This window comes from Catharus ustulatus, chromosome 22 (assembly GCF_009819885.2).
Source record: "Catharus ustulatus isolate bCatUst1 chromosome 22, bCatUst1.pri.v2, whole genome shotgun sequence".
Taxonomy (NCBI): domain Eukaryota; kingdom Metazoa; phylum Chordata; class Aves; order Passeriformes; family Turdidae; genus Catharus; species Catharus ustulatus.
In genome coordinates this window covers 3,672,220-4,215,961 of record NC_046242.1, presented here as the reverse complement: position 1 = coordinate 4,215,961, position 543,742 = coordinate 3,672,220, and the positions used below count along the sequence as shown (strand labels likewise).

Below are 543,742 nucleotides of genomic sequence, written 5' to 3'. Positions count from 1 at the left end.
TGGGGGCTCCCTGTCCCCTTGGGGACACCGGTGGGTGCCACCACCACGCTCTCCCCGGAGACAAAAAGGGCACTGGTTCATCCGACAGCACAAAGTGTATCTGAAACACAAGCCAGCACACCCCACTCCCTCTGATTCAATTACTAAAGTAGGCTCTTTAAAATAAAAAAATAATATATATATTTATATAGCTATACAGAGAGATACAGAGAAAGCAAAGGAGAGAGAAAGGCTACTAAAAAAATCAAGAAGGGCCAGTTTTCTGCTACAGCTGTCAGCAAAGAACTGCCACCTTACATCATACCCTCTGAGATGGTGAAGAGAATGGAGGCAATGACAGCACAGGAATGCAAAAGAGGGCAGATAAGTCACTTCTGGTAATGAGACACAAATTAAACTTTCAAAACATGTGCATAGCTTTATTCATCTGCTTCAAACTAACCTTTTCACGGAGCTTCAGCGAAACCCGAGTGTGCAAAATGCATTTCTAAAAAATAATGCAAGCAAGCTTTCACATTTACTGTGGCAGAAGTACAGAAAGACTCGGACAGAATCACCACACGCTGGGGTGGGAGATGGAGGACCCAGAATTGCACAGCTTGGAGTTCTGAGTCACTGACTGCGAACACAAGCGTTGGGATTTCCTTAATTTCAAGCAAGTCGTGTTGACTTCTCCTTTACAAAAAAAAAATCTTGTCAACCCCACAGAAGCAAGAAGCACAACCTGGCAGGGAATAAATCCCCTGGGTAATGGGATCATGGTGCCACAGAGAGCCTGGACTCCAGCAAAGCCAGTTGCAGACCTTGGCTTGTTTTGGCTCTGCAGGTGAACCACGGCAATGCTGATTTTCTGTCCACAGAAAAGCGAAGCTTTTCTTTCTCTCCCTCCCACTCCCCTCTGAAGTCACAGGTGCCACTGCACAGGACATCATCCTCAAACTAAGACAGCCACTACGCAGGCTGGAGTCCAGGTCTCATTTTGAGCTCACTGGGACACCCAGGAACCCTTGAGTGTGGATGGGGAGTGGCCCCTCCCGGCCACATCCCAGCTCACACCCCAGCACCTCTCTCCAGAAAGACTAAGCACACATGCAAGGCACATTGAGTCAGATGTACACACACACCTCGGTGTGTAAAAGAGCAAATGCTGGCCGAAAATGAAAGAAATTGATGCTGAAAAAACCAACCAAACAGGCAGAGAGCTCTGGCCTATGCATTTGCAGACTATTTTCCAGGTAGCTGTAATCCCCAAGTGTTTTTTCCTACACGACTTTAGACCTTCCTTACTCTTCCCCCACTTTGCAGAGAGGTACTTTATATTCCTAAAGGATCTTCTATAAATAGTCAAGTAAAATCCCTTTTCCCTCTCCAGCAAACTGCTCCTCCAGGGTACACATCCCCCACCATGGTCCAGGTGTGACCCATAAAGAGTTTCTAGACCTGTCCATGCCTCCCTCCACTGCTCCCAAAGCCTTTTACTGGCAGGTTTTGGCTGGGTGGATGGCTTCACCTCACTTTTTTTCTTGGAAAACATCTGAGCTCAGGCACTGAGTGTGCCCCAGGTGGAGAAGGAGCCAGTGGGTCCCCAGCACTGGAATAAGAGCAGGATGGAGGCCATGCAATCCTTAATACTGCAGGTTAACTTCACATTGAGATAAAGCATTCAAAAGATTTTTCTGTAGAGATGAGCAATTTCCTTCTGTAGGTAAGTTCAAATAGAAAACGAATATATTGAAACTGGAGAGAAGACGAGAGCTGACTGAGGTTTTTCTACCTTACAAGTTACTCAGGCACCTTTCCTGCACCACCAGCCATGGAGGAAGGAGAAGTTGAAAACCTCAGAGATTTGCACTACCCTTCCAATAGCAGCTTGAGAAAAGGAAGGAGAGGAAAAGAAAAAAAATAATAATAAAAAAAAAAAAAGCACAGTGTTCTCTCAAGTTAAAGAGTTCTCCTTTGCTTGCGTTTGCATAGAAATTCCCATAGGTCAGCACCAAAATCAGGTCCACCCCTGTCCTACACTGGCTCCCCCAGTTCCTACACTCCCCCAGTTAGTGGCTGTGTTACAGGAGGGTTCAACTATCCGCAGAGGAACTACATGGTCATGTTACAAAAACAAAACAACAAAAACGAAAAACAAAAGTGCATCACACATTCTTGATTTTCAGGGTTACTTATAGCAGCAGCATCAGCATTAATCCAAGACAATGAACAGTTGTAGATTCATTCTTAAATGCAGCAACACTTAATGAAATGTCTTCGGGGAAGGGCATAAGAGGGTCCTTCTCAAAAATGAAAATTAGACTATTCAATATAGACAAAAAAGAGATAAAACAAAAATTAAAGACACAATCTTATTTACATTAAAAAAAGAAAACATTCTTGTTAAAATATCTTTACAACACCTAAGCAAAAAAATATGTATTTTAAGAATAAAGCAGAAACTCCTAAAGCAGTATCCATTTTTGGAACCCTTATTTAGCACCTGAGGAAAGACCGTATGGAAAGCAGACAGGCTGGGGATTTTTTTTGTTGGATTTTTTTTGTTTGTTGTTTTTTTAAGAAAACTGTAAGTTGTATTTTTGCTAAATGCTTAGAGGTTCGCAGAACACAAGATTCATACCACAGAAAGAAATGAGCAATTATTTTTGTTTACTTCTTTTTAAACATTTTCTACTCATTAATAAGGCTGTAGAAAAGGGACACTGCTATCTTACAAAATGGCTTTAGAGCTCTGGACACGTTGTATGAAGCTTTCTGATTAACAGTCAAGATAAATCCAGCTCAGCATCCTCAGGTGAGGGCACAGGGAGGACTCTTGCTCCAGTCCCAGCACAGGGAGTGGCTCATGCCCAGGACATGAGGCACCACAGGGCTCTTTTACCTCCCCAGACATCCACAGCTCCACTCTCCTGTTGCTTTAGAGCATCTTGGGCAGGACAGAGGAGCCAGCCTGACCTGGAGTGTGACATGTACTGGGCAAACCTCTAAAGCTCTGTAATCCCTGGAAGGCAGCACATGGAGATCTCCTGCCCACCAGCCCTGCTTCCTGCTTCCCAGCTCTGTGCACTAGGGTTTTCCTACATGGAAAAAAGCTCTGGTGGTGGCCAAAGCCAGAATTACTCTGGCTCTATTGGCTACCCCACCACACCAGCCCTTCTCCTGCCATGTGAAAACGTGCAGCAGCTTTAAAGTGGGTGAATCCTTGTGCTCTCCCCTCCCGACCTCAACCAGCTCCCTTGTAAACAGCCTCTGTAAGGAAAACAAATCACAAAGGATGGACGGACAGAAAAGTCTTCTAGGGGTGAGAGGGTAAGACTCCTGAAAGCTTGGGACACCACAGCAATTAACTGAATCAAGATCAAAACCTGGACACACAGGAGAACTCCCGGCAGTCCTGGCTGTGAACGCCATCGCTCCCAGATGTCCCTGAGGTCACCACTGGCCACTTGGGAAAGGACACTATGGTGCCACCTTAATGCTCTCTTGAAGCTGAAAGCACTAATTACACACACAACCAGGAGCACAAGTTCCAGCTCTCTTTTTTCCTATTTTTTTCCCTAGCAGGAAGCAATTTTCCTTTCCTTTTTAGCTGGCTGGTCACTCATCATCCGCTCCCAGCTGCCAGACTCACAACCTAGTGAGAATTGGGTTTCTTCCCACATTTCAAAGAAGTTCACAGCAGCTATGAAAGGCAAGAAGTGGGATTTACTAGCTCAGAAAGGATTGAAGTGGGTTAGTGACAGAATCCATGCCCTGGTCAAAGAGACAGGAGATTTCTGCCAGGTTTCACAGAGGATTGAGGTGGGTTCAAACCAAAACCAAACTCCAAGCAAAGCTTGAAAGCCATTGCTTTGCCAATCCACCAAATAGGTGGAATGGGAGAGAGCAGAGACAGAAGGCCCCAAACCATGGAGCAGCTGTTGAATCACCTCGTGGAGCACAGGAACACTCCATGATCCACCAAAAAGCAAGCAGACCCCAAGCTGGATCTGGCTGGCACTACACGCTCCAGCCTCTATTACACAAGACCCTGTAAAAAAGAGACACCAGAAGAACCTGCTGGCAGAGGAGGAGAGGTGGGGAATGACCAGAGGAGTAAGGAGACAGCTCCTGCCTGTGCAGGAATCCTCACTCCAATAAACAGCTTGGAAAGGGAACCAGAGAAAAGGGACTCACAACAGGAACAGAAACAAGACAGAAGCCTTAACCTGAATTAATATCTTCATAGCTAATAAAAAAATAGGTCATGATCTCACCCTTAGTGCCGCTTTCCAATACTACACATACTTAAGGGGTTTTAAAACTTTCTTTACTCAGTGTAATGAAAACAATGGCACAAATAAATACACGCTCGCTCTGCTCACAGGTCAGATGCTCGCACACGCACCGCCAGCTCCTCGCCCCCACAGACACCCTCGGGTGCAGACCAGGACAGGAGGCTGCTGCTCCCCTTCCTGGGCTCTATTTGGTTTATGCTACAGTACTAATACTCTGAGTCAAACAAAAAAGACAAAACAAAACGTGAGACTTATCAGTAACACCTTATCGTTATTTCAATGTGCTAAATTAGTCACAGCTCGATTTCAGGTTTTTTTTTTCTTTTTTTTTTTTTATAAGTTTACACAAAAATAATCAGAAAACAGATTAAATCTTAAGATATTTTTAATAAGTGCTCAGTTAAGAATTGTGTGAGGACTTGGGGAGGACTGCAGACAGCGACAGGGTGAGTTACACGACAGCACGAGGAAGTTCCTTCCATGGTCCTGCCTGGCTCTAGGCAAGTCAATCCCAGAAATACCGGGCAGCCGGAGCTACAGGAGCTCAGAGAGAGGAATTCCTAACTGCTTAGCGCTGAGCACACGCCGTGGAGCTCATGGAGACAGACAGACAGACAGACATCTGGACAGAGGATGGTCAGAAATACAGCAGAGAAGGTGCTGCCGAGGGTGTTTCTGGATGGGTCCTGCTGGCGAGGCAAAGCCACAGAGATGAGCATCGGGGGAAATCCAGCCCAACCCATCGCTGGAACCGTGTTTCTCTCAGCATTTCTTTTGCTGTTTAGGTGACAGACTGGACTAGGCCAAGATAAGAGTCCTCAAATATTCAGCAAGACTCAGACCTTTCTAGAGGTGCAGGGTTAATGCTGCTCAACTCCTGCATCGCCCCAAGCATGGACCTGGGGCAGAGGTACAGGACAGCACAGACCCCAGGGAAGTAAAACAGGGTGTTTTTGTAATTTTTTTCTTTTTTTTTTTTCTCTTTTTTTTGTTTTTTTTTTTAATGGAACCCAGCCCTTAAGGCGACAAGTGACTACACAAGGCAAATAAATACACAGCAGAGCCTTAAAGCCAGTAAAACAAACTGGAAATTTTGCTATTAGCCTTCAACTTTTTGAAAATAATAATAATAATAATATTAATAATAAAGGAAAAAGAACATTTCTTCCACCTTCATTTTCCCAGCCCCACCATCCAGTTTGTTCAACACTTTAAAGCTCAGGAACACTCCAGCTCTTCAGCAGCAGAGCTGGAAGCAATTCCAACTTTTGGCAAGCAGTTGGGAGACTCAAGAGAATTAAAAATAGGAACATCAGAGGACTAGATGTCGGGCACATCTGTAAACATGTTATACATCTCAAAGTTACACACACCTGTAGAGGTGGTACAGTTTATAGGTGAAACAGAACTATTTGCGACTGGCCAACCACACATTTCTGAACCTGGACTGATACAATACATGATGACTATATAGTATCACACTCAGTATTATACTATATAGCTTTGGATACATCAAATGGAGTAGGCAATCCATAGTCAAATGTTTAAGCGTGGCAGAAAGCGAGCGTCTTACACAAGGTACAGAATTCAGTTTCATTGTCCCACCATGAATTCAAGCGTCTCATTCAGGAACAATCTTATTAAAAGTATAAAAACAAATTTAAAAAACCACATGCTACATACTCCTAATTAAAAAAAGAAAAAAAAAAAGAAAAAGAAAAGAAAAGAAAGCGATAGAATTACAGAATATTCTGAGTTGGAAGAGACCCATCAGGATTGAGTCCAACTGCTGGCCCTGTGCAGGACACCCCAAGAATCCCACCCTGTGCCTGAAAGCATTGCCCAAACTCTTCCTGACCTCAGACAAGTTTGGTGCTGTGACCACTTCCCAGGGGAGCGTGTTCCAGTGCTCAACCTCCCTGTGGGTGAAGCTTTTCCTGCTATCCAGCCCCTGACTCAGCTTCAGGCTGTTCCCTGTCACTGGTTGTGAGAGTGAAGAGATTGGTACCTGCCCCTCTGCTGGTCTGGGGGAGGATGTTGAAGACCACAATGAGGTCTCTCCTCCAGCTGAACAAACCAAGTGATCTCAGCAGGCTTCCCCTCCAGACCCTTCCCCATCCTCACGGGCTCCTTGGGATGCTCTCTAACGGGGTCTTTCCCACATTGTGGTGCCCAGAACTGCCCAAGACCTCGAGGTGAGGTTATACCAGTGCAGAGCAAAGCAGGACAGGTCATGCTGGGCCTGGTGCCCACCAGGACATTGCTGACCCTCCTGGCTGCCAGGGCACTGCTGACTCAGATCCAACAGGAGCCCCAGCTCCTTTACAAGGTGCTGCTCTCCAGCCTCTCATTCCCAGCCTGTCCAGGGCTGCAGAATCCAACACTCACTCTTGGTAAACCTCATACAGTTGCTGATTGCCCATCTCTCATTTCTGAGAGCTCTCTGCCCTAGAGGGAGTCAACAGTTCCTCCCAGTTTAGTGTGTCAGCAAAATTAGTATCTCTGAGTCCTGAACTCAGGTTGTTAATGAGATGTTGGAGAGAAATGGGCTGAGGACAGAGCCCTGTGGAACCCTCTGGTGACTGGACAGCAACCTGATGGACAAAGGGTATTCCAAAGTTTTGGGTTTATCTATTCCATGTAATGCCCCAGAGGGTCCAGTCTCATTTTAGGAGACACCAACTGCTGCTGATTTGGACACCCATGGGCAGGATTAGGCCACAGACACCCATGATGAGCTCTGGGTACATAGGGAGCTGGGGCTGGTCAACAAACCCATTCTGCTTTATTAATTCCTCGCTCTTGCACTGGACCCTGTGAACTTTCCACCTGTTAAAAAAACCCAGAAAAACTACCCGACCCCCAGATGATTTGGACATGTTACACAAACTGCAATGGGACAGAGGGGTTACACAGCTGGAACCTGCACTCTGCTCAGCCTTCCCTACCACTGCTTTCCTTTCCCTGGGATTATTTTTTTATTATTTTTTTAAAATTATTATTTTCATTCCTAAGTCCTCCATTTTTTTTTGTAATAAAATATATTTTTATTAAGAGATAATTAGAAGCAGAGCCCGGAAATACACAGACTGCATTAAAATATAAAAGAGCATCTCCAAGGGGCAGGAAGCCCAGCCATTGGCGTTCTATGGACAAATTGAAAAGGATTCAAATTCCCATTTTTTTTCTTTTTTTTAAAAACTTTTTTCATTTTTTTGTTATTTTGAGAAATTTTTTTAAGAGAAAAAATAATTCGAGAAGGGTGAAAGTTAGCAGAACTCAATTCCTCTTCAGTTTTCCAACGAAAATGGGAAAAAAATCCAGCACATTTAGTGTTAGGAGACAGACAGAGCAAATATGAAGCACCTACAGTTGAAAGCAGAAGATACTTTTTTTTGTCTTTTTTTTTTTTTTTTTTCCTTGCTCCCAGTAATACAATAGCATTAACCTGTGGGAACAGTGAGGGGTTTTTTTTGTTTGTTTTTTTCCATATTAAATGCCTAAACAGATTGCTTATTTTTCCATGTTGTCTTTTAAAATGAAATAACTCTTCAGTTGCAATAGTCCAACGTGTAACAGGAGCCAGGTCAACTGTGTGACTTCACCATGCATCCTAGAACTGCAGTATTACCATCTTTCCCTCAGCAGAATGATCCTTTTAAGACAATATCACCAGCATAGGATTGCTGCTTTACTCCTGGCAAAACATGCGGATTATAATTCTCTGGAAAAAAAAAAAGAAACTCTGCAAACTTCAAGGCGTTTCTCCAGCATTCCATGGAAAACAAATCAGAAAAAAAAATAAAAAAAAAAAAAGAAACCAAACAGGAGGAGGTGGAAGGGAAAGGGGAGATGAAGGATGGTGAATCATCCTGATTTCCCTGTGATTAGTGTGTCACTACAGTCACAGAACATGAAACAGAAACCTTGTCAAGTGGAAATGCCTCTCCAGTGGGTTGCTGTTGCCCATGTAGACGACAGCAGGAACTTTGAAACCGGGCTTGTAATTGAGTCTGTATTCCTTAATCACTTGCATTCACTCTTTAAACAAAAACAAAACAAAACAAAAATGAAAAAAAAAAAAATCTATTCAGTACCGGAGATTAAATAATCACGTGTGTAGTCTCGTTGAAATAAATTTTCAGATTCCTTAAGAAGTCTAATTACTTTCAGTTGCCATTTTTAAATAACTATATATATATTTGTATATATTATCCTGTGATTCTAGTTATGGTTCCTCTGCTGCACTGAAGATTTAGAAGGAGCATAAAAGCCTTTTTGTCCCCCACGAACAGCACAAATGCTGCAGAAAGGTTAGAACAGGCAGTCTTGTCTTGCTACCTTCATTGATCCGGGCGATCCATGGCTTCATCATAAGTGATTATCCTTTTGGGATCTGGAAAGAAAGCAGAATTCTAAGTTTTGGACAAGTTAATTTCAGGCCCTGTGGTTGAAAATAAACACAAGGTGCTGGGCTGTGAACAGACTTTTCCTTCGGATGCCCTCCTCCTGCCAAGCCACCCCAGGGCCAGGTTGGCTCCCCCAGGGCAGAGCCTGCTCCCCACAGCAGCAAACAGGTCTCCACATGTGGCTCTTCCCAAACAAAACCTCTTCTCAGGTGACTTGTGGGGATACACCAGAATTTAAAACTTATTATTGGATGTGACATCCAACACCAGAAATAGAAAGCAATTTTTATACACATAAGGAAGAGTCATTAAATCTAATTTGACACTGGGTTTATTGCTCTTTTAGAGACTCTGCTTCTCTCCAAGCAGCTCACCATTATAGCAAAGCTTATTGTCCTGACTTTCAGCGATCTGAAACAGAGATAAATCCAGACTACAAACCGCAGGCGCTGAAGAACTGAATCCAGTCATCTCCAGACAGAGACAATCCACTCTCACTCATCCCCCCTCCCAACAGACAGAGTAATTCAGTTCATTTATTCCTTCCAACATCCTTACCTTGCTTCTGCAAATTCCAAACCGCTTCCATTTCTGTGGAGGCAAAAGGAGAGCACTGTTACTATGCAGATTGATGCTGCCATTAGAGACCACTCCAAACTCACTTTAATTTTCCAAGTGCGGCAATTGTGCCAAGGCTTTCAAACAGAGCCAACCCCCTCCCACCCAGCAGCACAGCCCCAGCCCACAGGACTACACAAATTTGACATGAAATAATCCAGCAATCAAAGGCAAGAGGATGGCTGTAACATAGTCTTAAGGGTCAGAGAGCCAAGCTGAGCATCACAAATGTCACCACTATTTACCAGTCCTACATATCACCATCTAACTTCAGGCTTTACTACTTTGACTCCAACACTGCTTTGCACATTACAGCCTACATGAGGAGCCTGGAGAGATGATTTTTACAAGTTGATGCTTAGTGAGTGTGAAATGAGAACTGCTGGACACGGTGAGCTGCACATGGTTCACAGCATGCGTGTGCTGAAGCACCAGGCAAGGGCTGGGGCTGCTGTGTGAACATCTGCAGAGATGCTGCCAGCACTGTCCAGGAGCAAGGTGTGATGCTCCACACACCTGGCCTGCAGTTCCTCCCCCAGTTTACCTCCACAACACATTTGTAGGTTAAAGACAAACCCTTCCCAGTTCTCCCTGGACATGTACATGCTTTTGCTTACCTAAGAAATAACAGCAAAGTTAAATGCTCTTTTCATTAGCACTGAGAAACAGAAGGCTCTTTCCTTTAAAATATCCCCCAAAGATGCATCTTTAGAGAACCATTCAAAATAACTACTTTGAGCTGTTATCAAGAGCTAGAATATTTTTAAGACACTAACTGTATCCTGTGCCCAAGTTCAATAGACAAAATTACAGAAAATGAGTATTAGCTGGAACACAACCTGCAAGAATCACTTTCAAATCACTTTTCTGCCAGAAAGGGTGACAAGACCTTAGTAAGGGCTAGGAAAAGGGAATGGCAAGGGATTATCTACATGGGATGTGCAGTAAAGCACAAAACAAGGCAGTAAGTAAACTAAACAGCATGGGAAAGGAAGGAGAAAAAGCCCTACAAAACCCACAGCCTCAGCACGATGTGTGCCAAGTGTCACCTCCATCAATCGCCTCCCTTCTCCAACCCTTCATCTGTCTTTTGTCCACTACAATCTCCAGCTCCCTGGGGCAGGAAATTGCATGCAAATAAATATTGTCAGCCCTCCCTGCACAATTAAGCCTTTTGTAAGGAAGGCCCCCTGACAAAATTTTACGAGGTCTGTTATTTTTGCATCAGGATAGTAACAGCAACACTTTACACTTCTATTGGGGAGCCCTAAGTGCTTTGGGAATAGTAGCCAGCCTCTAACACCCCAGGGACAGAAGCAGGCTGGCGAGGGACTGCCTCCCTCATCTGCCAGATGCAGATTCCCCTGAAGTAAAATGAACCAGCTACTAAAATTACCTCCCGTGGAGCGAGTTTTCCATTCAGCGCAGTTTGATGCATCATTTCCTAACAGCTAAAGAACATCTCCCATTTTAACAGCTTTCCCCAAAGGCAGGGGACAGAAAACTACTCTCGAGTTGTTGGTTCCTGCACATTAGAGTAACCTTTGAGCACGAAACACAAGGCAGAGCTGAAGCACCTCCCACCACTATATGCCCATGCACAGATCACGTTGTCTTGTGCCTTAACTGCTCTGGACACCACAGGAATGTGAACTCCTTGTATTAAGAGTATCTGACAATAAGATAAACAGATATAAAATAGAGATACTGTAAAGAACACACAAAAAAACTACTAAGTTGACAAAACTCTGTTTCAAAAAACCCCTAACAAACCTACAAAACCTTTTCAGACTTCCATTTCCCTTCTCCTCCTTCAGAAAGGGGGGGTGGTGTAAAGTGTCCTGGAAATCCCAGACACCTGGATACAGTGGCTGGCAGATGCTCAGCCTGAGCAAGCTACAAAACCAAAGATCATCAGCAAACAATGCAATAATAGCTCTTACTAAATATCACCTGCCATCAGCAGAGCAAGGTCCTCCCCTCCACCTGGCACACAGGGACAGGGGACAGCACAGATTAAGTACAAGAAAACAAGTCTTAGGCTAACTGCAACACAAAACTAGGGAAAAAAAGGCATTTCTTCAATCTTAAAATGGAATTGTATGATTTATTCTGCTTTATATGGTAATACAGTAAAGTTTTCCTGCCAGTTCCAGGCTGTGATCACCTATGACTGGCAAAAGGTGCTGTGACAAATGCCATGGTCACTGTCACAGGGTGACTTGGTGACTGACCTGGTGGACAGGCAGCTCAGCAGAGCCACACTGCTCAATGCCTGGCTCCAGCCAAGCAGAAGGAAAGACAGCCCTCAAGAACTGGGCATGCAAGAGGCCCCAAGCCTTTCAGCCCTTATTTGGGCTCAGAGCTCTTTCCTTGAGCCTCTTTTCCCTGGATAAAGCTTCCAGAGCGAGTTTAAGCAAAGGACTCCTACAGTTGCTCACCCTGCATGAGAAAAGGGGCATTCTCACCATCAACCTGAGCTCAGTCTCTCAGATACTGCCCAAAACTGGTGCTTTCCAAACACCTGCCCAACAGGAGCCACCACTCCAAAAACCAGACATGTGGCTGGGGAAACAGCAAACCTTCTTCTCAAGTGGACTCCAACCCAGCTGGGAGAAAACCCATCAACAAACCCTTGCACAACCCAGCATCAAAGCCAGCCCTGCCCAAGCCAGGGGCAGAATTAGGTCACCTCCTATGCCCCTTCCAATATGTTTTCCAGGATTTTTTTAACAATTAGCTGGCCTCTCCACAGCCCTCAAGCTGATGGTTTGTTGAGGAACAGCCTGGGGCAGACAGTCCCAGCCACATTCACCTAAACCATTTTTTCTGGGGACTATCACTGAAACAAAGGGCCACTGGAGGAAAGCTTTGATGTCAGGAACAGACCAAGGCACACTCTGGTGAATTGTGCTGGGATTCCTCATAGGTCAATAAACTTTACAGCAGGACTGGTACATAACCTTGGAGGGCAAATAAGTGTTTCTGTAATAACTTGCTAAGGCACTTTTACACACTTTTTCCTTGCTACAGAGGCAGTCCCTGTTCACAGAAGTGTCTGCACAATGCCATGCTACTATTTCACTGTCCTTATAAATCCCAAACTTGTCCCTAAAATAAAACACTAAAAAGTAACAACAAGGGACCATTCTTGTTCGATTTTTTTCTGTTTGTATCTGCAGGACAATGATTAAGTATGGGGATTGCCCTGGGAACAAAGCAAAGAATAAGTATTCCATGCTGTGGAGACTCATGCCTGTACAGCATACACTGAACTCATCCTGACAACTGGAAAGAGCAGGGACTGGAAGGAGAATTAAATCAGCTTTTGCCCCACAAGGCCATAACCAACAGAGCAAGCTCTAACCCCTTCCCACCATGGGGGGGGATGGGAAACCAAGGCTTTTTCCCCCCCCCTTTCCTGATGTAAAGGATGAAAATTGCTGAATTCACAGCTCTGCTATTTCTTCTGACCCAGTTCACCATTCTGACAAACGCCACTCCTGGCTGGCCCACGCTGCCTTGCTCTATTTTCCATGCTGCTCTCCTGCTTCTTCACGCGAGCAGAGATGCTGCTGCAACTGAGATGCTGACAAGGAACAAAGCAGCAGCACAGGCAGAAATTCAGGGGCAAGAACAAGGGAAACCCTGCAGCTCCCTCTCATCCACCCATGTGGTCTTTGCTGCTGTGCAGCTGAGCTGGAGGCCTCAATTATTTGCTTTTTAGCTCAGGACAAGCAAATTATTGAGCTTCCCACCACAAAGCTTGCCATCTAGTGCTCAGTGTTAGTGACAGACTGGCCTGGAAGACTGCAACTGCCTGAACATGACAAAATTCTCCAAAGCACTGACAATTATTCTGATATGAAGTGCTTCATCCAGCTGTCTTTAAAAGAAGGACTAAAGCAGTAAGAAGATGCTGGTTTCGATGCAAGTAAAGCTGACATACACTCAGCCTTCTTATCTGAACAACCAAAATATCTGCAATAATCAGTTTTACCTCAAAAAGATAAGGATTTTGGCAATGCCACACCAAGGCAGAAGTTCAACTTCTAACCTAGATAGGGGGAAATGACTTGAAATGAGAGCACCACTCTCATTTTCTTCCAGTCCCCCCTGTGAAGGCAATCCCTGTCTCCAAGCACATCCAGAGCAGGCCCACCCATCCAGTGGTGAGCTAAATCAGATCTCCCTTGGTAAATCAGATCTGTCATCCACAGCACGGGCTGTCAATGAAAGCAGCCACAGTGAAGGATCGTGTTTTACACTCAGGCAAGTCAGATGACCAAGGGAGTCTTTCTGGCCTTTAAACTGAGGGGGAAAAAAAGAAAGAAGCAAGGCATGAAGCAGAGGTACAAGGAAACCAACAGGAAAAGCTTCCAAGAACAAGAGAGTGCATCATCATCCTTGCCTAAATGTTCCCAGTGCTCTGACTTCTGGACAAAAAGCAGTCAGGGTACAGGCAAAGGAACACAGCAATCCTCCAGCAGGACCTCACTGTGCTCTGCAGTCAGCCAGTCTCACACCCCAGCACTCAGGGATCCTGTGGTGAGTTACAGGAGCACTGTACCAGAGCCAGTTCTCTCTGGGTGCCACCTCCTCTACCCATCTTCCCACAGGGAAGCTGTGAAGCAATTACAGTTTATAATGTCCTGTGCAATTGCTGGGCAAACCATGCACAGGAAAGCCTAGTTTTCTGGAACAAAGCTACTGAGTAAGCTGGAGGCTTTCCCAGAGAAATTTACAGTCCAGGATGAGGATCCACACAACCTGGTCACAGTTAAAGGCACAAACAGAGCAAAAAAAGAGTGCACATTTGTGACATTCAAAGCATAGCAACCACTCACACCACAGCTCACTGCTCTCTGCAGCCCCCAGAGCTTCATCCTTGCACTAAAACACTGCTCATGGAGCTCAGGGTAGGAATCACACCAGGACCCCACAGTGCTCCACACTCACCCTTGTCCTGTGATCATTTCTCTTTGTGTTCATAACCCCAAGGGCAGGGCAGATGCAAAGATCAAACTACTGAGACTTTGCTCACAAGCAAACAGATCAATCTGAGAGGGAGAAGTTCACCTGACTCTCAAAACCAAAACCAAACAGTCTGAGGACCCGACTGCCTGGAATGCCCCAACACCAACCCAGGCAAACCCACAAGCTCCAGAGCAAGGAGGAAAAGGCAGCTTGTGAAAAGGAACTGAGTGAAATCGTTCTTTTCCTACTGCAGAGGAATTGGCTGGCTTGGAGCTGGACCTCAGGAAAACAGCCCAAGATAAACGGAGAGAATAGTGTGGGAATTAACCCTGGCACTGCTGTCCTGCAAACACAGCCTGGGTTTGAGGCATTTCACAGCACACAGTGAGCTCTGACTGCATGACCACAGCCATGAAGAGAGGACAGGAGGCATCTTTCCTCCATATATTCCTTAACCCAACTCACTGCAAAGACAGGAAATGCAACACCCATCATCATTACAGAAGTACTAAGACCTGGACTGATCCCTTGCTTTGTAAAGCTGTAATAGCTCTTGAACACCAAATAGGAAAAAAGACAAGCCCAAGCAGTTTGGAGCACCCCATCACTGCATTAATGACAATGCTGATTGGGAACATTCATCATCTTTTACCCCTAAGTAACAGCTTGAAGATGGCACATACATAGCATGAAAAAGAAATTAGCAGAGATGAGTGCTGGGGAAGGATCGGGTGTCCCCAGGCCATCATGAGAGCGTTTGCTCTGGATGCTCAGAGCAAGACCATTCACATGCAGAAGAAAAGCAGAAGAGTATTTTAACGGGCACTTTAAGTGGCCATTCTTGCCAACAAATGTAATTAACTCCTGTGTTTAGAAGAGCTCAACTGCAACCAGGCTTTGAAGTTAACACCTCCTTGAGAGGACATGGGATGGGAGTGTTCTTTATTTTCCTGTTGTTCCTATTGTTTCACTGAGGCCTGCCTTTCACAGCAAGTGAGAATGGGAGAGCTGATGAGTCTTGCTGGCAGAACAATTGCTTTTCCACAAGTTCGCACCGACAAAAACAGAGAGGCAACAGAAATCTAGGGAATATTTGCAAAATTAAGAAAAATATCATCGAGGATTTTCTTCCATGTTATGCTTTCTGGTGAGAAACTGGGATTTAAGCTGCAAGCAGATATAAAAAATGAGACTAGAAAGCCTGCTTTAATGCTGGAATAAACTGAGCAGAAGAGAGAGGACCCAGATAAAATCAATTGATGAACGCTGTTCTCAAGAATACTAGAGCTTGAAATGTTAACGTCTTGAGAGGGAGATGACCTGGAAAAAATATTTGGAGTTATTATTTTTAAATGACTGGGCTTGTTATTACTACAGGAAGGCATTCGAGTTTGTGCTAAACAGAGTTTGTGAAGCAGTAATTTAAGAACTTTGCAGAGGGTGAAAACAGCAAATTTGCCAAAATACCAAAAGCCAAGTACACACCCTCTGCAGAGGGGAGCAAGACATTATCCCTATATGCGTGTGGAATAAAAACCACAAAAAGCATGATTGCCTTGTTCCCTTCAGGGTAGAGAGGTGCAGGGAGAGGGAAGGGTGTCAAAAACAGGAACTGCCCCTGTGTTGGTCAAGAGTGAGTAAATAACACTGTGACAAAAGGGAACACAACCAGGCTCTTGCTAACACTGAGCCAGCACCAAAAGGCAAGAACTGCCCCAAGTCCTCAGAGCTTCTGGGGCTGAGGCTAAAGCAGAAAAAGCCATCCCACAGGCTTCCCTCTCTTCGTTCCCATTTTGAGGTGTCTGTATCGTGTTTGAGTCATTTCAATCTCAAAAAAAAACAGGAAAAAAAAGGGAGCTGAACTACAAAGGAGTCCATGAAAGCAATAAAATCATCTGAAAGATGTGGCCTACAAAGACAAGCAGAGAATTCAATCTGCAGCTTACAGAGGAGCTGATAAGAAAAGATTGGTCTTGCTGTTGCCATAATACTCAAGGGCAGAGAAAAAGTGTGTGTGGGGCACACTTAAAAAAACAAATCACACCTACAGCAGTAGGAATAATTTTTCCTTCCTTCAAAGGCATGATTTCATGGTCTGATCTGCCCAGGGGAGAAGCTGCAACACTTTGGTGGCAGAGGTGTGAGTACAGACGATGAAGCCTTCACAGTGACAGAATTTCACCTGGTACAGCTGGAACAGAGCAGCTGAACCTACACATTTAACTCCTTCCAATGCCGAGTGGCTTATGAGGACCTGCTAAGTATCATCTCTATCAACATCACTCATGCTTGTCCACAGGAACAGGGAAACAAACACCTCTTCACATTAATTAATCAACTCTTTGAGTAACTTCCCCAGACTGTTATGGCCAGAGAGGACATGCAAGCAAAAAAAGGGCAATTTTCAAAACAATTAAAACTGCTGGAAAGAACACACCATGTTATAATATTGCACTTATAAAAACAAAATAAAATTGAAAAAAAAAAAGGAATGCCTTTAGGCAGCAAGTTAAGCCATTACCTTTAGTGTGATATAGAATAGCAGCCCTCAGGTCAAAAGAACCCCAGCTATCTTTCCTTTCTAGGCCTCTCTGGTACCTCTGTTCTTTGGCGGAGGCTAGCAAATTGTTCGTAGGAGAGGCCAGAGGATTCTCTACTTCATAGTCTTTTGAAAGAAACACTAAAGCACCTTGGCTACCGGTGTCTGCCTTTTGTAGGTCACCTGTGTGATGCGACTCCAAAGCTAAGACACCACCCTCAACAGCAGTCCCAGGCTTAAGAATAGCACTAAGAATTTGAGGGCTAGTCCGTTTATCCAGCTCATAAGCCTTAGGAAACACAGGTTGTTCAGTTCCTGAGGGAATGATTTCAGCACACTGTGAAACCAAAGTGGCAGGATATTCCCCTTGAAATGTCACTTCCATTAACTGATTATCCGCAGATTTCCCCACAATGGTTTCAGGTCCAGCACTGGGCTCGTTTATGAAAGACAAGCCCCACTGATTCTGGAAGATATCCCCCAGGTTCTGCTGATTCGTCTGCGAAGGGAAATCGACTTGCGCTGTCCCCAGGAGCACAGTTTGCATATTTGAAGGGTAGATAAAAAGGCCAGATTTCTTTTGTTCGAGGGTTGTCGAAGTTGTACTCGCGTCCTGGGGTGCTGACTCGGAGGAGGTGGATGGTACAGTACTAGCAGCAGCGGAGAGCAGTGGCTGGGCCCCTGGGGAATACACACTTCCATCGTTCCCCGCCAGGATCGGCCCGTTGGAGAAGCTGGCAGAAGTGACAGATTTCATAGCAGACATGGGGACTTGGGACAGTCGACTTGATGTTTGGGCCTGAGTTTCCCCAGCAGATGATGAAGATGACGAGGATGACGTGGATGGGGTTTGAGCTGCTTTGTTGAGGTTTTCTTTAACTTTACTTGCATAACTAATTTTGGGAACAATTTTAGCACTGCTATTGTCCACTGGAAAAACTGGGGGTGGTTTAAATAAGGTCCATGAGTCCTCTTTAGATGTAGTCGAGGATGCGTGCTTCCCTTTGGGCCGGTCATCAAACTTCTTGCTGCTAATCCCAGGTTTGGCATCCGAGTTTTTCCTCGGTACATCCCCGAGCCCAGGCTTTCCCCGGCCCGCTCCACCAGCCCCAGCCTCGTATTTCCAAACAGGCTTAGTATTTTCAATTCGGTTCCCCTTTTGTTCACTATAATCAGGTTTGAAACTGTCAAGTTCCTGTTTCAAGGTTGGTGCGCTGACCTCCTGCTGCATTATTTTGTCCTGTACTAGATTCAAGTTCTCACAACCCTTGGCACTGTTGCGCCTGCCTTTCCTTTTTTTAGGTGTAGTATATCCACTCTCGGAGCCACTACCATCGTTGTCGGCCCCTTTGCCTACGTAGCCATTTGTGATGTAGCTGGAATTATTGGTCACCACGCCGTTTGGAATAGACACTCCCTCTGGCTTGTCTGAGGACTGGTTTTCTCTGTGTTTGTTTTCGTAGGACTTCTCATTCTTTTTGTCCATGCTATTTTTCTGAATGAAGTTCTTGGTTTTGATTCCAGCTTTCCCCAAAGCACTGGCCTTCACAGTCTGCTTTGGGGTGACGTTGGAATCTACGAGCTGTTGGCTGCCATTGGGTACCCTGGATCCTGGGCTGGTGGCTTCATCAGAGCACAGGCCCTTTAGTGACACTTCTCGTTCTCCTGCGTTACCATTTAGCTCTCCGTAGCCTAGAGGGAAGCCAAAAACAGCAAAAGGCAAGAATTAGAATGTGAAATGTTAGACTTGTCATTGCAGAAAGCTGCAGTCAGCCCCAAACATATCCAGTTTCCTCATGCAGACATTTTAAAATAGGAAAATATCTAGTCTCTGAGGTAAAGCTGCATAAATTTATTTGCTGGAACACACAGCAAGAAGGGTTAAGCAGGAAGGACCAGCCGTGCATAACTGAGTGACACACAGATAACACAACAAAGCAAAAGAAAATACACATACTATGCCAGGAAAATATACTGTACTGAAGATCACTGGCAAGTCAGAGAGCTATTTCATCAGCTACTATTTCCAGGTCACAGAGAGGAAAAAATTAATTCCCAGGATGCTTCAAGACAGCAGGATTCATTGCCTTTATGACAAGATCAGGATATAGCATGTGAAAAAGGGACAACTCCTACCATCTCCATCAGCTCCTGGGCCTGCAACACCAGCAGTCCTCCTTCCCACCCTCCTCCCAAACACCATCTCAGCAAAGAGGTGGGGGAAAAAAATTATTTCCAAAAGGACATGTGCAAGTCCAGTTGGAAGACAGAGGGAAGAAAATGTGACATCTCCTCACTGCATTTCAAGATAGCGACCAGCACCTCCCTACATGTGCTCCTCAGCCCTGAAAAGGTGATAAAACTGAGAAAAACTGCCTCCCTGCAAGCACCCTTCTGCTGCCACCAGCAGTGGGTGTCTTGCACTCTGAAAAAAATCTATTTCAGAGTTCCCAAGAGAGCTGGTATGAGCCTGAGACTCAAGAAATAAAGTATTTGCTGAAGGCTCCAACTCATTAAAGCATGAGATCGTGCTGTAGACTCAGTTTTCCTTTCTCCTTCTGAAGCTCACTTCCAGGCCTTATGGTTCTGGGACTGCAATTCAAGCAGAGCTGGAAGGCCAGGACAGTCCACACTGAACCACTCTAACTTCTTTGCTTTTCCCTTTTCAAACCTCTCTGGCCAGAAGCCTGCTGCTTTCGAGGACCCTGGCTAGAGCCCCAAGAGAAGCCCTGGAGCCCCAGTGGGAGACAGGGAGAGCACACGGTGCCCTGCTCAACAAATGCACTCCAGCTGCAGAGGAGCAGAGGGATCCCTCCTCTGCTCCTCTGACTCATCCGTCCTCCTTCCCCAGGCTGGAAAGCCTCACATCCCCCACAACCACTGACCCACCTAAGGCTCCATCTGCAGCCACGGTGGCAAGGAACCAGCACAGAAAGGGAGTCCCTCAACAACTGGAGCGGGCAAAACTCCAGCTTGAAAGAAGAATGTTTTTGTTGTTGCCGATGTTGTTGAAATTAACTGCTGTAACTAAAAATCATTGTTACCCTCACATCCTGGAGCCTCAGATGTCTGGCAGATGTAACAGCTCAAGTTGTGTGCAAGTCGGGAACACAAGAATCCTTGTAGGAATCTTTACAGAAATTCCACAACGGAGTTTGCCGAGGGGGATCAAAAAGGATTTTACTACATGCCAGTATCTGTAACCACCACAACTTCCACTATAACTTTCAAATATGTCGTTAAGAAAATTAACCATAAATACTTCACCCCAGAGGGAACTAGAATGGTGGGATCCTCTAAAATTAAGTATTTCAGAATAGCCTGAAGAGGAAGCCCTCTCAAGAACAGAGTGTTACAGCTGACCTTGTATGACTCAAGACTTCTGACACCACTTGTTAATGAAACAAAACAATAAGAGTGGTCATAAGACCATTGCAGATGAGGAGTGAAAGAATAAAATGAAGAACAAAATCCATTTCAGTAAGTCAGTGTGTCAGCAGTTTCTAGTTCCAATTCTCAAGCATTCACAGCTCAGCTGCCTTTCTCCAAATCAACATTTGGCACAGCTGGCCTTGGCCTGGACACGGAGGCGCAGCAACCAAAATTTAGGGGAGAGGACAAAAAACAGGATGGTAAGAACAGGTGAAGAAGATCTGGCAAGCTCATGAAACGTCTGAGAGCTCAGAAGGGAGGGGTGCCAGCCTAGGCACATATTAAAACCCTGGGCACGCTGCAAACAGTGAAATGACTTCTCAGCTTATTTTTGCTCGGTAACTTATTTTAGCGTGTGTCCGATCAGGGCCCTCTCTGCATGCCCAGGCTGCACACGGGGCACTGCCGACCCCGCTCTGCTGCTGCCAGGCCCCCTCCCACCTCGTTATGTAAAAGGAAAATTCAAGGGAAGAAAAAAAAAAAAAAATGTACGCGGCACTCCGGCCGGCTGGCGGCCACGCACTCGCTCTGACCCCGCACAAACCCCCCCAAAGGGACTGCCGGAGCCGGGGAGCCCCTCAGCAGCGCGGCGGGGGCTCCGGCCCTGCCCGGGCTCGGCTCCCCCGCGCCGCTAACCGGCCACCGCCTCTGCGGCGCTGCCGCCCGGCCAGCAGCGGCTCGGCACGGCCCGGGAGCCGCAGCCCCGGCGGGGAGGAGGCGGCCGAGCGCCCTGGGCCGGGCCGGGCCGCACCGCCTCCCGCGGCCGCCGGCGGGGCCGGGCCGGGCCCCTCCGCCAGCTCTGACTCATTGATCCTGGCGCTCATCAATGGCTCGGCCGCCCCCCGCGCCCCCCGTGTGCCCCCGGGGCCCGGCCGGCGGGCCCAGCGCGGCCCGGCCCCACGTGCCGGCGGGCGGCGGTGCCGGCGGGCCCGCGGCTCCGCAGCCCCAACATGGCGGACAGGAAGCGGCCCCAGCGCGGCGGAGAAGCTTCGAGCCGGGCCGGGGGAGGCGGCGGCGGCGGCGGAGGAGGAGGAAGAGAGGGGGGCCCCACCGCCGCCCCGCGAAGGTCACAGGCCCCGTCCCGCTGCCCGCTCCAACCTGGTCTCCGCTTCGGCGCCTCCGTGTGCTGCGGGCCGCCGTGCTTGTGCTCGTGGCGGAGCGGCGGCTTGGGCTGGGCTCGGCCGTCGGGCGGCGGCAGGTAGGCGCTCTGCGGGTGGTGGTGGTGGTGCCCGTAGTAGTAATAGTGGTGGTGATGATGGTGGTGGTGGGGCTGCTCCTCCATGGGGGGCGGCTGGCGGGGCCGGGCCGGGCTGGGCGCTCGCTGCTGGGCCGTGCGGCTCCGGCGCGGGGACGCGGCTGGCGCGGGGGAGGCGGCGGACTGGCAGCGCCCGCCCTGCAATCAGCGAGCGCCGCCGCCGCGCCCGCCCCCCGCCCCGCCCCGCCCCGCCGCACCGCGGCCGGGGGAGAGCCGGCCCGGCCAGAGCGGACCCGCCCGGCCGCCCCCTCCCCGGGCCGGCGGCAGGTGAGGCTGCCAGCGACGGGGCTGTTTCGGGGCGGGCGCGCTTCGCCCCCTCCCCGTGCGAGCGCGGCAGAGCCAGAACGAGCGGCCGCGGCGGAGCCGCCTCCGTCCCCGGCCTTTGCCGTTGGGATGTTCCATAACCGGCGGGCAGCGGCGTGCGGCCCCGGGGGGGTTTCACCGCAGGGTCACCGGGAGGAGGGCGGCCCGGGATGCTGCAAAACCCCGTTTTACCGTCATGAAGCGGGTGAACCGCGCCCCGGGGCAGGCGGAGAGGGTTGGAACGGCCCCAGCCAGGGCCACGCGGAGGGGATCTGGGCAGGGATGTGAACACTGAGCGGCGGCGCTCCCAGCAGCAGGCACGGAAAGCGCGGAGCAGCAGCAGCAGCAGCGCCCCGAATCGCTGCCGGGCCGAGCTGCAGCACTCCCGCGGCAGCCGGAGCTCACCCGGCTCCAGGGCTCCACCCGCAGCCGCCCGGGCAGACCCGCACGGAGCCGCCACCGGGCGGGCTCAGCACCCACCCGGCCCGGGAAAGGTGGGCTCAACAAATACACCTGTGCACCGGATTTAACTGATGCTTAACAAAAAAATCCAAGGGTGATGGGGAAGCCCGAGAGTGTAAGGAGGAGAACTCTTGAAACTTAACAGAATTTCCCACAGATTTCATACCGTTTCAATCTGATTTTCCCCACTTGAGCATGTTCGGGGGGTGATGGCAGCTATATGAGCTGAACTCCCGCCTGCGCTCTGACCAGCCTCTAGTGCAGGAGGGCAAGACATTCAACTGCTGTTCCTGGATTTCTCCTCAACACCAAGGCCCAATTCTCCAGACAGGGTTGGGGGTTGTATGGATCTGTGAGGAACTGAAGCTGGAGTTAATTAGGAATGTAGGAAAAGGGCAGAGAAAATGGGGAGACCCACGAGTCACACAGGCTAGAGACAGAGGCAGAGTTCTGCTCCAAGTCATTTGCTGCTCTGATGTGATTAATTGTCTCCAAATAGTCCCAACAGTGTGCACTGCAACAACAGGGAGGAAAATTTACAAAATAAAATGTATTCATGTAATTAAAGACTATTACAATTAATGTGCACAAAAGATATAAACAGGCTCCATAGATAGTCTTCAAAATATAGAGCTTTTCCTTGCAACTTAATGGTCTGTTCTATTTTTCACTATTTTAATAAACAAAATTAATAAAGTTCATGTGTCTAGAAAAGCCCTATCAGACTTTGGCACCGTACAAGAGCCCTTGTCTGGAGCTTTTACAGTTCCCAAGCTTTATTTTAAGAGAACACAGTTGAAAGTTTATGCCTCAAACACAGCTTCCCACTTCACCCTCCTCTCTACTACAAAGGAGATAAAGCTCTTCCTTACCAGAAATACCAACTTCAACATTAATACAGAGGGTTTTTTCAAGATTTGAGGTGCCTGAAATATCACAAGTTCTCTGCCAAATCATTCCTGTAGTTTACACGTCTTTCAGCACAATGCAAAGCAATTTAAAACATGGTGAAACCATTTAAGCAAGCAATGATGAACTTTGGGCTTTACCCAAACAATAACGGTCCTGGTCCTTTCAAACGCTGACTCATTGAGTGACCTCACAGTGCTTAGGAGACAAGTCTTAAAATGAGGAGTCGGGCTTTAATCACAGCTGACATTTTATTGGTGGCTTGGAAGAATTTATTTTTAATATAGGAAGCTGGCTTGAAGATTTAAACTTCAAAAGACTCTGAAGAAAGCAAACAATTATAGACAAATCGTCTCCACACACAGAGACCAGAAATCTGAATACAGAGGAAGGTGGGCTGTGTCTCTGTGGAAGACAAAGCAACTATGGCACTGCTTAGAAGTGTCATGTTACCATTTTATTTTAAATAAATCTAGCAAAAGAGAGGGAAAATAAGCTAAAATAATATAGCCTATCAGCTGGCACATGGAGCACAGGCATCCCTCACCCCAACATGGTGTGTCCACACACCCTAGGCCTTCCCCCCTTCCCACTGATTCCACGTTGCATCCTCAGGGATGCATTTAAAAGGTAAGAGCAGTTCCAGCAGGCAGTGCTGCCCCGTGGCCACACTGGGACATATCCCCTCCAGAAGCAGAAGTTTCTGTTAATCCCAGTGTTTGCCCAGTGTGTTACACCAGCTAGAATGTGTATTAATATTCAACAGCTCTTCAGGATGTGTTCTCTGGGAAGGGAAACCAGACATTTCCTTGTCTGCTCATCTGCAGCAGTTTTCCTTCTTACTGCTCTTTGGCAAGCCAGCAAAGAGGCAATTTTCCTTGGAATTCCACACCCAGTGCCAAGTATTCCCACATCCAGGCACAAAGCTGGGCACAGCCAGTATAATTTCTAACTCAGTAATTTATTCAAAGCTCTGTTTTATAAAGCTTTGAAGTGGATGGCTTTGCAGAGAACCTGCCATTTAAAGCTGCAAAATTAAGGTGGTGAGGAATGAATCAACTGCTACAGGAATCATGAGAAAGTTTTCCTGGAGAGTCTGACCCAGGATGAGTTTTGTGTTCATATTAAAATGCAGTTAAACTGGGAAGCTATTGAAATTATTTTTTCAAGAACAAATTATTTCCTTTCAAAGGCAATCTTCTTTAAAACACTACATTTAGTTTCCATTAACTGTTTTCAGATAAGTAAAAAGTGAAATTATAAAATTAATAAAGAAAAAAATAAAATGCTTGCTTTGTAATATTTCATGTATCTGTCTCCTGTTTAAAACTCAAAACTGGGAAACACCAAAATTACCATATTTATAAATAGTGGGAAGGCCTCAAAGTATGTGTGGCATTTATTTACATTTTTTTGCCACAGTGTTTTCATTTATAGCAGGGGATCAGGCTTGCAAAACTGTCCATATTCCAACACATCCAATTTAACAAAGCACTCCAGCAGACCTTCAGTTACAAGCAGGATTAGAACCACACTGTTCAAAACCTTGCCACGTTTGGCTGCTGGCATCTAATGTGTTTCAGTACAAGGCAGCTGTGATTTACCAGTTTATTCTGAATCTCAGAATCAGTTCTCAGAAGCAGTTTAGTCAAGATGGATGACAGGGTACGAGTGCTGCTCACAGCCTGACCACAGCTATTCTCACAGAGCCGCTGCAGTTACATTCAGGTAAGGAGGAGCTTCTCCTTGACTCCATTTTTGTACTCTGCTGTGTACATTATTTATAGGTACAAAGCTGGTCTCTTTAAAGACTTCTCTCTCTAGAGGCAGCTGGATAGTAGGCATTAGGTTAGAGGTCTTAAACAGCAGCAAAACCCAAAAAATTTAAAAAGGATTTAACCCCTAGCTGAATTGTAGAAATGAATACCATGGACACTCATCTTTCCCATCCCTAGCAATTTAAGCCTCAGCATTAAGCTGAATTATGATTTTTTTTCTAAAAGCTGAGTTTCCAAATGTCATAAGCACACTGTGGTAATCCTTCATTCACTCCCCAGAAAATTAAGGCAGTCCAGCACCAAAAATAACCATTGGGCATAGTTTTGTGAGGCAGCAAAAGTGACGTAATGGCTGCTCCCAAAAGGGAAGGTCATCTCTCTCTGCCCTGCCCTCACAGTAATGGTGCTGCTTCTCAGAGCCCATCTAAGAAATTAAACTAAAAACTAATTCTTCAGATGGAAAAGTGCACATTTTTATTCTGGTTAAGCTTTCTAAACTGTTTCACAGAGGAGCCAGACAAATATTAACACCCTGAAGAACGGGCTGTCACTCTAGCAGCTCAGGAGTTGCCTTCTACAGCCAGCCTGGCTGCAGGGATGACCTTCTGGGAATTGGGCAGTGGGGACACAGCTGGGGCTGCAGCCACTTAAAGCCATCTAATTTTATTTTGCTCATATTTGTGAGTCAATCCCCTTGAGTGGCCAAAGAAGGATGGCGTGACCATCCTTCAAAGTGTTTTGAGCAAGCTGTAAGAGAATGGCTGCAACCAGTGTGACTTCTGGTGGGCACATCCATTGTTTAACAGGACTCAATCTGAGGATCATCCCTGTTGTAAAAATGCTGAAGTGTTCACACAGGCATGACTAACATCTGCTGCCCATATCTGCATGCAAAATTGTTTACTAGAGTGCAATTGTATCAACTGGAGGCAGCTTCTTGGACACATGCAAGAAGCAGCATAGGAGGCAGGCTAGCAGTTGGCCTCAGCCACATCTCTCATCATTACCACTCTGGGATTTCAAAGAATCCTGGCTTTCAGACAATTCTGGATCTCCTCCTGTTTGCTAGGCTCATCACAGGGACCACAGAGAAATCCACACAAATACCAACCAAGGTGTTCTTGCACAAACTCCCCTGCTGTTAGAACATGAGGCACAGGCAGTCCAGCCTGACCTACACAGGGAATTGTATCGGTCACTGCTTGCAGTAGACTTTGACCTCTGGAAGACAAATGAAAAAAAGCTCAATCCACAAATCCCAAGCACTTTTTATCTTGTTATACAACACAACAGTCACAAGGCTGCTAGTCACATTTCATTCTCATTCCATTTGGATACCAAGCAGTTACTTTGAAACAGGATTTTTTTTAATTATTAGTTTTTAGATATGTGTTGGGTATATCTGCATTTGGCAGCACAACACATGGGGACTCCACTGCTTGTGTTGCACTCAGGGTCTCCAACCTAACAATACCCAGCACTGACAGAGCACCAGATCTGCTATTGTTTGAGTTATTACTGTGAACTACTGCTTCATTATGTGACACAGGGCAATGATGGTTGACTACAAGATTAGGGACTGGGAAGAGCCCTCCTCTAAAGGAAATTTAAAAAGACTGGGACCATTCACCTCAGAGGGAGTGAATCAGGAAGAACACAGTGAAGGTATTGCAGAATGCATAGCTTAGAGATAGCAATTGGAGAACTTTTGTTAGCCTTATCTCAAAACACAGGAATGCAGGAACATGAAGGGGAAAAAGGTAAATGAAAAGATAAGCAACCACCTTTTAATGTTTTGCATAAAAAATATATCAGGATTCACTGATAAGCTACATTGTGAAGAGCAAAGTATTATTAGTTTTCTTGATGAATGGGCATAATTCAGCTAAAAGTAAATATTTGACATCTAAAATAGAGATTTTGTTAGGATTGCTATTCTTTGGAGCACGAGTGAGCTTCTACCTCTTGGGATTTAAGAGGCTATTTCTGCCAGATATCCAGGGCCTGGGGAGCTCAAATAGAAGCAGGGTGAAGAACTTACATTTAAAAACCCGTCTCCTCTGAAGAACTCATGGACTGAATACAAACGAGACAGCTGATGGCTCTAGCTGGGGAGGAGAACTGACTGACTGGCAGGGCAAGCAGTGGGCACTGTGCAGCAGATGCCTGTTAACATCCAGATTCCACAGAGGAGTTCCTGCATCCTCAACTTACTGGATCTGTGCTCTATTTTATACAATTCAGGTATTTTTGTTACTAAGTGAGGACACTGCAGGAGGCAAAGGCCCTTGCCTGTATTTAGCCCTACTTCCTTATCTTGGAATCTGGTCCACAATGCCACTCTCGTTCTCCCACACAGTTTCTGTGCTTCACTGCTTACCTACTCATGAGGACTGAATTCCAGGACAAAGGCTGTTGTTCACAGCAAAGGGTTTGTGGAACAGCTATTCTGGCATAGCTCCCCAGGTGGAGACACAATTCATATAGGCAAAAGAACTCACTAAATCATCTCCTTAAAAGGCAAGCTACACCATCAGAACAAATCATCTCCACATCTTTGTTTTTTTGCATGCCATTGTTGCTGCAGGGTTAAGTCTGGGATTTTTACATTCCAACCTGAATAACTATTCTGGCAAAACTAGTAGCTCCTTGACCAGGAAAGGCCAGATGCACCAGGAAACAAAACAAAACAACAATCACCAAACAAACAAAACACACCAATAAAAAAGATCTTGCCTTGTTTTCTTAGCTGTGTTTTTTGTAGATGTTGAAAAGAAGAATGAAGGAATGAGCCACGAGCACTGGCTCTGTAAACAATGGGAAGGGGAACTGTGTCCAAAAGTCACCTCTGGGGTGGAGAAAAGCAGTGGAACAGCAGTACACAGCAACCCTTGCAAAAGGGTTTATTTACTACATGTATGAAACAAAAACACTATGTCCTAATGAAGCTATAGTGAACACAAGTAAAATCTAAAGACATAACTGAACCAGAATTCTAGACATAAGACCCCCACTCTAAAGTAGCCCACTAATTCATTCTTCAAGTCCAATTAATAATATTCACTCTTCATTATCTTTTCACTGTAATAGACCTCATGTCAGCCCCAGGAAAGGATATGAGTCAATCCTTAACTAAATGCCTCTGATTCACTAAGGAACCAACACATATAAAATCACTTAAGATTAAAAAATGCTAAGGTTTGCCTCACTGATAATTTATCTAATGGCTGCTAAGACTGGGTTAATGGGAGAAAGATGAGAGAGAACAGCACTACATCGCTATGGAAACTAGAAATTTCAAAATAAACACCTTTGCAGAACTGAGGTCGCAGATCTAAAATATCTTGGGTTTGATGTCACCTCCCTTTACCACGAGATCCAGCCAGGCTGACCAGTCAGGCATAGGGAAAAAGCTTGCATGCAGTGACAGAAGATACCCCATGGCTGATGTTCCTTATTCCAGTGTGGGTATTGGCTCTGAATGGAAACTTCAATGATTGATTTGTTACCTGTACACTTTTGGGGGTCTTCATACCTCACAGCATGTCAATGCAAAATGAATCCACACCATTTGGCTAGAAGTGTTACCTTTATCCCACTATACTGATAATCCTAAATATTTGCAGTCTTTATATATATATATGTGTATCAAGTGAACTATGACAACACCATGTTTACAGCTTTGTGAAGTTCAATTCCCTTTCTCACACTAGGAAACTCCTTATCCTGGAAGTGGCTCCACTGCAGTTACTGTTAAGGGTATCCAGTCCTTTGCTTCCTGTTAGCCACAAATGGAAAATACAGTTGGCAACTTCTCCACTTGTGCCTGGGCAAAGGGTTTCTCCTTTTAGACACAAGCATACCTCCACACCCCACCTACCTTATACCATCTCACTGATTGCTGCTGTAAACAAGTCAAGGCTCTAGAAATGCTGACTCACAGTGCTAAGACTATGGAAAATATTTAGAGTTGCTAAAGAACCAAAGCCCAGCAGGTTTCCTGCCCTTCCTCCTTATCTGCAAGCCCCTTGCCATGACAGGCTGTAATGAAGGACCTTGCTTCCTGAGAGGAGGCAGAGTAGGTACTTGCTTCCTAAAGATAGCCCAGATTCCTTTGAATTCCCAGTTGTTAGCTAGTAATTGCAGGCAGGAGAAGACAACCCCCAGTGCTTACAACCGCAGGGCTACAAATGTTGAGAGATTAATGGCTTCTGGGTAGGCTTTCTTGCCCAATGCAGCATTGCTCACTTCAGTGCACTTCCTGGGACAGAGTCAAGTTCCTTTAAAATGCCTCAGTATCTGCTACAGAAGGCTGTTCCTTACCTATGGACTTTACTGAACCGGATTTATTACTGATTCCTGCCTTCAGCACAGCTGAGTCAGTGCAGACAGGCAAATCACTGTTTGCCTTGGGAGGGCTTGTACCGATCAGGACATGGGCAAGCAGCACGGGGTGCAAATTCTGTTTCCCTGTAGGCGTGTCAGCACAGGCGGGGAGAGGGACAGGGACCAGGAGAGGGACAGGGACGGGTGCTCACGCTGTGCCGGGGGCCGCGCACAGAGGTGGGGAGAACAGGGAGATAGCCCCAGTCTCCACAGGAGCCAGTCTGAGCGCATTCTGCCTGTGTTAGCATGCTGCTGCGCACAAACTAATCGGCTCTGGATCTTATCCAAACGACAAGCTGAGTGCCTAGCACATCAACAGCCTGTTTTCCCCACTGGGAAATGACCTGTTGCAAAAGGCAGAGCATTTAAGGAAACAGCAAAGTTTTATACCCACACGATTCATGTGGCAAATAACTTCAGAAAGCCTAGGGAGCACGGAGCCTTTATGACGGGCTGGGGATGGGCAGGTTGCACTGCTGCTGCCTCCTCCTCCTCCCATTACCTACGCAGCTCATTTGCAGAGATGATGAGCTGCATTTACAAGCTGGGCAGGGCAGACCAAGGAACAGCTCTCACTGAAGGGAAGGAGCAGGCTGTGGTGAGAAATTGCTGTGCTCAGAAATGACTGTACTAAATGGTCATGGTGATGGTATTGAGTTGATTTTACCTATAAGCTGTTCTAACTGCAGTCTGCAATTAACGTGGCCTATAGCATCTGAATGCACTCGTAGGGATGCAGAGCTCCCTTTTCTGTTGGCAGCTGACTTCCAGCTGCACATCAAATGAAATCCTCAACAAGCTGATCATGCGCATAATTCTCTCTATACTTATCAATATGGAGATGCACTTGGCTGAAGTCTCCCTCTCGTGAGGCAACAGGAGCCATTTTAAATAGGTGGGGACAGGGGCTGGTCCTACAAGACCTGCACTAGTTTAAGAGAACAGTAACTACAGTGCTTTTGCCCTATTTATACTGCTTACTCAAAGCAAAACTGAGGTCTTATCAGTCCTTCTGATAGTGACAGTGAAGGTGGCTCAGTGTGAAGATGGCCTTGTATGAAGAATACATTGGATCATAAATGCAGAAACAGCTGCTTAAGCAGAACACCAGGAAAAGAAGCAATGATGTTGCTGGGCAGAGAAAAGAATTGCAAGAGCACACACAGCCTCCTTCCTGCAAAGGCACATGCGCAGTGCTATCACTCAGTCACATTTCTCTCAAGCTTCCTGGTAGCAGCATCAGCAAGTGCATTCTGTCACATCTGACTGGCTACAGGACTCTGTCCTCATCTGACAGTAATGACCTGGCCTCGATTTTTCACATTTTTGTTGTCTCCTTCCCCTCTTTTAGCACTGTGAAAGCACCAGGCATGAAACCTGCAGCACAAAGGAAATTCTCACTAGCACAGCCTGCTGCAGTGCACTTACCTCAGCAGCACAGGAGCTGCAGGCATGGCAAACCTCAGATAACCTACATTAGATTCCCACAGCGTTCCAAATCAGGCACTTAACTTCCAGACTTGGCTGAGACTCATCTCCATGGCCAGACTTAGTATACACAACAGAGACTAAAACTCTGAGGATCATGGTGTGCAGCTTTGCTCGTTTGGTAAAATGTAATGCTCTACAAAAACAGACAGTTCAACCCCATAAAAACAGCCTATTTTTGGCCCAAGAACAAATACTGAAATCCCCCTAGAACTAAGGGCCATCCAGATTTCTCCACATGCAAATTGCACTGTAAAAGATCAGCTCTCTGGTTGAATGGCCACAGCAAAACACACTTGACATTGCCATGGCCTAGCCTCTGATCTGCCGCTGGCCAGAGGTGATGTCATGGGCTGTGTTCACTGTCTGGAAATGAGGAGCAAGAAACGCTGCATTGGCTGGCCAGCCCATCCAGTGACACATCCTGACATGGGCCACAAGGAGACAGGAACAGACTGATAACTCTCAAATATCACAGAATCAAAACCCCAGGGAGTTGTCAGGGTACAAGCACACTCACTTGGCCAGCAGCAGTGGATCCACCCATGCCTTTAACACTTTGGGCCATCTCTCTCCCTAGTCCTTTCCCATCCCTTATTACCTCTTTCCTCAAGGCTGTTCAGCTAAACTGCTGCTGTCCCCGCTTTGTTTACCCAGTTCTACCTGCACTGATCAGGAGCAAGAGTGCTCTCCCCCTCATGTCACCACCACCTTTGAGAAAAAAGCTGACCTGCAAACTATTTTTAGCCACATTGTAAAGTTGTGGAGCTATTTTGGTCACATCTCTGTACGAAAGCTGCAGGACACTGACAGGCTCAATGACTGCCTAGGGCAACAGGGGCTTTAAGTGGGAACGGGCACAGCTTGCAACTTTGCACTAAAGCTTCTGTGCCCTTCCCATGCCATAGGACTCTTTCAACCAAGATTTGATTTCCCTTCCTTTTAGAAAAGAGTAACACACCTTCCTGAATTCTGCTGGATAGCAGAGGCTCTGTAAGGCCTTTGCAGTGATGGCCTCCAGCTTGCACTAGCTCCAGTTCTGCAGAAGGTACTATTTATTCTGTGGGCTCCCTCACTCCCACTTGCCTCATTCCCTAGTAGGAGGCAGGTGCAATTATGAGTTCACAAAAACATTGGACAAGATTTTATCAATCCTCCTTTGAATCAGACCTCTGTAAAAGATCAATAAACATTAGGCTAGCGCCTGCTGAGAAGTCGGGTGCACATAACTCTGTGGAGGTAAGAGGAAGAACAGAAAGGAATCATTTGCATAGCAACATGTTGTTCTGAATACAGAGTAATGCCTGGGAGCTCTGGGGTACGTCCAGGCCATTGGGCAGAAGGTGCCTGGTCTAGACAGTTGTTTTCTCTGGAGTGCCCAAGGGTTGGCTGCCAAGTTTGCTGGGGCTCTGTAGCAGGTGCAAAGCACAGGCAAAGTAAGTCAGAGGAACTGAATTTAATAGAATTAAGCCCAGTGAGGAATCTTGAAGGATATGAGATACGAGGTAAATGAGAGGAAAGAAAAAACCCAAAGTGAAACTGGTGTGTTTAGGACAGGGACAGATGAGTCAGATCCATATAGAAGGAACAAGAGTAACTATATGGAAGTTTTTGAACAGCTGTCATCCAACCCTCCCCAGAAAACTTGCCTTAGGACTGCTGCTGTCTGCAGCTACAGTGAATGTTTTCCCAAGACACCTCAGTGGTGTTAACAATTTTGCACCTTCCCAATTTGGAACAAGCTCTTGGTGCAGCAAGAAGAATCAGAATTTCATCAAGTCAGATTTCAAAGTCTCTCTCATGTATTTTTTTTTCCCCAACTTTCTTCTAAAGGTGGTTTGTTAACAGCTCTTACACTAAAACTTACATCCTGCTTCACTGGTGAGCCACTCCTTCACTGATGCAACTTGCACCAGCTTCCATGAGTCAGCACAAGCCACATATCTCCTCCATAGCCAGATCAGTGCCTGCTAACAGGATGAACTGTCCCAGGCAAACACTGGTGACCTGTTGCAAACAGATTTGATATGCAGAGCATCACTGTATTTCACTGGGCATTTCAGCAGAAGGAGCTGGTTTAACTCATTTGGTCCCAGACTTTCCAATCTTCATGCCAGGAAAATCAGCTGACCATTAGCTAATATCTTATGACATGTAAATTAAAACTAGCTCAATAAGAATTTAACTTTTTAGTCAATAGGTGGAAATGGCATGGACAGAGTAGTATTGTTGAATATGCTGTTATTTTAGCAGGACAGAATGGAACTGTCGCAGTTCAGATCAGACACAGAGATGTGTCCAGCAGCAATATGTCAAGACCTGTTGGATCAAAAAGCTCAATGAAGTGTTTTGTGTTTCAGCTTCCCCCAGAGCTATGCACAAGACTAGCAGCAAGTATTACACAGTGAAAATGTTTTGGTCAGATGAAATAACATAGCAACATGTTGCATTATTTCCCTGCTGAGCTTAAGCAGCCTTTCTTTGGGACATAGCACAAGCAAGATAACAAACACAGCACAAGAGTGTCTGACAGAACAGATAATCTGTCAGCTCCTGCAAGATGGACCCATGCTCCTGGTAACAGAATTTTGCCAGTGTAGGGAGAAACTACCTCACCTTTCATCATCTCTCTAGATTCTTAGTTTTCATAATCATTATCACACAATCTTATCATAAGAGCATTCCTGACATCATCACTTGTCTCAACTGATTATTTAATGGAGATAACCTATCACCATCTCCACAATGCAGATATTTTTCAAGTAAATATCAAGGAACTGATTTTTTTCTTTTAATATTCCTACACCTGTTCTATTTTCCGGTGTGGAAACACCAGGAATACAGTAACAAATCACAAGCGGCTCACCCCATAGACGTAGACAGGGGTTGTCCACCAATTGTGTGGATCCCGGCAAGCTGGAGCTGACGACTGCAGTTGTTCCCAATCTCCTCTAGGGAGTGCAGTCGGAAAGGAAGAGATGGAACTGCAGTGCACATGCCAGCTGGGAATCAGTGACTCAGGATATTCAGTCACAAATGGTGTCTGTCCATTCCCAGCTGAAGGCAGGGAACAGCAATGAGGTTTGAGCTTGATCTAAGAGCAGATTTCTACTACAACCCCAGGTATGCTTTACTATGTGAAAGAAAGGTCTGCCAAGATACTAAAAATCAAGATGTAAATCAAGCAATAGGACTGCAAATACTGGATCAGTCATTTAAGCCAACATCCTCACAGCTGAATGCAGCATGGACAACGCTTCTGTGGGGCTTCCATCTCTCACACCCTAGTATATGACGAGGTGCATCCATCAGATCATCCAGCAAAGGCATGCCTAGTCTCAAAACATCGTCCAGGCCTTGGTCTCTGCACAAACATCAGAGACATTATTTTTTAGAACTAGATGTATTTTGTGTGCACATGCACAGTGCTCAGTACTAGAAACTGGGCAGACTCATCAACTAATTTCCCCATGGATTCACAAAACAGCTAAGGAGATAAAGTACCTGTCTGATCTCTGTGGTAAGGAATCATGGAGAAAAAGGCCTAAGGTTGCCTATTCTCTCCTTACAAATGATATGCATGCCTTGATTCTGTGACCTGTGACACTTTCCTTAAAAAGGACCAGAATGTAAAATATATCTACTCAGAACCGGATTTTTGCCTTCTTCCTCCACCCCAAAATAATAATGATCCATGTTTCCAGAATCAAGATAAAAAAGTATTAAGAAATGCAGAAATCATACTACCGTTTACCTAAGGCAAAGGGCAGGAGAACAAACTCACCAGGTAAGAGTCTGCATAGGAAAAGCAGATCTGCAGGAGGGACGTACAGTGCAATTCAGACAGATGCCAGAATTGATCCCAAGCACAGCAGAGCATGCAAAGTTACTGACACTCTGTGACAAAACAGGTCTGAGGAGCTGCAGCTTTGAGAAACCAAGAGACAGTAATTGTTGCTGCTTATGGACAAAGCTTCCAGGCTGGCACAGACAACTTTGCCAGGTACAGAAACTACCTACCGCAAAAGAGGAGCAGACATTCACGTGTCCTAAGGACAGCAACCAGACCAACAGCCAGGGATTTCACTCTCAGTTCAAGTAGCAGCAGATACCTGCATACCAGAAGCCCTATTACTGACATAGGAAAAAAAAAAAAACCACAACAAAAGTCTGTAGAAGCTATGATAAATAAAAAGGGAACATCAGTTCTTTCTTGTCCTTGCAAATAACAGAGCATCTCCTCCCTGATGTGTCCCATTCACTCTTAAATTTTCCTACCAGCATTGATTTCTGTTGCTGTCTAGAATAGTACAGGTGGTTTTTTTTTTTTTTTTAATAAAAGCAGGGAAAGGCAGGCTTAGCACCAAGAGAGCCTCAGAAATAAGGATCTAATACAAGAATATTCCTGGTGAGGGCATAATTGATTTCCAGGGAGATGTTTATGATGTATGCATTATCACAATCCCAGAACTTCATTCCCCACCTATTCAGGATTCCCACACTGGATTACAACCTGCCTTCACACAGGAGATGGTGAAGCTTTCAATGAGGTCACGCCAGACTCTGACAAGCACTGATGGGTGAGTCATGCTGCAGTAGCCAGAGATACTAGCAACACATTTGTTAATCTGTATGCAGTCTAACTCTTTTTCTGGTGTAGAATCTTATTCAAGGGTGAAATACAGTGTCTCAGAGATAGTTGACTGCAGAATTGCTGAAGAGCAAGGCCACAGTTTCACAACTGTTTTACAGATTATAAGAATCAGTGCCTGGAAGCAAGTTCACAACATTGTAAGATGTTGTTTTACCTATCCAATCTATAAAACAGAAGATCAAGACCCAGACAGGGTCAACAGCAGAGCTGTTCATTACAGATCACTGGAAAAGCCACCATGCTAATACGGAATCTAGGAGTTCCCAGAAGAGTTCCACCAGCTCTTGCTCCAGCAGTTCCAGTCATCATCTCCAGCAAACCACTCTTCCAGAGGCTGCCTCTCTGTACCACAGTCAACTGGTGTAAATACACATCCCTACACCAGCCAGTCCAGGACAAAGGCTGGGGTAGTCACAGCACTGTCAGGCTTGGATCTGAGCTAAGATAGCCAGCACTAACCCAGCAGGGTCAGGCACAGAACAAACTCCCTTCTGCTGACTCAGCTATGAGGGAAAACGTGTGGAGAAGGATTAGATCAGACAACAGCAACTTCTTGGACTGCCACGGCAAAATTCTCCATGGAAGCTTTGGAAATGTGGCAAAAAAGGACACAGAAAACTATGGAACAAGTGAGATATGGGGAATCAGTGCATGACAGCAGAAAAAGTTTCTTCATCTTGGCTAAACTACTGGACAGGCAGGAAAAAGAACCAATAATAAAGAGAAGAGACAAAGTAAATCTAAGAGAAATCCTGCAGACAGAGAACAAAGAAATTAAATGCTGTTGTATTTTCATTGCTGCGAAGCTAAATTAAGCTTCCTAAGTCAAGCAGAGAAATAATTGGTTTAGATTTCTATTCAGAAGACATCATGAGCAGCAAGTGCCAGTGGAACAACTAACAAAAGGTGTCTTCCCTCAGAGAAAGCAAGCCAGCAGATTGCATAACTAAAATGAGTTTCCTCCCAGTTTCACATTATTAGTCACCTTTCTCCCTTCTCTGCCAAAGGCCTCTTCTTACCCATCCATCCAAGGACCAGAGCCAAGGCCTTTCCTGTGCTGCTTCTTTCCATCATTCACTCTTCAAGATCGAGGATTCCATAATACTGATCCTTTATCCATTGCAGATATTCTGAACCAATGCCAGAGTAAAACCCCCTTCAGCCCTGCTGTTGGGAAAACATCTGAGACCTGAACAGACTCTCCTTGTACTCAGTTGTCATGGCCTAAAAAAACCAGTTAGTTCTGACATTTTGAAAAAATTTCAAAGCAAGTGTATTGCAAAGACCCATTGAAGAGCCTTCACTAGCAGAAGACATGGTACCTAGAGTCCCTTGGAAACCTGTTTGACTCAGGTGGAAATGACCTACTGGCATTTATTTGTAGTTGCCCAGCATGGCAGTGGCTGAGGAAGGAAAAGCTGTTGAGTCACACTGCAAGCCACTTTTCCACTTTTGTCTGGTTTCCCAGAGGGCAGAGTGGCACAAGTCAGAAGGCTGAGATTCTGTTTATGTCTCTGACACTCATTTCCCATATGACCTTGGCAAGTACTTCTTGTGCCACCATTTCCCCATTTCTTAATAGCTAAAACCACTCAACTCATGGAACAATCCAAAGTGCACAGCAAGGAGTATCTAATAAAAGGTAAGAGAAGAGTGAAGTATTATAATTGTTGTCATAGAATACAAAAGCAGTTACACAATAACGCCAGTATTGCTTCATTTTGGTCCTTACAACACCAACTGTCAGAGGGACACTGTCTGACAAGGTATCTGCATCCCAGTGGATGTACCCAAGCATTTACATCACTGATACAAAACCAGATTGTTGTCATCTGGAAGACTCTAGCTCGTTTATTTTGACCAGCCTTTCTCCAGAACATGTTTTTCCTGTATAACCTCATAACCCATAATAATGGCCCAAAGTGCACTATAGGAATGATGGCAGGTTTCATGTGCTAGTAAAATCAAAACAATTCCTCATTTGTGCATTGCACAACTCACTAAAACACACGTGCTCATCTTCTCTGCAAGCAGAGAACAAGCTGAACGTTAGTTCCAAGATTGGTACATCATACCTACAAAGAACACTAAAATCTCAAGGGCATGAAAAGATTAAATTGGCTAAATTACATTCTGCTTATATGATGACAAGTTTCCTAAGAAAAAGCATTGATAACTGCTGTTCACAGCTGCTATAGAATTAATAACCAAGTTTCTCTGTTTCAAATTCTATGATTTCTTCTAAAATTTACACTTATTTGCTTAAAAATGGCCAGATTAAAGCAGCATCTGGACTGAAGGCTGAGGAAGGCATGGCTGTAATCACAGAACCTGAAACTGTGCCCTAATCACACTCTTATCTTTCTTATCTAGTGCAAGTATTTATAAAGCAGTGATAACTGTACTAGGCCCCATCAGTGCTCTGAGTTAGTTCTGAACCAGCACCTTCATATTGCTGTAAGAAGTTTACACTGCTCAAACTGGTGCCATTCTGCTGAGACAGAAAGCCAAGCTTCTCATCACTTAAAGTCATTAAAAAAAATAAACTATGACACCTCTAAAGGAGCAGGGGTGTTAACCCCAATGTCCTGGCCAAACTCCCAGCTCAACTAATTACAATGTGCCTTGAATAAATTCTTGCCACAGTTTCCGTTGGACTTAGCATTGTTCTCTACTTCCTCTCCTGCAATATCATGGAGAGCTGGTGCATGCTCTTAAAGGTCCTGTCCATGCTGGAATGTCGTATGGGTCTACTCCAGGACCAGCTCTGCAGCAGCACATTGGGAGCAACGTGTTGAAACCAGTTCAGCCTGTCAGCTGAACCGCTAGGCAATTTGTAATATTTATTTATTGATGTTCTGGCACCTCCTTCAGACAGAATTAACTTTGGGTATAGCTATCTGACAGATAGACTGGTGCAAATCCCGGATGCACACATATATAAACCTGTTTAGTTCTTTTTAAAGTGGACTAAATTTGCATCAGGAAATTAGCAAATGAAGCTGAACTAACTTTCTAGATGCTTACTATGGTCTTTTGAGAAGGCAGCAAGAACACATCTGATATGATGAACTAGGAAAGCTAAATGTGCTGTTTAGTTCAGCTGGTGACAATAAACATAATTTTCATACTGGCTGTTCCTTGAGAATTTCAGTGAACTTTTTCCAAACAGTCTGTTCACAGACTATACTGTATATTTTTGAAGCAGTCACTGAATACATATCAAATGCAGATCTAGCATTTCAAGTAAAATAGTTGATAGTTAAGGATAAAGCATTATTCACATTTTTCTGCAGCCACTGTTAAGAGACTCTAAGGATTTTTACCTAGACCTCTCATTATCTTTCACGTGTGTTAACACTAAGAGCCGAGGCCCAGACTCTCTGCTGGCATTTGCTGGGTTAGCTCCATGGACCTCACTAGCTCTCATAATTCATGAGCTTTACAGGCAATTTGTCTGCAGGAAGAAGTACAAGATCAAGATTCAGAAGAACCTGATTCACAATTCCACCTTTTGACCCCGTGGGCGGATCACTCTCTCTTACTGCTCCATTTTGTTCTCCCATCTCCAAAAGCGAATGATACCCACTAATTTGACAAAACAAGTACAAAACCAAATTAATATCAATAGGCCATACTGAGCAGATTAGCATTAAACACCATTCTTTCAGCATTTGAAAACACAAATATTTATCTTTCAGACATGCCTTTAATTTCCCCAGAAGCGTGTCTCCTGTATTATTTCAGAAGACAGAAACTGTAGTTTTAGAAAGTGGATGGTTTTATTTTTGTGTCATTATAAAAATGCCTTTTAACTTGTCAAATGATACACTACAAATATCTTTGGCAGATGAATGAAACCAAGTTTCCTGTCATAGCTGCCAACTTCAAGGTTGAGATCATCAGATAAACCTTTAGTTTGCCTCTCCCAATACCCACAACAACATATGTTTCAAGTGATCCATGTTTGTCTCACTTTTCCTGTTGGGATTTGAAAAAGCAAAGTATCAGACCACTTTGGGACAAGTTCACAAGACTCTAGATGTGGTCCACAATTGTTACAACCAACCACATTCCTCAGGTGTCCCCCCCATCTCAGGTTAAACAGTCCCCAGTGCCTCTGTCTGTCTAAAGGTAAATGCAAAATTTACCAAAATGGTATCCAGCATCACCTCAACACCTGCTGGATACAAAGCTTTCTTATGATACAAAATAATCTGGTAGATTATGGGGAAAATAGGACGGAAGTTTGTTTCATCAGTTTTATTTCAGCAGTAGCAGTAATACCGGATTTACAGAGTTGTGTTATTTCATACTGGGAACATTTAAAATTGAGTATTTGCAGGGTACTTCATACCAGAGCACACTGTGCCTTCAGCGTAATTCTGAAGTCAAAAGCGAAAGCCATCCCTACAAACACACCTTTGACAAACTTCGTGTCTTATATAACTGTTTCTATTAATTTATTATCAGGATGTCAGTACAAATTGTTATTTTGATGATTCCTTGCCCCCATACTTCTGAAAGGGAAAGCAACTATAAACACCAGGCAGACTGACCTCAGTGATTTCCTCTGTTCAGACAGGAGCACAATGCGCTCAAACACCATGACAAGGAGAAGTGGACTGTTTAGAATTCCTCCAGCTGTAATCTATAGCAAAAACAAATAAACAAATACGTGACTACAAGATGCGATAATTAATCCCTGCATGAAGCCAACTGTTATCTCTGCTTCATAGATGGAGATACCAAAGCACACAAAGGCTCAACAACCTACCACGTTCAACACCCACCACTGAGAGCCAAGAGTACAGTTTGGGACACCACATGCTCAGTCCATGAGATTTTTTTTTTCCCCCCTCTTCTGGCCACACCCCAGAAACAGCTTGGCCAAGGGCAGGCTGAAATACACCCATTTGGTGAGGGAAGCTGCACTAGAGCAGTCACCTACCACCTCCTGGGATTGTCACCACCTGTAGCTGAGCTGCTCCTGGCCAGAGGCAGCTGCACTTGGCTCCATATCCTCACCACAGTCAGCATGCCCCAAATCCCCAGCCCTCTGCCACACTGCCCCCAAAAAGTTCCCACCCGTGCCAGGCCTCTCCCTGCCTATGTCCAGGCCCCACGTCCCCCACGGCCTCAGGCCCTTCTCCCCGCTCAGTGTCCCTACACGGGGCTCCCACAAACCCTCTTCCCCAAACTCCCCTCAGCACCCCCAACTCTCTCCTGCTCTCCCATCCCTCAGCAATCCCTCACCTGTCCCCTAAAACTGCCCCTCCCGCCAAAGCCCCTCCTCACACAGCTGGTTACTCTCTCCTCACACCAAGCCCTCCCCAAGCGCCCCTCTCACCAAGGCTTCCTCCTCACACAACCCCTCACAGCCAGCAGCCCCCAAGAACCCACCACACCAACGACCTCTCCCCACAGAAACCCTCACACCAGCACCCCCACCTCGGCGAGCCCCTCACACCGAGAGCCACCCGCCCCACACACACCTAAGACCCCTCAGACCGCCGCCCCCTCCCCACGCAGCCCCGCCCGCCCCCGCTGCCCCTCCGCCGCCCCCTCCGGGCCCCGCCCCTGCTCCCCCCGCCGCCCCCAGCCCCTCCCGCCGGCCGCGGTGCTGGGGGGGGAGGGAGAGGGCGGCGAAGTCTCGCGAGAGGGGCGGGCGGGGGCCGCAGCTGCGGGCAGCGCGGAGCGGCGGCGGCGGCGCAGCCGGAGCCCGGGCGGCGCTGAGGAGAGGTGGCGGCGGGGCGGCGGCAGCGATCGCGGCCCGGCACACGGACTCGCTCCGCCGCGGCGGCACGGCCGGCGCCGCCCGCCCTCCCGCACGCCGCGCCTCCGCGGCGCGGCCTGGCCGCGGCTCGGCGAGCGGGGCCCAGGCAGCGGCGGTAGTGGCGGCGGCGGTGGCGGCGGCGGCTGAGCGCTCCGCCGCGCCCGCCCTGCCATCTTAGGTGCCGTGCCCCGCCGCCTTTGTGCCCGCCGCGCCCGGGCACCCGCGGGGGCCGGGCCCGACGCCCCTCCGGGGGCGCCTCCCCCCGCGGGGCCGCCGCCCCTTGCCCCGCTCCTCCTCCTCCTTCTCCTCCTCCTCCTCCTCCGCGGGGGGCCGACCGGCGCTCCCAGCCCGGCTGCGGCGGAGGGTAAGGCAGGCAGCGCGGCGGGGGGCTCGGCCGGGGCGGCCCCGGGAGGGTGCGGGAGGCGGTGGTGGGGGGGGGGAGCGGCCCGGTGGGGCCGGCGCCTCCCCCGCCGCGCTCTGCGGCAGTGCCGCAGGGTCGGGGCCGCCGCCGCCGAGCACCGGCGGGGGAGCGGGCGGCGAAATGGCGCTTCCCGCGGAGGGGCGGCCGCGGGCGGAGGGGTGTTCCCCGCTGTCAGGGGCCGCCGGAGGCCCAGGGCTGGGGCCGGGGCCGGCCCCGCGGCCAGGCGTGCCCAGCGCCGCGGCCCTTTTTGTCTGCGGCTCCCCCGGGGGCTCCGCCGGCCGAGACCCGACCCCCGGAGTGGGTAGGGGGGTCCCTCGGAGACCCGCAAGGATTTATCCCCTTTTATTTTTTTCACCCCTTTTTTTTTTTTTTTTTTTTTCTTCCTCCATGCCCCTCGCTCCTCCCCAAGCGGTGAGTTTTCAGTGTATATACCATTTTGTTCGGTGCTGGTGTGGGATTTGGCTCAAAGTGACCTATTTTAAAGACCTTTTATTGCTCCCCCCTCAGCAATGCATGTGGCTGCCGATTCCGTTACCCAAATAGCGTTTCCCAACCATTTTAATTTGTCAGATTAAAACATCTCATGGAGGCTGCATTTCTGTGTGGGTATGTCGTTAGAAATATCTCTCACCCCGCTTTGCTGCAAGCATCTTTGGAGCATCAGAGTTGACCTTTGTCACTGTGAAAGCAGAAATAAATATCAAGGCGATACCTGGGAGATGCAGTTGTACCATTGTGTTGGGCGCGGTACAAGAAATGGGGTGGGGGGAGAACCAGAGATTAAAATGGTTGTTGTCAAATGTGGATCTTCACATGCCTTTGGAAAAAAATATGACAGATCGGTAACAGCCCTGAGGACTTTTAATATATTTTCTTAGAAAAACGTTCCGTGTTTATCGTGCTTGTCTCTGCTGCTTATCATGGCATGGAGTATTTCATTAGGTGGCATTTTAGTGGCTCTGTTGGTTAAATAGCAGTTGCATTAACTAGTTGAACAAATTGTGTCCTTCACCTTTGACTATTGCATTTTGAGAGCCGTTACAGCAGTGTGCCCATGCATGCCAAGGGCGGATTAATAAGATGTTACCTAAAGGTTTGGATATTATTGATTCCTTACTATTAATGCTATTTATAGTGCATTTGACATGGTTCTTGTTTTATGTATTTGGATAAAGGTTATCAGCTTGGAGTGCTTCAAATGAAACGTTTTAAAAATATCATCCCATATATATATATGTATATGTATAAAATTGTACAATGTAGATCTTCAGTGTCTCAAAAACAGCTTTAGTAGATAGCACATAATAGTGAAAAACCATGAAAAACTGATACATTTTGACACTAGGGAAGGTTTGTTTTCATATTTCAGGATTACAGAATAACAACTTCTGTTGCAATAAATGCAGTTTTTGGTATGTTTTTCTTGAGCCTACTTTGAGCCTACATTTTCCTTGCCTTTGTGCCTCCTCACAGTTAGTGTGTCATAGTTTTTGCTACTTATGTCCAAGGGCAAACCTAATCAACGATTGGTTTGAGCCTTCATATTAGATTCTCCACAACATTGGCCTAGTTCTGACTGGTATGTTTGCCATTTTTAGGACTCATCTTCCTTTTATCTGTAGACTGAAATACATTGATACACTTGAACCTCAGTTTGTCCTTTGAACTTGAGAGAATGTTTTTCTCCTCTGTTAACAATATCACAGTGAAGAGAAGGTGGTTCTGGTAATTTTAAGTTTAATCCTGCTGAAATGTAACCACCTGAAGTAAAAACTCTTTGCATAGTTGGATGCTATTTTTCTTTTTAACTAGGCTGAATTAAATGTTGCCTGTACAGGACCAGATGTTGGCATTAAAATTATGTGCAGATAAGGTGGCTTAGGCCTCAAGTTGGACTATTTGAAAAAGTTATCTATGTCCTGCTGTTAAATTCCAGTGTAAGCTAAACTGAAGAACTTTAAATGTTTACTTCCAACTAAATAACATTTCTGATTGTGCAGTATTCATCTCTAGTCCTATTCACCACTTTTTGTCTCCAGAATAACATATTTTTAATGAGTGGTAAGGCAGTCTCAGGTTTTATGCTTGGTGAGATTCATTGGAAGAGAAGCAAATATCACACTAATAATTACATCTTCAGATGTATCCTAGTAATGGATTTCCTGTAATGAGGATGTTTTGTAGAGAACAATAGATATGGCAGCAATTTCAGAGATTTGTTTTAAAGATGTTGTAGGTAGCTGACTCTGCAGTAGAGAGTTCCACTTTGACACAACCCTTGCATACTCAACAGAGCATTAGGTGGTTCCCAGGTACTTGGTTTTCAGGTGTAATTCTCTTTCTAGCAGAGATAGACTGGATGTACTGTTGCTGTTGTCTCTGATATCTGTCACTTCTGCATGGATATACTTCTGATCTAACTTAGTAGGGAGTAAGGTCATTTGCAAAATATGTCTCATAGAAAATTTTTGACAGTATAGGTATTTTGTCAAGTAAAAAGATAATTAGGGTTGATCTGCCTCTCTTTGTGATCTAGAGGAGATGAGGAAGCTGTGGTAAATACTGCTTGTCTTACTCTATTCTCTGTGTTTTGGAGAACACTCCCATAATCACAAAGATCCTATCTTAGAAGCATTTTCTGTTATGCTCCTGTTCATATTAAAATTATGTAAACAACATACTGTCAGGTTGAAGTGCATACCAGAAATTATAAAAATCTTTGGTGTTACCAGAGGTGAGGCATGCTCTTGTCTTCTGAATGGCAGTGGTGCTGGGTGACCATTACCTTTTTCCTGTTCAAGTATGCTGGGTAGTGTCAGGGATTTTACTTGTATTTCCTTTTGTGAACCTGGACAAAGGGAAGAGTTGAACTTCAACCCTGGACTGGAGTCGTGTCTGAACTGGAAAGTTTCCTGGGTCTGACAGCAGGGTTTCAGTTATGTCCTGTCCTGCTTAACCATGCTTGGGACAAGCTTGCCTGTAACAGCACACAGCAGGATGATTTAATACTTTCTGAGACTCACATCTGTCCTTTCTTCTATAATATTGTGTGTGTCCTACTCTTCTCCACAAAGTGCTCATTCTGGATGGACATGGTGCAGGATGAAACCCCAGTATGTCCAGCCTGTGCTCTCTGGCAAGTTCCCCTTATGCTGGAAGTTGACTGAGGTGTGCAGTCCTGTCCTGCACCAGCAGAAAGCTAACCTAAGGAAAAGTGCAGTTTTGTGTCAGCTTGGTGATCTGAAATGGCTCAGTGCACAGTGAGGTGAGGTTAGAGACAACCCCAGGAACTGGGCTGCACCACCACAGCCAGCAATGAGGTTTAAAGACAGAGGTAGCTGGTGACACTTTTTGCTAAACTTGTACTGGTTAACTTTCAGGATCCTTTGTTTTTATTGTCCTTTAACATGCTGAGGCATTGCTGATCATACATTGATTTCTCTGTGGAGAAGAGACTGAAAAAAATTCAATGGACAAAGGGTCAGAAAATCACTAATACCCTCATGTGAAGTTCCAGGGGGAGAGTCCTTCCTGTGATAAAAAATATAAAAACATTAAATCAGAGGTGAAATGCAAAGTGTCTGTGGGGAAGAAGTGTGCAGAAAATAGTAGGAAAAGATAAAGAGCTGTTTAAAAGCAGAGTTGGCTTTACACACTATTCCTTCTTCCTTGCCTAAGTGCTCATTTACAGTACAGAACATGGAGGAGGGAATACTTTCTGAAGGCCCTTAGAAACACAATGGACATTAGCCAGCACAGTGGGGGCTCCAAACATGGTTCTTAAAGCAATTTTTGAACAAATATTTGGTGATCACTGGAATTACAGTATATTTTTTTTAATTATGGAAGGGAAGCCATTAGGAACTTCTAATACTTGATCAGAAATCAGTGCATTATTCCTCTTGATTTTTTTTTTCACATTCTGCTCAATCTTTGTTTCTTTGCCAGAAGAAAAGGTAAGGTAGCCACTGTAAACATAGCATGAAATTGCCAAAGCAGCAATAAGTTTTGTCTAAACAGAGAAGTTTCTCCAGTTTAATCAGAGCTTGCTGAGGACAGATCTACAGCATTAGTTACACACCTATAGCTTGGAGGTGAGGTTTTCTTTCTCTTAGGGATTGGTCCAACATGAGTTGGTGATGATGGCTTCTTAATACAACTGGACAGTAGCTTGTAGTTTATCCTGCTGTATTGCTTGGCTGGAAGCAGTTTTGATTTTTCTTTAGGGGTCAGGATGGGGTGACAGCATGAGATTTGCATATTGAATATTGTCCTTAGGATGAAAAAGGCTGGAAATGTTTTGTTTGGGGAAAAGTTAGATTGTGGGGAAAAAAAGTAAAAGTCACAAAACTCTAAAACTGGCAGGCTCTTCAATTTTCTGTGCCTGTGATCTTCCAACGACCCTTATTACACTCCTGGCTACAGCCATGCAAATATTTTCTTTAGAGTGAGATGTAATTTTATAAAAACAGTTTTCTCCTACGCTCATTGAGTTCAGTGTGTTTACAGGGCAGCCTCCTATCAGAATGAGGGGGAATAGTGCCTATGAATTTGGTTGGAAGCTTTTATTACATGTCAGCTTTGTCAATCCCTATTTGAAAAGAAAATTTTGATGATTACTGTTAATCTCAGAGATTTTTGCTATAGCTTTAGACTGAAAGCCAATATGTATTACACTTGAATTCTTAAAATGTGAATAAAGTTGCTTTCAGCCCTTCATTTAGGTCATCTAAACTTTAAAACTTCTTTTTCTTCCCTTTAGCCTTCTGCCATTTGTTGGACACCACTAGACAAAGATTTTGAGGGGTTAGTTCCTTAGAATCAGTCCTTCCTTTTGGGTTGCTGGTTCAGCTTCACTTCACACTGGTCTGGCTGATTTTTAATGTCTGGAAAGCTTTGGGATCCAGGAACATGGGAAAGAGGAGTATGCAAGTGCAAGTAGGTTGAAAGGGTAGGGACCATTTCTTGTAACATTTTTGGCCTGCTCCCCATCCATGTGTTCAGTCTGTTTTCCAAGCACCCAGCAATCCTTCCTCTTCCCTGTCATTCCACTGTTCAAGGGCAGTAACAGATCCATGAGCCCATGCCCAGAGAAATTGTACTGAGATTTCTTGGAAATAATCTCATGTGCTATTGCACATGTTTGTTATTTTTGCCTCCTTCACCATTCTTAATATGCAATTCTCATTTCCTACCTCAGTCCCCTTTTAATTGGTGACTGTCCCTCCCTCCCCAGCTGAGATGAGAGGTTATTTTTGCTAGTACATTTCTCAAATAGGCCACGGGTATCCAGTAAGTAGTGCAGTAACTTTCTCCATCAGTTATTAGGATTTCTCAAGCTGTGTCCTGGTGGCAGTGCAACATGTTTCTCCTTCAGTTCTGGCTTGCAGTTGTCACTAACATTAACTCCTCCCAGTTCCCACTTCCTTGTAACCCAATCTGAATAAAGATCATGGGATTTGAATGTGCCTTGCTTTGCTGCTGGTGCTCTGGATGTTTGGGTTGTCTCTGTGCTCTCTGTAAACTGTGTGCTGTGATCTTTTTGGCTTTGCCTGTTCCAAGGAGCAGTTGACAGTTGTTAAAATCAGTTCTGGGCCAGCTGTGATTTGATGCGATTAAACTGTGTTAAATGTGTTCCAGAACTGTTTCCTGGCCTAGATAGCAAACTAGTTAAACTCTGGGTTTGGAATCTATTTTGGTATGATTTGGCCTTGTACCCCTAGGTGAGGTGTGTCCCTCTTTGAGGGTCAAACAGAACACAGGGGTCTGTGCACAGCGCATAATCTTCTGCCTTTAATCCATCACTCTCCTGGGTCTCCTTGGGCCTTTTAAATTAGTCTTTGCATATTGAAGTATTGTTTTGGGAATGATGTACTGGACTGACTGCAGTAATGTGGTTTTGCCACCCATAAAGACTAAGGTGCAGTGATCTGATATTCCCTGGCATCAACTGAGCTGGTACAAACCCCTCTTCATGCTTGCTTGGTACACCTGAGTATGCAGCCAGGCTCTTAGATTGGGGTTTTTATGAAGGCTTGCAGTTTTAGTTAAAAAAAAAGGGTAACCTTGGCCTTGACAAAAATTCCTGCTGTCTCCTAGAAGTGCATGTCAGAGTTGGGAAGGAAATAATGATACATTTCAGAGGCAAAGAATGCCAGGCTCCATTTTTATTATGGCTTAATTGCCGTATAGGCAAACCCTGAACTCTTACCTGTGTTTTTGGCTTAATTTTCCTTCTTCCCTTTCCACACAAACCCCCCTCTAACACATGCTTTGAAGTGTTTAAAACTAGGTTAGTCTCTGGCTGGAGGTGTGTGGTAGAACCTCCTTTTAATTCTTGCTGGGACCTGCCCATTTTGTAGCAAGAATGCAGGCGAACCCATCTGAGTGCTGATCATCTGTCCTTTGTAAGTGATGGAAGGTTATTTTTCCCTTCATTTGACACAATACATGGGCAAAGAAATCCTAGAGCATCTCCATTCCAGAAGCCACCTTGAGAGGCCAGATCTGTACAAACCAGAGTGCCCATGGAGGTGGGAGAAGAGGGCTTGGTGAGGATGCTGGGGCTGAGTTTAGGTGATTGCATGACAATCACTGCAGATATTTCCTTCTCCTGCTCTCAGAAGATGTTGCTGTCAGCTGCTAGCTCAGTAGTTGACCACATTCTTAGCAGATCAACCTACACAGATGTCCTGAACTGACCAGAGAATTCAACATTTCTATTGCTGACTGGAAGGAGAGAACACAGGGAGCCAAACACTAAGATAATCTGTACTTAAGATGTCTGTATACATGATTTTTTTATCCAAAATAAAATGTTATGGAAGAAGGAAGTCTTCATCCTCACATTTACTTTGATTTCATTACAATACTGATGATGTAAATTTATTTGCAGAAACAAGACTGGGCAAAAGATTCGTTCCTGATTTGACAATAACAAGCAGAGTGCTTTGAATACTAGACTAACGTGAAAATAGTTTACTTATAAAGTACATTATTTACCTTCACTAGCTCATAATTAGTCACAAAAACATAGAGAACATTTAAGAGTTATTTGCTAGTTTATGGAATAAAAAATTGACATGCAGTTTTTGATGCCTGGTTTTTAAAAATATTCTGGAAAAGCCCCTACATTTTCCCAAATATTTTAGTGCTTTTTCTTGAATGGCTCTTACATCTTGAAAATAATAATTAGCACATTATTTTAAGTCTCTTATGTTTTCCCCTGTTGGTAGAATTGGTAATTGTGGACCACTGTGCAGGTGGGCCATCACACTGGGCTCTGGAGTTTTTCCTCAGTGACTGGTCCATCACCAGGGTGTGTGATCCTCATTTGAATCGTCTTCCCATTGCTGTGGGAATCTCTGGTACTGAAAATTAATTACTCTAGTGACTATAAATTGGTATAATCACAATGTTTTTCTGTAGGTATTACAAATGTTTTATGTTTAAACAGAAATAGCTGTAATTAATATTAATATAAGAAATGAAATATTCATACACAAATAGAAATTTAAGCTTTAGCAAAGAAATATTATCTTACATATGTGATGGCTTTATACTGTTCTCTGAATTAGCAGGATAATAATAGTAATTCCCTGCTCTGAATTTCATCCACAAATCTCAAGGTATTTCAAATGAATGATAAAGACATATTTATTTTCCACATTTGTGAGTGGAGATACTGAAGTACAGGTGGAGAAATGAGTAATTTACTCAGCGTGACTGGTGGTGATGGGGTAGAAGAATTTGTCTGCTTGGTCCCCAGTTAGCATCAGCACCTCCCAGGCTGTAAGGTGGAAGCAGAAATGTAGGAGATGCTGCTTTGCCTGTGGGATGTGGTGGAGCATCACAGACCTCAAAGTTCAGCAGCACCACTGTCCCAGATCTCCCTTTGAAAATCTGCCTGACCTGCTGGAAATGCAGGGAGTAGGATTTCATCACAGGAGCACTATGTAGATTTTTCTTACCATAATGGCAGTTTAATGCTGATCATGAATAAACTGGCTAAATCTTGACATTTTTAATATTCTTTGTTGCTGTGATGAGACTTTTTGCTGATTTTTATCTTTACATAAATCTAAAAAGGGCTTTTAATGCATTGTAAATCAGTCCCTGAACTTGATGAACAACAAACTAAATTTCTTTCATTTTTGGAGTCAGTCACGCACAGGGATAACCAGGGATTGCCCATCTAAGTAAAAAATATCCCTGTGCATATAAAACTGCAATACTTGGGTGTTGTCTGGACATTTTTATGGAGATCTGTGGAATCAGAGTGTGTCTTTTCACCCTGTTTGTGCAGTCTCTGCTACAGCTGAATATCACCTTTTCTTCGGGGGCTAGTTATTGTGTAATGCAAATGGACACTGCTGTAAAAAGCTGGAAGGGTTCTCACCTAATGCCCTGGGAAGGAAGAGGAGCTTCCAGCCCCTGTGCCTGTTGGGAATCCATAAGCATTGCAGTGAGCAATTGCTCAGCTCATCACCAGTAACTTTCATCTGTTCTAGATTCTACTGTACCTGTCTCTGCAGAGAGGTTTGCAGTGTGGGGATTCATTTAAGGCATATCTATGCAGTAAAATATCTGGGGCTTACCTGGAAATAATAAAACTAAGAATTTTATTGCTTCTTTTAAACGGGAATAACCCCCAAAAAGCATTAAAACTTTGAAATCTGAATACCTATATGAAAGTGCTTGGTATTTGGGGATTTTGTTTTTCTGAGGGATTTTTGTTCCATGTTGCCACAGACATGGAGTGTGAAATCTAGCAAGCTTTCTCCAAAAACTGCTTTCAACTTTGAGACTAAAGTTACCTGTGCTGGTTTGAAGTAGTCCATACCTGTTCATTATGCCTGTTGCAAAATCTACCTACCTATTTACATAGGTGTTGGGGAAACAAGGATGATACGGAGCAGCATGAGTGGAAGGATAGAATGGTGTGAGTTGTGATTCTACTTGTCTGCTTATTTTCTGGTTTGGAGGCAGCGAGCACCTGCTGATTTAGGGGTTTTCTGTATGTGATTTCATGCCTGTGATTAGCATTTCTAAGGACATGACACATACGGTCTCACCACTTAAATACATTCTGTAAATATGTAAGCAGAAAATTACAGAGATGGTCATTGTCCAACTGTCCTGACTGGTCTCCAGAGTCAACCCAACAGGACTCGGCACGCTCCGTTGGGCCCATCTGAGACAACAGAGCTCAGACTTCAAACTTAGAAGCAGAATTCATCTTGGACTGGAGTTACCACCTGTTTTTGATGCTTCCTTAAAGGCAGTTGCTTGTCTCATTTTCCTTCCTTTTAATCGCTGGGGCAGGAGATTGAGATCTTTAGATAGACCCTGGAATGCACTTACTGTTTTACTGTTGGAAGTCACATTCTATAGAAAACATCAGCTGCTTTATAGAACTCTGCAATTGCATTTGATCTGAAATCAACCACTGTTAGGAGAAGATTTCTCAAGGCAGATGACCACAGAATGTTCTGAGTTGAAAGGGACCCACAAGGATCATCAAAGTCCAACTCCTGTGGCCCCAAGAATCCCACCATCTGCCTGACATCATTGACTACTTCTGGAACTCTGAGCCTGTGACTGCTTCCTTGGGGAGCTTGTTCCAGTGCCCAACCACCCTCTGGATGAAAAGCCTTTTCCTAGTATTTAATGTATAATAATAACAAGACTTTTGAGTTCTGGGGAGGGATGTAACATCCTCTGTGAGGGCATATTTTAAACATATTTTTCTGGACAAAATCTGAGAATAAGCCCTGGTTAGCTGATGTTCCTGTAGGAACATTGTCCTTAAGTTAATGGCAAGGCTAGGTTTTGCTCCTTTGAGGAATTACTTGTGTTGTGTCTGAATTGAGCTTGTACATAAGGTAGAAATGGCAATCTTCTTAGTTTTGTGTTCAATTACCAAAATATCACAGCAAAAGCGATCAAATGCTTTGTCACCATTGTGCTGTTCAGTAGCTATAAGTGGAACCATGTGACCACTGAATATTTAGTAACTTCCACTTCTGTAATTGTCTTTGTTTCTTTCCTGCTTTTTGTTGTTGTTGTGAAAATTAAGTCATAAATTGTTAGAAGCAAGGAGAATGGTCATGTGCTATCTAGTTTGGGGTCTTAAATGGAGATTTTCTTCCAAGATTTGGCAGGTATTTCTCACTTAAAATCTGTTATTTCTGAGCTTGCCAATCATGTCAGTGTGTTGGGTTCAGGTATTACATGAAGGGTAAATCTTTTGACATGGAGCAGTGAGTGCACATGTTTTGTCAAGGACCTTTCCTGAGTTTTAATAAATACAGACAAGATATGAACACATTTTCACCACAAGAGGTGTGTTTTTATCCTGTGCAGGTGTTGCACTCTGCATGCATGCACACCTAGCAGTTCCTCTGTTCCTGTGCAGCATGGCTCCTTGCTCTGCAGGAAGGATGCTGCTCAGAATGCCTGCCTCATGCAGAAAAATAACTTCATAAAGCATTTCAGAAAGAGCAGCTTCCAATTTACTGAGCGACTTAAACATGCTGTACTTTGCTTTGTTCCATCATGGTAAAAGCCCTTGCCTATGTAACTCCTAACCAACAATAAAACAGGTATAAACAGGCATAAAACAAATGTAGTGTTGAAGGTATCTCTAGAGGGGAACAGTAGCTAAACACCTTTTAACGTGGTTTTGCCTGGCCTGGAAAGGAGCAATGTCCCCTTCCTCATTTTTATGCGCTGCTCATGGACCAGGGGTGTGAAGGGGATATTTGGTTATCCCCAGACTCACTGAGTTTTGAGTTGTCCAGAAGATACCAGCCAGAAGCAGAGCTGGTGTTCTGAGCTCGTTTGAGGGAGAGCTGCTTCCCTCCTGTTTGGGTTTTGCTTTTTTTGTAGGTGTGATGTCATCATTCTGCGAGGTCTGCGCCGCTGCGTCCTCCAGGAAAACAAAACAGGGCAACGAGACCTGAATGTCAAATGCAAAAAACAAGCAGATCTGATTCTTCCTCTCCTCCCTCCCCCTTTTTCTTTGAAAGGAGCTTTCAAGCTGACTTTATACAACAGGAATTAGCTTAATAGAAAAAGAGAGCGAGAGAAGCAGAGTTATTTCTTTTCAGTTCTTACTATCAAGTTCTCAAAAAGAACTCCTTCCTGCCGTGCTGGAGGATGGGATGTATGTTTTGTGCCAGATGCAAATATAGGGGCTCTTTATGAACATCCAAGAATTCTTGTTTCAGAGTTCTTTTATCTTAAAATATAACCCTTCTCTGTTTTTGGTTATTTTGGAGATACTTAAATGAGCACTACAGAGTGTCTTCTTGCCATGCTTATGTGAATTTCTACCAGAGAACTGTCCCATACACTTGAGGTATGTGTAGAGATATCAAAGTAGTACTAGCAGCAGCCTTCCACCAAGATTTTTGGGCCCTGGCCAGGGTCAGGGGAGCAGCCAAAACCAACTGCTGGGCTGATACAACCAGGACGATTTTTATTCAAGCCTTTGGAATTATATTAATATAAGAATGTATTGGAATTTTTCCTTCTTTCTGGGAGCCCTTTTGTGGCCTGGCAGCAGTTGGCTCTCTTGCAGCTTGTTAGCTATACTGAGCAATACAGTTCCTGTAAACATGGATAGGTTTATTCTTTTTCAGGCTAGAGCTTTAGATATTCCCTCATTCAGAATGACTTTGCAAAATAATCTGCAGAGAGGCATTTTGAGGCTTTTGGAGGCTCTAAAGTGAGTGTTGATAGTGAGAGGATGGGCTGGTGGTCTCTGAGAAGCTGTCCAGATGTAGTAAGAACTTCTGGGCAGTGAGCAACACTGGAGCTGATATTTTTTGCCCTGTTGTGTTCAAGAACCTTAATTACTTTTTGGTTGCTCTTTACAGCTTGTGTCCAAAAGTAAATAGTGTTTTCTGGCATGGCCTGTTGAGCTCTCAGTAGCTCCCTGTCCAGCTGGGCAGCTTGGGTGAGCTGCATGCATGATGAGGGAGCAGTTCTTGCTTTTTGCTGGTTGGTTGTTAGGGATGTATCTGCCCAAGGTATCAGGAGGTTGTCCTACTTTCCCAGTTCAAAAATCTGAGATCCTTAGAATTTATAAAATGGACACCTGATGTTCCCTTTGTTTATTAGCCAACAGAGCAGTCAGAAAATAGCTCTTCTTCTAATACAGGAATTGTTGCTTCAAACTTTGCAGTTGTTTTTTTTTCCTCTTATTTGTCTGTTCCTACTGACAAACAAAAGGCATAATCCATTATTCCAAACTGCTGAAAGAGGCTTCAAATTGCCAGGTATGAAATTATGCTGCTTGTTCCGTTACCAGTAGGAAACAGTGTGTGAGATGTTTCAAAACCTACAAAGGAGAAAGTTCTTTGTATGTGTGAATTTAGTATTCACAAAAGGTGTCAGATTGACAGCCATGGAGATTGTGGAGATCGGAATTTTATTTATCCCTAGAGAAGGTGCAGTGCAGACTGCAGCAGTGCAAAAATTTCCTGTATTATTCTGCTGTTACACCCTACCTGTGCCCTTCACAGGCAGCCTCTTGGAGTGAGGAGCTCCTCCTTTCTCTGTGCCCCTTCAGAGAGCTGGCTGACAAAAGGATGTGAGGGTGGGTTTTTTTGTGTGATGTGGGTGCTTGTCTCCTGAAATCTAAACAGATGTGGAAGGAATTTGATAACATCTACCTCTAAACAGGCACTGGAGCAGAGACAGCCTTGGGCCCCCATGTTCTCTGACTGGAGGCAGATGAGAGTCTTGAGGCAGAATCTTCTGTTAGTGGTCATGATTCTGTTATTCATCAACTTAGCTGTTTTTCTGTTAAGATTTACCACTCCAGTATTGAAACTCTAATGCAGCCAACTTCTCCTGCTTTGTCTAAAAACGTTTGATAAATTCTCCAGGGGAATGGAACGTTCTCTAGGAGGTGTCATGTAAGAGGAGTGTGATGTGAGTTGTCCATTTGCCAGAATGAAAATGGAGAAAGACTATCCAACCCTGTTTCTGAGGGGGGAAAAAAAAAAGCAAAGAACACAAACCCAATACCAAAACAAACCAGCAGGTGATTGATTTTTTAAAATTTCTAACACCTCTCTGGCAAGATCTCTTGTGCCACTGCTCTCTGTTCCTGTTACTGTCCTTGTTCCCTGGTGTTTTGATTCTTCATGTCTTGCTAGAGCCAGACCCCTCCTGTCACATATTTACAGACTATTTTAAGGAGGTCCTTCAGACCATAGAGCTCAGTCCTGCTCCAGCTGTGCTGTGTGGTTATTGCTCTGGGTCGTAGCTTTAATCATCTCCAGCTCCCATCCTTCATTAGATGCCATGATTGTGTGGCTCTGAGCAGCTTGGTTTAGCTTGGACCAAATCACTGATTGCCTTCAGATCAGCAGCTCCTGGGAACAGCCAGCACTGCCATCCAGCATGGCCCAGGCCAGGACACAGCCTTCCAACCCACTCCCTACCAGCAGGAATGCTTAAAGAGAAAAATAAGATTCATTTAATTGGCTTTTTGTTTGCATCGCAGCTTCCTGCCTCACTTCCTGGAAAAGCTGAGGCCAAAGTCCTTGAAACAGGCAGGACAACCTTGTCCAAGTGTGAGAGCTGGTTCCACCACATCTCAATTAACCTTCTGTTTAAATGCACAGAAAATAGTTTTGTCCATTGACTGAAGCAGTCAAATTATTGTTCCCCTCAGTTAAAGGGTAGGAGTGGAAATGGTTGCTGATTATTTTTTTCGTTCATTTGCTTTTGTGAATGATTGCTGAGAACAGCTGGATTAAGTGGCTTTATGTGAGAGCACATAAAGAACCTGTGAAATATAGAGGTGTTTGGATTTGTGCTGTTGAAATAAACCAATTTCTGATTACAGTTTTCTGTCAAATTTAGGATGGATGTATTTCTACATGAGCTGAAATTGCTGTTCCAGCCTTGAAATGCTGTAGCACTTAATAGATATGTAAAAGTGGTTTAAGCTGTTTCCTCCTCTCTTCAGGCTAGAAAAAGTGCTGCATTTCTTACTTGAGAGCTGAAGAGTTGGTGTACCAGAGAAATTTTTTTAAAAAATACTCATAGTAAGAGTTAACCCAGGTAGAATGAAGCTTGGGCATTAAACCTGCTTTGTGGGCCATGTTTATGAATTGTTGTTCCAAGTATTTGCTCAGGTGCAGATGTTGACCCACCTCTTTCATCCCATGTATTCTCTAGTGGAGAGGCTGTCAAGCACAAGGATGTCTTAAGTCTGTGGTTTGATGGACTTTTTAGGAAACCTGTAAGGAGAGGTGTGCTGAATGTGCTGGGTGTGTTCCACTGCAGTGGATTCAACTCTTGACTCCACAGTGCTTGCAGGTACTGATGTTCAGGGAAAACACAGCACTTAAACATTCTATGCATGTGTCTTCCTCCTAGCAATATATTTATGTGTATAAAATAATACTACAGGCAGGTAAAGTATAAAGGCTAGTTTGTTTATGGTAAGTTCCATCAAGATGGAGATTGTATTTGCCAAGCACTTCTTAAATGGAGGCTTATTCCATAGTGGGACCCATCTTTGCAGTGCAGCTGCAGTAAGAGAATGAGCCAGCACTGAGTGTGCTGGAGCAGGCAGTTATCCCTAGAGAGCAGCAGAAGATGCTCCAGCCCTGGACTATGAGAGATCAGAAGGACTTTTTCCTGCAAGAGAGGCTCTTGTTTCCAGTTCCTAGACTGTCAGGAATCTGTCCTGTGTTCAGTGAATCATTCCTGGAGAGCACTCAGGCAATGTGGAGGAGGAAAATGCCTGGTGTGAATGCAGGAGGTATAAAAGTCAGATGAGAGGGGAGGGATAAGAATATGTCAGGACAGAGTACAGTGAAACTGGGACTGCAGAGGGGTCAGAGAGGAAGGAGCTGGAGCTGATGGAGAACTGGAGCTGGAGGTTTGCAGGAGAGGTGACTTGGGAGCCTGGGAGATAGGGAGGGAGGCAGCAAAAGAAGATGGGTTGGCAAGGGAGATGGCAGTCTGAATTCTGACACTTTCTAATTTTGGAGTGCTTGCCTTTGTAACCTTAATAATTTTGTTCTAATACACCAGATACAGAAATTGCATTATATGTTCTGAGGAATTTGGTTACTATGGTAATGGGTATATAAGTACATAAGAGATGAGATGTCAGCAATCAGAACAGCTGTAATGTAGCACGCAAACCTGTGACTACCGGAATTTGGGAAGCAGGCTCTTACAGACTTCTCCTGCTTCAGTCTCATTTCTCACTGCCAGGATCTGTGTTCCATCTGCAGCAAAGATATGTTTTCCATGCCCCTCCACACCTTCTGATTGAAAAACCAATTTTGCAGTGTTTCCTGTGGTTGGGGATGGGTGGGTTATGAGGATGATCCTAAAGAGGACAGGGTTGCTGGAGAGCTGATGGAGCAAGCAGAGCCCAGGCTGGACAAGTAGTGCAAGAACACTCCATCCCATGTAGGTGTGGGTCTGGACAGCATAGGGCACAGCAGCATGTTGGAGATTTAAAACCAAGCATAGTGTAATGGTGTAAGGATGATTTAATCCTGTTGAGGAAAGGTGGGCTGTAGGGAAACTGCTGGTAACTTTTTAAGGTTCAGTCTTCAGACAATTTTAAGTGGTGTTTTAGTTTTGATGTACCTGTGAGAGGACTGTGTTAATGAAATTTGTTGTGCTGATCTGGGGGACTGGAGTGTCTGGCAGGACTGAGTGAGCTGGAGGATTGCAGTATGGAGACCCAAGTATATAATAACATACAGAATGTATAAAGATACATTATTATATATGAAGATATGAAATACAAAAATATGGTCTATCAGTTAGAAATGGGAAGATGCAAAAGACTTGAATATATCCCTTGATACCATGGTGATTTTTAAACTTTAGTGCTATGTATCTAGGAAATAAGCAGATGTGGAAAATGGTGGTGGAGGATTTTTTAAAAAAAAAACAACTTCATTTGGGACAGATGTGAGGAAGGGCTGTTAGGATGGTCTGGGAAGTCAGTTCTCTCTCCTGCGTCATAAAGTGAGACAAAACTGGATTTTTTCAGCTAACAGGCTTAAGGGGACAGTATTCTATCTCTGTGTTTATCCCTCAATATTGAAAAGGGAAGAAAACTGTTTAAAGACTAAGGGCAGTGTGGGAAAAAGAGTAAGGCAGTGTAAACTTACAATAATAAATCTGTAAATCAGCCTTAATCAGTTCTTAATCTTAAATTGGTTCCTAATCAAAATAGGAGTGGGGTTCTAGAGCAGTCTGGTAATCAGAGTAGTGGCTTCAAGAAGTTCTCAGGAGTTGGTTATTATTTGATGATTGGATTCTATTATAAAGTTGCTTAAAATAGCAGGAACGAGACTTAATTGGACCTTCAGTCCTGTGATCTTAATAATCCAGTTGAGACATACTCTGTGTATCTGAGCCACAAATTGTTTTGTGTATTAGTTGAAATGAGTATTTTCCCCATGAAAGCAGATAAAACTCATCAAATTAAAAGGTTATGCTTGTTATCTTAATACATACTGAAAACTATTTATTGTTTTAAGTGAAAAGCATAAAGAGAAGGGATTCCAACCTTGCAGAAACCGGTGGAGAGGCACTGCTTCAAGTAGGTAGAATAGTAAAAAAAGGGGATTTTTAAAATTTGTTTTTGTTTGGTTTTGGTTGTTTGCCTCTTCCCTTTGTTGTGTGCTGTGTAGGAAATGATTCTGCTCAGTCATGTGAAAACTGGAAAAAAAATAACCTGAGCTGGAGTAAAACTGGACAAATTGCCATGACTTTGGGGAATTCCAGCAGGAAAGGAGGTGCTCACGGGCTCTAGAAACGTGTGACATAATTGCTCATTAAAGCTACCCCATTTATGGGTACAGATAATCTGCTAGCACAGATTTAACAGCTATAAAAGGTTTTAAACTCTTTTCAAGCTGAAATATGTTTGAACCCATTTTTGAACGTGCTTTAAGTTGCGAACTTAGGTAAGCAGCTGTAAATCCTTGCTGCACTGCCTGTGTCTGTGTGCTGCAATGGGTTGGTCACTCCTAAGGAGCAGAATAATCTTTCACTGGTCATCTGTTCTGACAGGGCTTCTCTTCCTGTGCCCAGTGCTGAAGGGCCGTCTATTTATTTATCTTTTTTTCTATTTATGATACTAATCCTATATTTTGTAAAATCCTGTGTTGAAACAGTTTGACCTTTTTTGTAACAAGGTGTGTTTTGATGGTGCTTGTTTGACCCTAGAAGAATAGCAACATAAAAATTGTCATCCAGGTTCTGATACCTCGCCTGTCTGGTCCTATCTGCTGTCCCTGGCGGTGGTGACAACCTGGGTGCTTCAGAAGCAGTGCCAGGAGCATCCAGGAATACCTTACCTGACCTGGCTGTGGATGTTCTTACTCATGTAAATGTCTGGTTTAAAAAGCAGGGTTTCTATCTCAATGCCTCACTGTTGTCTCTGCAAGTTAATTTTGCTGTTTACACCTTGATTGGTGGAATTATTTCACTCTGTTATAAATATACTGCTCATATATTTTATGGCTTCTCCCTTTGTTTTTGAAGTCTGAGCACTTACCATGACCTTATTTATGATTTTTAACTCTTACACCTTTTCTCCTCAAGCTTGGTTTGTCTTCTTAGGCATTTACAACTTCCCATTTCTAAGGTTTTTTTTACTGTACTTGCATTTTACTGCTATATGTGAATGAAGAATAATCTCCAGGAGCAGGCCATGGCAGACACTTCTTCAAGTACTGTCAGAATTTCTGTATTATTTTTCTGATTGATTTTTCATCTTGTTTTTTAAAGAAACCCAGTCTGACATTGTCTTTGACATAATTGTGCAGTTATTTCTGCTGAGTTTTCTGCAGCATGCTCAGCTCCTGAGTTATGTTTAGTTTAAGAGTAGATGTGTGCTTTATGGTTCTTTACTTTTTTGACCTTTCATCTCCTGTCTTGTTGCTCATTCATACTCTTTTTTAAGATTCCTGTGTACTTTTTGATGCTTAATAAAACATGTCATGTACCTTTTCCTCCCATCCAGATCTGAAGTGCAGATACTATGCTGGATCCACACATTTTCTGTGGTCATTCTTTTCTCTTGTTCAAAATGTAATGTAATTATTATTTGACCTCTTACTTTTTTTAGTTTTGTATCATTTCAGAGGTGATGATTCTGTTCTCCACCTATGACTAATTCTCACAGTAATTTTGTGTACTTTTTCCACTTCTTTTTGAATATCCTTTTGAGTTGTTCTGTTCTTTTAATGGCATATAGTCTAGCACATAAATGGTTCATTTTCTAGTTCTTAGTGCAGCACAGTCACCAAGTGATTAGCGTGTTGCTCCACTAATTAATAGTTCAGTTAATTCTTCTGTTCAGTTTGGCTGCAGCCGTTGTTGGGAGCCTCTCTGGAGCAGCAGCAGCTGCTGGAAGGGGACAGCAGCTGTGACAGAAGCTGTACGTCACTCTGGAGCTACGTCAGGCTTTAGGGCAGCCACTTTCTCGTCCCCATAGGTCAGTAATGTTTAATTTATGTGTTTATGGAAGGACCAGCTGTCTTGGTGTGAGAGCACCTTACCTTATACCCAGTTATCTTCTTTGTGCAGGTCAGTTATCTTCTCCCCTGTTCCCTTGTGTGGCTTTTTGTCAGGCTGGGTGATTGCCCCAGGCTTCTCACTGCTGCAGCTTGGTTTGTAAGATTGCTCCTACAGAATCTCACAGAGCTCTTCTGGATTTTTCTGTTGGCGTTTGGCTTTATTTTCTGCCTCAGGTTTTTCCTACTGGCATCAGTTTTGCCAGGTTTATACTTGCTCAAATAAGAGTCTGACTTGTGGACTGGAGGGTTGGACACAGCTTCTTGCTGGAGTGGGAGTGTGTCCTGGAGTTCTTCTGCACTCCAGGGAATTAATTTGCAAGCTCAATTTAAACGTTTTCTCTTTTTTCTTTTTTTTACTGATTGACCAGAAAGACTTTGAATTGCTTCCTTTCAGGCCTCTTTTCTAAAACTATGGTGATACTGCCACTTTTTAATTACTTCTTTTCTCAAGGGTAATTATCTATGTTGTGAGCTTTAGTAGCTTAATTCTGAGTTATTTATGCTGAATCCAAAATAGCTAATTTGCTTACGTTTACTCTATTTATTGTTCTGGGACAGAATTGCTTAGGGGTCAAGAAAAGGTTTCTTTAAACTCAAGTCCCATTAGGATATCTGACTAATTTTTTTTATGGGCAACTGGAGTTTCCCAGTATTTTTGCCGCTAGACTTAATTTACTCTCATCAGCTGGCCTCTTGCTAACCTCTTCCTGGCCAGTGTGTGGCCAGCAAGCATCTCCCACACTGAATCTGTTATAACATGTGTTCCTTGGTTGGAGAGACATGGCCATGGAGAGCTGGCTGTAGGTGATGCACTCACAGAATGTTTATTAATGTGATGATTAATGTTTGTAAAGGAAAAGAGTTGGCAAGGACTGTGAACTTACTGAATTGCAAAAGAAGGGGGACAGACGATTTCATTTTTTCCAGTTACCTTCCTCGTAGCTTTGCTAGCCTAAGGAATCACTAAATTTAGACCTGACCTTCTTAATAAATGTACCAGAACTATCACAGGCAAAGACATCCAGGAGATGTTACTGTTGAATATGTCAAGGAATAGTGAGCACTTCTTGAACTTCCATTGGTCTTTGGGAAATTAATGTAGACTATTCCTCAGCTGTTCTGTAGATCTGATTTTTGATATCATGGGATATTCTGTTTTAAATAGTAGAAAATAAAAAGCAAGATACTTTTTTGCATTAATTTTCCTCAACTGCATCAGTAATCTCTTTTATATGTGTTGCTTAAGTGGTAGGGTCAGTGGTAGATTTGGTGTGAGTGACATTGTAAAAATTGGCAGTTAACAAAGCTAGCATTTTCAGGAGTACAGGTAGTGTTAGGAATGTCTGTGTTTGCTTATAACTGACATATGAAACCTGTCAAAAGAGATTTTGTTTGTTCAGAATATCTTTAAGAACACATTTACCCAGTTAGTTATCTTTTAAATTCTTAGAAAACTTGAAAGATTGTAGAAATAATTAAAAATAAATATTTACACCCAGCCCAGAAACGCAGATCCTGGGCTTGTCAGTGAAGGTTTGGGAAATGCAACTTTCTGACCCTTTTGTTAGTGACTTTTGTTAGTGACATTCCTGGAAAGTAAACACCCAAGCAGAACAGCTCAGCGGGATCAGAAAGTGTGCTGGGGTAAGTAATTCAAGGAGTTGATGATGGACATTTTAGTGTCAGAATCTTGAGAGGAAATCAAAGTAAGGCACAGAGTCTACAAGTATACATATAAGAGAAATGCAAGCAGTGCTCGAACATAAAAGTGTCTTCCTGAGGCTATTCTGTGAAAAAGTATAATGAAAGAAAAAAACAGAGGTAGAAAAGAGAAAGAAAAAAAAACTGCAAAGAGGTTTTTTCAGGATAGAAGCATTCCTCAAAAATCCTTTAAAAATAAATTGAAAAGGGAATCTTATAGGAATGGTAGGTTTGTTCCTTGTCAGATGAAGAAAGGAGGACTGAGTGGGGAAGAAAAGCCTATTTGAACATAGATGCTCACACAGACAAAAAATTGCAAGAATTCACTATAATATCCAGGTGCAGATTCATCTTATCCTTCTAATCTATTCCTTCTAGAAATACCTAGGTGAGGGAATGTGAAAGATAAAGGGGATGGCATTTCATGCCTGTTCTTTGCTGAACTCCTATGGAGAAGAATCTCTGCTCTTGTGCAGGAAGCAGAACTTTGTTACAGAAGTCTGTATGGGGTTAGAGACCATGTGAAGTGCCCTTGCTGCTGTAAGGCAAGTGATGGAAGTGTCCAGCATGGCTCTAAGATCTCACCTGCTTCAGACTTTGGCAGCAGAAGGATGTCCTCACTTGGAGATTAAATGATTCTGTCTTTTCCCTTCCCCTGGAGACTCTGGCAGAAAGCAAAGGAGCATCTCATGTACCAGAGTTTGGAGTGAAAAGCAGTGTGGAAAAGAACCTCAGTGGGGCTTCCTGTGCTCTGCAGGTACCTTCCACAATCCAGTTTGCTCATCCCATTCCAGGTGGTTTTGTTCTGCTTGTAGTTGGCATTATTTTAGGATGATCAGTTTGGTGACAACTTTTTGGATATTTTTCTGAGTATTTAACGTTTTTCTAACTGTTTCTTGTAAAATGTCATTCATCTGCACCTCCCTTTTCCTTAATGACTGACAACCCTGGTGGATGCAGTGTGGAGAACAAATGTACTAAAAAGAATGATTTTAAGATCATTAAGAGACAGGCAAGTTCATTACTTTGTCAGCATTTTTTTGTCTGAGCTGCAGCTCATGACTAAGTGGTAAAAGTAAGTTAGCAGAATCCCAAGGGAGATGTTCCTGAGTGCCCTTTGTCCCTTTTGCAGGGCATGGGAGAAGTTAAATGCCCCTTGCTGCATCTCCAGTCTTTTCTTGTTTCATTTCTGTTGGGTTTTTTTATTTTTTGTTTTTTTTCCTTAATTGCCACTCTAGGAAGAATTCCAAATTGCAGAACTAGGAGGAGAAAAAAATAACATGTTGTTAGCTTGGTGGGAGAGGCTTAGCCAAGTGCACAAGGAGTCTGTGATACAGGGCTTTGCATGAGTCAAGGGACTACAATTCCTGTCTGTTCTGGGAAGTTTGAGGTGCTGATGGACCTTCCATTGTGACAGTCACTGGAACACAACTGTCTTGATGCCATCTGCCTGGGGTCACTGAGGGTGGACAGGAAGCTGATTTTTAGCTATTCAAGGAAACAGCCACCTTCTGCTGTGAGCAGAGTAACTCTTCTTCCATGTGTTCAGAGCATGTTAAGGCCCTTGAGAATTACTCTGCTTTTGTCAGAACAGGAAAAAAAAGGGCTGACTGGGTGGAGCAGAGCCTGGGTTAAAAGAGGTTTGAAGAAATGCAAAGCAATAAAAAACAGTGTGTATGATTTTGACAAGCTTGCTGGAAGCAGAAATGTGATGCAGTGATCAGGAATGTACTTTCCCAGGAACCATGAAGGACCTGATGAACGTGAGTCCCTCTGTGTTTGCTGGACTGTGCAGAAGGATGGGTGCAGTCTTGAGTCTGACACTGGCTGCAGATTCCCTGAATTTCAGAGAAACCAACAGAACTCCTTCTGTCTGTGCCCCTGTGGAAAGGCCCCACCACTGGCTGGCACCTGGCTTTTGGGAACAGTAAATAAAGTGATAGGACCTGTAGTGGGTAATTCCTGCCCTTTATCTTTCTGGATAAGGTAACTCCATGCATAGAATTCTTCAGGCTAAAATTTTAAAGGCTGATTTAAATGCAAAATTAAGTTGAGGATAAGTGGTGTCATTCCAAAAGTCACATGTATCAGCACTGCCTGATAGTTGTTCATTTCTTCTGATGCTGGACCTTCATCATCTTTTCTGCTGTGTTCCCATGAACTGTACAGCCATTCCACTTCCCATTCCAGGTTAAATTCTTACTTTTCTTAAGAGTGCTTTCATCTTTTTTGTATTGCAAGCTTTTATTCTGAATTTATAGAAATAGGGAATGATTTGTCTGCTGCTTCCAAAAGAATTTGTGCTTTCAGGTCAAGTATTCTATACTACAGAGAAACTTTTAATATTCATTATTTTAAACATTCTATAATCATTCTTTAAGCATTCTTACCATCTCGCTCTTACTTCAGGTGTAATTGCAAGTAAAAGAAAAAAAATGAAAGTCAGTTCTTTCAATAGTTTCAGTTTATCATATTTAGGATAGTTGTGGAAATTTTCAGTGTCAGCTGGAAGCCATTCAGGAAATTTTTAATAGTGTGTTGAGAGGATAATTTAATCTCAGCTTCATACACTCCCTGGATCTGACCCATATGCAAGTAAGAGAAAATCCCTTTTCCCATTTTTGATAGTTGTATGATGACACTCATTCCCCATCTTATTTGATGCTTGTGAATTAGATCATGCCAGAGAAAATTATGCTAAGATTTAGCAACTGTTTGCACTACCACCAATGCAGATTCTTTTAAAAAATCTAAATATCAGTTTCTAAATAAAGTTGTGGTAGGGAGTTGTTTTTTAGTGGTGAGGGGTTTTTTATTGGTTGTTTTATGACTCTGAGTAAAAAGATCTGCAAAGAACCAGTAGTTTTTTTGTGTTGAATATTCACTTTTTAGTCTTTACTGTTAAGAGTGTCAGCTGTGAAGATCGTAGGGGCTGTAACTGGTCTCCTGCTTGGTTTGTTTGTTTTTAAAGTGTCATATATATTCTATCAGGGAAAAACACACAGTGCAGCTATGTTTGACACCAGAGAGAAGTTTTTATAGATGTTACTGTGCTAAGTGTATGGGATACCAGATGACTATAACATAAACAAGATTTATGTCTCAAACTGTAAATAATTCTGTTTATAGTTCAGTAATAGAGGACAGCTTTCTTGTTGGCCTCCATAACCATTGTGGAAGTCTGTGTGGCTCTTGTTCCCAGTGAAATGGGGAGACATGGGATGATGGATGCAGAAATCTGTTTGTTGTTTCCATTTTGTGCTCACATGGTATTTGTTTAGCTCTGGTTCTCATATTCTTGTTGGATGTGTTAGTTCCTTGAAATGTCATTTGTTGGGACAAAGCATGCTGCTCTTCAGTGCTAATCATCTACAAGCTAGTGTGTGGTGTAATTTGTTTTCTGCAAACTTTTGAACTGCCTTAAGGAACTAAAAATGCTTTGCTGTATCTCATGGTTAGTGTAACCAAGTGCCTTCTAGTCCCTGTCACTCACTGAGTTGGTTTGAATGGGAACTTGAGGAATAATATGGACAGGTGATAATCTCAGTGTGTGATTCCCTTCTTTTCTGCAGGGAACCCCAAGCACATTGGTTTATATTACCTGAAAATGGTTATCTGTGACACTGACAGCTGTCAGAGAGTTTAGTGTAGTGTGGACAGATTAATCTCTCTGAGGTCTCTGTAGCATAAGACTGAGATATGCACTTTAAATATGGCAACTGACCATTTGAGCTTTGCTTGTTCTGCTCTGCAGCATCCCAGGGGATGTTAGTCACAGGGGTGGGTCTTAACTTCAGCTTGAGATGACATGGCAGGAGGCAGAAAACTCCAAAGAGAACAGGTCTTATCCCGTCCTCATCTTCAGCTTTCTTGTGTCAGAGGTTCTAGGGGTGTGTGTGTACCTTTAATATAGCCATAATTACAGGGATGTAACATCTTATCGATTCATAGAGTTTTGTGGATGTGTGCATGCGGTTTCTGCTAACTGATAGTTGTTCAGATGAAAGTAATTTGATAAAACATTTTGGCCTGTAGTCAGTGTCATTTACATCAGTAATGGTAGCCACTAAATGTCGTGAGTTCAGACTACTGTGTGGAAATAGAGCTGGGCCAGTCCTGTGCCTTGGTCATTCCCTGGTTTGCTATGAATCTGTCTCATGTTCCTCCACCACCTTACTGGTTAAGAGTGGAGTTGATTTAAATCCTGGTAGTTGTATTTATGCAGTGCAATATTCTCTTTCTGTATGAGTGACACCTAGGAAAAATGTGGATTTTTTTTTTTTCTAATTTTGGCAGGCTGCAAGATGGCTTGTAGGTAGTCACACAGTTGGAGGGTGCCGTATCCTGTTTGCAGTGCCTGTTCCTTGGCCAGAGCCAGGATCCAGCCACCTGATCTGAGCTAAAGTGAGATGATCAGTCCCATCCACTGGGAACAATTCTATTTAAAAGTATAACTGCACCAATCCACAAAAACTGTAGTGAATAGACTGCACTGGTGGAAGAATGTAAAATACCCAAGTGCAACTTGACTGTGCTTTAGAAAACCAGCTGCTAGTGTGTGATTTAATTTTCAGTGCAGTTTAGTTGTAGGGTTGATTTTTTTGTTTTAATCCTAAGTCTCGCCTGTATTTTAATACACTTAAAATAATGCAATGACTGCTTTACAATCCACTTGTCCTGCCTTCCCTTCCATTTCCCCACAGCATTCAGGTGTCATTACTGCAAGGCAGGAGGCAGAGCTCTGCTGCTGGCACTGCTGGGCTTTGGCAGGCAGTGCCTGTTGTCTGGGTAAAAAGAAGACTGAGGGAATTTAATATGGTATCATCCATAAAAATGGGAGCACTTTATTAAGCGAGGCTGTGTAAAGCTTTCTTATGGATGGAATTTACATTAATTCATTTTATTGTTCCATCTGAGGAGATCAAAATGATAAGCACAGTGTCATGTACATGTTTGCGACTATTCTGTTAAATAGATTTTAATACTTAATGGTTTTTTCCTCATGCATTTCAAAGCAGCAATTATTTCCAAGGATAAAGATAATGAAATTTGTCTTGATGCTCTCAGGAATAAAGGGGAAAATAAGTGCATTTTAAGGTGTATCACGATAGGTGAGGAGTTCTGCTCTGTCCCGTCCCACCTCTGTGTGTTGTCAGTGGGCCTGGTAGGAGTTTCAGCTGCAGGAAGAAATGTTCCTGTTGATGACATTTCAGAGGCACGCTCAGAAAGGACGCCTAGAAGGAGTCTGGTGGCTGGTTTGGCATGGGGGGTCGGTGGGGAGGGGGAGAAGGCTGTAATCCATCTCAGCTGGAGCGCAGGGTTTTCCCCTCGCGCTGGCTCTCACACGCACACTCGCTCGCAGGGACATGTGACTTTTGGCCATATTAGCAGGTTTATCCAAGCCTAGCCCCTCTGACTAACAGATGTAGGGAAAAGGGCATTCTGGGATTGCAGCAGTTGCTTTTGAACAACAATGTCCTTTTTGTAAGAATCTGATGCTTCTTAAAAGATGGAACATGACATCATTACCGTCGATCCAAGAAACATTCCTTCAATAATACTGAGTGTGCTCTGGTTATCAGCTCCCTTCCCCCAGCTCCTTTCTCTTGCTTTTCTGACATGCTTTTTGTCTATTGTTTTGTTGGGGGCTGTAAATGTGAAACAGTTGTCTTTCAGTGTTATGTGCTTGCTAGAGCTGGAATCAAGTGGAATATTGTTGATTTATAAGAAAGAAAGAAAAATAACAAAAACCCCACTTTTTCTCCAGCTTTCATAAATGTAGCATGCTTCAGGTATGGGCTGAGCTGGAGCTAATTATTTCCCTTCCCACACGGTATTAGTTACTGTGTTATGCAAGGGAAGGTGGAGATATCACAGTCCCATTCCTGTGCATCCCACTCGGCCTCCCTGGCAGCTGTGTGCAGATGCTGGTTGTTCCAAGGCTCCTGCAGTGATCCTGCATCCATAGGAAATGTGTGAGTGCTCAGCAGTGCAGTGTGGCAGACTTGTGAGCAGCTGCATATTTTCTGTACGTGGATGTATGTTCTTCTGCTTGGTCCACCCCTGGGATTTCAGTGTCAGCTTTTCCTTATCCCCTGAGAGCAGGCTATCATGGAAGTGCATTCTGGGTTGCATTAGAAATCTCTTTGAATGCTGACTGCTTGGAGAAAAATGCTGGATTTTACTTCCCTTCCATGCATTCTCACTCCCTTGTATGTCTTCCTCAGAAAAACTGGAGACTCTTGTGGAGTTTGCAGCCAGGTACATCTCAGCTGTATTTCACAGCCAGGCTCTGCAGCAGTGCTGGGAGGTCTCTAACAAGGAGCAGGCAGGCTGTGACACTTCCCCATGCTGCAGCTCTCCAGAGGAGAGAACCACTGAGCACAAACATGCAGGAATATGTCTTTTTCCATCCTTGCAGGAATTGCTCTGCAGGGACTGGAAAACAAATGATTCATTGATGGTCTTGGAGGCTTGGAGAAAGGTGGAGTTTATAGTGTCCAGAAAGGGAGGAGAAATGGACAGCGTCTTCTGATATGTTGTTTAAACTCAGATTTGTTGTCTTTCACATCTTCATCATGGAAATAAACCCCCAACTTTTTTCAAAAAACCAATATTGAGATACTAAATAGCAATAAAAAAACCACAAGTCCCGGCCAGACAGATTTTTTTGGAAAGAAGCGAGATGTGTGATAAACTGTTTGCCAGTGACAGAATTGTTTTTATTGATGATAATTTACAGGGATTTGATAGGAAATCCTAATACCTCCCTTTAAGAGGAAAAGAAAAGGGCTTTTTATTTGCAGTGTTTTTTTGGCATCACCTGTTGTAAAGATATAGTAGGATTTTAGCACAACTTAACAGTATACTTTTATTCTGGATGGATTCCAAGACACAAAGCTTGTAGTAAATGAAAGCAAACTCGTGGTACAGACAGAAAGAATTTTATACATTCCCAGTTGTGTCTGAAGCTGCAAGTTCCTCTGAAGAAAGTGTTTGCCAATGGCCTATTGTCCATTGTCTCATATGCCAATCACAGTTTAAATGTGTGTTGGCCTCTGATGAAGCAGAGCAGAAGGAGGAGCATGGGGTGTGGAATCTCCTGCTCTGGATGCTGTTTCTCTGAAGAAAGGGGTTTCAAGTAAACCTCTGAAGAGCAGGCACTTTGTGATAGACATCACAAAATCCAGACAATTTTTTAGGACAGAGTGGGTGTAACTTCAGAGGGAGTATGTCGTGGTTATAGGGACTCATTGGTGATGAACTGGTTGTTGCTGTAGGTCAGAGATTCTCTGACTGCCCTGCAGGTGATCGAGCAGATGCTGGAGCATGGAATGCGCCTCATTTTGTGTTCTGATTTTAGTTTCTGTCCTAGAGAAATGCTTGACTGGTGTCACAGTGGGGCTGTGACATTATCCCAGCACACAGGGTGTGTTGCTTCATGAACCAGGGCTGCTTGCTCTGGAGGAAGTGGAAGCTGCTTTGCTGTGGCTTGTTTGGGGCGTTTTGAGCAGAGGATAATCAGTGAAGGATTGCAATCTTTTTCTTGCAGTAATCCATGCTGAAGAGGCTCCATTCATACAGATGAGCCAAGGGTTGAAGCAGCACTTTAAACCCAGATAGTCGGTCGGCTGACTGCCCAGCAGGATGCCATCAACCAGCCGAGCGGGCAGCCTGAAGGACCCCGAAATTGCAGAGCTCTTCTTCAAAGAAGATCCAGAAAAGCTCTTCACAGATCTCCGAGAGATTGGCCATGGAAGCTTCGGAGCAGTTTATTTTGTAAGTAGCACCATGACTTGTGAATTTTAGCTGTGTTTCTTTTTAAACTCTGGGTGTAGACTTTTTTGAGCATAATGAGGAAAAGAAACTACTGTGACTTTATTTGTGTGGTGTTTGGGGCAGAGATGTTATCTTGTGTGTCTGTATGGTCTCAATCCTTTCACAAACTTGCAGTCTGCCAGGTGTTTGCATACTAAAAAACCCTGGAAACTTGGTCCACGCCTGGTACTTATAGGTTCATCATTATGTTGCAAGCAGGGATTTATGTGCAAATTAAAACATGGACTTCTGCTCCATCAATTCTGACTGGTGATACAGTTCTCTTGATCTGATCATCTCTTTATCACCTCTTGTTCCTTGAGAGAAATTGAGTTCTGTCCCCCTTTCTGCATACCCCGAGGCTCCCTTAAAGCCATTCTTTGTGTTTGACACCTGAGTGTTGGTGCTTTTGTTGTCATTTGTCCTGTCACATCCATTCCTACTGCAGGCAAGAATCCCAGTATCCCTCTGCCTAAAACTTACTTGACATGAATGTCTGGACAGCAGAATTTTTCTCAGGCTCAGCTGGCAGTGGGATCCTCATGGCAACCTCAGTGCAGGTTGCTGTGTGTTAACCAGATACTGTGGGGTCTTCATTAAAAAACACTTTCCTCAGAAAACCTTTTCACGTTTATAATTATAGGAGGTGTGGCCAAACCTGCCAATTTTCCTTCAGAAAGCCATTTGTGTCACTATTTTATGAGATGCCTATTCAGTGTTAATAATTGCAGCAGACCATGTTGGGAACCTTCCAGCACAAATTTAATGCAGCACAGATGAACTAATTAGGAAAAGCTTCTTAATTTTGTTCCCTGCTTAAAACTATGAGCCACCACTGTCTGGGAACAGATCTGGGGGAGGAAGTGTTTTCTAAAGAAAAAATACCTGCGGCCTTAAATTCACCTTATTTAATCCCTTTGGTTAAAGAATATCAAGGGAGGGAACTGACAAATCTGTCTTCCTGCTATGTGGAAATATTATTGAAGAAATATTATTGAAGAAATATTATGGAGGTTTTTTGGGAGCACTGTATCTTTCAGAGGCATGCATGGACCACACAGGTATGGAAACCCATAATGCAGCTGCAGGTTGCCTGTGAGCTGGAAGCAAACAGCATTCCCAAACACCTGCAGGAAGCTGCCATGGGGTATTTGTAGCCTGAACTTTGTCCTTGTGGTGAGGGCTGATGGGCCATTACCAGCTCCATCTCCAAAGCCATTGCAACTCAGAGGTCATTAATTTCTAGCTTCTTTCTCTTTTTCCCCTCACCATTTTAAATCACCAGTTCATTATAGCTCGGTATTTGCTCACTGTAGAGTGCAATTGCTTACTGGCATTTGGATTGTGCATCTTTGTCAGAAAGTATCTCTGATTTAGCATTTGCATAAAGATAAGTAAGCAGCACATCACTGAACCCCAGCCCATGTGGGGGCTTCATTTTTGTCAAGAGAGGGTTTCTGGTAAAGACACTCTGTTTCTGTGTTAGGAAATTTAAACCTGTAAGTTTTGTTTTGTTTTTTTACTGGTAATGGTTCTGAGATGTTGAATCTGAAACTGTTCCATGCAATGTGCCCTATCCTTAAAACAGAAGCCCAGAAGATCAGAGAGTCAACATGGAGAGGGAAATTCAGTGTGAATTAAATAAACATGAAATATTAGAACATAGGGGAGTCTCTCTCTTAGGTACTTTATTCCTCTCTAAAGCTAGAAATAAAACTTATTTGTTTAACAAGATTTTGATTTTACTACTGCAAAGAATTGAAACTTTCTCTAATTAATATAATATTGGATTATAGTTAATAACTGCTTTAAATTAGATTACTTAAGCCAGTGACATACTCCACTTTTTGTGCATACTTTGCCTGTATCAATGCTGAAGCTACTCTGGTCACCAGATGTTGATCCTTTGTGTGGAGTTCTTGGAGGAAAGCAGAATATATGTGCATACATGCCATAAAGCAAGCCTTGTTCATTTGGGTGGCTAAAGGGAGCTGGCCTTGCACATCCTCCTGGCTTTTGTCTAGGAACTGTTTTGTCAGTTATCCAGGTTCACAGGGAAGCTAAAAAAAGCGAATGAAACGCTGTGATTTTAATATTTCTGGGGTGTCAGCCAGGACAGTTCTCCCTCCCTAGGACTGTAGGTGTTCAGCAAACTCTGTCAGGTGTTGTTTGCTTGGGTTCTCTGATGCAAAGCATCCTCTCTCCAGGCAGCTTTCATGGCATACAGCCTGCACCAAAAAATGTGGGTGATAATTAAATGTGGGGGTAATTACCCAACAGAAAATCCATATAATCCTGAAATCTCCCCTACCTTATTTAAAGCAGAGCTTAGTGTTTCGCTCTTAGTTGTACCCATCTTCCTTCCCTTTTAGCAATGGTCCCACCAATGGGTGATATATTGATCTTATTCCTGTCTCTTTGTTTCTGTTGCATCCTTCAATGGCAGAAAGTTCCTTTTATTTTTTTTCTTTCATAATTGATACGAATTTTGCTGGTTCACCTCATGGTTTTAGTTTCTTAGAAACTGCAAGTCTGGCACCTCTGAATCATATTTGGTATTATCCTTACCATACTCCCTGCTCTGCAGTGTAATAATAGCTTTTGCTTGACACAGGAAACCTACTACACTGGAACACTGCAGATGGAGCAGAAGAATAACCCACTCTCTTTTGTTAGAGCTGGGCTCCTTCTGCTTTGTTGTAGTATTTTGCTTCCCTGCTTTATTGGCAGTTCTTCACACAGTTGAATGTTTCAGAGATTGTCTCTAATCAGTAAAGATCTAGGAGTCAGAATTTTATTCTACCTTTTTTGTCTCAACAAAAATAGTTACCCCCCACCCAACTTTACAGGTACTAGCAGTGAGAGGATCCCCTCAAACAGAAAGAAAAGTAAAAATAGTATTGTTTCAAGCTTAAAACCAGTTGAAATAAAGACTGACAAGGAATTCTGGGAATCTCTTCAATGAACAGCTGAATTAAAACATGACTGAAAAACCTTTTTACTGAAGGCAGAGCCCTAGTACTTCATTAATCCGTGTTCTGGTAGGCTGTGCTTGGTAGTACAAATATATTAAAAATCAGCGTTTTCATCAGTCATCAGGGAGTGCTGTGGTGCATATTATTCTGATTTATATCATTTAGCTTCATGTTCAAGTTGATTATTATTACTATTATCAGAGAGACTCAGATTATTTTCTTCCACCACCCTTCTGTCCTGCTGAAATCTCTAACAGAGGAAATCTGGGGTCTTATCTGGAGCCATCCTTCCTGCAAGGTGCTGCCTCTTCTCCTGCTGTGGAGAGTGAGCCCTTGCTTTGGTGCTGAATTAAACAAAGATTCTTGTCTAGTCCTTGCCTTACATTGTTGCTGTCTGAAGTCAGGAAGTTTGCCTTTGAAGTGTGAAAAACTATGTACATTTATGGTACAGTGTAAGTAACAGTAGTATGAAACTGAGAAGTCTCATCTGAAGATGGGTCACTTGGATCTCTGTTTCATCTACCTTCCTTTAAGACACAAAAGCTAATTTTTGGGAGCACTGGGAACAAACCTGCTCCAGCCACTGGTGGCTATCTCCAGTGCATCCTGTGACATCTTTCCGTATGGTTTGAATGGAACTGGGTGGCTGAGCCTTGCTTCTGTTTTGTGTGGAATGGGCCTGGGCAAAGAGAGAAGTTGATTTAGGGAAAATCCCTTCTACTTGAATCAGAGCTGCTTTTATTAGCTGTGATTTCTGTGATTTAAGTCACAATGCTTGACTCCTGCAGCGACTTGGTGGATGCTGAGCATGGAAGAATGTCACACCCTGTCTTCCAGACAGGAGGGTAATCTTTCACTTAGGAAAAAAATTTCTAGTTCTTGCAGCAGTCACACCTCTTGGAAGATGTTTTAGTTCAATGTTCTGCAAAAGTTAACTAAGAATAGAGATTATTTTATGATTGTGTGGTTTGCATCTTATGGAAAGTTGGGGCCTGAAGAAACTGATGGGTTGTGTTTTCCTGTTACAGGCACGTGATGTGCGCACCAATGAAGTGGTGGCCATCAAGAAAATGTCATATAGTGGGAAGCAGTCCAATGAGGTATGTAGAACATGTTGTACATTAAACCTTGATCATTGCAAGTCATTACTGTATGGGATGATTTTTGTTAGCTTGGGTTCCTGCAGGAGAAATATTTTCTGTAACTGTAAAGGTGAATAAGAGTACAGTGTAAACAAAATAAATCAGTTTACTGTTCAGTGTATTTCTGTGTAATCTGCTTTTGAAAAAGATGGGTAGAACTTGTTCTTTCAGACACAAAGGGCTCTTTTTGGGACCACATAAATGTGTGGACAGGAAAAAAGAAAATTAAAAATGATGGATTTGTATGTTGATGTCTTACTTCTCTTAAATGTTCCATTTTAAGTACATTTCCAAAAAACCATGTTGCTTCCAGGACAAAGGAATGATAGCAATGGATGCAGTAGTGAGAGCTTCAGAGGGAGCCTTGCTTGTACAAAGTAGTGAGGCAGAACACATACCTCCCTGGAATGACTGTGCTCATGAGCAGCTGAAACAAAGGCAAAAGAGTGGTGAATGAATGAGTGTGAAAATCTGAACAGCAGCATAATTCCAGAAGAATTGCCAGAGCTAGGGATTAGTGCAGTCTTTGCAGAGGGGTCTGTAGAAGTGGGCCTCTGAGATTTAGACATTAAGTGTTTTCATGGCCACCCCAGATGTGTCTCCTTTCCCTAGGATACTTAGCAGAGTTGATTTTATACTTGAAACGTTTAAGTGCTAATAGAGATTCTTGAAAAGCCCAAGATGACACAAGCAGCTGATTTGATATTATTTCTGGTAAATAACATCAGTCACATCACGGCATGATTTTTCAACAGAATTATTTATCACAAGCATGTTGTCCAAAGCATTTATGGTTCCCTCCCTCCGTTCTCTATATTCCAATCTTAGCAGCAGTCTTGCTCTGATGGGTTTGACTAACAGCTCATTGCTTTCTCTGCCTGCCTTTTGTGTATTGATCATGTGCACTCCAAGGAGCTGAACTATTCCTTCCTCTGTGTGTGTGTGTCTGTGTAGGAGGTAGAGGTGGCAGTATCTCTCCAGCAGTTCTGAATTCCAGCTTCAGAGTTAAATTTGCTATGCCTGTTTCTGTTTTGTCGCTGCGGTGACTTGTTTAACTGTGTACTGATGAAAGAATAATTTGTACTTGCTACTTGTCCTACTGTTTTAATTACTGTGAGCTATAAATACTCTATTCACATGAATGAAACAAACTGTGCATGCTTCAGAAATAGCTTTTGTTTGTCTTCAATGCCTATGTTTCTTTATTTTGAAGAAAGTAATAAGACCAGGATTAAAACACTTTCTATTTTATGTCCATATTTATTTGTTTTGTTCAGAAGTTCACTGGAATTATGATCTAACCTATGCAAAGAAAATTGATTAAGGGCATTCTGGTATCATTTATATTTACTTAGGTTTCATAATAAGATTTTATCATTGGTGGGAACAATTCTCTCAAATAAGGTCATACTTTATACTAAAAATAAGTTTAAAACCTTTGAAAAATGTAGTGCTGTGCTCTTGATGTGATCTTGGAGCTTTTTTTTATGCAGGAAATCAGGAATACTTCTTGACTAATACATCACTTCTCTCTTCCCAATGTAGAAGTTTAGCATGGTGCTTTAATTGCTTAGTACCTCAAGGCCTTTGAGGCTGAAGGTAAAAGGCAACTAAGTCACTCCAGTGTCAGTGAGAGTTTGTTGTAGCTGCACTGTGTCATTCTATAGCATTTTTGGTGTTGAGAAATGCTTGATATAGTCAATCAGCTGCCTCAGTTGTGAACTTCCGTGTTCCCTGGTTCCATGTGTTTCTCTAACCCTGAAATTGTTACTGAGGTTTTGTACATGTTTTCCAAAGCCTTAGGGTAGATGGGCTCTCTGTCCCTCTGTGAATACCAACACATGAGGAAGAGTGTGCTGAGAGATTAACAGGACCTGGAAAACAGCTTTTGAGCCTTTTGGTGTTGGGTGGGGTTCCTCTCCCTCTGGTTAACTTCAGAACTGATACTCTGGCTCAAAAACATTTGCAGTGTCAACAGTCTTTGATGGCTGCATACTTAAATGGTTTCAGCAACTGCATTTGGTTTTGAAGTACTTTCTGATAGTCGTAGTTTTGCTGTTGTGCTCTCAGACTTTTGCCTTTCTTGCCTGTGCATGTGCAGCACATGGAGGGACTTGGAGGTCTCCAAGGGAAGCAGTGTCAGGGTCTAGGCACACATTGGAACTTGACATTTTGGCCTCTTCTGTACTTTAAAGTTGCACTAGCAAAGCTCCCCTTATTATAAACCTGGCTTTGTTTTATCTGTTTGTATTTTTTCTCCAGCAGAACCATTCCTTTATCTAGTAGGTAACTCATTTTAAATTGGCCCTTGTAAAGATTAAGCTAGTAATAGAGAAACATTATCAAGAATGTAGTCAGATAGTTGGCAGCTGATAAAGGGAGCCTTCCAGTGTAGTGTAGTGAATAGTAGGGCTAGGTCTTTATAGTAACAAGAGTTGAGAGAGGCAGCTGATCCTGCTGAAGGACACTTATCACCTACATCTCTTTCAGGTTGGGGTGTGTGCTTGATTTGGCAACAGAATTGGTATCCCGTAGTAGGGGATCACTTATTTTTTGAGGACTTGCTCAGATATTAAGTGTTTAACAGTATATCCTATGCACACATATAAATACAAAGCATTACATTGATGAGGGATCCTTGCATAAAACCTAATTGATCAGCAGTTTATTCTGTAGGTCTGCTGAGGAGTTAAGCAGTGAACATCATAATGTTGATACAAACTTACTCTGATTTGAACCTTGAGATAGTTTTGACCCTTAAAATAATTAAATTACATAATAACAACAGCCAAAAAAAAAAAAAAAGAAGTAACAGTTCTGTAAAGTCTTTCTATTCCTTTTATTCCCAACAGAAATGGCAGGATATTATTAAGGAAGTCAAGTTCCTCCAAAGAATAAAACACCCTAACAGTATAGAATACAAAGGCTGCTATCTGCGGGAGCATACAGCATGGGTAAGCATCTGCTGCTCTGCACTCCTCTTGCCTTGGGTGAAGCTGCTTTGAAATCCCTCCAGCTGGATTTTGGGAGGCACCTGAGCACTGGTGTTGCACAGACTGAGATGAGCAAAGCCGAGGGCCTTACAGGTGCTCAGCAAACTGAATGTACTTTCTGGAACCAAGATTTGAGGAAATTTTCCCTTTTGCTTAGATTAAGTGTTGATGTTCTAGAACTGAGAATTTGAAATAATATACACCCATCACTAATAAAGTTTTGTAGTGCAATATATTAAAGAAATCATATTATTGAACTAATAGTTTAAATTGTAAGTACTGTTTTCTGAATTAGCTTCAATAAATCTGTGGGGCAAAGTTTTTGTTTCTCTTTTTCAAATCTGACTGGGACAGAATCTTAAGTAAATCCCTAAATAGCCCTTTAATACTCTGATAAGCTTGTTAAGTGCAGTTTAACATTCCTGTTAAGTATGTGCATATAAAATATGATATGTAATACAATACCTAACTGGTTATGAATGTGCTTTGGCCTTCCTTACAAGTGGTGTTGCTTGGTGTCTTACACAGGAGGGTTATGCCTGATTCCAGTTAGAGCTGTATTTGTGGGAGGAGTCAGTGTGACAGTGCTGGGATGCAGTTTATGGTGCAAGCAATACTTGCTTTGTTATGGCAGCCTGCACTGTGTACTCCAGGAATTAGTTCTAGATTTCTCTATACAAGTCTGGAGAATATACATTGTCTGTTACAGATTTTCTAACTACTTTGATTTCTTTCTATAACAGCTTGTTATGGAATATTGTTTAGGATCAGCATCAGACTTACTAGAAGGTAAGTAAGTCCCACATGTTTATTTGATGGAAAGTCAGAAGTAGAGTACTGAACTAGGAGGTTGCACCATCACAGAATTTTCCATGAGTTTATAGTTTTTTTGGGGCCAGAGTGTGGATAAGTAGGCACAGTTTGTCAAATTCTTGCATAGTTGTAGTGTTTTTTCTGTAGAATATTGCCTTTCCCAGATGCTTAGTTTCTCCTTGTTCATATTATTTTAAAGTTGTCAGTCAGCTATTTGTTTGCAACTGAGTTTCAGATTCTCCTGTCATCACAGTTCAAGATTTACTTCTGAAAACCTTTGCTGTTGATCCTAATGCTTGCTAACAGCTGTAGGCCTGTTGACTACAATACCACTACAGCAGTGTTAGGATTGTGCTTTACGAGGTCTTTCATTAAATGGTCATTTTTTTATCAGACTTCTTATAGTGAACTTTCTTTGAAGAGATATGTATGAACAATAAGTAGTTCATTTCCTTGCCAGAAGCGTTTCAGGACCACAAGCTGAGCTGCCAGAATCTCATCTCTCTTGCTACAATTTATTTGTGTGTGAATTGCTGTAAATTTCTGGGGTTTGGGGTTTCACTTCATTAATGGAAAACTGGATATTGAGTCTCAAATAGTTTCTTGGGAGAATGGTCACATAACTGACAGGAATGCAGTTTATGGTTGGAGATTGGTCTCTTTAATAGTAAATAGCTGCTGGTTTACAGTTAGAAGATTACATCTGATTATAGAATGTACTCTGTGAACTATTTTTACACTTGCTTCTCATACTGAACCTGGTGAAAATGAACTTCTAGTATTTCTGTTTATATTGTTAACAGGACTGGCTTGCATGCTGCAAACTGTATTGTTTTCTGTAATATTGAATTTCACATAAATTCTTTCCTTAAGTTCATAAAAAGCCATTGCAAGAAGTGGAAATAGCAGCAATTACCCATGGTGCTCTCCAGGGATTAGCATACTTGCATTCTCACAATATGATCCATAGGTAAGTGGCTACACTTTTGCTGTCTCATACTCACTTACACATAATTTATTTTGTTGATTGTATCACCTCTGTCCCAAGTTTAACATTGTAAGCAGAGGTTTTCTTTTCACAGTATCCATATACTCCCAAACAAGTGATTTATAGTAGTCTAAACACTAGCAAGCTCTGTATCTGCACATGCACTCTTACAGCTGCTGTTCATAATTTCTGCAGAATTCCTTCAAATCTGCTAAGCTTTTCAGTGCTGATTGTCCCTGAAGCAGTGAATAGCAAGTGCACCCAAAGACTTTGTAGGAACTGCAAGGCCAAGAATGCTGGAGCAGGGAGAGCACTAATTCTTGAAAAATTAGTTTTACACAAACACACATGTTACGAAGCATACAGTAAATTTGGGATGTAAATGTTCTGTGTGTTTAAATACACTTCTGCATTTTAGTAGGATGAAGAATTTGAATTATATTATCAAGTTCTTTTAAAAAACTTTGATAAAGGACCTACTTGATTCAGAAGATTTTGCTGAACTGCTGAAGCTTATCCTGTTGTGCCATTTAAAGTTCATTTTTAAGGCAGACATTAAGATTAACATGTAAGACAAAAGAATCCAAAATCAAGGGCCATTTCAAGCAACTAACCTAATGGTTAAAGACTTTGTGTTTGGAGGAAATGGGAATATTGGTGTGTTTCATAGTCTGTCCAATAGAGAGTTTTCTTCTTTGGAGAGGAGTAATACTGACACTTGTATTCTGTCACCAGAGATATCAAGGCAGGGAACATCCTGCTGACAGAGCCAGGACAGGTGAAACTTGCTGACTTTGGGTCTGCTTCCATAGCATCTCCTGCCAACTCATTTGTGGGGACGCCATATTGGTAAGCCAAGAGTTCTGCTTATTTCTGGCTTTGTGAATTGAAAGGATCATGTATTGGCTGTTTAATATACTTGGGTTTATTGGAGCTAGTTTTGTAGTCTTCCAGTTATGGTGGTGATAAAATGTACTTTGTTGGAAAAAAAAGTTCAAATAGTAAGTAGGCTCTGAGTTCCAAGAAATTGTGTATCTCTGTGTTTGTAATTCACAAAAAGTAATAAAAATCTTTTGCTGTTCTACTTAGACTGATCTAAAGTGGTAGAGGTGGGATTGAATCATCTGTAATATATTTTAATCACTCCCCCCAGTGGTTTAAACAATTCATGTATTCTCACCGCGTCTGGTTGTTGAAATAACTGAAGTGTTTTTTCTTTCATAGGAAAGGCCAGGTTCACTGAACCAACCCCTTTGCAGATCCCTTGTATGCTTTTGATCTCTTACACCTGATCTGTGGTGTTTACTCAACTGCATGTTATAATTATTTCACCAGAGTTGGTCAGCCAGCTAAACTATTGGAAATGTGGGAGGGTGAGAAGGTGGTGATACAAATGGAGAGCTGGGCAAAGCACAGGAGAATATCACACAGCCTCTGCAGGCCTCCACTAGTGTGGATGCTTGGTCTTTGTTCCCAGTATCCCATGGTCATGCCTGATAGCTTGGGAATGATTTGTTTATGGTAGCTGAGATCAGGGAAACAACCTATTTCATACTGATGGAGATAATGTGTTCTGTTGCCTATTTTGAACACCAATTTCTTTTCTTAGGATGGCCCCAGAAGTGATTTTAGCCATGGATGAAGGGCAGTATGATGGCAAAGTAGATGTTTGGTCTCTTGGAATTACCTGTATTGAGTTAGGTAAGTTATATCCTATGAAAAAACCCTAAAATGCAGTTATTTAATACATAGAATTTATTCAACTGAATCACAGTGAAGATTTGTGTTCCTTTTCTTATCCTGGTTTCTCTGGGCCCCGACTTTTGGAGAAAAGAGCAAAATGTGCTTTCTAGAATTCAAGACCAAGTCTCCAATTTGATGTTTATGGAACTGGTGTTTTCATTACCTGAAGAAAAAAGAGTTATATAGGCAGAGAGAGTAGCCAAGTGATATCACTAAGGGTGTTCACATTCTGTGGGAGAGGCAGTTAACTTCTGAACTGAAAAACAGTGAATTGCTGAACAGCTTTAAAAGTGAACCGTTAAAGGTACCAGTGTGGAGATATATTTAATGCTATAAATTGATATTGTTTGATATTGTTGATATTGTTTCTGTGAAAATTTAACATACATTAACAAATTCTGCAGTGGTGAAGTTCTGGAGAAGTGGACAACTTCAAAGCTGTATTCAGTGTGTGTTGTCACTTCTGAATAGATTTTTTTTTTCCTTAAATGAAAAGATACGAAATAGTCGAATTTTGAAGTGGTAGCCTGAAACTTGAACCTGAAAGCAATGATGGCGTTGCCATTAAAACAGACCCTTTAAAGCAGGATGTGAGTTTAAAGGGACATTGTGAGTATGGCATTCTGTTTAAATTAAACACATTGTGTTTTCTTGGAACAAAAACGCCCTTGCTGAAGCACACCATGCACGCCACTGCTCCCATGCACCTGAGGCTGTCCTCCCATCCTTGTCAGATCTGATTGCTCGTGCTCCAACCTGACCTCCATGCAGGAGCAGCCCAGCCAGGCAGTCAGAGCTCTCAGGAACACACTAATCCATGTGAACTGCACAGTTTAGCTAAAAATGCAGTCTGGCATTCCAAACCATCAACTTCATTTTCTTCCAGAACACAAAGTAGATTCTTTCTTCGGAGCAGAGAATTTTTTGTTGTTGTTGTTCTTTTTCTTTTGGTTGCCAATATAAAGCAAGTTGAAGGGGTGTGACTGTCATGACAGAATCCTGCTCTGAGTGGAGTAAGGAGACTTGGCTGGCTGCAGGGCTCCAGGAATGCAGTGAGCTCATGGCCACCACACCCCCGGGAGTCCTGCACGCTGCGTTCTTGCAGGATGAAGCGTGTTGGGCTTCGTCTACGGCTGCTGGCGTGGTGGGAGGTGAGACTAGGTCAGGACAGCAGAGCAGTGTAGGCTGGGGCCGTGTGCCTGGCTCATTTGTGTTGCTTTGAGTAAGCATGGGAGGACAGCAGGGAAATGAGATGTCTGGTAGTCTTCTCAAATTATCACTTAGTCTTCAAAATGGTCTTATTGAGGGCTCAGTTTCAGGGTTTCCGGAAGATTTGTGTTTTATTCAGATGAGCTAAGAGAAAAGAAAGTAGAGAGAACAGTCAGTTAAAATAGTTTAATGAATAATCTGTCTGATCCTTGATAGCAGCAACTAGTTATCTGACAGATTAGAGGAGGTAAAGCACTGAATTTGAGGAAAGACTTAAATCTTCAATTTACCCATTCTGAGGAATTTGTAGGGCTTAGTTCATCCTGCCATAGCCATGAGTGAACCATGATCTCTGATCCATAGTTCAACACTACTATTCAACTCAGTACTGAGGAACAGACTAAGAAAAGTAGCATTATTTTTTTCCTTGTGTTTTTTGGTTTTTTTGTGGTTTTTTCCCTTTTGTTTTTGAGGAAGGAAAGTTTTCTGTTGCATTTTCAGTAGTGTAGGAACATCCTCGTGGCCTCACCAGCTTCTCTGGAATGTCTATGGCGAGGATGAGCTTTATAAAGTTTGCCCTATAAACATTGTGATGAAGCTTCAATTTTGTTGTTACAGTGAGATCATCTCCTTCCTCATTAAGCTTTCATGCTGTGTCAGTCTATAAGAGTAACACAAGCTTGAAAGAGAGGAGAGCCAAAGAGAAGGCAACTCTCAAAATAGTATAAAGAGTTGGCCTGTTGCTGACTTCCTGCTCATGTGCTTAGTCAGTTAAGTGTGATTTGATGGTTCTTGTAACCAGCTTTTTCTTCATCACTGCTGTCCTGCTGGAAATAAATATTTCTTAGCTTTTTAGCAACTGTAGATTAAAAGAAACAAAAGGGGGGTGTATGAAACCAAGAATGCTTAGTGGCTAAACACCCAGTATAGAGCTTACTGTTAACTTACTCTTATTTTAGTACATTACAATGAGTCAGAGAACTCAACTATGATAAACCACGTAATTTAAAAGCTTGAGAGGACAAGGCATTTGATCTTCAAAGGGCTTTCATCTTCTGCAATGGCACAGGACGTATGCCAACATATCTGTCTGATTGCAGGGTAGGGTTGGTTTGGGGTTCCATGTTCAGGCAGTAGGGATTTTGCTGATGAGGTTTTCTTTTTAAAGGGATGTAAACTGTAAAAAAAAAAAAAAAAAGAGCAACAACATGAGACTATCTCCTATATAAAAACTTCTTTTCTCTTGTGTGCAGCGGAAAGGAAGCCTCCTTTGTTTAACATGAACGCAATGAGTGCCTTATATCACATAGCGCAGAATGAATCCCCTACACTACAGTCTAATGAATGGTGAGTATTGCTGGGGGAGGAATGTTGGAGGGGATGGCTGTAAATGGAGTGCTTTGTCATGCTGGCTTCTTGAAATGGCTGGAGTCCTGTTGGGAGGATGTGAGCTGGAAGGGTCTCATTAGATTCACTATACATTTCGTACACAAAATTGACCAATTACTAAATATATGTTTGAGGCACTCCAGTGTAGGAACAGGACAGGCTGCTGGAAGAACTTAAGATCCTGTAAAAAATTCTGCTCATGGGTCAGTAAACTTTTGAAGCTCCAAAGCTAGCCAAAACTGTGGGTTTTAGTGTTTTTTTTATCACAAACCACACTGTCAGTTTCTAAATCCTGTTTTGTTGAAGTATCTCTTTGCAAGATGAAGACACAGCTTGTGTGTGGCAAGTGTCTGTTGCATCAACTTCAGAAGAATAAAGCCCAGTAGTAACATTTTGTGCCTCCCAGCCTCAACAACTGTCTTTTGAAAATAGCAAACTAATTTCAAAAGTTAAAAACTTTCTAATTGTGGTTTACTGAACTATAGTTCTTGGCCTAGGAGCTACAAGCATCCAGATGTGAGGATCTTGACTCCTTAATAAATTAAACTGGGTCATTAACATAGGTGGTTTTCTTTCCCCTCTCCTTGACACAGGTCTGATTATTTTCGAAACTTCGTAGATTCTTGCCTCCAGAAAATTCCTCAAGACAGGCCTACATCAGAGGAGCTTCTGAAGGTTGGCTTGCTTGTCTTTTCTGTTTTCCATGTGCTATTAAAAGGGGCTGTGCCCTGTGCTGATGATCTGTCTCACCTGCTGTACAAGGTTATGCTTAATGATGCTCAAACATTTTTGAGCTGCGAGTCCTGTGGGGTGTACTGAGCTGGCAGCCCTGGCTTTACTGCCTGTCTGCAGTGCCTGAGTGTTCTCCAGGTGACTTTCCAAGCCAGCCTTGGAGCTCTCATCATAAAAGGTCACTCCACCAAGTGACACTGGATGACCATCGACTTGTCGAGAGTTTTAATTTGTAAACTCAGTCATTCCAGTGATTATAATTAATCCTGACAGAGCTGCTGTGCATTAACTAACAAATACCTTTTGTTACTTCCCTCTGTGTTCTGTGCTGTAGAACACTCCAATGTGCTTTACTCAGTACCTGAAATCCACTGCTGGGGAAAAGGGGGCAAAAGAAAGCAGTTTTTCCTCCCCGTGTTTTTCCTTGGCATGAAAAAGCCGCAGCAGTCTGCAGGCTTGCTCTTGCTTTATTTCTTAGCTTCTTTTCTAATTCTTCATTTGTGCTCCTGAATGCTGCAGGTACTTGGCTTTGCTCACTGTAGTCTGGAGACAAAGCCAGTGGGGTAGATTGTTGCAAAAGGCTGACATGTGAACAGAACTCACAGAGAAGTTGGGTTTTGGAGCTGCTTTTTTGTGTGACTTTGATGGATTTCCTTTGTGGCATCAGGTGGCATTCAGAATTTTGCTAACTTGTCATTCTCTTTACAGTGCTTCTGACATTTTGGGTTTCTTTTTATCCTGGCCCTGTTTCTGTTAAACAATGTTTTTCCAAATTTTTTGCATTGCAGGGAAATGGATGCTATTTATGAAGGTTTTATCAGCACCTTTTTGCATGTTTTTACCTAAAAATGGCTCTGAGGACTTGTGCCTCTTTGAAAACTGTCTATTCATAAAGCAAATGCAATTATCCAGGAAAGGTTTCGGTGTGGGTGTGTAGTCCTGCCATTTCAGAATTCTACAGATTGGTTTTATTTTGAGCAGTGTGCTGCAATTAAAGAGAACATTGATGGAAATGAAACGTTTGGGAATGTATTCTTCCCTAACTATAGTGTGAAACAGCTGCATGCCACTTTACAGGGACAGGTAGGGAATGTGCCATGGTGGAAACAGCATTGCAGTTCTCCAAAGGAACAAAATGAAAGTAGTGGTTGTGTTAATAATGACTCATGCTTGCACAGCACATTGCATCTGGAGACTGCAAAAGCTGCTTCTGACATACATAGACAGTTCTTGTTTCACCTATTGGCAAAATGTAAAAAAGCCACCTTTGCAGAGAAATGTGATGAATATCTCCAAGAGAAGAGCAGAACATGGGGAGCTGTTCCAGGACCAGGCTCTAAGGTTCACAGCCTATTTTATGACTCAGAGCTGTATGATGAATATTTGATTCCCAAGCTTTTCTAAACAAGGAAAAGGGTTTTCTACTGGGAGTTAGCTGATGAGTTAATTAACATTTGGTTAAAGATACTAGTCAGTCTAGCACCTTTAGCTTTTATTTGGTATTTGTTGCTCTTCCCTCACCAAACCACAAGTAGATAATGTCTCTGAAGTCTAGGTTTATAGTGAACAAGTGTTCATGGCATGTAAAATGCCATTTCTGGGTTTTTGCGCCTTTATTTTTTGGTACAGTCATTCTGAAATCTATCTGAATTGAGAACTCTGAAAATAATGCCAGTGTTAGCTGTGAAGGTGTTCTCCTGTGCAGGGAAGAGGGCTAATAAACCCAACTAGAGCTCATCAGTGTGTCCTCACAGCATGTGCATGGGAGGCATGAGAGGCCACTCACCTGTCTGTGTGTTCTGCAGCACATGTTTGTTCTTCGAGAGCGGCCCGAAACAGTGTTAATAGACCTGATTCAGAGAACAAAGGATGCGGTGAGAGAACTGGACAACCTGCAGTATCGTAAAATGAAGAAACTCCTCTTCCAGGAGGCCCACAATGGCCCTGCAGTGGAAACACAGGAAGAGGAGGAGGTGAGAGAAATGCTGGGTTTCATCACTGAACCAGAGAAAATGAGACTGTCATTTAAATAACCACAATTCAGATATTGCTGAAACGAAGGGAGGCTGTTTACACACCTGGCTGTAAACACTGTCTCCCTCTTTGTGCTTGGAATAAAGCTACCTCAAGGCACAAACAAGGACAAACAGGGTAGATGCCTAGTGCTGGCAAGAAGCTGTGCCATGTGTTCATGCTTGAACAGTCAGCTTCCAGTCCTGTAAATCCTCGCTTTCTTTGCCTTCATGAGGACTCTTTAGCAACTGCAGTTAACCCTCTGTTTTGACCATATGTACTGAGAATGTTCTAAATTTAAGGCGTAGAGATTTGTACTTGATTTATTTTATATATAAAAAAAAGAAACAGGTCATCAGGGAACTTGATTTCTCTTTTTTGGATTGAGTGCTGCAGTCATCATGCAGAGACAGAGACTCTGAATTCCAGTTCTCATGTACAGAAAGGAACCTGCAAGATGCAGGGTCCCAGCTGAGCACTCAGGTGATGCTGGTGTCACAGCAGTTTCTGGTGACACGCTGAGGCTGATACATGATGGAGTTCAGCTTGCTGACAGGCTCACTGTTGAAAAGAATCTGACATCAGCCAGTTAATCTTGACAAGCTGACTCTTTCTCTCCCCATCATCCCACAGGAAAAACGTTTCATGGCAATGCCTGGAGGGTGGAAAGTGCCATGGCATGGCAGGTGGATGCCTTTAGAGAGAAATTAAATGAACATTCCATTTGGTAATGTCCACAGGTACCAATGGCATGGGTTTGAATTTTGTTTCTAATTCCTCTCTCCTAGGAACAAGATCATGGTGTGGGCAGGACGGGAACAGTGAACAGTGTGGGAAGTAATCAGTCCATTCCTAGTATGTCTATCAGTGCCAGTAGCCAAAGCAGTAGTGTTAACAGTCTTCCAGATGCCTCGGATGATAAGAGCGAGCTGGATATGATGGAGGGGGACCACACCGTGATGTCAAATAGCTCTGTCATTCACTTAAAGCCGGTAAGCTCTGCATTCTTACTGGAGAACTTCGAAGGTGTAAAGTGGGAGAGGATTTGGTTGGCACAAAGTCGCCTGTTCCCATTCCCAAGTCATTATCTGCAGTTTATATTATTGTGCCCCAAATATATATATGAGTGTGCACTGGAGACTTGGGAAAGTGGCTGTGAAGATCATTTATTTTTGTTAATTCACTAAAAATTATTTTACTAGTGGAATTGTTTCAAAAGCAGTTTGCTTTATCAGGAGGGGTTGGAATGGGAGGTTGTAAATAGGTTTGTTTGGTGGATCCCCTTAACATGCATAGCCCTGCCTTGTGGGACAGCAGGATGTGTGAGTTCCCCTTTTTACCCCCTCATTAGAGAATTCTTAAAGTCAGGACCTACAGTAGAAACTGAAATCAGTTCTGCAGCATCAGCTTCCCAGCACTTGATTTGAATATTTTGTTAATGAATAAAGTGTTGGGGGAAAAAAATGCAGCAGAAAGCACTTCCCTGCTTTCCTTCTGCCAGATGAAGGGTGGGCTGGGGAGTGCCCTCTGAGCTGGGCTGCTCTTGCCATGGAGGGGTTATCACTCATTTGCTCAAAGCACTACCGTTTCCATGGCTAATGATAGGTGTGGCTAGAATGTCTTGTTCTTTGCCCAGATATGCAACAAAGACACAGGTATTTCCTCAGGGAGTTAATTAGTGTATCATATCTAACTAGTAATCACTCTATGATGAATTACAAACTCAAAATAAGAATGTGGAATACACCGTGACAAATTTTAAAATTTGCTTTGAGGTATTCCTGCAGTGGGTGTAATGAAAATCTTCCTCTGTCTTTCAGAGCTACAAAGATGTTGTTTTTGTCTTTCAGACTTGATAAAAATCTACTTTATAGCTGTTACATTTTGTTGAAGTAAACTGTTTAACTCAGCTTTCAGTTTTCCATTTTTTTTTCATTTTCAGCTTAAATTAGTAATCTTCCTCTTAGTAATAAAAATTCACGATGAAATTTCAGAAAGCAAAGGTCATAGATCAGAACTCCTTTTGCAGTGTGTACCTTCATTGGCAGGGGGATCTTTCAGGGCTGATGAATGTAAAACACTTTTTGCTTCCTTTTAAATCAAAATCTTTAGTAACACAGTTTCTCCTTATTCTCTGACATGAATATTTGCTGATAAGGAGGAAGAGAACTACAGAGAGGAGTCGGATCCTCGGACAAGGGCATCAGAACCCCAGTCTCCTCCCCAAGTATCTCGCCACAAGTCTCATTATCGCAACCGGGAGCACTTTGCTACCATACGCACAGCGTCGCTGGTACGTGGAGGGCTGGTCTGGGGACACCTCTGCAGGAGGGGATGCTTTGAACACTCTGTGCAACTTCCCAGAGCTTTCAGAGTATCACCAGAATGAGCTGTGTTCATTGACTGAGATACTGTCACTGAAATAATTTAGCGTCGGTTAATAATGGTTTCAGTGAGACACCTGGGCAAATGTAATTTGTGTGTATTAAATAGTCCCACAGCCAAAGTAGAATATAGGAAACCATTTATAATAATAAGCTGGTTTTCATTTTCATAGGCATATTATGAATATTTGTGTGTGTGTGTGTAGGTATTCACCCTTATTGTATTAGGCTAAAAGGCCATTATTTAGTACCAGCTTTATAACAATTGTACTGTTTTTCTGCTGGAGCCCATGTGAGCTTATCTCCTACAGCAGAATTGAGTTTTTAATCTGCTCTGCTGCCATAAGGATGTGTGCTTTTCTTTACAACAAAATCATATTTCTTAACTGAACTGTTCTCTTTTGTGGTTTGAAGACTACTGAAAAGCAGATTAAGCAGCATTAACTTCCTCTGGCCCGATGTGGTTATCTTCCTAGGTGACAAGGCAAATGCAGGAACATGAGCAGGACTCCGAGCTCCGAGAGCAGATGTCGGGCTATAAACGTATGAGAAGGCAGCACCAGAAGCAGCTGATGGCATTAGAGAATAAACTGAAGGCAGAGATGGACGAGCACCGCCTCAGGTTGGACAAAGATCTCGAAACACAGCGTAACAATTTTGCTGCAGAAATGGAAAAGCTAATTAAAAAGCACCAAGCAGCCATGGAAAAAGAGGTAGGAGGTTATGGTTTGTCAGACCAACCCATGTTTGTTAATTACATTGAGTTGTCCACTTCCCCTCACTGATGCAGAGATGACAGTGTGGACTCTGAGATGTCTTGTTTTCAGGAGCCAAGCAAATTGCTAATTAAAAAAAGGTTAATACATCACCTCCTTACACTAAGGTGTTATGTAACTCAAGGAAAGGTATGTCCTTCATGGCGGTGTGTTACACTGAATAGTAGAATCCTGACCCCAGGAAAAACACTGTGAGGGTTTCCTCTCTCTTGCTATGTCTGTGCTGTCAATAATTGCCTGCCATTGAGTGTTGTGGAGGCAGATTAGCCTGCAGAGAAATGTGCCAGCTACACTTAAATGTTCACTGTCTAGTTGTGTATGGATATGGGGGGGCTATGCTTTTAAATAATTGATAATGAAGTGGTGCTGCCTACAGCAATTATTATTGATTTTTGTTCATCTCTGATCTCTCAGTGGAAGGCTGAGGATATAGTTTATCATAAGGTTTTGACTTTGTTGGGCAAGATTAGCTGAACAGTAGGGCTGAGGGAATGTGGCACTGGAGGAGGAGTCTGCTGGGTGCCTGGATGGGATGGAGAATGAGGAGAGAGTGAGGACAAGCTCCTCTGACTTGGACTTGTCCAGAGGTGTGGTGAATATTGTGGTGACCATGAGTTCTGGGTCTTGAGGCTGAAACTGGACTCGAGCTGTAATCCATTGGGACTCTGACTTGCTGCTGGATTTGCTATAGGCTAAAGTGATGGCCAATGAAGAAAAGAAGTTTCAACAGCATATTCAGGCCCAACAGAAAAAAGAATTAAACAGTTTCCTGGAGTCCCAGAAGAGAGAATATAAACTCCGTAAAGAGCAGCTGAAAGAGGTAACTCATCTCCAATGAGAAATGTGTGATATGGTGTGAGAGTGGTGAACCTGTGAAAGTAAGTGTCAGTGTGCACCTCAGATCTTCCACAGGATTGCAGTGAGTTCTGCATTTTATGAGCAGAGTCCTGTGTGTGCTATATTTATTTCATATCTTTCACCTTTTGAGTAAGAGAATTTAATTTGAATGGAGAAAGCTGTGTAATTATTTAAATAGTCGTTGCATTTTAGTGAAAATCACGATCTCTGAAGTGCAGAGAAACTGTAGAATCAAACTTCATGATTCTTTTTGTGAGTGAATCCATAAGCACTATAAATAATTTCTTTGAAAGAACCATTTAATGCTCCACCATCAACTTGTGTGACACAACTTTGGAACTTGCTCCAAAGGGAAATATTCCCAAACATAGGCATTTCCCAGGAGAAGAAAAAAGGCTAAAGAGCAGCAGAGCCAAAAAAGATCTAACAAAAACTACGGTAGCGTGGGCTCTTTATAATAACATAGAATCTTTTTCTAAGTGGGCAGTAGATCACAGAGCACCAAGAAACACTGATGAAATACAGAGGAGTTCTGTCTCATACTTCAGTGGAAATGTATCACAACAAGTCTTAATTACTGCATGGGCATCTCTAGTATGCAATTCAAGCAAGCAGAGTCTTTTCCCAAAGATACTTTAAACTGTGTAGTACAAATGTGGAAACTCCCAAGATTTATCTGTGAACTTCTTTACATTGTTTTTGTGAGTTATGGTATCTCAGTGAGCAGCTCTGCCTTGATGAGTTACTGCAAAATGGGTATGTGCTCTGGTCAAGCAAGACATAAAAAAATTTTCTGATGTGCCTCATGTGTCTGGAGTTTTGTTTGAACAACAGGATGTCAATGCTTTCCTTCTGCCAGTCCTTTGGGAGCCTGTAAAAATGTTTACCAGGCAGTATGGCAGTACCTCCAAGTGTTTTCAGTGGCAACCCCTCATTTTAACATTTGCAGCTAATGTATAGCTCTGGAAACTGGACATAAACCAGTATTTTGGACAGTGGAAAAAAAAAAAAGCTGTAGTTGAATCTGCTCCACTGTGATTGGTCTCCTGGTATTTCCTTAGTGCTCTTTATGTGATGTGATGCATTTTGAGGAGGCTGAGGTGGCACCAACCTTGAGAAAAGAGGGTAGAACATAGTTCAGTAGTTTATTAGTCAGGTCTGTTCAGCTCATGGCCAAGGAACTTAATGTAACTATTCCACAATTAATTACCTTGCCATTATCAGGAGCTGAATGAAAACCAGAGCACTCCAAAGAAGGAGAAGCAGGAGTGGCTCTCCAAGCAGAAGGAGAACATCCAGCATTTCCAGGCAGAAGAGGAGGCCAACTTACTGAGGCGTCAGAGGCAGTACTTGGAGCTGGAGTGTCGCCGCTTCAAGAGACGGATGCTCCTGGGCCGCCATAACCTGGAGCAGGACCTGGTTCGGGAGGTAAGGGAACAGGCAGGGATGAGACCTGGATGCACCTGTCTGAAGTGCATCTCACAGGAGCACCTGCAATCCAGATCAAATCAACCAGAAGTGTTTGTTACCACATCCAAAGGGTTTTGGTAGAGCAGCGGTTGGATGTTTTGCAGTGCCATCTGGTAATCCCTGTGGCATCCATTGTGCAGATTAATGCCCTATTGCAGGAGAATTACTAGGTCCAAAAAATCATCAGACAGAACAGTTAACAGAAAATGCTTACTGTGAATCCTGTTGAGCATCTAGAACAGGAAGAAGAAAAGTGAAATGAGGAAGGAAAAATTACCGGTGGTGTTGCTGTCTGCTACTGATAAGACCAAGAAACTCTGTGGTCTGTCCTCAGATGCCTTGGAAAGAGAAATGCCCTTGCAAACAAAGTGAAATGTCACTTTGTCAACGGAAATCCAAGTAAGTACAAAGAACCTAATAATTCCCTCTGTCCTCCTGCTAGGAGCTAAACAAAAGGCAGACACAGAAGGACCTGGAGCACGCCATGCTGCTGCGTCAGCACGAGTCCATGCAGGAGCTGGAGTTCCGCCATCTCAGCACCATCCAGAAGATGCGCTGCGAGCTGATCCGGCTGCAGCACCAGACTGAGCTCACCAACCAGCTGGAGTACAACAAGCGCCGGGAGCGGGAGCTGCGGCGCAAGCACGTCATGGAGGTCCGGCAGCAGCCCAAGAGCCTGAAGGTACTAAGGGGTGTAGGAACTCCGGAGGTACTAAGGGATGTAGGAACTCCAAAGGCAATAAGGGATGTAGGAACTCTGGAGGTCCTAAAGGATGTAGGAACTCTGGAGGCCCTAAGGGATGTAGGAACTCTGGAGGCACTAAGGGATGTAGGAACTCTGGAGGTACTAAGGGGTGTAGGAGCTTTGGAGGTACTAAGGGATGTAGGAACTCCAAAGGCACTAAGGGGTGTAGGAAATGCGGAGGTACTAAGGGGTGTAGGAACTCTGGAGGTCCTAAAGGATGTAGGAACTCTGGAGGTCCTAAAGGATGTAGGAACTCTGGAGGCACTAAGGGATGTAGGAACTCTGGAGGTACTAAGGGGTGTAGGAGCTTTGGAGGTACTAAGGGATGTAGGAACTCCAAAGGCACTAAGGGGTGTAGGAAATGCGGAGGTACTAAGGGGTGTAGGAACTCTGGAGGTCCTAAAGGATGTAGGAACTCTGGAGGCCCTAAGGGATGTAGGAACTCTGGAGGCCCTAAGGGATGTAGGAACTCTGGAGGCCCTAAGGGATATAGGAACTCTGGAGGTACTAAGGGATATAGGAATTCTGAAGGTCCTAAGGTATGTAGGAACTCTGGAGGCACTAAGGGGTGTAGGAACTCCGGAGGTACTAAAGGATGTAGGAGCTCTGGAGATACTAAGGGTTGTAGGAACTCGGGTGCAAGCTGGTTGTAGTCGAGAAGTGGTCCATGGAAAAGTGGTCCATGGAGAAGTGGTCTGTTACAGCCTGTTTGCAGTGCAGGCGGGGCCGAGGTGATTTGAAGCTCATTGACTTGAAGAGCATGGCTGTGGTGATCAGGGTTACAGGGTATTGCAGTCAGGCCACAGTCCCTCCTTTTCTTTGAAGAGCTCTTCTCAGCAATGTCCCTTTCTTTCTGGGGTAGTTTAAAATGCATTTAATGTTCACAGTATGCTTTTTTTCCCCCTCCTACACCATTTTCTGATCCTTGTCTCCCCCATATACAAAAATAAAATCAGTATTTGTGTAATGAAGCAGTGTAATTTAAAAACAAAACTCAAAAGCTTTGTGTTGCTGTGTGCATCAGAATGAACTGCACTCAGTCTTGGCTAATTCACCTAGTTAGTGTTTTTTATATTAAAGCTGGCGTGGTGGCGAGTGGGGAGGGGTGAAGAGGGAGACACCAGCCAAGTGCAGTGTCCTCAGGAAGCTCCTGGTGCTGACCTTCACTGTGTGTCTCTCCTGGATTTCTGGCTGACCAGAATGATGGGGCCTCTGTGATTGAGGCTTTTAGTGTTTTCATTTAAGCCTTCACTTCATCCGAAGAAGTCCAGTGGTTTATTCTGAAGTGTCTGAGAAGGGTGTATAAGGCTTTTCACAAAGCTGCCTGGTACATTTCCTTTGAGGAGGCAGAGTTCTTCTCTCCACCCAGTGTTCAGCTGTGCCAGTAACAAAATGAGTCTATGGCATACTGAGCATGGGGTTTCTTTGTTGTTCTGCATGTTTCCTCTTCATGATATTTTCCATCTGACTTAGTTTTCACCACCTGCAAGTTATCTTCTTACAGAGAAAATAACCAACTTGAAAACAGAATTTCAGAAAAGAAAAAATTATACCTGATTTGTCAATATTAGAATAATACGAAATAGTGAAAACCTGGCTTGTGAGAACAAGGGACCATCTGATCACTGTTGAGAATCTCCAAGGATATAGTGTATAAATAGCAGATGACTTCACAGGGAAGCTGTGCTGCACTCTGAGCTGAATAAAACTGAAGCAGCTGTATTAGGTTGATCCTTCTGAGATTAGCATGAATGAGTTCTGCCTCCCCAAGGTGATGTGGTGCAAACACGAGTGGGCAGCATGTCCATTCTCCTTCCCCGGCTGCTGTCAGGACAGCAGGATCTCTGGTACCTCTGTGCTGCAGGGGCTTGGCTGCCCTCTCACCTCTGCAGGCTCTCCAACCCCTTCCCTTTTCCAGGGAGGACAGGGCTGGAGCGTTTTGCAGGGAGCATGGAAAGCTTGCACTTTGCTTTGCATGGCTGTTCTGTGATTAGTGAAGGATTTCAGGCTTGAGCTGTCAATGCTGCACCTCTGTGTACATGCAGGGCTAACAGCACAGCCCGTGGACAACCGTTGGGTTTGTAGCACAATCCCCTCTTTATCGAGGCTGTTCTCTAGCATTAACTCCTTCTCCTGCTTCTGACTAGTGCAGGCAAGTATTCTTAATTGAATAGATAATTTGACCATTTGTTCAGTTTCTCTCCCCAGCAGCGTTTTCCCTCAAGGGCACATTTCAGGCTTTCCCTTTGTTATTTAGTGAGGCCCTTTGTCCTGGAAGCAGGTTTTTAACGGTCAGTGTCTGCTCTATGACAGCACCAGAAGGACCCATAACTAGAATTCACCCTTCAGTGAAAACGGCTGTTATTATTTCGAGTGTGTTAATTGTGATGCAAATACCCTCTTGCTGGTATTTCACAATACTAGGTCAAAATGATCTTGTCAGAAGTCTGACTGGAAATCTTACCCCTCCCTTCTGTTTCCTGTTGTTAAAACCTTTGGATTGGGAGCCTGTAAACAGTCTGGTGTCAAAGCAAGACTTCACAGAAAATGAGGACAAAATAGGTTGATAGTGTTTTGCTGTGACCAGGTCTCTGATGGGAATGTGTAACCTGCTGACACTTCCCTTAAGGGCAGTGAGAAACAACCTTAAAGGTTTCCTGGAAGGAAATAACTTTCTGTGAAATTCAGAAAGGTTAAAAGTGATGCATTCCTCTTCATGATACATGTTTTGATTTGAATGAAACCCATTTTTGTCCTGTTCTCTGCATCAGGTTAGCAAAGTGTTATTGTTGTTTTATGCAGCAAAGTTTGCTTGGGCTGGATGTGCTGTTTGATCCCAGTGCACTTTTTGAGGTGGCTGCAAGTGCTGTGCTTATCACCTGCCCTACTGAGCCCTGAGTTAATGCCAGGAGCAGGCAGTGGAGGGGCTGATGTGGCCATGCACAGAGATCTGCTTCACTGGTTCAGATCCCAGAGCTCTTCTAACTTACTCCAACAGTAATCTGGTCCTGTGCTCTGTTTGTGCCTCCAGTGCTTCAGCATTTGGCATGGTGCCTAACAATGGGAAGGCCCTCATGTCTGATTTTAGTGATTTGTGCTTATTTATTTATTTATTCTTACCATGGTGAACTTGACCATCTGTCAGTTAACAGTCATCACTCATCACTTCTGGGTTTTGCTTTGTTAGAAGTATCCCTGCCAGCCATCATATAGAAAGATACAGAGAACTCCAGAACACCCTCCTTTTCAGGATCTTGAAACACTTAGTACATGTTAAACTTCACAGGCTGCTCTGAAGGCAGATAAAAGAAAATAAATAATTTCTTCACAGTCATACATCCCAATACCTTTTCCAGGGTTGGTGTCCCCCCAATTTGCTGTGTACAATCACAGCTGTCTCTGAAAAATACAGAGATGTTATCAAGTGCAAAGGGAGGAAAACTCCCATCTCCAGTAAGCCTCCAAGTGGGAATTGTTTTGTTTGCTAGACCAGCACAATACTAGTGTTTTGTGGTGTATGTTTTAAAGCATGTAGTCTTTTTGGGTTTCTTTATGAAAACCAGGCTCATAATATCGAGGGTTAGAATACATCTTCTATTCATCAAACCCTCAATGGAAAAAGCATTGTTCTTTTTTCCTGTCTTTTTCCATGCACCAGATCTGCTTCTTTTCATAACATTAAGTGCTGTTCATATATATGTGCCATACAAGCACAGTCGTGTAAGTATGGCTTTTGGTGCTAATAAATATTAGTCCTGTCCCTCAAGAACTTTTCTTGAAAAGCGACACCCAGGACTGGATCCAGTCCAGTGACAAATGTGAGGCTCTTTGTGCAGAGACAGCTGTATTTAGGCTGGAGCTTTGTTATAAAAGTGTCTGTATTGTAATTGTTTCGCACAGTAGCAGTGTCAAAGCAGCTGCAGCAGTAGTCATTGCCTCTTGTGTATTTTGCTTCCCTTCTTGCACTGTAGATGTTAATATACATTTGTGGATTCTTGAACTCATATCCTTAATGTAATCCTAAATATCCATTTGAATGGATATTTCGCTCATTTGAAACATGCTGGTTTTTTCTTTGTGTCCCCTCCATCTTTCCAGTCAAAAGAACTACAGATAAAGAAGCAGTTTCAGGATACATGCAAGATCCAAACCAGACAGTACAAAGCACTGAGAAACCATCTGCTGGAGACCACGCCAAAGAGTGAACATAAAGCTGTCCTCAAACGGCTCAAGGAGGAGCAGACCCGGAAGCTGGCTATCCTGGCTGAGCAGTATGATCACAGCATTAATGAAATGCTCTCTACACAAGCTGTGAGTCGCCTCTGAGGGACCCAGGGTTCCTCAGCCAAAGAGGGATGTTTGCATTTTAACCGCTCTGTATCCTGACAGCAGGCTTTCTGCTTCCTTGCTGCACACGCCATTCCCTGCACAGTCCTTCCTCTGTGTTCAGAAAACAGAGTTCAAACGCAGAGGAAAGACCTACCACCCCCTCCAGGCAGGCTGAAGCTGAAGCTGCTGTAGTAGAGATGCAAAGTGATGCATCTGTGTGACCAGAGGACTGCTTTTGCATGAAATACAGCAACATAAACATCCCTGTTAGAGCATCATTGCATAGTGTGCAACTGGCTGTTTTAATTCATTTAGATTTTGTTTTGTTAGTGATACCAACCCAAGCATGTGCCACTGGTGGAAGATGCTCATTGAGTCATGGAGGAGTCCACAGTTTTGACTGTAAATCTGAGGTCAAACTGTTGTGAAAGTTCTGTGATTCCTTCTTTAAGGGATTCCTTCTTTAAGGAATGACTACATGAGCAATGCTTCAAATCCTTGCTACAGCTAAATGTGCACTTTTCTTTGCAATTCTTGCATATTGCATCCTGCTCACATCACTTTGTACACAAATTTAAGGCTGTGAGGCAGGGTAGCTGGCTTCATTTATGATGGGAAGGTTAAAAGTTCAGTATCATATTGCTTTTAGGTTTATTTCATTATATCCTTGTGCCCAAAGTCCTGCATTGGCAGGGCTATGGACTTAAGTCTCCTGGGTAGAGGTAATTGGTTAATCCAGTTGAACAGAGCAAGAGAGCTTCTCTTTGCCTGTAGCAAAAGGAGAGCTGAGGATGTTTGCACCTCCAGCAGTCTGGTCTCTGCAGTGTGGATCGTGGTTCCTGAGGCGCCACTGCTCATCAGCATCACTTGCATCAGTGCTGTGGGCTCACTGTCACCAGTCTTTGTCACTATAGGTCCTCTGTTCAGCGAAGCGAAGTACAATAGAGACCAATTGTATCGCTAAGAAAACAATGTCCCAAGCCATTCTCCCCCTCCCCGCGGTCCTCCCCTGGAGTGTCAGCAGTGGTTACCCCATGGTGAAACGTCTCTATTGTCTGTCCTTCCCAGCTGCGTTTGGATGAGGCACAGGAAGCAGAGTGCCAGGTTTTGAAGATGCAGCTGCAGCAAGAATTGGAGCTACTGAACGCATATCAGAGTAAAATCAAGATGCAGGCAGAAGCCCAGCATGATCGGGAGCTGCGTGATCTTGAGCAGAGGGTGTCCCTGCGCCGGGCCCTCCTGGAGCAGAAGGTAAAGTGGGCATGTGAGCATCCTAAGCACACTCCATATTTCAGATCTTAAATTCCAGTTATCAGTGAAAGAGAAACTGCTCTTACTTTGCTGAATATAGTAACACAGATTATTTGGGTGTTTGTCTCTTTGGGGTTGAAAGCTCAGTGACACATAGACTAAACTTTCTGCCAGCTCAGCCCTCCTGTGTGAGCAGCTTCTGGCTGGGATAGAGCTGCCTGAAGTGTGCCAGAGGGAGTTGTGCCTCTCTGGGCAGAAGAGAAAGAGAACTGTTCTCTCTATCTCTGAGCTGGAGATTGGCTTCCCTGGCCCATCAGAGAGGAGACAGTAACAACCTAAAGCTGGGGGCTGCAGTTTCACTATGAAATCAGGTGTCTTATGAGCAAACTAAAGTAGCCAAAGCCACAGGAACAGGGCACCTGCTGCTCCCCAGATCTCAGCTTGTAGTTGGCTACTGTATTCAGGTGTTCCTTGTTGAAGTTTGCTTTTCTGTGCAGTGCCAGACGTGTAGAATTTTGAGTGGCCTACACAGACCAAGGGAAGGGAAATGTACCAAAAACTGGTGAAAGGAAATACCCTGTCAACCTTCTTCCTGCAGTTGTTTTCCCTTTGGACTTGCTTTATAGGTGTCAGCCATTGCCATTCACACAGCAGTTCCCAACTTAGCTCATCGGTGTGTATGGAATTAGGGCGATTACTCTGAGGTTCTTTACACTGAAATTCTTCCAGGCACTGATGGGTGGCTGCTGGGATAGTCCACAGAACACTGCTCCACCTCACGGCCAGCCGAGGGAGCACCCCCCGGGAGGCAGCACAGCCCTGTTGGGATTTGGTCTTCTGCAAAGAGACAGTTGCTCTCAGAAAACAGATGGATTTGTGAAAGCAGAGTTCCTGTGTGTCACTTGTGTGCAATAGCTGCCTTTAGACACCACTGCTGGTTATTTTGGTCCCAGTTCCCAACACAGCCTGGCAGGAATATGGATTTATCTGGAGGTGCATTGCCCTCTGGTGGTATGAGCTGCTTGGGGAGGAAGTGCCACAGTGAGCCAGTGCTCCCTGCTCTGTGGGAGCAGCATGTATTGCACACAGTGTAAGAAGCTGCAGTGAGGCCAGCGACTCAGAGAAACCCACATCAACCAATAATGTTGTAGAAGTCTTCCATTGTGTACCAGGATTGAAGTCTCTGTGCATGGAAAACCCCTGTGGAGGATTTGGCATCAGTAATGGGGATAGGAAGCTTACCAATACCATTTCACAGAGAGGAAAAACAGATAAAAATATCACCCAGCATAATTTTCTATATGTTTGTGTCCCTGTATTGCCTTAGAATAGCAAAAATATTGATGGTGCTTCAGCTTTCATAGATTCCTGTAGCAATGTGTGCAGTCTTGGCACATGAAAATCACAAGTCATGCACCAGCAACAAGACCTTGGTGGGATTCCAGTCGCTTGGCAGTGACTCAAGGGAAAACATGTGGATCCAGAGGCAGTCATTCTTTTGCAGGGGTATTTTTTGGGAGGAGAGGTGATGTTCTGTTTTTGTAAGAACTAAGAGTTGCCAGTGTTGTGGTGTGGGTCCCTCAGCGATGTCACCTGGTGTTTGCTGGCATGTGCTAACTGAAGCTGGCAGCCAGAGAAAGGGCAGGTATGTGCACAAGATGAATGTCTGCATTTATATGCACAAATAAATGTGTAGCCTGTGGCAAAGTCCCTGGTGTTCAATAATAAACTGGATTCCAGAAGTTGGTGTATGCATACAAATCTGCTTCCTTTTCAGCAGGCTGCTCTTTACTTTTGGTGGTGCCCATCACCATAACTCACCAGGGCATGTGTGTCATGTCCAGCCCTGGAGTAAGGAAGGAGTAACCAATCCCCATTAATGTGAAATGTTGTTTGTATTGCACCAGCAATGAGCATGTCCCAAGAGTGTCTTTAAAAGAGTTCAGATTTAGTCATTTCCTTCCCACATGCCTCAGACACTTCATTTTCAGAGTGGTTTGAGTGATGTCACTTTAACAAAGTGTCAGGCCTTTCAGTGAAGTTCAGTTTCACCAAGTCCTGTGTGTTGCACTGTCACTGAGACTAAAAACAGTGACATGCTGAAGACTTTGAAAAAGGAGGAAAAAAACAAGCAGGGCATTTTAAAGAGCTAATGTTAGAGAAGGTGCCTTCTTCCTCTGCTGCCTTTGTGACTAAGAGCAGGAATAGGAGCAGGGCTGCTCAGTGCAGAGTCTGTCACTCACCTAGAGTAACAGGCAAGTAGAGAAGGAGTTTCTGAAAGCCCCAAATGGCTCAGGAGATGACTCATGCTGGAGCAGATTGTTTCCTCAATTCCAGATGAAATTGCTTTGCATATTCCCTGACTCAGGCAAGAGAGTGCTTACAAGTACAAGGCTCTGCCTGGTGCCTTCAGCACAGACCCAGATAACACCTCTTGGCCATGTTGCTGCTGACAGCAGGGAGATGCCAGTGAGCTGTGCTGAAAGTCTTGGCTGCTGCTTTTTCCCCATTTGGTCTTTTTCACTGAGGCCAAAAGAAGCTTTTTCAGTGCTGGCAAGAAGATAATGGGCTTTGGTTCTCCACCTGACTGCAAAGATTTCAATAAGAAAGGCTTCCATCCCTGTCTGATGGGTGTCAGGAGGCCACAGTCCTGTATTTCAGTACTTAGAGTGCTGATCCCTGTGCCCCTACCAAAGTAGTCTTGGAAACCAGTTTGGAACAGTGTTATGGGGGAGAAATTGGAATTGCCAGCTTGCATATCATCTAGCTAATAATCTTCCACACAACTCAAAACAGCACTGCCTATGTCCTTCAGCCACACACCCTGGAAAAAGTATCAGGGCATTGAAATATGAGAAAACCAAATTAGGAAAGGGCTAGATAGGAGGTGATGAATACATGAGCTAAGAAAATCTGGCCACTGAACATTAGAAAGGAAGCTGAATGTGGGCTTGTGTTTTCTCCTGGAGAAAACAGCAGTCATCATCATAATCATCATCAGATTCAGCTACAAACAGTGAAGGTCACCATAAGCTGTGTTGGCAGGCTGTACCTGAAGGTGCTTTCCCAGTAGGCTTCTGTGGAAGCTGTAGACTTTGCTGCATCTCTGAAGATTAAAGCTGTTGGTATCAGTGCAAACTTTAGGTTTGCATCCCTCAAATTCATGTATTCACCAGGGAACAGGGACCACCACCCTCCACCTGGTGTTCACCACGCTTTGGCCTGTGTGGGTCTGTGGGATTTAACCCTTTTATAAAAGGGTTTAAATTTTTAAAAATTCACCCTTTTATAATCAGAGCAGACAATATGTTCATGGACATCTGACCCAGAGCCAGTTTCCTGCACAAACACAGGGAGAAGGTCCCTCAGTAGCTGTTACAGGTCCTCCAGAGGCTCTGCCTGTGCTGCTGCTACAGATGTCTCTTTTTTTCCTTCCTAGATTGAGGAGGAGATGCTGGCGTTGCAGAACGAGCGCACCGAGCGGATACGAAGCCTGCTGGAGCGTCAAGCTCGCGAGATCGAAGCCTTTGACTCAGAAAGCATGAGGCTAGGTTTTAGTAATATGGTTCTTTCTAATCTCTCCCCCGAGGCGTTCAGCCACAGCTACCCGGGAGCTTCTGGCTGGTCCCACAATCCTACTGGGGGTGCAGGACCTCACTGGGGTCATCCCATGGGTGGCCCACCGCAAGCTTGGGGCCATCCAATGCAAGGTGGACCCCAGCCATGGGGTCACCCCTCGGGGCCCATGCAGGGGGTACCTCGAAGTAGTGCTATAGGGGTCCGCAACAGCCCCCAGGCTCTGAGGCGGACAGCTTCTGGGGGACGGACGGAGCAGGGCATGAGCAGGAGCACAAGTGTTACTTCACAAATATCCAATGGTTCACACATGTCTTATACATAACTTAAACAATAACTGAGGGTGGCAATTCCACTGGAGCTGTCTGCCAACAGAAACTGCCTACAGACACCAGCCCAGCAGCCTCCTCAGTGCGGTGCTGACGTGTGGAAGCTGGGTGCACATGGAATATTGTATTCATTTTGTAAAGCATTACGTTTTGTGTTTACTAACTGGGATGTCATAGTATTTGGCTGCAGGGTTTGGGGGGGTGGTTTTTGGTTTTTTTTTGTTTTGTTGTTGGTTTTTTGTTTTGTTTTTTTTTACTTTTTGGAGGGGTCTTGGGAGGGCGTCTGAGAAATATATGCAATTAGTCAGAAGAGTTGGCTGGTGGTCATCACACTGACAGGACAGAAGGGCCTTAGACTGCCCTCATCATGCCATCCATGTAGGAAGTCTGAGGGAGAATGGAGACCTCCTCCCATGTCCATAAATTTCGATCTGCCACCCTGCAAAAACCAGGCGAGCTGCCTTTAAACCAACATCCAGGGGAGGAACAGCTGGATCTTCTGTTCCATTTTTAGTTGTCATTAAATTGGATTAATTTCTAGGGTAATGCCTCTGCCAAGAGGCACTTTCAAAGAGTTGTAGGTGAGGAAGAAGGTGAGAAGAGAGGCCAAGAGACACCAGGGCTCCACAGGGCCCTTCTACCCAAGTGCCCGCTCCGTGTCATGTAAGAAGTGATTGACGTTCTCTCAGAAAGCACTGGTCAGCTTCCCGAGAACTCTGTAGGTAAACCTGTCTGGAGGGAACAGGCTAGGAATGTTTGAAATTGTCTGTCTGCTTTGGCACTCCCTGACTGTGCTGCTGGTAGCTCAGATGAGGTTGGGCAGAGGAGCGCAAGTAATGCACTTGTACAGCTAATACTGTGACATCTCATTTTAGCTAAGCATCAGAATAATTCTTGGAGCCCAGCATAGTCCTTTTTGCTCCATTCAGAAATGTTTAGACTTTCAGCCAATCAGTCTCAAATGCCAGAGGTGTTCTGAAGGATGCCATAGTCACAAAATGCCATTGATCGGGTTTTTCATTATTACACTACATCCACCAATTTATTACCTTTTTGGCTTGTTGCAATTTCCTGTTTACATGTAGCGTGTAGCCAACTGTTGAAATGTTTAGTTGCCATGGTGTACCAGGAGGAGCTGAGCCAATGACTCTTTCCCAGCTGATGACTAACCCACATCACCACTGTAGATCTTGCTGCATGTGAGGCTCCTTTTTTATTATTTTCATTGCTGCAATACTTCACAACTTTTACAGTCCCTTGAGATGCTGTGATATTTCGGCAGCGTATCACACCATGAGAGAAGGCACTACTTCCAGAGGGCTCACTGGAGCTGCTGTACTACTGAAAGGAAGCAAAGGAGGTTGTGAAATCCATACAGTGATAAAAGGTCAGGGAGTCTCATAACTGAATGACTTTGTGGCATCGTGTCATCCCTTAGTGCTGGGAACCAGAGATGCCCCCATGCTCTCGTGCCAGTGCCAGGATTCCTGGGTCAGCCAGAACTGTGGGAAGAACAGGTAGATGAAGTTTGGTTTGAGGCAAAGATTTCTGTCTTGGGGACTGACCAGCCAGGGTTCTTTGTAAATGTTTTCCCTTGCACACTAATCATCTTGAAGAAAACACTAGCTGCTAACTCTAGGATTTGCCTTTAATATGTTTATAGGGCTCAAAAGCGAGGTTTTCCGAATGTGTTTGTCCATGTGACATATTTATATAGTAAATAGTGTCTCGCTGCTGTTCAGTACTCGACAGGGCGGCGTTCTTTCATTAGCTAAATTAACATCCACTCCCAATCCTTAACTCTCTGCCAGTGTCTGGTGAATCCAGCTGGGATTTCTAGCATCTTGACATAGCGTATCACTCTAATTGAAGATGGAAACTCTACCAAAATATGTTTGAGCAGCCCCTTAGGAAGGAGTTTTGTAGTACTAACAGTTGACAGAAGCCTGGGATGAGATGTGGGTCCCATGGAAGTGCCTCTGGATGCTCCTGGGGGCAAGTGGTGACTGTGAATTGTCCTGTCCTTTCCTCTGCTATGTTTTTATGTGGAATTGGATGTTTTGGGGTCACTCTTTTGCATTGCAGTGTTGTTGAAATGCAGCGAAATTCATTTAGGAGAGGTACCTGTGTTTTCCTAAGTTTGGAAGGAGAGACAAACTGAAATGAGAGGCCAAAATTATGTTGGGGTTCACCATGTGAGTGTGGAGGGTGTGCCCAGAGCATGGTGCTAACACAGCATTTTGAGTTCAGCTCCTCTATCCCAAACAGCAGCAGCTACAGTGGAGACAGGCTATACCTGCAAGTTCAGTGGGTTCATTCTTCTGCTTCTGTTATGGTTTGAATTTGGTCAAAGTCTCTGGCTTAAATTGAGCTACTTCAACAGAATTCTCTCAACACATCTCTTTGTGTAATGTCAAGCATGACTGAATGCTGAATCCAAATGATGGCTATCCCATATTGGCTTTTTTGTATTCAAAAAGAATTGTGTAGTAACCATTTTTACATGTATATCATGTGCAGACCTGGACTATTCCAACAAGTTAATATTTTAATTAAAATAGTTTGCAAAAACTGATTCAGATCAACTGGTCTAAATGTGTGTGTCCCTGTGTGTACGTGGGGGAAGAAAAGCTGTCCCAAAACTGCCTGATTTCAAGAGGAAGCACCTCATTACACAGCTGTAGCCAGAGGAACTCAGGGTCAGGCTTTGCCTTGGAAGTATTTGAGGAGGCCCTTGATGTTGAGAATTTTAATGTATCTCAAGTTTATTTCTGAGATACATGTACAACTGTGCACTAGAGAGATGCAAACACTCTCTGAATCAGTTTGCAAACTCTTATTTTTAAAAGTAAAGTGTTTTAAAAAGTGAGGCCAATAGCTCCATGTTGTGCTCATTGCAGTCATGCCCTAACTTTGGTTTTAAAATTACTGTAATCTGTAAATTGTGGAAACTACTCCAGTACCTCAGCAAAGATGTTCTCTTGCATCTCTTACGTTCATATTTAACACTGGGGAACTCTTCTGTGTGGACTACTTTGCAAACTTTATTGCAGTATGTTCAAATCACCAGCTTGACCCCTGAAATCTCTTTTCTGTAGTTATTTTTCTGTCCCCTCTTCAAAGACCTGAAGTTCTGGTGTAGCTTAGCCCAGAGATGGAAAAAACAGAGTAGCCAGCATTTTTATCTCTTTCTGATTCAAATTTCCTTTGTTTTTATTTAAAATCAGTGAAAGGGACCACATTTTCCTTGTTTTCCATGGTCCCAGGGAGCCAGCAGCCACCTCTCCCTTCCATGTTGAATGTTACGTGCTTTCTTCCTTGGATGCAGCACTGAAATGGAGGCCACAGCTCTGTTTCACCTGCATTCCCTCCAAGCCTATGAGCTTCAAAGAGGTTGAACAACTACATACGTGGTGTGATACCAAACTTTCCACAGAAAAATTCCCTGCAGCCATTACTTGCCTGGCTTGGGGCCAGGCTGGCATCGCTCTGTGTCCCACCCAGCCCTCCCACACCAGAACGGGCACTGCACGCTCGCTGTGACCTGCACGGGGGTGCAGCCAGGGGTGATCCTGGGGCCATGCTGTTCTTTAAACCCCCCAGGACCCCTCACTCCAGGCTCCCAGCCCCTCGACCCTGCTTACGTGCCATTTCTTGAGAGGCAATAAATCCTATCGTACCACTGTCTACCATTACTCTGTTGAATACGCACATCTCTCTGGATATATATATGGTATCTCATTTGTATATATTTATATACTCTGTATGTACATGTGTGTGGGTATAGGTGCACACACACCTCATGCTGTGCATTTCTGTCAGGGCACTTCAGTTCTGCTGTTCTTTCGCGCTCCTGTTTGTGAGCAAAAGCAACCCCTCAGCAGGGCTCACGGGGTGAGGGCACAGGCTGTGCTAGGGCTGAACCCTCGCTGAAGTGCAGCCCTGCTAATTGCAGCTTGCTTTTTCTGGGGCATGAGAGGGTAGGGAGCTGCTGCGGGTGTGCTGTGAAGGAGAGGAGGGAGCTCCCTGAGGGAACCAGAAAGTCAGAAGGCAGCAGAGAAGAAAACAAGATGGTTTAGCGATAGGCAAGCAGTGAAGGCAATGTAGGGATCTGCTGGGGAGGCGGCGAGTGGGCCGGTGAAGTGCTCAGCAGGCTGAGCTCAGAGTCCCCAGCTGCGTCTCGGCACGAGAGATCACAAGCCCGGCACGGTCTTGGCTCACTGCACCAGCACTGGCTTTTGGCATTGCTGAGGTGGAGCCGCCACTAGCTCTGAACACTGCCTGCCTTGGTGCGTGTCTGATACCTGGAGGTTCTTAGGTTGTGTGGAGGGGCAGAAGAGAAGCTGAATTGGAAGATTTTAAGTACACCTGTGTGTACGGTCTATACATCTATGTATACACACGGAGATGCTCTTGGTCCATTCTTTATTCTGCTTAGGCCTGTGTGCTTCACCACTCAAGTCCAGCCAGCAGCAGACAGCCTTGTTCCTCTCCTGGGTGTTTGCTCTGCAGTTCTGGTGAATCTTGCCCAAGTCTTTCTCATAGTAGAGGGGCGAGTGGCATGCTGGACACCACCAACTCCTCAAGCTGTGAAGACCCTTCTGACCTTCTCCTTTGTCCTCTACAGACCCCATCTTAGGGAGGCATTTGACAGTTCAGGGGATAAGCGGTTCTTGCATGTGTCAGGTCACGCATTTCCCCCAAGGACAGCTCGCCAGCTCAGCAGAATGCCAACCCTGGGCTCTCTTTGTGCTGCCGGAGAATTCGGAGGCAATATTCCCCCTGTCCCTTTTGGAAGGTCTCTTGCAGGTTTTTTAGGAGAGAGTCAGGTTTGTTGGGTCATTCTTACCCTTTCCCAAGGAGTAGTGTTGTTTTTAGCTGTACTCCTGCCTGTAGGGTGTTCCCACCTCCGCGCTGGCCCGCAGTGAGCCCAGAGCCGTGTGCCAAGGACAGAGGAGCAGTGGATACCCAGGCAGGGATGCTGGTCACTGTCCCTCTGCTGTGGTTGTTTGAGTTTGCACTTTGACGAATCGATTGAGCCGGAGTCTTTTGAGGAATATACATAAAGCGCTTTGGAGGGTTGGGGCTTGCTGTTTACAGCCAGAAACGAAGAAAACCTGATAGATCTAGTGGTTTTAGTGAACATCACCCCACCAAGGTTATCTGCCACCCCTCAGCAGATAACCCAGGTTCCTGTTGCACAATGAGGTTCAGCCAACTGGGGCTGTGATGCTGCCTGCTGCATCCCTGCCCCCTTCTCCAGGGGAAGGAGAGCCCTTTGTCAGCTAGAGAGGGACTTAGTGTAGTAAATCGGATTTGCCGGCAAACAAGCACCTTAATCACTGAGCTGTGGGTCTGGACACTTGCGCTTCACCTGACGGCTCCCTGGGGGTGAGTACATGGTACATGACCATTGGCTCTGCACCTGCCTGGCATCCTCAAAACATCCTTAAGCCATGTCCTAGGGAAAATAAGACCCCAATATCAGCTCCTGCTCTCCTTGCTTTCTCTGAGTGCACACAGTGAGACCAGGAACCAGGAGGGCCGAGTGTAGCCCCCATAGATGTGAACAAACCCTGGGGGGAAACTTCCCTCCACCTTGCCCCTCCGGCCCCCTGTCCCGCTCCCCACCCTTGAGTACGGGTACCTCAGAACATGCACAGTTTGAATTTTCACTGACAATTAGTTTAATTATTGTCAGTGAAAAGAATTGTAATTATCTGTAAATATGTAGTTAACAAATTGACCTAGTTTCTGTATTTTTTAAGTTTTTGTACTAAAATTTATAGATACAGTATGTGCCAGCTAGCAAAAAGCTACTGTAATTGCCAGTCGTAGTTCAGCATGCACCTAATCCCCGAGACTTGTCCAGTGATGCTGTAAAAGGAATTTGTGCTTAAATATTGCGAGCTGGGGAGGCCAACAGCCGCTCGCCCGGGGCTTTCAGCTTCCAGCCCCCGGCTGGGTTTTCCCTGATGGCTGTGTGGAATCTCCTTCCCTTGGGCGTTGTGTGCCACACGGAGGGCAGTGCGAGGGACAGAGCGGTGGCTTCGAGCTTGCTCTGGAGCTGAACTCCACGGGAACCAAGTTCAGGTTCTTTGCTGCAGTTTAATACTGGCTTGTGACTATGTTTTTCAATCTCTCTAGAAATAATCTGTTTTTCCCCTTCCAACTGCTTTTGTCTTAAACCCGAGTTCATCTAAATCTACTGGAGGAAAAAAAAAACCCAACAAAACAAAAAAAGACTTTGATTTGAGATCGTTGCCTGCTTTTAGTGCCAGGATCACACATTTCTATGGCAACTCTGAGCTCAGCGGAGTGCAGAAATCAGTGCAGGGTTGTTGACAAGCTGAAGTCGGCGGCCGCTGCCTCTGCACGGCTCCGGCAGAGCCCGACTGTGGCTGGTGGCGGCTGCCAAGGGCAAGTTTGGGGGTACAGTGTGGTGGCTTGTGGGGTCCTAGTGTCCCTGCCCCACTGCAGCTGGCTTGCCCTGCAAGACCTGCTGCTGAGTGAAGGTGGGCTCCTGGGAGTGGTCAGGATCTGTGTCCTGTGGCAGAGGCAAGCCTGTGAGTCAGTAGCTGTGCTGAGCATCCCGGGAAGCTGCGAGCAGAGGAGTTGGAGCGCCGGTGAGGCCGTGCTCTCCAGGTCTGGTTGTCCTGGAGGTTGTAGGGAATGGGAGCTTATAAGGATTCAAGGATCAGAGAAGGAGAGGCAGACGTGTGCGTACGGGTTTGGCTTTTGGCAAGCAAACCACCCGCTTCCTTTCTTCAGCTTTTCTTCCCTCCTAACCCCCCGCAGCTCTTCCCCCTGCTTGCTTGGAACAGGAACTTTTTTTTTTTTTTTTTTACCTGCCTAGAAACAGCTAAAAGATGGGGGAGCAGCCCTGATGTAAATAATTAACGTTGCAAAGTGAAGTGTGTATAACATAAAAGGCTACAGCCCTTTGGTGACTTGTAAATGCTTTGAGAAGGTTGTGGTAAGACGTGGAGGGGCCAAGCGACCTGCCCGGCCCCGCAGCCATCGCTGCCCCACCGCCACTGCGGGGCTGGGGGTCGGGATGGGATGGGGGGACACGCCAGGCCCCTCGGCCATGGGACCCCCCCTCGGTGTAGTGGATGGGAGGGTAGCGTAACGTGTGTAATACGGATAGGAGAAGCTGTGTGAGGTGTGTATAGTGTATATTTTTTAAAAATAGCTTGCTTGTGTTGTGAAGATTTTAAAGACAAACTTGAGAATTCTAGCCTAACTATTAACACAAGTTTAACATCAGTTACCCCACTGGGTTCAGAGCCTCTTGAATGTATATTCCTTTTTGTAACCTAAATGACCTATTCTTCTACCAGTCAGCCAGACATCCTATTTATATTTTTAATTTTATATATTACTTTCCATTTGTTTTCATTATTTCCAGCATGTTTCTGGGTTTGGGTTTTTTGTTTGTTTTGGGGGGGGTGTTTCTTTTTGCACAAGAATTGTGTGAAGTCAAGGAAATGTTAACTCAAACCTGGTATTTTCTAACCTGTTCCCCCTCCCCTTCCTCTCCTCCACCCCTGTTGTGTTTTTTTGTTTTTTTTTTCTTTCTTCCGCCAACAGTTTGGGATTTTTCTGGGCTGGGATGCAGCGGGTGGGAGGAGGGGATGGCTCTTTTCCATTTGCAGCTTTTGTGCAAATGCCAGGTCTTTTTGCCAGTCAACTAAAAAAATGCTTCACTTGCTGGTTGCTTTAAAAAGGAAAAAAAAAAAAAAACTAAATAAAAAACAAAAATGTAACCTTATCAGTGCGATGTAGACCCCGGCGGGAGGAGGGGAAGTGCACACCTGTAGCCACACACCTCTGGCTTTGGCTGCAAAACAAAAGCAAACCTTTCCTGTTGAGGAGGTGACCACAGGGCAGCTGCTGCCCGACCCCGTGGAGGGTTTGCTGGGCACAAAGCTCCGTGTGCGGCCGGGCTCGGAGCCGTGCCGGGAGCGCCATGCCTTGGGCTTGCTCTTCCCTCTCGGCGACCGCCTGCTCGTGTGCACAAACCCAAGAGCTGCCTGCTGATGACAGCAAAGCTGTTGCTGCTTTTCCTCTCCTCCTCCTCCTGCTCCTCGTCCTCCTCTCCCCCTCCCCAAGGAGGTCCAGCTCCCCAACAAGAGCTCACCCAGCGCCCGGCCCCAGCACCATGGCCGTTTGCTCTGGGGCGTCATCCAGGTATGGCCAAGCCCGGCCGGCGCCGTGCTGTGCCACAGAGCATTAGATAGAAAAAAAACACACACATATCTGCTGTTTTACTATGAACACTGGTCTGAGGTTTCCAGGCTCAGCACCACGGTGATGGGCCACGAAGGATTTAACCAGGGGAATTAAACTCCTTCTTGCTTCCGTGTCTGGTAGCACCAGCTGGTATGAGTGAATCTACAGGTGTGCGTTTTCCTTCTTGTAGAAAATGCCACGAGCACTAACTGGTAAGGCTTAATGTACAGTATATTGTCAGTATTCTGGTATTCTTCTGGTTCAACATACATTATAGCTCATATATAACCTGTATTAATTGTATAGATTGTGCATTTAAAGCTGTTACCAAGTTGTCAGAAAATAAGAGAAGAGAAAAAAAAAATAAGGTCATATGTAATATTTTGTTTGTAAGTATCCTTTGTATCATAGCAAAGGAAATGTTAAAAAAAAAAAATCAACTGTAATAAAGTAATTTTAGTACACGGAGTGTCTGCCTGCCTTTGTGAGACCCTGCCCCAGGGGGGGCTATCGAGTGTAAGACCTCTGCCAGGTGAACACGGGGGGCTCCACCGGGGAACCCCCCCACCTGCGGGGCCGCGGCTGCCCCTTCCTCCTCTCCTCCGTCCGCAGGAACTCGCCCATGGCCCTGAAATATTCCAGCACGGCCTCGTGGGCCCAGCAGCGCCCCGCTCCCCGCCGGGGGAAGCCGCAGTGCCCCCCGAGCGGGCTCAGCAGCAGGAAGAAGAAGGGGCTGCTGCGGAAGAGCTCCCTGGGCAGGCTCCGGGCCGGGGGGCCGCGCACGGGGTCGTCGGCGCTGCACAGGCACAGCACCGGCACCGCCGCCTCGTCCGCATCCCGCAGGGGCTCGTTGCGCTCCCAGTAGCTCTCCCAGCTGGTGGGGCGGCTCCGAGTCCGGCAGAAGAGGGTTTCCTCCAGCTCCCGCAGCGAGCGGCTGCCCAGAAGCCTGTCCATGTCCACCACCTCGGCCAGGGCCCCCGTGTACCTGCGGGGATGGGGCGGCCGCCGTGGGCTTGGGGCTGCAGGGATGGTTGGGGGATACTGCCTGGGATGAGGCCACAGGGAATGTTGGCAGGGGCTGGGGCATGCTGCTGTAGGTATGGAGGGTCATAAGGATGCCATTTGGAGCTGGGAGCTACAGGGATGCTGCCATGGGGATGCCACAAGCTTGTGTGCCCATGGGCTGATCGACAGTCCTGGCCCTGCATGAGGGGTGACCTCAACTGGCCCAACCCACGAGTGGCTCAGGAGGCCAATCCCAGCCCCTTGCCAGGGATCCTGGAGGGTCCCCACAGCTCAGCCCGGGTGCCATGACAACGGGAGACAGCCGGCACTCCCGTTTCGTTACCGTGACAGCAGCATTTGCAGTCGGAATCGGGAAATACGGAGGGGGGAGATTCTCTGCAGCCCACCCCCTAAAAACCCCATCCCTGCAGTAAGCACTGTGCCTTGCTGCACCCATCTGGGATTTGCTGCAGTGTCACCTGTCACCTGTTTGCCCCTATGTTTTGGGGTTTACCCACATTTTTTTGCCCCCCATCTGCCCACCTGGAGGGTGCCTTTGCCCCCACAAGCTCTCAGCACCACCCGGGGAAGTGCCCAGTTGCTCAAGGCCTTGGCCCAGGGCAATTTGTCTCCTGTCTCAGCCAGTGCTTGGTCCACTGGAGCCTGGCTGTGTTGGGCAATAGGGAACCCAGACTCCTAGGGAAGGGATGGCAGCAGTCACAGCCCCCTACCCAGCCGTGGGTCAGCATCATAGTCCTCCTCCAGGGCCAACGGGATGGTCAGGGATTGGGGACAAGGCGCAGTGCAGGGACAGGGGCCAGCCCCACACACCCCTCAGGGTCCAAAACCACAGAGGGGCTTCACCATCTCTTCCCAGGGGTGACAGATCCCCCAGCTCAGGAACCCCAAGATGCTGCCGCAGCCCCAGCCAGACTGGGGACACGCCGTAGCCCAGTTGGCCCTGTGGCAGCTGTCTCCAGGCTGGTGTTCATTAACCAGCATGTTTTGCTGCCCTCAGCACCTCTGCCCCTGCACTGGGGCTCCCGGTGTCAGCAGCAGCACCCACCCCATGCACACCCCCAGGGATGACCGAGGGCTTCCTGGTGCACCCCCGTCCCCCTCCCCAAGCCCAAGGGACTGCACTGACCTGCTCAATCCCTGCTTGAGGTGGAGGAGCAGCGGCCACTCGTAAAGCCAGGGCATCCCAGCCTCAAACCAGTCTCGGCCACGGAAGATGGGAGAGAGGCAGGCGGCGGCGAGCAGGCGGCTGGAGGAGCCGCTCTCGCCCAGGTAGGCGAGCAGCAGCCCCGAGCCCGAGCCCTCGCTGACGGCCAGCAGAGAGGCAGAGGGGTGCCGGCAGCGCAGGTAGGTCACAGCCTCCCGCAGGTCGCCGGGATCCCCGAAGGGCTGGAGCCGGGGGGTGGTGAGGGGGCAGCCGTTGTGGCCCCGGCGGTTGAAGATGACGGGGATGAAGCCCCGCTCCAGCGCCCGCAGCCCCAGCTGCAGCAGCCCCCCCGTCACCTTCCCGGCAGCGTTGGGGATGAGCAGCAGCACTGGGCTGGAAACACCTCCACCACCACCACCCGCAGCCCCCCACGGCCCCACCAGCCAGTCCAGGGCCACCAGCCCAGCGTCGGGCAGCTGCAGGAGCTCACGGGCCACCACTGGCTCCGGCTCAGGTGGCTGTAGGAGCTGCCACAGCATCTGGAGCTGGGGCCAGCGTGGCCATGGCCAGCGTCCCCCCCGCAGCGCCGCTGACCGCCCCAAGCTCCTCACCAGGTGCTGGGCCAGAGCCGAGGGCTTGCACAGCAGCCGGCACTGCCCTGAGCCCTCCTCGACCATGAAGGGAATCCCCTCCTCCTCCTCCTCCTCCTCCTCCTCTCCCACGTCTCCAGGCACCTCCAGCCTCCTTGGCCAAAGGCACCAAGCCAGCAGGCCCAGCCCCATGAGCACCGCGGCTGCGGCCACCAAACCCTCCGGGGACAGCATGGAGGCGGCAGGAGCCCCAGCCGGCAGCCCCGATGGTCGGCGGGTTCGCAGAGCGACGGCGGGGCCGTGCTGGGAAAGCCCAGCCCCGGGGCTGGGCAAACAGCAGGGCTGTGCCGGGGATGGCGTGAGCAGCCGCCAGCAGGGCCAAGGGGACTGGGTGAAACGGGAGGGACACGTGGCCAAGCTCTGCCTGGAGCCGGAGGGGTTGAAGCCCCTGCAGCCACGGACCCTCCATGGGCGCAGGAGCCGGGGGCCGTGCAATGCTCACACCTTTATTGATACAAATGTACAAGGACACATCTTACAGTGGGGAGTGCGGCCCCAACAAGGGGCAGGACACCCGGGGAGGGGTTCAGGACGCCCAGGGAGGGGGGGACCCACGGACGCCCCAGTCCAGTGTAATGCCATGGGTGGCCTTGGGGGTACCGGCCACCCAGAGAGGGGCTTTGTGGGGGGTGAGGGTACAAGGCCACCGCCGCCACGGACAGCTACAGAGCCTATGTACAGGATAAGTTAGGCGCATGCCGCGGGGGGCTGTACAGGGGACGCAGGCACCTACCCCGCAGGCTGAGCACCAGCTCCTTGATGGCGCGGGGGGCACGAGGAACCCCGCAGCCCGGCTCCCCAGAAAGGCCACTTGCAGCCACACTCGCCCCAGGTGCCGGCTGCTGCCGGAGGGAAGGGAGACACGGAGAGTGTGGGGGCCTGGGGACATGGGGGGACGCGGGCTGGTGCTCACTGCTTCTTCTCACGCGTGGTGATGGTGACCAGCTGCTTGGCGGCCTTGGCGATGTCGTAGGCACACTGGATGACCTGCTGGGTCAGGAGCTGGTAGTCCACGGTGGCACCGGGCTCGGGGGGCACGGTCTTGCGGCACTCGCTCTGCAGCCGGTAGGCGCTGGTGTTGAGCAGCCGCAGGGAGCTCCGCACCGTCTCCAGTGCTGGTTTCTGTGGCAGAGCACAGGACAGTGTCACAACCTATGCTCAGGGGGCTGATACTGTCTGGTGGGGACCGCAACCGTGCCAGGGATGCATCGTTCCTCCTACCTTAGGGAAGAGTGATGCCATCTCTGTCACAGCCAAGTGGATCTTCTCTGAGCAGGGCACAAAGCTGGGGGCAAGGAAAAAGGGTGAGCAACGTGGAGGAGAGCAGGTCCTGAGCATGGAGGGTGACTAGACATGGCACCATCTCTGGTCTGGGTGTCCAGAAGGACCCTGAGGCTGTACCCCAGTCCCACCTGTCATGCTTGGACTCTTGTGCTGCCCGCAGCAGCTCCTGGATGTTCTTGGTGACCTGCTCAGTTTTGAGGATGACATCCTCCGTGCTGGGAAGGCCGGGGTCCAGCTCCCCGTCCAGCGGGTCCAGCTCGTGGGGGAAATCCTCATCCTTGCTCAGGTCCACAAACCGCTTCCCCTCCATGCTGCAGGGACCAACCAACCGCCCTGGGTCAGTATCAGCCCCCTGTGTCCCCAGGTACCCTGGTGCAGCCCCCAGCCCCACCACTCACCTGACCAGAACCTCACCGGCCTGTGTGTTGTCATAGTCGCTGTCAGTGCCGCTGCCGTGCCGGTCCAGCTTGCTCTGGAGGGGAGAGGAGCAGTGTCAAGCCCTGCCCAGCCCCATCCCCAACCCCACACAGGGTTGGGAGTCTCCCCACCCAAGAGTTGCTCCCCCTCCCTGATACATCACCATGTGCCGGGCACCATCAGGCGGGCAGGAGAGCAGCGGAGAGGATGGAGGGAAGGGCACCGAGGAGGCAGATGGACCTTTCCGGATCTGGAGGGGGAAAAGAGGGGAAGCCCATGCTGAACGGGGTGCAGAAGGGTGTGGAGCCGACCCCGGTGACGTGCAGGGGAGGACGAGCACAGGGGACACCGCCACCCTGCATGCAGGAACATCACGGAGCTGCCATCCCTTGGGGAGGTCCCCGGCCTGACCCAGGGGGGTGCAGGGCGGTGGGGGACAGGACATCCCAAAGGCCACATCCTGGGCAGGCGACAGCCACCATGTCCCATGCAGGAGCCGCCCCCGCTGCGGCCCCCTTACCCGGTACACGCTGGCCGGGATGTGCATGGAGTACAGAGCCTCGTCCTCCACCTCCTGGCGACACACGAAAGGTTACGGCCCCGCGGGGACAGGACCCAGCACCCTGTGGCGCTGGGGGGACAGCTGCACCCCAAAACCCTCCCACCCAGCCCAGCACACTCACGCCAGGGCTGAAGGGCTGGAGCCGTGTCACCAGCTCCTCCACCGGCTGCCCGAAGGGTTTCAGCGCCGAGCCTGGCTCGTACATGGAGAAGGCCTGGCGGTCCCGGCGGTGCGGGGGGGCCGTGCCCGGGGGGTGCCCGTGCTCCGGCCGCTCGCTGGGGGCCGGGGTGGGATGTGCAGGACCAGTCTGCTGCCGGATCTGCGTGTTCTCTGCCTGCAGTTTGTGGATCTGCAGCCGGGAGAAGGGGGAAGGTATCAGCGAGGAGCAGGGGTTACGCTGAGGAGGGGAGTCCTGCCAGCCCCACACCCACCTCACGCTGCAGCCGGCGCAGCTCATCGCTCAGGCTGTTGTTCACCTTCATCAGCTGCTGCACCTTGGCCTCAGAGGCAGCCAGAGCCTTCTTCACCTCCAGGTACTCCTGCAGCGTGATGGGGCCATCTGACAGGTCGGAGGAGTCCATGCTCTGCAGGGAGAGGAGCTCAGCACGAGGATCCCAGAGCCGGGGGTCTGGGTGGGGGTCCAGGCCGGGGCCCGGGCTCACCCTGGCGCGGTTGTTGCGGGAGGCGTTGCGCAGCAGCTCCTGGTCCGTGTCCTCGTCAGAGGCGACGCTGTCGTAGTCGTGCTGGTCGTCCAGGTCACTCTGGCTCCGCAGCGAGTAGTCGAGGGCGTCTGGGGGAGGGTAGGGCGGGTGCTGAGCACAGGGTAGGGGGGAGTGCTCAGCCCCACCTCGCTGCCCTCCATGCCTCACCTGTGGGACTGAGCAGACTCTTCCCCTGCTGCCGGCGCTTGGCTTCCCCAAGGATGTCGATCAGCAAGGTGGCAAACTCCCTGGCGTTGAACCTGGCCAGTTTTTGCCGGCCCTGGGGGCAGGAGGGAGAAAAACGGGATGAGCAGAGGTCTGGGTGCACAGCGGGGTCGTGTGGCCCAGAGGGGGCCTCACCTGGTTGCGTGTGGCTGAGTACTCGGGGTTGACCGGGAGGAAGGGGACGGCACTGCGCTCTGTCACCAGCGTGCTGTGGTTCTGCGTCGTCAGCCAGACTGCAGGAAGGCACCTGGTGTCAGACCCAGGGGGACACAGGGCCCAGACCCCCCCGGACAAGCAGGCTGCAGCGCCCGGAGCCGGCAGGACGCAGGCGCGGGCGCAGGGCCAGCCCGCTGGGGTTGGGAGTGGAGCCTGGCCAGGCTGACGGGAATCGCCTCCCCCAGCCACCCAGCAGGGCTGGGGACCCCCCATAATCCCCTAACAGAACCCCCCCATGCTCTTCACCCTTCCAGGCTCCAGCTCAGCAACCCACAGCTGGTCTGAAGATGGTTTGACACGTCTGTTGGCACCCGCCCCGCTACAGAAACGGGACAGCCCCCACCCTGCCACCCCCCAGATCGGGGGCATCGCAGCAGGCTGAGCCCCCATCCCCGGGGGATCCCGGCACCCACCTCCGGCAGCACCCCAGCCCTGGCACCCAGCGGCGGCCCCTCGCGCTGAGCAAACCTTCCCGGCCGGAGGAATGAAGAAGGAGGGGCCTGTGGTCCCGGCGGACGCATCCAGATCGGGGGGAGCGCAGGGCTCAGCCGTGGCCCCGCCGGCTGCTCCTCCCCGCTCCGTGACGCCCGCCCCGGCCCTGGGGGGCTGCACCCCGCACCCCCCGCTCACCCGCGTCGTTCTCCCGGCGGTCCACCTCGTCGTACACGTCCATGGCCAGCTCCTCGAAGAGCCGGTTGCTGAGCTGCAGCAGTGCAGGGGACAGCGTCAGGCAGGATGAGAGGAGCAAGCGGGACACCCCCAGCCCTGCCCTGGCCCCCACTCACCGCCTGCAGCTTCTTCTTGGCTGCCTTGGCCAGTTCTGAGAGGTCCAGGCTGGGGGGTAGGGGAAGGGGGGAAACAAAAAAGTGGGGGTTATTCCTGGCCTGTTCCCACCAAAACAGTCCCCAGCTGCACCCCACCAAGACAGGGATCCCCCCTCAGGCATTGGGGGCTTCACCAAGCAGGGCTGGCGGGCAGGCACAGGGGGATGAGGTGGCAGGGGGCGAGCGGGACCCCCCTCCCCGAGTGCCCCCCAGGTGCTGGGCTGGGCCGAGCGGCCAGGGCTGCAGGGGGGGCCCATGCCAGCAGCATGGGGGGCCCCCAGAGCCGAGCAGACAATACCTCTGTGCCATGCACTTTGGGCGCACCCTGCGCTCCGGAGAAGGCAGCGGAGGGAAGAACAGGATAAAGGCGGACGTTAAACGCGCGGACACGCCGACCCCCCGCCCCCCAGGGATGCTCCAGTGACCGGGGTCCCCCCTCAGCCCAGCGGGGACACTGGGGGGGACATGGGACAGGGCAGCGGGCCCACGGGCGGCAGGCACTCACCTGTCAGCCATCTGTGGGATGATGTAGTGCCCATTCTTGTGGTCTGCACAAAGACAGGGGTGGTGAGCAGGGCCACGTGGCTCCTCCAGGGTAACCCCCTCACCCCAGGACCACCCCACTCACCTGGCTTCCTGCCGCAGAGGTAGAAGGCCAGCCGGTCGGTCAGCTCATACTGGCACTCCACCAGCCGCTCCGCCAGCTCGTGCTGGGCTGCCTGCCTGTGGGAGGGCCGGCAGGGGTGATGCCCACCCTAGGTGGGGGTGCAGGCAGGGTCACCCCCTTCCCTGCCCTCACCTGGCATAGTCAATGGGGGTCCGGCCGTTCACGTCGGGCGCCCCGGGGTCGGCACCGTAGACCACCAGCAGCTCTGCCTGCAGGATCTGCCCGGCCTTGGCGGCCACGTGCAATGGTGTGGTGCCCTTCTCCTGCGGGCATGGGCAGCCTCAGCCCTGCAGCCTGCATGTGGCATGGGGCTCCAGGACCCCCCTGGGCCCCACACCACCTCTAGGGTCCCCGAGCCCCACCAGAGCTCACCGGGTGGAAGAAGTTGGCCTGGGCACCCAGCGAGAGCAGGCGCAGGCAGGTCTCCAGGTTGCCCGTCCGCACGCTCGAGTGCAATTGCTGCAGAGGAGAGAGCTGGTAATGGGGGGATCTGTCCCCACTGCCACAGGGGGGTCCCTGAGCCCCGACCCCACCTTGCTGAGGTCCTTGGCAGTGACGCCGTCGTCATCCCGGCAGGGCAGCTTGTGGACGAAGGCCAGCATCTGGTACTTGGCACGGATGAACTCAGACTTGGTAGGGCTGGGGGTGGGCAGTGGGTTTTGGGGTGAGGAGGGGGCTCCCAGCCAGTGCTGGCGCCCTCCCCATAGCACAGGGGGTACTTACTGCACTTTGTCCTGGGGGTTTGCCTTCCGGCGCCCGCTCTGCACCTGCGCTGGATCCAGCAGCGAGTGCTCCCAGATGGAGTTGGCCCCATTGCTCGCCAAGGTGTGCACCATCTGCAGGGGACAGGCAGGGCCCAGTGGGTATGGGGGGTCCCAGTGGCCATCTCCCCACATTCCAGCGTCCCCAGCACGCACCTGGAGCAGGGTGGCGGGCCAGGGGCTGTGGCGCAGGTGCTTGACGATGGAGATGTGGCGGCCCAGGCTGCGGTGCACGCTGCAGCACTCGTCGCAGATGAGCACCCCGCGGTTGATGGACGCCCAGCCAGGGTCTGCGGGTGGCATGGGGGTGTCAGCAGGTGTCCCCTCCCCATGCGGTCCCCTCCTCATGCCTCCCTCCAGCAGGGGGGATGCGTTGCCACAGCAACCATTTCCCAGGAGATGGAGAGGGGCTCAGCCCATCACCAGGGGAAACCCACGGGTTTCCCATAGCAACCGCCAGACAAAAGGGGGGGCAGGGTTTGGCCCCCCACCATCAGGAGGACAGCTGGTGGCAGGAATGATACCAGCAGACTCTGATCAGGGGCACCCTGGCTCAGTGCGAGGTCACTCACCCCCAGAGCTGCTGGTTGGGTGTCTGGGGGGTCCTGTGTGGGGCAGTGTGCCCCACTATGGGTGGGCACTCCCAGTCCATGGGCTCCTGCGTAGGGTGGCCACCAGTTGTGCAGCCTCAGCACCCCAGAGCAGCCAGCCCACAGGACACCCCAGCTCCGGGGCAGGTGCCATGGCCCCCCACGCCGCCGTGCCCTGGCAGCCCCGGCCTGCCCTGCCGGACTGGAGCCCTTTGTGTCCCCGCTGGGAACAAAGGGCCGTTTGAGCAGCCGCACTGGCCCCGCGCTGGCACCAGCCCCGGCACCCGCTCCCGGCCAGGCAGCAGCTCCCCACCCAACCCACACCCCAAAAACTGGTCCAGGGGACGAGGGGGTCTGGCGCCGTGATGTGGGCGTTGAGCTGCAGCTGTTCACAGCAGCATGAGGACAGGATTTGAGGACCCCCGCTGGGTCACAGCCCCCTCCTCTCCCGGGAATCGCAGCCAAGCACGGGGTGACGATGCTGAATCGCTCCCAGGTGTCCGGGAGTCCCGACGGGGGAGTCCCGGCCCCACCCCCTCCCCTTGTTTCTGTAGGTCCTACACAAACACCACACTGTCCCACGGAGGGGGGCAGCTCCAAGCCCGGGGATACAGCGCCTGAGGGGTGGTCCCACTGGCCTGCCCGATGGCCCAGAGCGGGGACAGTGGCCCCACGACCTCACAGAGGGAGGAAGGCAGGCAGGCAGGCAGCCAAGCCTCCCCCACTTCCTTCCTCCCTGCAGGGTCCCCGACCCCTCCCCACGCACCCCTCCAGAAGACCCCGTTTTGGGGGACACACCATCGCCATCCTGCCATGCTGCAGTGCCCCGGGGTGGGGTGGGGTGGCCGGGGGGAGTGGTGGCCCCCCCAGCCTGGCAGCCCCGCGCACGCAGATGGCAGCGCCTTGGCAGCCGGTGCGGCGGCATCTGTGCCTTCGCACCCGCTGCCCACGGCCACCGCCGGGAACAGGACGCTCCGTGCGGGGGGAGCCGGCCCGCGGCCCCCCAGCCGGGTGGATCCAGAGTATCCCTGGGGCAACAGCCCCTCCCGCCCTCGGACAGCTGGGATGTGGTGGGATGTGGATGGGCACTGCAGCAGCTCGGGGAGTGCTGGCCCAGGGACACCCCAAACCTTGGGAGGATCCTGGAATCCAGGCGAGCTCCCAGCACCTCAATCCCTGCATCGGGATGTGGGCTGACACCGGCACCCCCAGCAGCCGGCCCCGCACTGGTGATGCCAGGGCTGGGGCCAGCTGGCTCCCCTGCATGGGGCCAAGGGAGGCCGGGCAGAGGATCAGGGCACCCCACGGGCACCCCCCGTGCAGGGCCAGGCAGCGCATCCCCGGCAGCGACAGCGGGTGCTCCCAGCGCGCTAGGAAACGGCCTCTGGACTTTATAACTCATTTCCTCCCATGGCTGCCAGGCGATAAGAGATTGGAATAAACTGGTTTCCATTTCCCTCGGCCGCAGCAGGGAGCCCCGGCACCGCCCCGGGAACCCCTGGCCCCCCGCTTGCCCGCGGGCACGGGGGATGCCTGGAGGTAGGGCAGCCTTTCGCCCACGCGTGCCGACAGCTCTCCTGGCAGGATCCGGCCATTGGCACGTGGCCGGAATAATTTCGGCACAGCCTTGGCCCGCGGGCAGCTTTCCGGGGCCGGCTCGGAGACCCGTTCATTCATTGCCGTGGGGCCACCTGCACTGGCTACGGGCAGGTTTGGGGTCCGGCCCTAACGTGGGCAGGGTTTGGGGGGGCCAAACCCACCGTGACGCCCACGGGAGCGTGCCCAGAGTGGGGGCTGCGGGCACCGGCACCGCCGGGGATGGGAATGGTCTTGCCCAGGCTCGGCTCCGGCTTGCAGAGCCCAGCTCACCCGACCGGCACCGCCAAGCCCGGATCCGGCTGGGGTGGGTGCTGGCTGTGGGGTGCAGGAGGGTGTCCCCCACCATTTACAGGGTCACCAGCGCTGCTGGCACGGACCGGCGAGTCCCCCGGCTGTGGCAGCAGCCCCCGCGCTGGGGTGAGAAAGCTGCGGGGGGTGCGGGGGGGCGGTGGGGACATGCGGGGTGCGCTGGAGCGGCACGGAGGAGGGCATGCGGGGGGATCGGGGTCGTGTCTGGAGTGAATTTGGGTATTCCAGGAGGATAAAAGGGGGTGCAGCAAGGGGGTCATGAGTTTCATCAAGGCGCTTCACTGGGGGCACATCAGAGGGTTCCTGGGGGGCAGGAGGGGGACTCAATGGGGCTCCTTTGGGTGTGCAGAGTGGAGTGCAGAAAGGAATAACCAGGGCGATCCTGGGGGCACTCCGGGGATGAAAAGGGGTCTCGATGTGGGGTGTGGAAGGAGAAGCAAAAGGGGTCACGGGGAGCAAACACCGGGGCGTACCGAGGGGGCAGACGGGGGTGCGGGGGACGCACCGGGGGTGCCATGGGGCGCAGAGGGGGCTCTCGGTGGCGCGGGGGGCGCGCAGGGCAGGCTCCGGGGGCCAGCAGGAGGCGCGGGGGGGCTGGCGGGGCCGTGCCGGTGCCGATGCGGGGGGGCCCTTACCTGGGGCGCTGCAGTCGGCGCACACCTCTGCCCGCGGCGCCTTCCGGGACATCCTCAGCGGCGAGGCGGGCCCGGGCCCGGGCCTCTGCGCCAGCGTGGGGCGGCGGCGGCGCCCCCGGGCCCGCCGGGGGAGCGGCGGCGGGGAAGGGGGGGGGGGCCCGGGCGGCGGGGCGGGGGCGGCGGGGCCCGGGGCGGCGGGGCCGGGGGCTGCCGGCTGCTCCCAGCGCCCGGCGGCTCCGCAGGAAGCGGCGCAGGCCCGGCCCCGGCGGAGGAGGGGCCGCACCGCCCCCGCCCCGCCACCGGCAGCGCTGCCGCGGCCGCCCCGCACCGGCACCGGCGCCGCCCCGAACTCGCAGCCGCACCCGAACCCGCAGCCTCGCCGGCACCGCCCCGCACCGGGACACGCACCGGCACCGCCCCCGCCCCGCGCACCGACCCGGACACGCTCACGAATTCGCACGGGCACCGGCACCGCTCCGCACCCGCACCGGCGCCGCCCCCGACCCGCAGCCGCACCTGCAAACGCCCCCCGGACAGCCCGGTCCCGGACACGGGCACCTCACCTGCTGCTGGGCATCAACCCTGCCCTTGCTCTGCTCCTGATCCCGGGCATCCCCTAGTCCTGACCCCTGTGCCCGTCCTCGGTGCGCTCCCGGTCCCATTTTCAGCCCAGAGCACTGTCCTGGTCCTGCTCGCAGCCCTTGTCCTGTTTATCCTGGAGGGGTGGCACGGGTCCCATTCCTATTCCGGGTCCTGTGTAACCCAGTCCCAGGCCAGGGCAGCCCCAAAATCGCTTCAGTCCTGCTCTGGACACTTGTTCTGGATCCAGCCGCAGTCCTGGGGCACCCCCAGCCCTCTTCCTAACGCCACCTCCGACACTGTGCACCCCACTGCGGGGCACACCCCTTCTGCAGGACCACACACCCCTTAGAATGCTCAACAGCGGATTTTGGGGGTGGGTGGAGGGATTGGAGACTATTGGGGTCTGCTCCCTACTGCGACCCTTGAAGCACTTGGACCAGAGGGACACCCCACAGAGCTGCGGGGGCCAGACCCCAGCGGGCGGCAGGGCAGTGTGGCCATCGTGTCCCCAGTCCCCAGCACCGTGGGGCAGGCGGGGTGACCTCACCGCGCTGCCGAGGAGGTGGCTCATGACGTCATGGGGCAGGGGGATGGGGGATGCTGTGCGGGGACAGGGGCGGGGGGATGCGACCACCGCCACCGCCACGGCTGAGCAGAGAATGCGCTCCCCCCACGGCAGGGTGGGAGCAGCGGGGTGGGGGGGCAGGAGCGCGGCGCCGGCAGAGGCCGGGGCGGCCGCAGAGGCCCAGCCTTGCATTGTTCTCGGGCGGCAGCCGGAAAACGCGACGCCCGCCCGGGAGAGACGCAGGCGGAAAAGGAAACGGGGCTGGGGGCCCGTGCCTGGTGCTGCGGGGGCGGGAGTGGGGGTCCCCCCTCAGCCCCCACCTGGTCCCCACCTGCCACCTTCACCCCTGCCCCACCGTGAGCTCGGGCCCGCTGCCCCGCTGGGGGAGCGGAGGTCAGCTGGGAGGGGGAAGACCAGCCTGGGAAAGGGGGGAATTTGGGGAGGATGCTGATTGCAAATGGGGTGTCCCTTTGCAGACCGCCCCCCCCGCGGGATCGGAGGCCGCGGTGATGGGCTGAGCGGTGCGGGAAGGGGGCGAGGAAAGAGGAGGGTGAGCATGAAGAAGAAGAAGGGGGTGATGCCGGGCAGGGCAACTACAAGTCCCATGAGGCCGGGCGGTGCGGGGGGGCCGGGGAAGCACCGGGCGGGAGGTGGCGGCCCGCCCCGCCCCGCGCCCCCCCGCCCCGCGCCGCCCCGCGCCGCGCCCGCCGCGCCGCTCCAGCATGCACGGAGGATGCTCGCGTCTTGCTCGGGCAGGAAGGGGCCGGAGGGCAGGTACCCGCTGCACTACCTCGTCTGGCACAACCGCGCCCGTGACCTGGACCGGGAGCTCAGCGCCAAGCAGGTGGGGCGGCGCGGGGACACTCCCGGCACGGCACGGCCCGGCCCGGCTCCGCTCGAGTCGGGCTGATGCAATGCTTGGGGCCGGGGTGAGGATGAGGATGGAGATGAAGGGGGTGATAAGGATGGGGTCGCTCTCTGCGCTGGCGGGGCTCTGGGGGTGCGGTGTGTGTCCCCAGCTGCACCCCGGGACTGTCCCCGCTGCCCCCGGGGCTGCCGCGGAGCGCTGGGTACCACCCGCGGGTCCCCTGCATCCTCCGGCACACGCAGCCCCGAGCATCCCTCCCTCCGCACGTGTCCCCAGCTCCCAGCTAGGCCTCTGCAGACCCCCGGCCCGCACCCCGCTGCTCAGGGTATTGCCACCCCCCTGGGGGTGCAGCCTTCAGCTCGCCACTCTCAGGCTGAGCCCCTCCGGGGGCGGGGGGACAAGGGCCCTGACGCTGCCGGGGTGCAGCCCCCCAGCCTCACAGGGGTTCTTCTCAGGGTGAGGGGACCCACTTTGTGCCTCAGCCTGGGAACCTCCCAGCAGCCCGGTGATGGAGCGGGGTGTGGGTTCTTCCCCGGCGGGTTCCCAGCCTCCCTCTCCCCCGTGGCGTTGCAATTCAGGTAATTAAAACCCAACCCCGAAGACGCAGAAAACCGCAGGCACTGGAGGGAGGCTGACGGGGAAGCTGTGCTGAGCATCCCCAGTCTCCCGGCTCGGGTCCCCAAACCCCAAGGCACGGAGGGCCATGCTGGATGGACCTGGTGGTGCATGAAACGGGGGTCATTGTGCCGCGAAGCTCCCGCCGGGATGCAGGCGATGGCTCCCGCCACACCCGTCTCCATTGTGGGGTCCGGCCGGAGGCTGCGCCAGCATCGCCCCGGTCTCCCACCCCATGGCCAGTGTTTTTATTTTCGTGCTGATTTGGGGTCAGTTTTCCCAGGAGCCCAGCGCGGCGGAGATCAAAGCTGAGCTCGGCAGACGCGGGGAGGTGGAGGGGCTGCGGGGGGGCCCTGACCCGTTCGCCTGCAGAGAGGCTCCAACCCTCCAGCCTGGGAAACAGAGGGGCTCTACCCTGGCCCCCGCTGGCATTTGGTGGGTGAGAGCAAAGCCAGCCATGTGTGCACCCCAGTGGTGCAGGAGGGGGGGCCCATGGGTGCTGCAGGCCAGACTCTGGGGCAGGTGAGGGCTTGGGGAAAGGAGATGAGGGCCAAGCCCAGGCTCCCTGCTCTGTCCAGGGCATCCAGGGACACGGCTCAGCCCTTATCCCTGCCAGAGCATCCCCCAGTAAGGGGTTGGGGCTGGTGCTGTGTGAAATGCTGGAGGCCAGGTGGCCCCCTGCCCAGGGCTCTGCCCTCCCTCTGCCTTGGGGACCCCCACAGGACAGTGGCTCCAGGTGCTGCCCCTCCTGAGTGCAGGTGTTTGGGGTTGGGGAGCACTGGGGCAGCTGAGAGCATTGTTCCTCTCCATGTCCTCATAAGGGCTCTGTGTCTGTCACCCCCAAATTGTCACCATGAGCTCCCATCCACACCTGCCTCCACAGGGGAGCAAGGGTCAGTGGGTCCCCTTGACAGGGGCATCAGGAGGATGTGGCAGGCAGTGACATGGAGCCTGTTGTGCCTGGACACCCCTCACTGCAGCCTGCCCCCTCAGGCGTGACAGGGACCCGGGGCTGCCCAGGGACAGCAGTGCCTGGCACCATCTTCCCGTGCTGGCTCAAGTCCCCTGTTACCACCCAGGAACAGGAGCTGGGGTTCTCCAACCCAGGGACAGCCCCAGTGGAGGGATGTGCTGTGCCACGTGCCAGGCTGGCACAGGAGGAGCGGCTGAGCCGCAGCTCTGCACTGCACCGCTGCCACCCCAAAGCCACCCCTGTCCCTGTCCCCATCCCCGGTGGGTGTCACAGCCCCAGGATGGGCAGCACTTGTCTATGCTGTGGTCCTCAAGCCAGAGCCAAGCCAACACCAGGGCTCAGGACTGAGCTCTTGCTGGCAAAATCTGGGTCACGCCGTGTCCCCTGGGGTGGCTCCAGCACCATGTCCCCACACTGGGGACCCTCAGCTGGGGCAGGGTTGCAGCTGGGGAGCCCCACTGAGCATGAAGTCCCCACCCCTAGCTAGGGGGTGATTGCCTTAATTAGAGTCGTTTCATTAGTGCAATTAAGAAGCAGCAGTCGCCTGGAGAGCATTGGAGCAGCACATCGACTCCCAGGGAACTGGGGACTGTTTAGCTCTGATGCTGTGGGCAAACTGGGGGGTCCCCTACATGATGAGTCCCTGGGGATGCTCACAGCCTGGGCAGGGATGGGAACGTCCCTGGGGCAGCAGGAATGCAGGACATGCACAGAGCAAGCAGGGATGTGCTGCAGGTGAGGCTCTGGGCACCAGGCAGCCCATGCTCCACCTCTACCCACACCCAAACACCTCTGACTGCCCCATCCCACCTGGCACCTTTGGGTCCTGCACCCCAGGTTTGTCCTCCTGAGAGTGGCCTCCCCAAAACCAATTATTTGGGGACTGCTCCACTGCCTCCTGCCCTGGCAGCATCTAAGTGCCCCTCTCTGGGCATAAAGCTTCTACCCCAACTGGGTGCTGGGGGCACAGAGGGTGCCCCACCTCCCCTGAGCCGTGTCCCCAGCTGGGCACGGGTGTGACGCTGCTTCCCACAGGGGGAGCAGGGCCCAGGGGTGCCCACCCGCCACCGCACGAGGGATTCCTCAGGGCTGGCTGCGTGCCAGGCTCCGGGTTTGGCACAAACAACGGCAGCCCCAGCGACGGCTCCCCAGGGCCCCGGGGATCCTTGGAGCAGGCGCTCCGCTCCCGCAGCCACCCGCCCCCGGCTCAGGCAGGGGAACACGTGCGCCCGCCGCAGCCCACGGCGCCCGCCGCGCTCCCGGCCCTGGCACAGGGGGGCTGCTGGCAGCTGCTGCCTGGCAACTGGGTACAACCCCCCCAGATCCCAGAGGTGGGGGCTTTTCTGGAGCTTGCAGCTGCGTTGAGATGTGCAGAACTCCGTGCATTGTGCCAGGGGCATCTGTGCCTCCCCAGTTCCATGCTGTGCCCCTGCTCTGTGGCTGCCTGGTGGGTGCAGCCCAGCCTGGCTGGGACAAGGTGTGTTGGGTGTTGGCAGCCACCACCACGCTCTCCATGCCGTCTCCATGGGCCTGGCAGTGACAGCAAGGAGAGGCTTCTGAGGTGCCTCTCTTGCAGGAGGTCAGGGGTGGGAATGCTCTCCCAAATACTGTCAAATGTTGGCTGCTTTCTGTGTCTGGGAGCTGCACATCTGTGGGAGAGCACTGGAGAGCAAGGTCTGGCCACCCCAGTACTCTCACAGCCTCATTCCTTCCTGGCAGGCCGACATCGAGCAGCTGGACCCCCGAGGACGCACTCCCCTGCACCTGGCCACCACGCTGGGCCACCTCGAGTGTGCCAGGGTGCTGCTGAAGCATGGCGCTGACGTGGGCAAGGAGAACCGCAGCGGATGGACAGGTGAGCCGGTGGCTGCTGCCCTCCTGTCTCCTGCAAGCTGCCCTGGCACATGGAGATGGGTGTGGGTGTGAGCATGGACACAGATGTGGACATGAACACGGGCATGGCACAGGCATGATCGTCTCACCCTGGTGCTGCCGCTCGCCAAGGCACTGCTGACATGGTGCTCTGTGCCTGTGGCTCCTGTGCAGTGTCCAACTCTGCAATGCCATGTGTGCCACACTGTGCCACGGCCCTGGACACTGCCCCTTTGCCCCACAGTCCTGCAGGAGGCTGTGAGCACCCGTGACCTGGAGCTGGTGCAGCTGGTGCTGCGCTACCGCGACTACCAGAGAGCCATCAAGCGCCTGGCCGGGATCCCCGTGCTGCTGGAGAAGCTGCGCAAGGTGCCTCCCTCGGCAGGGGCTGTGGGGGCTGGCTGTGGCCACGGGGCTCCCCTGACCCCTCTGTGCTCTCCACAGGCCCAGGACTTCTACGTGGAGATGAAGTGGGAGTTCACCAGCTGGGGTGAGCTCGGGGCACAGCGTGGCTAAGGGGGGGGGTGGGAATTTCCCAGCAGAGTCCCCCAGCCCCAGCATCCATCCCTAGCTCAGGGATCACCTTTCCCCTTGCCCCACAACACCCCAAGCTTGCAGACCCCCATCCTGCCAAGGCATCGCATTCCCCAGGCGTGTCCCCCACCCAACTCAGTGCTGGTAGCCCCTCTGAGGGTGCAGGTGGCCCCATCCCTGGCTGGGCTATTGGCATCTCTCCCCAGTGCCCCTGGTGTCCAAGATTTGCCCCAGCGACACCTACAAGGTGTGGAAGAGTGGCCAGAACCTGCGGGTGGACACCACACTGCTGGGCTTTGACCATATGACCTGGCAGCGGGGCAACCGCAGCTTTGTCTTCCGGGGACAAGGTGAGGTGACACTGGCGTGTCCCCCTCTCTGGGGAGTGGTGCTGGGTGACACGGTGGGGACCGTGGTTGTCCTGACCCCATTCCCTGCAGACAGCAGTGCGGTGGTGATGGAGATTGACCACGACAGGCGGGTGGTGTACTCAGAGACGCTGGCCCTGGCTGGCCACGACCAGGAGGTGCTGCTGGCTGCTGTGCAGCCCACCGAGGAGCAGGTGATGGGGCGGCTGACGGCCCCCGTCGTCACCACCCAGCTCGACACCAAGAACATCGCCTTCGAGAGGTGGGCTGGGGTGGCACCGAGCCCACCCCCGGGGGTGCTGGCACCCCGGGCTGTCCGAGCGAGCTCATGGTACCGTGTCACCCCAGGAACAAATCCGGGATCCTGGGATGGAGGAGCGAGAAGACGGAAATGGTGAATGGGTATGAGGCCAAGGTGAGGGGCAGGGAGTTTGGCTGCCCAGGGGGTGTGGTTGGTTGCAGCTGTGAGGTGCTCACCTCTGCCCCCTCCTTGTCCAGGTCTATGGTGCTTCTAACGTGGAGCTGATCACACGGACACGGACCGAGCACCTCTCAGACCAGCACAAGGGCAAGAGCAAAGGTGGAGCCAGCACGGGCTGGGTGGGCAGGGCTCCCCCGGCTCTGCCCTCACCCCCTCCTCTCCCACAGGCTGTAAGACCCCCCTGCAATCCTTCCTGGGCATCGCTGAGCAGCACGTGGGGCCCAACAATGGGGTGAGTGTCTCAGGGGTCGGAGGGGGTGGCCCTGCAGTCAGACCTCCCCTCTCACCCCACGGGGCTGTCCCCCCGTGCAGACGCTGATCACGCAGACACTGAGCCACGCCAACCCCACTGCCATCACCCCTGAGGAGTACTTCAACCCCAACTTCGAGCTGGGCAACCGGGACATGGGACGGCCCATGGAGCTGACCACCAAGACACAGAAGTGAGAGGGGGAGCAGCAGACAGGGGCTCCCTGTGTCCCCACCTCCCCTGCTGCAGAGCTCGGGGGTGGGGACAGGTGCGGGTCCCCAGCCCAACGCCTGTCCCTGGCAGGTTCAAGGCGAAGCTGTGGCTGTGTGAGGACCACCCCCTGTCCCTCTGCGAGCAGGTTGCCCCCATCATCGACCTCATGGCAATAAGCAACGCGCTCTTCGCCAAGCTGCGGGACTTCATCACCCTGCGCCTCCCGCCCGGCTTCCCCGTCAAGATTGGTACGGATTGGGCTCTGCTGCTGACCTGGCTGGCACAGCCAGCTTCCCTCCTTGCTTTTTTTCCCTTTTCCTGCAGAAATCCCTATCTTCCATATCCTCAATGCCCGAATAACCTTCGGGAACCTCAATGGGTGTGACGAGCCAGTCAGCTCCCTGCGGCACAGCCCCAGCAGCGAGGCCCCCTCACCCAGCAGCGACTCCTCCAGCGTCAGCAGCTCCAGCTCCCTCAGTATGTGGGGGGGGCATGGTGAGGTGGGAAGGGGTCCCAGCGGGGCCAGGGGTCACAGCAGGGTAAGGGACACACGACTGGCATGGTGGAGGAGGAGGGGGACCCACAGGGTGTTCAGCCAGGCCAGCTCTGGTCTCCCCACAGCCTCGTGCCGGGCGTGTGAGATGGACCCGGCGCTGTTCGAGGTGCCCCGGGGGTACAGCGTGGTGGGCACCCACCAGGACGCCCTGAGGGAGGATGAGGATGACCTGCTGCAGTTTGCCATCCAGCAGAGCCTGCTGGAAGCGGGCAGTGAGTATGACCAGGTGGGCACTGCCACCCCCTCACCTCTTCCCCTGGCTGAGGGACCCCACTGCCAATCCAGCTGGGATCCCCACTCGCCCCACCTCTCCCCATCCCTGCATCCCACGATTGGGGGTCAGAGTTCATGCTGGAGGGGCTGATTTTTGGGGTGCCACCTTCCAAGCACCCCTCTATCCCCGGCCACAGGTGACCATTTGGGAAGCGCTGACCAACAGCAAGCCGGGCACCCACCCCATGTCGCACGAGGGCCGCCGGGGAGACAGGTTGGTAAGGTCTGGGCAGCCCCCCTGGGGGGAGTGGGTGTGGGTGCCACGGAGCCACGAGGACCCCACTGAGCCCCTACCTACTGCCCCCAGGACTCCCCAGCACACGGCATCCCCGCGTCCCCCCGTGGCCCCGGCGCCGGGGGGTGGCCGGGGGCCCAGCGCGCTGTTCCCCAGCTACGCCGAGCAGCTGCGCCTGGCCATGGCGCTGTCAGCACGGGAGCAGGAGGAAGCGGAGCGCCGGACACGCCAGGAGGAGGAGGATCTGCAGCGGATCCTGCAGCTCTCGCTGACGGAGAAGTGACCCCGTACCCGCACTGAGCCCCTCGCTCACCCCAGTGGGGATGGGGACACGGCTGGCGCTGTGTCTAGGGGCGCAGAGGGGGAGCGGTGTGGGGGGAGCTGGTCCAAGAACTGCGGAGGGCAAATGGGGAAGGGGGGAGCAGGGTCTGGCCCTTGGAGAGCATCCCCAGAGCTGGGGCAGTGTTGGGGTGAGGTGGGGGCACCCCAGAGCAGCACAGGGTTGGGGTGGCAGGGAGCAGGGAGGGCAACTCCACGGACTGTACCCCTTCTCCAGGACAGCCCTACTACCCCAGCCACCCTTTGGGGTGCTGCTCGGCCCCTCACCCCAGGAAGGTGGTGGGGGGCACATCCTGCCCCGGATGGGTGGGCTTCCATTTGCATGGGGTCCCGGGGTGCCCCCAGAGCCGGGGGGCTCTGCCCAGCTCCCTCTTCCCCCCCTGCCCAGGCGCTACCAAGTGCACTTACCCGGGAGCTGCTCTGCCTGCCAGCAGGGGTGGGGGCTCAGCCCTGCTGTACCCCACAGCCGGCGAGGGGCTGCACAGCCGCCCCCCATGGCACGGGGACTGCTGGGGCAGCTGAAGGGGTGCCTGAGAAGGGCAGCCCGGTGTCACCCCCCTTACCCCTGCTCGCACCCCTCCACCCTGCTCGGATGCCCCCCCTTGGCAGCGCTGCACCCCCTCGTCCCGGGCACTGACCCCGAGAGAAACCTTACGTCAAATGGTGCTAACCCCGGCCCCCTGCCCCGGCTGCTCCCCCTTTGCACACGGGGGGCCGGGGGCTGCGGGGTGGGGGGGGCTGGGCTCGCTCCCCTGGGACTTTTCATAGCTGGTGCCCCTCCCTCCACCCAGCCGTGCACCCCACAGCAACATCTGGGCCAGCGCCGGGGGAGCCTGAGCAGCTCCGACCACGGCCAACACCAATAAATGCTCTTTAATGTTTGTCTCTCTCGGCCTCCCTCTGCCTGTGCCGGGGGTCCGCAGGCAGTGGGGTGCAGGCAGCACCCCTGGCACGGTGGTCCCTCATCCCCGGTACCTGCCACGCAGCCACGGGTGGCTGAGCCCTTTATTAAAGGGGTCCAGGAGCAAAGAGCCGGTTGGGAGCACCCGCCGAGGGGCCGATGGGGCAGGGGGAGGTGAGGGGTGATGGGTGGGGGTGTAGCACCGTACACAAGCACATCCTGGCCGGGGGGGCCGGCAGCTCCCTGTGCTGGGAGGCTGCTGGTGCCCAGCGTGCAGGTCCCTGCGGAGGGATGCTCGGCAGCCCCAGCCTGTGAGCGCTGAAGCAGGAGCAGGATGCAACTGATGCCAGCAGCTCCCTGCCCCCTCGGCTCCTGGGGAAAGAACACGGCTCCGGGCTCCTGCCCAAGGTGGGGACTCGGCTTTAATCCCCGGGAGGCCGGGGCAGTCCTGGCCCTGCCCGTGGTCGTGGCCACCACGCTAGTCCGTGCCGTTGGTGAACTGGCAGAGTTTGTTCTCCAGGTCGCAGATGCGTTTCTCCTGCGCTTGGACCATCTCCTTCAGGGCACGGATCTCCTCCAGCACCTCCTCCAAGGCTGGCTGCTGCAGGGAGGGGGGACACACAGGGTCACCCATGAGTCTGGCCCCTCTCACCCCACCCCAGGGCAGGGGGACAGCCCTGCTGCCACGTCCCTATCCCCAGACACTCACAGAGAAGTCAGAGTCGCAGGTGGAGTGGCTGCGTCGGGGGCCTGGTGGGGGTTTGCTGTCCAGGATGTTCTTCTTGACCACCTTCAGCTCCCGGTTCTTGATGGGGACGTACCCATCCCGCAGCGAGATGAGGATGGGCTCTGCGTCCTTCCCCGACAGCCACTCATCAGCCTCCAGGGCCGGCTCGGGGCCTGGCGTGTCGGGGTAAAGGTCATCCTGGAAGAGGTCTGACTGCGGGAGGGAGAGGGACCATGGTGAGATGTGGGGTGTCCCCCCCAGGCCCCCATCTCCCCTGGGACCCCCAGGCTCACCTTGCGTGGCACCGTCATGACAATGGGCTCGCACTTGCGCTCGTGCAGCTTGAAGAACCTGCATGGGGCACAGGCAGTCAGGGCCCAGCTGACCCCCTGGCCCCTCTGGCTCCCCACAGCCCCCTTGGCTCTCACCTGGCGATCTCACACTTGCTGACATCCAGCCCACGCTTGGGCATGAAGCCCATGCCCCGCTGGGGCTCCTTGCTGCTGTAGGTGTTCAGGTAGTGCACGTAGGGCGCCTCGTCCGTGATCTCAAAGTACCGGATGCTGCTGTCACCCTGCAGGGGTGGGGACAGGGGTCAGGAGCCCTGGCACCCTCAGGGACAGGGTGGGATGGGGGGTGCACCCCGGGGAGGGGGGGTTACCTTCCCGCAGAGGTAGACGATGCTGGAATCGGCGTCGTAGAAAGGCAGCAGGACCCCATTGCTCGTGTCCATCTCTTGCAGGGCAATGGGCTCCTCAAAGTTTTTCTGTGGGGCCGGAGCAGTGGGGGAGGAGTGTGAGCAGTGACCCCAAACCCCTCACCCTGGTTAGTCACACACATTAGCCACGGCACACTGGGGGACAGGGCTTGTCCCCTCCGGGGCACACAACCCCCCGGGCAGGCAGCTTGGCATGCCCCCACCAGCCCCCACCCCACTCCTGTTTACCTGCAGGGCTGGTACCCCCAGCCTGGCTGAACCCCCTTCCCCAGCACTCCCCCTGCCTCCCACCCCCTCCCCATCCAGCACAGCACGGCACACTTGGGAACTTGGCCTCTTTTGGGAGGGGGATGCAGCAGACAGCCCATCCTGGGGCAGGGGGGTTGGCAGGGGGTCTGGGGGGGCCAAGTTCCCAGGGCAGCACTCCATGCGGCCTCGTTACCGGGTCCCACAAGCCCAGCTCCCGCTGGCTCATTCTGGTAAAGCCCGTGGTAAAGATGTGTCCTTCCCGTGTGAAGATGGCCCGCACGGGCCTCAGCCCTTCGTGGGGGGCAAACCTCTCCTGGGGGGAGGGGGAGACAGTCAGCACGGGGCATGGGAAGGGGGAAAACGGAGGGGGTCCGGATCTGTCCCCCAAACCGCCGTCGAGTCTATTCCATGATGCTCCCCGGGCACACACACTGCCAGAGAGTTCCCCTGGCACCCTGAGCGTTCCTGGCTGGGCTGAGATCTGTGAGACTGGCGCTGGCCAGGCTGGAGCTGCTGTCTCGTACCAGGTCCCAGAGGCCCAGCTGCCGCTCGCTCATCCTGCTGAAGCCCGTGGTGAAGATCTTGCCATCGGCCACGAAGATGGCGCGGATGGGGCGGGTGCCGTCGTGCGGTTTGGTTTTCTCCTGCGCCGGCGTTAGCGGGTTAAATCAAACACAGAGACGCGCGGTGCGGGGTTAGTAGGGTCAGGCAGGCACTGGGGGCACCCCGAGGTGGGACAGGGGGGACACAGCAAGGGCACTCACCGCTATGATCTGCTGCTTGCGGGGGTCGATGACACGGACCTTCTTGTCCTTGCAGGTGGTGACGAGGAGGCTGCCGTTGCGGTTCCAGCCCACGTTGTAGATGAGGTCGGTGTGCATGTCATCCAGAGCCAGTAGCATCTCCCCAGTCCCCACATTCCAGAGGATCACCAGGTTGTCACAGCCTGCAGGGACCGAGGGGGCAGAGCTGTCACCCCACGGATCTCCCGTGACCCTGGGGAGGGTGACCCGGGACCCCCTTACCTGCGCTGAGCAGGACGTTGCGGGCCGTGGGGTGCCAGGAGATGATGCTCACCCGCTTGGAGTGTCCCTCCAGTGTCACCACGGGCTCCGTGATGTTGCGCACGGGGACATAGTCGGGGATCTGCCACACCTGGTGGGGAAGGAGAGCAGGGCATTGGGGATCACCCCGTGTGTGAGCACTAAGCGGATCAGGGCCTCCGAGCCAATTAACCTCATCATTAATCACAGCTCAGCCTGCGGGGAGGGTGGTGAGGGGACACCAGAAGCGCCTCCATCCTGGGGTGCATCCCCAGCATTTGGGGTGCTGGTGGGCACAGGGAGGGGGGCACGGCTGGGGTGCAGCTCTCCCCCAGCTTTTCCTGCATGCTGAGTCGCCAGGGAGGGTATATTTAGCACAAACTGCTGCATCATGGAGCGAGCAGCCGCCGCCAGCGCGAACGCATGGCACTGGGGCTAAAAATAGGCCAGTGACACTTCACAGGCGGCAAGGAGGGGGGGGATGCTCTGCATCGCTCCCCCAGCACCCTCCACCCTCCCTCTGCACAGGGCCCAGCCCCTCACCATGACGGTGGTGTCCTCCGAGGCGCTGGCGATGACGTTGTCGTTGTGGGGACACCAGTCGATGTCCAGCACGGGCGCCGTGTGCCCCGTGACCAGCGGGTGGTTCTTGTCCACCCGTCCTGTCTGCAATGGTGAAGGGTTGGGGTGAGGCCCCCAGGAGAGACCCTGCCAGGTACCCCCCAAAGCCCAGCCTGGCCACCACGTGGGGTTGTGGGACAAATGGGGACATGCAGGGGATTTGGGTGGTGGCCAGAGGTTTGCACCTGCCTTGAAGGGGGAAACTGAGGCACATGGGCAAATGGGGCTCAGCTGGCACAAGGCCTCATAGGGACACAGAGGGGAATGATGTGAGCCAGGAGAGGCTGTTTTGTGTCTGCTCTGATGGCTCTGGGGACCCTCTCCCAGTCTCTCTGCCAGGGCTGGCAGGGCAGACTCTCACTCCACTGGGTGCTGCTCCCTGGGCACGCCGTGCCCCCAGGGAATTGGGGCTGGGGACAAGGCAGCTGGGGGTCTCCCAGATCACCTCGGTTCTCCCAGGGATGTCACCCTCGGTGGGTGCTGAGGATCATCCAGTTATTCTGCCCTGAGCCCCCACATGAGGAGGGGGTGTTGGGGCAAAGCTGGGGGTTTCTGCAGCTCCCTGAAAGCAAAACCCATCACCGTGTTCCCCCCGACATATCTCAGCAGTGTGGCCAAACCCCAGCATCACCCCACTCACCTTGGCAAGGGGCAGGACAATGAAGGCCCCGCCACCACCAGACTCCACAATGATGGCCACAAACTTGGGGTTGACGGCGCAGAAGGAGCTGTCACATGTCACCTTGGACACACGGATGTCCTCGTACATCTGGTCTGCCTTCACCGGCTGCCCGAACACGTGCCGGAACTTGCTCTGGCGCACCACGCGGCGGCTCATGGCTGGGGGGACAGGGTCAGGCCACCACCTCCCCTCCCTGGCACAGCTGCAGGGGTTCTGCTCCCCTCAGGCCTCGTTCTCCGAGAGACTTCTCCTACTCTGGGCACAGCAGGAAGCCTGGGAACACTGAGGTGGCGAGGGATGAGGATGTGAGATGGTGCCTGATGTGGCCCTGAGCCCACATCAGGGAGCAGGGGAAGCCCTTGTGCAGGGATGTGGGGGTGCTGCAGGTGCCGGGGACTGCCAGCTGGTGGCCAGAGCCACTTCACAAGGGGCAGGGACTGGCCATGTCATAACACACAGCTGTGCTGTGCCCCAAAGCTGTGCCATGCCCCAAAGCTGTGCCATGCCCCGTGGCTGTGCTGCACCCCACTCTGTGCTATGCCCCGTGGCTGGCACTGGGGTGGGCACATGAGCTGCTGCAGCAGAGTAGCACCACAGAGAGGATTTTGGGGTGGACATAAAGGCGCCATGCACCAGATCACAGCTGCATCAGTGGCCTGAGTTGCCTGGTTTGACCCAACAGCCGAGAGGAGGGCTGTGCCTCCAGAGCTGCCTGCTGGTGGCTCCCTCCATGGATCCCTGTCCCATGGCACGGATCCCTGCCACCCACTCTGCACCCCCGCCTGGGTAAGGGCTGGTGCTGGCACAGACACACAGCCTCACGGGCACACTGGGGTGTGGTGGAGCCCCCTCCGTGGCCCCAGTGGGGTCTCTAGCCCTCAGCCACAGCTGGGCATGATGCCTACAGTCACCCATCTCCTCCCCACAGCCTGTGCCGCTCCTGGGACCTGCCCCAGGGGCAGACCGACACACTCAGGACCACAAAACCATTGGGGCTCTGCAGCTCGCATGAGCCACTGGCTACCGGGAAATCCCCTGTGCTCTTCTGGATACACAACCATTGTCAAGGAGCCACATCCAGCCACCAAACCACCAGGAACCCCTGTCCCCAGCCCTCAGAGCCGGTGTGGGCAGAGGCAGGAGCAGATCTGCTCCTCCATGTCCCAGCCGCTGGATTCTGTGTAGGGCACATGCAGTGTCCTGCCAAACCACCTCTGCCCAGTCCCTGAGTGTCCCCGGAGTCCTCACGGCACTTCAGCATCATCCCTGGCTTGGCTGAACGGGTTGGAGCTGAGCGCTAAGGAGCACAGAGCCCGGCTACCAAGCGGGGCTGGACAACGACACTGCTGGTGTCACCCCCGGTGTCGAGCATGGTCCCCAGCCCCGGGGAGGAGCGATTTGGCTCCGTGGGGATGCTCTCGCAGCACCTCAACCATTGCCGGTGGGAGAGAGCCCGGGGTGCCAGCATGCAGAGAGGGAAGGGACGGCCTGGCTGGGCGGGCAGGGCGCAGGCAGGGGCTGGGGTGCAGGTGGGGGCAGATGCGGTGCAGGCAGAGTTGAGCAGGGTGCAGGCAAGGTGTAGGGTGCAGGAGGGGTTGGTAGGAGCAGGTGGGGCGCTGGCAAGGTGCAGGCAGGGCTGAACAGGGTGCAGGTGCGGGCAGGAGAGCTGGGTGGGGTGCAGGCAGGGCGCAAGCGGGGTCGGATGGGGCGCTGGCAAAGAGAGGTGGGGTGCAGGTGGGGTGCAGGCAGACACGGGCAGGGTGCAGGCAGGATACAGGCAGGATACAGGCAGGACAACCCCGCTCCCCGCTCCCCGGCCGTGCCATTACGTTGCCACAATTGAATCCGCAGCGACTGCTCGGGAACGACCAGAGGTCACTGTCCAAATATAGCCATCTCCGCCGGCGGGCGGCGAGGGGCCGGGGCCCGGGGGGCTCAGCCCCGCTCCCCGCGTCCCCCCGTCCCTCCCCACCGCGCTCCCGCCGCCCCCGCCCCGCGCCCGGCTCCCACCTGCGCTCGGCGGCTCCTCCGCGCCCGGGCGCGCCCGGCTCCGCGCTGCGCCCCGCTCGGCTCCGCTCCGCCCGCTCCGGCCGCGCTCAGCCCCGCTCCGCTCCCCCCGGCCCGGCCCGGCCCCGCTCGGCTCCGCTCCGCCCGGCCCCGCTGGGCTCGGCTCGGCTGGGCTCGGCTCGGCCCCGCGCGGTGCCGCTGCCGCAGAGAACAGCTGAGCCGAGCCGGGCGCCGGGGCCGGCACAGCCCCCCCGCGGCGGGCACCGGAGGGGAGGGGAGGGGGGGCCCGGCCCGGCCCCGCCTGCCCCCGCACCCTGCCCGGCCCCCCGCTCTGCCCGCGGGGTCGGGGGCAGCTCCGGCACGGCCGCACCCCCGCTCCCACCCCAAAAGCGGGGGGGTCCCAAGGGTGCCCGGAGCCCCTCGGCGCGGGGCGTGGGAGCCGCTCGGGCTGGGAGATGGGGGCAGGAAAAGCCCCCTGAGCCTTTCTGAAGTATTGGGAGAAACCGAGGGGCGGGGCATCACCCCGGGGGTCACTTCTGCACGGGGCTGTGAGCCTGAGATGGGTCCCCCCACAGCCCGGGGCCAGCCCAGCCCCACAGGGACCGTGGCCATGGGCTGCCCCTGAGGCTCCCAACACTCACAGCATCCCACAGGGTCCTCCACCCCACCAGGAGAAAGGGGTCTGCAAGCCCACCTCAGCCCCAGCCCTGCAGGATGGTCACAGGCACATCCAGAAAACAGATTTGGGATTTAGTGAAGTCCAGCCCTGCAGGGATGCCCCGGTCCAAGGGATTAAGGGATTGTAGGGCTCGGGGACCAGAGGGAGGGGAGCAGCGGTTCCTGGAAAGGCAGCAAAGCCCTGGACCCTACAAGGGCACCGTGTGGAGCTGGATGAGCATTGGCTGAGCGGGCAGGAGGGGGCAGCTGGCAAAAAGGCAGGGAAGAGGTGACATCCTTGTTTGCCCAGCCAAGGGGTGACAGGGAGGGAGGGGGCTGCAGAGGCACCCCTTGCTCGCCCTGTCCCACCACGGTCCTGGCTCATTCCGTGTTTGGGGATGGAGCAAGCGCCGTGTCGTGTGTCCTTAACTCCAAGATACATCCCCAGCAAGGAAAGGCCCTGGGGAACCTTTCCCAGATGGTGCTGGGGGGAGCAGGAAGGGATGGGGCACCCCAGAGACACTGCCAGACCCACAGTGACAGCACTGCAGTGACAGCCCTGCCACCCTGGCCTCACACCCTGGTGTCGGCTCAGTTCTGGTCTGGTGGGAAGCTCCATGGATGGTGAGGCTCAGCCCAGGGAATCTTGGCTTTCTCCTCAAGTCTCTTGCTCACAGCAAGGCCACAGAGACCCTTGCACTGCCTTTCTTCCACAACGGAGCAAAACCAAAACCTGGGACAGGTTCTCCAGTGTTCAGCTAAAACCTCACATTCCCCTTGGAGCTTAAACCCAGGACTCTCCTCACAGCTCCTGTGTCTGCAGCAGTGCCAGGGCACCTGCAGCATCCTGACATTTTAAATACACGACCGCTGGAATCTTCCCTGCAACTGCAGCGAGATCTGGAAGCACCTCTTGCTCGGAAGTACTGCTCCATCACTTGGGATAGGATGGGGCCACCCACGAGAGGGAACAACCCCCTCTGGATTTCCAGATCCCCACTGCCACCCCATGTTCTGAGAACAGCAGAGATCCTTCACCGCCAGCCCCGATCCCAAACAGGAAGCTACACACCTTTGTCATCTTCAAAATAAAACTTTTATTCATTCGGTAACAAGAACATTGAATCTGCACATCAGTGCACAAGTTCACATTTAAAAACAGCTGAGCACATCGGTCATAAAGTCTTTAGGGGGGAAGGGGACAATCCCAGCCACCAAGGAAGATCCAGGAGGGGCAGACAGAATCGCTCTCCTCCCTGATTCGCAACCCCACCGCCAGCTGCTCGGCCCTGGACAATCCCTACAAACCAGCGCACGGACGTCACATCTCCATAAAGGAAATTAAAAGGCACTGGCACCTTCTCTCGTGCCAACAGAGATGTCTGCAGCGCGGGCGGGCTGTTCGCACCTCTGGCAGCACCGCAGCACAGGCACCGAGCCCTGCAGCAGCCCGGACCCTCCTGTGCCAGGCCAGCGCCTGCCGCTGCCCCCCACCACGGGCTCGGGGCCCTCCCTTGGGGAGCAGTGTGGGGTTTGTGTGGAGCCAGGACCGGGTTAAGGCGGGGAGCAGGGCCCTGCGGTGAGTATGGCTTCCTCCTGCCAGAGCTGCCAGGCTCCTGCAGCCCCCGGCAGGTGCAGCGCCCCTTCGGCCACCGATTCCCAGCTCGCTCCTCCCAGGAGGTCCCCGGAGCAGCCGGAGGTGGGGCGGGATCCCTTCCACCAGCCCTTTGCTGGCAGAGGGACACGGAGCTAATCCCTGCTCCGATTAAACATCCAAGTGACCCAGAGAAGCGTTGTCACCTCCTGCCACCCGCTGGGACCGTGCCCCCAGGAAAGGGCCGAGAGGGGAGAGATTTGTACAGGTCACAACTCCTCAAGCAGACCGGACACACACTCACACACGCAGCACCCACACACACACACCACCGAGTGCAACAGAACGCAGTGTAGAACCAGTTTCACACACGCAGTCCGTCTGTGCAAGGCTCACACGTTACAGTACGGCCGGGACGGGGCAGCGATGGCTGGGATATTGTACAGGAGTCAATGTAAACAATAAAGCGTCCTCCGAGAGGCTTCGCCGGAGACCAAAGAACAGTTGCTTTGTACAAAAATGCCCTTAAAACAACACGTTTCTCCCAAACCCCCTCTACCCGCGAGGCTCGTCAGCTGCTGAGCACCCTGCAGGCGCTGCTGCTCCCCGTAGTGCTCAGCAGGGCACAAGAAGCTCTCATGGGGTGGCGACAGGAACCAGGAGAGAGTCACCACCCTCCCACGAGCCACCAGCATAGAGAAGGGACAATTGTCCCCAGCAAAGACCTCTGATGCCAAGGGCTTGGTGGCTTCGTTGCCCAGACACTGGAAAAGGAGGTCCATACCCCTCCAGTCTGTCCCCTTCCTGCCATCCTGCTCAGAGCCTCCAGACCTCCAAGGCCTTCATCACTCTGCAAGAGAACCACCTTTCCCGACTCCCTCTGCCTGCCCACAGCCTCCTCAGAGAAAAACCAGTTGTGCTGGGCCAGAGCCAAGGACAAGGGGACAGCAAAGCACCTCCCTGCAGGGGCCTCTGCCCCTCTGCTGCTCTCCCCAGCTGAAGCACCCGGAGAGCAGCTGAGCATTGGAAGGAAGCAGCATTTCTGGTCTGCAATGAAGACCCTTCCCAGAGGACATTTCTCCTGAGATCAAGCTGGGCAAAGAAACACGATCCTTTTCCTCCTCCTCCTGCCTTCCCAAGGGAAAAAATTCTACACAGGGCTTTTCCCTCCCCAGCAGATCCTTGTCACCAGGACATGCTGCCAGCCAAGCATGCACCCTGCAGTGCAAGGCAGGCTGGTGGCAACCAGTCCCTTCCACCCGCGGAGGGGCAGGCAGGCACGTCCTTGGGGTCAGCATGGTGGGCAGTGGGGCCTGATGAAGCTTGTGGGGGAGGCAAGGACTGAACCTGTCCTTCTCCTGATGACATGAGCCTCTTGGCCTTTCCAGTGTCTGCCCTGCTCCAGAGCCAGCTGGAGCGGGCTAGGAGAAGCCACATGTCCCAAAGAAGTATCTGGCCTCCTGGGCCAGGGGCTTGGGTGACTGAAATGGCCTGGGATGACGTGCTGCTTGACCCAGGACAGGGCTGTGCTCCAGCACAGGGGTAACAACCCCCTGCCAGAGTTCAGGAGAGGGAGGGACAGCGCTCATGGCTGCTGCAGCACAGACAGACTCACAGACCTTGTCCAGGCTGCAGGGCAGCACAGGAGGGCCCCTGGGGGCTACAGGGGGGCAGCAAGGTGGCATTACCTTGCCAACCAGCTGTGGGCTGAGGATACCTCACACCCCTTCCCCAGGGCAGGCACATGCTGCTTCCCAATACTCCAGAGCACTCCAGTGCTGTGGGCTCCTGTGCAGCTCAAGAGGAGTTTGTCCCATCTGAGCCTGCAAGGCTCTGCAGCTTCAGGGCTGCTTTCTAGGCATGGGTTGGGCTGCTGCTCCTCCCACACCATGTCCTCTCCATGCCGGGCTTCAGCAGCCCGAGCCATTCTGCATCTTCCCTTTGCTTTGCTCCTCCCCAGAGGGCAGGTCTGGGCCTCAGCCAAGCACCAGCTCAGGCAGGACCTGCCACGGGACTGTGGACAAGACCCAGAGCTCCCCTTGGCCTTTCCCTCTGCTCCTACAGCACAGGGACAACTTGCTGATGCACACAGCTAGAAATGAGGAGCTTTGATTTAGCCAAACTGCTCAGAAACCACAGAATAATTTGCTGAAATTTGGAGCACAGCCTTCACACACAGTTTCTCCAGGGAAGCAAGAACCTGCAGAATGGCTGGGAGCAGCCAAAGGCTTTTCCACATCCACCTGGCACTCCTGGAACCCAGCTCCAAGCAGGAAGGAGATGGGCAGACACACAGTGCCCCTCCCACAGTGGGATAAAGGGGGTTCACACAGGACTGGAGGAGAAGAGACACATTTGGCATCGAGGCTCACTTTTGGAAAGGGAAGACAGCTTATAATGTCAAATCCACTGCCATGTCTGTGCAGATCACAAAGAACAGCACTGAGTTTGAGTCAGGTGGGTTTGTTTTCCAGTTTTCAGAATGCAGTCTTGCCCTTCTTTTTTTTTTAAAAAAAACATAGAAAAGACCCCCCAAAAATTCATATAAATATCATATATACAATTCAGGAAAAAAAAAAAGGAAAAAAAAAAAGAAAAAGAAAAAACTTCCAGAAAAGATTTTCCCTCTGGGTCTAGAATTAGAAGTGACAGCAGAGAGGACAAAGCTTTGCATTAAGGGCAGTATGTCATGTAACAAAAACAGCTCAAGTTTTGGGAGCCACCAGAAACACCCGCGAGCATGGCAGAGGGGAGAGGGAAACTCAGGCAGCACAAGAACAGCTTTGGGGCAGAGGGCAGGCAGTAGGAGGAGGGCAGAGAACAGATGATATGGCCATGAACTTGGAAGGCCCACAGCAGTATTCAAGTAATGGGAGGGTTAAAACCCTAATGAGGTGTTTGTTTTAAAAGAACACTGGCTTTGGGGGTAGAGGGGAACGTGGCAGCTCCTGGAGGAGCTCTGCCCCACCTCAGCACAGAGCAGAGAGCTCTGTGTGTCCCATGGCAGATGGGTGAGCTGGTCTTGGTGCTGCCCAGGGTTATCAGAGCTCATCCAAGGGGAAGATTTACCCCTGTGTGCTCCTTATGGGGAAGCACCAGCTGAACTGAGCCCAGGGCATCCTGAAGCAGCTTTGTGAGAGATCTGCCAGCATGGTGGAGCTCCAGTTTGCAGAATAAAACAAAGGCCAAACAAAGGGACCTTGGCACAACCTTCACATTTACAGGGGCTCTCACCCCACCAACTGCCCAGCACCCTTTCAAGGCATGGGGAAAATTCAAGTTAGGAACTAGGATCAGGTTTGTAAGCAAAACTCCACCTTGCCAAAGCAAGCCAACATCAATTTTCTCGTGATAAAGGTGTTCTTTTAAAACAAACTAACAACAACAATAAAAAAAGAACATCTGAGGTTATCTGAGTTAAACTTAAAAAAACCCAAACAGTCCTGCAGTCAGAGTCACACACAGAAGAACCAACCCACACCTACATGCGCCAGGAACAGTAAAATGACAATATATATAAAATTAACCAATAAAGTGCATGTTCCTTATATTACACCTGCCCCTTGCGTGAAAGCAACACCACGGGTTCTGTAAGAAATCACAGCCAAGGGCCCAGGATCACATCGTGTTGTAGAGGGGATTGGTTGTCCGCTTTTTGTCATTGGTCTTTTTGAGCCTCCTCAGAGGGTGAGTTCTCCCGTGCTGCTGCCGTGGGGCGACAGCCAAAGCTTGAGATGGAGACAAGGAGTCCAGGACCGGCACCTGGAGCAGTGGAGGGCTCTCCCTGGAGCTAGTCCATGTTGGATCTGTGCTGGAACACAAACTCTGCTGGCTGGAGCTGCACTCTTTGGCGTACTGAGCCAGCGGCCTCTCCACCGGCTTGCTCTGGGCAATGCACTCGGCTGTTCTGAGCTGTTCCACAAAATGCTTGGTGGGCTCTGGGGAGGAGAGGCGATGCTTCCCACACGCGCCCTCCGAGCCCCTCTCCAACCTCCCCCCACAAAAGCCTCGACCGAGGGCAACGCAGGTGAGCAGCACCGGGTTGGCATTGGAAGAGGCCGACTCCCTGTCGTGTAAGTCGTCCTCTGAGAGGTCCAGGCGGTCCAGCTTGGCCAGGGATGCCGAGCGCTTCATGTGGGAGGGTCTGGTGAGCCCTGCGCGCCGGATCCGAGCCTCTATATCCTTCACCTGCTGCTTGACCGGCCCGGGGCTGCTGGAGCGCTCCTCCACGCTGAGGCTGCTGGAGCTGTGAGGGAGGCTGTAACACAGGAACGAGATGTCCAGCAGGTCCATGTTCTCAGCGTGCTGCCTGGTGGAGTCCTCGCTGCTCAGCTGCCTCGAGAGAGGTTTGGGACCGTCCCTGAACGGGAGAGTCGTGTCTCCCTCAGTGCCACAGGGAGTGACCGGTTCATCGTCCGTAGCCGTGCTCTGCTCAGTGACACCTTCCAGGTGAATGACACAGGGGTAAGGAGAGCGCTCCAGGCTGGCTGGAGGGGGACAGGTCACCTGGGCAGAGGGAGAAGCAGCGAGGTGAGCAGATATCCCACTGCCTTCCTCGCTGGGGCTGCCCCCGGTGAAGGCAGCCTGCTTGTGTACCGCGTGCTCCAGCAGCGAGGGATCCGCCGGAGCCTTCTCCGAGCACATCGAGGGGTTCAAGTTTTCGTCTAAAGACGGGGTGGCCGTGGCCAGCCCGCCCTGCTCACAGCTTGTATCGGGGCGCTGCTCCGCAGGCTTGACCGTGAGGGTGTACTCGATGATTTCGATTCTCTTTGGGAGGAGGGAGGGCAGGGATGGCTCCTCTGTCCCATCAAACGAGACCACTGTCCTGCGCTCTTGTGCCACTCCCTCCTGCCCCGGGCTGGGCTCTGCGGGCAGGGACTCCTGGGCAGTGGCAGGGAGGTGTCTGCCCACAGGCTGCTCTGCCCCGGGAGGCTCCTCAGCACCTGCACCCTGAGCCTTGTCCCTCTCCGGAGCCAGCTCCAGGGGCGGCTCCTCGCTCTTCCCCCGGGGCAGGAGCTCGGCAGCAGGGGAGTCGTTCCTGGAGTTCTTGCGGGTCGGTAAAGTGCAGGCTGGGGCCGTGTGCTGGTGCTCCTGCTCCTGCCTCAAGCGCTCCTCAAACTCCAGTGTGGCTCGCCGGACGGAGCCGGGGCACCACTTGGGCTCAGGGTTGATGGAGCCACGAGGCTCCTGCTGCTCCCCACCAGAGCTGCTTTCCTCCACGTCTGATTTACCAGAAGACAGCTGCAGGGATGGGGCTTCCTCCTGCTCAGGTGGCAGAGGGTCCTTCTCCTTTTCCTGGTGTCCAGCACAGGCTCCTTCACTCTGTTCCAACTTTTCTGATGCCCAAATCACCTCCACTGGCAGGTCATGCACCGTGTTCCTCTTTGGTGTCTGGCTGAGGTTGGCTGAGCCCTCTTTCTGCGGGGCAGGTCCTGCTCCCTGGTTGATTGACTCGATCTCTGTGATAATTTCCTTCACAGAAATGGCATTTTCCGAGTGGGATCTTGTGAGATGACCTGCACCAGGCAGCTCAGAGACCTCCTGCAACACACAAACAGCAGAATTACAAAGTGCATCAGCTGTGCCAACACAGAGCAAACAGCAGCAGGTTAGAGAAAATACAGAGAAAATAGAGGTGCACATCCCTAAAGGAACAAAAAGGCATGTGGTAGTGGGTAGAGAGAGATCACCAGAGCAATGATCACTAATATAGATTTTCTGACTGTCTCTGGGACTGAATTTAACATACTCCAGGCTGGATTTCCACTTCGATTGAGATCTAAGAACCTTAATTGCTACAAACTACAAGGAAAAGGTAGCTTCTTTTGTTTTTCTAAATGAAGAAAAGTCCAACAAACAAAAAGAATCCTAATACTACTAAAAGTATTTTGAACTGAAAACATGACAAATTCTGCTCATGTATGGAGCAGACCAGAAGTACAGTAAAAAGAATGACCAAGCATTGAAATGCTCTGGTTTCCCAGAGGAAAATGGCCAGGGAGGCTCCCAATCCCCACAGACAACTCTCTGCCAAATCACAGGAGAGAGCACTGGCCTATTATATTTGGAAGAGCCTTACTGCCTCACATGGAGATGGAAAAGATTCAAGCAATGCAGGATGGAATTTAAATAAGAGAAGCTCCCAGAAAATGATGGCCCCGGACATCATCAATCCCTATGAGAGTCCTGGAGGCTGAAAAGCAATTATGAGAAAAAAGGTACCTAAATTTAGAGGTTACTAAATTTTGTCAAGACTATCTCTCTACCCAGGAGAAATGAGCCATGATGTGCCCAATCCCATCACTCCAGACCTGGACAGGTTAATTTCTTCCTCTAGCAGTGGAAGCTCTACACCTGCCTTGATTTACTCCCCCAATGCTGGTGCTTCCCAGCCAGGGAAAAGGGCCAGTTTTGCCCCATTCTTTGGTGGATTTCTCAAGTCAGATAAATATCTGTGCAGATCTGGGGTGCTGGCTGGGCTCAGGGTCTGGCTACATTAGTGGGTCAAGTCCCACCTTTCTGCTCTCCTGATGCAAAACTCAGAAATAAGTTTCTCATGAGAACAGCACAGCAGGTCAGGTCAAGGTCGGCTCACGGCCCTGCCAATGCCAGCAAACTGATGTTTAAGGAAAATGTGCAGAAAAGGGCAAGTATCTAAAAGTGAAGGAAGAGAGAAGCATCTAGCAATCCCTCCCCAAACACTATATCCAGTGAAAGCAGGGCTAGAAAATCCCATCCACAGCAACCCCATAGCAGAAAACAGCCCACAGACAGAACTGAGCAGCAGTTCCTAAAAAATCTGAGCAAGTTATCTTAACCTTTTGTTGCTCTTCATCTGTGGAAGAGTCATCTGATGCCTGAGGGGAGTTTCCAGGGCTGTTCCTTCTAGCATCTGCACCTCCATCTGCAGCAGGTGGCACTTCCAGTATGGGCACCCTGGAGACTCCATTCCTCCCAGTCCCTTGCTCCTCTGGTCTGGAATGGGAGCAGGTGCGGGACCGACTCTCCTGGGAGAGCTCCACGAATTTCTCCAAAGCGCTGAAGAAATCAATCCTGTCTGTGCTGAGGTCTGTCACTTCGGGCTGAGGGTTCTGCTGGAGACCTGGAGAATTTTGGTTTGGGGACTGGGGGAAGTCTTTTAAGCATGAAGTGAATTCTTCCATGGGAACCAAGTGCACGTTCATATCAGGCTTAAGGGCATCTTTTTCTAGATCGTCCACTGTCAGATCAGGAAACTCTGTTATTTCCAAGGGGTGCTGGAGCTGCATTAAGGCCTCAGAAGCATGGCAGTTGTCAGGGGGGACAGAGTCTACACAACACCCTGCTGTACAGCCATTGATATTGTTCAGGTTCAGCTTGTCCTCCATCTGCTCAGCATGGAAGTCTCTGCAAGTAAACTCTAAGTGGATCCTTCTCTCCTTCACACACACGTCCTCGATTATGTTTGTGTCCTCTGGGAGCTGCTGCTCCCTGTCCAGCTCAGCTGAGTAGATGGGAGACATGGGCTGCTGGTTGTCATTGGTCTTGGCCTCTGAGATCTGGTCAGCTGAGGTGGTGATCTCCTTTTTGTTCAGCTCCAGCCCAGCCTTGCAGATGGGCTCGTGGTGATCCGAGAGGTCGCTGTCCGAGTGTGAGCGCCACAGTTTGTTGTGCCGCTGTTTGCTGTGGGGAAGGAGAGCAAGGGAAAACAGTGAGTAATTTCTACACACCACAGCCAGATCCACCTTGCTGTAAGAGGACACAAACCAGAACAAAAACTGTGCCAAATGCTGGAGTCACTGACCACAGCTGCAGCTTCACCTGAACAGTTCAGGGCCAGACCTGCTGCTGGAGAAGTTGATCCAGTAACAAGCCACTTTCCAGGAGCTGAATTCCATGGCACCATTCTGCTCCACACACCCCTCCTTATTCCCCAGCAGATCCTATTGGATCCATCCACTCAACAAATGCAATGTTTAATTGACTGCAGAATTTGGTCCTTTCTCAGCCAGCACTTTCCATTTGCTAGCAGGTGAGCAGTGACCAGAAGAGAAAGAACCCCTTGTGTTGGACACTGACTAAACTCCAATTTCCCTCATGGTTCCTTCTCTGAATAGTTTCAATAACTGGCTCTTGTAACCAAATAAGGTGGGATGAGCAGAGGTGGGTGTGTGTAAAAACACAAGACATCCTCAACAGTAAACACAGAGCCCAAATTACCACCCACCTTCCACAGGAAGGAAGCTCAGAACTCCTCCAGCTCCTGGAAAGCCCCTTTAAGAAAGTCTGAGCCATCAAAAGGCCAAGTAACTGCCAGTGGCATTGCATCACCTTCCTCATCTCCACCTGCCAAAAACCCCAAGCTATGCACCTGGGCTTACAGAAAACACTGCAGGCAACTTCTTGCCATGAAATGCCAGAGCTAGCCCAGGCTGCCAGGGTTTGCTGAGTGGCCATGGCCACAGGGATGTGTTTCCACCCATTGCCCCTAGGAGGAACACAGAAACCACAGAAACCTCCTTGGAGCTGCAGAAGATCTTGCAAAACCCCTCCAGTCCCTTGCTAGCACGAGCAGGCGCTCCCAGACACATCCAGTGGCCACGGTGAGTTAATTAACAGATGGTGCTGAGCTAATTACCATGTGCCAGTTCAGTTGTGGGTGCCCAACAGCTAAGGAAAATAATCCACTGCAGATTTAGCTGTCCAACCCTATAATCAGTGACAACCTTCTCGTGTGACACAGGGCAGAATCAGGTCCGTACATAGGAGAGGAGAGTCAAGATCAAAGACACTGTCCTGGGGTGCACATGCTCTGCCTCCAGTGGGTTTTGGAGCAGTTTGACACTGGCAGGTTGTCCCTGAGGCAGGTTCTTGCTCGGGCTCTGTATGGAATGTCGTCTGACATCTCTGCTCATACAACCTGGGGAGCTGCTGGTGTTTTCTGAGGGCACTTCAGTGCTCAAAAATCCATCTCCCTGCTGCACATTTGATTTTGAAAGTGAAAATTACCCTCCTGTGGGAGCAACTGGCACAGATCTGAAGACCAAAGCAGATGTCAAGCACCACTGGCAGAGGTGTGCTGGGCTGCCTTCCAGTCTGACACCTCCCTGGTGTGACCTGCATGAGGTGCAGGGTCAGGGAGCAGGAGCCCACTTCCCTTCCCAGAGCCCACAGCTGCCCCTTGACCTTCCTGGGCAATATTCCTGCTGCTTGTACCCACACTAGCTCTGGATCAGGAGCCCCACACACATCCCAGCAGCTCTCCAGGCTTGGGTATAAAACTGCTGTTGATTCACAAGCTGCACAAGGCACAGGAGATCCCAAACACTAGTTTCCTGTAACTTATCTATACCTAATAACAGAAACAGGCCCAGCTCAGCCTTGCTGTGTTTATCAACAGAGGGAGGGGACAGTTTAACTAACCCCAGGAAGTATGAAAGTCCCAAAGAGCAAAACACACTTGTTGTTGTGACTAAAAGCAGGGGGTTTTCATTTTACAGCTGGAAAACATATCCCAGTTGCTATAACCCCAGCACAAAACCGTAACTGGATAGTGGGAGCACATGGCTGCCCTCACATACCTTCCCCCTGAAATTGGAGCAGTCACATGAGTGTCAATCTGTTGTTTTTTGTTTGTTTATTTTTGGGGTTTTTACCTGTCCTGTAATACTGCAGCAATAAACAAGGAGCCCAGAGGGCAAAGCTAAATAACAGAAAGGGGAAAAAAGCAGTGCTCAGCTGAGAGGGGAAGTGGAAAAAGGGACAGTTTGTGCAGCACAGAGGGGCCATTCCTTGCTTCAGTGAAGCTTCATTTACTGCAGGCTTTTTCATCCCACACAGATGTAACACCCTGCTCTTGCATTTTTTAAAGCCTTACAAGTAATCCTGTTTGTGCCATTGTACAGGGACTTGCAGAGTAGGTCAGGAGCAGGGCTGTGCTTCTGTGGAAGGGAGACCACATGCTATACAACAGTGGCAGCAGGAAAGATATCCCTCCAAAAAATAAATTACTAAAAGACAGGGAAAAATAATCCTTAACCAAAATGTTTGTACAGCGTGGCTTTGCAGGCATGCCACCAGCTACCAGACTGGCAGACTACCCAAACCAACTGCCAGGCTCAGGGCTTGAAGATGTGAGATACCAGCTGCTCTCACACCAGAGCTCCTCACAGGTGTTCACCAACCTGTTGGTGTGTTCTTCACACCTAAAAAGCTTCTTTTTCTCCATCCAATCTACACCAATGAGATCTAATTTGCCAGTCTGCTCAATGCACACCACACTGGTCAGGTCATCTCTGGCCCAGAGTTAAGCACTGACCTTTACTAACTGGTGCCAGCAGCATGTTTGGTGTCACATGAGGCACCCAAGGCAGGTGTGGTGTCTCTCAAAGGGTTTGAGTCCAGCAGGGCACTATTTTTTAAAATTGTCTATTCAAGTGATCTGTCCTGAGACTGGATACTACTTGGTTGCTTTTTAGAGGGTCACTAAGGCAGGCAGAGTTTGGGGAGCAGAGGAGAGGAAGGCAGGCATGGGAAGAGGTGGAGGATGAAGATCCTGTGGGCTGCACCTGGTCAGGGAATAAGTTGGGAGGAGCCCTGAGGTTGTTTACTTGTGCAGAAAGGGAAAGAGGAAGCACATTCCAGTGACAGGGGAGCTTGCAGGGGAGCTTACACCAAGGGTTTGGTGTAAAAATTGGGAATCCAGGGAATGCAGGCCTGGCCCAGTAACAAACACAGGCTGCTGGAGCAGATGGAGAGCAAACAAGGAAGAAAAAGTTATTATGATGAAAGGGAATGGAAGACTTTGCAAATGGAAAGAACAGACATGAAGGGACAACAAGCAGTGGACAGAGGTAAGAAGTGTGCCCTAAAGACAGCACATGAGTGACTGAGCTGCTGTAAATAACAGCATATAAAACAATGGCTAGACTCGACCTTAAAGCTATTTTCCCACCTAAATGATTCTACAATAAGCAGGCACCTCCCATTGGCACCAAAAAGCTTTAAAATTTACTATTTCCTTTGGTCCAAACCTGCTAAGAGCCATCTCCTGTAGCTGGAGGCTCAGATTGGGTAATTCTGCTGCAGATCTGCTCCCAGGCAAAGCACACCAGGATCCCAAACAAAATAGCATAATCTGGCAAAACAAGAGTATCACTACCTCCTTCCTGCTGATCACGTGAAGACATTGCTTAACACAGCCTAGAAACATGCAATATTTATGTCTTTTTGCTAGTCAGGTGATAGGCTTGGGATTACAACACACTTGCCCATACCCAGGCCCAGCTCCAGACCAGCCTCAGGACTCCAGGCAGGAATAAACACCACTGTTGCAATGCACAGAACATCCTGTCCCCTCCCCTCACACCAACACTTACCAAAGGGATCTAAAATAAAACCAGACCAGCTGCTGAGGAGGGGCACATTCAACAGGGAACTGTGAGGAGACAAAGCGAGTTCCCTGCCAAGTGATGTTACAAGCAACAGGGACATAATTTATCTCTGCTGGAGCCTGCATAGCTCTGAATGTTGCACTCAGATAACACTTCATGGGACGCTGCTTTCCAAAATCCAAACATCCCAGAAGTCAAACAGCCTCCTTGTTCCACCCCTTTTCCCAGGCTCAGCTGACAGAACCCTGAAAGCAGAGCGCTACCTCTCCTAAGATCCTGAGCTTGCACAATGCAGCCATACAAGCTCTGACTAAAAGAATGCAACCAACCACTGAAGTGTTACACCTCAGCATGGATAATAAGGATCATTCCTTCCACTCACCTGGCCAGTAGGATCCCTTGGTACTCCTCCAGTTGCCTCATGAAGCTGGGGTTGGGCTTGGTGACCGTGCGCCGTTCCTTCACGTAGTCGTAAGCCCTGTCCAGGTTCCAGCCGTATTCCTTCATGGCATAGGCAATCACCGTGGATGCTGAGCGGCTCACCCCCATCTTGCAGTGCACCAGGCACTTAGAACCATTTTTCCTGAAGTGGGAGAAAGAACAAAAGAGGATCATGAAACAGAAAACATCTGACAAGCTTAAGAAAACAGCAATTTCTTTACCGGAGCATTACCAAAAATGTTTTCAATACTGTGGCCACAGCTGGAGTCTGGGATGTGATCTGATAATCCAATTTACAAACTGGAGCAAGACACACAAAGAAACTGAAGAACAAGGTCTTATTAATATTCCTGAGAGATTTTGTTACAACAGCTCTTCTGAAGTTGTGATTGCAAAGTGGAAAAACACAGAGAGACAGGAAAACCTCTGAAGTCCAGTATGGCACCCTTGAGCTCAGCCCAAGTGGCATCAAGCTGTATTCCAAGTGAAAAGAGAACCTGTACCACAAACGTGGTGTCACAATTCAGAAACACATCCCAGAGAGATACTGAGGAGTTCAGGGCAGTCTCCAGCACAGAGATGCTCTTCTACCGCAAACCACAAAATGAAAATGCTGTGATGTTAGGTAGGCAAGGAGGAAAAGCAGTTAAGAAAACCAGCAGGAAAACAAAATGCTTATTATCTATCTTCTAAATGTGTGTGTTGTGTGTTCTGAAAAGACTTACTTTGCCTTGGAGATGAATTTGTAGGTATCATTCCAGTAAGCCAGAAGATCTGTAGCTTCTTCATCATAGACTCTGATATTGTGGTATTCAAAGAGCCCAGGGAAGAAATTATCTATTTCTCGAGTCACATTCAAAATGTACCGTACCCTGCATGGGAACAGCAGAGAGAAACAGCCAGTTCAGAGATGTCCCACTGCTTCACTGCAGCCTGGCATTGCATTGCCAAGGGCATTTGGAAGTGTACTATTGAACAAAATGCCTGGGAAACCAGAAATTAATGCAAGGAAGCAGCAGCTAACACAGACAATAGGTTTTGTTGGGCACTTCAGAGCCTGATAACAGAGATCCATGGATAGAAACTTAGTCTGGATGATGTCAGGTCACACTGCCCACCACCTCTGTTTTATGTGTCAGCAACACTTGTGCCACAGGAGCTCCTGCAATTAGTGTTTGCACACCTTCTCCAAGCCCCTTTGTGAATCTCTCCTGCTGCACCAAAACCACAGGAAGGTGGAAGACAAAGCCTGCCAGTAACACCAGAGCTAAACAAACGCATAAAAAAACTACAGAGAGATGTAACAGACAATGAGCCACTGGGGAGGATTTATTTCTTATCCCTAAATTTTCTGGAAAGGAAGCTGCTAGAGAAAGAGTGTGGTATTTATGTACACAGCACTCAGTATTTTTAGCCCTGAGGGTTACTCGTAAGATGCTTATGAAATGCACTTGTGCTGGGATATGAGGCAGAACAAGGGCACTGCAGGGGAGTGACATCCCTTTTCCCAAGCAGGTATGAGATCACTGGCAATCAAGCAGCACCTGTCAGACTCAAGGAAACCACAGCAGACCCTGAGCTCACCAAGAAGAGTCAATTCTGCCAGGTTGCATATCTGAGGTACAGGACTGCACTATCAGCTCAGCACCATGATTAGTTTTTTCCACTGGTTTGGCACAAATAGACCAAACCCATGAATAATTATTTAATTGCACAATCTTGGTGCTTATAATCACCTGGTCTAGAGAAAGGACAATCCAAACTTGAAAAGTAGAAATGGCAGGAAACAGAGGAACCTGGCTCAGCCTGAGAGCTACAGGACTTTACTTCCTACTGGGCCCCACTCAGCGGAACAAATGCTCTTCTCCACATTTTCCTTCCTGCCACAGCCTGGAGGTCCGAAGTGCCTCTGTAATCAGTCCAGAACCACAGGCTGGGGCTGAGGGCACAGAGCCAACTATGCAGCATCCAGTTCAGTAATTGCAGCTTTTTACTACTGATAGCTATGAGCTTGCTGCCTTCCTTTGTTCTCCTCGAGGACATTAGTCAAGGTCAGAAGTAAGACTCTTCTACTTTGGGGTGCCTGTTTGTGGGACAAGGAGTTTGGGGGAAGCAAGAGCTTGTTTGGATCTGCAAACCCATAAATAAGACTCAGATTACACAGCAGGTTTGTTGCATAGAAAAGTGTTAAGGCCAGGCTTTAGTTTTTCAGCTGACGGCCTGAAGCTACTCACCCTCTGTTCTGCAAATCTTCCAAATTGGAGGCATTCCATTCTGAGCCCTGCAGGGAAAACATGCAAAGGGAGACATCAGGCAGAAGGAAGGCATGGCCAGGCAACCAGTGGAGGGAGGAGTGGTCACCATTGAACCAGAGGAGGAAGCTGACCAGACAAAGAGTTGGAGAGCTGGGGGTCCTTTGAGTACAGGGGTACACCAGTGGTAACCAGGACTGATCCTCAGCACCTTCTCTCACCCCATTAACCAGATCCCTTCTGAAACAAGAAGCAGCTCTGCCAACAAGAGCCCAGCACTGTGTGCTGGCACTTCCTGCAAACTGCTGACAAATCAACCTCAGCAAGACAGGACCACTCCACCCTTTCCCTGGAGGCTGGTGCCAGTTCTGCCCCACAGAGGAGAAACTGCCTGCATTTAAAAACCATCCAGGTGCTCTTCATGAAACACCCATCTCGAACATCAAAGGCAGCAACACCTAAGCTCACTTGGGTTACACCTCTTCTCTCCATGTTCAAAGCCTGTGTGAGCACAGAAATGAAGGCATTTAACTAACCCTGGCTAGGTAACCCTCTCCTCTGCAGCACACACAGGGCCTCCAAGCTGCTTGCTTCCTGCTCAAACACAAACCTGAGGACAAAACCACTCAAATGCTTCCTTCAAAATTTCAGGTGCACAAGCTCTCTGCTTCCCTGCCCTAAAATGGCTCCCAAATGGAAAGATGATCCAGATGAAGATGATTGTATTTACCAAGGCCCAAACTCAGTTTAATGTTGTCTCTTTCAGTCAAGGAAGAACAATTTAATTCAGGCCTGGGAACCATTAGTTTCCACAGGTAGGAAGAACAATGCTGCAGGGGTGAAAGCCTTTTTTCCTGTCCTTTGATCCACAATCACCAACATCATCAGTTCTCTTATTTCCTGCTCTGTTCTTTTAGCACTCCTTAAATGGGATCCCAAAGGGTTCTTGCCTCCACCTGGAAGGAAACAGCTCCTAACCTTTCTGAGCCCTATAACACAACCCTGCCTTGCAGCACACACGCTCCTGGGTGAAGCTGGTGCCCAGCCCCAGCAGCACTGCTCCTCACCACAGCAGCTGCTCTGCAAACACTTTTACTCCACACATTAACCACAGCTCTTCTTGGTGCTGCCTGCAAGCCTTGTTTGAAAGGTTTTCTCCCCATTAAATGCTCTCGGAGCCAAGACTCCAAAGCCTGTAGTGGATCCAGCTGCCTGTAACAGCTTTTGGCAAGCACCAGAAGCCTGTAACAGGTCGGTCCCTCTCTCTCCTTATAACCCATAGTCTGTAAAAAAAAAAAAATCCATTACTTCGTAGGTACTTCCAAGTTTCCTGGCTCTACCCCAACATGATATCCTGGGAGTGCTCACATTAACAGAGACCATCCCTTCTGAGCTGGAGACTGGGAGAGGCCCTCTCCACTTGGAAAGACCAGCCGGTCCAAGAGGAATGGCTTTGTTTAAAGTTGAGCCAACCTCACAGGCTAGACAGCCCAACCAAAGCTGCGTTCATGGCTCCGGGGCTGGGAAATCCAGCGGAGCGCTGACTCACCAGAAGGAGCTGCAGTAATTAAGACAGGCCCCAGCAGCAACTAAGCAAGCAAAACATTAAACAGCAAAATGTTTATGTTTCCTTAAGTGACTTATCTCCAGGATTCTTTGTTAAGTTACTCTGTTCTTCCTGGATCACACAAACTCACAGCTTTCCATGTTAAAAGAACTGTCACACAGCTCCCCTCTCTCTCTCTGCTGTAGTTATGTCTTTCCCAAACATAAAACTTAACATATGAGTACCCTGGACAGTTAAAGCCACAAAACTGGTCTTACATCAATGGAAGCCCTGAAAAACTGTTAGAATTAAGACCTCATCCCTTACATCCTCTAGGTACAGGGTCTACAGCTTGGTGCTACATAGCAAAGTTTGGTGCAGCCAAAAAGTCAGGCTGCTCAAGAGTATGTGACCTCAAGATCAACCAACCTCTCCTTCAGAATTCCTTTAACTTCCTCCAGAGACCCCTGTATCAACCAACTCATAGTGAAAAGTGTTAAGAGTGTTTACTTTTGTATTCACTGTTAGACTCACCAAAAAGACATGATCAAATATCTGTGTAGGGCTGTCCATCTGCCCAAGGATCACAATCATTTCATTGTCAATGAATTCTTTGAACTCCCGTAGGTTGCACACCATCTGCATCTCCAGCTCCGTGCGTATCTGCATGGGTAGGAGGGACACAAGGAAGCCACGTGAAGCTTTTGTTCTGGCCTTTCTTCATGAAAGCACACAGCTCTTTAGTTTGCACAACAGCATTTCCAGTGCTGCACCCTCACCACTCACCTCTTTTGAGGTGATGTTCTCCAAATCTTTCTGCATCATGATCTCCCTTAGTTTGGTCTTAATCAGCCGTTCCGTGCGTTCCCGCTCAGTTGGGCTGTCAGAAGAAAGCAACAGAGTCACTGGGAGGGAAAACAAACAGGATCCATGGCACTTTTAAAATAGGTATAGACTGCATACTCTGTAGAGTCTCAAACTCTCACACTACTTCCCCCAGGCCTGTCCTCAGCTGGAGGGAATTCAGGTGACAGTAAAGCCCAGTTTAGATTCAGTCGTATATGAAAGCCACCAACTGAATGTTCCTAATCCATTGTAGTCATCCAGAGAACCTCTGGTATTTGGTAAAATTTAAATTGGGAAGGCTGCATTATACCCTCTGGAGCAATATCTAAGCCTCTCCCTACCTTTCTTGGAAAGGTAACAGCTCCAAAACTCCCTACATGGAGAGACGAGGGCAGCTAAGCCTCTGCATTCCTCCCGCCTCTGCTGCCAGGGGCCTTATCACCAGCTGCAAAAATAGCCTGAGTAACACAGGGGAAGCTGCAGCAGAGTAGCAGCACAGAGCTGGCTCACCCAGCATCTTTAGAAGGGACCCAGCAGTGACATCTCCCACCACCTTTCCCTTTCTCTGGAAGGCTGCCAGGTTGGGGAGGGCACGGACGTTACAAGTGTTCAACTGGTGGTTCACAAATAAAAATTGTGGAAGTTCCTTGTTCTTTTAACCTCATGCATTATTTCAGGATTCCATTAAGAGAATGCTGTTTAAGTGTCCCAAGGAAATCATTCAATTTCAAGGTGCCACCAGGGAAAGTGTGGGTTAGATAAAATTTATACACAAAAAGCTACAAGAAAATATTAATCTGTCAGCCTGCCAAGACTTTTCAGCCACCCGCCTTGTACATTAAAAAACAATCAAGTGTGAAGACTTGTTCACAGCTGAACAACTGCTTAGCATCATTATTCACTCACTGGACTCCAGCAACAGGAAATATCTGGGAGCATAAATCAACCAAAGGCACTATTATCCTGGGAAAGCAGCTGGGGCCAGTGAAGTAATTACAAAATGGGCAAGTGCAAACCCTCACACTTGGCACCACATCTGGTCACAGACTACCTTGCAGGTTATATGGTATCAGTACCATCAGCAGTTAATAATGACAGGGGTTGTAAACCTTGAGTATTAATACAGCCTATAAATTTTGCCTTTCTGAACTGTCTGCCCATTTACCTCAGCCACTGTTTTGGACCATCTATCACCTGATACCCAAGCATTTAGCTGGAGGCATCTTGGAACCTACACTGTCCTGTATGAGACACTTGCCAAGTGTCTCAGAATGACAAAAACCTGCATTGCTCTTTGCCTCCACTCCTAGGTGTGTCAGATGGGTGACATGAGGATGTTTCTGAGCTCACAGGCCCAGAAGTCCATACATAAACACTTCACTTTAGAGCAAAATGAACTGAGTAAGAATAAAAAGACCATGTTAGTCTCAACATGTGCAAAGACACGTGCCAGTGTAAGAGCAAAGTCCAGAGAAACCTGTTCCTTCCAGGCCTGGAACCAGAGGACAAAACCAGCAGAGAGACAAGGCCGAGGTACACCACACCTCTCTCCCCAGTAACATGGGACTTACCTTGCAGAAGCAAAGGTCTGCAAAGCCCAAGGTAAACAACTAATCTAAAAACAGAGGAGGAGGAGATGCAAAGGAGCCCCAGAAGGGCTAAACTTCCAGTACAGGTGTTTACCTAACCACGAGTCCACTTATTACATGGAACAGGAAGCCTCTCATAATTAATCCCTAATTAAGAGCAATCTTTTGTGGAAGCTTTCTCCTCATTTGGGGACAATCTAACACTGGCTCAGCACAGGCAGCAGAACTTACACATCTGTGAAGAGGGCGGGCGAGTCGGGCCGGTGGGACTGGACATCTTGCATGGCATTCCACTCGTTGACTGATGACTGATCAGAGTTGATGTGGCTCTCATAGTAACTGACCCATGTGAGGAAGAGGCTCCCTGGATAGTAATTATTGCTCCGTGCCACTTCACAAGCCTTATGCAAACTCTGCAGAGCAGACCTAGCAAGGGAACAACACTTGTAGGTTTATAATTTCTTCCTCAGGCTGGTATCAAGCACTAAGCAGCAGCCAAATCCTGGAGGCTGCTCATGTCCCACCAGTTGGTACAAACCCCTGGCACTGTGCACGAGGCTGTCCTGCAAGGCTGTGGATTCCCACAGGCTGCCAGAGCTTGCATGTCTTAATTGGAGCATGCCAAAACAAGCTTGGATAGCAGTGAAGGTGCCCACAATTCAGAGGGCAGAGGACCCGTGTCTCTGGTTCCAAAATCTGCTACAAGCCCTAAATAAGATGCACAGTTTGTGTCCAAGACAGGGTGCTGACAGCTCCTACTGTGCCATCAGCTGTCCTGTGTGCAGGGCAGGGACACCCATGATTCAGACATGCACATCCAAGGGCTCAGGATTGCACAGAGATGTTTACGTGTCTGCCCTCTCTCACTGCACGAGGGATGTCAGAAGTTTCTTCAGCTGCTGCTGGGAAACAAATCCCCCTGTCCTATTTTTAGCTTATTTTAAATCTTTGACTGGGATCAGAAGGATCCAGGTCAAAATCACTGGGGTGACAGCAGCATCGCTGACAGGCAATGTATTTTTGCAATGCAAAGAAGCTCGAGCCAGAAATACTTTCATGATCACTACATGAACCACCCTAAAAGGAAAGAAAAATGCAAGCAGTTTCTCTTTCCTCTATCACAATGAACACATCTCAAAATATTTTAAACATATATTCAAAGCAATGTGACTTTGGGTTCAAAGCAGCAGCTCTTTGCAAGGAAAATTACCCTATTCCTTCCTGCCCTCAGCTGAGACAAAGCTGCTGTTCATCAGCACTTACACGGCTTTCTTCCTCTGGTACCAAACTTCCTTCCCTGTCTCTGAAGGAAACTTCTGGCTGCTCAAGTAGGTCTCAAGATAACAGTAATGTAAAGCAGCACCTGATTTTTAAGAGCTTAAGCAGCCAAAACACCTGGAAAAAGGATCAGTGGGACAGCTTGCAGTAAGTACTTACCACATTGCCTGTACAGACACGGGCTTGAATATGTGCACCCTGTTATCTGTTGATACGCTGAACCCTCTGGTGAGAAGAAAAAAGGCACAGTAAAAATGTGTCCCAAAAGCCACTTTTCAGTTAATAACTGATAGTCTGTAGCACATTAGAACAGCAAAGGTCTAGCCCTATGCATACACTGCTGAGTTCAGCTAGCAAACAGATCAAAATAGCAAACTAAAAGCTCTAAGATAACTTCTTTAAGCAGCTGCTGTTTGGGAACGAAACTAAGACAGTGGGACAGTGCTGGGCTGTGCTGTTTACCTTGGCAACACAAATTCAGTGCCACAGCTGGGAGCAACAGAGTCCAGCTAAAGAGATCCTGGGGCAGCTACCAAGGAAAGAAAAGTCATTCCATGCACTGCACTGGACAGCCTGAGTAACTGGCACAAACAGGAGTCTGCAAGTCAGGTGTCTATTTGGCAGGGAAACATCATTCTTGATTTATACTGGGCTGAGTGCTGCCTGCTGCAAGCGTGATGGAGGAACACATAATAGGATCCCTTTAAGGAGCTTTCACTACACACCCACTCGCCAGTAAAAGCTCCTTTACTCCAGCTTAAACACACACATAAGCCACTGTCTCAGCGCGTGTTTATTCACAGATAAGTCAATTACTGCTGTTCCCTGCCACAACCACTGTGATTGAGGGCCTCTGAGCCTCCTAACCCGATACAGGGCAACAGAGAAGGGCTGCTGCATCTGTGAGCACTCTGCAAGCACTGGAATCCTTCCCCATACACCTTGTTTTAAGTTGTATTAACACAGAACACACAAAAGGCACTCACCCATCCCCATCCAGGTGGATCAAGGTGTCACTCCAGAGTGGCAGCACCAAGCCCATTGTACAAGTGCTACTGCAGTGAGAAAGAGAAAGTCAGTCTACTACAGCACTGTTATTATTCTAATTTCATGGCAATGGTTGCATATTTTTGTATTCATTAGGAAAAAGAAAAATCCCACTGTTGCTCCAGTGACAAACAGTGCCAGTGCTGTTCTACAGGGACCTGCCAAGGATCACTAACCAGATTCAGAGTACAGCACTATCCTTTCAAGCAAGCTTAAAGGGTTAACACACCCAGGAGAAGAGCAAACAGGATCCAAAAACCACTGAACTTTGTGCAGGTCAGAGGGGGCTCACAGTCTTCGGTCAGCTCAAGGCTTTCTTTACAGATTAATCCCTCTCAGGCTCAAGAGGTTTGGTTCTAGCTCTGATTTTGCAATCCACAGCTTTATTTTCTTGTTTGTCCCTCAGCCACAGCTGCTGGGGACTGGGAGCAGAGCAGTGCAATAGCAGGGTGACTGGCAGCACGGCAGGCTGGCAGTCACACCCTATCACCTGTGGCTGACTCCTGACCTTTCTCTGCCCTCCCACACCTCAAGAATGAGCACAACAGCCATCCCATACAGACACCTCCTGTATGGAGGAATTCCACTCCTCTCTCAGCTGGTTTGCTTTCTTTGCTCTCACAGTCCCCTCAGTTTTCTGTAAGACTGAGCAAAAAGCCAAGTTAAAAGCAGAAATCAAGCAATGGAAAAAAGCAGGGGTGGGGAACCCAACACAACCTGCTCCAGGTTGTTAAATGAAAAGAGCTGAATCTTATAAAGCTGCAGAATAGCTCCATAATCAAAGCAGTATCATGAAGAAATGAATTCAACTGCCTCCTGCTCTTATGCTTTGCACCAGGTACTCCCAGATTTCTACCAGTTTCATCACACCTGCCAGTCTCCAGCTTAAGAGAAGAGTGGGAAGACGGAGAGAAGAGGCTTTGGAGGGTCAGACAGGGAGCCCTGGAAATGCACATGCCTGGTGCCCAGCACCAGGAGACACTGCGGCATGCAGCTATTTCTGTTGACAACATGAGATGAGCTCATGGAAAGATGTGTTTTTAAAAGGCTTCCCAAGGTGGCCGGGGTATTTTTAGTGATACTGTTCAGCGAGCGCTTATCAGAGACCATAGCAACAAGTCTACATGGAGTTATAAATACCAAGTGGGCTTGGGGAGGGCAGATCACAGTGACCATCCAGAACCCCAGGAACTCCAGCAGAAAGCTAAAACCCTGCTATGTTATTAGAGACTGAATACCAGTGAGCTCTCAGTTATCAAAGGTGGCTGCGCTGGGACATCACAGCCAACAGCGAGTTCCAAGCTCACAGCAACCTGGGCAAGGACAAGTTATTCTTGCCCCAAGGCAAGAGCATCTCTGAGTCACAGCTGTGCACACATGTGCAGAGAAAGAAGCCAGGGGCACCATCAAGCTGGTCTCCCATTTTAGCAGGCATCACCCAAGCTCAGCACCCAAACCAAGTATGGTGGCTGCTATGACCAGCAGGCAATGTTTGGAAGGCAATTTCTTAGCCAAATAGCTCAAAAATATTTTCTATTGATCCTGCTACCTGGAAGTGATTTATTCCAACTGGTGTCAAAAGCAAGAGTCATTCCTGTAGCAGCTGTTGGAAGTAAGCATGAGTATGATACCTTCCAAAATTGAATATACAGATGATTGTCTTCCAAAAGAGACCAAGATTTACTTAAAACTCTTTTTAAGAGAGTCATGTGCCTCCATGCCCTCTACCAAGTGCCCACTGTCCCCTTCTAAATGTGAAAGTTCTGCCCCTGAAGCTGCTGGGTTGCTGTCACCTGGCTTACAGCCCCTCCAGCACCAAGAGCTGCTTCCCAGCCACATTCTGCAGCCTTGTGGAAAGGTCAGCAGGAATTTAAATGAATGAAGTAGAAGCCCTAAACCCTGATGACACACTGCTGCCTGGGGACAGCACATGGTGTGCAAGATCTGCCATCACCAACCCCAACACTGCCATCGGGCCTTTGTGCCATGACCTTGGCAAGGGAATGAATGCCTGGCAGTCCCTTACCTGCTCTCCTGAACCCCGTTTCTCTAATTGCAGCTTTTCATTTCTTTGCATGAAGATTGTCCCTGTCTCTGGTGTGCAGATGCAGGGTTTGGGGACATCACCATTCAGAGGCACTGAACATCCTCACAGAAGCCTGAGGCTTGGAGGAATGAGGGAAATGCTGACCTGTTGCTTTCACATTTACCACCTCCTCTCAAGAAATAAAAAGGCAATTCTGGATCTCAATAAAAATGTTAGGCTAGAAAAGCTGAAGCAGCATATCCTCAGAAAACACAGGACACCAGACAGTGATTTCTCCAGTTAACTTGCTGTGGGGGTGAGCACAAGGCCTTCCCCACGTGGACACTCTGAGTACCTGTCATTGGAAGAGAAATCCATTCCTAGGACGATGCTCTCCTCTGTGTCTTGTCTGCCATTGGTGGACACCACCACCATGTATCTAGTGCGGTTCTGGTAGGTACTTTCCAGTCTTACAGCCTGAAGAAAAGAAGGGGAAGAGATCAGCAGTGCAGTCAGCAAAACACACTTTATTACCTTTACAGGTCACTTTTTCATGCTGAGTGACAGGTGCAGAAGCAGTGATGCAGTCTGGACTGGTATGGATGTCCCACGCTCCTCAGCTGGGTAGAGAGTGCTTTACTCCCACACAGTGCCTTCCTCACCAGCTGGCACATTCCTGGGGCACTCTGCACACCTGGTTGCAGGCCCTGCTCTGTCCCACCAAGGCTGATTTTGAACAATCTACAGCACAGTGAGAGCTTTGAGGGCCATCAGTTAGATGGATGTTGAACCTTCACCTTCAGAGGGCTTTGCCCCAAGAACCAGTGCTTGCCTTTAAACTTGTGTGCTACAACAGCTCCAATGACTCTCTTTCCACCAGCTTCCCAGGCAGCTGGACAGACAGCCAGGATCTAATCCACATGTGGTTTCCTGCTGGCCCTTTGAATTCTTCTGGCAACCTCCCCAGTGCAGAAACAACCATACTGCCTTACACCTGGCAGGAAAAGATATCCCTATGACTAAGCTGTATCCTCCACTGGTTCAGATTGCCCAGGAAAGGTGAAAGTCATCATGCCTCGTTGCTCCTGACACGTTCACTTGTACCCCAGTAACAAAAGAGCTCTTGGAGGACTGGTGTTCAGCCCAAAATCCCCCAAATCAAATACCATTAAAGCATTCAGAGGGCACTTAAAACTGCAAATATCAGACCAAAGCTGAAGCTCCTGGAAGGCTGCACTGAGGTGAGCTGCTCCTCCAGAAGCCACCAGGAAGTGAGAACTGAAGGGACTCCAGGAAGTCTTGCAGACAGACTGCTGGTTAATGAGGAGCCCAGCACTGAAAGTTTTGCTTATCAACACTTGCAGCAGGCAGATTTTACTTGCAACACTTTTTGGACTCTGTTCCAAGCTGTTTGCAGCTATTTTAGTCACAGCATCCCAACCAGAGAAACTAGGACATCCCTAGAAAGGAAGTGTCTTAATTCTGTATACTAAGCCTTAACTTTGGATGGCCCAATCCAACCCCAAGTCTGTCTGGTCTCAGTGTTTACCACACAGTTAAACTGCTGCTTGAACTTTGAGCAGGGCCTGCAGAGAGCAAACACAGGCAAGAAGGAGCTGTCCCAGCCCAGCCTTGCACTGTGCTGTGGACAGATCCCTGCCTGCTGCAACAGGACCCAGCTCCTGAATTCCTTTCAACTCAGTAGTTGAAGTCTAAAGCGGTGTTTGACATCCTTCACAAACTGAACCCAAATTTCTCAAACACCAGCAGCCCTCCCAAGCCACAGCTTGTGTAGATGCCTCTTGGTGGCCCTCACAGGAGGTTGTGGCTCAGAGACCCCAGTTTAAAGTCATCCTTAAAAAAAGCTAAGAAATTAGCTATTGTGTGAGACCTCTCAGGAGCAGGTTGCTTGACCCAATATGCTCCTTTAGTTGTTCACAACTTGATCTTGAGGTCAGAGCAGCACTTCTCAGCTTAGAGGAAGCCCCCTCTGATCTTCTCAGAGCTCTCCTGTCCACCAGCTGGGAAACCTTGACCACAACATGTGGTGCAGTCTGCAACAGAGGTTAAATGAGCACCTGGTAGCTGAACAGAGCTCGCCATCCCAGCAGAGTGCTCGGTGGCAGGGAATGCTGAGTGCAGCAGGGAAAGCTCCCCAGTGGCATTGCAGGGAGCAGCAGCTCTGGTGATGGGGCAGAACAGCAAGTGCAGGCAGGAGACAGTGTTGACAGAGCCTTCCAGACTTGCCCAGTTGGACCAAGGACCAACAGAAACTACCCAAATGCTGATGCCAGCAACAGCTGTGCTCTGTACAGCCAGAGACTGTGCCCCACCCCATCTCCTTAGGATAAGTCATGCTAAAACCAGCCTTATTTTCCTTCTTGCTCCTTGAGTCACTGGGATTCCTTTGGAAACACAGAGGATCAAAGTGGTCAGTCCTTCAGGGTGCAAATTCTCCCCAGGATGGCTGTTTCTAGAACTAACCACTTGTGGGAAAACAGAAAGGTGCTCTTCAACCTAGAAGAGCAAGTAATCACCAAGATCTTGGCGGTTAAAGTCATTATCTACATAGGAACCAAACCTCAACAAGCAGCACAGACTTGCCTAAAAATGGGAGCAGACAGATGCAGCTGCCCCATGTCTGGGGCATCCACACAGGAGTTTCTGTTCTGCTTCTCTTGAGGACAGTCCAGCAGCAAGAGGATTAACAAAATCTAACTTACTTTGCTAAACCAATTTGGCCAGCAGTAATGGGAAGTCTTGATGCAAGATCCTTTAGAACAGGGCAAGACAAACAGTGAGCAAAGGTCACGTAGCTACACATTGGTAGGGTGGGATTTTCAGAGGCCAGTTAAGAGAAATAGGGCATGGCTTAGTGTGGGTCTCTGGATTCAACATTTACATCCTTAGCACAAAGTGGAGAATCATGACTGGGCAGATAATGTGTTTTGCTAAATTTTACTGGGAATTAAACCAGTAGAATTGATACTGTAAACCAGTCAACTCCACAAGTTACTATTAGAGCCCCAGTGTGCCTATCAAAACACAAATGAATCTCTAACCTTTCCATGAAGTGCTAGTTCACAAGCTCACCTGCCAGCAGGAGCACACCAAATGCTCTGATGTCTTTTACATGAAGATATTTGAAATCCCAGTCACTCTAGGGAGGATGGCCTGGCTTCAGGGACTGTGATGAGATGGAAAGTTATTTCTCAACCAGCTCATCTACACAGAGCTGGCTTTCTCCTCAAATTGGGAAGGTTATTTGTAGTCTGGTCAAAACAAGTCATCCCCTGCAGTCCTTTCAGGGCCAGCCACATTCTCCTTAAGTTTTAGGCTCACCTGAACAAAAGCCAACTTTATCTTCTGCTGCATTCTTGTATCATCAGAAGTATGATGTGATATTTCACCAGCCCTTATGAACAGCACATTCCGAGAAGTTCATACTGACCTTTCATGATAGTAGGTGTTTCATACAGTAACACATTTCTCATGGAGATAAATGATTTGAAGACAAAAAAGCATGTCCAACTTTGAAGTTGCCAGCTCTGCCAAGCTACAGGAACACGTTCAATCACTTTGCATTCTTAACTCCTTTTCCTCCTTCCTACTGATCTTACACTGGTACCCATGGCTCTAATCCTGCTCTCATAGAAGGCTAAAAACCTCTGCCAACAGCTCCAAGAGAAACAAGAGTTGTTCCAAATTTTAAGTGTAGGTTTTTAGAGGATTAGATTCCTCTGCTGCCCCCTGAGTTGTGAAGCTGGCCCTCCGAATGACAGCAGCCAACAAAATGAAGAGAATGCATTTCTCTCAGTACTGTTTATATTTCAAATCTCATTTGTATCTGCTGTTTTATGAGAGAGTCCATTGCAGCCCTGCACACCCTTCGTTCGTCAAGAATCAATTAAATTCAAGTAGACTATCGAACTTAACCTCATGCAAGATTTCAGCATTCCAAATGTAGCTCTGGACAAAAGGGTTTATGTCTCAGCCCACAAAGTCCTTATTCAGCTGTTAAGGCTAATTTGTCCCAAATCACACAATGTAGCCAGTGATACTGCTGAACAATGCCTTGTTCAATAGCTTCCAATGTTCTAACCCTGGCTCAAATTCTGAAAAGCATTGAGAACCCCCATTCCCATCACTTTCACTGAAATTTTAATGACAGTAAGGTGTGCCTGGTAAACTTTAGGGGAGTAGGTCCTTTGGCTTTGTTATGACAAATTATTTTTGGTGGTCATTCGGGAAGATAAAGCATTCCATAGCAACCATGGCTGTTTCTTAGCTATACTCATCCAATCAGCCCATCTCCAGCACAGCTCAGGAGGATTCAGCAAACCAGAGGTGCTGGAATAACACTTGTGATGCTGGCAGTCCTTCTTTGGGCAGACGTTGCTAAGACGCACCAAGAAAACACAGGAAACAAACTTCAGTCTACTGAGCGATGAAAGGTGCAGACACACTGCAGTCATGCCTGGCCTTGTAGAGCACTTCAACGTGTCCCAGGCAAATTCCTCACTGCTCACATGTGGTTTCTGGAGCTCTTCAGGACTGTGCATCAATGTTAAGAACAGAATGCCTCATTTTCATTATATCATTATAGGAGGCAACAGCCCAGGAAAGCAGAAGGCCAAGGCTCAGTGCAGGTATGTGGCCACATGGGGGTCCTACACGCTCCCACCTGTTTAGCCGTGGCCTTTTGGGATGCCACAAGGCAGGAGAGCAGACTGAGGAACACAACTGAACTCTCACTCACGCTGGTCAGACATAAGTCACCTGCTCTTGATTTAACCAGGACACCAAGATAGTTTACCCATCCTCTCTGGCAATTGTTACACTATTTTTTGAGAGCGCAGATACTCAGTACTTGCTTCAAAGACAACCTTCCAGCCATACAATTTGTCTCACTGAGCAACCAAGGCAGGCCTTCCACAACTTCCTACCTTTGTGGCTGCAAAGACTCCCCAAAGCTGCTGACGAAACCACGTCAGCACACAGAGCAGCGCTTCCCTGAGTTACACAGGTGTATTTGTCAAGTGGCGCTTAACCTTTGCATTGGCTCACAGGAGATAAGCACAAAGCCAACCTACCAGTCTGATGTTGTCTTCTGGGCGGAGCAGGATGAACATGGCCTGCAGGTGCTGCTGGAGATCCCCTGCGGGCAAGAGGGTAAGGTGAATGCACAAAAATAGTTTTAATCACATGTGAGGCCCTGGCTGTACAGCCAGAGCAAATGTCCACTGAGAAACCTGACACGTCACCAGCAGTGTCGTCACTGTCACTCCCACCTCCTCAAAGATGGGGGATTTGTCATCTCTTAGTCAGCTGCTCTTTGCTCCCAGTGCTCACCTGTTCCGGTGTTAACTGTGTTACTCTGCTAAATCCTGTTATCTTTTTTAACAGAAATAAGCAGTGTTTCGGTATTCTTTGTTCCTCTGACAACCTAGGTAGAAAGGGACCCCACCCCATGGCTCAACATCTCATTCTACCACGTGCTCCAAACCAGAAGCTTGCCATTTCTTTTACACCAGCTTATTACTATCCAGGCAAAAGTACACTCTCCTTGGAGTGAGATCTAGTCCTGCTTTAGAGCAGCACATGCCCATCCATGGTTGTGTACCAACCCCACCCAAAAGCAGCTAAGAACTGTCACCTAAAAAATCAAACACCTATATCTTTTTCCTAGAAAACACTTGCAACACCCTTATCTGATGAAGCTGAGGAAAAATAAAGGAAAATTAAATTTAGTTATGACTCTGATTTTAAGTCTTATTAGGAAGAGACAAGTATCCCAGGTTGCTAAAACATCAAGCATTTCAAAGACAAGTGAGATTATTTTCTGTCAGCACTGCTGCACTCATTTCTCAGCACTACTCCTGGCATGTAGAGAGCCAACATCACCCCCTGAGTACCAGCCAGCAGCAACACCTCCTGCAAGGGACTGGTTTTTCAATCATTACATGGAAAATTAATCTGCATTCCCAGAAAGGAGAGTGCAGGGCTGCCAGGTAGGTGGCACAGATCAGCAAGAAGAGGAGCTTTACTCTTCCACCCTCTCCCACTCCCCCACAGCCAGGAAGTTGAGTTTAGGCAACACTGCAAGGAGCAAATATTCAGTAGGATCAGCTACAAGAACCTTTTCTAGGAAGGCTGGTTAATCCTCCTGACCTCCCTTTCTGATTCACCAGCAGTGTTAAAATCCATGTTATTTCACAGACTCTCAGAAATAAGGAAAGCTTGGACACAGAGCAGCATCCAGAAATACCAAAAAAGGGAAGGAGAAGGAAGGAAAGGTTGTCCAGTGAGAGTACCTGGTTTCCAAATGGTTCTTATAGCTGCTTGAAGAGCAAGGCTGAAGGGCTGTGCAGCCCCTCTCTGGATGGGACAGAGACAACCTAGCATGGAGTGCATTACACAGGACACTGCAATCCCTGTTCTCCTCTTCCTTCCTCCTTGAAACACATTTCAGCATATGGAGAATGAGTCAGTCCTCTGGGAATGCATTTATAACTGGGGGATGGGACATTCAGTAGTACCAGGGAAATCACAAAGTATCAGCGGTGACAAGCACCTGAAGCTGCTTCCTGCCCGTGGACATTGTTCCCAGGGCAGAAGTGCCTGGCACGGGCCTCCCTAAATAGAAATTATTTATGGAGATAGGGCTCTCAGGAAGGCCAAGTCATCCATCAGATGCTTGTTCTGCCACAAGTGCCATGACAGGATCTCCCCACATCAACACCAGTGGAAAATCCTGACAGCACTGCTCAGTTCCAGCAAGTTCTAGCTAATAATAGTGGGAATTGCTGAAAACTTTCAGTCAAAATGCAAAGGTCCCCCTGCACCTCCTGCCCACAGCCTGGAAGAGCTCAGCAAGTATTTGACTCATGAAGCATCCACATGGCTTAGTCTGAAATGAAAGACACCTCACCCTCAGCTTTTTCCCTCTCCAAAATGTAGCAGTTCCCACTTATTGCTGCCAGTAATTCACAGACCATCTTAAGAGCCAAAGTTTCTGAGTTTAAAAAAAAAAAATCACCTGGACTACTGGATTATCTCAATAATTAAAGAGAGGAAGTTTCTACAACAACCCTTTCTGCAAGGCTCAGCCAAGGAGCTCCATTATCCTTCATCCTCAGAAAGTTTACCACACTCCTCCCTGTTCCCCTGCCAGCCTTGGGATCTCCAGAGCTGGAAAGTAAAGGATTACTTCCTTGGCCAGCTTTAATCAACTTGCAGGGTTTTCAGCCCCAAACACACAAGGCACTTTGTAAACTTCCTGGATTAAGTAAAACCAAAGGAAAGGCTTTAACATGCCAGAATCAGCACAAAGATATCACATCCTGTCCTGTGAAGAGCCAGCTTTGCTGGCAGTCATGGCAGGGCTGCTGCTTCCTACCACATTGTCCTGTGCTGAGCAGATGCTTTTGTTTCCTCGAGCTGGCAGGCAAGGTGCAAAGCATGGGCAAGGATGGGATCTGAAAAGTGATTCACAGTATTCCAGAGATGGCAAAAGCCCCAAGGAAGTTACATCCCTTTCTGGCCCCCTCCAACGCTGTTTGTTATGGAAAAGCAAGCCCACCATCCCACAGAAGTTTGCCAGGTGGCACAGGACCACCCAGGGAGAGGAATATGGACAGCTGGTGCCATATCTAGTCAATCTGCCAATGATTCCCATTGATGGAGGTGTGATTAGAGAAATGGGTGTGAGCATTAATTATTTCCTGTTACCCACTCACTCTTTACACTGGATTCTAGCACCTCTGATGAATTAAAAAGGCAGGTCAGGAAGGCCAGTCAGCCTTCCTAGAAAATGCTCTTGGAGCCACTTGAAAAACTATGGCATGTATAGGCAGCAATTCCATACTGGAAAGTTATGTCCGCTCTCTAATTTTGTGTGCCAGAGATAAGTCACGACACACACGGGGATGGAGGCTGAGCATGGATTATCAGTGTCCCAGAAAGGAGGCAGCTGCACACACTGCCAGCCACGCTCTCCAATCACTGATTCAATTCTGGTGGCACAGACGTTTTTCTCAGGAAGGTGACACACTGATCCCCTGGTGCCTTGGTCTGCTGATACTAGAAAAATTCTCTGAAGTCTGGTGCACACTCAGACAAGGGACTCTCTTCAGAGCATTCCCATCACTTGACAGGCAGGGAAACTGAGGAAAGCACTGATCCCTCATTAAATCTCACCCTGCAAACTGAAGAGACAGGAATAGAATAAGTCTTCTAAGAACAAAAATCCCACCCCTTAGGCAAGCCAGCCTCGGCAACACCAAACATCTCGCTGTAAGCAATTACAACACACCGGATTTGCTTCCTTGGCAATCTGGCTTCCAAGAACTCTGTGCCGATTAGACAAGCAATTATTTTCCACCAAGGTCTCCAGACCTCATGCAAATCAGCTGGAGCGAGTGGATGAGGCAAGCAGAGAGACTCAACAGTTGTTTGTGCTGCTCTGCAGAGGTTCAGCAGGAAAATCACCCTGTGGGTCTCCTTGGTGAGGCAAAGCCAAGGCAGCAGTGCCAGGGGCACACCTGGGCTTCAGCAATGGACTTTGGAGAGGGAAAAACCAGACAGGCCAAGAGAAACTTTTTAAAGACTGCTGACTCTACTTTCACACTAAAGGACATTTCACTTCATTCTCAACCAGAAAGGTCATCTTTAATTTAAGTTTCAGAACATTTTCTTTTGACAACTGGTAATTAATGCATCTCACCAAAGCAATTTGGGTACTGCTTGTGCTATGTTTGAGTGGAAGTATATAATTAAATGCCTTCTGACTTAAACTTTTTCTATAAATACGTTTGCAAACAGATTTTGAGGTGACCAGTCATCACATATGTAACTCTGACAGATGCAGAGGTGGATGACAGTCTGATGGTGTCAAAGTACAAAGGGATCTACACCTGGAACCAAACCAAATCACGTTTTCCTGGTCACTATTTGGCAAAGCACGTTGACTCCTGTCTCTGTTTCTCTGTCCCATGTGCAAATGTCTGAAGGCCTCAATTTATTTTTGTTTCCTGCCAATTGCTTTATGGAAGGGAAAAATCCCCACGCTATCTGATTCCTGTAAAACACCACCAGTGATTAAGCACCATAGAGCCAATGAAAAATACCCTACCCTGAAATGTTTGAGTTATGATATTCAGAGCAACTTTTCAAAGAGAGTCAAAGCAAAAACAACAAACTTCCAGCAGATAAAGGAGGTGGAATTATAACCTACTCTGTATTACTCACTCTGCTCACACCTCTGAGAAGTCACACTGACTTTGCTCAGAGGTTTCCTCACCCCCATGTGGAGGTAAGTCTGGTAAGCTCCTCCCTTTCCTCCACCATGACCGGTTACTTTCAGATTAGGAAGGACCATTACTCAACCTGTATCACAAACTCAGGTTTGCCAGTGCAATGCATGAAGGTTTTGAAGGCAATCCTCCCCTCCTTCTCTCATACTAAAATCACAGGATGATATTTTGGGGGGGCAAAAACCCTTCTCAAGTCTCCACCATGTCATGACTGCTGCCCTGATGTCACTCATTTGTTTGATGATCCTGTTTGAACAGGAGAGTTTTGAGACTCTTCTTTCCTGTCACCATTGAGACTGGCAGGTCAGGCTTTAATACACACATGGACCAGATAAAGGTGTGTCAAAGGTGAGAATGAGCACAAGAAAGGTGGACTCTGAAATGAGAGGGAGCAGACAAGCCCCAGCCATCGATACCACGCTTACCTGCGTGTTTGTTGCGCCTGTGACTGATCCTGGGAGTGGATGACCCATTTCCTCGTGGCAGGAAGAGAGCTGCACCTTTCACAGTGAGGAAGCTTTCGCTGATGCTGCAAGGGAAAAGACAAAAAGGGAGTGAGGAAAAGGGTCTTGTCTTCAAAAAGGAAAAAAGTAGTGAATGCATGCTCTGTTCTTTTGCAAGGAAGTGATTTAGACCAAATCATTCTGTTGGTAAAGAACTTTCTTCCCCATCTAAGTACTGCAAACATTCAAAGCATAACTGAGAACAACACAAACAGAGAAACACTGAAAAGCAGAACATATGCTGGTGCCACTCTGCCTGCAGAGGTGCAACCTGAGCAGGCAGAGGGGATTAACCTATGGCCACATTTTCGATTTGAAAGTCAAGAGGACAAATCCACATTTCTAAATGGTGATGAATAGAACAAGCCCACGCATCTGGGTAATTATGGACTCTGTTAACCCTGAGCTTTGTGGCTCAGACACAGCTGATGCCCTGCAGAAACAAATGTCTCCCTTCAGCAGTTAGCCAAAAGAAAATTAGTGTACACAACAGATTAAGAAATCATAAAACTACTCTCTGTGAGTTGCATGATGATTAACTCCCAAAGACTTATAAATCACAAAAGCAAGAAACTGTAATGCTGTTGAAAACAGCCATCACTTCATGCCTTGATTTTGCCCTTTCTGAAGTCACATGAGGAGAGAAGTTTGCAAAAAGGGGCAATGAAGAATTCCCAAGTACTGAGGAACAGCTGGTACTTCAAGCACATCTTCCAGCCGTTTTCTTGCAGATGCTGTGGTTCATGGAAAAGGCAAGACAAAGTCCAGATTCTGCAATGCAGCCATCCTGTTGCATACTTGAGGGCTCCTGCTTTTCTCAGAATTGATAAGACAGTCCTAGAGGCTTTGAAGAAAGCCAGAAACAATTCTCTAGTCAACAGGATGGTTGATGAATATGATAAGACAGGATAGGAGAGTCCCTGGCATCGTGCATCCCAACAGCTTTGAAAAAGATGTTGGCTTGTCCTTCCATCAAGCAAGAGCTTTGGAACTTTTTATTCCTCACTCAAATATCAAACCTAGTTAGTTATTCCATTCTTCTATGGGATGAAGACTGAGAAATTAATAGAATAAAAACCCCTGCCATATATTTTTACTATTTGGGGTTGACTGCTTTAGCAAAGGGTTTTCTGACTACATTTTTATAAGTGAAAAAATTAAAAAAGCTTGCATTAAAGCTGGATTCCCCCCTAAGCTCAAGCACATTTCTGGGCACCTCTCCATTTTGCTGCCAGGGATATTAAAAAAAAAAAAAGAGTTTTCCAAGCTCCAGAAAAGCAGATGCTCAGAGTCAGAAAGACTCTTCTCAAGGCTGCAGCACATCCCAATGTTTAGACCGTGCTGTCATACCCTCAGCACTCCTAAGTGATAAAGTCGTTCCCAGAACTTTTTTCCTAAAATTGAACCAGATGTCAAACATGCTCTGGATGCTTCAACAAAAACGGAATTTCAAAAAGGAGAAAATCACTCATCCTAAATTAAAACAGATCAGAGAGTTCCCTACTTATATTAAAATTAAAACCAAAAAATAGTAAGTTCATTTGGCACACTGAACATGTTTCCTTAGACCATTCTCACATTAAAAAATTTGACTGATCCTTTCTAGCTTTTGTTGACAAATAAATCTCTTCAAAGTTCTCAAGCTACAGAGTTTCTTACAGCCTGAATGAGAGAAACACCGAATTATCTTAAGGACACTTAAAAAATAATAATAGCATTATTAATGATAAAAATAATTTCTCCTCCTCCCATTATAATTTCACCACAGAAGAAAACTATTAAAAGATGTTAGGCTGCAGAGGAGGAGAAAGAATTCAGTACTCACAGACAGCTTTCACCCAGTTAATTTTATCAGCAAAGCCAACCACTAATATTAGCAATCCTTTAGCCTGTGCCTGAGGTTCCCCCAGAAGGTGGAATTAGCAACTATTTTTAGTTGATAATGTAGCACGCAGCTAAGAGGGCCAGAAGGTTAAAAATCTCAATTCCATCACTTTCCCTTATCACCAGCTCTCAGCCACCTGCCTGGAAAGGAAAAAGCAGCAGAACTAAAGAGATTCCCCACCAGGTGCATCCTTCCAGGAGGCCACCTTCTCTCCTACGGCCAGGGGAGCTTTGTTTTGGGCCATTAACCGCGGGCTTTAAGTGTAACTTGGTAGGACTAGGGAAAGTAATTTCCCATACAAAGGGCTGGAAGAGCTGAAGAATGTGGCAAAGCAGATCATTCTTGTGGAACAAGGAGGTCAGGCAGGGAGGGCAGCACCTCCCGCAGGGCAGGAGCGAGGGCAGGAGATGGCCATCAGCACTGCTGGGAGAAAGCAGCTCCAGGGACAAGAGCCTTGTGCCAAATCCAGCTGTGGGGCACTCACTCTGCACCCTTGGCATCACCTGCCCCGAATTCTAATCCCTGAATTCTAATGCTTCAGTGTCCAGAAAAGAAACCCATAATACACACACACAAATCAAAGCTCTTGCTCTGAGTTTCCAGCAGTAAAGAAAATATTGGGAGGAAAGGTAACAAATTCATAGGAAAGTCCAAGTAGCTCTAAAACTAAATTCAGCAGATGCTGATATTGGTGCCTGTGATGCACTACATGGACCATAAAAGCAATCACTGGCCTGACATCCTCTGTGCCACACTCAGATGGCTGCTCCATTTGGGTCCATCCTGTTTGGACGGTCCCTGCCATGATCTTCACCTAAAGCATCGTATTTCAGAGCAGGATCACCTTTGGATACTGACCCTGATATACAAAGAAAAAGGATGCCTCAGGTGGGACACTAACACTAGGTCCCAGTCTGAGACACTTCAAAACCACAAAAGGTAGAAAAGACGCCTGTGAAAAGGGCAATTAAGGCTCAAAACAAGCGTTGCCATCCACTACTGATTTCACCCTGCTGGCAGCTCGATGGCTCCCAAGCATAACGTGGGCTTTGAAATACTTTACAAAATCTGGCTTGCCAGAGCCTACAGCAGCATCAGAGCTCTTTGAAACACTCCCCTGGAACAGACTGGTGTTCAAAGACACTCAGCGTGGTTAGGGGAGAAGTTGAGTCCAGGACAGCAGAAGACAAGGAGCCAACTTGGCACAGGTAACAAAGCTGAGCTGTGTTTTATCAGCACCCCAGGCTTGTCATCAGTCCTCTGCTCTGCACAGCAGGTTTTTTCAGGAGAAGACTTACTCAGGACATACCTATGAAAGAGTTCATAATCCTCAGCTGGGGGGAAAACCCCTTCTGTTCCATGTTCACCTCTACAGTGAAGCAGCAGCCCCCAAGGCCACCAGGGATGTGCTATTTGTAATTCCCTGCTCACTGGAAGAGAACCAAGGCAAGCAGAAGACTTAAGCAACTCCTATGGAAATCACTACTCGTACCAATTTTTCTTCCAGGCAGAAAAGATTTTGCAGAAATTGTACAAGTCACATCAGAACTATTTAAAGTCCTTTGCACAAAAGGCACAGACATTGCCCTCAGAAGGCTCTGTTTCTAACCAGTAGTAACTGCAAAATCTTAAAATCTTAGCAGAGAACAGAAGTGATTCCCGTGCTCCCAGGGCTGAGCTCCTCCTGCACAAGGAAATCACTGCACAGTTCAAACTAAATTCTCATAATGAGATCCACACAGAACTTACAGATGGCAAACAAATAATAAATGCCTTCCCAGATGTTACACAGCACAGCTCCATTCATAAACTGCAAGCACAAACACCAAATACACTGGTTTGAGGACACAAAAGAGAAAGTGTTACTGGTTTAGGGGCTGTGCCAAAGAGATGTGGTAACATAAATCACTGGATGCATTGTCAGGACCCCCTGGACAATGCCTTCCAGTTCCCAGCCAGGAGACAGGTGAATCTGCACTGCCCTCCAATTTCAATGAGAAATGCTCAGTCCTCAAGGGTAAAAGACTCCAAAAGGAATCTTGCAGTTTGCTTTTGAAACTGAATGAAAGGAGAGAAAGGAGAGAAAACCTTTTTAGGAATAAGGCAAGGAGGCACCTGAACAGCTACTGGCAATGTTTTATCCTAATAAACACTTAATTAAGTTATTGTGAGCCTGAGGATGACTTTCCAAAAACTGGCTCTCCTTAATTATCAGAGCAGCTCCCTTACAGCAGGCTCTGTCCTGTCCAGCCCAGCCCTTGGTCGGGCACTTGCCAAGTAGCACAACCAGAGCTGGCAGCATTCCCTGACAGCTCGGCAGGAGAAGTCCTCCCATCCACATCCTCCACACAATGCCCAGGACAGGTCAGTGTGGCAAAGGCCAAAACCTCCTTGTGCTGTCACCTCCTCGCAGCCATGCCCAAGGCACATGGGCACCATGTGTGGTCACATCCTCCCACCTTGCTCACCCTCATCCTTAGGTGAAATGGGAAATTGAAAAGTGGTGGTAGGGAAAATGAGGATTTCAAGGTACTTCACATTTGAATGGAAGTCCACTATCTGTACGATTTACAGAAATGCAATTTCTCTTAGTGGGTGTTTGTTAACCAGAGCCCAGCAGAAAAGAGCTCTGGAGCTGCTACAATGGGATTTCAGTGCCAAGTCTGGCTCCAGATGTAGTTCCCCATAACAAGAGAGTTGTGCAGTGCCTCAAGAGCACCCCAGATTTTACTCCAACATGAGCAGCCAATGCTGCCTTGCACACCTCAGCTGCCAGCTCAGCTCTCTCATCCTCCCTTAATCCAGCGGCTGAAAAACTCAAACCAAACAAAAAGCCCAAAATCCCGAGGCTGGCAGGAGTGGCACAGCAGGCGTCAATACTTAGCTCATTCCCGAGGCGTGGAAGGAGGGAGAGAGGGCAGCTGGGGACATGTGAGCCAGCTCTGGAGCAGCCAGGACTGCAAGAGCAGCAATTCCCTCACAGCCTGCTGGGCCTGCATGGGAGAAGTGACAGGAGGGCAGGCACAGCAGCCTGCTGATTTTTTCAGCACCTCCAGCCCCTTCCCCCTCTTCCTGCTCCCCCTCCCAAGCTGGCTGTTCCCTTTCTCTGAAGGCAGCCCCAGGGACAGCTCCCACCCCTTTCACCTGCCCACAAGTCCTGGTTAATAAAGCATCAGTCCCACTGCCAGGGGTGCACCAACAGCTGGGTGCACAGCTGGATTATGTGCAGCCTGGCAGCCCAGGGCACTTCTCCCTCAAACACCAGATAAAAGCACTGCATTCCCCCAGCATCCCTCCCCAGGGAAGTCTCTCTTTCACCTTCACTGTAGTTTGTTTTTCAATACACAACACCCCTACTTCCCTTGTTTACTTTTTAAAGCACCTGGTTTAATAACTGCCTACAGTGTTAATTAATTAAATAGAGGGAAGCAATGTTTGGCTTCCAGTTTAAACCTTTGCTCCCAGGCAAGGGATGAAGGTGCTTGATTCTCTTCACACAAAGGGCAAATCTCAGAACTGTGTAAAGCACAATACCAGGTACTAATAAAGAAAACCCACCAAAACCTTACAGAGAAAATGAAAAGGCAAGGATAACTCAGGATTGCCCTGCACTGACATTTGTATTAACAGGGTCACTGGCAGCAAACACAGACAAGCACAGGCTTCTCTGATACCCAAAACACAAACAAACTCAGTGCCGAGCAAAACAAGGGCCACAACTAACCAAAAAGGGGTCAGTCACACTGTCAGTAGAGGTGACACCACTGAGGGCAGGGAGAGAAAAGGGAAGTGGTTCTCCACCAAAGGCCATCTCTCACCACTCAGCACTTTTGCAACTTAAGAAACAGCCCAAGGAGAAAAACAAACTGAGCGTGGGAACCCACTGGGGCTCAGAGGTTTGACGCAAACTGCATTTTTAGCAACATCTGCATTTGTGCCTTTTTGTTTTTTTTTAAAAAAAGGAACTGTCTGCAGGCACTTCCTCTGCTCCAAGGTGGGGCTCCCTAGAGAGAGAAGTCAGCTTCCATGACACAGACAGGCATCATCACAGAAAATCTGCAATGCCAACTGTTACTCATCCACATGAACTCACCTACTGATCCCTTCTCACCAGCACTAGGTCACCTTTTCCCTTGCTTTGGGCTCCAATATGGACAACTTCTGAAACCAAACTAAGACAACAGGAAAAATTCACAGTTTGCCAGAATAGAGTCAAAGGTGAGGATGGATGGGTGTAAATCTGAATTCCAAAGGACTAATTCCTTTTACTTGCTCCAAGCAAGGAAAGAACTTCTGTTGAATTCAGAAAAGGTACAACTTTCCAAAGGGAACCCTGATGACCATGGCTGTGTGCAAGTGAAGAACAATCACTTCAGGTGCACGAAACAACCACACTCAGACACAATTTCAGAGACAAGATCAAATCAGCCTCAGGTCATCCCACCAGGCTGTGGGGAGCTTTGATACCCACTCAACACCTCAGTGACCTACCAGTCTGCAACTCTCACCCACTGCTGGAACCAACCATGGCATGCCATTAGAGCTCCTCTGCCACCAGATCATTTGAATTGAGCTCCAGAAATAACTTTGCAAACTTCAGTCAGAGCTTGGACAGTCTGGGTATACTGGAGAGAGCAGTGGCATTCTTTGGAGACTGCATGGAAGACAACAGCTCTGGGCTGACAAACTTACCCCTGCCAGAAACTCATCCCTGCCTCGCTGCCGGCGAAGGGAGCAACAACAGCTGCTGTTTGCAGCCCAAGTTTTCAGCCCACGCAGCTGTGACAGGGCTGCACTGTGCCGAGACAACCCCAACCACCTGCAGCATTCCTCTGCCTCCCAATGCCCCGAGCCTTGCTCTGCAGGGCTGAGTTTCACACTCCCATCCCATGCATTCCCTCACAGGCAGGGCTGGGATTTATTCCTTACAGGAGAAGGAAAGCAGACCGGGTTTTATTTTAAGCTGGACAACATTTTATGGTGTCTGATGGAAGTCAAAGTCCACGTGGGTTTGCTGTTCCCCTCACATACTCCTGGCCTATGGATGAACCAGCTCAACAAACTCCTAAAGCCCAGGCAATGCAGGCAGAGCCCCAGCACGGACATCAGCTGCCTCCTCCTCACCAGCCGTGAGCCCAGCCTGCTGCTGGCAGCTCCAGATTGGGTTTCACTGGGCTGCTGCTGAGCGCGTGCTCCTGCAGTAACCCTGACAGCCCTGCCTGTGGCACCTCGCTGCCCAGCCTGTCCCCACTGCTTCTGCCAGCCTCACAAGGGAAGCAATGTCCTGGGGCTGGGGAGATGTGCCCAGCTGAGCTGTGCTGTTGTCACCGCAGAGAAGCAGCGCGGGCTGCGGGGACACACTGACAGATCATCAGGGAATGATTTATTTCAAGGAGTAGGAACCTGGGCACAGGTTGTAGGATCACCATGGCAATGAAGAAGAGAATTAAGCAAGGACAATTTAAGTTATCACAGAGTGAAAAGGACCCATTTTCCATGCAGCACAGATAGCCAAAATCTTTAGTGCCTGCCTCCCTGGCTATGCAACACGGAGGGAGTCCCAGCAAGGCACATGTTGGTGGCCCATGTTCAGCCTCCAAGGTGGTTTCAGAGAATCCATCCATCCAGAAAGAAAAAGATTCCAAAAAGCAACAGCAAAACAAGTTGTGCAAACAAAGCCCTGATGTCTCGGGAATTTGAGACTGAAGATATGCACAAAATCGTTCTCCCTGCAGTCCGAGCACGCAGTTCACGCACTGGGAAGGGGGTGCCTAACACAATTAGGATGCTGATTAAGAAATCTGGGCACTTGGTGTTTACAGAAGAAATTTGATTCTCTGCACTTTCAAAAGCAAGAGACCCAGACCGGAAGCGAGACCATGAAAGGAATTTGTTTTACATGATAGTCCCCAAAGGCTTCCAGGTCTCCAAGTCAAGACATTCCCAGATGAAAGCTCTACATCACATTCTTCTTGTGCCATATACTGTTTAAACATCCTTGGGCATTTTTAATGCATACCACTGGGTTCACAGAGCAGGACAGCAATACCCAGGAGAACACTCCACTGTGTTTTACCACCACGTGCTGTGCTCCTAGCAGCTCAGCCTGCCCAAAGTGAGCCAGCTGCTGTGGTACCAACAAAATATTTTCACCAATATGTTCTTAGAAACACTTTAATCAGCATGAGAAAACTTCCTAAGGAGAATTTATCGCATCAAAGAACAGAGAAAAATAACCACCAGCTTTTTGATTAGTTAATCCTCAGAGAGAACACCCCTCTGATTGACACATACTTATCTTTTTTCTCTCCTAATTAACACAGTCCACGTTGATTATCTTTAAACCACACAGTAATCTCTTCTGCCACCAGAGTTTTAAAGCATTGCACGTTTCTTTTTAAACCTCAAATGACAGCTGACAGACCCTCCAGCAGTTTATTAACAACCTGGTCTTTCCCCACCACGATTAAACACGTTTAAGTTGGGATATTTTATAACAATTTTTTATGCCAATCTCCCTGCATGTCACTGTCACAGACCTGACCATGTTTGGCCTGACTGGCAGCGTCCTGCAAGAAGGACCCATCTGCTTTAAATACAACTGTAACACAAGTCACAGGAGACACACTGAGGTCAACATACTGTCCCTCCCTGCCACAGCCAAGTCCAGGGTCCCCTATATTTAGACAAAGTATGTCCAGCACTTTACAGATGGAAGGAGATCACTGGTTTGCCTGAAGCAGGGCCAGCACTGGCTGTCTCTCTGAGATGGGTGTGACAGGAGCTGACAAGTCCCCGGCACCTGCTCAAGGCAGGGTCCCCTGTGTCCCCCACTCCCACTCCAGCAGCCACAGCTCCCCCAGGCACAGACCCAGCATGTGGCTGGTCGAGGGGGATCCTGCTCTTTATCTGGTCTCAGTGGATGTGGGCAGCACTGAGCATGGCTGTGGACAGCCAGGGAGCAGAGATTGTGCTGCCTTGAGAAGGAGAACTGTGCCAGGACTTGGCTCTGCACCCCAACCAGGGCATGGGCTGAAGGAATTATGCTGGGGAAGCTGCCTGGCTCTGATCACAGCCTTGTTGGCTGCCCTCAGTAAATACATTAACAGACCCCTCTAAATAGAGCACCAAAACAAGGACCACTCTGTCTCTACACAAAGAAATCAATGCTGAATAATAAGCCTTTTCCTCTTGCTAAGAAGAAGCAGATGCTTGTTTACCAAAAGCATCAAAAATCATCAAGAGGTTGTTGGATTTGACTCATAAAAATATAGAAGGAAGTTATTTGTTCAGTATTTTAACTTCTGCAGCACTCAGCATTTTCAATTTTCTCTCATTCTTACTGCACCCTCCCCATGCAATGGTATTTGATCCCTGAATGACAGTTTCCAGCAGGAACAGTAAAATCGGTTTAGGAACGACTGTCCCTTTATATCAGCAAAAAGGACAGTCAGCAGCAGCCAGTGATGTGAGATGGTTTGTGGGCTGTTTCACAGAGAACTGCCACGTGCCAGGTTTCTTTCAATAGGTTTTGATTTGAAACTGGAAGTCACAGGCAGCTTTTTACCTGTTGTGATGAGCCCGTAATCGGAGCATTGATCTGCTCCCCCCTGCAAATACACCAGGGACTACATTTTAGAAACAGAGAAACCACAAACTTAAATGCGGCTGCAACTAATAACTTGAAATTTTAATCAGCTATAAGTGAGGAATCACCAAAGACAAAGGATCAGAAACATTTTATAGTTGGAATAGTTTAACACTTAGAAGGACAGTTCTTAGTACAAAGCAAGGTCAATACAAACTTAAAGCAAAGAAGAAACAGCTTCACTTTGGGTTCAGCGACCCAGCATTGAGGGAATGGGGTGACAGCCTGGAGAGACAAGGCTGCTTGTCCCCAGGAGCTCAGAGCACACACCCCCAGCACAGCACACCTACTCTGACAGCAAAAACCACTCCAGTATCCTGCTGGTGTAAGTGACAATCAGCCTCCGGAGCCATCAGGAAAAGCTCTCCAAATCAGACCATGAGATATAATTATGATCCATTTCAAAATGCAAGCTCAGCATCACTTTCCAATCCAACTCTTCCCCCTGCGGATGTTACAAGTTCTTCCTGGAGACAACATCCCTTGTGACTCTGCTTTTTCTTTTGGTGCTCTGAATAGGGATCAGCTTACCAGGAGTCCTTTATTCCCGAAATAATTTCCATTAATCACTCACCATACACCGCTTTAGCTGACCGACTGTGGGATGTCTAACACCAGCACAGCATCTCCCAACTTAAATAAAAGCTGAAATGAAGGGCACCCCAAGAGGCAAAAGGAACTGGGAGATTTCTCAATAGGAGACAAGAAAACTTCCTCAAAAACATTCATAAGAATTGAAATGTTTTTATACAGCTACTTTAAATACAAGCAGGGAAGCAGTACTGCGAACCATCCGCTCCTCACGGTATCTGCTCATAAAAAAGTAAATTAAAGGAGAGAAAACCAGTAAAGTGCTTCATTCTGAAGCATCACTGCAGTTTTGCATTTGTGATTTCTCAGCACAGCTGCAAATTAACCAACTCTTTTAGCACCTTCATGCGACTTTCGGGGGATGTCAATGCTTTACTTCAAAATGCATATAAAGGAGTTTTTAACTCAACATAAAAACCCTGCAAAGTTTTGCTGACTAAGACTCAGACTGGAAACGCATTAAATAGTTTTATTTTATAGGAGTTTGAACTCAGAAGAGTAGAGATTCCAGATGTGTTTATCCCTGCAAAAGTCAGGTGCTAAATTTCAGCAGAATTAGCACTTTAAGCAGTTTGGCAGCCAGTTTTCTGTGGTTAACTCAAGTCTTCATATTTCCTAAAAGCATAGAAACCCCTTTAAAAACCACACATTAAAGTAGAAAGACTATCAGAATACTAAACACTGCTATGTACCACAGACCCAGCAAAGTCTCTAACAAGAACACTGTGCACTTCAGGGAAAAGGCTCTTAAACAGCTTTTTAAAAGGCTCCAGAATAGATATTTGCTTAATTTCAAGCTAGAGAGCCTCTCATTATGTACTTGAAGGAACTAAGGACAAAAGAGTCAGGAAGATTACAGCAGTGTCAAGGTTTTGCTGGGAATCTGGGTGATGTCCTGGCCCATCTCCTGAGCTCACTTTCCAAAATGCAGCTCCTGGGCTGGCTCAGACACCTCCACATACCAGTCCTGTTCACACACACTGGACACAGCATCACCCACCCCCGGGGTGGATATTTATGTCACCCTCACTTGCTATCAAGGCACGTGGATATTCCTCTTGCTTTCTTGCAATTTTCTCATCGTGGCAAACCAACAGGAGGGCTGGAAATGGTGCTGACAAACTGTTTGTTTTTATTTAGACTAACTGGCTTTCGGCCTTTGCGCCACAGAGGAATGCGGCTGTTCCACTTTGCATTTGTTTTTTGATTTCTCCATCTCTTTTACAAAGCAAATAAAGGGGGGAAAAAAACCAACAAACCAACCCTAACAATAACAACAACAAAGCCAGTGACAAGCTCTTCACACACCACCATGCAATGAGCCCTTAAAAAACCCAAACAAACTAAACAAACAAAAAAACACCCAGTAAAACTCCTCCCACAATTTGGGCTCATTTTAATTCAGCATTGAGTTGCAGAAAGCAAGCAGGAAACTAACAGGAAGAGAAAGGTAAGACTAATGATAGCTTTTTACACCTTTGTGCAAATGGGATTCCTCCTTACATTATCACCTGACCAAGGTAAATTTATCATTTGCTAATCAAAATGACCCTACTCCAGCCCCACCTGCCATTTGGAGTGTCACAAAACACCAGCAATACACCCAGAACAGGGCTGCCTGTGCCTGTCTGTCAGCTGGAGGTGCCTGAGCCAAGACACAGGTAACAGCCCACTGCAAAGCATCTAGTTGGGTTGAACAAAAAGAGGTTGCAAGGCAACAAGAGGCTCAGAGAAGCAAATTTATTCTCTTCGTGTTGTCAAACAAATAACAGGGAGTGAGGAAATCCAGCACATTATACACGATAAAGCACAGTACAGGGGTCTCAGTCCACCCTGGGCACCTCCAGCCAGTTCTGGACCTTGGGATAAACTTACTCTGATCCACCTTGGTGCTCCCACTAAAGCCACACTGCAACAGGCACAGATGTGTGCTCCTCCAGGGAAAAGCTGGGAGTTTAACAGAGCAGCCAGAGCCCGACCTGCGGCGCTCCCAAGGAGATCCCAGGCAGGAGGCAGCCCCGGTGAGACAGCATGGAGTTCATTAAATCATTGTGGGAAGTGTGTGAACAAATGAAGGAGTTCGCTAATAAGTGACAAAGATCATTTGTTCAAAAGAAAGGACTAAATCATTTCTGGTTCAGCGGTCTGGATTTAGCCTACTTGTAACAAAGGTGTTTTGAGGAAAAGCATTCTGCTTAAATGGCTTATTGCAAGTAAAGCAGAGAGCCCAAAGAGCTGAACATTATGTTGATGAGGGGCAGATAAGTAGTGGATAAACAAGAATATGCACCCAACAAGGAGCCTGTGGTCTCAATATACCTAGAAATGCCCAAATTTATCAACATCAAGAAATGCCAATCCTACATCGAGATCTTGCAGGCTGGATTCCTATGTCACTCCCAGCCCTCGGCAACTCCAGGACTTGTCTTTTAAGTTTACCTTTACAGGCTTTTCTTCTCCCCACCCTCCCTCATCCACAGTCTGACGTCCTTGAACCAGAAAGCTGCTGTCTGTCACAAAACACTTGGTTAATCCCACACAACCCAGCAATAGGTGGCTGCTGAACAGCTCTTGCCAGTCTGCAGTTCCTTCCCAAGCTGCTGGATTCAAGCTCTGGCCAAGCTGCACATGGGCTGGCTTTGGGATACTCCAGCAAAAGCACAAGTGTTTACTATTAAGGACAGGAGTGAGTTTTGCTCCATGTGTTTGTGAAAATTTGAGTCTTCAACCAGCTGCTATGAAACACCATGGCTGGAAACTCAAATTGCAGATTTGCTCTGTACACATTACATCCATTACACTGGAGAAAAATATTTGCTGAACTAGTTTTAAGCCCATACAGGCTGATAATTTAAATGCTGTTTGTCAGACCACTGCAGGGGAGACAGCAGCTCTTCAGAGCCTACTGCAGAACGGGATGCAGAATTTTAAACTTTCTCTGACCCCACAAACACTAGTCAGAAGCAACTGTCAGGAAAGTTAGCTTGAAGTTGTTTTAAAAACAATGAAGCAATATTTTAACCAGGGGCTCTGTGATAAAGGTGCAAATATGTAGAGTCCTGCAAAAAAATCCCAGCCAGCTATTAACTGGCCCCAAAAGGTCTTTTTTTGCTGATAATCTCACTGGGGTCCTTCTGCTTTGTGGTCTTTAGAAAAATCCCAAGCATTTTTAGAGACAGGAACATCTGCAGATGTTTCAAGACAACCAACACAATCTCAGAGTCAACTCTAGCAATTAAACACTTTTAAAACATTAACTTGGCAACCCAGCAGCGTGGGCTTCCTAACTAAAACATATTGCTCAAAAAGGGTGGAGGTGTGGGGGGTTTGTCCTTGAAACACTGGTTTGTGGCTCAGGTTTTGATGTGATGTCTGATAACCATCTCTGTCTCTCCTCCAGCCCTTACCAGGAAGGATCGGTGAGACAAATACCCACAGCTTCCAGGGGAATAAAAGGAAAAGCCAAACAGGAAAAGTAGTTATGAACAATACAGCCCTGGCTTAGTTAATGATCAACTCAGCACAGACCATACTACTTTTACGCAAATACCACAGCCTATGTGAACAGTTTTTAGTAAGCAGTGGGTAGTAAGAGGCCTCTTAAGCACAGCATTTGTTCCATCACAAGCAGCAAAGAAATTAAAAAGATGAGAAATCCCCGACGACTCTGCTCTGTCAACAGGAAGCCCATCCACTGTGCAGGGTGAGCTCAGCTGCGTGGAGGGGTGGGCAGGAAGGGAAAGGGTCAGGTTCCCCTGCCTGCACATTCCCATCACATCCCTGATGGACTAGGAGGCTGTCTTCTGCAGCCACACAAAGCCAGAGCACACAATGCACACTTGAATGGAGAAAACAACTGCTGCAGTCTGTCCTGATCCTACCAGGCTCTACAAGACATGAAGGGCTGGTCAACTGCTTTCTGTTTTTCAAGCCCTTTTAACCAGAGCAAGCCTCAGCTCACAAGGTAACTTTAGTTAAAAGTGGTAACTGAAGTGACTCTGCTGATCTTCCAGGTTTTTTGCAGCAGTTTCCAAGCATCTCCTCCTCAGTTCTTAAATATCATTGACTCTCAGTACAATGGTAAAACACGAAGTTATGGTGCTTTACAATGGCACAGAAGCAATTAAAGATTTCCAATAACATGCTGCTCAGACGATTGCGTTCTAATCGCTGAACGGTCAAGGGTTTTGGCAGCAATAACACTGTAAGGAGATAAAAAGGTTCTAAGGCTTCCCATATAATAGATAAATAAATAAGCAGTTCTCCAAAGAATGCAACAGCAGCCACACACCTATCCAAGCTCCTGACTTGGCACAATTCAAGATTAGGTGGTCATGAAATTTCCCACCATAAAGGCCATGGCCACATGACAGAGACAAATGAAAGGGGTGGGGGAGGACAAAGGGCCAAGCAGGCTGGGCACAAAGACAGGTTACAGCATGGAGGTGGCAACACAATGAGCCTCAATTACCCAGTGTTGTCATTTACTGTACAGTTTGTAATTACCTGCACAGCCTCAGAACTATCTCTTACACCAGGAAGTGTTGTTTCTTCGCACTCTGCACACAAGGGCTGTCACTTAGAAGAAAACTGATTATGGGAAAGAGCAACAGGTTGCTAAGCGAGGTCTGAAAGGACATTTTGTGTCTACCTATCGCTGAAAACAATTCAGTTTAACTTCTTAAGTTTATTTTTTCCCTTAAGAGCTCCACCATAAACTCACAACGCTGTGAAGAAAGCGTCTACTCCTGCTCCTTCTTTTTTCCCCCTCAAAGTTTAAAATACACATAAAAACTATGAGTTAACATCTCGTAATAGAAAACAGGTAAGTACGAGAACCATGGAAAGTAGTGACAGTGAGTTAGATCCACCTGGCTCCTGAGTGCTGGAGGATGAAGGAGTAAACAGGGCAGGGATGCTTCAACATGTGCTTGACTGTGCCAAGGGAAGGCTCCCACTGCTGCCTGGCAGAAAGGAAGCCAAGGCAGAGACAAAAACACTTAAACACCACAAAAAATGCGTCAAAATGCCAGAGGGATGTGGGCACTACAGGGAGGTGGTCAATCCTCAGGTTCTGAACAAAGGCTGAGCATCCCTCTGCACCTTCAGCCCTGCTGAACACAGCCTGGTAAGACACAGAGGAAGGATGTGGCATAGTGAAAGCAAGAGCTGGGTTTTCTCAAACCCCAAGTGAGTGCCCTGATGGCTGGATCATCCTGCTTTGTCACTGAGATAAAGAGGAAAAGTGGGTGACAGAGGAATCTGGCATTATCAGAGAAACTTGGAAAAGCCACTTCAGGGACACCAGCAATTAACTGAGTAACTAAAACTTGGCCAGGGGAAAAGGAGGAGACTGCAGGCAGGAAAAACTGATCCATGGCAATTCCTCCAAGTTTCTTGTTAAAAATTCTTTGAATTTCACAGACTATCTGAAGCATTGCTTTTTTCTTTCTATCTTTTCTATCAGCTGCCTTAAAGTTTTAGTAGACCAAAGTAAAGTTTGAATCCTACACACAAGTAAACTAGTAAATCAGCAGAATTCTCCCTAGGTTCAGTGAGAGTAGCAAGACTTTCTGGAACAAGTTACAACTATAAATTCTAAGCATTTGGATAAACGCAAGTCTCCCGGACATTATTTGAATCCTTGTGAACCTGAAATGAATTAGACCCAGACCAGCTGACTACATTACTGACTAAAAGCGTCAACACAAGAGTAATTTCTGCTGATCTCTGAAAGTCAGAGCTGATCAGCCAAATACATCTACTAAAGAATACACTGAAACAGAAGTTTCTGATAATGGTTGGGTCACCACTGCCCTTTCCATTCCACAGAGAACATATTTTTAGCATAGCAAACAACTAAATCTGGATTTTTAGGTCTTGTTCATGATGAAATAAGGACATCCAATATTAATCAGCCTTTGTGAAGTTGTAATTAGGAGCACAAACTTTAACTACTGGCCTTTATTAGGCCAGCCTGAGAGCCGCAGCACCATCCTGATTGAGAACAGTAGCAAAATATTAATCCAGCACTCAGCCCTGAAAGAACACTTCAGCATGGGCCAAGAGCTCTGTCATTCTCATGCTTATTAATCTTCCCTCACAGGAGGCAAAGGACAGCGGTAGGCTTCACTGATAACTCTTGTTATCTCTGTCCCCAGAAAAGGAAAGGGTGGTCCTTCCAACCAAGTGGCCATTTAAACCACCACGAGGCACTTTGCTGCAGGGATCCGTGTGACATGTGACGGAGGGAGCAGAGAGGAGCAGCATTTCCCCTTTCCTTTGATTCCTTTTTGCACAGTCTCCAACTGTGGGTTAGGTGTTTGAGCAGCGGATAAAACAAACACCTTAAAAGCACTTAAATTGTTACCTGGCTACCTACTCTAGCTCGGTAAATCATCCAGAGCTCCAAGGAAATGTTTCAGCCCACAGTATGTTGGGGTTTTCACCACAATTTCAGAATTACTGCAACTTCCCAAAGCCCAGGGCACATCCAGTTTGCATCATTGCTTTGGAAGAACAGTTTAGGTGCATCTCTGTTAAACCTACATAATCAGTAACCGCAGATGTTTACAGGCAACACTGCAAGCAGAAAAAATTATAAATCACAAACATTTTGGGTTGAGTATGAAAGGCTTAGAGAGACTTAACTGAACTGATTACCAACTGCAGCAGTGATTGCTAGCGCTCATAAAAGAAGGCATGGAGTCCGGGGACTCATTTCCATATGAAGCACAAGCAGAGATATCTACTAAAGACTTCTTAAATGCAAGGCAGCTGCAGTTCTAGCAGGAGCTTCTTGAGACAAGAACACAGTTCCAGGTGGGACCCAGCACTTTATCCCACTATCTAGAAACCTTTCATGATGTTTCCAAGAGATAAAACAGTCTGTTGGCTTCTTTAAAGAAGTATCAAGCACGGCTAGACCACAGCGCCTATCTCTGTGAACGCCTTATCTATCACCCCATAGCTGCCACTTCCCTCCTTAATCCTCCCAGCCAAACCCCACGACTCAGGCAGTGGCTGTTAATTGTTTATAAATTAAATGATTATTCGTATCTGCATATCAAAGGGGGGTGTGCAGCTGGAGAGACTGATTTTCCATGCGGCTTAGTTTGGGACACGGAGACACTCTGCACTTCAGAGCTGCCCAAGACTGACAGTACAGAACAACTGGGAGCAGCTCACGCCTGTGCCTTGTGACCCGCAGGTGCTGAGCGTAGTGTCTCAGACCTGGACACCCCAGCCCCACAGTCCCCTCTGCCGCTTTACGATAAGCCAAGAAATCAGATAAAGGGGATAATCTCGGCTTTAAGCCCAAAACACGGCCGGACTATGCGAGCCGGGGATGTGTGCCCCGCTGTCAGCGCCCAGCCCGGCTGGAGCTCCCGCACCGGCACCGGGAACCGGCGGCTCCGGCAAGAGGAAGCGCAGCCCTGAGCTGCCCGGGCAGCTCCCGTGTAAGAGAAGAAGCGCTCGGATGGGACTCGGAGTGCTTGTAGTGAAAACAAAACAAAACAAAACAAAAAAAAAAAAAAAAAAAAAAAAAAATCAGGGAAATGAGCGGTGAGGGAGCAGCAGCCGCCGGGCGCTGCCGGCGCTTATCAGCACTTCCACACTGCGGTGCCGGCCAGGGGAAAGTTTGCCTGGAGGCAAGCGGCGGTGGAGCGAGCTTCGGGGAACGGGGCGGGCGAGGAAAGAGGGGAGAGAGGAGAGAGCGGAGTGAGAGCAGCGCACGCCCGGGCAGGGGGAGCCGCCGGGAGCCGGGGCAGGCAGAGCGGCACCGGGAAGGGGAGTCTCGGCGGTGTGTACCGGTACTCACAGCTGGGCGATGGCGCCCTGGGAGATGACGGCGTTGTCGGAGAAGTAGGGGATCATCGCTCCCCACCGCGGCGGCCGCCCTGCCCCGCGGCATCGGCACCGCCGCTCTGCCCCGCGCCCGCCGCGCCGCCCCCGCCGCGCAGGCGCGGCCCGAGGGCGGGGTCCGGACAGGCCCCGCCCCCTGCCCCGCCCACCCCGCACGTGGCGCGGGGCTGCGGGAGGGGACACGCGGGATGGGACACGCGGGATGGGGACAGGCGCGACCGGCACACGCGAATCAGGGACAAGGCGGGACCGAGACACGCGAATCAGGGACAAGCGGGATCGGGACACGCGGGATGGGGAGAGGCGGGACCGAGACACGCGGACCGGGACACGCGAATCAGGGACAGGCGGGACCGGGACACGCGGATCAGGGACAGACGGACGGTCCGCCCCGCTCACGGGCCGGGGTTCAGCTGCCGGTTGCTCCAGCGGGCAGCAGCGAGGGACGGAGCACAGCACCCAGCGCGGGTGCGCCCAGTTTTTCCTTTTCCCTTTTTCATTTCCCCTTTTTTCCCCCTCAGATCTAGGCCAGCGAGGCTGCACGCCCTGCAACCGGGTTTGATGCAGCACATCAAACGATGTTTTGCAAAAGGCAGGCAGCGACAACTCGGGTGCTTAGGAAACGACCTTAATTTCTCTCCTGCAGGAGACGGGGGGAAGAGTTCTTGGCAGTAACTTTCATATGCAGAGACGAGACAACTTGCTTTCTGCCAAAGGAGAAGAGAAGCAGCTGCCTTTCAGTGCTGTTTAATCTTTAGCTCCATCGCCCCTCGAGAAAAGGAAGAAAGGAAGTTATTTAGAACAAAAGTCTTGTCGTTTGGCCGCTGGGAATTCAGATGTTACAGTGCGAGGGAAACTTAATACAGTTTTCCACCGGGGAGAGCCGGGGGCAGCTCGATCCCACCCTGCACTGCCCATCCCAGCCCGGCATTCTCCAGCCCTTACACCCAGCGAGCAGAGTGGGCGAAAAACCGAGGAGCCTTGGACTGGAAGCAAGCTCAGTTTTGTGTTTCCCATAGGAATGCAGAACATCCCAGCACAGAGGAACACGATATCGCAGCCTGAAGTCATCTGCTGTGGGTGGCTCATGCCCAGCAAGGAGGCACAAGTGAGCTGGCATGGGAAGATGGGAGTTTAAACACAACTACTTGTTAACGACATCTACTCAAGAGCAAAAAATACCAAGGCATCAATGCAGAGCTGTCCCTGTGATCTGGCAGCAGAGCTGCAAGCCAAAAGCTTCATCAGCTTTATTTCTGATTATTAACTAAAAGTTTCAGAGAAGTAGAGAGAGGTTGAAAAAACCAACACAGTGTGATGGCAGCTGCTTCAGGTCTTGATAGGAGACTTGACAGGAGCAAGAAGACATTTGTCTGAAATGTCTTGACCATCTCCACTTCAGGGATGGGCAGAGGAAAGGCAAAGCAGTGGAATCTCTGATTCTGCACGTTTTTCTAGGGTACTGTTTGGTTGCAATAATTTAAGCAGTGTCATCCTATATAGCCAGGAGCACAGCTCTGGTAATGGTGCCTCACAGCTGTAAAGAAAATGCAGTGCCAGCTTGCTGCAATGCCAAAAAAAATCATTTTGTTAGAGAGAAATGAAGTTGGTTGCAAGAAGCAATGGAAAAATCAAGACATTAAGAAATGGAGGGTAACTCAATCCTTCCAGAGGTCAAGAGACTGGCAAGAACCTCATATTCAGTAGTAACACATACCACACATTCACAGACTGAAAAACAAGCCCAGAACTTCTGTTCTTTTCTAATTAATAACTTAAGGGCTTTATTCAAGCATTGTAGAAGACTAAATGTACTTAGATACTGTCCAGACACGTCAGATTTCTTACACATAACCACCACTACCAGGCAAGCCCTTAAAACCTGCTGAAAACAAGTGCAGTGATTAACTACAAGCAGCTACTCATAACATATGGATAATAGATTTGTAAATGAGTTAGTCCTGGATTAATACAATCATGCACTGCATCTCCATATGCCAGGGAACCAAGTGATGACAGAAATAACCCATTTGTTTTCTTTGTGAACCTTTAGAGAACAGAAATAGAAAATCCCCAAGTAAGTTCAGATCTTGAAATCTGCACTAATAAAAGCTATTTGAACTTGGGCTTGTTGCCATAAAGATTGAAACCCCAGCCTGAGAATGGCACTGCTTTCAGGTACATGTTAGTGAGATTAGCATTTCAGTTCCCACTGTCCATTTGTGGAGACTCAGAGAATCATTAAGGTTGGAAAAGACCTCCAAGATGAAGTCAAATCTTTGACTCATCACCATGCTATCAACTAGACAACAGCACTGAGTGCTGTGTTATTTTCATATTTTGCTTTCAACATCAGACTTAGGGAACAACTCTGTTTCTTTGTCAAAGTTGCTCCTATGTTTAGACACGAGTAAAAGTTTAGACCCAGTAAATTGATCTCTCAGCATGCAGGAGCAAGGAGCAGGCAGAAAGAAAGAGATGTGTGAGATAGAGTTTAGGCAGCAAGTCACAAGACAGCCAAGAAACTGCTCCTGGCTGGAAGCAGGTGCACTCTGCTGGGACAAATACATGAAGAATTTAAAGTGCACAAAATTGCAGTGATGACAGGTAGCAGCCTAAATCACCGCTGTGCTGCAACAGAGCATGAGAGCAGAGCCATTCATCACTGCATGACAAGATGTAAACACGCCTGTCTGGGGTCCCAAGTGCTGCCCAGCCCACGAAATTACACTTTGCTGTAGGGAAAAGGGTACTGCTTGTCCCAGTTCTCTTTGGCATTTTGCAGTCCCCAAGAGGCCACGGGACCAGCAAACCCCACAAGGCACCACAACATCACCAGCCTGTGGGGCAGCAGGATCCTGTTCAACCTTTGAACACCACACAAATAAACTGGAGTTGTATACTGCACGTGAGACACACTGTAAAAACACCCATCCCAAACCTTTGCTACATTAAGGCAGCAGCTAGAACCAGTTATGGAAGCACAATGGAAAAAAAAACCAAAGAGTGTGAGGGATGCCTGAGCAGGCACTTCAGGAGGGGAGCAGAGGGAATGCTACCAGAGCTGCCTCTGGAGAGAAGTTTCAGGGGCTGAAAGGAGAATATGCATGGACAAATCTCTCATATTGACTTGTAGTGTTCAGTTCTGGCAGACAAGGCTGACAACATATTGTTTATTCATACAGTCATCATCTTTGCCGATGTCTGCATTGTAAAACTACACAATCACACAGCTTGCATAGTACCTTCAGCTGTTTCTCCTTCCCGGTGCACTTCAGTAGTTTTCGATCTTGCAGTGGTGTAACAGAGTAATTCTGTGTCCTACAGCTGATGGCTTCTCCTTGTCCAGCCCAGGCCTCACTGCACAGGTCACCATGAAGTGCCCTGGTCACACTTGCCACTAATGATTTGACATTTGAGGCATGCTCAGAGCTGGACACCCAGTCCTGTGAGTGCACATAGTCCACATGCAAACAGGGCATTCATCAAGCTTCTGTTTCCATCCAAGATCAACAGCTTCAGGCTGAATTGCTGCTTCTTGTCAGACCACACGAAGGTGTGGGTGTCATCGAGTTCCACCCACTCCTATCCCACAGGGGCTTGCTCACGTGCTAACATGATTAAATCTGGAGCATGATTGTCTTATTAGGCATCTTCAATTTTTAGCCTACACTGAGGGGGAACCTGATGACCTCTTTTCATTTTAGAATACACCTACCAGTGAGATTTTTCTCTGGTCCCCTCAGTTCTCTCTTTTTGAAGAGAGAATTAACATAATGAACACAATATACTGTCACAGTCTTTACAGTGGGTGTGAAGGGTTGGGTATTATTAAGTCTGTTTGGACTGAAGTCCAGGTACTCTCTGCAAAAGCAAGGAATGTTCTGTTCCTGGAAATATGAAAAGTACTACAGCTGTAACACTGGTCATGTTCAAGGTGAAAGGGACAGTGGGAAGCTGTCACACAGGAATTTTGCCCTCAATCATTACTATCAGTATCACAGGTAAGGCAATGCAGAACCCAGACCCATATTTTCAAAGGCTTATGAAAAAAACTCGCGAAGCTGCTGTGTTAGACAAACAAACCTCCCCCTCATCCCCAGCACATCCTCTCCCAGCCCAGCGATGCCACGGCCGTGCCTGCTCAGCCGCCTTTACCGCACATGTGGAAAGTTTGTTCTTTACTGTTCAACAGCTGCTTCCGGTGATATTTATGAAAAGTCACTGAATTTTGAAAACAACACGTCCCTGCCCACAGCCGAGCACGGGAGTCTAGCAGAGGCACAGCAGAGGTAGCAAGTTCATTTCCGTGTGCAGAGGTGGGGCCAAGCCCTTTGTTTTTCTCACCGGCAGCTACACTCGGTCTTTGTCCACAAAGCAGCTGTCTCTGCATCGGCTCTCATGGGAAAAGGGTCCTAAGGGGTAGCCTTGAAAAATTTGCTGCCACACTGAGCTTTTTGAGGGTCAAAGGACCTGATGACCCTGCGGTTTTGGTGGGAAGGCAGTCAAATCATCCTTTTGCTGTGAGGATATGTGGCTTTAAACACTGAACACAGTCAACAGATGAACCCGAGTGGATTAAGGGTCCAAATAGACTGATTTATTTGGGAATAGCCTTAAATTAAAGCAGCAAACCTGTAATCAGGTAGAGACTGGATGAGAGCAGCACCTCCTGCATTCATCTCCTACTGCTGCTTCTGCAACTTGGAGGAGAGCTGGATCTGTCAGAAACCTTCTGGATAGTTTTAGCATGGGAGATGAAGCCTTGTGTGTTCTGCAGCCCAATTTACCAGGAAAACATGAAGTGATTTCAGTAGCAGCGATCATAAACAAGCCAATGCACGCAGGGTAGAATGAGATAGAGTACAGCACAGACACAAAGCTTTCCCAGTGATTAACAGACATACCACCCACCAAGGCAGGGCTTACATACACCAGCTGGATTACACACAGCCAGGGGAACTTCACCAAGTAATTATAAAGGAGCCCATATCTAGTTAAAACAAAGAAAAAAAAAATTTAAAAAAAGGGCAGGGGGAGGCAGGAACAGGGAAAGCACGCAAAACTGTACTTTAATCCTGAAGAACCAGTCAGAACAGGAAGCCACATTCTAAATTTGGTTATTTAAGCTGTCAAAGAGTATTTCTGTTTCTAGTTCTTGAGCAAAGAAATCAGACAAGTACAGGGGTAGGGAGATAAGCATCACTGAAAGAACAAACCCCTGCTTTTAAAGCCCTTTGGTCAGCTGCCCATCATGATCGATGATTAGGCTGCCTACTTGAGAATTCAACACCTATTTTGCAATATTATCAGTTCATTAAACCCTTCCCTCACCAGCCCCACATCCAATCACTGTATAGTTTACTTATCATTAAATCTTTGAGGGTCTGACACAGAGAGGTCAATGCTCAATTACACCTTTTTTACAGAGCCTGAAGCAAAGATGACTGAAGGGACTTGAGCAGGAAAAGGGACACAAGCAGCAATGTCTGCTCTCAACAAGCAATATCAGTGTAGGTAACGCATTATTTCAGTGACCTGTGGAAAAGAAAGATCTAAACTGTCAAACCATCCACTCACCCAGTTTTATAAAGGAATGTTTTTGATGCAAAGACACCAAGGAGCTGAACGGTAATGAGCCCAGAAACCCTGGCTCAGATTATCAAATTACATTTAAGTGTCTGAAATCTATGAAATGCTGAAAATTCTGAAGATTCATGTTTAACTTCAAAGTCTTGTGAAGGTGTCTCACCAGGAAAGGGAATTTCAGAGTTTCCCTCTCTATTCCTTTAGCTTAAAGCACCTGGTTCGTGCTCAGCATGATACAGAAGCACATACGGAATCCTTAAGGCACCTCCTGGTCAGCCCCTCCTCTGTGACCCTCTGAAGGAACACAAGTGCATGGGAGCAGCTGTTCTGGACTCGAGACCCTTTTGGTAGCTGAAGGATCTGACCCACCTTCATTCCTTTTACTTCCCAGCTTGTCCTTGCCCTGTTCCTCATTCTCCTCTGTTCACACACTTAGAATGACAAATTCAAAACCACTTTTCATAAGTATTCAGATTTTGAGTGAGCTCCCTGTGTTTACCTGGTAATTTGGCAACGCAATGATATTGCTCTGCTTGATCCTTCAGCCTGAAGATCACACCTGAAATCATCTCACACATTACTGTGATCCACAGGTATGTCATCGGACTGGACTGAACACGTTGCAACCACAAACACAGACCCTGCAGTGAACCAGCCCTGCAGATACCTGTTACTAATCTAATAAACCCAAATTTTACTGCCAGTTCAATACTTCTGCTCAGAGTTCGGTGATAAAAGAGTTGGTATTCAAAAATGAAGGCCACTGTAATGAATTGTGGCCCACAGAACTTTTTCTGGTGGTCAGCAGAGCTGGCAGACGACCAGAACTTTTCTTTATCTCGGTATTACACTCTCCCCAAGCAGCTGTAGTAAATGCCAAAGAGAGGCTGAGCTGTCACTGAAAGGAAAGACAGAAAGATGAATTCAGGAAACACATTCTAAAGATAAGATTCATACTACAAGAGCTTCGTAATCTCCAGCACGGATAAACACACGTTTTCCTGTACAGCACACACACAACCCCTTCTTACTCAAGATCTGGAGTTAACAAACTGTCTTGCACACCCATTGAAGACCCAGCTACTGTTCAAGTACCAACAGTAAATGTTTGGCAGCTGCAGCAGCAAGCCAAGGCAGCACAAGGAAGGTTTAGTCGCCAGAACTCTGAGCATACAGCACTTGGAAGTGTCTCCTGTAACACCAGAGAGGTTTTAAGGATAACCAGGAGTGGCAGGAGCCTGCCACAGGAGCACCAAATGGTGATGACACATCTCCAAAAGTCACAGCAGTCACAGGATGCTGCAGATGCACACACCTCAGTGTGGAGCCTTTGGAGGTGCAGTCAATTCAGTATCACACAATCAGCCCCCGATTTCTTGCAGGAACTAACACATTTTACAACGGGTCTCAGTTTAAAAATCAAAAAGGTTGGCTTACAGTTTATTGAGCTGCTACCCTGTAGAAGAAAGCACATGGACCTATTCCACTTACTCTGTGAAAAACAACTTTTATACTGCTATAAACCATCAGCTCCTGCATCAGACTGTGGTCTTCTGCTCCTAAGACAAAGGTATTCACTCACAGCTTGAGACCTTGAGGCAACTTGGCTCATCCAGCTGTTATCATGGCAATAATCTGATTTGCTTTCCTTCCCAGTCACTCCTGGAAGGAACTATTTTGACTAAAAAAAAAACAAACCAGAAGGTAACCGTACTTGAGCTGCAAAAGGTGTGGGTTTTTTTTTTCCTTTGGAAATTATAACTTAACACCACACTCTTGCCTCCACTTGAAGAGGGGAGGACAAGCACTTTCTGAGAACATTTTCAGGTAACAAGCCCCAGATTTCAAGCAGGATGTAATCACTTTCTATGGCACCGTAAGGGAATGACAGGCCCCTCAGCTTTACCTGAGCAAATGGACTTTAGTCAGACCCACTGCCAGGCCAAAGTTCAAAGAATCCCTCTAAAGTCCCTGCCAGTTCACTAGGCAATACAGCTCACCCAATTTTATATGCAGCAGATACTGAGCAGCCTCAAATGCTGCATTTCAGCAACCAGAGCGGTTTCAAGGCACACAGAAGTGGTAAAACCATGATGGTATGGAAATAGAGGCACCAGTGAAAACATAAAACCCAAAAAGCAAGCGGCAGATCCTGACAGCAAATCCAATGCAGCTGCAGCACCGCTGCTGCCCCAGCCCCAGAGATGTGTTTGTCAGCAAAACAAAGATGCTGAATCCTTGCAACCTTGGCACTGAGCACACAAAACCTGAATGTCAATACCTCAGCGGGTGTAAACACAACTCACAGCTCAATACCTGTGTGTTTTACATGAATTTTAACAACCTCGGGATGCTGCAAAGGGCTCGTTAACACAGATGCTCCATTAAGAGTGTATTCAGTGTGGCAGCAGCATGTCTGGGGACAGGAGAGATGTGCAGGCCAGTTTAGCTCCAGACAGCCTAATAAAAATGTCAGGACATTGCTATGAAGGTAATGAATGTAATAAATAGATTGCTCAGGACATCTGCTTATGCAGCACTGTCTTGGTTCCATTAGCCAAGAGGGACAGGGACTGGCTCGATCAGGGACTCCAGAGCAAGAACCTGGATCTGGGTCAGGGCTTTGGGGATCTCACCCATAAACTCCATGAATGGTCACTGCTACAGCTGGACAAAGAGACCCCTCCCGAGGCTTCCCTCAGAGCAGGGCCTGGGTCTGAGAAAAAATATTGCAGAAGCCAAGCTGGTTTCACCTATTTGTTCAGCTTCAGGTATTGGCAGAATTAACTTACTGGGTTTTTAAATAATGGATAGAAACATTTATAGAAATCAGATCTGTGTTCATTATACCCAAGTACTTTCCTCAGCAGGAAAACAAACCATCCTCTTTGCATCAACACAAAAGAGTTCAACAGGAAATGCCATTTCAAGCACCTTCCAAGGATGACTGCAGAGCACACAGGAACTCTCTGAACTCTGACAGCTCTTTCCATCTTTTGGACAAAAGTTTTAAGCAGATTCTGTTAATTCCCAAAGCAGAAAGCTCCTCAGTCCATGATGGTGCCAGCGAGTGCAGACTTGTCAGGTCATTTGAATGCTCTGTAGAGCAGGTTTATGTTCAAACAACATTTTCACACAGTTCTCCCTTCTCTGTGAGACCCAGTCCAGGCAATCACAGGCCTCTCTGGTGTTAGATCTTAAAAAGCACAGGTCAGCAAACAGACAGATCATTTCATTTAACTATGGTGATCTGGATGTAATCACCTGCAAGTTTAAGCTTCTGTTTGTAACTTATTTCTCTACCTCTTTGGAGGACATTTTAGTCTGCTGCTCTTCACAGTCTCTGCTCAATAAACACTGTCCCTCCTGCTGCCAGGCTTTCCTGCATGTTCCCCCTCACAATATATATCCCATATCTCATCAGGGAGGAAAGATAAACAGCAGAAACCTAACACAAGAAGCTATCTAGATTTTGCTAACCACAGGATTAGCAGTGCTGTTGAGCTGGATCTGAGTGTAACATTTCTTCTGAGACAGCAATCCCCAGGCTGTGCAGAGACGTGGGGACACAGGAATGGAAATGAAGGCTCTACCCTGACCACTGCAAAAATCTTCTGACACCAAACAAGTCCATGTGCTTATGCTTAGCTCTTCACTAACTCCCTTGCAAGCATTAACACCTTTGTGCACTAAGATCCTATTTAATAACCTTTGAGAAGTTATTTTATTTATGCAAACACACATTTAGTCCTAGCACAGCAGCACTCCTGGCTTCAGTGTCCAGTTAACAGGATGAGTTTGGACATGCCTGACACGCTGAGGTAGCATGTGAGCACATTTTCCATGACCGCAGGAGACAAAAGGTCTCCTCACCAGAAGAATTTTACAAACAGAAAAAAAAAAAAAATCCCACCCCAAACAGTGACCACTGAGTGGAGCTGCAGCAGGTCACCTGAATGAAGCCTCAGGAGAACTGGGCCCTGCCCAGGCAGGCAGTGGGGAATGTCAGGCTACTGCAGAGCACTATCTGAGGGGCACTGCAGCTGGAAACACCTTTCCTTTTAAGACAAACTCAATCTGCAGCCTTTTTACTGTCTGGATTTTTAATAGCTGCTACTTGCTGTGTTCTCATGAAAACTGGGGATTAGATATACTCAGAAACTGTTTATGGACATCTGCTGCTCCTCCACAGCAGGACTCCAGGTTCACTACTTACCCCATCTGACTCTATTATTTTTATCCTACTGTAATCAAACACATTTAACACCCACCCCCTTGTTTTCCCCCAGAAGGAGTTTGGTTTTAGTTAGCTCTGTGACCCCAGTAACAGGAGTCACAGAGCTCAGATCACCACATCAACAGCAGGTTGTCATTTCCTACCCCAGGAAGTTATTTCAAATATATTTAAAAAATGCTCGTTTCAGACCTAACCTACCATGGTTGCTAAGTGCCTACAACAATTAAATACCTCCCATCCCTTCCAATACATTATGTATACTGAGATCAAGTCATGAGTTGATCTTGTGACTGCTGGAAGGCCAAGAGTGAAATGAAAAATCGGAGTTTAGCTGAGTTCAGTTTGAACCTTCGGGAATTGTGCTTTCCAGCTTTCCTCTCACTTATGAAAGCTGCATAATGAAGAAATAGCAATACTTAAATCATCATTTAGGGTAGAAGACTGAAGTAAACACCTTCCCTGAGCCACAGAATCACAGAACTACAGTGAAATCATGGGAATGTGCAACCAGGACAGCTTTTTCTTTTGCAGATTCATCCAAGTTGGCCCCAAAACACAAACCCCACATCTTGTTCAAGTATTTTAAATACTGGATATTATGGCTTCTGTTGCTACCTACTCACACAAACACCATTAAGCAAAGAACTGTAACAGTCAGAGAGCTCATAAAGGGAGAACCATTTCACCTTCACTTCCCCTTTACTCCCTCTGGAGGGAATCTGAAGCCTTTCACAAAACCTGACTGCAACATTTTAAGCCAAGAAAGTGTTCCTACCATTGGAGAAGTCACCTGATATATACAGTTTTTGCATTTATTAGGTTCAGCTGAAATAATTCTTTTGATGGCTTAGAGGAAAGGAGATACAAGGCTTACAAGACCCCAAGAAGTCTTTCCATGCAGACTATACCTACGTTATAAAAATCACCATTACTTGTCACCATTCAATCAGCTGAGTTTCAATGTTTATTTTTTAGCAAATAACATTTACTAAAAAAAGTTCTTCCTGAAGCAATTAAAGTTAGCATTTACAAGAGGTGAACACCTCCTGCAAAACAATCCAAATTAAACAAAAAATCCCTGCAAATTCTCAGTGTCTCCTAATTCTGGAGCATAAATGTGAATACCTGCATCAGCAGCAAATATAAACAAACCCACTGAATGTGCTATTTAAGCAGCAGGCACCTGCACAGATCAGAACCACCCTTGATGGCAACAGGGACTTTTTAACTGGAAAACAAGAGTTTATTAGTCTGAATACTCTGATGGCAGACTAAATCCTGGAAACAACACAGGACACTGGAGGGAGCTACAGAAACAGCAGTTTGGAGAATACATTCACTGACATCTTTGCCAACTGTTCCCCATATTTATTTTTTAGTGTGCAGTCTGACTTTTCCCATTTCCTGTTGCAGCAAACCCTTTACTAGGACCCATTTTTCAGTAAAGCTCATTTAAGACAGTTGTGCAACATCATCAACAGGCAGAAAGTGATGTGTGTTTGCAGGACATGCCAGAGGAACAACAAAAGCCCTGTGGAACACTGCACACAGCAAGGCATCCTCAAGGACTCCTGTGAGCCTTAAGTGACAATCTTACCTTCTGGGCTGGGACCTGCATTCTTCTTCCCCGCTGTCTGCCTCCTGCATACATAAAGAAAGGAGAAAAACATTAATATCTTTATCTTTTCATACATGCAGAAAGCAAAGGCTTGCATTTCACTGGTTTGATTGTGTAAGGCAAGGGGAACTCTTCCTGCTGCTGCATGCAGCTGTCACTAGAGAGGAACTCACTTTCTGCTCAGCTGTCACTTCATGTTCTCTCAAAAGCCTTTTAAACACTCAGCATTACAGGAATTTTTGCCCCTGCAGGATTTTGCATGCTTTTGCATGGACTTCCAGTGACCCCTGCCAAACATGGCAGGCCAAGAGCCAAACACATAGTTCACTTCTGGGCTAAAATCTCTGGGGTTTTATTACCTTTATGGAGATCATATTAATTCATAATCCAGTGTCAGCAATCAAGTGTAAAAATTAATAAAACCAGCACATAATAAACCTGACAAATCGGACTGAGTGAGCACAGATAAGACCAGAAAGGAGAAATCTGAAATATTATGCTGCTTTAGATGAGATATTAATATGCACAATTTCTAATGTGCTGTGGAATTTTACTAGGCCTACCTACTACAGCCCAAAGCAATACCTCAGCAGAGAGATCTCAGCAATTAATTCTGCTTCACAGTACATTTACATACGCCCTACCAGGCACTGGAGATGGGGTACAGAATCTTGTATTGGTGAGAAATTACTACATTAGTGCAGGTCCACAGGGAAAAAGCATTTTAGAACAGACCAAAGGTTTTGTCAGGGCAGGGCATCCCATGAAAACCAGAGTTCAGACAGAGGAAGGAAAAAGATAATTTTGTTCTTGGTTGCTCTGGGCTTCCCTCCTGCAGGTCTCCTTTGGAGTGGTGAGTTTTTCAAGCCACAGCTGGCAAGGTGGTTGCAAGAGACCTGTGCCACTGAGAGTGTTCCACACAAGGGTGAAGCTGGATTTGCAGTGACACAGTGACAGTACTCTCCTCTGCAACAGGCTCCAGTGATGTTCTCCCATGAACAACCCCAGGGGAGACTGTACAGCTCTTCTGAACTACACTCTTTGTGCTTACTGGATGCAAAGGTCCAGTTTAGTGCACTTTTTAATCAGAACAAAATGCAGATGCTCCTGCTGGATATTCTTTCTCATTATTTAAATGATCTGAATCTGTGATATATGAAAATAACTAAAAATGCTGCTTGCTACTGGTCTTCTATTTCTAAGACCTTCACTAGGAGTCATTTGCAACCACAAATTCAAGCTAAAACCTGCAGACTATCTACACCAAACAAAAGCTGGCAGGAATACCTTCTACTCATCATACCTGAGAATTGGCTCAGCAACTCGATAAGGGAAGTAGAATTCCTAACCCCTTCAAGCTGAAAACACCAATGAACTCCACAGTCAACAGCAAGGAGCTGTTGCATCATTCAGAGAGTGCAGATGAAGAACAGCCCTGGGAGCAGCAGCAGCTTTTTAAGACCAGGGAGCCAAGTCCTTGAAGATTTGTAGTCCTAATTACCAGCAGTTCCCAGGATAGTGTACTTTCACTTCTCACCCCAGCACTCGAAAGTGCAGGCAATCCTGCCAGAACATGAGCTCCAATTGAGTTCCCTGTGGGTTTACAAGAAGTTGACTTGGGGGAGCAAAAGAAAGAGGTCAGAAGGCAGGGGAAGATATTTCATTACATGTAGAATTGCTAAAGACGTGATGGGGTTTTTGAATAAAAAGTGTATTTAGCTAGAGAACAAGTTCCTCAAACTCCACAGGAAGGCAAAACAACTGAAAGAGCCCTTGAAGTCTCGTTTGTGCTGCTCAGGAACTCAAGTTATGCAAACATTTTTAGTATTATAATGAACGGCTGTTTCTACCTGCCAAGAAAAATCCTTGTCACAGCAATTGGCAAGCCTGGTGTGCCATAACCAAAAGCCCCACAAATGACAGAAGAAGATCCTGAAATATGTAGATCATTATCTTAGCTCCCCTCAAAATTCAGCCCTCAGGAGCTCAGTGTGGAGGAGGCCAGACATGGCCCAATTAATCACCATCTGTCTCTGCTGAAGCTCCCGATACCAGACATAAATGTAGCAGGTTTGTGTGAGGAGAACATTCACTCAGAATATAACTGACTACAAAAACAGAACTGTAGACAAGTGTGATTTGAGCAAGAGACCCATTGCCAGTGCCTGGGATGCTGTCTGGAACAGAGCTCACCTTCATCAGCCTCCTCTTCTCATCAGCAACTCTCACCAGCCTGCACCCTACTCCTTCGCTGGACCTCATGTTTTGTCCTGGATTTACAGAGTGCTCAGGTACCTGAACCTGACTGAACTTCACCCTGCAAATGCATCCAAGGACAGAGTGCATGGAAGAAGACAGAGCCAGCGCTCCCGTATTTCACAATCCCACCCCAGTGGCTGCCGTTCCGCAGTGCTGTGGTCAGTGTGGAACCCTGCGGGCACAGAACATCCCCGAGCCGTGCGGAGCCGGGCGCTGCAGTGACGCCGCTTCCCGCTAGAGGGGAGGGCAGGACAGCGCTGGGAGCTGCTCCAGGTGCTGCTCCAAGGGGACACGGCTCCTGCATCACACCGTCCCTAAAGCCAGCACCTCCACACCTTCTTGCCATTTCCACCGCATTTCCAAAGGGGAAGAAGTATTGCAGGACAGCGATGTGAGCTGCTCCAGGTGCTGCTCCCGGGCTCCAAGGGGACACGGCTCCAGCGTGACACCATCCCTAAAGCCAGCATCCCCACGCTTTCTCGCCATTTCCACCGCATTTCCAAAGGGGAGGAAGTATTGCAGGACAGCGCTGGGAGCTGCTCCGTGTGCTGCTCCAAGGGGACACGGCTCCAGCGTGACACCATCCCTAAAGCCAACACTCCCAGGCTTTCTCGCCATTTCCACCGCATTTCCAAAGGGGAAGAAGCACTGCTGCCAGCACAACAATTCATCAGTCAAGACGCAGCTCAAACATTCCTTTCCAAGGACATCTTTGAGAAGGAACATGCTGGGACAGCATCCTTGGATAGTCCTTTGGAGGTGTGACCTGTGACACCACTCCAGCTTTCAGAGAACTTTGGATGCTGCCCCAGCTCCGGTTCCCTGTGCCCTGCAGCACCTGTGGTGTGACCACAGACCCAAGAGATGGCAGCTTCCACAAACGCTCCTTGGAGATTGCTGATGGTGGGTGGCTGCAGCCTCAAACCAGCCTCCTCCACCAGCCTGAACGGAGGAGGAAGCTGAGCAGCACTGATGAGCTCCAGAGGGAGTCATGCCCTGCTTTCCTTGACCAGAAACAGAGGCCTCAGGGGAAATGGAAGGAATGAGTCGCATAGCTCTAAACTAGGCCACGATATTAAATGCAGTTTAAAGGGAAAGATGAAAAATTCCATCTCTGCTCCTTTCAGGCCATGTAGGACAGAATATGCAAAACATTAATCCTGTTTGTGCTTTGATCCACTGCCAACTATCTGTCATCAAAAGGGCAAGGGAAAGGAGAGAAATTTTGGAGTGCAGTTCTGTTCTATACAATGGGAGTCACTCCATGTCACGCAAACAATTCTGCTCTTATAAATCTCCTTTTTGCAGACTGATGTAATGATAAACAAGATTCAATCTGCACTCTTACGTATGAGGACTGGAGCTGTCTGCCTGGATTTAACATCAGGAACATCACAGCAAGTTCTTGTACTGTAAGATATGATTATTAGCCTAAGTCATGCGCCTAATAATCACTACATTTCTATTAACCAAGGAACATTTCACACAGACTACACCCTAAAAATACATCTTTCAAACCTTAAAAAGATTCCCATTTAATAACTGCTGGCTATGTATGATTTTATGCCAACATACCTGACTGTATAGACAATGCTGGGAAGTGGTTTTATCAGGAGTGAGTGGTCACAGCCAGCAAATATCAAAAGAGCACCAACAATTTAGAGAATTTTCACCCCTTAAGTTAACATCTTGCTTGTAAGTGTGAGGTGAACACTTTGGACATTACAGAAATGTAGATAATATAGATCCCCCCAAAGCCACAGCAACATTCAGATACATCCATGCCATCAGAGGGGCTTTTCACTTAACACAGTCAAACATCCACCATGTGGACAGCTTTGGACTCAGTCTCAAAGGAGGAACTACAAAGCAAAGGACTGTCATTAAATGAGCAGTCTCCCAGCTCCCTGCCTACTCTTTCCCTGGCTACATCCTGTCCAGTTGCTCAGACTCACACTAAGTGCCTCTGAGCTGAACATGACCTTTGCCGGGAAGAAGGCAGCTGCTTCAGTCAAATCAGAGGCTGTGCAACCAGGCACTGGTTAAACCATGCAAACACTCCTTTCACAGCATCCACCAGTGTCCCAGTGTCCCTCTGTTTGAGCTACAGCCACACAGAGCACTGTACACTTCTCCATACAGGAGCTCACCTCGTGTGCCAGCAAATATTAAGAAAGTCAGTACAAAACCCACCCTCCCACAACTATTTCCCAATGCATGATAACCCAGCCTGGTCAAGTCTTGGAGAGGGTGCCACTGCTGCAGCCACAACCTCTCCTCTAGTGCAACACAAGGCACACAGAGATAAAAGCATCCACCTGATGATGAGATTCCTTAGGGCTCAACTCAACCCTGACACAGACACGTGGTGACAGTGGAGATGCCCTGGGGTACCCAACATCTGCACACAACTGGCACCAGACGCCCAAAGAAGCAACTCAGTGGAGGCTTATGAAGTCCAAGGGATGAGGATCATGCATGGACATCACACAGAACTGAAGTTCAATGTCTTCCAAGATGAAATATTTGATAGATTCCTGTTTAACAGCAGACCCTGCACAAAGCTAGTCCTATCAATAATCTCAAATCATCTGCTGGAACAAAGCAAGACAAATGTTTGAGTCGCACTGCCAAATATCTATTACACATTTCTGTAGCAGAGGGACTTTCCTGCAGTAGTCTGAGTTGTATCAATCTCTTAAATAAACTGTGTGAGCAAAAAGCCCACACATACTGCATTTGCAGTATGGCTGAAGTGCCAGCAACAACACTGCCTGGGAAAACGGAGCAAGGGCTGACTCCAAAACCTGGGTTGATAAAAGGTTCCCTTTTTCCTTGCAAGAAGCCCAAGACTACACACAAGTTCACTGGGGGTTGAGGAGAGATGACCAGGTACCACTTCCAGTCTGACCATGTCTAGTAGCAGTTTGGTAATAAAAAGGGTCACTTGGCCATCAAAAAATGGACATCCAGAGCCTGCAAGTTCCACAGCTGCAACATGGAGAACCAGAAATCTGCAGCAGTTGGTGTGAACCAGTTTACTCAGTGTATTTTGGAAACCATCAGTGTGGTAGCAATGTACTCACTAACAGAGAATAGGGCTCATAGCTGAACTGAAAACCAGTTCACTGCAGACTCCCTCAGTCTCTGGAGGTGGTTAACCTTAACCATGAATAAAAATTATGAAACTAATTAATAAAGTCACCTAGCATGCTCTAGAAAGGAAGCCCACTGCTACTTTTTGAAATACTTGTATCTGCCGTCAAACACATTTTAAAGTAGAAACTTTAAGTAGAAGCCTTTAAGTTTGACATAAAAGTTCTTCAAAAAGCTGAGCAAACCACAAACAAGAAAGGGGAGAACTGCACTGTGTTTTGCATAGAGCTTTTACCTCTCCCGAGCCATAGGGATAAGGGATAAACAAGCATTTCTCCAGCCATTGCTCCTCACTTTTTGAAGGAAATGTTTTGAATGAATGCTGTTTTCCTCCTCACATGTCTTCTGGATTTGAGGTTCCACATAAGCAGTAGCTTTCTGCAGCCAAGTGTTCATTCAGAGGTTGGCATTCCTTCTGGATTGTTTTCTGTATCACTTTGCTATGTCAGTAATTGGTATATTTAGGTCAAAGATATTGTGCTCCTGCTTGGGAGAGAGAAAAAAACAAGTTCCTTATCAAAGCTTTCATCTTCCTGCTGGAGCAAAGAGATTTATGCAAACCTTGTTTAGATTAGCACTCACTAAAAACTGCAGAACTAAAACTCAGACACTTCAAGACAAAAATTACAAGCCTTCAACTGGTACAACAAGAGTAAGGATGAGAAATACAGTGTGACACAGCCTGCTACACTACACCACAAGAACAGATTAAAAAGCAGATTACTGTCAACTGAATTTCTGCAGTGAAATCAGCCAGCCTGATGGGGAGTACAACAGCTTTTGCCTTAATCAGAGACCCACCTAAGGGAAAGAAAAACAAAAACCCATAAATTGCAGGTATATATTAACTTTAATATATATTTAACTTTAAATATCCCTACATCAAATGTGTATTATTATAACTTCTCTCTCTCTAAGACTGTGTAGTAGCACATCATCTCTAGCCACTTACACACACTAAGGAAAAAAACCCAGCAGAACTATTGTCTCCCTGAATAGACCTTCCCCCTGACTTTCAGAAGGCCTTTCAGCACCCTGCAAGTATGAGAGAAAAGACAGGTATTTCATGTAATTATGATGCTTTGCTGGATTTAAAGCCTACCAGAACCCGAAAGGTACCTGCTTAATCTCCTTTTAGGCAAAGCTAATGGCATTGTCCACTGGATATCTTAGAATCTGGAAGCATTTATTTCCCTAGGACAATAACAAATGCTTATGGTGATGGGCCAAGTGTGAGAAGACTCCCTGGCTGTATAAACACAGGCACTGGAACTCCAGTTTTCATACTGGAAACTATTGCTGACGTCAAGGGTAAGTTTGACTAAGACCAAGTCAAAGATATGCATGTGTACACTGGTGAATCTCAGGGCAGGGCTTCTACACAGCCAACAGTCTGTGATTAAAATGAAATCCCAGCTCCACAGGTTACCACAGCGAGCAGCCATTCATTATCCACTCATGCAGGCTGACACATTTACATGCATCAAATTGTCCCTCTGCAATTATGCAGGATGGACATTCACACCTCAGACCCTCTCCTGTTAAAACACAGACCTTTTATTCAACCTCCCAATGACCTCCACAGCTTCCAGAGCAGCCCTGGCCATGCACCTCCTCACCCACAGGGCTGACATCTTCACCTCAGAAGCTGGGCCTGTTTCCAGCTGGAGAGAGGGAGGGAGACTCTCCTCAACTGCTGCATTAAAAAAGTGGCAGCTAGAATTAAACAAGATTGAAGGAGCCTGAAAAGCAAACTGGCTAATGAACCATATGCAGGGGAGTTGGAGACCTGGAACTGCAGCTCATACTCTTTTACCATCCATGAGCAGTAGGAAAGCATTACAAGGAATAAAGACATAGATCAGACACAGCAGATGCACAACACCAGCTCCTGAGTTAAATTACTTTCCCAGTGACATGAACAAATATTTTAAAGTGTTTTTAAGAGAGGGAAATATTTGGTTTTCACTCATGTTGAAAGGCTATTTTAGGAGGAGGAGGGTGGAAGGAAGGGAGGTACACGGCAAAGGGAAGGGTCTTTGTCTTGCAATCAGCCATCTTCCTGTTAGCATCTAGTTTACCTTGGTGCACGCTCATTTGTATCCCTGCAGGAGTTATCTCAATTAAAAATCAGGGAGTTATTCTAGGGCTCTGATCAAGCTGTAACTCCAGAACTTTGATTTTTCCAGAATGTACAGTAGGGTCACTAAAACAATGCTGATCCACCTGCAACATACATGAAGTATATTATTCCTATAATGGAACAAGAATAGAGCTATTTGGATAGCACTCCTACTTATATCATAGCTGTGTCCATAAAATGAAGCTGTGCCAGCACAGCCCTCTTGTAAAAAGTCTAATTCCCAGTCAGCAACAGCATAACCAGGCACAGTTTTTTCATTTTGACAGCTTGCCTCAAATTCCACAGTCCAAAGCACATGCAGCCATCCCTGAGACACATTTCAGCTGCACCTTCACCCCACAGCAGCTCATAGAGCCCAGGGGCTGCCTGTAACACAAAGCATCCTTCTCCCTGCCAGAATGCTACAGGAGACTCTCACCCACTCAGCTCCTCTGAGATCCAATCCCTGCAAGTCCCTGTCAAATCTCCTCTTGACGTAAGAAACACACAACACAGAGAATTAGGAGCAGTGCAGAAATCGTCGTGACCTACCCAAAATAAAAGCACCAGCAGCCAGGCCACTCAGGCATCCTGGCATGTTGCATCAATAATTAAGAGATGGTTTTCTGGATGAAAGACACTCTCAAAGGGGTAAGTTATTTAACACTTATGAAGATGAACTAAAGACTCTGAAAAGAGAACAGAGCAACACTCAGTCTTTGCAAATTCCACAGTGCTCAGCCTTTAAAAAGCAGAGAGGAAATCATTAATATTCCAAATTCTTTACATTGCTTAACCTGAACCTACGTTCAACAGCATAAATACGAGTTGCAAATTATTACCTAGCATTTGTGAGAAAAATAACAACAAAAAAATAGGGGTATCCAAGCAACTACATTGTACAGCGTGTCTGGATGCAGCAGCATCTGCGTTGGCACTTGCAGGCTGCTATTGCATAACCCTGGATTGAAGCAGGAGCACAGCCGGGGAGGCTCTGCTCTATTGCAGTGACATATCTAGAACAGAAGTGGCTGGTAGAGCTTTAGCAGCAGGAATTTAAACTCTAGATCAGAACAGGAATTGGCAGCAAAGTCCCTTCACCTCTAGCCTCCGTTTGGGTAAGGAAAAACCCCCAAGTGTTTCAGGCAAAACTTCAAAAGGAATTGCTGGGACAGCTTTCTGTGCACGCAGGACAAAACAGAGTCTGTGGAGAGCAGAGGGAAAGAACGCCTGAAGATATTCCCTGGCAAGAGACTGCAGAGAGAATCACAAGGTACAGAGTGTACTCCCTGTTCACATCCGCCATCCCCAGGGTGCACAGCAGCCTTCAGCTGCCCCACTCCTAGCAGGGGACTGCTGCTGCTAGAACTGGGACATAACAGCTATAAACTGCTCAGATTCGCTCACTTCTTCACAAAATACACCCAGGTATTAGACTCATGTGGTTGGAATTAAAGCCAGAGCAATTTTCTTGCCCGACACAAGCTGGTTTATAGGCTCTCACACGCTGTTTCTCTACAGTAGGGTTCTGCCTACACTCTTCCAGCACTCCATGCCTACAGCAACTGGATATCCAAGGGTATAGGGAGTTTCTGAGGAACCAAAAGCAAGGCAGCAAATAAAACACCTCCTCAACAGAGGCTGAAGAAAAAAAAGGAAAATGAACCTAGGGAGTAGAACAGGGTTTTCTGGATGAGTCAAATACTAGCAGAACAATGTTGCATAACGAGTGCCCCTTGACTTTTGTTATTTCTCCCAGCCAGCTCCTCCAAAAATCTATTTGTTATTGTTTATTTGGGTATCAGTCCAAACTGCTGTGGGAGGAGAGAAAAGGAGAAGAGGATATGCTGTCAAGCTATTAATTCTAGCACTGCAGTCATTTAGCACTCTCCCACTATTAACGAATCAGTGTCCTGTTTACTGCAATAATCTCTAGAGCCAGCCTGAATGTTAAATACAAAACCAGATGTTAATTAGCCGCTTGCAAAAGTGACTCCAGCACTGTTTCTCCTCAGCCAGGATGAATTCTGCCTTTGCTTATTTACCCACTGCTCTGTCCAGACCAGCAGTGCCGTGTCACGTCTCTCTGGAGCAGGCAGGAGCCAGGGATGCAGAAGCCCAGCAAGCAGCACTCAGCTGGGAGCACCACTCTTGAAATTCAAGCCTCTGCGAAACATTATATTGCAACAAAGGCCAGGCTGTGTCAAAGCCGGGGGCGACTGTGGCCACCATCCATCCTCCCTTCTCCCAGGACAGAAGTCACTTTTCTACACAAGTGCATCAGTAACAGGAGAAAAGCTGAATAAGCTGCCAGGTTATGTTTGGTTATTTCTCCCTCTCAGGAAGGGAGAACCACTGGCAGTGGGTACAGCTTGACCTGTCAGAGGGACACACTTCCACAAAGCCATTTGCCTCTCTGTGCCAAACCTGGCTGTTCCCTGGGGCAGGAATGTTTGAGGCAGAAGCCCAGTGTCCAGAACAGCCTTTAACAGAAGAACACAAACACGGTGCCAAAGGCAAAGGAACCACATTAGTCTTGGCACAAGCCTGGATTTGCCTGACCCCAGGAAGTTCAATGGATGTATCAGATTTGCAGCCCTGTGGTACTTGTCTGTATAATCCCAGCCTCCTTTGTGCCATCTGTTTCCCCTTCGGCAGACTGGCCATTAGAGACTCAATGCTAAAACTCGTGTCTCCTTAGTAACAGGTTTTTGTTGATCTCCCCCGCGCCTCCAAATCTTTCTATCAATCCGGTAATCTAGCAGGATTTTCCCTGCAGGGGATACATAACAGTATCAGTGGAAAAAAAATATATGGGACGACAGAAACACTTTAAGGCAAGGGTAGAAGGTGTAAAAGGGGAGTGCATGGAGCTACAAGAGTACAAGTCTATGGGAACCAGATGTTCTCATTATATTGGAGCAAGCCACCAACATACCTTCCCAGTGCCAGGTTTGAGATCTCATCTGAGTACTCAGTCCTTCACTAGTTTTTCTCTTAAAGAGTTGCCAATTGTGAACAATTTTCCATCAATACACAAATCTTCAGAGAAAACACCCTACACAAACCCTGCATCCTTAAGATCACCTTCCCCAAGATCTCAAAGGTAAAAACACTGCCCATCTCAACTCTGTGCAGGTAAGGAAGGACTGCATTCCCTGTCTGGAGAGACTGGCTCTTACTGCAGATTTCAAGCCACTGATTGCTAGCTGCTTTTGGTTCCTTAATCCCTAAATCCCCACACTCTCTTCTTGAGGTTAATCCAGTTAAAATGCTCCTTTCCCTTTGGCTAGTGCCTTGCATAAATAACCACCTGAAGAGCAGAGCTGCAGAAGCCAATGCTCAAAGTGTGGCACTCCCCAGAACTCAGTCCCACTGCAAGAGACAGAGTAAAGTTCTTGTTGCTGCCTATGCCAGAAAAGGAAATCAAGATTAGCTAGGTAAGGGCAAAAGGCACTCCTTATGGATTGCTTAAATCAGCAGGAATCAATCATCCAGTCCAATCCAAATCCCCTAGTTGCTTTCTGCCTTAAGATAACTAGAAACAGGTTTATGTTATACTAAGATAAAGCAGCCTTAAACCAGAGTAAGCCCTTATGTGAAAACCTCCCCTTTTTGGGAGGAAAGGAGAACTTGCCTTTGAGGTCAGCTCTAAATGAGCTACAATTACAGCCATATAGGCCACGCGGGATTTGGAAAAGCAACACGGATCAGCGAAAGAAAATCACCTCTGAAGACTCTGCCTGGCTGGTCTGGCCCAGGCATCTCCCTTGGCACTGAGCCCGAGGGCAGGAGAGTGAAAGCAGCACTAGGACAGGGAGCCAGCCCTCACCCTCAGCCTGCCAGGAGAGGCCAGTGCCATCCACAGTCCGGCACATGCAGACCACGAGGACGTCTCACCACGCACAAAACATCAACAGGCTGACCCAGCAACGATGTGTACTTGCTCAGTAGGAAAACAAAACACACCCAGTGAAGGCACAGAGGAATTTGACTCCTATAGTGCAGAGAAAGCCAGGACAAATGGGTGAGTGAAAGTGTGCCATTTTCTGACAAGTGAGACCCTACCCAACTCCAGTGACACTTGTCCCTTGGGAGAGAGCCCTGAGTAACGTAGCACCATCCCCTGGGCAGATGTTGAGTGGGTACAAGGGAAGTCCTTAAGCTGGGACAGGTTTTAGATCAGTGACACACTGATCCTGCCCCTGCAGCCCCCACGTGTGTCTCACTCTCATTGTGAAGCAGCCAGACACTCTGGGGCAGCAAGCACTGCCTGCCAGAGTCAAAACACTGCACATGGGCTCCTGGTGCCTGCCAAGCTCTCCAAGCCATGCACTGGAGCCAGGACTTGGACCATAAGCTCTTTGTGTTCCTGGTCATTCACAACCAAGAGAAAGAGAAATCTGGTTTTGAGGACTGTTTATCAGCTTAGTGCTTCCAGGATCCTCAGTTTTGAGAGTAGAGAAAACGAAGAGCCCCCTCAGCTTGCTGCCTGACCAAAGAGACAGCAAGCAGGACGTGCATTCTGCCTCCCAGGGTACAGCAGCCACACTGAGTGAGCAGTGTGGGGTAGGAGCACAAAGCAAGGAGCCTGCACAGCTCTGCAGTGCAGCACGTTTCCAACTCCATTCACGCGGATATGGAAAGCCGCCGCTCAGTCTCTGGTGCATATTTAAATGCTCATTCTGAATGGCCAATTAGTCAGAAGTGGAATGTTTCTGCATTCATGGAGAAGCTATTTTAAGATTACATTATGCTCTCTGCTTCCATTAATAGGTACAAATAAAAAAAAGGAAAGGCGTTACACCCAGCAATGCATTTGTCTCAGACTTGAGCGCTGCATGTCCAAGTCCCAGTGCCAGCAGAGAAAGTTGATGAGATCTGTTACTGACAGGCCACATTCTTCTTCATGGCTCCAGAGATCACCCAGTCATCAGGCTTGCCAAATCTTGATGGAACAAGTCAAATCTCTGTGTTCACTGGCCACCTCTGCTGCAGGCCTGTCAACCTGCATCTTCTAGAGCTGTGTTAAACCTCTGTGCAAGTCACCAAACTGAAAGAAGTTAAAGCAGGCTAGAGCAGCATCTCACGTGTCCTGCAGCTCCACAGGAGGCTGACCCAGATACTTCATTCCAGACACCACTTTCCCTGCTCGTGTTGCTCCCCAGTGCTGCCTTCACTCAACCACAACCAATGCACATCTGTAGCCCTCCAGTGCCTCTGGATCCCCTTCCGGGCCCTGGAGGATCACAGATATTTGACAAGCTGAAAAGTTCACAGGAACTCATTCTGGAGCAAATTGAGGACTCTCAGGTTTTTGAAGCTAACAAAACTCCAATCATTAAATGCTGTTGAATTTTCATGAAAAACAAAGGCAGTTTTAGGGAAAATACACATTTATATGTTTGACCAAGACTGACCCCTCCCAATCTCTCCTGCATGTGTTAGGAATGCAGCTGTATCCATAACATCCACACACAACCATCCATCAACTCCTACATCCACATTTGTTCCTTCCATCCTCTCCAAGCCTGGACTGTGATATCAGGGCTCGATCAGTGTGGTTTTCTGAGGGGGGAATTGGAGGAGTTAAGAAGGGAAGCATGGATATAAGCATTTTGCCAAACACCACACAGAAGCTCCATGCCAATGCCACAATGGATATTATTTTAATTTAAAAAAATATCAATAATCTTAATACAGGGCAGATTGAGTAGAGTCAGTGCTCTGTCAACAGTTTTGCTTTCACTAACAGGTTTATTCAGATCATTTTGAAGATCAAAACCACAGAATCCAACAGGTACAGGTATAATAAATCTCATTAAAACCAGAGCAGGTCAGCCCTCTGATGAACTTAAGCTGTAGATCCTTCTAATACGCTTGAAGAAAGCTTGGGTGACCAGCCAAACAAGGATTCCCTCAGCTCACAAATCCACATATTCTGAGCCAAGTGGAAATACTGTATGAGCTAAGGAAAACAGAGTTTTGTGTGTGGGTTGTTTTTTTTTTTAAATAATGTGAAGAGCAAGCAAAAAGTCTCAAATTATGCAGCAAAAATAAGAAAGTCAGAGCTGAAAATAAAATCCAACTTGGAGGAAAAAAGGTGATATAAAAACATTGTATTAAACCAATGTTACTTTGATGTTGGATTCAAATCTAAAGAAATGCTTAGCCCACGCAGACATAAAAACTACAAAAAACTCCTCACAATATGAGAACTGTATAAAGGACAGCTCTGCTGAAACATGATTTATGGAAATGCAGAGGACTGAGCAGCAGTAGCAGCACATGTATGTGTATGTATGTATGTATGTATGTCTAAAAATGACAAGCAGCATTACATGGTGTCAGGAGAATAAATAGAAGGATGCCCAATGCTGGGAAGTGCTGTTTAAAACAAACCTAATATGAATTCTGTCCTGGTGAGCTCTTGGTCCTGGGAGGGCTCTGCTTCCACTGGACACACACATCCCAGGCAGGCAGTGGGACAAGGAGCTGGAGACTCACTGACAGCATTTTTAGTGCTCCAAAATTTTGGCCATTGTGGAGAACCCAAAAATTCTTGGCAGAGATGCAGCAATTTCAACTTTGTTCATTTCAGTGCAGTAATAAAGATATTGCTTTACAGATGCCACAGTTGATATATGCAAAAAATGTGGATCAGAAAGACAGTTTCTAACTTTCTCAGTTAAAGCACACCTACCCACCAAGGATTAAAAAAATCTCTTCCCTCAAGATGTCAAGATATTTCTTTTACCAAAGCACTGGGTTTTCCTAATTTTTAACAAGGATAGTAAAAGAAATTCAGCTTCTAATGCAGAAAAATACTTCTGTGAAACTGTGGAAGAGGCAGAAAATCCTGGGTTGCATTTAACTAGGGAACAAGGTCACAAATTAAGCAGTCTGAGAATTTCTGATAGCTTAGCCCTGAATTAGTTCCCTCCTTTTTTTTCTTTCCCAACCCCCTCCACTACTTAGCTCAAAATGCAAGACCAACAAGAACACATGATACAGCCTGCATTGGTACAGGCAAATACATGGCTGAAGTCACAGGAGCACATTCTTCAGAGCTCATAAACCATCACATGACAAACATCACAAGAAGTCAATTTACTAAACTCAATTTAAACTTGAAGAAGTTAATAATAATAACAAAACCCACAATGGGAATGTCTCTTAGAAAAGGAGAAGCTGCACTTGAAAAGACAGCAACAAACAACAAAGCCAAATCAGTTCTCATTTTAAACTTTTGATTGCTACTGCTAGACATGCAAGCCAGTATTGCTTACAAGTCCCTGATAAATACTTGTAGTTACACAGCTTACAGCAAAAGCTGACCAGCAGCCAGTGAAGATCTTATCAACAAGCCTCCTACAAACATAGAAATATTGAATTTTATTGCAAGTACTTGAGCCAAATCTTTTCCGATTCCACAAGTCTGAAAACCAGCAGCCTGTTCATTTGCCATAAAGCTTGGAGGTATGAGTGACTTCTTTTTCAACAGGACATGCAAGGCACAATCCTCCTTAGATGTCACAAAGTATTGACAGCTACTCAGAACACACACAAGCTCTGCTTCCAGCTGCAAGCAGACAAATGGAAATAAAAGCAGAACTGCCCTTAACAAGATGTCTTTGTACAAACAGATGCTTTACCTGTATTGATTTCTGTACCAGGACAAAGGAACTTGTCTGGTTTTTTTTATTTCAAGAGCCATTTTCATTAGAAAAGTCTCAAAGCTATACGAACATTTAATCCTGACAATTTAATTAGGGATTGGTCCAATTCTAGTGCTCAACATCCAGAGATCCTGAAGGCTCTTAACTGTTTAAAAAGGTTGCAGTGATCTGGAGGCCTACCATCAAACAGATCACTGTAGACTCATCCTTGGGATTAAGTCATCTCTATTTGTGAGCCCTTATGTGATGATCTGTTACAGAGCGTAAGTACTGCATGAAAGCCTCTTCAAGGCCTTCACCACCATCTGTGAATTACATTATTAACAATGGTATGAACTTCCTAAGAGCATCTGGTTCTCTCCCCACCCCCTTCTCAGATCACTGGGAAGAGCTCTTCAGTATCAAAACAGGCACAGGCAAAGCTGTTTTCCTCTTCTCCATGCTTCCCCACCTCCTCCCACCCTTCAGCAGAGGAGAGATGGGGCTCAGCTCTCCATTTCCATGCCCTGCATGTTTTCTGCACAACCTTGTTATTGTTAAATAAAGATGGACAAAAACAACTCCATGATGTGTGTACCACAGGCATTTTGCTGGGAAAAGCAGAAGTTTATTCCATCTTTTTGCAGAGGCAGCATGTGAAGTCTGCTGAGCCCTGTGGGGACTGCACAGTCCCACCCCAGGACTCGCTTCCCACCAGCACAATTCCTGACATTAACCAAAACCAGGCTGCAGCCACTCAGCCAGCTCCAACAGTTACTGCTGCAGCAATAACTTTCTAGATGCACAAAAAGTATTTTGTTATCCCAATTCCTCTCCCACCAAGGATGTTTCAGAAGTTTATTCTGAAATCATGCCAGCCTCTTGTAAACAAGAAGGAGGAAGCAGCAGCATCACCCGGGACACTGGAGCACACTCTCCACTGAACTTTGCACAGAGTTCACATCAAACAGCCTCCTTGGCTGCTCCAAGGGATCATTTACTCTTGCAGGAACAGAACCTTCCTATCTTGTTTTCTACTGCTTGTTCTTCAAACCCAGCTTCTCCTCCTGCTCTCTAAGTAGGGCTTCTCGTTGCCTCAACTCTGTGCTCATCAGCAGCAGTTTTTCCATTCTGTTTTGCACAATACCATTCTTTAGTTGCACAACAGTTTGCAATTCAGGCATCATTACAGCCCTGTAACACACAGCATCTTCCTCTGCCTTAAGTCAGCAGCAGTGTTTCTTAAAAGAAAAGAGCAACATTATGGGCAGCTCCATAAAGACTTGTGTTCAGAGGGAAACAGAATCCAAAACTAACAATCCTGTAATGTGCAGAAAATACTGGGTGGGGGGAGGAAGACAAAGCTGTTTCTGCACAAATGCACACAAACCCTTCTAACAGTTTCTCTTATGCCCATGTTTCAAATAAATAAATAATCAGACACATGCTGATGTCTTTCGACAGTTACATCTAGAACGTGCTACTTCTGTAATTAAAGGCAAATACAAAATTTCTTCACGTTTATAAAATAATAGGCAAGTACTTGGGGTCACCATCAGTCCAGTGTTGCCTGAATCCATACTCTTTGTGTGGGCTGTAAGAGGAAGTCTGCAGTTACTTCTGACCTCAAGCTACAGGAGGGGAGGAAGCCTCCAGGGCCACTCTGCCAGGGTTTAATCTCATTTAATCTCATTATGGTCACTCAGCTTTGGCGTCAGGCAGGTCAAGAGGAAGATGGACCCCTACCCAAACTTCTGGGAAAGCACATATCTGTGATTTAAAAAAGTCAAGGGAGCCACAAGAAAATTAAGCAAGTTTTATGAGTGGCTTTGGACAGATGGCTTGACAATAGAATCTTGTATTATTCCCTGCAGCTTATTGGGAGGGAGGCAGGGAGAAGTCAAGAAACTGCAAAGTCTTAGAGCAAATTAGTGGCAATTAGAGATAGGTTCTGCCAAGCCCAGATCCCAGCATACAGTGGCAGCAGAGTGTCTTATCAACAGTATCTTTATAACACTGGAATCTGGAACAGTAGCAACTAAAATTTGAATTAATTCTCATCTTTCAAACAGTATGTACAGGTGACCATGTAATCAAATTAATTAATATTTTGCTAAATCAGTGCATTGAATATTACCCGATGAGCTCATTTTTGGAGGCAGTTCAACGCCTCACTTCTAGGACTGATGTCAGTGTCACATGCTTGGAGAGGATCAGTCTGCAGCTGGATATTTTAAAGCCTTCTATTAGGAGCATAGAAAAGTCAGCGGATTTCAACAGCATCAACCAATGAATTTTTGTTTTATCACAACAATTTAGTCACCAGACCCCACTGTCTCTGTCTCTGTGAGAATATCAGGCCAGTTCAGACACTTCAAGTCACTAGACGGAAACTGAAGAGTGCAGCAACTGAGTTGTTTCAACAGAGAAAGTTGTGTTTCAACAGAAAAGGAAATCAACAGAAAGGCAAGGAAGCAGGAAACTCCAATTCTGACTGGCTCCTGATAAAATAATTAACCTTTGAGAAACTAAACTCAGCAGCTGTAAAAATACATAACCAAACAAACAGTAGCAGAGCAAAGGGTGTTGAGGATCAGTAGCACAAACACTCCAGGCAGCAACATTCAACCCTGAGTTCAAATCCCATTCACTCACAGACCAACTGTGATGTCATCTTTTATTCTGACATAATGCAGGACGTCACTGAAGTTCAGTGGCAAGTGTTCATGCAGGATCTGTGAAGTCTCCACACTTTGATGCTCGCTGCTTGCACTTTGTACCAACAAGCAGGAACAGATTCGCATTACACAAATAACCGTGTCTTTATTGTGCAACCGCATGCGACTTTTTGGAGAAAAACAATGCTCAAATACAAGGAGTGCTGTGTGCATCAGGCTGCAGAGTGGGTGGCAGTGATGTTGTCAGAAAGCAGGGCACTGCTTACCTCCACACCCATTGACTTCAGAAGGCTACATACGAAAAGTCTCTGAAGATGAAGCTGAAGTGTTCCCTAACCCATGGCGCTGTCCATACACTATACTTAAGAAAGAGACAAAACAAAAACCACAGAAGTGAACCAGCATGAAATTGCAGGGTTTGGGTTTTTAGTTTTTAAAGACTCTTGCAGGCCCTGTTCCAGTTAAGAAATCTGACTGTAAACCCATCAGTTGTGAGCAAGCCCTTCCCCACACTGCCTGAACCTTCCCCATGTCTGGAGTTTAGGATGAGAACCACGGTGTTTAATGCATGCTTAGAGTGCTCCCAGAAGACCTCAGATAAAGATCTGTTAAAGGTTCACGGTCAACTCAGCTGTTAAATTGTTCAGTGAGACAGCCTAGGCCCATCAGGGGCTGTACCAAACCCCTCAGCCCTCACAGGCAGCACAGGACACAGCCCATTTTTAAGATCCCTGGGATCTTCCCTCCATGAAGTTCACAAACATTCCACTGGTTTCATGGACAGATCAGTTCACCCTCACCCAGGCTACTAATTCAATGTGCAAGTTTTAAGAACGGGAGAGTCAAAGGCAGGAAGCCCTAAACCTCCATGAACATGAAGCTCCATACACAGGGTTGCAGAGCAAGGAGCAGCTCATGTCCTGAGAGCAGATATTTGAACAGCAGTGCAGTTCCTCCTTGCACTCTGAACTTATGGGTGGATAAATAGGTCAGCCTGCAGATGGGGTCAGGGAAGGTTTCTATAACCAAGACAAACTCACAGCATTGCCAGCAGCTAACTCCAGAGGCATGTGACTATTTTCAGACTGCAGCTTTTATCTCAGTCACAGAAAGACAAGACTAAAGGAAATAACAAGATCTTTACATGTCCGAGCTCTTATTTAGCTGCCTGTGGTTCAGCAAGGCATTGCCTCTCATTTTAAGATGAGGCTTATAAATTCAGTGTACCCCAAAGGTTTTAAAGTGAGCAGAATGCATCCTTCATTCCAAACTAACCCATGTGCAGCCAAAATTCCCCTGTACAGAATTCCATTTTTTTCCAGAGGTTTGAAGCTATTTGGCAGTTGTATGACGCTCAGACCAGCCTGCACATTTCTCTTTTTTTTTTTTTTTTTTTTAATTTTAGACTTAATGTAGCATGTACTGTCAGAAAGGTTTACAATGCAGTCTTTTGTAGTTAACTTGCTTCAAGCTGGGCCACTGCCAGGTTGTTATCAATGACATTTTAAGGCAGATGAATGAAGTTCTTATTATGGTGACAAGCAGAATTGTGATATGGCACATGCATACACTGAAAGAAGAGAGCTTGCTATTAGTTTGTCAGGTTAACAAATAAATAGCTATTTAATGAATAAAACCCTTTTATTAGGAAACAAATGAACAAAATTAATATTTATAAAGCTTTCGTGGTTTAGAGGACCCTTTAAATGAAGATTATTCATTTCAGTCACAGCCACCATAATGGATTAGAGATTCTTGAACACAGCCTCCCCTCCTAATTCTCTTATCATAGCAGTGCAAGGCAGAAAGCAAAGCTCTGCCTTCTGAACTGTGCAGGCCAGGCTCAGTTTGAGATTGACAATATTGAAGGCCCATGACAGTAAACATTTCTGTTACATCTTCAGGACTGCAGCTAAAGACTGCACCTGTTGGAAGAACTGTTGGTTCCCTATCACAGCAGGAAGTTCTCACGTTTTACACAGCGTGCTTCCACACCACACAGAGCACTGAACCTGTGCCAAGCCACCAAAAGCAACAAACTATCAGCACTCAGCCAGGAAATCACTCCCCATCTGCCCCCAGAAAAGAGTCTTCACTAAAACCCTGCTGCTATCTCTCACCCTTCAGGGTTCTTCAGCGTCTCCCACAGCACATGCAGAGAATGTTCACCATCAAATTGAAGTTTAAGGAGGGTGACCTATGTCCAGAATGCCCCACTTCCCAGAGAGTAAATGAAATTCTGACACGCACAGATCACTTCTCACCTCAAGCTGTCTCTGTCATGTACTCCCTTTGGCTCAAGGCATTCTGTGCTCATCTGTCCTAAAGTCAAACTTGCAAGATTAAATTTTAAACAAGCTGAGTAATTTTGGTTAGGTTTTGTAGTGTTGTTTGTAGGGAGGGGGCTGTTTAGTTTTAGTTTTGTTGGATTTTTTATTACTTTACTTTTAAAATGGGGCACTTCTCAAATTCAGGACTAAGACGTGAGCAAATGCTCAAGCTTAAAATTTATTTTGGCTCATGCCGTCTTCTTGTCAAATACTAAAAAAAAAAAAGTTCTCAAACTTTTCCCTTCTCCTCTAGGCAAAGTCAAGTTTGAACTTTCTCAGTCATATGAGAAGCAGATAAGAAACTGCCCCAAAATAACCGTCTCAGCCATGTACGGTCAACGTGAACAGATCTAAGCTAAACAGAGCTTCCTCCCCACCAGAGCAGTTTCTGGTTTATGTGTAAAGGAGAAAAATTCCACTTCAAGGACCAGAAGTGTGGGTTGCAGAAGCGTGTTGTTATCTTTGCAGCATGAAGCACAAGTTGAAACCAAGGATCTGTAAAGTGTATGTGAAAAATATTCATTTCACCCACTGAGACTGTGCAAGCTCCATTCCAGTCATACTATAAATGTTAACTAGTAATACCTCCCTTGCCTTAAAGTATCCCACAACTATGCCCAACTTTTGGGAAGGGGGATGAAGATATGCTCTGCTCATATTGGTTTTCCCTGATAATCTCTTATTTGAGATTCAGGAGCAGAGCAGAAGCTGCACAGAAGGACAACTCCCTCCCAGCAGCCACACAGCGGAGTGCTGAGGGATGCAGGGACAGGCAAACACTAAAAGCAAGAGATAATATATTAATATTTGATTCCCATGTGCAACTGTCCTGACAAGTTTATGCAATATTAAACCCAACCCACACTACAGGGGTAGCTGCTGTCTCAAGATTCATTAAGATGTGGAATTCAGGATTACACATTTTATTAACTGCTGCTGAACCAAAATACTACCGAGAAGGAAGAAACACCACAACGAACAAAACAGTCTAAGTTGTCTTTTCTCACTTCATTTTTTGAAGCCACAAGCTTGCCTCCCCACATAAGCACAACTCAGCTGGGAAAAAAAAAACCAAAACAACAGAGCAAACTCCCAGTAAGGAAACTCACAAAATGTTACATAAGAAAAATATCTGGTCAGAGAGCAAATTAAATAGTTGTCAACCATTCTGCAATGTGAAAGGGCAAAGGGGAGGGCTGTCATTTCAACGTCTGCACTTCACTCAGGAAGACAATACAGCACCTAGGTAGCTGTTTCCTACCACATTTTGAAGCACTGTATTTAAATGCAGTGGTTACAGCATCTCTGAAGAACAAGCCCAGAGCTGTTTGTCTTTAAACTGTTTAAAACTGTTGAGGAGGAACTGCGGAAAGGAAAACAAAAACAGAAAGACAACAACAGAAACAAAGAATAACAAAAAAAAAAATCAATCCTTATTCCAGAAACACCTTTATCTCATCACCTAGCACTTCCTCTTGTACCTAGGTTTAGCTTGTGCCTGTAGGTCAGAGAGCTGAGTCACTTTCCTGCCTGCCCCACAGCAACTCATGAGCTAAGTTTCCAGTGTGACACCCTGTTTCCTATTGAAGATGCTCCAGAACTCACAGCTACTGCAAAGGAACAGCAGGCTCCAAAGGACGCCTGCTACTGTACAAGAAGCTCACAGACATCAGCTGACTCTCTGCAGTCCATTCAGGAGTTTCAGACCTGTGGGAAACTCCATTTTTAGATGGACTGAGTGAAAGGGTTGGTCCTGCACCACTCAGAGAGTCAGATTACTTCTACCTACCAGCCAGCTCTCCATCAGAAAGCAAAGCATTTTACACATGCAAGGCACATGCCCTATCCTTCCCTACTCATCATCCTGTAAAAAGGGTAGAGATGAAAAGCATGACATGTTTTGTTTCAGGGTTTTTTTCTGAAGAATCCTAATGTACACACTTCTCAGATGTCAGCTGATGAAGCTAAACCAAGCCAGTTGAACAAGTCTTAAAAGTTCTTGCTACAGTTTTAAATATAATAGTTCTGTACATCAAAACAGAAGGGAGATGGCAGCAGCCAGTGAGAATGGGACAGCCACAGTTCCCTGGGCCAGGATTGGCTTTCCACATTAAAATTCACTTTTTGGATATTTAATTCAGTTACAAGTTGCAGTCCAGCTCCTGAGACAACATCTCTGGAATTTACTTCTCCAGCATCTCCTGTGCTTCTCCATTGGCAGAGCAGTGGAAAGCTCAAGCATCAAAGCCACCTCCTGAGCTCTGGTATGAGCTCAGTACAGGGACAGTATGATCTGTGATAAAACACTTCTTTCAAAACAGGTCAGATCAATGTCTTTGATTACTTCAATACAACAAGTTTACACTGTGGCCTTAAGCTCCCCAGTAATTTCATCAATGCAGTAACTTCATTATTTCCATAAAGCCTCAGTTTAGGAGTCCCTTGGGAAGAGGAGCAGGAGCAGCGCACCCAGAAGCAGCGAGGAGCCACAAGCACAGTGCCGAGTGCCAGGGGCGTTCCATTCACCGGGGCCATAAGGAGTTCACGTCACAGGGCATTTGCCAGGAGTTTCATGATCGCTGGCATGCACAGCAAGGGTGCGTCTCACCATGGAAGCAACAAGCTGTTAAACTGTGTGACTCATCTCACAGCAACGTTTTCTGCCTTCCGAGAGGAGAGCAGCCTGCAATGAGCAACGCTGATAAGATGCATATTCAGAGGAATTCTATTTGGGCAAAAAGCTATTGACACATTCAAACCCTTACATACAGAAGCCTGCCCAAATGCTGACTAAAACACATCAACACACACACTGCGATACTGGAGTATTTTGCAGATGGTTGGGTTGACAGTAATTCAATCAACTTATATGGTCCAACTCAGAAATGCAAAAATGGCTTTTAGCCCTCATAATTTTTTATCCCTTTAAACAGAGCGTTCCAGAGGAACAGCTTCCAGCTAAAAGGTAAGAAACAATGTGTGCCTTGCTTAAATCACTGACTACTTGCAATGGGTATCACCTTCTTCTCCTGCTTCCAAGATCTTATGCAGAAGATATGAGCTTGTCACTACCTAATAATCAAATTAAAAGGACAATCGGGCAAATCAATGGCACAGAGTGGAGATAGCTTTAATTCAGAGGTTGAACTAAACAACTGGAACATCTGGAGCAGGAACTGACCCGCCAAGTGCTCCTGAGTGGCAGGGTCAGTTCATATGAAGGCAGCAGTGGCCACAGAACAGCAGCTCCATTTGTACTTCTGACTAATGGCATCAGCAAGAGTCAGACAAGACTGCAAAGAGCCCCCACTTTGCAGCTGGTCCTGGGAGGATGAGGTTTGTTGTGACTGAAGAATGAAACCTTGAGCGGCAAGCCGTGATCAGGGAGCAGCTACACTGAGCTAAGCTGCCCAAAGGCTATTTTCCTTTTTTTTCTTCTTTTTCATTTCCCAAGACAGAAGAGTTGCAGCTTTAGATCTTTCCGCATTTTTTCCAGTAACTGGAAATCCTCAGGCGTTACTCCTGCATAAAGGCAGCTCTCTTACACTAAAGTATTTCCAGTAGACTGCTTTGTGGATGGTAGTCTCCGCTCAAAATAGCATTTTCCACTTAAATAAACATGTCATTGGCTCCCAGAATGACTGTAGATGCTACTGCACGGTGCCCTTTTCAACTTATTTTCATTTCTTAAACAGCAAGGATCGATACTGGTCAGATAATGACTCATTACAGCATCACAAGCTATTTGCATTTTCCAATTACAAGCTCCTTTTCAAAATACATGAATTTATGTACACTGGAACTCAAGAAGTGAAAACTGAAATCAAGCTATCATTGAGATATGCTACAAAATGAGTTAGATCTCTTTAAAAAAGATAAAGATTTTTTTTCCTGCACTCTGGAAGTTTTAATAATATTTCTTTGTGGTTCTCAGTGAGGCTCCAATTCCACTGTCATCATCCTCCTCCTCAATTACTAACACTGTTCTCACCTCTAAGGGGACATTGCATTTCATGCAGATCCTACAGGAAACCTGGTAAACGTGTACAGAACAGGCAGCTGATATTCCAGAGAAGGACAGGTCTTCTGCCAGTGTTCAACCACCAAACTGCTCTAGGAACAGAAGAGTCTCATCACACATGAATGCATTTACACACACAAAAATTATCTGTGCTCCAACAGCCTGGTCTTGTCCAGTTGGACAGAAACCATCTTTTAACAACACAGCATCACACCCAGCAAGAGGTGGAGGCCTCCTGGTTCCCTCACAGGGCTTTCAGCAGAAGGAGAAGTTTGAAACACAGGAAGTTACAGATCACCTCACTGAACAGTTTTATCTCCCAACAGCTGGCACCAGAGGAAACAGGTACCTGTAGGGCACTACAAGGTTTGCCTAAAGCAGGAATCAGCTCATTCTTCTGGGCCACTGCCTCTGAAAACTTCAGTGAGCTCTGGCTATACCTGAAAGACATCAGCTGGAGAAAACCAAGAAACAATAGATGATATGTACTGATCAGAGCATCTTTAAATACTAGGCATTCCTAACTTTACTAAGTATTTCATAAAAAGCTTCTTATAGCCAAGCTACATTGTAGTTCCCCTCAAAAATCAACTCTCCATAACCTTATCCATGCAGCAGCAATCAAGATCTTAATTTATTTTTAAAAATTAAAAAACAAAAATAAGGAAAACAGAAAAATAAGTTCTACGTGAGACAGACTGGATTTATCAATGATTAAGTAAACTCACAATTACCACATTGTTTAACAGGAATTACAGGACCAGGGGTAGAGAAATGTTATATTTAGCTTCCCCATAAGGAAGTGGGGAAAATACTTCATGTACATTGTACCAGCAAGGAGCTTCCAAGCACAACACGACAGACACTCCCAAACACATTTCCAGGACTCTACTTCTTGCTCAAGATGTTCTCCTGGGATTAGGGAGGGGAAGTCCAATGGTTCAGGTTTTAATTTGCTTTAGCATATTTTTCCCCAAACTGGGCATTTTAGAACAATTTATATCCAGCACATATTCTCTTTTTGGGTCAGTTGGTCCCTTCCAATAAAAGCATATTGTCTCCCTCAGGGTAGGGAAGACAAGTGAACTGTGAGAGCAGACAGGACCAGATTGCCTGCCCAGTTTCTTCACTTCTCAGGAAAGAGATATAATAAACAAAAGGAAAATAGCATTTGCCAGAAATTACAGATACACTTTTTTGGTAACTGTGCTTCAAAAATACTTTAGAAGGCCAAGTTTCAATAGATTATTTCCAATACAGGCAATTATTTGCCAAGAACTGTGTTGAACAACACATCAGCGTTAGCACCAAAGATCTCATGGCATCTTTGTATTTTACTGTAGCGTGGTCCTGTCTGCCACCACTCTATGCTAACATGGCACAGCAGAAGACAACTGTCCTGCTGTAAGGATTGAAGATTGCAGTCTTATTTCTCAAGAGTGACTGCATAACCAAAGGCCAAAACAAACAGCAAAAGTCTGGACAGACAATTAAAGGAATTTTACAAGTCATCAAGCAACCAGAGGGCTGTAAATGTATAATCAACACTTTGCATGAACTACACTGAAATGAATGCTCATGAGATGCTCTGTGGCAATGAGAACAAGATAAAAAACTATAAATAAAAGCCATCCAATTTCAGAGCGATTCAGATCAGCTATTCCCCTGAATCCGTAAGAGCCAATTATAACAGTTTATAGGGCACACTTCATGCAAAAAATCCAGTTTGAGGACACCAATTTCACCCTTTCTCCTTGCCTGAGAAGTTTATCTCTGAAGCAAAAAAGACATCAAGCAATTTAAAAAGAGAATCCATTTCTGTCCTCAAAACTCTTAGTGGCCTGGAAACAGAATTAGACATAGCCATATGCTTGCTCACTGACATGCTTGTCCCTTGCCCACAAGTTGAAGCAGCTAAGTTCCAGCAGTTACCTGATAATCTTTGCTCAGAAACAGCAAGGACAGACCTTAGACTACTGATAAAATTATTGAGCAAGACGAGCTTACATTTAAAGTAGTAACCTGGAGACAGGCAAAGGAAGCAACCAGGTTACAACAGATTGGTCGAAACAATTTGACTTAAAACTGAGAGAATCAAGTCCTCCTGCTGCAGGTTGGCAGGGACACATTAGAATGGCAAGCATGACAGGCTTAGGAGCAAAGCCTTCCTTAAGGACTAAAAATGTGTCTGCCCTGCTCACAAACCCTCAGCAGCTGCGGAAGGAGAATCATCTGAAATTATACTAAAATTTTCATTAAGAAACAAGAAGTTTGTGGTAAAGGAGGAACACGCACGAGCTCTAACAGAAGGAGGGAGAAACAACCCACCCCAGATAACTGAGGCTAAAAGGGCAGCCCAGTTCTGAAGTGTGGTTAGGAAGTTGCAACAGGAAATGCAGAAGTGTTCAAACAATAGCAGTTAAGAACATGATGAAAATCAAGTTCTCTTTATGCTGCAAGAGAAGTCTGAGAAAGCAGAAGTAATTACAAGGTCCAAAACCAGGCCAGGAATATGCCACACTCTTATTTTTGGTACAGAATATACCTCCATATCATGGCATAGAAGAAAGAGAATACAGACACATAAACCCAAGGCTGCACCCTCTGGATTTATCAGGCTCCACAGGGAGTTGTTTTTATATTCAACAACTAAGTAGTATCCAAATATCAGCACGGTTTCAATTTAATTTAATTGGTTGGGAAACAGCCTGGCTGTTGCAGATGGAAAAGCTTTAGAGAATACAACTAATTGTTCATATATATATAAAATATTTAACAAAGGGAGGGTCTATGCATCCAAGTGGGAGAAAGAAGGAAGATGCATCCAAGTGGGAGAAAGAAGGAAGATGCCAAGAGAGACCCATCTATTCTCACTAGATGCATTCAATGCTGTAAATGTATGGGAAAAGAAATAGTGGAAAGAGTAGAGAAGTCAGAGGGGGAAGAAATCTCTGAAGTAATGCAGCACATTAATATTTATAGCAGGTAAGTATAAGCGAAATTAATCTGTGTTGCTAAGTAAACATACTTTGAGACATGGGAATGAAAGACAGGGAAAAAAAAGAGGTAAGTGTTCTGACAGCTGAAATGCCATTGGGACAGGCAGGACCTGTCAAGTAGCTGATCTAGTTTCAGAAGAGGTTACCTAACCCAACAAGAAATATTTTCAGAGTAGTTGGCTTTTTCATTCTCCCCCACTGAGGATGGATGGAAGCAACTGGGATTTCAACTATTCTCTTCCTCTAAACATTTGCAAACCCGGCATAACAGCAGTGTGATAACGCATGAGGTTTTTTAAGGATAAATGCTAAGTTAGAACTAAGCGTACAGAACTGAAAGCAAAGCTATTTTCATTCTCATCCTTGACTACATCACAAACGGCACATGGGGGTAGGCAGCAACTTAAGGGGTTAACAATGGAAAAGTACAAGCAACACACAGAACAAGAGCCTGTCCCGAGTTTAAAGAGCATGGAAAGGCAGAAGCCTTCAGAACCACCTGCCCAAGCCAGGGCAGCGATGGGAACATCTGTCCTGCTGCACATCTCACTCAGGGATTTGGAACCTGGCCGTTCTGTGTTTTTCCTGGGCTTGACACAGCCTACTGAAGATGACATGCACCGTTCTATAAAAAAGGGGAGAAAACCACGGTAGGTGCCCGCAGAGGCAGAGCCGGGCACTGGGGATACCCAGAGGTGCTGTCAGATGAGATCAGCTGAGCACGGCCGGAGCCCCAACCACGTCAGGTCGCTTCACACACGTTTCCCGCCTCTCCCACCGCATACAATGAACACAGAATAAACCGGGAGGATTCACGGAGACAGCCCCGCGCCGCCCCATCCTTCACAGACGGGCTGGGTATGACCGGCACCCTGCGATACCAGAGGGCCGGGAGGGAGCTGCCCTACCCCAGCCCGGGCCTGCCGAGGGGCACCGGGACCCCCGCCCGTCCCCTCGGCTGTCAGCAGGCCACAGCCCAGGGGTGTGTGCGCCCCGTTCCCGGGCACCGCGGGCCCGCATCGCCCCCGGCCCGGGCACCGGCGGTACCGGGGGCTGGGGCGGAGGGGGCGTGGCGCATGCGCAGCGCCGCGCGCCGGACCCCAACGGCCGCCGAGCCCCGAGCTGCCCTCAGCGCCCGCCGGGACTCACCGAGGCGCAGGGGCTGGAGGTGGCGCTGGGGGTAGGCGAGCGCTGCACCGTGACCAGAGCCATCGAGGCGCGGCGGGGCCCCCCCGTCCGGCCGTCCGGCGGGGGCCTCACTCCATGGCGGGGACAGGGGAGGGGAGCGGAGCGGAGGTGGCGGCGGCGGCCGCAGGGGGCGGCAGCGGCAGCAGCTCCGCGCGCGCCCGCGGCCTCTCGCCGACTGAGGCGCGGCGGGGCCGGGCCGGCCGGGCACAATGAGGCGCCAGCGCGCACGCGCCGGCTGTCAGCGCGCGCGCGGCGCCGCCCCCTGGCGGCCGCGCTGCGTTAACCCCCGCGGCGCCGGCGGCTCCTGAGGGGTCCCGGCGCCCCCCAGTCCCGGTCCCTGAGGGGGCAGCGCTGGACAGGAGGGACCGACATCCTTCTCCCGGTCCCTGAGGGGGCTGCGATGGGCTGGAGGAGCTCGACATCCTCACCCCAGTCCCTCAGGGGGCTGTGATGGGCAGGGAGTCCCCGCATCCCCACCCCGGTCCGTGAGGGACTGGGGCGCTCCAGCATTCTCCCCCCGGCTCCCGAAGGGTCCCTCAGCCTCATAGGTGGCTTTTATTAATGTATGTCAGCAGCATACCCTCAATGTGCCTCCTGGCAGGTGATAATTTGTGGAATCCCATCCCACTGGGAGCTGTGATAGTGGATATGGCAACCCCTGGTGAAAGTTGGCAGTAATGGTCACATAATGTAGCTTTTCCTTGAATTAGGTAGCAATAGTTACTCCATAATGAAAGCAGCATATGACATCTACCTCTTTGTACATCAATGCACACACCCAAACACCAAAAACCGGGTCTAATAGTTAAATCTTAAGCACTCAAACATTCCCAGATGCAGAACTGTTTGGTGTTTGTGGATCTGAAACAAAGGGTCAAGTGCGATTAAATTTCACTTGCTTTGCAGTTTCAGCCTGGTGCCCCTGAATTCATGGGAAGGAGGTAATTTGGATCAAGAATCTACAAAATTCATGGGAAAGAGGTGACTGGGATCAAGAATTGTCTTGAGCATCGAATGACAACATTTCATATGATAACCAGAAACTGTTCTAAGCATTAAACTCTTTGTCAGGAGTGTGTATCAACCCACAGATTGCATTTAAGCACATGGCTGATGCTGCTTCGTTCCGTTCCTCAGCTGACAGCACTTTTCCCCTGTAAATTTAAGAACTGTTGAAGCCACATGGTCTCTCTAGGTTATTCCCCAGTTAAAATAAAGATCAGGGAGGCTCCTGTAGCTGGGCTAGGCTGCAGTGGAGAAGTCAGGCTTGCTAATGGGGCATTTTGCCTCCTGGTGGACGGGTGAGGATGGAGGACAAGGGAAGGAGGACAGGCTCCCTAAACTGGGCTGCACAGCAAGCCAGAGTCTTGAACATGCAAATAATAGGGGTGCTTTCAGGCCTGTAGTCATGCTCAGATATGTCTGCAGTGATAGAGAGGATTCACAGAAGAGTAAAGTTACCAGAGTATTGTAGCAGTTCCCTCACCTGAGACTGGTGTTTCATTCCGGATTTTGATCAAGTCATGCAGGAATTACTATCAAGAAATGATTATTTAAACCAGGTTCCAAAGTAGACTTTTGTGTAATTTTCATATACCCTGTAGATCTTCCAGGTATTTGAACAGCAAGCACTTTTAAACAACATTTACCACAGGTAAACAATGGAGTTGCTATCTACAGTTCACTAAAAGTCCAACATATCAGTTATTAGCTACAACAACCACAAGTTGTGATAGTTCTCCAGCCTCTAGAAAGGTGTAATTTGCATGTGCAGTGGGTTTTTTTAGCAGCAGAATTTAAATGTGGAGAAGGAAGCTATAAGGCAGATGTATTGGGATTGAAAAGAGCAATTAGAGGGCAGGCTGTGGTCACAGCATCAGGGTTGGTACAAAAAACAGAAAACAGATTGGAAGCCTGTGGCCTTATTCTTTCCTGTGCTGGCAGCACTGTGGTCAGCACCTGCTGCTTCAGCCCAGAGTAGCACTTAAAAGAAGTGGAGCTGTACATGAGCTGGTTTTGTACATATTTCCAAAACTGACTATTTAATACACTGCAAACATTTCCCTGGCTAACATAACTTATTATTACTACATGTTAGGGCTTTTATTGCATAATCTTGGCATCAGCTGCAAAAGACAACAAGAGTGCTCCCAAAATGTATCTTACACAGAAAAACAGAAAAGAAGATAGAAGAGGCAATTCCAGCAAAACATCTGTGATGACATTTTCAGCCCATTATTTTGTCAACAGTGCAAGTATTTGGTGGCATAATAAAAGGATACACTTTGCTTAGCAAAAACATTAAGGGATAGCAGCCAAGTTAGATAGGGTACAATTAAAGGTTTGCTTAACCCACGGGATTCCATTTCCAGAAAAATAAAAATAGAGATGTTTTGATCCATCCTTCTAAATTCTGGTTGTATATTCTTGTTTGGGGGTTGGGAAAAGAATGGCCTTTTAAAATTTTTTTTATGTTTCATTCTGAAAAAGTTTTGTAAGTTAATCATAATAGCAACAGAATTCTGAATTGCAAGGGGGAAAAACCAAGCCCACCTGGGAGAAGAGATAACAGGAATTAATCATGTGCAAACTGCTTTGAGGAAAAAAGTGCACAATCCAGTTTAAAGCCTCATTTTAAATTACTCCTGTGCACTAATTTTCTGCTTCATTTTGTTAACATAATTGATGCTAGACTTCAACACATCTTGGAAATGCACTGCAGTGAGCATATTTCCTTCTGATACATTTCTCCAAATAAATGGCAAAGAACTGGTAATTTATTACAGTGTATTTTTCACGTGAAAGTTGACCTCCTCTATTTCCATCTTTCTTACAGGCTATCCCATGAAATGGAGACAAATAGAGGGCAGAGCACCTTGCAGCTGTTCCAATGAAAAATACCATAGATAAAGTCACAGTTCAGTTTTCCTGCAGGTAGGCAGTCCAAAGGTTTTGCCATTTCCAGTATAAAATACAAAGAAAGAAACAGCATTGGATAAACCTCATTTCCTGGCAGAAATTGCTATAAGTTTCTCAGTTGGAAGTCATGCCTAGCCCAAGGGAATTGCTGAACAGGCACCTGATTTACATTTGTGTAAATGAGTGCAGAATGCCTGTCGTAGATTGTTTGTCTTGTGCCTCCTCCTTTCCCTGTCATATTATTCTTCAAAGAATATAGGAGAGATTATGAAAGGGGATTCATCAAATTCCTTTAGATTCAGGTTTAAAAGCAGTCTGACAAAATGGCACCGTGCACTCCCCGCTCATTAGTGCTTGTGTGCCTTTCCTGCAAGGCTGCTTCAAAGCAACACAAGAAAGAAAGCCTGAAAATGTTTAAATTGAGTTTGTAATTAATTTCTTTTTATGTCTGAGATCCTCACATCTGGTTAACACAGTCCTCCCTTCAGCTGGTAATGGACTTAAGACAGCTCTTGGACTTTGTGAGCCTTGAACCTGTCACTGGCACCTGAGGATTCTCTCCCTATTTGTGCCCTAAACGTTCTCTGTTGCTATTCATAGTCCTTTTTTGATTTTATTTTATTTTCAGTCATGTGATGCAATGTTCTAAGTTCAGTACAGTAGAGTCTGTTGGGCTGTGCCAAAGCCAAAAGAACCTACAGCAATTCTGATCGTGGAAAGACATAGCAACCTTTGGGATTATTGCTTAGCAACTGCAAACACACAGAGGAGTAAAACTCACAGCCCAGCTCCACAGCAGGTCTGAGAAATCCCTAATTCACGTCAAGATTTTTAATGGTTGAGAACAGATGGGCATATATTAAATTCCTGTTGATTTGCAAAGCCACTCTGAATGCAGAAGGAATAAGATCTATTTTGATACCTGCTCCAAAGGTAAGAAAAACAGTTCTTCAAAGCTTCAGAAAGCAAAGGAGAAAATGTTTTCAAATTTTAATTGTATTGAAAAGATCATGTATGAAAAGGGTATTGGGCTTTTTGTGATGACATAAATATGCTCTATGAAACACATGAGGGAAAGGAAGAATTATTTCTGAGCAATAGAATGTCAAAGTGATTGGACTTTGTTTTTGAAAGGACTTTTATAGCTCAAACATCTCAAAAATATTTACCTAAACAAACTTTAGTCTTTCCTGGCTTTATTCCACCCATCAAAATTCTTGAACAGAATAACAATGAAACCATAAGAATATGGTTTATGAGCAGATTGGGCTTTTATACAGAAAACACAGAGATAATCTTTTTGTACCTGCAGGGATTCCAGCAAGAATATTTTTCTCACAGAAAAGGAGACAGGGAAGTGGCATCCTACTAAATAATGGAAAGCTTATCTTGCCTTCAGCTTGAACAAAGGCTTACAGGAAACTTTATATCACACTTCAAATTTCCTGGGTGCTTCTAGAGCTTGCCTCTGTGCTCCATGCTTGCTGTTATTTGGGCTCCATTTGGGAATGCCATAGGCCCTGACAGCTCACAATATTATTGTAAAATCAGGGACTCATAGAATCATTAAGTTTGGAAAAGACCTCCAAGATCATTGAATCCAACATTTGACCAAACACCACATTGTCAGTGTCACCAGGGCACTGAGTGCCACGTCCAGTTGTTTCATGAACACTTCCAGGGATGGTAGCTCCATCCCTTCCCATGCCTGATCACCCTTTCAGTGGAGAAATTCTTCCATATGGGCCAAATTCTCAACTAATGAAAATCAGCACTGAAGGTTATGAGTCAATGGAGTCTTACCCATTGTGTGTCTCAGTAATCCTCCACAAATCCCAAGTTGCATGTCCTGATTGTAGCATTCCTTTGTTGTTTATTTTTTTTGTTGTTTGTTCTTTCATACCCTCTTAGTCTTCTTCATCTGTACTGAATTAAAGCACTGGGCAGAGTTCTCCATGCTCTGCTTCCATTCCTGGACTTACGTGGATGCCATGGAATTGAGACAGAACAGTCACACTGGTTGTTTCATGTTTTGTTTTGGTCAGAGACATGGAGATCCTTATAAACATTTACTAATCCTCAAAACTATCCTAACAAAAGGTTGAGAGCAGTGTAGAAAACATACTCATCATCTTTCAGAATCAGCCACCTCATAAAGCAGAGTGCAGTTGTCACTTTAACATTGCACAGAAACTGCAGAGGGTTTCATAAAAAATGTTTAAGAAATAACATAGGTATTTGAAACTACAGGAACAGTTTATTTTGGCACAACAAAACCAGCTGATTTGGAATGTGACCAGAACATTTGGTTAACACCCTGCTTTGAACCAAAGAGTCTGGTTTTACAGCTTATTGAAAAGAACTCACCTAAGCAAGGAACAATTCCACAGGGATGGACAGGTTTCCCTTTCGACCATTCTAAATCCAGACTCCTTTCCAGCTCATGTCCTTTGGTGGCAAAACCAGCTACCTACCTAAAACCCTCTCTGTGGGTCAGGTAGACAGTTTGAGCCAGAAATCCATCCCATTCCCAGCACAAAAGGACATTTGGAAAAAATTTACAAGACGCCAACAACCCCATGGAGAAAACAATCCTAGAAATTTAATGCTGTGAAGTAGCCCACCCATCCAGGCAGTATTTGTACTCCAACAGTGTTAATGAACCAGAAGGCCAACATATTCATAATTAAATTTGTGTGCCAGGAGGGCTGTTGATCACATTTATGCCTTTCCTGGAAGGCTGAACAGCTTCAGAACAGCTACAAATGCTTAAACAGGAAAGCAATACATATCAAAAGCAGTGCTATTGCTATGGATACTGAAAGGCCTCAGTGAAAAGCACTTTTAAATAAAAACTTGAAGATGATAGTGTGGCAACAAGTTCAGAGTGGAGTTTCATCTCTAATTTGGAATGGTGTTAGGTTATTTTTTAATGTCACCCTTCCCTTGCTGTTGTTTAATACTGAGCTGGGGGATTTGCAGTGTGCTGCTGATTTTTCATGCTTTCAATTAAGTAGTAGCCAGTCTTCTGCTGCATTCTGTGGGTGTGTAAATCCCACTCCAGATGCAGACACTTATGCATGGAGACACATAGGAACATTTTTCAGTGTGCCTTGCCTTGTGAGCAGCTCAGTTTCTTCCTGATGTTTCACAGAATGGACATTTTGAGCAGTGAAGTTCATGAAATTGTAAAGAGATTATTCTTTTACAGAGTGTTCTACAACATCAAGTGCTGTGAACAGCTTAATGACAGAATCCATGGTATAGGCTTCTCCTTTCTGTAGAAGCTCTGCTGACCCATGCACCTGTGTCCTTGTTACCTTAACAAAATGTCGAGAGCAAAAAACAGTTGCCACAGTTGAAGTTAAATAGTTTGTGGGACTTCCTCACTGTTCTTCGCAGCCTCAGAAAGCAGAGGAAGCATGTAGAGGAATCTTGCTCCTGGGTATCTGGAATTTTCCATTACTTGCTTCCTTTGTCTGATATCCACTGGATTTCCTGGAGGCAGGGAATGGACCTAAACAGAAATCATGTGCTTGGGGTAAGAGGATTCCACTGGTTGGAACTGGGGGACAAGTTGCAAGCACTGTTCACTGCTTGGTTTCTGAGTCTCTAAGTGACCTGGAATTAATCATTCCCCTTTTGTGTCTCAGTTTCTTCTGCCCTAAGAAAGGAACACACTAATTTAGTTGGTCTGTCTCCAAGGGCTGTTGTGATACATAATTAATCTTTATAAATCATTTACTGATCTTTGAAGTAAAGGGTCTGCATTTATTTAAGAGTACAAAGCAGCAGTAACAGAATAAAAAAGGAACATAGAGGAAATATTAGTTAATGCCAAACAATAGTCTCTATTCCTATGTCACCTGTTAGGGCACTGCTGCATCTTTTGGCATTATATAACAGCTGCTTTTTTTTCTGTGTCACAGGGAATGAGGTATGGCTGCTCAGCCAGAAGAATCAGATCCTGAACTTGAACATAAGGATAGGACTGCAGCAGAGATGGAAAGCAATCAGGGGGATGATGAACTGCCATGTCCTAGTAATTACACTTCTTGGAAGGAGTGCTTTCATGAAAAGGTACAACAAAGGTGTCTGAGTCTGCAGGAGACCAAGGTGAGGTTGGTTCAAGCACAAAAAGCAGAAGAAGCAAAGGTGAGGAGGAGAGAACCTGGGGACTGGCTGGCCAGAGAGTGGTACAACGAGGAGAAGGAGACCCTCGATACTCGCCTCTATCTGCTCGACAGCCTCCTCCCTACACTAATCCCAGGAGTAGAACATTTGTTAATGGAGGTGGAAAGAAACCATGTGCTTGTATCAGACGAAAAACCAACCAGATTTAACCCTGTTAATCATCTTGGAGAGTACCTGATGAGGCATAACCCTCAGTATAATGTTCCTACGAAACCAGGCCCATACCTGAGAGAAATGAAGGTGGTTTCTGAGGACCTCAAATCTTTGAGGCCAGGTACATCACAGAGGTGAGAGCACTGACAGTGGGGCTGGTCACAAGGCCAGAGCTGGTGTCTTGGTCTCTGTTTTACAAAAGGAATGGTGTCCCTGCAGCCTGGCTGGCAGAAGCTTGAGCAAAACACACCTTGTGCAGTGCAGTGCAGTGCCAGGGATGGTATTTGTCTCATAAAAACTTGAGAAGCAGGACAAATGCCAGAACATGGCACACAAAATGAAACACTAATTACTCCTGTTTAAGGCAATATTCTGCCCTTCACAAGGATATAATTCCTCCTTAGACTCTATCTTAATTGCACATGAGCAATTCAAACTGCTTCCAAACTGGTCTAGCTTAGTGACAGCAGCTCTTTGGGACAGGTAGTAGTATCAAAGATCTGGAAACTCTTCAGGTCCTTTCTTTAGCCTACCAAACTTTATAAAAACATAACCTTTTTTCCCCCTTCAGGATGATTTCTCTTGACCAAGCCAACCACATTTTCCTGGGACATTGTAGAAACTCCTTCTCTTGGGATTTTTATTTAGGCTTTCCTTATATATTCTATTTTTCCTTTTAAAGTATTTGTATTTTGTTCTGTTGCTTATTTCTAGCCTGTTTGCTTTAGTATAGTGCTTAATGAATATTGGAACAGGATTACATGGCACTTTACAAAGTACTAAGGTTAGAATGTGAGAGCATTAGATGAACAATAATGCTTTATTTTCATTGCTCTGTTCAGGAAAATATAGATGTGAACTTTTCAGTTCACAGATGATCCAGAGGTGATTGTGATTAATGTCAAAATTACTCATTCACTACTAGATCACTTTATTCTGTGTCTGTGTTTGTAGAATAATTACTTCTCTTTGAATGACTCTCTATTTGCATAGAAAGTGCATACACCTTGAAAATTGGTTTCAGTGTCAGGAATTAGGGAAGTAAAATGTTAAGATGTCTTATGCATAAACCCTAAATGAAGACAATTGAAGTTCCCAGTGTTATAATGCTTAAAAGGATATGTTAAGTCTCTCTATCTGAGCTTCTGTCTCCACATTTCCATTAAACACACTGCTGCAGTTTGTAGGAACATGCCTGAAGTGAATACAATAAAGCAGCCTGAGAAGTGAATTTCAAACAGTCACTGGTGAAAGAATTTCACTTTTATTTTCTGTTTTTTAAAATGTTGGTCTATGAAACAAATGAGCTGGGGAAATATGTCTTTCAGTGAGTTTTCACTCAAGCACAAGCTGTTCTGGGGGGATGTTTAGGATGTCAGCCTTGCCACACCTTTGCTTTGGGAACAGTTTTGTCATTCCTGTTGCTTCATAGAGGGACATCTGGATACAGGACCATATCTCAGTTTTATTTTGAAAAAGTAATTGAACTAAAATACATAATATTTCCTGGGGTTTTGGATTAGGCTTTGGTTTGGTTCTGTTTTGTGGGCTTATTTTCCCCTCCTAAAATACTCCTGGCTTTCATTGTGAATCAGAGCTTGTTTCTGGAGAGGACAGATTTTTCTGTTGAATGCAAAGTGTTGGCTACCCGTGACCTGTTATCTTGACCTTGGCTGTTAAGCCCATCTTTACATTTGGAGACAGATTCTCAATTTTTAGCTCTCAGAGCTGAGTCAAAGGAAGTGACTATCAAGACTTACAGAAATAAATATCTCCATAGACAGCATTGCCAGGGGGGTTCTGTAATCGTGGCTGTAGCAGGTTTTGCATATCCACTGGTAGTAGTATCATGGGATTTGCATTCACAGCAGCTCAGGATTTACATATTTGTGATGGCTGTATTGTGGGATTTGCATGGGATTCTTAAATCACAGTAATACAGGATTTTAACAACAGCACACAGCAGCAAGACTCCTCATGTGAGTCACTGGAGTTCAAACAGGCCAGAATTGTTACAAGAGCAATGCCAGTCTGTGCTCAACACCTCTCACATAAGCACCAGAAAGGTGAGGAATGAAATTCCAGCCCAAATGAAGGTCCTGGGAGCCTTGGCATTACTTCAGGCAAGGCAGGATTCACCCCAGGTTCCCATCTAACACCTCTCCTCAGTGAGCTCTCTTGGACTTCCTCCAGTTTCTCCTTAACTGCCACCTGACTGGGAGTCAAGACAGGAAGGAGAAGAGATGGGAGAAATTCCTTATGCACACAGACTGATACCTGAAACAGAGCCTTTGTCCAGGGATGGGAGTCCTTGAGGCTGAGTCACCCATCCCTGTGTGGGAGGCAGGCAGCTCTGTTCCTGAGGAAACATGTTTGGTTCTGCATGGAGAAGTCACCTTGCTGCCATCTCATTTTTTCTGGAAGGATCTGATCCAAAACGAGCTCACTCTGCAGTGGGTGCCTGGTGCTGTTATCTCTGCTTTACCATTATTGTCTGAGGCACAGGATGCAGCTGCCCAGTTTTAGGACCCTAGAAATGAACATAAAACTGCAGCCCAGCACAGGTGCAGCACAGAATATAACTTGTGCTGGACACTGCCCAAATTAATCACCAGAGCACCTTGGCAGCTCTGAGCACAGCCCAGGCTCTGCTTCCAGACTGCAGACAGCTCCAGAGGAGGAGCTACCCCTACAAATAAACGGTCTGGTTTTCTCTTTCTGCTGCAGCACACATTGGAGAAAAATCTGTTTGTCCACTTAGGTTGGTACCTGCTGCATTCTCTTCTCTTCTCTTCTCTTCTCTTCTCTTCTCTTCTCTTCTCTTCTCTTCTCTTCTCTTCTCTTCTCTTCTCTTCTCTTCTCTTCTCTTCTCTTCTCTTCTCTTCTCTTCTCTTCTCTTCTCTTCTCTTCTCTTCTCTTCTCTTCCTCTGGGAAGGATTCAGAAAGTGGGAAAATATTTTACCCTTCCCCTGCTATCAAAGTGCCCGAGGCTGAGCTGCCTCAGCAGCACTTGTGCAATGCCCACCATCGATTAAGGAACCAAATGATTCATTAAGAAACCTCTGTGATAAATGGCCATGAAGAACAAGGACCTTGTGATAAAACTGACTGTGATCAAAAGGTATTGCTGTGACATGTAAAATAGGTCTTTCTGTTCATTAAAGAAAATGATGGGTTATAATTTGTAGGATGACCCCAGAGGAACAGAAGAGAGCAGAGACAGGATCAGCCCATTTCATGTGAAACACAGGGGAAAGAAGGAAACAGGAATCATTAGCTAAAATATAGTTTTTTGAGTTCTCAGGTACAAAAGAGGAGCAATTCCTCTTTCTCTGAGTAGCCGCAGAGGGTGTGAAGGCCACAAAGACGAGAAGCTGCCTCAGTGCAGAGACTCCAGCAGCCTCCATGAACAGAATGTGCTCTCTCCATATGAACTGATCATTTAGCTTTAAGCATTTTGACCTTCCTAAAGGGTTTTTTCCCCATTTCATAAATTAACAAAGTCAAAAACAAAGCAGATGAGTTCAGGTTCAATTTTATTCACTTCTTTTGTTGTGTGAAATGGAGGATTGGGAAAAACATGTCTGAGTGTTTAGAGAAGCAAATTAAAAAAAGCAGGAAGAAAGGGAGCTGACTGGCAGTCCAAACCTGCAAACTCTATGTGTTCAAAATGATGGAGAGGCTGAGGTATTATCCCTGTCCTAAGGCAGAGAGGGCTCTATTGTGTGAGGCTGCTGCAGAAATTTCATTGAGCATTGTTCTTTGCCAGTGAAGTGCTTGTGTGAAAAGGTACTTGGGTTTGGAGACAATGAAGACTGATGCAATTTTGTTGGTAAATCAGCTGTAGCAAAATTATGCACCTGTCTCCCTGCTAGAATTGAAAGGAAATTGAAGGACATCTACACAATAAATGATGAATGTCATTATAAATGTGAAGGTAAAATGTGTCGCTGTTGAAATGACACAAAACTGGGAGAGCTGCACAGATGATTTTCCATTAAATATCCTCCACACAGACAAGAATTTCAGCAGAGTTGCTTCCTTTTGTTTTGTTCTTTAGGGTAGGCTTAATCAATCTTAAGTATGCCTATGATGGTATCTTTTTAATCCCTGTTCCCATGTCCTGCAGGCTGATCCAGATGAGGGCTGAGGCAAAGAACAAACGTGAGGAAAGGGAGGAGGTGGAAAGACAGAAGGCTGAGGAGACAGCGAGGAGAAAGGCGGTGTTGGCAGCTCTGTTCAAGGAGTGGACAGTGGATGGTGATTACAGAATCCCAGCAGCACTGGTAACTAGGGGAGATCCTGCTGTGGTTGTTGCAGACAGAATGAAAAGGACATTTGTGCTAGTGCCATGAGCCCTGCCATGGCAGCATGGGGCACAAGGATGGGTGATGGTTCTGTCACCACAGGATCAGGGGACAGGGCATTGTCACAGATCTTACCTATGTGTAAGACCCAGGACTGGCCCATATGTCTGATTATTCTGGGTGATTTATTTTAGTAATTGTCTACTGTTGTCTGCATGACACAAGCCTTTGACCATTACCTTGATTTTTAGGTTCAGAGTACGGTGCGGTTTTTTCCAGATGTCACTGATTCTATTCCTGAAGATATGAGAAAAGGCAAGTTTTCAATGTGTCTTCTTTAGTTTTATTGCTGTGATCTGAATTCTGATGTGAACTATAAGCAAACAGCAAATGGATTTGATAACAGAGTAAGACTCTCTAAGAGTAGTTACATCAGGGTATGAACCACAAATCTTCAGATAGATTGGAAAGAGACTGAACCACCATGTAATTCATTCATATGATCTTGAAAAGTATGGGAAAATGTTTAAAAAATCTTTCGGGGAGATAGAAAGACCAGATGCAGACCTTTTCCACTTACATGCCCCATTACCCAGACATTGCCATGTGCTTATTGCTATTTTTAAGAGTCACTGTACCAACCTCCTCCTTTTTGTGTTTGTCTCATGGGAGGTCTTGGAAATACTGGGAGATATGGAACAAAGGTGGGATCAACAAAATTAAAGTCTGACAGTGTTACCTGTTATGGTTTCAGGGGAATTGCTGAGGTTACCTAATGCTCCACCCAACAGCTCCTCTCATCAAGCCATCCCCTTGGCCAGTCCCAGGCATCCAGTGACACACAGCCCAGGGCTCTGTACCAGGGCATTCAGCTCAGAAAGATGTCCATAATTCCTGTCCACTTTATATAGCTCACACTTGACCTCCCCAGATGATGATAATTGAATAGAACCAGGAACACTGGAGTGGCAACACGAGCCTGCTGCCAGCCCTTTGCATCGAGAGCCTGTAATGATGATCAGTGATGACAAATGTGTCTTTGCTGATTTGGGATGACAAACAGGGCACTCCAGAGAGTGTTTCTGCTACTGCTGGAGTCAACTCTGGAGCTCACCCCTGCTCAGCTCTGTCTATATTACAGAATTGTTCCTCATCCAGTATTGGTGGGATGTTGTGTGACCACCAAACACAGCCCCTGTGCTCCTGCTGTGGAGCTGTGGTTCCTCACTGCAAACAGACCCTGGGACATGAGATTGTGAAGGAATTTCCTGCCCTGATATTTGCTCTCCAGATGCTGGGGGTGCTCTCTGTAGTATTTCCCTAATAGGCTCAATTTCTTAATTTATTTCACTTAATAGCATTCAATGTACATTAACAGACATTACAGTCTGTTTTATAGTTTAATAATGTACAATTTAGGAACATATTAACCAACAAGAGATAAATGCATTCTGTGATGAATTTTCTCATTACTGCTGATATATTTAGAAGAAAGAACAGAAAAATAATGCCAACAGAAATAGCATGTCTGTTCTCAAACAACTCATTCAGAAACCTATATAGATGTTTGATGTCTTTTCTCAGTTCCATTATAGCAGGCTAGAAGCTGACCAAAACATACTTTTGAATATCATCACCAGTAAAAATATTCCCATGTTCTTGAGAAAATTACTATGATTTTCAGATTCCTCTCTTGCAAAGCAGAATCCATCTCCAGAGTTCTAAAGCAGTTTTATCTGTTTGTTAAATCAAAAATCATTTCCTCCCTCACATAATTAGTTGTAAGTACTGTTAAAATCATCGCAATTTGCACCAACTTATGTCAAAAATAAATATGACTCTACAGTTCTGAATAGCTAAGTGGAGATTCTCAGCAAGAGAAATGCAAGATTTAGATAGTCTCTATACAGTCAGATGCTTCAGCTACTGTGGGATAACCTCAAATAAATGTCATCCAACATGAGAAGAAAGTTGATGTAACAGCAAAATGTGTAAAAATATGTGTACAATATGCAAAACCACAACTGTTGCTTTCTGAACCAATATCCCTTCATTTTTTTACCAGCAACCCATGAAAGGAAGCTGAAAATCTTAAATACACTGGAAAAAACAGTAAACATAAATGAGTTCACAAAGGTGAGAAATTAAATTAGAGCATTTGGTTCGGAATGTGGTGTTAATCATGAACTGTCAGCATTTACCTGAGGACAGCACAGAGGAGTAAGTGAAGGGTTTCCCTTCTCCAGCATCCCAGGTAACTGGCTGTATCTGCACATTTCACATTCTGTCTCCATCCTCTGCTCTCACAACACTTCATTCTGACCAGCTGGAGGGAACTGTTTTGCTTTGCTCAGAGCTGCAGCCTGTGCTGCTCTTTGGGAAGTTACTCCTGGAGCAGTGGTTTTCAGGACACCTCTCCTGTCCCTTTCTAGAATGTCAAAGCCCTGAATCACTTGTGAATTCAGACTTTGCTTGGCTGCTCACAGGAGGTTTGGTGTCCCACTGCAACCATTAGCCTGGGGTAATTAGTAACATCCTCACAGTAATGTTATTTCTGACTAAGTTCCATTAACCAGGATGAACCAAACCATGAAGACCTGGGATGAGAAGCGTTTGTCCTGAACTATCACTGGTCTGAACCATAAACAAACTGCAGCAAGTCTCATAAATATTCATGAAGCATAACTGAGTAGCTTTAAACTCAAATCTGTCATTGGGAAACATAAGTGTGGTTTTAACTCATCAAAATCATGAATGTACTTGGAAGTTTCACCCCATTACTCTGCTGTTCCTCAAGCTGAAGACAACCAAATTGGTTCAAACTATATTTATTGAAAGCTGTCCAGGCCAAGGCTTTGCCAGCAATTTCTACCTGTGACAGAGCCTGATTTTATGGCTGGGTAATTAAACCTGTAAAAAGAAAAAGGGGCGTTTAAAATAGGAAAAATGGCAGACCTTCATTGCAGCAGTGCTAGTGGGTGCTGTTATAATAATTAAAACCAGAGTATAAAGCAGCTGTGCAGAGACTAATTCCAAGCAACCATGTGTGATTTTTTTTGTGCCTTCTTCCCTCTCAGGAGACACATGTTTGCTATTTTGCACAGAGATGCATTTTTATGGTAACTTGTTGAAGGGTTTTTTTAAGCATGAAATGAGATATTTTTGAATTTAACCTCAGAATTATTGCATCTAATTAAGAAGACTATTGTGGATAATGAGAGCCCAGAGAATTGCTTTTGTCACTGCAATGAAGCATCAGTCCATAACCCCTATGGTACATATATATAATCACTGAATGAATTCATGCTCCATTAGCATTAGAAAACTGTTTAAAATATACTTTGTGTACTCTTAATTTTAACTCAATTAAAGATATGACAACAGAGATCAGAAGCACAAAAGACATGGATTGTCAGGCTGTGTGATTTGCTAGCAGTGTTCTCTCAGAACATTTTCTCTGATGCTTTTTCCAGTCCAGTTTTAATTGAATCAAATGATGGGGCTTTCATCACTTCCCTTGGGAACTGTTCCATCATCAGGCCAGGGCTGCTTCTAATCCTCAGCTACAATTTACCTTTGTTCACCCCTTTCCATCATCCACCAAACCCAGAAAGAGATGATCTTCCTCCACGCTGGTCACAGCCCTTTCCCATGTGGAAGGCATTGCTTTTAACGGACCTTAAAATTGAATAGCACTCCTTTTTTCCCTGCCTTGAATTCAGTGCAGCTTTGGGTTACTTAAAGGCTGTTAGAAACTCAGCAGAGAGACCTCACACATCATTGTTTTTCGGGTTTGGGGTTTTTTTCCAGAAATGCACAACAGTGGCTGTTGTATTTTTACTTCCTTCGTGACAACCTTGTAGGGTCTTTTATATGAAAAGAATTAAAATCCCAGAGACCAGCCCTTAATAGTTTATTTCACAAGCTTTGTGCTCTAACACAGAACCCCCAGCACAAAGGTATTGACACCAAGGAAAATGCTCACATTGTCTTTGCAGGGTCAGAATCAGGCTTTAAAGGTGAGATTATTTTCCATGATTGCATGTGGCTTTCTCCATTTCTAGTGAGATCAGCAGGAACAAGAACAGATCCATTGTTTTTGATGATAATGTGGTCACAAACTACACCAAGAAAGAGGTGTGCCAGTTTTCTTTGGAGAGGTGTCAAAATCTCTTTGTTAATAACAAATAAATGTATGCTAATGATGTGTACAGTAATTTGCACATCAGCTAAGAAAGGCTTAAGCCTGTGATGGTGCCTCCTGCCCACATGGTGCTTGTAAACAGTGTCCTGTGAAGCTGTTAGACACAGTATTTATTAGTGCAGGAGCCTTTGGATGTGTCATCAAAGTGACATCCAGAATAACAAACTTCTTGTCCAACCTGCCTGATCCCAACAGCCTCACCTTTAAGGTTGCTCTGTCACAGGGCTCTGGGTTCTAATAACCCCAAGAAGCTGGTGGGGGTACCCATAGCCCCAGATGTGCCACCTTCTCTCCAACCTACATCCTCTTTTTATGCTGAAATGAAGAAAAAACCCACATTGCATAAGGAGCTCTTCTTTCCTACCAGCCACCCCTCAGGCCACTTTTTTTTCCTGCTCTTCCTCTCTTTTCCACTTGTCCCATATATTTGGAAATTATGCAATATAGACATGAATAATAATAACATATATTAATATTTCAGCTGGTTATTGCCTGTGTGGCATTTCAACAAGTCCAAGATATTTTAGCACTTATGTCAGGTATCCATACTCTCAAAATGGGATAATGGGAAATGTTCTGTGCTTTGGAAATTCCTCCTTTTAACTGTATGGGCTCCCTGTTAGTGTGGCTGGCTCCAGAAACCTGCTATAATAATTCAGACCAGGCTCTGGGATTGTGGTTTGTTCTGATGGCCATTATTATTTATGTCATGCACACCACATTTTTAGAACCATATTGCTTTTGCTCATAAAAGCCACATGCCTATAAATCCAAAGTGTTAAAGTGTCTCCAAGGCTGGAATGTAAAATCAATCTCAAGTCAGTAGTATTCCCAGTGTCAGAGGACTTGGGTGACAGCAGGCTCATTTTCAAAAGGATCTTCCATTTTTTTATTGTATCCAACTGCTCCTCTAAACACTGAAATTGTAGGCAATGCTCCTTTTGTGGCATTTGAGAGTTGAGTGACTGTCACTACTGCAGAACATAATGGCTGAAAATGCCTCCTTGGGAGTGAAGTCAGGAATACCAAATGCTGCAGAAAACCAGGGAGAAATTAAATCCTCCACAAGAAAATCGAGCTTAAGCCACAACATTTCATAGGAGGGATCTGATCCAGCATCTCTGCTTGAGCTGGATAAGTGACCTCTGGACCAGGAAAGGAGCTGTTCAGGATACATTTCTGTAGTGTCAGGCTTGTTTGGAGAATATTGTTTCTTTTGAAGGGAGAATGAAGTAGGTACCAAGTCTGTGTTGTGTTGGCAGATTAAATTACAAATTCCTGAATATTTGATTGCACACAATAGATTTGTAGGAGTTCAACTAAAGGTAAAAATGCTTGAAGAAAGCTAACCATGTCCACTGCTGCTTTCTCTCCATAGCTTGTCCTTTCCTACACTGAACATGTTTCAAGTGACAAATTCCAAGAAATCATGGATTATCTCCATAAATGTGCTGCGGACTTCCAAGAAGCAACAAAACATGACACGCAGAGGCAAATTTTCACTAACCTCTTCAAAGTTTGTGATTATAGAAAGGTAGGCAAAGCAGTTCTCAGCCTAATTTCAGTGTGGGCGTGCTCCCAGTTTGGTATTTCTCTGGGTCACTGCTTGCTTTTTCTTTTTCTCATCTCTAGATCCTCTCTTTGTGCCTACTCAGCAGTATTTTAGAGAACAATAGCTGCTGCACTGTTGTCAAATTCATAGTTCTTAGACACAGAGACATCCAATAGCCTATTAACTGGTGGCTAATTAGAAACTGAATTACCTAAACTGATGACTTGGGACTGAAGTTTGGTGATTCTGGAGAAGAAGTTAACCATGGCCTTTAATTCTAAAAAATTACCTGCTTCCACAGCATGTTCAGAATATTCAAATGCTAATTTATCTATTCAGCCACATTTCAGCAAAACTAATCTTATGTAGATTGACTTTAACAAAGGTGCACATTACTTCAATAATTACATATATTGCATTAATTATGTTGCATTACTTTATAGATCTGAAGGGCTTCTATCAATAAATCTCATAACTCAAATTTTAAATGCAAAATAATCCACCTTTACAGCCTCTCTGAGAACAGTGCTGTGAGTTTCAGCCACAGTTTATGGACAGGAAATTAAAATACAGTAAGTCAGTTACAGAGCTGGAAATGAAACTCAAAAGCCATAATTTGGTTTTCAGCAGCTTTAAACTCTATCTATCATCCTCTCAGTACACCTGCATCCCCATTAAAAAGCAAACAAAAAAAGTGCTAAACTCATTAGAAAACCACTAAATAGTAGGAGCTGAAGTATCAATGGCATAAACTATTGCTAAAAACTTGGGTTTCATCCAAAAAGTGTGGTACTTGTTATGAGTACCCTCAGTTTGGCAGTTGCTGGCTACTACAGAGCAAGCAGTTTCTCTAACCTTAGTTTTCTCCCCTACATAAATTTTATATTCCACCCAGCACTCCTGCAGCCACGCTTGCAGTGCCTACCCGGAGCGAACTGTGCTCTACAATGTCATGCTAATAATGTCATTACCGCCAAGAGAAAGGCATTACAGGGCTCGTTTCAACACCAATAGTGTGTTTTAGAGAATAGCAGGCAAGCTGCTGCTTCAGGGATGAGGGAAGAAATGTGTCTGCTTCCCAGCTAGGAGACATTTCACTTTCCTGTGGCTCTATGAAGAAGGGCTGTGCTGGATCCTCCTGGCTGCAGGGATATAGAAACCCAAGTCCTGTCTTTGCCACGGATTTCGAAAGGATCCCTTCTTTCCTTTCATGTTTTAAAGTGACTTTATTCCAATTATTTCTGTGGCAGTAATCACCATGTCCATGCTGTTAATCTCAGTGGAATCTCAGAGGCAAAGAGCCAAAACTACTAACACAACAAGAGTGAGCAGCTATCAGCAATGACGCCACTGCTGCGGAAAAAAAAACCTCATCAGAGCACAGAGTTGTGGTTTCCAGGCTCCGAGGTAGCCCTGCCCTGCAAACCGAGTTCACTAAAGTGTCGTGTGGGCCACGCAGCTCTTTTAAACCTGGCCTGGTTTCTTTTGTAAAGTTCTACTGCACCCACAGGGGAGATAAAAATGCAAAGTAACCCAAGGAATTCTACCACTTAAATGTGATCCATTACCTGTAGAGCCCATTCTGCAAAGCACAGCAAAGCAGTTGTTTCAGTTCCTAATTTCCATTTGTTTGGTAGCAGGCAGTTATTCCAGTCTGCATGGTGAGTGTGGCTGGCTGCCTCAATGAGCTGCAATTAGGGCCAGGGAGCTGAGAAAGCAGTGTTTAAATTACAGTCAAATTAGAAGGTATCCACATGATCATTATTATGATTTCAAATGCATGCATCCAGAAGGATGGCAGCTCAGCAAGGACAGCCTGGACTATCCCCTGCAGCAGAAACTTCCCAGGACAATCCCAGAACACACTTGGATCACTGGTATAATACCCCAAAAGGCAATGGCTCTGTGAATTTTTAGTTTATTGTCTCTATGCTCATTTTTATCAGTTTCTTTTGTAACTATGCATTAATTTCCAGGGATGTTTTAAACACGGGATTTTTAAATGAAATTGAATTTAGTCAGAGATTAGTTTTCAAGCTAATGAAGTTTGAGACACTCCTGATTATCTTTCTTGCAGTACAGCAACAACAGTCTGTTTTCTCACGACCTTTTCTAAGTGTCTGTTCTTCCCTCTTGCTCACTAACAAGTCATTGTAGGGTTCAGGATACACACATCACATTTCCAGAAAAACAATCAAGTGGTTAAACCTATCCTTGATTAAATGGCAAGTCTGTGTTGTCAAAGGAATTACTCACAGGTCACAGAACATTGCTGAAAACAGCTGAGAATCATCACCTGCCAATATCTAGGTGACAAAAAAATTAGGTCAATGTGTTTCAACTCTCTGGGCACTAAAGCTGCCCCGAGTTTTGGGCAGCTGTGCAAACACAGATGGATTTCTGTTGTGGAGAGAAGGGGCTGTACCTGTCCTGCTCACAAGGGCAGGTGGGCAGGAATCTGTCATCAGCCTCCTTAGTCACACACCAAGTGCAAAGAAAAGTCACCTTTTCTACTAAATTTAGGGACTGGGAAAAATAGCACAGCTGGGGAGAGGAGTTGGAAATGGTTTCTTGTTGTAGTGTTCCTCTCTTCTATAGATGGCTGTACTGTGACATGTTCCTCCCAGGGTAAGGTCCCTGAAATAACAAGAACTCCTGCTAAAATGGCAAATCTGTGTAAATTGGAAATGTTTAAATGCATAAATAAGCCCCTATTAATATTTGACAATTTCAGCTATTTAATCTATTTTTATATATTTACCAATTTTTATATAGAAATAAAATTATCAGATCCAAATAACAAAAAAACCTTTTCAATAACTTGAGTTATCTAAATCCTCCAATTATATTATTTTAATATGACAAAAAATTAACTGAATCCCAAAAGAACATCCTTATTTTCTTTTTAATATCACTTCATTCATCCATTCCCATTTGAATGATGTAAAATATGCATTAGTACTACAAAGTTCAGGGCAACCAACAGATGATTGTGACAAGTAACAGCTGAGGAAATTTGTATGGAAAATTAAGTGTGTGTAATGGAAATGGAGGATCCAAATATTCCACAGTGATCTGGGAACACCTTCAAAAACATTGTGTGCTTGTGCATCTCCTAAAAGGATCAGAGCACGAGCTGATGTATTCACCTGGAACACAAATAACAAGAAGAAATGTTTGCACAGGGGTGTGCAAGGTATCTGTATGTTAATGTCAGAAGATTCTGGGAATCAGGACCTACCTACATCCTGTAAGTTTAGGGGCAGAATTCTGTGATGACATTTGTTTTTCCTAACCCACCCATAGCTGAAATTCAACCCTGATTTCCAGCATTTCTTTTACCAGCAGGAATTAAATTACCAGAGTCTGAAGCACTCAAATTGGACCAGATGGCTTCTTACATTTCAGTTCTGGTACTTTCTGCAGAACTGGCAAAACTCCTTCCTTGTAGAGGGAGGTGCTGCAGTACCAGCAAATGTGATGTGTTCACTTAGTTCCAGCATTAACTTCAGCAGTAGGTGAGATGTGTATCTCTGCGTTGTTTCCATATCCTCTGTTTTTAACTATTGGTGCCAATAATTACAGTCTCAGATTATAAACAATGCAGTCATTTTGAGCTAATTTCCAGAAAAGAACAGCAAAGTTCTTCCTTCATTTCTTTAGTCTAAGGGCAGGCAAAGTTCACAAGGAATTAAAAGCCTGGTAAATTTTACATTTTACAGTTTTTAATCTAAGAACAAAATGTGAAAAGGAAATCAATAATTCAAATGGAAAGCTACTCACTACAAATAATGAACTTAAGTAAATCTGTTTCCTAATTAACTACTTTATTTCACTAATGGGAGGGAAATTACAAAGGTGACAGGACTTAAATAATGACAACAGGAATACATCATAAAATGGAAAACTTGCGATCGTTTAAGTTTGCTTTACTTTTTAAAGCCCACAATTTCCTGATTGGAAATGGCCCATTTCATTGCCTTTTCCTGGGTTTATCATCTGTGTACACTCACCCTGAGCAACAAGGATTTAATAAACTCTGCACTGGAACTGCTGATACCTCTCTCACCTCTGTGGTCAAATGTCTATGAATTTTTAAAGAAAATTAGGGAGGTTGTCATAATAGCTCAGATTTTTGGACTAATTATGTTTCCAGGCCAATACATCATGCTTCAAAGGAGATGATGGGGCACAAAACCAAACTACAGTGTGCAGTCACTAAGGTAACACAGCACAGCCCATAATAGATGAAAATTCTTCCATGGTACTGTCAGGCAATCAATATCTGTCCTGAGAGCGTGAAATGTTGAAGCTTTGATCTTCACACGAAGAACTCCTTTGGCAGAGCAGTTACAATTATCTCACTGTAATTTGTCAAAGACATGGAAGAGGAAGAGCCTGCAAAGTAATATGTGTGGGGAGTTCCAGCTCAGCCCAGAGGAAATTTTTGCCTCTATGAAATAAATTAACTTCTTTGAAATTTGTAGTGATGTTCTGGTAATGGGTAATTATTGGTCACAGGTAGTTGTTGGCTGTTGGTGCCTTTAATGCTGCAAATGTTAATGTAAGTCACAAGAAGCACAGGAAAAGCCCAATAATTGTAATCTTTTTGTCTAGGTTGGTGTTTTGGATAGACAAAAAATACTGGCCCTGCTGAGAGACTTCTACGACGGAAGTGTCATGATTGATGAGCGGGAATTTTGGAACCCCAGAGAATGTGAGCACATGTTTCAGTTGTGGTTAAAACATTGGGAGGCACACAAGGTTGGATGATTCAGATATGTTTTGTAAGTGCTGTCAGAAATGAACAGAGCCCAAAAAAGGACCCAAATGTGTGCTGTGATCTATACACCAGAATTTGCAAACATGCTTGGCAAACTGTGATGCAGTGTTCAGAAATGCTTCAGCATCCAGAAGTTTTCTTTGATACAAAATTCTGAAGTACTTTTTGGGAAATAGAATTAAAGAGAGACTCTTTCTGAAGCAATTGTTCTTTCTTACTGGGCAATATTAGAAGTTAATTTTGTGTTTGCACTAGAATACCTCCAGGCACACAGAAAGATAAAGAAAAAAGCAGGGAATCATCTGCATGAAACTAAAATATTTTAAAGATATTGCACGTTAATTAATTGCTGAGATCAAATGCAAGGTGAATTACATCTTTCCTTAGTGTAGAGAATGATGAAATATTTATTTCAAAGGAAAAGTGGTGTAATGCATAGCCATAAGTGCAGATCTCTGCAGGCAAAGACATTATTCTGAAGTTTTGTGTTCCTGAGATGTGTCTTTGATACTTTCTGGTAGTTTGTATTTACTTGTCATTACCTTTTTCCTTAACATTTTCTTATGCAATCCTAGACAACACAAAACCAGTCCAAACTATCAGCTTACACACATTTTTTTCTGTTTTAGGGCCAATAATTGAGCTGCAAGATATTAAACTTATGGATTTCTGGGGAAACCTTGGTGACAAGAAAGTTTATGAGGAACCCAGTGAAAATTTGGTCTTGTCTCAAACAGAAATTTCTGAGGGAGAGATTTTAGGACATGAACCTGTAGATGATGATAGGCAAGAGACTGACAGAATGAGCACCAGTGTTACAGAGGGATTTGTTGAAGCTACTGATTTGGATGGAGATACCATTTACAGTGAGAAATCCACCCATGAAGACACCAAAACTGAGAGGGAGGCTGAACCTGAAACTGTAGTCAGACAGGAGGAAGCTCTCCCAGGATCAGCCTCTGCTGAGAACAGTCTCAGTATAGATGGGGAACCTGGATCAGGAAAATCAGAGGAATCCATCCTGGGTAGAGAGCCTGAGATAGAAACAACACCAGAGGGAGATCACACCTCAGCCACAGAACCTGAATCAGGAAAATCAGAGGAATCCATCCTGGATAGAGAGCCTGAGATAGAAACAAAACCAGAGGGGGATCACACCTCAGCCACAGAACCTGAATCAGGAAAATCAGAGGAATCCATTCTGGATAGAGAGCCTGAGATAGAAACAACACCAGAGGGAGATCACACCTCAGCCACAGAACCTGAATCAGGAAAATCAGAGGAATCCATTCTGGATAGAGGGCCTGAGATAGAAACAAAACCAGAGGGAGATCATACCTCAGCCACAGAACCTAGATCAGAAGGGCAAGTTAGTCAAGAGGACAGTGGGGTTACAGAGACAGCACCTGAAGCTACAAGCACAGCCTCAGGAGATGGAGCTGTGACAGACATGGATGTCACTGATTCCCAACAGGACACTCCAGCTGCAGAGGCTGTGCAAGAAGCCCCTGCAAGCAACCAGAGCCAGTCTGACCAAGAGACAAGCTCAGGGACAAGACTGCAGGGTGAGGACCTTCTGCCTGACCGGGGTAAAGGTAAAGTGTTCTCCATTTTTCTGACAGACCTTAATAATTTTCAATGTATATATTTGGACTGGGTTAACTACAGGGTGTTTTAAATCCATTTTAAAACCATGTGAGTGATTTCTGAGTAGGGAAGACCATAAGCTTTGCTACCTTCTCCGCATGGTGTTTTCTGCCAAGGTTTCAGAGCTTATTCCTCTACAGGATGGCAGGTGAGTCACTTTGCTAGTGATCTGTATTCAAGGTGCTAAGCAGCCACTTTAATTCAAGAAGGGACTTTGTGAAGCAGCAGCCTTTTTATGATAAGGAGAAACTTTATGTTCTGTTTCACTGTGTAATATTACTATAGCAAGATAGGAACCTGAGCACATTAAATCTAGAAATTACTTAAATAACTTTTAGACTGTGACTGCCTATAGGGAAATGTGCTATGAGATCATCTAGCAGGAACCTTTTATTTTAATCTCTCACTGTGTTTCCAAAGGATGATCCCACTTCATTGTCTGCAAAGGCCTTTGTTCTAGGAAGGCTGTGATCAGACAACTGTGTTTCAAAGAGGTATTTTCTTAAACATCCTGGAAGGGCCAACCTCCTTGCTAGCACTCTGTGAACACTCTTGTGTCTCGGTTTAGAACACTGCAAGAACTGGGTGTACATTAATTGAGCAATCCAGTGACAGATTCATTATGTCAAGGGCTGTAAAGTTGATGGCACAGCCCCCTGGTACCTACAGCTTTCTGTGGTGTCTTCCAGTGCACAACACTACCCTGTCCTTCAGTCAGACCTTGGATGTGCATCCTGTTTGTCTGGGACAGCAGTCCCTCCATGAGGTCTTTGTCTCAGACAGCCCCCTGCTGAGTAAGAACAATTCCAGCTCACCTGTAGTCGGGGTTTGACCTGGCTGTAGGATGGCATCCATGCCAGACTGGATCTGCAGAGCTACTATTAGAACAGCATAAGCAGATTAAGGCCTTTACTCAGCATGGAGTCAGTCTGTATTCAGCTGTAATTTCCCTGGATAGGAAGTGCAGGATTGAGGGCTGTGTTGATAGCTGCCACGTGGTTGGCTTTAGGGCTGCATTTGGCTTCCTGTGACACACTGTGCTTTGCCTTTCAGACTCAGGTCCCAGCGTGGCAAAGATTCAGAACCGTCAGGATTCTTGTACTAAGAGTTCCTTTGCTGCAAGCTGCCTCACCCTGCCACAGTTTGTGCAGCTCATGGACAATTTTGTTGGTGAAGGCATTTCTCTGCCTATTGTGAAGAGGCTTACTGCATTTATCAAACAAGAATACAAACAGACAGAAGAGGAAAGAAAGAAACTACTAGAAAAAGTAAATATTGATAAATTTTGCTGATCCCATGTCCAAACAAAAACCAAGCAAATGCCCACAGACACTTAACAAAGTCAACTGTTAATCTGATGCTGGCAGAACTCTCCACTTGCAGCCTTGCATCCTCTGTTCCTTCAGGAGACCTTTTACCCTTTTGTTTTCATACACATGCTCCCTCCCTAGCCCTCAGCTCTGGAAATGATGACAGACTCATCCTGTAAGAGGTTGTGTGTCTGTCCTAGAACCGGACTCAGTGAGACAACAGTTGATAGTTAATTGTGAAAGAACCCAAAACATTCCATTCTGCTTATTCGCCTTTGTAATAGCCAAGAACCTGATCTCTGACCTACTGCACTGGCATGTACATAGGATCTTGTGGATGTTTGGGGAGGATTTTAAAACTGTGTTTGGGTTTGCTGTGTGCATGGCTGGATGTGAATGTGCACAGGCTTCTTTGTGTTTCAGTTGCAAGGTGCTCTTGCCACGTGTTGAAAAAAAATATGATCCTTCCTCATGCCCAGCATCAGGGTGCCTCATATCACTTCAGGTCTGTTTTGTGGTGCATTTCTCTAGCTGTGTTTTCCTCAGACCTCTTTCTGGTTTCCCTCTGTGCTGCTGACCTAATTTGAATGAGATATTGGATCTGACGGCTCCATAGTCCTCACTGAACACAGCACACACTGCCAGTGTTTTGGCCTTGGAGAGAATTCCACTCCAGCCAGTTATCCCTCTATGCTGGGTTTAGAGGACAAATGGTAACATGTATTTGCTTGGAGCCCACACACTTCAGGGCAGCACCAGCAAAATAACAGTGTACAGAAATATGAACTGTCACATCTTGGGCTGTCACTGACAAGGCTGTGGTTAGCTCTTGCTGGGGAGACATTTGTGTTCTGAGAAATTTGCACTTACCTGAGCTGACCTCACCTTAAATCCAGCACAAGCTTCATTTGTTCACTGTGAAATAACTCTCTGCAGTGCTGGTCCTGCCTGGTAAACTGAACTGTCACCTGTGCTTAGTGTTTCTAAGTTATCTCCCAGGTTTAATGATTCATCTCTAGGTCTGAGCCATGTATGTACAGATTCAGCCTGGTCCACAGGGATGATGTGATGGGCACAACCACTGCAGAGTGTGTCCACACTTGTCTAGTGTCCCCATTTGTGTAGTGACCAGCATCAGTGTCCAGGAGTTACCAAACACCAACTGTTCTCCGTTGCAGGTTCAGCGCATGTCTCACATGACCCAAAGGAGGGTGCTTTTGGAGGCACTTTTTGAAAAGTGGGACAGCAGTGCATGTGGGTCTCTGGACCTGGAAGAGGTGGTTGCTGTTCTGAGAACATTCAAGGGAGGCATGGGAAAACAGGCCTTGATGAAGGGTAAGGAAAAATCTCTGCTCTGTGAGAACAACACAGGAGGCCTTCAGTCACTCAGTGACAGGGCTAATGAGGTTGTTGCAAGCACCAGTTTGGTTTTGCAAGCAGTCGTCAGCATACACAGTGTGAGGTGTAAAATGGAAAGGAACAGTTTCCCAGACCTATTTATGAATGCATTGCTCCTTCCCCTCCACCTGTGCAAGATTCCCAGACAGAGAAGTAGCCCAATGTTCTAATGACACTGGGATGAGTTGAAAAATTATTTCAGATGTAACATGTGATATGGCAGTGAAAAAAACACACATAAAGCCTAAGGACATGTTTGTACTTTTAGGCCAGTCCATCTGTGTTATCCAGCTATTTTTAATAAATACTTTTTACTGTGCTTCCAGCAGGAATGTACCTCACAGGAGAGAACAGCTTTCCTTATAGATCTCAAATAGCCTGTAGTTATCCACACTGTCACACAGCTCTCATGAATTACAGAGCAGCTTCGAGTATCACTTCTCTGTTGGTTATTTCACTGCATAAACTCAGCAAATTTGGTCCTTGATAGAAAACACTTGAGTCCAGCAGAAGTGCTGCAGGTTCATCTGAAGCTGTCTGGCATCCTCATGCATATTAATTAACATGTGGGCAAAAGGTGCTCTGAAACACTGTATGAGCAATTAAGAACATGTCTGCATGTGTGCTTGGGTGGAAAGGACTGATTTTTTTCGTCTCTATGCTCATCTTCATGCTGCTTGTTCTGCTGAAATCACTAAAAATGGCTCACTTTGGCAACCACCAAAATCTCTTTATCCTTTGGCTCTCTGGAGGCAGCTGGTGGGGTGGGGAGCACACCAGCATTCACAGCTGATCATCTCCAGGCTGTCCATCCAGGAGAAACTGGCAGTTCACTGCTGTCTTGTATTCGAAGCATGCCAGATCATAGCATGGAAATATGGAAGGACACAGTCCATTCTATGAAGGGCTCATAAACTAAAGGACAAATAAAGAGAAAGGGAGCATAGCAAAATCAATACCACCTACCAGCAACGTGAACTATTTCTAGCAGCCTCAACCTAATCTCTCAAGGATGTGGAGCAGGCAGGTTTGGGGGAAGGGTTCACAGACACTGCACTTCTGGATGGAAACACAGAGTAAAAAGTGAGTAGAATTATTTAATTGCCTTTGCAAGTGAAAACTGTAACATTAGCTATAAAAGGGAAAATAATTCATTATGCTGTGGCTCAGTAGTGAAGAAAGTGATCATACCACATTCAACTTCATGTATATTTTTTTCTGCATCCCTTTCTTCAAAGTGAGGGGAAAATGGAGGTAAAAATCCAAACATTTTATATGATCAAAAAAAATTCCATCCTAGTTCTGTCAGAAAATGAGAAATTAAATTAGAATACTGAATGTTCCTTAGATGATAGGTTGGATGAGACAGCATTCAGCATCATGGCTCCACCACAGCTGGGGCCAAGTTAGTACTTGCTACTTCTTCAGCTAAAATCTGTGATACTGATGATAAAATGGTTTGGATTGGAAGGCACGTGTAAAGATCATCTAGTCCAGCACTCTGCTATGAGTAAGGACATCTTCGTGTCCAACAGGATTTGAAAACAGGATGCAGAAAAAATGATGGAAGCATCAGTCACAGAGAAGCCGTGAAGCTCCCGGAGCCGGGCAGCGCCTGCTCGTTCCTCAGGCTGTGCAAGAGCACCCCCGTGAGCCCAGAGCCGGGGCTGGGACAGCTCTGACGCACCGGCTGCGCAGCTCAGCAGCACCAGGCGAGAAACCAGGGCTGTGCGGGATTCTTTCTCATAGGAGGGAAGCAGGCATCTAGAGAAAAGGATGAGTTCAGTCTGGAAACTGGAGATTACTTGCTGGTGTGACCGCTTCCATGTAGGAGATAACTGAAAGATACCTAGAAGGATGGGCTGGATGGACTCCACCCAATGCCTGTTTAGGTCTTGATTTGTACTTTGCAAAACTGATTAGTAAACTAGATTTTCCCTGTCTTATTTTCTATATTTTTTTTTCTACCAGCAAGGGAACAGCTTTGCTCCCAATACCCACAGCTCAGTAGAGTGGGGAAGCTCTCCCCAAAGGCATTGCAGACCTTCCTTGAGTTAATTGCTGCCACGTTCCCTGGCAATGAGGATGAGACTTTTGATAACTTGGTGAGATTCCTGACCACAAGTGTGGAACAAAGTGTGGAACAAAGTGTGGAACAAAGTCACACCAAGAGCTTGCAAAGCTCAGCCAGGAGGAAATGGCTGCAGGATATCCAGCAAGCGGCTGAGAGCAGCGTAACAAGCTTGGAACCAGTGTACAAAGCAGTGATTAAGGCCCTGTCCCAGGTAGGCATCTGCCAGTACTGAAGAAACCTTGTGGATAATTTTGTCTCATGGAAGAGCTTACTCAGGTCAGATCTGGAAATCCAATGCTGTAGTTTTAGAGCTTCTGAAATGAAACACCCCAGACTCAGTTTGGGACAAATTTGTAGTGGAAGTTGTTTCAGTTTTAATTTACAGCTGCAACTTTAGCTGTTTTACCTCACCATTAAAGCTCTCCTCAAAGCCAGTGTAGCTGAAGTGTTCTTGCAGTATTGTCTAGGTTTGTAAATATGGCAACTCTGGCACTTATTTGTTTTTTTCTTAAAGGAATCTCCTGTTGGAGAAGAAATCCATAGGACTTTTTTTTTAGGCACAGATTATAGTTAGGGATTATTTTTCTATTTACTCCTCTCCATTAGCAACAGGAAAAAGGAAATCAGTTTCTCTTGCCAATCAAAATACTGAGTGTTTGTGCTTGTCACAGGGTGTACTGGGCAGACACAGACATGGCCACAGCAGAGACATCAGCCATGTCATGGGGCTGGTGACAAACAGTGACCCAGAACAGCATCCCAGCAAAACTTAGACAAGTGCTAAGTCCATTAAATAAGTGCCAGTGGCTAATGTACAGACTGTAATGGGGAACATTTGGTTGCTAGGACATGGAAGCCCATGGGGATAACAAGAGGATCAGTGCATATATTGCCTTTTTGGAAGAGAACCAGCTCCCCCCAGAGCAGGGAGAGATTCTCCTGCGCTACGTGGCCTGTACTGCAGATGATGCTCCCCTTGTCCTAAACCAAGAACTGCACAGAGACATGAAAGGAATCAGGTAAGAAAAGCTGCAAAGGGCAGTGTTTGGGACACACTGGAAACTGAGGTTGATGGAGTACTCCAGAGAGGAAATCTCCCAAGAGACTGTTGTGGAATGATCCAATATCCTATACATGTCCTTATACTCCACATGGTCTGCTTAGAACTGTTCTGTTTGGGATTTCCCTCCTTTCCTTGGGGAGATTAGCTCACAGTCTAATAAATCTCATCCTTTAGCAAATGTCTGTGGCACTGGGCCTACATTTTCTTCTTTAAAAATTAATTCCCTCATGCCAGTTCATATCCACAGGATATTTTTGAGAACAATGCCTTTCCTTCCCTAGTGTTTATGCTATAAACAGCTTTCATGCTTCTTCACTTGTCATTTCCAAAAGCCAGACATATTTGTCTCTTTAAACATTGCTGCCTCTAACCTATTAAATGTATCTGCTGCTTGCTTCTGTATTCCTTTCCATTCCATTCATTAGCTGATGTTTTTAAAATGTCCTAAGGATGAAAAGTGCCTCTTTATTACCACTGCCTTTGGGATGCAAGTAGTAAATGTGGTATTGCTGAGTGTGGTCAGAGTATGGAGCTCATACCTCCCTTCTCTGATACTAAAAAACAGGGACAGATCAAAGGTGCAGTATTTATTATTTCACAAAAGGTTTTCTGCTCCTCCTGACAAACCTCATAAATTTATATTTCAGCTTTGCAGCCATTGACCAGGGAAAGCCAATCCATGTTCCAAGAGTTCAGCTCCATGGAAACATTCACTTCTGGAACTCTGACCGCCCTGTGGAGGAGAGTATAGGTTCATTCCTGGTGCTGCCCCTGTATGATGCTCATTGGAGAGTTTTTGGCATTCTAGGACTTGACACTCTTCGGGACCACTCTGAGAAATCCTTCTTCCAGATGCATGAGATCACTTTCTATCAGGTGGGCACCATTAGAAAGCAGTTTGTTTCTCCAGCCTGCAAAAAACTTGCGAATTTTACATGTTTGTTCTGAGTAAATGTAATGTGTACAACTAAAAAAAATATCTGTGGGTCCCCTTCTGCAGTATATGGTGAAGGTGGTGTAAGGTGAGCACCGTATCAGTATCCTGCTGATATCTGAAATTTATTATGAGGTATCACTTCATTAATAATTTATTTCATCTTTTCTTGACTAGGACGTTAATTTACCTTTTGAGCAAAATCCAAAGATAGCAGCTTTTATTTCCTGAAGCTCTCAATCTCATATTTATGTTAATTTCTATAAAATGGCATGAAACCTTACTTTTTACGTGGTGGAATAATTATAAGTGACAGCCATCCGGATTTCTTTGGGATGCTCTTTGGGATCAGCCTCGCTGTGGATGCATCATCTGGGCAGCAGGGAGCGCAGCAAGCCAACCCTACCGGTTTGGCCATTCCCACTCAGTCAGCTCTGTCTGCTTAAGGATTTGGCCGTGACCGGGTACTGAGTACTTCAGGGCATTATTTGATAAGGGACATTTCACAGTCACTTTTCTGCTTTAGAAATTCTGATTAAAGCAATTTGTTACAACATGAACATTGCCCCAGCTTTTTTTCTCCCAAATCTTGTGGAATTGTCTGGCTCACTTGGAGGATTCTGCTTTCACAGGGAGTTTGCCATGCATTCAGCAAAGCCTACCACTACATCTGTGTGCGGGAAAATGTCCTACAAGTGGCTGTCACTGCTCTGGACTGGCTGTACCCCAGGACACCCAGCATCCACGCTGTCACAACCTACCTGGTGGCACCTGGCAAAGACGAGGTACTGCAGAGAAAAGGTCTGTGATCATCAGGGGCTGAAAGGCTGCTTTAGAGAGGAAGTGCCTTCTCCAGCTGCCTGTGTTTTTCCAGTGGTTTTATCATTAAAGATTCTTGTGCCTGCTCGTGCAACAAAAGGGCTACAAAGGTAGGGAGGGAAGATTGCCCCTGTGAAGGAGATCCCCTCTTCATTCTTTTCATCCTCCCATGTAGAAGAATTCAAGAGCACTGCTAGTATAACCCTTTCTCCATATGAAAAGGGAATATTCTCCTACTTCAGTGTTCACTGCTGCATAGCAACCAATAGAGCAGAACCCCACACCCATCCATCCATCCATAGCTTCGCTGTCTGGGACTTCCACCAAGGGAAATCTCTCTTTGGAAATCCTCTGCATGTCAAAATAATGGTATTTTATAGGGACAAGAGAATGTTCCAGCTAATATATTAGCTCTTTGTTCTGGACTTATGTCAGCAGCCAAGATGCAAATACAGCTCAGGAAGTGACTGGTTCCCAATTAGCCAGCTTGTAAAGGCAGCCCTGCTCCATGTGGGTCATATTCCAGTTGTTCAGCAGGCACTCAGGCCTGGAAAGCTTGTCACTTCATGTACCAGTGAGTTAAGAAGACAAAAAGTATATGAAATATTTAGGACTGATCCCGTGTCATCCCAAAGCCTGTACAACATCTGCTGCAGCCATAATTCAGCTGCTTCCTCTGATAAGCATGGTTTATGTTGGCAGTGTTCTGTTGTCATTCCAGGCTCAGCAATGTTCCCTTGTTAGCTGCCTGATAGCCAGGTCACTCACTCCCCTCTGTGCTTTTCATGTGTCAAAACACGCTGACACAAACATGGCATGAGAAAGGACTGCAAGGGGATGGGAAAAGAATGGAAACCTCTGGGCCTGTGGGTGTTCCTCAGTGTGGAGCCTGGGGTGGATTAAATAGTCTGGCTGAGGGAGGTCTGGGGCACATTCTTCACCCATCTCTGGGAATAAAACTGAGCAGTGTTGGGAGATGTCTTTAAACAATCCCATTGCTCTTGAATGTACATGTGAGTTTCCTAGAAGAAACCATTTGCTCCCTCCCCAAGCTTCAAAATATCTGTTCCTTTCTTGGATGCAGCTAAACTTTTCTCTCTGGCAGGAATATGCTCTGTGCAAGGTGATCACTACAGATAACACAGGACAAAAGGAAATCCCCAGCTCTCCTGTTGTTCTCCTCAGAGAGGAAAACCTCCTCAGGTAGGCTCCAGCACCTGCAGTGGGACTGGTTCCCTCTGCATCAGGCTGACCCACAATACATGAAGCCCCTGGTGGTGCAGCTCTGAGAATGTCTGGCTGCAGCTCTCTCACTATCAAGGCTTCTGGTGTCCATGCACATGGCACTGAACTGTGAAGGGCTGAGGAGTATTTTCTTTTGAACTTTAGGCTGTAAAAACTTCTGACTTAATGCTTACCAGCTGAGCTGCCAAGGTTTGCAGGATTACAGCCTACACTGAACCATTTTGCTCTTTAGAATAATCTGTATTTTTTCCTGGCCATACTAGTCTCATTTCCTTCAATTCTCTGTTTCCTTCCACTGCCAAGATCCTCAAAGACTTGTCTTTTAAGTATATCATCCTTGTTGTGAAAGTTGCTTGAACAGCCATTTGCTGTTCCAGCAGCAGTTCCAGTTTTTACTTTTTATAAAACTGTCTAGAACAAATGTCAATGCAGTTAGAAACAGCAAACTGCTTTTAAAGCAAGACTTTTTAAATTCTCATGATTTTCAGCAATCACATTGGCTAAGCAATATTGCATTCTCAATGCTATTTTTTCCTTTGTGTACATGCCTTGAATGATACTTAGAGCTGTGCAAATTTCAGTTCAAGGAAACAAACTATGATTTAATAATGTAATACCTCTATTTTAACAAGAGATTAATGGCATCTTAAATATGCTAAGTAAATCACCAAAACAAACCAGGATGGTAAACCCTAGCATATTCCATTTCAGAGATTACCTGTTCAAGTGCACAGAGAGCTCAGAGGTCACTCTCACTTCTGTCTATGGAGAACACCACATTGCAGTGCCTCTCCATGACCTATCAAGACAAACTCTTGCCATATTTGATATCAGCATCGGACAGCACAAGAAATTACCTCCTGAGGAACAGAAAAACCTGCAGAGAATGCTAAAGATGGCCCAAGCTGCCTGCTCGGAGATCCTGCAGAGGTCTCTAGAGGAAACAGAACCAACACAAGTGCTGGGTATTGTGCATACAGATGTGAGACAGCTTTTTGGAGTGAAATTACGAATTTCAGTAAAATTGTATTCAAAGTATCATTCCTACAAGTATGGAAAGACAAATACTAATCCTTGGTATATATAAACTACTCCCAGGCAAGTCTGAGAGCTTAGCAGAGTAGAGTTAAACAGAATGGGCAGATTTTAACTCTGGCTCCCAGGGTACTTTGTGCTGAAATTAAAGGTGTGAAGCAGACACCTTGTTGCCCTCAGGGATCTAGCACACAGACTGTCAGTCAGTAATGTAAGTCCTGAGTAGCACATGTTTCTGAGCAGCTTCTTGAGGGGTTTGTTTTTGATTGTAGAGGCAGAACGTGTGGCAAATGTGAGGCACGGAGGGATTCTGTTCTACCGGTTCATGCTGCAGGAGCTGCGTGAGTGTGTCCAGGAACTCAGTGCCAAGAGCTTTGCTGGAATAAAGAGCTGTGCAGAACCCCCAGCTCTGGTACATGATGTAGTTAAAGCTGTGCTGCTGCTTTTGCATCCAGACTGGAAGGAATCAGAGGAGACTGAGAGCTGGAGTCAGTGTAAACTGGTGAGAATTCAAATTGTTGAGAGTTTGTTTTCTATTCTTCCTCCTCCAAGAAGACGCAGTGGAATTTGCCAAGGGGAAATGGCAGTGAAATAATTAATTACATATAGAAATCCTATACCTTTCTCATCTGTCTTTCATTCTGAAAGCTTTTCCCAAACACCCTAATCTTTTTGTACTCTGCATTGCAGAAACTTAATGACAATTTGATTCAGGAGATTTATTGCTTTGATCCAACTGCTTCATCTGTGCAAGTTCAAGCAGAGCTGCTGCTGGAGCTCATCTCTGGTAAATATAAACTCATTGTGAGGTTACCAGGCACAGTTCAACAATGAAACTGTGTCAATGGCAACGTTCACCTGAGTGCTTTTAAGGGCCATACTTCAGAAATTAATTTTGGTTTCACAATAAATTAAACAACAAATAACGAGTCCTAAATATCTGCAATCCTTTTTGGTCAATAGAAATCAACCTGTTAAATTTAGACTCAAAATTCAGTGCCTTCAGGGAAGGGGAGCAGATCAGCTTTGAAACCTTTCAGAGCAAGTGACCTTATTGTAAACCTCCTGATAAACAGGAAGAATGAGGATTCTTTTGGCCAGTAATATGTAAAGAGAGATGAAGAATGATGGTTCTGGCAAGCAAATCTGCTTCAGACCTCTGTGCCCTGCCTTGGGACTGACCCATCTCCAAACAAGAAGACACAGTGTGAGCCCTCCTCTTCGTAAACACCATCTGCCAAGTGCTTAATGTACTCATGGGCCACAGGCAGGAGCTGTTTGTCAGTCTGTCTTTCTCTCCTTTAATGAATGTGAGCTTTTTGTTGGTGCCAGAGCAGTCAAGAGGCTGTTATTATTATTTTCAATATATCTGCAAGAGAAATTACTTGTTCTTGTTGAGGTCTTTCTCTTCATGATCTAATACCAGTCTGAGAGGCCTTTTAAAAGCCAAAAGTGGACAACAGTTATTGCTTTAGCTGGGGATATTTATCAACAGTACCCTGCCTGCTGATAAAGAGTAAACACTTGAGGCAGTCATAGTTCCTTTTCATGTGTTCTCATATATATTAAAGTAATTCACTGGAAAGAACAGAACAGGCCCAGATCATCCAGTTTTCCTACAGTTAGGGATGCTGATGTAATTAGATTAAAGAATGTAGTTATGGAAACTGCAGGTGTGCTAGGAGAGGTTGGTTTCCCAGGATGGAACCTATTCTGAGAGAGCAGTGTCAGATCAGGGGAGTGAATGTAGGTATAACTCACTGTTATGGGAATTCTCTTAAAATTAACATCAGGTAATGTCCACACGTTTCATATATAAGTGCTGGTTTAGCATTAAAATGTAGCAGAGCACTTTGTACAAAGCCCACCACAAAATAAGATAAATTATAGCAGAAATTCAGCACTTGACAGGTCACTGTCACGATACAGCTGTGTGCTTTTCAAAGCATCACCATTCCTGGAATTATTGGATTCAGGGTAAACTCTGCTGAGGGGATGATCTTCTGTTCTTGGGCAACACTTCTCACGGTTTTGGCTTTCCCTGATGTATTTACAGCTGGGTTTTTTTTGTTCCAGATGTCCCTCAAGCAGAGGTGTGGCAGCAGGACTCTGCTCCAGCTGAATACCTGTACCAGTGGTTTCACACCTGCCTGGCGCTCGTGGACATCACAAAGAGCCAAAACACTGAAATAAAACAAACTTAGCCCCTTTTGGCATCCAGTTCTAGTGTGCCCCCAATCAAATCTCTTAATTTCTCATCTAACCCTCGGGATTCTGGTGTTTCACATCTTTTATTAAATTAACTATTGATTTTCTATTTTTTTATGCATAGGCACTAGTATTTGTTGTTAAAATGGCTTAAATCTGTTAGGGATTATTAGTTAAGATGATAGGGAGTCTGTTAAGGATTATCAAGAAAAAGCAACAGAAACATTAAAAGGAAGAATTTTGTCAGTTTAAAGGGTTAATCAAAGTATTTCAGGTTCTCACTGATAGGAAAATGAGAGGCAGGGACATCTTTATGGCTCCCAAGTTATAATGCTCATAAATTATACAGTATTAATCTTCAAGGTTCAGTCTCCTTAAAGGACCTTTTAGGGATAATTTTAAATAAAGTTAATCAGCATTTTGTAACGTTCTTCTGAACACGTTGCAGAAAAGCCCAGCACTATTAACATAACACAAAAAGCTTTCTTATTGGGCTAAAGCTTGAGATTACAGCAACTGCACTGTCTGCAGTGAGATTTCATCTTTCCAATAACGTCCCTTTTGGCAGAATCACTTTTAAAATAACATTTTGGGAAATTAAACTCCTCTTTCAGTCTTTAGTGGGAAACAAGTGACAGGTGGGCGAGGCTGCGGGGGAGCAGCGTGGATCCCCAGCCCCTCACAGGCGGCCCCGGGAGCTTTTCCCCCTCAGGGCTTCTCCCTCCTCCGGGATCTCTCCCGAGGCGCCCCGGGCTCCCCTCAGGGAGCGCCGCCATCGCCCTTCCCTCATCAGCACTTTCGCCCCTCCACAACGAGCTGTTTAAAAAATCCCCCGCCACCTCCAGCTCCCTCCGGCTGCTCTCTGCTCCCCTCCCGGAGCGGGACCGCGGCACGGGGCCCTGAGGGTCTCGGGGCGGGCGGGGAAAGCGCGAGGGGAGGACTCGGCCGTGAGGAACCTGCGGCCGCGGAACGGCAGCGGCGGCGGGGGAGGCCGGACAAGATGGCGGCGCTGGGCAAGCAGTGAGTGCCGGCAGGGCCCTGCCGGGCCGGGGCAGCGGTCGGGGGGGATTTGGGGCCGACCCTGAGGGCGGGGGCGAGCGATTCAAAACCCTTACCCAGGGGCTCGCTTGTCCCGGGTGTCCGCCGCGTGGCCTCGCTGTTTTGGCCTGAATTTAAAACTGTGTTTATTAAAAACAAGCAGAACTCAAACAGCGGGCAGGCTCTTGAGGGTGCGGCGGTGTTTTACACTCTGACGGAGGAGAAATCTCCTCAATGTTCCCTCACACTTTCCCCACCCTGGAGCAGCGGCCTTGTCGGCCGTGGCTTCTGCGCGGCCGGGTCAGACGGAGCTGAGGGCGGGTTCGGGGCTCACGGAAGCGAACAGCGGTCCCAGGGATGGTGGGGTACCCCCAGAAAGGTGGGGTACTCCCAGAGTGGTGTGGTACCCCGACATTGGTGTGGTATCCCCAGAATTTTGCGGTGTTCCCGTCAGTTCAGCCATACACGCTGTGCCGCGCCACTGACTCAGTGATGGACTCAGGGAAAGGCTCAAGAAGTGCCCGATTTAGAGGTTGTTCAGCACCAAAAGGAAGTGGGTTTAGCACGGAGATGGACTTTGTTAGCAGAAGAGTTGTTTGGTGTGGTTAACCAATCTCAGCACGGCATAATCTGACTGTAAATGTTGTGCTTTGCCATAGCACTTGCGGTAACATTGCCAGAAAAACATGAAATTACAGCACTGCAAACGTAGCCATGGAATAGTGCCTAGTATGGACTAAATCCCTTCGGATTGAACAGTAATTCCTTACTTCTCTCAGAGAGAAAAGAAAATTGCTTGGGGAACGCTGGACAAGAGGGATTTGTGTCCTAATTTAAGACAATGATTGCATCCAGAAACTTTGCATGGCAAACCACAGCAGTAGCTCTGGGGGAAGCTGGCAGGTGTGCTCAGCTGCAAAGGCTGCTCACACATAACTTTGGTACATTGTGTTGATGCTGACGTTTTACTTCTCAAATGGTAAATGACAGGTTTTTTATTTGAATGTGCTATGTTGCAAGTGATGTTAAAGGTAACTTTTTTTTTTCTCCTAGATATGGGCTTATTATGCCCAAAAAGTTGCCACAGAAAAATCTTGTTTCAAAGAAGCTCTCGGTGTTTGCAGATGAGTCAGATGAAGAGGTCAGTTCAATTTTCTTCTGAAATTTGCCTCGTATTCTGCAAATTTATTTGTGTCCAACCCTTAATGGCTGCATCAGGTTTTGGCAGTGTCATTAGGATATATGTCATCATTTTGGATTTGGGTGTGAAATATGATCTGTGTTTTCTTAAGTACATATTACATAGAAGTGATGACTTTTTGTTATTTTCTGTCAACTCTTCCATAACATCAGCACATATGACAACCTGTTTGCCAGAGTTAACTGTAGCTTGTAAAGAGATTTGTTGGCTATCACTGGTGAATGCCTGCAAATAGAACGACCAGTAGTAATCAACAGGTCTCCCTCAAATATTAACTTTAAAGTGTGGTAGTTATGAGTGTTTTATCCTTTAGGTCATTCCACCCAAATCTGCTGTAATTGATTTTATGATGTTTGTGCTGGGAACATAGCAAAGCTGTACAACTCAAAAGTCCTAAAACAAGAGAAGATGTATGATATTGCATGTGTTCTTTTCTATAATGTTTAATTTTTAATTTATTTTAAAATGTTAGGTTCAAAATACTTGCTCTGTCCCTGCCCCAGCAGAGGGCACTGTGTGCTGTGTAAATCCCACCTGGATGTGCTGCTGGAAGCACGGGAAGTGTCCAGGAAAGGGCTGGGCCCTTACAGAACCTGTGCTGTAAATATGTTCTTTTCTCCCTGGAGCTACACTCTGTGCTTGCTCTTTTGTGGTTGAGAAAAACAATCCTAATAAAGCATCAAATAATTTTGGTCTGTTTCTGACCCTCCAAAATATTTACATTTAAAATCTATCTTTATTTTAATGAACTAGCAGTTGTTAATTTTATGTCACAGAAAGCCTGAATTTAGCAATTCCCTGCCCCTGTGTACCTGGTTCCATAAAAAATCTGGAATATTGCTGTTGAAGGTGTCTGAGCTCCCATTTTACAGGGCTGAGGACCTTTCTAGTGATACCCTCTCAGCCCTCAACATGAAACTGCCTCAGTGCAGCTTACAGGAAACGACAGGAATGTGTTTTAAATCCCATCTCTTTCCTCACTTAGCTGTGATCCTCAGAGGTGCATCCCCCCACTGTGGCTGTAGAGAGAGGTTTTCCTTTAGGTGCAGCTGCTGGAGGTGGTAATGGAGCACTTTCCCTGCTAGATGGGATTTGGTGTCTTTCTCTGCATTGAGGAGCTGACCCCACATTTCCCAGATCCCAGGAATAAATCTCATTTAATCTGTTGTCATTAAATGTTATGTGGTAGGCCTGGGAACCTTCCTGGGGGCTGTCTTGTATTTTTTCACTTCTTTATTTTCTCTTAATATCTAAACATTGAAAAAAAAATAACAAATAGTAATAATTCTAGTAAAAATAATATATGATACTGTCTGCCAACTTTTAGCTTAAGAGCTCAAGTATCCTCCCTTTCAGAAAAGCTGACAGATTCACTGTCACAGTCTGTTATAAAAGCTCTTAAAAGTTGTTGTGCTCATCAGTATGGTACATACCCAGCAAAAAAGTAATAATCTCATAACTGCCTTTATCAAATAATATTGTTTTTTTAAAAAAATGAGAATTACTTTATTAGTTCAGTAATGATTTCAGAGCTTTTCAAGATAAGGAGCAGCATTTGGGAGGGGTTTCATTTCCTGTCTGCTACCATATCAGTCAGAACTACATCTCAAATGTCTGGAGATTATGTATTTTTAACTGAACTCTAATAAAGTTTGTGCTGGGAAATCTGCACACCTGACTTGTCTGTGATTATATATTAGATACCAAACTTTTGCTCCCTTTTTTTTAAACATTACGATGCATTTTTCACTCAGATTTTGCCTCTACCCTTGCTGAAGGAATTTGGATTTTTTTTCCTTGTGGTTAAGTACCTTAATACCTCTTAGTTGTTGAAGATGGTCTTTGTATTAGTTCATAAGAAACAGAAATTTTCTGGAAATCCAGTGTTGACTGGGAAAAGGTGGCTTGTCAGTCTGTGTGATGTTCATTGTTCCTTTCTACCTTTGGAGTTTAGTTAAAATTATCTCTGGTACAACAGATAAAATTTCTATTTTGTGATTGCCCCAGAATTACCCAGTGTATGTTCCTGTACTGTACCAGTCTTGCAAAACTGATTTGTTAATACAGGATGAAAAAATGACTGTACATAGACCTCAGCAGGTGCTAAATTTGGGAAGGAAATTGTGGAACCAGTGTGAGCAGTTCTGTGGATGTATCAGCTGGATTTGGTGGGCTTTTCAGTCACCACCTAAGAGATAAATGGAGTGTTTAAGCAGGCAGAAGCTGAAAATAAGCAGAAAATGTCTTCTTGTAGGCTCAGATTTTTGGTTTTGCTTATGGATCCTTCCATTCTCTTTGAAACTTTTCAAAGGGGAAGTCTGACTAAAAGGATTTGCTGAGTAATTGCTGCTCGTGCTGACCAGAATTTATGCAACAGTTTCCATGCAAAGTAGGACTGTGTAGAGTGAAGGGACTGCTAGAAAAGTTTTCTGAGAAGGAGGAAGTAGAAAAGAATAGCTCAAGATGATGTGTGTAAACTCAAGAATAATTCAGAGAAGGTGATGTTGCCATTTCTCACAAAATGAGCAGTAGGTTGTGTTATGGAATTACCAAGTAATTGGTTTAATCTAAACAAGAGGAAGTTGTGTAGTTAAGGTGTGGAACTCCTTGCCACAGGATACTGTGGCATGGCCAGAAGTATAAATGGATTCAGAAATGGATTAGTCAAATTAAGGGATGCTCTTGGTGTCAAACAATGGTTCAGGTGCATCCTCCAGTTCAGGAAATCCTTGATCTGGTTTCTGGAAACTAGGATGGAGTGCTGAGAAAAGTTAATTCTGTGTACATGGCTTGTTTTTCGTGTTCATTCTCTTGATCTTCTGCTCGTAGCCATGATTCACATTGTGTGTCAATTGAGAGGAACCTGTTGCCTGATGTCATTTTTGGTTTTTAGCTCCATGAAGACTGGAGTCTCATGTGCAGGTTGTACTTGGATTGTACAATTCTCTGTGAGGGCAGGCCATAAGAATTCACTCCTAAATCCATGTATGTGAGGGTGTGAGTAGCTCATTTTAGAGTGAGAAGGACCTAAGAAATGGAGAGAACCATGAGAAATGTTAGCAGATTGGGGTAGTTAATTAGTAGTTAACCAATTTTTTGTTGGTTTTTTTTTTTAATAGCTTGTTCAGTTGAGTACAAGCTCTCTTCCATGGTCTGGTAGCAGTGGTAGACTGGAGAGTCTCATTTCTCAGAGTTCCTTGATTTGTATGCTTTCACAGGATGGGGTTAAAATGTTTTCTCCTTCCAGAAAATATTGAACTATAAGCTTTGTGCTTCAGAAGAATAGCCTGACTAGAGGGAGGGGAAAAGTATGAGACAGATTGCTGAGCTTATAGGGCCTTTAATAAATGGGCAGTTGATAAGTAAAACAATACAAAAGGACAGGAAGTTCTCATCTGTCAGAGCTCAGAGCATAACAGGAAATTGTCCACCATAAACCTTTGGGGAAGGTGTTTGTTTTCTGTAAACTCACTGCAATCTGGAGAAATGGCAGATGGATTTCTTTACCATCATATGTCCAATAATGAGGATTATGTATTGCTTTAGTGTTTACCTGATCTTTGTAGATCAGTGCATTTATTCCATGTAGCAGGCAAGGAGAACATTCTAAGCAGAATTTCAAATATTTTGGTGGAGTAGAGCTTATACTGTAACTGCAGAATCTGTTTTGTTTTCACTGAGCCTTTGCTTTCTGGAGTAGTGCAGAGGAGATTGTTCACTGCTGAGGCACCTTTCTGTTAAGCCAGTCTAAGTTTCCCACAGAGGAAACCTTCAGGATAACCCTCAGTGTGTCAAACAAAGGCCCATCTTCTTTCCCAAGAACCAGGAGGAAATGGAGGTTTTCTGTGTAATGCTGATGTGTGTTCTATGCTAATTTAAAATGGCTGTTTGTGGTTTATACTGACTCATTTATAGCCTTTTCAAAAGAAAGTGCACGTCATAAAATTAACTAAACCATTTCTGCACATCACTTCTTCAGAATTTAAGAGTTCTTCAGTGTTGAAAGCAGAGGTAAACACGAGATGAATGAGACCAGGATTCTTGTAGGTTTTAAACTAAATAATCCACTATCTACTTCCCCCAGTCAACCAACCAACCAACCAGCTCCATAAATCAATGAGAGACTGTATCCAGTTCCAGTCCAAGCTGCAGCAGACTGGGTGTAGTCCCTGATTTCAGTCAGCTCTGTGCATTGCTCATGTCTGCCAGGCTCAGCTTCCCAAAATCTGAAGCCTGGGCTACTTCCTTACCTGGCTGTACCTGGGTAATAGAAAGCTGCTGCTTTCTAGTGATGAGCACAGATCACTGCAGGGCTTTCTATCCATAAAGTGCACATCATGTTTTCCCTTTATTAGCCACAGCATTTAACATCTTGAAAACAGAGATTGATTTAATCTAAGTCTGCATTTAGCAATTATAGCACCAGAAAAAGTGGGAATATGTGATACTTTGAGTTTCCCTTTTGCTTTGAGTGAGCTAGGAAGGAATATTTTGAATGTTCTGTGTTTCAGGGGGTTTTGATTGTAGCATTACTTGTGAAAGTCGTGTGTTTGTGGGAGATGAACAAAGGTCTAGAGTATCTAGAGATCTGTGGATTCTATTGTATGATACAATATATACTTCTCCAAATAATGACAGTGTTACCCTAGCACCTTCTCTTGCTGAGGCTAGAATTACTTGGTACTCCTCTGAGACCCTGCTTTTCTGGCATTTAAAAAAAAAATATAAACCACAGAGAGTGACAGAGGCCCCAAAGCTATCTGGTGTTCCTGTGGTCTTGTGAAAATGCCAGCTGGGTAAAGGGACAGAAATGGATGAGAATTTATGATTTTAGTCTTTCCCAGTGCCAAGGAGGAGCTGGGTGCTCAGCACAGTGTGTGCTCACACAGCACTGCCCACAGGCCAAACCAAGCAGGCACCTCTGAGGAGGGAGGAGGGAGAGCCAGAGTGCACAGAGTCACGTAAAATGAAACTCCATCCCTGCACAGCTTCCCTGTTTCTGAAATTAACAGTGGGGAAAAAAAAATTTGCACTGTTTACAGTCTGTCCTGTAGAAAATTGTGGAAAAGCTCTTGGTGTTTCTCCTTGTTGACGCATCTGTTAAAGTTTTAATAGGATAGGAAAGAGGGGTCACGGTGTGTTATTATTTTATTTTGAACATCAAGTGAATTTAAAAGCCTTCATGTTCAGGGATCTGTTTGAATTTAGATGGTGTTAATTCTGTTTGATTTCAGAGGATCTTAATTCCTGCTGCCAAGCTCCCTGCTACTTGGTTTTCATTTCTTAATTTTATTAAGAACAAATTACAGAATCTCTTTGCCTTTATAAAATGTGACACAGAGCATGTATTAGTCAAAGTTGCAAAACTTGGGAAGCTGCCAAAATGCAAAAGGATTTTTCCTTCCTATTTCTGCTTTTTAAGATTAAGAGATATTTAATTGCATAAACAAGGATACAAGTCCTGCCATTATAGTGGATCTGTTTAATAAACACTATTATCTGTTGGTTGAGAAAAGATAGATATGTAGCTTAGGTCAGAACTAATTAAAAGAAAAAATAAATAAAATGCAAAGCTTTTTTGTAAAAGACAGTATGATTAGGAAACATTTTCACTAGGGATCTGTTTTTTCTTAGGAAAAATTAGTATTGCTATTTTTTAGCATGTTTATCTTGAGAAATTAAACAGTAACATTTGAAGTACGTGCTGTTTAGTTGTGTACTTACTGATGATACAAATGAGACTTGAAACAAATACTTGAAACAAATCCTTGCAGATTTTTGTATTTAGCTATGAATACAGTTTTTCTTTTTTCATATGATTGTCAGTATCTCTGCTTGTTACTGCTGCATCTCTGATGGACATGCAGGAAGAATTCAGTGTATTCTGAATCACACCTGTCTGTAATTGGACTGTTATTAATTGTTTGTTGGAATGGGAAAAAAATAGTATTATTTGTGTCAATGAATTTAATTTTGTTTCTACAATGTGTCCTTCCTACAGCCAACTGTTGGGGAAAGTCTTCAAAGAGAAGCATTGAAAAAGCAAGCAATGAAACAGGTAAGGGACTATTTTTAATTTACTCTCAGTGTTCTGATGAGTTAGTTTATACTATAGATCTGTTTAATTACAATATAGGAATACAATATTTGAAAATAATAAAAATTGCAATATTATTATTTTGATATCTTTTCTTCTCCTCCTCCCTGCTTTTATTTTAGACTAAATTGGAGATTCAGAAGGCTTTAGAAGAAGATGCTACAGTGTATGAATATGACAGTATTTATGATGAAATGCAGCAGAAGAAGAAAGAAAGCAGTGCCAAAATGTTGTCTGGAGGAGACGACAAAAAGGTCAATACCTGAGAATGTGTCCTGTCTGTCCAACTCTGTCTGCTTGGAGTAACCATGACTGGTTAACTTGTAAACTTGAAAGCATTGCTGCATCATCCTGACAAGTGATACTTTCATTGTTACTAATTCTGCTTCATTTGAAGGCTCTTGTCAGGTTCTGGGGATGAAAGGAACCTCCCATTCCTTAAAAGAAGGGCAAGGCTCTTACAGTTAGGAAGACAGAGGGATGAAAAATCAAAAAAAACCCCATTTATTTTCATTTAGAGTAAAAATTTTTCTGATCAAAGATGGGATCACTGTTTTAATTGAATACAGCAACCTCTCTTGGTGCTGGGAAATGTGCTGTGTTAGGGTCTGAAAGGAATGGCAGTTTGTTTTGGATAGCCATCAGTCAGAGGGAGAACACACATTAGAGTAACTCCTGACAGTTTTCTTCTGTTACCAACTTAATTCAACATCTCCATCAATCCCAGTTTGTGTTTTCTCAGCCATCACAGTTACCTCTCAGCATGGTAACTTTTTTCCCTTCTACCTCAGCCCAGATACATCCACAATATCCTCAAAGCAGCTGAGATTAGAAAGAAGGAACAAGAAAGGCGAATGGAAAGAAAAATTCAGAAAGAGCGTGAAATGGAAGGAGGAGAGTTTGCTCACAAAGAGGCTTTTGTGACTTCAGCTTATAAGAAGAAGCTGCAAGAAAGAGCTGAGGAGGAGGAAAGAGAAAGAAGAGAATCAGCTCTGGAGGGTGAGATTCATAGTGAAATAATTGTCCTGAAAAAGAAGTAGAGCCTTGTACATGATTTACAGTATATTCATCTGGTGGTCTCTGTGTGAGGCTTGACATAATGAAAATCAAAGAGGAACCAGATTAGCAAATCCTGAATCAGATCAACCTTAGTTCATTACTTTCCTCTGCAGATGTTAGAGATGGAGCAGAGGAAGCTCCTCTGTTTGTGTGTCAGTACTATTTGGGTTGGTACTTTAATTTTTGAGGGAGGATCAATTAAAGGAAGACTCATAAGCCTGGGGTACAGTGATGCTTCCAGTCCTTACCTCAGACACTGTGGTCAGGATCAGGAGCAGATGTAAAGCACAGGATGTGGAATCATTAGATAAATTGGGCTGGAGTGCACCTCTGGAGGTCACCTGTTCCAGTTTCCTGCCCCAAGCATGATCTGCTTGTGAGACCAGATCAGGTTATTACTCTGAGCTTTTCCCACTTTGGATTTGAAAACCACCAGGATGGAAACTGCAGTTGTGGTGATGTGTACCAGTTGTGTGTGATGAGTAATTGTGGCACAGTAAATCCAACCTCCCTTTTTTCTCTAAGCATACCTGGATGTGACCAAACAGAGGGATCTCAGTGGATTCTACAGACATCTTTTAAACCAGCGTGTGGGGGAAGAAGAGATGCCGAAATGCAGCTTCCGTGAAGCCAGGTAGGATGTGATTCCAGCAGGGTTTCAGCTATAAAAACCAGGATCTGCCTGTTTGTGATTCCATACTCACTGGAAGATTAGACTAAGAGCACTACAACAGTAGTAAGGTAAACAGGTAATTTCATACAGCAGATTACTGAATTATTTGGTAAATAACTGATGATCATCAGTGACACAGAAGCGAAGCAAGCAGGACAGGGATGCTGTCTGAAAGGTATCAAGAGGACAGTTAAGGTTGTAATCCTGCTTGGTATTATTCTAACCTACATTTTCTTTGGTTTACATAATATTTAGCAATCTGTTTTAAGCTACACATTTTGAATCATGAGGAAGACAAGAGGTAAGATAGTGAGCATAGCAGTAAGTCATAGGAAGTTTATATGGTACAAATTTCCTGTAAAGAATGTGAGTCTCTTCACTTTGTACTTACTCCACATTCAGTTGCATAAAAACTAAATTGTGGTAAAAGGAAATGAATCAAATATGTGGGAAATCCAGTGGGAGTATTTTGAAATCTGAATATGTGAACATTCCAAAGCAAAGTAATGAGATGAGACTGAATTATTTACGTGTTTAAAATGGTAACATTGTGCCCTGTGGATAAATGTGTTGAAGGGGATGTTTCTTGTATGCAGCAATTGATAATTTGAGACAATTAACTCAGATTAAACCTCATTTGATAGAAGTTTAAAGCATGGATGTCACAAAGAAAATGCAGCTTTCATCAGGAGATCTTCTAGATCTGAGGTTGGATTGTTAGAAAGTCAATTCTTAGCCTAAGTAAAGAAAGTGATCACTGAGTTTACTCAGCTGCTTGAAGTAAGGGAGTTCTCCATGAAGTCTTCAGGATGATGTGATTTTCTTCTGTGTGGAGAGCATTTGAAATGATGGGTTTTTAATCTTGCCAATTAAGAAAATTTCCTTTAGTGGCACATACAATTAATTCTGGGAAACAAATTTTCCTCTAAATGGTGTTCCCAGCAAGGCTTTCAAATAAACTCAGGTGTATATTTTAATTTTATTCTTTCTCATGGTGATACAGCAGGATATAGAGAGAATCCAGCTCAATTTTTAGATCTCAGAAGTGTCCCTAAAGTGATCCACCTTTGAGTTGGGTTACTAAGTAAATTACCAAATTTTCAGTGTAATTTTTAGTCACTGTTCATAGGCTGCACATGCCTTCAAGCATTCAGCAGACACAGAATCTCAGTGGTGGTGTGCTGACTCATGAGAGTCCCCCACGGGCTGTTCCTGGAGCTGTTCCTGTGATTCAATGGAAAAGACATGGCTGGTATGAATGAACGTGGATTTCCTCATCAGCCAGAAGAGAGTGACAAAGCATAACCCTCCATGGCTCAGCATTTTCATTTAAGAATATTTGAGCTGTTAAAAGTTACTCATTTTTGTCTAGTCACAAGTGAGGTCTTCAGAAATATGGGATCAAAAAGATCATGTTCCTCTCTCTGTCAACAAAACACACAACCTGCTTCTTCTCTGCATAATTGTTTGATGTGAAGAGAGGCCAAACACATAGGAAAACCTGTAACTTGCCAGCAGACTTTCACAGGAGCACAAATCAATGTTTTTTTCCCTTAGATGGAGGCTGCACATATTTTACCATAGTCACTCTTTTAGATAAATTCCTCAGCTCACATCCACCAGTGAGCCAGACATGGATACTTTGTGCTGGATTCCTGGAGCCTGAGCCACAGACAGATTTGCTTTCTTAGACTTTCCAGCAGCATCTTTTGCCTAAGTCCCAGCCAGAAGTCAGTTCATAGAAAAGTCCAAGATTTCAGGCTTTTTAATGTTTTTTTCTTTTCTAATATAAAAAATGTAGGATAAAGGAAGAAAAACCTGACAGCGAGGAAGAACCCAATGAAAGGAATAAATGCCCATCAGAAGAACAAAGAGTGAAGCCCTCTAAGAAAGAAGATAATCCAGATGCTGATAGCGACCTAGGAACTGATAGTAGTGATGATGACAAGAGACACAAGCATAGTAAAGTAAATTTGAAAAAGAAGAAAAGAAGGGAGAACTCTGTGAGCAGTGAAGAGGAGGTTAAACATCACAAAAGCCAGAGGCATTCCAGGTCACCAAGCTCATCTAGTGTGGAGGAAGAGCCACGAACCAAAGCCCAAACAAGTCATCAGAGGGGAGAGAGCAGGCCAAGCAGGAGGGGGAGTGATGAGCAGTACAGGGAGAAGGATCATGAGAGAAGTAGGACCCATGAGAAGGATCGCCAGAGGGAGCGGGAAGAGCGACACAGGCACGGGGATCACACTAACAGAGATCACTACAGGAGGAGGGAAGATCAAGAGGATAAACAAAGGGGAAAGGAAAGAAAAGAGAGGGAGGGGCATGGCAGAGAATGGAGGAAGGCAAAGGAGAGAGAGGAGAAGGGCTCAGAGAAGGAACGAGAGAAAGAAAGAAGGAATGATAAAGATAGATATAATGACAGAGAGAAGGAGAGAGGAGAGAAATACAGAGAAAGGGAAGATCATGCAAAGGAGAGGAGAGAGAAATATGGCAGTGATGAAAAGAAATACAGAGAGAGGAGGGAAGGTACTCCTACACCTTTGGAAAAGGATGGGGAGGCTGATCTGGGTAAGGAGAGAAAGGGAAAAGACAGACAGGTGGATGAGAAGGGAAGCTCCAGCTCTGGAATGTCTGAGCAGAAACGTAAAGCTGTAGAAGAAGGGGAGAAAGAGGAGAAAGAACAAGCTCAGAAAGCACCTGAGAGCCTGAGCAAATTTGCCAAAAGGAGCAACGAGGAGACAGTGATGTCAGCACGGGACCGGTACCTGGCGCGGCAGATGGCGCGGGTCAGCAGCAAACCCTACATCGAGAAGGAGGAGGATTGATGGCCTGGGCTGGGCACAAACAGCTGGGCTGCCAGCCAGCAGGAAAGCCCCCTGGGCTACAGAAATGGTTATCCTACCTCTCTGTTCCTGGCTTTCCTTTGAGAAGTTGTGTGTTCCTTAAGAGAGCAGCTTTAGGAATGGATCAGTGGGTGTCCTGACGCACACCCTTAGTCTGTGTGTCTGTAGTTGAAATGGTAAATGTGGCTGACTGTCCTCCCTGCCCTTCAGTACCACATCTTTGGTGCATGAAGATTTTGGACAGACCTGGGAGTGTTAAATAATGTAAGGTGAGAATGCATCCCCCTGCTCCTTTCAGCAGCCAAAACAATGAGCTCTGCTGAAACAAAGGTGTTCTCAGCCCTTAGAAGGACTCATTACCCTCTACTGCTCTCAAAAATGGGAAGCAAACCTGTAAAAGTTTGTGAAAAAACAAGAAAAACAACCTGAATAATGATCTAGGAGGTTTGTGTATGTAGAGTGGAGTTTTGTAAGATATATGCATATTGAGGTATGAGTTTTGTACTACTTGTGGGTTTTAGTCTGGGGACCTGATGTACAGACACAGTTAATAAAGTGTAAAATACTTATTGGATCAAATGTGTGGGTCCTTTTCATGGGTAGGTTATTTTACTGCATCTTTTTTTGCATGGAATAAGGTGATGAGTCTGCTTTCATGTATTACAGTTGTATCTGCTTGTTAAGTGGTGCTTTAGATTTGTCAGTCTTCTGTTCATAGGTTCACATTCAAGAATAAAGTCATCCTCCATTAGGTAAGTAGGATGTCTGACAGTGGTGATAGCTTTTATAATTAATTTTCAACACTTTTTTAGTTGTTTCTTTCACTTTGTTTTGTTGTATTTTATCACTTCTATGCTAGGGTAAGGTGAACTTAGATATAAAAGAAAGGTTTTGAGATTGGTGTTTCCCTAAATAATTTGTTCAGCAGACTGAGCAACAAGACAAAGTGTGAGTAAAATTAAATGCAAATGCTGCCACTTTATAAAGGCTTGGAATGAGTTTCAAATGTCAGCTAATGAAGTAGTTAAGCACATGCTCCAGTTTGGAGCAGTTTGGGTTTGCTGTTCTGTGTAAACAACTGTAATGAGCTTTGGTTCTTCTGTTGGAATGGAATGAAAGTGTTCAGCAGTGGGCCAGGGTTCAAACTGAAGGAAATCCTCTGCTTTTTGTCAGAGGCCTTGTTGGCATTGTAAACTAGACTGGATATTCTGCTGTTACTTAGAATTGAGATTTTTATCTTTGCTCTTCCCAGAAGAGAGACGCACAAGAGACATCTGCAGATGGTTTATGAATATTAAATTTATTACAGTAACAGTTTACAGTACAAGGCACATACTGATGACTTACAATCAGCTTGCAACACTTGTAACTAAACAGCTGCATAAATTAATACAGGTGCATCATGTACAAGTTGGAGGGAATGCTTAGTTCTGTACAGCTAAAACTCCAGTTTAATTCTCTTTAAAAGGCGAAGTTGGTCCTAATTTACCAGTTTCATGACTTTCTTTTCACTGCTCAGAACAGAGGGTAGGATATACTTGTAAATGAGCGGAAGGTGAGCTGAAGAAAAGGAATTTTTTTGCCTCAAAACACTTTGGAACTGCAGTGCAGCTCATTTGGTATCAATATAAGTAGTTTTTATACAAAACCAGTGTTTAAGGTATGGCTGATTGCTGAGCTACCTGATAAATATTGGTTACTTTTGTTTTCAGATGGGTGTGTGAAAGGAAAAAAAAAAGAATTTTATAAATAAATCAGCTTCTCAATATTTCAACTACTCAGCTAAATAGAAATACTAAAAAATGAACTTACCATAATAAGATATTCAAACCAGTACACCATGTAACAAAAAAGTAACGAGGACTAAACTGCTTTTCAAGTTCAGCATTTATAGAATGAAAACATGGATGTATTTTATCTTTGTATTATTCAGGAAGAGAAAAGCCTTTTTAATCTACATTGCTTTTTGTATCTTCAAATAATTCTAAGAGTTTTTATCCTCTCTCAATATCTTGGGACTCAGAGCACATTGTTCTCACGTTTCAGCTGTTGCAGGGCTTGTGTTACCATCAGGGCTTCCTGGCTGACTTAATTCACTAGAAAATGTGATATTTCTGAAACCTCCCAGAGAGCCAATGTCTGTCCTATGTCTGTCTTAAAAATTAAATTTTTTTTTATTAGCTGAACACCTGCCTGAAGAGGGAAGAAACAGGGTAGGGTTTTCTCCTTTGTTTCCCACACTTCGCTGCTGGACACATACAAAACCTCATTCATCTCACATTGACATTTCATGTGCATTTTTTCAGTTAATGAACTCAGAAAATTTAATTTTTGAAAGTAGGTTTCAAATACACTTGAGGTATAAACTTCAAAACTATTTCTCATAAGTGTTTGTCCAATAAGACAGATTTATATGTTTTTCTAGTGGCAATTAAAGAACATACTCCCTTTTTAAAAATAGTTTAAGAGTCTAGTTCTGACAGAACAATCCTTATCTCTCTTAAGTTATTTCCTCATTGGAAGTTGGGATTGAGACTTAGATGAACTCAAAAGTCATTCAAAGTGGAAGAGGAAGTGGAAGAGCCTTTTTCCAGGTACACAAAGGGGGAAAACTCTGGCAGAGGTGATGGAAATATTTTCAGAAGGCAAACACAACATCCCTGCTTTCCTCTCACCTGGCAAGTGCTTCATACCCCAACAGGGTCCTTGATGCCCCCTGCTCTGGCTGCACAGGGAACCTTGGCAACTTCAACAAAGGGATTCAGAAGAGACTTTCATCCTCTGTTTTATTTTACTTTCATCATAATCTATGTGCCAGAGTAAAAACACAATGCAGGTTTGGATGGATGGTGCCTGCTGAGCCCATGTCCTCCAGGGGCCAGGGCAGGACATGTGTGCATGTCATGTGAAGAGCTGGGTGTGGACACGGGGGTTAATTTGTGTGTCAGTGCCTTGAAGTTAATACATTTTGTTCTGATGAGAACCAATCCTGCTGAACTCTACTCAGCTTCTTGCTAAGAAAAAAAAAATTCCTCTCCTTTTCTTCTTCAGCTTGAAAACCCAGTGCAGTCCCATTAGAATATGAGCTACTAAACCTTCAGAGTAGGTTTGGATAGTTGTAAATGTACTTTTGTCAGCCAGCCAAAAGGATTGTTCTAATTTTTACTTCTGCACTAGGAAAGAGGAGGAAAAACCCACAGGCGCCAGCAAATCTTAGGTGTGAAATTAACTGTAAAAAAAAAAAGGGAAGTTAAGCAGAGAAGGAGATTAAGACTGCACTTTCTGGCATCAGAACTCAAAAAGATTCATTGTTGGTCTGCAGTTTCTGTAGGTCTGCCAGGACAGTGATTGGTTATGGAAACAGTACAGTAAGTGCTGGCAACTTTAAGTGCTTGTCAAGTAACTCACGATGAGTTTTTGTGGCTTGATTGTTTCTAAAGGAAAGTGAAGCCTCAAACATCACAAAAAATTATTTCATAACTTTTTTTATGCAAGAAACAGTAGAAATTGTTACTACTTACAAACCAGAGGAAATGAGAAGGAGGCTGTGTGTGCTGATGTGTGCAGAGTTGTGCTGCTCAGCATTTTTCCTCTCCCTCTGTCTACTCCACCACAGACCCAGGGAACTTCCTAGCTTATAAACCCCTGCATTACTCGAGTAATGTATGGCTATCAGAAATATTTGTGCGTTTTCCCACGTAGTTGAAGCAAGTAGAGAACCTTAGAAGCGAATACGACATTGGCCGGTACGAACGATCACACGGAGGGAGGAGATACAGGAGCACTGCCACACACTGGGGGGGGTTACACCAAATCCTGCCTGGCCTTGCTCGTCCTGGAGGGGCTGCTGCAGGCTCTCGGTGCCACTCCCGGAGCAGGGATGTTCCCTCGTGTTCCACAGCGAGTGCTCAGTCCTGCCTGCTTGCGAGTGCACAGCAGGTGTTTGAATTGCTTGGATAAACTGGAGGCGTCACCTTTCCCGAGGGTGCAGCCCCCCGGAGAGCTGCGTTGGGTGTCTCAGCTGGAAGGTGGCTCTTTGTGGGGACAGGGTGGGGAGGGTGAGGTTTGGTGCTGCTCTTCCCTCCCCCAGAGGCAGCTGAGCTTATACTGCGTTCATGCGGATGTCTCCGAAGGGGATTTCTGTGCCTGTCTCGGGAGTGATGCTCTTCAGAATACGCTGTTGCAAAGAAATCAGTGTTAGAAATGGATTCATTTTAGAGGCAATACATAGCATGTCATAACAACATCATTTAGAAAGAGATTAATAATAAAGTATGACTGAGTTACACCTCAAACTACTTATGAGTGTTTCAGGCCTCTGTTAGCACTATGGAGATGGAAAGTTCTATACAAGTACACAGCAGGATTTATAAAATGATTTGTGATATAATTGGAATCAAAGCTTGGCAGGTCCCCTATTAATGCTTTGCAGTTTACTCAGATACTCTGAGCCAACTAAACATATTCTTTATGAACTGGTATTTATTTGAACTTTGAAGAAATCTCAGTATTGTCATTAGAGATTTATGGCAGAGAAATCTTCCTAAATGTGTAAGAGAAAAACAAGCTTTTCTGACAGATACACGCCAGGAAACCAGCTTTTCACTGCCTCATTTGCTTGTCTGGGGGATTCTGAGTATCTGAGATGAATTTTAGAAAGACTCTCTAGTTCACCAGAGCTTTAAAAATTACTTGATATAACATTTTATAAGAATTTGTCAGCAGCCTCAGTAAGAACTGGGAAGATTTTTGACAATTCAGGAACAAAACAGCCAGTCATGGATATTTTTAGGCATCACCTCCTTCCTAACAGTCAAACAGAAGCCACAGAGCAGCAGGGGTACCTCCTTCAGTGTCCCTGGGGTGATGACCAGGCGATAGACCATGTAGATGGGAATGAAGATGACGGAGGAGGTTCCTATGCAGTAACCCACAACTGTGGTCCAGTAGGGATAATCATAATCAAAAAGCCTCAGCTCAGGAGGGTTGGACAGAAAGCTGCAAGTGACAAACTGAAAGAGAAAAAGGGGAGAGTGTGAATATGTGGATTTTGATGGCATGCACTTTGGGCAACTCCATGTTCCAGCATAGCACTGAAATAAGTAGAAAATGAGTAGGACTCAAGATTAAAAATACGCTGACACTGAAAAATTCCTGAATGTAGATTTAAAACAAATCAACAACAAATCACAAAACAAAGATCAAAAGGATCCTTCCCAAAGAAGATGCTCTCCACACTACACTGCTCTCTGTCAGAACAGGAAAAGGAAAAAATATCAGCTCAGTTATTGCTGTTGGGTCATTTTCCTGAGCATGTCATTCATGACTGAAAAATTCCTTAGGAAACATCAAATAGTTCTGGTTGAATATTACAGGAATAGTATTTGGGACTGTCCTAGGAAGGATCTCTGACTGTTTTTTCCAGAGTATAATCAGAAGCTCAGGATTTACCAGCAGAACTTCTGTACAGAAATTATATCCTGCATCCTGAGCTTTTCTTATTTTAGGTGAGTTCCACAGGGAATACAAATAGCTCTGCCTGGCAGCCACATGCTCAGAGCTCTGTCCCTCTCTGTTTATTTTGCTGCTTTAGGATTACAAAGAGGACAGAAATATAAAAATTACTGCAGTGTGATATTTTTATTTCTAGACTTCTCTTTCTAGGGGTGATAAAATTAAAATCTGTTAATTATTCCTTGATCATTGCAAGTGTTTTGAGTTCACTCTGTAGGTGTTAAATCTACATTCTGTGCTTCATAAACTCCACCTTGACCTGCTCTGCTCTCACTAAGGCCAGTCAGAATAAAAGACAGCATGAACTAATTTTGAATCAGGAAATGAACACTTTATGTTCAAATGTTATTAATAACACTGCCAAGTCAAACATTGGGACAATATTTCCAATTCTGAATTATAGATTTATAATGGTTGTAATTAACTGCTGTAGATTTCAAGTGGAATATTCTGAAGTTGTCCATCAGCAGTTGCTGAGAGTGTATTTACTCATCTTGGTTTTCCTATTCTGGCACTATGTTTCATCAGCTTTTATTACTACATTTTGTTGAGGTAAACATAAGACAAAAAACCAAAGCAAATTTGTTCAGCAGAGAGCAGGGGGGGATTTATTCAGAACCCAGACTTATTCAGCTAATTCAACTACAAAAATCCTTAAAACTGTGATTTAGTAACAAGACCTTGCAGCATTGTATTGGGTTCTCCACTAATTGAGCCTTTTTGCTTTAACAAAAGTTGTTACTAAAGAACTTCACAAGAGAATTGTGGAATTAAGCTTTTAGAAGTCTAAGGAGCTGCATTGTTCACTGGTGAATTTCTTGGTGCTGGAAAGAAAAAGCTCTAAAGAAAACTCACCAGAAGGAAGAGGGGACTAATTGCAACCCAGCAAACTCGCCAGTACCAGCCTGGGGCAGAGCCCAGCATTTCTTTCACATCGTTGCAAAACTGGGTGATGCCTGTGGAGACAAGGGAGGAGAGGGAAGACAGCAGAGCTCAGTTTTTCTTAAGCAGATACTCAACACTTTTATGCCCAGCAAGTAAATTCAGAATCTATCCCAGAAGACCATTTTGTTCCTATAACTCTTAATTTTACTAATTCCTTAATCAATCTTAGAGGATTATGCCTCCTGTTACTTTCAGATGCCTGTGTACTTGTGTCAGAGAGCAATTAATACTAATTCTCACTGCTTTACTTATCAGTGAGTCTGTAAAGAGCTTTTGTAAACTTTTTTCTGGGGACATGGGTGATGTTGTCTGCAGAAAGGGGGCAATGCTGAGCTGCAGGAGCTCAGGAGTTTGGGCCAGGGGTGTTTGGAGGTACCATAGAACCAGGACACTGCCACTGCCTCCAGGAACACCACGGTCAGGACAGCTGGACCTGTGGCATATTCTTCAAACAGCTTCACCACATATGCTCCTCCCTGGAAAAGAGATCCAAAAAAAAAGAGATCAGTGTCCCCCGGATCCAGGGATGGCAATCCTGCCCTGCTGCTGTTGGCACAGGTGGGGAATTCTCCCAATTCTGTCACTCTGGGGTTGTTTCTGCCAGGGAAACCCTGGTGAGCTGCACCCCTCACCTGGGGGCTGCCATGCAGAGAAGCTAAAATCTGCTGGCATTTCTGGCTGGATTTTATTGAGCAAAGGGGATTTTACAGGATGGCTTTTTGCATGCCCTCTACTTTCTCCACCAGGGATCATAGCTACTGAACAGCAAATAAAAAATTACTTTGCTTTCTTTCCATTTGGGGTCTAGAACCATGAAGGAGAAGACCTCTTGCAGAGGATCTCAGCATCCTTTTACAGCAAACACTTCACATGAGAAGGAAGTTACACATAAATGAGCAAGTGGAGTGGAACATGAGAGGAAAGCCAAGTATTTCTGTCTTTTTCCCTTATGATCATTACACTCATTATTCAAAAATTGCTTGTTGTGAGAATGAAATGCACAAGCCCCGTGGGAACTATTTGATGTGACTAATCATGATTTCTGCCTTGAAACAATGAGGAAGATCCAGGAAATCCATTACTAGAATTCTTTAAAATTCAAATTATGTTTTACACATTGTGAAGATTATAATAACTATTCATGTTATTTTTAACATGGTGCTTTTGGGAACAAGAAATAAACCCCATAAAAAACGTGGCTGGTTGTCTGCTGACTGATGAGCAGCATCATTTATGATGTGCAGCACATCATGAGTTGCAGTAGGATCATTTTGCAACATATTTCCTAGTGAAATACCATTCATATTTATTCCAAGTAATAGATTTCTAAAGCATAAAGAAAACAGGCTGGAGGTTCAGTCTGATTTCTTGAAACTCTTCAAAATATTACTACCTTCTCCAAGGTTCATTGAGTGGGTGAAATACTCACAAATGTCAGGGTTGCCAGCGACCCCAAAAAGCAAATGATGGTCAGACCAAGGACAAACAATTCCCTGCGTTTGCCCCAGACGTGTGGGAATTCATCCAGGACTCCAGTAATCACTCCCTCTAGTCCTGCAAACTGAAAAACATGGAAAAATAACTGGAAAATAGAGGGCAGTGTTCCCTGCTTAAAAGTATGTTTGAGTGCTTAAAGGAGCATTAGAGCATTGAAATATTGGTGCTTTGTTTTGCTGTAGAGCTGGTGTGAGGTTTTTAGACAAATCTTTCCTCCTAATTTGTTTAAAATTCTTTAGGGTAAGGATTTAGTGTTTGAGGATCTGAGGGAATGCACTGTCATCCAAAGGCAGTCCTGTTCTACAGGCACCAGGATGTGGAGAAATGAGAGGGGGTTCAGTAGGACCAAGGCTGAAATCAGCTGAGCTCAGCCCTGCTGGAAGGAGCTGATTCTCCTCCTGTAAAACCAGACTCACACGACAATTTTTAGTGTATCTCCAGTTCCCACCTTCTAAATCAAATTTGTGTGAAAAACCTCCTGATTTTCATAATTGCTTTGTAAATTTACAAGCAAGAAAGGAGCCTGGAAGGCTGCATTCAACCAGGAGTGTATAAATCAAGTGCTTTGCTTGTATTTCAGGGTCTTATTAATTGTCACAGCACGACAGTGACAAATCACTTGATTATATTTAAACCTATTCAGATAAAAACTGGAGTAGCAGTTGCTGTTTTACAGAAGGCACCTGGTGCTGCAAACCCCTCAGTGCCAGAGCAGTGTTTGTAATTCTGTTTGTGTGGTGCCTGAGGGGGTCAGGCTGTGCCCCAAGGGTCTCCCCTGCTCACTACTCACCGTGCTGTCCAGCCCCAGCGTCAGCAGCATCAGGAAGAAGATGATGGCAAAGAAGGTGGAAGCTGGCATGTTGGCAATGGCCTCTGCGTAGGTGATGAAGAGCAGGCTGGGTCCTGCAGCAGAGAGTTGGCATCACTGTTAGCCAGTGCTGTGCACAGTGTCTCCCAGGGGAAAACTTCTCCCCCCAGCTGCTTTGCCATGTGCAGTTAGCACCACATCTGTGAAACTGCAAATCTGGCTTTTATGTGTGGTATTTATGGGCTGATTTTTTAGCAGTGCCAAATAAAGTCAGCATCCTGAATAATGTACCAAATACTCCTCATCATTCAGGCTGCTCTCCATCTAGAGGTACAAATACAAATACATTCTGTCTTAGAAGCAGTTTGAGATGTGCATGAAGCATTAACCTACCAGTGTCTTTGGCAACCTCTGCCACATCTTCATTCCTCATCTCAGCCATGTATCCCAGCACGGTGAAGATGACAAAGCCAGACACAAAGCTGGTCAAGCAGTTCACGGTGCTGGTGACCAGAGCATCTCTGCAACAGAAAACCTAACTCTCATCAGGGAATCTGCACCTGCTAGAAAGGGTTTACAACCTCTTGGTCTACAATCTAGACACACCCCTAGGAAAACTGGGGGAACACAAAAGGAAAACAAGCAGCAGATTTGAAAGAAAGAGGGAAAAAAACCAACAACTCATGACTACTTTTTCTTCTCAAATCCATACAGATGCTGTAACATCAGCCTGCCACTGGATTAAATGCTGGCTGTATCCTGATGTTTTAAAAGAATAGGAATTACTATGGGAATATTAAAGAATTGAGAATTTTATTTTAGAAGTTAGAAATAGATTTTTTTTCAGGTAACAAGGAAAAACTATGAATTACCTTTCTGCTCAAGATTATGAAGTTATTTCCTAACTGACTACTGAGATTAAATAACTACAATGTGATGGTTTGGCAAGGGTTTAATCCATTTTGTTGTGGCAGGTTTCTACATTTTAGACCTCTAGCTGTAATGAGTAAAAATTATCTTACTTTAAGGAGAAATGTTTTAGATTGCTCTGTTACTTCTGATTTCTATCTACACAGGTCTGACAATTTAGTGCCTTTCATCAGCACCCTGTCCTCTTTTTCATAAACACCCACGGTTACATTTTTAACTGGATTTTAGTTATAGAATAAGGTAGAACTCACTGGTAGCAGTTGTTGTGGAATTTGTTGTAGCTGGCATAAGCCAACAGGACCCCAAAACCTGGTCCCAGGGAGAAAAAAATCTGAGCTGCTGCATCCACCCAAACCTGAAAAATATTGAAGGTCAAAAAAAAAATCACATTAATCAGATTGAATGAATTTGGCATATTCAGAATATCACTTAGATTTACAAAAGGGTGTTACACTGGTCTGCCTGTGTCCTAGTCCTGGTCCAAAAGACACTGTTGAGAGAGATGTTGAAATATGAATGTGTGTTATAGAACTGTTGTGGTCTTGCACTTCTGACAACATCTTAGATTAATTCACTGAATTGCCAGTAATCAATTTAACACAAGGGTTTTTTGCAGTGTATAGAGAACTTTTACCCATGATTTTGAAAGAAATTTTTGCCAGATTTCCAAATCTTCCTCCGAACTCTGTGTGCTGTGGAATAGTTCTGTGTTTTGCAATGTGTCCTCCAGGCTGTGTAGACTTTCCCTAGGTTTATGGAAATCCTTTTGACTGTGTGGATGCAGTTCTGGTTCTTGGGGCTCAGTTCAGCTTTGCTGTAGCTGTGACAGATGCAAGTGTGATGATCTTGTTATGAAAAGCGTGTTGTACTTGAAAAGTGGCCACAGCCCTAATGAGTAATGTTCTAAAGTACAATATCAGCTCTCTTTCTGAAGGTGAAAGTCCTCATTCATTTATTCTCTTTTGATTGAAACATGGAGTTCATTACAACTCATTTCTAATATTCTCTCCCATGGTGTGAGGCCATCCTGTATCACCCAGCCAGAGCTCTGTCATCACCCAGCACACAGATTGCAATCTGCTGTCCTCACTCCAGATACATCCAATACAATATCAATGCCCTTTATTGCTTTTTTCAGAAGATGTGGTTCCTTATTGGAGATGCTGCTTTATCAGAGACTGGTGTCTTTTCATTTCCTCTTCATTCAAAACTCTCCATATCAGCTGGGCAGCAGCAGACTTGCAAACATTGGAATTTTTTAATCTTTGTGTTTGTAGTATTTATTGCTTTGGGGTTTTTCCATCACCCTCTCACCAGACACTTTCACAGGCAGTGGAGTGAGCACAGCCTTGAGCCTGATGGATTGCTTGTCATCCACAGAGTTCAAGGCTGGATCAGATACTGGAGAGCCTGGGCTTTGTTGGTTAGCTCAGTTTGTCCTCATTCCTGCTTTCCTTTCAAACTTTGCTGGTGTATGCAGGCCTGACTGATTTATTCCTCCTCCATAGGCACTCATGTGAGTTACTGGGTTTAGTTGGTGTCTGTGGGCTCACCTGCCAGAGCTTGTTTCAGGATGGAGATGGAAGTTTCTGCTCCAGTAACCTGCACTATTTAAATAGTGGACACTGTAGGGCTGTACTCGTCCCCTTAAGCAAAAAAAACCTGCAGCTCCACCACTTGTTAATAAATTCAGTTTGCTCAGTGTGACTGACAGGGGAAGGATTTTGTTGCAGTGTGGGAGCACTGACAGCTTCTCACTCAGTGTCAGCCTGGTCACCATTTTCCTGGTGAAAAAGTGTTGGGTCACTTGTTTTCTTTTAATCAGATCACTCATTCTGCTCAACCACCGTATGGAAGCTCTGCCTTTAGTTCAAGCTAAATTGAAGGTGGACTCTAATCTTTAAAATTCTCTATAATTATGGAAAGAGCATGGGCTCAGGTTTTTAAGTCCATGCTAAGACATCTGTCCAGTCATGCTCTGTGTATCTGAAGTGATACACACACAGATAGGGTGAAAGCAAATCTCTACGCTTTTATAAAGTTTTTTACCTCAGTGGCCAGGAGTTTCTGCCAGTCAGGTTTCAGGTAGTAGAGGACACCTCTCCAAGCCCCAGGCAAAGTTGCACCTCTCACGAGCAGGATGAAGAGGATGATGTAAGGGAATGTGGCAGTCACCCAAACCACCTGTGAGGGAACATGGAGAGGGCGTTTGCCACGGGTAGAAAGTTAACAGGGATAATAAGAGTTAGTTAATCATATTCTATCTCTTTGCATTTACAGCATCTTCACATTAATGTCTCTGCAGGTCTGTTAACAGAGTTGTTCCTGCCCAGAGAACAGTGGGGTCACTTATTTTTGTTCTCTATTGCTTGGGTAAGACTAGCAGTCACTGTACAGCAAGTGCTCCCCAAATTCACCAGCCCATAATCCCTGCCATGAAAACAACCTGAGCTGATCCCGACAGTTAATTGGCTCAGGCAGACTTTTTCATTCACCTTGCCAGATGTTTTGACCCCTTTCCAGATGCTGAAGTACACAATGGTGAAGATTAACAACAAGCAGAGGGTCAGTTGCCAGCTGATGCCCCCCAGGTTGTCCAGCCCATTGGACCTGTGCACCTGCAGGACCTGGCGGCTGCAAGAGGAGAGAAAAACACAGCAGAGATACTTTTTAAACAAATTCTTACATTAAAATCCAATTAACAGAACCATGCTGTGGTCTGAGCAATACAAGGAATCTTGAGATCTTCATAGCAGCCTTCAAAGTCATGGCATTTTGGATTTATTTTATTCTAATTAAAAGTTTTATTAATGGTTAACCAGTGATGATAAGTGACAGCAGACATCGACTGGGAAGGTCCTATAACACAGAGCACTCCCCATGCACCCTAAGCTTACACCCCCTACAAGAATCCAGTGGTTTGAAGAGAATGTCATCAACAATCAGCCCTGCTGCCCTCTGAGGAAAATCTTGCTGGTGTTCCAGCAGTCTGGCTACCACCACCATCCTCACTTACATGCACTTACGTATAAAATTCTTCTGCAGGAGAGATGGAGTGCAGGGACCAGCTGACATTGTCCTTGCTGAAGTAGTTGGTGCAGTTTCCTGTGTTCCAGGGGTTTGTGCAGCTGGTCCAGGGCAGCTCCGCCGTGAAGGAGGAGATGAGGTAGTAAAAAGCCCAAGCCATGATGGTGTTGTAGTAGGAGGCTACGTAAAGATCTATGATACAGATGGCAAAGCCAATTCCTGGAGAGGCAGGAAAGAATTGCATTCACTCAGTGTAAGTTTTAGGAAAAAAAAAAAAAAAAGGAATTGGTCATCACATCAGTTAGTAACTGTTTATGGCAGCTCTGCAGGAGGAACACACACCCTCTCAAGTGTTTACAGCACTGGCATTTCTTGTGACTTCAGAAATACTCTGATTCCAGCAAAGCATCCTTCATCAAGACAGAACATGCTTATAAAGAGATCTTTTCTATGTCTTCCTAAATTTAGAAATAGGCATCTTGCAGTCTCAGTAAATAAAAAGATCAGAGCTACAGCACTGGGAACAAGACTAGATGAGGATATAGAACAGTTCCTTTTATTCCTTATCATTTTAGGCTTGGTCAGCCTCTATCTAATCAATTTAAGTTGCAAACTATACATGTGTACAAGAGCACACACACATGTGCAGGTGTACCTGGAGTTTTAGGAAAGCTTTCTTTATAAAGCCAAAACCTTGTGTAGAACAAATCTTACTTAGCTTTATGAGATTTTCTTTCCTCCCACCGAAATGCCACATTCATTGAAAAATTTTCCAGTTATTCAGAAAGTTCCATTTCCCTTTGTTACCTTTGAATATAGGACATATTTTTCTCCAAATGGAAATACAGCCATTCCTGTGGTACTGTCCTAGAGCTAATTCCATGTAGAAGAGAGGAATCCCTCCAAAGAGGGCCATGATTGTGTAAGGAATGAGGAATGCTCCTGCAAGAGAGAAAGCAGATGGTTGTCACTCTTCACAGACTTCTCTTCCAACAGTACCAGCCCTCCATAAACAGGAGTTCCTTTTATCCCACAAAAATTCATATCCCCTCCCTAGCCAGCACACCACTGAATTACCATGGGATTTCACATAAGAGTAACTATTCAGCATCACTCAGGCCAAACTTCTCACATTTCTGCCACACAGGAATCACCAAGACTCCACTGACTCTCACAGCTGTGAGATGGGCTACAGATAAAATTATTCATTTCTCCAATCAAAAGCCTTTGTTACATCAGAGAGACAAAAGTCCATTCTAAGATCTCCTTGATTAGATTTTAGATTTATATTTTGTCTCTTATTTCAGTGAGTCAAAGACCCAGCCTTCCTCATGAGTTGGTTTAGACATGTTGGTTTATCAGATTTTAAAATGCCCCTTAGGAAAGGGATTGAGGTGTTGGAGTGTGGGTCTGCACCTACCTGGTTCTCAGCTTCTGCTTGTGCTCTGCTAAACAGCTTTGCTGTCATTATCCTATCCCAATATTTAGGTTTTTCAGTGAATAATTTCTCCTTGGTCATTTGCTACACATGGTATTTTAAAAACCACTAAATCATTCATTTATAAACCAAGAAATTGAGCATTAAGGAACAATGAACAGGAGTGAGCACTGACCTCCTCCATTCTGATAGCAGATATAAGGAAATCTCCACACATTTCCCAGATCCACTGCATATCCAATGACAGAGAGAAGAAAGTCAATTTTTTTACTCCAGGTCTCCCTGTCCTCCAGCTCCATCAGCTGCTGCTGAGCTTCAGCCCCACAGGTGGTGGATGTGGTGGTGGTGGTGGTGGTGGTGGCTGCTGGGGCTGTGCCCTGGGCATCCTCCACCTCTCCATTGCAGGGAACTGAGCTCTGAACCCCTGAATAACCATTTGAGATCTGGGCTGCCTCCCCTTTATCCCCCTGGCTCGGGTGGACTTTGTTGCCATCCTCCACCAGCCGTAGGGCAGATTTAGGGTTCCTGACCAGAAGTCCGTTCTCTTTACAATCTTCTCCTTTGCTACAGCCTGAGACATCTGTCTTGGAAGTCAGGGGCTCAGTCTCATTGCTTGTGGCCTTTTTTTCCATTTTTCTGGGATTTGTTCTGGTCACTCGCAGGCTGGCAGCACCACAGGGTCCCTTCAGGATTTGTCTTCCCACACCTTTGTTCCCAGCACTTTTAGAATTCCTCTTCCATACTTAAATCCATCAGATTGAAGGCACAAGCATCATCTAAGAAATGAAAGAGAGTTGAAAATCCATCACAAGCTTTACTGGTGCTGGTAGTTTTCAGTTACAGCCAGTGGATTCTGTGATTGAAATACAGAGGTAATCAACCATCACAGCATGCAGTGTGAATCATGGAGCAGATAATCTGGGATTTTTTCCAGAGAAAGGCAGAGAGAAATGATCCTCTGTGACAGCAGAACCTGGTGTACCTGATCACACCCTCTGAGGAGGACATGCTGGACTTTGTGCATTGCTGGACACCTCACACCCAGTCACAGTCCTGCTGTTTTCTGGTACCACCTTCTCCTCCCAGCTCTGCTGGACTCCCAGTTTGCAAACTGAGGGCAGAGTTTGGTTTAGTTTAATTTTTATTTTCTTAAGTTCATCCTGCGACTCATCCACTCATCTTGTGGCATTTGCTAGATTCACCCAGTATGAAGGGAAAAGAATTCATTAAGCAAATGAGGATAACCATGGATATCAAAATTACATTTCATGACCACCTTTCTTCAGAAATCCCACAAATGATCCCACATCTCTGTTTAGCAACAGATGTAGAAGACTTAAAAGAAACTTTAGAAAAGTAATTAAATCTCAGTGGTTTTGTATCAGCTAACTTCTGAGACTCAGTCAACACTAGCAACTAAAAGAAGAGGTCATAAACTTCAATTTGATTCTTCTGATTAAGGACTAACATGTGAGTCTAAAGGACAAAACTTCTCCCCAGTTTTATCTGACTCCCTGAGCAAATCAACACATCTCTCATTCTGTTTGGCTCTGCTGACACTGTGGTTCCAGCCCTGGGAAGGGTGGTGGGCACTTCTGTGCTCCTGCCCACTGCCAGCAAACAAACCAAACCAAACCAAACCAAACCAAACCAAACCAAACCAAACCAAACCAAAACAACCAAAAAACCAAAACAAAACAAAAAACCCACAAAACAAAACAAAAACAAACAAACAAACAAAAAAAAACCAACAAAAAAACCCAGGCACTGGGATGATCCTTGGCTTCTCTGCCCTCTCATGTGCTAAAAACAGACTCCAAGGGAAATAAATCTTCCTGAAATGAAGTGAAGCACAATTAACATCTCCTGCAGAACAAAGATAACGAGACAGAGTTGTGATTCTGTGAGCAGGTCATGTTTTGTTTTCTGCTGATTTGTTCAGGTAATGTAAACACCCAGCTGCCTTTACCCAACAAAACTTTGGAACAGGAGCTGATCCCCTGTGCTGTAAATTCCCCAGGGCAGTAACCCTGCTTTATTGCTAGCAGAGTCACACAATCTACACCATGCCAAGATTAAATTATTGCAATCACATCTAATTTTTCCTCTTCAAAACATTCATCGTGGTATAACTGTCATTGTCACATCCTAGCAGAAAAAAAAACAACATTTTCACTTCTAACTGCAGGAAAAACTAAAGCAGAGAAGGGATATGATTTGATAATTTCTAGAATTTGCTGATTATGAGAGTTATTAAAACTCAAGTTTTTCCCAGCTTTCCACCTTTTGCAAAGACAATTTGTTGAATCTTTTCTAAACATTTCTCAGTGCAAGCAAAAAGAGAAGGAAAGTTATTGAGCTGCAGAGCAAACAAGAGGATGGTTTTGAGATAAAAGTCACTTGAAAATGTTGCTTATAACTTTCAGAAATCTTTAGTTCTCCAGGCTTACATTCTCTCTCTATCCAAATAATCTCTTTTTTTGTCATACAGCAAGCAATGCATCATTAATGTGAATTCTTACAAGAGCAAGTGCTCCACTACTGTTAATTAATCATCCACAAAGATTGAAACATTTTCATAGTTCCAGAGAAAAACATCAGGGCAAAGAACAGGAGGATTTGTTTTACCTGCAGGACTGTAAAACCTGAATGCCTTTGGAGTCCAAAACCTTCCAAATGTCCCAAAGGAGGTTCTGGAGATGGAAACAGCCTTGGTGGCCACATGGGAATCCAAGGGAAGCCACAGCCAATCCTGCCCTTGGCTAGGGCATGGTAAATACCAGGTGGGAATATGGAAAAGTAACCTGAGCCCTTCTGGACTTTACACCTCTCTCCCATAAATGGGAACACAGTAAAGGATGTTGATTTAACTGCAGTATCTCATGGGACTGATTTTTCTATATCTGAGGTGTGAACTCTCACTGTGTTTGTAAAACACTTTATTTCTGCACATTTTTCAGTGCTTTCTTTACTAAGGGGAGGACAAAGAGTACATTGTTGATTTCTAAGATCTGTGACAACCAGGGTTGTTGTCCATCCAGAACCTAAACTGCTCCTGTTCTTCTGCACACCACAGGGGAAACAAATCACATTATTTGAAATACTTTGGTGGAATTTTCAGTAGTTCGAGCCTCAAATATGCAGAATTACATGGGAATTTTCAGGGGCTTCAGCTGAAATCTGAACTATTTATTTCTGAACAAGAATTACAGCTCATCAGCTGTCCTGGGAATTCTCTGGAGTGATGAAGTCCACGGCTACACAGTGAAGTTCACAGGGGCATAGTTGGCACATGCAAACAGAATAGTTTCAGGTTATTTCATTACATCATAAAAAAATGTGGGACAATGTACATTTTTCTTTGCTTTGCTACAAATCAAGAAAAAAAAAAAACTTGAAAGCATTGTGAGCACTACAGAGATCTGCAGAGAGGGTTGGGAAATATGCTTGGACACCAAGGAAGATATCCAGGGAAAAATGACCCCAATAGTGAAGGATTTTTCCCACCTCAGCCTCCACTTCTTCTCTGCACAGATCCCTAATTCAGGTGCTTGAATGATGACAGCAGTGCCCTCAGAAATAAGTTTATGATCTGTTTTCAATCCGAGCTGTCACAAAGGTTGCTGTTACATAACTGCACCTTGGCTCCTTATCTCCCCTAATTAGCTGCAGGAGAAAAGGGGAGATAAAAAAGGGAAGGAGACAGAGCTGGGTGCTTTCATTTCCTTTTGGTCTGTGTTTGGTGACTTTGCTCCCCTGGGAGGCCCTGGTGCCCTGGGCTGGGGCTGCTCTGCAGGGCACGTGGAAGGTGCCAGCCCTGGGAATGTCACCCTCCCTGAGCAAAGGGTGACTAAAGAGGAGTGACCCTGGAGTCCTCCACAGCCATTCCAGCTTTGTTGAAAACACTGGGATGGAGAATTGAAAACGTGTGTTTCCACACGCTCGGCTGCCGCCACCAACGCACTTCACATCCAGCCAAACATTAATTAAATCATATTTATTTATCTCCCACACGGAGATGAACTTGAACCAACAGTGCAGATGTAAAATCCCTGCATATTCCTTGATGCACAAACCCGGCTCTTTCTCCTGTAGCAGAGCAACCCTGGAGGAGCATCCCTGGCCTGGAGCCCGGTTCCTCCTGCTCAGGACATCCCCTGATGCTCCATCGAGCATCTCCAGTTTATTCTGGAGGCTCGCAGTGACCTCTCCTGGCAGTGCGGGAATCCCTCGCGTTTCACGGAATAAACAACTCTTTCCAGCACTACAACAACGGCATTTTCCTGCTCTCGGCACTTCTTAAAAGAGGAGTTGGCTTTTAATGTGTCTGGGAGAGCAAAGCGATGGGTTTGAGGTGCAGCAAAGAGCAGATGCTGCAAGGGAGGCAAATCTCGAGTCGCAGGGAGGTTGCTGGGTTTGAGGTGGGGCTGCAGTGCCTTTCCCGTTTAACTCTCCCATTTTAACTCTCACAGTCGCAAAATTCGTAGGTTTGTGTAAATACCACTTCACACAAACGATGTTCTCATTTCATGTGCAAATTCTGTGCGAGTGGGGAAGCTGCACTCGCTGGGCTACAGGAAAACTCGGGTCCCACCTCCCCTCCATCCCTTCACATGCAGGAAATAAAACACTTTGAACCTCAGCAAGAAGAGTCAGCCCAGGGTGTTGGCAAACAGAACCAAACACTGGGATGGTTCCTGCTAACTTGACCTAAATCTCACATTTATCACAAAGAATTTAAGATGGGTAAAGTTACAGCTGCCTGACTCACAGACACCTTGCAGCTCACCCAGGCAGTTGTGCGTAAATGGAAGGAGTCCAAGGACATTACTTTTATCTCAGATATCAAGCAAGAAGTTTGTATGACAAGATAGGAATCACTCACCCCAGGCAGGAGAGGGCTGTGCTGTTTGCCTGGACCTGTTCTTACCTCTGAGCCAAAATGAGCCAGAGAGGTTTCATGGTTTTCCTCTGAGTTTGCACAGACCAGGAGTGGCCCTTAAATCAAAGTATCATGGAATAGATGTCCCCATACAGTGAGGACTTGTTAAAAAATAAAAATTTCAGACAATTGAATTGCATTGCTCTCAATTATGATCAATTTTACTTGCTGTGTGTCATACAAAAGTCATATTTAGGTTCATAATGCTAAAAAGGATAAGTGCCTTTGGATGTTGACTGCATTCACTTTTACTGATTTCTTTAAAAGATGAGTTCCCAGAATGTCCTTTCCTGGTAGCTCATTAGCAAGTGTGACAATTTGTATTTCAGATTTCAAAACCTGATAATCAGGAATACTTGGGAGCCACAGAATTGGGCATTAGATGTTAAGCAGATTAATCTGATACCTAGACCATCCCTCCACAACAGAAAATTTATTTTTTCAGGGGAACTTTTTTTAGAAATTTTTTCTAGTTGAAGAGAATCAAAATTGGATATTTTCAGGGCTCCAAGGGCTCCCTCATGTTCCTAATAAAGCAGAGTGAACCCAGCAAATCCTGCTGTGAGACAGTGGGAGAGTCAAGGGCTGCTTCCCAAAGAGTGCCACAAGGAGAGGTGAACTCCTGCATTCCCAGGTGAGCTGAAAGCAGCAGGTTGGGGAAAATATAAACCTGTTAATCTTGTCGTGTCTCAGTCTGAAATTAAAAAGTCATTAGGAAAGAGAGATTTTTACCTTTAAAATCTGTTGAGAAGACAGGCACTGTACTGTAGTGGGAATGCTGCCAAACTGTGTCAGTCATTTAAAGCACAGGGAGGAGGGGAAATGCATTTTTTTGGCTGGAGAGTGTCTGTGTGTAGTGCAAGGAAACAGATAAGCTTGGAGGGGATGATATTGCTTTTGTATTCTTCCTCCAAGTATTTATATACACTTGAAGGAAGGGTATAAGACAGCAAACATCACTGAATAAATGAAGCACCATCCCTGAGAAACAGATGATGTTTCTATGAAGGGGATTTGTTAATGGCTATCTCCAAATTACAACCCTGAATTCGGGCTCCAAGTTCTACTCAAGTTCTTTATGAAACATTTATTCCCCAGGCAAGAGTTCATTGTGTTCTATCAGTTCTGTAAAATACAGAGCTGCAAACACACAGGTTTGAAAAGAGTTCAAACATGAGATCAAAACACAGAATTAATGTTTCTTTAGGCTGTTACTAATGAAAACTCAGCAATTTGTATTTACATGGAGGAAAGCAGGAAAGAACTTAAACTGCACGTTTCCATGTGTGGGAATAATTTTAGGTTGTTATTAAATTCTAGTTTTGGGGCAGTTTGTCTTAATTTAACCATCTGAAATTCATCACACTCTGTCCAATTAGAAAATGGTCACAACAGTCATTTGCTATATGAGAAGTTTGCAAAGTATTCTCCAAGAAAATTTTGGTTAATTCACCATCAAAATCACCAAAAGATGCAGCCCAAGTATTTGAGCCCTTCCCTGGTAAATGTCTGACAACCCACATTAAAAAAATGCCACAACATTTTCAAGGCTCCAAATCCATTAAATGCCTGATCCCTTTTCCTCCAGGCTTTCTTAACATATCAAAACATGTTTTCCTTGCCTATTTATATATTCAGTTGCACTGCATTCCTTAATTAAACTCCATATTTTTTAGCAAACTAACCCAGCAAGCCAGTTGGTTTCAGAAAACGTGATTGACTATAAATACATAGGACATGCTCTTCAGATTTATTACTTGCAATAAATCTGTCCCATTGAGTTCAATAATTCACTGTGCTGGAATCATTTACCTTTTAAAATATAACTTAATATGGTTAATAAAGCTCACTTCACCCTTTCAAAATAAATAGATTAAATTGCCTCTTTTTTCTTCTTTCTCCTTTGGATTCTGCTGCTTTCCTTCATTTTTCTTTATAGTTTAATGCTTTTTTGTAAGCTTTAAATAACTTTACATCTGTAATGCAGTTGTGTGGACTGCCAAAACTCTTAGGTTTGGATTGTCAGAACATGTTCTGCCACAGGCATTTGACTCCAGACATTCATAACTGCTGGACAAGTGCCTGAACGTGACAGAGCAGAGCATGGAACAGCAGAAAACAAATAAAAGGCACTACAAGTTTTAAAAACCCAAAGAAAACTAAAACTAAAATCAATATATCTTTTTTGCCCCCAAAGCTCTGTTAGATGGACAACATTTGAGAAATTGTCAAAGACCTTAAAGCTGATTTAAAAACAAACAAAACTTAGAGTACAGCTTTCAGCCTGTCATTCCTATTTCACATTTTATAAGCGAAGTGGAAAGAAGGCAACGAGCAGGGAAAGTTAATGAAACTCCTGCTGCAGGGGGGCAGCTCTGAGGAGCAGCTCTGTGTCTGTCTGAATTTCATAAAAGTGCTTCAGACATGACTGTGTAAAGACAAAATTATAAAGTACCTGTGTCTGGGGTCGGTCCGAAGCGCTGCCCTCGGAGAGATCCAAGCTCGAGTCCCCTTCACCCACATTTACCTCAGCCTGTGGGCAACTCAGCATCCTGGGCAGCTTTTTGTACACCAGTCCCCCTCACATGGTCTGATTTCCAGATAATCTGCTGCCAAAGAGCTCTTTAAGAATTTTTGCGTCACTTTAGCCAAATAAACTTTATGTTTCACCAGGGCTGCAGCTCAGTTTTCCTCCTAGAGGTGGGTGGCTACATCTGCCTGCTCTGATCTGTTCAGGCAAGCAGGATCCAATGAAGGCAGAGGCAGAAGGAAGGGGAGCTTTCCTGGGAAGGGACAGCTTTGCTGGGTGTTGTTACAAATATAAATAACAGGGTGGTGATGAGCATGGACACAGCAAAGTTTTGAGGGAGTCGGTGAATTATAAATTTATAGGTGGGTCTGTAAATTACAGGACTGGGATATTGTGACAATAAAAGGGTTTGAAAAGAATAATTTCTTTTCAATAATGCTGAATAGTTGCATTTCTAAAAATAAACAAATAAGGTTTAGTTTTGTTTTAAAGCCTTTAGCACAAATTTAAAGCCTGAAGCACAAATTCTTTACAAGCGTTTTGCTGCCTCAATAAGCTCAACAAGTAATTTCCTTTCTTCCTACCACTACTCCAAATACCTCACTCCACTTCTAACACGTTTTTTTCTCCTGTGTTTTTCATCCAGGATTTCTTCATTCCTGAACTTCACGACTTGTTTATAAAAAGTCATAAATCACAGGTCAATGCCATAGTTTAGGTGGCAGATTTAGGGAAAAAAAAAAAAGATGGAAAAGCAGAATAGGGGCAAGTAAGAGCAGCTGATTGTCAGAGCAACAGCAGCTTTCTGTAAGCAGATGGCAATTTTCAGAGAATTCTTCCAAACAATTGAAAAGAAAATAAACTGGAGAGTGAAGAGCTGTAATTTGCACTTTGCCTGGTCCCTGCCGGAGCCGAGGGCGGGCAGGGCGAGGCTCCTGCACCATCTCAAGGAGAGCTCAGGCACTGCAGGCACACACGAGGGACACGCACTGAAATCTGTTTTGTTTCCCATTAACACCTCTGGGCACTGTGTTAAGGCTGTTTCATCAAACTGAGCTTTTTTTCCTTCATTTGCTTTAGAACTTCGTTGGTCTTTTGGTGCAAATAGCAATTCCCACCTCCTGTCTGCTGGGCTGGGTCTCCCTCCTGGGTCCTGCTTTCCTGAATAAGTTTGGATGTGCTCACCTCCCCTTGGCTGCAGGCAGGAAAATCCCCACCAGTTTGTGTCCTTGCCTGAGATATCCCTGCACAATCTTCCTTCTATTCTATTCTATCCTATTCTATTTTATTTCTATTCTATTCTATTTCTGACAGTTTGCAAGGACAGATCCTGCCATGCCTCTCACAAACCTTCCTGGGTTTCAGCACAGTGTTTGAGTGTGCAAAACCCAGCTGTGGATCAGACCCTGTGCTCTGGAGAGCAGCAATTCCCTTTCCTGGGAGGAGGGATGGCACCAGGAATCTGCACCTTCCCTTTCACACCAGCTCACCACTGCTGGGACTGGGAGGGGTTTTCCAAACTCTTCTTCTACACTCTTACAAGAAATAAATTCTTTCTACTGAGAACCCCTCTGCTGCTTCCAAAATGGTATCTTGGGTTTTAAAACATTTTAGAGGGATCTTGACCTTTGTCTGATGTTTTTCTCCGTCTCAGTCTCTACTTAGATTAGATTTTTATGCTTACCGAGGCCTTTTTTTTTCATTATTTCATATTCATATTTCACATTTCATTTTTCATTATTTCATATTGTATCATGATTTCCAGGTTTTTTTTCATTAATGTCTTCTGCAGCAGTTGTTGGGTTTTGGTTTTGTTGTGTTGGGTTTCTCTTGTTTTTAATTTCTTGCCAAACAGTCTGGAACCTTTGGGACATAATAGAAATAACAGAGTGGAGATTTCAGGCAAAACTCCTTGACCTTATAACACCTTATTTATCTCATAACTGAAAAACTTTCAGGGGCTGAACTGATCCAGTTCCTGAATCTCATGAAATCTGGGCGTTGGTGGGTGAAATTCTGATGATTTAGGGAAAGCATGAATAGAAGAGAAAGAAAATGGACTTTACACAAGACACACAGATAAAGCAGCTGCAGATTTCAGCTCAAGGATGGGAATCATCACTCAAATGACCTCATAAAAATGGTACCAACTGTACTGTGAGATCAGAAATGGCTCTGCAAGTGTCTCTGATTCACTGCCAATAAAAGGATTGGACTGATTTTCCAAGTAACACAAACCAAACAAGTCCTGCAACATTTGTTTGTTCCCATCTTTCCTTAGTTAGCAATCAGACTACATTTAGGAGTTATTACAATTGGCTTTGGGATAAAAGAAATTCTGATTGCCCTTCCCTGCTATTTTCCACACTGTGCTGGGATGCACATCTGGGAGTTGGATGAGTTTTGGAGAGGTTTTGTTATTTCCACTACAACTGTTTTAAGAGCACATTCCAATGGGGAAATCTGATTCCTAGAACCCACAAGCCACAACTACACATGACCCCTCCCCAGTTCCTTCACTAGGAATCTTTATTTTCTGCCACTCAAATCTGAGAGAGTTGACTTTCATATTATCTGTCAGTATTTGCCACCTGTCAGAGGAAATGTCTTTGAATTCTCACACAAAAACTGCATGGTTTGGTTGAAAAACTGGAAAAGGAAACTATTAAGTCACCTTTAGATTACTGAGGAACCAGCTAAGGCTTTGCAAAGGAGATATATATATATATATAAATGTATATACTAAGTGAGAAATTAGCATTGAAATACAGTGGGCACAAAGCTTCTTTTTAGCAGCTCTATGTTTATTTTTTCATAGTCTGGATTTACAGTTCACAGAGCTTTCTTTGCTGAGTGACAACACAGCAGCAAGCCAGGCTTATTCCCACATTATTCCCATTCCATCCCTTGAAAAGTTTAATTTTTTATCATCTCTGAACCATTTCCTGTGAACTGACAGGGGTTAAGTGGCTTGTTCCTCCAGCACACACTCTGGAGAAGTGCTAGAACAATTCACTGGGAACAATCCCTGGCTGTGAACTGCCTCCCACACACCTGGGAAGAGACTGAGGCTCTCCCTGGATCCAGCTGTGCCTTGTGCAGGACCCTGAGAACTTCCTGAGGCTCAGGAGGGAGCTCATGGCAGCTCCACCATCCCTCAGCTGTCTCCAGCCTCACCTGAACACTGCTGAGCTCATCAGTGAGCTGTCCCTCAGGACAAAAGGGCAGAGTGACCCAGAAAAAGTCACATCAGCAGGGAATCAGTTCATGGGGAATAATTTCATCCTCAGATTTTATCCACATTTCAAACTACAGGTCAAAAACATCCCCAGCCACCCATAAGGATAACAAGAGCTGCAGTAGAATCCTTACCAGTGTTTCCATGGCTGTTCTCCCACAGGCAGAGGAATATCCTTGACTTGGTGGCACCAGCACAAACCTCAGAACACTTTGTCCAACTGCCCTCAGAGGAAAAACCACAGCTCTCACTGTGGCATCTGCATCCCCCTCCTCCCCTTCCCAATTCCACCTTGGAAAGAATTTATAAAATTGCAGGGCATAAAGTAAGAAGCGCTGCTGCCAGATTGGCTTCATTCCCCATAATGTGTTTCAGCCATGTGGATTTTCTGTGCTTATTTGAAGGAAAGGAAAAAAAACCCACAATACTATTGTATGAAGTGTACAGGGAAATATCTGGGCAAAAACTGGGGAGATAAGCACAGGCTGGACAATACTTAAAAATACTGAAACCAACAAAAACTGGCTGGAAATCAGTTTTGAATTTATCAAGCTCAATCCTCATCAGTGCTACCACCAGCAACAAAAATGTCAGTTAAAGTCTAGAGAAAAAGTTAATTCTTGGCTGATACTGCACTCATAGATAGCACAGAGGAAACAGAAGAACTGGTGTTAAACTCATAAGTAGAAAGAGCTTGAAGAACTAAACTCACTGACCTTTTGGAAGAGGAAAAAGCCCCCAAAACAACAAATGCATTAGTCATAATGAAAATATTGTGCATAGCACAGCTTTCCAAGAGATCTGGCTCTGTGTCAGAGCCACCAGGGAGTACAAGAACCGTTTGCTTGCCTTCACTCAAGTGACAGCACAAAGTGGACACTGCATGAGACCCCAGAAGGGTCCCTGGAGGATCATGTGTCCATCCCCATTTCTGTTCAAGGTCTGTGATGGAGGCCCCACACCCTCATGCAGCTCCCCAACACCTTCCCATTCCATCAGCTTCGTGCACCTCTTTAAAAAACGAAACCACAACTGTCCCAATCACTTTAGAAAGTGTTTATTCAAAAGCTTCATAGCACCATCTTGTTTTTTAAAACAACCAAATAAAATGCAGCAATTAAACCGTTGGTTTTTCTGTTGAGCATGACACTAACTCCACCTGTGAACAAATTTATGGTTGTTCTTGCTAAAATAAGTGAAAAATAGCGCTCCTGAGCACACAGACATAGCACTGGCCCTTGGGGGGGTTATCCAGTCCCTACTCAATAGTGGAAGAATAAAAGTGGAGCTGGATAACTCAAGGAAACCGTTCCACTTCCCCAATTCTGATGGAAGAGAAAATTTTCTAAAGGTCATTTTTAGCAGTTTCAATTCATACATCCCCTCCAAAACTGTAAATATATAAAATATTTTGGGGGAGTTCTTTTATAGGACAAGTCAGACCATAATTGGTTAGTTATCTCAATATGCTTGCTCTAACAATCACCTAACTATTAATTCTAAAGGGCCTTTAATGCCCATTTTTTCTAGGGAAAACAAGGATGAAGAGAATTTTACTACATTACTACGCTGATTCGCATTAAAAGTTTAAGGTAAAATCAAACTGCCATTGACAGCACTGATCTGCTTTCATGGTGAGGTTTTTGTTCCTTTTCCCTTGTGAGTTTTGGAGCAGCCTGTCTGAGAGCTTGGATCAGTGAAGCGCTATTTCCCAAGGATCCTTAACTTACATTTCAGGAATAGGGACCAGGCCGAGGGCTCGGTCTCGTTATCGTTTGGCTATGGCTTCCGACCACTGGAATTCTCTATTGCAGCTACTTCTGATGGCCATGAGGAGGCAAATGCTCCGTGCTTCACTTGGCCAAAGCCCCCATGGGGTCCCAGGCTGGCAGAACAATGGGCTCCTGCTGCATCACGGCCAGGATCTCCTCGGGCACGTGCTTCTTGTCCACCACCACCTCGTACACGTACTCGGAGAACCAGTCATCGGTCATGATCAGGTAACCTGGGGGGAAAACAGCATCACAGCACAGAGCCACTGCAGGAAAGCAGCCACAGACAAGCCTCACCTATGAATGATGCATTAAACATGGCCTGGTCACGCTGGTTATCTCTCCAAACACACCAAAAAATATCTGGAGGAAGTTAACACACAGGATGTGCTTTGTGTGCACTGAAAGGTCAGGCAAGAAGCCCACCAGGAAAAACAGGAGTCAGAGTATCTGTAATTTATGTCTGCTCTGTTAAAATGGGCACTGAGAATACTGAAGGGAATTACAAAGCCTTTAAGGCAGAAGGTAAAATTATTTCAATCTATTTGAGTCTTTAGAATTTTTCAGGTTCAACCTGTTCTAAGAAAACTTTCTTGGTTTAGTTTTTGCAGTAAGAGGCAGCCACTGCTTTCCTCCAAGGCATTTAAAATCACACTTAGGCTGAAGCAAATCCTAATTGTTTCCTTTAATATGAAAATGAAAGTGAACACCCTTGGAACTGAGAGTGAGGGAAGTCACTTTAGAGGTTTTAGCAGAGCTACCACTGGAAAGAAGCTGTTCCAGGTGAACTGGGAGTGAGAGTGGCTGTGAGAAAGGAAGCATTTAGGAGATGAAAAGGCTTTATGTAATAAAGTTCCTTGTGTCCTTATATTGTATCATCACACAATCAAATGAAACAAGAAAATGTCCACAGAATATGGACAATAAATGATCTATCTCCACCATCTTGTTTCTAAAGCAAGAAATCAGATAATCCCATAAATTAAAACCCCTATCAACTGTAACCCGAGCTAGAAGCCATTTTGGAAACACTGCCAAAGGGAGCTGCCTTGATTATCCTCCCTTCAGGATATGAGTTCTTGGGACACACAAAAACCTCTCACTCCCAAGAGCCAACAAGTAATTGCACCCTGAGAGGATTAATGAACCCTGCTCTGACATCCTGTCCCTCGGAGCCGATTGGGATCGCGGCGTCTGAGCGGGGAGGAAGCGCCAAGCACGACTCCAGAACATGCAAATAACTCAGCTCTGGGGAGGCCTGGGCAGTGCAGAGCCACACACACACACCCTACAGACACCTGGGAAGCCCCTCCAGGTCCCCAGAGGGCCTTGGAGAAGCCACAGGGAGAGAAATGAACAGCACCTCTGGGCACTTTTGGGATGAGAAGCACAGACACACACTGGGTGCCTGCACTCAAATCCCTGAAATGCCTTCCTGCAGGACAGCAACAGCCAATACAAAACACAAAAAGGCCAAAGGGAGTTGACTTCTAGCTGGAGATGCATCCTAAAAAAGCTCCTTTCATGCCAAGATAAGCAGATGGACCCCTCTCCTCGGTGTGATTTAGTATTCCCCTCTTCCTTGCTTTTAAAAAAAGATATCCGATGGGATAAGCTGGGTTCAAAGTTAGGTAATAACGTCCTGTGTGTCTCCACAACAAAAGACTGCTCAGAATAATTCAACTTGCCTGTGTAGCTGAAAAAGAGCCAATTAAACAGAAAGGAAATATTTGATTGGGAAGTGACTTTTTTACCTCAGAAAACAAGCAACATTTGTCAGCAGCGTTCATTCCTTGAGAAAACCACACAGGGTTCCAGAAACACTTACACAACAGATATAAATGTAGTTACTAAATATTTAGGGGAGGCAAAGCTGGGCTGGTTCAGAGGGGTTCCCTTTCTCCAGGGCAAGCACTACCACAAGATTTCAGTTCTGCCCCCTTGAAGTGTGAATATATAACTGACTCCATCCCGTAACTCCCAAACCAGCAGTCCCAATCTCTTGCACCATTCCACAGGGCAAACAGGTGGCACCTGGCACCCTGGACTGTACTTGGAAAAGCAGGGAACCCCACACAAAACAAGAGTGCTCTTTCCTCACAAAAAAGTCATTTGTTCACTCATTGTTTAATGGCTCAAGTCCAGTCCCTGGTGTTTTGTTGCAGGCTGGACCCTTGATCACCCTGTCCAAGAAATCCTGGGAGTTGGGGCTTACTCCTGTCCCCCACACCCAGCTGGGATGTGCCAAGTTCAGCATCATTCCTGGCTGACTCCTCACTCATGTGGACTCTGGTTTCTTGTGCTGGACTTACCCAAGCACAGTTTCCCAATTCCATAACAAGGTAGATAAGATTAAAATCTTGACTCTTATCACAGTGAGATAGAGACTCAGTGGCACTGCAAGACAGCTCAGACAAACTCTGAATCCTCAACCTCCTACACAGCTACTACTGGAGAGTGGAAAATCAGGGCAGGAAGGAGAAGAAACCCCATCAAGTTGAGTCACAGTCCCTGAAGGCATTTAAATGATGTGTAGATGTGACATTGGGGACTTGGCAGTGCTGGGTGAACAGTTGGACTCCTTTGGACCTAAAAAGGGGTTTTCCAACCAAAAGGATTCTGTGACTCTCAGTTACCTCTCCCAGTGTTTGGGAAGGAGCCCTGCAGGACATACATAAATTGCCTTTTGCTCCAGAGTAGCTCATTTGGTCATACCCAAGAAAATCATTCAGGGATTCAGCTCCCTGAAATAGACTCCAGCTTCCTATTTCTGATGGGATTTTCTGTCAAGGCATTTTTCCAGGCAACTCCCTGAGCAAAACAGAGCATACCCAGGGAGCAAGATTTTCCAGAGATCATGGTGTCCCCTGGTACAAAGAAGATAAGGGACAGTGACTCACCCTGCAAAGTCCACACAGATGCCATGGGGAGAAGATAGGGCAGAGTTTATTCAAGTCACTCTGGGCTCATATTTTACTTCAATGGAACAACCAGCTCCTCTGACACAGCTCTAGAACTCATTCTTGAGAAGTGAGTGTGCATTGGGATGCTGCAGCACAGAAGTGCCACAGCTCAGTCCCAGCCCAGCAGGCACCACTTGTAGCAGTGTCAGGGCTCAGCTGATGCCCTGTGCTACTGATGGTAGCTCAGCATTGATTTGGCTTCTTTACTTAATCCAACATTCCAAAGAACATTTCACTACTGCCATATTGCTGAGCCTTGAAGGCTCAACATCAACTGTTTCATTGTTTTGTCAAGTCTGAAGATTTTTATTGGAATACTCTGCTGTGGATGGATGCAGTTAACTCAGAACAGAAACTACTGCAAGACCAAGAGGCCACAACAAATTAAGACACTTCCAAGAATACTCTGTTTTCCTCAGAGCTGTTCATGCTATTGAAAAGTTTATAAATAAGACCACATCCTAAAACAGAGTTCTCCAAAAATAGTCAGCTCCCAGAAGACAACCAAGATATCCTGGGAAAGTTCTGCCACACCAGATCTTACAAGCACAGCATTTGGGATTAACATGCAGCAGAAAAATGTGGCCAGCAATGACTGTTACTCCTGGGGACACAGAGTCAGGCCTGGCACACTCACCACTGAGGCTGTGCCATGGCTGAGCCCACATCCGGCCTGTCTCATTCAGGAGGTGACAAAAATCACAGAGTTCTCCTCCACCCCACGTTGGAAAAGCTGCCTGGCCTTGGCAGGGTAAAGCAGGGATGCTGGATGGCTCAGAGCTGCCCCTCAGACCAGCAGAGGAACACCCTGTGGTTATTCCCAGTTTCCATGAGCAGGGAAGCCACTGGAAGCAATTTCCTAAACCAGCTCTGAGCTGTGGTTCAGGGTTGTGCCCACACTGCTGCCAGGTGCCACCCCAGGCTGGCACAGGGCCCTGGCACAGCCCTCAGAACCTTCCCAAAGTGTCCCAAGAGGGCAGCTGGGACAGCAGCAACAGGAAAACAAGTTCATGGAGAACCCCCAGCACAAGCAGAAGCACAGGAGAGGGGCTGCATGCCATGGCTTTGGCACAGCTTCAAGAAGGCAACCAGAATTATGATTTTTATTTTTTTTTCACTGCCAGCTCTTCAAAAAGTTTGAACAGTCTGCACTGCAGCTGTTTGCAGCCCAAGCTGGGACCAGCCAAGCCCTCACTTCCTCATCTACAAAATCTGTAAGCAAAGCCTTGCAATGATTGATAAACAGTACTTTAAAAGAAAACAAAAACCACTTCAGTTTCACACATGGCTCAGGAAGGTTATTCAATACCAGCAGCCACAGCCAACATGAGCCCCATGTGCAGTGCACAGATTAAAGCCTGACTGTTACCAAAAGCTTTAGTTAAAAATGGTGCAGTGAAGCCTTTATTTCTCCTTTTGTACTAGAAAGAAAAATCATTCCTATGCAGTGCAGTCCTTGGCAGTGATCCTATTTTATTGATACAGCCAAACTTTTATCACTTCATGAACAGATTGGTTACAGGCCCACAGGAGTTCCTGCTGTCTCACAGGACAGGTGCCATCATGTTTTTGGACTCATGCTACCAGATTTTCCACACTTGTGTTCTGCAGCAAAGGATTATGAGCAACAAAACAGCCAAGGTTCTGACCAGTGTGACAGAGGGAGAGCAAACTCCTGCAGCTGCTGGTTTTTGGCAGGGATAATAGCTGGGAATTTACTTGGGATCAACAGCAAACTGATATCAAGGCTTAAGAGTATCAGCAGCTTCCCTGCAATAAACTGAACAACCTTAACAAAAACTGATAATGCAGGAATAAAGTTTGATAAAATATGAGCTTTTGATGAAGTCTATCAGTATCTTCCCACGCCTTCCAGACACAAACCAGTCTGGTTATTGGATTGTCCCTTCCACATCCTCATTTCCAAACATTCAACTTTCTGCTCTCATGACTATAAATTACCTTTATTGCCACGGTCTTCACCCCAGGAGTTCTCCACTCTCCATTTTTCAAATGCATCCTCTTGCCCATCCTGTGCCAAAACAAGCCCATGACATTCAGTGGTGAAGGAGAGGTCACATCTGAGCAGGAAACCCCTTCCACATCCAAATGCAGCACCAGGAAAAACAGAGCTCCACTCCTGAGAGTCCCCATGGTTTCTTGCTAATGGCTGGAGAAATGCCATTTTATAAAATACTCATCTATCTACTTAGATAAAATATGAAGAAATGTGGTGAAGGAGCGAGTCTGCAATCAATATTTATTTTATCAGGAAGCTGAAATTTAACTAAATTCTAGTTTGGATTTAACTGACTCACAGAATTTAAGCTGCTGTCCCTGTCCCCCCACGTCAGGGTGTGGGGGAAATTAAATACAGGATGCACAACTTGCCTGAACTGGGAATCAGAGGAAAGGAACAAGGAACTGTCAGAATCCAGAACAGAACTGGTGAGAGCAAGTACAAACCCTTGAAGAGATGGAAGAGAGTGCTCCCAGACCAAGGATGTCAACTCTGGATGCTCTCAGAGAGAAATTGGGAGGAGCACATGTACAGAGTGCATTTAATCCACATCCATTTTTGATGTTATAAAATTATAATATGATTTTTAAAAAATCTTCAGTGCCTTTTCATAAAAAAGTAAGTAAATCCAAAATATTACATATTACAAACCAGTTTCTCAAAGCCCCTTCAGATTCAGGTTTTTAAGAAGTTTGAAGGTTCTCCTTGTTTTTCAGTTAGATATTTAGAGAAGTGTTCATGCAATCTGATACACAATGGAAGCCTCAAGAGCTCAGAATGCAGAAAATAGGAAAAAATTATATTGAGTTGTAAAAAGTAACTTGGAACAGTCTTGTGACTCAGCAGTTCCATCTCAAGTCTCAAAACTCCACAGCTCAGGCAAACTTGTTCAGTGCTGTGCAAGCTGTTATTTCTCAAGCCAAGGCCAAGCTGGACAGGAAGAGATCACTTCAAAGAACCTTTAATAATGGCAACTTCTGGAAATAAATGGAAACATCAACTTTGCAGATAACCCTGAGTTGTAAGTTTTTGTATGCTCCTTTTACTTCATGATGTGCTTTGTTATGGTGCCAGGAGCAGATCTAGCTGTGGATTCCTCTCAGCCTGCTGTTTGCCACAGAGCTATGCTGGACATCATTTCCCTTCCCTAATTAGAGGTCAGAGATCACATGCCAGGGAGCTGCAGGAGGTTAACCCTGCTGCAAAGTGCCTCCTACCAGCATTTTAACAGCCTCCAAACCAGACTGGAATAACCAGGCAGTGATTATCCAATCAAAGTTTGTGGGTAAAAGGAAAGAAGTCCTTTGACATGTCTAAAATTCTTTCCTCCTTGTTAAATATTTACAGTTCTGAACACTCAGACACAAACAACACAAAGGGAATAAACAACCAGGCCTTGTGGCACACTGAGTGAGCCCAGAGCACAGAAAGCTGCCAGGATATCCCAACACATCCCTGCCAGCAGCAGAACTCCAGGAGGGAGACTCTACCTTCTCAGTGACAGCTGTCAGGACCATGGCATGGGTCATCAGGGATTCTCCAAAGATCAGTCGTTCTGCTTTGTTCATGTTCTTGATGGAGACACCAAACACCAGCTCATGATTAAATCTAACAGAAAGAGAAATAAGCCACATGAGAAAGGATGCAGGGGGAGTTCTGACTGAGGGAATCAGGAGACTGCCCTGTGCCAGGAGCCACTACATAGGAGTTCAATCAATTTTAATGTCAGAATAAATGCAAAACCTGATCCCTTTAGGAGTTTATCTCACCATATATTAGACATTTACATAAGTAAGAATATTTAACAGCTACTCATAGTGCATCTTTAAAGGACTCAGATTAAACTAACAAGTAAAGAAAATCCTGCTGCTGCTGAATTACTTAAATATACTCTTTTGGAGTATATAATTTAAAGTATGTACAAATCAGTTTGTTGAGCAGCTAAAGGACTGTGCATGTCTTCACTGAGTATCCCAAGTGACATTCTGGTTTGATTCTCTACTCACATATTCAGGTCATTGATTCCCAGCTTGCCATAGAAGTGCTTTGCCACATCACAGCCAAACCACACAGCCTGCCAAGAGAAGGAAGGGTCATGTCTGTGCCAAATCCCAGGAGTGGTTGCCCTGTGCCATCCACCAAGAGGAACCAAACCCACCTCGCCATCCTTAATGGATGCTGCAGCCAATTTCTTCAGCACCTCCACAGGCTGGTTGTTGTAGAGAGTTTTCCTCCCTCCAGCCATGTTGCCCAGGTACTCCACTGTGTAGAGCCTGTTGTAGGGATTCTGGGGTCGAGGATCATTCACTAAACAAATCTGCCAAAAAACCAAGATGCCATAAAATAAGGTGCAACATAGCTGAAATCTTTGAAGATTGAATCTAGAAGGATTTCAGGGAATGGCTTTTGTCCCAGCCTGCCCCATCAGCAAACAAGCCACTGGGCTGAATTAAGAGGTTTTTTAAGGTTGTGTTTGTTGCTTTTTTTTTGTTTTGTTTCACAAGTTCACCTCATAACTGTGGCAGAGCAGCTCTGTGTGTTATTCTTTCCCTAATGTCTGCCTTATGACATATTGCAACTGATTAGATCATTGCATATTTTATCATTACAAAACCATCATGGACTGCAACATGAGATCCCAGATAATTGAAGGGTAGAGCACAAACAGCACAACAGGCAGAATAAACACAATGACTTGGGCAAGCAGTGCCCATCCCAGGTGCTGCAGTTACAGGGGGGACAGACACTGGCAGAGAAAAAGCCTTGGAAAGTTTTCAGCTGGCCCAACCTTGTCCTCCATGTTGAAGTAAGGCTTCACATGCTCGTTGTAGAACTGCACCGGGGTCATGGGGCCGTACTTGTGGTAATTCTTCTCCTTATCCCGGAACTCCCAGCAGAAAGTCTCCGGAGGGCTGCCCAGGCAAGTGCTCACTATTCTGAATACCTGCCCAGAGAAGCAAACAGCTGTGAGCCTGCTGGAACATGCAGCTGTGCCTGTCCTACCACAGCAGTGCCACTGCAGCATGGATTTCTCTGTGTGAGAACCAGAAATGGGATCTTAACAGTCACCTCTGAACCCATCAATAAACACACACACATCAATTATCTGCATTCAGCTCCTGAAATCTTGGTGTTTCAGCAGTTCAAAACCAGTCTGAAAAGCCCCAGGAAAATCAACAGTTTCCATCTCCATGTTCACAGGTAAGCCACCAGGCACAACAGAAGCTTACAAATTCCAGGTTATCCTAGGAATGCAGCAGCCCAAAGCAAAAAACAGGGCACTTTCCAGCCTTGTTACAATATTTCATCAGCAATTCTGAAGCTCCTCCAACACTGCCAGAGGAACTGTAACAAACTGATTCTCAAAAGGCTTGATCATTCAGCATCACCTGTTCCACCAGGTGGTTTGCCCCATGCAGAGATAAACCAGACCTTTTAATGTGGGCATTTTATCCTTGTACTGATTCATTTTTTACTCTAATATTCATTTGGATTTCAAAGATGGGCCTTTGCTTCTTTTCAAAACCCCAGAATAATCTCCTCATCTCTTTTAATACATTTAACAACATCTCTGTTTAGGGCTGAGCTGGCAGGTTATGCAATTTAATTCCAGCTCCCTGCCTGCTGCCTGTGACATCCTTTGCAGCTGGCAGCTATCTTTGGATTTTTAGCACAAAAGGTTGACCAGATTTCAAGCCATCAGCCTCCCTGTAAATCAGAATATAAAACTGCACTTCAGAACCACTACTGTACTTTCTCACAGGGCTTATCAGAAAATGTGCCAACACTGGCAGTGAGTGTCTTTAGAGATACAGAGCAGGACCTGCCACAGGTACTCTGGGGACAGGGAATTTAATCACAGTTGAACAGGTTTGAATCTGTTTTATTTCAGCTGATACTGATCCTCAGCTCTGTCCATGTCCTGAGCAAAAGTCTCTTCCTTGCAAGGAACCATCAGGTTTATTTAAAATAAGGGAGAAGGAATCAAATCAAATCTCAGCTGCACCTTCTGCACTGGGATCCAGCTCCTGTGGTCTGTGCCAGCTTTCCCAGCCTGGCAGTCTTCACACTTACACAGCAGAGTAGACACAACACCTTCCCCAGAGCTGATTTAACTCTTTCTGGAGCTGATCCTAAGGTTCCATAAGAACTGGCTTTATGCTAATGTGCTCTTTGCGCTGGCAGCAAAAGGAGTGCAATGCTCCTGCTAAATAAAGGTGTTCTTGCTCCAAGCAATTTAAGAGAACAAGTGAAAAGATTAATTACAGCTTGAAACAATGGTGTGGGCATAAGGCTTCTGCTGCAGGAACTCACACATTTCTCAAATGTGGTAAAGAGCAAATATAAACCCCTGAACTACCATAAATATTTAATTTTGCAGACTGCACAAAAGGTACCATTTGCTGTGGCTACACCCACATTACCTCAGATAACCTCAAGTGCTGAGAGATGAGGCCATGAACACAAAATAAGAAAAATGCCTAAAAGGAGAGCAGCAACCAAATGGGCTCCAGCCAGAGGAAGGAAAGTGATGGAGACAGAAGTCTCCAGTGAACAGAGGCACTGGAGCCTGGAATGGCCTCCCTCAATTGTTTTGCCACCACACCCAGCACAGGCCCTCTCTTCATATCTCACAAGCTTCCTCTACCAGTAAATAAAAAGCATATTTAAACTAAAAGGTGAGTTACACTGCCCTAGTGACAACTAGAAGAAAAATAAGGCAAAGATAGAGTGGCTTGTGCAAAACCCCACATTAATGAGGAGGGGAAAAGGAGGACACTCCTGATAAGGAAGAGTCTACAGAGGAGAACAGTAAAGGAAGAAAAATTCTATCCCATGATCTGCACTGATTTCAGCTTCTGACCTGCTGTTTTGATAAGAATGTTTTTACAGTTATGGAGTGAATATTTAATCCAGTGTTCCACAACAACTGCCCCATTTCAGCTCCAGTCCTGCAGCTCCCAGCAGGAGCAAACCAAGATTTGCTATGCAAATAGAAACTCCCAGAACAAAATCAAGCTCTGCTTTGCCACAAAAATAGAGGCACCACTCATACACTTCTAAACACATGCAAACCACCTTTACTACTGCAGGAAAAGATGCTGTTAACCTCAGATTTAAGCACAATCTTTTACAAAACAGAAAACTGCAATCAGTTAAGAACCTTTCATGTCAGTTCCAGGATCTCTTGTCAGAGGGCAGGAGGCTCCAAAAAAATGAAGAAACATTTAGCAGTGAACTCTGTGCCTGTCCTAACAATGACCACCTCTAGGAAGCTTTTGATGTCTGCTACAGAATCCCCCAAGGGCTTTTGGACACACACTGCATGCAGTTACATTAATTCACCTTTGAACTAAGTGCAAATTGGCAACATTCTGGAGCAGGCTCAAAGCACAGCATTCTTAAGGCATGAATTTCACAACAGTTTTGATGAAACTCAAGGAACACAAAGCTGTTTTCTTCTTTTAACCTAACCTTAAAACTAGATAAAAAGAAGCTACAGAATTTTACATTAATTAAAAAGGTGAATTTCCAAAACCCAAGACAATACATTATGGAAATAAAACTTTACAGAGATAGCCCAAGGTAGGTTCTGCCTAACAGGGATGTTCAGTGGATTGGAGAAAAAGCTAACACACAACACCAAACATTTGATTTCTTGACTCATCTAAAGACATGCATGTAATCACTAGGTCACTTGGTATTGTATATTCGAGAAGTACTTTCTTTAAAGTGCATGGACTCACACTATAACAGCCTCAAGTTTAAATTATTTCTGGCAGTTTGAGAATCAAGTATGAGCAGCACAGATGAGAAAAATGATGTGGGTTTGTGTGAGCAGGAGGAGGTTCAGGCACTGCAGACACACTGGCAGTGATGGAGTCAATTCCCAACCAAAACCAGGCTGCAATTCATTCCTCTGCTGCCCCCAGGAGCAGCCCTCAGCTGGGCTCAGCCTTGTGCACACACCTCCCTTTTGTGGTGCTTTTCTGCTCTCTTGTGGGGAATCCTTGCACAACACTTGTGCTACAAGATTTGCATTCAAAGCCATCAAAATGCAAATTTCAACCTTTCCTGTTATTTCTAAGAGCCTGACAATGCCACTGTTTTGGTCTCTCCAGAGACAAAATGCTGCTTTTCCTACAGCAAGGGGCAGATGGCTGTAAATTATCTTCATTCTGAAACCTGTGGATGCAAAATATTTGTCTGGAAGGATTAGAAAAACTCAGAATGAGGTAAGCAACAATCCACTGCAAAACAAATTCACTTGAACAGCTCCAATAACACTTTAAGGTACAAGAGGCACTTGTTTTGGCTGATCCAACAGCTACACAACAAAAGGAAGGAATCTCATCCATTCCAGCCCTGTGTTCCAAGATTCATGTCACATCACTTTATTTACCTCTTCTATCATCATGTCCATGGCAGCACAAAGTTCTCCTTTGTTTCCTCCACTTTCCACCATATTCCTTAGCCTCAAACAGTATTCTCTCATCTGTTTAAAGAGAAAGTCACTTTGTTATAAAGGGTATGAAAGGTGCCACCTGATAATTTTCCAGGAATTCCTATCTGCTTGTTTCAAGCACCTATTTTACTCTTCACAATGTGTTTTCAAAATGAAAATACCTTTCAGAAGCTTTGTTAGAGATTGATTCATTAAAAAATAAGATAATTGAATGCTGCTAAAGTAAAATAATACCAAAAATTAACAAATAGTCACAACTCAGTTACCACTTCCAACCACTGATGTGAGGCTGGCAGCCATTAAGCTCTTAAAGCCTGATTTCTGTGTCCTGTAAATGATGCCAAAACATCCACACACAGCAGCACCTCACAGAACACACTTCCTTCATACTGCCACATTTATTTTGCAATTCTAATGCATAATTGATCTCTTGGCTGATGAAAAGAAAGGGGCATTTCCCCAGTGCATGCACAGCTGCAGCCAGAGCAACAGAAACTTCCCATTAGTGTCAGCATCCATAAGGGCAGGAACAGTGATGGGGATCCCTCAGGACCAGCTGCTTTGCCATGCTCAGGATTAGAGCAGCATTAACAACATTTAAAACGCCCAAGCTCATTCCACCACGCATTTTGCATTTTTTATGTGGATTTCAGCAGGCAGTTTTCCCTGGGCATGCAGCATATGAACTGGAAAAAATGCAGCAAACTGTAAAAAAATGTTTTAATTGCCTTTTTCATCTAGCTACCTACACCAGCATTTTCCCAGGCTAATTCATTCCTGCAGTTCAGGGTGTGAGTTAACGTCTTCCTTCAGACAAAGCTGTGCACTTCTACACTGATAGCTGATTTTTAACATGCAGTGTTTTTAAAAAACTATTTTTTTTTTCCATCTTTTTCACCACATTTGGCAGTCATCTCTAGAAACCTTGGCACACAGGGAGATGAGACACTTAGACACCATGTGCTGGTTTTGCAGAAACAGATTTAAGCAGCCACATGTCAAGAAATCTTTGGAAATTTGAGGATTAGGAATAACTGCTACTAAAACCACAAAAGGTACTTTCAAGCTACTGAAGCCTGACAATGGACATCTTCCATGAGCTCACCTTCCTGCTCCTGTTTCAAGATTAACATCAGATTTTGCTGAGACTTTAGGCTGCTTGTAAATAAATTTAAGTTGCTGAGATCCACTTAACGCTTAGGTCAATAAGGATAAGGTGGTTAGGAACATTTCGAGCAGGTTCATTCCCACCCCTCCCCTAAATCAATTTTACCTTATGATTCAGGATCTCATTCATCCTCCTGGTAGCCTCTGTGGTGTGAGACTCTGGGAAGTATTTCTTGGGGACAACACCATACTTCTCTAAAAGAGATAAAATTACAGGTTAATAACTGGCTTTTTCACATTAGAGGCTCCTACTGCTCAGACCCATATGAAAGATAAAGAAAGTCTGTGTTTATGCAGAGATTACAAGGGAAAAGGTCTTATTTAAAGGTTACAAGTACCCAAAGTTTACATTTTAATTTGTGACTGAATCCTGACCTCTGATCTGCATTCCACAGGGATCCCAGAACGTGGAATCCCTGAACTACTCAGCATTATTTAACTCAACACTTACACGTTCTGAATTAATTAGTGCTTCAGGAAGTCTTGTTCTCCAGGAAAAAAAAACCTTGATTACTTTAATTTTAATCTCCTGAGATACCTTCTAAAGAACTGGGCCTCCTATCAATCACTCCATGTAAATTATCCAAAGTTAAAATTGACTTCCCAGGCTCCTTTCCTCCACCAGCAGCAGCTCAGTGGCTTCCTATATTACAGTACCACTCCCAGATCTCACCATGCAAGGCTCTGGAGGTAACAGCAGCAGCCAAAATCTCTGCCCTGATAAAGTATTTATAGCAATGGGATGAGGGAAAAAGGAACCTCCAGGCTTCAAAGAAACAAATTCCTTTTGTGATTCTAAATTTGTATTATTGGCTTGTTGATTTACAAAGGTGTCACATTGTTTCACAAGACAAATGAGAGCAAATGCTGCTGTAATTATCTCCAGCAGGTAGGATCCCCTTCCTGCAGGAGCTTTGCAAGACCAGCACTGCCACATTCCACATCAATTCCTTCTCACTGATCTTTACACCAACTTCAGGCTGCAATTCCAGGTAGTTTTGCTCCTGTTTTGTAGACATAACCCCAGTCCAGCAGTGGCTTTTCTCCTTACCATGTGCCCTAAAGATTGTGTACGTGGCTATAAATAAATGAGGTTGAGTTGATGACTGGAGGAAGAGGGGATTGAACCTTTTTATTAAATGGAAAGTCAGGGCTATCTAATTATTTGTTGATCTTCTGAGCTTCTATCCTCAACAGGACTATGCAAAAGTGATGCCAGACAAGATTTAAGATCAATATTTAAAATCTGTCCCAAAAAAGGTGTTTAATTAAAAAATAGTTGCCAATTCTCAGGTCTCAAGCTAAATTTCTTATTCTATTCCATTCCCCATTTCTCAAAGCAGGCTGCAGTTGCAGGAAGGCTCCTTGTGACCAGTTCTCTCACCAATAATGTTAACCAGCATATCCCACTGTCCACCATCATTCGTGGGGTTGGAGAGCAGGAATTGCACCAGTCTTCCTTCCACTGGCTCCTTTTTCTGAGCTGTTTCCACAAAGGCATTTAAAAAGTAGTAACAACGCTCAACCTGAAACACAGACAAAAAAAACACCAAAAAAACTTTTAAGTCTGACATATTATTCATTAATTAACTGCTGAGTATTCAGTTCTTTGCAAGTACAGAATAGATGAAGCAACTTTCTGCTCATCCAATGAAGTCCTCATTTCCCCCTCTAGTATTCCAGGGGCTATCCTATAAAAAGCTTTTTTAGACCAAATATTTAGGAGTGACTTCACACAGAGCTTGAGGGCAGGAGAACAAAAAATGGGAAGCAGAAGTTATGCAATGAAGCCTGGCCCAAACTAGTATTGGATTTGCTTGATTTCCCATAGGGGGAGAAGCAGGCACACAGCTCACCCATCAGGTCACAAGCACAACTGAAACCTCAGAGCTACACTCATGTTTCTCCTGAACCACCAACAAATAACTTCTGAAATATACAGAACTCTTGGAAAAAAAACTTCTACTCTTCCAAAACACCTTGACAACTTTCTTATCAAGCTGAAAGTCCCACTTTGCTTGACCATTTAAAAAAACAGCTTTAAAAAACTTTTGAAGTTTCTTCTCATACATGCTAAAACCATGCAGCCTACAAGAAGTTCTGTCCCAACACTAACACCTGATTGCATAAGCAACCCTACAACAACCTACAGCACTGTACCTTATCCCAGAAAAAGAGATAGGACTGGCTGAACTCAAACTCTTCAATGTTGTATTTCTTCATGAAAGGAAGACGCATTGCGTTGAGGCAGGAAAAGATCCAGCATCTCCCTGAGAGATCAAAGGAACACGAATTAATCTGGAACGCCTGTGCTCAGGAGCTGCACAACAATTTCTTTTACCACGAGATTCATGACACAGTTCTGCCTCGAGCCTTTGGCCAGGCTTCTACAACACCAAAAAGCTCTGAAATCTTTTGTTGCAAGCACATCTCCCAATTACACAGTGCAGAAGGGAAAAGAGGCAAAAGCCGCAAGTCTAACGTGTGTTATTAACTCCGGAGGATGCTGCAGGAATTCGACTTTGCTCTGAGACCCGGACAAAGGACTCTGGAGCACAATCAGTGTTAGGAGCCAGCCCCCGGCCACAGCCGCCCTTACCGGAGTTCTTCTGGTTGGTGACGGGCTTGCCCTCGGCGGGCACGGCGTGCTGGAACACCTGCACCGTGTCCTGCACCACCTGCCGCTGCAGGCACACCTCCAGCGGGTCGTTGCATGTGGCCACGTTCTGGGCCAGCAGGAACTGCGGCTCGGCCCGCAGCCGCCGAGTGAAGGCGACGGCCTTCTCCGTGCTCAGCCCTGCGGGACAGCGGGGCAGGGTCACGGCCGGGACAGGGGCATCGCCGGGCCTGCACCCCGCTAACACACACGGACACACACACACGGACACACGGACACCCTCCCATCCACCGCTGAGCATCCCTACAGCGGGCACGTTATCCCTGCCCACAGCCCCGCTAACGCCTCGCTCCCCCCGAGCTATTCCTGAGGTAACCATGAGTCTCCCCCCACTCCCGGACTACACACCCCGGTAAGGGCCGGTAACCCCCTCCCCACCCCGCTAATTTCCGTCCCCGACACACCGCCAAGGTACCGATGCCCCCCCCGCGCCCCCCTATCCCTTCCCCGGTAATAGCTCCCCCCATCGCTGAGGTACCGCTGTACCCCGTGCCCGCCCCTCACGGACGGGCCCCCCCTCACCGCGGGCGTTCATGGCGGCACCGGCAGCACGATCCCGGCGCGGGCCCGAGGCGGAAGCGGCTCTTATAGCGCCGGCACCGGAAGCCGGAAGAGGGGCCCGGGGCCGCGGCCGGGGGCGAGGGGGGGCGAGCGGCGAGGGGGGGGCGGACGGCGAGAGGAGAGGGACACGTTTGGTGCGGGGGGGCCCTCACAGGGACCCCTCACACTGGCGCCTCATTGCGATCCCTGACAAACACCCCTCACAGACCCCCTCACAGGGACCCCTCGCCACATCGCTCACACCGGCCCCTCACACGGACCCCTCTCGCCGGCCCCTCACAGCGACCCCTCACCCACACAGCCCCGGCTCCAGAACATTCCACACCGCCTGGAGTCCGCGGCCTCCCCGCCCCGAGGAGCGCCAGTGCTGGGGGCTGTTTGTGGCACAGGCTCTGTCAGTGCTGGGGGCTGTGTGTGGCACAGGCTCTGTCAGTGCCAGGGGCTGTTGGTGGCACAGGCTCTGTCAGTGCTGGGGTCTGTTTGTGGCACAGGTTCTCTCAGTGCCAGGGCTGTGTGTGGCACAGGCTCGGCCCTGAAGGAGTGGCACCCATCCGCAGCACCCCCACCCCGCTGTCCCCAGCTCTGTCCGCAGTGTCACCCCCTGGACTGTGGCAGATGAACAAGAGGCTTTGGGACAGCTCTGCACAGCTGGTGGTGTTGAGGCCGAGCGCCCAGGAACATGAGGTGGCACCGCTGTGGCACCCTGAGGGACGTCCCTGAGCATTGGTGAGTCAAGGACACGCTCTGGATCACACTGCAGAATCTTGCTCTTGAGGAACTGCCCGCTCCTCTGAGAAGAGTGCTGGTACATCACTCCCTCAAATTGATTTACAGCACAAAGTTTATTGACAGTGTTAGTAATGGACTATTCCAAGGCATGATGAGGCCTCAACAGCTTGCCAGGACCTTGAGAAAAGTGCTTGAGTGGCACATTTGTTGGGGGAAGGGATGGATGGAGACGTTTTCCACCCATTGTGGTGCTGGAACAATCACACTGGAATTGCCCCAAGCCCTGGGGTCTGTCAGCCATGGACACAGAAGGTGCAGCAGCAGTGCTGAGTCCCAGGCAGCTTTTACCCTGGCAAGAGAAGCTGATGCCCATAGGATCTTTGGGAAGGGGCAGGGAGCTGGGTGGCCACCACCTCAGCACCCTGTGGAATGGCACTGCAGCTGTCAGCCCAACCTCACTTTATTTGTGTGCATCAGCATCACAATCCAGTAGAGATTCCTCTGTAGATTGATCCACAACCCACATGCCTGACTGCACGTGTGTTCCATGTTGGAATAAGCATGCAGGGCAAGAGCTGGCATCATCTCATGCAGCCCACCTGCCTCAATGCTGCTCCAAGGAAAGGTTTTCCAGTGACCAATTCTAACAGTTTTGACCCTCTAAGCAGCAGGTTAGAATCAAAAGATGCAAAGAACCACTTATATTTTGAGAAAACATACAAACTTGATCCCAAAAAAACTGTTTCAGTGCTTTATCTCATCATCTCACACTATGGCTTTGGTTGACCACTAGAAATGATGTTTTCTGGGTGTTCTTTACCTGCAGCCAAATGAACGGAGGAAGTGAAAAATCAACTCCTAGGAAAACAAAATAAAAACACAAGTAAGTTGAATTCATCTGGGCTGTGTTCAGCTCCAGAAAGCTGTCAGGAGGCTGTGGGTGTGACATTAGGGTTTTTTCCCCTTCCAGTGGTTACACACAGGGGTAGGCAGAGCCCTGTGATGGCCAGGGAAGGGCAGGATTTGTGTGTCCTGTCATATTCCCAGGGATCCCCCTCTGCTGGGACAGGAGGTGTGGGCTGATGTTCAGCAGCCAGAGCAAGAGCTGGGTGGGTTTGTCATACTGAATGAACTTTTTCAAGTTCTGCCGATTTTAAAGAAGGAATTCATTTGGAATAAGTTTGAATAAGCAGTCAAATACTTACAGAGCTATTTCTCTTGGTTTCCTGAAGCACTGAAAAGAAAACAACAGTCCTGTTATCTTTCATGTTTTCTGGCCATGGGGATATTGTTACAAATATTGCAAGTATATAATGCCTTCCACATGAAAATATCTAATACTTGATTTATCTACTGGTAATTCTAAAGCAGGAGATAGTTTGTAGCAGTTTTCTAACAGTGAAAAGCAACATTATAAAATAGAATAGAAAAGGTAGGGGAAAAAAACAGGGCACTGCAGCAAACAATACTATTTTTTCCTATGAAACTAGAGCTTTCCATACCTTAAAAATTTTATCTCTTTGAGCCACAATTCCAAAAAGTATTGTGAGTCCAACCACCACTGCAGCAGCAATAACAGCCTCCGTGGGAAAAACAGGTTTTTTATCTGTCAGGAAAGAAGAGGTTGGATATGTGAGAAATGAGTGCAGTCACATAACCCAGAGCATTTCACAGCACTGTGGAAAGACATTTCTTTTCCCCCAGCTGTCACTGCTGAGTTAACTGGTGTTCTCTCTGCTGTCTGCAGACTGACTCTGTGTGTAAGACCCCCGGAGAGAAGGGAGCTGAGCCTGTATTTTAGTGAGCTGAAGAAGAATTGAAACAGCAGTTCCTGAGGAAGATCCCCCAGGCACTGTTATGCTCAGAAATTAGGCTGGACAGAGGTACCACTGACACAGGTAACATTGCTTCCCTCACTGTGCCAGGAGGGCAGAAGTGAAAGGGGTCTGGACAGAGGGGATTCAGTGTCACCTGCCTGAGCCCTGAGCACCCAACCCTTGCAGTCACCTCTGGAGCACAACTCTTTTTGCCTTAAGCAGCTCTTTGGGCATGACAGAATCCAGTGAGACACTTCAAGTAAGACCTGAGGTGCTTTAAAACCACACTTGAGTGTGCCCTGTCAGCATGGGAAAGAGTGACAGTGGGATGAGCCTGCCCCAGGCCACACTTGCCAAATACTTTTGCACAACAGGAAGAGCAGGAGAGGCCCTTCCTGTTGCTGTGGTCCCAGGCAAAGGTGCAGAGAGAGTTTCTTGCTGTTGCTGTGCCCTCAGAAATCCATGCAGGGAATTTACCCCACTCCACTTACACTTTGTAACATAAATGGATTGTTGCCATTGTAAAAGAGAACAGAGTTATTTGTAAAGCTTATTATTCAGCAGCAGCCTTGTTACCTTCAACTATGAGGTGGAAATTCTTTGTCCCATGTCCCAGGGGTGATTCCATCACACAGGTGTAGGTCCCATTGTCAGATTTCTGCACTTTTTTGATGGAGAGCCGAAAGGTCTCGCTGGTCTGGTACACCTCATGGTGACTTTGCTGCAGGGTCAAGCTTTGGTTGTCCTTCAACCAGCTGCTTTGGGCTTGAGGGTTGGATTTGGAGTTGCAGCTCAGAGTAACATCTTTTTCTTCTTCCACATGGAGGGTCTCCTCTCCACTCAGCTGGGGAGGAACTGTTCGTGGGTTATTAATCATGGTGTTCATATAAACACAGAACCATTTGGTTTGGAGAAGCCTTCTCAAATTGAGTCCAGCCATTAACCCAGCACTGCCAGGGCCACCACAAAACCATGTCCCCATGTGCCACATCTACACTTCTTTTAAATCCCTGCAGGGATGGTGGCTCCAGGACTTGATGACCCTTCCAGTGAAGGAATTTTCCTTAATTCCCAATCTAAGCCTCCTCTGGCAAAACTTGAGGCTATTTCCTCTTATCACTTGTTACTTGGGAGAAGAGACTGACCCCACCTTGCTCCAACCTTGTAGAATGCCCACATTTAACACAAAGTAAGTTCCCTTCACACATCCCTCATGTTCCTTATTCAGTGATAGGTAGTGCAGCCTTTCCTGATCCCTGGGAATGAGGAGGGCAGCCAGTGGCAGAGAATGTCACTCCAGTATTTCCTCTGCCCTGACTTGGATCCTTGGGAAATAATCTAGGTGGAGGCAGGGACATACCCAGAATATCTTTTTTAAGGGCCCACCCACTCCTATAAAAGAAGCCATAAGCACCACTGTGGGAAGGGAGTGTCCTATCACGTGAGTTATTTCCTCCTAAACGCATTTTTTCTTGGTGAAGACAGCGTACAAGGGTGCAAAACACCGCCCAGCCAGAGCTGCTCAGCCCACAGCTCCATCCCACCCCAGCCATTCCACACAGGAATCCACCACAGCAACTCACAGTGCACATCCAGGATGACAGACACCTGCACAGACTTGTCCCGTGCCAGCCTGCACGTGAAGGTGACTCCGTTGTCAGACTCGTTGAGTGGGGATATGCAGATGTTGCTGATGTTCACTTTATTCCCATCTTTCAGACCCACTTGCCCCTCTCCACGGTACCAGAGCAGCTCCTCAGCCTGGCTGCTGTTGTGCACGAGGCATGAGAGGGAGATGGCAGGGACCAGCTCTGTGGACAGGGTGAAGTCGGCACCGTGGTTATTTACAGACAGTTCCAGACCTGCAGAGGAAGGAGGACAAGGACATTTAAGCATCTAAGCCATACTGTTCCCACAAAACTGCCCTGCTCCCTTCTCCAGACCTCAGCCTTGGAGAAGGGATGAGACTTTCAGGTTTCAGTTTAACAGCTGTTTTTAAGTGGAATGTTAGTTTTTGAAACAAGAAACTGTCTTCATCTCAAAGCTCCCTCCACAGTGATTTAAAATAAAAATCACACCTTTGCATCTGACTGCCAGAACACCAAGGCCTGACCTGTGACAACAAAATCTCTGAAGCCAGGAGTGACCATGTGAGACCCAGCAAAAGATCATTCCCATCCCATCATTTTCCTGCTGCCAATCACTGCTGCAGGATGCCCTTGGGAGTATAAATGAGTTAATCAGTCCCTCAGCTGTATCCTGGCTGTTGCAGAGCTGCAGTTTGTCAAAGGTACAAACCTCAGGACATACTAAATGAACAACCAGTATGGGAAATAAATTATTGTAATGGGATGAAACTCACTACTGCAGCTTGAGAAGAATGAGTTAAAAACATAGCTCAGATTATAAAGGTATTGAGGTCCTGTGAATATAAAGGAGTCTGAAGGTTTTCCCAGGTGCCAAACCTAGCACATTTCTCACTGCTTTGAGCAGGTTTGGAAACTGTGGCCTCATCATCCCTGCTGCAATAATGCTGGAAAACACCGAGGTTTGCCCATTCCCTTCTCTGCTACTCTCAAATCAGAGGCAAATTTTCAGACAGTCCTCTGGGGATGACCTCCAGAACACTCAAAAGCTGGGATGCTGCTGTGTCACATCACCCAGCCCTGGGCAGTTTCAATAATTCCTGTGATGGGGCTTGGACAAAGCCAGGATGGATTTTTTTCCACTGCTTACCTGTGGCCACACATGCCAAGAAGGAAATAAAGAAGGAAATAGCAAGGATGGGCGCTCCGCGGGGGACGGCGAGGCTGCGTCTCTGCGCCATCTCTGTGGGAGAGAGGGTCACAGCATTGCTGCCTCTGCTCAAGGCTCACAGGGGTTAACCCATCAGACACCCTGGGGAGAGCCCTCACTGGGGACAGGGTCACCAGGGAATAAACTGAGCCAATGTTGCAGGGCATTTTCCAGTTCAGAGCAGATTCAAGGGGGTTTTATGTCTCTAATCTCCATTACATGAGTTTGTTGTCTCCGATCATCTGTCAGGGGAACCCGTCTCTGGATCAGATAGCCCTGGACTTACCTTGGGAAGAGTCTCTGGAGAAGCTGCTTCTCTGGGAAATGCACAGTTCTTTCCCTTCCTTATTTATAGGGTCAGAATTTTAGTATTTTATGGTTGTTCAGTAAGAAGTGAGTCCATAAAATGGGTTCAAGGCCTCGTTCAATTCCTGGATTTCTGAGCTTCCACAACACTGAAGTATTTGCTGGGCTCTGCTGGCTGTTTTATGAGACTTGCTGAGGCAATGAGTAACTAATGAGAGAGTTCCTGCATCAGCCATAAAGACTTTCAGCCAAAAATAATACCTTATTTTTTTCAGCTTTCTGAGTGTTCACAGCACTGTTTCAAGCCACAGGGATTTTATCCTAGATTATCCCAGAGCAGAAGTAAACTCTGATTTGTCCCTTTCTGCCCAAAGCTCCATTGCCATATCTTCCTTTGAGTGGGAAATGAGAAAATTCACTGATTCAGACTTTGAACTGGCAGAGGAGAGAGCAGACACTGTCCTGCTCACCAGTGTGCAACCCCAGGCTGCTCTTGTGCTTAGCTCAGCTGTGGGCACCCCCAGCACAGAGCAAGGGGGTCTGTCCCAGCTGTCCCCTCTGCTGGGACAGCTGTGCCTGGGCTGTGTGTGTCCAGGACACAACTGAACCACTCGGCTGTGGGTAAATCTGTCTGAGATTGCTGTTTGCACCTCAGCAGGGCGATGGTGACGTGGTTGCAAAGCACGGGGTCCTCACAGCCTTTCAAACGTGTTGTCCCTGCAGGCACATCACTCATCAGGAATGGGCTCAGCAGAGCTATAAAGTGCATTTCATGAGCAGGAGGAGCCTGGCATGTGTCCTTGGTATTTTCTTGGCCCGTGTCTCAGCCCAGTGGCACAGAGATGGGCAGGGAGGGCTCCTGCTGTGGGGCTGCTGCCTGCACACACAGCACAGGAGCACACAGCACTGGTTATTTGTGGGGCTGTTGCAAACAAGGGTCACCTCTGAGTGTTTCTTAATATAAATCTTTCTGTGTTTATGGGTTTACCCTTAAAATCTACAGGGAATCATTTTCGGTTAAAAAAGTGTATGTGTACAAAAGTCCCTTGAAGAGAGAGTTCTCAGTCGCCCTTCTGGAAAACTGTCCTGTCCTTGTGGAATTCAACTACAGTAATTTCAGGATTTTAAGCCACACCATACCCAAGGAACTCTGCGAGTTCTGTGGCACAAAGCCGTAACAATGAGTGTGGGGGATGCCCACTAATGAGCATCACAACTCACTCTGTCCTGGCCAACTGCACCCGTAAAGGAAAGGAGGAGTACTGAACATTTAACGGCACTCAGTATGTGAGGTGTAAATGGGGAAAGAAAATGATATGCTATGATCTCAAGGCAAGACGTGAGAAAGGGCAGTCAGAGACATTTGCTCACAATGTCCAGAAGAGAAATGCCAATCGAACACCTCTTCCCACGTGTGGACAATGCAATCGCTCGGTGTGGGTAGGGGGAAAACAAAAGTCGGTATATGTAGCTTATTTTCAGGTGAATGATTTATGTTATTACAATACCCGATTAAATATGTGTGTCATAGAAGGAAAAATATATTGGGTGGGCAAAAATCTTAAGTTTGAGAATGGATTAATCTCGGACGGTAAACCAATCATCATCGACCTACTTGAAGAAAACGACAAACGGGTTTGTGCCCAATTCAATAACACTTTTTGTTTCTCCAGAAACAAGGAAGGCATGGATCCTGAAAGCTAAATAAAACAAATAGCCTTAGAACAGAATGTTATGTTGAAATTGATTATAGAAAAACTATAAGGGATCTTGCTACAGAAATAAAAAGGGTGGCACATGTCCCAGTCCAAAAGTGGAATTCCATTCTCCAGGCATCTTGGTGAGAACAGTTATTCTCGGGAGCATAGTGGAAAAAAATTGTATTCTTTATCCTGTGCTCAGTAGCTGAAGTCATCTTCCTACCATGCTTGATACCTTGTCTCATCAAATTAATACACTCGATGGTGCAGGACATGCAAATAGCTGCTATGCGCACATCTGGAAGAGTGAATAGTAAAGCATCCAAATTACTGAAATCAGGAGAAGGAAAGGTAAATACCAGTGCAGTAAAGGCACTTACAAAATTTGAAGAACAAATAGGAAAAAATAATCTCCCTTACATAAATTATCGAGAAGAGTCAATGAAGGGATGGAATAGCAGTGATAGATCTGAAGAAAATTAAAAAGGGAACACAAATTAATTTGGTTATATAGAAGGGGAAGGATTGTGATCTATGTTGTTATAATTCGTGTTTATATATAAGAAAGTTGTATAAAATAAATAAAGTAAGAGAACTTTTCAGCCACTGCCACCCACACCCGAAGCCATGGACAAAGGCCTTAATTAGCATCTCAACAAACCGAGCTCAACGATCCTGAAACAACCAGACGGGACAGATCATCGATAAAGAACTGTCAAGTACCAATATCAGAGCCCATCACCGGTCCCCATAAGTGATAAAACAGAACTCCCAAGGATTCAGTACAAACTTCAATCCAAATGCTCTTCCTAGGAGTAAAGTGATCTTTGTGGTTTGGAATTAAGCTGAGTCGAAAGAGGGATTCAAAGCAATGGACTGGGAAGTGGCTCGTGCTCCCACCAGAATGTGAGCCAAAGGCAGGAAAGTGGAGGAAAGTCTGTGCTCCCTCTGGTCTCTGCATTGACTGACACTCTGGAGAAGAAGGAGGTGTTTGGAGTAAGTGAGGATTTATAGAAGGAAAGAGTTTGGGAGTATTTCTTTCAATGTAGAAATTACAGTAGGGGAAAAGATTATCAGACAACAGGTGTTCTGGGAGGGTGTTTATGATGTGAGGCCCAGCACCAACTGGGACCTGGATCAGATTCTGTCTCAGCAGGTCCATGACAGGCAGCAAGGTGAGCTGAGGTTCTTCTGGAGCAACGGCAGTGTCCTCTTTTGCAATGGGCTCAGGATCAGCTGAAGGAAGAGGGACTAGAAAATCAAGGTGTTACCTGGCCAGAGGCACTGAAAGGCAGCTGTTTAGACCAGGTAAGAATTCCTTTCGCAATGGCTTTTTACACTTTTCTTTTCATACAGGGTGTAATTAATGCTGTGGGTGTCTAATTACCGAGATCTAGAGTTTTGTGGATTGCGTTCTCCACCTTTCCATTACGTTTTGGAGGGACGTAAACCTCATGGTCCAGAATGTAAAGCAGCCACTAATGACTCAGAGTGGGAGGAACCTCTTTAGGGAGGAAAGAACTCCATAACTCTCCACAGCAAAGGATCCAAGCCTCACATTTGAGGTACTTGGATCTGTACAGCCAAGGCTGGATTAGACAGACCATGGGCTAGAGTCACTAATCCACCACACCAGCTCCTGCTTGTCATCCTTATGGCAACGCTGCACCAACAAACCTAGAATAAGACTTGTTAAATATGACTCTGAACAGCCTCAAAGGAATTAATTAATAAGCACCAGTCTATTCCTGGGTGTAATCCAAGCCTTAGAAACCTGAGAAGAGAAGATTTAGAACATGATAGAGATTGAGCAGAAGTTTTTTTTCCATCAGGTCCCTTAACCTCCAACTCCAAACTTCCCAGCAGTTTGGGTTCTGTGTGGATCTCTCAGTGCCTGCAGGAGCAGGGAGCACAATTCTTAATCATCCACACTCTCACTGGCAGATAAGATCTTGATTTATACTCAGCAGAGTTGTGAAGGCTGATGGTTGCTCCTGGAGTTGGGGGCATGGCAGGATCTGCACAGATCTGTGGAAACCCAGGATGGTATCTATGGTTTTGTCAAGCAAACAAAGGCTGAAACGTGGCTGTAATCCTGCTCCAGAAAACACATTTCTGCAATAGTGCCTGAGGCTCTGCTCTAAGGCCGCTCCTGTCTTCCTACTCCTTGTGGTTCCCCACTTCTAATCCCTTCTTAATATGTGCTGCTAGATATTTTGCAATATTTCCATTGTTGGAGGATGACTGTAACACCCAAATCCACTGCCTCTCCTTGCCAAATAACTGGGCTGGAAAGTGAGGTTGTCAGGGAATGTTGCTTGAACTTACTCAGCACTCCTGTTCCCTCCCACAAAACCCATTTTTCCCTGGTACAAACATTATGGAGATGTGCCCTGATTTCTCCCAGCCTAGACCCAGCATACTTCTCACTGGTGAGGTGTACAGATCTCAAGTATTTTTTTCATAGATTTGTTAGTAAATCTATTTTCTGATTATCTTTAAATAAATGTTCACATGCTGTACCACTGAAAACAGAGGAATGATGAGTGAACTTTATCCTTGGGAAGGAATAGGAGTGATTAAAGAAGCACTTAACCAGTGGATCTTTTGAAATTTTAAAATAAACCCAAATGAAAAATAGGCGTTAGTGAAGAAACAGATCCTGGGATCAATAAAACGGAAGAGAAGCCCTCAGGAAGGTGAGGCTCCAGCACAAACGTTGGACGTGGATGCCACCTGCTGGGTACCCACCCACGGAAACTCAAACAGCAAAGTCACCTGGGAGAGGTGGAAACCGGATGGGATCCCTACGATCACCTTGGCAGGAGCTCAGAGGCAGCAAATCCTGCAGAACGCTGAGGCCACACTCATGATTGGGGAGGATGCTAAACCTGGTGCCTGTTTCATGGCCAGTACAGGACATTCCCCAGCAGAATTCCCAGCTGCTTCTCCTTCAAAACTGTATTTTGCTGTGGCTCTATAGCCTGGACCTCAGATATTTTTGTCTACCTAGGAACTTTCATCACCAGTTGGATTTCTTGGAAGTGCTCTGCTGGAAAACCGAGTGGTGATTTGATCTAGTGAAGTGCTGCCAAACAATATTAGCAGTTTTAACTTCCCTGCTGTGGGGTCATCCCTCGCTCCCTCTGTGAGGAATCTGCAAGGGCTGAGCTGCTCCATCTTTCCAGTTCATGGGGAACCATTTGCTGCCTGTCTTCAGGACAAAATCACATTCCTGCCCCATGGTTGGAAGCACTGTGGAGTGTGGTGAGGCAAAAGCCACAGCTCCTGAGTAACCACATTTTCGAGTGGCACAAGCAGAGATGAGGAGGAGGGAGAGGAAGTGGAAAGGGAGGAGGAAGAGGAGGAGGCAGGTCAGTCCTGAACTCTTGTATTTGCTCACTCAGGGATGTGGAAGTCAGAGCCCTCCTGGGCTGGCCCAGGGAAATGTGAAATTGTTGTTACTGGCTGCTGAGCAAATGAGCTGGTGACTCATCAGCCTTTGCCACATGCTGCTTTTACAATCAGCCTGCTGGAGTTCCAGACAACTGGGCTTTTATCAGCCAGAAAGGGAAATGAGCTCAGTTACTCTGGGTAAATCCAGAGCAATTCATTTGTAGACTGAGGACTTAAAGCTATGTAATGGTGATCACTTCCAAGACAGCCAAATTCTCTCCTGACATTCCTTTTCCCTTTTGGTTTAAGAATATGCTGATGACCAAGGTCCTTTGGCTTTTCCAGTTTAATTTGATCTGGGGTATCATTTTGATGGATAACCCTGTTTCCTGCTTGTTCCTCTCCTAATGATTGTGCAGAACAGATGAGCCCCAAGAAAGAGCAGCCAATTTACTCTCCTTGGGGCTCTTCTGATACTGTACCATGCTTGGCCCACACATGAATTTGCATTATCTGATCTCGTGTGCAAAGGATCCTGGAATGCAGCGAGATGGAGGAGTCATACCACTGATGGTTCCCCTGAAAATCAGCTGGATGTGCTAGACTTGGGGCTTGTGTCTCCAACAGGAAATGCCAGAGCTGGGAAGCAGATGTGTACATGAGGTACTACTGAAAAGTTAAACAGGAATTGGCAGGAATCTGCTGTTGGAGATGGACACTTTCGTTGTTTTATGGATTGCAAAGTGATTTTTGCAGAGCGAGGTGTCCTGCCTTTAGTCCATAGTTGCCAAAGGGAATTTGATGGAGGAAACCCCAAAGCACTGTTTATATCTCTTCTGAGGCTCATGGCTCTGCAGTCACAGCAAACATCACACCGTTAGAATGTCTTTAATCCCCAGAGATCCCATCTGAGCAGGCAGCTCGTTCAGGGCTGGGGAAGACGGAGGCACCAGGAGCAACACCTTGTGCCCCGTGACCCCACAACTTGTCACCGCGGAACAGCTCATGCAGGGGCGTTCGTGAGGGCAGGCAGCGAGCGCGGAGAGCCAAAGGCCGCACTGTCCCGAGGGAAGACAGACCCCGCCACCCTCGGAGCCCCCGGTGCGGGGAGCCCGAGCGGCTCGGCTCCGCTCCCGCTGAGCTCCGCGCCGGGGCCCGCAGGGGGCGCCGCAGCGCACGGTAACACCCACCCTGTGACGTAACGGCCTCGCCGCCTCTCATTGGTCCTTCACCGCCCTGCCCGCCCGGCTCCTCCCCCCGCCGCTTCTGATTGGCGGGTGCGGGCTCAGGTCCCGCCCCCCGGGGCAGCGCCACCGCCCCCTCGGCCGGGACCCGGAGCGGCGCGGCGGGACCGGGGCGTGCGTGGGGCCATGGCGAGCGCGGCCGGGGGGCTCCGGGCGATGCCGCGGCTGCTGCCGCTCCTCTGCGCGCTGCTGCTGCCCTCGCTGCAGAGCCCGGCCCGCGCCCCTCACATCAAGAAAGCGGAGGCGGCGGCGGCGGCGCCCGGCGAGGCGCTGCGGTACCTGCACTCGGCCGAGCTGGGCGAGGCGCTGCGGGCGCTGGCGGCCACGGCCCCCCCGGGCCTGGTGCGGCTCTTCAGCATCGGGCAGTCGGTGGAGAAGCGGCCGCTGTGGGTGCTGCGCCTCACGGCCGGGCTGGGCCCCGAGCGCCCCGACGAGCCGCCCGGCGGCGCGGCCCTGCCCGGGCGGCCGCAGGTGAAGCTGGTGGGGAACATGCACGGGGACGAGCCGCTGGCGAGGCCGCTGCTGCTGCGCCTGGCCTGGGAGCTGGTGCTGGGCTGGGCCGGCGGCGACGAGCGCATCGTCCGCCTGCTCAACACCACCGACCTGTACCTGCTGCCCAGCCTCAACCCCGACGGCTTCGAGCGCGCCCGCGAAGGCGATTGCGGCGGCGGCGGCGCCGAGGGCGGGCGGGAGAACAGCCGCGGCCGCGACCTCAACCGCAGCTTCCCCGACCAGTTCGGGGACGCCGAGCCCAACCTGGAGCCCGTGCCCGAGGTGCAGGCGCTCATCGAATGGATGCGCCGCAACAGGTGAGTGCTGCCCGCTCCGCTCCGGGGAATGGAGACCCGCGGATGCGCTCCCCGAGGGTGTCAGCCGGCTTCCAGCCCTTCCCGGTGCTTCCCAGCCAGGCCTAGGGAGAAGGAGAAGTAATTTCCACACCTGTTTGTCCCCAGCCTGCCTTCCTGCGTCGGCTCTTCATGCTGGGGAGAGCATTTGGTGGCCCCGGTTTTTGTGCAGCTGCCAAGGAGCTGCAGCAGCCCCGCGGGGCACAGCCTGTGCCCTGCACACACCGGGTGTTCTGGCCATCGGCCTGTGTCCCTGAGCTTGTGCCTGGGAACTTCTCACCTGCTTCGCTGTGAGCTTCTCAGTGGGCCTCAATCTTAGGGTCAGTAATGCTTACTCCACAAGCTGTGGGATGCTGGAAATGTATTTGGGGTTAAGTGTCTGTGTACGACCATGTTAACAAAGTTGTGTTAGACAGCTGTGTCTTCCTCTCATCTTTGTGTTTCATGGGAAATTCCCTGGATTTAGCAATAATGCTCTATGCAGCAGCATTTCCAAAGGCTCTCTTCCTTCCCCTGTGTTCAGTTGAAGCGCCTGGGGCTGAGCCTCGAGCATCCATGCTGACCTGTTTGGCTCTCCCCATCCTAAGAGGTAGCACAGGGGGAAGCTGCTGTGCCTGGAGTGGGGCAGCCCAGGAGGGGAGATGGTGCCTTTATAGCCCAGCTCTGCTGTGGGGGTCTGAGGCAGCCCCAGAAAATGCAGTGGCCAAGCTGGGCACTGGTTCTTCATTTGCCTTGTGTTCTTCAGAGGTGTGTAAGGTCCAGACTACAAAGGTCAATGCAACCAACCGTGGGAAATTGTGCAGAGAAAGCAGCAATGCACTGCAGCAAACTGTGGCCCTCTTCCCAAAACAGGGATAGGAAGAGATGGAGAGGGGCTGTTGGTTGACTCTGGGGCTGTTGGTTGACTCCAACCAACACGTACAGTGTTCTGCATTGTACAATGTTTGCTCATGTTTAGAAAACAAAACTTGTGTGAACAAATGATCTTTGTTAAGACTTGGTGGAGGGCAGTGCCCATGGGGCTGGTGCTCCAGAGGAATTTCAGGAACTTCACTGGTAGCTGCTTGTCCTAAGAATCCTTTAGGACAGCTCTGGTGCAGCACTTTACGCTAAAATCCCTCCAGATTTGGTTCAGCTCAAAATTAGTTACTAGGGAAACTCGTGTGCCTTGAGCTTTTGGTTTTATTTTTTTTCTCATGGTATGTGAGGTGGGATTTGCTATCAGCCAGGGTGAAACAGGAAGAACATGGTGCTTTGTGTGTCCCTCTGCCTGGCAGCACCAGTTAATACTGGTGTAATTGTTAGGCTAACATTACTGCTGATAGAAAAATGAATGGGTAAACAGAACTGTTTGATTAAAAAGGGAGATAGTGGGTGTAATGCAATTTGTGTGCACTATTTTAAGCAAGGTAGAGGTATCGGTCACATTACCTCTGCTTAGAAACCAAATCCCGTTTGAGCAAATGCACAGGAGAGCTCTTTTTCCCCTCAGTGCTTGGTGGGAAGAGGAGAACAGAGAAAATTGCCTTTGGGATTCATTGAAATGTTTGTGCTGCCTGTGATCAAACTGAAAGGGGATATGGGGCATGCCCTGCTATATTTTCTGACTTGGGGCTTTAACAGCTCTTTCTCACATACAGATTTTATTTGTGAGTTAATTCTGTTGCAGGTGTACTCTGAGCTTGACAAGAGCTGTGTACGTTGCTTTGTCTGTCACTAAGTTTGGGGGCTTGGTCTTAGGCTGCAGAAAAAACCTGTTCCATCTCCAGACCTGATTCCACTTCCAGTATGTTCAATTTGCCTCATTAATCCCAACCAGAGTTTGGAGGCTCCTGAGAGTGAGGTTTGGGTGGGAAAGCAGCAGAATAACTGGTTGGGTGGCTGTAGCCAACTTCCTCTTGGAATGTTTCCAGTCTGACTTTCTCTCCCTTTCCTTCCCATCCCCAGGTTTCTGCTCTCTGGCAATCTCCATGGTGGCTCTGTGGTGGCAAGCTACCCCTACGATGACTCTCCCACACACAGGCTCACAGGAGTTTACAGTAAATCAGCTGATGATGAAGTCTTCAAATACTTGGCAAAAGCTTATGCATCACATCACCCCATCATGAGAACTGGCAAACCCAACTGCCCTGGAGAGGAGGGAGAGACTTTCCCAGATGGCATCACAAATGGTGCCCAGTGGTATGATGTAGAAGGTAAGCTGTGCTCACCTGAGAACTCCCATCCAGTGGGGATTATCACTGAGGAAAAGACTGGGGGATAAGTGATATTTTTAGCTTTGGTTGTGTTCTGGCATCCTGGGAACACCAGCTGATGAGTAACAGCTTGGGAGGTGTTTTTAGGGAAGAGATCACAGCAAATTGAGGGGTTCTTCCTGACCCCCTTAGGTGGTGAAGGGTTGTCCTACACATGGGAGGCTTCATTTGCCAAATGGACTCTTGTGGTCTCTTGACAAATTTTGATACAGGAAAGAGGAAATCATTGTTAAAGGTATTAAACCAAAGCCAATGTTCTGTGAGGTGTTTTAACCTCTGCACTTGTAGTTTTATGATTACATAAAGCTGCTGTGAAACTGTGTAAAATTTAGATATAAGTTCTGAGCTAACCAAGGAGTTCTTGCTGGAAATGGGGTTTGCAGCTTTTCCATGGACTGCTCTACTTGTAGGGCTGTGTGGAGGATGACACCAGTGTGGGAGATCTAGAAGGGATCCTAATTTTGCCCTACAGGAGCTCTAAGAGTTCTAGGAGAGCTCCTGATCCTTGCACATGGAAGTGAGCTGAGTAGGAGCAAATTACCTGCTGGTGCACCACTCTGTCTGTGCAGGTGGAGGTTACTGGCCTGGCTCAGCCTTGCACTGTGTGTGTTGGTTTGGACGAAAATTTAAATAATAATTTAAGTGAGGAGAAGCTCTCATAGGAGAGTTCCCAAGTTACCCCATTGCTGTGGCTCCTTGGTGGATGTTGAACAACCACAACCTCACCAGGCAAGGCAGGAACTTCTGTGGTGAGAACACATCAGAAAAGTTGCAGAAATGATCTTAAGAAGTTGTGTTGCTTTGCTGCTCTGCTTTTTTCCCTTCTGCTGTGGCTGAGGGGTGATGGCAGGAGTGCTGAGCAAGTGGTGACATCCAATGTAATTAACCCTTCAGAGCTTACAGCTTAGTGATTTCTGGTAAGAGAGTGTCTTTCTGGAACATGGATTTGCAGCAGAGTCCTGTGTTAATCCTGCATCCAGCTTGCTTGGGAAGGCTGGAGAGGAATCCATTGTAGGGCCTGAATACATCATCTCTGAGCTGGAAGAGGAAGGGTTGATTTTTAGCAGTGGCTGAATCATTCCTTTGGATTTCACTGGGCAAATAAGATGTCGTGTTCAAATAAGATGTGGTTTGATCTCTTTCTCTACCAGCTGTCTCCTTCCCTCTACCCTGCTGAGCACACCAGCCCTGGTGTTTGCTGGCTCAAGGTTCATTCTGCTGCTTTGGGAAGTACAGCAGGAGGAAAGTTTGTGTAATCTGGTGACTTGGCTTGTGAGGGAACAGGATATCCTGGATGATCTGTGCTGCCTTGTTGTGGTGGCTGTTGTTACCAGCAAACACCTCAATTGGGAAGTTTAACTGCAACTCTGGACCTTCTGTTCTTGTAATGAAGTGGGCTGGGTGTGCTCTGAGGGGAAAGTGTTGCAGAGTTTTGGGTCTGTGTTCCCCTAACCCCAGAGAGCTGCATTTTTCACTGCAGGGATGCCCTTCTCATCCTTCTGCTTGGCTGTGAGGCAGCTGGTTGGTGGCTGTGGCACTGGTGTGTGAACCTTGCAGGCTGCCCTTGCTCTGCCAGCGTCAGAGAAAAAGAAGTGGCATCATTTTCCTTTCACAGGAAGTAAAAGGTGTGAACTGCAGACCACATTATTCTGTGCTGCTGTCACTGTGGTTTGCATCTATCAACAGCCTCCAGCACCCAGTCTCTGCAGAAATAAACCCTTTCCCTTGTGACAAGCCACAGTCTTGCATGCAGCACTGATGGCTGTAGGCGACTCAGGGGCAGAGATTGCAGGGAGGATGCACTGACACTGAGAGTGGAACATTGCTGAGGGTGACAGCAGCAGTTCTCCCAGAGCCAAGGAGTTCATGTAAAGTGTAACCCAGTGAACTGGCCAGTACCATGCATGTAATTTGATGTTGTGTCAATGCACCCCTTCGGGGTTGTAGGTTTTAATGTTTATTTTTAGCAGTGGATGAAGAGCAGGCAGAGGAGGAGTCAGTTGTAAGTGCTGTGACAGAAGCAGCAAAACCATCAGAGAGGCTGTTTTGAGTTGCTCAGCTCTGCCAAGGACTGCAGAAGCTTGTGCTTGGATCAGGAGGCCTTTTCCAGTGATTGCAGAGTTGAGATGTGTGGTGAAGTGAGGCTGGGAAATCCCAGTCTCTGAGCTGAGCTCTAGAGGTGGAAAACCAGAGCTCACAGTTCTGTGAGTGCTGTGGGGCACGTGCTCGAGGCCTCCAGATCAGGTTGTGCCAGGAGAGACTCCTGCAGGCTCCAAGTGAACTAAAGCCAGGAAAAACAAAGAAATGAGAACATAGTGTTTCAACAGGTGGAAATTTTCCTGCCACATTTTATCATGTGAAATCAAACGTGCTGGGGAGCAAACTGCCATGGGATTCATTGGCCTGGAATTACCAGTTCAGTTTTATGCTGGTGCCAGGCTCCATTAACTTCCATTTGAGTTTGCAAACAGCCTCTTACATGTGTCAGATCGAGGTGACAAGTACCAACCATGAGAGTAATTACTAAGGTCAAGTGTGCACAGAGAAAGATTGGATCTCTGCCAGACAGCTGAATTTGGCTCCTGCATTCCAGCTGCTGTAGATAAGCACATTGGTGACTGGGATGTTTTTTAGAGGCTATCTCTGGTGTGCATGCTCTTTCTCTTCCTTTTTAACTTTCGAGGGTTTTAACTACCAGGTGGTTGGTTCAGATCAAGGGAATACATGCAAAGTTGGGCTGGGGTATGGAGAGCAGCTGAGAAACCACTCATCTTATCTGTGGGCAGGATGTGCTTTGCCTTTGTGCTGAGAGATCCAGATCAGAAACTAAATTCAGCATGAGCATATTTTGTGGGCAGCCTTGGAAGGTTTGTTTATGCATACAGTCCCTTCCTAAAAGATATTTCTTGACAGTTTGACTCTCTGATGTCCAGATGTTTGAGATGTGTGTTTGCTGGGAGGCACTTTGCAGGTTGAAAGTGGATTTCAGTTACCTGTGTGCTTACTGGCTTGTTTTGATTGTGGTTGCCAGCCCCACTGAGCTTCCAACCAGCCTTTAGTGGCATCCAGCTCAGTGCAGTTAAAGTGCTGAGAACAGTGGAGCATCACTGTGGTGGCCTCTGTTTCCTGTGCATGGCAGAGGGCACTGGCACAGAGTGAGCTCTTGTAGAAGCTCCCAACCATGTCTTTCTGGGGACATGCACAATTTGCTACACTTGTGTGCTTGTATTTTTATAAAAGTCCTGCTGCAGTTCTTTTTCTTCTGGAGAGAAGTATTGGCTTGATGGTTTGAATGTCTTAAGGCCTCTTTTCACATCTATCATGAACTGCTGAGCAGTGCTGTGCTGGTGCAGCTCTTTGGGGGACTCTGCCCTTCTCTTTGAGGAAAGGTTCCTGGGCTTGGCTGCTCTGGGTCTTGCAACTGCTGCAGTGGGAGGCCCAAACCTCACCTCCTCTGAGTTTTAATGATTGCAGACTAATGGACCAGAACATTCCTCTGCCTGCTTGGTGCTGCTACTGGTGCTCACTCAGCCCCATGCTATGAGATAATCAGTTCTGAGCAGAGTCTGCAACTTGTGCCACATACTGAATCATGTCTCCAGCTTGCTTGGTGCCATCTGCTCTCTCTGCAGAGCAGACATGACTGTTTTTCTGCTTTAACTTAGCTGCAGGTTCTTTATCTGCTGATGTCTGTTCCAGTGAGAGCTGGAATTAGTTTTCTGCATAGTGCAGTTTGAAAATAGAGTCCTTCTTGGCTGGCCTGGCAGGCTTCTCCTAGCACGTGGAGTATTTATGGCATCTGGATCCTCAGGCTTGACTCTAGAGAGCTGCATTCTCCTGGTTTGAGCTTGGCAGGGAGCAGAGGCCCCCCTGTCAGTGTGAGCTCTGCAGTGTTTGTGCTGCAGGAGGCCGGGGATCCCTGCCTGAGGCACAGCCCTGATGCTCAGTGAGTGGGTCAGAGCAGGAGAGAGCTTTGTTCTGAGCATTTCTGTGACCTGCTGCCAGCCAGGGGCTGACTTGCTGTGACACTAATCTGCTCACTGATAAAAAGGGGAATGGTGCTTCATGGGGAGGCTGGAACTTTTCACAGTGTGGGCTGAAAGACACCCTGTCATTAAAATGCTGAAGTAAATCCAATGGGTTATCCCAGCTATTACCCAAACAGAGTAGAAGCACTGTAGTCTGGCAGTTTTCTACCTCAGGTGTGTATTTTCTGCTCTGCTCTATGGATTTAGTGCCCTGCTTATGGCAGGCTGAGTGCAGGTCCCTCTTTACCCCTCTGGGTCTCTGCACAGTCAGGGGAGGCTGTGCAGATGGTATGTGGGAAAATACGTAATTCCACATGCTTTAAAAATAACTGTCCTGCTCTGCAACAGAGCCACGTGAAGGCCAAATATGTGCAGTGGATACAATCCAAATTTTGAAGAATGCAGTGGACTACTTTCTCCAGGAGACAGTTTTGCCAGAACTGATGTAGCAAGCTCTAATTTAGTCCGTTGCTGCTCTATTATGGGTGAGCATCTGTCCTAAATTTGCTTGAATGGCAGATGAAACACTAAATATGTTTCATAATGGCTCTGGTTTACGTTTTGGATGTTTTCAAATGCATTAACGTCCTGCTAGGAGCAGATGGTTATGGGCTGGCAAATCGTTTCTGTTTACTGGGGAGAGAGCAGCCTGCTGTGCATGCCTGTTCTGAGCCTGGTAACAGCAGCTGAATGAAGCTGAGGGTGGATCAGACTCACAGCCTTTGTTTCTCTAACCCCTTGAACTAAGTTGGAGAGTTAGAAGGTCCTCCAGCACGTTGTGGCCCCCTGTGCTGAACAGAAAAGGCTCTTTCCTGTTTTGATGTCAGCCCGTGCACAAACTGCAGTGCTCTCCTTCTGGCTGCAAGTGACATTTGATTTGTCACAATGAAAGCTCCATGTTCCCTTAGCAGCATGCTCCCAGGAGAGCTGAGAGGAACTGGGACATCTTTGTTGTGGTACCATCCCACACATCTTCCCAGGGACCTGTTCTAAATCCTGCTTTATGCTGTCAGTCCATCCCTGCTTCACCCAGCTGCTGTGGGGCTGTTGAATTCAGAGCAGTGAACCCTGACCTTTTGGGCCACCACCTTTGGTAGGAGCCTCCTCTGCTTGGTCAAGTGCTGCTGTTTTCCCCCTGTTCCTGAACAGGCATTAACACAGCCCCTGCCAGTGCCAGCAGTGCATTTGCATCAGGATATTGATCCATTCTGGCTGGTTAATTCGCCAGTGCCATGGAGGGTCCTCACTTCAAGGGGCTTCTGAGTGACTGTGAAACTGCTCAGAGTAAATGAAGTCTATTGGCACAGCACTAATGCAGCATTTCAGTGGGCCAAGCAAAGAATTTGCATTTCTAACAGACCTTCCTGCTGGGGCTCTGCAGGCTGGTGCCATGGTATCTGCCACAGCTCTCTGCTTTCCTTCTCCTGGACTTGGCATCTGCCTCCTGTGGAGAAAATGCATCTCTGTTCCCTGAAAAAGGGACTTTTGAGGGTCAGTTCAAGTCCCGTACCTCACCCAGAAGAGACTCTGGGCCCCTGTGTCCAGGGGACCCTGCTGGGAGTCATTCTGCTGGTGTGGAGGTCTCTGGGCTCTGGTTGCAGGTGCTGCTGGATGGAATGGACAGGTTGGGATGGAACTGTCTAGGAAATGGTGGCCAAGGCTGTGACACACCAGTCTGCCTGTGTTACAACTAAACAAGTTGTGTAAGTCAGAAGGCTTTGTCAGCATGCAAAAAACACAGTGTGGTGTGTCTCCCTTACTGACACAGCTGCCTGATTGAGTGGTGGCAGCAATCCTTTCATGTGGGCATCTGGCTACTGTCATGTGGTGGGATTTAGGGTGATTCTGAAACCTGTTTCACAGATTTGTGGAGGTTTTGGAATGTCTTTTCTACTCTTGAAAGCTCCAGAAATGTTTAGAGGGGTGAACATTTGCAGTCTTTAGCAGCATGCTCTAAGTCTGGGCTCCAGATCAGGAGTGTTGATCCTGCAACCCTCAAGTCCTGCTTGAGGAACAGCTTTACTTGCTGAGGGTTAGGTGTAAACTTCAGCAAATGGGGTCAGGACACTTGCTGGGAACAGGGTGACCTTTTTGATTCATAGCAGTGCTTGTGGTTTTTCTAAAGGGCAAGAACAGCAAGATGAGCTTAATACAGGAAAACAGCTCTGCACTCCTATTACCAGGTGCTCACCAAGGTTTGGCTGGTTTAGTGCTAAGCTAACAAACTGTCTCTGGGTGTTCCAACATCCTCACATTGATTTGGAACTGCTGCCCTGCAGAGGAAGCATAGGAGGAGGCTGGTGACTTGGCCAAAACCAAATTTCTCAGACTTTCCCAGGTGGACCTTTCTCAGGTGCAGATGTTTGGATAAGGAAAGAGCAACTGAGGAGGTAAAGAAGAGGAAGCTGAATTCTCATCCTGTCTAGAGTTTGCTAAGAGGCTTTTGGAAGAACAGTTGTCCTTGAAACTGATTCCAGTGTGCAGATTTGAGCTGCCTGCTCCCAAGCTGATAGTCTGGTGTTCTCTTCTATCAAAGACCTCAAACGAATTTTGGGTGAAGTAACCTCTCTTGCAGGCAGACCTCACAAATCTTGAGATAGCTAAGAATGCTCAGGGAAGGACTTGGCAGCTGGAATGTTCAGAATCTGGTGTGCCTGCCCTGGCACACTGGGTTTGTCGTGTCTGGATATGCAAAATGAACCTGTATGAATTCCCAAGAGCTGTCCTGATGAATTCAGCTGACAGAGCAGTGAGACAAAAGGACTGTCACTTTGAGCTGGCTGTGGCTGATTTGAATGTCCCAGTGTTCCAGTTACAGCACAGGGTGCCATGATAATGTGGCCTGACTTTTGTCCTTAGGCTGCTCACTCTGGAGCTGGGCAGCATCCTGGGGAGATGCTGTGTGGGGCTGAAGGACAAGGAGAAATAGCATCCTGTGGTGGGATGAGTGTGCATTGCTCTTGGGACATCTCTGCCTCTTTTTCTCAGGTGGGATGCAGGATTACAACTATGTGTGGGCCAACTGCTTTGAGATCACCTTGGAGCTGTCCTGCTGCAAATACCCACCGACTTCTGAGCTTCCAAAGGAGTGGGAGAACAACCGGGAGTCTCTCCTGACCTTCATTGAGAAGGTACTGAGGGCTGGGCTGGGTGTGGCAGCTGTGAAACCTGTGTGTCCGTGGTGGGCTGGGAGCACCATGTTCAAGTGCCCTCCTGGCTTTGTCTGCTGTGTGAGGTAACACAAATGCTGCAGCTGTTTGGAGGTCAATGGCTACAAAGCTGCTGTGTTTCTCTGTGGTTCTGCCACAGGTCCTACATGTCCCACAATAGCAGAGCTCTGCTCTTATGGGGTGCAGTGTTAGAGGGACTGAGTGGTGCAAATCTCCCTAAGTCATGCAAAGTACTGGCTGGTCTCAGTGCCATGAATCTCCAGTGATGTTCACAACCAACACTGCTGAGACCCTGGCTTGCAGAGCCCAGTGCCAGGCTGTCTCCAGGTGCTGTGTATGAGTTGAGTAGGTGACAGTTTAGGCTGGGATCAGAGGCAGCTGAATTTGACCTGTAACCTTACTATGTTCATACTGCAGTTTGCCCATATTGATGAATTAGAGAGTTTATTAGGGAGGGTCAGTTCTGAGATCCTGCTGCCTTCCCAGTCCATGCTGGAATTCCTGTCCTTGCTGAGCACCGAGTCCTGAGCCCTTGGGTGCCTTTGCCTGGCATCTTGCCCTGCTCTGCTGCCTTTGGTGAAGGGTGAGGGGGTATTGCTGCCTTGGGACCAGTTCCCCTGATGTTGCCTGTCTTCAGCCAGGCCCTTGCATTGTTTTCCTCAGGTGCACATCGGAGTGAAGGGCTTTGTGAGGGATGCAGTCACAGGAGCTGGCCTGGAGAATGCGACCATTGCCGTTGCCGGTATTGCTCATAACGTCACCGCAGGGAAATTTGGTGATTACCACCGGCTGCTGGTGCCTGGCACCTACAACGTGACTGCTTTTGTGATGGGGTAATGTCTCTGTGGCAGCCTGTGCCCACACTGCCAACTGCTCCTGTTCCTTCTCTTGGATTTCCCCCCTAAAACACCTTGTGTATTTAAGGGGTTTGGCTGGAAGCTGCAGCAGTAAATGGTTCCAGCTCAGAGCTGCAGCTGTGTTTGTTCCTGCAGCAGGGTGCTGTTGAGCACCCAAATTTGTGTCAACTTCCGTTTGACTGCTTGTATCAAATTGCATCTTACTTTTGTACAAAGGGAGGAAGTGGAGTAGGGGCACCCCAACAGGAGTTTGTGTTGTCTGTCCCAAGCCTGGGTGTGGATGTGTAACTTGCCCCTTGGCTATTCTGTGATACACCTGGGGCTTCTTCTCTGCTGGGCCTGTGGAGCTGGGTTTGGTGGCAGTGGGATGAATCCCATCAGCTTGGTCCCTGTTATTAACATCCCAGTGTGTTCAGGCTGGGGGGAGCAGGCTGAAGTGATGGAGGGACTGCAGGGAGCCTCCTCGCTGAAGCCAGTTGTTTTTCCCCACAGTTACACACCAGTGACCAAAGAGAACATCGAGGTGAAGGAGGGAGATGCAACAGAAGTGAACTTCTCCTTGCAACCGACTGTGATGCCACCAGCTCCTAATGTCACCCAGCTCACGGCAGCCCCTGCCCCTGTCACTGCCATCACCCCCACCCCTGTGCAGGCTGAGACCCCAAATCCAACCTCTGGCCACGAACCCATCCAACCCGTGGACTTCCGCCACCACCACTTCTCGGACATGGAGATCTTCCTGCGGCGCTACGCCAACGAGTACCCCAACATCACCCGCCTCTACTCCGTGGGCAAGTCCGTGGAGCTGCGGGAGCTCTACGTCATGGAGATCTCTGACAACCCCGGCGTCCACGAACCAGGTGATGTGGGAAATGCTGCTTTTGGCAAGGCACAAATGCAAGTGGCAGATACTTTATGCTGGGAGAGGCAGGGTGAAAAGGAGTGTGGAGCTGGCGCATCTATTAGAGACTGAGCTGCTCCTTGTGGTATCCTTTATAGAAGTTGGGTGGCACTAAGAGTATTGTTGGGGACATCTGTGCTCGTCATGGAGCTCTAGGGAAGAAGAACCAAGAGACTTCCTTGATACACTGTTATTTTTGGGGTTGTGGGAGCAGAAGTGTGAGTTTTAGGTAAATGCCCTCCAGCAGAGCCTGCAAGAACAGTGCTCAGGGTGGTGAGGTGTCTCCCAGCTGTAACACAGTGGTTATAGCTGTGTCTGTGGTGTAACCATGTGTCTGCAGGTGAGCCAGAGTTCAAGTACATCGGTAACATGCATGGCAATGAAGTTGTGGGGCGAGAGCTTCTCCTGAACCTCATCGAGTACCTCTGCAAGAACTTTGGCACAGATCCCGAAGTGACTGACTTGGTCCAGAGCACACGGATCCACATCATGCCATCTATGAACCCTGATGGCTATGAGAAGTCCCAGGAAGGTATTGCTGTCTGTGCCAGAATCTGTGGGGTTCCCCTAGCTCTTAGAACAAGTCTTTGAGTTCATGGAATCCCTGGGAAATTTGGAAGCCTTGCTGGGGCAGGAGTGCTCTCCACACAGGGAGGCTGGAAAGGGGCTTGGTGTGTGCTGTGGAGTGAGTGGGTGGACCCTGATTGATGGGTGCTGGGAGCTGATGGGGAGAGCTCTTACACTTCAGCAGTGCTGTGAGCTGCCCCTGTTTGGGTTCCCTGATGGTTTGTGGCTAACCCAGGACTTTTTTTAGAAAAAAGGCATTTCTTTGACACAGCTCTTGCTTGCTGTGCTGTGGTCCATTCTCTTAGTAAATGCAGTGTTGGAGCCAGGCTGTCTGCAGAGCACTTGTCCAAGGATAACACAGACTTTTATCATGAGGCTGAAACTGGCAAAAGCATCCTTCAGGGGAGTCTTAGAATTGTGTGGTTCTTGCAGATTGGGAAAACAGAGACTGTCCAGAATCACTTTCTGGAAGCAGAGCTCTGGTTGGGTTTAACAAAGAACTTGTCTGGCTGGTTTGAGAAGGTGAGCTCTGAGGTTTCTGTGGTCGTGACATCCGGCTGCAGAATTTGTTCATGGGTCAGTGCCTTTGTGCTGGTCTGACTGCCCTGAGAGCCTGAGAAACACCCACTGAAAGGGTCCTGCACTGCTGCTCAGAGCAGGCCACTTGCTGGGGAGGGCCTGGGTGCCCCTTTCTGGGTGCAGGGGGGCCAGCACTGCTGTGCTCTCTGCTCTCTTCACTGTTACTTGTAAACTCTGAAGAGGTTTCAACCCCTTATTACAGGGCATGAGCTTGAACTTGTGTTTCATTTTCAGGAGACAAAGGAGGTACTGTGGGCAGAAACAACAGCAACAACTATGACCTGAACAGGAACTTTCCAGATCAGTTTGTCCATGTGACAGACCCTCCACAGCCAGAAACTCGTGCTGTCATGGCCTGGCTCAAGTCTTACCCTTTTGTGCTCTCAGCAAACCTGCATGGAGGTACCACATCCAAACCAAGCTCCTTCCTGTGTGCTGGGCTTTGTGGGATGGGAGTTTGCAGGGATATCTCCACAATGTTCCTAGGTGTGCACGGTGGAGCTCTTGTGCTGCAAGATGGAGCAAAAACTGGAAACAAAGGGTGAAAACCAGGTCCCCAAACATGTTTGGAGAGAGTTGAGGCGGCTGCTGGAAAGATCCCAAGCATTTCTCTGAAGGGAGCATTTGGGAGATGGGGATGGATTCTCTTGTTTTGCTCAGCAGATGGTTTGGGAATGGGATACAGAGCTGTGGCTGTTAAAGGCTTCACAGAGTGAATGCAGTCCTGAGGGTTCCCTGCCTTGAATCGCATGGCGGAACTATGAAATTTGCAGTAATTTAATTACCCTTTTGGAGTGTTCTAAATTAAGTGTCTGTGTAGTACAGCTTACTCCCTAGACAGTTTGTCTGCTGGCTTGTAGCTGTAGTAACTTGCAGGTGGATGCTTTGTTGCCAGCATGTTTGGTTTGTAGTGCAGAAGTGTGGTGTGGGTGTGAGGGGGCTGGCAGGTCTCCAGCTGCAGTGGTGTCTGGGGTTTTGTGGTGCTATTAGTACAACTTCCTTGGGGAACCCTTCAGCAATAAACTCCAGAAAGCTGAAAAACTGCGTCATTTGAGTCAAAAGCATCATGCATGTTCTAGGAAATTCTTCCCCTTGCCTCCACTTCTGTGAAAACAATTATTATGTGGTTGTGTTCAGCCCTCCTTCATGTAAGAGGCGAAGCTTTGATGTTGTGGCTGTGGTTCTCCTTCGTGACTAGGTGTGGTGTTATCTCTTCCTGTGCTTCTGTGTCTTTTATCCACTGGGCTTAATGCTTTGTTTAATGCCAAGTCTTGAGAAACAGAAGGCTTGGCACTTGCTGGAGAAAAATTTCCATTGTTATGCTGGGGGATCACTGGGAAAGCACACAGGTATGAGCCAAAGCTTGCTTTGCAGGTTCCCTGGTAGTTAATTACCCCTTTGATGACGATGAACAAGGAATAGCCATATACAGTAAATCCCCAGATGATGCTGTGTTCCAGAAGCTGGCACTTGCCTACTCCAAGGTAAAGCTCTAACAGAAAAATGGGTACACCTAGGTTGATTCCTGGGAAACTCCTGAGCAGCTGGTGGAGGTGGGTGCAGGCTGTGGGTGAGCCCCTGGTGCTGCAGGAGGGTCCTACAGGAGGCTCCCATTCCATGGGTGACACCCAGCTCTATCTGCAGGCAGTGAGGGAGGAGAGCTCTGTGCAGGCACTTTCAAGGGTGGTGAAAAATGCTGCTCGTGGGCTGGGAGGAGAGAGCAGGGATATCTGGGGTGGGATTGGGTGTGGGTGCTGCAGTGATACACACATCTGTGCTTGGTAACCCTGAATGTGTGACTAAGGGTAGTGCAGGCTCATCTTCACATGTTGCATCTTGTTTTATAGGAAAATGCAAAGATGTACCAGGGAAGCCCTTGTAAGGATATGTACCCCACTGAGTACTTCCCACATGGCATCACTAATGGGGCTCAGTGGTACAATGTTCCAGGTAAAATACACCTTGAATCTCCTGCACTATTTGTCTTCAAGTTAATGCATGTGCAGTTTAAATAATTTAGTCTGATCAGTCAGGAACTCTGCACTGGTCAACTCAGATTAATGGGACTCAGGTTTCTTTTATAACCTCTTAAATAATGTACCCAGATAAAGTTATTCCTAGGGGAAGGAATTTACAGTGTAGTTTCTCTGACTATTAGCAAAACGGTTTCATAAAATTTTACAACACTTCATTAGCATGAAAGGTATTGTTGCTTCTCGCAACCGAGTTCTAACACCGGAGGGCTTCGGTCAAGGACATCCCGTCCCAGGGGCAATGAAGCACAGGCACCAACGTGGTGGATGCAACAAAAGCCAATTTATTATTAGTGCATTAGTCTTATATACTATAGATGCTTATGCTTATTTTTAGACAGTACATATAAGGTAATATGTTCTATGATTGGTTACGTGTGTTTCGCTGACCGCTGCCTCGCCTTGCACTTTTTAGTGCTTATGTTTGCACTTTTTCCCTATCGCGAGCTTTCCGTAACAACGCGAGATCTTCCGAGCGCCGATCCCTACATCTCCCCCTCCCCATGACTTAAAATGTCGTGATAGGCAGGAAGCGGTGCTCAGTTTGATGCAGTCGTTGTTGAAGTTCTTCAAGCTGTTGTCGGACGTGCCGGATGAGACAGCTGAGAAGCGGACACCTAAAGCAGACTATAATTGCTACAGCGATAAATGCTACAGTTACCCTAATAAGCCATTCCTAAGCTAACCAACTTGTTATAGATTCCTATATTGAATTGACAAGTCCTCTAAATACCTGAACTTCGCCTTGTACAGCTATTTGTCTGACGTTGTCCAGGAGCTTGATTACGAGGGCGTTTCCTGCTTCTTTCACTACTTCGGTACCTGTGGAAATATTGATCTGAGACAAATCAGGTTTAGTCCACTTTACTGGGACCCATTTGATGAGCCCTCCCTCTTCAAGTTCCACAGCTGCATACCCACGTCCCTGTGTAATCAAAACCCATCCTTTTTGCCATACCCTCGTTGCCGCAGCCGAAACAGGTCAGAGGCTGTGCCCTAGCGAGCAAAGCTGCAGTTTGTGTCAAGTCCTCATGGCGTTGGACATTAGCAACATGTTTTACGAGATCTGCTACCCCCGCCTCCCGTGGTGCTGTTGCTAGGATTCGCCTAGTGGGCGCATTTGCTTGCTGTTTCATGCAATCTATTAGGATAGCAGTCTTTGAGGCAGCAGGCAGATTAGCGGCATTTTCGACCGCTACACTTAATCGGTCCACAAAGTTAGTAAAGGTCTCAGTAGGACCTTGCTGGATGCGCGTCCATGGCGCAGTGGGTTCTACCTCTCTTATAATCTCAGTGTATGCTGCCAATGATGCCTGAGTAGTCGTTCGAATCTCTCGGGCTGTCAAGGCTGCTGCCTGTTGTTGTGGTGTTTCTAATCCTGCCGCGGATCCCTTCAGCCGCTCTAAGGAGGAGTTTGCTAGGGGGTTGGGTCGTTGCTGAGCCGCACGGGCTAGTTCCCCTCTGAGTCGCTGTGTCCAGCTATCCTTCCACATCAGAAAAGCAGTGGGCTTCAGCACTATTTTTCCCAGATTGCGTAAGTCCCATGGCAAAAGTCCCCCAGCATGAATGCTATCTAACAATGTCAATGTGAGGGGATGGCCCAATCCTTTAGCCTCTATGGTAGCCGCGAGGTGCTGTACGGCTTTGGGCTCTAGGGCCACCCATTCCACTCCCCCCCCGGCTACTGCCTTTACAGGATAAGCGGTAGCAATGGGTCGCAAAGTCAGACCCCCCAATATGCACTCATCTGCTATAAGTCGCCAATCAGTGAATTTTATCCCGGATGGTTCTGTTTGGGAGGGTGGTACAGGAGACCGGGTTCGAAGCAGACGCTTTTGCTTTTCTACCTCTGCAGTTATTTCATTAACTAATTGCTGTAACTGCTGCAGGTTCAACTGCACTTGGTGGTCATTAACTTGCGCCTTCCCGGCCCGAGAGGTACCCCCAAGCCGACCAGGCTCCCGACCCGGTTTCCGGCTTCCGACCGCTGCCGCGTCTCCCCCCTCTTCTGTCCCCCACGCAGCCGCAAGCTGCTCGGAGAGCTCCTCAACCTCCTCTGCAATGTCAGGATGCTTATCAGGGGCCCGCCACTGGTTCCCCTTTCCTGGGCGCAGCACTTCCCTCTCGCGCCATCCTTGCCTATCTGCTCCTCGTCCAGCTTCCGGACTGGCTATTTCTGCTGCCATCTCCAACGGATCCTCCGGGGCTTTCATTGCTAGCCCAGGCAACCATTCCTCTGGGTCCACAAACTGTGGTGGCGCGGATGGCAACGGAGCTGGCGAGGGAGCAGGCTGCGTGGACCGTGCTTTACGCTCTGCCTCCCGCAAATCGTCCCAGGGGTACTGCGGAGGGTTCAACCTCTTTCCAGTTACCGGATATGCTTTCTTTATACATCCCAGACACGACCCTTCAGACATTGGTTTCATAATCCCACAAGTCAAGCACACCCGAGCCATTATCTCTTCCTGCACTTGCTTTTCTTCCCCTTTTTCCTCTTGTGCTGTTAGAATTTCAGAGTCCGAGCCTTCCTGTTTTGGCTCTATTTCTAATTCACCTTTTTCTACTTGTGTTTCCTGCTCCTCAGTGAACGGGAGGCGACCGTAGCAGTCCAACCCCAGTGCCTTGCGTGCCGCCCACATAGTCTCCTTTTCCTCCATACCCCGCTTCAGCAGCTGCAAGATTGTGCCCCACACTTTCAGATGTTTGGCTGATTTGGTAGCCATCGCATGCTCCGCCAGCGCTTGCGTGCATGCCCCCCATCCTTCCGGGCCAAAAATATCCCGCGGATGGGTTATCGCTCCATCTTCCAGGAGCCACTCGAGACACGCTTGTATATCTTTCGCTTTCACTGAAAGCTTTCCGTCTCGAGCTAACTGGATGAGAATCTGACTCACCCCTTCCATGGATCCGGATCCCCCCTCGACCGCCCGCGGTCCACCGATAGCTGCTCCGGTTCTCGGCCGGCGTACGCCTCCTCACACGGGCCACCACTTGTTGCTTCTCGCAACCGAGTTCTAACACCGGAGGGCTTCGGTCAAGGACATCCCGTCCCAGGGGCAATGAAGCACAGGCACCAACGTGGTGGATGCAACAAAAGCCAATTTATTATTAGTGCATTAGTCTTATATACTATAGATGCTTATGCTTATTTTTAGACAGTACATATAAGGTAATATGTTCTATGATTGGTTACGTGTGTTTCGCTGACCGCTGCCTCGCCTTGCACTTTTTAGTGCTTATGTTTGCACTTTTTCCCTATCGCGAGCTTTCCGTAACAACGCGAGATCTTCCGAGCGCCGATCCCTACAGGTATTTACAAGAAGAAAGGTTATTTGTCTGCTCTTTTGGCATCCCTTTGAAGCTTGAATCCTGCCCTGTGTAAAAGCCTTTTGCCTTCAAGTCTGTACTTAATCTTTCTCTGGTATCTGATTTTTTTTTTTCTGAGCTGTGGTACTTCGGAAGTCAAAACTTCTTTTGCATTCTTCTTGTAGGTGGGATGCAAGACTGGAATTACTTACATACAAACTGCTTTGAAGTGACCATTGAGTTGGGCTGTGTGAAATACCCCAAAGCTGAGGAGCTGCCCAAGTACTGGGCACAGAACCGGCGCTCACTGCTGCAGTTCATGAAACAGGTGAGGTGCTCTGACCTCAGGCAAGATCAGCTCCCTCTGGGGTTTGCTTTAGACAAGCCAGAATGAACAGGGTGATCTGGCCAGCTTCTGAGTACCTGCTCTACAGAAATCACCCTCATTAGAACCTCTTTCAACTACTCTCTCTTCTCAGCATTCCAAAAATCTGTATGGAAATAGCATCCAGAGGATGCAGGTGGAGGATTTTTATGCACCACTACCTTGGGTTTCCTGAGGCTGGAATGTCCCTTATATTCTGTTCCTATCTGAGTGGGGCTGGTGCTGCACACCTGGTGTGTGCAAACAAAGGTGTGGAGCTGTGCTGTGCTGAAATCCTGAGCCAAACAATTGCTCATTGTACTCATCACATGATCTTTGTCCACACCAGCTGCTGGCCAGTCCAACCTGAACCCTTTCGGAAAATCTTGTTCCTCTGAAAATGTGAGGGGTGGGAGGCAGAGCGAGGGCTGGCACTCAGCAGAGCTCCTTTGTGCAGGTTCACCAAGGTGTCTGGGGCTTTGTGCTCGATGCTGTGGACAAGAGGGGCATCCTCAATGCCACCATCAGCGTGGCCAACATCGACCACCCCGTGACCACCTACAAGGATGGAGACTTCTGGCGCCTGCTGGTCCCAGGGATGTACAGAATCACAGCGTCTGCCCGAGGGTGAGCAAGCCCCAGCACGAGGAGCAAACAGCTGCATGACTGACTTCCCACTCAGGAATATTCCATCACCTTTGCCTGCCTACAGCATACGTAGGCATGGGTGTTTCTCCTGCCCTCTGGCCTGTGCACAGATAGCAGTGTGAAACTCCTGCTCACCTGGCACTGGTGTACAATCCCAGACTTCCCTTGTTAGGAGTGGCTAACTTGGTGTCTTTAGGGGAAATTCTTTTCTAGGCAGCTGCCCACAGAAGTGACTTGATCACTTCAATGCTGCCAAAATTCTGTGTTAAAGCAGGCTGATTTGTTGTCTTGCCAGTCTCCCATGTAACCCTGCAATACTTGAGCTAAAAGCAGCTCAATGCCATGTTGGCCCTGAGTTGTTCCCTGTCCTCCTGCCATTCCCATGTCCCTCTGAGCTGTTCTTGCTCCTCATTTCTATGCCTCTCACTGTGGGCAGAGGAGCAGTGGCAGTCCCATGTGGGTGTGTAGTCAAGAATGGGGCTGGTTTGTCCAAGGTTTAAAATGCTTTTTTTTTTTTTTTTTTTTTTTTTTTTTTTCTTTTCTTGTACCTTCTTTTCCCTGGGCAGGTATGATCCACTCACTAAGCTGGTAGAAGTTGACAGCAAAGGTGGAGTGCAGGTCAACTTCACTCTTTCACGGACAGACAGCAAAGTGGAAGAGGGAAAGATGCTGGTCTTGAACACCCCAGACACCAGCAACCCCAACGAGAAGGAGTTTGAGACCCTGATCAAAGATCTGTCTGCTGAGAACGGTCTGGAGCGGCTCCTGCTCTCCTCCTCCAGGGATGTGATTCCCTACAGATACCGGCCCTACAAGGACCTCTCCGAGTTCCTCCGGGGCCTCTACCTCAACTACCCACACATCACAAACCTCACCAGGTGAGAGCAGAGCAGCAGCCTGAGCTGGGGATGTTGTGAAGTTGTTAATCATGAGCACAGTGCAGAGATGGGGAGCTCATCCCTCCCTTCCCTGTGCTCTCTGAGATGGAGGGAGCCCCACGTGTAAGGACATGGTAGCACAGTGATGGCTGCAGGGCCTTGTAGGTGCATCCATGTGCTTTTCCATTATTTAATTCCCCAGGGATGCTTGGGACTGGCAATATTCCCAGCACTGATATCCCAGACTTCTGCAAATATGCTCCTTACTGTCTTGTTTGTTCTTTAAATCCTTTCTGACATCCACCCTGCTGAAGAGTCTCCAGCAGAAATAACCAGATTTGACTTACAAATCTCAAATGGCCTTTTTTTCATTGTCTGCCTCCAGACTTTATTTCAGTAGTGCAAGACACTTTTGTGTGAGCTTGCCCTGGGCCAAGGTCTGTGCCCTCCTGCAGAAGACCAGCTGCTGCCATCCCCTGCTTTCCTTTGTGACCTGTAGCGCTTACCCTCTGTCAGCTTTAGAAAGCACAAATCCCTTTGTCCCAGGGCCTCATTTGCTTGTTGTAACCAGGCACAATGTGCTCATGTGCTGTCCCTGCTGGTGCCAAGGCTGCTTTGCTGATCTGTAGCCTCTATTGTCCCTGCAGTTGCATCAGCCCTGAGCCTGTTCCCTGCCTTCCCTGCACTCAGTTTGCCAACTTAATGGCATGGCTGTAGCAACAGCTCCTGCACTACTGGGAACAGGCCTCTTTTGTCCTGTTTTATGTATTAGCTTGGTGTCCAGATGTATCCTGCTCTGAAGGGAAGAAGGAAACAAAACAAAAACCACCACTGGCAGCACAGAGGATCCAGCAGTTCCACATTTATCATGATCCCATAGGCTGTCTGGAGGTGTATGGGGCCCTGGATACTCTGTGCATCTGGACCTGGACACACCCTTACCCAGATGCTGGTGTTCAAACTGATGTTCAGAGTGAATTCTGTTCAGTGCTGCTGCAAATCTGGCTGTGATTCTCCTGCCTTTGCAGCCTCCCACTGACAGCAGTTTCCACACCAGGGTTTCTCCATGAAGTCAGGCTGGAGTTGCAGCTCTCTTGCTGAGCTGACACTCCTGTTTCCCATCTCTTGGCAGTTTGGGTCAGAGCGTGGAGTTCCGCCAGATCTGGTCCCTTGAAATCTCCAACAAGCCCAACGAGTCCGAGCCCGAGGAGCCCAAGATCCGCTTCGTCGCTGGGATTCATGGAAATGCTCCTGTTGGGACAGAGCTGCTCCTGACACTGGCAGAATTTCTTTGCATGAACTACAAGAAGAATGCTGCTGTTACAAAGGTGAGAGGCCAATCCAAAGACCTCCTTGGAGCCTTCCAGCTGTAGCCTGAGGTGACAATGCTCCTTGGGGGAGACTCCTGCCAAAACTGGCTTGGGGGCTTGCAGGGATTCTGTGTGTAATGGGGAGGTACACAACCCACAAGACAAGAACCTCAAACTGCAGCTCCTAAGTTAAGATCCAGGGAAATTAACTCTACTAATTGCAGTTTGTGCTGTTTCTCCTTTTGCTCAGCTGATTGACCGGACACGGATTGTGATTGTGCCTTCCCTGAACCCGGACGGACGCGAGATCGCGCAGGAGAGAGGCTGCACCTCGAAGATAGGCCAGACCAACGCTCATGGCAGAGATCTGGACACAGATTTCACAGGTAAACAACTGCCCCATGTTTGTGTGGAATCACTGGGTTACAGGGTCTGCCTGTAAAGAAGGCAGTGCTCCAGGCAGCACAGCTGCTGGGAAGCTTCCAGAACTCAGATCCTCTTTACAGACAGCAATTTGCAGCCTCTTACATGCAAGAGACAAAGAGTTATTTAGGAATAGGAGAGGTCAGATAATACCTGATGTATTTTTACTCTTAATGGATTTCTTTCATCTCTGAAAAAAAGGAGTCTCCCTTTTTCATGCTTTTCTGGTTTCCATGTAACTGTATCCATAGCACTGTGTCAGCTCACCCTTCCTGAGGAGGAAATGTTCTCTGCCCAGGTTTGGCTGGGATCATCCTAACTCCTTCCTTAAGAAAATGCCAATTCTGTGACATTGTTGTGAGCAAACACACATGAAATACCTTCTGCAACGCAAAAGGAAACAGCTTGGGGAAATTGTGGTGTTGCACATTTGTTTAGCTCTGCAGGTGAATCCCCCCATGAATTGTGTGAACTGGTTATTTTACTTGATCAGTCAGGTGCATCTGCTGTGATCTAACAGAGGCCTTTTCATACCTGCAACAGAACTAATTTCAGACATAAAGGATGTACTTCTTGCCTCTCAAACAGTTCTTAGTTCTCTTTTCTATTTGTTGTTCTGATTTATAGGGAATTACACCCGGTACTCATCAGCACGAGAACCTGAGACCAAAGCCATCATGGAGAACTTGATCCTGAACCATGATTTCAGCCTCTCTGTTGCTCTGGATGGAGGATCTCTGCTTGTCACTTACCCCTATGACAAGCCAACACAGTCAGGTGTGACCAACTGCCTGGTTCCCCTCAGGCTGTCTCTGCAGAGTTTCATGTGACCATGTGCTCTAAGGGCTTTTTGTGCTTGTGGAGTTCTGTAGCCTCCTTTGTGTTCAGCCCTTTGTGTGTGGGGTTGAGAGTCTGTAAGTAAATCTATAAAACCTCACAGGGTTCAGCTAGGGATCAGAACATTTACAATTTCTATGCAGTATTGCAACCTTTCCTCTGCCAGAACCAGTATAAAATCTGCTTTTGATACTGCCCCTTATTGTTAGAGGAAATAGGAATGCTCCTGAAACAATATCTCTGTTTAGTACAGGATCATGGGGTTAAAATGGGAATCTGCCCCTGCAGGGAATGAGAGTTGCATGCTCAAAGTCTCACTTTTCCTGTTGCAGTGGAGAACAAAGAAACACTGAAGTATTTGGCATCTCTGTATGCAAACAACCACCCAGTGATGCATTTGGGCCAGCCAGGCTGTCCAAATAAGTCAGGTATGTTTGATTGAATCCTTCAAGCCCCTGTAAGCTTGTGGCAGGCTCTGCTGGGCCAGCTCTGGCTGACAGCTGTGGTTTTGCTCTCACAGATGAGAATATTCCTGGTGGAGTGATCCGTGGCTCGGAATGGCACAGTCACCTGGGAAGTATGAAGGTACTGCTGCATGGCACAGGGCTTTTCATCTCTGCTAAACAACCAATAAAAAACGTATTTATCCTGATGTCTAGGTCAATCTTCTCTCCCTCCAGCTGCACTTTGCAAGGCTTTTTTAATCCCTCTTTCCTCCTAACTGTGGTTTTGTTTTTTGCAGGATTTCAGCGTGACATTTGGTCATTGTCCTGAGATCACTGTTTATACTGGCTGCTGCTACTTCCCCCATGCTGGACAGCTTCCTAGCCTGTGGGCAGAGCACAGGAAATCTCTCCTTAGCATGCTTGTGGAGGTGAGCTGAGTCTGTGGGAGGAAATTCTGGCAGGGAGTGAAGTGGTGGGGAGGGGGAGATGAAGAGAGCAGCATGGAGAGTCTTTGTGGTTTTGTTGGTGCTGTGTAATTACTGATGTTCATGATTTAGGCTGTGTGAGGAATGGATTGAGCAGAGGCAGCAAGTGACACAAGTTAAATATCTGTTGCCTTGCACTGTTATTTATTGTGAGGGTCAGGGCTGTATTTTAGAGGGAAAATAGATCTCATTTTAGTTACAAATGCACTGTAAGCTTGGATCAGAACGTGAAATGTTTGAAATGCTTTGTTTCAGGTCCATAAGGGAGTGCATGGCATTGTCCAAGACAAGAGTGGCAGGGCAATTTCTAAAGCTACCATTGTTCTGAATGAAGGCTTGAAGGTCTTTACTAAAGAAGGTGGCTATTTCCACGTGCTCCTGGCTCCAGGTTTTCACAGCATTGATGCAACAGCCAGTGGGTACCAGCAGAAACATGTCAAGGTATGTGAATGTCCATCTTGGAGATGTTCCCCCATTCCCTGTCACACAAAATCTTCCCTGTTTGGGTTCTGCCTGGCTGTGCCTGTGTTTAGCTGCTGGTTAGGTGCCATCAGGAGCTGCTTTCTGCCTTCACAGAATGGATTGAATACAACTTTCCAGCACAGCAGGGTGGTTTTGGAAGTACCTTTTCTTTCCATGGCACTTTTCTTTGACCAGGGCAGAAGACAAGTGTCTCTCTTACCTGGATCCCCAAGCTCTGAGTTGATCTAACCTTTCATGTCTTTCTGCAGGTCTTTGTACGTGATGATGCACCCAGCTCTGTGTTCATAGTGTTTGACACAGAAAACAGGATTTTTGGACTACCAAGAGAGCTGGTTATAACTGTGGCAGGTACAGTGATACTTTTTTATCAGAGCTTTGAGCATTGCTTTCTATACCAGTTCATGCTGACAGAGACTCTCCACTGGACTGGGAAAGCAACCTGCAGGCTTAAGCCATCTCCTGCTTTCCCTTCTGAACACACTTTTGTCCTTGCAAACTCATCCAACAGCCTTTGGTTCTGCTTGGTAGGAGGGAGGGAGGTAGTGTTTTGCAGGGATTTGGAAGGTTCAAAATGTACTTTGAGAGCTCTGAAATGGGGAGAGCTTGTGTGCATAGGAGATCTTGCTTCTTCAAGGCTTTTTTAGGTGGTGTGACATCAGGTAAGCATGAAGAGATTATTTTGTTTTCTTAAGGTGGCAGCTGCTGGGGAAGAGTGTGTGGGAGTTTAGATCCAGTGCTCTGTAGTGGAGCTTAGTGCTAATCTCCTGGATTTCAAACACAGAAAATGGAGTGTGTCCTGTTCTGGGAGCAGCCTTCCTGTCCTCCATGGCCTAGGAGGAAGGAGCAGGGTCACAGTGAAGAAAGTGGTTGTGGCTGCAGGAGGGAGGAGAGATGCTGGCAAGCCTGGGAGCCTCTGGCATGGGGGAGCATGGCATTAACTTTGCCCTCTCTCTGGCAGGTGCCAGCATGTCTGCCCTGCTGCTCACTGCCTGTATCATCTGGTGTGTGTGCTCCATCAAGTCCAACAGACACAAGGATGGCTTCCACCGCCTCCGGCAGCACCACGACGACTACGAGGACGAGATCCGCATGATGTCCACGGGCTCCAAGAAATCCCTCCTGAGCCACGAATTCCAGGATGAAACAGACACTGAAGAAGAAACACTGTACTCCAGCAAACACTGACACCTCCAGGGCAGGAAAGGAGGTTCCCATGGACCAGACCCGGTGGTGGGGGGCGATCCCTGTGGTTCAGTTTTTGAAATGTTAGCTTCAGGATGCGTCCTCCAGAGGGGTGGGTGGCAGCTCCCAGCCTCCCTCTGTTTGCTCTGTTCCTGTGTGCAGGCACTCAGTGGGTGTTGGAGGCTGTTTCTGAGATAGGGACATGGTTTGTTACGTTTTTGGGTCAAGATCTGGAGGTTGATATGATGAGGTTTGAAAGGCAGCTTTAACTGGTGACCAGCAGAGCTCTTGGCATTTCCCCAGCATCTCAGCACAGGGAGCAGATGGTGGGGAAGTGCCCCAAGACCTGCACGGGGTCATGGTCACAGCACTCCAAAAAAGGACTCTCTACCTGTTTTCATTTCACATTTTCCACTACATGCTTGGGGGAAGCCAGATCCTTCATGTGACTCCACATTCTGCAGAGCAGCCCTCAGAAAAAGCCCCAAAAAAAAAAAAAAATCTTTGATTCTCAGCTGTTCCTTGGAGCTTTTCCCAGCGTGGGTTGCTGTGACCTGCAGTGGCTGTGGAGCACCTCTAATGTGTCACTACTTTGAGGGAGTGACTCCCCTGAGGGCTGGGGGAGATGGCATTGCTCTTGATGTGAGCTAGAGAAAGTCAGAGCTTCAGTGAACTCTGCCAGAGCTCCTCTGCCTGCCAGCTCTGCCATGCTGCTGTTCCTGGCTTCTGGGGAGCAAAGAAATGTTATCCCTGTCACCCTGGTTGTGTTGTTTGTGTCATAGGCTTGGTTTTGGGGTCTCATATTCATGTTCCAATAGCTCAGTGTCTGAAAGAGCAGCTGGAAGGTTGTTCTAAGCAAATTGATTCACTGATCTGTAGAAAACCTGATCAGTTTTGCTCAAATCCACCACTCTTCAGAAGGGAACATGAAATCTCTGAAACATGAAATGACCACTGCTTTGTATTTGAGCATTACTGGAGCAGCAGGGAGAGGCCATGGGAGCATCCATGGCCCAACTTTGGTGCTAAATTCTGGAGAAAACCTGCACCATTTGCCGTGAAGTACCATTTAGTCACTGAGCTCTGGTGATGGCAGGCAGCAAATTTCTCCCTGGCTTGGCTCTGTTCTGCTCCTGCAGCATGTCTGGAGTGTGGAGCAGGAGCTCCACCTGTGTGTGTGGCTGCAGCTGGGGTGGAGGGAGTGAGGAAGGGCTGAACTGTGCTGAGGGAGAAGGGAAAAGCAGCCAAATTCTCTTGTGTAGCACTTGGCAGGAGGCTGGGAAGAGGAGCTGCAGCACAAATCCCCAAAACACGTGGGATTTGTGGGGAATAGAAGGGCTATCCAGAAGGAAAGAAAGGTTGAAATATTTGATTTGCAAAGCCTTTATGTATCTCTGATGTTCCTGTGCTTTCTGCAGAAGCAGAAGGCTGGGGTTAGAATAGGCACTTATTTTCTTGCTGCTCATTTTCTTTTTTAATTCTTGCCCCACTGACCTGATTTCTGGGGTGCAGGAGCCTTAGGTTTTGAGTTTGCCCTGAGCTGTTGTGTCCTCCAGAGGCCTGGGGGCTGTCCACTGGTGAAACCTGCACGTGCTGTCTGTGGGTGGAGGGGTTGCACCCAAAATTCTAATGGGGTCAGCTGTGCAGGATTCTGACCTGGTCTCTCCTCTGGGGCAGAAGCTTCTCCAGCCCTACCTGTGGAAATGCCCTTCCAGAGCCAGCTGTAGCTGTGCTGCCATGGTCATCATCTGGTTCTGTGCAGGGACAGAGAGAACCCTCAGACACCAGTGCCCCTCCTTCCCTGTTCCACAGGGAATTCTCCTGCAGGAAACACAAGGTGTGGCTGGGAACAGATGAGTGAGCATTCCCTGCTCTCCTGTCCCACATCTGCTGTGAAAGAGCTGCCCTGGATGCCTTGTGCAGGAACCATGAACATCTCTGTGCCCGTTCCCAGCTCATTGTGCTGAGCCAGGAGTGGGGTTTGGTCCCTTTTTTGTCCCTTATCCACGTCTATCAGGCTGCAGGACACCAGCACACAGTAGCATTAATCCTTCCTCATCTCTGACCTGTTCCTCCTTTAACAAGAGCCACAGTAGGTTTTATTTAAAGTCGAGTTTGCAGATGGCTCTTAGGGCTCGATTTGGGCTTTGTTTGCTCTGGCAGCAGGTGATGGACAGAGCTGGCCCTGCTTTGTCCCTGTAGCAATAAGTCCTGTTAGGAACTGGCCCTTTCCCTCAGAGTGCATTTCGGAATTAGCCGTGGGAGTAGGTGTGTTTATTTAAGGTGAGTGGATTCGAGATGTTTTGCAAACGTGTGAGACTTTTCTACGCAGCAGGACCAAGGGAGGTGCCTGGCTCTGGCTCCAGCTCCGTGCTTGGAGCTCTGCAAGCCCTGGGGCTGTTCCTGGGCACTTTGGGAAGGCAGGAGCGGCTCCCGTGCCCTCGCTCCGTCCGTCTGTCCGTCCGTCCATCCGTGCCGAGAGGAGCCGGGCCCCGCGGGCGCCGTCCCTGTCGCTGTCGCTCCGTGCACTTGTGCCTTCAAATAAATGTCAATGTACATTTTCAAAGGGACTTGAATCGCCGATTCCTGGCAGCGGGAGGGGAGGGGGCTGCGCCTGGCTCTGCCCTCAGCCGCCGCCGCCTGTTTTTTACCTGTATACCGAGATCAATAATCTGTATAAAATTATTTTGATGTCCACGTGCGTTCCCTCGTTTTTCCTTACAACGGGGCGGGCCGGGACCGAGAGAGCGGGAGCGGGGAGAGGAGTGGGAAGCGGGATGGGGATGAGGATCGGGATTGGGATGGCGGTCGGGGCTGGAGAAGCAGGATTTGGATGGGGATCGGGGGTGGGGAATTGGGATTGGGATTGGCACGGGGATCGGGACAGGGACCAGCTGCACTTCCCCGCCCGTCCGCTGCGCGGCGCTGCCGCGGGAGGCCCGCCCGTCCCGGCCTGCCCCGCTCCCCCCCGGCCGCTCTGCCCCGCCCGGCCCGCGCTGACGTTGGACAACAAAGATGGCGGCGGGGAGCAGCAACTACTGGGAAGGCGAGTGGGGCGGGGGGCGGCGGGCACGGGGCGGCTGTGGGGTCCGGCCGGGCATGGCCTGGGCACGGCAGGGCGAGACCGCCACCGGGGCCCCTCTGCTCTCTCCCGGGAGCCGGCGGGCGCGGGCGGTGCCGGCCCTCAGCCATGAGGCGCCGGTGCCTGCTGAATGAACCCCGCCGGCCCCTCCCGGCGCTGCGGGTGAGGGGCTGAGGGTGTCCCTCCTGCCGGGTGGAGCGCTTCCCCGCCCCGTGAGGGTCCCCTGTCCCCCGCGGGTTTCTGTTCTGTGACTGTTCCCCGCCCCGCGCAGATCTCAGGAAGCAGGCGAGGCAGCTGGAGAACGAGCTGGACCTGAAGCTGGTGTCCTTCAGCAAGCTCTGCACCAGCTACAGCAGCAGCCGAGACGGAAGACGCGACAGGTATAGGTACTAACCCGTTTCTTTATGTTTTAAACGCTGCCTGTGGTGCTTGGTGCGGTTTTATCCTTTGCTGAGTGCTGGTCCCACCTGTGGCTCTCAGTGCTTGGTTTCTTGGGAAGCTTTTAGCACTTATTGCTGCTGGTGCTGCTCTGGATGTGATGTGTGTGAGTCGGGCTGTGGGTGACAGGTCACTGGGGAAAGCTGGATTTAAACTTCTCTCTGTGTGGGATCTGGGTGAGCTTTTTAATGCTCGTTATGCTGGCTTAATTCCGAGTTTTCCTTGTATTAACCTAAGAGGAGGTTTTTAGGGACGTCGGTATTAAGGGAATTTAGCCCTCCCAGGAGGGCTGGTGTGCTATTTGTAATCTCAGTTTTAAGGGAATTGGAGCACTGAGCAGCTGTGCAGGGAACAACCCCTCTCTTCAAAACCAGTGACTATTTCATCTTGTCTTTCTGCTGAAGTGAGTAATAATCACAGAACCAGAGAATTGCTTGGGTTGGGACCTCAAAGATCATCTTGTTCCAACCCCTCTGCCGTGGACAGGGACAGTGTAGATGAGAATAATAGGAGCTGCACATGTGTTTTTAGATGTGTGTATGTATACATGGTCTGTGTATATACAGGGGTGGTTTCTGTTTGTTTTAATCACATAAATGATCAGATGTTTGACTGAAGAATTAATCTGCTAGAACTCTTCAAGTCTATCTTGTGAGCCACATGTGAGCAGTTCCACAACAGGAATTTCCAACCTCTGTGTCCATTTACAACCTTTCCTTGCTTACTAACTGTATCAGTTGTGAGTGTTGTTGCTTTAGGTGTGTGTGTTGATATTTTTCTATTTTATTTAATTTAATAACTGAATCCATTCTGTACCTCTCCCTTAATTTACAGTTGTGGAAGACTGGGAGCACCTCATCAAAGATCATGTTATTCTTGAACATCCTAGTTTCACTTTTGTTTCTGCCTCTGTACCACGTAATCTGATTGTTCTCATTTATTTTGCTGTCCTGTGCCAAACTTACTTCTCTTATTCAAGGCAGATTATCAGAGCATTCTTTAAGGGATGTTAGTTGCCACTGTTAGTACTGCAGGCTGGTCTGAGATGTGACTTTTCTTTGTGGTTTAAGTTTATAATCAAATAAGGAAGGTGTGTGAAACTAATTGTGATAGATGTTGTGGTCTGTGTTGCTCTGTATGACAGTGATTGCTTAATAGGTCAGAGGGTTGTCCTAACACTGTGTTATTAAGGTGTGATTATGTTGCTGGAGTAACATGTTAAGAGTGCAGTGCTCCCTCCTGCCAGTAAATAAATTAATCAAGCTTAAAAGTTGTGGGGAGGAGGACACTGGTACCAGGCAGTGTGTGGTGTCAGGCATTTCTGACCAGGAGAGGTGGTATTTCCTGCAGGTGATACTGTGTCATCTCCTCAGGTAACAGCTAAAGGCATGCACAATAAGCAAATGTAATTTTTCAGAGCTTTTTTAATCTCTAGAAAACCTGAGTGTAGTGGAGCTTTCCAACCCCTGTCACCAGTGTTTCCTTATTTCTGGCTTTCATGAAATGATGCAACTTTTTAGTAACTGCCCCTCCTCCTCTCCTTAGCTCTGACACAACTCCTCTATTAAATGGATCAAGCCAGGACAGAATGTTTGAGACCATGGCTGTGGAGATTGAGCAACTTCTGGGAAAGGTAACTTGAGTTACTTTGGGTTTATTTCAGCACTTAGGCGATATCACAATCCGCATTTCTCTGATGCGTATTAGGAAATCCGAGTGTGGGTGTTAGACAAGGTGTGCACGTCTAGCTACCTCCTTCAGCTTGTGCACTGTAGTTTTCTTGCAAGAATAATCCATTTCAGGTTTTCTGGGGTGTTTTTCCTCCTGCAGCTGACTGGGATAAATGACAAGATGGCAGAGTACACCAACAGTGCGGGCGTGCCGTCGCTGAACGCGGCGCTGATGCACACGCTGCAGCGCCACAGGGACATCCTGCAGGTAACCAACAGGCCTTCCCCTTGCCTTCATGTTCATTATTTGCCTAAAATTATTATTATTATCTGTGCTGGTATCACTGCATGCTGGAGTGTCTCACCAGGAGGTGTGAATGCCACTGATTCCATCACTTTCCTTCTCTCCAGGCACTCCCTGAACTCTGGGTTGAAAAAAAAATGTGCTTTTTATGTCATTTGGTGACTAGTACTAGCTGAGAAAGAATAATAAAAGGGGTGCTGCCTTATGTGGGTGGGTTTTATATAGCAAAAGGGGAGATGTAATGAATTACCTTGTCTCTGGAGTTTGTCATGTAACAGTGTGTAAGGGAACATCACATGTCAGAAAACATGATTGTAAAAGCTCCTGAGCTTCTCAAGGGAGGTGGAGGAAATGTGATGGTTAAAATTACCTGTCAGTGCTATAAATTAACCATGTTTTCATGGTATAGGACTGTTAAAATGCATATTTTATTTGGCAGATCATGTGCAGTTTGATTTCTGTTTGGTATCTGTACAGTCCATGCACAGTGTGAAAAGCAATAGCATTTGTCTGAATGGTTACAATGGTTTTGGTGCACACCAGCTGGCAGTTAGCTTGGGTTTTGAGAAATACCACCTGCCTAAAATGGTTTGAAATGTAAAATTGCAACTTAAAAATAAAACTCGTCCTCAGATGTTTTTTTATTCTGGTGTAACAACCAAATAAACTCAAGAACGTCTTCACCACACCAAATAAATAGGTTTTATTAGGGCTTCTGGTGGGAGATTTCAACACAGACTAATTCATCAGAAAGGTGAGGATATCTGAAACTGGGAGAAGGAATTGCTGTGGATTTCCCTCCACAACTGTAACTGCAGCCATCAAATTTAGCAACTACTGCAAGAGCAGTGAGTTTTGAGAATACTTTGCATTAACATCCAGCGTTTTTGCTGTTAAATTCCTAGGTTGGTCTTGCTCTTTGTATTAGAGAACAGCTGAGAATTTCAAAGGTGGCTGGACGTCCTGTGAGTGTATTGTGTTGCTCAGTTGACCTCAGGACCCTAATTTTGGGATATCTGTTTATTATTACAGGATTACACACACGAATTCCACAAAACCAAAGCAAACTTCTTGGCAATACGAGAAAGGGAGAACCTGTTGGGATCAGTACGGAAAGATATCGAGTAAGTTGTGTTTGCTCCAGCAAAGGTGTGGGACTGTCCTCAGAGAGGGAAGGTGGAGAGAATGCCTGGCATAGCTCATGTGTCTGTGCTCTGAATAAAGCAAAAGAAGCTCCTTGAGTTCACAGCTCTCATTGAGGTTGTGTTCTGTTGGATTTTAGGTCGTATAAAAGCGGGTCTGGCGTGAACAACAGAAGAACAGAACTGTTCCTGAAGGAGCACGAGCACCTTCGGAAGTAGGTGTTTCTGTTTGCTTGTTGGAAGTGCCTGACTTTCCTGGGGGGGTGAGACATCAGAATTTCCTGCAGCTGGTCAAACATTTATGGCTTGTGCTGTGTGTGAGCTGTGTGAGTAGATAATAGTCATGGTAGTGTCAGTGATTTGGGCTTTAGGATCTCGTCAGTGACAGTTTTGTGTTGTCTTCAGGGGCTTTTGGAAGACACTTTGACTCAGACCTCCTCCTCCCAAGAGAGTAGACTTTCAGTCTGAGAGAGAGACTGCCTTTCACTCTGACTGGGGTAAAGTTTGAGAAACAAAACAGAAACTCCCATGATTTGGCTGGGTTTCCCTCTTTTGGTTTGTTTATTTTTTGTCAGTCAAACAAAAACCTTTTCTCCTTTTGTCCCTACTGAATGTGGACAAAAAGCGATGGAAGAGATCAATTCCAAAATCACCTATGCACTTAAATATTTGCAAATTGATTCTAGGTTAGCAGACAACAAGCCAAATAGAAAGCACTTTGTTGTTATTCCTGTTGCAGAGAGGGCATTAAGCTCTGAGTAGCTGCTCTGTGTCTTTGTTCAGTGAAAGCAGCACAGGTGAGAGCAAGGAACTGGAGGGTTTGTGGTTTTTAAACTCAGGAGACAGCTCTGGTCTTCCTGCCTCTCTCCTTGCCTGTAGTTGTGCTAAACCTCAGGCTCACACGAGAGGGCAGGCTTGCATTTAAAACAAACAAATAAATAAATAATTACATGTGGTTTTCTTATGTTTAAACTTACAGCCAGAACGGCAAAAAAAACTTTCACAGGAAATTAAAACAATTTTTTTTCATTTGTGGCTTATCACCACTTCATCCTCGATTTCCTGCAATACCTTCAAAACTTAAAAATTAGTTGATTTTAAAACTTGAATTAGGATTTCTTTTAAGCATGATCTGGAAATAGAATGGTTAAATATTTCTGGAGTTGTAAAATACCCTTCTAAGAAACTGATATTGCCCTGAGTGCATTATTTTGAAAAGTTTGCAAAAATTAAGAGAGGAAAACTTACAGCATTTTGCAAACATCTGGCAGATGTCTTCAGAATTTGAGCTGAACTCTGCAGTTTATAGGATTAAAATGCATGAAAAATAAAGTTAAGGCAGTTTTAGAAATAGTTTAAAACCATCTGTGTGATTATTTGAAACTGTTAAGACTTGAAAAAACCCACCACAACACTGAGGAAAAGAAAACCAGAAATAAGTGTGAGTTGGGGTTCTTTAGTAAACAGGGCCAAAACTAATTATGGAATACTCTGCAAGGTGGAGATAACTGTAAGGACTGTGAAGAAATCCAGTGTAAAAGGAGAAGACAACATTGGCAAGAAATCAAAGCTTGCAAAACTTTTGAATTGAGAATCAGCAAGCTCAGAAAAAGATACTGGCAGAAGAAATTATTAGAGAGTTTCAACATATTTGTCTTCAGAAAAAGCAGTTAATGAGCTATTCATGCCAAAAAGCTGTAAAAGCTAAGAAAAGGTCCCAAGAAATCACCAGGAGCTGGCAAATTACACCAAACATGCTCCCAGGATAAACTGACAAGCTTTGTGTGAGTCATGATGCTGAATATTTGTAGTGCAGTAAATCCTGGTGCCAGCCTAATTGACAGAAGTAGATGATGAATGTATTTACAAGATACAGGAGTAAAAATCCAAATATTTTCAGTGGATTGATATCTATGAAAATAACTTGAAGAACAGACCTAGGAGTATAAACTTTACAATGTGTTATTATATCCTCCAAAGCAGTGTAATTCTGCTCAGGAATTACATATTCATATCAGATATTGGAGCATTCACTGGATCTTGACCCTGCTTGATTTATTATATTAAGTACTTCAACCTATTACATATTTATTGCATGATCTGATAACAGAATGTGTGAACTGCTGCCCCACTGCTGAGTGCCAGACTCTTCTGTCAGCCTTTTCCTTCATGCACAAGCATGTGAGACAGGATAAACACAAACTGGGGATTTCTCTGGGCTGTGTTTCCCATGAATGCTCCTCAAAAGCTGCAGGGTGGGATTGTTTGTGGGGTATCTCACTGGGAGCAAGAGGAGAAACAGGAAACTCTTCTGCTTTTTGCCTAAATCTGTCCCTTTCTGTGTCACATTGTGAGCACCACAAAGATCCTCTTAATGTTATACATGTAGGTTATCCTAAAAAAGGAGAGGAAATGAAAAATCTTGGAGCACCAGCTGCTGATGAATAAAAAGTTCCAGCACACATTAGGCACAGAGGGAATGACAAAAAGCGCTGCACAAACCCTGCCTGTACCTGGCTTTCCATTAAACCCTGAGGATCCTGGATCCATTTGGCCTCCCTTTGGCAGGGTGGGGCTGGCTGCTGTGTCAGGATTTCCACCTTGGAGTCCCAGAGGAGCTGGGGCAGGGGGGACCCACACTCCTGCACCCCACACAGGGAGGGTGAGACAAAACACATCGTGATCTTCTCCTTTCAAAGGCTGCACTGCTGCTCAGTCCATTTTATAAATCAGCCCTTTGTGGGGAAAGGAGATTTGTCCAGAAGTTCTGCTGGCTGTGGATAGCAGGCATGAAGTTTCCAAGTCACTCAGTTTCCTGCCTAAGAATCTACACAGGTAATTCAAGAATAGCTTTGCCAGCTGCTGGAGAGATGAACGGTAACATCTAATTTTTTAAATAAAAAAAATTAACCCCTGTTCATTAAAATAAGGTTGGCAGGCAGATGTTTTTGTGTATTGATGTTAATATTTTTACCTAATACCTCAGATTTCTTGGCATGCCAGATACCTAAAGAAATATCAATCTAGTGTGGTCATGTTTGCTGTTCATTTTTGAAATCTTGTTTTCTTGGGTCTGTGCCATTCCCTAAAGGTATTTAATCTTCTCTGTTTGTGTACTTTTGGCCAGGGGTACAAACAAGTCATCCTTTTTCTTCTAATGCCATTTTCCATCTAAAGAAAACAATTTTGATGAATAGATCTATCTTAGCATTTTAAAAACTGCTCTGAAAAGTGCTGCCTCAGAGGAAACAATCCTGTTAACTTAGAGTCTGCCCTGAGAAATTCTGCAGTTATTGATGAGTTATAGTCTAAGTCAGCAAAGAAGGAACTCATGTCCTTGATTAAATTTGCAATATTGTGTATGTATGCAAGTGAAAATCTCCCTTGTGTTATAGGTGAGTGATACCAGGGAGTACTGATGAGTTTGTGTACAAATAGATGAAATCTTCAGAAGATTAGATTGAAATTACAGATGTTATTTCCTGTGATGAATTCCTTGTAAAACTAAGTGAAAACACACCAGTTGTGTCATTGTGGGGCAACTGTGTAACTATTACTTTATTACTCAGCTCCAGCACTCAAAAATTAGTCATTTATCCCTTTCTAGAATGAGTGGCTGGTGGTGAAGCAGGTGCCTGTGTGGTGCAGATATCATTAGCTGTGTTTTTAATTTTTGTCAGGTGACTGCATGTTTCTGCTGAGTGTTGCTATGCAGCCTGTGAATCTATCCAGTAAAATTTTTTTAAAATCCTCTTAGCTGGAGTCTCATGAATGAGTGATGCAGGTAGATGAGATGAACCTGCTGCAAGTGTTCAGACACCTCTGTGTGTCTTCAAATGTTTAAAACTGTCACTGAGAGGGTCAGGGAGCCACAGTAGGTCTGTAAGAAACTTTTTTTGAAGGAGAGCAAACAAATCAGAGAGTCATGTGCTGCATGGGAAAGAACAGAGGAATAAGAGAAGTGAGCAGAAGAAATAACAGGAACCTGCAGCAGTTGTGCCATGGTGCTAATTAATAATAAGTACCTGAGATGATTGGGGGAAATTAATGTTTGTGCAGTGCTTCATGTATGTGGAATACTCTGGAGTACTGAACACTTTCATTGCTTTCATTATGGCATTTTGTTATCAGCAGAACTATTTCAAATTTCCTGCTGTTGTTTGGGTAGAAATGGGCACATTCAGTAGAGAATAATCACCGGGAAAACTGCTTCCAAACTTTGGTGGTGATACAGGCAAGATCTTGGTGGAGGGAGTGACTTGCTGGCTGTTTTTCCTCTAAATATTGTCTTTCCTTACAAATTTGCACTTCAGCACTGATTTGGAGGGGGAAATCAGCTCAACGAGATGCAGAGACACCTTGCAGGGTTTTTGATTACAGGTGATTTGATCTATTGGGAGAAAGCTGCCAGTTTTCTACCTTCATAGAATTTCTTTTCCTTTTGTTGTCCCTGTTCTCTGTTCTGCCTGCCCTGGTTTCCATTCACTGTGCTGCTGCTGTTCCTGTGGATTTCAGGGGAACTTCAGGGTTGGATTAAGAGCAGGGAAATGTGGTTGCCTCCCTTCTCATCCCCTCCCCTCCCTGATTTCCAGCTGCAGAGGACACACAGATGCCTGGGCAGTGACTGCTCCAGCTGACACACAATTCACCACTTCATCTCCTTCATCTTCTCTTGGAAGCAGAAAGAATGCAGGAAAAGCAGCAAATTCACCAGTTCCTTTTTCCATCCCAGGGTGGCTGGGGAAGCAGCAGGGAGGGAGGAATGTGATGAGCCTCTTCCCTGGGTGCCTGCTGCCTGCCTGCTCTGCAGCCTCAGAACTGCTGAGCTCCACTCTAGTCAGGCCCAGTAAGAGGTTTTTTTTAATTACCAAACTTGCCTCTTAATTAAACTTATTTTTTGTTCATGTCAGAGCAGAATGTGGTGTTCTTGGTTCCATTCTCTTAATTTGAATGCAGATTTTAACTGAAGCAGCACTTGGGGATGAATAATCTTTGCTCTGTAGCAGTTCTGAAAAAAAAACCCCAACAGCTCTGCCCTGGGAGGACAGAGGAGCTCTGCATGGCCCTGGTTTGGAGGATTTGCTCTGGATTTGGTGCTGTGCAGTGCTGGAGAAGGGCTGCAGCACTTTGCCCATTGAACTGGAAGTTACAGTGCAAGGAGGATTGGGGAATCTAGGTTAAAATGTCTTTCTGCTGGCCATTAATTGCAAGAGCTCTGGCAATGGTGTGCCACTGTTTTCCCAAACACTATTGGCTTGTTTTCTTTGTTTGTGGAATAAGGAAGTTTGAGAAATGGCTGCATTGAAAGTGTGTGCCAGTGCTGGGATGGCTGTGCTAATCACCTTACACTCAGTAACTCAGGGTTTGGGGCAGGGCTCTGTGCTCTGCCTGAGAGCAGCACAAAGAAAATGCTTTTCAAAGAGGGGATTTGAGCAAAGGAGGATTTTTGGTTTTGCAAAGGCTTACTTAAGGATGCACAACAGCTTTTCCTGTAATCCTGTTTCAAAATACAATTCTGCTCTGTCTTTCTGCTCTGTCTCCTGTGCTATTGCTGCAGAGTTTTCTTGATTGCATCAGTGATTCTTTCCTTTAGCCTTATCTCTGTCTGGGCTTGAATGGGTTTTATCTCCAAGCTGCTGGCAGAACCTCTGTCTCCTGAAGACTCATGGCACAGGGACACAAGGCCACTCTGGAATCAGCTGGATCAGCCTCCCTGTCACAGTCCCAGACTGAATATGACACTCAACTGCAGCTCCAGCCTGAGAATCATTTTCTTATTTTAATAGTAGATGTTCAGAGACAATTGATGTCTTCTGGGAAAGGAGAAACTTCACTATATGTAATTATATGACTGTATGAGCAAGCTATTGAAGGAGTTTAATGAGAATTTTGGGGAGGTTCAAAGCTTCCAGGCAATGAAGGAAGATGCTCTCTTGGGTATTATTATTATTTATAAATAACTTAATAAAAGATCATAAAAATCAGCCAAGCAATTCAGGATTTGCGAGGTTTTTGACTCTAAATATAGTTTGAGCTTCATAAGGGTAAAATCAACTATTTCTTTTAAACTTCCTGTGCTGTATTTAAAGACTTTAAAAAACCCTCTGCCCCAAACCACTAAACCAAAGCTTCTGTGTCTCAGTGTTGATTTGCAAGCTTTCCTGATAGTTGGATTGCTTTAACAATACTGTAATCAATAATTTCCCTGACACTGATGAGTGTTGTGACATATTTATGTTTATGTTTATATTTATGGGGACACCAAATGAAAACATCAAACCACACACAGCACAAAACTTAATTTGGAAATTTCCTGTGTAATTTCCAGTACAAAACTGAATTACCCAGGTGGCAAAGGGTGCAGCCACATTGACATTAAGAGCTTCAAGCTCATTGTTTGCTTTTCATCTGTACAGAAAGTGAAGGTTTATGGATGAAATTCCATGTACCCCAGGGAAGGTGGCTATGGAAACTCTTGCAGATCTTTATGAATGTTTGCAGAAGCTAAAGAGCAAACCCTCACAGAGTGAAAGATTACATGAATGTATAAAGGGAAAAAAAAGTGACTGAGACAAAAACTCCGGTTCTTGGTTCTGGGCTTCCCCTTAGAAACAGCACTTTGGTCTTAATCTGGAGAAGGGGAAGGATATAAAGCCACACTTCAAACTTCAGAGCACTGTGGTTTCTTCTGAAGTTTTTTGCTCCTTTCAGAGATAAACAAGTCGCTGATGCATGTTTTATTTGTTTTTAGCTTTCCTTTCAACACTGTTTCTTAACTAGGACAGCTTCCCCCCTCCAAGGTCTGTATTGAAATTAGGGCTTTCAAGAGTGCTGAAATCCTTCCTGCATGGGTTGGTTCTGAAAAGCAGGTGCAGCTTTTCAAGAGAATCAACAATTGTGGAGTTTTATAGAATTCCTTTTGTGCAATCTGAGAATCACTTTTATTATTCTAATGCAGCATGTCATTTTTTTGTCAGTGTGGCTGTGCACTTCATTATTCTTTAGGGCCAGAAGTGCTTGCTCATTATTTGCTATTGGATCCTCCAGTATAAACAAGCTCTTGAACTCAAATTGATGTGTATGGGTATGTTAAATAGTGATTATTTCCATTTTCTCATATGCAGAGTGTATCTCTGGAAAGTTACCACACTACTGCATAAATGTCATTCTTGAGTTTTATTTAATTTCAACCTCTCCTAATGCATCAGAATTAGGTTCTCCTCCTTCTTGGCTGCTGTGCAGATATCTTTGTGTTCTATGAAATCCATGATGCTAAGCAGAACTAGATCCAAATTACCCTTAAAGCATCCCTATTTTATCCTAATAACAGAGTTCTGTTTAGAACTTTTCAAGGACTTAGTTCTGTTGTGATTTGGAAGATGCAGAGTGTTTTCCTCTCACTTGAGAGACTTGTTTATATCCAGTGTAGTTGCACTTCTGTAGAAGAATGCATCTTGTTCAGTCCCAGACAGAAAGCCCTGAGAACTGTGGGAAATTGGGTCAGAAGAAAAATGCTGAGATCTTTACCCATTAATGAATTGCATCCTGGATTTGGCTTGTGGGTGGTTTAAATGTAGTGTGCACTTTACATTTTGAACCACAAGTGTTTGTTATGTTGCATAGTTAACTGTGCAGCTTTAAGAATCATTTTCTGTGACTTAATTAACAGGCAGGTAGAGAGTTGTAAATCAGGTCCCTCAGCCAAGTCCTGCATGAAAGCCACAGAGCTTCTCCCAAAAAACCCTCAAAACCACAGCAGGTGAAAATGCAGTCAGGGAGCAGAACATGTGCCTGTAGTGTGGATTTTAGGGTTTCATACTACATCAAAGTTGGGTTGTCATCCTAGGGATAACTCTCACTTCATTTCTGTGGTAGCTGGATTGGAAATTTAAAAGATTTATTATGAAGTTGTTTATGTGATGGGGCTCTTGTAGAATACATTCCCCTTTGTGTTCTCCTTGTTACTTAGGAGTGTGCGAGTAGTAGAAGAGTTCTTTAGCTTTGCCAAGCTTTAGTCAAAAAACACTGAGCTAGAAAAGTGATACAATCTATTTTGTTACAGCACAGACTACAAACAGGTCGTGTTTGTTGTAAGCTGAGCATTTCCTGGCTGTGTGTACCCAACAAATCAGCCGTGACAGGTTATCCTGGGAGAGCTCCATTTTAGTCAGGTCAGTGTCACATAGCACAGCCTGTGTTGCTTGCTTTGGAGGGCTTTTCCCTTTAGTACAGGTCCCATCCAGATCCCATGTTTTAAACCAGGGGAAATAATGCAGGCAGCCCTGCCCTGCCTGCTGGCAGTGCCTGCAGATGTAAAATTTGAGGAAATGCCGATAGAGTCCATTAGGAAGTTACTGGAATTGTTCTGACAGTTGTGGTTGCTGGTAATGACTTACAGTAAAGCCTGCCCTCCTCAGTTCATTTCACTTCGTTCCTATGGGTAAAATGGAGCAATTATATGGGGGGTCAATCTCTCCAGGAACTTCTCCCAAGCAGGAATCCAGCCCTCATCCCCGGTGCCACCCTGGCACTGGGTTTGTGCTCAACCAGCTGCTGCTCTTCATGTGGGCAGCAGGGGCTGTTCTCATTTTGGAAAGATTTAACCTGTGTTTTTTGGGTAAACTGAGCACTGCAGGTTATTGAGAAGCTCTTATTCCCTTATAGATTTGCTCTAAGGGAAGAGGTATTGCTGCTGCTCACCCTCTTGGGGCTCTCAGGCGCTTTCCCTGCGTGCCAAAGAGCTTTCTTGGCTAACTCCACTTCCAGAGAAACAGCTCTTCCACTCTGGCAATTCCCAGCCAGCTCCATGGAGCTCAGTGGAGGTGCAGGCTCTGCCCTTTGGAAATCCAGGAGAAGCTACTGCTGGTGTTGTCAGACCTGTTTTAAGGGAGAAAAATCCCTTGGTACTTGTTTGCCTCCTTTAAACCGAGTTAGAACAGATAATCCTTTTATTGGTTACATTGCACATGCAGGTGTGTTTACAGCTGCTTTATTTGGTGTATCTAAAGTCCAAATTGAGGAAATTTTTGAGCTCTTGAGGTTTTTACTTAGTGATGTAGCTAGAAGTCAAATTTGTAGCTGAATTTGTGTCACAGGATTGCAGTTGGAGGAAGGAGGTTTCACCAGATTATTTTCCTGGAAATCCTTTGGCAGATTCTTCCCTACAGTGAAAGAGATGCCTTCTGTGTATTTTTTTTTCCTCATGTGCAATTTCTTTCCATCTGGAAAGAAATTCAGCACCAGACAATGTTGGTTTACTCTTGCCTAGAGCAATGGGTTCTGTTCCAGTGCCTTTCATTCTAGATCTAACAAATTGCTTGCATTGATGAAAAACAACATGATGTTGTGCTTTTTTCTTTCCCAGTTTTGCAACTGCTCCTCATTCTTACTGAAAGTGATTTCTGAGACATGCAGAAATAAGCTTTCTGAGGTGTTCAGAGTGTGTAGGTGTGATGATGTTGAGCAAATTTATACATTGATTAATGCTCACATTTGTGCTGGGTTTTGTGTTTGATTGTTGCCTTCTGCAAGAGTCAATGTGACAAAATTGCATTTCCTTAGCATCCAGATTTGTGCTTGAATTAACACTCAAAGAAAATCCACAAAAGAGGGCAGTTTGGGTCAGTATTTGAACTTTTCTTTGCTTTCAGAGTGGTTTGTTCATCCCTGGAAATGCCTATTTTGCCTCATGTCTTTATTTTTGGCCAGCCAGGTTTTCTCATGCTGGAAGTGGAAAATGTGTGCTTCTCAGTCAAATACATTGGTCTTAGTCAATAAATAGACTTCTACACCAATTCTTGTCTTCTTTAGCAGCTTTGAAACTAAATTGAATCAAACTTGGGACAAGTCTTGTAAAATCTGGAATATTTTGTTATCACAGGGAGGAAAAAAATGTGTTCTGCTTTACATTCTTCTACTTAAGTTTTTAAAGGGTTTAATGATCTTATGAATTTTTAATGTGATAAGGAATGTTGATGGCAAGCAGAAAAAATGAGTTGGAAATGGGGGTATTTTGTGTGTCTGTGCACAGTGTTTTTTTCATTATTATTCTGTTATTATGATGATGGAAATGACTGACTGTATAAGTCAGATTTGCCTCATACCTGTTGCAGGATTTGCATTCCTGGAAGCTCCAAATTGCCTGGTGATCCAGGACTGTAAAAATATGAAAGATTTATTGGAGGCAGTTTGAGAGAGCAAAGACTTAGTGATTTATCTTGCATTTAGAGAAAGAACAAAGTAAAATTATTATGTCTGTAGTTATTTTTTATGAAAGGAAGAAAATAGTTATCAAGTGCTATATTAGTTTATTCTACAGGATTTTCCCTATCCCTTTTAAATTATTCTATGTGATAATATTGCCCTTAATTTCATCTGAAGTTTGTGAAATGAATTGTGTGCAATGAGTTTCCCTACTCTGCCTTGTTCCTCTGACTTGGTTTGGGTATCAGCAGCAAAATCTTTGGATATGGGAGAAGCCCAGTCCTCAGCTGAGTATTCATCTATATGAGTGAATTTTATTGAAGTACAGGCACAGAGATTTACCTTACAAACAACATAAAATGCTTTCTTTTAGCTGTAAAAACCTGATGTGATGAGCAGGACTCTTCTCTATCTTGGAGGCTGATTTCACTTAATTTCTCCCTCAGATTAATTTACCTGTCTGCATATTTAAAAAACAAGCTGTGCCATCTTCTGCAGGCAGCAGTTGCACAGAGGCCTGGTTATTTCATATGCATGGCTGCTGCTGCTGGGTCTGTGCCATTCCTTACAGGAGGTGATTGCCTCAGCAGCTCCCAGCCTTTCTTTCCTGTAGTATTTTTAAATGGCTTTGTCTGTCTGGACAGGTGAAAATGCAGAGTTTATTGAAACAGATGGCAAGTCAGATTAATAATGCCCAGAACCATCTTTTGCTTGGATGTTCATAAGGAAATGTCCACTGGATCTGTTGTCTTTGCTTGGACAGCAGAAGAACAAAGTCAATAGATTTTAATTTAAGAGCTTCTCCTTGTAGTGTTTTGAATATGTAAGTTAAGCACAATTGCCTCGTTCAATGTTATTTTTTTATCCTGGCAAACGATTGAAATGAACTTTATTTTTAATTGTGAGAACAGCTTCTATTTGTGGAGAACAGGTTATTAATAGTCAGAGATCTGCAAACTTCCCTTTTCTCTCTGGGCCCTGTTGTACTTTGTGTTCTTGATCTTCCTCAAATCTGACTTATTTTTATGCTTATGAGCTGTAAAATGAATGAAACAGATGCTTCTGTTTGGGTGTCACTGTGAGTGAACTTTACAATCTGTATTTGCCAAGGAGTCCAGATCTGCCCATGAGAACCCCTGAAATGTTCCTGCCTTCAGCAGAAAGTCAGGGCATGTTGTGGCCATTTCCTGTGGGGTTTGTTCACCTTGCAGGAGAGATGAGTTTGGAAATCCTCTCAAGAGCTGATTCTTCTTGGGGTGGGAAGAACACACTGGAGGTTGTGCTAATAAATAAATCTGTGCCTCTTTTAGTCTGCCCTTGCCCACACATCTTCATTCTGAAGAAAATTCCTGTGTATCTCATCCTTTTAAATACTTGGGGTGACTCCAAATAAGTTGAGAAATGTTGGTCTTGGGGCTTCAGATACCTGATAAATACTCAGTGTTGGCATTTGCAGCCTGTGTGTGTTGGTGTTCAGAACTGGTCATTACTGGTTCATACTTTTTTTTGACCTTCTGTCACCATTTTACAAGTAGCCACATTCCCAGAGTTTATTTTTATGTGTGTATAAACATATAAACACATATAAAAATAAAGCAGTGTAATGTAATCTGAAGCTTTTAAATAACTTTTTGTGTTTATGTGTCTGACTAAGTAATAAATCTGCCCATCTACAGCTTTCTCTAACATAAAAAGCAGTGAATGTCCCTGCTGCAAACTGGCAAGACTAATTTTGAGGCTCTAAAAGCCTTGGAGGGCATCCTGGGTCACTTGAGGTCTGTAAAAGTGTTCAGCTTCTCTGTCATCTTCAGTTCATCAACATAAAAATTCTGTAATTTCATCATTTAAATGGACTAAGAGCTGGCAATGATTTTTCTAAGGTAGATTTTTTAATAAGGCAGGTCTAACATTTTCTTCCACAGATTTTTTTTTTAAGTGTAACCTGTTTCCAGCAAGGTTTTTAATACCTTTTCATTGATAAATTTTTTTTTAAATTGAACCTTTTCTAAAATTATTCATTGTTGTGCACTGCCCTTGCTTTTGAGGCTGTTTTCTAATGGTTTTGCAGTTTATTCTTGTTATGCCCTGCCCACATAACACACTTGTCTGTTAGAGTCTATCTATGAAAGGCACATTCTCAGCTGGGTTGTGTCTCTTGGAGACTCAGCGATTACAGAAATCTTTAATGCATTGCTTTCCTGTTCTGCATGCCTGGGGGACATTGGAGATGCTCTGTGTACACAGCTGGGGTGTTTCCCTTCTCTGTGCCAGAGCAATAAACACCACACAGTGAATAAAACTGGTTTTATTTCCCTAAACCAACGTGCTCACAACCCATGTGAATCTTAGCGTAGCTCTGCTGCCCCACTCGAGTCCCTGGCAGCTTAAAATTGAGCAAAATATTTTTAGTGCTCTGTTCTGTGTCTATATTTCAAGCCATGGACAGCCTGGAATAGCAACCTTCGTGTTTTCACTCCTCTTCACAGACAAATAAAGTCATTTTGTTTGCCTGTCCCCCTCCCCAGGCAGGTCACACACTGTGTGCTCCTGCCCAGCTCCTTCCAGCTGGAGCTGGGGGGGATCTCCAGAATTCCTGTGGGAAGAAGAAAAGTTCCAAATCAGGCAGCTCTGGCTGAGTCAGAGGCAGAGCTGTGCTGCTCTGGGGGCTGGCAAAACACTTGGAATGAGAAGGTGGAGGATGGAGATGGCCGTGCCCTATTGGAATCTTGGAGTTTGGCAGCAATAAATTCTGATTTTAGACTGAAAACAGTAGCCAGTACAACACAAAACTGCTTTTCTATCAGGCTGATTTCCTCCTCAAACTGCAAACTCTATTTTTTTGCAGTTATTCTCCAGGAGTTGGTGTGAATGTGTGGGGTGAATGGAGCAGTTGTAGGGGTGCATTGTTGTTCCTGCACTGTGGGAAGTGGGAATGATGCAGTCACCTGTTCCATGGCAGGGTTACATTGGAGATATTGATTGCTCTAACAAGAGATGTTTTTCTGGCATTTCACAACTGGCTGCAAAGCAGTGATTAAAACCCTGTGTGAAAGTTGAGTAGAGAAAAGGAGAAATAGCTGCAGTCTTTGAGGATCTTGTTACTCCCCTTAATGGTGTGTGTCCGGTTTTTAAATGAAATGTCCTCCCTGGTGCTGTGCTGGAGGCTCCCTTGTCCCAGGGATGCTGCTCAGGGCTGGATCAATGTGTGGCAGGGAGGGCAGGGCCAGTGTCACTCACCCAGAGCTTTCTCTGACACGTGGCCTGTGTTTCATTCCCATCAGTTCAGTTCCCATCCGGCCACAGAAGGAATTTCCCAGGTACTGGGGAGCTAATCCTGAGCAGGGTTCTGAGATGGTCCCAAGTATCAGCTTCTTCATCATTAATGACATTTTTTTAAGGGGTGGGCAGGATTAAAAAGCAGTAAAATTAGCTATTCCTTTCTCTAATACTCCTTTCCAAACACTCCTCTATAAATCACAGTGCCAGTTCTCCTTTTCTTGTCTCCTCAGTGTTTTGTGTGTTCTCCTGAGCTGCTGCTCATGCTGCTCTTAGGAAATGCTGCTCAGAGGCTGCTCCAGTGCATCTTCTCCCAAGTCTATATAAACCAGACCTATGTAGTGGCAAAATGTGACAACATCCAGAAATAAAACATTCTAAGGGCAAATTTATTAAGATAATGATGGGGATCATTGATTAGTGATCTAAAGTAGTACTTAGTGCTTGTTACTTTTTTTAACTTGTTTTTTTTTTTCTTTTGGCTTTCAGCTCAGATCGACTGATAGAAGAAACAATAAGGTAGGAATGAATGTAAAAATTTTCATTATTTTCCATACAATCAGCATTTCCATTAAATTGTGTCTAAATATATCAGTCACTATATTTATACTATAACTCTATTGTTTCCAGTTCCTTGGCAGTATTACAGTGAACTGCTGGTGGGTTTGCTTTGGGTTTTTTCTATTCAATATTGACATAAGAATGTTGCTTGAAGATTTTATTCACCCTAGCTTAGAAAATTTGGGTTTCTACTCAAAGGTGAATCACCTTTGGAGCAGGGTGAATCTCAGGCTGAGCTGTTGCAGGCTGTTCCAGAAGTCAAGGTGTTTCTTCTCACTGTGACATTCATCCAAACCTGATTCCTGTAATCTTTCAATGTATTCAGAATATTCAGCACCCAGTGTGCAGCTGATATAGGTAAGAGCTTTTACCACAACTGCTGGAGAGGCTATTGCTGTTGTACATTTATTTATCTTTTGGAGTTCTTACATTGTTTGAATACTTAAATGATACCTTCTCTAACTGATCTGGACATTTTACTGCTGTAGCAACATAAATTTTATTATCTGTGCCCTTTCCAAGCCAACCTTTTGCAGACCAATAACTCAAACTATAATAATGCCAAATTTAATGGTTTTAAATTTTAGATTATTGCTTTAAAACAAAACAGAAAAAAAAAAAAAAGAAGAAAGCAAGTAAGATATGCTTTCAGACAATGCAGGTACTGACATAAGTGACCAAGAAGAGTAATTAGAGGTGCAGCAAGGCTGTGTCCATTAAGGGCTGGGTGCCTTAAATACACACAGTGGGCTCAGGATAATTAACATGAAGGAAGAATGTGTTAAACCACATCAGTGTGCAGTGATGAGGCAGAAGTGATCAGTGCAGTAATACCTGAAAATGTGGGTGCAGTTTCACCACAGCCTCACAGAAATATTTCTCCAGCTTAGCCCAGCTGTATTTGTTTTGGGTTCTAGTCCTTTCCTCAATAAAATCTCTCCTTTATTGTCATGCTTGTAACCTTGCTTTTCCACCTCAAAAATGCTCAGTGTTTAGTGAATCTCTTCTTTGCTCCAGTCCATGTAAGCAGAGCATTAAGCAACATATGGTGATTTATTACTCTTAATATCCTGCAAAATTACTTGTAATTACTTGTAATTATGTCACTGGCCTGGCTTCTTGGTTCCATGTCACCAGAGGAGCTCAGAGCTCTCAACCTTGCACTGTTTGTTATCTGTAGTAAATTCTTGCTTGAGTTGTTGCCAGAAATGTTCTGCAGTTTTGTTTTTTTTTGTACAAAAAGAGCTTGTGTAGTAACTACATGGAGTAGGAAATGTAATTCCACTTACATCTGAGTTGCATTTTGCCTCTGTTAAAACCAGGTGAATTTTTTGTTGAATTTTTTTCTTGTGGTCCCCAGAGATGGGAAGTGTTTGGGTGTGACATTAATTGATGGCAAATCCTGATGCCTTCTAAGTGAATTTACCAGATGGAAGTTTACCCAACTCACCAATTGTTTTATCTACTGGAACCCAAATAAAAGAGGGAATTGTGCAGAAGAAGCTGATTGAGGACAGATTCCTTGAGATGTAATTAGCTCATCCTGGCTACTACTCTGTCTTCAAGGTTTGCATCTGCTGCAGTTCATTACTCATTTTTTAATTAAGCAAGTCAGGAAATCACATTTTATTTCCTTCACACTTCACACTTTCATTTCCTTAGGGTTTGTTACCAAGCACTGATACTAAACACTGGAAAGCACATTTTTGTGTGTGCAGAGGCTTTTGTTGACAAGCTACAGCCACTAATTGTGAACCCTTGCTCTGATTTTGTGTCAGGAAGAGAAATGAGGAGTCTGACTCCTCCTCTGCCCGGTCCTCCACGGAGCAAACAGGGAATAAATGTGCACCTGAGCTGCAGTGATGCAGGAACTAAAGCACTGAGCAGGGCTGGCACTCCAGATGTGTCATTATTGCTAAACTTTTAATCAATTTTTAAATGAATTCCGTGCCATGGGTTCTCACTGCAGCATATTTCTCTCCAGAAGCGAGTGGGATGTGATACTTTGTACTGCAGTTCTTTTGGAACAGCGTTCACTTCTCTTGGCCAGATTTAAATATAAGCAGAGATTTTTGCTTAATATGTTTGGTATTCTCAGGTTTTCATTTTCAAACATTATCACTTCTCCAAAATAGCAGGCCATTTATTTCTTGTTTTCTAACAACTTGTGTTTTTGTGTTGGCTCGGTTTAAATATTTTTTATCGTTTTGCCTGTACAGTGTGACAAGTTCTTAGGATTTTATTGTAATTCTGTTTCTGAGGCCTGATCTTACAGTGTTTATATATTAACAGATTGGACTGAAGCCAGACCAAAGCCATAGATTTCATTTTTAAAAAATTGTCTCCTTATTTATTTGGACAGTCTCTTTAGGTAATAATTAGGATTTAATAAAAGAGAAAAACTCAGCTGCATTGAGTGTTGACTTTTCAGAATGGAAAAGCATGAGCTATGTTTTGAGAATTCTCTTATTTCCACAACCACCTTGCCAAAGTGTCCAGGCAAAATCACTTGCATTCCTGGGGAAATGTTTCTTCTGTTTTCATCCAAAGAAACAATGCTCTTTAAAGGAATTTGCCAGGTTGTGCACGTAGGTATGCATTGCTACACGCACATATGTGCATATTTAGAGATACAAATATAGAAATGTATCTCCAGACAAAGAATAAGTGATGCAATCAGAGTTTTTACCAATTTAAACCTAGAGCTTTCATTTCTATGCACAGTCACAGAGTCCATTCCCTAATCATAGACCTTGTCATGAATTTCAATGAGCAAGTATGATTCATGGCATGCAAAATGAAGCAGAAGTTCCAGTAATACGTGAATTATTTGATTTTTAATAACACAGCTTCTCTCTTTAGAGTTTTGTTTTAGTTCTCCAGCAGTGTAGATTAGACTGATGTGTCTCAATGGGTGAAGCCAGGAGGTGATTTTTTGGTACATTTCCCTCAGTGACACTGGATGGATGTGGCTGCAGCGTGGGGTAAAATAATAACAACTTAAACATTTATTTAAGTCAAAACTCTTTGCTTCCAAGTCAGGCAGCATTAAAAGTGTCTCTCTGCATGTTAGATTGTCCATCTGGGATAATGCCTGGAGGTGTTCACTACCCTGGGGTTTTTATTTCAGTGGAAACAGCAAACTAAGTACAAATATCAGTTGGGTTTGCTTTGGAGGGAAATTTGGCCGCTCTCATCCCCACGGCACTGCTGAACAATCAGGGCCAAACCTGGAATGTGGCAGGAATTTGGAGGGAAATATAGCTGCAAGCACAGGAGTTTGAGCTACTCCTGCTGCTCTGGGGAGGAGATAGGTGGGTGTTTTATGGCTGTGACCTTGGGCTTAGCTGGGGGAGATTTCTCCAGGAGTGCAGCAATGCTGAGCGTTGTGCTTGAGCATGGCTTTAATATCAAATATAGAGAGCAGGCCAGATACCATCTGGTTTTAGAAACTTGGTTTACACCCAGCTCTGGTAGTTCCAGCCAGTGCAGCACTGAGAATAGTTCCTGCTGGTTTTTCCAAGTGAAATGTTAAATTGGGGTCATCTCCATTCCAGTAAGAAATGTTTCATCTTTTTATCGTAAGCGTCGCGCGCGGGTTCCGGAACGGCAGGACCAGGTCGGGGTGATCTGGGGAGGTTCTGCTGGGGAGGGACTAAATGGGGCCACTATTGTGAATGGGAAAAATGTGATTAATTTTTTAAAATATGCATTTGTCGGTGAGGCAATGGCAGCAGCAAGTCAATGAACATATGTCAGGGATGGGAATGGAACCAAAATTGTCTGATGGAGGATATGAGGAAGCTGCAGTGCTCGAGATACAAAACCAATCCCTGCACTGGTCCCCAGGAACTCTGTTTTCTGCTGCTTCTTAAATTTAATAATCTCCTTTACAGATCTAAAGGCTTAGATAAACCAGCTCAAGGTTTGAATAATCAAATTATATGCGAACAACATTGCTTTTTGCTTGAATTTTGATTTGTTAATAGTAGCTGGAATCCAGTTAAACTCTTGTTCATGAATATCACAATTACATTTCATTACCAGACCATATCATATTAAAAATGGTAATTACTCTGGTTTTTTCCCTTCAGAGCTCTCCAGTAAAACCCAGCCCTTTGAGCTAAATTCTTGAAAATACTGGATAAAAAAAAAAATGAATCTCTTAACCCTTTATATCCTGCTTTGTTCTATCAAATGGACAGTTTCACTCCCCAGATGTCAAAGCAGGAACCTTGTGTTCTGTGAATAATTATTTCTAAAGGCATTTTGGAGTTGGCTCAGGAGCACTTTGTATACTGGCAATCATCTTGTGTTTTCACTTCTGTAAATGAATGGATGTTTTAATGAGTCATTGGCTGCATCTTACAGAAATATGGGGCTTAATTCAGAAGTGCTTTGAGAGACACTGTATTAAAAACTCATCTGGACAAATATCAGGTCAGTGTGGGGGTGGGAGGCAGAAATCTGTAGATCACTGAACAAACTTTTCTGTGTGCAAACAGGAAATATTTTTTTTTCTAACTTGATTCTTAGTAATTCAAAATTCCTTGAGTGCTGCTCTTAACAGCAAATTTTTAGTGGTTTTGTGAGTTTGTTGTTTTTTACTTTAGAGGACTAAAATATCTGCATTGAAAAATTGGGTGTTTTTATTAGGCAAAAGCAGCATTTCACATTTTCTTCCTCTGAAATGACAGCTTTGGTTTCCTTTTGTTATATTTATCTGTTGTGTTGTTCCACTTAACTTTTACTCCTCCAGAACATTTCCCCTCCATATTTAAGGCTCACAAACTCATCCAAGAACTTCTTTTAATCATTGTTATTCCTGTAGATGAAGTCAACAACATTAGAGGTGACTTTTCTGAGTTATTACACAGCCTTGTTGTATTTATGTCCTGCTTTATGTGTTTTTGAATCACATGCCAGCAAGAAGAGAAGTATTTGCCATATTTTTCTTTCTCAGTGTCTTCAGAGCCCAAACTTTGTCAAATGAGTAATTCTTTATAATCTTCATTTAACATCTTGTTTTTAACAGCAGAGTTGCTTTTTTCCCTGACCTCCAAAACATCAGTTTTGAAATGGGAAATTCTGTTTTGTGTTTGCCTGTATTGGTAAAGAAACAAAAAAAAAAAAGAAAACTTATGTACCATGAAGGATATTCTTAATTAGAACCAGATCTCAGAAAATTGTTTTTTTTCTGTGCTGTGATGGAAGCATCATTTGGGATGAAACAAACTTCTAAATTTAAAGCTTAAGCCACGAGAGCATAATTCTTATGTTGCTGATAAGGTAATAGCAGTTTCCATGGGGCTGGAGGAGCAAAGTCTGTTTGAAGAAATCTGTGTTTCACACTGTTAGCAGTTTCTATAAAACTGAAATCATTTAACTGTAAAAGATAGAGATTAATGGAAAATTTGTGGTTTCATTCATGTTGCTTTACCCCATTCATTGTCCTCTGAAGAAGCATTGCTGCTTGTTCTCCTCCTGTGTGAGCTCTGGATTATTCTTAGCACCAACAACTTGATCTTCTTTCTTTCCCCAGCATTGCCATGGCAACAAAAGAAAATATGACTTCCCAGAGAGGGATGTTGAAGTCAATACAAAGCAAGATGAATACCTTGGCAAGTATCCTTTTTCCTGAAAATTGGTGCTGCCTGTGCCTAACAAGAGTTATGGTGCAATTTTTCACTCTGTCATTTGGGGGATCAGCAGTGACAAATAGGCCAGGTTTTTATCAGTCTCACCTGATAACCTGGCTGAAGCATCTTAAAAAAAGCTGAAGCTTGGTGTTCATCACTGCTTGCTGTGGTTTACAGCTAAGAGTAGCCAGGGCCTGAGCATCCTTCTGTCTGTCACACTCTTGTGGATGTCAGTTAAGATTTTGGATGGTTGGTTTCTGTGCATATTCTGTCTCAGGGCTGAAGACTGTGTCAAGTCAGGCAAGTTTGTGGTTTTCCCACTTATTCCTTCCCTGCTGTCAGTGGATAACATCAGCACTGTTTGATCAGACACATGACATCCTGGAAAGATGCATCTTGGTAACCCAGAAATTTCATTACAGTTCTTAGCAATTGGCAAGAACATTTCAATAAGCTTTGGCCTTAAAAAGATTCTGGATTCCAAAGACATGAAGCTCTGAAGCTGATTGTCTTGTTGGCAGTTGTATTTTGTACATTAAGAGATAGCTTTACACCCCTGTGGTTTTACAGAGGTTGCACAGTGTGGGTCATGCAGGATTTTCTCACTCAAATGCCTTTGGTTGTTCTCTTCACCAGTAGCAGAATCCCACTGCAGAAATTCCACAAATGTTTTATACAACCACCCCAGCTTTTTTCATTCTCATTTAAACACAATTAGTAAAAGTAACTAAGCCTCACATACTGGAGATTAAAATGCTGGTAATTGAGGTGATCAGATGTGAATTCTGTGTAAATGTGAGCTCTGGGCTGGTCCCTTTTCTCTGCTGCTCTGCAGCCACTGAAGTGCAGTTGTCATCCTGCTCCCTGTCCATCAGGGTTTGCTGCTCCTGCTTCCTCCAGCTTGGGAGCAGTTGCAGTGTTGCCATTTCCCCATCCAGGCTTTGGGGCTTGTTGGTGAATTCCTGTTTGCTGCTAGGACCTTGACTCAGCCCCTTCCCAGACCGTTTTCCAGCAGTGAACAGCCTGATCCAAAGGATCAACCTCCGGAAGCGGCGGGATTCCCTCATCTTGGGCGGCGTCATCGGCGTCTGCACCATCCTGCTGCTCCTGTACGCTTTCCATTGATGGATGTTTGCCCCCCTGGACTCTGCTAAAACTCATCACCACCTTCCCTCCCCCCAGCCAAGGAAAAGTGAGTGGGGGAAGCATCAGAACTTCCACAGCCTGCTCGTGGCTGGGGCTGTCAGCATGATGTCTGGAGCTTCTGATGGTAGACTGTGACACTGGGCTTGGGCTGAAGCTGCAGTTTCTCCTCCCCTGCTGTTCACCTTCCTTTGGGTTCAATTTGGTGGGATTTGTTTGTCTTTAATTCCCTTTCTCACTGCAAGGTAAGTGCCCATGGGATGCCTAACCAGAACTGGGGGAACAGTTCCAGTGCTCAGCAGTGCTGGGGAGGTTTGGTGCTGGCTGGGGAGTGGAAAAGGATTAAGTTTGCCTTGGGTGGAAGCTCAGCAAGGAAAGCTTTTCCCTCTAATCCCAGCCCAGTACTGAATTTCACCTTGAGAGATGAATATTGCAGCTTTAAGCCTTCAGGTTGCTTTACTACTAAATACATGTTCTATAATTCTTTTTAACTCCTGGTTGAGATTCTAGTTACTCCTGCATAATTTGTGCTGTGAAAACTGTGCTTCACACAAATTCCTCAAAGTTAACAAAAAAAAAGGGGAGTTCTGTTCACTTTTTGCACAGAATATGAATGAAGTACCCTCTGGGGGAGATCATAAGATTTCTTGTGGCTTTAAAGGGACTGACAAAGTCCCCCTGTGTAAAAAGGGAGCACAGTGTCCCAGCAGCTGTTTACTCAAGTGTTCAGTCATCTGAAAAGTGACCAAACATGAGTTCACCCAAAGGAATTTTTGGGTGCAAATACTTGGATTTTGGCTGACATCATAAAGATCTTTATAAAGACACGAGAAGCAGTTTACAAAGCCTATACTGTAATTTAGGTGAAGTTATCCTGATAGTGGAGTAAGAAGGATGTGATCTAAACTGTTGATTGGAAATGAAAATTATAATGGTTGTAGCTGAGGCAAAGGTGTCTGTGAGCAAAGGTTTTGGCCATAACTCCTCCTAGCAAAGAGCTGAATGTATGAATAGTGAAACAAGTATTATTTACCATTATCTGGGGGGAAAACACTTTTTTGGTCTGCACAGGCAAAAAGAACCCTGTTGTTTGTCTGTAAACAAAGCTGACATCTGCAGTGGCTTTGATACTGCAGCTCCCCAGATTACAGATTTTTCTGCTCTTTCTACAGCACTTTTCCATCTGTCATATCATAACCCAATAAATTCAAGCCTTGGCACTGAAATACCTTTCTAAGAACTTGATTAACTCTTTTTCACAATCCACTTAGAGTGCTCCTAACAGATTCCATGTATTCCATCACCCACAGATTTCACACAGTCCCCAGGTTCTCCTCTGGAACAGAGTCCAGCAGCACAGACACCAATTTTTACTTCATTTTATAGTGTCTGTGAGTTGGAGGGAATAGAGAACTTGTGTAGTGTGCAAACCCACACTGTTACACTCACAATGTCTGCATTTAAAGGCTTCTTTGCAGACTTAACAACCCTGTGCTAAAAAGTCAACAAGGGCTTCTAATCAGCCATCCTGCCTTTGGGATTTGGAAGTATTTGGAATTAATATGTGCAAAACTGTGGGGTTTGTATTTGAAATAAAGGCTGATTATTTGGTTGATTTGGGAATGTTCCCATTTGGAGATGAAGTGTTTATTAAGGGGGTTTATGAAAAAGCTTGATGGATAAAGGAGGGTTATTAATGGATCTGTGTGTTGGGAGATCAAACTTCTTCTCCCTGTTGCCTTTTCTTTGATTCCTCCTCCACCCTAAGGGACCCTGATCAGCACTTGTGCATCTGTTTAGGATTTGTAGGATTTGGTTGCTCTATAGTTGGCAATATAAGATCTGCAGTACCGTAAATAAATTCATTTATTTAATCTTATAACAAGTCTTTTTATTGGACTTAACTGATTATTTGGTGCATATATTTAATCTTATTGTGAAAAAGCTGCTATGGAAAATATGTAGATTATAATAAATATGTAAACATAATTGATTTTTCATGTTATGAAAATGTTATGGAGGAACTGATATATTTTAGTATAAAATAATGGAAATATGCTGAATTATCTCTGATAAAGCTTTACTGGAAACAGTTTCAGTGTTGGCAGCCCCTCCATGGTTTTTGTTTGTGCTGGTTTTGAGTCAGTTTTGTGTTGAAAAATACACTTAATTATCTTTGGAGTTTTCCCTTCATCATCATCTGGCAGAGTGAGCGGGTGTTGTGCTGTGCTCCCTGCTTGCATCTGGCCCAGGGAAAGGCTTCCAAATTCAGCAGAATCAGCCTCATAACTCATCTCAGCCTGGACCTGTGGTCAGTACAATGGACTGGAAAATGAGCACAGTGCATTGTGCATTGTGCTGAAATCCCAAAATGCAGGTTTGTGTGTCTCCTGTTGCTGAACGTGTTCTCGGAGTTTTTCGTTCTGTGTGGTTCCTCCTGCTCTGAGGAAAAAAGATGTGGTTAAAGAATTCTCATTCCTGCAATTCCTGCCAGAGTGGTGATTTCCTAACTCAACCCAACAGAGGTGTGCTGAGAAAATCATTGCTGAGCACTGAAATGGAGGGGGGAATCCATGGTATTTCTGCAGGACGTGTTTCACACACACAGACACTCTTTTCCAATTTCTGCTTCATTCTTCCTGCCAGATGCAGCTTCTTCAAACCTGGCCAGGCACTGGAACACAAAGGATCATGTTGGTAATGTTAATGCCACACTTCACACTGGGGGAATATTTTTATCCCTGTTCTTTAGACTATTTTTTACCTGTTTATCTGCTCTTCAGTCTCTGGTTGCTGCAGCAGAGCAATGGCATTTGGGCAACACCCAGAATTGTGCACAGCTGTAGCTTCTCCCCAGAGCAGTGCCAGGGCTTTGACCTTCCTGGACAACATTTTTTTTTCTTAACCAGTTTTGATTTCGGGAGTTTTACATATCAAAGTGAGGTATAAATTCCTGCTGGATTTGTGACACTGAGTAACCAACCAGAATTTTTATTTGTAGTTCAGAAGTCCTTTCCTTGCCTCGTCTTAAGATGAATGTGAGCAGAGTCAGTTCCTTGCTGGATGTTGAAAATGCAAGAGCAGAAGTAGATTTTTAGGTGAGTGTCAGGTGAGTTGTTCACTGCTTGTCCTCAGGGCTGTGTCCCCTGAGGTGCTGCTTCCCCAGCCCTGCACAGGGAGCCAAGGCTGCTCCACCACTTGTGAGGGTGCAGCTCATTCAGTCACGACTAAATGAGAGTTTTAACTCTCTACATGTAGCAACGTGTTTCCCAACATCACTCGAGGCATAACTTTTCCTGTTTTTACTGGTTTTGTTCCAAAGCTTTCATTTGAGACAGGAAGGAGAGGGTAAGAGCTGTCAGTGCTGAAGGAGGAAATGATTCTGAAACTTCTTACAGCAGAATTGTGAGTGTGCAGGACAGGAGAGACACTGAGCCACGCTCCAGGTCACATCTGCAGGTCCCCTCTGTGCTTCTCCTGTCACTGCACATCTGAATAGGTGGTGATGTTTATTACAGAAGCAGCTGTTGGTCTGTGTGGTACTGAGTGAGGAAAGCAGTTCAATAAACACTCTACACCCAAAACAAAGCCTTTTCTCACAAAACATCCCAGGCATTGTAAATGAGTTTCTGATTGCACTTTCTGATTATTTTTTTTTTCTTTTCATACACGTTCTTGAAACTTCTATTGTAACTGTAATTATTTTTGTTCTCACCTATTGTGCATTCTCTGTATGTATTAAAAAAAAAAAGGCTTTGATATGTAATTTAATAATAAATTAGAATTCTAAGCAAGGTGCTTGATTCTTTCTCCCCTTGACAATCTTTGCCTACCTACACTTCAGGGAAGGTGCAGAGAGGATTCATCTCAGCCCTTTGGAATTGTCCCTGGACATAGCAATCAGTGTGTCCTCAGGTTTTATATCAGGTATCAGACATGATGGGACATTTCCTGACCCGGAATGGTTTGGGGGGATTTGTTCCTCCTGCCTGCAAGTGCAGTGTGGACTCATCTCCTGCCTGGGAGGGGCTGATGATCAACACTCGTGGTGGTTTTCCCTGCTCTTCTTCACCAAGTGGAGCAGGGATGGTTTTCTTTAGAGGCAGATGTTAAAAAGGGAGATCTGTCTCTGTGAATTTCTGTCTTCAGGACAGACAGGACTCTGTTACCCTCTGGTTTTCCAGCTCCCTGAGATGTTCAGCCAGGCAGTGTCATCCCTGAAGGATCCACCTGTGCCTGATGCCATTGCAATCAATGCTGAATCTTCCAATGCCACTCCAAATTTGTATTCTCAGAGCAGCAGAGCTGCCTGGTGTTGTGATACCTGTGTGTGCATGAGGCTGGCAGTGAAGAGAGGGATTTCCTGATTTCCTTGCAGGGCTGTCGTGCTGTGCCTGTAAACGCTGCTTTAAAGCAGAGCTACATCTCTGTATCCCTAATGCCTGCTAAATATTCAGGAGTGACCAGATGCTCTCCCAAGGGAAGGCTTTGATTGTATGTCTCAAGCTAAAGGAGAAACTTCAAAAAAACTTTTGGAAATGGAAAGGCAGTCCTGGTTTCAGACAGTGGGAAGTGCAGTGAGTTTTTCCAGTTGCGGCGCTGGTAATAAGTGGTGCATAAAATTCCATCTTCGTTTGGATTAGAAAATAAATTATTAATGGCACTGAATCCTTTTTTCCAGCTCCCTGTACAGTCAATAATTTATAGTGGCACAGGCTTAGGATATATATTTTTAACCATCCGCCTCCCAGAGCAGTGTTGTTGGTATTGAGGAGCGCTGTCCTTGCTGCCGGGCGGGGCTCAGTGGCTGTTCGTGCATTATGGATGAGCCTGCTCTGCTCCCCCAGCCCCGCTGCCATTCCATCAGCGCATTCCCTGCTCGGGGCGAGCCCGGCTCTCCATCAGGAATTCACACAGAGACACCCGAGTGCCTTTGTGAGTGCCTTTGTGAGTGCCTTTGTTTCCTCGGTGCGACCGAACGTGGGCGGTGTACTCGATTTTGGAGTGTTTGAATAGAAATCCTGGATGTTTGCGGTCGCTATTCCCATTTCGTGCCTGCCAGGCTTTGACCCAGCATCTGCAGGTGGAAGAGCTGCGCTGCCAGCCCCGTGCCTTGGCAGCTGGGCTGTGCTCATCAAGCTGTGCCTGCATCCTCCCCTTCTTCCCGAGCTGCTGCAGCCCTTGCCTGGCTCCATCCCCGCCTGTCGCAGCCCTTCCCCTGCTCTTTGTTCCTAATGGGACCCTGAGGCTTTGCTAACCCAGATTCCCGAGCGCTGCGAGTGAGGCAGGAGGAGCCTGGCTGTAAATCAGAGCCTCTGCACCCCTCACACAGCATTTGCCATTCTCTCGTTGCAGGTTGTTTTCTGGATTTTGGCACCCTGGAAATCCTCTGCCAGCCAGGGGTGGGATTTTGAGAGGTTTCCTACCATCGTGGCTGTTCACATCTTGTACCTTGTGTTGCTTTGTCTGCTCACTGCACTGCCCATCCAGTTCTCCTCCCTTCATTCCTGGGTGTTCAGCTTCATTTCAAACACATGGATTTATTTTTAGTTTCATAATTTTCGTTTCTTTCTTAAAAATTCATCCTTTGAAGTCCTGAAGGGTTGTCCAGGGTGATTGAAGCTTATCAATCAAAGCCAAAGCTGAAGGAAATTCACTGATAATCATTGAGGTGCACAAGCACAGCGTGGGGCGCTCCCACAAATGCTGTAAACAGGGAGGGTTTCAATTTTTTGTTTCTTTTCTTATCTCCCTTGCCCATACCCATCCATATGATGCACAGTTCTTGGAAGTGGGGACAATATTCTTCATCTTTTGTCTTTCTAAAGCTGCACTGAAAATAGAAGCTCCTCTCTGCAGGTTGCAAAGCCCCATTGAGCTGCCAGCTGTACAGTGGAAACTTCCCCAAGATGTTTGTGGTACCTGTGCCTGGGTATGTCATCTGTTACAGAGCCTTCTGCTCCAGACCTGTGCTGAGCTGGCTTTTCCAGGGTGAAATGCTGCTGAAACATCAGATTTTTAAAGGGAGGCTTTTCTAAAGACTCTGCAGGATGGGCAGGAATGTTGCAGGTGTAAAAAGAAATCGTGAGTAGCTGGGAAAGTGCTGATCAGGTGGCCCTGGCAGGTCCAGCTTTAACACACAAACCACAGTTTATTACATTAAAAAGCTGCTGGGCCATGCAAGGATCTTCTCCCCACTGGAGATTGGTGGGAACTTGGTGGGATCCTTTGAGTATCCCCCACTTTCAGTGCCAGGGGAGGCTGGAATGATCCTGGGGCTTGGCCAGCCTTGATGTGGGACAACACCCAAGTGCAGGAGGGGGGATATGTGGATATTTCCCTTCTGTGCTATAAATGCAGCTCCCTCTAGGTCAGGCATGTATCACCAGTGCTAAATTTACTTCAAAATATTACTGAGGTGGGGAGGTTTGTGACTCAGGTCTATAAAAGCATGCAGTGCTTATGTAAAGAAATAAGTTTGGAAAGAAGCAGGAGGGGGCTCAGGCTCCAGCAGGGACCATTCCTGCTGTGTGTCTGCCCTCTCTGCATAAATAGCTCTTTGTACTGGGGAGCAACTGCACCTCCAGGTTGTGTGTTCCTTGCAGCAGGATCTGCTGGCCAGCTCTTTCCAAACATTTCAGGAAATGTAAATAATTTCCAAACCTATGCTCTGTCTTAGAGGAAATTTTTAAAAAATAAAAACCAACAAACATTGTGGGATGATCAGTTCTTGTAATAGTTCAAGGTGACTTCAGATTGAGTTGTGCCACTCTGGGAGGGCAAAGGAGGGATTCTGCCATGAGGATTTTGGTGTTTGGATCCTTTTCATCCACTCAGGTGTGTGTGTGTGTTTGGTCTTGGAAAACCTGAGTTCCTGGAGTCAGTTTTGCCATGGCAGGCAGGCAAGTGTTGGCCATCCTGCATCCTCAGGTCTGAGCACAACCACAGCCCAGGGGAATGAGCCTGTCCCACTCTTCCTCAGGAAATGCTATTCCTCAACTCAGCAGCCAAGTTCCCTCTGCATTGTGGAGCCCTGGGAGGTGAGTGCTGGTGGTCTGGGAGTTCTGGGCAGGGGAAGAAGAGCTGTTAACTCATTTTTTGGGACAACTCAGCTTATACCCACTCTGTTTTGCAGTCAAACATCAAGGTAGAAATAGAGCATTGCTGTAAAGACAGGAGCTCCTTTTGTTTTATTGCTGTTTGCTCCAGACCAGTGAGCAATGACAGCACAGGGTGTGAGGGACTGGGTTATTTTTCTGCCCATCTGGACTTGATGAAATTATCCATCTTCATTGATCCTTGCTGGGAAGGAAGATAAAACATGGGTTTTATGAAATTGCACCTGATATCAAATAATTGGAAGAAAATGCTTTGGAATCCACAGCCTGTAATTAAACATTTCCAGGAGGCAGCAAGGTGCAGCGAGCTCAGCAGAAGGAGGCATTTTGCTGGGAAATCTTTGCTTTGTTTCATGCTGTGTGCTATTAAAGCAAACAACTTCACAAGCTTCAGAAGCATTGGCAGCTCTTGACCAAGAATAGCATCTCACATCACAGCTAAGCTGGAAACAATGAGGGCCAGCAGTCCAACCAGTTGGTTGGGTTTTTTTAGCCCATAAACGAGGTAGCTGAGCTCATGGAGAAATCCCCATTTCTCTATTTTGGGTGTTGTAAGATGTTTCATCTTCTGAAGGATCCAGCAACAACCACCATAAAGCAAAAATCCTCATTTAAAGCAGATTTGCTGGAATCTGCAATTCCCACTTACCTGGGCACGCCAGGCTCCCCTCCAACACATAAATCCTAAATCCTCACCACCTAACCCAAGCTTGTGCAAAGCCTACCAAACACATCTTGAATGACTGAAAAATGACTCTGAGATGTGACAGAAACATCCATCATGTGGGATCATGTGGAATGCCCATCCCTGGAAGCATTCAGAGGCACTTGGGGCTGTGTTTTAGTGCTGAGCATGGCAAGGATGATCTCAGAGGGATTTTCCAGCCCCACTGATGCCATGCTGAGCTGTTCTGCTGCCTCAAGGTCTCTGTGGGGATGTGGGAGCTGTGGCTGTGTCGCTCCCACTGCTTTTGCAGCAGAGCTGTGACAGCTTTGGACTGGATGCAATGTGCAGAGCTGCAGAACAGCTCCTGCCTGCAAAGGGGAGGCTGGATCTGGGTAGGAAAACAGGAAGATGGAGCCTTTCAGCACCCTCACAAAGACAAATTCATTTTTTCTCTGCTCTTTTGTTGTTGTCTACCAGGAGTGTGTTTGGTGAGCTGCTTCAAATTTTGAAGATCTCCACAATACATCCAAATTTCATCTTTTTTTAAATCTCTGCAGCTAAGAAGCTGTTCTGTGGGCAGGGAGAATTTGGGGTGCAATCTGTTCTTTTTGGCCCCATGCTGAGGCTGCATCTCTGCACACCAGAGCCAGGATGTTCATGTGCTGCTCACCACAAAGTCCCTCTGCACTTCTGCAGCCCTGAGCTCTCCTCCTGTGGCTCCATCACCTCCCAAATGAGTTCCTGAGAGACTTTGAGAGAGCCCAAGGAATCCCTGAGCTGCTCATTCCCAACGGCAGCCAGCATTAGGAGCCAGAGAGAAAATGGAAATGTTCTCCCTGTGTTTTTAATTCCTAGCTCCTGACTGGAGCAAAATCATGGAAACCAGTTGAGGAACTGGTGGCCAGTTTTCTGTCCTTTGCCTGAACCCCAAACTCATGCAAATTCACCAGTGAAGACAAAGACCGGGAGATGATGGGAGAGCCCAAAGTGTTGAGCAGAGAACGTATGCAACGTGGAAATTGGATGTGAACCTCTTGCTGTTCCTGTGTGAATCTATTATACATGAGCCCATCAGAGCAGGGTATTAATAAAACAGGAGCTAAAGAACTTGGCACTGCCTTGTCTTCAGTGAAACATCAGAGCCCAGGCTGGCGGCGGCAGCCTTTGAAGTCTGGGATTGCATCTGGTGACATGGTCAGGATGCTCCGGGGGGAATCTCACCACTGAAGGGGAATCTCTCCACAGCTGGGGGCTTTTATGTGATTCAAATCCTCCTCCTCCTTATCCTCCTCCTTCTCCTCCTCTTCCTCCAGGACAAAGCCATTGCTTCTTTCTTTTCTTTTTTTTTTTTTTTTTTACTGCTCAGTCTTCTGTCTTGCTGATTTCTTTAGGCAGAGCACAAAGAAGGCTGAAGGTGGTTAAAGGCAACCTCAGACATGCTGTGCTGGGATACAGATGGCATATGTTCCTTCAGAGTTCTCCCCACCAAGACCCCTCTGTGCCTTTTGTTGCACCCAAACCCTCTTTGCTTTGCTGAATCATGGGGAGTAAGTTACACTGAGCTTTCTAAACATTTGGTGTCTCCATCAGGACAAATAAATGGGGCTCTTCAGACCTGCCCTGTAATCCCAGCTGTGCTGCCAAAGCCCTTGTGCACACAGGGATGCTCTGGCTCTGCTGGGGAGATGCTGAGCCTGGGTAACAAAAGCTTTGTGCAAACCCAGCCTTGGTGTAAAATGGGAGTAGCTGAAGTGTGCTGTCAGCTTGGACCTGCATGGCTGTGAGTAATTAACCCTGGCTGATGGCTCTGAGAGGTTTGAGCAGCTGCTGTCTGAGCCCTGGGATGTGAAGCTGAACATCAAGAGCACTGCTGAGGTGCTGTTCCAAGGGGAGGGTGCTTAGGAGTAAGAACCAGCAGATCTAATTAGACTTGCACTTTTCAAAGCAATGGGGAATGGATGCACCAAAGAAATGGCTTAATTTGTTAAAAAAGCCCCAGTGGGCTGCAGAGCTGGGGAGGGGGACAATGCAGTGTGAGAGAAGGGCTGTGGGGTGGACAGGAAGGCTGAGCATGGTGCTGATGTGTTGGAGGCTGTGGAGCAGCTCTGTCCCTGGGCAGTGCTTGGTGCCTGACCCACAGGAAACCTTAGGGACAGATCCACTGCTGAGCCTGGCTTACAGGGGCTGGGCTTTGTGTTGTGGGCAGCAGCTGATCTAGAACTAATCCCTGTTCCTTGGATTAATGTCTGAGATGCTGAGGATAACAGTTCTGTTTTTCATGAGCTCACAAACATTGAATCTCCATCCTCTCTGCCTTTGAGTACCTGTGTGGTTTTACTGCTCATTCATTTCTCAATGCCCCAAACTCTACAGCATCAATAAGGACAAGAGTGAAAAGGACAGGCAGGCCAAAGATTGTCACAGCAGAGGGATTTGGGTTTGGGTTTGGGTCACAGGGCTGGGTCCATTCTGGCTGTAACCACTTCCTAAAGGTGCCCAGAGCAAGTCCAGCAGCTGGATCTGCTCCACTGCAGGGTTTGCTGATGAGTTATTGGGTGGCTCTGCAGGGAGCAGAGTCCCAGCTCCCTCATGCTGGGTCTCACTGCTCCACAGTCCCTGGGTGCTCCAGGCAGGAGCTGCCCCTGCCTGAGTGAATCCCAGCAGGATGTGCTCCAGGCTGGGCCATTAAGTGCATTTGTTGCTGAATCACGCTGCAGAATTTCCCTCTGTCCTCTTCCATCCCAGCCATGGATGGAAGGGGAAGTGCTGTGTCTGATCCCAGGGTATCAATGAGGGAAGCCTCATTTTTCACCCTTGCTGCTGGTGGAGGTTCTGCCTCCTTGGCTGGGAGAGGGAAGGAGCTGAGCTGGGGGAGCTGTGGGACTGTGCCAGCCCCACCCTGCCCCGGGGTCTGCACAGACTCACAGTTTGCTGTGGGGACAAGCGATTCACCTGCAGGCTGGGCTGGGCTGGGCTGGGCTGGGCTGGGAGCTGTGCTCCCGAGGGTGCCAGGGATGGGCAGTGAGAGGAGAGCTGGGATCCAGCTGGATGAAGTGCAGTGAAGTGAGGATCAGTCACCCTGACCGACCCATGAACACAAATAAACCCTGGTGGGGACCCCGGGTGGGTGTGACAGTCAGCAGCTTCCAGTCTGCCTGGAAAAACTCCTGGGAGTGTTTTTGGTTAAAACCAGCACCAGGCTGCTCTGTCTGCACCTCTCCCTGCTCTGTCTTGTGCTGTTTTCTTTACTCTTTGCCTTTACATGTTATTTGCAGCCCACTGCACCCAAAATACCAACTGGTTGCTCTCAGAGTGTGAAGCAATCACTGAATGAGTAACTTGGATATTTTTTTTTTCTCATTTAGACAGAAGAAACCAGTTCAGCTTTGACCATGCATGTTACATTTTAATTTTTTTTTTCTCATGCCAAGAAATACAAAGAAAGTATATAAGATATACCATACCATCCTGCAGAAAAAGAAACATTTGTCAGCAAAGAGAAGCACCCAGCTGCAATTCCTGGTGTGTTCATGCTGTGTGTGAGCTGTGGCTCTCCCAGTGGGGATGGACCCTGCACTTCCATGCCAAGGATGAGGTCCTGGCACTTTCTAACGAGGGCTCCCAGGTGGTGTCAGGGTTGCCTTGGTGAATCCTGCACACGTTCCCTTTCTGATGTTTCTTATCCTGGATGGGTATTTATAGGTTGGAATTTTGCTACCTACTGGTGTCAGCAAATGCTTTACAAATATTCCCACTTTGAAAAGGCTGCTTCCCTCCCCCCACCACCCCCTTGGCTTGTGCCCAAGCAGGGGAGTTTTTCAGTCCAAACCTAACTGGTTTTTGCCAAAATTAAAGGCTGTATACCGAAAGGAAAACGAGCTTAAATCTGAATTATTTCAGCCTCACAGTGCAACCCTGGCTGTGGTTGTGTGAGGAGTCACAAAGCGACAGGGCAGGGGTGGGGCCAGCCCAGTGGTGCCTTTCTGCAGCCTCTCCCTGGGCTCTGAGTGAAGGGAAAGGAAGATTTCATTTCATATCAAAGGCAGGATCTGCTCCCCTTGTCTACATGGAGAAATCTGTGCAGGGAAGGTCGGGCACCGCGTGCTGGAGCCTGCAGGAGCTGGGTCAGAGGCTCCTGCCCTCTGTCACCCTCCAGCAGAGCCCAGAGAGGAGATCTCATTGCAGCAGGAGCTGCCTGGGTTCAAGGAGAGGCAGAGGGAGGAGCTGTGGGACTCAGGGATGCTCTGGGGTGGGAATGCTGAGGGGACAGCAAAGGGAGGGGAGAGAGGAGTGAACTGGAACAGGTGAGACATCGGCCAGAAAAAGCAAACCCATCCTTAACAGAGCAAAGTTTGAAAGGCTTTGGTGGCTTTCTTTGCCCTGGTGGTGCTCAGATCCCTGTGGTGTGTGCTGGCAGCACCCAGCAGTGACCCACTGACCTGGCCAGACCTTTCCTGACCCTCAGCCACTGCAGCCCACCAGGAGCTGCTGCAAAACCCAGCCAAGTTCCTTGCTGGTTCAGCTTAAAGCTTCAATCCAGCCTTGCTGCAGCCAGCAGCTCTTCTGTGCCATCCCACAGAGCCCAGCTCTGCCCCAAATCCTGGCAAAGAACCCCAGGGGCAGCAGTGCCAGAGGTGCCACCAGCCCTGTGCTCTAATCCAAGCCTCCTTCCCTGTATTTACATCCCACCAGGACCTCACACTTGTCGATCCTAACTCCTACTCCAGCTTACATTTAGAGACATTTCCCACCTTCTCCATCCCTTGAGCTCTCCTCCTACCAGCTCAGCTCCCCTGTCAGGTAGGGCTGCATTGTCACCGTGCTCTCACCTTCCCTTCACCAGGGGGAGAAGCTGGCCAGAGCCTGAGGGTTTTGTTGTTTTAGCTGCAAGCAGGGAGAATTCTGACCTGTGTGCTCAGAGGAGGCTGCAGCAGGTGGCAAAGGGCTGGGGGATAAGAAACTGCAGCTGGGTGGGGCTGGAGAGGAAAGGGCTCATGGCACAGGTTCTGTGCTGTGCTAAAAGCTGAGTTAAGCTGAGCTCCTGGTGGGTGAGGTCCAAGGGGTGGCTGTGCCTGGTGGAGTTCTGCCATCATCACCCCCTGTAACAGCACAGCTGAGGTCTGTGCTGAGGGCTGGGGGCTCTGCAACCTCCTCCTTCACAAATAGGAGCAAATTCCACCCAAAAAGAGCCAAAGAGGGAGCTGAGCTGGGATAAAATCACGGGGGAGGGGAGAGCAAAGTGGCAAAAACTTTGCAAAACAGGCTGCAAATGTGTGGAGAAGTTGATAGGGGAGCAGGGAGAAGGAACTTTCTGGATGTCCCTGGAGAGTTTATTTCTCCAGAACTAGAGAGGCAGGTTAGAAGCAGAGCAAAGATTTTGTCAAAGATAACTGTAGAGGATTTTCTCCTGATTTAAATGTGGGATAAGGAAAAAAAGCTGAATTTAAGGGTGCAGTACAATTGTATCTATTCAGGAAGGTTTTAGAATGAAAGGGATTCAAGAGTCTTTGTTCTTCTCTTTTGTTATATTTCATAGTGAGGTGAGAAGCATCACCTGAGCTGTCCAATGAGACAGGAGGCCCAAACAAATCATCACCCTGGGGTTTTTTGGGGAATTTTCTTCCTTCTCCTGCATGCAGGGGAATCCTGGGACTCCTCCTGGCAAGGACCACTGCAGCTGCCTCACCAAGCCCCCTCCCTCCTGTGGCTGCAGGAATCCCACTTGGAACCACAGTGGGGTATAGTTTGTCTAGATCCCACTTTAAAAAAACCCCAAAAAACCAGATTCCAAGGAAATCCGTGCTCATACTTGGTTGTGTTAAGGAGGAGGAAGAAAAGGGGGTTGATTTGGGAGCTGCTCAGTGCCTGAGCATTTGCCATCCCTGCAATTAGAGCAGTAATGTGAACCCACCTCGTGGGGGGTGGCAGGGTTTGATCCTTTGGATGCACAGAAGCACTTTAGATGAAAGGCTTTATATAATGATAAAAGAGCATTTAAATTCTTACTTAATAAACGCTCGGCGCTCTCATGTCCTATAACTCCCTGCAGCACTTTTCTCTGAAAAAGGGCCCTTCCTGCCCAAGGAGGAGCTTCCTGGGCTCTTCCCATCAGCTGAATTCCAGCAGCTCCAAGGGCAAAGGGCAGGAGGTGCAGGGACAGGCAGCACTGCCCTTACATAGCTCCAAAAACAACCCCACACGTTCCCCAGCAAGCAGCTTTTGGGTCCATGAGTTAGAGAAGGAAACCTTTGGGGGATTTGATGGGATTTCAACAGCCATAAAATGAAAATTTGAACATCCAAGGGATGGTTTCTGAAGGGCTCAGGAGGAAAAGCTGCAGTGCCTGGACAGAGGATGGAGGAGGGAGCTCCCACCCAGCAATGCTCAGCAGTCCCTGTTTGCTGAACTCACAAAAGATAAATTGCAAAAGAAAAGTTGCAGATTTGGTCCATTTTAGATGCCAGCAGCTTGTGATGGAGTGCTGGCAAAGGGGTGGATGGGAATGGAGCCCGAGAAAGTGCTGTAGTGATGTGCTATTGCTGTGAGTCCCTGGAATCCCTTTCAGTGGAAAGAAAAATGTTGACAGCGTGTCTGGGGGATTTGGCTTTCTCACCCCCTGGATTCCAACAACGTCTGCAGGAAAAAAACCGCTTGAAAGAGGAGCAATCAAAAAGGTGACAGGAGAATTTTCACAGAGATGAAACATTAGTTACTACAGGGTGAGTAGAGCCTGGATTTACACCTCACCCCTACCCTGTGCTAACCCATGTGCCCACTCAGAGCCCAAGAAGGAGTCAGTGCCAAGCAGTTTCCATGTTGTGAGGTTGCTTTTGGTGGATTCTCCATGTAGACAAGGCCTGGGAAGCACTGAATTTGGTCTAAATTTGGGGTGTTTTTCAGGAGATTGGCGTTAGGGAGCAGAAGTGCCCCAAAGGACATTTCTCACTCATTTCTCAGTGCTTTTAGGTCTGCTGGAGACAACAGAAAGGCTGGGCAGCTCTTGGTTGTGTGTCCCCAAAGTTTGGATCAAAGAGACTCAGGGAGCCAATGGACGTGGCCAGGAGTCACAAAGCCTGACTAAAACAACAGGCAGTGGAGCTTTGCATAGTCTGGGTGGGTGGGCAGAGGGCCAAGCCCAGGAAATCCCCACAGCAATGAGGGGTGAGCAGGGAGGAGAAGGGCTGGGGCTGGATGGAGCCTGGAGGGAGCTCTGGGGATTGGATCCCACAGGGATGGGCTGAGGGATCTGTGAGCTGTGGAAGACGTGGCAGGGGCTGTGGTACCTACAGACAGGGTGGGAGGAGCAGAGTCTGTTTTCTTGTTACCTTAAATACAAAACATTAAAAAATAACACAACGACTCGCAGAACTGACCCCAGGCAGCTCCAGGGACATTTCAGAGCTGCAGGAGAGCTGGGTGAGGGGTGCAAGGAGAGGAGCAGGAGTCTAAAACTCCTTCATGCCCCTAAAAATCTCCTGGAAGGCCCTAAGCTGGAGCCCCAGAGGTTTGGGGGGATGAGCAGTGGCAGTGGTGGGGGCAGACGTGCTGTGACATCAGGGTGTGAGTGGGTAGAACGGGCTCTCCGTGCCTTGCTGCTGCTGCTGGGCATTAACCAGGCTCTTGTCTCAGTGCCAGGGGTGCTGATCTCCCTCTGGGTGCACAGAACCCTGATTTTGCCTTCCATTAAAAGCCCACCATGGGACGGGGGTGAGGAGGAGCCTGGGGTTCTCATGCAGCAACATCCTGCTCTGCCAGCTCTGAGATCTGCCCTAAGTGATAAAAGAGCTCGTAGGAACAGACATGGAGAACATTCCCAAAGGCATGCAAATGGTCATTGTCTCTTTTTTTTGTTTTTTTTTCATCAAAAATACAAAAGCACCCACCACATCCTCCAGCTTTGGCGGCTGCGTTTCGTTGGGAGCAGAGCCTTGGTCCTGCTGCAGCTCTGCTCTCCCTCCTCCTCTTCCTCCTCCTCCATGGAACAGCTCTCAGCTCCTGATGGCAGTTTGAGCTTTGTTTTGTTGTTTTGTTTGTTTTGTTTTTTCTTTTTTTTTTTTTTGTAGAGACAGAGAATTTGACGATTTAAAAACCAACGACCCCCCCAAAAATCCAGTGACTTGTGCCAAAATTCTCAGGAGGACTCCTCGAAACGTGCGGTTCTCGCCTCGGATTCTCCCTTCCCAAACCAGCTTCGTTCTGGAGACTCTCTCCTCCTCTTGCACTTTAGTTGTCTCCCCGCTCCGTGAGTTCTGCTGGAGGGGAATGAGGTAGTGGATTTCCCCCTTCTCCTCTCCACGTGGCCTCTCCCATTCCTACTCAGGGTGATTTTGATGCCATCCCTGGCACAGGCTCGTTCCCAAGAGTGAATTGAAGCATGCGGTTCCTTCCGACGCCGCTCCAGAGCAGACTGTCTAGGGCTGCCCACCTACACTGTGACAATTTTTTTGTTTTGTTGCAAGGCTGAAAGTAAAAACCCCAAAAGGAAAGTTGTCTTCCTCCTCTTCAAGGTATTTGCATGCTGAAACGTCTTCTAGGAACCTGTAAAGGAAAGTGTGGCTTAGGGCAGCTCCCAGCTGTCAACAGATGTTCCCCCTGTGCTCCTGCCTTTCTCTTTGGGTGTTTCTGAGGTCCCTGTTTGCCTGAGCTGTGCTGGTCATGCTGGTTTGGCAGGTGAGGTTGTGTTTGGGAGGTTCCCAAGATGTTTTGGGATTGTATTTCTGGGCAGGTTGATTTGTGTCCTGAAATCTTTCAGTTTTTACAGCACTCCGTCTTCTAAACCCAACCACAGGCTTTGCCAGGCCAAGACCTTTCCCCAGGGTGACCAGGGCGCTTTGGACAGCACAGGGAGGGCTTTCCATGCTGGTCATTTGGGCAGTGCATGGTTCTACTGGAAGGAGCCTGTTCTCTGAGGTGTTTTTAATGTGTGTGTGCAGCTGGTGCTGGCCAAACCAAGCTGGACTCAGAGCCCTCCCACTGCACTTAGGCTGGGAATGAGGTGGGGCTGGACTGGGGACAGGCCTGTCCTATCCCCTGGGCTGGAGCTGGGCTGAGGGCAGGAGCAGGGAGGGTTACCTCTGACGCTGAGTGAGATGTAGAGCACGATGATGATGGTCCCCAGCACGATGGAGACGATGCTGAGCAGCCTGGCCATGCGTCCGAGCCGCCGCGCGCCGTCCGTGTCCCCTTGCTGGCCACTGTTCCTCGACTGGGGAGACACAACAAGAGTCCCTTGAGAGAGCCAGCAGCTCCAGGGGTCACTCCCTAGAGCCCCAAACTCAGCCCCATTTTCTTTCCTGCTCCTTTAACTGGCAGTCATTTTGTTCCCAAGTGAAAAATGCTGGAAGTGAGGATTCCTCCTGGGGAGGGAGAAGCAGCAGTGCTGAGGGAAGGGCTCCTGATCCTGCTGGGAGGGATCTGCCCTTGGCTGGGGGAGCACCCAGCACTCAGCACAAGGGCAGCTGTGAGAGGACTTGTGGTGGAATTACTCACCGTGCGTCAGCATTTGCTGCCAGCCCGGCCCTTGGGACCAAAAAACCTCCCCAAATTCGTGCAGTGCCCTTCTGCTGCCCACAAAACCCATTGGGGAGGGAGGGAAAGTGGCTGAGGGGTTTTAAGGCCCCTTGGGGGTATTTTCACTTGGTTGGGAAAGCTTGGAGTGAAGGGAAGGAGAAGCAAGGTGGTATAGGGGGAGAAGGGAGCCCAGCATCCTTGATCCAGTGGAGGAGTTGGGCAAAAACCCCAATAAACTTCACTGGGAATGGGGTTTTATTGAAGATTTAACTACTCTGAAGCAGATATTCCTCCTTTAGGGCTGCTTTTATGCCTTTAACACTTTAACATGGGCTAAAGGCTTCTTCCCCTGGCTTGTCCACCTCCAGCCATGCTGGAGGATCTGGGGGGATCTGGGGCAAACTGTGGGGCCATCAGCTCCCCCAGCCTTGTGCTGTGTGACAGCTCCTCCCTTTGGAGCATGGCTGCTAAAACTGGGGGAATTCTCAGCTAAAAAAAAATACCAAAACCAAGTGTACTAGTTAAAAAGAATTAAAGGTGGAAGTGGATTCGAGGAATCCCAATTTCCTTTCAAAAAAAAAAAAAAAAAAAAAAAAAAAGGAAAAACGAGTAAGGAGGTCTTAAGGAGGTCTATTCCAGCTCCAGTAATAACCATTAAGCACCACAGACAATCTGAACAAATACTTGGTGTTACTGCCCCATTTCCCATTTATCCTGCTTTAATTCCTCTGCCTCTTGGCAGCACTGTGACCAAAAACATCCCCTGAGCACGGGCAGCTGCTCTGTAGGGAAAACGCAGCTTTGGAGGTTTCCATGCGCTCGTTTGAGTTTGTGTCACCCATAAATAACACAGCAGAGCCCCAAACAGGCAGGTGGCTGCTTCCACTGCCCCCCTGGCAGCATCCTGCTCCACTCAGGAGCCACCCTGGGCATCTCTGTCCCCTCCAGTGCCACCAGCAGAGCTCAGGACCTTGCTCCTCCTGGTCTCACCAGCAGCTCTGCCAGACCCGCTCTGAAAGCGATGGGATGCAGCCAAGAGTTATTTTCATCCCAGAACAGGAGGTGACAAAATGAAGCCTCATGGGTTGGTGGTGAGAGATGGGGAGGATGCAGGAGCCCAGGGATCGACAGGATCCCTGTCCTGCTCACTGACAGCTCCAGCTCTGGGGATTTGGTTTTTCAGTCTCTGGTTTTTGGAACAAGTGTAATATTTTGGCAGGGTGTGGGTTAGATTGCAGTGAAATATGCAGTTTTAGCTGTCTTCTAGGCAAAATATATAGGCTAAGGGATTCAATATATTTGTCACTACAGCTTCTGAAAGTGTTTACTGCTCATTTATCCTCAACAATTATGAGGAACACATCAGCATTGGCATGGGGTGTTTAGCAGGAATTTGGTACTGTACATATATTATTAATTGGTTTGATTACAGCTCTCTAGTATCACTAATCCCGTGCTTTGCTCCACATAAAAACATTAACATCTTGTTTATTAATCGAGGCTCACCAAGGCAGAACTTCTCCAAAAGGCTCGAGGGCTCTGGGGGAGTGAGTCACTGTGTGAGTGCCAAGGGACTCCCTGCTCCAGCCCAGAGCTGGGAAATCTGCAGGACCTGGGGAGTGGGTGCAGCTCTGCAGCACCCGTGGGCCAGGTGAGGCTGGGTGACTCAGGAATTATTCATTTTACCTGTTTCCCACTGCTGTCTGTTCCAGTTACTGCTCAAAATGGGTTTTTTCCCTAAGTGGCTTTATTGCAAATGAAGGCAATTACTTTCCTGTGCTAGTCCCAGGGATGGAGAAGACAAATCATCACATCCTCTTTCCTGCAATCTTTCCCAATTTATGAACTGCCTTTGGATGCTCTCTGCTGCCGTCCACCAATTACTCAGAATAAATCATTAATCCTCAACACTTGGTGTTTTTGTTGAAGGAAACATTCCAAGAGAGGCATAAATCAACTCCAGAGTGAAAAGTGAGACAGATGAGTGTGGCACTTCAAATGGGTGAGGACACCCAGTCTGACTTCTCCCACATCTTTTGGGAATGACAGAATTTATTTTGGATACCAAGTGTGCAGAACTGCCCCTGATGTTACTATGTGGTGGTTCTGGCTGGATTTTTTCATTTCCCTTCATTTTTGGAGTTTTGTACTCTGGCTCCTCTGCTTCTTCCCCCACAGTGGCTGCACTTTGGTGGGAAGAGGAAAGGATTCAGAGCAGGAATGCAGGGTGGGTGTGTGGTACCCAGCACTCCTAGGAGATGGATCCCACAGGATGAACACATCCTTGTGCACCACTCTGCCTCTTGGGGAGTGACCTGAACCCTTTAGAACAGCCAGATCATCACTTGGTGAGGAAAATGCATCCAAGAGTCTGTGAAGAAACCTCCAGGTAATTAATTTCCATGAAACCAGTGTTAGCAGGAACAGGCTGGAGGGGCTAGAGCAGGGTTTTTTCCACCTCTGGCCATAGGCCCTGCTGGGATCCGAGAGCAGCTTTTGAAAAATGATTTATGAGACACTAAACTCAAAAGCATTCATTTACTTTCCTCTCTAGACACTGCTTATTACCCAGGGAAAAAAAGCTTTCATGTGCAAAAGCTTTGACTCGGGAAAGAAAAGCACAATAGCAGGGCTAAAGGAATGTCAGCACATTGTGGAAATGTCCTCCTGTTTCCCCAGGTGATGGGAACCACAAAAACCTGGCTCCTGCTCAGATCTGGCACACCTGGGCTTTACTCTGAGAGAAGACCTGAGCCTGGGGGATCACTGGGAGCTCAATTCCTCCCTGCTGAAAGCAGGGGAAACATCAACCCATGCTCTGAGAGCTGCTCCTGCTGGCAGGAGGACCCAGCCAGATGTTTGCTGGTTCCTCAGGGAGGGAGGATGGATCACTCCTCATCCTGCTCTGCTCTGCTGGTGGAGGTTCCTGGCTGGCAGGTGGGTGTGTGGAGGAGGTGATGGTGCAGGCAGGGCCAGCGTAGAAAGGGCTGTAATAAATTAATTAAACCACAGGGCAGAGAGTGCAGGGAGGACTGTGCAGGGCCCAGAGGATGTGCACTGGTTACTAATGTGCTCTGTGTGCCATTAAGCTTGTTCTGGAGAACAAGCCCAGCTGAATGCATCTTCTGCCCTCCCTTCCCCAGCTCTGGGCGAGTCCTGGTCAGTGCTGGAAGCAGAGGGCAGCCTAATAATCCCATTGCCCTGCTGGCCCTGCCTCCCCCTGGGTGTGACAGTCACCACACCCCAGTCCCTCTCTGCCTGGCAGGATGAACCAACTCCTGCTCTTTTTTCCACTGTAAACTCTTCTCCATAAGGCTCGTGTGGCCCAAGGCACCTCCCCACCACCCTGGAGGCTCTGACGCCTGCGAGGGACAGTGTGAGGATCTGTTTTGCATGAAGGCTAATGTGGCTGGAAAATCCCCGTGAGAGACCGTGTTTATTACCATGGATATGCAATACCCAGCTGCTTTCCCTCTCCTCGCAGTGCAAAGCCAAACAGGGCTGGCTGGCTTCCCTGTGTGCTGCCCAAACAGGCTGTGCCACACAACTGTACTACGCAGATGACAGCTGGCACTGGCAGAAACGATGATTCCTCCTCAAAATGGAAATTGGTCTCCCTAGAGGGCTTTTTGTGGCAAGTGCCCATGCCTGCCTTCAAGTTGGTGGTGGTTTTGGGGGGAAGTGCTGGCTGCGGGTGCCCCTCAGTGTATCTGTGTGTGCTAAGCAGGTAATGGAGCCGATTTTCAAAGAAAAGATTTGCCTTTGTTGCAAATGAAAGGCATGGAAGGTGCTGGGTGTGTACAAGAGGGCAGCATCTGCTGGGGAAGGGGGTGGCTCTGCTTGTAGGGCTGTGCTGACTGAGCCACCTGTACCCGAGATGGGTGGGAGGCCGGGCTGGCTTCATTCTCCCCTGCTCGGCTCTTGGTGTGTTTGCTGAGGTGTGGGGGATGTTTAATGGAGAAAAATTGCTTCTCCGGGGCGACTAAAAGAGCTGCAGGTGCAGCCTGTCCCTTTGAAGTGCCTGAGGCCAGGCACCAGCCCCCAGCCAGGGTCTCCCCGGTGCTGCAGGGCTGGGCTCGGAGGGGCGGAGGGAGATCCCTTGCCAGCGCTTCGCCTCTCGGCTCCTTCCCGGGGAAGCCCGGCGAGCGGTTCTGGATCGCTGCCTGGCGGCAGGGACCGCGCTTCCCGGAGCCACCGCGCTTCCCGGAGCCCTGCCCTGGAATCCCACCCCCCCTCTCCATCTCCATCCCGCCACCTCCCCGCGTTCTCCATCTCCATCCCGCCGCCTCCTTTTCCATCTCCATCATCTCCATCCCGCCGCCTCCCCGCGCTCTGCCCCGGGCTCGGCGCCGCTCCCCGCCCGCCTCCGCCCGCCCGCGCCCCCCGGACCCGCACCGAGCGCGCTGCGGGAGCCGAGCGGAGCCGAGCAGGGCGGCACAGCCCCGGCCGAGCGCTGCGGGAGCGGAGCGGGCTCCTCCCGCCCCGGTGCCGGTGCCGGTGGTGCAGCACCGCGGACAGCTCCGGGGCGCCCGTCGGGGAGCGGAGCCGGGGCCGAACCGGGCGGGTCCGCGCGGCCGGCGAGTCCCGCACTCACCATGATGGAGAAGACGAGGGCCACGATGTTGATGGGCCAGACGGGGCAGAAGCAGGAGAAGATGGCGAGCACCAGGTAGTCCCGCGGGCGGCCCTGCTCCGGGGCCGCCGTGCTGGTGGCCGTGGACGAGGCTCTGCCCAGGCTCAGCCGGGACGGCGACAGCGGCGGCGCCTCCAGGTGCCCGACCGACACCGACTTGTAGCCGAGCCCGTGCCCGTTGCGCTCCGTCTCGCCGGGCAAGGCGGCCGTGAAGGATTTGGAGCCGCGGAGGCCCTTCTCCTCCCGGCCCTCTGTCGCCGACAGCAGCTTCTCCGTCTCCTGGAAGCGGGTGGGCAGCGCCGTGCCCGAGCCCGGGCCCGCGCCCCCGGGCGCGGAGCCGGTGCTGGCCATGGCCCGGCGGAGCGGGCTCCGGCAGCGCCCCGCCGCCGCCGCTCTGCGCTCGGGGCCCGCCGCCCCGCGGGAGGCCGAGCCGGAGGAGGGGCCAGCCCGGTTCGGCCCCCGGGGCAGGATCGGGGCCGCGGACCGCCCTCGGGGTGTCCCCGGTCCCCCCTGTCCTCACCCCCTTACCGCGCTCGGCCTCCGCCCGACCCGCTGCGTGCGGCGCCGCGGCCCCCGGGGATGCTGGCGGGGATGCGGCGGGGCGGGGCGGGGCGGTGGGAGAGCCGGGGAGTCCCCGCCGCCTTCAGCCCGGCCCAGCCGAGGCTCTGTCCCGCCCCACCGACCCCCGCTCCTCCCGGGGGCTCCCAGGGGCTCCGCTCCGCTGCAGCGGTACGTGAGCGCCCAGCCCCGACCCGGCTCCGCCCGTGCCGACGGCGCTCGGGGCCGCCTCCAGCCCCGCAGGGCAGCGCCGAGCGGGGCACACACAGCCCTGCTGTCCCTGCTGGCTGCCAGCCTGTGCCCAGGCGGGTGGGGGACATGCGACACGGAGCAGAGCCGCGAACCCCTCATGGCTGCGGAGCGGGGCTGGAGCTGCCCTGGGGCTGCCCGCAGGTGACGGGGTCCGGGCAGTGTGTGGGTGCTCGGTGGCACCTCTGCCTCCAGCCACTCTGGGCTCCATCGTCCCCGGGCACAGGGCTGGGGGAGGCTCTGGGCACGCTGTGCTGAGCTCGCCCTGCCCTCGCTGTACGGGGGTGACCGTGGTGACACCACAGCCGGGGTCAGAGACACCAGAGCGGTGGAATATCACATCCCTACACAGGACCTGCAAAGCAGAAAGGTGCTGGTGCAGCGTGAGTTGCATCTTCTCCATCCTCGGGAGCAGGGATGATGTGAGGGGCAGGAGGAAGAGATAAAATAACCCTCAGAGCCTGGATGCCTGGGGGAAAAAATTGATGTTTTGCACCCATTGTGTATTATGCTTCATTCCAAATTTGCCAGGGGTTTCCCTGGCAGTGAGTGCCATCTACGGGGCACACCCAGCACCTTCTGCCTCCCGAGAGGTGCCCGAGGAGCCTTCTGCCAGCAGCCCTGCTGCTCAGCCCTGCCCCGAGCATCCCATCTTGCAGCCTCCAAACAGAATTAGGAGCTGCAGTTTGTGCATGTGGATCTGAGAGCAGTGGGGTGACCCTGCTGGGGGGGGTCCCATGGGGTTTTGCCTCCTTTCCACTCCTGCCTCTGTGACCATCTGTTTCCATCTGCCTCACTTCGGCTGACCACCAAAGCTGGTGTGGGAAAAACACGGAGATGCAAATTCGGGAGGAGGGAGGGTTCCTGCCTCAGTTAGGGTGTCACTGAAACATTCTTTGCATGCTGCTGCTGCTGGGCTCTCACTCCCCGTGTGACGCTGCTGCCAGGACAGGGCAGGGCCCTGCACTGCTCCAGGGAGAACCAGAGCAGGCAGAGCCACCCAGAGCAGGGATGATGTGGGGAGAAGCAGGATTCCTTCAGAGGATGTGGCTGCAGGCCTTCCTCTGGTGAACACCTGTCAGGGGCTGGAGCCAGGATTCCTCACACCATCAGCACTTTTAAAAGGCTCCTTTGCTGAGCAAAGAGCTCTCTCTCCTGGCTGCCACCAGTTTTCCTCAGCTCCCGGCCCATCTCCCTTGTCCCACCAGGGATTAAGGAAGGAGGAGGAGATCACGGTACCCAGCAGCAGGAGGTGGGGATGGCTGTCCCAGCATGTGCCCCCAGGCAGGGAGAGAGCTCAGACTGCCACTGAGTGTTGGTAGCACTGGGGTGGGAGCAGCGGGGCTGGAGGAGCTCTGCAGGGCTCAGCACTGCGGGAATCCCACGGTGCAATTTGTCCTGTCCAAAAATCTGCCAGCTGTGGTGTGTGTGGCTGTAAATCCCTGCCTGATTCCTGCAGCAATTCCAGTCTGCTGAGCCTTGGGCAGGAGGGAGCTCTCGCAGCTGGTCCAAGCTCTCTGAGACAGAGGGAAGGGACAAAAGGGACCCTCTCAGTAAAATTCCTCCTTCCTCAGTTCCACAGCACTTGGCAGGGAGCGCCCTATTGGCCTATCCCAACAGAGCCACTTCTCTGGGATCAGAAGGAAACCGCAATTGGATGGGTGGGTTTTATGAAAGCCGACATCTGTCTCCCCTCCCGGCCGCGCAAATCTGCCAGGCACAAACGTCTGTACCAATGAGCTTAGCGTCAAAAGTGCCAGGGCAGTAACCTTTCCCTGCTCCTGCTCCCCTCCTTCACCGGCAGGAGCCAGAGCCACTCGCCAGCCAGGGGCTTTAGCGTGATCCCCACGGCCCATCTGTCCATCCCGCACATATTAACAGCCACTGCCCTGCTGCTGGGTTTGTAACTCGTGTTTTCTCGCAGAGCAAGCAACAGAGAATAAATAACAGTGGCGATCAGCAGCAGTGAGACCTCGCGACAAGAATCACGGAGCTGGCACTTCCAGAGGACTTCCCACCTTTCCGCAGAGGGGAGGCTCCTGTACAGCGTGTCGGGGGCTCTCTGAGCTCGCCAGCATCGCAGCTGAGCTCCACATCCCGCAGCGCTTCTCTCCCTCACCCGCAGTCCCCTCCCGCTCCCCCCGTGTCCCACGGCTCCGTTACCTTCCCGGCACCGTCCTGCCACCCCAGCCCGCAGGTCAGTGGATGGGCAGGCACTGCTGCTGTCCCCAGCCCTGGCAGTAGCCCAGCTGCCAGGGGACAGCCCCGGGCAGCGGTTCTTGCAGGCTGCCCGGTACTCGCTGCTGGCGGAGCGCGGGGTGCGCGATCCCGCTGGAGCAACAGGCGGGGCTGGGCACGGGGCGATTCTCCTTCGGGCTCTCGAAGTGATGGAGCTGCCTCTGAGGGGAAAACCCAGCGCACAGAGGGGACGGAGGGCACCGTGTCCCTGCAGAACCGGGCTCCCAGGGCAGCTGGGGGCGGCTGCCCTTCACCCCCGACTCGTGCGCAGGGACCCCGGCCCGGGCGCGGCACTCGGAGTGGGCGCAGGGCCAGCAGCACCCGGCGCCGTGCAGGGACAGCGACAGAGCCGTGATCCTGCTGATGGCTCGCCGGAGGGTTGCGATTTTGGAAAGCCTTTTGCCTCCGAGGTCGTGCTTGAGGGCCAGCCGCAGGGCGTTGAAGGCTTGGTTGTAGTCCAGAATCCTCTTACGCTCCCTGACGTTGGCAGCCATCCTCCTGGCCTTGGAGCGCGCTGGCCTGCTCCTCTTCCTCACCTTCATCCCGTCCGTGTCCCCCGGGCTGGCGTCTGCTTCCCTGCCTTGGGACACCCACAAACCCTGCCTGTGGCACGCCTGGGGAGCATCCCCCGCTTCCAGCTCCTCCTCGGAGCTGTCGGGCTCTGGCCCCGTGCCTTTCCCCACGGCTGCTCCGGCCATGGCAGCGGGAGAGGCGCTGCTGTGACCCTGCCTGCCGGGAGGTGTGGGTGACACTCCTGCAGGGACAGAGCCGCCCCTAAAAACCTTCAGCAGGGCTCGTCACGTGGCTGTCCCGACCCTCCTCACCTGCCGCAGGTGAGGCACAGGGAAAGAGTCAGACACCAGTGGGATGCTCACAGCCCGCCGGGGAAAGCATCTCCACCATGCACACGTTGCTTTAGTGTCTGCTGAGAATTTGGGCACTGCAGGCTGGTGGCTCACCCTGGGACAGGTCATCCCAGCGTTCTCCGTGGTGCTGTGAGCTCTGTGGGCCATCACCACCCTGGCTCTTCCTTCCCCCTGCTCATGGCCCCTGCAGCACCTCTGTTATTTCTCAGCTAAGGGAAACTGAAGCATGAAATTGTGTCACTGCTGAGGAAAGCAGCACATCTTGTGTTTGGGTACAAGAGAAGACACAGTCCCAGTGAGCAGAGATGGTCCATGGGGACAGGGGGAGGTGGGTGCCTGGGCAGAACAGACCCCGGGAGTCGGTGCAGGAATGTGCAGGGCTTGGCACGCCTCTGCCCTGCGGAGCAGGAAGGAGGAATGTGGCGGGGGGGATCGGGGCAGGTGATAAAAGAGCTAAAGTGCTACCTGCCTCCTCCAGAGCCTTCCTGTCCCTTCCCAGCAGCCTGGGGGCAGAGCTGTCTGGGCTGGCGCTGCCGGGCCTGCCCAGCACTTAACTTGGGGAAGACGATGCTGAAAGCAGCTCCTTGTTTCCTGCATCCCCGTGGGATGAGGGGCTTGCCAGGTGCAGCAGGTCCAGGGGCCATGGGCAGGGCCAGGTCCCCAACCTCTGAGCAGTGGGGGACAGCCACGGGTGTTTGCCCATCATGTCATTAGTGAGCAGTTGCTAAATGCCTTCCTGTGCGAGGGGTAATGCTTTGAAAAATGGTCCAGGAGTGGTTCTGACAAATTGCTGGGGTGTCTGGTGCAAAAGCAAAGCCCTGGGAGAATGTGCCCCCCCTCCTTGATCCATCCCTTCCTATCTGATCATCCCAGCTCATGTTTGATCAACAGCCACAATTAGGGGGAGTTATTTGTCTATTGCCCTTCTCCTCTCCTGCCTCTTTGAAGCTGCAGCTAATTTAGGTGCTTCTGCTCCAGGAACCCAATAAATCAGGAGCCAGGGCCTCGGGGACAGGGGAGGATGAGGCAGCAGGACTTCAAAGGGATGTGAAGCTCACCTGTGCTCACTATGACCCTCTTGTTCTCCCCAGCATCCCTCTCACCTCCCAGTCTTTCTCCCTGACCACTGACTTACCCAGTGAGCTCAGCTCAGGATCCAGGGGATCTTTGCAACGCTTGAATGCCAGCAGGACATAGATGTCAGACCCACTTAGAGACGTGCCTGTCCAAAACCCAGCTGAGCAGGACAGATCCCTGCCACGGGGATGTTTTTGCTGGTGTTGGAGGTCAGGAGGTGCAGTCCAGGGCAGACACAGAGGTGGCTGAGCTGGGCACAAAGCCAGTCCCAGGTGGGGAGCAGTCCCAAAGCTGTCCCCATGCCACCCACAGCCTCTGGGAGATCCTTGGGAAGCACTGCCAGGGGTTCTGGGGCTCTGGGCTGCCCTGGCTGCAGGGATCCAGCCCCAGCTCTCGGAAGCAGGCAAGGCCAGGCCATAAATCATGGGGCATCTGGTGGCACCTGTAATTAGCACATCCCACCGGGCCATCCCCACCTCGTCCTGGGCGCTTCCGACCGAGGTGCCCATTACAGGTTGGGAGGTCAGCGGGAACACCCCCCCAGGCCCTGCTCCCCCGGTCCCTGCTGATTTATCACCGTGTGCTGGAGAGATTTATGGGCTGAGATGGGGAGCCAGAAACGTGTTGTGAGGCTCTGCTGGGCCTGTCTGCCTGACAGATGATGAAAGAGCCGTAATTATCTGTCGCCACACATATATCAGGCCATTCATGGCACTCCCCAGCCTCCAAGAAGGGGTTTGGCCCTCGGGGACTCTCCACCTCCCAGCCTGTGTCACTCTGCACTGGAGAACTGCTGAGTGCTGGGCACCTGCCCATTGTCACAGCTCTCATGGGTCCCACAGCCCAAAGATGTGTTTTGGGTGTGCACCCTTAACACAGCTGCTGCAAAGAGCCCTGGGCTGGCTGCCACATCCACCCAGCACCTCCAAACTGCCAAGGCTGCCAGGTGAGAGCTGCTGGAGCCAGCTGGGAGCACAGCCCTCACTGGAGGTCACACCCTGATGGAGTAAAGAGGAACCTGGCACGGCCTGGGGTTGCCCAGCTCCTGGCACTGTCCCAGCACCATCCATCCTCCTCGGGAAGGCTGCGCCGGGAGGTGTGGATGTGCCAGAGCAAAGCAAGGGAGCCTGCGGCAGGGAAGGATGAGAGCTGGGAGTGGCACGCAGGGAGGTGCCAATTCCTGGTGACGAGGGGAAGGAGGGGGCGGCTGTTGCGACACTGTCTGGGCCCGCGGGTAAATAAATAGGGCGCTTTGTTCCTGCTGGGGCACCCAGGTGGCACAGGGGACACGGGCTGGTGAGTCACCCATGCCCAGGCAGCCACCCTGCAGGGCTCAGGAGGAGGCAGGGACAGGCTCTGCGAGGCTGTGCTGCCTGGAGGTGCCTGCGGGTGAGATCCTGCTCCAGCACCTCGCACAGCACCAGGGAACAGCCCTGCCCTGGGCACGGGTTGGATTTTACCAAAGCCACATCCTGTGGAGCAGGAGGGAGCCATGGGCACCTGCTTAATGTGGCAGGCAGTGGGCAAAAGGCTTACCTGGGCCTTCACAGAATCCCAAAGTCATTCCAGTTGGACAAGCCCCTTAATCAAATCCAAATGTTCCCCCACCACTAAACCACTGAGGGCCACATCCATGTTTTTTTAACATTTCCATCACTCTTCTGAGCAGCCTGTTCCAATGTCTGACCATCCTTTCACTGAAAACATTTTTCCTAATATCCAACTTAAGCATTGAGGACATTTCCTCTTATCTTGTCCCTTGTTCCTTGGGAGAAAAAACAAATTCCACCAGCCTGCACACTCTTTTCAGAGACTTGTAGGCCTTCGTTGCCCACCACAGGAGCCTGTGCCTGCTGCTCCAAGTGTCAGGAATGGCTCATCCATCCTGAGACCAACAGGGCTGGCAGAGTTTCACTGGCCAGAGGATGAGGATGGGACACACAGAGCTCTGCAGTGAAGGGCACGTGGCAGCTGTGGAAGGCACAGGAGCCACCCCGTGGCACGGGAGCCTTCAAGGCTGGGTTGTTCCCAGCTCGGGGATCTCCCGGAGCGCGTGGGATGGATTCTGGCATTAATTACAATGTCATTACTGCCCTGAGCTGCCGGCACTGGGCATTCCCTCACGTACATCCCCTTGCCCGCAGCTCCTCGGGGACACCCGGAGAGGGCGGTGGGAGTCTGTGAGCTGCAGGAGCACAGCACCCGCACTGTGATGGTGTTGCCATGCCGTGCCGTGCCGTGCCATGCCATGCCCGGGGACCCCCCTCCGCCGGTCCCCGCCCGCTCCCGCCGCGGGCCGCAGCCGGGGCCGGGCCGGGGGGCGGTGGCAGCGCTGCCCCCGCCCCGGCGGGGCCGTGCCGTGCCGAGCCGAGGCGGGGCGGGCCGGGGGCGGGCACCGACGTCAGGCCCCGCGGCGGCGGCGGCGGGGGGCGGAAGGCGGCGGTGCCGGGGGGTTCTGGGGGGGATCACCCGGCTCTGGGGCGGGGGATGGCGGCGGGCGAGGCGGCCCGGGCGGACTTCGCGCGGCACTGGCAGGCGCAGTTCCCGGGGGAGCCGGCGCCCCGCATGGAGCTGGGCTCGGTGCGGGCCATGGAGCGGGAGCTGGAGCGCTGCCGCCGCCACCTGCGCCGCCTGCAGCGGGCGCTGGCCGAGGAGCGATTCAAGGTGGGCTACCTGGAGGCGGCGCTGGCCCGGGCTCCCCCCCCGCCGCCGCCGCCGCTCGCCGCCCCCCGCCCCGCCGGCAGCTCCCCGGAGGGCGGCAGCGCCGGCAGCTCCGACGCGGAGGACGCTTCCTCGGCAGGTGGGTGAGGGGGAGCCGTCCCCACCCCGCGCCCCAAGGGACGAGGGTGTCCCCAGCCCCCGCGCCGGCCCCGCCGCACGGTCAAGGGCGAATGTGCCGCCGAGGGCATCCCCAGCCCCGGCGCTGCCCGTGCTGCGCTCCCGTGCCGTGCCCACGGCGCCGCGGGGGAAGGCGATCCCAAAGCCCTGCGCCGTCCCTGGCGCACAGTTGGTGTGCTGTGACTCGGCATGGGACCCCCAGCGTGTCCTGTCACGCAGCCGGGAGCAGCCCATGCCGAAACATAGCAGAGGATACCCAAACTCCTTTTGCCATCCCCATCCAAGAGCTGATGCCGCCGCAGCCCTTGTGCAGTCCTTGACCAAGCACTAAGGTCACCCCAAGCCTGTCTCCTCCCTGTCGCACTCCCAGGGATATCCCACGCCAAGGCCCCATCCGTGGGGGTGCCAGGAGCGTGGCTGGCCTTGCACTGGCTCTCGGTGATGGGCCAGTGGCCCACGAGCCACGCTGCAGGAGTCACTTCCTTCCTCCCGGCGGGACCTGGCTCACGGGAACACCTCTGCTCAGGTGACACCCTGTGACCTCCTGTGGGGAAGTCCTGGAGGCTCTAAAGCAGCAGCATGCCGGGGTGGTGACATGCCCCGGGGCGTTTTCCTAGGTGGATTGAGGACAATGTTATTTCGCAAGTGCCTGGCTGTGTGGTGGCACTGAAGGCACAGCGCTGTCAGCCGTCACACTGTCCTACTTCCAGCGGCCTGGAAGTTGTTATTGCATCAGCATTAAACCCGGTTCAAACACAGTCCTGGCAGTTAGGGAATGTCACTTTTAATGCTGCTAATTCTGCAGCTGACTTAATTTTGTTCTTGCTCCATTGTTTGGGGTGGTGCTTTTCCCCCAAGGCTGTATCGTGCTGGTTTAAGATTGCCTGGAGAGCAAGTGCTCTGATATTAAATTATGCTTAATTGTTAGTTCATTTGTATTTATTGCATTAGTCTGCAGTGCTGGAGGAAGTTTCCGCTTCACCTTCCTGAGCTGCCTGGAGGTGAAATGTCCAAAGTACGTGGCTGCTCTCAGTGTTGTCACTGTGCTGCACGTGTGTTTGTCCCTCTCCTCAGTCAGCCGGGAGCCTGTGCCCAGCCCTGCAGCCAGGAACAAGGACCTTGGGAATGCTGCCTTCAGAGGGCTGCTCCAAGCACGGGCTGTGGTTCTTGGAGAGCTGCTCTGTGGCTCAAGTGGCTGGAATGCATCAGAGTGATCAAGCACAAATCCTTCTCCTTTACACTCAGACCTTCACTTTGTTTCTGTCTGGGTTTTGCTCCTGGATGTTTCCAAAGCCAGGATGGTGCAAGGCTGCTCTCAGGTTGGTGGATGATGTTAAAGGGGCTTCCCTGAAGCACAGCACAAGCCCCTGAGGGTCCTGGCTTTGTAACTTGGAGGGGTCCAGCCCTGCAGCACCCTTTGAGATCTTTGCAGCTGGGGCTGAGTCTTTTGGCAAGGTTTTGAAGTCCAAAGTTGCATCTGCTGTCGTTGAATGTGGCCTCCTCCTTCTCCTCCTCTTCCTCCTCCCCTAAATGGGTCTTCCTCAGGGTCAGCAGCTCCAGGACTCATCAGAGGAGGAAGCATCCCCTGTGCTGAGTGTCTGGTTCCTTCCCCTGTGACACAGCTGGGCTCTGCACGGCAGGCTGGGCTCAGCCCTCCCCAGCCTTGAACTGAGCCTGTCCTGAGCCTTTCCCAGGCATCAGCATTTTCTTTGTTGGGCGTTATAAGGGCCCCTGTGTGCACTGAGTGTGCTGACATTTGAGGGCAGATTTGAGAGTGTGCAGTCACTGCCTGGATCCCCCTTTCATGGACAAGTTGGTTAACCTCGTGCTCCTGTTGTTTTCTTCTCACTTCTCTATGTTTCAGATGTAATTGAAAATTCCTGATTGTGATGCTGTTTGGTTTTCCTGCCAGCACTCTGGTGGTGTGTAAACTGGTTAGTGCTGCTCTGCCTGGGCCCCTCAGTATTTTAATGTGAATTTTGGAGCTTAGTGGTGCTGTGGCTGTGGCTGAACGCAGTCAGTCCCCAGCTGTATCAACCTTGGAAAACACTCTCTGGGCAGCAAGTGAAGGAGTGTTGAATATCAATTCCCCTGGGAATTACCAGGGAAATAGAGTGTTTTCCTTTAAGTAGCTTGTGATTAATCTGATTTAAAGCGAGGAAATCTGCAAGATGCCCGTCTGTGGCTATCGCGGGAGAGCGGCGCGTGTGGCAGCCAGATCCACGATCCTGGCATCCGAGATAACGCCTGTGCCAGCTCACCCGGGACCAACAAAACCCGAGCGTCAGCGAGCAGATGGCTCAAAACGAAGCGTGGAGGGGACTGAAATTCCCCTCGAATTGGCCGTCACCTGTCGCTGTGGCTAAACACGCAGCTGGCCTCGCAGCTGAGTGTGCGCGGGGCCGGGCTGGGCAGCGGGGCTGGGCTGGCTGCTGCTTCCTTCTCCTCCTGCTTGCCACGGAATGGATGGAGGGCTGTGCTTGAGGAGAGGGTGAGCTGGGCAGGAGATGGTGCTGGTGGCCGAGAGGAGGAGGTGCTGATGCTCGGAGGAGATGCTTTGTGCCCGGCAGCCAGGTAGCGCAGAGGTGGAACCGGCTCGGTGCTGGTTTCCTCGCTTTGTCCTTGGGAAGTGTGGCTTTGCCATGGAGATGAAGCTCCTCTGGAAGGCTGTGGGGTTTGGGGTCCCTGACCTGCCCTGTGCAGTGCCCTACACCCCAGGAATGTGAGCTCTGGGGTGGGGAGCGCTGGCACAGCTGGATTAGTCCGTGATGGCGTGGGCTGGTGGATCTGGTTACGGCAGGATGCTGCGGCTGCGAGATGTGCTGTAAGTGAATCCCCAGCCCTCTGTTTAGCTGGAATTACAGGTTCTCTCAAGGAAAGATTCTGGAGTCACGTGGGCTCTTCTCCTCGCTCTGCTGCACTGCCTTCACTGGTACCCTGGGAGATGGGAAGCAGTGGGGTCCTGCCTCGGAGGGCGGTGAGCATGGAAAGGCAGCGGTGTCAGGGTGTGCAGCACAGGGCTGAAGTGGGGAAGGGACCCTGGGGCATCTAAACTTCCTGGGGCATTGGCCACCTCACCCCTGCATGCCCAGATGGGGACTGGATTGGCGTGGGTGTCATGCTGGGAGCTCCTGACATGATTTGGGTAAAATCAGGGCTTGTTCTTGCTGCTCTATCCCTCCTTTCAGCTTGTGATGCTGTTGCTGCTGCAAGAGTGGCACCTCTGTCTGTCCCAGAAAAACTCCCTGCAGCTATGGAGGTGATGGGGCAGCTCTGTCCTGCTGTCCCAAGCTGCACTTAGACCCTGCTGGTTCCTCGTCCCTTTCTTAGAATATTCTGCAGAAGCAGAATGGAAAATAATGAGCAAAGTCCAGAATTTGTCCTGGTGCATCTCTTTCTGCCTGGAGCAGGTCAGGGTGTGCAGGAGGGGAAGGAATGGTGATTCCACAGCCCAAGGAAGGTGAAATATTGCATGGTCTGTGCATCCATCTCCCCTCCCTTAGCAGCAGGATGGGATCTTGGTCCTGAAGCAGGGAGGTGCAGTGGGGGCAGTTGTGTCTCCCCCAGAGCCCATCTACCACCTCTGTGTCCTTATATTTGGTTTTTAAATGTTTGCTTCATTATATTTCCCGTTGTTAGAAAGTCCTTGTTTGCCTCTCAAGAGGCTGGAAGTTCCTCCTCTGGCCAGGCAGAGTCTCAGTGTTCAATTTTAACTGCTCAGGCGAGGACAAAACCGCAGCGTGTGTGTGTGTGCGTGTGCCTGCTGGGGACCTTTGAACTGTCTCCATCTGCTCTGGGGCCCAACAGCATTTGAGGAGGTGATTTCTGTCCACAAACCCCCCTGATGGCATTGTGACAGCAGCCCCTGGGTGATGTGAGGCTGCTTCCTCAAAGTGATGCTGTCTGAGATGGGGACTGCAGGGTTAACTCTGGGACAGGTTGTCACTGTTAAAGAAGATCATAAATAAATGCAAAGTTTATGAGGCTGAAGAGTAGAAGAGTTGAAGTTTAAAGCTTTAAGTGAGAGCAGTAAGTGCTGCTTGTTGGAGTTTGCCCTGTGATGGGTAAATAGTGAAGGGCTTGTAAAGGAGCTGCAAGAGCAGAAAGGAAACCTGTCTGTGGTCAGCTCTGCCTGTGGGCACCACCATGGCAGCAGCTGCATCTTCCGGGTGGGGGAACAGCCCTTCCAGGCGCCAGGGCCCTGCAGACAAGCAGGAGGGGAGCACAGAGGGCTGGGGGTCCCTGTCTGTGTCACTGGGCAGGGGAACTCCCCTGGCACGGCAGCAGTGCTGCTCTCATCAGCACAGAGATGCCAACATCCCTCCTGGAGGAGGGGGGTGTGGATGCAGCATCCCTGTGCATCCCTGTGCTCTGTCAGCTGGCTGGGTTTTGGCCCCAGAATTTGGGCAGAGCTCCATGCCACCCTCCCCCAGCTCGGCAGGACTCAGGGCTGGGTGGAGGTGCTGGGGGAAGGAGGGGATGGAGTTTGCCCTTCAGTGCCAGCAGTGCCACGGGCTGTGCCCACCACAGGGACAGAGCACTTCAGCCCCCAGGCTCACAGTGGCTGGTTGTGGGTGATCAGTAGCCCCAGGTAGAAGCAATGGCAGCAGCAGGGCAGGCAAGAAAGCCTCATTAGGTGGCTGGATAGAGCCAGAAGTGCCCTGCGGGGCCTGAATACATTTGCATTGTAAGGCTATTGAAATCTGGTAGGGGTTTGTTTTCTTTCTGCTTCCCTGGGAAGACACTTCTGTGCAGCAGGGCTCTTTGTTCCTCGGGTTCCTCCTCCCCTCCTGCCCAGTGATATCTGTTGGGATCCCCGTGGATCCCCTGCTCTGTCTTCTGCTGGATGCTGTCTGCTGTGGCCAGCCCTGCAGCAGTGATCACAGGGAGAAGCTTTCCTCTGTGCAGGGAATTCATATTCTCTTGGGTTAGAGAAAGGAGCCTGGGTTAGCCAGGGCAGCTCACTAAGTGTCCATCCACCCCAGAAAGTGGCACCTTTGCCCCCTTGGTTCGTGGCACTGCTGGATTTTCCTCCCACTGAGGTCACCTGGAGCAGTGGCCGGGAGCCAGCCCGAGGGAACACACAGAACTCGATCCATCCCCAGGAGACATCGAGCAGGCTTGGCTTTCCCACCCCAGATGACTTTATCAGTGTTTGCTGAGCAGGATAATTGGCGTGTGTAGATCAGTAGCAGCAGCACTTCTTGGCTCCCTTGGCTGTAGCCGGAGCGGAGCCTGGCCAGCCTGAGCAGAATCCCAGAGGACTCCTGCAGATCTGCCTCCAGATAAGTCCCAGCTGCAAAGTTCAGGGATTGTTTGAAGATCTGGCAGATAGGGAGATCTTTGTGCTGGGAAGGGGCCTTCTGCCATGGACAGTTTTTGTTCCATGGGTGATTTTTGTTCCGAGGCTGTGAACCAACGCCTTCTCCTCCACAGCTCCTTGGAGATACAGCCACAGCTGCCTCCCCCTCTAAGAGAGCCATGATGCAATAGCTGGCCCAAGCCTTCACCTGAGGTAAAAGGCTTTTTCTGACCAGCCACCACCTTTCACTCCTTCTCCATGTGGTGTTTTGAGAGGCCAGGGCAGTGCTGCTGTGGCTGGGTCTCTGCCCTCCTCCCCGTGCTTGCTTGGCTCTGGCACCCTGCCTGGCACTGCCCTGAGGGCAGGGTGCTCCAAGTGACCTCCCTGTTCTCCAGGACCTCTCAGCTGTGCCCCAGTGAGTGCAGCTTGGTGCTGATGCAGCACACACCTCAGGGTTTCGATTCTATGGGGAGGTGATTCTGGAAGAGAAGTTTGGTGCTGGACTGAGGACCTGCTGTGCTCCTTGGCAGAGAGGCTGGAAACATTTTCATTTATTCCTCTCTTCCCTCTCTGCAACCTCTGGCAAGGGAAGAGGGTGAGCCTGGACCTCCTGAGAGCCCAGCAGAGCAGGCACTGGAGGAGCTGGGGAAGCCAGGCTCTCTGGCATCTCCCACCTCAGCCTGACTCCACAGCCCTGGCTGTGTTCTTGCCATGACTCCAGCACTCAGAGACTTTCCCTCTCCCAAACCAAAGCAGTCTGGCTGTTCTTTCAGCCCTTAGCTTCTTTACCCACTTGCATGGTGCTCCCCAACCTCACTCTCCCATTCCACTCTTCTCCCAGTTTTGGGGGTGCAGGTAGCTCTGGAGCTGCTCTCTGGTTGCTGTCAGCCCTGGGTGCCCACCACCATCCCTGGGTGCTCACCACCATCCCTGGGTGCTCACCACCAGCCCTGGGTGCTCACCACCAGCCCTGGGTGCTCTCCACCAGCCCTGGGTGCTCTCCACCAGCCCTGGGTGCTCTCCACCAGCCCTGGGTGCTCTCCACCAGCCCTGGGTGCTCTCCACCATCCCTGGGTGCCCACCACCAGCCCTGGGTGCTCTCCACCAGCCCTGGGTGCTCTCCACCAGCCCTGGGGGCTCACCACCAGCCCTGGGTGCTCTCCACCAGCCCTGGGGGCTCACCACCAGCCCTGGGTGCTCTTCACCAGCCTTTGCCCAGTTCTGGGCAAGCACTGGGGCTCCTGCAGCTCCTGTGGCTGTGACTGGAGGACTCTTGCACAAGAGCCCAGAAATAGCGATGCGTGGGCTGGCGGGCAGGGGCTGGGCAGATGCCAGGCAGACAGCCAGACACCAGGCAGGCTGTGCAGGGCTGGCTGCTGGTGGGGAGGAATGGTGGAGCTCAGCTCTTGCTGCAGGGATGCTCCCAGCTGGAGCTGGGGGCGGTTGGTGGGGGTTGAGAACATGGTTGGCAGCATCTCCTCACCCAGGACTGGTCTCTGTCACCGAGGGCTGATGGGTGTCAGGGTGGGGGTGGGTGCTCCCCCCAGCCACAGGGAGAGGAGGAAGGTTCAACTGCTTTGGAGGTTTTGAGGTTTTGCTGTTGTTGGTTTTGCAAAGGTGAAAAGATTATGAGGACCTGACTAAAAATACAGCCCAGCAGTTTGGTGGAGCTGGTTAGTGTGGGCTGTGCAAGGCCACCTGCCTGGATTGGTGGTGCAGCACAGAGTGGTCCTGGTTTGGCCTTCCCAGGACACTCATCCAGCTGTGGGGCACTTGCCTGCCTGGTTCTCCTGGCTGTGGCACTGCCAGGATCTGCTGTGTGGTGTCAGGCTGAGGATGACCAGCCTGGAGAAGGCTCCAGGAGGTCTGGCAGCTCATCCAAGCACTCAGTTCATGTGTTGGATAAAGAGGTGGATGTGCAAAGGGGGCATGGAGAGGCTGGTGCCGTGGGCGGGAGTGGCCAGGAAGTGTGTCTGGCTGGGGGAAAAATGTGGAAAACCCCTCCCTGGCTGTGTGCAGGGAGCTGTGCATGGAAAACCAGCTGCTGCTGCTGCTGCCCCCGCGGCTCTGCAGCCATCACACTGAGGATGAGCAGCTGCATCTTGCTCTGGTGCTGCTGCAGGGCACCCCAAGGCATCGAGGAGTGTGGTTTCCTGCCATGAGCAAGGTTGATGCTCTCAGCTGAACCACTGTCACCTTCCTGGCAGGGCCTCGGGCTCTGAGGGGCTGGGGGGTGCAGGAGTGTGGGGTTTGTGTGGAGTATGGAGGAAACTCTCCATCCGTCAAGGGACAAAGCGAGGACATGCTCAGCTTGAGCCAAAGCAGGAGTGAGTGGGGGATGGACAGCAGCAAAGACTGTCACATCGTGGCCACCCTTGAGCACTGCCTGTGCTAATGTCTTGGGGACAAGGGGAGTCTCAGCTCCCCAGAGTACCTGGGATGGGGCAGGGGAAGGGTGGGAAGTGGCAGCTGTAGGGCTGCACCCTGTGCCCCTGACTCAGCAGGGCTGACTCACAGCCCGTGGGTGCAGGAGGATGGATGTCCTTGCCATGCCAGGGCTGGATGCAGCCCCCAGGCAGGCAGGGCTGTGCTGGCTCCTCATCCTGGATGCCAGCTGCCAACAGCTCCCTGTGCTCCAGCCATGCTGAACCACAGCCCTGGCACTGCTGTGCTCCCCCAAACGCTGCATCCGAGCCTGTCATGGACATCCCTGGAATCGGGTGGTGGCAGTGCCCTGGCAGGGTCCCCTCAGGTCTCCCACCCGCGTCCTGGCACTTCACGCTCCGATGGCTCTGCCTTCCCCGTGTGCCCGACAGAGCATCATCCATCCCTCCTGCCCGGCTCCATCTGGCCGCGGTGCCGGCTCCAGGCCCTTCCCCACCCCCGGCCCCGGGCAGGATGGGCCGAGGGCGCTGGCAGGGGATGGTGCAGCACTGCCGGGACGGGGCAGCGGTGCCGGCACAGCCTGAACCAGGGCAGTCTTTGCACTTGAACGCTTGGCTGGCGCCCTGACATATTGGGGTTGATGACTCTGGCACTTCGTATTTCCTTTGGCTACACGCAGCTGGGGAGGGCGGTTTAACCCCTGCCTGCCCACCCCAGGTCCTGCTCTGCCAGCCCCTGTTGTGTGGGGCAGGGCTGCTCCCGGCTCCTGCGGGCCCTGGTTCCCAGAACCAGGGATGGGAAGAGCCGGTGTCCTTCAGCTGCAGTGATTTGAGGGGCTTGGGAGGTTTTGCTGTGAAGTGGGCACAGCATCCCCAGGTGACAGCGGGGAGATAAGACTGTGGTGGAAGGGGTGATGGAACCAGCTCCCCCTTTTCCCCCGCTGTTCTCGGGGTGGCCGGGGGGGCAGCCGCACATGCTGCTGTGCCACCACCATCCATCCATCCCCTCCTTGTCCTCCTCCTCCTCCTCGGCGGTCCCCAGACCCCTGCGGAGGGTCGGCGTGGCTGCGTGCGGGGGGACGCTGAGCTCGGCTCCCCCCGGCGAGGCAGGGGCGGGAGGCGGGACGCGCTGCCATCGCCAGGCGGCACCTCCTTCCCTGGGCACCCTTGGCAGAAGCGCGGCCGTGTGCCCGGGCAGGCGGCCGTGTCCGGCTCTGCCATCAGCCCCCTCCTGGGCCCGCGGCCCCCGCCTCCCGCCCGCGCCCGCCGCCTTTGTTGTGAGATGAGAGCGGGCTGAGCGCCGGCACAGCCCTCCGAGCATGGAGCCGCTGAGCCACCGCGGCCTGCCTCGCCTCTCCTGGATCGACACCCTCTACAGCAGTACGTGGCCTGGGCTGGCGGGGGGGCGAGCGGGGCGAGGGGCTGGGTGGCCCCTACCTGTTGTGTAACGCTGCGTCGCGCCGGGCAGGGATACTGTGCCGGGGAGCCGGGGCTGGGCGTCCCAGGCGGAGCCGAGCCCGGGCAGGGGGCTGGCGATGCCGGCAGAGGGTTGTGCTCCCCTCCGTGAGCATCCCGCGTGCCCTGGTGCCAGGCTGGGATCGCTCCGGCATCCCCCAGGCTCGGGGGGCCCGCTGCCCGCTCCGGGGGCTGCCTGAGCAGGATGGGTGGCGGTGGCGGTGGCGGTGGCTGGGGCAGGTCACTGCTGACAGCTGGCACTGCCCGCAGGGCGCGCTGGGGCTGGGGATGCTTTTTGGCCGCAGGTCCCTTTGCCGTCCCCGCACGGCCGTGGGAAGGCACCTCTCTCTCTCCCTCTCTCTCTTCCTCCCTCCCTCCCTCAGCCGCGATTTTCGCAGCTCCAGGCGCGGTGCCGCCGGTGCTGTGGCAACGCGGTGTCGGTACCGGGGTTTGGCAGCCGGCGGGGCCGGGGGCGTCCTGCAGCAGCCCGGGGGTGCGAATCCCCCTGCACGGACGGGCAGCAGCGAGGAGGGAGCCCCGGAGCCGCTCCTGCTCTCATGGCACAAACCTCAGCGGCGGCCACGGCAGCCAGGGATGTGGCCGGGGGATGAGGGGCTCGGTCTCCGTTGGTATTTTGGGGCAGCGTTGAGCTGCGTGGGCATCCCGGGGTGGGGTTTGGGGTGCGGTGTTGAGCTCGGAGCCTGGTGCTGGTGGGGCAGCGAGGTTTGGTACGGGTGCGTGGGAAGGTGGGATGCTCCGGAGCATGCTCCGTGCATGGATCTGGCATCTGTCATGCCCCAGAGGGGACAGGGGCCGCCAAGGGGCACGTTGTGTAGGGCTGAGCCCCCTCCCCAAGCTTTCCAGCCCGAAGCCTCTGCTGTCCACAGCCAGAGGCCACATCCAGCAGCAGCGCCGGGGTCTGGGGTGGCTGTGCAGGCGTTTGGGCTGGAGCCCAGGGGCCACATCCAGCCCCAGCCTCTGCACTCTCCTTCCCAGCCACAGCATCTCTGCAAAGCCCTGGCTCTGCCTCCCCAAATCCTGCTCCAGCTGCCCTTCCCAAGGCGTGGGGGAGGCTGCTTGGTATGCCCACGTTTTGGGGGCTGCAGGGCAGGGTCCAGCCTTCATCCCACTGGGCAAGGCAGTGATGGTGTGGAGATGCTGTTGTGTTGAGCCACCCTTTAGCAGAGGCCCAGGGAGGCAGGTCCGGGGCCAGCTCACACATCTGTGTTGTCATGGTGAATTTTCACCCAGGCACAGGGAAACCGTGGCGTTTCCCCAAAATCTCACAGGCTCTGAGTGGATGTTGGGCTTTTCTTGGAAGTGTGATGGAATGGGTGAGCATTGGGGTGTGCCCACACAGTGACAGGATGTCAGGGAACAGCACGTGTCCAGCTGGAAATGCCACCCTGAGCTGCTGTGGCTGTGCTCTGTCCAGGCTGGGCAGGAGCCAGCTGCTGTCCTTGGCTGAGCTCCCTCATGGGGACCATCGTGCTGGCAGTAGCCTGGGTCAGCCTGGGAAGATGTGGCAGAGCAAAAACATTTTAATGGGGAAAATAATCTCTCATGGGGATGTGTTCCTGGCCCTGTCACCCTGCTGGGGCCGTGTGCCAGCTCACAGGGCCTCTGCCCTGATGGGTGTCAGCGTCCCATGGGTGTCAGCATCCCTTGGTGCAGTGTGGATCCAGCTCAGGGCCCTGGGGCTGTCTGTAGGGTTGGCTGTTTCAGGTCAGGGTGTCCTTGTCCCCCAGAGTGGCTCCCCTGGGCCAGGCTTCCTCCCTCCCTTCGGTCTCCATGCCTGGGTGCAGCAGGAGGATTTCCAGTGCTGCTAAAAATCAGGAGCAAAAATAGCATTGGGTTTTGGCACGGGCACAGAACAGGCTGCAGGGGCAATGCAGCTGTGGGGGAGGAGGGAGGGAGCGCTGGGTTTGGGCTGCCTGGGTGGCACGAGCACCCCACAGGCAGGGAGATGCAGGGGACAACCTCTCTGTGTCCCCTTGCCCATCAGTGTCTCCCTTGCCTCTTCTGGCTGCTTGGTGGTGCTTGGTGCCCTCCCTGTAGCAGCTTCTGGGGGTGCTGGGGAGCTTCCTCTGCCCAGGCTCCCCAGGTGAGGCCCCCCCAAATACTGCACAGCCATGGGGAGCCATGGGGACGTGGCTCTGTCCTGTGGGCACCACAGGGTCCCTCTCCTTGGGTGCCTGGTGGGCACTGCCTGTAGATCTCATCCCCAGGTCTGGTCTGGGACTGGGATGTAGTTCTGCTCCAACTGGTAGCAACAGGAGCCAGGTCATTCCTGCATCCCTTCAGGCCAGTCCCTTCCCTCTCCATGCCACCTTCTTCCCTGCACTGCTGCAGTGTCACCTCCCAGGGTCCCCAGCTGCCTCATTAACTGTGTTCCTCATTACCTGGATGCTGAGCCACCCCAGCTGGTTGCCAGGACTGCCACGGTGACAGTGCCACTCTGGGTGTCCCTGTGGCTGAGTCTGGAGCTGCAGACCTTGGCAGTGGTGGAGGGAAGGCAATGGTGCCTGATGGCCTCTGAGCTGGTGGGGACCATCAGCTTCAGCCCCTCTCTGCTGCCTTGGCTCCCCTTAAACCCCACCTGAAGGGAAAAGGTGCTTGGGTGGGAGGTTTGGGTTGCTCTGGGGCATCCCCAGCCTGGGGACAGTCCCTGGTTGAGGGGGCTCAGGGGAGCTGTGTGGGGTGGGTGTCCTGGGGAGTGGCCATCATGGGGGACACCAGTGCTAATGGGCCTTATGCTGCTGTGCTCCTGGATGTCGCTGGAAGCATCACAGCTGTGACCTGTCTGGGACAGGACAGACCATGGACATCCCACCAGGGTGGGTTAGAGCCAGGGATCCTTTTTTCCAGGGGGTGTTATGGGTGGGGGGACATATCCAGTCAGCTCCTGGGTTGAAGATGGGCCACTGAGGGTGGCCCCACAGCTTCTGAGGGACTGTTATCAGTTAATTGCTAAAGAACTAAGGTCTGAGAAGGTCTGTGGTGTCCTGGCAGAGATGGGGTGCATCTAGCCCATGTCACAGCTCTCCTCCAACCCTCCTCAGGGGCAGGATGGCACTCCCCATCCCTCCCCACTGGCTCTGGCAGGGCTCCTGGCCTGAGCATGCTTTGCAGCGCTCTTTGATTTAAAGATTTATCCACTTTCCCTAGGAAGCAGGATGTAATATTAATGTTCTGAGCAGTGTTGGTGGGAGCCAGGGGAGTCCTTGCCCAGGATGGCCAGGGCCGTGGGGACATGGAGTGGCAGTGGTGTGGGGTTTGGTCTGGGGAGGCTGCTCTGACCCCAGTGCACCCCGTTTTGGCCAGGTTATCAGCTGGGGGCTTAGCTGGGGTCTCCCCAGTGTCTATGCCCAGGAAGCCTGTGGGGATGTGACTTCCAGAGATCCACAGAGGAGGGGAGTGAGGGGCTGGCCCGGGATCAGGGTGGTGTTGGATGAGCCCCGATCCTCTTTGGGAGCTGCCCAGGGGCTCCTGGCCGCAAGCATGGTGGGGAAGGGGGGGTGCTGGCTGCACCCCTGCCGCAGCCGGGCTCCCTTCCCCCTCCCCTTTGTCAGCATCTCGGGGCTGCTGCAGCCACCTCTTCCCGCCGCCACCGAGCCGCTGCCGTTCCCATGGTAACAGGTTAGGATGTACCCCGGTCCCTCGCTGCGCCCCGGGGCCCCGCTCACACCCTGGAGCACCCCCACTTGCGGCTCTGTCCCCCCGAAATGCCTTCCCCGGGGCCATGGGTGATTGGGGACTGTGGGTCAGCGTGGGGCACCCAAAATTGGGTGCTGTTCTGGGGGGGAGGGACTCATCCTGCGCTGGGAATGCAGCCCCCTTCGGTCCCCCATCGTGGAGCCCTCCTGCCAGGGGGCTGGCACTGCCCTCCGTGCTGTGATCCAGGCGGCCTGGCACGCATTTCCGTGCTCCGAGGAGCGTGGGCATGGGCGAGCAAGGAGGACGGCGGCGGGGGCTGCCAGCCCAGCTCATCTCTCCCCGGGGATGGCACAGGGATGGTGCCCGGCGGGCACGCAGGGCACGGCCACTTGCATGGGGCTGGAGCGTCTGGCAGAGCAGCTGTCCCTGCGCAGACGAGGCCGTCGGCCTCTCGGTTCCGTTAATTATTCAAATATAGGGAAGTGTGTCGAGCAGAGGATGCCTGCGGGGCCGAGGATGCTCGCTGTGATGTGTGATGTCTTCTTGCTGCTTGGCTGAGCAGGCAGCGAGTGGGCTGGGCCAGTGAGCGGCCCTGGACGCGGGGTCAGCTGCACCGGGTAACCACAGGCTGGGCTGGGTGGCCTTGGTGGCACACGGTGACCCTGAGCCGTGCCTGGCTGCTCACGGCCACCCTCTCTCACCCCGGCAGACTTCAACTATGGTGCGGACGAGTACGACGCCGAGGGCAACGAGGAGCCCAAGGCGCTGCCGGAGGGCTCGGAAACCATGCCCTACATCGATGAGTCGCCCACCATGTCCCCCCAGCTCAGCGCCCGCGGCCAGGAGAGCGGGGACGGTGTCTCGCCCACGCCCACCGATGGCCTCGGCACAGGGGTAGGTGCTGGGGGCTGGGGGCTCTGCACCGGGAGCGGGGGGATCGGGGGGATCGATGCTCTGGGTGTCAGCGGTGTTTGTGGTGCTCTGCTGCTGCTGTCACTGGGGGACTGTGCCCCACAGCCCGGTTTCTGCTGGCCGTGGCAGTCCGGGGGCCGTGGAGCAGCAGTTCAGGGGATGCCATGCCCGTGGGACACGCTGTGTCCCTGCCCCGCCGTGCCATGCCGGGATGGGCTGGCCGGACAGCGGGGTCCCGGCCCGGCTGTGCTGGAAGCGGGGAGCTCCCGGGGTCCCCAGCTCCGGGAGCCCTTGGGGACAGGGCGCAGCGGCTCCGCCGGGCTGTCGGCTCCATCTAGTGGCACTTGGGGACAAATCAGCAGCAGGGGTGGGGACACAAGGTGCCCCCCCTCGCTCTGGACAATTTAGATGTAACCCCTGCTGTCCGCAGCGCATCCTTGGGAAGCATTTTTGGTTTTCCAAACTAGGAGGAATGCCCGGAGAGCTGCGGGGTGGGATCTAAAGGGAACAAAATGGGTTTTTTTCCAGAATGAAAGTTTCCATGAAGCCCGGCAGCGGTGGGGTCCAGGCAGGCGCATTGACCCCTCTGGGATTGTGCGGGGAGCAACCGCACGGCCCCGGGCTGGGGGATCCCCCGGCGCTGCCGCTGCCCAGGCCGGAAAAGTGAAGTTTTATTTTTGTCATGGAAAGAGTTAAGCTCCTGACCCGGATGCTGAGGCAGAAGAGGGAGAGGTGTGGCTTCCTCCCCAGGGTCGCCCTGCGCAGCATCGTCGTCCTGGCACCCAGAGCCCCTGGGAAAGGAGAGGAGGGTGCTGCCCTGTGCCACCGCCTCCCAGGGCTGTCCCTAAGCCCCTCGGGCTCCTTGTCCCCCCAGCACAGCCCTTCGAGCCCCAGCCTGACACCCCGTGCTGGTGCTGTGAGCGCTGGGCTCTGACCCCAAGGCCGGCAGGGACAGCAGAAGGTGGCTCTGGGGAGATGCTGGGGGGAGATGCTGGCAGAGGGGTGTCCCTAAGGGCTGGTGGGGCACGCTGGGTCTGGGCACAGCAAGGACATTGACTTTGTTGTGACCAACAGGATTGGGAAGTGTTGGGGCCCGGTGCCAGCTCTGCTTCCAGCTCTATCTGGAGCTGCTTGTGCTGGAGCAGAGCACCCTGCAATACCAGCACTGTGTGCCCACCCCCGCGAGGGGCACAGGCTGTGCTGGTGTGGCTGGTGGCACACGGTGCCAGGTTCACCCCTTTGCTCTCCTCCGGTGAGGCAGGACTGGTGTCACTGCTTTGAGAGGGCTGGAGGAGGTTTCTGCTGGGGTTTCTGCTCATTTTGCAAACTCCTGGGGCAACTGTAACCATGTCTGGGGCCTGTGTGCGGACACATCTTAATCCTCCCCGTCCCACGTGGGAAACAGGAGGTTGTGGTGTGGAGTTGGTGTTCCAGCCCCTGCTTGGGCACTGCTGGGTTTGCACTGTGGGTGGCACTGCCCTAGGCAGGGACCATTCCCCACTCCAGGGACCTGGCCCTGTTTGGCAGGGCTGTGCTGCAAAGGCTGAGCTGTGGTGTGGACACAGGGCTGGACACGGGCTCTGGGAAGTCCCTGTGTCACTGTGCACATCTCACAGCAGGAGTTTGTTGCAGGCTCAGATGGGTGCAGGGAGAAGAGATGGCTCCTGTGGGCAGAGCACATGCAGCCACTGGTTCCCCTTTTTCTTCTGAGGAGCCCGGGGGGAAACTGCTGAAACAGCTCTTGCATTAGTGTCCCCTCCTCCAGCCTGCTCCGGCCTTGTTTGCCAAGGCCCACAGTGTCCCTCACAAGCACCACAGCAGTGCTGCTGTCCCCATGTCCTGCCTGCCCCGGGGTTGTGGTCAGGCTGGGGCAGCAGTGAGGTGCCAGCTGGTCCCTGGGACAGATAAGTTTGAACACACAGGGCTCAGCTCTGTGACACTGCTGCAAGTCCTCTCTGGGGCAGGGAGAGCTCTGGGACCTTCCGGGGTGCACAGCCAGGTCCCCATGCGGGACCTGGTGATGCTGCTGCCCTCCAAGGTCACCTCTCGCTGGTGGCAATCCCCATGGACGGACCATGGACACGGGGGTGCAGAGGGCTACAACAGAAGGGATGCTCTCCCATTGCCGGGGGGAAGGCAGGGGAGCCCTCCCCTCTCTCGCTGGTAAAACCGGCCGGGGAAGGCGGCTGCCGCTCGCCCCAGCCTTGACCACAGGCGGGCTGCGCGGCGGCGGAGCAGCCCCACCTCCGCTCCGGAGAGCATTTCCTGTAGGAGCGCGCAGGGCGGAGCGGCGGGGCCGGCTGGGGCGCCGGGCTCGGGCAGCGGCCCCTGCAGCGCCCGCGGCCCCGGGGCCGAGCGGAGCCGGCGGGGAGCGGCGCTGGCGCTGTGCTCGCAGCGCTCCGAGCCCCGAGCTCGCAGCAGGCTCAGCAGCCCGGGGAGCGCCGGGGACGGGGAGGCCGGAGCTGGGTCAGGCTGGATGGAGCACCGGGGATCCCATAATGGCTCCTTTCATCCCGCGCTGGTGGCCGGCGTCCAGAGCTGAGTCAGGCTGGGACAGCTCAGCCGCGTGAGCCCCTTGCCTGGAGCCTTGTGGGGTCCCCTGTGCGCCCCGCTGCCCGGCCGGCCATGGAGGAGGAAGAGGAGGCCATAGGGTACCTGGATAAAGTGCTGGAGGATGAAGATGACTCTGAGCCAGGAACCCCCACCAGCCCCGTGTCTCCGTTTTCGGCCGGCGAGAAGGTGGGCAGCGGGGGGGACCCTGCTCCCGTGCTGGGCAGTGGGCGTGGGGACAAGGGGCATCGTGCTGGTGATGCCCAGGTGTTGGAACAGCCCCTGGGGTGATGCGGTGGGCGCTGGTGGGGAGCAGAGCTGGGGGCAGCGGGAGCATCACTGCGGCCCCAGCACACCCCAGCACTGCCTGTCCCAGGGGCACGGGGCAGGGCTGTGCCGGGCTCCAGGTGTGGAGGGCTCAGAGCAGGATGAGCACCAGCTGCCCTTCCAGGGGGGATAGAGCCACACGTGCTGCGGGGTGGGAGCTGCGTGGCTCAGCAGAGCCAGCACCGGATGCTCAGGAAGGGGCTTGTTTTACACTCTGCCCCACTGCTCGGCCACCAGAAACTCCTAAACAGTCCCAAAACAGAGCTGGGGGCGGACTGGGGAGACCCCTGTGCTGGCAGGTGCAGCTCAGCATCCTTCTCACGCCCACCCTGCCAGGGTGCCTGGGTGCTGGTAGGGGGCTCTGGCTCGGCTGTTCCTGGGGTCTCCTGCATGGGGCAGCCACAAGGCCCTGATTAAGAGTCACTGCTCTGGGTCACGGGGGTCCAGTTGTCATCGTCCCCGTGGGGTGTGTGGGCCCCGGGTGTGGGTGGGCCCCTTATCTCCTGAGCTCCTGCGCAGGGCCCAGGCTGGGGGAAGCAGGAAGAGCCCGTGACTAATCTGTGGCAAAGAGCCCACGAGCTCCCAGTGAATAAAACTCGGCCCCCCCGCGCACCCTCCTGCTGCGCTGGTCACCATGTCCCAGCCTGAACGAGGCAGCCTGGCAGGGTGGGCACTCTGGTTGTCACAGCAGCGCCCAGGGCTGGCTCATGGACACTCCAGTGGGGCAGAGAGATGCTGATCCTCAGCCATGCCCACCTTGGGGCTGTGCCCCCCAGGTGTTTGCAGTTGCCACCTCCCCTGGCACAACAACCAGGGCTGGCATGGGCAGAGGTGAGATGTGACCAACGTGCCCCCCAGTCGATCCTGAATGACCCAGAGTGATGGCCCCATGGCTCTCCTTGACCACTTCCTGGGTGGCAAAGCCTGGTCCTCAAGTGGGATTTTTTAAAGGAAGAGGGCAAGGTGTGACCAAGGATGGGTGGGGTGTCCATGCCTGGGCACTGGCAGAGCCTCACTGAGGGTCCCAGAGCCCCCCCAGCCCGGCCATCTCCCTGCCATGAGGATCACACCACAGGAACATCAGAGCTGCAGCAGTCCTGGGAGCTGGGACAGGCCCCAGTGCCAGTGGGCAGTGCCTGCTGGGGTGGCACTTCCCGAGGGAAACCTCAGCCGAGGGAAAGGGTGGTGCTGCATCACGTGGAGCCCCATCCAGCGCCAAGCATGATTTCACTGGGCGTCTCTGGACTCTGCCCTGGGAGAGTCCTGCCATGCCGTGCGCCATCCTGGAGCGCTGCCAGCGGCGCTGGGCTCGTGGCCAGTCCGGAGCAGGGAGGGGAGAGAAGCCAGCGCAGCTCGTGGCTTTCCCAGCTGGCTCCAGACGGGCTCTGCTGCCCATTGGGCACATGCTTATGCCTTGCTACAGAGCTTCTCCAACACTGGCAGGGATGTGCCCATGTGGGGATGCCAGGAATGGGCTGGTGGGATGAGGGGTCTCCTCCTGTGCCACTTGCTGGCTTAGCCAGGTTCCTGCTGTGTTCCGCAGGGCGAGCGGGACGCTGGCAAAGGGCTGGAGATGCGGAAGTTGGTGCTCTCGGGTTTCCTGGCCAGTGAGGAGATCTACATCAACCAGCTGGAGGCCCTCTTGTTGGTGAGCACAGCCCCCAGACTGGACAGCCCCTCTAGGGATGGATGGATGGATGGATGGATGGATGGAATAATTTTTTCCTGGGTAGCTTCCCCCATCCACGTCAGCCTGAGTGGGAGCAAAGCTCTAGAAACCACACCAGAGACAACTTTACCCTGTCCTGGCTGGCTACCCCAATCTCACCTCTCCTGCTGGCAGTGTCCCTGTTGGGGATGTGTTTATAGCCCTGCTTCCTCTTGTGGCCTTGCTGACCTTCATGGCGAGACGCTGTTGCACAACACGGGGTCACCGCCGCTGCGGGAAAGTCCGAGGCCGCACGAGCCCGGAGTGCCCCTTGGTCCAGCTGCCAGCCTTGGTCCATCTGTCCCAGGCAGCCCTTGCTGCCAGCTCAGATCCTCCTCATCCCCATCTTAGCCCTCATCTCCAACTCTCCCTTCTTTGGCAGCCCATGAAGCCCCTGAAGGCCACGGCCACCACGTCGCAGCCTGTCCTCACCCTCCAGCAGATCGAGACGATTTTCTACAAGATCCAGGATATCTATGAGATCCACAAGGAGTTCTACGACAGCCTGTGCCCGAAGGTGCAGCAGTGGGACAGCAATGTCACCATGGGCCACCTCTTCCAGAAGCTGGTATGCACCTTCCCTGGGTCTTGCTCCACTTGGAAGAGGAGAAGGGCTGGAGTTGTGACGAGTTTGGAGTTGTGATGCCCGCAGGGGCTGTGCCCATGGATGCCATGACCATGCTGGGGAGAGGCGGAGAGGCCGGGTTGAAGGGCTCTAGCTTCTGCTTCTGCTGTCCAGGCTCTTGTTATCTCTCTGCTGGATTTTGGAGGTTTATGGAGGCAGGAGCAGGAGCTCCACCATCCTGCCCTGAGCAGGAGCCGAGCATGTGACCCCCACAGCTGGCTGAAAGTCCTGCCAGGAGGGGACAACTCTGGGCAGTGTCACCTCAAGGGCTGCCTGCCCCTTGGGTGCTGTGGGGGGCTTCAGCACCCTGCTGGTGCCTGGCTAACCCCCACTCCCCACAGGCCAGCCAGCTGGGGGTCTACAAGGCCTTTGTGGATAACTACAAAATCGCATTGGAGACTGCAGAGAAGTGCAGCCAGAGCAACAACCAGTTCCAGAAGATCTCGGAGGTAAGCTGGGATGGGGCTGTGCCAGTGGGACAGGGCTGTGCCTGGGCTGTCCCAGCACAAAGAGCCCTGTTCTCATGGCTGAGCTGACCGTCTCTTCCCCGTGGAAATGCTGTCCCTGGGGAAGGGGACTTGCAGGGACTGTCCCCAAGGGCAGGGTCGCTGCGGGCAATGCTGGAGGGCTGTGGTGTTTCGGGCCCTGCAGGAGGTTGTCCCCACCTTGTGCAAGCTCAGGTTGGGCTCAGCCTGTGCAATCACTTTCCCATCCAGTGTCAGGAATGCTGGGCACCTGTGGCTCATCTCCTGCTGCCAGCATCTCCGTGCCTGGATCCCCTACTGGAATGGGGACCTCCACAGCTACAACGTGGGCCCCTTATGCTGTCCAGCCCTGTGGCATCACCACCATGTCCCAGTCAGGCAGGAACCCTCACTCCTTCACCCAGCACCCAAGTGTGGCCTCCAGCACGGCCAGGCTGGGGCCAGGAGGAGAGATCAGGGTGCAGGAAGGGTGGGGAGGGACCCCATGACCTTGAGCCATGACCTTCCCCTACCCCAGCCCCCAGGGGCTGCGCTGATGGGCCTTTCCCTCCCTAGGAGCTGAAGGTGAAGGGCCCCAAGGACTCGAAGGAGAGCCACACGTCTGTCACCATGGAGGGTACGGCGGGCGTGGGGAGGGGGGCAAAGCCTTTTGTGTGTGCGGGACCGGTGTGGGTGAATCACCGAGCCCTTTGTGCGCCTGGAGCCGGCGGGGAGAGGGGGGTCGCGGCTCTTTAGGATGCTGGGGGCGTGCTGCAGCCCCCCACCCCCTGTGCAGCGCTCCTCCCCGCCCGAGGCTGTGCCGGGAGCGTGCGGAGGGGCCGGAGCTGTGCCGGAGCTGTGCCGCAGCCGGGCTGAGCTGCTGCGGGGCGGCAGCGATGGCTGCGCGGAGAAGGGGCTGCCATGGAAATCCTCGTCATTGTCCGGCTCTGCTGTAACTGCACCTATGGTGAGGCGAGGGGGGCGGCTCCGGTTCGGGGTGCCGGTCGGGAGCGATGGCTCGGGGTCTGTGCCGGGGGGTGGAGGCTGCGTCGTGCTCTGCAGGGTGAAGTTGGGAGCGTCTTTGTTCCAGGCTCGATTGAATCATCCTGGCTCCGGCACACGGAGCCACGCGCTCGCCGGGCTGGGGCTGGTGCCGGGGATGGGACACAAGGAGCTGGGCTGGGCTGGGCAGGGGGGTCCTGGGCTGGGGGACCCCCTCTGCCCGGGCTGTGCCGTGTGGATGGTGATGGGGAGGGGTCCCCATTTACGTGGGGCTGGAATGTCCATCTTTCCATGGCTGGGAGGAGAGGCACCGGGCATCCCTGCCTGCTGCTGCCCGTGGGTCCCAGGCTGGCAGGACTGTGTGCACAAGGAGCCCGTTGCTCCTCTGTCGTGCTGGGACAACCCCTCCCGGGGCTCCCTGGAGCTTTGTGTGCCTGTAGTGATGGCAACAGGAGGGACCATCCTTCCTGTGGGTGGTGGAAAAGGGGGGACACCCTGCCTTGTCACCCTTATCCCAGAGCAGGGTTCTTGCTGGCTGTCACAGGGAGCAGGGCTCTTGTTTTACCCTCTGGCATGGAGTTGTGGGGGTGCAGCCTCTGGTTAGGGTTCAGCCTGGTATCGTCACCTCCTGAGCAGAGACCCCCTGCTCACCCTGGCTCAGGACTGGGTGCCATGAGGCAGCACCCTCTGGGATAAAGGGGATGGGAACTTGCCATGACTCAGCCCAGGGTGAGCAGGTGGCATCTTTCCCTCCTCTCCCACGGGCCAAAACCTGGCTGCTCTCGGCCCTGGCAGTTTGGGGAAGTGCTCCAAAGTGAAGGGAAAACCCAGAGACAGCAGTGAATGGGGAAATGTGAATGTGGCCCCATGAATGACAGCACTGTGAGTGGGCTCTGTGCTTTTGCCTGCCCAGAAAGGTGGGGAGAAGGGTCTGTCTGCTTCCACTGAAATGTGCCTCTAAGAGCCTCTGGGGCTGTTTCCTGCTGGGAGGGTGTGTGACAGGAGAAAGGGGATGTCTGTACCCCGTGTGTGAGGCAGCTCTCATGGGGCAGTGGTTTTGGCCTGAAGCCTTGGACCCGGTGTTCTCTGTAGGTGAGGGTTTTGCTGCTGCTGGAGCAGCCTTTGCAGCCAGGGCTGGCTGGGGTGGTGCAGAGAGGTGAGCACATGGGGTGGTCTCATGAGGTGACAGAGCCTGGTGAAGGATGGGACCCACCACTGAGCCAAAAGGGAAACTGAAAAAGCTGCTGTGGGTGACGAGCGGCTCTTCCGCTCCACAGCCACCGCACAGCAAGGGTGGGTGCAGCCCTCTGGGGAGGCCCTGCCCTCCTGAGGCTGTCCCTGTCCTGTGCTGCCACAGGCAGGGTGGGACATCCAGTTCACCACTCAGGACTGCAGACCAGGCTAGCTGTGGTTCCTCGTGCCCCCAGCACAGCAGGACTCAGGGCTGTGGCAGTGGTGGCTCCCCACTGCTCCTGGCACTGCTGTGATTGTCCAGCTGTGCTGGCTCTGTGCAGGACAGATCCCAGGTGTTTGTGGTGCAGACCACAGGGGCTCTCTGGGAATCTGGGCTCTCCTCCTCTCTGTAACAGGTGGGAGAGGGGCCAGGCTCCAGCCCTGGTGGCTGTTGACATTTTCTCTCTCCCCTCAGCGCTGCTGTACAAACCCATCGACCGGGTGACACGGAGCACCCTCGTCCTGCACGTGAGTGTCACACCAGTCCCACAGGGATGGTGGTGGGCTCTGTCTCTGCTGCTCCTGGGGGTCTGCAGCTGTGGGGAGTGCTGGTCAGGGGTCTCCAGGTTGGATGCTTTCGAGCTGCTAACCTGTGCCTGTCTCCTTCCAGGACCTCCTCAAGCACACCCCAGCTGACCACCCTGACTACCCACTGCTCCAGGATGCCCTCCGCATCTCCCAGAACTTCCTCTCCAGCATCAATGAGGACATTGACCCCCGCAGGACAGCAGTCACCACCCCCAAGGGCGAGGTGAGCCTGTGGGGTGGGCAGTGGCTGAGCACAGGGTGAGGGCTGAGCCCTCTGCCTGCCCCTGGCTGGTATCTCTGCCCTGAGGAGCTCCTTAGTGCCTGGGTAGGAGTTAGGGACTTCCTCCAGATACAGTTCTAGGTACAAGATTAGGGCTCTACCTGCTCCTTGCTGCTTGCTGGTGCCTTATTAAGCAGAGAGGACATGGACCTTCCCATGGCTGAGCTGCAGAGCATTATCAGCCTTTCCCCATGGACTATTGTCCTTTGCTCCCTGCCTGCTCTCATGGCAGCCCCTCTGCCCCACAGACCCGGCAGCTTGTCAAGGATGGCTTCCTGGTGGAGCTGTCGGAGGGCTCGCGGAAGCTGCGGCACGTCTTCCTCTTCACCGACGTGCTGCTCTGTGCCAAGCTGAAGAAGACAGCAGTGGGGTAAGGAGGGTGCTGGGCACGGGGGGAATGTGTCACAACCCCCTGTCCCTCAGTGGGCTGGGGGATGTGCCAAGGAGGGGGTCAGGCATCAGTCAGCACCGTGCCCTGGCTGCAGGAAGCACCAGCAGTACGACTGCAAGTGGTACGTGCCCCTGGCCGACCTGGTGTTCCCCTCGCCGGAGGAGTCGGAGCACTGCCCGCAGGTCCACGTCATCCCCGACCACGAGCTGGAGGACATGAAGATGAAGATCTCAACCATCAAGAGCGAGATGCAGAAGGAGGTGAGAGAAGCATGTGGGATTTGTTCTTGGGTGGGTGCCTTGCTCTGGATCAGGGACGGGACTCAGGGGACAAGGGCCCCTCTGAGAGGTCCTCTCTGCTCCCCGTCTGCAGAAAGCCAACAAGGGGCAGAGCCGCGCCATCGAGCGCCTCAAGAAGAAGATGTTTGAGAACGAATTCTGGCTGCTCCTCAACTCTCCTGCCATTCCCTTCCGCATCCACAACCGCAACGGGAAGGTGAGGAGGGCGGGCTGGGGCTGGGGCCAGGCTCAGCCCTGCCTGCACACAGCCTGCCACATCCCCCCCTCTTACAGAGCTACCTCTTCCTGCTCTCCTCCGACTACGAGCGGTCCGAGTGGAGGGAGGCCATCCAGAAACTGCAGAAAAAGGGTGAGTCTGGGGCTGCTGACTCTTGGGGCTCCTGGTCCCCCCAAAAGCCACAGGGAAGTCCTACAGAATCCCAGCCTGGTGCTCTCCAATCTCTATACCAGCACTGGCTGTGTCCCTCTGAAGCTTCTGTCCTTTCCCAGACCTCCAGGCCTTTGTGCTGAGCTCAGTGGAGCTGCAGGTGCTGACAGGATCGTGCTTCAAGCTCCGCACTGTCCACAACATCCCAGTCACCAGCAACAAGGACGGTGAGTGACCCCTGGGTCATGCTTTGCTCTGGATGATGCCGGGCAGGAGCTGTGGGGTCCCTGAGCTGGAGCAAGGACTCTGCTGTGCAGGGAACAGCTTCCCACCAGGTGGCACTGCTGGAGCAGCGTCGGGCTCCCAGGCAGTGCAATCCTGGCTGCAGCACGGAGCTGCTTTTGGGTTCTCTCCAGCCCCCTGGACAGTACCAGTGTGCCCAGGGTGAGACACAGCCAGCCCCACTGGGAACCTCCCCCAGGGCTGTCCAGCAGCAGGAGAGCTTGGGATGTCTGTCAGTGTGGGATACAGAGCTTAGGGATGTCCCTCCATGGGCTTGGGGGCATTTGATTGCCGTGGCAAAGGTAGCAAAAGCTGCTTTGGGGATGGCCAGCCCCAGGCCCTGACACAGCCTCTGCTCTCCTGCCACAGATGACGAGTCCCCAGGGCTTTACGGGTTCCTGCACGTCATCGTCCACTCTGCCAAGGGCTTCAAGCAGTCAGCCAGTAAGTGTGGGTGCCCTCCCTGCTTGGAGGGGCCAGTGGGCTCAGAAGAGTTGGGGTCCAGCACGTGGCCCTGCTCTGCCCACAGTGGTTCCCTGGGAGATGGGGAGGGTGTTCCTGGGGTGCTGAGCAATGTCTGCTCTCCCAGACCTCTACTGCACGCTGGAGGTGGATTCCTTTGGCTACTTCGTCAGCAAAGCCAAGACCAGGGTGTTCCGGGACACCACGGAGCCGCAGTGGAATGAGGTGAGGGAGGGTGGGATGCTGGGAGGGGGCTGTGTTCCCCATTTCCCTTCAGCCCCAGTTTTGGAGCTGCTCTGGGGTGCTGGGGTCGAGCCACCCTCTCTCCACACCCCAGGAGTTTGAGATCGAGCTGGAGGGCTCCCAGTCCCTGCGCATCCTCTGCTATGAGAAGTGCTACGACAAGACCAAGATCAACAAGGACAACAACGAAATTGTGGACAAGATCATGGGCAAGGGGCAGATCCAGGTATGCACTGGGGCTTGTGGGCATCCTCTCACCCGGAGGAGGACTCCTTTGGGCCTGGCCCCAGGCTGGGAGGGTTGTCCTGGAGTGATGCCTGGGGTGGGCTGCTCTGCTTTTGGGAGCAACAATTGTGGGGTTGAAGGCAGTGAGGTGGGTGGGCATCAGGCATCAAGTGATGGTGCTGGGACACAGTGGCTGCAGGAGAAGGTGGGACAAGGTGAGAGGGGCCTTTGTGGAGGTGGCAAAGCCAGACCTTCCCTGCAGAGGTGCATCCAGCCCCATCTGGGCTGGAAGTGTTTCCATTCTGCTGCTCTCTATGCTGTGGCCCCCTGGGGGCTGCAGGGAGGGGTTGGAGCTGCCCTAGGGAGAGCTCTGCATGTGCAGCCCCCTGTCCCTCCTGTGTCCCCCTCTGCCACCATCTGCCTTCCCTGTGCCTCCATCAGCTGCTGTTATGGCAACGGGGGTTTCCAGGGCAACGGATGAGCCGCCTCTGATTGGTGGTTTCCAGGCAGGGAGGATGGGCCTGGGCTGCCCTGAGATGCTCCCAGGTGAGAAGGACCAGGAGGATGGAATGGGGGGCAGACAACCCCCAGAGCTCCCATTCCCCCTGCAACCACCTTGGCCAGGCTGCAGGGAAGCCGAGGGCAGTTCGGGCTGGGGGTGTCCCTGTGTTGTCCTGTGGCCACCCCAGCCTGGCTGTGCTGGGGACCGGGTCACGCCTGGGACACAGCCCTCGACCCAGGGCCACTTCAAAGGGCCCTCATGGCTGCCTGCTCCGTGGGAAAGCAACTGAGGGCAGGTCCCAGGGGAGCAGAGAGCAGCATGGAAATGCTGCTGGGAAGGAGATGCTGTGGGGAAAAGCACTGGAGGGGGCACAGGGTGGGAAGTGGGGACTCAACTTCACCAGTGGCTTGTTCATACCTGAAATCACCCCTGTGTTGCCCTCTCCCCCAGGAAACAGCGGTGTGGGGGTGGCATTGGGCCAAGTGGGAAGGCCAGGGCAGGGAAGGGGCTCGGTGTCCCGTGGGGATCAGTCCAGCTGCGCTCTCGGAAATAGCCTGGATCAACAAACATGAGTCATGCTGGGAGATGCGGGGGTCGGGACAGGGACAGCACAGCTCGTACCGCTGTGCAAACCTTGTGGGGGAAGAAAGGGAAAGAGAGAAGGCCCTGGGGCTGCTTATCCCAAGGAGGATCTGCATGGATGGATGGATGGAACAGTGTCAGTGTTGGGGCTGTCCTGCTGTCACCCAGAGCCACAGCTCGGCCTCTGCCCCGAGGGTGGGCTGGGTGACAGGGCAGGACAGCAGTGAGCAGGACAGGCAGTGCTGCTTCTGGGGCTGTGGGCTGTAGTCAAGCCCCAGAGCTGCCCCCCTGCCTTCTCCCTGAGATTCTCAGGCAGAGATACTGCCCTGATATTCCTCATCCTGGCTGGTCCCTGGTCTCATTGTGAGCTGCTGCTGGTTCCACACAGTAGCACTGGCTGCTCAGTGGAAAGGTGTGACACCTGGTTGGCATTAACCCTGGTTTGTTGTTATTAACCCCATTTTCTAAGGCTGGAATATGCTGTGGTCAGGGTAAGGCTGCCCTGCTTGGCTTGTGTCCCCCATGAGGGTCTTTGTCCCCTGCAGTGCAGGGCTCAGCCCTGTTCTGAGCTGTCCCAGTTGCTCCCAGCTGCTGGGTGCTGGCAGGGGTGTGCTGCTGTGCCAGCATGGCAGAGATGTTGTGGTGGGCAAAGCAGGCTGTGAGTGCTTGTGCCCCTGCTGTAGAGGACAGAGGCTGGCTGTGGCCCCCATGCCCTGGAGGAGACAGGCAGTGGGTGCATGAAGGGGGTCTCAGGACTCCCTTCCTCAGCCCGTTTGATGCATGGGGGGATGTGGCTGTTGAAGCAGAGCCCGTGTTGTCATGGGCACGGTGCCTGCTGTACCCTCAGGGAATAGCTGCCTGTCTGTCTGCCCCCTTCCCTGTGCTGGCAGAGGCTCTGGCGGGGGAAATTTGTGATGCTGGGGCACCCCAGACCTGCAGGGAGCCATAGTGACCCTTATGGACTCCAGGGGCTGCTGAGGGATGGGCTGGGGGGCAATCAAGTCCCCCCAAGCCTGCACCTCACCATGACCCCGCCTGTCAGAAACAGCAGGCAGAGGGAACATGGGGGTACCCAGCTGTCCCTGGGCGTGGCAACAGACCCCAAAAATCTCCTCCTCCTCCTTGCTGAGAGCAGGAGAGCCAGCCTGGCTCCTGCATGGAGCCGGGAATGCTGCAGCCGCCAGCGGCGGTGCCTCGGGGGCAGCGGCTGCCGCTGGCGCTGCGGGGCGGAAAACGGCACCGGGATAATTGCAGCGGGATAATTGCAGCGGGATAATTGCACTGGGATAACAGCACCGGGATAACAGCGGATAACGGCGGATAACGGCGGCGGGGAGCCCGGGCAGCCCCCCCTGCGCTCCCGAGCGGCGGCAGGGCGAGAGTTAAACGCGTGGGGGCCGCCGGGGGGGGGCTGCCTTTGAGTCACTTCCTCGCAGGGGGAGGGAGGTTTTTGGGGCTGCCTCGCCAGCCTGGCTCACACCCTGAAGATGAGCCCTGGCCGCTCGCCGCCTCGCCGCCCCAGCAGGGCTCCCCTGGCCGAGCCCCGCTGACCTCTCCCCGCCGGCACAAGGGATGCGGGTGCTGTGCTAGCCCAGCCGCGGGCTGTCCCCGCCGCCCTGGTGTCGCCTGCCCGGAGCCGAAGCGGTGGCCGCGATGACGGAGGTGTCGGTCCAGCCGGAGGGCAGCCCCGGCCCCGGGGGCGAGCAGCAGCCCGAGCGCGGCGTGGAGGAGCCCGAGGGGAAGCGAGCCCCGAACACGGGCGCCCGGCTCTGGGGCAGGGTGCGCAGCAAACTGCTCCGGCAGAAGGTGCTGGGGGTGCGGGGGGTGGCTGCGGGGACGGTGCTGGGCTCTGGGGTGGCTCTGCTGTGTGTGCTGACCGTGGCTGTTTGGTGGGGGGCTCTGTTTGTGCGGGGAGTGAGTGCTGTGGGGTCTGTGCACGGAGCGGAGACGCTGTTTGGGTGCTTTGGGAGCTCTTGGATGCAGTTGGCAGCCTGCGAGGTGTTTGTTTTCCTCCTTCCCTCTCTCCCTGGGTGTGCTGGCAGGCTCGGGAGGCTGAGCTGTTTGCACCGGGGGTTCCTGCAGAGGCAGGGCAGGGAAGCCCCTGCCCAGCCCTGGAGCTTGCCCAGGAGGCAGCGATGCTGCTGGGCTGGCTGGGGCCGGGTTCCTGGGGTGCCTCCGTCCCCCTCTCTTTTACCCCGGGTCAATCCAGGTTTCCCAGCTCACAGCTGCGTCGCAGCCACATCAGCCAGTACTGCCTTCTTTGTGGGGACACAGAGCGCAGGGATGTGCGACAGAGCTGACAAAGGAGGGGGACAGCACCCTTGCAGGCTGTCCCAAAAGCCCCAAGGGGGACTCTGGGGGTTTCCCTCGGTGGAGTCCCCGTGCCCAGGGGGAGCTGGCTCGGGGCTGAGCTGTGCCCGTGCCCAGGGGCTGCCCGGGCCCGTGGGGGCTCGGTTTGGCAGCGGCGGGGCCGCGTGTGACGCAGCGGCATTAACCTCGATTCTCTGCTCTGCACAGGGGATTAAGGGGCAGCCAGGGCTCTGAGGGGAGGCTGCCCGGCAGCTGGTGCTGGGTCAAAACATGAAGGGGTTTTGTTTCCCGTGCCCATTGTGGCTGCTGGCTTCCCTGCCCTGGGGCTGCAGGGCAGGATGTGGCCCCAGCAGGTCTGTGCAGGGTCCTGGTGGGTTGTGGGTGCTGCTGCTGCTCCTTGGGTCACTCTCACTCAGGGCTGTGAATTGCTGCTTTTTTACTGTTTTTTTGGGGAGCTGTGCTTTCCCACTGGCAGTGTTTGCTGGTGTAGAGACTGCTCTGTCCCATGGCACTGGAGGGCTCAGGGATTGTCTGGAGCTGCTGGCATGGAGGTCTGGTGAGGGATCTGCTTGCCAGGGCAGCAGGGGAGGCCAGGCTGGGGAATGTGTGGGTGCCACGCTGATGGGAAGCAATGCTGGCTGCAGCAGCTCCTCTGGGATGCTGCTCCCCAGGGCCCTGGCAGAGATGACCTCGCAGACTGAGTCACCGGTTTGCTCCCGATTGCTTCACCCAAGGCTGACAGCTGGGTGACCTCATGGGCCTGAGATGTGAGAAGGGACATGCCCAGCCTGACAGACCCTGCTCCACCACAGCATCCAAGTGTTTGGGGCCCTGGGGAGCCCCCGTGAGGATTTGGAGCCCTACCAGCTCCTCACCTTGGAGCTCTGGACACTCAACCCTGCCTGGGTCTGTCACAGTGCCACGACCTGGACGTGTCTTGAAGACAAAATTCCAGGATGTGGCCTCATCACCTCAAGTCTGGAGTTGTGCCATGGACAAGACAAGCAGTAGGAGGGGAGGGTCAGTGCCAGCAGGACCTCCCCAGAACACAGAAAGCGCTGCAGAACTGCCAGGATGTTCACTGCCTGCTCCTCCACAGCCCGGGGCCTTGTCCTACAAGCAAACAGCTTTGGATAATTTGGGAAGCCAGGATGATGGCACATCCCTGTGGCAACAAACAGAGGGTGTTTCACCTGACCATGGATGAGAGCTGCACCACAGTGAATGCTGACCTGGCGTGGATACCACCATGGCTGAGAGTTCCTGAGATGCAGGAGGGAGCAGCCTGGAGACGTGCTGGTGACCTGGCTGAGATGTTTCCCCAGGCACAGGGTGCTGTTTGAAGCCATCGATTTTCCAAAGAGGAGCTGACATCTCATCCTGCACAATGCTGGCTCCGAGGCTGTTCCCCAGGGCTCCTAGCCCAGGAATTCCCCACTGCCCTGAGATGTCCCTGCATCCTGCTGGAGCAGGGCAGCTCCCTTCAGAGGAGAAGGAGATGGTGGTGGGAGCTGGGTCAGGGTGTTTGCCAGCGCTGTGTGGGCAGGAGCTGTCTGTGGCTCTGTGGGTGGATGCTCCTGTCCATCCTCCCACGCCTGGAGACAGCTTTGCTTAAACTGGGGAGTGGCAGTGTCGTGTGCTGCTGCTGCTGCTGCACAGGGTGCTGGCCAGGAGGGTCAGAGAGCACCAGGGCCAGGCCACAGGTGCTGTCCCAGTGGTGCACAGGGACCTACCCTAGCTGTGAGTGGGCTCAGGCCCTCAGAACTAACCCAAATTTGGGCTCTGCTGACTATTCTGAGATGATTCTGCCCATGCAGGGGGAAGGGGCTGCAGGGAAGTGATGTGCTCATGGTAGGGTCTGCAGCACTGGCAGCAGCCAACCTGGCTTTTATTAAAGCTTTCTTCAGAGCTCTGCTAAAGCCCTTCCAGATGTGAGCTGCCAGGGCCATCAGAGCCAGAGGGACCCGAGGGATGGGGAAGGGGAAGGCGTGTATGGTGGCTGCAGTTAAAATCACATTGCAGAGCAGGGAGGCTCCTGACCTGGCTGGGGGATTAAGGGGCTTCACTGCCATGACAGGGACAGGGATGTGTGGGGAAAAGGGTGAAAGTCCCTGGGACAGTGGCATTGGCCACGGTGGCTGCATGGCACAGGGATGCAGTGCTGGGAGGAGCACAGAGGAGCTGGAGCAGCAGAGCTGGGCTTGGCTGTGGTCTGGCTGCAGTCTCGTGATCCCAGTGTCCAGACCTGCTGCAGGGTCCCATGGGAGCCCAGGGCAGCTGCAGCCTTCCTTCTCCTCCTGCTGCTGTCCAGTAGCCGCAGGGCTGGCACGGAGGAAGCAGCGTGGCACTCGCTGGGCTCTTCCATGTGCTGGGCTGGAGCACCAGGGAGGGCTCTGTCAGGAGCCATCCTGGGCCATGCTGGAGACAGCAGCATTTCTGCCTTTCTGGAAACCAGTTTTCCCATGGCTGAGGAGTTCACAGCACTGGGCATGTGGCAGTGCCACTGTGTTGGAACTGTGGCAAGAGCCAGGGCAGCTCAAGCCTTAGGACTGTGGGGTCTTGGTGTGCAAGAAGGAACATAAGGGATCCCACAGTGCCCCCCCATCATGCCCTGCAGTGACTTTATGGGCAGGGGAACAGCAGCTCTGTGGTGGAGCAGCAGCTCTGGACATCTTTACACTTGCCCAGAGCATCTCCTGAGCCAGCAGCTGCAGGAGGCTCCTGTGTCCTTGCAGAGTGACCCCATGTGCCTGGTGTAAGTGTGGCCTGACAGCTGCGTGTCCCCAGCCCTGGGAGCCCCCACCAGCTCCCATATCCCATCCCCTTCCCCAAGGGGACATTAGTGCCGGGCTGCCCGCCCCGTGCATTACAGGGATCGATGGGGCTGGATCAATACCACCAGCTGGGGACCAAAAAGCCCCAAAAGGCAACTGCACCCACCTCTGCCCTGCCCTGGGGCCCGGATCCCACCACAGCACGTGCCAGGGCCTTGGGAATGCCAGCACCTCTCACTGCACCCGGGCGCCGGGGCAGCGTCACCGAGTCCCCCGCTAGCCCCAGAGCCAGAAATAGCAGAGCCTGTCATTCCCAGGGGTTATAAATAGCCTTGGCTATGGGGAGATGTTGTTTTTCTGCATGGAAAACGCTGCCCTAGTTCTGTTTCATCAATCTGCCGCCAGAAATAGTCGTAATTTCTTGGAAGTTTCTTGCTTCTCGGGTGTGGGTTAAAGCACTGCCTTGCAGGGACTCTGGGGAGAGGCAGGACAGGGGGGCTGAGCCCACCTGGCTTCAGGGCACAGCCAGAGGGACCCCAGACCCCAGAGAGGAACCTCTCCATCCTCTGGTCACGAGCAGCATGTTGCCCAGGAGCAGCATGTCCTGTTTCCTACACCATGTGCAGATTGGGCTTTGGAGGCCACCAGGCTGGGATGACAGCAGGGCTGGCACGAGGCTGTGTCCCCACAGAACTCACAGACCATCTCTCCCCACAGCTGGACCCACAGGCCGTGCAGACGAAAAACTGGCACATGGATGTGATTGAGATGAACGGGGTAAGTGGGGCTGGGGGACCCACAGCCCCTCGCTGGGAATGCAGCCCCTTCTTGCCTTCAGGCCAGCCAGGACTCACCCCCTGTCTCCCACAGATCAAGGTGGAGTTCTCCATGAAGTTCACAAGCAGGGACATGAGCTTGAAGAGGACCCCATCCAAAAAGCAGACTGGTGTCTTCGGGGTCAAAATCAGCGTTGTGACAAAGTAAATGCAGGGCTGTGGGGGCTGATCTGCTCTGGTCCCTGGGGTTGCACTGTGTCCCCTTGCTCCTACCAACACTGGGCAGCTCGGTCTTTGCTCTCTGCTGGGGACTTTCCTGTTCCCTTTGCCATTCCCATCCTTCCCTCCTGCATGCCCATCCTGCCCTGGCCCGGCTTTGCAGGGCTGGGCTGGCTGCCCTGGGTTCCCCTGGGAATCTTTGCTGACAGCTCTGCTTCCCGAGCCAGGCGCGAGCGCTCCAAGGTGCCTTACATCGTGCGCCAGTGCATCGAGGAGGTGGAGAAGAGGGGCATCGAGGAGGTCGGCATCTACAGGATCTCTGGAGTTGCCACTGACATTCAGGCGTTGAAAGCTGTCTTTGATGCCAGTGAGTGTGCTGGGGGAGCTTGGAGTTCCAATGGGAGGGTTCACAGGCACTGAGACCCCCCCAGCCCTCTGCAAGCCCAGGGTTTGGTTATTGCACTGCACGTGTGCCAGGTGTGCCACTCTGCACAGGAAGGGGCTGGGGGTGAGGAGGGACAAAAACACCCAGAGATCACAGCCCTGTTTGTGCCTCTGAGCTGCCGCCACTCCTGGCTGGCTCCTGGGAGACACTGAGTCAGGGAAACGTTGCAAATGGATTTGGAAATCGTTCTGTGTCCTGTTGCCCAGCCAGGCGGGAACCACTCGGCTTTTCCCAGCCTCAGCCTGGCTAATGGGGCTGTGAACCCAGCAGTGCTGTCCCTGCCCTCCAGCTGGCAGCCTGTCTGCATAGCTGGAGTGACACAGAGGGTGGAGACCCGGAGGGGAAGGAGGGCAGGAGGCCTCACATGTGGGTGCTCTCTGGACAGATAACAAGGACATCCTGGTGATGCTGAGTGACATGGACATCAATGCCATCGCTGGCACGCTGAAACTGTACTTCCGTGAGCTGCCCGAGCCCCTCCTCACTGACAGACTCTACCCCGCCTTCATGGAGGGGATCGGTAAGGGCTCGGGGGGGAAGGGGGTGATGCACAGATCTGCCTCTGTCTGGCACTCCTTGCTCTGGGATGGGAGAGTCCCACGGCCCACCAGGTCCTGGCTGGTTTTGCTGGCTCCAGGCCAGCTCAGGGCTCGTGGTGCTGTCCCCAGTGCTCACACACTGGCTGCTGGGAGGCATCTGGCTGTGGTGGGTCCTGCTGCTGACCCAGACCCTGTCCTGAGCCCTCTCCCTCTTTGCCTGCAGCCCTCTCAGATCCTGCTGCCAAGGAGAACTGCATGATGCACCTTCTCCGCTCGCTGCCTGACCCCAACCTCATCACCTTCCTCTTCCTGCTGGAGCACTTGAAAAGGTAAAGGGGCTCAGGGGCTGCCTGGGGTGGGTGGGAGGTGCAGGATGGGTCTGCCTCACTGCTTTGCTGTGGGGATGGGACATGAACAGAGTTAGAGCTGCTGTTTGATTCCTGTGGTGCCTGCATGGCTGCAGACTGGTCCCAGACTGGAGGCAGATGGTGCTGTGCTGGTGCAGAGCAGGGCAGCAGCCAGGGCCAGCAGCAGCAGCTTGGGGCAGGCATGGAGTGGTCCTTTCCCAGCCTGTCCAAGAGGGTAGAGCTCCAATTGTGTTCCTCCTGCCCCATCTCTCGGGCTCTGGCATATTCCCCAGGCTGCAGCTTGTTCAGACCCTTCTCTGATATCAGTGTTGGCTTTCAGCATTTTCTCTCCTTGGGGTGTGCTGTGCCTGGCCAGTGATCCAGGTCAGCTCTGCAGGGAGCACATGGCCTCTGGAAACATGGAACACTTGGCTGCTGCAGCGGTGTGCAGCTGGTTGGATGAGCTCTGCAGGGAGCAGCTGGCCTCAGCACAGGACAGGAATCAGTTGGGAGCTCTGCAGTGTCCCCCTTAGCAGGAAGACAGCTCTGTGTCCCTTCCCACCAGTCCAGCAGTAGCCCTTTGCAAAACAAGGTGCAACAATCCTGTCACCTGTCAGCAGTGGGTGGCCAGGAACCAAGGATAATCAGCTCCGTGGAAATGTCCCAGAACTGCAGGTGACCTTATGTCACCTGTCCCAGGGTGAGTGCAGCAGTTTGAAAGGCTTTGTCTTGACCCAGATGAGGTGCATCCAAACCTGGGGACTCAGGGATTGGCCCAAAACCCATGGAAGGGACAGGGCTGTGGAAAGGCAGCAGAGCAGAACACCAAGCCAGGCCAGAGCTTGGGACTGGGGCTCACCACTCATGTTACTTGCATCATGAAGGTTGGTTTTTTTTTTAATGTTCCTCTGGTTTGGCTAAAAGCAAACAGAAAAAGTGATTGATGCTGGGGGATGGAGAAGGAAAAATCCATTTCCATCCTGAGAACCGGGCACAGCCAGTTCCCACATCTGCTCCCCTGGCCGGGGCTCAAGCGAGCAGCCTGTGCCGGGGAGCACAGCTGCCTCCTAACATGGCAATGTTGTGGTCCTGCTTCCCTCCGTGCTGGCAGGGCTCCCACAGGGCTGTCGGGGCAGGGAGCCTCGAGGGGAGTGGGTGCAGGGGGCACGGGCTGGTGCAGAGCTCCCTGTGCCCTGCAGGCTTGGGGAGGCCCCGCAGTGCATTAAGGCAGGGCTTGGTTGCTGCCACATCACACCCGGGGCTCCCGGCCAGGCCCGGCGGCTCCGGCAGAGGCCGTGAAGGGGGCAGAGCTCCCTGCCCTGCACCTGGCTTTTCCAAGGGCTACAAAGGGCAGTGGGAAGCTGGAGGTGTCCCACTGCTGCTGGGAGAAGGGAAAGCAGCCCTCTGGCTCTGCATCACCCCATGGCTCCCCACTCCTGAGCATCGTTAGGGGCTGACACTGCCTCTCTTCCCGACCCCACAGGGTGGCTGAAAAGGAGCCAATCAACAAAATGTCTCTCCACAATCTGGCCACGGTCTTTGGGCCAACACTGCTGAGACCCTCAGAGGGCGAGAGCAAGGCACACCTCACCTTGGCCTCTGACATCTGGTCCCACGATGTGATGGCCCAGGTAAGAGCTGGGTACTGGAGGGGTTCACCTGCCTGTCTGGGTAGATTCGTTACTTTTTGCTGGATGGGACAAGCTGGGAGGTGGCAGCTCTTCCCCTTTCTGTAGTAACACCTCCACCTTTTATCTTCTACAGGTCCAGGTCCTTCTCTACTACCTGCAGCACCCTCCCATCTCCTTCACCGAGCTCAAACGCAACACACTTTACTTCTCCACGGACGTGTAGCTTGCAGGCAGAAGGCACCAGCTGCAAACACTCCAGCTCCCTGCTGGGGGACAGGACTGGATCACAGCCCCCAAGGGAGACCAGCCCAGACCCAGGACGGTGCTGCCTGCAGCTCCTGTACAATCATGCTTCAGTGGCCCTGTCCCACAGGTGCCAGGCCCTCTCTGTAAAGTAATCGTGTCTTATGTCCTTTCTTGTGTTCAAGGATTGTTTTTATGTATATTTGCTCAACAGAAGAGGTAGTGACTGACAAGGGCTGTGGACACAGGCTTCCCCCTTGGCTAGTTTTCTCCTGGACTCCTTTTCGCCTGCTCACTCCTACCAGGCACCCCTTGCCTGAAGCCTGCAGTGCCCACGAGTGCCTGTTTGCTGCCCAGCTCCCTGCCCACGCCTGCATGTGCAGCACTGGCTGGCTCCAAGGCTGGCAGCTCAGGGGCCTCCCTCCCCAGTGATGATGACAACCAGCCCTGCTTTGGCTTCGCTGCCTGCGCAAACGTTGGACCCTGTGCCTGGATCCTGCTCCGGCCCGAGCAAACCTGTGACCACGACAGCAGAGGAGCAGGGTGCTGCTTCCTGCCTGCCACGGCTCTCCTGGGTGTTTTCAGGCCAGTCCCCTCCTCAGCCCCAGCCCTGTGCTGCTTCCTGTGTGTGTGTGGTGTGGTGGTTCCTCCCCTCGCTGGATTTCACCTCTGAGTAGCGTTATGGGGTAACCCCTCACATGAGGCTGGAGCCAGAGGTGCTGTGCTGCTCTTGATCCACAGCAGGCTGAAGGGATGGCCAGCCAGGCAGGTTTGCTTTCTGCACCACGGGCTGACCCCACATCTGCTCTGGCACTGATGTGGTCCCAAATTTCCCCAGTTTGGAAATTTGGTGGGGAACAGGGTACCTGCTGTACAGTTCTGTCTCTGCCCTAGCGAGGCATTCACTTCCCTGCCAGCCCAGCACTGCCATGAGCACTGCATGCACCCCATGGCACAGCCTGCCAGGGCACCAGCGTTCCTCCCATGGCCATGGGGACAAGGAAATGTTTTTTTCCCCCCTCCTTGGCCTTCCCTGCTGCACTGGGCACATGGCAGCACATGGCCCTGCCTCGGTGGCAGCCTGGTTGCCAGAGGCAAGTGCTGTGCAGCAGCTGGATGGTCACCCAGCCTGGGAACCAGCACAGAAGGATGGGAGGAGGAAAGCCTTCATGGCCCTCGTGACTGAAGGCAGAAATGCTTTGTTCTGTCTTTCTCCCAGAGCGGTTGCTGCTGGGTTAGCTGTGCCCAGCCAGCTCAGGTCTGTTTGTTAGTGGCTCCAGTTCTTGACCCCTCCCAGGCTGATGGCAGGAGTTGTCAGGCCATGTCCCAAGGCAGGACAGGCTGCCCGAGTGCCCGGCTCCCGGGATGTCCCCCACATTCCCATGTAGGTATTGGTACCTGTTGGGACACAAAACCTTTGGCTCTGTGAGCTGAGTCCATGTTCCTGTGGGAAAAGCCCCCCCCACCTCCCCGACTGTGCTGGCCCTGTGCTCTCCTGTGCCAAATGGAGATGGATGAGAAGTGACCAAGCGTGTCCCTCACAGCAGCGTTGCCTTTACCCTCCCAACCAATGGACTGTTCCAGGTAGAGCCCAGCCACTGATGCACCAGGTATGTCCTCAGCCACCTCCCTGGGGAAGGCAGCACTGCCAGCCCTGCACCAGCAAAGCAACCAAGGAGGGGAGGTCTCAGTCCCCCTCCAAAGGGCTCACACTCCAGACCCTGCTCCTCTTGACTACCAGCTCAACAGAAGGGAAACAGCATTGCAGAAATAACCAGGCGTCTGTCTTGGCCCTGGACCCAGTAAGGAGGCCGAGCTTTAGATCTGACTGCACAACGGATCCCTGTGTGTGTCTGATTTGTTACATGTGTCCAAGTCTCTGTCCACCACACTGTCATTCCAGATGGAGACTCTGTACAGCCAAATCTCCCCCTGACAGTGGCTGGAGGCCCGGTCCCCACAGCCCAGCACCACAGGCTGTGGCTGTCCCCAAGACTGGCTTTTGCTTGTCCCTACAGGAAGGAAAAGAGGGGGGTGGACTCTTGCAGCTACAGGTAGAATAGAACTGTTAATTAATATTTGACTTTCAAAAGTTGTTAAGGATATATTTTTGTTTGTGTTCTGTTTCGATTTCTGTAGATTATAAACTTTAAATGGCTGTAAAACCTCGTGAGGAGAAAAAAAATGTTAATAAAAATGCAAAGCCCCGATATTTGCACAAAAGAAGCCCTGTGGTGTTGCTGTTTGCACTAACTGATCACCTTGGCATCACAGCTTCTTTCTGTCATGGAATTCTTGCTAGCTGCACTTCAAGCCAGTGGTATAAGCACAGGCATTGTGCCAGACAATCTTTGAAGAGACTTCTTATGGTTTGGGCTACATCCTTGCATTTTGGAGGAAAAAAACCTGGACTGTCTGGAGCCAGCCTGTTTAATCAGCCTAGAATTACTCAAGCTTAAAATTCAGCTGACTTGCACAGCTTCTGGCCTGAGGATACTGAACAGGCACAGCAAGGGACATCAGGAGATCTGGAAACCTCATCTGATAGATCACATGGTGCTGTCTCCCCACTTCTTTCCATGTGGGAATGGGAGCCAGTGTGCCTCCAAACTGACCACCATAACAGCCAAAACACACTGCTGGTATTGCTCTTCCAGGTAAACAAGGGCTGTCACTGTTCTGGGATGTCAAACTGTGGATGCAAAGGAGGGGAAGTGGGTGGGAGAATCCTCAGTTGTGTGCACTGCATCTGAAATGCCTCTGCCTTGAAAAGATGAGAGGGAGTGTTTGCCTTTATGGAGTGGCTCAATGAAGGTTAAAAATGACCTTCTGAGGTCTGAGAACAGCAGGAGGGCAGATAGGACAAAGAGGCAGCAGTTCCTTGAGTTAACAAACAGATGTTTTGATTTCAGCACCCCTGCTGGGCAGAAATAACACCTGTGTAACACTGGGGCACTTGGAGGTGGCAGAGGGACATGACGGGAAGCAGGCTGTGTGCTGAGTGAGTGCCCAGTTATCTGTCAAACACTGATTTATTCTCACAACTCTGCTTTCTAAGTCTCACTATCAAACTGCTGGAACTAATGGGGTGAGCCTGGGGCAGTTAGAGCAGTAGCAAGATTCTACTCCCACAGTGAGGTTAAATCAGGCTAGCCAAGTGGCTACAGAGAATTATACTTCAGCAACAACCTCTTTTTTTCCCTTAAACTGTTTTGTTCATCTGCCAGCAACCACACAGCTTAAAGGCTAAGGATTCCTTTCTGCTTTTCCCTTTAAAACATGGTAAAGAAATCTGGCACTCATCTCTGTACTTGAAATAAGACAAGTTGTACAGATGGTGGTTTGACTTCAGATGGTATTTTAAGAAAAGCCTGGAACAAACTTATTTCTCCACAGGATCTTACCTCTCCCCAACAGTGTAGCAAGCTGCAAACTGGTGACTGTTAAAACCCTTGCAGCACCTTCAGATATGCGGTAACCTAAATCGGTGCACTTCTCTTCGAAGATTGTCCTCCTGCCTTCTTCTGATGCTAGCAACAGTCTTAATCAAAATCAGCCCCAAAGGATGGAAAGAGCTCAGAGTCCAGGCATGTTTCCTGGAAACTGGCAGTCAGCTGATCTGTCCTGGAGATGCTGCTCTGTGCCTGGCTCCATCCTCCTCCACTGCCGGCAGCAGCTCGCCAGGGCGCGCAGCCAGGTTGCTGTTAGTCACTCAGACAGCGGCCAGCACCGCCCCGCTCGCACTGGCCAGGACTCCAGAGGCAGTGGGAAGGTAAGCCTGGTGGTTGTGCCGTGATGCAGGCTCTCAGCAGCAGCACTGGAACAGGGAGTGCTCCCGAGGAGCCGGCTGTTACCGGAGGTAATAATCGACTGCAGCGGAGAAAGCGGCGAATCCTCCGCAGCCGATCACCCCGGCCTTCAGCCCAGCTGCAAGGAAAGGTGGGAAACCATGAGACAGAGTAGGAAAAATATTCTTCCTCCAGTATCTTGTGCAGGCTCAAAGAGCTCACACGGGCAGGAACTTGGCAGTGCCCTCCCAGGGGACAGTGGCACTGCCTGATGCACAACCCCTCGGGGCCAGCAGGATTTGCTGAGCCCTCAGGCTCACCCAGAGAACCCTCCAGTGGTTCCCTCCACTGCTGATTTCACTGTGCTCTTCTCTGAGCCCTGCAGGAGGCTTGGTGGGACTAGGGAGGGATAGGAAGAGCAGGCACTGCTCTGACAGCTCTAAGAGGATTAGGTCGAGGACAGACACAACTTAACAAGCTCAATTAGAAGCACTTTCAAGAGCTTTCTTTCCATTTATGCTCCATAAAACAGGACAGGTTTTTTTCTTAAGGAGAGTGGAAGAAGTTTGATGTTTCTGATGAGCAGAGCAGCTCTCTCCTACTTGGGGATTTTCCCAGATGTTACCACTAAAGGAAAGTCCCCACTAGTGCTGCTGGACTAAAACCCCACTGCTTCTCATTCACGTGTAAGTAGAATTGTCTGTTGGAACTGATACATGAGAAAGGAGAAAAGCATTTTTACACATGGTACAAAAGAAGAGAGTAGAGTTCTTTAGCTCTAATTTCAAAGGAGAGTAGCAGAGACAGTGAAATGGTAGATGTGCAGAGCTCAGTTAACACAAGAGCTTCTGAGTTGCTCTGTATGTATTTCTGGCTCTCTCCCATGACACCACAGAAGAATGTGGACAGCCACCACCATCTCCTGATCTTTCTTTGAAGTGAATTTTGTTGATTTTCCTCTGTGACCAACCCTTCCTCATCCACACTTATTCTTAGAGCTGACAGTTCTGCCAGTCCAGAGCACATTCTCACACTGGCATCACCACAACCCCGTGCAGAGAGGTTTGTAGTGTGTGTGTTGCACTAAGAACATTGTGTGCTGCATAACCAAATTCAATCTTATCACAGTTATCACAGAAACAGCTCCCAGCAGGCACCACCAACCTCTGAAGCCGATGGCTCCTCCCGTGATGCAGCCACTGATAACGCTGTTCTTCCAGTCTGACTTCCCACGATACTGTGGCATTAAAATCAGAGTCAACAAGTAAATATGGAATAAACACTCTGTGCTCACAGCAAGAAAGATTAAACGACCTTCCATCTCCTTCTGAGCTGAGGATGTTCTTCCCTCTGCTCTCAGCAGATGGCCCTGCACTCCCAAACTTGCAGGGCTGGGAAGGGAGGAAGGAGCAGGTAACTGGGAGAGGTAAGACAGATCCGTGTGGTGCAATGCAGTGCTGTGGGAAGGACCCTCAGGTGAGCCAGCCCAGCCCCCAGAACACAGCCCTGAGTTTAAAAGTGCAAGAACTACATGAGAGCAGCCCTGAGCCTGGCCATGCAGCTGGTCCTTGGCACAGGTGAGAGTCACAGCACCTGCTGACAAAGATGGACTGTCTCCATAGCCAGGACATGCTGGGTTTTCACCACTGCAGAGATCTCTTTGTTCTGCTCTATTGTGCAAGCAGATACACTTTTCTTCTAGATGAGTTAAGAAGTAATTGTGCCTTTCAATTAAAAGGCAGGAGTCAAAATCACAACAGGGTAATTTTCCTGTTTAAAAAAGCAGATGATAGATTTACCACTGAGCTGCACAAGGTCATTTCTGGCTGTAGCAGCCAGATGAAAACCAGCCTGTTACTCAAGAACTTTCATCAAATGATCCCTTTCTGCACATGGAATTTTTAGACACTCAAATTACCATGTTGCAACTCACAGATTGTCATTTTACACAAGCACTTGTAGCTAGGGTTTTAAGAAGTAATGTTTATGCTTGCCAATACATTCAGGCTTTAAATTGAAAAGGACTTTGCTATTGCAAAAGAGTTCCTCATTCTGTCAGAGAACAGCAGCTCTGAAGACAGATCTCAAAGCTGAAAAGTTTTGCTGGCCAAGGAAGAACAAAGCAACTTATTCCATTGCCCTGTTGCAAGGAGGATATGTGTACTTATTTGGATCTAGTAAAAGATTTTAAAGAGTACCAGAAAACATTTCTTAATGGCTGAGAGGCTCCTACTCACAGATTCTACCACACATTCCGTGCAGGAGAACATGGCACCCACGATGGCGAAGTTCTTGGCGTAGGAGATGCCTCGCTGCCCCATGTCCTTGAGCACCTCTTTGGCAGTGGGTGTGCGATAGGGATCCTTGGGATCAAACCCCACGTTGGTGTCAATGCCAGCTGTGAAGATACCGAACGCACCTCCCAGAACAAATCCTGCAAAAGATAAACAGAACGGAATGAACTCGGCTGGGATGGAGCAGCACATTCCCCGCAGGCAATGAAGCGGCTCCGCTCCCGCTGAGTGTGAGCGCTGCACTGTGACAGGGAAAGGAATCTCTGGGTACTGACACAGCCTGTGCTGTGCTGAGGAAGGCCATGAGCACCTGTGCCTCTCCAAGGAATGCAGAGAGAGATCCCTCCCTGGGACATTTGACTGGAGGAGGTTAGGAGGAAAATCAAACACGGGGGAGCAGCCTCTTCTCCATCCCCCCATCCCAACGCCACGGGACCCCCGAACGACCCCACAGCCGCCTGCCCCGTCCTTGCAGCCGCCGCACCTCCCACGCAAGCCAGCGCCGCCTTGAAGGGGCAGCTCTCCATGACCCGCTCCACCATCTTCTGCTCCTCGCTCTTGGGCGGGCAGGGGATTCCGCCGAGGGCGGCGGGGTCCCACACGCGGGGCTGCCGCTTGTCGCCCACGAGGTGCTGCAGCAGGAGGCTGTACTGCAGCGGCGGCGGCGGCGGCGCCGGCTCTCCCGGGGCTGAGGGCGGCGAGGCCGCCATGATGTCCCTGCACACCCACGGGCGCTGGGCGCCGCTTCCCGGCCCGCTCGAGCCGCGCGGCGGGGGCGCACGGGAGTTGTAGTTCCGCAGAGGGGAGAAGCCGGCTGCGCACCGCCGCGCTTTGACTACATCTCCCAGTGTGCCCCGCGCCGACGCCTCCGGGGAGAACTACCAAGCCCGGAATGCTCCGCGGCGCGCCGCGGGGATTGGCCGTCCCGGGCAGCCAGGAGACTACATTACCCGGCGTGCCGCATGGCAGCCCCCTGGCGGCCGGTGCGGCCGGTGCAGGTGAGGTGAGGGCTCCGGTGCGGAGCATCCCCGAGCGCGGCGGCAGCGGCGGCGGCTGCAGGTGAGCGCGGGGAGGTGAGGGCAGCGCGGGGGGACCGGGCAGAACCGGCAGCCTCGCGCCGGGCACCGCCGTGCTGAGGGAGCGCTGAGGTGCCGCAGTGCGGGACGCAGTCCCTGTGCCCTGGCTGAGGCGCGGGGAGGGGGTGAGGTGTCGCGGTGTCGCCGCCGTGTCCTCGCATCCTCCCCGCGGTGATGTCTGAGGGCAACAGGTCCCGCATGGGGCGGGCGCTGCCCTGTCCCGCCGGAGCCGAGAGGGGCTCGGAGGGCAGAGGGGCTCTCCCAGCCCCTCAGGGGGCAGCCAGAGCTCGGGCTGGGCCGTGCTGGGCACCCCAAGGCACCTGAGCCTGGCCAAGGTGTCCCCGCTGTGCCACGGGGACATCCCCGGCTGCTCCCTGGGCAGAGCTCGGTGTCTCCTCTGCGTTACTTCGGGGTATCTGTAGCTCAAAAGGGCTCTGAAAATATTCACAGTGTTCCGCCACGAAATGCGAACTTGGCTCGTGTCAAATCGTGCACAAAGCTTAGCTCCGGGGAGCTTGTTCTGTTTGGTGATAAGGTGAGAAATGTTGCTTTTCCTCATGGCAATCAAGGTGCAGTGAGCATTAAAAAAATTTAAGTTCTTTGCTTGTGTTGCTTTTTCCTTCACTTGTTTTACTTTCTTGTTCTTGTGGGCTAGAATCAGTTTTCATCTTCACAAGTGACAACAGAAATATCCTTCTTCTTATTTGATATTTTTTGTATTTTAAGTTATCCATAGGTTTTAAAATCTGTGAGAAACAGTTGTCTTGGTTTCAATAGGATGCATGGAATTATTGTATTTCAATAATTGAAAATTACTTTAAAAATTATGCATTGGTATGAAATCTTCCTGATGTCCTGAAGCACAACTTTTTAGAGGTCCCGAAGTGTAGGTAGGTTCCAATAACGATTTCAATGGCTGGTTTTATCACTTCAAATATTCCATTAGACGAAGTTCAACAACTTTCCTCTAAATCCCACTGCCCTCTACTGGCTGCAGCAGCAGGGCCCACCTGCCTGCTGCTATTCTCTCTTAAGTTTTTTTTTTTTTTTTTTTAATTTTTTTTTTGTCTTGGAGGATTTAAATTTTTTAAAATTTTTTTTGGGAGGGGGTTCCCCTTTTTTTGAGGTCCAAGTCCATGGTAAAAATCTACTATAGCAGGATCTTTACAAGGTAGGGGAGGTTGCTTGCAGGATGATTTCCCTGAGGAACCCTCAACTTAAGATTTCAATCTTCTTGATCCAAAATAACCTTGCTGGGCTGATCTCGAAGTCACACAGCAAAGCCTAATTTCCAAAGGCCTAAAGGGAAAAAAACATATATGTTGGATTGGGAATTTCAGTACTGAGAATTTATATGTATAGTTGAAATGTTGCTTTGAATTTCTTTCCCCTTTTTTTGAGTGTTGGAGAAAATGCTAGGTTATTATTTGTTTGTAAATAAAATATTTAAGCAAGAATTTTGTCAATATGATTCTATAAAATATACTTATTTATGGATATTAATATGTAATTAGATGTTATTTCCCCCCTTAGCTATTTAACAGTTTTCTCCTCTTCCCATTCACTCTGTTCCATGCTCTACACAGGCACAAATTCTGCTGTATTTGAATAATCTCATCTGCCCAAACAGATTTTTTGTGTGGGTGAAATCAGATGGAGGATTAAGGATTTGAGAGGGAATAGGAGAGTTCAACACTTTGATAAACAAATTGTTCAAATGAAACTTTGAGCTGTTTCTTTTTCCCAGGCTGTGACCCTTCCTCACTGCAGAGTTACGCCCCTGACCCTCCTCCTCCTCCTTTAGCCACTCCTTTATCCTGGAGCTCCTCAGCCCAGTGCAGGAGCTCGGGTTATTTTTAACCTTGCACAAAATGAAACATTTTGAATTCGGGTGAGTGTGACGGCAGCAGCGGGCACAGATGATCCCGAGCTTTTGTGCTGCTCCGAGGAGCTCGGTGTCTGTTTCAGCAGAGGGCAGCACACGGTGACTCTCAATAATCGCGTTTCACTTGACCTTTAAGTGACTCAGTGACTCCCACACTTCTGTTCTCCAGACAGGGTAAATCTTGGAAATAATGAGGGCTTTGTCAGAAATCCTGGTTTTGCATATGTCTTGGTTGTAGAGTTCCCAGGTTTTGAATAGACTCTAGCAGTGCTATTAAAGAATTAAAATAAGTTATCACAGTCCTCAACTTTTATTTTGTCAAACTGCCGGTTCCAGAGTATTTTCTGAAGTTGCTCAGCTGGGCAAGAAGTGACTGAAGGTGGAAGCAACAAGAATGAGATCAAATCCATTCATTTTCACTCATTCCACCTGAGGTGGGCACCTTTTTTTCCCATATCAGAACTGTCATGATGCAGGGGTGAATGAGAAGGAGATCAATTAGTGGGTATTTTAATGAAAAAAGGAAAAGCTTTTAATCAGCACAAGCAGCAGAAAGTGGGGCTGCTTTGCAGGTGGTAACCCTGCTGATCTCACCTGTTGTGTACACAGAGGTTTCCAGTGGCTGCAAAAGGGAAGGTGCTGGGACCTGCTGGGCTTTGTTTCCACCCTGTGGTATTCCCATCCATACATTAAATTTAATCTTTTCCTACTTCTAATTGACCTTGTGAATGAAGAGTTTTGTCTTCTTTTCTTTAAAAGACTTTAGGTTTGAAAGTGCACTGGAGAAATGAAGTGCTTTGTGAAATAGATCTGATTTCAGTGAAGGAAAGCTGCTTCAGCTTCTCTTTCCATGGCTTTTGAGTTTAACAAATTTATTTGTTTGAGAGTGCAGCTGGGTTTTTTTCCTTCTAAAGTAGCTTTCAATGTTGGAGAACACTGTCACTACCATGGCAAACAGCTAAAGTACTAAGAAAAAGGTTAGATTATAGGTAGGTGGCAGGTATATTGGAGTTAAAATTCAAAAGGTATCCTGGCTCACTGATTTTCCAATTTTTTTTTTGCTTTAGATCAATATAAAATAGCCTGCAGAGAGAGATCTTGGACTAAAATCTCCTTTTAGGATCAGCAGACTTGTTCCTTGTGACTGTGCTCTGTAACTCGGAGAGAAGGAACAGGATGTGGCTTTTCAAGATGAGTGTTTGATCCTGTCTGCTCTCCCTAACGTTTCAGATCTCAAAGTCTGCACCCCTTTTCAAAGTCAGGCGGTTTCTTTGTGTTTGTTCCACTTCAGCAAGGTACTCCTTCTCCTCTCTGTTTGCCCAATATTGCATGTATTTTTGTTTTCACCTAGAAAATTTGAAACACTCTTGTGTGGTCTAAAATAAGTTTTAGGCATCATCATCTCCCAGGGCTTTCAGCTGTTGCTATAGAAGCCTAAATTCTCTTTGAGAGACCTTTCCAAGAGAAAAGTTGATACTGCAGGAAAGTTGTCATGGAAATGTGCAGCAAAAAGAGAAAGGAAATCTCAGTTTGATGACTACTGCACAGCCTGGTGAAGTGGCTCCCTGTGTGGAGATCTGCTCCTGCAGGTTCTCTTGGAAAGCTGAGGACTTGAACCTAAAGAAATAAATTATTTAACATTTATATAACCAAACACACCTCTTCAACTCAGCTTTATCCAGATTTGAGTTTGCAGGTGATGGCACCAGGAGATTCCCAGCAGCCTGGCTCTAATGGGGGATGGAACTGTGGCACAGCTATTTCTTATATTTCTGTCAATGGCCACTCTGAAAGGATTTATTGAAGTACCACAATTGAAATGAGGCTTTCAGAACCAATTTTAAAATGACAAACTAAAAATAGTTTATTCTGCAAGCTTCAGTGCCCTTCCAGATTTGAACAGGAGCCCTTTGTGTCCAGCTAAATGATGGGACAAGCAGATCCCTCCCCATAAATTTCATATACCATCACCAAGCCTGGCTGGCTCCCTGATTTCAAGCTTTTTGTGCCTCTCTTACTAAAGCCTCCTGATATCTAATAAATGTGATTATGAGTGAGCTGCCTTTAAATATCTATTACCAGAGTCACCATGGTAACTGCTGTAAGAGTTTCTCGCTGCTAAAAGGTTTCCAGCTCCCCGAGATACAGCAGGGCAAAATGCTTAGGCTGTTGTTTTCACGGTTTGAATGAGATCAAAGGGGGCAAAATAATGTATGCCTGATTTTTGATAGCAGTGGATGTTAGTGGAACTGAAAGGAGTAACATTTATTCTGGAGCTCAGGGAATAGAGGACAGTTCCACAGGCAGGGACAGCTCAGGATTTCCTTGGACAGCAGGATCCTGCAGGAGTGGGAAGGTGTCACCCCCTGCCTGAGCCTTGGCCTTTCTTTCAATACTGTCAGCAAGTGAGCTAATTAACCCTAATGAAGGATGAGAAATTGTGATATTCCACCTGCCACAGGAGCAGGCAGAGTTGCTGCGTGATTCTGTGTGGAGTAGAAAGAACTGTGAACTGGTTTGTGTGTTCTCTCTTCATTTCATGGTGTTCTCAAACTGTTCTGTTTTCCTCTTGGCCTTCAGCTGCAGTGTGCCAGGGCAGTGCTGTTAGTTGGGCAATATTCAGAGTGACTTCCCTGCTCTCCTGGCTTCCAGATCTTCCTCTTCCCTTCTCTCACATCTGCTTTCTTTCCCGAGTTCCTGTTGTGTGGCCAATCAATCCTTTGCTCTGTAATGACAGTTGTTTCTGTAGGCATGACAGAGTCACTAATGACCCTAATGCAAACTGTCACCTCAGGGGGTTGTTTTGCTTTCATTTATTTATTTACTTATGGTAAACAGGTCACAAACTCCATGGGGCACTTCTTCCTCTTCATGCAATCTGTTCTCTTGCTTCATTGCCCTCCTACTTCAATATCTGCTGGAGATTTTAAATTATCACTTGCTTTTATAGAAACAGAGAAAACTGAGCACCTATTGCTGCTGCTTCTGGCATTTAGGCCCTTTGGTAAGGGAGGCTTCTGCTGTGGTGAAGAGAGGAGCAGTTTGCATCCACTCTGTGTGTGGGGGGACAGCAGAGCCAGCACGAGTGGCACTGAGCACGTTTGATGGGAAGAGTGTGCCTGCAGGATGAGCTCATGCTGGTGGAGTGTTGATATTTGTCCTTACCTGCCTCACAGGCAACGTGAGCCACATGCCAAGAGCTTTTTTTTGCTGAGCTTAAGGATGCTTCTAATTCATTTTAGTTATTGGGTTTGTTGAGAGCCAGATTTGCACCTAGGGTTTGAAATCTGAAGTGATTATGATCGCCAACCAAGAGATCCAAGGAAATAATTTCATAAGAAGTCTTGAAAGCAGAACCTGGGTCTCAGAATAGAATTTGCCTGCATTATACCACTACTTGTTTCTTAATGGTTCTTCTGTAGCATTGTGGCTAATGCTGGGAGGGTCTCAGTGTTTGGGCACTGCATGGTTCAATTTCTCAAGCCTGCTAAGCTGATTTAAAAGTTTAAGCAGCAGCAAACATGTTTGTTTGTACAAGTTGTCTAGAAGAAAGGAATTGTTGAACTTTAATTTAAATTCTCCCTTTTTTCTGGATTTGATTACATCATCAAAGCCAAATTTCTGTGCAGGATTTCTGGGTCCCTCTGTATAACAGCCTGCATGCCTGTCAAAACTGCTGATTTATATGGCAGCTAAAATGATGAGCACTGTAGACCCTTGCTAATTTGTGATATTTATTCAGTAATTTAGGAGCTTTCATTTCCTGACCTGTAAAATAGATGAGTTATTAAATTGCAATGATCAACGATTCTGATGGAGTGTCTGTAAAAGATGCAGAGAGGACCCACAAGGTGGGAACTCCAAGGCCTTGCTGTGTGGGGAATCAAATCTTGCCAAGAGTCCTTTTCCTGCAATCCTGATCTGTATTAGAGGGATTGTGGGATTGTTCCTCTCCTGGGACTTGCACTCCTTCTGTTTCCTGAGCTCCCTCTGTGGATTTGTCCTGCTTTGGTTCCTGCTGGGCTCCCTGTGGATCCCAGAGCTCTGCTCCCGTTTTGCTGTCAGCTCTTCCAGCGTGAATCCCTCGGAAACAAAGCTCAGAGCTCAGGTCTCTCATTTGCAGAGAGAAGTTCAGAGCAGTGGGACACAGCTCCAGAGTCCCATCAGGGTTTTTAATTCTCCAGTGCTTCATTTTGCTGTGCAGCTTTGTATTGTCAGCGATTTAATGGAATGTTTTTGTGTTCTGGGCTCCTTGGAGTTCCCAACCTGTTGGAATCCCTCTCCCATGAGGTGATAAAATGTCAGCTTTTCCAGCAGGAGATCCCTCTGGGACAATAAATAAAGGGAGCAAGTAGGGTTGTGCAGGATTTTGCCTGGGTAGGCACTAAAAACTTGCTGTGCTACTTGAATATGGTAATTCTTTATGAATTGTTAATGAGTGCTGCATTATAACCTATATAGCAGAAAATAACAGTGAATAATAATAAAACAAAGTTACTCTCTTTCCCTTAAGTTCTTCTTGCTTGTAATCATTGAAATAAAAAAAAATCAGTTGGTGAAAAAGGACAGTATAAGTCTTATCCTCTTTCAGGGAAGAGCACTCAGTATTGCCTTTTTTGCATGTTCAGATTTATCCACATTTTGAATAACAGGGTGACAGCAGCAAGGCTGTCCTTGGTGGTTGATGATGCCTAAGGAAGTAGAGATACCTGAAAATTGTAAAGAAAAAGTGCAGAAGTGATCAGTGATTTTTAAATATATGAAATATGATGAGTGTTTCTTTGCTACATAGATTTCCTTTCTCATTTTGCCTTTTTCTGTGGGTTGGTTTTTTTGGTTTTTTTTTTTTTTTGGTAGATAAATGTGTGTTAACTCTTGCATGTTCTACTCGGAAATGACAGAAATACTGAAAAATGCTGGCACATCTTACAGACTTACTTTTGAAACAGGCAGTTTCTTAATTCTATTTTTGACTGACTCAGTGGCTGTTCCCTTGGAAATTCTCAAGTTGTTGTCTGGTCTTCTGAAATTTTGGCAATAGGCACCAGAGGAAGCTGTTTTTCTTGTCTTCTATAGCACTCCATGTTCCATAAAACATTATCTGCCTTTTTTCACCCCAATTTAATTATTCTAGTCTCTTCCAGAATCCAGCATTTTCTCCACTTGCAGGTCAAAGCTGGTAGCCACAGGCTGAGCCCCTCAGGTGTTGAAACTGTGAGTAGGGAAGGAAAAATAAATCCCAGTTCTCCAGGCCAGCTCACACAGCTTGCTTGTGCTGGTGGAGCCTTTTTGGCAGCAGCTGCAGGAGTTGCAGCCACTCATTTGATCAGCAGCATCTTGTTGACTGAGCAGAGTTGTTTTTGTCAAAATGGAAAAGTGGTGCCCCATGATTCACTCTGCAAACGTCCACCAGCAGCGTGAACTTCCTGACATCTGCACTGCAACTGAGAAAATAAAGAAGTTTGGATCAGTTCTGTCCAAAAGGGAGGGAAGCACAGAGTAAATGCTGTCCCAAAGTCATGGCCTGGCTCCACTAATACCCAGTGTGTGATGCAGCCTTGCCTTTGTAATTGCTTATGGTTTTCTAACTCCAGACAGCAATGTCCCAAGCCTTACAGCTGAATTAGAGACTTGCTTTAAAAAGACATTGTTATTGACATAATAGCCTTGTTTATGGAATTTCTCTCCTTTGTAATTAAGATTGTTTCATGCACAAAAGCAGTTAAATATGGCATAAATATCTGTAAATGCAAAGATATTTTAAACTTTGTTCCTTGTGAATGCCTTTTTTCCACACCATGCATTTGTTTCTCAAATGAGCTGTGCCCCTCTAAATTCTGCCCTTTGCCCAATTTATTGCATGGAATTGTACCATTAATGCAGTTTGCAACATAAAACCTTTAAATTCCTCAAATGCAGTATTTTAAAGGTGTACTAATGGTGAGGTTTGATCTTGTTCTCTCACACCTTGTAGGGAAGTTGTGGGAGCAAGAGCACTGAGCAGAATGCAGGCAATATGTTCACTGTTATTTTGTCTGTCAACCAATTTTACCAGCTGGGTGAGAACCTGGCAGATACTTGAAAAAAGTTTATATTGCTACTTGAAATTGTTTTCTCACCCTGGTTGTGTGAAAGTAATTATGGTTAAGGCCCTGGCTTTCTTTGAGCCTGGCCAACTCATTTCAGCTGTTTGTTTCTGGGCTGCTTTTTTCATTAAACAGAAAGGCAATTTATCAATGCAGAAAGTTTTATGCTGAATAATTCTTTGGTCTAAGTGAAGAGCCAATTATAGACATAAGGGCTACAAGAAAACCTCTAAATAAACAAATATACTGTCTGCTCTTGCTGGGTTTGGGGAAATTCTCCACCACTATTCCAGGCTGTCTCCCCAAGCTGAAGTATGTAAATGTTGTGACTGTCTCCTTACAGCCAAGCATTTCATTTTTAGGTTTTGGTCAGGTTATATTTATCCAATGTATCCCAAAGATATTTGAGAGTGCAGTACAGGAGCTCATCTTCCCTCCCCACTCCATCATCTCAGTTCTTTATTTCTCTTGGCTGGAGGACAGGAAATCCTATCAAGCTGCCAACACTGCTGTCCCTCTGAGCCTGAACAAACTCACCAGCAACGGCAGAGGGGCAGAATGCTGCACTCCAAAAAGGAGATGGTTTCTTCAGCCAAAGAAGCTTCTCAGCAAGGTGTCTGCACCTGGTGTCCCTGTCATTTGTGAGCTCAGGTCCAGGTACCTGCAGCTGTTTGCCCTGAGTGGGATTTTTGAGCTGCATCTGTTCAGTTGTAAGGGGGTCTGTGGTCAGAGCAGAGGGCTGAGCTCTGTCCCTCCCCTGGGCACCCCAGTGACCTCATTGCCTCTGCCTGGGCTCACTTCCTCAGGGAGGAGGAACACCCCATGCAGATCAACTATCTACAGGAACTTCCTCCTTATCTGAGCTGTGATAATCTCAAGAACTCTGAATGTTGTGTAAAAATACAGAACAGGTCAATTCTACCGGTGATCACACAGCCTGACCTTGGATATGGAAGAAGCTGTAAGGATGGGCTGGATAAAAGGATTGGTACATTGTGGGTGTTGGAATAGCACCTGACTGAATTTAGGGACTTAGAATTATGAATGTCTGCTTGGGACCTGCCAAACACAGAGCTTTATCCTGTGCTGAATAAGTCATGGTGTGCTCTTTTGTCTTGTTCTGGCATTTTAACATAAGGCAAGAGCTTACTCTCACAGATATCAGAAAGTTGGATCCCAAATCCATAATTTTCAGAGGAGATTTGGCTTGGACTCAATCTGTTTTTAAGGTTTGGTTACTCTGGGACAAGAGTAGTGGTGCCAACATTGAGCTGAAACATAAATTTACTCTTGGCATAACATCAGCTTCCCTCAGGCCTCTTTGGCACCTCGAGTAAGGGGGGTGAAATAAGGTTGGACTTCTCAGATCTATCAACACTTTTCAAATATTATAAATCTTGCCTATTTTTCTACTAGGAACATCTACTGTAGTATCAACATGAATTAAATGCCAGGTTCACACTGTTGGGAGGGAGAATTCCTGATCTGTAATCACAGGCTGAATGGTCAGAGACACCAGGATTATCAGACCCCTCACTAGACAGATTTGGACAAGAAGCCCTGTTTTAAACATATTTGTTTTCTGTTTGAAATTTGGATTTGATGTCTTTGCATCCCCTCTGTCTCCTTCAGCTTGATACTATCTCTGCTTGCTTTAACTCTGTGAAGACCTCTGGCCTTTTTCTTCCTGTTTTCAGTCATGAAATTCTTTTCAAAAATCTTAAGGAAGAGGAACATTCTGAAGCATTTGTTCAATCTTGTCCTTTATTTGCTCTCTTCTAAATAAAGAACAGATTGACCCTTCTTGGGCAGCTCAAGTCAAAAAGTAAAAATTAAAAGCTTCTGTCTTAGTGCATCTTCCTTCCATACACTCACTTTGATGGAGGCAAGGGAAATGTTATCAGGTGTCCTGGCTGTGATTGCTGGCACTCTGGGGGATGTGTTATTGTGGAATAGAAAAGCTGAAAGCTGCTTCTGTGTTTCCCTCTGAAAATGCCTTTTTCTGTGCCACCTCCTTGCCCTTTCTCCATGGCATGTGCTGCATGTTTTTGCTTGATTGGATTATCCAGACCAGTCTGTGCTTTATGCTCTGCCCAGCGTCCAGTCCTGCACTTGGGGACCCTGAAAGAAACTCTTCATCTGCTTTAAGGATTGAAGCATCTCAGTGTTCTGGACGTAGGCTACAAATTGCTTTCTTGCATAAATGCTCCTTGCTTTGATGAAAATATAATATTTGTCATTCCCCTGAGTAAGCCAGTGCCTGTGTGTGCTGAATGCCGAGGCGCCGGAGGAGCCAGCTCGCTTCCGTGTGTGAATCATTTCTCAAGCAGCTCTCTGTGTCTCTCTGCAATGTGGTTTTCCTCTCAGGGAAGCACTCAAGCCCTGAATTTTCAGTCTGGCTTGCACATGCTGTCAGAAGCTAGTGGGAGACACTTTTCTTTTTAATGCAGAAAAGAGGACAAGCTTTTACTGTAAGTATTTTATTATCTTTTATGGGGTTTATGGTGGGAACTGTATTATCTCTAGAAGGATTCTTGGGTCAGTAATGTATTCGTAGAGTGAATGAACCTGCTTTGCTCAACATCACTTTTTTCATAGTATCTCAATATAAAACTAAATGGAATTAATAAAAAACAGGGTAAACAAGCTGAAAATGGGCTGGAGGTGATCTAAAAGCCATTACAAGCAGAGAAAGAAATCCCCTCATGAGAGCTGGTTACTGTGTTCTCCTCCTGCACTACATAGATGTAGTGATAGGGGTGAAGCTGTTTCTGTTCCTGCTTTTTCCTCTGGCAATTTACGGTCGTTAAACGAAGCAGGAGCACGAGCTGAGTTTCCTCTGCTGCTGCCTGTGCCCCGGTCCAGCCAAGGAAGGGCAGAAGGGAACGGGCTGCTGAGCCAGGAGCTTTGGCAGCTCCTGTCTGTGGGAGCAGGGCAAGCACTGGGGGCACTCCAGCAGCTCTTACAGCCCCACAGCACAGAGCAGCTTCTCAGCAGGAGCCTTTCATTACAGCACCTCCACTGTTGTCTTGAAAATTGTGTTGTGGATGAAGATTGGTCATAGAAACAATGGCAATAATAGCAGCATTTATAGAGCAGGTAATATGGCAAAGTTGTGGAGATGTTAATTAAGCCCTGAGCGTGTAGCAGTAAAGGGTTAGTGGTAGAACTGGTTTGAAAACAGGGATTCTCTACCTTTTTCTCTTGTGTACAGTTCTAGATATCCCCTGCTGATCCTTTCTGGTTTGCATGTTTGTTTCTGAATTAGTGTTCTTTGCCCCTGTAGGAGGGGAGACAGGATACCTGATTAGCTGAAGCAGTGCTGTTTGTCTGCACAACTGCCCAGGTAGCTGGCACAGGAATTCCTCATCCCAACATGCACATGGCCATGTGCTACCCCTTCCCTTTCTTGTGCAATTCTAAACCAATTTAATTCCATTGTGTAACTCACCAAGGTGGCTCATTCAGTCCATCAGTGGCCCCCAAAGTCACAGCTGCAAACTGTTGGTACTGTTGCTTAGGTCTGTTCTGTTCCTGTTGGTTATGAATATTTTTAAAATGCAGAAGTCCTCTGGTTTCTCCTGCAGCTTTGGAGTTATGGCCCCATCTTTGCACAGAGCCCTTTCTGCCAGAAGTTCACGCTGTGGCTCATAAACGCTCAGAAGTTGCCAGTTTATGAACTTCAAGTGAGCTGTTCTGCACTTTAATGGGAGATAAATGTCTCCTTAAGGGATGGCTTCCAGATCTCAGTGATTTCTGTGCACTGTGATGGATGGAAAACAGGAGTCAGGGAAACATCCCAGCATGTGGCAATCTGTGAGGCTGCTAGCTTGTGTGCTGTGTGACAGATGTTGATTTATCTAATTTCTGCTTTTTTTCCCTGTGGGGTTCCTTTCCAAGGCAAACGAATGAGTCCATCTTCATAAGTATCCTATTTAGTGAGCAATTATTATCCCATCTTTACAAATGGAAAAACTAAGGCATGGGAAGATTGCATGGCTGAGGGGAGATGATGATTCTGTGCTGAAGCTGAGGATGGAATCAGGTGGAATTCCATGGAATGTGTTGCCTCTGGTATCATCCCTCCATGCTCTGAGGGGACAGGGAAGCTGCCAGTCTCTGTACCAGTATGTACCAGTCAGGATTGCTGGGTAGCCACATGCTGTGCATCTCTGCTATTCAAAAAACATCATCATTTTCTTTCTTGCAGTTGTATCTACCCTCTATGCTACAGAAAAACGTAATGGCAGGTAATTATCAGGCAAACCACTTGTAATTATTCTTAATTTCTTCAGCAATTATATAGCTCTTGCTCTATCTGAAATGAAACCTCCTTTTCTTCCTTCTTGTGGCTTGGCAAAACATGAAGTGGCCAAATGTGTCACTTGCTTTGTGCTGTGTTCACTGGGACAGTAGTTCAAAGACTGTGGATTAATGAGCAATAGCTGCCTTGAAATGGCTCTGAAACATTTTTGTTCTCAACTTGAAAATATGAAAAAACCATAAATTAAAACCATCTATTCATGACAGAGTCATATTGGGGAAAGCCCAGAGTGACCTAATTCTTCATGATTATAACATGGTTGTAACTTCAAAAAGGGAGTTTGGAATCAATGCATCATTTTTAGCCTTCCTGAATCTCCCTGTGCATCCTTCAGTAACGTGATGGTTGTGATTCAGAATTACCACATCATGTAGAAAATTACAGCTGGGTTGGGATTTTTGTTTCTTTATCCTCTCATTTATAGGATCAGGGGTCAGAAGGAGGTAGCAGCATTTCTCCTCTGAGCTGTGTAATGGTGCCTGGTTAGATAATCAATGTGAGGAGGAGGAGATGGAGAATCCATGTACAAACAGTGTAATTCAAATCCAGGACAAGCATGTTCCCAGACATCTCTGACTACAGCTTTGCCTTGGTTTTCCAGCATCAGTCACTGTGCTGGATATCTGTATTTTCCTGTCTCATGTATGGCCAGCAGCATGGAGCAAGGACAAGGAAATGCAGCTGAACTGATCCCTTATCCATGTACACACATGAGATTTTGTTGTGATTTCTGCATTTTTCTCATGTGATCTAATGATGAGTGAAAGGCTGACAAAGCCAAAACTCCAGGGAGAGCTGCTGAGGAGGAGGGTGGGCAGAAGGTTTTGCAGTGCCTGAAAAAGTCATCAATGACTCTCATGGTTATTGTGGGAAGAGGATTTTATTTGGAATGATGTTGAGACATGGAGATTTGCAGTTGCTGGCCTGGCCTCTGGCAGCCTTGTTTATGGAGGTGGTTTTGGAGGCTGAGTTGATGGCTGGAAATTTGTCACGTGTGCTGTCCTTGCCTGGGCCATCTCTGATGTACTTGGGACATCCTTGGAGCCTTTTAGTACATTTGTGTGCTACTTAATAAATACCAACTGTGGGAATTATTGAAAACACACCAAGGAAATAAGCAAGAAAAGCCTTAACACAAAAATGTGAGCTGGTCACTTACCACTGAAACCACAGATAAACTTTGGGAAGTTTGAGGGAGTTGCCGTTATCTGTTTGCATCTGATGCAAAGGAACTGGCTCTGCAAAACTTGTTTATAGAGGAGAGGTAGAGCTGTATCCCCTGGAAAGAAAATTCTCATCTGATGCCACACTGAAATGCTCTTTTGATGTTTAAGAGTTCTACAGAAGAACCTTTAAAACAAAAATGCAAAGCAAGCTGCAGCCCAAAAGAGTGGGTGACCTTGGGAATGTCTGTATCCTCATTTCTCTGTCTAAAATTTAACAGCTTTTTTAACTCCTTGCAAAATCACTTGGATTCTACAGCTGCCTAGCTGTTTTATTATAGTAGAATTTTCTTCACTCTTAAAAGTTGAAAAATAATAATAGCACTAAAATCATCTTTGCTTGAGGCATGAATAAAACCAGCAGAATCTGCCCTGCTGTCTGGACATGAAAATTTCCAAGTGATGTCTTGTCTCCTGGTCCTCTACCAGCAAACCATGAAAATGCAGCTGCAAGTGAGGTTGGAAGGAGTTTGTGAGATAGACCAGAGGAAACTGTGAAGTGTCTGGGGTCAGGTTTGTAACTGATTCTTTTTGGACAGCAAAAATAGGAGGAGCCTTAGAGATGAGGCTTTGGGAGATGGGTATTTTTATGTCTGAGTTGTGTTTGAGAGCAGGTGATCTGGCTTGGGTTTGGTTTTTTGGTTTTATTTTTGGTTTTTTTGTGGGCTTTTTCATGCAATTCTAATGAAAGCTGAGCTTTGTGCCAGCAAGAATCCAGCAATGTCTGCTTAGAGGAGTGATGGAGGAAGGTTGCACTGAGAGCCTCAGAAACACCAAAACCAAGGAAATAACAATTAAAGAGAATGGATAGATGCAGAAAACCTCCTGAGATAAAAGGAGCAGATACCTGAGGAAAGCTGCTAAAGATGACCAAAAGAATAACAGTTTGTTTTTATTTTTTAACTTAATCTCATTTCCAAATGGATTTTTCTCCATGCCCTCTATCTCCACATTACCAATTACTGTATTTGGACTATCAGCTTCCCTGGTTTGATTCCTAATATCAGTTAAGAAATCAAGATGAGTCATATGGAAGCATCTGTCAAGCCTAAAAATTGTTGTTTAAAGTTAATTGATGTGAAAGGCAGAGAAGAATTCTATTTTAGCCCAGCTGTCTATCCTGCCATAGAGCTTCCTACGTGCCACTAGAAAATGCTTTACAGTTTACTGAACTTGTTAGATGTTTCTATGTTCCAGTTGATAGTTTGTCTGAAAATAGCAGAAGTTGATTCTAGTGAAAACAGTAGAAACATGATGCAGATTTTACAAAAAAAAAAAAAATTTAAAAAAAAATCGTGCTTTGAATTAGTGAGTGTGTGTAATAAAGCTTCTGGAATAGTCTGACCTTTGGATGTAATGAAAAGTAACTGAATTACAGGAAAATGGCACTGGGGACTGTGGGGTTTGAGGCACCAAAGTCACACTTGTGTCCTTTGAGAGCCTTAGCTGCAGAGTTGGGACTTTGGCCTCATCCTTCAGGGCTGCTGGGCACTCCCAGGTCCTGCTGAAGCTGCCATCTGGCACCTTCCTCTCCAGATCAGTAATGAGTTTTCATAATTCTTTATTTCATTCCTTTTCCCAAAGCATCTTGTGCATGACTCTGCTTTAATTTAACTCTGAGTTCATTTTTAACTCAGCAGTTTCCTGCTGAGTCCTGACACACAGACATGGGCACCAAAACCTAAATTGTGTAACAATTAGATACAGGCTACAGATGATTTCCATCCCCCAACAGGGATTTTCCTGTGTAATTTTATTTCTGTAGATATGCTAATAATTTTTATTTATTTAATGGTGCAACTCTTAGGTTTCCTGACTGTGAAATAATATTGCTCATCATTACTCAACTCAATTTATCTATTCCTTTTAGTTCTTCAGAATAAAATAGATTTTAATAGTCAGCAGAATGTATCCTAGAAGTTTATTCCACAGAACTGGTGAATTCCTCTTTTGATCCACAGCCAGGTCTAAAGATCCTGGAGCCCTGGTGTTGTTTCTGCTGATGCTGACTGCCTGGGAGTTAGGATAAATTCTTAATCCAGTTTTTCTAGCCATAAAATGGGAATCCTTCTAGGCTGGTCCTAAAGACTTGTATTAATGAATGCATGTGGACTGGCTAATAAAGAAATGTCTGGCTTCTCAGCCTTTAATAAAACAGTAAAATTTCAAGTAAAATTGTCTGCAGAATTTCTGCCAGCTGCCAGAATAGTCCTCATCAACATATTCCAAATATCCTTGAAAAATACCAGTAAGAAAGGATGAACTGCATAGCATGGCCTGAATTTTTAAAGGCTGATGCCTGCAGGGAATTCTGAGGATTACTGAGAGAAGCAACTCTGTCAGGACCAGCTTTACATTTTTGGTAAACCTGATTATCATTTGCAGTACCTGTTTCAGAGGAGGGCTGTATTCACACACCACTTTTGGGTGTAAAAGATTTTTTTTTAATCCAGCCCAAACCCCTGCAGTCTGGAAGTGCCTGGCAATAGAACCAATTTTGCTGAAGTTCCATCTTGCTGATGGAACATTTATTTCAGCATGGGGTTGCTTCCTTATTTTCAGAGTACAGCTCCAAGCAGGGCATGCTACAGGGATTTAGTTTGGCCAGCTGAGTGCTCTGGCTGATGCCTGAGGAGGACTTTGAACCTCAGGATAGCAGTAATTCTTTTTGCTTCCTAAGGAAAATTCCCTGTGAAGTGTGCAAAAATGAAAACTCAAACCAGAGCCCCAGGCATTGCTTAAAGGGGATCATTTTCCCATGAGAAGCAGCTCTCACCTGAAATTTATTGACACAGAATGGGTGTAAAACAAGTGATTTTTGTCTGTGTTTGCAGAAACAGCTTGGTTGTGTCTCTTGTGGAAAGCTGCTTCTCTTTCAGGGCTCCCTGGGGTAACCTAGAGATCAAATCAATCTCTCTGGGCTCCTTGTGGAAGGGAAGGCTGAGATTTAGTGAAAATACAGCAGAGTTCCTTCTAAGACAAGCAGATAAGAGCTGGATTTGATGTTTTTAATAAATGTGCTGTTTCTGCTCCAGGACAGGAAAACCTCCTTGCCAGTGCTGGGTGTCCTGGTTGCTGCCTGGCTGCAGACATTTGGGATGGCTGAGTTAATATTTTGGTTCCAGGAGCAAGTTCATGATACTGAACTTCAGGGTTTTCCATTGTCCCCACTGCTCACAGCTTCCATGGAGCTTTTTTGTGTTGTTTTTCATTGTAGTGCCATAAATTGCACTTGGAGGAGGGGGAAGCTGATGCTGACTCTGAGAATGGATTTTCTGCTCTCATCAAAGAACAGCAGGACTTTTTTTTTTTCCACCTTTTTTTAAGTAGTTTTATTTTGCACTACTCCTGAAGCAGTACTTCTAATAACTGAAATATGTGTCACCTACTTAGGAATGAAAGCAGCTTAGGAAGTGTGCAACCTGCCTTGATGCTTTGAAGTACATTTAAGGCTTGTGAAAAGTCTTGGAATCCCACTTCAGAGATGGAAATCTTTATCTACAAGGCAAATTCAGGTTAGCCAAATACCTGAGAAGTCTTAAGTCCATCTTTTACAAATGCCAGTTCTCCTATAAATACCTGGAAAACTAATAATAAACACTAATAAATCCAGGTATTTCTTCTCAGTTTTAGTTTCATGTGTTTGGTGCAGTAAAATGTTATTGAATCCTCATGGCAAATAATTCAGCTCTCTTTACATGAAAAAGCCTCAGGCTACTGGCTGGAATTCTTGAATTGTGGTTTGATTTTGGGTTTTTTTTTTTTAAGTACCTCTTCCTTTTATTCCTAACATCATGGTCTAATGAGCATATCACTCCACTGCAACTTGAAAATGTCATGGACGACTCAAAATTAAATTCCTTTGGATATCAGGAAAGCATCTGCACAGCTTAAGGCAGGAAAATATGAGGTACAGTTATGAAGAAAACCAGAGGGTATAATAAAGCAGTATATGTGCAACCACTGGATCTGCAAAAAACCAAAATCTGCATAATTTGGAGATCTAATCAGCAAGAGAGTTTGCATGTGTAGTTGCCTGTTCACCCATATAAATACAGTGAATGTTAAAAGGATTAAGAGCCTGTTAAAATATAGGTTTTAAATATTGTAAAGCACCAAAGCTTGCTGGGGTGGATCATGAGCTGTGGGAATGCTAAATAATATTTTCTATTGTAATATAGTTTACATATCTGTCAGGGCTTTAAAGCACTGATCAGCATAATCATCACCAAAGACTTAATGAGATCAGTGGTGGCTCCTCACTGGATGTGTTAAGAATTTTAATGGGGTGATGCCTATATTTAGCAACAACAACTAACTTTTAAATTCCTTTATTTAGGAGCTGATAGGGAGCTGCTGTGGAGAGAGCAGCCAGCCCTCCCTGCAAGAGGCACCAAGGACAAACAGAGGGGATGGCACTGCTGCCTCTGTTCTCTGCACAACAGCAGCTGAGCTCTTGACATTGCCTTCACCTCCCTGAACACAGCTGGAAGGTGCTGCCTCTGTCAAACCCACCTTGGCCCCACACAGATCTGTGTCCTGGCAGTTCAGTGAGTGCTCTTATTTATGAGTGTGAAATTGGGTGCAAAGCAAATGAGGAAAAATGTGACCAGAGCCCCTCCTGACTCAGGAATTAATTGTTCTGGTGTCTCTGTCAAAGTGTTGCTGTCCAAGCTCACCCTTCCTCTGAAGGGCACTCTGTGGCTGAGGGAATTGCCTAAACTTTGAAGATGAAGAAAAAACAAATGGCAAATTCTTAGTTCAGCTGATAGTTACACATGTAAAGAGATTCAAAGAGATTTATTAATGAATTTCCAGTGTTCATAAAAATCTGTGCTTGAGGATACTCTGGTTACCTGTTTAACACACAAGGAGCAAGTTACCCTCTGCCTACACAAGGCTGAGCCACAGCTACATCCTGTGTCTATTTTGGAAAATGAAGAAAAGTGTTGCTCATATGAAGTGGGGGAGGACAGGAGCTATCAGGCCACCTCCCATCCCTCACATTCCTAGCCCAGCAGGCTGATGGGAATTTGGAAAAAAATCCAAATAATGCTTTTATTCTGCTCATGGTTTGGATTGTGCAATGGCTGGTGAAAATGTATGGGTTTAGATGTCCAGGAGTGGAGGGAGCTGTTTAACTGGCAGCTGTCAGCCTGCTGACAGAAACAGGCTAGTTGTTCCTGCTGGCAGCTGAAATGTGTTCAGCTACATCCAAAAAAAGGAAATCATGTCAATTTGCTGATTCCTGGCAGGATTTCTCTCTTGCATAAGCTTCTCTCTGAGGAATAGTGGATCTGGATCTTCGTTTGCAAGGAAGTTTTTTTTCTTTTTTTTTTTTTTTCACTATGCTTTGTGAATCTTGGTATTGTGAAACATCTTTTTATCACTGTGGCAACACCACTGCTGCTCATCTAGAAGAGTCTGATAAGTTAAAGACACATTTTCCATCCATCTGAGGGAACTTGCATCTCATGACTTCCTAGAAGTGAGTGTTATTGCATTGAGGATGCTGGATCTAATGGTAAAATAAGTAATTTTCCTTTTATCCCAAGGTTGCTTTACATTGGTGAGGGTTTCAGTGTTCTCAGTTGCTCTTTCATTGTGCTTCAGCATTTACAGGTGTTCTGCTGTGCCTGAGAGACGTTTGGGACTTAAACAGTCCCCAAAAAAAGTTAATATTCCTTCTGTGGTTGGTATGAAAAGTAAAAGGGGCTGAGCCTGCTCTGAGGGTTTCTCCAGGCTCAGTGTTGATGTGTGTGAGAGAGGGGATCAAGTTTAGCACGGCCTTTTCAGCCCATTAAACTCATGCCAGGTATCTCTCTTGCCCTTCCAGGTCACATAAAGATAAATTACATTTTTGTATGAGTGCATAAATACATATAAACATTTTTTTCTTTTTTTTTTTTTTTAGAGTCTGTAGCCTGAGTTACTTGGGAAGAAAATGAAGAGTAGTGCCAGGCCTTGGAGTGCAATAGCAAAGCAAGGGAGCCATGGGGTTGACAGAGGAAAAGCTCTTTCCACCACCTCCACAGGAATGAAGACATCCAAATCCTCCACTTCCCTTGCCTTTGAATCCCGCCTCAGCAAGGTACAAATCCTTGGAGACTGTGCCAGCATTCCAGTCTTGTTCCAGGTTACAGCTTTGCTTTAGTCCTCAAAGCTACACCCACTGTATTAAGTGTAGAGAGACTTAAATTTTGTTGTATATTAGATTAATACACATTTCTCTAAGTATTTTGCATGTACTGTATTTGTACACTCTGTGGGTGAGGGAATTGCCTAAACTTTGAAGATGGGGAAAAACAAATGGCAAATTCTTAGTTCAGCTGATAGTTACACATGTAAAGAAATTCAAAGAGATTTATTAATGAATTTCCAGCATTCCTAAAAACCTGTGCCTCTCCCTTCAAGGCAAAATATTTTTACAGAAGATACTGCAATGTAACAAATGCATTTTATTAATACTATTTTTTTGTACAGATATATTTTTAAAATAGCAGAAACTTCTGTCCAAGTAATGTTTTTAAGAAAATGAGTAACACACCTGAAATGCTGCTGCATCTGCACTCTTGCAGCCAGCAAAGAGAAATAACCTGGTCATCCAAATCCAGACCAAGGTTATAACTTTCCAGTAATAAAGTTGAATGAACAGTACATAGACAGTATTTAGCTCTTTTCTTGATTAAAACTTCATTAATTGTCACAGTTTTTCAAGGGAAGGATTAATTTATTGAACTTGCAGTGGACTCCTAGATGCACTTACCAATAGGGCATTTCAGTGCTCCAGGCAAGTTGTGCTGTGTGGTTGAGGCAGCCCCTCTGAAGGAATGCCACTGAGGACACTAATCAGGAAATCTGATACGATTGATTTGTTAAATTTAGTGTTAATTGTGGAGAGATTTCTTCCTAATGACAGTTAATGCCTTCAAATTGTCATCCAGCTGCACATGCAAAATCATCCAAGTGGCTTCCTTGAAGAAAGGGAGCAGAAAAGGCACCGTAGTTGCTGCTATAGGAAAGAACACATTGAAGAAATTACTTCAGAGAGAGTGCAGAATTCTCTAAAGGTCAGGAAGTCAGGTTGTTCCATTCTCCTCCTAAGAGTGAGCTGACAAAACCTCTGCCAGAAGGCAAAACGTTCGTTGTTTGGTATCCTGGAGCACATCAACACTTCAGCTATTGAAACTTATGGGCTCACAGGGTCCAGGAAACCACAGGCTCTGAGTCAGAGGAGGAGATGAAAGGGAGAAGGAATTAGAGTTGAAAGATTTCATTTTGCTTAAACGTTTCACATTCAGGAAGCACTAAATAGGGCCAGTGCTTGTTGTGTGCCCTCTTTTCTCTTAAGCCAGCAGTGATGTTCAGCCTGTGCTTCAGGGACCCCCTGGTGTCAATAGACAACTTCAAAGGAAGTCGATTTTCATTTCAGAAAACACTTGAGGTGTCCACAAACTCAAAATTACAGAAAAACTATTGCTCTAGGGAAACTCTCCAATGCTTTGGTCTTAAAATATTTAAAATATTTTTCCTGAAATTAATTGGAGGTTGTTACTAGAGGCACACAAATGGGAAATCAGCTGACCAAATTTCTGGGATAAACTGCAACTTCTGCTTGCTGAAGCAAGATCATTTCAGTGTTTCTCTTTGAATCTTACCTTGTGCTTGTGTTCCATGGGTTTCTTGAGTAGGCACTTATAGACTTGTATCACCAGAGATACCTTCGCAAAAAAGTTGCCAGAGTTGCCATGAGTTGCCAGACCATTCCTGTAAACTGTTTTCTCCTTACCTTTCAATTATTTGCCTTTTGGAACAGTCTTTCCCAGTTTGATTCTTTATTGTTGGAACAGTGTTTCATCTCTTAACCCCCTTCACAAAAACCTAGAATGCAACACAATACAAAGATTAGGTACACCAATTATCAAGGCGATATTCCCGTGGGGTTACTTTATGGAAATGTTAATTTTTTCCAAGGAATCTTACATTTTGAACTGACCGATGGGAACATTCAGGGTCCTGACGTGTTCCCCCCTCTGTGTCGCAGCTGAAGCGGGCGAGCAGCGAGGACACGCTCACAAAACCTGGGGCAGCAGCAGCTCCGGGGGTGTCCAGGCTGAAGAAAACCATCACAACAGGAGCCATTTCAGAGCTGGCTGAGAGTCGCCTGAAGCCCAGCACAGGTAGGACAAGATTCTGTCACCCGTGCTGCCAGCGCCACTCGGTGTGCCAAGGTCCCAGCAGCGCGGCCGTGCCTTTGCTGCTGCGGCAGTCACAGACTGATCTGCACCCCACGGGGAGGGCAATGAAGCGAGAAGGGAGAGGCTGGATGGTCTGAGCAGCCTGGGCAGCCCCTGTAGCCGGGTGGTGGCGCCGGTGGCCCGTGCCCGTCCCGACTGCGGCTCCGGGGCGAGCGGAGCCAGCCCCGCTTCTCCAGAGCAGGACAGCGGTGCAGGGCTCGCTGTCTGGAGTTTTCCCCATTTATCAATAGCATTCCCTCCTCTCTCTCTGAGTGAGCAGAGCTGTTTGCCCGCTATTCCCGGGACACGGCAGAGGTGTGAGAACACAGAGCCAGCCCTGAGCATCCTGAGCCACCCCACGCTGTCCCCATCAGCTCCTTCCCAGAGGTTTCAAACCTAAGCCTCTTTGGGAAGGCAGCGACACCATCTGCATACCAAGGGCTTCAATGCAAACGCTCTGCTTTCCCCCAGGAGCTCAGCAAATGCTTGCTTTTGTCTGCTCCCTGGTGGCATTTCCAAGGGAATGTGAGCTCTTATTAAATTTGACCGTGACCTCCCTATTTGTCACAGCCTCTGCAGGTTTTGGCTGTGTGACAGAACAATGTTACTAACCAGAGAGAGATTTCTGTTAAGAAAAGGAAAAAAAAGCCTTTATATACCCTTGGAAGAAAATGATGTGCCTTGTAACAGCACAAATGTTTCATAGTAACCCAAAGACAGATCCCATTCTGCTGTTAATTAGTGTGTAAACCCTCAAATTTAATAGTGACTAGCTGTATCCAAAGGAATTTGGGATTCACAAGCCAGTGAAGAGGCATGATGCTTGGGAGGAGCAGGGACAAGAAAACCTGTACAGATGATGCAGCACAGGATCCTGGGAATGCAGCCAGGGAAACAGCACTGCAGGGAGTCCAGGATGGAATATGTCAGAACACAAGCACTGGAATAGAGAGCCCTCTTCTGCATGCAGCTGTAATAACTGGCATTGGAGGAGGGAGACTGATGATGGTGACTGCTTTAAACACAAAGGCTGAAATGGTTTATGGGAGTGAAGTTACATCTGGGTACTGCTTTGCCACGTTAAATTACCTCAGTGGATATAACCTCATAGATTGCTTTGTGTCAGCATTTGTAGAAGCATGAATGGGAATATTGATGCTAAATGAAAAGAGAACAAGTGTATAGGTAAACACTAAATGATGTGCTACCCCTCTAAACTTGTTTTTAATGTAGAGAGAACTGTCCCAGCTCTCACAGGGACTGTTGTAAGTGTGGACAGTGTCTTACATGTCAGCTTTTACAGAGGTTCCATAATCCAAAATGATGCTTGGAAATCCAGCTGTATGGTGAGGACATGGCAGAGCCACTGGAAGGTGCTTGATCTCACTGAGCAAGGTTACAGAGCTGAATGCTTTGTCACACTGAATAAATACCCATAGTCCCATTAAAATGGTGCATTGTTGCTAAGAGAACTAACAGTGAGCATGACAGAGGGCACAGCATGTTCTAGGGAACAGAAGTAGGAAAGCAGAGAAGGTTTTCAGCTGCTGTGTTTTATTGCAATGGCATCCCAAATAGTCTGATTGTGATCAAAATGCAATGCTGACTGTGGAGCTAATCCAAGTGAGAACATTCCAGTAGCTGGGAAATGCAGATGTTTGTGTACATAGCCAAATGTGGAAATCTAGAAATTTATTCTGAAATCACTTTCTTTTGTTTCTTTGATGGCCTTCATCTGTTCTGTATTTTCCTTTCATGTCTTGACTGCAGGCATTATGTCTCCCCCTTGCTTGGACTGTTTTTTTACTCAAGTGAGTGGTTTGATTATTTTACTGAAATGATACTCTGTTCATTCCAGGCACACTCTGGTGTACTCAGTTGGTATAATAGTCTGGTGTGAGGGAATTCAAAGAGAAAAAAGTATGGAAATACAAAAGCTCAGATTTCTTTCTTCTTTGGGTGTGACTGTCCATCATTTGTGTGTTGACCTTGAGCAATAAGACTCATTCCAAATGCTGCAGATAATAAATAATTGACCTCAAAGACTGGTTGTTTAAATAGAGTTATTTCTATGCTGCCCTTGGTGGGGTTCCAGTTATTTATTCCACCCTTTTATTGATGGAACTACCCCTGCCTGCCCTGTTGGGAGCAAACATAGTAAATCATCAACAATTGAAAGGGGGATGAGGCCAAGCCCATGTATCCATCCCTGGCAAGTGGAACTGAGCAAATGGAGCTGGAGACTGATTCTGGCTGGAAGTTCTGGGCTCTGATGTTTGGTTTTGTAACTCCTTGGCAGTTTTGAAATCCCAGGCAGTGGGAAATGATGCACAGGGAGAAATGAATGTCTTGTATTCAGCTTTCCTCATCCACAGTGTGATGTCTTCCCATGTGCTGTCCTGAAGTGGCTGCTTGGGTTTGTTAAAACCAAGCTTACAGAGAGAGCTCTGACATTGTTTTTGGTGTCTCAGTAGATGAAAAAGAGCTGGAAAATTGTAAAATATGAGGGAAAGTTCAGTAATCTTGAAAAATAATGATTTAATGCATGTACTTGTAAAGCCATCCAGTCTATGTAGCCATATAGCAAAGAAATGATTGTAAAATGTATAAATAGAGAATTTTGAATATTCATGAGGACCTAGGACTCTCTCCTCCTAAGGTTCAGGATTGCTGGGAACCAATGACTTCACATTCTGCTCCTTTGAGGTCTGCAAGCCAAATAACCTTAAAAATCCAATTTCACAGAGAATTTCAAAGCTTCTTATATGATCATATACCTCTGAGGAAGAGCATTGCATGGCAGGACTGGTATGCAAATGGAAAATTTGAGGTTCAGGCAGATGAAATTACTTTCTCAATGGAGCCTGGAAGTCATTCCAAATACTTGCTCTGAGTTCTGTCATTCAGTCTGTACAAACTCCCAGTTCAAGCACTTTCTGAAAACTTCCCTGGAGGCTGTCTGGTTTAATCATGTTCCTGTGCTGCTTTGATGTGATTTCAGTGACAGCTGCTATTATCTGTCAGGTTGGACAGGAACCAAAAAGAGTCTGGACATCAGAAAGGAGAGAGCCAGGATGTGAGCATGGCACAGTCCAGTCACACATCATCCAAAAGCCTTGAGAATATTTCAGCCATTCCCATTTCTCACAAATATATTGATTTTTATATCAAGTGCTGCCAGCTCCAATATGAGGTATCAGTTATCCTTGAAATGTAATTAAGAGATAGCTGTGCTTTTCCTCAGGCTGCTTCATCAGCTTATTTTTTATAGCTAGATAAAGGCTAAATCTCTCTAGGCAGCCTCAGAAACAATAGGAAACTGTCAATAACAATGCTATCATCACCTACCTTAGTATTTCTAGAAATTCTGGTTATTTTACTGACAAGCTCAAGTTTTCTCTAAAGTCCAAGGCAGGAGACAGGTACTGCACCTTGCCACAGTGACATCTTTGGAGGCTGGGAGAAGCCAAGGGTAGCCTGCTGTGTCACCCCCTGCTCCATCAGAAATTACCATTCATTTTTATGCATAAAATGGGAAAATCAATACTTGGCCTGAGTTTTCTGCCAAAATAACAAAAGCCTGTTGCTCTCTGTGTGTTCCTGCTGTGTTGATCCACATCCAAGGCTGGAGATGGTGCCAATCCAGGAGCACAGAGGAGGAGAGCTCAAAGATATTAAGAGTTTTCAATTATCTCCTCAGCATCTCATGTTGAGGCTCTGAACTCTGCAGGTTACCTGGACAAAAGCTGCTAATCCCAGAATGGAACACTGCCAAAATTGGAAATGAAGCTGCTCTGCAACACAGGCTGTTGTAATAAACCCAGCAAATTAAATAGGGAAACAAAAATACCAAGAGATTTGGCATAATCAGGGAAAACTATAGAAGGACCTGAGGCTTATATTCTGTTGTGGCACAGTTTGGGTTGAACAATCTTCAGCTCCAATAAGGAGGGGCTCTGTTTTGATGAGTTTTTCTGTGATTTGTCATCCACATTCCTGCCCAATAATCAGAGTTAATGTCCCAGTGACTAAATATGATACCTGTGTACCAATTCCTTCTTACTGGTGGAGCACATACCATCACTCCATTTGTCCATCATTGCTTTTCCATGTCATTTATGTGAAAAGAAGAGTCTTGATTTCTCTCTAAAACAGCTGCTTGCAGCTTTTCTGTGTAGATAGTGCTGGTATTCAGAAAAGAAAGGCTTGAAGTAAATGAGGCCAACTGGTCCCTGCTAGCACTGGTGTTAGTGTGGAAAGCTTGAATCTCACTGGTGAAATTTGTTCAATATCACTGGTGAAACTTGTTCACCTGTGGCTGATTCCAGAGGGGAGGCTGGTCTGTGCTTTTATTGCACATTGCACTCATTAGATATGCTCCTTTCCCAGCAAAACTGAAAATGTGGCACACTGCAGATTTCAGAGCTTCCTGCATGTCCATAGAATTGTTATTTTCAGCTTGCCATTTGATAGTAATATATGGACTCTATTAAATTTACTGTCTTCTCTCAGGTAACTTCTCTGCTTGGTGTTTGCCACTTTCTGATGTGGGGTAAAAAAATTGGTTAATGTTGAAGCTAATCCAGACCAGAAGCTGTCCCTCCATGGCCAGAAACTTCAAGAAAGTATCTCTTTAATAAAAGCTGTCTTTAAAAAAGAAAAAAATCCTTGGAAAAAAAAAAAATCTAACTGACAATTCAGTAGTTCCTAAGATGCTAATGTTGCCCAATTAGGACAGGAAAAAGGAAAGTGATTTCTATTGAAGGACAGCTCTCTGACCTTGGGGCCCTTTTACTCTGCCATACATCAGCTTTTGACAGTGCCTGCTTTTTGTGATCTGTCACATCAAAGCACTGCTCTAGGTTTGGGAGAGGTTGCTGCACTTTGCATTCAGCCTCGTTACTGTCTCATTTTTCTTGTGAACGATGGTGCTGAGTGTGAGGGACACTAATGAGATCAGTATGTTCTGTTCCACCAGGCTCCACTGCAACCAAAGGGCTGAGCTCATCTGGGCTTTCCCAGGAGCTGTAAATATGCTTCAACACCTCCTCTGGAAAGCCACTTGCATTTTACTCCTTCCAGGTACAAGGCACAGCTCTTGCATAATTATTCTTTCTTACAATGACATTCTATCTCCAAAAGTGGTATGAAAAGGAAAGGAAGACTCAAAACATTGCTTTGTCAAGTTGGTAAGAAATGCTGCAGGAATTTAACATGCAAAGCAATGGAAATGTGCCTGCATTTACATCCAGAGCCCTGCATGCAGCTGGATGTGCATATTGACATCTGCACACACCTATGAATATCTGCAAGGATGTTTAGCATATTGCTACAAACATGAACCTGAGCCTCTCTGCCATTCCTTACAAAATATTTCCTCTGTGTGTGATTTCCCCAGGTGTCAAGCAGTCAGACTGAGTTGCAGCACCAGTTTAGAAGATTTCACCCACTATGCTCTGAAGGGAAAGCTCAAGATTTGAGGTGGATCAAATCTGGCATTCCAGATTTAGGTTATGGCTGCTACTTGTCAAGTTTCTCTTAGTTCTTACAAGGATTTTTTTTCTTGCCAGAGCCTGTAAATACAGTTGTTAATTGCTGATGCCTTCACTGAAAATATTCTTGTATTGTATTTATTGCTGTTGTTTTTCATGTTCTTTGAAGCCTTGCTCTTTCCCTCTGTGAGCCATGGATAGCTGTGTATCCTGGAATGGCTGGGAATGGGGGCTGCTTCACAGGACTGTTCTTCAGACAGCTTTTTCCTCTTTGGTAACTGGCAGTGTAGTGAGACCAATGCATCTCGAGGCTGGTAGGATTGCTGATACCTGATCCTGTTGTGGATAACAAGCTTTTTGAGAGCCATTCACAGGCTGGCTGCAGTCCTGCATTATTAAACAAGTAGGAATTAACTTCTGCTGACAACACTATCTGCAGAATGTACCTTTTTCAGTTTCCTTGCTATCCTAATCTCCTGCAGAATTTACATTTCCTGTGCTGAATCTCTATTAACACATTCTGAGATTCTGCATTCAGCTGCCTGTTAAAGCCACCTGTGAAAGGGACCCTTTTCTCTGTGTATTCCCCCGACTTTGTTGGCACACGTGAGCCCCTCTGGGACCTGAGCCAGTTAAGAGGATTCAGTGTGTGGTAGGGACACTGAAATGCTGAATCTTGAAGGCTGTAATGACTTAACTCATTAAATTGTTGACAGTTAATTGGCTCAAGGCAACATGTATAGGGAGGATTCATTACAGCTGTAAGGGAACTGTGGTAATCCCAAAAGCCTTGCTAGGGACACCTAGACAGAGAGGGGAGTGTGCCTGGATGCTCCAGGAATAGCACAACTCTAGGATCTCTCAGCTTGTTTTCATTTCTTTGCAGGCTTCTGTACTGAAGTTGTTCAGCAAAGTCAACACAACCCTACTCTGACTACCTGCCCTAGGTTAATTATCAGCTTTTCTTTAGCTGGTTTGAAGAGAAATGATCCTTAACACAAATTCTCTGGGTCTAAATGTATTGCAGGCAGAATGCCTTGGCAGAGGGCCACTGTGTTTGCACTTAAAGAATGGGAGGGAGAAGGAAAGGAACGCAAAGCTGGCCTGGTCTGACAAGTATGCAGATCAGGGGAGGGCTTGGCATTCCTTGTAGTACTTTTTTCCACTGTTCTTTTTCTTTTCAGCAGCTTTTGGCTTACATTAGATTTTAATATCATAGAGCAAGAGGGGAGGAGTTGTGACAGCTCCATCTCAGATGGGTTTCCTGAATGGCTGTGGTTCTGTGCCATGAATTGTGACCTCACCTGGTATCTTCACTACAAAAAAAAAATTGTTTCTAGCATGGTTAAAAAAAGCTTTTATTCAACTCTAGGTGTTACATTCCTTATCCTTTGGGGTCCACTACTCTGAATGATACACAAATTCTGAAGATTTATTTTCCTTGCTGCTTCTTTGCTTGGTGCTTGCAAAATCTTTAACCTTAATGGAAGAAGGAGAGTGTGATAGTGTGACCTGTGGTGTTCATGCTGTCCACACTCAGGGCCCATTCAGTTTAGTCCAGCATCAGTATCTGTAACTTCTTTAGACTCAGCTTCTGGAGAGACTGTCAGCTCCCTGGCCACTGCAAAGCTGAGATTTGGTGGCATCTTCACACTGGTTCTCATGAGCATGGATTAAAATTTGAACAGAAATTACACTCATTCATTTACTGTGTTATGAGTAGGATGCAAAGAAAGTTATGCCTGGCAAGCAAGACCTGTCATTTGACTAGAGTTGAAAGGATTATGTATTTCACACCTTCAATAATTAATTCCCATCCTCACTGTATAGGAAAGGAATGTTTGTGAAGTTTTATTGCCAGTTCAACAAAGAGCAAGGGGATGAGTCAAGCTGCATGCTTGGAGACCTGCTCTGCTTTGTAGAGCTGAAATTAATTCATTCATTTTTAAACCTTTCTTACTGCAGAGAAAGGGAAAGTAATGTAGAATACTCAGATAAGAAATAGTTGCCTAAAGATTTAGCCATGCATCTGTTGTAATTTGTCCTGGTCCCCATGTCATGCTTGCTGTTACTCTTTTTTCTTTTTTCTCAGCTTGAGCTGCAAGCTCCATAAGCAGTACTCTCTTATCCATGCCTTCAGCTCAGGCTGTAGCTGTATTTAAAAATTTGTGCTTTACCTTTCATTGTGGACCTGGGCTGGAAGTCTTTGGCCTGACATCATTCTCCCTATCATGGTGTTAGAATGTTCTGACTTAGGTTTCATGCCACTGTCAGAAATAACAGATTGTTTCTTCCAGTCCTGACTCTTCTACAGTGCTCAGATTTCAGGTGTGTTTGCTCTGAGTCAGTGATTACATTTTATAATTACTCCAGGCTTGCACCAATGCTGCACTGGGACTTTGTTACTCCATTCCCTTCTGTGATTACAGAAATAGAAAGCAGATGATGAAGTAATAAATGTTTAGCTTCAGGATTTATCAGCCCAACAGACTCTTGCAGCTAATGCAGCCCTCAGGTGAGTCTGTTGAAGAAAAGCAGAAGTCACTCTTTAGTCTGTAATGGAAGAAAGTCTCTTGGAGGAAGTTTGCATCTGTGCCTTGGAAAGGGCAGGCTGAGTACCCACCACAGTAAGATACAAGACTTAAGAGATCATAAGATGACTTCTAGAGAAAGAATGCATTGATTCCTTTTTATAGAACTTTGATGGCTTATTCATTAAACAAAGTGTTTTATGTTTGACATGTCATAAGACAGGAGTTGTTTCATGTCACCCAGATACAGACAGCTGTATGAAAACTTTTCACTTTATCTGTGAAGTCTCAGAGGAAGAACAATGGAATGCTTAAAACTGACAATGAACTCATCCTATTAGATTGAAATATTAGCAAAATTCTGCTTCTATCATATTGAGTGGTCTCCAGATACTTTATCTGAAGCAATGGATTCACAACTAGCTAGATTAATTCTCCATGTTTTATTTTCAGGCTGTTTTGAGCCTAGGAGACACACTAGTTTATTATTTCTGAATTTGTTTTTAACCCTCTTGTTGAAACCAAGACTCAAGAGGATTCTGTTAATTATCCACATAATGGAAACTCAACACTGGAATCATTCAGTATCCTTGTTTCCCATGTATATCAGGGCTCCATGACTGTGGAGCATTTTGATTTTTTGGAAATATGAGCTGTTGGCCAGGCTCTGAGTGGGCCTGTCCTAGGCAGCTGCTCCTGCAGTGCCAGTCACAGGCAAAAATATTGATAATAGAGATTTGGTGTGAAATCTGCTCCTGTTTGTGGCTGCAGGTTTAGATGTAGTAGTGACTGTCAGGTTTAATTGTTGCTTTATTAGCATAAGGGGAAATTTGGAAATCACTGTAATAGACTTTTAGGAAGAAAATATCACATACTTCAATAAAGACAAATAGATTTTAATGGTATTCATTGAATCCTGTATACTGTTTAATGTAACAGGGATGTGAGCCTGCTGTGCTGTTGTCAGCATCGTGGAGGCTGAGAGCAGCTGGGGGTGCTCAGCTGTCCCAGGAATAGCCCCAGAGGATATCAGAGCAGATCTGATAGATGAGACTTGTCAGAAAGGGCTCGTGGTCAGGTTTTCAGAGGAGCCCGGTCTCCATTTCAGCAGCCTTTGGGTATCTGTGTTTTCACGAGATGCTGAGCATTTCTGAATTTGGGTCCCCTCATTTTGTGACGGCTGAGAGCTGCCCTTGCCAGACGTGTCAGTGCTGTGCTCAGCAGTGCAGTTACAGCTGTGCCCAGGGGCTGTCTGCCCCATGCTGAGCGTGCTTCGGCTGGTGGAACTGGGGGAAATTAATGCTTGGGGGGAAAACTAATGCTTGCTTTGCTTTGGAGGCATTTGGCTGCTCAGATCTCTGCTGGGGATCCCTCTGCCCTCCTTCTCCCCCAGCCGCATTTCAGGGTTTTGCTTACAAATCACCGCTCGTACCGCCCGAACGGGCTCTGTGCCGTGGCAGGGCCGGGAGGCTCCGCTGCAGGCGGTGCTGGAGCATCCATCGCTCCCGTTGGGAGCCCGCTCGGGGCCGGAGCGCTGCAGCTCCCGCGGCCGCCGCTGGGTGTCCCCGGCGCTGCCCCGCGCGCTGCCCAGCCCGGCCGGGAGCGGGGCCGGCGGGAGGGAGGAGGCGGCGCCGCAGCCGCCTCGGCGGGGGCCGCAGCGCGGCTCTGCCGCCAGCACAGCTGGGATCGCGCTGCCGCTCCCCGCCGGAGCTGCCCCAGCCCGCCCGAGGCACGGCACGGGCAGCTCCGCGCTGCCACCGGCCATGAGCGGGGCGCCGGCCGCCTGAAGGAGCTCGGGAGGAGCCGGTGAGCGGCGGAGATGGGCAACCAGCCGGGCAGAGCGGAGGAGCACGAGCAAGGTGTGTGCGAGCGGCGGGGGGCGGCGGCCCCGCGGGGATGGCGTTTTGTTCTGTGCCCGCTGCGCCGGCACGGGGCTGCTGTCACAGCGAGGGCTGGTGGCTTCCAGCCTGCTGGGGACACTGCTGCTGTGTGCCTTGTAAATGCGCTTTATTGCCGTTCCGTACCTGAGATCGCAGCACCGTCCTTAGGGGAGCTTTTCTGCAAGGAATCCTTTGGAGCAGAATGCCTGCAAGGGAGGGACCCTGCTCGCTGACAGATTTTTTTTTTTTAATTTTTTTTTTTTGCATAGTCTGCATGATGCAGCTAAAAAGTTACAAAGCCGATGTAGTGATGTGCATAGAACTTGTCAGGATCTGCAGCTTGGCTGTGTTAGCCTTCACCATTGTTCGTGGCCTGAGGCCTGAAATTTTCCAGGCCTTAGAATTGAAAATGATGCCTTTGTGGAAGGTCTCCCACCATTGTCCTTTCAGAAGTGTAGTGCTCTGCATGTTAATCAGGAGCAGATTTCATAGAAAGCTGAGAGCTGGTATCAGGTAGATCGCATTCCCCGTGTGCCAAATGTCTGCACCCTACACCAGCACGGCTGCTAATTTGTTCCTGATGCTGTAGTGCTGCTTTGGCTGCCTTCTGATTTATTTTGCTTGTTTCTCAAATGCTGAATAAGGGGGGGAACCCCGTAGGTCCACTGATTTCTGCTGCTTATTTCTCAGTTTCTTTCCGAATTTAGAACCCTCTAACACACATCAAACCACAATCAGTTGTATTTCCTGGCACTCTGTTTCTTGCTGTTGCCATGGGAATTTCATTCACAAAATCCCATTAAAGTTATTGCTTGATCAGGGGTTTCTGTGACTTCGGGTAGATGTGTAGGTATTGTTTTAAGAGCAAACACAAATGTACCTGATGTCTGGAATTGTTAGCCAGGGCTGCATTGCTGCTCAGGGATCTCACAATAGATCTGCCTGGAACAGCAGTGAGGTGTAGTGAGAACTCTCTAGCACTATGGTAATCACCGGGCTAATGAAGAACACAAAAGCTGCCAGTATCCAGTCACCAGAAGAAATGCTGCCCTAAGGGAAAGTTAAACTTCAGGCTGGAGAGTATGGCTGCCTACATCCCCAGCCCCTGAAATCTGCCCACTGCCAGCTGGTGGAGTTTGCTGGAGCTGAACGTGTCATTTAGGAGGGGTAGAACTGATAATAAACTAAGGGAGATCTGGATGCAGGCCCGGGGAGATACACTGCTGACTGCTGACCACTTGGAGCCAACAGACTCTGGTTTTGCAGGGCCATTTGAACAGCATATTTCTATTAACACAGATGATAAATGAGTGTGCAGACCCCTTGTGGGTTTGAAAAATTGCTTTCATCCTTTGTTTTCTCTCAATTTATTTTTTTATTGAAGAGGAAAGAGTTATACTTCTGTTGCACCTAAGCAGTTTTTAAACTATTCTCAGTTTTTAAGTGTAGGCTGTACTAGGTCTTGTCCTCACTGTTTGTAAGGTATGAGTAGGACTAAAAAACTGTTTTGTTTTGAACTATGTGTTCAAAACTCCAATGTTTAATCCTGAAAAAGAGTCAGGAACGCTCCTGCTGACAAAAAGAAAAAAAATTCTGACAATATATTCCTTATTGTGTGTGAGAGCTCTGGCTTTGAAACTCAGAGTTTGTGTTTTTGACAGCTAGGATGCAAAAACGTGCTTCTCACAGCAGAATGTGATACACCATAGTATCTCTGAGTTTTGTTTCTGCTTGAGTGAGTTTAATTCAGCTCTCATTCAGTCACACCAACATCTTGAAAAACTGTGGTACTTTTAAACTTTGTTTTGGAATAACCAGGCTAAACCCCAGGTATGGGTTGGTTTATTGATCTAGCTCATGACCCAGCTTTGGTGACAAAACCAATTTGACCTCTTTCTCTGAACATGACATTCAGGGTCAGCTTAGTTTCTTAGGAAACTTTGTGGACATCTTAGGGCTCATCTGTAAGTTTTTCACTCCAAACTTATCATCTTGGGGTGCTGGGGGCAACTTTGTTCCTCCTCGTGGTGGGCACTGAGTTTTTAAAAATCTGATCCTGTTATGATATAGGTTATCATTTCAAGTAAAATACTTACTTTCACATATTTATGAGAATAATGGATTTTCCTATTAAGTGTAAGTTCTGGGTGGGCTGGTCAGTGCTGTCCAGGACCAGGAAGGAAATTATTGCCTCCAAGCTGAGCAGTTGAAAGTTAACACATTAATACAGGAGAATCAAAGAACTGGGACTGACTGAGCACGGGATTGTGGTGAGGAGAAGATAGAGGGAAGAAATCCACTGCTGGTGTCTGATGGGAATGTTCTGAACAGAAAACAAGACTCTAACAGCCCAGTATCATCTCAAATTAATCTCCATCTTCCTAAGAGTGTCTAACAAGGATTTGAGAGGATTGCTTGTAATAACATTAAATTCTGTAGGCTTTCCCTAGCTTCTAATTTAAACCTTATTTTAAACAGCTTTTATAATCATTTATGAGAACTTTGTGGTGTGTGACCCAAGTTTGCATCACTTCTTTGCCAAAACTCTGCTCCTTGCAGGTGGTTGGTTTTCCTGCTATACCCCAGTGCTCTGAATATTCATATTTTTAAAACCAGTGGTGGTTTTAGAATGAAAACACCTAGAAAGTAATACAGAAAATGATGTGGAAGGCGAGTGAATATTGCAACAGTTTGTCAGCAGAATTGTTTTCTGCTTTTGAAACTGGCTACCCAAGCTGAAGGAAACAGTGTGTACAAACAGACCAGAGCACCTGTGGAATAGCTGGAACATTTCCTGGGAGTTGTATGGAAGAATCCAGAGTGATCCAGCGCTGTATTTATTGGGAGAAAGCTTTTCAAACATAGTTTGCCTTGGAAACAGAGAGGCCTCCTGTTTTTTCTGAGCAGGAGCACTGACACTGGTTGACACGGTGATGGGGGGCTTGTTTATCCTCTAAACATCTGCAGGTGATGGATGATGAATATCTTCAGGAAGAGGTGGGAAAAAATGACTCAATACCCACAAAAACTTCAGTGAAAGAATCGCTTGAATGGGAAATGTTAACTTCTCTTGTTGGAACAAGGTGACGGGTGGGGTTATCCAAGGGTTAGGCTTTTTTTGGGATTGTGTTTATTTGTAAAACATGCTTACATGGCTTGGATGAGAATATCAAGTGTCAGTGCACGCACTGAGTCAGTATTGATCTGTTTTCTTATGTCTGTTTTGTCCTGGCCCAGGGGAGGCTTCATTTGAGTTTGAGGAAGGGATTTTCAGTATAAAACGCAGGGGAATCTCAAGATAAATGCTATTGTGGAAATACATGTTCTTGTCATTTCTGTTCTTTGTTTTCAGGGTGTGTAGTCAGATCTTTTCTGGGTGCTCTCTTTAGTCTTCCTCTCTCCCAAACATGGGAGCCGTTCATTTTAACTCTGTTGGATGTCAGAACACCATTTCTGCCAAGCAAGAGCTCAAGAGACCAGATGAGTTTAATGATGGTGTGAGGGGAAGGGAGGGAGGAGAGAGGGGCCAGCAAAGCTAATGAATCACATAACAGCTTTCATGGAAACACCAACAGCAAGTCATGTCCTCTTGGAGCTCGGGCAGCGAGCCACAGACCTTTTGTTCCCAGTGGAGCCAACAAACCACAGTTTGCTCTCCACTGGATGGTTTAATTCCTTAGTCACCTCTTCCTCCCACAAGTCACTCTTGCATGGGGGGTGTACAACCGCTCTCATTTTTCAGAGTAGTAACACGCTGCTGATTAAACTGGTATTGAACAAGTTTATTTTCCCTTGGAGAGTAATTTTTACTTGACTTCAGCTTTTCTTCCAAGGCCAGTGAGGGCCAGCTCTGTTGATTGGTCTCGTGAGGTGACTTGACAGGACTGACATGATGAAATCATTTCAGAAGGATTGACAAACACATCAGTCAGTGGCAGTGTCTCCTCTGCTCCCAGACCAGTGCAACAGGAACAGTCAGACACAGTCACAGTCTGCACTGACCTCTTAGAGGAGTTTGGTCATGGCTGTGAGTAACTTACCTCTGGAATTACCTCAGCCGTTGTTAAGTGATAATCTGAGGTCCCCTCATTCCAAGTGGAAAGGCTAATGAATGCTAAATTAATGGAAAAGATCACCAATAAATTCTCCTACACTACAGGGCCTTCCCAGCAGTTTTCTGCCCTGGCTGGGGGGATGTGCTGAGTGGGAGTGCTTTCTCCATGGGCAGGATGACAGCTTTTACAAGAAGAACTTTTAGGGCATGGCAGGCAGCAGGATGTGGTTTATGCATTTTGTGTGAGATTAATTTCCATCAGCAAAACAAAGCCATTTTTGGATGAAGGCAGGGAGTTTCTGGGAATTCTGCTGAATGAGCTGCTCAGCAAGAACTTGTCCTGTGGGTCCAGAACTCTGGGCTGTGCTTTTGCCCCAGTGCTGGTGGTGTTTTAGGACCTACCAGTGGTAGATCTAACATGGTAGTAAATGTAAAATCTCGTTTTCTTGATGACTGTTTCATTAATTTAATTAATGTGCATGACAGCTGCAGAGTGACAAGGAAACAGCCAGGGGATGATTGTGGTTGTGTTGTCTGACACAGCCTTAAATGACTTGAAAGAGGGAGAAGGGAATAATGCTGGCCCTGGAGAAAAAGAGCAGCTTGCTTCTTTTTGTTTGGGCTGTGTTTGACTCCTCAAGATCTGGAAGTTGTAAAGCTGGCCAAAGAAATTTGAGCAAGTGTTGCCCCTTGGTCTTCCCATTGAAAGCTGCCAGAGCCCTGGAGGTACTGAGGAGTTTATTCGGAAGTACTCCTGAATTCTGCACCTTCTACCAGTATTTCAACAAAGTAATCTATCTTATTTTTTTTTTCTCTTTTCAATTCCTCACCAATTTTACTAATTTACTCTTCATAAAATCTGATTTCCACAGGGAATGTAGCTTTCAAAAAAACATGAGATGGTAAAACTGAGGCAAGAGTACTTTTCTGATTTCATTTGTACTGCATTGCTTGAGGAGAACTTAATTTGATTTTCCTGTGATTCTCACAGACTGACACTAGAAGATGGACAAATATTCGATATTTTCATTATTTTTGAACACTTTCCCATTCTGTGTCTCCAAGCAATTTGAGCATGATGATTGAAGATGATCTAAAACTGAGATCTCTGATGATGGTAATAGGCACTGTTAGATTTTCCATGCATCAACTTTTTTCTTCCTGTAATCCAAAGCAGGCATGTGTTCACAGCTCTCTTTGGAATGTTCCATCTATTATATCTCATGAAATGTTTTTCCACCAGCATCAATAGCTATGGATTGCATGTTCTGAGGCAGAGCACTCTGCCCTTGTGTGCTGTGTGATCATCGGTCGCTTCTGTCAGGCTGTAAATTACATCAGAGCTGCAGCTTCCTGCCCTTTTCATCAGGCTCTGGAGCACACAGCTAACAAGCTCTATATTTTTATCAGCAGCAAAATTTACATTTGAAGTTCTTACAGGCAAATTTGATATTCATCACTGGAATAATGCACTCTTGGGATAGCACAGGGCTAGCGTGAGTTTGCAGGGTTCAGTTCTGAGCATGTGTAGGGGATGTGTTGGCTGAAACAGGAAAATATATTTTCCTTTTGTTACCAGCTCTGTAGGTTTTGTATCTTGGTTGGAATTTATCCAGCTGCTTAGAAAAACTGTTAGGAGTACAGCAAATGTGTCCATATCCCCTGAGCAGAATTATGTTCCTCTCACATTCCTGTCCTGATGGATGCTTTGGTGCTAAGTGTTAAAGATCATTGCTACTCAGGCAAGTGAGAATTTTCCCAGCAACTTTAATGAAATCATATTTATTGATGTATGGGATGAAAATGGCTTTAGGGGCAGGGTGCAGTTAATCCTCTGACACATTTTACTTATGTTGGATGAGTTTTCTTTCTTCCCCAACTGAATTAAGAAATCCCATCCTATACTAACGATAGAAATATGTTTTAATTAGTCTGAAATATGTTGAATGCAAAGGTGGCTTCTTCCCTGCATGTGGAGGATATTCTTTTGTACTTTTCACACCCTAATGGTTTTCTGCATTTTGCCATTGCAGCATTTATACTGAAGATGTAGAAATCCTTGTGATACCAAATAATTGTGCTCATCTAATCCCTTTTATAGGGGTTATTTCCCCAAGGGTGTGGATAATGATAAATTTGTTGGCAGGAACTGAGTTCTGTACTACAGGAAAGACTTTCAGAAGTATAACTGAACACTTACCCTCATAGACAAGAATGCTCATGATTCCTGAAATAAAACAGAGGTAATTCCCCATGCTTGTGCAGAACAGAACCAACTCAGCATGAGGTTCATTAGTCATAATTAACAGCTGGTAAGAGGGGATGAGATTCCATGAACAGGAGTCATTTCAGGACTGGTATTCTCTGCTCAGAAAGTTCCTCCAGAGTGCCATTGCCCTGGTGTTGTATGTGTGCAATAAAGTGGAATAGTTGCTAAATTGCAGCCTGTAGAGAACATGTTACATTTTTCTTATTTAAGACTAAATTGTCAAAATCCCGGTTTTTTTGGTTTTTTTTCAGAAAAGAAAAGGCATTAAAAATGTCTGTGACCAAAGGGAAGTGGTTCAAAGTCTTGTTCCCCAGAGCATGTAGTGTCAGCTGTAATGCTGGGAGGGGAGAAGTGGTGGTGTCATGTCCATCCCCAACTGGAAACATTCCTTGAATGGAAAGAGTGTTCCAGGAAAGTGGTGCAATTCATTGAAACCTTCAAAGGCTTTTAAACCTCTGTGTGATGGAAGGCTGTGTGCTCAGCACAGCCTGTTTTCAGCTCACCAGAGCAGTGCACAGAAACATTTCAAGTCAGGCCTCCTAAAGTCCATAGCAGTGACTTTATTTAACCCAAAGCCATGGGTCCTAGGATTACAATCTGTTTTGCCACGAGGTGGGTGGGAGGCTCAGAACTGTGAATGAGTTGTTCCAGACTTTTCCAGAGCAAAAACTGATCAGCTGGAGGTGTCAGAAGGGGAGAGTCCCTCTTTGAGGGGCTGAAGATGTTTCCACAAGCTTATCTTCAGGATCTTGAGAAATGCTTTCATAAAACCTTGTTGAGTTTGAAGAATGGACTAATCATGTTAAGAATTACTCTCAGCCTCCTCCACACATAGTTTCTTTGAGGCTGCTTGACTGTGGAAAGTCTTTGACTGATCTTTTAATTAAAAGCTCTTTTTTCTTTTTTTTTTTTTTTTAAACCAAGGAGTTGAAGCTCTTCCTGCTTTGAAGTGGGCAATGTTTTATAGATAAACATCTCATTATGTTATGAGCTTTCTCCTCTCCCCTTCTGTCTCATTTCTTTTCCTGATGTGTCTCATCCTGTGTTGATAGCTCTGCTGATTTTAGCCCAGTTCCCAGTATTGGCTGTTCCAGCTCCCTCAGCTCCGTGCTGGGCTGAGCTGAAACTCTGGATGAGCTGTGGAGACTGAATCAGAGTCCTTTCCCCACCCCCTCACAGAAGCAGGCTGGAAATGACAAGAAAACTGGGTTTATTATGTGGCCATCACATTTCAGTAAACAAAAAGCAGTTGTAACACTGGTGCAATGCAAACTGGTTATTAAGCATTAAGCAAACAATTTAAAAAAAAAGCTTCTGACTTCTAAGTTCTGCCCTTTTAGGGAAGGGAGAGGAACCTCCTTTCATGTTTCCATTTTTGATCCCTTTCCTCCCTGTCTTTCTGGATTAGCAGGGTTTGGGAATTTGTGAGGAAATTTCCTTTGGCTGGGTCAGTGCTGGCCTTTTGGCCCAGTGTGAGGCAGGATTCCTGAACAGGAGGGTTGGGATCATGGATTCCTCACACAAAGCATCCACTGCAGTGCTTGGAGAGGCATTTTCAGCTTTTCCTCTGTGATGGCTCTGCTGCCCCAGTGGGAAGGACAACAACTTAGAGCAGGATCCACCTTTCCAAAGAGAGCAGAAGGGTGGTAAAGTCCCATGCAGGTATTTCTATCAGTTCCATGATTGAGTGCACAGCATGGCCTCCTGAACAGCTGAACAGGTTGAGTAAATCACCCTGAAAATGTTGGATGTACCATCTGTTTGGTTATCCTTTGTGCTTCTGGAGGGATGTCAGATATTGATGGTTAGAGGAGTGATCCACAGCACCTGACTTGTCTGCAAGGAGCAGGGTTCTCACTGTTCCTTCCAACTGGATTCTTGGACCAGGAGGTTTTAGGAAACTCCTTCATTAACCTGAGCCACAGATCCCATTCATGTGACAGCCCCTGTGCATGGAGGAGCACATCCACTGACAGCCACTGTTGAGTGAGTTGGTATGGTTGCATTTAGGGCTGGTTAGTTTTGTTTGCTTTTTAATTTCCTGTACTTCTCAAAACACTCAACACTGGTATTTTATCCATTATAATTGTATTTTCCAGGAATGGAAGTACAGCTGGTTTATAACCCAGCAGTGGCTGAGGGAAGAATTGCTGGGCTAGGTTAGCTGGAAGTTGCTTTCTGAGCTGAGAATGATGTCCTTGTCTGCAAGCTAGAATCAAGGAAAACCCCAGGATTCTTAGTGTAGCTAGTGGGCATTTCAGGAATATTCCTAGTACAACCACAGGAATTGACAGAGTATTTGTCTGCTTTATCTTCAAGCAAATCCCTGCTTTTTCTGAACAGCATGTTTTGGGGGATGTCTTATTAACTCCAAGGATGTTCCCCACAGCAGTTGCTAAAAACCTTCTGGAAAGCAGAAGCCTCAGATCGAACAGGTAGGAAAACAAAGGAAACTCCAAACTTAGCGACCAGATCAAACAAAAAAATCCCTAAATTTCAGTGAAACAGCAGTGATTTTGTGCCTCTTCACAGAAAAATTTGTATTTATGGATTTTTTTAAACAGTTGTTGTCTAAAAAACCACCAGAATAGAGTTTGACTTAAAATTGATTTAGCTGAAGGTATGAGGTGATTATACCTGATCCTATCTTGTTTTTACAGGTGCATAGGCAGGAAATGTTCCAGAACAAACAAAATCAGGAAGTGTCATAGTATACAGAAATCCCAATAATTTTGGTGTGCTAATGTCACAAGTATATAGAGTCAAGCTCCCCTTAAGGAATATAAATATTATGTATTTTTAAAATAATGAGCTGTGATGGTTGTGTGAATTATAAATTCACAATATCAGGATACTTCATTTTAAAAAAGGAGAATTCTCTATTTCTGTAACTTTCACCAGATTAATATTGAGATAATGCTGCACATTGAAAGTTTTAGTCATTCTTTTGTGGGGGGTAGACACAAGGGGTATAACTTGGAGGTGACTAAAGTTTTTTGGCAGGCCCAGTGGTATTAACAGTTCCAAAAAAAGTAGTGTTGAGTTTACCACAGGGATATTCCAGCAAGTGCAGGATATAGAGTTTCCCTGAACATTTGCTCTGGATGGCTCAGTGTTTGTTATGCCAGGTTGCTGGGTACTCCAGAAATCCAGAGCAGCTCAGGGATGGATTCCACCCCATTTGTGACCTGCACCAGTGTTGGTAATTCCATGGGGTTTGTGTCCTTCATTTTGGGGGTGAACACAGCAGCACCCTGTGATTCTCTTGGTGCTTTATGGAGCAGTGGAGCCCCTTGGGTGCTCCTGGACTCTTGAGCAGATCATTTGTATTTATGGGAGCAAAGACAGAGCTGTTCTTGTCTCTCAGCTCAGCCAATTCACTTTCCTGGTGTATCTTTGGACCTGAGATTTGGGAGCAAAAGTTACCTCTTACAGTAGAACCTGCACTGCTTTTGTACTTCTGGGTTTAAAATTTTACTCCAAACAGGGATTTCCAGGCTTGAGTTGTCATTTGCAGTTTAAAAACTTCCAGGAAACTCAGGTAAACAGCATCAAAAATGTTTAGAGGGACTCTTGTGTGTGGACACTGGGAAGTCTCTCAGGGTAAAGAGATTTTCACGATTATAAGCTGCACCATTTTGACTAAAATTTTGGTCCGAACCCAAAGTGCAGTTTATAATCAGGTGCGGCTTATATATGGACAAAGAACAAAAAGTTGCTGTTTTAGTTTGGAGGACAGGTGTCTGCTGAGAAAGGCAGGAACTTCTCTTTGAAATGGAGAATGTAAACCCCCTCCCTCCAAATTATAATTTTGAAATCAAGGGGTTTTCAGGCAAAAATATGGGAATTAGGAATAACAGTTCTTTCTAGAGAAATTAAAATAGAAATACAGCACTACAAAGAAACAAACTCCAAACCCCGACACAGTCAGAGTACAGCCTGACACCCGTCAGGCAGGGTGTTGGCAGCAGTCCCATCCCATGGTGGCTGCATCCTCCTGCAGTGACAGATGTGGCTCAGTTGGAGCAGTGCTCCTGTACAAGGTGCAGTTTCCCTCCGGAGCTCCAGTGGTGATGTGGAGAAATCCGGTTTTCCTCTGGAGTCCAGTGGAGAAAGGGCTCCCTTAGTGTCCCAAAACCTCTGTTTTTATCTTGGTAAGAAATGTTGGGCTCTTCCCCCTGGCTGGAGCAACTCCCAATGGGATGCAGTCATTTTATCAGTCCCACAGTGGGACTCAATGGCCATGAGCAGAAAATGACTGGCTGGAGGAAGGATGGGTTGTGAAAAGATAAAGAACAATGCCCTGCCTGGTTTCAATGGATGCCCATTAGCAGAATATCTCCCACAGAGATAAGGATCACTGCCCCACCCTCAACAGATGGTGATAGAACAGATCCCTTTTATCACACTCTGTATTGTAATGTGCAGTTTATAATCAGGTGTGGCTTATGTATGGACAGAGAATGGAAAGTTGCTGGCACCCAGAAGTGCGGCTTATACTCAGTGCAGTTTATAATAGTGAAATTACTGTACTTTGTAATATAATTTTTATTTCTCTTTGGTCTCTTATCTTCTGTCTCAAATATCAGTACCTGGGTTGCTTTCCTACCCTCTCCATGATGATCACATAGATCAAAATCTTTGCATTAAGCCTTTTAGCTCTTTCCTCCTGTTGCATATTGTGCCTGTTCCACAGACAATGCAATCAGGAAGGCCAGACAGCCCAACAGGCCATTAAAATGATTTAGAAAAAAAAAGGTTATTGTTTTAATTACTCTTAGTCTGTGTTTGCTAAGTGAGTAAAAGGCTCTATTGGACCAGAAGCTTCTATATATAATTAGTGCTGGATTATCAAAACCACATTTGTTGTTTTGGAGCCATCTCCTTGTCTTTTTCTAAAGCTAGGTGGAGTACAAGTGAACCTTCCCAAGGAATTGCTGACCTGTGAAGGTGTTGGCTCTATGACTAACACTCTGCAAACACACTGATTAATTCAGGACAACCTGGACTGGCCAAGCCTTGCTTCGCTTTGTTTGCTGCTGTTTAAAGGCCAGGTAGCACAGAGCATTGCCTTTCTCTAGGACAGCCCTAAAAGGGATGGAAAATGCTGTGCTCCTCTTGAGTTTCTGAGGATTATTCAAAGGAGTATCCAGTGCTGTTGTCATGGAAGAATGCTGACGGCAAACCCCTTCAGCTCATTCCCTTTGTGCACCAAGCAGATCAAGCCATGATACTTTGCCACAGTACAATAGTGTCATTCTTTAGCCTGACTTTTGCATAAACTCATGGTGGAGCAGAAGTTTCAGCCATTTCACTCTTAAATATGGAGTTCTAAACAGCTCAAGCAGTTTTGAAAATATCAGTAGGTGCTGGTGCTCTTGCCACCTGCATCTCTTTGAAATTCAGCCTTTTGCATCCAGTCCCACTCACATTTCATCTCCCAAGAAGCTCTCAGGACAGATTCAGATCTTCCTCATGGCTTGATTCAGTTGTGTGCACCCTTGAGTGTTTGTTACCAAGCTGTCCCACCATTCCCAGAGGTTTAAGGGTAGGGGCATTAAGCAGTGTGGCAGAATGTGCAGGGGTTTTGTCTCTGTAGGTTTTGTATGAAGTATCCCAGCAGTGCAGGTAAGGGCTGCTGTAAAATCTGTTCTGCTTCTCAATGTTTGCTTTTCCTCATGCCACCATGAAATGTGTCCCTGTGTTTCCTGTTAATTAGGATATCAGATCATCTCTGGTCAGCAGGGAAGTTGTTTTTTAACTGTTTCATTTGCTTTAAACAAAGTGGGGGAAAAGACAGGAGAAAATAGGGTGTTTCCATCAAACAGATGTGTGCTGAAAGCTTTTAATGAAGAAGTCCTTTAAGGGAGTCAAGTGTAGCAATCCTTCCTCTGTGCTGTACACTCACCATTTCCCAAAGGGCGTCCCTAACTGACTCTTAATCAGTCTCAGTATCAATCTCAGGATCAGTGCTGGAACAGGGTGAGAGGGATCTGCCAAGTCCCCTGAGCTTTCAGTTAAGCTTTGAGGTCTTAGGGGCTTATCTGCCTTTGAAAAATGGATTTTAAACACCAAGTTAATTAGGTTCTTGCAAACTTCGATCTGAATTGACAAAAGAAGTCAGAAAACCCATCCAGGCTCCCTGTAACATGTGCTGCTTTATCACAGTGAGTCAGTGGAGAGTGTGGTGACTCCAAGCTAATGCCATCTTTTGTGACTTGGCTGTGGCTAAATTCACGTCGATGATGTCATCAATCCCATATTAATTCATTGTGTTAAATGTTGTGGAGCTGGAAATCAGCTAAAGGGTGCTTGGGCACAGGGGGAATTCTGAATGTAGCACAAGAAAACTGCTGATATCTGCCTTGTAACATCAGTTTGTAAATCTGCTGTGAAAGTCTGACCAGTTCAATGTCTGGTGGCACTTCAGGTGTCTTCAGACATCCCAGTTGCTCTGCCTCTGGAGCAAGGGACAAGTGTCCTACAGGTGCTGCCAAATCTTTGAGTGCAGTTGAAGGTATTTTAAATACACCTAAAAGTCATCTGGAATGGCACTAGACAGCTGTATTTTGGTGTCCTGGACCAGGTGTCATAAACCAGGTGAAATTAAGGTACTCCTGTGACCCAGGTTTGTTTTACTGAGAAACTAAAAGTGGTGCCAGGAGCCCAAGGTACCTGCCTGCCTTGCCTGGCTGTCACTGTGTTCCTGCTGCTGCTCTGGATCCTCACCCCATCTGGGAAAGCCTGAGGAAGTGCTCTCGAGTCCAGGGTCTGCTGAAGTCACAGCCAGAGGATGAGCTGAAAGCCACAGTGGATAAGAAGGACATATTTCAGCTAAACCACAAGTGCTAGAGCACAGGAAAATTGTGTGGGGTGGTTTAATAATTCTTATTATTTGTTGTACAAACGTGTCTGTTAATATTCCCTTTGCTTAGCCATGGTGCTAAATGCTTCCAGCCCTCTTGGTTTATACTGACCTTTCCCTCCAGGAACCACTTTTGTATCTGAGGCTCAGGAGTTCTGTTCAGATGGGAAATTTTGTTAAAGCATCCTGGCATGTGAGAACAGAATTCCAGAATGACAGAAGAACCCCAGTCTTCTGTTGCCAGGGATGCTGTGAGTTAGTCATTAATTTCTTGTTGCAATCTCTTGTTTTGCTGTCCTTTCTGAGGAGGATTTAGGGATGACAGACACGGGACAGTGAAACTGCTGATCTGTTACAAAAGCAGGAGCTGGAATGAGAAAGCTTTAACATCCCTCATGAGAGGACAAACTTGTCTGCAGGCAACAGTTTGCCTTTCTGAAATGTGACTGGAACATTGCAGAGTGCTATGAATAGCTTTCTTTTATTTCTTCTTAGTTATCCTGCCCTTGCAATTCAAATAAGGTATCCATTGTTTAAAAACATCACACCAAAGCTGCATCTGTCTCCGTGCTTTAGTCTTACATGACTGAAATGCTTTGTGAGATGGCTTGGTGATCAGTGCTTAAATTACATCCATGGGCTCTGTGCAGGAGGTTAGTACCTGCTGGAACTCTGGAACAGTGAATTAATGACATGGAATTTTGAATATGTTGAAGGAGAAAATGTGTTTTTATTGTTGTTTGCTGAAGAGATGACAGGATTAAAATTGAGGAATAAGGTACTAAATGGAACATTCCCTTTTAACTCCTGTGGAACAGCAGAATGCCATGGCATTAACCTTTGGGTTATTAATATGTTGATGGAGGGGAGGATTAAGAAAAGGGCAGGTTGTGGGACACAAATGGGACAAAGGCCAGAGGCAAATAATTTTGTATTGATTCCAATTCTAAAAAATAGATTCAAGGCAGAAATTAGAACCATTTCAAAGGTGTTTATGTGGTCAAGTGTTGTCACTTCCCAAGTGAGATTATTCCTCTGCTCTGGGACTGGGGAAGCAGATGTTTGAACTGCTATTATAATTAAGGATCAAGTAAAAGAAATGTGATTTCAAGGCTGGTGCTTTACTGCAGTGATGTGTGCTACCTCAGAGCACATGGAATGTAAAGGCAGATAAATGTATTGAATCTTCATTCCATGTCACATGTGTCCCTCTGTGACTGATAAAATGTTTGCCTTCTACTTCCCCTTACCCTGCTCCTGCTGTAATTACATTGACTGTGCTGCCTGGATGTTATTTCTGAACAACAATCCTGTGTGTTTCACCTTGGAGGATTGGGAAATGTTTTTCTCCATTCCATAGTCCATTTTCTCCTGATTATGAATGTCCCTATGGAAGGTGCTGAGAGCTCAGATCAGAAATAGATCATAATGTGGAAAATCTGAGGAGTAATCCTGATGCTTCTGTGAGAAACATTGTAGTTGTGTTGAAAATTGGATTAAAATGTCAGAAGATCATCTCAGGGGGCCAACTTTTATCTCATTAAAGTGATACTTTGGCTTTTGACATCAGTGGGAAGTCAGGGAGTGCTCCCTGGCAGCAAGTGATGCATGGAAAACTGCACAGCAGGGCAAGATCCCTGGGCCTCATCCTGATTTAGTGTGACCTTGGGTGAGGTGTTTCATTTCTCTCTGCTTCCCCATCCTGTAACCTAAAGTTAATTACGTGTTTCAGAGGATTTGAGTTAAATAGTTGTTAATTTTAAAGCACTTGGAAGATTATAAGCTCTAGCTATTGTTACAGTTTAATGCTTCACAAGTGAAAAGTAAGGCTGAGAATGGAGAATTCTTACTGGGCACCCAGGTGAGGAGCACAGTGGTGAGGTGACCACTGAACTTCAGGGCTGGTTGTTTTTCTCTCCCCTGCTCAAAACCAGCAGCACTGGCCAGGCAGTGAAGTTCTGTGTGATTCCAGCCACTGAAAGCAGCAGCAGAAATCAGGATTGTACTGGGTGCAGCAGCCTGGAGTCTCCCATCACCACACTGGGACCAGTTCATCAGGTCAGGGGGACTTGCACAGCCCTCAGTGCAGTTCCTGCCCATGGAGCCTCGGGCTGTGGCTTGGTAGTCATTGGCAACCACTAACTGCTCAACTCCAAGGTCATTCACAGGGGGGTTGCCCATAAAATAAACTTTAAAGTAGTTTATACTTGATTTGGTGTTTTGTGATCAACATATGCCTCTAGAACTATTATTTTTCCTGGCTTCTTGTGGCTTTTTAGTGTTGTGTGGTGCTTGTGGGGAGTGGAATGAGGAAAGTATGTAATTCTTCCTACATCATGCAGAAACCAAGCTGGTTAATGGTTATTGATGGATAGCAAATGCTTTGTGATTTATGGCAGAACAAGTCAGCAGAGCGTGGAAGTCTTGCAAAACACATGAGGCACATTGAGTAAGCTCAAAGCCTGCACTGGTTGGCAAATGGGTGGAGTACAGGTAATCCCAGTTAAATATCAGTAATTGTTGTCCTTATGTATATGTCTTCCATTGCTCAGGATCATGTTGCAGTTGTCATCTGGTGATTGGAAACATGCTGGCATCACTACAAGTGCAGCATATCTCCTAGGAAAAGGTGGTTTCCTTAGTGCCAAGCAATTTGTACTAATGTGTAATTGCCTCATTATTTATTCTAATGTACAGAATACCACCCACTATTTATAGAATACTGCTTAGTCATGTACTGACCAGTTGACAGTCACATTGTTGAACTGGTTTGGGCATTAAAAAAGTTTTTCAGCACACTTGCTTTGTCATAAATTTTTGTGTAAAGGGTAAAAAAAAAAAACCCTCAGAGTGAATAAAAGTCCAGGACAGATGGAAGACTTTAAATCGCTCCTTATGCCTTCAGGTTCAAGATCAGATTCAAGAACATCTCTGATTATTTGTAATGTAGATTGGTTGGTTACAACCATGTAGGATGGTTACAGCTTGTGTGAAAACTGCTTCTGTGTGCTGGACACTCATCCTGTTCCTGGTCAGGATACATTCAGGTGCTTTCCCACCTGGGGTTCACCTGTGCCCCTCTCTGAGCAGGAGGAGCTGTGCTGAGCTGGCATTTCTCTGCTGGAAGTCACATCACATCTCAGCCCTTTCAGTTTTCCTGCTGTCCTTCATCCCTGGTGTTGGCTGCATGGCCACCACGAGCTTTGCTCGTGTGCTGAGCTCACTCTGAGTAGGTTTCATAGGTGCCAGATCCTGGCAGTTGTGATGGGTTGGGATGGGATGATCCATGAGCTGGGGCCTCTGGCTCTGACAAGGACAATTCCCATCTCTGCTTGCGTGGTGCTTTCCGCCGGAGATCCCGGAGCTGTGCTGTCCCCTCCAGCTGTAGGTGACTGAATGAAGCTGTGTGGGCCTGGCTGTCCCTGTATCTCTTCCCAAAAACACTGGAGACTTTGTCTCTGGCCTCACCGTGCCCCTGCCATGACAGAGGCTCTCTGTGCTCTCCTGCCAGCGCTGAGCCGGGTTCAGGGGGCTTTTCTTCAGCTGCTCTTTGTCTCGGGGTGTTTATTGTGCTGCTGCAGAGTGTGTGTGTTTGGGGGGGAGGAGGAGGGGCTCCTGTTTGTGTGGGCTTTATAAACCCAGTGCATTCTTCAAAAGAGATGCTGAGCAAACGGGGTGGTGTTAATGTTAACCCTTCCGTGCCCTGCCCTGCTGAGGGAGGGTGATGAGGTTGCTGTGTGAGGCAGGACTCTGCTCCCCTTTGCTCTCAGTGCTCTTTGATTTTCTGCGAACGCTGCACATGTGTCAGCAGAGAGCCTCCCGAATGTGGGGAGGTGGAATTCGTTCTAGGATTTCCCCCCAGAGTCCTTCTGGCAGTTGTTTTTATTGCAAACACTGGCTCACTGGCCCTTTCTGTTTGCATAACTCGCTCTTGCATCCTGTTTATGTGGCTACATTGGACAACATCTCCTCATTGTGCCCTATCCCCACACTTTATGGTGCTGTACTTCAGAGCTTTTCCTTTTGAATAAAGTCCTGAATTTTGAGGAGGATTTTCTTAAATTCACGGTGTTGTCCCTTGCAGAGGCATGTCAAACCTTCCCTTTGAACCAGTGTCTTTTCTTTGACCAGCTTGTTACAACTTCCATGGTTCGGATGTCGCTTATTGTTGCTTCAGTGCCCGGGGTCCTGTATTTCAAGAGAGCTTTGAAAAATGAAAATCAACAATTCATAAACTTCATTTCCCTTGTAATCACATAATGCTTTGCATTGTTGGTTGGTGGGGGAAAAACCCAACCAAAAACTGAACGGAACAGCACCAACTCTCTAACCTCCTTTTGCTCCTCTTCCATAAGAGGATGGGAATTTAGAACATGGAAAATCTCTCGTCCATCTCTACAAGAGGCTGCAGCAACACAATTGTCTTAGTGTTGGAAGTGCCAGAAGAGTTTTATATTTCACTGGATCTGTGCTCAGCATAAATGTTTCAGTCCTTCTTTTGTGACGATCTGCTTAAATGTGGTGCAAATAGTTTTGTGTGTGATAAAAATCCATTTCTTTCAAAGACAGTATCTTTTCTTAAGTTACTGAACATCTCCCCAGAAATGATTAGGATGAGATCTAGCATTCTACAAAGTAGCATGAAGAACTTTCACTTTTGAATAATTAATATCCTTATATCTTTACATCAATATAATTAATAGGGGGTTGTAGCTCATGTATTGCAGCATTTACATATTGTATTATTACACTGGGAAAACATTTACCAGGCTTTGCAGGGGATGGGAAGGGAAGAAATGCAGAATAATACAAAGCTTTGAAACATGAATCCACACAGTTAGTCATGACTAAACCTATTCAAACACTCAGGTGTTTTTTTCCAGGACTGCTCTAGGCTCCAGCATTGTTGTTGTGAAACTTGTTTTGTTCATGCACTAACTCCAATTTGCTTCATGCCCTGTTCCTCAAGGAGCGGTTTCGGCCGCGAAGCGCACGGGGATCCCAGCGCCGCGGGAATTGTCCTCATCCGTGTCCAGGGAGAGAGCTGTGCTGCGTGGGCAGGCCAACACCAGGAAAACACAGCCCAGCCCCACCTCTTCTGGTGCACCAACTCCTACCAAACACGTGCGCCCCACCAGCAAGTCCAAGCAAGAGAATGAAACCGGTGACAAGGCTGTTCTGGAATCTCAGGTCAAAGAACTCCTGGCAGAAGCAAAGACAAAAGATTCGGAAATTACCAAACTTCGTTGTGAGTTGAAGAAATGCAAAGAGAAAGGGTCACTCAACGTTGAGGGAATGGGTGCCTCCAACCAAAATTTAGAACCAGTATCACCTGCTGACATAGATCCCTTAATAAGGACCCTTCAGGAGAAAAACAGGACTTTCCAAAAAGAGCTTGCTAGCCTGGGAGAAGAAAACCGTGCTTTGAAAGAGAAATTGCTTTACCTGGAGAACTCCCCCCTCTCAGACACAACCACAAGCAGCGGAGGCGACAGCAGCCTCCCCACCCCCACTACCCAAGAGTCGAGTTTTGGAAGCCCCTCCAAGAGCGGGGCGCGGGCGGAGGAGCGCAGGCAGCGCGAGAGCGGCAGCGGGGCCGCCCTGCGCGATTCCGCCTCCTCCAGCAGCGATGTCACCAAAGCCTCCCTGTCCCCCGACGCCTCCGACTTCGAGCACATCGCTGATGTGCCTTCCAGGCCAGCATCTGCCAGCAGCAACCACTTCAAAGGCTCCAAGTGCTCCACTGCAGGAAGCTCTCCAAACAACATCAGCGACCTCTCTGTCGCATCTCTTACGGAGAGGATACAGAAGATGGAGGAGAATCACCACAGCACAGCAGAGGAGCTGCAGGCCACTTTGCAGGAGCTGTCAGATCAACAGCAAATGGTGCAGGAGCTGACAACAGAAAATGAGAAGCTGGTGGAAGAGAAAGCTCTCCTGGAGACTTCCTTCCGTCAGCACAGGGACAGAGCTGAGCAACTGAGCCAGGAGAACGAGAAGCTCATGACTCTCCTCCAAGAGAGATCCAAGAATGAAGCTCAGGAGGGGAAGGTCCTCGAACTGGAACAGAAATGTGCAGAAGTTCTGGAAAAAGCACAGTTTGAAAGAGAGAAATTGCTCAACATTCAGCAGCAGTTAACCAGCAGCTTGAGAAGCTTAGAAAGGGAGCATCAGGATGCCCAGCAGGTGATAAAAAGCCTGAGAGAAGAAAATGAGAAACTGCTGAAACTTCTAGAAGTGGAACAGCAGAGCAACAGCACAGTGACAAAAAGTCTGGAGGACTGTAAAATTGCCTTGGAAGGTCTGAAAATCGAAAATGGCTCTCTCAAAACTCAGCTGGAGAATGAGAAACAAAAGGCTGCAGAAATCAATGTGATGGGCTGCACCTCTGACAACTCCGAGGTGCAGGAGATGCTCAAAGTGGCCCATGCAGAAAAGGCTCAGTTAGAGGCCTCTTGCACTGAGCTGAAACAAGAGCTGCTGAAGGCAAACAGTGAACTGAAGCACATTCAGGGGCTGCTCTCTAAGGTAAAACACTAACAGCTCTAAAATAAAGTGGTTGTTTCTGTCCTTTCATGAATAGGTTGGTCTTTACATTGTTATTGAGCCATTGATTATAAGTTTCCAGGATTTAAATTGCATCATTAGCTCTGAATAGAAGCTGGGATTGTATGATATTATCTCAATTTTTACTGCTATTCCCATATTTTCTCATAAATAACATTAGCATATCTATATTTATAAATTCATACCTATTTTGTCCTAATACCTTCTGTAGAATTTACTCTTTTAGTAAACAGAATTGTGTCTGTCAGAATTGGATCAAAGAGCAGATCAATAAAAAATGGCTTTGCTCTGATGTGAACAAATAGTGTAAATCACTTGCTAATCAGATGAAGAGAAGAGCATAAATAGCTGTGAATATTAAATTCTGAATAATGAATCATAATTAATTAACAGTGAGGTATAGGTGTCATTGGTCATGAGAACACAAGGACATCAGTTCATACTCAGGGAAGCTGATGTGGGCAGCTGATGATGCACAGTCAAGCTCCAGATGAGATAATTTTCATTATCAAATTATCAAAACTAAATATTTTTACAATTAAAAAGAAGTGCTCTGTTTTGAGATAGATAAAGTAACAGAAAAAAATACTTTAGACCAATTTAGCTCATTTGTGAGTTCATAGCTTTGCTCCAGACAAGCTAAGCAAGTTACTGTCCCTGTTTTCTGTGTGATCCTGGCTGTTCAGAGGAGCTGCATCATTCAACAAGTGTTAATAAAGCACAGGCAGTGATTATATCCCAGTGCTGCAGACAGAGTGAGAGTGTGCAGCCTTCCCTGGATGGGGAAGGGAGCATGAGGAGAATGATAAAATTGGCTGCAGAGGAAGAAAGCATTGCCAAAAAGCACCTCCATGGTTTGAGTGATTTAGAAAATCCAGATGTCCTTTCAGCTAAAATAGGTGACCACAGCAAATGGAGTTAGTAGAGGAAGCTCCCAAGTACTTTCTGGAGCTGCAGTTCATGAAGAATAAATGAAAAACTGCTGAGTGCTCAGACTCTGTACCAAAGTTTTTATTGCTTGGTTTGGAAACCACAGATTTCCCTCCTTTTACTCTTCCCTTCCCTCAAATTAAGCTGTTTTGAATCATTGGCTATTTGTGACACCCAAACAAGACCACAGGCTTCTGTAAGGCTGCCCTGCAGTGAGGCTGTGCCAGTGCTGCTCACTGAATTGGCAGCCTGCACCTTTTCCATGACTTGTTCATAGCCAGAGAGCTCCTCTCAAACCTGGAAGCATTGATCAGTGGGCTGAGCCAACAAACTGAAGTGCAGCAGATTCCCCCTTCAGTAATTCCAGATGTCCCATATCCAGAAATGCATTTATCTGCAGTAGCTGGCTGTGCAGTGTGTGCTTCACAGTCCATTGAAAATGCACATGGTAAAAGCAGCAAATTGTTAATGTGGATGAAGTGATCATCAACCTGGCCCTAAGGCAGTGATATCACTTTCATAAAGTGCTACAGAAACAGGAGTGGAGCTTTCTGGGAATGTAATTCCTCTCCCTTCATTAACTGCAGATTGCTTTGGAATTGTGGTCATCATACAGAAAATTTCATTTCCTTTGCAGCATCTTGTATTATCTTTATTGCCAGGAAAGAAAACTGACATTCATTGCTCATCTCTGCTTCCTGAGACTCTCATTTTAATTGAAACTGGGTGTACACAATGCTTAAATCTACAAGGTGCCCAGTAAAGTCTCTAATGAGAGAGATCTCCTAAGAAATAAGAACAAACTTGCAGCTTTTTTCTTCCCTCCCAGGCTGAGAATGAGTATGGGCAGCTGAAGGAGGTGTGTGACCGACAGGCTGAGCAGCTGAGCAGAACCAGCCAGAAGCTGCAGGAGAAAACATCAGAGAATGAAGCAGATATCAAGAACCTGAAAGAGACCATTTTCGAGTTGGAAGACCAGGTGGAACAACACAGAGCTATAAAACTCCACAATAACCAGCTCATCAGTGACCTAGAAAGTAGGTGGAGCTGCAAAAAAGGATTCAAGTGAGCTTGTTTATTTGGGGCTTCAGTTATGCCTGCAACAGGGAGGAGGAGGTCTGTCCTTCACAAATATTCCAGATTTGGATATTCCCCTCTGTTGATGCATGGAAGTAACTGTTTTAACAGAGTGATTATTAGAGACAATCTCCAAGCCTCATTCTTCAGTGAAGGAAATACTGGCCATTCCAGAAATTGGCATTATTGGACTTTTATTAAAGAGTTTTTAGGGCAGAGCACTGGGAAGAGCAGTAAAGTCGAGGTTGCTGTGGATGGGGAGCTGCCACCTGGTGGAACCAGTGGCTGTTCCACACATCAGTGATCCCTTGGGATGTGTGTGCTGAGTAAGTGAATCCACGTGGCATTATTTAAATCTCAGTCTGGTTTAATACCTGACAATGATATATTTTAGAGATGTTGGTTCCATTCCTGCTCACTGAGAGTGTCTTAATTCAGTTTAGTCTATTTTAGTGGCATTACCAGAAGCAAAACCAAATCAACTGCTCTGCCCTCCCATTCTCAATTTCACTGTTGCCCTTATGTGTTTAATAATCTTTTTACATTTTTTATCATTCCTAGGTAAAGCAATGAAGCTGGAAGAACAAAAACAAGATACAGAGAGGCAGCTGAAGGCTCTGACTAAGCAGATGAAGGTAAGGTTTAAACTCCAAGACAAAGCTAAGCTGAGCTTTTATTGCAATACTAGCATTGTGTTTTCCTTGAACAATAGAAGAAATAGTTCCTACACCCTTTAAGTCTTCATTTTCTCTTCACTTCGGAATTCTTGGCAATGTTGGAGTGGAAAGCTTAGCATGAGTTTCTTTGACTATATTTTTGGTAGTGAGGCAAGTGTTCAGTTTTACCCAGCACCATCTTAAAATTGTGGGAAAATCCTGATTGCTTGTGATCACTGCAATAGAGATCAATAACTGAGTACATTTTTACAGCAGTTTGGGTTCTGATTGCTCTTTCCAGGAGGACACAGAGGAGTGGAGGCGTTTCCAGGCTGACCTGCAGACTGCAGTGGTGGTAGCCAATGACATTAAGTGTGAAGCCCAGCAGGAGCTCCGTGTGGTGAAGAGGAAGCTGCAGGAGGAGGAGGAGAAGAGTGCCAGACTGCAGAAGGAGCTGGATGAAGTGAAGGGCAGCAGCAGGTTGGTTGTTCACCATTTCCCAGGGCCAAGACTTGATGTGTGTGCCTGCTAACACGCATGCAAACAGTGCTTTGTCAGTAACTACTGCTGCCTTGGATGTGCATCTCGTCTGTTTGTAACTCTTCTGGCAGGTTTTGTTGTCTCTTACTCTAAGATGTGTCTGTTCTTTTTTCTTTTTGGCAATTTAATTCTGTCAACTAAGCCATGAAGGTTTAAACAACAATTATTAAGTAGTAACAATGGCCAATATCCTCTGATAGCTTTGTTCTCAATATAGTGATGCCTTTATAACTCTGTGCTGTATTAAACATCTGTGGAAGGATTGGTTGGGTACAGATATTCCAGAAAAGAACTTCCTAACCCGAGGGAAGTCAGTGAAGAGAGACAAAGTAACACAAGCAGTCATCTGTTCATCAGCAATATGTGTCAAATTAATTTTACTCTTCCACTGTTTTGCCTTTCAATCTCTCCTGGTAAATTCATGGCCACTGGCAGAATGGCCACAGGAACAGGGTGAATCCTGTCATTTCTTTCAGGTGAAGTAACAGTCCAACTCTGCATTGCACTTATTTTCTCACTGTTTTCCATTCAGGAGTTTCCACAGCAGCTGTACAGTAGATGAGACTAAAAACATGGGAGAGCTTTTTTGTGGAGGTGTATGGATCAGAATGCCTGGATTGAACATACAGAAAAACTTCTTTTCAGAAAATAAAGGAATGTTTTTAGGCTCCAGTTTCATTAGCAGAGTCCCAAGTGGATGCAGAGAAAAGCTGTTACAGACTATGTACTCAGACAAAATGATTACCAGACAGTACTTAAGGTTCTGGGCTCTGTTTCCATTCCTAATTTGTTCTTAATGAAATTTCACTTGTTGAAAGCACAGTTTCCTATATGAGGGTGGGGAATCATATTCTCATAGCTTCCCTTCTGTATTATTTTGGCTTTTAAACTATATTTGATACTACTTCAAAATGAATAGAAGATGACCTGTTAATTTGCAAACTGGAATATTTATATTCCATCTATAAGGAACATTATGAGCTCTTTGGTGTAAGAGGCCTGAGCTACAAATGCTCCTTTTTAAATTGGAACCCCAGAATCCATAGAGCTGTAGTTCCAGGAGGAAGTGTTCAGACATGTATTTAATGAAGTCAGTTTTGGCTTTTGTGTCTCCCTTTGTGTCACACACACTTGGATGTGTCTGTCTCTGTGTCATGTTGACTCTGTGTAGCTTGCTTTGAGTATTGCCTTGGTCATGGAGCCAGATATGCTGTCTGCAGTGGGCAGTATTGATTCTCTTTCAAAGGCAGGTAATGAAACCAAATTTTGCATCTGTCAGGATAATTAATTTGACTCTCAGAGTGTGCAGAATGTCTGTACTGAATGGTGTGGGGAGCATAATGAAGCCTGTGGAAGTCCCTGTCTAAACAAAGCAATGATCAGCAGCTGAACTCTGGAATTTTAAAGCTCTGCTGACCTATGAAACAAATTCCTGAAGTCGCCAAAGCTCCTGCTGAGAGCCAGTTCTACACTTCCAGATATTTTTGCATTCCTGAGGTCTCTGTCTCCCCCAGCACCTCAGCTTCTTTCACCCAGGAAGTTCTGGGGATATTCTTATTGTCACTTTGTCAGCCTTCACAAATGCCACTGCTCAGAATCAGCAGCAGATTCTGGTGCCTGTGGTGATTTTGATGTGTGCTCAGCACTGGTGGAAGCAGTTTGTAGCATGATAGTCTATAGAGTATTCCTCATGTTTGCTAATGCTGAGCAGCTGCACGCTCAGCAGAATGTCTGACAGTCCCTAGTGGAAGTTCCCTGTCTGATTTTTAAGCTCTTAGTGGAAAATGTGCCTTCCAAAGAGCTTGCTACTCAAAGGTTTTTGGCAAAATCTCAGCCATCTCTTGAGGGTCATTAGACTCCACCTCACAAATTCATCTTGAAGCCAATTTATCTCCTATGACATCCTGCCATTTTAGTGTTTGCCTGTGGCTGCCTGAGTTCCTGCCTCCAAGTTTGGTTTCACCGTTACGTTCTTCTAATCAGACAAAAAGTCATTTTTGGTTTAGGAGCAGCCAAAGAACTTGCAGAAAAAATCCTGATGAGGTCATCAGAGTTCAACTGAATGAAGGTAAGAGCCTCCCAAAGGCATCTTTAACACAGATTAAATGTCTAATTCTATGACTAAGAATGTTGGGGGGGAGGTTGGTCATGAATGCATCAACCAAATGGAATAAGGGAAAAAGGAGTTAACTTGTTCCAGGTTAGTACTGGTTGAAACTACAAATCAATTAACCTGTGCTTCAGGCAGCCTTCTATGACATTTTGCATCCTAATTAATGTTATTTCTCTGCAGTAAAATGCAGAAGCTTACAATCCACTGTTGTGTAGCTGTCTCCTCACAGGTAGAGGAAATTGAAGTTAAACTGTCTCCATCCTTGGAGGTTTTCAAGACCAGTCAGGATAAGAACCTAAGTAAAAGTTTCAAGTTTCAAAGTTTTGCTTTGGCTCTTTGGCTTCAAATTGTCAAAATTATTTTGGCACTAAAGCATTTTGAAGTAAGAACATGGAGGGAAGACAGTCGGGCCAGGAGACGTACTTAGAGAAATTAAATCTGTAATTAAATGAGCGACTTCTTAGAATAATAAAAATTAACCAGCTCTTCAAACGGAAGCCTAAACTGAACATTGTGATGCATCCCACTAATTTGCTTCTGTTTTTCCTCCTAAAGTCTCCAATGCCACAGCATGGCAGTGTCACATGCTTTTCTCCTGGAAATGAGCTTGTAGTCTGTGTATTAAACCCCGCTGTCAGTCTGTATGTGCTGATGTGCTGCTCATTTGTGCCTGTGTTTGCAGCTGTTCTGTCTCACAGAGGTTTGAGAGCAAAGGAGGATGGCAGAGCAGGGCTCTCCAAGAAATGTTTGCTCCTCAGAGTTGTTTGGTGTGGGGATTTGGGTTTGTTAGGGAGTTCTTGGTGGGTTTTTTTACATTGGATGAGGTTATTCCATCCCCTTTAGTGCAAGGACCCTGAAACTCTGGCTGAGGTAGAGCAGCCTGGATGGGTTCATGTACCTCTTTTGAATGAATAGTTTGAACAGTCAGAGGAGAGGACAGCCAGGAACACCACCACCCCTATCCTACACTGACTCCTGGCTGTAAATAATGATTTCTTCCTATCTGAGCAACATAGATTTATTTTGTACTGATGTTGCTCATTGCGTCTCAAAGGCAAATTAGTGGAGTGTTAAGGCACTCCTTCAGCTGTTCCAGCCACACCAGTGGCATTTCCCTGACTCTCCTTTATTTAGAGGTGATGGGATGATGTGGAATAGAGAGCTGTACCTCAGGGTGGGCATGGTGTGGCTTTCCATAACCTCCCCCACTGCTGTGTCTCTCTGCAGGTGCCTGATCTCTGCCAGCTAACACAGCCCTGAAAGGAGGCACAGCCAGGCCTGTGAGACTGCAGGACTTGCCTTCAACTCCCAGCTGAAAAAGGGAAGTTTCCATTCAAGAAAGCACCTCTGTCTTTTTTTATTACCCTGCAAAATTCAAGTGTATTGCAAAGTGTGAATGCTCAGGTCCACCTCTTCCCCATGGGCAAGAGCCTCTGTCTTTGTTTCAGAAGGCTTCTCTCTTCAGAAGACACCAGGAGGCAGAAGAAGTTCTGAATTACTCTGAAGCCAGCTAAGCCATAAGAAGTAATCAGAGATTTGGGGATCTGAAATAACTGAGAGCTTTTTGGTTTTTTGGAGGGATGGGGCTATTTTCCTCAAAACAGGCATTCAAACATGCCATTTTAACCTGAAGCAGAAATTAAACTGGGTGTGTATGTCTGGTTTGTAGAATTTAATGGCATATACATCAATTCTCCATGTAGTATTATATTCTGTGATCTATCTCTGTGTGTCTGAGTACATGTAAGAGAGCAGATGGTTTGTACAGACACACCTGGGGATAGCTCACTGAAATCCAGCAGCAGAACTGAGTGCAGACATGGATTTACTGTCATTCTCAGCTGCTCTGCTGGTTTCAGATCTCACTCCTGCATTGACGAGGCTCTCACCACTGGGTGGCACGGCCGTGCTGGGAGGGGACAGCCACAGAGCTGTCCTGGTGTGACCTTCCCGGGGGAAGTTCCCTCCTGTAAGAACTGCAGATGGAGAGAACAGAAAGAAAAGAAACGAACAGCTCAAGCCCCTAGTGAGCATCCTCTCAGAAAGGAGTTGTTCTCATGCCATTTACTCAGGTGAAGTATTTGATGATCAGGGAGAACTTGAAGTTCAGCTCTGCAGCTGGAGACACCTGGAGAGAGCTTTCCATGGATGCTGAGGAGAAACTCAGAGATCACCATCTCTACCAGGAGATTCTCACCATTTCTTCCAGGACTGGAATTCTGTGTTTTGGCTGTGGCATTTCTGACCTTTTCTTCTGGATGTGAAGACCTGGCAAGGGCCTGGTGTGGGAGCAGGCTGAGCTGGTGGAGAATTCCACAGGATGTCCTGGCTTTGGCATGGCCCCACCTCTGTGCCATGCTACTGGAGTGCTTGCCTATATGCACACTTGTGTTGCCTTTCTCTGCTGTGCTGGCAGCTGTTGAATGTTGGTTTTTTATGTTCAAGAAATATACATTGAAGTGCCAAATAAATGTTTTAAGTGTTTGGAATTGTCTGCTGCCTGCCCTTGGCCTCTCTTCTGTTCTGTGCAGTGGTAGCTGTGTGTCTCTTCTTTGTGTGCCTTGGAGTTCAGGAGCAGTCACAATGACAGGAACTGTGTCAAAGATGACATTGGGGAGTCATTCTTTCTGAAAATGTGGTCTTAACCTCCTGTAGCAGTCATCAGAGCAGTATAGAAATTTTACAAGCATGAGAAGGCTGAGTTTGCCAAAAATCTGTCCATTAAGCCCAGAAACATTTGCACCTTGTTATCAGTCAGTTGTCCGTGTATTTCAAACCTAGAAAACAAGGAGACTCACTCTTGCTGTTAGAGAAAAGCTCTCTGCATCTACTCTCACCAGTGAATGAATGAAAGTCAGCAGTGGTTTTGTGAAAGGGACTGCACATTTTAATTCCTTTGTGGCTCCAGTGCTCTGCTTCCTCCTGGAGCTGCTCCACTTCAGCCAGCTGCATGTGCAGCATTTATCTGTGTGCCCATTCATTCTTGTCTCCAGGAAAGCATACAGCAATTGGTGACATTTTGTTCAAATCCCTCCTTTTTGTAGCAGAACTTGTGTAGTCTCTTGGATGGCCTAAGATGTGCTAAGCTGAAGGAATGCTGTGCATAAGGAGGAGGCATTTTGGGTTTGAAGTTATGGCTTATCATTAATCTTTCTAATTTGTGCTCTGTGCTGTCCTCCTGAATTAGCTACTGCAAGTTAAGCTCTTGCTGTTCTGCTTCTCTCTTAAGAAGCCCATCTGTGTACACACACACTTACATCCCCCTGTCACACAGATTTTTCTTTTTAGGGTTAAGTGCTGACCAGTTTCCTCTCTCCATTGCTTGTTGGCTGGCATGTGTTGTTTTAATTGAAGCAAGGGGCTCTCAGGGCTGTTGTTCTTACCTTCTGTGCCAAAGTTTGCAGCATGGGAGGTTTTTTGTGGTGATTGTGTTTAATCAAGGAGGTTATTTCAGGCTGCCTATTACAAATATACAGATGAAAGATTACAGGAAGCATCCTAAAATAACATTGAAGATGGTTGTAAGTCCAACACTTGAATCCTCATAAGGACAGAATAATGGCACCTGAATTCTCAATGGACTCTACTGTGGCACAGGTGCTGCTCTAGTGACTCTATTTAAGATGTTTGCATCCTTTTGCAGTCAAAGGCCAGACTGAAAGTGTAATAGATTGCACTGGGTGGTTTGGGATCTTGAGGTAGAAATTTCCTTCCTCCATACTTTGCTAGAAGCAGGACTTAGTTTTTGTGGTTTGTGTAACTCAGGTGCAAATGCTGTCATGTGCTGATTTGTTGTTTTTGCTTTATGAGCCACAGAACAAAAAGTCAAGGCTGGAACTTAAAGGCTAGCAAAACACTGGCTCCCTCAGAGCTCAGTGAATCTTATCCAGTCTGCCTTTCCTCCTTATTGGATTAAATGAGAATGGGACTGAAATGGCTTTTTCTCCAGCCATCTGCCTCTGCAGCCTCCCCTGGCACACAAGGAGCTTCAATGAATTAAAGAAATAGCAAAAGTCTGCTTAAAGACAGCACCTCCTTAAGCCCTGCCAGAAATAGAAACTTGAGTCACTCTTATTCTCTTATTCACTTCACCCTTTAGCCCCTTCATTTTCTGATGGCTGAAGGGAAAGAAAAGGCTCTGCTTCTGTTTTTAGCTCACAGAAGCTGTTCCACCCTATATGCACTTTCTGGATGGAGTCTTCAGGCACCCTATGAAATCATTTCTGGTTTTGTGTTCATGGAGCTCTTGGTGTGTATCAAATGTGGTAAATACAGGGAGATGTGGTGATAGCTCCAGGTTCTGAGCAATGGGAAAGGTACAAATGATCTCTTTGTACATGACTAGACTGTATTTGCTTGCAGCTTTCCTAAAATAAAGCTAGGTAATTACACTCCCAGTCTGCCTGAGAAATATGGGTAAGTCACTAAGCAATATCATGTAAAATACTTGACTAGAAGCAACTTCCCCTGTGTGATATTTTATGTTTAACACAGCTCTGGCCTTTCCTCTATGAGCCCCTGTAAGTCCAGCACCTGATCTTGACTTCAGAATTTCTTTTCAAAGGAGTAATTTCTTTGTCCTTCCTGTTAAAATGTGAAACCTTTTCTATTTGGTCTGTCTTCATTCTAGCCATTGGATTTTGGCCTTCCTGTATCTGCTAGGATGAAGCACTTAAGAATTTTATTCCCCATATAAGTGCTTATGAATTGTGATTGAGGTTTCATTTATTTAGCAGATGTCTCTGTTGATAAGTTTGAAATGTAGAATTTTTACTCTGAAGTGTGTTTGCCTTTTGGTTACTTTCCTCACTATAAACTGAGAGGCACAGTAGCCCCTTGGGCTGTACTGAAAGCCCATCTTCAGGTCATTATTGATAATTACTCAAAAGTCTCATCAAACTGCTTTTTTTTTTCCCTATGAAAATCCTCCTTCCTGTGTGAAGCTTGGGAATGGGGATGATACAGTTAACAATGCAGAAATGTTTGTTACACTCAGATTTGGTGCAAGAAAAGAACCTGAATATTCTAAGAGTAGTGCATGTTCTGGGCATTGCAGTGAAACCTGCCCATTGTTGGATTTGCCTCTCTATCAGTGAAGACCTTTAACCTGTGCTTGCCCTCCCAGTTGCCCTGACTGTGCTGTGCTTTGTGCCTTGCAGGCTGGCAGCTGAGGAGGTGGATTCTGTGGAGTCAGACACAGCCAGCCGCTGGCAGGGGGTCTGCCTGAGCAGAGCATCTCCCACACCCCCAGAGTCTGCAGCCACTGTGAAGTCACTGATAAAGTCATTTGACTTGGGATGCTCAGGTATTTGAACATTGTGCTTTGTAGTAAAAGAAATTTCTAGCAATGAGCAGGATCTGCTTGTTGCTTCTGGATGGGTATTTTCTGTCATAATTATGGAATGTCACCACACAGTGCTTCCCTGATCTGACAAGAGAGTGATAGTTGGGTTTGAAATCCAGATGTTTCCATGATTTTTCCTTGCAGGTAGCAGTGGACAAAATGTCCCAGTTCACAAGGTGCCCAGGAGCCCTCTCAGTGGAATTCCAGTGAGGACAGCCCCAGCAGCTGCTGTGTCCCCAATGCAGGTACAAGGAGCTCTTCTGTCCTTGTAGATTCAGAAGAGGTGGACACAGTGCTGGCTCCATCATCTGCTGACAGGGGGAAGGGGAAACTCATCTGTTTGTTTGCTGTGCAACATCAAATGCTGTGGTCCTAACAAAAAGGATCAAAGTGAGTTTGTCTTGACTTCAGCTGAGAGGTCTCAGTGGACGGATGTGAGCTGTGTGGAATCCAGTTCTGAACTTTATCACCATGGACCAGAAAAGAGGTTTCAGTTATTGGGAGTGAGATGGAAGAAACATCACACTGAACTAGGGAGTGGCACATGAGTTGGGATTGAAGTTTCCATGATGTGTGCTCCCAGTTATCCAGTGAGGTCTGGGACCTGTATTAATGCCTGATGATGGGGTATTAATTGTAAACTGGTGCTGGGGCAGAGACAAGAATCCTCCTGACATGGGACTCAGGGTGTTGGGAGCAGAGTCAGGATTGGGAACAGGCATCCTCACTTTTGGTGGCACTAAATTGTGTTTGGCAAGAGAAGAATCATACAAATAGAAGTGTGAAGTAGTTCAGGAGCCAGTCTGTTACCAGATAAAATATTGTCCCTTTGTACTCATGTTTTTCAAAATTATTTACCTAGCTCTAGGTCCAGCTGATACCCTGCTGAAAGGTTTCTGTGTCCCTCCATGTGCTTTGTGATCTTGAGATAGCAGAAACTTCTCTGCTCATTTAAGCGTGATATCCAATACTTCTTCAATTACCTCTTGCACCTTTGTTTCACAGAGACACTCTGTGTATAACAATGCCAAGCCAGCCAGCAAGGGCATTGCCAGGCATGCAGATCTGTCAGACCTCCCTCTGGCAGGTAAGTTGTGATAAATACAGATACTGCCTCTTTTTGTTAACTAAACTTGTTATTAACTGTTGGCCTCTGCCTGAACCATTTTTACTTTTCTTACGTGGTCAAAGGAAACATGGAAAGTGCCTCTTGTGTCTTTACAGAGCTTATTCATTTTGTTGTGCTTCTATTCCCATCTTGATCATAACTAAAAAATAGCTGATTTATTGTGGTTTGCCAACACAAACTGCCCTTCTTTATTCAGAAGTATCCACGGCACCTCTCTAATCCACACTGTGGAACTGGAGAGGGTTGGATTTTGTTCAACATGTATGTCTCTGGAACAAGCCCAAAGCACTGTCTTCTGAGGGTTTATTTGTTTTTAAATTGAGCTTCATTTGAAATACATCAAACATTTCAGATTCTGATGTGACTGTTTTAGGAGCAGTCATATTTGGGCTGGAAATAGTTTGTTTTGAGAGTTCTCAAGAGATGAGTTTGTTTTCATTTCACACTTTGCTTTTGTTCTCTTGTCATTTAATATTCTTTTCTTCCAGTGTTTGTTTCCCATTTTCTCTAGGGCCCTTTATTTTGATTATCTGGTCCTGAATGTAGTTGTTCCATTGGAATCAAAGTTAGTAACAACAGGTTCTTGAATTTTTAAGGACAGATGAAATGTTACATTCCTGTAGTGAAACTGCAGGGAAAGACCAAAAAAAAAATCTCTCACAACTTCTTGATAGCTGGACTGAATTTTATGCAGTGGTTTGCTAATACTGGAGAGAAATTAGAACCTGGCTGAGCAAGCAGAAGTGTCTGCTTCTGTCTTAAGGAAATGGCCAGGGTTTATTTACTGGTATCAGGTGGTTTCCAGGAAGTCTTGCATGAGTGTGTAGATCCCAAACACAACCTTAAGACCTTCTTAATCTCTACCAGTTTACTGTAGAGTGAAATAATCTATCAGCTGTGTAATATGATGCTGGTCCTTAATAATAAATATCTCACTCTGGGCCATGGATAATTGCTGTTATTTCCCATAGACAGTTCTGTGGAAATCTGTTAAAATCTACAGATATTTTATAAGCCATTTTATGGTAAAAAATTATGGCTACTCTTCTAACAAGTTCCTGTATTTCCAGCTTCTCTTTGTACCTGGATTTAATTTAGTTCCAATAATCCATAGCAAAGGCTTACTCACTGTACAGTTGTAACAGCTCTGGTTCCAATCTAAATAATCCTAGAAGGCAGTTGATCCAAGCCCTATGCAAACAACACTGAATCAAAAATTATCCCCAAGGAAATTCAGAGTGAAGTAGTCTCCATAATAAAAATCTTCTGGCTGATTCCATCTGACCAGTGTCACAGCAGGGTTCTGTGATGTCCCTAATATGACCCAAATGTTACATATTTGGAGAGGAGCATGGATTACTTTACCCAGAGCTGGTCTTTGGCTGTGATCTTTGAGAGGCAGAGGTTTACTGGCTCCATCTGGGCTTTCTAGCACCCAGAAATAAGTCCAAGGGAGCTGAAGCTGAGATAAGAAGGAATTCACACCTTGGTGATATGGCATTAATTGATAATTATCATAGGGCTGTAACTGAAAAAGAGGTGAAAAAGTTGTGTTCCACATTCAGTAAATTCTGATAACATGATGTGCAGTCCTGGCTTGTTACATCACCTTGTATTGATATGAAATAAATTATTTTCCTTTGACTGTATAACAATAGATATCATAAATACATTATATGAACTATATAATATGTATAAGAAAAATACAGATGCATCTGCTGTGAATATATTGAGCCTTCTCAAAGTTATGTCAGACATCATGAGGAATAGGTGCCTTTCCCTGGGACAAGAGGCTTTCTTGTTACAAGTCTGCTAATGGCAGAAAAGAAATCATTGTGCTGGGGCTGCTCACTCATCTGGTGAAGATATCTGGTGCTCAGCTTTTGAACCTTGAAGAGTGTAGATTTTGGTATTTCCCTTCATTCACCTGAGGCCCCTACCCCCCAGCAGGAGTATCAATCACAGGAAACCAGGCAGCCTGTACTGTTGAAATCATCAAAGCCATTCCTTGTTGTGGTCACCTCTAATCTGCTCAAGGTTTCCTAGCCCCATGTGTGTTTAATGAACAAATGAGTACATTTGTTTAGAATCAAAACAACAGACTCCATATTGTGTGCTGGGGTGGCAGGACAGTGATTAATCAAATTCCTCAGCCTGCAAACTGACAGCTTTTTTTAAAATTCCCACAGACCTTCTGAAGGGGAGGAATGAAGAGCTGAAACCAGACCATTACCTCCGCAAAAGCCCCTCCCTGGAATCCCTGAGCAAGCCCCCGATGGCCTTCAGCAGCAGGATGCTTTCCTCTACCCCCAGCTGCTTGAAACCCCAAAGCAAACTCAGGTATCAGCCCAGTTTCCTGGGAAAAACAGGACAGACCAACAGCATTACCTGGCACCAAGATAAATACTTTAATCTACAGAGCAGACTGCTGGGAATTACCAGGCTCTGATAGATCCAGATATGAAAATTCAGATTGTAATGATCACAGTTAGCTGCAAAATGGGAAATGAGGATAGCAAGCTGAGCTGCACACAAGAATTCCATCATGTGGTCAGCCCTCATTATCTTACTGACATTTTGCATGTTGTGGTGAGCTAAAAACCAGAGGCTCTGAGGGCTGGAGGAAATTGGACACATAAATTTCTTCTCTCTTGAGAAAAAATATGTATTTTCCTCTGATCTCCACCATTATTTCCACCAGTAGATGCTATAGAGTGAAGACAATGTGAGTGTTTTGATTGTTGGCCTTTAAATGTCCTCAGCTTTCACATTTATTCATTTTATTCAAGAACTTGTTTTGCAGCAGCTCACCTGTGTGTGAATTTACTGTTACAGATTCTTTAGGCAGTTTCTTTCAATTTTACACCTAAATCCTGGTTTTCAATAGATAGAGATTACTTGAAAATTGTATGAGTAAAGCTGATGAAAATAATAGCAGAAATGCTTGGTTAACACACAGCACTGCATATCCACAGGTTCTGTTTTTCAGCTCTTCATGTACAGTGACACCACCTGAATTTACCTCATATAAAGGAAAATAATAAATGCAAGCTCCAAAACCTAATTCAGTTTGGTTTATGGTCATGTTCTGTGCTGCCAATCTGCTTTGTCATGCAGATATTATTTACACACTGGTAACAATTGAAGATATTTCAAGTGTATTTATTTCTTCTCCCTTCTTCCCTGGTTCAGTGTGGAGAGGAAGGACCCCCTGGCAGCCCTGGCTCGGGAGTATGGGGGTTCCAAGAGGAATGCTCTGTTGAAATGGTGCCAAAAGAAGACTGAAGGTTACCAGGTAAGAGAGGTAAAAAGGTACCTTTTTACTTTAATCACTTTCTTACAGTATGGAGTAAGCAGTCACTTCAAAGAAAATTAATATTGGTGTATATTGATTTTTGCTTGTTTACTTTTATGGGCTGTTTCCATCCTCTTCCTTCAGAATTCTTTAACACTGTAGTTCCCAACATTGTGTTGTCATAAGTATCTTGTATACAAACCCCAAAATATTTACTGCATTGAAGACTGCTGGTGGTGAGAAACAGAGTGTATATGTGCAGCAGCCTCTAATTAGCATCAGTTTTTGAAAGTACATTCTCATATTTTTTTTCTGTAGGCTTCTGTGGACAGTACATTATTGTGTGAGTTTTTTCTTTAGTCCTGTCTGCAAAACCAAAGAAATATTTCACTGTGTGGCCTTGACCAAATGAAGTTTGCAGGTTGATTTTACAAAGACTGCCTGAGACTGTCATTTCAGTGATTTGCACTGTTTATCAGGGATAATGGTTTGTCCAGGTTTGGCCATTGCTGTGCTTACCTGGCTCCTGTTGCTTCTGCAGGGAAGGCATTACAGACAATATTTCATCCTGTGGTAGATGCTGGATGTGCAGCAAAGTCTTGGTTTGGTATAATGTTGGGAGTTTTCTTTCTTAGGAATAATTGTTTGTTACTTGGAGCAGCAGACAAAAGCAGTTATCACCACATGTTGTGCACCCTGGAGCAAGTCTGCAATAAAAGCAGACTCCATCTTCTTAAATCAATAATTTTTTTTTTTCTTTCTGAGCAACTCTTTATGAAGCATTGGCTACAGGGTGCAGGAGTTTGGAAGAGAGGGCAGCAGCTTTCCTTTCAGTTGTTTCTTAGCATGATGTGTCTGGCTTGCACAGAAGGAAGGTGTTGGAGACAGCTCTTGACTTTAGACACAGCTTAGAAAGAGTAAGGCCAGGGTTAGTGTTTAGCCTCCAGCTCTGTGATACTGCCTCAAAGGCTGCAGTGCTGTCCCCTGTAATTGTGTGTTCTGTGCTGTTGGTTTATTTTTTATCTCCTCTACTAAAATTCTCCTGGGCTTGGATCTGAAAGTATGTGGGAACATTCCCACACAGTCCTCAGAAAACAATTCATGAAATCCAATTTCTCCAAGTCCAACTTCTGTTAAGCCAGCAAACCCATCTCTCAAGTAGTGCTTTCTCCTGGCAGTGTTGCCCTGTTGTGTTTCAAGTTGGAACCTATGAGGAGATTCCTTCACTCTCAAAACAATCTAACTCTGATGAGTTCACTGTTAGGAGTGTTCCCTGAGCATCAGCCTGTGGGTTTCTCTGATTTACACCCAAGTTGAACTAAATGTATTTATTTTAGAAAAAAGGATGTGGCTTTGCAAATGTAGAGGCCTGTGTGACATCTCAGGATAGATATTAAAGTCAGAAGAATCAAAGCAGCATCACAATATTGATTTATGGTGAGAATTTTGCCTCTCTGTCTTTACTGCTTTGTTTATAGGGATTCTCTCTTGGACATCCTTCCCCAGTTTCTCATTCCCATTGCACTCTTTGCTGTGCATTCACTAACTCATCATGAACTTGCTTTTCCCAGACCCCTGCACTCCCATGGTTAGGCTGATGTTTAGCTCCACAGGGAATTTTTATCACTCTTGAGTACAAGAAATGGAGTAAAGAACGTCATCCTCCTTCCTGCCTCAGCCCCTGCAAGGGTGGAATGAGGTAATGAACTGCACAGAGCAGAGCCCTGATGACGTGCTTGCCTTCTTTTCCAGAGATAACAGCCCTGTCTGTGAGGCATCATCTGTGCAAATTCCAGGATAATCATGTCACTCCTCACATGAAGCCCAGAACCAGGCAGAATTCTTAAGTGCAAACTCTTTTCAGCCCTGTGACACAGCAGAATGAGAGCGTAAAAAAAGTTGATTCTTGGCTGCCTAACTTCTCTTTTTGGTGACAAAATGTGTAATAGCAGTTCCTCATCTGAGCTGGGGAAGAGGAGGGGGATTCCTTTCTGTTTAAATTAGGATTTCATTAAGCAGTATGAGCAAAATGGATTAGAATAACTGATACTCTCAGTAGCAGCTACTCCCCCTGGCCCAGATTCCCTGAGGAAAGCTGGATGAGTGACCTAGGAGGGTGTCTGGGGATGAGACCTAGGGACCAGCACATGAGATTCCACTTTTGGAATGCTTTAATTCATGAAAACTTATGCTATAGAAAGAAATTTTTCATCCAGCTCCTGGCAAATATAGAATCATTTCATTTTAGATGAAGTCCAACCATAAACTCTCCTTGCATGGATTACAGTGGGAACATTCCCTGGCTTTGAACTTCAGCTTGTTCCCCAGGAGGCAATCTCATAAAACAAACCAGGGACTCTGAGGGGAGCTGGGGGAAGTGCAACACAAATTAGCAGTGGCCTGGAGGGTTTTGTTTGCTTTTTAAAAAAAGAAATTGCATGAGTTTACAGTAACTGAGGGGAAACATGAAAGCATCTATGTTTCTGTAATTGGCTATGTCAATTCTAAGCTCCTTATTTAAACAGTGATTTGATATTAGAAAGATATGCATACTAAGAAAAAATACTGAGAACATGAAAACAGAATCACTAGAATGAAAATAAAGTGAGAGTTCAGTTTCATGACTAGGAGAAAAGAATATGAAAATGGGATTGCATAAACTGTGGCACCAATGATGGTGTTATTTCAGTTGTCATGTTTTGGTGCCCAGATGAATGCTATCTGGCATTTTGGCCATTGATTTTGAATAACTATGAAGGGGAGGTGCTAAAAAGCCTCTTTAGTAACAAGAATTGTGGTGAAATCAGGCTTTGAGCTCGCTGGTGGGAAAATCTCCACCTTGAAAAACCAAATCTAATGTGTGGATCCCTGTAGGAATTGTGCACAGTCTCTCTTCTGCCACTTCCAGAGGCTGAGTTCATTGACATCATGGTGTGTCATGTAGGGCCATGAGCTGGCCAGCCTTGAGCAATGCTTTTGTGGCTCTGCAAGTCATTTACCACAAAGCCTGCTGAGAGTCAGCTATTTGTGTTAAAATAGCTTTTTCTCTGTTGTCATGTGGGGTTTTTTTCATCTGTTTAAAAAGATGATACATCCTAGCAGCAGTGTGAAGCAGGAATTGGGTGTCTCTTTTCTAACAGGCTTGGTTCCTGTGAGCTGGAACTCCTGGAATCTAGTCAGAGTCATTCTTGTTGCATTATCACCGTTCATAATCATGTCATTAGTGACTGTGGTGTCATTTAAAAGATTCTCTTTGCTCTCTGTAGAGACCATTTGTCAAGGGACCAAACCTCTCTAGATTAAAGTCTCTTGCTATTCACAGATGTATTGTGAAAACACAGAACTTTAAGTGGTACTTAACCCATGATCATTAGAATTGAGGATTATTGTTCCTGCCACACATGCTCTCTCTGGAGAGGAGAAGGAATTGCCACCATGTTAATGAATATGGAACTATTTCCATGCTCTTTTCAACCACTACACACCCTTCCTTGGCCCAGAGGAAAAGAGGATTTGAGACTGGCTCTTTCCTCCAATATATTTTTGTGGTTATTCTTTATATCCACCACGTTCAAGACCCACCACCTCTTACAGTAAAGCTGTGTGGTTGTTTTAAGCTGAAGAATGCTAAATAGGAGCAGGCAGGGAATGTTCTAGCACTGATAAAGGGAAATGGCAGCTGTACCTCTGAAAATGCTTGTCTTGCATGTATTCTTGATCTGTGCTTTCAAGAGAGGAGTCACCTCTGACTCTGGCAGTGTCAGTGCATCAGCTGTGGGTCAGGGCAGCTCTTCATGGAGCAGAGATACAAAAATCAAGCTGTTGCAGTATTTGCTGTTTGTCAAGTAATTATAGCAAGAGACTGCTCAACTGGTGGTTTGGCAGTGGATGTAATATAAAGCTCTTTATCCTTTTGTGTTCAATTTAAACTCAGGCTAATACCAGCTTTTTGTTTGCGAATTTGTGGCTTTCTTTTTCTCACAGGAATTCACATTCCTTTCCTCGTCTTGCTAGGCAGTATTTCCTCCAAATCCTCCTTGTTCTCAAGCCCTACTCCATGTTGTTCCCCCCTGCTTTTTCTGATGTTTTTTTGCTTGATTTGCTGGCTGGATGAGATCCAGCAAGGATTAAGTGTGACCCAAAGATGCACAAAGATGGATATAACATATTGCCTTTGGTCAGGTGGTCATGGGACCATTCTCCTTTGGGAGATGGGCTCTGCTGGGACACACAACCAGGCCAAGTGCATTCTTGAAGCTGCATTTTGTGAGGACCTGCTTTTGGGAGATCCCCAAGCTCCTTCATGGCCAGTTGTGCTTTAACACATCTGTGTTTGAAGGTTTCTTCTTTATTCTGGAAAATAAGGCTATGTTTAGAAACAAGAAGTCTGTTACTTCTTTGTATGTCATTAGTGTGAGGAGTTGACATTCTCTGTCTTAGTCAAGCATTAATTCTTTCTAATTGTCAGCTGAGCACTTTACCTACACTGGCATCATCTTGGACTGCAGAGAGTAAACAGAGCTGTGCAAATGATGTTTAAACAAAAATATATAAATGCTACCACAGTCCTCAGGGTTGGCAGTTCCAGCAAAGATGATTCTTCACCAGAATTAGAGCTGAATGGGACAAAACCCAGGATCAACCCTCTGAACCTGGGACTGGGCTCACTCAAACACTTCCTTTCACACATATATAATGGAGCTTAGTTTTAAAGCCCTGAGAATCCCAGCACAGCTGTGCCTTGTCCTCAGGAAATACAGGAGAGAACCCAGTGGTTTCTAATTACAGATGTGCACTTCCTACATTACATTGTGTGTTTGTGTCAACAAGTAGCCTAAAACTGTTCCAGTACATTCCCAAATTGTGTAAATCTCTCTCTCTCTCAGGTTTCTGTCTAAACTAAGCAGGTTTTATTAAATATTTCACTGGTCCAGAGAAGGAGGTAGGCAGTGGCATTGCCTAATTCAGCAGCAGCACTGAGGAAGAGATGAACAGGTTCACTTTCCTAAGCAAGGAACTAAATCCCTTCTGCTGTCCTGCACAATTTATGTGCAGCCTGGAAAGGCTGGAACTCCCACACTGCTGTGGTCTTGTGTAGATTAACAACAAAACAAATAGCTCCTGTCTGTGTGATGTGAGTGAAGAAAAACACTGCACAAACCCTCTCCAGGTCTGCATGTCAGCCCTCCATTCATTCTGAGCAGTGTTGGTGGCAGGGTCTGTGCTCTGGGCAGGACTGGGGACATTTCTCTGGTGCCACACCAACCTGTGTGCCTGAGATCAGAGCCTGCTGAGCCAGCAGGAAAAAGCCTTGAGTCACAGCAGTAATGCTCTGCTGGACAGTGACACGTCCCCTAAAGTCCCACAAGCTTACAGAGCTCTGTGTCCACAGCACTTGGTGCATTTTGACATTTGGAAGCAGGATATATGAGCAGTGGGTTTTTCCCAGGAAGTTATTAGTATATTCTGTGAGTTTCTGAGAAGTGGATGAAATTTCTGGCTCTCTCTGTGTTTCTCTGATCTTTGATGAAGAGGAGGATGTTGACTTTTCCTATCTGTACAAAAGTTGAAAGGAGTTTTACTAAGAGCTCTTGAGATAGGAGAGATTATATACTGTGTTTAAATTAAAAGTGACAATACATTGGTCAGGAATTTTGCTTCCAAGTCTGGACCATCTTTCTGACCTTGGAAGTCTTACACTATAGCATTGCCTTGATCTTTCTAGCAGCTAAAATACAGATCACACAATCATCTAATTGAATATAAACTTCAGTAATATTTGGAAAGATGCTCTGATAAAAAGGGCAATCTTGAGAGATTTTAATTCATGATGTCAAGATAGTCCCAATTTTCTTTGCAGACTGAGAGGCTGCTGAGCAAGCAGGGAAAAGCATTGTTTTCCTAAATAAAAATACTTATGGCTGAATGTGTAGATGCAGTTTTTCTGTATGTCCCAGCTGGGCCCCGGGTTGGTGTCTGGAATTAAAATGCAGCGGCCAAATCGTGGCGTGTGAGGAATAACCAGGCTGATTACCAGTGCAGTCACTCCTGCTCAGTGATTCCAGTGCACAAACGTGCTTCCCCAGTGCAGCCAAATAACTTGAGCCAAGCTCTACCTTTTTTCACATAGAGGGCTTTATCCTGTAAACAAATACAAGTGTCCTGATTGGAGGGGTAAAATAAATGCAGCTCCCTCATGCGTAACTTTCTATCCTGCTGGGTAATTTTAAAAATAGCATTTACATTCTGTCCATCCCAAAGTCCAAGACACTTCCCTTGTGTTGCCTGGATGCACTGACAATCAGTGAAAACACTGAATTGATTGGTCACCAGCTGGAACAGCTCCAAACTGGGAATTTAACCCTGCTGCTGCTCCAGCAGTAACTTTTGGCGCTGGGACCTCTCCCCACCTTGTTTCCATCCTGCACCCTGAGCCTGCTGCAGGCTGCAGCCTGCCCCTCCACCCAGGAATTCCAGGACATGCCTAATCTCTGAATTCTCACTAGAGATCATTAGAAAGAGCCATGGGAGCAGGCAGTGTGGTCATTAGCAATTCTGCACCAGGGCTCCAGGCAGGAAGTAGCTGTGCTGCTGTCTTGGACACAGAGTAGAGCTAATTCCTCCTCCTCCCCTCCTCCCCAGAGTATCTGTGTGGTCTTTGAGTTGTGCTGCTGCATCTCCACTGCTGCAGCCTCAGGAATGAAGGGACACAGCCCAGTGGCATTCAGCACTGGTGTCATTTAGAGGAGCTGGTGACAAAAGTGGTGGGAGTGCAGTTGTGTGGCAAGCAGGGAGGTGCCTTTCAGCCAGGGAGCATAACAGGGGAATTTAGGCTGAAAAGAGACATGCAGAGCAAAACCCAGAACTCATCAGTGTCTAATGGGATTAATTCAAGAGGAAGAACTCCTCAGTCCCTGCTCTTGCTGTGTAATCCACCTCTGCAGACAGAACTGACTCCTGCTCTGCCTTCTCACGGAATGTGGCTGGTGGAAATTACAGAAATACCAGTCACACTTGATAAATATCTCTTGTCACCATTACCTCATCTCTGAAATGACCCAGACACATCCATAAAATTGCTTCTGCCTAGAGCAGCTCTCATTTGGTCCTGTGTTTAACAACCCAGCAGTTCCCTGTGAACTTGGTTTTATACATTTTCTCTCTTGTGCATAGCAATAAATTAAGACCCAACCTGAGGAATATGTACAACCCCCTGTAACTTTACTAACCTTTAGTGAGACCTTTGAAGAAGGTGACTTCTAGTAATGAAGATGTTGTCATGGGGTTATTTGCATTCAAAACAACTCAGATTATTTGCTAGGAAAGGTTCAAGTTCATCTACTGTGTTATACTCTGTGCCAGCAGCTGCTCTCAGCCCTTGTTCACTAGAACTTGTTTTCATTATAAAAAGTCAGTCTTTTTATATAAAAATGCAAATAAAAGGAACAATTAAAGGCACCAGCAGAGCTGTTTGGCTCCTCAGGCAGGTTGGGTTCTCACTGCATGGTTGCAGGGATGGTTTCAGTGTCAGTAGAATCTTCTCTTGCAAGCAAAGGAAATGGGAGGCTACATAATTATTTTATCACTATTGCCTTAACTGTCCCCATTTGCTGCTACTTTCATTTTTTATTCTCATGAAAACTTGAGCTATTTCAGCAGCACCTCTCCCTTGTAAGCACAATATCAGAACTAAGCTGCCTTGAGGAGGTCCTGAAGCACAGGAAGAAAGAGCTGAGTTTGAATAGTGCACAGATCATTTTAGAATGGCTTTACAATTTACTCTGAACAATTTCTGTAGGACAGTTCTGTCCAGATGAGCTTGTTTTAAACACAGAACTTTAGAGAGCATGACTCCACCTATTCCTGCCAGTCTGCCTCAGGTAGGAAAGTTAATATAAGAAAATTGGATCTGCCTGACTTTTTGATGTCTTCTCTGGTTTTTGTGACTGAAATAGTTGAAATATTGTGATTTGGGAAGAGGAGAAGAGTTTTAGGTGTATTTAAAATTATAAAGGTAAGTAAAACATCTTTGTGTAGGATGCATAATATCATTTTAAAATTTCCTCTATTTAAATGTCTCTGCTCTGTATGAATTCTGTAGCAAACTGATGTTTGATGCTTTTGAAAAAGAAAATACAGGCATAAATCCTGTAATATCTTGTCTTTGTTAATGGACTCATTAATTCACACTTACTGAAGCAAATGATGAATGGTAAACCTGAAGCAGCACCTGTGGCAGCAGTGGAGGGGGGAGCAAGCAGAATCTAAAAATGTGATGGGAAGCAGGGATTCTTTATAAAAAGAAATGCAGTAAATGGCATGACTTTTCAAGAGCTGGCATCAGTTCCTTTTCAGTTCAAAGTGCTGTTATGACATGATTTAACTGCATTTTCAGAGCATTTTGTCATCTGAGCTCTGCTGTTCCATGCATGTGTAATCAGCAGTGAGATGCATGGCTAAGTGACATGCTGGGAGAAGCATTAGAAATATGGATTATGGGATAGAAACACAACATTTCAAAGAAATTCAAAGCAGTTCTTAGGAGACTGCAGCTGGCTGGGCCATTTGAAGCAGGGATATTAATACAGGCTGGAGGATGGGAGGTCACCTGGCTTCCTTCCCAGTCCTGCCTACCCACTTCATCTCAGTACAACACACAGCACTGCTGGTTTGATTTCTTTAAATCAAACAGCATTACTTTATTCTGTATTCCATTTAAGAGAAAAAATATTGCTAAGGGAATTCAGAAAGGTTCTTAGTAGTAGATGGACTAAATGTGATGAACAAATCACTTCAGACTTGCAGCTCCCCATTGAAAATAGCTGTGTGCAGTTGTCATCTGGGTGCACCCTGCAATTACAGAGGAATCCAGGCAGCCTTTCATTTCAGGGATTCATGCCTTTCATCCCTGTTAACTGGACCTGACCACACTTCTCATTCACTCAGAGTTCCAGTAGATTGCCCAGATGTTTCATATCTTTGCTGGAGCATTTCAGATGAACTGGAGTGTTTTGTTTGTTCTGAAGGCTCAGTCATGCTAAAAGGAGCCATCCTTTCCTCATGTTGCTTCTTAGGAAGTGTTTAGAATTTGCCCAGCTTGCAGATTCTTTTGAATAGAATCTCTTTGGCTGAACCCTGCTAACCTGGCCCCAGGTTGCAATAAATCAAATTAGATCTGCAGTTGCATGCAGCTGTTGTTAAAGATGGGGTTTGGCTCCGTTTTGGAAGTTGCCTGTCAAGGTACCTTGATCCACTTTGCATTAGGAAGGTCAGAGTTCAGCTGTGCAGAGCTGTGGTTTCTGTTCAGATGTGTTTAAATATATGCACATAAAACCACTGAGCTGTTCAAGAGGAGCTGTGGGGACCTGGGTAGTGATGAGCTGGAGGAAGCTGAGCCACTTGAGGGAGAGCTGCTATTAAAAACAAGGCAATTCCCTTTGATTTATTCAACAACTGTATTTGAAAGTATTTAATTTTATATTCTGCACAGGCTGAACCTCCCTAATTAGCCACTGGCAGGTTGCTGTGTGCCATTCCATCCTAATAACTTGGGAGAGGCAGGAAGGGATGCTGGATGCTGAGGGGAGAGTGGCAATAATGATGCTCAGGTTCTGTTTCTTGCAGGCTTTCTTCACACAGTCCCAGGCTAGCTTCAAGCTGATTCATGTCTGTAATTGATAATTCTGGGTCTCAGGGAGAAAATTATGACTCAGAGAGCCATTGCTGTGGGCACAGTAACACGTGCATGGTGGGAATATCTTGTATCAGGATTTTAACGTGCTCAGACTGTAATGAAGAGTGCATGATGTCATTGTTGCTTTTTGCTTGGAGTCAAAGATCCAGTGAAGTCTAATGGGGTGGTGGTTTTTTCCTCAGACAAACAGAGAATTGTTTTTAGTGAGAACAGATCACACAGATTTCTCTGGGTGTCTTTAGGGGGGCTCTGTTATCTGCAGGAAAGGTCTTGTTCCTGGGATGGGGGGCTAAGGTCAATCACTTCCAGGTGTTTTGTGTCCTTTAGCCTTGACCTGACACTGATATCCTAAATTGTACATTTGGCATCCAAATAACATTGCCTGGATATTTCTTTTTTAATTTTTATTTTTACTTTAATGTTCATTAAAAGGGACTGTACTGGGCACTTTGGTGCTTTGGTAGCTGTGCTTCCAGATCCCGGTCTCTGGCCATTCCCAGTGCATGCAGAGGAGTTCACTTGTGAGCTTGAAGAGAATTAAGTGTTTTCATGATGGGTGACACTGCAGGAGTGCTGAGGACAGACCCAGTGACCACAAGATGCACTGTGGCAGCTTTTTCCCCCTTCCTGCTGAATGCTGCAGCTGAGTTTGATCTGAATCCCTGCTCCATTTTCCCATTTCTCCCTGCACTCATTCTGATGCTCCATCTTCCCCCTTTCTGGGTGTCTTGTGAGAAGCCAGGTGCAGTTTTTCAGAGCTTGGGGTGAGGGTTCTGCTGAGAGCACACTGGGACACAGAAAAATCCTCCTGCAGTTTGGGATTGTGCATTAACAACCAGCATGGACACAAATAGCTCCCATATATTCAGGGACTGTGGGGGAATAGGGAGAGAGGTGTGGCAGCAAGACTGAGACAGCTCCTGCTGCCAAGATAATCAAGAGGAGGGAATAGTTTCCGAGGTGTTCATTCCCTAAATTGTTTTCCTTTTTTTTTTTTAATGGCTTCAGGGGAGCCAGAGATCTTCCGAGAAATCGGAGTTGTCTCTATTTTGACTTAATTCTTCTTGGTGTGGTACAGTGGGGAGGTACTACAAATAAAGCTGCAGTGTAGCAAAACACAGATCACTTTTCATTTACCATGTCCTTATATCCCAAACTGAAAAGTATCTAACACAGAAGCCAAGATGAAGTGCCAGGGAGTGGGGTTTGTATTGTGTATTAAATGGAAATGCATTTGTTTAGAGAAAAAAAAAACAAAATTCATTGATTCTTGTTAGATGTAAAAATGGAACTAAGTGGGCTTGAGCGTGCCCAGGTATTTTTTATTGTACTGTGACCTGAACAGTTGAGCTGAAGCTTTGAATGTTCGTTTTGGGTTTGCATTTAGGACAAAAATTCAGATTTTGGTTCCTTTTGACTTTGAGTGTGGCAAACCACTTTGGAGCAGATTTCATCTGTGGTTCAAATATGGTCAGCAGAATCCCATCCTTGAACTTTGGCTTGTTTGTAAGACTTAGATCCAGAAGTTGCTGAGGATGACTGGCTGGACAATGCTGTTGGGGATTTTTTGACCTAGTTTTGATGTAGACATGAGCACTTCTCATGTGTAGAAATGGTGATTTGGGAAGAGGAGAAGAGTTTTAGGTATATTTAAAATTACAAAGGTGAGTAAAATTATTGAACTGATTGTGGGATATTGAAGTACTGTGTGAAGGAGCAGTTTTGTATCTCACATGTCTCCTAACAGCATCATGAAAATGAGGATAGATACAGCATTCCCACACAAACAAACCTTGCCTTTTTGTCTAATCCCATTGCTTAACTGAGGCTCTGTTTGTTCCTGTTTCCATGGCCTTGGGAAAGGGGAGGAACAACTTCCATTTTCCATTTCTATCCTACCATAAAATGAGAATATTGGCATTTGATGATAGGCTCTTTGCTGATAAAACATATTGGCCTCAGTAAAAACACTTCTATAACTTGGCAGTCAGTCCTTTCCCACTAACTGTGGATTGATAATTAGAAAGGAACTTGTTTGTCTGAAACTTCAAGAAAGCAGAATAATCCAGCTCAGCCAATTCCATACACACAAGGTTGGACTTCCAACTAAAAAGTTGCAACTTTATGGTACAGACAATGCCAGGGCAGCTTTCAGAGGAAATTTTTTTTGTCTTGTTATGGTGTTCAGGCAGTGCCTCATTTTTGTATTGCTTCCACTGACAGATGTTGATAGAGCCCAGTGTGGTGGCTGGTTCAGTGTGGGGATGTCAACTGCTTTCTGAGCCCATTAGAGTTGTAGATTTATTACAGCTAAAGTATTTTAACCTGAAATACTATCTACTGCTTCAATTTGAATCATGTTTGGTTATGGACATTTATTGCTAATTGGAAATCTTGTCTGACTGGCCCAAATCCAGGTTGGATAACTAATCAGCAAGGCATCAGAAGCAAGGAGCACATGCTGAAATAATTCCTGTCTGGATTTTAGTGTGGCTGCATCAGCTGTTGTATGAGAGATGCAGTGAAAGCCTTATCTTTGGGGAAGTCATGAAAGAAAGCAGAAAATAGCAGAATAAAGAGAATGCAGGGGTGGGGAGTGTGAACTGAAGCTGAACACACAGGAAGATGTGGCTGCTGAGGAGGGCTGGAGGTGACTCCACACCGTGTCCCAGGGCCTCCCTGCCCCTGATAAGAGCAGCTCTTGCTCTTACCACTTCACTCTTCTGTTTCTTGCTGCTATTTGCAACTGCAGCTGCTATTGCACCAGCAGGACTTAGCCATGGGAATTCCTTGGAGTGCTGGTATGGCCAGGCAGTGCAGACAGGAGCATCAGAAAAGTCACCTTGTTCACAGGAGCAGAGCTGGGCCTTGGACCTCTTGTAACTGAGCTGTGCCCCATGAGAGCATCCAGCAGAGCCCCAAGTGCAGTGATTTCTGTGTCCCCAAAAATCTTGAATTTTAAAGGAATTCTCTGCAGATGGGCTGACTTCAAAATACCATTTTCTCTTTCTGTAACCACTGTAACCCCCATGGTTCTGGACCTCAGCTGTCAGGAGCAGGGAAACTGGGGTTGCTCTGTGCACCTGAGTGCAGCCTCACAGTGAGAGATGTGGCTGGCAAAGAACAATCCAAGTGTCTGGAAACAAGGGAAGGAAGATGGTTTCTGTCCATATAAACTCCCAGCTGTATTAGGCTATTTCTTTTCAAATTTTTCTTCTTCACTTCCCTCCTTTTGGAGGTGGCAGTGGTGGGAGTGTCACCACAGATATTTCTAGCTCAGCTCTGGGGTTTTTGTTCCATGGCTATGTAAAAACTTTGGGGTTTTTTGTTCTTGTTGTTGTGTAGCACTGTTCAAGGATGGCTCATGTTTTTGTTTTCTCTTACAGAATATTGATATTACCAACTTCAGCAGCAGCTGGAGTGATGGGCTGGCCTTCTGTGCTCTCCTGCACACATATTTGCCTGCACATATTCCTTACCAGGAGCTCAACAGCCAGGACAAAGTAAGTTGTGTTGCACATTTGCAAAATTCACAGTGAAAAGGGAAGGAAACCAACAGTGAACTCCCAGACAGAAATTCAGGGACTGCTGGGTGAAGAGTCAGTGGCAAGTTGGCTAAGTCTGGGGAGTGCTGTAAATAAACATAAAACCAGTATCTATTACAGTAAGAATTATATTATGTACAAGAATGCCTTATATTCATTAAAACCTCTGCAGAGATCTTTCACTCATAGTAAAGACAGAACTTCAGGGGTTTTTTTCCCAGTTGTAACCAGTTTCACAACAACCTCTGTCAGAAACAGAAAGTGTCACTCAGGCAGAAGTAGATGAGTTATTCAAAGACAAAGAACTTGTGAGTGAATAAGACTCAAGAAAGAGTGAGAGTCAAAAAAGAATCTGCATGCAGGTGTGGAATCCAGGGGTTTAGTTTTCAAATATACCTGCTCATTTAAACGTACTGGGTAACCAGATGCCAGGAAAGGTTAAGGAATAGTGCTTTGATGTTAATCCTTTTGGACTTTATTTTTACAGAAGAGAAATCTGCTGTTGGCATTTCAAGCTGCTGAAAGCGTGGGCATCAAACCCAGTCTGGTGAGTAACCTTTTAGCAAGGAGACATTTGCTGCAAACACCATTCCAGCACCTTTCCTTGTTGCCATGGGGCCAGTCAGTGACCCTGCACTCAGTGTCACAGTGCTGGGGAAGGCTGCACCACTACCAGGAAGTTCAGTGTTAGGAGAACTTCCAGAAAGAATTCGTAGAATCACAGAATAAATATAATTTGGAGGAACTGATGAAGGTCATCCAGTATTGAAATGAGGGTGTGGATTATGTCCTTCTCTTGGATGCCAGCTCAGATTATTCATAATTTTATGGACAGGCTTGCCATACTACACCATTACACCAATGGTGACACTTTTGTTTTAGTGCTTTAAAAAGCAGAAAGATGTTGAGCTGTTTTTTAAACTGTTCATAAAACCTTTTCCAAAATTAACTATATGACAAGGGAGAGAGAAGTTTAATATGAAGGGAAAACTACTAGGGATAGATTCAGAAGCAAAAAAGCATCAGCTTAAAGAAGTTCTATTGAACTGATCTTTGATTGCAGATGGAAGAAATATTTTAGATTGTAGAATGCATTAACCCATTTCATAATTGCACAGTGGGCCATTCCAGTGGTCCTTTGGGTAGGTGGCTTTGAGGGGCTCTGGAGAGGAAGCAGAAGTGCTGAGTGGGCTCAGAGGAGCTGTGTGGGGGTGCCTGAGCTGGTGCTGTTCCATGCAGGAGCTCAGTGAGATGATGTACACGGACCGGCCCGACTGGCAGAGCGTCATGCAGTACGTGGCCCAGATCTACAAGTACTTTGAGACCTGAGCTGCAGAGCAAGAGGTGCACACAAGTGGGGAAGAGAACAAAGAATGCTACAGATGCACTCGATCACTTTAAAATCCTGCTTGCTCCTCTTCCACAACCAAGCTAAGCTCTTAGGGTAGTTTTGGAACACTACAAAGAAGGAAACTCTTCCGTAGCTTTGATTCCATCTGGGACTGCAACCAAATAATTCCCTGTTGTCCACCTTTGCAAACCAAATCCCTTGGTAAGTTTACTCCCACGTGGGAATTGCAAAGCGTTTTCAAGCACAATGGGGTATTTCTGAAGAGGATCCCTTGGGCTAACAACATTTGCCTTGACAGGAGACCTGAACATGATGAAGTTTTAAGTCAATGTGGATTATGCTGGCACTCAAGGGAGGCTGGGAGATTAATATTAATACAAAAGCTCACAAAAATGCTCTTCTTGCCAAAACATGCTTAACTCATCCCAAGTACATGCTGTTTTCTTGCCTCCATGTATTTTATAGAACACCTTGACAGATGCACTTAAGTTGTAGAACCTTAACCTGAGTTACTCTCACACATCTCACCCAATAACTGCACTAATTTACTCACAGCATAACCAGCAGGATGGTAACAACATCATTTGTAACTCAGAAACCACCCTCTGTTCATCACCAGTTAGTGAAATAACTCTGAAAGAGTTATCCTGTTAGGTGCTAGCACTTCATTTCAGCTCAAACAGAAATAATCTCTTTGAGGAAAAATAGGTTTATTACTCCAACTTCATTACTTGATTACTCTGAGAAGCCAGAGCTTGGTTTCCCAGCTGACTGTGCAGGCACAGTTATCACAGGAACATTGCAAATGCAATTTAATAGCTTTAGTTTGGAAGGTGCCAGTAATCAGGTGAGCAATACAGTGACATCTCATATCTCTGTGGATTGAGTGGAGTAACTTCTTCCTTCTGTGTTGCTCCTGTCTAATCAGCACAGCATAGCTGATGTCATTGGTGCCTAAGGCAGGAGTGAGCCTGTGCCCTGGGCCATGAAATGCAGCCCATAGGGCACTGGTGCATGTTTGGAAATGATGTTATGCTGTAAAGGAGCACAGTCATGTATCAGTACCAGTGGAAGGTGCAACTCCACAAGTGGCAAACAACATAACTGGAATCTGTCTGTGCCACAGAATCAGGCACCAGAGAGCAGCTTCCCACCTCAGTAATACTGCTAGGAAATGTCTGATGGGCACTCTTAAATGTCCACTATTCTGTTTCTCTCATTTCACCTGATGAAATTAATTTTTGTGTTTGTCTGCAAGGATGGAAGCATCCAACAGGCTGCTGGATCTGTTCTAGGAGCAGGTTTGGGAGAGCAAGTCAAGGCTGCCTGGCTGCTTTAGGGCATGCTGGGAGGAGAAGGTTGGTGTTTAGTTACTGTGTTTAACCCTGATGCTTTGTGGACACTAGTCCTAGGGAGCTAGGGATCATTTCTCTGTTGCAATAAATACTAGTGCTCACTGCTCCTACCTCCTGGGAAAAGGCTCATGAAATGGAAACGAGATTTCACAGAATAAAATTGGTTTCAGGCTTTCAAGGGCTTTGCAGGTGGCTGATCTCAGCCTCTGGTTCCCCATAGTGCTTTGTTGTTTGATTTGATTTTACTTTGTAATGCTATTTAATTAATGAACAATGTATTTCAGACTTGGTGTTCTCACAGGAAAATGCAGGATTCAGGTAGAGCCCAGGGCCAGGACTTTGGACAGAGAGGATGCTGGAGGAAGGCAGTGTGTGCCTGTTCTGGGGGAGGAGAAAATCATCACCTGCTCTTGGTTTTAGTATGAAATTTATTCCAATCCATTGCCTCTGGGAAAGTCCAATTCCAATCTCTGGAGAGGCTGTGTGATAAAAAAGGACAGGGGAGTGCACTGAGTGCCCCTGCATGCTGGGTGTCACCCTGCAGTGTGAGAGCAGCTGTGAGTGCTGCCACAGGAGAGCCTTTTCTAGAGGGAATTCACTCTCCAGGGTTTCTCAGCACACCCTGATGTCCACAGAGAACCCAAGAGGAGTTGCTCTCCCTGTTCTCAAATACAGGATGAGATGGAAGAGGAAAACTCTGCTGAGCAGAGTTCTTGAGGCACTTACACTGCAGAGCCCATTGGCTCGTGGATGCAGCAGCTCTTTTCCCTGGAGGTGTCCCTTGGCAGGGATCCCAATTCTCTCCAACGGGCTGTACTTCAAAGCTGGAGTGAAGTCAGCACAGAAAATTCCATATTCCTCAGTGGGCTTGGATTGGGCACTTGCAGGGATGAGAAAAACACTTTTAATTCCCAGTGTCTGGTAAACATCTCAAAGTCAGAGTAAATGATGTACAAAAAGGGAATTTTAACCCTGTGGTTGCTGGAAGGGTGTCCAGTGTGGCTCAGTGTCCCCTGGGTGGGTGGGTGTGGGCATCCTCTGCTCTCCTGACACTGCTCTGGCTCTCCAGGGCTCACTTTATCCTTTCAGACCATTCTGTGGGATCCAGCAGCTCTTTTTTTTTTCTTTTTTTTTGAAATTATTTTTGCGAGGCAATGTTTCTGTCATCTCTTTGCAGCTTGCTCTCCCATGTCCCCCAGTAGCATAGACCAAACACTAATTCTACCCAATTCTAGTGGTATATTTCTAATTTTTTACTTAGCTAGGAGTTAGAGCAGAGTTGTAGTAGGGAAGAAGATACTTGATTTTTGCCTTTTCTTCAATGTTACTGTTCTGTCAAATCTGCCAAACATCTCATTTTGATATTCTGAGAGATGGTTTTCCAGATTATTTTTTTAAGTTAAGGATATTGTTTATTTGTTCATTTAACTGTTACAATATTGGGGAGGGGGGGTCTTCCTTTTAAACCTTGCACAGTTACATTTCTAGACCTGGACTTTCTCAGGTTGATGTTGTTTTTTCATGCTGCCTTAAAATTTCAATATGAATTTAAATTTATCCTACACGAGATGCTGCAGACTGGCCTGGTTTTCAGGGACTCTACAGGCCCTTGTGAGACATCTCAGGTTGGAGCTGCAAAATTAAAGTTCAAGCTGCCTTTAAAGTTAGGGAATTTAATTAAGTTAAGCAAGAGGCTATTTGGATAGGCTTTATAGAAGTTCTGAGATTTCTCTGAAAATGTCCTGGCTGTGAGGATATGACAGGGATGGTGTTGAGCAGTAGCTTTGCCTGAGCTGCCTAAATCCTTTCTGCCTTTGCCTCTCAGGAGTAATGGATCTTCCCCTGGTGTGCAGGCTGATCAGTCCTGTCCTTGCTCCCTGAATTGTCACTCAGACGCCTCCTGCCCCTGCCTCTGGGTGTACCTGGAGAGTCTGTGGGATGCAGGGAAGCTGATTTGGGGTGAGCACGTGAGAAGAAGGGTTAGGAAGGGATTTCAGTGACATTCCACGGAGGGATGTGGCAGCGTGGGAGTGTTGTGGTGTCAGAGAGGAGAGGAGCTTCGAGTCAGGGAGGTGCAGTCTGGCTCCTGGAATTCCAGGGGAGACAAAGAAGGTACAAATTGTTTCATGGCTTGGGAAGGTGTGAGGAGTGAGCCCAGAGTCAGCCCTGTGAGGAGGATTTCTAGAAGGGCTTGAGGAGCTTTTTCAGAAAGTTCCTGGTGAGACAGGGAGAGTGCAGTGTGTGAGGGACAGGGGACAGACACACCTGGGGCTCTGACAGCAAAGGACATCAGAGAGTCGGTGGGGACTGTCAGCTTGAGGGGCATCCCTCCCAAGAGTGCAGCCTGGGGGGTGTCAGCAGATGAGGAGAGCACAGCACAGCCTGTGCCAGCCTCCCCTTCCTGTGACACTCATGGCAGCACGAAGGGGACAAAGACTTGTTGGTTCTTCCTGCACTGCAGCAAGGCAGCCATGCTAAACAGAGGGATTTTGGGCTTATGCAGGGTCTCTTTGAGTTTTGGCAGTTCTTTTTCTGTTATTTAAAGTTGGTTTTTACAATTTTCTCATGTTTTGTATATGCAACCAGTTCTGTGCAAGTTTTCTGTCTGAACCAAGTGCAGAATGATTGGTTCTTCCCAGTTTGGTTTCTGACCTGGAACTCTTCAAAAAGCCACCTTTTGGCTTCCCTGACTTTCCCCCTTCCTTGGCAGTGACCACACGAGCCTGGGCTTGGGGCTTGTTGGTCTGTTCATACCTCCCTCATCCTGCTGTGCTGGGGGTACCAGCAGCAAGGATCTGACTGGGCCAGCTCTTGGCAAAGCTGAGCCTTGTGCATCTGATCACAGGCAGGGTCTGTATGGGATGAGATTATGCATTTTCCTGTCACAAGAGGGCTTTTTGCCTAAAAAGACTCAGGGCATGGAGCATTAAGACATTTTTAAACCCAGCAATAAGTTGTACTATGCTCAGCTGTGTTGGTTTGTGCCAACTGCAGTGCCATCAACGCTCGCTCACCGACACGGTGCAGAACCAGCATCTCACTGAACTGCAAGGAACTTTATTTTCTCAACTGATGGTCTCTCCATTTTTGACTTGCACGTGTGCCAAGTCCCATTGGGCAGTGCTGGACACAATGTTTTTACTGACTGTTGGTCCAGGCTTGAGTTTGTCATATGGGATGATCTCCTCTGACAGTTTTGGCTTTCCCTGTTGGGTACAGATGTTACATCGTAATCTAATTTATACAAAGAGCACATTAGAATGTACATACTAAGCATTGCAGATTTGGACATGCTAATATTTAAATATTAACATTATTAAAATGTATGATGCAAAAATCTGTGTAATATTTCTAATAAATCTTTTTCTGTTTCTGAGGTTTGTTGAAATGTTTCAGTTACCTACATACAATACAAAATCCAAAATATCTCCCATCCCTGGAAGATTTCAAGGCCAGTTTGGATGGGGCCCTGAGCAATCTGGAAGGTGAGATGAGTTACAGCTCCCAGAGTTCAAAGCACGTGGAAGGCAGTGACAGAACATTACAGAGGGTGAGCAGTGTGTGCACAGTGCCAGAAACATCCCTTGGAGTCTTCTCCAGCCACCATCCCCTGTACCCACAGAGCTTTCAAAGGTGCTGAGATCAAATTCCAGAACACTTTCACAGAGGCTGCTTTTGTCTCACTGAGGTGGTGGCAG

At 47.3% G+C, this 543,742-nt stretch overlaps 19 protein-coding genes and 1 long non-coding RNA gene across 49 annotated transcripts; 8 read left to right on the top strand and 12 right to left on the bottom strand.

Annotated features, from left to right (window-relative positions):
* Nucleotides 1-6,038: 6,038 nt before the first annotated feature.
* NUFIP2 (nuclear FMR1 interacting protein 2) lies at nt 6,039-21,570 on the bottom strand. 3 transcript variants are annotated; one of them, XM_033078149.2, is made up of 5 exons: nt 21,354-21,570; nt 16,806-18,515; nt 9,248-9,280; nt 8,622-8,676; nt 6,039-8,321 (listed from the first exon to the last, which is right to left on the bottom strand). In XM_033078149.2, exons 1-4 carry the CDS (start codon nt 21,535-21,537, stop codon nt 8,624-8,626), a joined length of 1,980 nt encoding a protein of 659 aa, XP_032934040.1. In that variant the 5' UTR covers nt 21,538-21,570; the 3' UTR covers nt 6,039-8,321; nt 8,622-8,623. The 3 variants fall into 3 exon arrangements, with proteins under 3 accessions (XP_032934040.1, XP_032934041.1, XP_032934039.1); XM_033078150.1 differs by having other exon boundaries at nt 6,039-8,004; XM_033078148.2 differs by having other exon boundaries at nt 6,039-8,676.
* A 2,462-nt stretch (nt 21,571-24,032) lies between these two features.
* Nucleotides 24,033-40,976, bottom strand: LOC117005977. Its single transcript, XR_004419932.1, has 2 exons — nt 40,050-40,976; nt 24,033-26,183 (listed from the first exon to the last, which is right to left on the bottom strand). It is a non-coding gene; the product is annotated as an uncharacterized LOC117005977 (long non-coding RNA).
* Nucleotides 40,977-41,534: 558 nt separating this feature from the next.
* On the top strand, nt 41,535-104,080 carry TAOK1 (TAO kinase 1). Of its 4 annotated transcripts, none has more exons than XM_033078397.2 (20): nt 41,535-41,630; nt 69,525-69,751; nt 73,794-73,865; nt 76,760-76,861; nt 77,644-77,689; nt 78,587-78,683; nt 79,437-79,550; nt 80,311-80,402; nt 82,907-83,000; nt 83,636-83,717; nt 85,580-85,747; nt 86,576-86,779; nt 87,946-88,080; nt 88,648-88,884; nt 89,639-89,767; nt 91,030-91,233; nt 91,718-91,957; nt 96,119-96,331; nt 97,418-97,600; nt 101,040-104,080. In XM_033078397.2, the coding sequence occupies exons 2-20, from the start codon at nt 69,620-69,622 to the stop codon at nt 101,499-101,501; spliced, it is 3,006 nt and encodes a 1,001-aa protein (XP_032934288.1). In that variant the 5' UTR covers nt 41,535-41,630; nt 69,525-69,619; the 3' UTR covers nt 101,502-104,080. The 4 variants fall into 4 exon arrangements, with proteins under 4 accessions (XP_032934288.1, XP_032934290.1, XP_032934289.1 ...); XM_033078399.2 differs by lacking the exon at nt 41,535-41,630 and adding an exon at nt 69,054-69,180; XM_033078398.2 differs by lacking the exon at nt 41,535-41,630 and adding an exon at nt 69,054-69,279.
* A 4,243-nt stretch (nt 104,081-108,323) lies between these two features.
* On the bottom strand, nt 108,324-112,888 carry ABHD15 (abhydrolase domain containing 15). The gene is made up of 2 exons (XM_033078405.2): nt 111,893-112,888; nt 108,324-110,725 (listed from the first exon to the last, which is right to left on the bottom strand). The coding sequence occupies exons 1-2, from the start codon at nt 112,732-112,734 to the stop codon at nt 110,248-110,250; spliced, it is 1,320 nt and encodes a 439-aa protein (XP_032934296.1). The 5' UTR covers nt 112,735-112,888; the 3' UTR covers nt 108,324-110,247.
* Nucleotides 112,889-112,986: 98 nt separating this feature from the next.
* On the bottom strand, nt 112,987-121,450 carry GIT1 (GIT ArfGAP 1). Of its 4 annotated transcripts, XM_033078401.1 has the most exons (22): nt 121,351-121,450; nt 118,374-118,507; nt 118,180-118,292; nt 117,990-118,095; nt 117,829-117,915; nt 117,589-117,719; nt 117,418-117,512; nt 117,295-117,337; nt 117,088-117,114; nt 116,751-116,799; nt 116,596-116,668; nt 115,885-115,982; nt 115,693-115,804; nt 115,486-115,613; nt 115,255-115,407; nt 114,945-115,172; nt 114,782-114,835; nt 114,425-114,511; nt 114,243-114,316; nt 113,973-114,155; nt 113,782-113,845; nt 112,987-113,682 (listed from the first exon to the last, which is right to left on the bottom strand). In XM_033078401.1, the coding sequence occupies exons 1-22, from the start codon at nt 121,400-121,402 to the stop codon at nt 113,470-113,472; spliced, it is 2,304 nt and encodes a 767-aa protein (XP_032934292.1). In that variant the 5' UTR covers nt 121,403-121,450; the 3' UTR covers nt 112,987-113,469. The 4 variants fall into 4 exon arrangements, with proteins under 4 accessions (XP_032934292.1, XP_032934294.1, XP_032934293.1 ...); XM_033078403.1 differs by lacking the exon at nt 114,782-114,835; XM_033078402.1 differs by lacking the exon at nt 117,088-117,114.
* A 1,379-nt stretch (nt 121,451-122,829) lies between these two features.
* Nucleotides 122,830-130,959, top strand: ANKRD13B (ankyrin repeat domain 13B). Of its 2 annotated transcripts, none has more exons than XM_042779901.1 (15): nt 122,830-123,341; nt 126,673-126,808; nt 127,070-127,194; nt 127,270-127,315; nt 127,566-127,709; nt 127,800-127,989; nt 128,076-128,142; nt 128,226-128,307; nt 128,376-128,440; nt 128,521-128,651; nt 128,762-128,919; nt 128,996-129,148; nt 129,293-129,453; nt 129,638-129,718; nt 129,808-130,959. In XM_042779901.1, the coding sequence occupies exons 1-15, from the start codon at nt 122,955-122,957 to the stop codon at nt 130,033-130,035; spliced, it is 2,154 nt and encodes a 717-aa protein (XP_042635835.1). In that variant the 5' UTR covers nt 122,830-122,954; the 3' UTR covers nt 130,036-130,959. The 2 variants fall into 2 exon arrangements, with proteins under 2 accessions (XP_042635835.1, XP_032934148.2); XM_033078257.2 differs by having other exon boundaries at nt 123,187-123,341; nt 129,638-129,714.
* A 102-nt stretch (nt 130,960-131,061) lies between these two features.
* CORO6 (coronin 6) lies at nt 131,062-137,079 on the bottom strand. 4 transcript variants are annotated; one of them, XM_033078261.1, is made up of 12 exons: nt 137,026-137,079; nt 134,974-135,297; nt 134,256-134,378; nt 133,695-133,824; nt 133,434-133,615; nt 133,194-133,313; nt 132,863-132,982; nt 132,364-132,468; nt 132,131-132,276; nt 131,996-132,053; nt 131,685-131,915; nt 131,062-131,576 (listed from the first exon to the last, which is right to left on the bottom strand). In XM_033078261.1, exons 2-12 carry the CDS (start codon nt 135,169-135,171, stop codon nt 131,454-131,456), a joined length of 1,536 nt encoding a protein of 511 aa, XP_032934152.1. In that variant the 5' UTR covers nt 135,172-135,297; nt 137,026-137,079; the 3' UTR covers nt 131,062-131,453. The 4 variants fall into 4 exon arrangements, with proteins under 4 accessions (XP_032934152.1, XP_032934149.1, XP_032934151.1 ...); XM_033078258.1 differs by lacking the exon at nt 132,863-132,982; XM_033078260.1 differs by lacking the exon at nt 132,863-132,982 and having other exon boundaries at nt 131,062-131,573.
* A 4,726-nt stretch (nt 137,080-141,805) lies between these two features.
* SSH2 (slingshot protein phosphatase 2) lies at nt 141,806-229,433 on the bottom strand. 3 transcript variants are annotated; one of them, XM_033078152.2, is made up of 15 exons: nt 229,294-229,433; nt 200,901-200,944; nt 171,410-171,513; nt 166,764-166,828; nt 162,026-162,147; nt 159,584-159,652; nt 158,757-158,822; nt 157,551-157,745; nt 155,671-155,764; nt 155,419-155,547; nt 153,321-153,367; nt 151,812-151,958; nt 151,028-151,228; nt 146,092-146,935; nt 141,806-144,814 (listed from the first exon to the last, which is right to left on the bottom strand). In XM_033078152.2, exons 1-15 carry the CDS (start codon nt 229,354-229,356, stop codon nt 142,892-142,894), a joined length of 4,113 nt encoding a protein of 1,370 aa, XP_032934043.1. In that variant the 5' UTR covers nt 229,357-229,433; the 3' UTR covers nt 141,806-142,891. The 3 variants fall into 3 exon arrangements, with proteins under 3 accessions (XP_032934043.1, XP_032934044.1, XP_032934045.1); XM_033078153.1 differs by lacking the exon at nt 229,294-229,433 and adding an exon at nt 225,116-225,162; XM_033078154.1 differs by lacking the exons at nt 200,901-200,944; nt 229,294-229,433 and adding an exon at nt 189,434-189,525.
* Nucleotides 229,434-233,015: 3,582 nt separating this feature from the next.
* EFCAB5 (EF-hand calcium binding domain 5) lies at nt 233,016-265,197 on the top strand. Of its 5 annotated transcripts, XM_033078485.1 has the most exons (19): nt 233,016-233,184; nt 236,181-236,732; nt 240,728-240,884; nt 241,157-241,220; nt 242,971-243,041; nt 246,488-246,643; nt 251,279-251,378; nt 252,074-253,039; nt 254,145-254,359; nt 255,580-255,736; nt 257,771-258,084; nt 258,720-258,892; nt 259,584-259,812; nt 260,503-260,655; nt 261,795-261,892; nt 262,646-262,899; nt 263,242-263,471; nt 263,660-263,756; nt 265,046-265,197. In XM_033078485.1, the coding sequence occupies exons 2-19, from the start codon at nt 236,191-236,193 to the stop codon at nt 265,171-265,173; spliced, it is 4,104 nt and encodes a 1,367-aa protein (XP_032934376.1). In that variant the 5' UTR covers nt 233,016-233,184; nt 236,181-236,190; the 3' UTR covers nt 265,174-265,197. The 5 variants fall into 5 exon arrangements, with proteins under 5 accessions (XP_032934376.1, XP_032934377.1, XP_032934380.1 ...); XM_033078486.2 differs by lacking the exon at nt 246,488-246,643 and having other exon boundaries at nt 233,028-233,184; XM_033078487.1 differs by lacking the exon at nt 233,016-233,184 and having other exon boundaries at nt 236,255-236,331.
* Nucleotides 265,198-266,123: 926 nt separating this feature from the next.
* Nucleotides 266,124-278,662, top strand: NSRP1 (nuclear speckle splicing regulatory protein 1). The gene is made up of 7 exons (XM_033078086.1): nt 266,124-266,197; nt 267,269-267,356; nt 273,418-273,474; nt 273,636-273,767; nt 274,305-274,512; nt 275,098-275,206; nt 277,047-278,662. Exons 1-7 carry the CDS (start codon nt 266,178-266,180, stop codon nt 278,068-278,070), a joined length of 1,638 nt encoding a protein of 545 aa, XP_032933977.1. The 5' UTR covers nt 266,124-266,177; the 3' UTR covers nt 278,071-278,662.
* Nucleotides 278,663-279,369: 707 nt separating this feature from the next.
* Nucleotides 279,370-299,896, bottom strand: SLC6A4 (solute carrier family 6 member 4). Its single transcript, XM_033078085.2, has 14 exons — nt 299,645-299,896; nt 292,423-293,023; nt 291,617-291,751; nt 290,809-291,028; nt 290,278-290,416; nt 289,832-289,966; nt 288,034-288,137; nt 287,246-287,373; nt 286,835-286,947; nt 285,977-286,108; nt 284,924-285,023; nt 284,458-284,558; nt 282,933-283,100; nt 279,370-282,265 (listed from the first exon to the last, which is right to left on the bottom strand). The coding sequence occupies exons 2-14, from the start codon at nt 292,877-292,879 to the stop codon at nt 282,191-282,193; spliced, it is 2,007 nt and encodes a 668-aa protein (XP_032933976.1). The 5' UTR covers nt 292,880-293,023; nt 299,645-299,896; the 3' UTR covers nt 279,370-282,190.
* Nucleotides 299,897-303,998: 4,102 nt separating this feature from the next.
* On the bottom strand, nt 303,999-320,628 carry BLMH (bleomycin hydrolase). Its single transcript, XM_033078087.1, has 12 exons — nt 320,545-320,628; nt 319,945-320,142; nt 319,506-319,615; nt 318,730-318,871; nt 317,452-317,540; nt 316,116-316,208; nt 312,501-312,656; nt 311,871-312,029; nt 311,719-311,786; nt 311,203-311,320; nt 309,655-309,724; nt 303,999-304,962 (listed from the first exon to the last, which is right to left on the bottom strand). The coding sequence occupies exons 1-12, from the start codon at nt 320,555-320,557 to the stop codon at nt 304,811-304,813; spliced, it is 1,368 nt and encodes a 455-aa protein (XP_032933978.1). The 5' UTR covers nt 320,558-320,628; the 3' UTR covers nt 303,999-304,810.
* Nucleotides 320,629-322,513: 1,885 nt separating this feature from the next.
* On the bottom strand, nt 322,514-327,736 carry TMIGD1 (transmembrane and immunoglobulin domain containing 1). Its single transcript, XM_033078088.1, has 5 exons — nt 325,866-327,736; nt 324,713-324,991; nt 323,706-323,984; nt 322,815-322,918; nt 322,514-322,546 (listed from the first exon to the last, which is right to left on the bottom strand). Exons 1-5 carry the CDS (start codon nt 325,954-325,956, stop codon nt 322,514-322,516), a joined length of 786 nt encoding a protein of 261 aa, XP_032933979.1. The 5' UTR covers nt 325,957-327,736.
* A 4,961-nt stretch (nt 327,737-332,697) lies between these two features.
* Nucleotides 332,698-360,865, top strand: CPD (carboxypeptidase D). Its single transcript, XM_033078084.1, has 21 exons — nt 332,698-333,380; nt 335,364-335,611; nt 342,688-342,830; nt 343,533-343,702; nt 344,219-344,586; nt 344,968-345,159; nt 346,008-346,175; nt 347,148-347,257; nt 347,621-347,723; nt 351,298-351,440; nt 351,934-352,103; nt 352,691-353,002; nt 354,135-354,330; nt 354,563-354,698; nt 355,363-355,512; nt 355,905-356,000; nt 356,093-356,157; nt 356,315-356,446; nt 356,759-356,944; nt 357,235-357,334; nt 357,945-360,865. Exons 1-21 carry the CDS (start codon nt 332,698-332,700, stop codon nt 358,169-358,171), a joined length of 4,098 nt encoding a protein of 1,365 aa, XP_032933975.1. The 3' UTR covers nt 358,172-360,865.
* A 275-nt stretch (nt 360,866-361,140) lies between these two features.
* Nucleotides 361,141-389,420, top strand: GOSR1 (golgi SNAP receptor complex member 1). 2 transcript variants are annotated; one of them, XM_033078311.1, is made up of 9 exons: nt 361,141-361,214; nt 361,522-361,630; nt 363,234-363,321; nt 363,519-363,626; nt 364,695-364,786; nt 364,945-365,019; nt 378,773-378,802; nt 384,387-384,469; nt 385,484-389,420. In XM_033078311.1, the coding sequence occupies exons 1-9, from the start codon at nt 361,184-361,186 to the stop codon at nt 385,606-385,608; spliced, it is 741 nt and encodes a 246-aa protein (XP_032934202.1). In that variant the 5' UTR covers nt 361,141-361,183; the 3' UTR covers nt 385,609-389,420. The 2 variants fall into 2 exon arrangements, with proteins under 2 accessions (XP_032934202.1, XP_032934201.1); XM_033078310.1 differs by having other exon boundaries at nt 361,522-361,636.
* Nucleotides 389,421-396,796: 7,376 nt separating this feature from the next.
* Nucleotides 396,797-407,979, bottom strand: TRARG1 (trafficking regulator of GLUT4 (SLC2A4) 1). The gene is made up of 3 exons (XM_033078206.2): nt 407,516-407,979; nt 402,484-402,616; nt 396,797-401,949 (listed from the first exon to the last, which is right to left on the bottom strand). The coding sequence occupies exons 1-3, from the start codon at nt 407,903-407,905 to the stop codon at nt 401,942-401,944; spliced, it is 531 nt and encodes a 176-aa protein (XP_032934097.1). The 5' UTR covers nt 407,906-407,979; the 3' UTR covers nt 396,797-401,941.
* Nucleotides 407,980-410,534: 2,555 nt separating this feature from the next.
* On the bottom strand, nt 410,535-411,297 carry BHLHA9 (basic helix-loop-helix family member a9). The gene has a single exon (XM_033077942.1). The coding sequence runs from the start codon at nt 411,295-411,297 to the stop codon at nt 410,560-410,562; it is 738 nt and encodes a 245-aa protein (XP_032933833.1). The 3' UTR covers nt 410,535-410,559.
* Nucleotides 411,298-415,269: 3,972 nt separating this feature from the next.
* ABR (ABR activator of RhoGEF and GTPase) lies at nt 415,270-452,670 on the top strand. Of its 5 annotated transcripts, none has more exons than XM_033077950.2 (23): nt 415,270-415,342; nt 428,888-429,072; nt 433,511-433,615; nt 434,058-434,243; nt 434,642-434,749; nt 435,341-435,401; nt 437,415-437,467; nt 437,610-437,750; nt 438,056-438,177; nt 438,293-438,458; nt 438,571-438,693; nt 438,771-438,846; nt 438,987-439,091; nt 439,516-439,590; nt 439,736-439,833; nt 439,946-440,077; nt 446,962-447,021; nt 447,115-447,224; nt 447,467-447,606; nt 448,070-448,204; nt 448,447-448,552; nt 450,054-450,201; nt 450,335-452,670. In XM_033077950.2, the coding sequence occupies exons 2-23, from the start codon at nt 428,965-428,967 to the stop codon at nt 450,422-450,424; spliced, it is 2,448 nt and encodes an 815-aa protein (XP_032933841.1). In that variant the 5' UTR covers nt 415,270-415,342; nt 428,888-428,964; the 3' UTR covers nt 450,425-452,670. The 5 variants fall into 5 exon arrangements, with proteins under 5 accessions (XP_032933841.1, XP_032933843.1, XP_032933842.1 ...); XM_033077952.2 differs by lacking the exon at nt 415,270-415,342 and adding an exon at nt 417,824-417,954; XM_033077951.2 differs by lacking the exon at nt 415,270-415,342 and adding an exon at nt 424,265-424,446.
* Nucleotides 452,671-453,781: 1,111 nt separating this feature from the next.
* Nucleotides 453,782-457,284, bottom strand: TIMM22 (translocase of inner mitochondrial membrane 22). 2 transcript variants are annotated; one of them, XM_033077956.1, is made up of 4 exons: nt 457,011-457,284; nt 456,470-456,666; nt 455,397-455,469; nt 453,782-454,371 (listed from the first exon to the last, which is right to left on the bottom strand). In XM_033077956.1, the coding sequence occupies exons 1-4, from the start codon at nt 457,234-457,236 to the stop codon at nt 454,295-454,297; spliced, it is 573 nt and encodes a 190-aa protein (XP_032933847.1). In that variant the 5' UTR covers nt 457,237-457,284; the 3' UTR covers nt 453,782-454,294. The 2 variants fall into 2 exon arrangements, with proteins under 2 accessions (XP_032933847.1, XP_032933846.1); XM_033077955.2 differs by lacking the exon at nt 453,782-454,371 and having other exon boundaries at nt 454,383-455,469; nt 457,011-457,264.
* A 280-nt stretch (nt 457,285-457,564) lies between these two features.
* On the top strand, nt 457,565-543,420 carry SPECC1 (sperm antigen with calponin homology and coiled-coil domains 1). Of its 6 annotated transcripts, none has more exons than XM_033078575.2 (16): nt 467,872-468,044; nt 475,460-475,670; nt 477,035-477,211; nt 479,165-479,300; nt 507,418-508,976; nt 510,775-510,982; nt 511,584-511,657; nt 511,980-512,158; nt 519,491-519,636; nt 519,820-519,920; nt 520,681-520,762; nt 522,994-523,144; nt 523,997-524,108; nt 537,180-537,296; nt 537,826-537,885; nt 538,578-543,420. In XM_033078575.2, the coding sequence occupies exons 3-16, from the start codon at nt 477,065-477,067 to the stop codon at nt 538,665-538,667; spliced, it is 3,162 nt and encodes a 1,053-aa protein (XP_032934466.1). In that variant the 5' UTR covers nt 467,872-468,044; nt 475,460-475,670; nt 477,035-477,064; the 3' UTR covers nt 538,668-543,420. The 6 variants fall into 6 exon arrangements, with proteins under 6 accessions (XP_032934467.1, XP_032934466.1, XP_032934469.1 ...); XM_033078579.2 differs by having other exon boundaries at nt 467,875-468,044; nt 523,997-524,099; XM_033078576.1 differs by lacking the exons at nt 467,872-468,044; nt 475,460-475,670 and adding an exon at nt 457,565-457,585.
* The last annotated feature ends 322 nt before the right edge of the window (nt 543,421-543,742 follow it).

Bases quoted from the DNA above. Each gene is read 5' to 3' on its own strand.
- TIMM22 (XM_033077955.2), bottom strand. From the start codon at position 457,236: ATGGCGGCCTCGCCGCCCTCAGCCCCGGGAGAGCCGGCGCCGCCGCCG. The intron at 456,667-457,010 runs GTGCGGCGGCTG...TATCTTTTGCAG, and splicing joins GGCGCTGGCTTGCGTGGGAG to GATTTGTTCTGGGAGGTGCG. The intron at 455,470-456,469 runs GTGAGTAGGAGC...TTAATGCCACAG, and splicing joins CGGAATGTGTGGTAGAATCT to TATCGTGGGAAGTCAGACTG.
- ANKRD13B (XM_042779901.1), top strand. From the start codon at position 122,955: ATGGGGTGTCCCTTTGCAGACCGCCCCCCCCGCGGGATCGGAGGCCGC. The intron at 126,809-127,069 runs GTGAGCCGGTGG...TTTGCCCCACAG, and splicing joins GAACCGCAGCGGATGGACAG to TCCTGCAGGAGGCTGTGAGC. The intron at 128,308-128,375 runs GTGGAGCCAGCA...CCTCTCCCACAG, and splicing joins GCACAAGGGCAAGAGCAAAG to GCTGTAAGACCCCCCTGCAA.
- TAOK1 (XM_033078397.2), top strand. From the start codon at position 69,620: ATGCCATCAACCAGCCGAGCGGGCAGCCTGAAGGACCCCGAAATTGCA. The intron at 76,862-77,643 runs GTAAGCATCTGC...TTTCTATAACAG, and splicing joins TGCGGGAGCATACAGCATGG to CTTGTTATGGAATATTGTTT. The intron at 97,601-101,039 runs GTAAAGTGGGCA...TTTCCTTCCTAG, and splicing joins GGGCCCTCCTGGAGCAGAAG to ATTGAGGAGGAGATGCTGGC.
- GIT1 (XM_033078401.1), bottom strand. From the start codon at position 121,402: ATGTCCCGGAAGGCGCCGCGGGCAGAGGTGTGCGCCGACTGCAGCGCC. The intron at 114,512-114,781 runs GTAAGGGGGCCG...TTCCCCCTCCAG, and splicing joins TCCCGGCCAGCGTGTACCGG to ATCCGGAAAGGTCCATCTGC. The intron at 113,846-113,972 runs GTGGGACTGGGG...CCTTGCCCCCAG, and splicing joins CAAGAGTCCAAGCATGACAG to CTTTGTGCCCTGCTCAGAGA.
- ABR (XM_033077951.2), top strand. From the start codon at position 424,386: ATGGAGCCGCTGAGCCACCGCGGCCTGCCTCGCCTCTCCTGGATCGAC. The intron at 434,244-434,641 runs GTATGCACCTTC...CACTCCCCACAG, and splicing joins GCCACCTCTTCCAGAAGCTG to GCCAGCCAGCTGGGGGTCTA. The intron at 440,078-446,961 runs GTATGCACTGGG...CTCTCCCCACAG, and splicing joins TGGGCAAGGGGCAGATCCAG to CTGGACCCACAGGCCGTGCA.
- SSH2 (XM_033078152.2), bottom strand. From the start codon at position 229,356: ATGGCTCTGGTCACGGTGCAGCGCTCGCCTACCCCCAGCGCCACCTCC. The intron at 155,548-155,670 runs GTGAGTGGTGAG...CTACCCATGCAG, and splicing joins AGAACATCACCTCAAAAGAG to ATACGCACGGAGCTGGAGAT. The intron at 144,815-146,091 runs GTTAAGATAACT...TGTGTGTTGCAG, and splicing joins CAGATGAAGAGCAACAAAAG to GAGGTCTCTGAGCTGCCTGG.
- GOSR1 (XM_033078310.1), top strand. From the start codon at position 361,184: ATGGCGGCGGGGAGCAGCAACTACTGGGAAG. The intron at 364,787-364,944 runs GTAAGTTGTGTT...GTTGGATTTTAG, and splicing joins TCAGTACGGAAAGATATCGA to GTCGTATAAAAGCGGGTCTG. The intron at 378,803-384,386 runs GTAGGAATGAAT...TTCTTTCCCCAG, and splicing joins CTGATAGAAGAAACAATAAG to CATTGCCATGGCAACAAAAG.
- SLC6A4 (XM_033078085.2), bottom strand. From the start codon at position 292,879: ATGGAAAAAAAGGCCACAAGCAATGAGACTGAGCCCCTGACTTCCAAG. The intron at 284,559-284,923 runs GTACCTCCAAAC...TTGTCTCCACAG, and splicing joins GGCAGTGTCCTGGTTCTATG to GCATCACCCAGTTTTGCAAC. The intron at 282,266-282,932 runs GTACCCCTGCTG...TCTTTGCAACAG, and splicing joins CCCCAGGGACACTGAAGGAG to CGTATTCTGAAGAGCATCAC.
- NUFIP2 (XM_033078148.2), bottom strand. From the start codon at position 21,537: ATGGAGGAGCAGCCCCACCACCACCATCATCACCACCACTATTACTAC. The intron at 9,281-16,805 runs GTAATGGCTTAA...TTGCCTCCACAG, and splicing joins TATTCTATATCACACTAAAG to AAATGGAAGCGGTTTGGAAT. The intron at 8,677-9,247 runs GTAAGGATGTTG...CTTTCTTTCCAG, and splicing joins TTGGAATTTGCAGAAGCAAG to ATCCCAAAAGGATAATCACT.
- EFCAB5 (XM_033078485.1), top strand. From the start codon at position 236,191: ATGGCTGCTCAGCCAGAAGAATCAGATCCTGAACTTGAACATAAGGAT. The intron at 243,042-246,487 runs GTGAGAAATTAA...TTCTCTCCATAG, and splicing joins ACATAAATGAGTTCACAAAG to CTTGTCCTTTCCTACACTGA. The intron at 263,472-263,659 runs GTGAGAATTCAA...TCTGCATTGCAG, and splicing joins GCTGGAGTCAGTGTAAACTG to AAACTTAATGACAATTTGAT.
- ABHD15 (XM_033078405.2), bottom strand. From the start codon at position 112,734: ATGCTGTCCCCGGAGGGTTTGGTGGCCGCAGCCGCGGTGCTCATGGGG. The intron at 110,726-111,892 runs GTCAGTGCAGTC...CCATCCCCGCAG, and splicing joins CTCAAGCAGGGATTGAGCAG to GTACACGGGGGCCCTGGCCG.
- TRARG1 (XM_033078206.2), bottom strand. From the start codon at position 407,905: ATGGCCAGCACCGGCTCCGCGCCCGGGGGCGCGGGCCCGGGCTCGGGC. The intron at 402,617-407,515 runs GTGAGTGCGGGA...GTGTCTCCCCAG, and splicing joins CCCTCGTCTTCTCCATCATG to TCGAGGAACAGTGGCCAGCA.
- CORO6 (XM_033078261.1), bottom strand. From the start codon at position 135,171: ATGAGCCGCCGCGTGGTGCGCCAGAGCAAGTTCCGGCACGTGTTCGGG. The intron at 133,616-133,694 runs GTAAGGGGGTCC...CGGTCCCTGCAG, and splicing joins CAACGTCCTGCTCAGCGCAG to GCTGTGACAACCTGGTGATC. The intron at 131,916-131,995 runs GTGAGCCTGGGG...TCCCTCCCGCAG, and splicing joins TCATGACGGTGCCACGCAAG to TCAGACCTCTTCCAGGATGA.
- TMIGD1 (XM_033078088.1), bottom strand. From the start codon at position 325,956: ATGGCGCAGAGACGCAGCCTCGCCGTCCCCCGCGGAGCGCCCATCCTT. The intron at 324,992-325,865 runs GTAAGCAGTGGA...CTTCCTCTGCAG, and splicing joins CTTGGCATGTGTGGCCACAG to GTCTGGAACTGTCTGTAAAT. The intron at 322,547-322,814 runs GTATGGAAAGCT...TTTTCTTTTCAG, and splicing joins AAAGAGATAAAATTTTTAAG to TGCTTCAGGAAACCAAGAGA.
- SPECC1 (XM_033078576.1), top strand. From the start codon at position 477,065: ATGAAGAGTAGTGCCAGGCCTTGGAGTGCAATAGCAAAGCAAGGGAGC. The intron at 519,637-519,819 runs GTATTTGAACAT...TTTTCCTTGCAG, and splicing joins ATTTGACTTGGGATGCTCAG to GTAGCAGTGGACAAAATGTC. The intron at 537,297-537,825 runs GTAAGTTGTGTT...TTATTTTTACAG, and splicing joins AGCTCAACAGCCAGGACAAA to AAGAGAAATCTGCTGTTGGC.
- BHLHA9 (XM_033077942.1), bottom strand. From the start codon at position 411,297: ATGGCCGGAGCAGCCGTGGGGAAAGGCACGGGGCCAGAGCCCGACAGC.
- BLMH (XM_033078087.1), bottom strand. The intron at 317,541-318,729 runs GTGAGAGAACTG...TATCTCTTTTAG, and splicing joins TATGCTGGTTAACATTATTG to AGAAGTATGGTGTTGTCCCC. The intron at 316,209-317,451 runs GTAAAATTGATT...CTCTTTAAACAG, and splicing joins ATGAGATCCTGAATCATAAG to ATGAGAGAATACTGTTTGAG.
- CPD (XM_033078084.1), top strand. From the start codon at position 332,698: ATGGCGAGCGCGGCCGGGGGGCTCCGGGCGATGCCGCGGCTGCTGCCG. The intron at 344,587-344,967 runs GTGATGTGGGAA...ATGTGTCTGCAG, and splicing joins CCCCGGCGTCCACGAACCAG to GTGAGCCAGAGTTCAAGTAC. The intron at 351,441-351,933 runs GTGAGGTGCTCT...TCCTTTGTGCAG, and splicing joins TGCTGCAGTTCATGAAACAG to GTTCACCAAGGTGTCTGGGG.
- NSRP1 (XM_033078086.1), top strand. From the start codon at position 266,178: ATGGCGGCGCTGGGCAAGCA. The intron at 266,198-267,268 runs GTGAGTGCCGGC...TTTTTCTCCTAG, and splicing joins ATGGCGGCGCTGGGCAAGCA to ATATGGGCTTATTATGCCCA. The intron at 273,768-274,304 runs GTCAATACCTGA...CTTCTACCTCAG, and splicing joins CTGGAGGAGACGACAAAAAG to CCCAGATACATCCACAATAT.